Source organism: Accipiter gentilis, chromosome 9 (assembly GCF_929443795.1).
Source record: "Accipiter gentilis chromosome 9, bAccGen1.1, whole genome shotgun sequence".
Taxonomy (NCBI): domain Eukaryota; kingdom Metazoa; phylum Chordata; class Aves; order Accipitriformes; family Accipitridae; genus Astur; species Astur gentilis.
Window position 1 is genome coordinate 4,696,314 of NC_064888.1, and position 480,077 is coordinate 5,176,390.

General features: G+C 47.7%; 18 protein-coding genes, 1 long non-coding RNA gene and 1 other non-coding gene across 58 annotated transcripts; 13 read left to right on the forward strand and 7 right to left on the reverse strand.

Annotated features, from left to right (window-relative positions):
• The first annotated feature begins 6,266 nt into the window (after window positions 1-6,266).
• LOC126043104 (microsomal triglyceride transfer protein-like) lies at window positions 6,267-18,461 on the forward strand. Its single transcript, XM_049811030.1, has 18 exons — window positions 6,267-6,333; window positions 7,497-7,678; window positions 7,886-8,029; window positions 8,535-8,642; window positions 9,307-9,423; window positions 11,077-11,216; window positions 11,486-11,639; window positions 12,333-12,490; window positions 13,078-13,243; window positions 13,688-13,795; window positions 13,927-14,139; window positions 14,271-14,485; window positions 15,114-15,211; window positions 16,324-16,445; window positions 16,886-17,113; window positions 17,445-17,569; window positions 17,859-18,029; window positions 18,317-18,461. The coding sequence occupies exons 1-18, from the start codon at window positions 6,267-6,269 to the stop codon at window positions 18,459-18,461; spliced, it is 2,661 nt and encodes an 886-aa protein (XP_049666987.1).
• A 7,257-nt stretch (window positions 18,462-25,718) lies between these two features.
• Window positions 25,719-29,421, forward strand: LOC126043119 (steroidogenic acute regulatory protein, mitochondrial-like). Its single transcript, XM_049811086.1, has 7 exons — window positions 25,719-25,782; window positions 26,070-26,192; window positions 26,957-27,102; window positions 27,658-27,816; window positions 28,664-28,848; window positions 29,066-29,159; window positions 29,320-29,421. Exons 1-7 carry the CDS (start codon window positions 25,719-25,721, stop codon window positions 29,419-29,421), a joined length of 873 nt encoding a protein of 290 aa, XP_049667043.1.
• A 2,135-nt stretch (window positions 29,422-31,556) lies between these two features.
• Window positions 31,557-69,330, reverse strand: ADAMTS14 (ADAM metallopeptidase with thrombospondin type 1 motif 14). 4 transcript variants are annotated; one of them, XM_049811026.1, is made up of 22 exons: window positions 69,225-69,330; window positions 68,309-68,730; window positions 61,015-61,171; window positions 59,548-59,744; window positions 51,600-51,683; window positions 49,793-49,940; window positions 44,641-44,746; window positions 44,331-44,474; window positions 43,464-43,596; window positions 43,213-43,326; window positions 41,480-41,628; window positions 41,076-41,251; window positions 40,115-40,248; window positions 39,784-39,907; window positions 39,564-39,644; window positions 39,244-39,407; window positions 37,500-37,665; window positions 36,213-36,345; window positions 35,881-36,088; window positions 35,370-35,496; window positions 34,804-34,914; window positions 31,557-34,105 (listed from the first exon to the last, which is right to left on the reverse strand). In XM_049811026.1, exons 1-22 carry the CDS (start codon window positions 69,295-69,297, stop codon window positions 33,744-33,746), a joined length of 3,513 nt encoding a protein of 1,170 aa, XP_049666983.1. In that variant the 5' UTR covers window positions 69,298-69,330; the 3' UTR covers window positions 31,557-33,743. The 4 variants fall into 4 exon arrangements, with proteins under 4 accessions (XP_049666983.1, XP_049666982.1, XP_049666981.1 ...); XM_049811025.1 differs by having other exon boundaries at window positions 39,564-39,647; XM_049811024.1 differs by having other exon boundaries at window positions 49,784-49,940.
• Window positions 69,331-83,469: 14,139 nt separating this feature from the next.
• PALD1 (phosphatase domain containing paladin 1) lies at window positions 83,470-105,777 on the reverse strand. Its single transcript, XM_049811029.1, has 20 exons — window positions 105,637-105,777; window positions 97,860-98,057; window positions 97,623-97,725; window positions 97,270-97,449; window positions 97,032-97,196; window positions 96,726-96,886; window positions 96,484-96,559; window positions 95,649-95,797; window positions 95,465-95,561; window positions 95,252-95,356; window positions 92,215-92,310; window positions 91,859-91,993; window positions 91,128-91,244; window positions 90,860-91,039; window positions 89,973-90,170; window positions 89,462-89,602; window positions 88,925-88,996; window positions 88,608-88,748; window positions 85,172-85,327; window positions 83,470-83,719 (listed from the first exon to the last, which is right to left on the reverse strand). Exons 2-20 carry the CDS (start codon window positions 98,042-98,044, stop codon window positions 83,570-83,572), a joined length of 2,607 nt encoding a protein of 868 aa, XP_049666986.1. The 5' UTR covers window positions 98,045-98,057; window positions 105,637-105,777; the 3' UTR covers window positions 83,470-83,569.
• Window positions 105,778-112,155: 6,378 nt separating this feature from the next.
• Window positions 112,156-114,202, reverse strand: EIF4EBP2 (eukaryotic translation initiation factor 4E binding protein 2). Its single transcript, XM_049811095.1, has 3 exons — window positions 114,024-114,202; window positions 113,052-113,228; window positions 112,156-112,959 (listed from the first exon to the last, which is right to left on the reverse strand). The coding sequence occupies exons 1-3, from the start codon at window positions 114,160-114,162 to the stop codon at window positions 112,928-112,930; spliced, it is 348 nt and encodes a 115-aa protein (XP_049667052.1). The 5' UTR covers window positions 114,163-114,202; the 3' UTR covers window positions 112,156-112,927.
• Window positions 114,203-114,327: 125 nt separating this feature from the next.
• TRNAE-UUC (transfer RNA glutamic acid (anticodon UUC)) lies at window positions 114,328-114,399 on the forward strand. Its single transcript has one exon. It is a non-coding gene; the product is annotated as a tRNA-Glu (tRNA).
• Window positions 114,400-114,948: 549 nt separating this feature from the next.
• Window positions 114,949-123,457, forward strand: LRRC20 (leucine rich repeat containing 20). Its single transcript, XM_049811097.1, has 4 exons — window positions 114,949-115,098; window positions 116,371-116,520; window positions 118,171-118,338; window positions 122,857-123,457. Exons 1-4 carry the CDS (start codon window positions 115,017-115,019, stop codon window positions 123,006-123,008), a joined length of 552 nt encoding a protein of 183 aa, XP_049667054.1. The 5' UTR covers window positions 114,949-115,016; the 3' UTR covers window positions 123,009-123,457.
• A 1,266-nt stretch (window positions 123,458-124,723) lies between these two features.
• On the forward strand, window positions 124,724-128,789 carry NPFFR1 (neuropeptide FF receptor 1). Its single transcript, XM_049811072.1, has 4 exons — window positions 124,724-124,766; window positions 126,437-126,733; window positions 127,569-127,668; window positions 128,018-128,789. The coding sequence occupies exons 1-4, from the start codon at window positions 124,724-124,726 to the stop codon at window positions 128,787-128,789; spliced, it is 1,212 nt and encodes a 403-aa protein (XP_049667029.1).
• Window positions 128,790-129,169: 380 nt separating this feature from the next.
• On the forward strand, window positions 129,170-140,822 carry PPA1 (inorganic pyrophosphatase 1). Its single transcript, XM_049811085.1, has 11 exons — window positions 129,170-129,298; window positions 129,492-129,556; window positions 132,402-132,455; window positions 132,919-133,038; window positions 135,046-135,132; window positions 135,443-135,569; window positions 136,080-136,207; window positions 137,742-137,827; window positions 138,054-138,123; window positions 139,273-139,312; window positions 140,484-140,822. The coding sequence occupies exons 1-11, from the start codon at window positions 129,235-129,237 to the stop codon at window positions 140,513-140,515; spliced, it is 873 nt and encodes a 290-aa protein (XP_049667042.1). The 5' UTR covers window positions 129,170-129,234; the 3' UTR covers window positions 140,516-140,822.
• LOC126043129 (uncharacterized) lies at window positions 129,564-132,038 on the forward strand. Its single transcript, XR_007507345.1, has 2 exons — window positions 129,564-130,643; window positions 131,610-132,038. It is a non-coding gene; the product is annotated as an uncharacterized LOC126043129 (long non-coding RNA).
• Window positions 140,823-141,159: 337 nt separating the features above from the next.
• Window positions 141,160-146,590, forward strand: SAR1A (secretion associated Ras related GTPase 1A). The gene is made up of 7 exons (XM_049811089.1): window positions 141,160-141,243; window positions 141,775-141,849; window positions 143,136-143,255; window positions 143,801-143,866; window positions 144,533-144,636; window positions 145,060-145,191; window positions 145,850-146,590. Exons 2-7 carry the CDS (start codon window positions 141,792-141,794, stop codon window positions 145,964-145,966), a joined length of 597 nt encoding a protein of 198 aa, XP_049667046.1. The 5' UTR covers window positions 141,160-141,243; window positions 141,775-141,791; the 3' UTR covers window positions 145,967-146,590.
• A 632-nt stretch (window positions 146,591-147,222) lies between these two features.
• TYSND1 (trypsin like peroxisomal matrix peptidase 1) lies at window positions 147,223-149,314 on the forward strand. The gene is made up of 4 exons (XM_049811050.1): window positions 147,223-148,248; window positions 148,374-148,507; window positions 148,603-148,788; window positions 148,899-149,314. The coding sequence occupies exons 1-4, from the start codon at window positions 147,242-147,244 to the stop codon at window positions 149,108-149,110; spliced, it is 1,539 nt and encodes a 512-aa protein (XP_049667007.1). The 5' UTR covers window positions 147,223-147,241; the 3' UTR covers window positions 149,111-149,314.
• A 670-nt stretch (window positions 149,315-149,984) lies between these two features.
• Window positions 149,985-155,686, reverse strand: SPOCK2 (SPARC (osteonectin), cwcv and kazal like domains proteoglycan 2). The gene is made up of 11 exons (XM_049811098.1): window positions 155,357-155,686; window positions 153,075-153,083; window positions 152,845-152,890; window positions 152,419-152,533; window positions 152,201-152,303; window positions 152,011-152,119; window positions 151,799-151,918; window positions 151,481-151,699; window positions 150,727-150,789; window positions 150,455-150,592; window positions 149,985-150,352 (listed from the first exon to the last, which is right to left on the reverse strand). The coding sequence occupies exons 1-11, from the start codon at window positions 155,552-155,554 to the stop codon at window positions 150,207-150,209; spliced, it is 1,266 nt and encodes a 421-aa protein (XP_049667055.1). The 5' UTR covers window positions 155,555-155,686; the 3' UTR covers window positions 149,985-150,206.
• Window positions 155,479-211,836, forward strand: DDIT4 (DNA damage inducible transcript 4). 3 transcript variants are annotated; one of them, XM_049811091.1, is made up of 3 exons: window positions 155,479-155,495; window positions 210,339-210,440; window positions 210,676-211,836. In XM_049811091.1, the coding sequence occupies exons 2-3, from the start codon at window positions 210,344-210,346 to the stop codon at window positions 211,149-211,151; spliced, it is 573 nt and encodes a 190-aa protein (XP_049667048.1). In that variant the 5' UTR covers window positions 155,479-155,495; window positions 210,339-210,343; the 3' UTR covers window positions 211,152-211,836. The 3 variants fall into 3 exon arrangements, with proteins under 3 accessions (XP_049667048.1, XP_049667050.1, XP_049667047.1); XM_049811093.1 differs by having other exon boundaries at window positions 155,479-155,492; XM_049811090.1 differs by lacking the exon at window positions 155,479-155,495 and having other exon boundaries at window positions 210,297-210,440.
• ASCC1 (activating signal cointegrator 1 complex subunit 1) lies at window positions 156,784-197,955 on the reverse strand. 12 transcript variants are annotated; one of them, XM_049811061.1, is made up of 12 exons: window positions 197,186-197,419; window positions 195,908-196,026; window positions 194,549-194,648; window positions 193,546-193,643; window positions 191,931-192,109; window positions 184,477-184,613; window positions 182,128-182,247; window positions 178,026-178,150; window positions 176,066-176,145; window positions 157,307-157,423; window positions 157,178-157,215; window positions 156,786-157,088 (listed from the first exon to the last, which is right to left on the reverse strand). In XM_049811061.1, exons 1-12 carry the CDS (start codon window positions 197,269-197,271, stop codon window positions 156,881-156,883), a joined length of 1,407 nt encoding a protein of 468 aa, XP_049667018.1. In that variant the 5' UTR covers window positions 197,272-197,419; the 3' UTR covers window positions 156,786-156,880. The 12 variants fall into 12 exon arrangements, 10 of the variants coding, with proteins under 10 accessions (XP_049667017.1, XP_049667016.1, XP_049667020.1 ...); XM_049811064.1 differs by having other exon boundaries at window positions 156,914-156,986; window positions 157,138-157,215; XR_007507340.1 differs by lacking the exons at window positions 156,786-157,088; window positions 157,178-157,215 and adding exons at window positions 158,492-158,650; window positions 158,958-160,042 and having other exon boundaries at window positions 157,335-157,423.
• ANAPC16 (anaphase promoting complex subunit 16) lies at window positions 197,594-207,011 on the forward strand. Its single transcript, XM_049811094.1, has 4 exons — window positions 197,594-197,715; window positions 199,456-199,613; window positions 201,806-201,880; window positions 203,749-207,011. The coding sequence occupies exons 1-4, from the start codon at window positions 197,660-197,662 to the stop codon at window positions 203,862-203,864; spliced, it is 405 nt and encodes a 134-aa protein (XP_049667051.1). The 5' UTR covers window positions 197,594-197,659; the 3' UTR covers window positions 203,865-207,011.
• A 3,214-nt stretch (window positions 211,837-215,050) lies between the features above and the next one.
• On the reverse strand, window positions 215,051-235,068 carry DNAJB12 (DnaJ heat shock protein family (Hsp40) member B12). 4 transcript variants are annotated; one of them, XR_007507342.1, is made up of 9 exons: window positions 234,920-235,068; window positions 231,092-231,266; window positions 229,557-229,702; window positions 226,226-226,411; window positions 224,115-224,194; window positions 222,839-222,948; window positions 219,601-219,773; window positions 217,133-218,556; window positions 215,051-217,022 (listed from the first exon to the last, which is right to left on the reverse strand). XR_007507342.1 is itself a non-coding variant. In XM_049811074.1 (9 exons), exons 1-8 carry the CDS (start codon window positions 235,050-235,052, stop codon window positions 218,435-218,437), a joined length of 1,125 nt encoding a protein of 374 aa, XP_049667031.1. In that variant the 5' UTR covers window positions 235,053-235,068; the 3' UTR covers window positions 215,051-217,022; window positions 218,405-218,434. The 4 variants fall into 4 exon arrangements, 2 of the variants coding, with proteins under 2 accessions (XP_049667031.1, XP_049667030.1); XR_007507341.1 differs by having other exon boundaries at window positions 217,120-218,556; XM_049811074.1 differs by having other exon boundaries at window positions 218,405-218,556.
• A 1,106-nt stretch (window positions 235,069-236,174) lies between these two features.
• MICU1 (mitochondrial calcium uptake 1) lies at window positions 236,175-343,091 on the reverse strand. Of its 7 annotated transcripts, none has more exons than XM_049811052.1 (14): window positions 343,055-343,087; window positions 341,871-341,961; window positions 330,788-330,949; window positions 318,243-318,426; window positions 311,274-311,436; window positions 301,610-301,653; window positions 289,099-289,164; window positions 287,787-287,901; window positions 276,814-276,896; window positions 271,536-271,733; window positions 253,377-253,514; window positions 246,994-247,102; window positions 239,165-239,254; window positions 236,175-237,090 (listed from the first exon to the last, which is right to left on the reverse strand). In XM_049811052.1, exons 3-14 carry the CDS (start codon window positions 330,946-330,948, stop codon window positions 236,930-236,932), a joined length of 1,512 nt encoding a protein of 503 aa, XP_049667009.1. In that variant the 5' UTR covers window position 330,949; window positions 341,871-341,961; window positions 343,055-343,087; the 3' UTR covers window positions 236,175-236,929. The 7 variants fall into 7 exon arrangements, with proteins under 7 accessions (XP_049667009.1, XP_049667015.1, XP_049667010.1 ...); XM_049811058.1 differs by lacking the exons at window positions 289,099-289,164; window positions 341,871-341,961; window positions 343,055-343,087 and adding exons at window positions 288,800-288,805; window positions 299,182-299,256; window positions 341,635-341,780; XM_049811053.1 differs by lacking the exon at window positions 341,871-341,961 and having other exon boundaries at window positions 343,055-343,091.
• Window positions 343,092-350,365: 7,274 nt separating this feature from the next.
• On the forward strand, window positions 350,366-447,402 carry MCU (mitochondrial calcium uniporter). Of its 5 annotated transcripts, XM_049811078.1 has the most exons (10): window positions 350,444-350,546; window positions 351,940-352,109; window positions 352,771-352,966; window positions 432,562-432,631; window positions 436,760-436,930; window positions 437,868-437,972; window positions 441,154-441,314; window positions 441,800-442,003; window positions 444,148-444,264; window positions 445,504-447,402. In XM_049811078.1, exons 3-10 carry the CDS (start codon window positions 352,922-352,924, stop codon window positions 445,579-445,581), a joined length of 951 nt encoding a protein of 316 aa, XP_049667035.1. In that variant the 5' UTR covers window positions 350,444-350,546; window positions 351,940-352,109; window positions 352,771-352,921; the 3' UTR covers window positions 445,582-447,402. The 5 variants fall into 5 exon arrangements, with proteins under 5 accessions (XP_049667033.1, XP_049667035.1, XP_049667034.1 ...); XM_049811077.1 differs by lacking the exon at window positions 350,444-350,546 and having other exon boundaries at window positions 351,360-352,109; XM_049811076.1 differs by lacking the exons at window positions 351,940-352,109; window positions 352,771-352,966 and having other exon boundaries at window positions 350,366-350,546.
• Window positions 446,059-478,241, forward strand: OIT3 (oncoprotein induced transcript 3). Of its 10 annotated transcripts, none has more exons than XM_049811034.1 (11): window positions 446,059-446,163; window positions 447,592-447,734; window positions 452,258-453,810; window positions 457,535-457,909; window positions 458,386-458,496; window positions 462,409-462,531; window positions 465,456-465,578; window positions 470,336-470,496; window positions 471,123-471,538; window positions 475,977-476,076; window positions 477,565-478,241. In XM_049811034.1, exons 3-11 carry the CDS (start codon window positions 453,747-453,749, stop codon window positions 477,748-477,750), a joined length of 1,659 nt encoding a protein of 552 aa, XP_049666991.1. In that variant the 5' UTR covers window positions 446,059-446,163; window positions 447,592-447,734; window positions 452,258-453,746; the 3' UTR covers window positions 477,751-478,241. The 10 variants fall into 10 exon arrangements, with proteins under 10 accessions (XP_049666991.1, XP_049666996.1, XP_049666992.1 ...); XM_049811039.1 differs by having other exon boundaries at window positions 457,535-457,849; XM_049811035.1 differs by having other exon boundaries at window positions 447,592-447,723.
• Window positions 478,242-480,077: the final 1,836 nt, after the last annotated feature.

Here is a 480,077-nt window from a genome sequence, read left to right on the forward strand (position 1 = left end):
GTAAAGAAGGCTCCGAGTTAAAACACAGCTTTTAGCAGGAAGAGAGCCTGCACAGGTTTATAAGCCAAAGAATTAGAAAAGCAGTAAGGAAGCACCCATCAGACACAGCTGAATGAGTGTTTAGGAACCATTACATGGCTGTTATTTACCTCTAATCACCCTAATAAAGTGCTGCACACTTTTGGAGGAGAGCATCATAATCTGCTCCCAAGGAGCTCCAAGAGGCTGTAGAAGACAGTCCTTCAAGCTTTTCCTGTTATCTCCATGATTTCCCCTGAAGGAGTCACCTCCAGCCTGGAGGAAAGAGGCAATGCATGGTCCTAGAAGGACAACAGCTTAGATGGGGAATGGACAGTTCAGCTTCTCCACCTGATACCCTCTGTGTCACCTGCATGTTTCCCAATCAAGTGCAATTACCATGGAAAAGGAACTAAGTACACCACCATTAAATTTCATCATGCCTTTAGCTTGGTTTGCTGCAAGCAACCTGATTAGAAGTACCCCCATTAAGCGGAGCAAGGTGGCCCATCAGTCAGAGAAGGTCCTGTCGTGCCTGCCTGCTGCCTTGTTCCCCACACCAGACCATTTTGTTGCAAGCCCAGGTCTCTACCCAGCTCTTTCTCTAGCAAGGTGAGAGTTTGGTTTCACCCATCCATGGGAGGGCATCGGACAGAGCTTCTCCCCCTATCCCCAACTCAGGTGTGACAGCATGCAAAGAGGGTGAAAAACGAGAGGAGACCTCTCTGCTCAAGGCTTTTGGAGACTTCTGAGTGCCACCAGTACAATGATGTGGGAACTGCTCATGCACCTTCAGTTTTACTCTTCTTAGAGGGAAGAACCGAGGGAGCTTGTTGGCAGTCAGTGCTTTCTCTACCACTACAATAGCAAAAAAGAGAGGTGGTAAGGCAGGAAAAGGTGCTGGGGGGGGGGGGGGGGGGCCATGATGGGGAGCTTTGTGGCTGAAGGCCATTTAGAAGGGAAGAAAGAAATAGAGGATGCAACAAGGAGAAAAAACTGAATTAAATTCAGTCAGAGGCTGCTCTATCACTTTTATAAGTCCTGGTGTTTGGGGTGGTTTTAGGACTTCAAGGGTTTTGGGGAATCTCCCTGGGACAAGGGAAGTTCAAAAGAGCACCTTGCTTAGGGTGAGAGGCACAGCTGGAGGAATCCTGCTCCCCAACCCAAACTTTGAGCTTTCCCATCCAAAATCTGGAGCCTACGCTATATGCATCCCTTGATCATGTACAAACTCATAGTCTCTGGAGCCCTGCAAACCCCTTCCCTGCAGCACTGGAAACCTGCCTTCACCACTCAAAGCCAATGCCTCCAGCAACAAAAAGGGGCTTGAGCCAAACCAAGAACTGGTTTGACGCAGCCGTTTTTCCCTTCTTGAATCACGAGCCCAGTCCTGCCTCAGCACACAGCTGAGCTGACGTGGTCCCAACTCCGACACCCCAGACAGTGGACCAGGATTTATCAGCAGGTGCAGATGACAGGCAAGGAGGACCACAGGAGAAAACCACAGAGGACCACAGGGCATGGAAAAGCTGATATGGGAGAGGAGTGAAGGGACTCAAGCAGAAGCTGGAAGGGGTGACCTCTGAAAATGAGAAGCAAAGCATGACACAATACTCGGCAGAGGGCAAGCTGTCCTTCCCTTCCAGCAGTAAGAGCTCGTGGTAAGGAAGAGAGATTGGAGTGGCTGGAAGAGAGCTGGAGCGGAGGTGGCCGTGACAGACAGACAGCAAGACCTGTTTTCACAAGCTTCTGGTCCATAGTAGAGAAGATGAATAGCACCAAATGGGATGTAAAGCTGCTATAAGTTATCTGTGTTTAGCAGAGCTGAAGAATATCTCCTGGTTGTTCTTGTGTTGCTGAATGTCTTCCAGCAAAGACATCCTTCTGGCTTTGAGGTTACCGAGGGATGGAGCATCCCCCGATTCCCTCGGCAGTTTGCTCCACAGTGAATCATCCCCGCTGCCAAGGGGACCTGCTGCAGGATGTCCTGGTTAGCAGCAGCCGCAGCGTCCCTCAGGAGAACCACTCTTCTCCTGCTCTGGAGGTGCAGCCTGCATCCTTTGCCTTTGCTCTTTTCCACTGAGTCACCCTGTAAAGATTTAACCCCGAGGCCTGTTATGTACTCTTCTTCATTTTCTCCTGCTTCCCCCTCTGGGCTATCTGCATATTTTAACAGTGGGGTTTTTTCTACTTGCTTCCAGGTCTTTCCTACAAACTCCTGAATAATAAGAGGCTGGAGTGGGTGCGTAACTAAAGATCATGTGCAAAAAATGGGAAAAGAACAAAGCCCTTAGGCAGGCTTTCCTTCCACCCTCCCATCTGCCCCAGGGTGATCAGATACTGAAAACGGAGCTGGAAATCCCCCAGCTAGCCAAGAGCTTTGCTGGGAAAACCCTGAGATGGTGCAGCGACCTCTCCAGCTCAGACCCCAGTACAGCAGCCTCCAAGCCTTGAGACTGGCCACTGGTACTGGTATTTCCCTGGGTAAGGAGTGTTTGGATTTCATTATTTCCACTAGACATTTTTGATGGGAATCTGCACCTGAAAAATCCCCTGAACACACCCACGGGTTGAGGCTTGCAGTCAATGGGCTTTGATGCAACAGTCCCCATTGCCCCCATCCTGCTTTCACCTAGCGAGTTCAGCCTCTGGGCAGGTTGACCACCCTTTGCCAAAGTCCACCCTGACGTCACACCTTGGTGGCAACGTCCCCGCGTGCCTCCCTGGCCCTGGAGCACGGTGACCCGGTTACACTGACCATCACAGCTCCACCAATTGGTTCCAGAGCTGCTGCATCAGTCCCTGCAGCCAGACTCTCCCATCGTGATTCGGCAGCCAGCCAGCGGGGTGAGGACCACCTGGAGCATGAGGGTTGGGGACCAGGGTGGGGGGCTCAGCACCCCAACTCTGTCCATAAAGCTTGCCACCATGTCATTTCCAAAAGGAATTAGCAGCACAGCGTCCAAACTAAAAAGTGAAATGATGAAGACATATCCTTGACCGCACTACAGTAATTTAATTTATTAGAAGAGGATTTGCATTGGCAGGTTGTGCCTGGATGGAAACAGGAGATCACGTTTCCCTTGGGTGATATGTGAGGGGCTGGAGGAGCACCCAAGGTTTCAGCAGCACTGTTTTTAGGAACATGCACCCACGCATAGGTTTGCAAAGTTTCACAAGACATCTTTCCAAGAGCACAACAGCCCCAGATGGGTTTGGGAAGAACTGTTAGCAAATTGGAGGCCTTATAAAAGTTGGTTAAATTTGGAGTGGAAATTAAAAGTGAAAGTCGAGAAAAGAGGATCAGCTTGTGACACTACCGTCAAAGCTTTAAATGCAACAGTGGAAATGTGCTTCTTTCTGCTTCCTTTTTGCCCTCTTCTTACTGAAAAGAGCATCGTTCTGCGGTTGTTGGAGACTGCGGCTGCCAACCTCCAGCCTGAGCTGGAGGCGGTGGGGGCAGAGACCAGGGAGCACAGGGGGTCTGGCCCCTGGGGATCGGCACAGGAGCACTGACCAGCCCAACACATACCTGCAAAGCAGGTCCAGGGAGCCTGGGGACACTACGCTCCGGGGCTCTCCCACATATGGGAAAGGACCAGCTTGTGGGAAGAGATGCATCAAGGGATGCTGGTGAAATTAATCTTGCATAAATACTTTATTTCCCCTTCTTTTGGTTCAGCTGCCGGATGGATTCAAAGCTCACTGATGTTTATCCCGTCACTTGAGCAGTACGGGGATGAAAGCACGGGGTATGGGTAACCGTGCAGCCACGCTGGGCAGCACTGCCTTTGCCTAGACCCACAGCCGAGGTGTATTATAGTCACTACAGAGTGGACAAACACAGGCAAAGCCATCTGCCCTTCATTTTCCTGACCAGCACCAGGAATATAAAACATCTCATTTCTTCTGCTTTACTCTTTCAGAGATTCTCCCAGAGACAGAAGCAAGAACTGTGTCTGGAGGAAGAGAAACCAGGTGAAAAGAGGCACTGAAACTCACCGTTGCATCCCAGCCTCCCCTCCTGCACTAACAAACCTGGGGGAGTTTTCCTGCCAGGCAGAGAAATTGTCACAGTGACTGGAAAAGCCACACATCAGAGGGCGAGATTCATTTCAAAGTTACACATCAAAGTCTGAGCTAGGTATTAAATTTCCTATATAATTGATAGAGTTAAATAAATACCATCAGAGGGAGATTAATGTCACAGCAAGGCAGTGCCTAAGATAAGCGGCACGTGGCATCCTCCAAAGACACCTCTCTCTTTCTGCTGCCTTTAGAAGGATGCAGGATGATTGGTTTAGTCTAAAGACCTGATTTAGGAACCTAGAGATAAATCCCATCCCTGGTGACTTTCCAGCTACATGACTACTTTCCCTGCCTATTGCTATCTTGTCATGAGGATGAAATTATAATAGAGGCAATCACAAAATGACAGCAAGACACCTCCCACGCAGATTTCCAGTGGGAGCTCAGCAGCTCATGCCCAGTAACACAGGCAGTGGATAAACTCCCTTCCTTGGGACCGCTGGGAAAACTCTGCTGAGTGACTATCACACGGTTTCACCTCTCAAACTTCCCTGTGGGTAGCAATCAGCAGTCCAGAGCTGCCTACAGGAAAGCAGGTTGCAGCTTGTCAGCTTCCCACAGCCCGGTCCTGGAAGGACTCAGCAGCCAAGTCTAAATAAGCAAACCTGCCAAAGTTCAGTGTGAGTTTGAAGCCTCCTTACCAGCAGGGTCTTTTTCACAAGCTGTTTCTGTTTGCCTTTCCTCTCCAGGTAGTATGTTTAGCTGCAACCAGCAAACACCCTGGCACCTTACTTTTGGGACTTAGACCCTCAACAACCTCTTTACTTTTTGAAATATCTCATTTTTTTTCTCCCCACCCTGGCTAAAGAGCTAAAGCTTTCTGTGTTCAGCAGGACTTCCATCCATCCCCAGTGTGCTTTGCTCTCTCAGAGCACGCTGGCAGAGCAGAAGTGCCCCAAGGTCCATGCATCCCAGGAGAAGCTGATGCAAGCAGACCCTCCCAACTAATGGTGTCACACCCCATGGGTACATCTTGAGCAGCCAACTCAAGGATAGCCCTAATGGTTGGCACTCAAAAGGAAACTGTTGAATGAAGACCAGCAAGTAAGACAATAATAAGGAGAAGAAAATGCTTCAATCTAAATATGGGATATTTGTCCATAAAGACCATCAGAGGACCAAGTAGAGACACCACGTATGGGAAACCTATAGCTGGACTTTCCCCAGGTAGCTCACAGCTGGGTCTGCCCTGCTTTTCAGGTCCAAGTAGCAGCCCAAAAGCCCAGTGGTGACACAGAGCTGGAAGATATGCCCTTGAAAATGCCATAACACCAAACCCATTGGGTTTTCGTCCCACCACAACATGCAGATTGCTTCTATAATGACATTACTGCCTCTCAGATCCCTGTGCAAGAAGGGGGTGATGTGCCCCGCTCTTTTTGGCAAAAAGACTTCACAGCACCCTAAGCCACTCCATCCCCACCTCATAGGGACTTTGGCCCTTTCCAGTCTGTGGTGTCTTTAGGAACCAATTAAACTCAGCAATCAGAAAGTTCATTCATAGAAAAAAAATAAATGCACGGTTGACGGGCCAAGGGGTTAGCAGGCTGTGTGGAAGAGGACCAGCAAAGCACCCCTCTCCTAAACCCCTTCCCATGCTGTTTTGAGGGGGGGGGGGGGTAATTTTGTTCATAGTCCGACCCATTGGCGGGCTCTTCCCCATCCCCCTCCAGCCTGGCCCTTTAAGTAACTTGAGCCTCCAGGCTGCAAATCCCAGTCTCTAACTAAAAGTTTGGAAAAGCAGTTTTCCTCCTTCCCCCTTCTGGGTCTTGTCTTTTAAAAGCAACCATTTCTCCCCCTTTCCCTTCTGGTGGGAAGAGATGGTTCACCAAGAGACAGAGCAACTTTCTGAGCATCCCCCTCCCACATCAAGGCAAATTGGTAATTTCCCCACCCCATAATGGTTCTGGCAGCTCTTTTTTGCAGCTTTCCTCCCCTCCCACTGGTCTTTGGCAAACCTCAGCTGATTTCCAAACCCTCTGTGGCTGCTGGGGGTTGGTGCAAAGGTTTAATTATTTGCTTTTCCTTGGATGTGTAAGGCGGGGATAGGGAGGTTGGGCCCCACCGCCTGACGCTGCAAATCTTGCCCACTTTTGTTGTATAGTCCCTCTCCCACCCCCCTTCCTTCCCCATCTCCCGCCCAGCTCCCAGAGCCCACCATGAATCCGCAGGCGGTTTTGGGATACATTTGCCTGCTTTGCTTTTCCTTCGTGAGCCCAGCAAAAGGTAAGAGACTTTGGGCTGCTTTGGGTCCAGGGATACGATGGGGTCTGGATACCCCAAGAGGTGGGATGCTCATCCTGGTGCACAAAGAGCCTCCCTGGGCTCGCCGTAACACAATATCTCCCCAGTCTCCGGCTGGGGAAGGAAGAGTTATTGCCACAACTGCAAACTGAGCATCTCCCGAGGTGGGGAAATTTTTGGGGACCATGGAAGTCCTCCCTGGGGGGGTAAGGAAAACCAGAGAGCTGGAGCTTTTTAAACTGCACACAGTGCAGAAATATAGAAACTCTTCAGGCTGACTCATGGAGGAAGCCCCAGGGAGTGAGCTGGATTTCCATCGATTCCTTTCATTTGTCATTATAACAAAACTAGCAAAACTACAAAACATTTCAGAAGCCCAGCAAGTGCATCAGAGTTGCAAGAGAATTTCAAATGACTTTTGAAAATAGATTAGGCTGGTTATGTCACGGCAAAGGCAACCCTCCCCCCTACAATCCTATTTGTATATGAACAAAAGAAGGGATTCCAAATAATTCTAGATAAATGAGATTAAAGCAAGGAGTTTTCATCCTAAGCTGCCCCATCAACTTCATTTTGCCCCGTCACAAAGTCAGTGATTTAATTAAGAATTGGCAGTTCAGATGGGAAACACACAATATGAAGAATATGACCTCTCTTCTCCCCTAAATAAAAATGCTAGCATTGCCCCAGTTAATGCACAATGCTGAAAAGACACTTCAGAGACATCCCTCCTGTCTGCGGGCATGCTCAGGAAACTTTGCTTCAGGACTAAAGTGCGTTTCTCTGGTAGTTTCGAAAAGTCCTGAAGTTCCGAGAGAGGACTCCCCCACCCCACGCCCCCAGCCATCATTTCTAAGGCAGGACTGAAAACGCAAGCAGGAAGCAGTTGTCACCCCGAGAACACCCAAATATCCAAACCGCAGGCACAAATAATTTCCTGTGAAAACCTTCCCATGTTCTCCCCCAAACATGTCAGTTATACCTGCTGCTTGGCGTAAAAATGACACTTCCAGGAGGCAAAGTGATGCAGGTCACAAGCATCCCTGTGGGTCCAGGTCCTCCCTAGGGTGGAGGATGCTGGCTGCAGCAAGCAGAGGGACTGAGGTCTTTGACCACGTACCTTCCACATTTGCATCTTTCCTTAGGGGATTTGCAGCCGCTTTCTTTCCAGCCTGAGACCTTGTATCAGTACCGCTATTCCCTGGATCTCCAGCTGGACCACGTGTCCACGCCGTCCCCGCGGGGAGCCTGGCTGCGGGCTGAGGCATTGGTCCAGCTGCAACGTCTCTGGAGGGACCCCGGTGGGGAAGAGCTGCTCCAGGTGCAGGTGAGTGAGATGGTAAATCCGTTGCAGCCAGGTACTCCTGGGAGCAGTGATGCCATCTTTCCTTACCCCCTTCACTTTCTAGTCCAAGCCACCTGAAAAAAAAAAATACCTCTGTGACCAAGAGACCATCGCCTGCAGGTAAAATGCCCAGCAGCTTTAGAGCAGATGAGTTCGGTCACTGCTTTCTGCCATCTTCTGCTGTCATAGATCCGCGACCTGAAAGCCCAACAGGAGCCAGAAGAGGAGAGGAGACAGGACGGCACTGGAGGTGCCCCTGCAGAGATTGCACTGAGCCAGGAGGCATGGGCAGAGCTCCAGCAGCCGGTGTTCATCTCCTGGAGCGGCGGGAAGGTCAGCTGGACATCTCCTGGGCTTGCTTATGCCCTCTGCAGAGCACTCCTGCCCGCATCCCAAATTTTCCCAGCTACAAAGCCCGTACAAACTCCTGCTCCACCTCTGATTTCATACCAGAACACAAGGAACTGGAGAGGGTGGCAAATGCAGCTCTTCCAGTGTGACCCTAGATGCAGCCCCATCCTCCAAAGGGGCTGAAGGCTTGGCTGGAGCTGCAGCATCCTGTGTGAAAAGGGCCTCGGTCCTTACTGTGGGATGTGAGCTCCTTTCTGACCTTCTCCTCTAAGGCTTGGGAAAACCATCACGGGGAATAAAAGGGAAAATTTGCAAGCGTGGATCCACAAAGCCCGTGCCATTGAGGGTTAGAGTCCTCCTTGTGAAAAATCTTTGGGTATCTACAGGGTGTTGCTTAGGTTGCAGGGGAGATGCCTTTCAGCAGGGAAGGCAGCAGAGAGCCCGCAGAGTCAACCCCGCAGGCAGACATCACCTCTTGCCCTCCCAGGTCAAAGCCTTCTACGGGGACGAAGCAGAAAGCATCCTGATCTCAAACCTGAAGCGAGGCGTCGTCAGTCTGCTCCAGCTCCAGCCTCACGCCGGCACCGCAGTGGAGGTAGGTGCACAGCTGGGGCCAGATCCTGCCCAAAAGCCAGGGACCGTGCTGCAGCAGGAGAGCCGTCCCCAAAGCACAGTCAGCCCAGGTGCTTTGGCAGAGGAAGCAAAATTCAGGCTAAACGTCATGGGCTTTGCTGATCCAGTTGCCTTTGGGCTGTAAGCAAGGATGACTGTTGGAAAGACAGAAGGGGTTTATGAACAGCAACTAAAAAAAAAGAAAAATCTGTAAATGATTTTCAGGAATGGGCACACTGACAAAATCGTCATCTTTCCCTGGGCAGCGGGAAAAGTGGAGGAAAAAAAAAAAAAATCTACAGGGGTTTCTACCAAGTGGGATTCACTTCACTCAACCTAGCAGGGAAATCTCTCCCTCCTGAGCAAAGCTGATGCTGGACTCGCCCCTGTGAACAACATGAAATATCCTCAAAATCCAAAATGCAGGCACAAAGATGCTGCTGCTGGTGTTAGCCTGAATTTGCAAAAGCAAATTTCCTGCCCTTGGAGCTATCTAACACCTCCAAAGATGGCCCGCTTTCTAGCTTTTTGATTATTTTTCTATTTATTAGTTTGTTCTTTGTGTCTGTCCTTGACACAGATCATTTTATTCAGGCTCGTTCAAAGCCGATCACCCTTACCCATGGTCACTTACATTTGCGTTTCAGGAGGACGTCTCGGGGAGCTGCGAAGTCACGTATGCCGTGTCCAACCATTCCATCACAAAGACGAAAGATCTCCTCAGCTGCGCAAAGCCACACTCTGGATTCGCCTCCGTAAACAAAGCAAGTCCATTGCTCTCGCGGTGGTGGGCTCAACTTATGTCAAGTACATCAGGGCTGTCCCCAGAATCTTCCTGCAGGTGGGTTTTGAGTCCCACTTCCAGCTGGCTTCAGCCTTCTGCACCAGCCTGGGATGGGACTCTAGCTCTTAGACCCATACCCCAAGCGGGATGCACCAACATACCTCAGGAGGAACGTATTGTTTCAAGGTGGGTAGGAGCACAAAAGATGTCCTGGGTCATCCCATCCCCATCCTTGTTATCACTTCTGACCCGTCAGCTAATCCTGCTTGGGAAAGTGGAGATACAGAAATGTTTTCTGGACCTCAGACTCATTGGATTGGGGATTAGATTGACAGGGGACAGGACCAAAGACCACTGCTTGTTTTGTTTAAAGCAATAGCCCGCATTCAGCCCTGACATAAATAGATGAAACTCTGCAGGTCTTAATGCAGTTATATCTGCCATGGTTAAAGCTGATGAGTTTAAAAAAAAAAATATATATTGTACTGAATTCAATATAAAAATGGACATCACTGCACAGAGAGCCCAGAGGCTTCGGCAGGGGTCTCCACACCTGGCAGTCAAACTCTGAGTGTTCATATAATAAAAGCTTTCAGGGGTATGAATCATGGGAAACTTACCCAGGCAAGTAACAAAACCTGCACAGCACATGTTTTTGGAAATAGGGGTTTCCCACAAGCCTGCCTTCTGGATTGAGGCAGTTCTCTGGACCTTGCCTGTATCCATAACCGTGACAGCAAAATAACAATGCTGCCCTGCTCTATAAAAGGCAAAGCCTGTGGATAAGAAAATTTCTATTAAGATAGTGATGTTATTACTGCTAATGCCATTTGCTGTCAAAAACCACCACTTGCACATAGTTCACCTCCTCCCCTTCCCCAAGACCTGCCACGTGCAAGCCCAGCTGCTCCGATAACATCTCCCGGTGTGACCAGCGCTCCCCTCTCCGCAGCTGGGGAACGAGGCAGAGGTGAAGTCCAGCAAGTGCGTCATTTCTTTCGGAAGGAAAAAAAAAAATCCAGAGAGCTTCCCCAAGGTCACCATGTAGCGAGGAAGCCGAGCATTTTTTTGGCATAAGCTCGGTGGAAATTGCTGTTGCTTAGTTTTCTCTTTCGCTCAAAGAATGTCCTTGCTGATGCTCGTCAGGATGAGGTGGGTTTTGGCATTGAGGGCCATACCTCTTCCCACGCCGGGCAGCTACGGAGCTAGCACTGTCAAATGGACCTGAAGGAAGGGCAAGGCTTTGGGAGGCATTTATTTCCAGTTTGCAGTCTCCAGGCATCACCCATGCCAGGCAGAAGCATTCCCTGCTCCCCTTTCCTTCTGTGGCTGAGCCAAGGTGACACCACCTTGTAATGAAAGAGAAAGTCTGCCCAGTGTCACCAGTCCATCTCCCCACAGCAGCCACCGGCAAGAGCATCCCCTCGCTGTGGTCCTCACCCGGCGCTGCCTTCTCCATCTGGGAAGAGGTTGGGCTTTTCCAGATTTTCCTTTCCTACATTTTGCAAGCGAAGCGGATGACACTGTGGTCTGGAAAGCTCTTTTGCTGCTAATAGAGAGGAGACAAATCACCTGGGGAGAGGGGAAGAGAGAAAAGGTTGCATTTTTTTCTCCTTTCTTTTCCTTTTTCAAGATTTTTGGAGTTGAGTGGCAGCCCACCAGCAAAAGCCAGTACATGGTGAAGGACGACCTCCTCCAGTCGGTGCTGGCAGAGGAAACCCACGTGGTGTCTCCAGCCCTGAGGTCCACCACCGGCATCAAAATCAGCTCAAGGTGAGTGATGTCCCCACATACCACTGCCCGAATTGGGCAGCCTGGCATGGGATGAAGGTGCATCTGTTGGAGTTCTGGCACAGCCTGGTGCAGGCAGCAAGGACAGGGTCCAGCAGCTGGGCATGGCACGGAGGGAACACCAGACACCTTTTGACAGCTTCCCCCCCGCATCTGCTCCTTCTCCAAACCTGTATGAACCCAACCAGCCTCTGAGCCACAGCGGTTGTAAATAATGAAGCGCTTCCCAATGACTTCTTCTCCCTCCACAGGCAGCAGCTCCAGCTAGTGTCTCCTCCGATGCCCGGCCCAGCAGTCGTGGCCGGCCAAAGCCTTGAGGACGCGCTGGCTGGCATGGAGGGACGGCACCAGCCCCTGGGCATGGCCAGCCTGCCCTTCAGGAGGGTCTGCACCCACTGCCAGTCGGTCAGTGATGCTACCCACCCCCAAAATTCACCCCATGTTCTCCCCCAAGCTGGGCACCTGGGTGGGCAGAAGAAGGCTGTAGGATTTGGGGTTAAACCACAATGGTGCATTTGGAGGGGCCGGTTACCGCTGTCGAGGCAGGATGTGGCCCCAGGAGCGCTGTAGAGCAGCAGCCTGCCTTATTACCTCTCTTAAATAGTGCCTAATGTTGCTACCCATGGTGGAAAGACCCTTCTGTCCCTCCAGACATAGCTGCGTTTCTGTGACGGGAGAAGCAACCTGGTCCACGGCTGGCACATCCAGTTGGGTTAAACTCATCACAGGTCTGAGGTCAGGAAACATTTCCACCGCAGGTCAGGCTAGCAAGGACAAAGGAAGGGTTATTTCTGCCTCCTCAAGTCCTCCAGGCTTTTCACCTAGGAAATCTGGACTTGCCATGACTTTCAGGCACCAGCGATGCTCACAGTTTCTCCTGCTCTTTTCCTGGGACATACCACAAATTGGGCCATTTGGGCTTCAGCACAAGTCCTCAGCAGTGGGGGTGGGAGGCTGTAGTAGGTGCCTGCAGGCAACTGTGCGACCCCCATGGGCTCCTCCCACTCCTAAATATTTCCCGAGTATAAACATAATCCCATGATCCAGGATTAGGTGTAAAAGAGGCTAAATTCCCCCTAACAAACCTTATCTTTGCAGCTGAGAGCCTACCTGAAGGCTTTTGACAGCCAGAGAGTCAAAACGGACACCTCCAAGGTGGCGACCACACGGCAGTTCCTGAGGTTCATCCAGATGCTGCGCAGCGCCAAGAAGAGAGATGTTCTGCAGCTGCTGAGGAAAGCGCCCGAGGAGATGCTGTGAGACTCCCAGGAGCTATCTTGCCAAAATTGGCTTTCTGTGCATGTAAAGCCCTGGCACATAGGGTCATTCCTGGCCCTGGCAGCTAGGGTCTTTTGGTGCTAGTCCATACACCGTACCTGGTCTAGGCAGCTGTCCTGGCTGTCCTCACTAGTGCAAACATACACTGTTTTTCCTTAATGCCTGTTCTGTACAAACACTGCATGGCTTTTTTTTTTTTTTTTTTTTTTTTTTTTCTGGAATTGGAGCAGAGCAAATGCTCCAGCAAGGCTTTCTGCAAATATCATTGGAGGTCTGTTATTTACAGACCACCCACCCATGGCCATAGCATCCATCCCTTGTCAGTGTGGGCACTGGGGCCGGGCTCCTCTCTGCAGTGAAATACTTAGACATAGGTGAGTTTGGAGCAATAGCCAACCTTCTAGGGTTTTTTTTTAACCCATAAACTGAAGCTCCTGTGAGTTTCAAAGTAAGAGGAAAGCATGGAGAAGAAAAAGGGGGATGAGGAACTGCACAGGGTACCTTATTTCTTCTCCAGGTCTACCAGTGAGTCATGCCACTGATTACCTCCCTCTTCTTGCTCCAGCCCTTTCGTTGTGGAGACAGCAGTGGCTGCACAGTCAGCGGCATCCTTGGCTGCTCTCTCGGACTTTCTGGATTTCAGCAAGGAGTCCAAATCCCTGCTGGAGAAGTTTCTCTATGCAGCAGCCTTCTCTCCCCGGCCTTCAGGAGAGCTTCTCCACCTGGTGTTAGTAAGTACAGACATTTCTCTCCCTCCCTGAGTCCCGGATAGGTCCTCACCCCATTTCAGCCAGGAGGGAACAGCAAGCGTATTTTCCTGGAAAAGGAAATTAGTTTCTGTAGAAATATATCTTCCCGCTTATGGGATTATTTTATGTGCTTTTAATGGGACACCAGCGATGGGAGTAGATGCTCCTCTGAGGAAAAGCATTCAGCAGCAAGTGCTTTATGTCAGTGCATTACAGATAATAAAAGCTTAATTAAAAGCCACTGTGAAAAATCAGCATTTTATCCAATTAAACCATGCATTGTCTCCTTCAAGACAGGCAAGAACTAGTTTTTCCTTACTTTTTTGGTAAACACTTTGAGATAATAGGTAAAGCATACCCTCCTCTGCCTTTTTCCCCATTTTTGTTTTTCTCCCCATTTCCTAATACCCCTCTCCCGGTGCCTAGGACAAGCTGGATGGGAAGCAGCTGGCCCCCGAGGTCCAGGAGACAGGGATAGTTGCCGTGGGCTCTCTGGTCGGCAAGCTATGCCGGCAGAAGCTGTGTGGGCTGCAGGTGGGTTCTCTGCAAACCTCCATGCTTCGCTTTTTCAGACCCCCCGCCATCCCACCTCCGGGAATGCCCAAAACGTCACCTGTCCCTCCCCTCATTCTCCTTCTCTTCTGCCCTCCTGCAACCCCGAGCAGGAGGTGGAGCGTGGGGTGAAAACCATCCTCGCAGGGCTAGGAGATGCCAAGGAGGAGTCCGAGGTGGTCATTTACCTGCTGGCCTTGGGGAACGCAGCGCTCCCCAAAACCATCCCCACTCTCCTTGACCACGCCGAGGAGGGTCCCACCGCCATCACCACCGCAGCCATATCTGCCCTGCAGCAATTCCCTGCTCGGCACATCTCCAGCAAGGTACGATACGAAGCTGCCAAGGCTTGGTGCTCCTCTTCCCATTCAAAGCCAAGCCACTGGGGTGCAAACAGAGCCACCGTTTGCACGTCACCACCCTAAACAGCACCATTTTAACTGGCCTCTCGCACCAGGTGAAGCGAGCAATGAGGAGGATTTTCCATGAGAAGAGGAAGAACTATGAAAAAACGTGTCGCCTGGCCGCTGCAGAAATCCTCCTAGATAACGAGCCCTCACCCATGGATGTCATTAACATCCTCCTGGCTGCCAAGGAGCTGGAGACAGAGACGGCAACGTTTCTGCTGCTGAAAGTCCAGAACAGCCTGCGTGCTGACCACCACCCAGCAAGGTGGGTCTGGAGGGGAAGGTTGCTTTTTTCCCCCCCTAGCTCTACATCGCTATTTTTTCCTCCTCCACACTCCAGCTGTGGCTTTTGACCCAAAATGCCTTTAAAGCTGGATAAGCACGCATGCTAGCATCACTTTTTGGAGCTGCCTGGAAATTCCCTGCTGCAGGAGGAAGAAAACAGCAGGGCTGCTAATGTAGATGACACCCAGCCAGCCAAAACCTGGCATCCCTCCTCATCCTGCCCCGTGGCAGCAGGATCCAGGCTCGTGGCTTCGGCAGAGTCCTTGGAGGCCAAAGCTCTGCCTCGCAGGGCAGTGCACAATTTGTAACGGCATTAATCTCCCTATCTGCACAAAACGAACCGAGCATTAACATTTTTTCAGAGCTAAGCAAAAGCTGCACAAAAATATCTGACTGGTTTATCCTAATAAACCAGAGGAGAGGAAAATTCCAGGGTAGCCCATGTCTGCTCATTGTCTTTTTGCTCACACTTCTCTGAGCAGTCAGCAACCAAGAGAAATACTTTGGAAAGCTATATTCCCTTCTTTGTGCAGCCTTCTGTAATGGCCACTGACATTTTTCCTTCCTTTTCTCCCAGTGCTGACATACCCTTTCCCTCTTGCTTCTAGGAAGGTAATGAAAGACATCATGGGAGACCCACAGATAAATAATTACAACTTCTTCTCGAAAGCCGGCATCTCCTCTTCTTTCTCAGGACCTCTGACAGGTGACACCACAGAGAACACTGATCCCATCGTCCCCTCAAACGGCTAAAGGAGGAACTGGTAGGGAAAGGCAGCTTTCAGAAGAGGCCTCAGCTTTATAGAAATGCCCCAAAATCTCAGTGTGATGTTTCTGAGCATGTGCCCCTGCACCAGCTGAGGCTGGCTAGTTGCCATCACCTGAGATATAGATAGATATATATATACACACACACACCCCTTTCTCTGACACCCCTACAGCAGAAGGGCTGGGCTGTGCCACATACTTTTCCAAAATTCTGCTAATTTGAGAGGAACTTCAGCTGGAGATGAAACTAATGGTGCATTATAGGTGGGAGTTTCTATGATTTTCCTGATAAGTCAAGGTATTTAGCTCCAGTCCTCAGCTCCTTAGGTATTTTTAATAAGCTCTTCAAAGAGGAGAATCCTTGTACTGAGATAAAAATCACCAAACATCAGAGACACTGCAACATTCCACACTTGCTAAATATCTGCTTAAATCTTCGCCCCTCAGCTCTCATTTCTGTCCCTCTTCAAATTAGCTCAGCCTAGCCTTGTAGGAGGTAGGTGAAGGCAAAAATAGCCAACACCTGGGAGAAAAACATTGCAATGCTAAATCCTTTGATTGTTGCAAGAATGGAAGGAGATGGTGCAGAGAAGCTTTGCCCTCTGAATCATTTAGCTTTATCAGATATTTAACAGTTAACATAGGAGATCTGTGCATGTCAGCCACCCTGACCATAGATGGGACAGCTCTACAGGACTAACCACACAATCTATTGAGGAGGCTTACAAATTACCAAGGAGCTCTCAAGATGCTGCTTTCAGATGTACCCAGTGACCTCCCAATTCCTGCAATCAATCCGGATCAGGTCTTCTAAGAAAGCACCCTATCCTGCTGAGTGCTGACTTAGCAGCACTGGGCACAGGGGATGTGCTTGCCAGGATCCCAGCCTTGCACATCCTACCTATGGGCTCTTTATTTTCTTGTCAGCCTTCATCTGCTGCTGCTGCTCTCAGAGCATTTATGGTTCACCACTGTTCAGTGACTCTTTCACAAAAACAGATGTGCCAGGCACTGCCCAGGGATGCTTATGGGCATGTCTCTGCCTTTCAGTCACCCAGGACCTGCTTTCCACCTTTGAGCTGGACCTGCTGTTTTTGGAGGGTGGATTCCTGAGGAAGAGCATCTCTGACTTCTCGCTGCTCAGCCATGGCCAGCGGCTTCATGCAGCTCAGGTGCGCTGCCGGGAGAGCGGCTGGGGGGCACATACATGGGTGGGGGGGATGACAGCACCAACCCAGTGCTGCCACTGCCCCATCTGTGTCCCTTCTTAATCTCCTTATGGCACTTGACCTCACCTCTGCAGTCAGTGTGCCCTGTATCAGAAATACATAAATGTATACCCCCCATCACCAATGTGAAGCCAGCCAGACCTGCTCAGGAGAAGGGAGTCCCCTGCACCCCCAAAAAACAGGGGATGTGACACCGCTTCTGCAAGGTGCTCGGGGAGAGCTTGGATGCCCCATCCAACCCACCCCATCACTGTCCTCCTGCTTCAGAGGGTCCCTACCCAAGGGTTGGACAAGTATAGCAATTGAAATAGCATTGTGGGACACAAAACGGACTCTCCAGCTTTGCTCCATGCAGTTTTCACATCTCCGCTTCTGTGTTTTAGGTCACTATTGAAGCACAAGGGATGGAGTCGATGCTGGGAGAAAACGTCTTGGAAGGGGAAGAGGAGCCAGAGCTCATGGCTGGGATGTCTGCCATCTTCTTCGACGTTCAGTTGCGGCCGATAGTCTTCTTTCGGGGATATACAGACTTAATGGCCAAGGTCCTGTTAAGCAGCGGAGAACCCACAAGTGTGGTCAAAGGGAACCTCCTGCTGATGGACCATCACCAGGTACTGGGTGGGTGGGAGGACGGGGGGTGACCTGCCTCCACACCAAATCCTAGGGAATCCCATAGCATGAGCCAGTGGATTTTAGGTACGTTACTCACTGTGGACGCAGACCTAAGAGCGAGGTGGCACTGCCAGACGTCTCTTGGAGTTGGTAGAACAGCAGGATAGCTGGCTTTGCCGTGGGACATACGAAGCTCAAGTTGCTCCCATGCGAGCCCAGCTGCGGAGTTGGGATAGGTAGTCCCAGCAGCCACAAGTCACTGCTGATATCAGCCGCTCAGCCAAGAGCAGTGCCCGGTCACAGCAAGGTCTTGCCTTCTCCATCTTCCAGGTCATTCCTCTGCAGTCTGGCCTGCAAGTGGCCGTCAAACTCCAGGGTGGGCTGGGGCTTGACATTTCGGCCGACATGGACGTGAGCATTTGGGAGCAGGAATTGAAAACGAGCATCAACACAAGGTCAGTGGGTGGGAAACTGTTTGGCTCTGGGGACCTGGAGGGCTCAGCACCCAGCGCAAGGCATGCTCCACCTTAGGCTGGCTTTCCACAGCTCCCTGCTCTTCTCCTGCTGGGTCCAGCCCTGCCTGATGGACACGTTGGGTAGGGGTCTGGGAGGCACTGGTTACACAGTCTTTTTCCACGGCCAGACCTAAAATTAAGATGCTTATGGGGCTGTTTGGTGCCAGTGCATGGTGCCCAGCACAGGGCCATTGCTCGGTGACTGGACCCACGTGTTTCCCTCTCGCAGGGGAAGTCTTGCCATCGATTTCCAGGCAGAACTAGATGCCCCTTTCCTCCAAGCCACCCTGAGAAGCCAGACAGAGGTGGAGACCTCAATCCACTTTGACACCAACCTGAGGTTTTCCAGCAGCCCGGTGCTCATGTGCCTGCAGCTGAGAGAGGAGCAGGTCCCGTACAGGTAAGCTCTGGATATGGCCAAATACTGCAGAAATATCACGACGTGTTTGACATAAAGGAGGACTTCTTGGGGAGAGGAGGGAATTAATGCCTGTACACTTGTTGAGCAGGATGGGTAGAAACCAGTAGGGAGGGGGCAAAGGACACCACAAGTTCATGGTGATGGTCTTGGCATGGCACTTCCATCCCCATCAGGAGAAGCTCTGTAGGTGAATATACTGGTCCGGGAGGAGGATGAGATCCACCACTACAGCCTCCTGACCAGCCTGCTGTCTCCTTGTCCCACAGAGAAATCTTCACAGTTTCCAAGTCTGCCGGGAGCCAGAGCAGCACCGCTCGAAAAGGCAGGCAGGGCACCGTGCCCGGGCGGGAGTTTGCCTTGCACCGGGCCAACTCCAAGGTCTGCAACCTCCTGCTGATGGCAGAAGAATAGGGGTGTCGGAGCACTTTGGGACTGGGTATCTGCCCCCTCTCCTGCCACACCCCCCAGTTTTCTGTGAACCCGACACAAGCTGTCAAGGACTCTGCCCAACTCCTCCACAACCATCTTTTAATAAGAAAAATGCTGCAATAGGGGCATCAGAAGAGACCGCGAGAGAAACTGCTGCAGGACAGCCAGAGGCACCCCTTGCTTGGGGCTGGAGGAGCCAAACCTGCGCTCCCCACCCCAAAGGCTGAGATTTCCCCTGCCTGAGCTCTTCCCCTTCGTGGGGAAGGGCTTGCTGGAAGCCAAACTGGTCTTTGTGCAAAACAGCCTTCTTTTGCGAATGAATGAGTTTCTCAGAGTCCAAGAAACCCTTCTGCAAGCCTATGCCCCAAAATGACATGTTTTCTCCCCATTTATCAAAGCAGTTAGGAGGGAGCACCTCTGCAGCCAGTAGGGAGGAGGTTCCCCACAGAGGGAGTGAATGACCCACCTTTAATGCACAGTTTTGTGGCTGCCAAATTGTCCAGGAATATGGGAAAAAATATTTCTGGAGGAGGTATGGGGGTTTTAATTTTTTTTTTTTTTTTTTTTTTTTTTTTTAATACAACCACGAAACATTCACCCCAGAATCATCCTCAGGGAGAAAGGCAGAGAAGCAAGACAAAATGCTTCATAACCTGTTGCCAATTATTCTGTTGTTTCTGGATTAATTGAAGGTGTTTGCATTTATTTGCATACGAAGGCAACTCAGCTCCCTCACAGCTCGGTGCCATCCAAGTGCTCTTGGGGGGAATTTGCACTTTGTTGCCAGGAATTTGGCTGGTGCCACATCAGGCAGCAAGGGTGAGGCCCTTAAAATACAGCTTGTATTTCAGTGGGAATCAGATTCACACTTGGAGCCAAAAAAAAAAAAAAAAAAAGAAAAGAAAAATGAGCAAGGCAGAAGAATGCAGCCCACAGAGCTTTCCCAAAAATTGGGCAAAAGAAGGCAAAGTTAAAACAGAGCAAAGGAGAGCATAGCAAATTGCGAGACCCTTCTAAAGAGCATAGACCAGCAGCCTCAATCCTCATCTTGAAACAGGGAGAACTGTCTTGAAGATGGAGCTTTAAGACGTGGAAAAAATGCTGGGGACTCACCAGCTGCTGGGGGAGGCTGGAAGGAGATGGGGGAACTAGAGCAAGAACTGGCTGGAGGAAAAAAGGAAGAGACATTGGCATCTCCAAGGCATTAAAGCATCTCATCGCAGTTCTGCGTATCCCCTTGTGACGCTGATCCTCAGTGACTGCTTCCTGCTCTAGTGTCTACACTTGACTTTTTCCTCATGTTTTCCCCTTTAAGATGGGCAGGGCTGCAAGAATCATCCCAGGTCATAGAAATTTGTAATTAAAAACCACAAGAGCACAAACATTTTAGTGTTTGCAAAGAGCGGATTAAAAAGGTGTTTTGAGATGACCAGGACTCCCAGCATGGGGTGAAGATGCTGGAGGTAGAGAAACTACTATTTTAACAGGGGTGGCACGCAGAGCTGGATCTTAAGTCAGGAATGCTCAGCTGGGGGAACAGATTATTTCAAACCGTGGGCACAAGGTGCCAAGGTGTTTGAAAAGTTCTCCGTCCTTTGGGTATGATTTTTTTAATGAGTTATTGGTGGTTCAGTCAATCCTATAGTGCAAATACAGATGCTGGTTGCCATGGAGGGCAGGAGATCATTTTTGGCTGATGTGGTCCTTTCTGGATTTGAGAACCTATCACGAGAGCTTGGACAAACATTACAAAGCTGTTACTTCAAGTATACATCCTTCAGGGTGGACATTATTTAGCCCAAACTGGAAAAGTTTAGTGGGATCACATCTCCATCCCATCCTCCTCCTCCTTTTTATAGAAGCGGGCACATACTAGATGTGCCTTTTGCTGATGCATGCAGATTCAAAACCCATCTATTGAGAGGCGACTTCTGCCTAGAGCCTCTTTTTGATCCAAAGTCTTCCTTCTTGATCCAAAGTTTACATATTAATGGAGAAGCCTCTGCCCCCTCTTATCACCTGAACAGCAGTTCCCCTTCTCTTTTAATCGAGGCAGCAGATGGAGATAAGATCGCCTCAACCCTACATGCTGGAAGGCAGCGTTCCAGCAACAAAAAGATACTGAAGCTTCCCTTTTCTGCTGATATTTGGGCTCTTTTGGTGACCATTTGTGAAAATTACAATTAGCTTCAAGTAAATATTGTTATTCTGTTTTGCATTCTCCTCTCAACTTGGATTGTTATCAGCCACAACCACCAAGCACCTCTCCAGCGCTGGAGGGAGGCTCACAAGGAAAAAAGCAGTATTTCTTCATTCCTTCCTGATAAGAATGTGCCTTTGAAATATTTTTAGCCCTTTTTTTGGTATTATAAAACCTGCTTTTTAGGAAAGAAGAGGGACATGGAGCATTTTTTTTTTATTATGAGCCTGACAATGTAGCACTGAGTCTCCTGGTCTGGGGGGAGGAAACTTGTCTGGGTTTCCGTCTGGAGATGCTAATTACGAGCGCTTTGGTTATGTACAGAAATAAATGACATGCATTTTTGTATTTTCTCTATTTGCCTCAATTTTTCTGGACACACAATTGGGAAGAAGAAAGAGGTAGAAAGCAGCTCCCACAGCACGGGCATTTCCAGCAACAACAGCACGGCCAAAGGTCCCCAGGGACCTCCTTCTAGGTCCATATTTAGGGTGCCCCAGAGACGCGTAACTAAATGCCCCATCAGGGCTGCAAGATGGGGACGAGAGGGCCACCTCTGCTCCTAGAAACCCCCAGAGCACTGTTAGGGATGACAGCAGCCCTGCAAGAGGGTTCCCATGGGGCCAAAGACGCTGCCTTACCCTCTCCTGCCAAATTCTGCAAAGGTATTGGAGGCCATCCAAGACTTTGCTTAAAATCAGGGCTTCCCCTGCATCAAGGCTCTGCTGATTACAGAGCAGTCTCACTCAGAGCAGGACTCAAGGACACGAAGAGTAATTGCCCTGGGACTTGCCCTCGGGTCTGAACAGGAGGATCCCTGCATGACCGTGGGAGGAGGGAGCCCGTATCGCCCTTGCTGCATTGCTCAGCTTTCTGCCGATCTGCTGATAGCAGCTCCGAGTCCCACTTGCTCCCCATCTTCACCCTTCCACCGGGAGCATCCCATTATTTCCCACTCCTCTTGTCTCGCAGTCAGGATTTGGGCTGACTCAGACTACGTTTTACACACTGATGAGTTGCTGTAACCTCTGCTGGCACGCACCACCCCTGTGACCACCTATGGACCTGCACAAGCCTTAATCCCCATCCAAAACCACACTGGTCTGCCAGGTGTTTGGGAAGGACTGTTTGGACCCCAAACCTCTCAGCCTCAGTGTTTGCTTCTCAGCCAAAGCCAGGAGGCACCCACCTGCTGTTTAGGACCTTTTTCATTGCTCTCTTTCCCCCTTCTCCTTCTCTAAATATCCTTTAGAGAGTCAGATTTTGTCATTCAGCTGAGGTTTGCATTGCACAGGCTAAATCAGAAAATTCCACCCTTACCCCCCTTGGGGTGGGGAGAGGATAATATTCCTGATAGGTGAGCTCTTACAACAGATAGCAGATCAGTTTTGCCCTAAACAAATAAGTGAAGTTTGCTCACTACCTGCAAACAAGGCAACATCAGTGTTCAGGGGGTGTGGAAACGCCAAAAGATTTTAGTTCATGTTTTACTTAAGTGCTGAGCAACAGCGTTACCCTAAATCGGTTGAACTTCTAGTCCTGAAGGACAATACTTGTCCTGCCAGAGGGGCCAGGTGCTATAGCTGGGATTGGAACTGGAAATGTGGTTCCACCCATTTCTTTGGCAATGGCTCCAAAACCCTCCTAGAAGGGACTTTTCAGCCCCAAACGCCCAATGCTGCCTGTATCGCACCCACAGAGCTGGGGTGCAGCACCACACGGGACACCGAGCCACCCCTCGGTCAAAGGGGGCAGAAAGGGGCCTGGCCAAACCAAGAAGAGGTGAAACGAATAAGAGCATCCTCCTTAAAATGGACATTATTCCTCCTAGCTAACTTCATTACAGACTATTTGACGAGAACAACGAGGGAAGAATTAGCTGCTGAAATTCTACCTTTGCCTCCCGAAGTGCGGGTTACAGGCCTTGCATTTCACATTTGGCAGTGCGGTTTGCTCAGGAGCTGGAGGATGCTCCCGGAGCCGGCATCCCTCCCAGCAGGTCCTACACTGAACAGGGCAACTGGAAATGGTGGGTCCCCAAAGGGTCCTTGCATCCAGGAGCAGGGGACAGGGATAATCGGGGAGGGTTGGAGGTGCCAAATCTTATTTCTAGTGGAGGTCCTACATGCCAGCAACCACCCAGCTCCCAGGGATTTTGCAGGGGGTTAGAGGCAAAGCAGCCCAGAGCCAACACCTGGGAGCAGGGCTCCCACCTGCCTCTCCAAAAGTGGCTTTGCATGTGGAGCTGCAGATCAGCAGTGACCTCCAGTGGCTGCAGCCAAAGCTGGTGGAGATGTCAGGCCAAAACCGCTCGGCTGCAGCCACGCAGGAGCTGGGGCCGCAGCACCCTGCGCCCACGGGTGTCCTGCAACCAGCACCCAAGGTCGTGGGACCTTTGCATCAGCAGGCAGCGGACCAGGGCTGACCCACGGCAGCCCCTCACCGCTCTGAGCTGGGGTCTCGTTTGGCAATGCCATCCTCTCCCGGCCTCTGGGCTTGCCATCACAAGCAATTTTTGATATTTTCTTTTCCCCCGTAAGTCACTTTATTCCCAGGACATCTCGTACGGCCCTCAGGAGAGCATATGGACACCGCTCACCCAATGGGGAGATAAAACATTATCTGCCTGTCTATTACAGCTTTCTGCAGAGACAAAACTAACACGAGAAAGTGTGCACAAAAGTGAGGGAAATGTGTGTGAGAGGATAGACCGTTGGCAGGGACCGGCTCGCTCGGGGAGCTAGCGGAGGTGCAGGTTTAAAGCGCTGGGGCGGATCTCTTATCAGCCGCTGCTCTCTCCTCCCTAGGCAGCTTGCCAAAAAAGTATTGCAATTCCTAACTGCTGGGTCCCAGTGACTCCCCAGACCCCATGAAAAAAAAAATCCAGAAAAAGCGGTTTGCAACTCACCAAAGCAGCAGCGTAAATCCCAGCGCTGAACAGAGAGCTCTGGCAATAGCAAATCTCCCACAGAGCTGCAGTTGGGCTACAGGTCACCTCCCAAGCCCCTGCTGCAAAGCTTGCAGCCGCTTTGGACCATGCACATCACCCAGGCATATCTGCAAGGCTTTTCTGCAAGCATGGGACATGGACGCAAGCACTTATCTGGGTCCCACCACATATGAAGTCACCCGGGAGCAGACTGCAAAAGCGGAGCATCCAAAAAGCAGCAGCTGGCAGGGGGTTGCTGTTGTAACCTGCCCAGCAATCAGGAATGGAGGGAGAAAGCTGGGAAGCTGCAACGGGACACAGCTGTGCAAGCCACAGCGGCTGTGCCATGAGGTTAGCCCTGAAGGAAAAGCCAGGGGCCAAAGCTCAGGGCCGGGGCTGGTGAATCAGGCAGGGAGCCTGGGAACTGCCTGAGCTGAGCCAACAAGTCCCCAGGGCTGGGATAAATCTCTCTGGCACAGCAGGGCCAAAACCCATGGGGAAAAAAGCTGAAGTTTTCCTAGGAGACTGTTCCACCCGCTCCATCCCTGTCGATAGTGGGAGTATCGAAGGGATGCGATGCTCGCTATAGGAAACAAGATACTAGCAGCGCAGACGTTTGGAGGGACAGCCGGAGCCCCCAGCTCCCGCGTGGGACAAGGCAGTGAAGGGTGACACAGGGACAAGCCCCCGCTCTGGCCCATCTCCCCGCACGGGCAGGGGCTGCTGCCTTCCTCCGCTGCCGGGATGCCGGGCAGGCTGCAAGGGTCACCCCATCGGTGAGGGGTCGCTCCTTGGAGTGAGCGCTCACCAGGAGGGACCCAGCACTATGAGTCAGAAAGAGCAAATAACCGTAATGAACTCCATCAGCTTTGGCTGAAAACAGTCGTTTCCTACTGCTGTTTTTCCCACTTACTCAATTACCCTCCGCCGCAGTTATTCTGCCATGCCCAAAAGCCATCCACAGGCATCTCTGCTGCTGCTCCGCTCCTAATAATACACGTACTAAATCAACGTGCGATACTGTATAGATTCACCAGACTGTCTCCATCGTGGCTGTGACAGCCCCAGAGCTGCCAGGGAACAGGGGTCCGCGGGCAGCTGCCTGCAGCGCTTGCACGGGCGCCACGGAAGGACTGTTCCCCTCCCAGCGAGAGATCTGCTTGCCACAACCTCACCAGACTGCAAGCCTTGAAGTCTCTCCTACCCTTTTTGAAGCCAAAATGCCCTCCTGGCCTCCTTGCCCAAGTATTTTGGCTGTTGCAGTCTCAGAGACTGAAGGTAAAGTGAGCCATAGTGATGCTAAGTGAAACAAAAGCATCCAACCCCTTAGGCACATAGAGGTGGAAGAGCCTTTCCACGGTAAAAATCAAGCAGGGTTTTCAAAGCACTCGAAAAAGCAGGTATTGCAAAGGGCCAGAGGAATACAACGTGGCTGTATGTTAGGGAGTGACCTAGTAGGTTTTATGTTTAACCTTTTAAGAGGGGCAATTAAAAACACAAGGGGAAGGACTGAATAACTTCATGCCAAAAGATGTAGCGATCCCACCATCACCCTGAGCAACAGAGGTCTGCAGGGGACAATTAGGAGGGAGTAAAGTAGAAAAGAGGAAAATAAGGAGTTACCTGAGGGGTTACAACGGCAGCATAATTTCTATGGAGTTTCCATAGGAAGAAGGACCATTTTCTGCAACCACGGCTTTAACAGCGGCTTCCACCCTCCCCGAGAGCAAAGCCACGTTGCTCTCAACTCCCACCCCATCCTTCCCTCCATGCAAGTGCCCTGGTTGCCTTTGCCAGCTTGTTTGCCACCGCAGTCCTCGATCGGGTGGCACTGGGGACCACTAACGCGCCCCATCTCAGCCGTGTCCCGGGGACACGTTCATTCACAGCCGCCTGCCCGGGGCAGGAGGAAAGGCAGGGACTGCTCATTCAGAGGCAAGCGTGGCCTTTCCCTCCAGCCCCTCCTTCTCGCTTGCCTTGTCCTTGAGTACTCCTTATTCCCAGCTGCTATCCGGCAGCGTGGTCCTATCATCAGGTGCCGGCCTTCAGGCCGGCTATAAAGACGCGCCGGGATGCGGCGTGCTCCCGGAGGCAGCCCCGCTCCCACGCCATGCTGCGGGCCACCGTCAAGCTGTGCTGCGGCATCGCCCACGACCACCTCCGCCGCCTGCCCGGTAAGCACCGCTCACCTTCCCCCTCCGCAGCCCTCAACCTTGGGAAAAACAGGCAGAAAAGAGGGTCCGAAAGGAGATGCTAAGTCTGCATCTGATGGGCATCCCCCTGGGAGGTGCTCCCTTGGAAATGTCGCATCTATGCGCCTATTTTCCTCCAGCGTTGTGTCATGCGTAGGGTAGTCTCGGTCGGTCTCAGCTGCAAATGAACTTCTAGCAGAGATGTGGAGCACCACGGCACCTTCTTTGCACGCTCCGTGCTCACCAAAGCCTGCCCGTCTCTCCCCTAGGCTTGAAGATAACAGCCGTTGCGGCACTACAGAAGGACGTGAGAGGGCTGGTGGTAAAAGGCTCCCGTCGCCTGCCTTCCAAAATTCCTCGTTATATTCGGAGGCTGATGGGGAAGGAGACAGGTAAGCTCAGCCCAGGTGCTCGGGCATTTCCTAGCCCTGCTCACAACCCCCTTGCAATGCATGCTTGGAGGGATGTGTATTAAAACGCACCCCTCTCCATATGATTTGACTATATTTGGAGGGACAGAGTTAACTGTCTTCTCACTGCTGGGCTGGTTTCCAGCTCTCTGATAGCTTAAAAGCATTCCCCGTACTGCTGGCAAACTGGGTTAGCGGGGAGACCCTGAGATTCTGGGAAGGCAAATTGCACAGGCTCACCATACAGGCAGGCAAAGCTTTTAGCAGAGGTTACAGGCACTTAAAAGTGTTTTGTTGCATGTCTGCTGTGTCTCTAGTTCCACCACTTACCTAAAGACTTGAAAATTGGCAAATTCATCTGGGTTTTTTTTGAAGCGTGGCTCGGTCCAAAGGCTGCCTATGCAATGTTAATAATACCCAAGCAACGTGCAATTTGTACCGCAGCGTAACCGGGAATTGATTTGGAAAGCAAATTCAAAAAGCTTTCCAAGCAGTCAGCCCAGACACAGTGAATGAATGCCAGGGATGCTCCTGACAGCGAGGTTTTCTACACCAAGCCATTCCCCCAACCCAAGAGGGCACCAGCTGCGTGGTGGAAATGAAGGTGTAAGAGCCGAGACTTTGGGTCAGCAAAACCCTCTGCTCCAGCTCCGTTCGCACTTCTATACGTGCAGCCACGTGCGCAGGCGAAGCCGGGGGGGTGGGTGGGGGATGAATTTTCACGTTGCTCTGCCTTGTTCCTTCAGCCACGTGCCCAGAGTCTGACGGAGACATCAGCCCCAGCCGGTTCTCCAGCATGGACCTCTCCTACATCACCCAGGGAGAAACAGCCCTGCAGCGAGCGCTGAGCATCCTGCAGCAGCACACCAGCTGGCAGGCAGAAACGATGCTGGTAAAACCCGGCCGCCTCTTGCCTTTGCTGCTTCATGCCAGAAAAGCTCTCGGGAGGAGAAATGAGTCTGGGAAGGGGAGATTTGCTTCTCTTATTCCTCCTGCTTGAAGGGAAGCCGCGGGCGCAGGAGACGTGCCGTGCAAAAGCATGCACGGCAAAGAGGGTTTCCGAGCAAGCCTTCCTTAAGCACATTCGCAAGCAAATCTGCAAAGTAAATAGACAGCAGGAAAAGGTTTGGAAGGGGAAACTCAGATAATCCTGTTCCCAGGGAAAGCCAGGAGCATTTCGGCAGAAAAACCCAACAGATTGCGACTTTATTGTTATTTACGGTGTTTGTTCATTAAGCTGTTTGCTGAATTGTTTAATTTAGCTAGAAAGGAGCTTAAAAAAAAAAAAAAAGCAATCATAGTGTCGTGATTTAGATATAACAGCTTTCGCCTGTAAACCAAGCAGTGATAAAAAGAAGACTGGGATGATTTATTAGCAAGGCATTTCAGCCCGTAGCTGATGCCTCTCGGGGAATTTGGGGTTGATGCAGGCTCTCTGCTTTCCCAGGACACCGGGGCCACCGTGTCCAGCGCTGCTCTCCCTGGGCTGGGCAAGGTGTTTCGGGCAGAGGTGGTCCTGGCCGTGCCAGTGGCACGGCTGCACCGGGAGCTGTTCGAGAGGATCGAGCAAATGCCCCAGTGGAACCCGACCCTCAGCCGGGTGAAGGTAAGGTGGGGAGGGATGCCCCACAGGCGGCAAGGGATGCCATGGCGGGCAGGCGGTCCGAGACTTTGCATCGCCGGGGTTGCTAGCATCCAGAAAAATCGTATTTATTGAGGTTTTAAAGATTGCTGAAGGATTAAAGATAATTCCACACTCCTGCAAAAGCAGGATATCACCCCAGGGAGAGAAGATGTGCTTTACTGGCGTGGCACTGAGAAACGTGTTGTTTCCAAGCTCTCTTTTCTGCACGGTGTCAGTTCGCAGAGGTTTTTCCGCACTGGGGGACTCCGATGTTGCTCAGACTTTAATGTCACAGGAGACGTCCTTCAGAGGAATCAGACAGCTCCAAAAAAAAAAAAAAAAAAGAGGCAAAACCAAATATATCATGCTGCGGGGCACCCCCACCAAGCTTATGCGTTGTCTTGGGCTTCTTTTGAGTAGTTGCCTCATTTCACAGCTCCCAAATCACAGCGTATCCCTAAGCAAGCTGCCAGCCTCCCCTTACTCACCTGGGCTGGCTTAGATGCTACCCAGCCTCTGCTTATTTATTGCTACCACTTCCCTGTCCCTTCAGAAAAAAGGAATAGCGTAGAGCCAGAGAGACACCCGCCCCAGATAAAAAAGGCTGCAAAAATCACCCACTTTCCCCCTTAATAGCCTGCAGGGGATGGGGATTTAATTATCACCAGGTGCCAGCCCCAAGCCCCTGTTTTGCTGATGGTCCTGCTCCTGCTCCTACCCCACGTTGGTGTCCTCAAGGCGCCTTAACGTCCCCCGGGGCAGGAGTAAGGGGGTGGCAGGGATGTCCCCAGAGGGGACTTAATCCCCGGGACCCTCCTTGCTCTGGTAGGTCCTGCAGCGCGTCGGGACGGACACGCTGGTGACGCACGAAGTCACCGCTCCCAGTCCGGGCAACCTGGTGGGCCAGCGGGACTTCGTCAGCGTGCGGCACCGCGGGAGGAGGGAGACGGCCGTCTACCTGGTGGGCACCGCCACCCACGTCGAGCCGCTGCCCTTGCAAGAAGGGTGCATCAGGTAAAGCCCCCCCCTCGCCAAAAAAAAGTGACCGTCACGGGGTATTGCATCCCTGCGAGGGGGGAGACCACGGCTGCAGCCATGAACGTTTGCAGCGGGTACGGCGAGGGAGGCACGCCGAGAGCTACCTGTTGCGTTTGCTCTGGGATCTCCTTGTCCTGTTTTTCCCACTCCCCCATGCCGGACCCTCACTGCCTGCTCCCTCGCCCCACCGCAGGGCCGAGTCCCGGCTGAGCTGCATCGTCCTGCAGCCGCTGGCGGGGGACCCCGACCGTACCCGCTTCACCTGGCTCCTCAGCATGGACCTGAAGGCAAGTGCCACCGCGGTCGCTCGGGGTGGGACAGCAAGGGGTACGCGTCCCCTGCCTGCAAACGCGCCCTCCTCCCCGTGGGGCTGGGCGCCCCAACTCTCTTTGACCCAGCAGTGGGACCGAATTCGGGGGTGGTGTGTGTGTGTTTTCTCTCCCAAAGGGCTGGATCCCCACGTCTGTCATTAACCGCGTCCTGCCGCAGTCCCAAGCGGACTTCATCGAGCACCTCCGCCGGCACCTCTCGGCCGCCGCGTGCCCTTGAGCTGCGGGAGGACGGGCTCGCCTGAGCTGGAGACCCGATCCTGCCCCTGCTCAGCACGAGGAGCTGCGGCCGCCAGCGATGGGGCGAGACGGTGCACCCATCGAGCACCCACCGAGCACGGAGGACACCCTTCACCCAGCACCGTGGTTCCGCTTCGGGGATGGAGCGGAGCATCTGCAAGTTGGGGCGACCGAGGCAGCGCCGAGACGGGCAGGAGGGGCTGCCTAAAAAACCCTTGCCCAAACTTCGCCCGTGAGCAGCAACGGTAGCCGATGTTGGGCATCGCTCCTCCCCGCCACGCACAGGGGAAGGGGGGGGCTGCCAAAACGCACCCCCACGTTGGGCATCGCTGCCCATGGCGGGGTTTGTTCCGCAGCTTCAGCCCTGCCCCGGCTTCATCGCTCTATTTATTACCCGACCGTGGGTATCAGTTGTCAGTGCAAGCTCAGGGGCTCGTTTGGGCCTGAACCAGTAACACATCTTTTATTTTTGCAATGGCTAAGCTCTATGTTTTTGTGCGTGTATATATGTATATACATAGAGGTTTTTCTCCTGCTATGCCAACAGTAGCAGGCACAGCTGGAGCAGGCGTATGGCACTAAAGCCATGTCCCGGGGGGGTCAGCAACGTGCTTTTCACCATCGGTTCAATTGACTTAGGGTACTGCAATGTGAGAGGGGGTGGCACGGCACGTGAGAAAGCAGCAAACGGAGACGGGCAGCAGCAGGGTCAGACTCGGCCCCATGACCCCGTAACGCAGCATCGTGCCCTCCGGGACCATGCATCCAGGGGAGCTTGTCACGGCAGACCTGCAGCACGATAAAACCCCTGGCTGGTTTTGTCCTAGGAGGATCCCCAGGAGATCACCAGCCATCCCACGGCCACAGCCCTTTGCAGCAGCAGGGAGGGCCGGGCCGGTGATCCCGACATTATCCTGCACCCCGGGAATGAGAACGTTGTGCCAGAAAGCTGTTGCCGACCGCAGCTAGAAATGAGCCTTGCGAGAGCGAAGCCAAGCAGCTGGGTGTCATGAAATGGTATTACAGCCATCACAGGGTGCTTGTAATTTAGATATCCGTGGGTTTCACTGGGTCTTTGTCTTATTTAAAAGGAAAAAAAAAAAAAAAAATCATCTCAAAACAAGCTATGTGAAACTCTGGCTGATAGAGAGGAGTGGCTGAGTTGAAATAAAATAAAGAGGTGGTGGCTCACTGTGTGAAATCCACTTCTTTCAACAACCACACACAGGTCACGATCGTATTTCCCCCCCCTCACACACCCATCCCCCAAATAAATCAACAGAAAGAGATTTTGGTGTGGATTTATTTATTTTTTTTACATTATGTTAGAGTTAAAAAAAAAAAAAAAAAAAAAAAAAAGAGAACCCAACAAAATTAATAAATATTAAAAGTTAAAAAGCTCTGAATCTCGTATGTACAAAACTTTATACATCATTGTAACACTGAACAAGGTTACATCACAGGAATGACTTGGTGCGTCTGCCTGGCTCAGGAGGATGGGGGGGGGGAACCAGACGCACCCCCTCCTCCCAAAGACAGGACCAAATCCCTGCTGGGAGCTGGGCTGTCGCAGCGTTACATCCCCACGCCGCAGCTTTCCACGCACCGTGGCATCCGTACGGCGAGAAACCGCCCAACCTCAGCCCGCCCTAGGCGCTTCTTGCGCTCGCCTGGAATAAATACCCAGTGCTGGGTCCCAACCCTGCAGCATCACCGCCCCACAGCATCCACATGTGGCAAAGGAGGGGGGGGGGGGGGGGTTTATCGCACCTTGCTTTAAATCTCACCCGCCTCTCTTGGCTAGAGGCAGGGGTTAGCACCTGCAGCGCAGCCCCCTTGCCCCGAAGCCCCCCCCCCAGGCACCCCGGCTATGGGGTGCGAGGGGACTGGGCCAGTCCTGAGCCACCGCTCTCCTCCGAGGTATAGCAAGGAACCACTGCAAATATTCCTAATGCAATAAAGCACTAACGCCCACCCAGGACAGCACTGAAAGGAGGGGTGCAGACGAGAATTTGGGAGGAAGGAGCGAGCACGCACGCATGCACGCACATCTACTGCGCCCTGGAGACATTACAGCCCATTTTTGATGGGGGGGGGGGTGGTGGTGGTGGTGGTGTGTGTTTTTATTCAATGCCTCCAAGGCAGGGGGCTGAACGCTGGAGAAAAGACTTGCTTGGGGCAGGGAAAGGCAAAGCAAGCTCAGTCCTGCCCTGAGCCAGCCCAGGGCTGTCCCAGCAGCAGGAGAAGGCTGCGGCACACCCTGCACCGCGCCGCAGGGGAAAGATGCTCCTTGAAGAGTAAACAAAGCGTTATCTTTGGCACAATAAATAAATGCTGGCACTCCCGCGGAGGGCGGTACTGGTGGACAGGCTGGCAAGGGGCACGGCGGCAGTGTCAGCAGTCCGAGGGCTGAATCCCACCCTGGTACATCCAGAGCGTCTCGTCAATCCTGTGGGTACCGATACCAGCAACGCCTCGGACCTGGGCACCCCGCCGCAGCGTTTCATAGGCATCCCTCCGTCTGTCTGCTCCCACGAGGTGTGCTGGTTGCTTGGCTCAGACAGACGTGTGGCTTTGTTTCGTCTTTCGTGAAGCCCACTTCATGCCAAAGAGCAGGGGACCTCCGGCCTCAGGTGCTTTTAAGAGTAGTTCCATAAACGCTCCTCGTCCAGCCTTGGCTTGAAGGCGATCCGGGGGCAGGAGGGTGCACAAACTGCCCTCTTAACATCTCTTCAGCCCTTTCTGTACTGTTGGGTAGCTCCGGAGGAGCATTGCAGAGCGAGTCCAATGCTTAAAACATCAGGAAAGCACAGGGGTCTCCATTCGGTTCAATTAAAGCGTGTACCTCAACCTCTCCCCTGCTGCAATCCACGCCGGACCAGCAAAGGCTGAGGGGAGCTCGCACACCGACGTGAGCTCCTCCGAGATGCCCCGACCTCAAGTTTCTTGCAGCCACACAAGCGCTACCGCTGCAGCGCTCTGCCCCGGCACTGAAAGCACCAGCATCGATCAGCAGCGTGCCCTAAAACCAACGTGCTGAGCACCCCTGGCTGCCTCGCCAGCAAGCCCTGGACACCTGAAGAGCTCGAGCAGTGCCCCTCGAGATGCCCCGTCCTGCTGCACACCCCTAAGCACCGAAACCGCGGCAGCCCCCTCGGGGACACAGCAGGCTGCCTGACCCCGCTCTGGGGAGGTTTTGAGGACTGTAACTCCTCCAGGCAGACCCTGTGCCCAGAGCTGGCCTGACACCAAGCAAGCTGCACGCAGCCCTAGGCTCCTAAAGTGCTGTGCATACGTTTAGTACTTGGCACAATATTTTTTAACGGCGTTAATCGTCTCCCTTTCAGCCCCTCCCAAGCGACAAAAAGGACGCAGATTAATCTTCCTCTCTCCTTTCTTTGTAACTGCCCCTAAAATCCATTCCTGGCTTCCCAGTCGTCCCCATTTCCCTCTGAAAGGAGTCGATGCCCCACAGGCACTGGGTGCAAGGGTGCAGGGATGAGGCTGGTGGTCCTGGGGAGGCTGCGCATCAGTATCAGCTCAAGGCTGGCCAAGGGCAGTATTGGCTAAAAAGTCACCGCCGGGTGACAGGCATTTTTTTACATGTATTTTTGGTCTTTGACCTTGTTCTTATTGCTCACGTTAAAGTTGCCTGGAACATCTCCTGCAGGACAGAAGCTGGTCTATTGGTTTTCACGCTCCATCCTTCCCCCAGACTTGCTTCCCAAACCCTCTACCCCAACAGAGACAGCCCAGGGCAGCAGTTTGGGCATTTCCTGACATTTCCCCCTCCCCATCTCACCGCCTCCCTCCAGTTGCTTGTCCCCCCAAATTCGCAGCACCCTCCCATTGCTACTCCCAAGCTCCGAGCACTGGGGCTGAACCCCGAGCCAGGACCCTCCTCTCCAGCACATCTCGGGGGCATGGGGAAGGAAAAAACAACATTAAAGCCCCCCCCCCGAAATCTCTTTTTTTAGCACCTTGGGAGGAAGCAGCCCGTCTACCCGCAGCCAAGCCGCTGTCACTTTTTTTTTTGCTCCTTTTCACCTTTTTTCCTGTGGCGCTGTCAAAAAAAAACCCCACGCCACAACTGGGAGGGCGGGGGAGATCATGAGAAAAAAGTAGTTTTCCTGGGAATTTCTGGGTGAGCCAGGTCATTTCCAAACCTGGCAGTGCCGCCCATGAAAACCATCGCTGGAAGTGGAGAGGAGAGGAAAAAGAGTGGGAGGAGGAGGAGGAAAGGGAGGAAGGGAGGGAGGTGAAAGACTTCCCCCGCCCCACGGCGAGGTGGTCCCGAGTGGGTTACCTGGCTGCCTGGCCCCTGCCCGGCTCCCTCAGGGCTGGCAGCCCCCCGGGGAAAACACCGCTGCCGGGCATCCCTCCTCCACCGGCAACCGGCCCGGCTCGAGATGCCGGCGTGGGGTCCCCACCGGGTCCCCCCCGTGCAGGGACGGTGGGATTGGGGGAGAACAGCGGCGGAGCGGGGCTGGGAGCGGCGGTTCCCGGGGGAGCGCTGGGGCCGGTGGCGGGGGGCGAGCCGGTGGTGGAGGAGGCTTTCTTGCCGCAGGATTCGCAGCAGAGCTTGTTGTAGCCGGGGATGGAGCAGTAGCGAGCCAGGACCTCCATCTGGCAGAAGATGGACTTGTCCCCAAGGCAAGGCTCCCCTGCAGAGGGACAGAGAAGCGTCAGACAGCGCGCGAGATGACGGTGGCGTTAGGCTCCCATCCCCTGCACCTTGCTGGTGGTCCCAAAGGCAACGAGGTGCCCCCCTCGTTGCAGGATGCTGCCAAACCTATAATTGCTCTCTGCCCCGAGACGGCAATTTTGGCAATGCTTGTATAGGAAGGCGGGGTGAAGGAGCTGGAAAACGAAGGCAAAGCGCTCGAGGTTTCTGCGCACGGGAGGAAAAACAGAGAGCAAGGGATGCTCCAAACCAGCACTTTAAATCAGATCGTGATGCATCTCGCCCCAGCTTTGAAAAACTCTAAGCAATCCCTTGCTTGGAGCAAGGGCCAAAAGCCATCTCCCTGCTCGGGCAAACACGGGAGACTGAAAAAAAAGTTCGAGGTAAAAAGGAAAGGGCATAAAATCCGGGAGACAAAGGGAGTGCGACGCGGTGCCCAGCCAAAGGCAGTGGAAACTGCAAGATCCCAGACTCCACGAGATGGCAACCGAGCGGCAGGCTTTGCAAGCAGAGGCCTCAGGGATGAAACAACAGAGGATAAAACTCCCCAAAACCACTGCTGGATGTGCGTCCTCACTCCCACCCGCCTCCGTTTCCCACGGGGAGCTGCAGAAGCCCTCGGGAGGGTTCTCCTGTTCTCCTGGGAAGCATCATCCTTACCCAAGCAGGGCCACTTACTGGAGGAGATCTTGCTAACAGGGTTTTTGGCCCCGTCCTGGGGCACCCGCTGCCCTTTGGGCGTGCCGTGGTCATCGGCGTCGGCGCTGGCGGTGATGCCGGAGAGGTTTCCTGCGGAGAGAGCACCATGATGGCCAGCCACCACGGGAGGTTGGGGGCACTTGAAATACCTTAGGAGGGGTTTTGGTGGCGTTTTTTGTTTGTTTTAAGGGATCTCCTTCAAAATGAGGCCCCTTGGCGAGCACCCAGTTGACCCAGCGCTTAAGCCACCCAAAAAACCCCCAAGATAAACTCCAAGGTGCCCATCTCCATCATACCCAAGCTGCCAGAAAATCCAAAACCATCTACAGCAAATATCAGGGCCAAGAGCAGAAAAGTGCAATATGTGGGCTGGCGTTTAACCCTTTCTCGGCCAGCACCATCAGGGACTTTCAACCCGACCTTCTTTGCTGGCATCCCCCTGAAGCCAAGATGGGCTGGAGGCATGCATGAAGGTTGGTCCCCACCGGTGCGTCGTCCCTGTCCCGTCCCCCCCCCCTCCTCGCACCTCCTCCTCCTTCTCTCACCCGGACAGAGGGCCACGTGGCAACCCTGGACGGTCTCCGGCTTGTCCCCCTCGCAGCGCCCACCACTCTCGCTGCCTTTGCATACCACCTGCCGTTGCTGGACGCCTTCCCCGCAGCTCGCCGAGCACTGCGCCCAGACAGACAGACAGACAGTCAGGGATGGATTGGGGGGAGCTGGCATGCCCCAATAGCCACCCTGGAGGAGTATTTATTGGCAAATAATGACTCCTCAGCTGAATACTGCTTTCTAATAAGGGTTTTTCCTCCCCCTCTCCAGCAAACCCCAAACGTTCTCCGCTGGGGCGCACAGGGACGCTATATCCCCTGTCTAATTTTGAGTTTCCCCACAAACTTTGGTGAAAAAATCACGGGCTCTCATACCTTTATCTCCATCCCTATGAGACCCGCCTGCTCTATAAGCACCTGGCCTTCACACCCAGCTCCTATACCCCTCCTCCCGACCCCACCGTGCGCTCGGGGGGGGGGGCTTCCTCCCCCTTCACCAGCTCACCTCCGACCAAGCGCCCGTCCTCCACTGTGCGGGACAGGGCAGGCGGCTGCAGGGCCGGCGCGTCTCGGGCCGCTGGCCGGTGCAGTATTTGGTGTGCAGGGTTCGGTTGGTGCCGTCCTGCAAGCGCTGCACGCACTGCACCGCCCGCGCCTGCACCCCCAGCTTGCCGCAGGACCTGCTGCAGGCACCCCATTCCTCGGCCACCCAGCTGCCAGGGGTTGGAAAGACGGACACCGCGAAGGCGTTAAGAGGGGATGCCCGACCCGGGAAGCGGCCAGCATCCCCCCCATAGAGGGGATGGGAGCACCTTGGGATGGACGGGGAGGACTTACGCTGGCTGGGAGCACTCCTGGAGGTTACAACGCCGCCGGATCGGCTTCGGCTTCTTGCCGTTGTCGCAGAAGTTTCTATGCACCATCCGGTTGTCGCTTTTCCGCCGGCAACCGTACTTGGTGTACTGGATGCCTGGGAGGGGCAGAGCATGGGCGGTGAGGCAATGGGTGCGGGGGTCCCACCGGCTCCCTGCCCAGTCCCCTCCTGCATCCCCGCTGGGACGCGTGCTCTCGGATGTCACCGCTCAGGTGGGACCCAAGCGGTGCTTCACCCAGGCTTGCAGAAGATGCTCGTGTGGGTGCCAGACGCCCCCCAGGCTCCTGGGGTCACCCAGCTCGCAGTGGGGTGCACACGCAGAGAGGGGCGAGGCAGACTCAGCCTTCCCCCGCCACCTCCCTCCCCCAAGCTGCTCTCCCCAAAACCCAGGTCAAAACGTCAGAGTTTCTTGGTGGAGACAGACACCCCAGCCCCATGAGCATTTAGCAAGCTAAAAATTCAGTTTTATTGCTCCAGATGGGGGGGGGGGGGGGAGGAAAAGCAGCACATTGCAAGCCCAGCCAAAGCACTGCTCTAATTTGTCAAATAAGCTGCGCTTGCTTGGGACCAGACCAGACTGGGGCTAAGCCAGGCTTAACCATGAGCTGCCTGCCACCTTGCTGGGAGCCAGGCTGCAGCAAGGTCTGGGAAGCCAACGAGAGCTCGCTTTCCAGCTCTGCAAGTCCCAAAAATCTTCCAACCATGGGCTGGCCGATGCAAGGTGGAAGCGCGAGGTCTTCTCCACTATTTGAGGGTCAGGGAGGTTGGAAGTGACCTCTGGAGGACTCTGGTCCACCCCCTGCCACCACCAGTCATCTGCAAGATTGCTACTCCTTGGCTCAAATCCTGCTAAAAACAGCCAAGGAATTCAAAAGTCATCTCAGCTACATGGATAGACAAAGGTATGCACACATGATCACATAAGCCTGTTTTCATAAAAAACTGGCTAAAATGCTCACCTAAACTGCTCTGCAATAATGGTTTTTAACACTCATGTTCCCATGTGGTAGGTCCCCCAAATTACAGAGGTGCAAAGAACATGGGTATGGGCATGGAGAAGAAAGCCAGGCCTCCAAGCAGGACCAGGTCTAGGTCTAAAGCCTTGCAATGTGTGATCTTAGGGAGAAACGCTTTAAAACAGCATCTGCGTGTTTCCAAGCCAGAGATGCCCCAAAGGGCTCACGTGCTACCCAACATACCCAAGTGTCCTCCCAAACACGCACTGTAGGCTGCTATGAAGGAAAAACTACCTCCTCCGCACGCCTTGGAGCACTGAGACCAGCTCTTGAGGGCCCACTCGTAGGAATCCATCTCCTCAAGCAGGACGTTGTTGTTTCCGATCATGGGCAGCAGGTCTTCATGGATGATGTACCGGTACATCAGGCTGCTCCTCGCCTCCTCCTCCTGAGGGATGACCTGCAGGCAGAGAGAGGACGATCAGAGAGGGGGAAGGAGAGGAAGGAGTGATGCCATGGGAGAGGAAAGGGAAGACGAGGCCATCAAAGAAAAAAAAAAAAAAAAAAAGAAGTGAACAATGGCCATATGGTACAGAACACAAGAGTAGGAGAAACAAACCCCATTACTGCCTCCAACATGATTACAACACCAAATTGGGAGGGAGGGTTGACCTGCTTGAGGGTAGGAAGGCTCTATAGAGGGATCTGGACAGGCTGGATCAATTGGGCTGAGGCCAACTGTATGAGGTTCAACAAGGCTGAGTGCTGGGTCCTGCACTTTGGTCACAACAACCCCATGCAGCGCTACAGGCTTGCGGAAGAGTGGCTGGAAAGCTGCCCGGCGGAAAAAGACCTGGGGGTGCTGGTTGACAGACGGCTGAATATGAGCCGGCAGTGTGCCCAGGTGGCCAAGAAGGCCAACGGCATCCTGGCCTGTATCAGAACCAGTGTGGCCAGCAGGAGCAGGGAGGCGATCATCCCCCTGTACTGGGCACTGGTGAGGCCGCACCTCGAGTCCTGTGTTCAGTTTTGGGCCCCTCACTACAGGAAAGACATTGCGGTGCTGGAGCGTGCCCAGAGAAGGGCAACCGAGCTGGTGAAGGGCCTGGAGCACAAGTCTTATGAGGAGCACCCGAAGGAACTGGGGTTGTTTAGCCTGGAGATAAGGAGGCTGAGGGGAGACCTTATTGCTCTCTACAACTACCTGAAAGGGGGTTGTAGTGAGGTGGGTGCTGGTCTCTTCTCCCAAGTAACAAGCGATAGGACGAGAGGAAATGGCCTCAAGTTGCAGCAGGGGAGGTTTAGGTTGGATATTAGGAAAAATTTCTTTACTGAAAGGGTTGTCAGACTTTGGAACAGGCTGTCCAGGGAAGCGGTTGAGTCACCATCCCTGGAAGTATTCAAAAAGCGCGTAGACAAGGCACTTCAGGACATGGTTTAGTGAGCATGGTTGATCGTTGGGACTTAATGATCTTGAAGGTCTTCTCCAATCTAAATGATTCTATGATTCTATGAGTAGGTGGGCTCTGAACACAGAGTCTACCCTTCAGGAACGTATCTCTCCAGTTGTGAAGAAAAACGCTGCCCAAACGTCCCAACTCCAGCCTTGGGTCGCATGCCCCTGGCCTCTCCTCTGACCCGCAGGACCACAGTCTACACCCAAAGCCAGCGCCGGCCACGGGGATGGACACGAGTGCAAACCTACCCTTCGCAGGGAACCCCATCCCTAACTCCCCCAAATACCAGTATAACTAAAATGAGACGTGGAGTCATAAGCAATTGCTGCACAGAGCAAAATACAGTTGGACTCAAAGGCAAGCACCTGAGCAAGGCGTCCTTACACCATTCTTGCACGCGGCTCATTGCCCCTTGCTTTTGGCTAGCTCATTCCCCTGGTTTTAATGGCATGCCCTACATTCTTTCTCTACCAAAGTCCTTCCACCACCTCTTACATCCCATCTCACTCCACCCGCCCTCTCTGTACCGCTGGGTGATGGTTGTCCCCAGCATCCCCAGAGGATGTGTCAGCCAGGCTTACCAAAACGCTGATGGCCTCGTGCAGAGGACCGCTGGTTTTCAGGCTCTCCTTGCCGTGTTCAACGGTGTATTCCCACTCCAAGCCCATCTCAATGAACACTTGGCTTTTGGCTTCTTTGCCCTTGGCGTTAAGGATGAAGTTACCTGTGGCTTGATTCTTAACAGCTGGAGGAGAAAGGAGGTATTTCAACGTCATTTCCTCTGGTAACTGCCTTTGAAGGACTGGAATGACCCAAATAAGACCCTTTGGGTGGGAATTGTCACAATAGGCCTGAGAAAGAGGTAGCAGGTGAAGGGAGAGGTGAATTATAGCATACTCACCGATGCTGTGGGATGCCGGCTCCATCTCTTCTATCTGAAGATGCCTCGCCCCGGCTGGAATCTCAAACATCTTCAAAACACCTGCTGAAAGGGAGGGAGGAAGGATGGAGGGAAGAGAAAGAGCAGGTTTGCTCCAACCAGACACGTACCCGCTCGTACCCATACGTGAATCCAGCTGACCCTGACCGAATCCGCTCCCAAACCCATCCAGCCCGCTCACCCGGCTGCTTGGGGGTCTTGGCCAGCGTGCCCTTCACCGTCCGGCAGTGGGAGTTGTCCCCCCCGCAGACCCCACACTTGTCGTCCTGCTTCAGGGAGCCGACCTCCTTGTCACAGCCGACGTGCTGTCACCCGTGGGGAAGAGAAGACAAGCACGGGGTTACATCCCTGCAGCCCATCCCATCGGTCCGCCATCCCCTTTGCTGCACACAGGGTCGGTCCCCGGGCTAAAACATGCGTCCCCAAGGGGCAGTGGGTCAAGGGGATGCATGAGCTCTCTCCTGGACAGGCAAAGGACAGGGACAGTTGCGCAGCAGCCGTCAGCTCCTCACCACGCACTCGCCCCGGACGCAGATGCTGTAGGGGTCTCGGTAGCTGCACCGGGTACCGTCGTGAACAACCTGATTCATGAACACCACGTCCCCCGTTCCCTCGGACCGGCAGATCAGCTCACACTTCTGAGCATCTGCGGCAAAATAAAAAGTAAAGGGGAAAAAGGGAGGGGGGAAAAAAAAGGGTTTGTGGAAATACGTTAGGGTGATTGAAGATCCATCTCAGCTTGTACCCCTAAGCACAGCCAGACTTCCAAAGCCCGGGCTATTCACGTGCCTTATTTTGCCGCGTCCGTTTGCTGCTCAAGAGCCTGCGCTTTTGCCCAGCACACTCGGGAAATTAAGAGAAGGCAACTGGACGGGACACGCTACGTGACACTGCAATGCAAGACGCTTGGCCGCGTGCATGAGGAATACCAAGCCAGGCAGGCGGACCTGGCTCCCATCCCAGCCCGGAGTGGCACGCTCCCCACTGCAGCTCCGGGAGCGAGGAGGCAGCACCGTCGCCCCACCGTCTCCAAGGAAAACAAGACCTCTGCGTGCTTTGGCACGCGGAAAGCGGAGATAAAACTTTTAAAGCAGCGCAAACGGATTAATCTCTGGCTACCATTACAAGGGGCTCTCCTCTTGCTAGCGCAGGAGGAGCAGGGAGAGGTTTCAACACAGGCTGATCTTCTCAGCCCACCTCTGCCGCGCTTTGAGACAACAGGAACCAGAGCAACGTCTGGGTTTCTCTACGTGACACCTGAAGGCAAGCACAAGAGATTTGATTTTTAAAGACCCGGCTGCTTGAGGCTGGCTTATTGCACTCTTGTTTCCAGCTCAGGAGCTTTCCACAACCCAACAACCTCTGTGCAGCTGGCACAGTCTCCATCCCATGGTGATGGCCACCGGCATGGCCTCCTCTGGGAGAGAAGGCAACGGGGCTCCTGCTCCTTTGCTAGGACCCGCCGCCGCTCACCGTCGTGATGCTCGTAGGGAAGCCAGGCGTGCTTGCTGTTCTGGTGGGTGTAGTAGGAGTTGCGCTTGGAGCACTGCTGGGCACGGAAATCCTGGTAGGGCCCCGGGCACTCCTCGGCGTTGCACACTTGGTACTCGTAGGTGGCTCCCGGGCAGTGGCGCCCGCCATACGCCGGGCTGGAAAATAAAGCGGGTGTGTTAAAAGAGCATCGGGGAGGAGAAGGATGCTGTGGAAACGTGACGTAGCTCAGCACCCGAATACACGGCACAGCTCATGCAGGAGCAGATGTCCCCATCCCTGCTGACCGAGCGCGCAAGGGGAAGAGCAAGGAACCTCTGGCTCTCGGCCACTTCCAGTTTTACCCCATGTTAAAATGGAGGGAAGGAGGTGAAGGCCAAACGTACGGCGGGTTGTCGCAGCTCCGGCTGCGCGAGCGCACGCCTCCCCCGCAGGTCCTGGAGCACGAGCCGAACTTGGACCAGGAGCTCCAGCTGCCATCCTGGCTGTAAGGCTGCTCCGACGTCTTCCAGATGCAGTGACCCTTGAAGCACCACTGGAAGGGAGGAGAAAGAAGGGCGAGCTCCACGCCTGCCTCTTCCAAAGCGCTCGGCACCGCTAAAGAGAGCCCTCCTGCACTCACACCGCTAAAAAAATGGCTCGCGGTTTTGCAAAGCACGGGAGGAAGGTGCCCTTCATCATACCCTCGGGCACGTCCCTCCTATTGGAAGCAGGACTAGGAGCGGGCCCCTGGGCATGCACGCCTGGGGACGAGCAAGCTGCATCACTTCAGGACCGACTAAGGAGCACGAGCAGCCCGTGGCTTCGCTCCGAGAGCCCAGCACAGCTCCACGGATGGGACATGCAGCAGAAAATGCAGCAGAGGAGCAGGGATAAGCAGGGCAGGTTCCTGACACATCTGTGCTTGAATCTGGTATAGAAGAGCCTGCACAGTGGTGATTTACATCAGGTGGGAAGCTGGCAGCTGGGTTACGTTGTCACGGTTTTCTCCAGGGTTTACTTGTTTGCAAGTGTTTTGGTTTTTTAAATCATAGCTGGAAGAGCGGGCAACAGAGGAGGTGTGATTTGCTCCAGACACGATACACAAGCTGCACGGCTGCAGACACGGAGGGATCGGGATGTGGAAGGACAAACCCAGGCAAAAGGCTAGTGAAGGCACAAGGCTGGCAAAGATCCCTCTGCAAAACAAATCCCTTTGGTTTTCTTTCCGTAACACTGTATTTTTGAGTTCTTGGACTGGTTTTCTCTCTCCAGCCAAGCTGCGTCTCTCTACCCATGCAGATCCCCGGGCAGGCACTGAATTACACCTGGGTCCAGGACTGGACCAGCCCTGGGGATGTCTCCTTGCTGGCACAGGGGGGATGAACCCCAACTTTTGCACAGAGCAGAGCAGCAAGCTGCTGGGCATTTTGGTAAATGAAATCCAGAGCTTCCCACGCACGTATATGTCTGGCGTGAAGCTGGGTTTAACGCCAGCCCTAGGGAAAAGCCAACGGTACCTTCGGTGGCCAACGTGACAGACACGGGGAAGGTCCCTGAATGGGCAAAACACTGACCAGCCCGTGGACGTCCCCAGTCCAGATGTTGCAGTTCCCTGGAGCCACATGCCAGCACGATGTGTAACACATCTGTACATATTTCAGAAAGCCTCATTTTGGAAGCTTCTGGCAAACCGCCATTCAAGCACTCAAGGAGGCTGCATTTTCAGCGAGATTGCTGGGATTTATACAGAAACTCATCAAAAGTTGTTGGATGCCTTACGCCCAACTGTTCTCCGGCAAAGAATCACCCAAAACCTACAGGGGCCAGCAGCTTTTCCAACATATCCACGCTTTCATACTGTACTAATGGGCATGCTAAGAGATCCTAAAGTAAAAGCCTGATGACATCATGAGGTTGGATGTGTAATGATGTCATCACTCTTTTGCCAGGTGACAAAACGAGTCCCGCTTCTCCGCAGAAGCGGGCAGATCAGAAGAAAAACAAAGTCCTCATCTGAGCACAAACTGGGGAAAAGAAGGAGTAATGCCAGCCAAAAAAACAGGGCACCCACCAACTGCTGCCCTCGAGGGTGTCCCTGTCCCCTCCCGAGGAGGGGGCAGGCAGGACCAGCCCCTACCTTGCCCGGAGAGCACTCGGTCCCATCCAAGGGTGGCCCCTTCTTGGTTTTGCAGAAGTAAGGGTTGTCCGGGTGGCTGCACCACAGCTGCTTGCAGGGATCGAAGGTGCGGAACTGGGGAGCACAGAGGAGCTGGGCTGGGACGGCAGCGGGGAGTCCCGGCGGGCTGAGGGCACCCCTCGTCGCCCCCGCAGCCCCCGGCTGGGCATCCCGGGGTGGGGGGGCAACGAGGCCGCGCAAGCCCTACTCACCGCCGTGCACGTTTTGTAGCCCACCCCAAAGTCGAAGCGGCACTGCTCGTCCATGGAGTAGTTAATGCCCGGCAGCTCGGGTAACGTGGGCCACTGGTGCTCAAAGGGGTCGTCCAGGAGGCAGTCGTAGGAGCTGCAGAGGTGCAAGGCAGAGGCAAAGCAGAGTCAGACACGGAGGATTTCCCTCCTTCGACCCTTCCCGTACATCCAGCCCTCTCTCCAAATTCAGATATTGAGAAATCTGAATCCTCTTGGTGCTGATGCCAACTACCCGCTGCTGGAAAACCTGTTTCCAGCTAAGACCAACTGTGCAGAGTCACCCAAAGACAAGCATCCCTCCGCTGCCTGCGGCTCCCTGGGGCACAGAGCACCTTGGTGCTAGTGGGTGCCACCACTGCCACCTGCTTTCCCGCTACTCTTCTTGGCCCCGATGCACAAGAAAGCTGCTGGCCTGTTTCTACACCTTTTTATTATGCAGCACAGAACACTATAGCCTAAAGGGGAAACCACACAGGCTGCCCAAAGCAAACGACAAAAATATTTGAGATCTGGATCTCGGCTCCACCAGCACAGAGCTTCTGCATACTATTGCTCTGTTGACATCTTCAGCTTTTATCAGGCTCTTATTTGCCTCCAGCCTCTGCAGCCCAAAACCAATTCAGACTTGTGCAAGGAACCAAAGCTGTCAGTAGAAGAAAAAAGGGAAAATAACCTCCCAAGGACCCATCTTTGCTATTCCAGGCAAAACAAGCATTCCCAACGGGGACCCGTCCACTGCTCGCTTCACGCAGGAGCTGGTGGGTACAAAATGCAGGCAGTCGTGCCGTCTGAAGGGAGAACATCCCCTCCTCATTAAAATTGACTTACTGAATGTAGCGGTTGAGCTCCTGCTTGCTGCAGCGGGACCAGTGGTAGCGGTGGAAGGCGGCCTGGACCAGCGGTGCCATGATGCTCCCCATGCTGGTCTCATCAGCGCAGCGGTTGCCCTGGCCGTCGTGTTCCATGCCTAACCTGGTGGGAAAAGCCAGTGTAAAGTCAGGTTCCCGGGGGATTTACGCCAGCCCATTGCATGCCACGGGCCCGCACCAGCAGAAAGTCTCTTTTGCGAAGAAAGAGGCGCCACCGCGCTTGTCCCCCGCCGCCGAAGGGGACAGCCAGCTCTGTCCCCGTGACTTACACGTGGCCAGTCTCGTGGGCGACAACAAACGCCGAGGAGAAGCCGTCTTCGTGGTTGAGGGTGCAGCTGCGGAGCGGGTGGCACATCCCCGTCACCGGCGCGTAGCCTGGGGCAAGAGAGATGGGAAAGACAGGGGAAGAGAGGAGAGAGAAAACCTTTGAGAGAGGGGTGAAAAAGTGAAAAATTAAAAAAAAAACAAAAACAAACCCCCTGCAGCCTGGCTTTACTGCGACAGGAGGAGAAAATGAAGAGGAAGGCGCTGAAGAAGACGAGCCGCCCAGGTCACTTGGATGGCAGCCCAAGGACTTGCTCACCAGCACGGCCATCCCGGCTGCCAGTGCCAAAATCAGGCTGAGGTTATGCTGAGTCTCGCCAGCACCTCTCTGCCCTTGTGCCAACGCACCTGGGCTGACGAGAGGGCAGCAAAGGGACCTACGGGTGCTTTATCGGTGTCGGTGACCACCGCCTCCCAGCCCAGAAATGACACCCCCCACATTCTTCTTTATTAAAAAAAAAAAAATAAAAAAGAAAGGAAGAGAGAGAACGAAAGGTGTGAAGTGTCCCCCAGAGCCCCACCAAAAATACAGCCTTGCTCACCGCCGGCTATGGGGGACCCCTGCCATGCACCCTCACATGCACCCCAGGCACGGGGGCACCCCCCCGCCAGACAGAGCCGGGGAGGACCATGCACCTCCCCAGCCCCCAGCCCTCGATCAAGTGCAGTGCAGTGGGGCAGCTGCGGGCAGGGAAGCCTTCCTCCCCGCCCATTCAGCAATCCATCATCTTGATTTTGGTTTATTTTCCTTTTTTTCCTCACATTATTTCTGCCCAATTAATTCCTTGGCACCTTCTAAAATTTACTTTCCAAATTTTTTTATATATATATGTGTGTGTTTGTTTTTTTTAAAGACTGACCCTTTTTGGCATCAAGGGGAAGGAAGTTAGTGAAGGAAGGACTTACAGGTCCGAGAGGCAAAAGCAGGGCAGGACCATGCTGGATAACTCTGCCCTGGGGATAGGGATGCTCGAAGAGAAAAGCTCAGTGAGCCAAGAAGGAGGCTGAGCTGCAGCAGGAGAGGGGTGCTGATGAGCTGAGGGTGGATGCACACCCCTACGCCTGCCCTCTTGCACACACCCCCGCCAAAACACGGGGTCACCACGGAGCCCACATGCCATCGCCCTCGCGGGCCACTTGCTCCGCACCAAGCCAGCGACTCGTGATTAATTGCCCTGGAAAAGGGTGGAAAGGATGCGGTTGCGCTCAGCTTAATTCCCAAGCTGAATGAACTGGGTCCCGGCACCACGCAGCTGGCCCAGGACAAGAGATTAAAGCAAAAAATACAAAGTTTCCTACAGCTCTGCCCTAAAGTCAACAGCAGTTGACTTAATGGGCACACTGAGTGGACTGGATGCCTGATGGGAGAAGGGACGGGTTGCTGCTGCGCTGTTGGACACCCCTTATGCCCCAGGCATAAGGCAAAACCAAGGGGATTTGGGGCGAGCATTTCCCTCAATATTTGTTTTTATCAGCTGAGCAGATTTTCCAGGGTGTCCACCTGCACTGGAACTTCTAAAGGAAACTTGTGTCATCATGATAACTTAATTTTTCAGAACAAGCCCAGACACGAACCTTTGAAGGGCTCACTCACATGGTCTCTTGTGGGAAGTGATGGATGTATTTTTGCTTGTGCTCCAAGTGAAGGAGAAGTTGGATGAACCCAAGTTGCCGAGCAAAAAGCCCGAGATTAAATAAATACCCGATTCTCATTACATGCAGACCAAGTTCACTTCTGCCTGCAAAACACCTTGTAACCTCAGGGAAAGCCCTGCAACGGCAAGGATCTTCTCAAAGCAGTAAACACACTTGGGGTTTTATTTAACAGGGAAGTGTTTGGGTTTTCGGCTTCCCCACATTCAAGTGGGCAACAAGACTTACTCCAATGAACAAATAAACTAAAACGCCTTAAGAAAGAAAGCAGAAAAATCACATGCTCGATGGCTGCTGCCATCAAAAGGAAAGCAAAAGGTAATAGGCCAAACTAAGAGCTTGAGAGAGAGAATCAGATAATTGGGTTTAACCATACAGTAATGAGCCAAATCCTGGATAAATCATTTTAAAAGTTCCGCCCCGCCCCCCCCCCCCCCCCCCCCCCCCCCGCCCCAAACTTTCCATAAGAAAGAGTAAAGATGTGGAAAGTTTTCTGCACAATGGTAGAGCAAATATATTTTGTCTACGATGAATTATAAATTCCCAACCAAAAAGGCTCTGGATGGGAGATGGGACAAAGGAGTATGAAAAGGCGGATGCTCAGGAAGGCAGACACTGGTCTCTCATAAGACCCCAGTTAGAACTGGAAAAAGTATAAAGGGTTATCTACAGGAGAGTGATGGCAAGAAGTAACTACCTAGAAAACACTTAATTGGTAAAGACCAGATTAGCCTGCCAATGCTTACCGGACACACATGTAGGAGAAGCGGCATGTCCTCACCATACCGGCAAGACACCAGCCAGTCCCTTGCTTCCTCCAAATGCACTTTATTCTTCTTTATGGACACTTCCTACCGGCTTTCAGCCTCTCTGACTTTCTACATGGACCACCAGCCTGCTCAAAGGCCAACCATAGGCGATTACAGGGCAACAAATTAAAATCTAAGCAAAACCATCCTTCAGCCTGGGCCAGAAAGCCCACTGCTACAGAGGGACATGGCACTCTCTTCTGGTTTAGACAGGCCTTCAGCAGCAGCAATTAATAATTTACAACCCATCTGTCCACTGCCGAGAGGCATTTCTCTTTGAAGAGCAGGGGTTTATTTACAACCCACGTGCGAGGGCAGCGTACCTCAGCTGTCCCTCCTGGCCCTTCCCCTTCACACCTTCCAGCTTCCCTCAATTCCCAAAGCAACAATTGCATCGGTTTTCCAAAATTTCTCCACGTTGGCCATGACTGCTCCCATCCCCATCAAGACATGCCATGAACAGGGCTGTTGCCAGCACCAAGAAGTTTTCGTAAACCTCCTTGGGGCTCGGCTTGGACCTGCAGCGGAGAACAGCTACGCTGCAAGACCACAACCGGTGCCACAGCAGACCAGCCACCAGTCTGGTTTACTGGCCAAGGGGAGGTGACAGGACACAGGGGGAGGTATGAGCCATGTCTGGTGGCAATGCGGTGACGGACCACGGTTGGCTTGCCAGCATGGAAATAGCCTCAGCTAAGACGACTGCACGGGTTAACGAGTCAGATTCAGCCCCGTCTCTGTTGCTAATCAGGCACACAACTGTAAGGAGTGATGAGGCATCAAGCTAACCACAGTCTTGACGTTTAGGCTCCATTCCCAGGTCCTTGTGACTTGGAGAACTTCATCCTCAAAGGCTTCCTTTCTCCTGGCTTGTTGATTTAGGCTGAAGGGTCTTTTTGGGGCAGGACCAACTCTGCCTTCAGCTCAGCTTCAGAGCACATATGAGCACGGCAGACGGCACTTCAGGACATGGTTTAGCAGGCATGGTGGTGTTGGGTTGATGGTAGGACTTTATGATCTTAGAGGTCTTTTCCAAACTTTATGATTCTAATACTAATTCTAATTCTTCCCAACCTGCACATACATCCTACAGCCAGCAGGTATTTGCCATCACCTCAGCAAGCCGCTCAGATACCATCAGTGAACACAAACCATGAGCAAGTATTGGAGGTGCCACAGTCTGGTCCTTCATCGCATGTAGCCCTAAGCTGAAGAGGGGTGATAGTGATCTAAAAGGACTTTGTTTTGAGGAAAAGAGGCAAGAGTAAGCGAAGTGTTACTATTCCAGCAGCCCAATGAGAGGGCAGTTCCCGCTGGGTGAGGAGCACCCGCACTTTGTGCCATGCAACACAGCCAGGCAAGGACACAGCAGCCACAGGGACTTCTGTAGAAAGCAAACGTCCGTCCCAGAGATGTGTGAAAAGCAGGGAGCCAGATCCACAGGGAAAAAGGGGAAGGAGCTGGAACAAGCACCCCTAGAGCAGGGCTACTCCACTGATCTCACAACTCCTTCCCACCAACAGGGAGCCTATGAGGCTCCCCCTTCTGCCAACATGCCAAAAAAGGTCCTCTTCCCAATGCCTTTGGACACAGTCGCTTTGCCAGGAAGGGTCTAGAAAAATGAAACAAAACCTGGTATTTCACCCACGCTGTTCACCCAGGTCAACAGCTCGATGGGAAGGCTGTTGGCACAACCCCAGCTCTGCTCTTTGATGGCCAAGAGCACGTTCAAGAGGGCTTCCAGCTGGATATCTCCTGCAGTTCATCAGCTGCTGCAGGAAGACCCTTTTCAGGGAGGTAATCAAGGTGAGGACAGGACTCCTCCTCCATCTCTCCTTTCTCCCATGAACGCCAGAAGGACTCGTCCTACAAATCAGTGTGACGTTACCAGCATGCCCATGGCATCAAATGGAGCCTCCTGATGGGAAATTCAGACCTTACCACCAGTGTGGGGAGGAGATGGTAATTTGGAGGCAGGGGGCTCAGGGGAACTGGGAGAAGTCACCTCTTGGTGATGACACCAAAGCATCTGCTTTTCTAATGGAGCCATGAAACACCAGAAGATTTTCCTGCAAATTTTTTAAATTTTTTGCCTAGCTCTCTAACTTCTCAGACCACGTCAGCACAGCTTCTGCACCAAGGGGGTGAGAGGACCATTGCCATCGCCCCTGCAGACTGCTGTAAGACCTCCTCTTTGGCCCAGGTTTTACTCAATGCTCCCATGCCCAAGTCCTAAGAGGACCAAGAAACCGACCCACATAAAAACCACATTTTAAATGTACTCCAGAGGATGGAAAGGATTGACTGGCCCCGTGAAGCTCCCTGTGATATTCCATCTTTTTTATGTTATTTTTAAACTTTTAAAGGCACTTTGGGACAAAGGGAGGATTGGTGCATGAAACCAAAGTAAGGGCAGAATGAATAAATATGACTTTTTAATCCGTTCAGGTTGATGCTCTGGGTGAATTCTGTCTTTCTTCTACTTCACACAAAACAAATACCAATTTTTATAACCTTTTTCTGGACCTTGCTGGCTAAGAAACAGACTGTGTTTGCAAGAAATCCTCTCCCCTCGCTGGCTTTCCCCCAGCAAACTGCACATACCTGATCGAGATAAATACAGTACCTTGCATACCTGCGGGACCAAAATCTTGCCTGGTGAGGAATACAGCGTGGTCATGGTACTCAGCGTGCTCCGGGTCGGAGCGCTGCTGCGAATGAGCCCAGCGGCAGACCTGCTCCAAGCTCCGAGACGGATTCCCTCTCTCTATCAGGCTGACTGACTGGGTAAAGAATTAAAAAATAAAAGAAAAAATAAATAAAAAGATGGGTAAGTTAGCGGAGGAGAAGGAACCTTCCAAGAGCTTTGGGGTTGGAAAGACTCCAAAGCGGTGCTTCTCCATCATTAGAAGCAACAACACCCCACTTTGCATCTGCGAAGCATCTTGCACTTTTTTATTTAAAAACAGCTAAGAAATCACTCCCACAAATGGATGTGGTCTGGTACAAGAGACTATATGACCCTCTTTGGTCACCCAAGTGCTCAGGGCAGCAGTAGATAAAAGGGAAGCAAAGAGGATTCAGATGCCCAGATCCTGCACGGGCTCCTCATCGAGATGCTGAGCATCAGCATCTCGTGACGATGAGCAGAGCAATGCACCCCTGTAAAACTTGACCCACAGAGACCAAGACCCCAACAGGAAACAGGTGGAGGTGTCCAGGACTGTTTTATAGCAGTCACCTTACCCTTCATCTTTTTTTTTGGTTTAAGATTAGCATTTTGCAAAATTGTGGTCTATAAAATAAATGCTGCTCTATAAAATAATTGATGCTTTCAGGCAGGTACTTGCTGAGCTGCACTGGTGGGAAGAAAGGTAAGAAATATTGCCCTACCCCTGGCCCTTAAGTGGAAGCCACAGAGGTTTTATCCTACAAAGTGCAAGATGGGAGACAAGAAGCCACAGGAGGACTCACTGAGGAAGCATCAGACATAAACAGTGGTGTGCTGAGATATCGCCTGGATTCAAACATCTGATCATCCCTGAGTCTCAAGGAGGCATTGGGTTTCTGCCAGCCAAACGGATTTGTGTAACAAGCAGGGTTTTTTCCAAGACTTAATGGGGCTTATTTGTGGACCACACACACAGACATCACCATGTTGGGTCATTAATACCCTTGCTAGAACACTTCGTGTAGGATAAGGGCTTGCCGCCAAAAGTATAGCAAATCACATTGTTTTAAAGAAAATCTTTTGGCTACCGCACTCAGACGAGCCTTAAAAAAATAAATGCAACTTGAGAAACCGCAGGAAACCTTCCCGTGCTTTTTCTGTCTGTGCCCAAGCCACCCGAGAGCTGTGGGACAGCCAGCGAAGCCTTCCAGGGCTGCTGAGTCAAGCCTGGGACGTAGGAGATCCGGGTCTTGGCTTCTCCTCATGAATATGCAGCTTCTGCCAATTTGGGAAGCTACACCTGTCCCATCACCTACTGCCACCCTAGAGCTTCTGAGGAAACCTCTTCGTGGTCTTTCCCATACCCCAGAGCGAGCAGATAAAGGCTGATTGCAGCCATCTGCCATCTCTCCAGGGACGGCTATGGGGCTCTCCAGACCTTCAGGCTCCAAAAACCAGCTGGGTGAGGGTTCAAATTCACCCTTGCTCAGCACAGTTGTCACTTGGGCTTTGACGGCTGACCTGAACAGCCACGTTTTGCCAAGCTGGGGCTTACCTAACCGCTAAATATTATGGTGATGAGATGCTAAGCCACGGTGCCGCCGCATGCTTGGTTGCCTTGGGAGAAGCTGCAGCTGCCTGCTATGTCTATATTGCATTTCAGTGACCCTCCTTCCCTCACAGGGCAGGGCCCAAGCTGGGAAAGCAGCCGAAAAGCGGGGGCCAGCCTGAATAGCATCTCCTCCTCGCCACGTCCGAGTGCCGTATTTACCTGGCGGTATCCCACCATGATCATCCTGACCAGCACGATGTTGATGTGAACGCCCAGGGACTCGTCGTGATAAATTTCATCCACCTGAAGAAGGGAGGGAAATAAAACAGAGAAGAAGTTAAGACCATCCCAGCTCTCAAGCTCCTCCTGTCCTCCAAGCTCCCACGTTCAGCATTCTACCCCGCTTTCCAAGACTGCACAAGACCAGGTGCAAAGATCTCATCTCCCTCCTCCCACTCCCAGCTTTTTTTTATGATTATTTTCCCCCGTGTAAAAACCATGAAGTCAAAAAGCCAAGCTGGAATAAGCCAAATTTCCCCAGGATGGGTGGCTCAGATGGTCAATGACATCATGGCATCACCCGTCCCATCGAGAGAGCGGAGGAGAGCTGTGTTTCCCACAGGGGATGCCTCTGCCGTCGAGCATCTCGCAATGAGCCATTGCCCCCTTCGGAGTATGAATTCCTCAGTTGGAAGGAAACGCTTCAGACTCCAGCATCCTTGCATTCGGTGGAAAGAAAAACTGGCTTTTTGGGGAGAGGCGAGAGATCGTATCAAAGCAAGGGCATTACTCAGTTATACCGGTGAGTCAAATTTGACCTACCGCTTCCGAAACCCCAGGAGAAGACAACACAAGGAAAAGAACAGGGAGGGCTTGTGAGTCAATAAGATATCTATCAACGGCGGCTATTAAAAATGACTTCGCAAAGGAAATAATGAGCTATAACCTTTTCCTTCTGCGTTTCTAGGACAAATAAACAAATTCTACTCCTAAGTGCTACCAAGAGAAGAAGACACCCAGTTGAGAAAGGTTCCTGCGAGCTGAGCACGGTGACAGCCGGCCACCGAGCGAGGCACTGAGCGGGCAGCCCTAAACCCATGCAAGCGCAGGAGATCCCGTACCAGCCTTCACCCACCTGTGAAAACACAGCCCAGGAAAAAAACCTGATTTTTAGTGAACGGGACTTTCTTATTCCCCAGAAGTCTTCAAAATGAACGCTGCTACAGCTGGGGGTTTACTGCAGAAGTCAAGGAAGTCAAACTAAAACCATTTTTAATATTGACTAGAATTAACGTTTAAATTAAAATATACTGTTTCAGCTTTGTCCAAGAGAGAAATAATTCACCTCAGCTCTATCATAGTTTCCCAGACTAGATGAATATTATAAAGCCAGATTTCTGGAGCTTTTCTGGTTTTTTCCCCATTCCTTGTTGGGTTTTTTTTTAAGCTTACATTTGAACTCGAGGGTTGGATGACAACTACCCCTTTACCGCTGCCCAAATCCAAGTCAGCCATTTCCCAGACTGCCTTGTGCCTTGCGAGCCACCCAATTTATAGGCTGTGTATCCGTTTGAAATACCCACTCGGGCCATTTTTAAACCCAAAGACCCAGCGTTAACATTTCCCCATGGCAACTAATACTCCCGTGGAACAGCTTCGAGCTTTACAGAGAGGTAATGCAGGTCCTGAGCCTGCCATGTCTTGAACGCAGCAAAATTGATTAAAAAAATAAATCAATCAACAAATAAATCACCAGTCCATTCCCATTAATGCATCCCTCTGGATGCACAAGCTGTAAGCCCCGCAGGGTCATTTCTTCATCAGCGTGGAAAGATAACGCTGCACGACCCATCCTCAGCTCACCCCTGCTTATCGTGGTTGGGATGCTCCTTCACGCTACACCAGTACATTTTAAAGGCATTTTGTAAGAATAATGAGAATATGATAGATTTCTTCCAATGCTAATTTTTTTTTTGGGGGGGGGAGATGCGCACAGATGGGAGGAAGGTCGTGCAGAGCTGCAGCTGGGCTCCTGCTTGCAAACATTACTCATACCTACATTCCCACCAAAGCACGAAGCACCCGTCCCAGCAAGGAGCTGCAACACCCCAGGGGGGTCACACTCAGCCCTGGGTTTTGGGATGTAGGAGGCTTTGGCATCCTGGAGAAAACGTTAGCGGATCCGAGAAGTCCCACGTCAGGAGTTTGACCTTTTACAAAAATATTTCAGCCTTAATGCGTGTCATATGAGAAGTAATATAAAAGGGCAAGAAAACGGAGGGGAGAGAGGGAGAAATGAAAAATATGCTGTGGCCCTGAAGAACTGGAGAGCTGGACCTGGGGAACACTTGAGGGGAACAAGGAGGAAAAACACAGCCATTTCCTTCACTTTCCCAAATCTTTATGCGTTTTCCTTCACCGCCAGCGCCTGTGGGGAGCTGGAGCACCATTAAGTCAGTGCCTCAGCATCATCCGCTGGCACTCTGCTGCTTGCTCCCCGCTCCCGAGGACCCCTCGATCCATCGGGATGAACGGCGTTCCCGCCTTAGGGACCTGTCCGCCAGCTGGAGCTCCCGGACAAGCCGCTGCCCAACCTCGCCATGACTCAAAACACCCAAGGGAGCAGCGCAGACCTCTCCCTTCCCGGCTGCACAGGATATTTTGGCAGGATGCTCGGCAGACCCCACGGGCAGCGGGAAAGGATGCTCCGTGACAGCCTGCCGCACCGCAGCCCCAGCCAGGGAGCGAAGAGGAGGGTCGCATCCAGAAGAAGAAGGAGCACGAGCAAAGGAGCTGTCGGGGCAAGAGCTTTGCTCCGTGCCGGCTTACCTACCCAGCAGCTCTCCTCTCAGCAATGCCTTTTCCCACCAGCGGTGCCTGCAAACAGTCCCCAGGTCTGAGAAGAGCTCCCCGCCCCAAACTGTGCACCCGCAGGCAACATTATTAGCTACCCTGGAAGAAAAAAAAATTGGGGAACAGCAACACTTTTCACAGGCACTGACAAATAAACTCATCAAAGCCCTCCCAGCACTGCGCATCCTTCCTCAGCCTTGCTAGAAAAGCGGCTACGGACAGCAGCAGGACCATGAGCAGCTTAGAAACAGCTCATTAAGGGACTAAGAGGCAAGAAACTGTATTATTCCAAGATGGGATTTAATCCCCTAAATCTTCCTTTTAAAGTAGTGCTAAATCCCACTCTCCTCCAGCTAACAGGGACTAGGTCTCCCTCCAGCCTCTGAACCAAAGAGTTAACCCTAAACCCCAGCCCCTGTTTTGTCTAGGGGAGGGCAGCATTTAGGCGGGGATCTGTACCTAACAGATACCAGCTCGGCAGCAGTGACCTTTACGGTTAATTGAGAAAGCAGATGTGGAACCAGACCGCCCAAGGCTATGGACTTCCCTTAATAGCCAGATATAAATAATTGATCGAGAAAAAAAAATTTAAAAACAAATCAAAAGGGCTCGGCACTCGCTGCCATGGAGGCTGCAACCCCACGGTCCCCAAGTTTCGGGGGGGGGTGTGAGCATCAGCAGGGCCAGCATCCCCCCCAGTGCCACAGTGCCTGTGGAAGGAGAAGCGGGGATGGAGCTGCTGGGGGCCAAGCATCACCTCCCCGCTCCCCATCAACCCGCCCTGGAGTTGGTTCAAGCCAGCAGAGGGGATGGAAATTGGCCCGGAGAGCAGTTTGCAGGCTTGGCACGACTCCCCCTGCCCTCTGCGGATGCCATGAAGTGAGTCAAAGTCTTCAAAGAAGATTCCCCCCGAAAATACCTGCTCAGCAAAGGGCTCTGGTAAAGGGACCCACCTTCCTGAAGAGAGATGGGATAAAGATCTTCTTATCCCTCTCACCCATGTGGTTAGATGCCCAGCCTTTTTAATACTGTCACCTGGCAAGAAACATTCTCCTATTTCATTTGAAAGAGGATTTTTTTCGCCTAAAACAGATCAGCCCTTCAGGTTAACTGCATGTTAAGGGCAAACCAGCAAGAACAACCAGCCCGCAGGCAACTCCAAAGGCCCCAGCCCTGCAATGCCAAGGGGACGACGTTAATGCTTTCCAAAGAATGAAAGGAACATTAAAACTCCGTGCGTCCTCTCCGAAAAGCTCGATGAATTTGCCAAGTGCATAGGACCCCCTGCCCAGACGCTCGCTGGCGCTGGGAGTGAGCAAGGCTGCCTACCGAAATCCCTGCAAGCCTCTGGCCAGCCCCGAGCCTGCAGCCCCAGACACAAGCTCTCGACAGCAAACCGCACTGGCAACGTCTAGACCTCGCCGTTCTTCAGGGAAGGAAAACAAAGAGAGAGACACGAGAAGAATTTGCCAAACCAGCAGAATAGCTGACATTTCAAAACCCCAGATCGCTTACTCAGAACAGCCAAGTCATCCTTAAGCTCCTTTCTTTTATTCCCTCACTCAATTTTCATGCCGGTGGATTCACCCCAAGCCTGTTTTCTGGGGCTGAGGGGCTAGGAACAGAAGCAAAAGTCCTCCTGACCACATTATTGGGCTTGCTACGTGCATCCTGCAGGGATGCACACCGCTGTGTACGCCTTTGCGAGGGCTGACCCACGTTATCTATGTTTTCAGTGCAGAGGAATGGAGGAAAGGGGAGGTTTGCTCTGCAGAGCAAGACTCTAGATTTTATCACAGGTCTCTTCGCAACAGGCTATGTTGTCCCAAAAACATAGCAACAAACACATGAGCCTATATAGGGGGTGCGAAAAAACGCATGCATGCATTAAGAGAGACATCAGAGGTATTTTTTGTTATTATCAGTTGGTAAGGAGATGGCTCGTGAACCACTAAAAAAACCCCATACAGCAGAAGGACTACAAGACGCCCGTTATTTTAGACCAGCCTCCCTCCTGAAATGGCACCAAGCTTAGCAAATCAGTGTCTCGAGCAATTCATGCTCCGGCTTGGCTTTTCAGATAATCCCAGGTTAAAATTAAAGCCGGAGGTTTGATTCCCCCCCCCCCCCCCCCCCCAACCCTCTCCTCTGTGGGGTCTCAGTAGCATTCTTTGTCGCTCAGCCCTTGGGAACAATAATTCGGCCAATGTGCCGGAGGGGAGCCGGGCAAGTCCTAGCCTGGAGAAGGCTCTGACTCACGGGGTTTCCCTAGTAACCCGAAACAATTGGAAAACACCAAGTACCTTTGCATCTTTAACCAAATCATAGGCAATATCCTACAAAAACCCAGCAAACCAGTTGACACCAGGGCCAGGCTTAACTGAGCCCATAGTTCGTCTTGTCTCCTCCAAACGGCACCAGCCGCAGCCCTGAGAGCATCAGGGGCGAGCGGTGGGAAGTCGGGAGGAGAAAACCAAGGAGCCCAACTGAACGACAAGGGGCTGAAAAGCAAAGCAGGACACAAAACGTTTCCTGTCCTCTTTCCCTTACGGGGTGCTGGATCCCCTCCTGGTTCCCAGCCCTTCTCCCCACCCTTCAGCCCTCGCACGCAGCAATCACTGCGGCTGGGGGATGCTAATTACGCTTCGATAGCATCGCTATCCCTGCCACGGGCAGCAAGCAAGACAGGGGAACGGCTTTCCCCAGCTTCCACATCACCCAATATTCATCCCGAGAGCCCAGCATCAGGGAGGGGGCCAGGTTTTGCTAGGGTGGACACAGCTCAGAGTTACGAGAGATGCTCACGCGCGTCTTCTCCAGCGTGCACAGCAAGTGATTGCAAAGGATGCGTTTCCCACTCACTCCAACCTGACCCAAAATCCTCGCGTAGCCTCCAAGCCAAGAAGGGAACGGCAGGCTGGGAGCTAGCAGAGACGGCAGCCTGCCGGGAAGCTCTTAAGTGCACAAAAGGAGCAGTCATCCTCATGTCAGCTTCCTAGGATGGACACAGCGCCGTTTAATGAAAAGCCTGGCAACCCTATTTCTGGCAACAAAATAAGGGTGGGGGTTTTTTTCTTATTAAAAAAAAAAAAAAGTTCTCTGTGACGAATCACTTACCACCAAGCTTCGGCCGACACCGAGTTCCTAATAAAAGGGTTTGTGTCTCAGGGAGAGACCCAGGACCCTACCTACAGCAGCGCTGCGTTAAGCCAAGCCCGCGCAGCACCGGGAAGGGGTACGTCTCCCACCACCCCCTCGGCACCCAACAGGGACCCCAGAAAAGGCCAGGAAAGTTTTTGATGAACTTCCAAGCTCGCTGCCCCCTTTTCTCGGGACAGATCTTGATAGGAAAACTCCTGGAGGCTTTCCCAGCTGGCTCCCATGCACCATCTCCCCAGCATACTCCAGCCCAGCTCATTAAGTCCTTTCCTCGTTAGAGGGCTGGCCAAGCCTCTCCTCCTTCCCCTTGCCTCCAACTAATGGGATTAGCGTTCGGCTGTGTGGTCCCAGCACGCTCCTCCCCGCCAGCCCTCGGCACCCTCCTCTCTCTCGCTCTCTCCCTCTGCCATCCAGGCCAGAAAGCATGTTTTTTTCTGCTGAATCGGGTATTTTAAGGCAATCCGAGCCGGTAAGGAAACGAGGCAGCGCCAAGGGAAGAGGAGGCAGACGGAGGTCACGGCAAAGCCGGAAAGAAAACGCACTAAAAAGCAGAAAGAAAGAAGGGGAAGGGGGTGGGGGAAGAACATATAGAAGGAAATAATACTTGGGGAAGTATTTGTTGCGTGCATTATCCTGGTTTTTTCCCCCCTTTTATTGATGCTGCTTTTCTCCCCTCTTTATTTAATTCATTAAAGTCTCCAGCGCTGCCTTTATTTGAATAGACAGTGGTCCGCCCTTCTCCCAGCACAGCATCCCGCGCATTCACTCCCTGAAAAGTCCTGCCCGCGGGGTATAAACCATGAAATGCGCCTGAAAACCAACCTTTTGATTAGAGCTGACAATCCCCAGGCGCTCAAACCGTCTGTCCTCCCCGATCGGAAAGGAAAAATGACATCATCTCCGACCCCCGTAACGTGGGAAGAGCCCTGGGGTCAGAATGGGGAACCCTGCGGCTTCCCGCTTGCAGAAGGATTTAATAAGCAAAGGGGAGAAACTTTCAGAGAGGGAATTTAAGTGATGCTGAGAGCATCCTACCACAGGCATCGGGATAACGCACTGGAGAATAAAACATTTTAGTGAACGCATTTGCTTTTTAAAACCAACATCTTCCCTATTTGGGACCGGCCACATTACACTTGGCCTCTAATCCTGCAAATCCTTACCCCTTATGTTGATCATTTCCCCTTCATTACTGGCAATATGGCTCTGAGCCTGCCTGCCAGGGCAGAAATAATGCCCAAACAAGCAACCAAAAAGCAAAAGCATCTTTATAGCTTGGTTATTTTTGAGCTGGTTGTGCCTTTCGAACATTTTCTGTCACCATGCAAAATAGTACTGAAATAAAAATAAATAAATAGTGGCAAGGATAAAGCATGGAAAACAAAACAAAAATGGGACAGCGCGCAAAAGAGATCTTTGAACGCTGACCCTATTTGCAGATGTTCAGGTGCCAGCAGAGCAAACCTCCTGCAAGATGAATAGCTGAATAAATATTGATCCTTCCACATCTCTCAGGACTTGGGGAACACGCACATTTTTATCTTAAAAAGGAAAGAAAAGCAGTGTAGGGAATCGCCACAAGCTGCCCCGCGCCACCGGGCAAGGAGAGACGCAGAAGCAGGGCTGCTGTAAAGCTGCTATAGGTGCACAGGTTTTCCGAGTAATGTGAACAAACTTCTAAAAATCTATAAAAATCTTCCCCCCATCAACAAATACTACTCAAAATAAATAATAAACACCATAATTACAAAATAAGTAATAAATATCACTATTTCAAACCAAATAATCAACAACCATTCTCTTTCCTAGCATTTGCTGAGGTTTCAGCCATGAGGAGGAGACGGTCTTGGCCAGGAGAAACAGAAGATGCTCTTGGACTCAGGTGATAGACAGTGATGGCAACCAACACGCCAGACCCTGCCGTTGGCCAGGGGAACGTGACAGAGATGAACATAAAAGGGCTCTGCTTTCCATCGCTCTGATTGCCACAGCTATTAAATGCCAGAGCCAGCTGTGCGAAGGAACAGCCCTTCCTGCAGCACTTTCCCCTCCCCAAAACCATTTTTTTTCCAGGATAACAGATTTGCAGCACCAGAAAAGCAGCAAACCTAGGGAGGGGTGGGAGTCATGGCACCCCCCCAAAGCCAAGTCTTACTATATTCATGAGGGTGAGGACGTAGTTCTGGACGTGCTCCTTCCCGTGGAAGCGTACGACCGAGTCGTCCACCGCCAGCAAGACCTCGATGTTGTAGTCGTCCTTCCTGGCGTGACGCCTCTTGCGCTCCGCGTCCCCCAGCCGCTCCGTCATCAGCTCCAGGGAGTTGGGGAGATCGCCCACCTGCACGCCGGGCACTGGGCAAGGCATGGGGGGCAGAAGAAGAAAGAGCCATTGAGGGGACCTGACAACATGGTCACACTCCAAAAAAATTTAAATTAAGCAGGAAAAATAAATAGGATGTTTAACTCCAACCCGGTTGCTGATCCAGCTTGCCGTACAGTGGGGAAAGGGCTCTGAATTGGGAGCGAACGGCACCAAAAGACACATCTACGCGATGATGGTCCTACATTGTCCGTTGGGTGGTGGTGGGACACCCAGGGAGGTGGGGAGAAGACGTGCAAAAGTGCGGGCTGCTCTTTGAGAGTGGGCAGCCGTAGCCAGAGCATCCTCTATCCTTCATAGAATCCTTCACCCTTCATCCCACCCTTCACCCCATCACCCAGCAGCGCCTTCAAAGCTCTCAATCTCAACCCCATTACGCGATGCTACAAAAGGAACGGGCACACCCTGGAAAACTTTCAAACTTTTTTAAAAATCAGGGAGCTGATTACGATGCCACAAGAGGTGAATAAACGCTGGGGAAGGCTAATGCCTCTACGTAAATATAAATAGGTTTATAGAGTGCTTTTGCACAACATTGACCCCACGCTTGTAAACACTTCTAGGTGTGCTCGGCTTTGTGCGGGTGAGAGGGGACGTCAGCAGGTGATTTATGCGTGCAGAGTGCAGCGCATGGCTATGTGATGCTATAAAAAAAAAAAAAAAAAAAAAAAAAAAAAGCGCCACGTTTTCTCCTTCAAGGCAAAGAAGAAGAAAGAAAAAGGACAAGGCACTAGAAAAGCCAAATGAATTATGAACACTGGGAAAAGGAAGAGCTTCTGTCGTCTGTTAAAAAGTCAAATCAACGCCACATTTCTCAATGTATAGGTGATTAAAACAAGACTGCAGCACCTATATCTCCAAGGTGTTGGACCAAGTCTGGCTCTTCCCAACCCCTTCACTCATGAGTCCCGACTCTGCTTCCCATCCCAAGCCCGATGTGACCATCCACGGGCCTGATCACACCCATCTAGGAGATCCTTCCTCTTTGAAGAAGAGGAAGAATAACTCCTATATAACTCATCCAATTTTAACGAAATTTGGAAGAATTTCAGAGTTCCCAGCAAAAGCCCGGCATTTTCTTTCCTTTCTTCTTGCTGACGACCCAACCGGCAGTTAAAGCCAGCCTAAAGCCATAGGGCCAGACTTATGACCCAGAGGGCAAGTGGAAGGAGAAATCCTCTCCCCACAAGAAATAGTTATTCTAAATTGCTGGGAAACACACTAGAATCAAGGAGCCCCTACCTTCGGGGTGGAGGTCCTGGCGGGGCTTGGTGCCATCCTGCCGGATGGCCGACCGGCGGTACACCACGTGTGCCCTCCCGTGCTCCTCCGTCTCCTGCTGCCCCCTCTCCAGGGGCTCGATGAAGAACTCGTTGCTGTCTGTCCGAATCAGGCCAGCCTGGACTCCACAAAGAGATAAAGAAAAGGGGGGGGGGGGGAAAAAAGCGTGTTTTTATATATGCATACATGTACATACACACTCAATATGCTCATTAAAGATTGATGCGCAGCATGCATGAATGCAAGGGGGAAAAGCATCCCAAATAAACCGGGTGTCTTGTTGCTACTCCATGACACTGGGATGGATCCGTTACCATGTTCATGTATGATGACCTTTACCTTCTCCTGTAGATGGAAAAAAAAATAAAAAAGGGGGCAAAAAACAACCAACCAAAAAAAAACCAGGCCACAATTCAACTTATGTCTTTATATGGTTAGGAAACTCCATTCCTCCTCATCAGCGACAAGTTTTTCTGCCTAACCCTGCGGATCAGGGGATACAGGCTGCACGGGCTTCCACGCCACGTCACCTCCCTGCACCCTCCCCATCCCCATCCCCATCCCCATGGTGCCGGGGAGGAAACGTGCCATTTCACTGATTCTACGAGCTGCGATCACAGCTCAAAGGAAGGAAAAAGAAACTATCACCTCTGCCCCATGAAGTGCTTGGGAATTAACGCAGGGGAATCCCTTCGGAGAAGCTGGAAAGCATTACGACTCCACCTCCCAAACACGGGGAAGATGAATGAGAGGGCAATCATCGCTGGAAATGTTGCCCTGGCTACCGACCTGCTCCTAATTAACACCAAGCTCCCACCAAATCCTGCTTACATCAACCTGAGCGCTCATGCCCCGCAGCGCCCGCCGGCTCAGACCTTAGGCAAGCAAAAGGATCGCCAGGATTTGGCTTCCATCCCGCGGGCAGCCCTCGCCCAGCCTGGCATTTTTCACGGCTCCCTCCATCGCGCACGCGCGCGCTCCTTCCTCCGGCACTGCCCGCGCTGCCTGCTGTTGAATAGCTGCCTGGAAAGCGCGAGCGGAACATATGGATCTGTTCTTACAGCTGTTCAACAGCGTGTACCTACTGGAGTCCTCATCAGGGCTGGGGTACTGGAACTGTTTTCGTCAAATAAAATACAATAAAATATATGTATATTTTGCACAGAGCGGTATGAAGACATGACCTGGGCTCTGTAAACAGCCAGGCAAAACTGGGGGTCTTCCAAGCCCACCTGGGTCATCGGATCACCTTTGCGTTCACGTACCGTTGCATTCGTCATGGCATCAGCCAACCCGGCTCTGTTAGACTTCATCAAGTTTCCTGCTCCACTTGGGTTTTATTACCTGCTTAACTCCTCTGGAAGGCAGGTTTTTGGCTGGTTTTGTTTCACCTCCTTCCCAAGGAATCCAAGTACGGGCAGTTGTGCTAGGATTGACTTGCCCGACACACCTATCTCAGATCCTTCCCACAGGAGACGTTCAGGTCACCAGGGCAGGACCTCTCCAGCCAGGGCTTGTCCCACCACCCCAAGCCAAGGCAGTGAAGATCCCAGCCAGGTTCAACCAAGAGTCTGGAGCACCAGGCAAGGTGGTGGTGATGAGGCAGAGATCAAGCCAGGGAGTCAACCCACAGATCAGATCCAGTGATGGTTGGACAAGTCCATGATGACGGGGCAGGTCCAAGCTGTTGCTGCTCTTTGTTATATGATATGAGAAGGTGGGCATCCATTGCTTAACACAAAAACGAGTAGCTGGGTGGGCATCCAACACAGGCATGGCAAACACACTTGGATTTTACATCCATGAATTACGCTGATGACTTCCCCTCAACTAACGTGCTTCCAGCTTCCTCATCACTACAAATTTGGGCTGGAGCGTCACTCCTGCTACCCGAAAGCACCCGGCGCGGTACCCCTGCCAGCACCCTATTTTAGCTCAGCGGCGGAAGAAACAACCCCTGCCCCAGGAGGAGGTCTGCTAGGACATCGCTACCCCCTCGCAACCCTGCCACGGGGCGTTTCACCCGGGACAAGGCATCCCAAAGCCGGTTGATGGGTTTACGGCGAAAGCCGGGACTTGCTGAGTCAGGCGGCCGGAGGAAAGCCGCGCCGCGGCGCCGGGGCAAGGCTGGATTAAAATATGAAAGAGCCTGGTCCCAAGCCACAGCCCACTTGGGTTTGTGCTGCTCTACAGCTCGTGACTAATTATATATGGCTCAAGAAATAAAGCAGCCTAGGCTTTCTCGCCCATGCTTTCTCCCAAAGGCAGGATGCAACACACTGCTGACTCCAGCGATGACCGACGGGCAAAGTGGATATCGCAAGAACTCGTGCACACGTCTGATCAGAGCACCCTCATAAATGAAACAGAAACCGCAGCAGTCACTTGGGCATTTACAAAAATAAAAAAAAACAACCCAAAAACACCATTGCAAGAGGCATGCATGAACCTGCTCAGTCTTAAAAAGGAGCAGCTCGGGTTGTATTTCAGCATTTTGGGTAGGTTATAACCGTAGGGAGGCAGCAAGAGAGGCCAGACGCCACCCAAAAAGCTCCAATAAGCCTTCCTTGGGCGCTTGCCAAGAGATCGATCCCATCCTCAGCGATCCATTTATCATGTGCTTCCCATCCCCTAATTCTATTTGGTTTAATAATACCAAATCAAATGAAATCTGGTAAGGTGGGACTATCAGTACTGATATTTCTAACACGAGATGCTGTCTGCAGCTCTCGGTGAAGGTAATTCCCGAAGTAAGAAAATGGCCCTTTGGAGACAATTCCACTGGAAAGAAGGAAAATACGCTGCTTTTTTTTTTTTTTTTTTTTTTCTTTTAAGGAAAACATCAAACTCATTTCTGCCAGCTCACAGAGGGTAAAATCTCTTTTCCAGCTCTCCTGCGTCTCCCCAGGCTATGGGAGAGATGGCCTGGACTCGCCAGCTCAGCACCAGCCTCGCTAAGGGGGATCCCCCCCACCACCACCCCGGGTAAGCGACTCCTCCATTACCACTGGGTAAAAAGCTCCAACTCCCACAGGAATTCAGGAAATTCTGACACTTCAACGCAGCTGAAATGTGGAAAAATTAATAAAGCTGCTCCACTCAGCCAGAGAAGCAAACAGCACCGAGGAGGGGGAAATCCAGCTGCGTGCATAGTATGTATTTTTCCTACACGATTCACACTTAATTTGGACAAAAAGTCCCAGAAAGCCGGGCTGTGTGTGAACGCAGGCACCATCGCTAGCCACCGCTCCCCTTCCATCCCAAGATTGCCCAGCGAGGGCATCGGAAGGATCTGGAAAGGGATGCATCTGCCCCGCGCGGAGCTGGACCACGGCTGGCAGCCACACGGTTTGCATGGCACCGGGGCACAGCCCAGAGGTGCTCGGTCACTATTTTGGTACCTCTTCACCTGCAAGCTCATTGGCATCACAGGGGAACACGAAATTAAGGGAGATAATTAACCACTGAGACTTTTACCCCACGCTCTTTACTGGGCACGCGGTCTAGTATTGCAGACTCGGGCAAGATGCTTAGCAGGACGCAGAGAGAGCTTTCCACTGGTGAAATTGGGGGGTAAAATACCACTTTCGGACTTGGGGGGTAAAATACCACCTTTGGACACTTTTGCTCCGTTCCCATTGAGAGCAACATGCCGAGACATCTCACACTCCAGGCGTTTAAACCAGCACCTTTTTTCTTGCCGAAATGAACCCTAGAGTTGAGGAGCTGCAAGGAAAATCCTGGAAGACAAATCCATGCTTTTTTGCGCAGGGGCATCGTTATGGGGACTGTTTCTCCCTTCGTTCCCTATTAATTACTGTTCCTGAGGGCTTTTGTGCTCTGCTTATCCGCTGCCACCCATCTGAAGCAAGCCAGGGCAACAGGGATGGAAAACGCTGGCTCTACGGTTTGCAGCACGTTGGCGTTTGGTGCAAATAACCCCGGAGAGCAGCAGGGAAAAGTCAGCCACGAAAAGCAAACAGGGGGCCTACAGATGATAACTCTTCACCCATCCCTGCAACCAGCGAAGCACGAAGGAAGCAAGATCGACCACACGCTGCTAAAGCTGGCGTGGAAAGATGGGATGCCTTCACTGCAGCGAGATGTGTCTGCCGGGGGAGATTTCCGCCTAACGCTACTTTACCAGTTAGGAATTTGGTGGCTTGGATCAGCTTTGAAATTATGTTATGGCCGACAGCATCTTCCCACCCTGGTACGAGACACCCTTGCAACAAAAAAAAAAAAAACAAAACAAAAAAAAGGCTGGATTTTCATGCGTGGATGCCTGCAGCAAATAACCCATGTGGAAGGTGCCATGGGTTTGGCATCTGTGAAAAAAAAATCAGCTCACTTACATGGCTAAATAAGGATTTAGGAAAGACTTAATGTGTACTCTCTGTTTCAAGAACTGGGTTGGGTTTTTTTTTTCTCATTATTTATAATCTCAGTCTCCATTTATACACAGTGTAATCTCTTTGTGTACACAGCCTTCATCCGCAGCATCCCGGAACGCTTCCTCTGACCAGAAACGAGCGGCCAAGCGCGGTCCTGTGCCTCCCACGCACGCTATACTGGGATGCAAAAGCCGCAAGCCCCTTTTGAAGCTGGTGGAGAACATCCAGCAAAAGTCCACAGTAATTCCAGGGTACGTGCAGACCGAAGAGCAACAAAGCTACCTACAGCCGGTGCTCCCCACATTAAATTAGTCCTTATTTAGCGTGAGGTTAACAACAGTCCCCATCGTGTACATCCCTCCCAGAAGCTCTGCTGCTTCTCTGCTGGGTCATGCTGGAGGTAGACCGTGGTCATAAATACCATCCTCCCATCCCATCCTCGCCTATCGCCACATTCCGGTTCTGTTTCTTGGTCCACTTGCTACCTCAAGCTCTTTTTACTGCTTTTTGGAGGGTTTTTTTGGGTCCTCTTGATCTCACAGCTCCTCCAAAGGGGATATATAAGCTGTCAGACTTACCTAAGCCAGAGGACCATACAGCAATCTACACCAGCCAGAAAACCCATGAAAGAGAAAAACCAACCGCAGCGTTGACCGTATCACAAAATCCTCTTTACCAGGGCAGGAGCAGAGCCCCTGCTCGGGCTCTGTCCTCCTGACCTCTTCCCCCAGCCTGCAATCACATGTGCTTCGCTGGATGATGGGAAATTGCTGCTTGAGGCCAGGGCACTTATTTGTTGGCCACGGAGCAATAAATACATTGCAGGAAGAAAAGAAAAAAAAAAAAAAAAAAAGTGTATTTTTTTTCTCTTCCCTTAGTGCTGCTGGAGCTCTACATGAAGAAATAAAACATCTGCGAGACAACACATCGGCAACCACGATGCCAATAGCGTGTCCCACGATAGCTTCGGAAACGGGGGTGCACCAAAACTGCCCTGCAGAAGCCCTCGGCGTTTGCAAACCACCGAAGTCCCGTGCATCAGCACAACGCGGCTCGGCTAATCCCACCCCTCATGGCAGAGCTGGCTCCCTGGGGGGCTAACGAAGGTAAAAAGGGAAGAAGCGAGCGCCCTGAGCTGCTGATGCTGGGGGAAGAGCCCCTTCTTCCTTTACATGAGCTTAAAAGAGTGGGCTTGGGGTTACCAGGGATGGCAAGACAGGTATGGCTGCATAAATCCACATACAAAAGCATCCCGCAGTCCAAGCTACATCCTAAACCGGCGTCGCTGCTACTACCTGCGGCCAAGGGATGGCTGGCACAAGGGCAAAAATAACAACAACCGCCGCCTGAGAAGATGCACGAGGGGCTGAGATGGGCGAACTTGGGGCTAAAGCCTAGAAAAGCCTGGAAAAGTTAAACTAAAGCCTACCTGAGCTGGACCCTAACGGTACAGCGGGCTCTGGGGAAGAGAAACCCCCCAACACCGTCCTCGCTGCTTCCCAGACACAGACTCGGCTGCTGACCGCTTCCAACATCCCTTCGCTCGCGATGCCAACCGGGAATTCTATCTGCAATGCAACCTGCACGCTTAAAATCAGGTTTTCAATTGGGACGCAGCACTACTAGTTGTTTGCTAGAGCTATTGGAAATACCTTTAAAGCTTTCAAGCCTGCCCAAATTCACCCGCCCCAGCACGATCCACATTACAGGGAAATTTCTGCAAATTCACAGTCTCAGCCGATTCCAGAAAAGCTGCTTCAAAAGGTGTGGATTATGTGCTAAAATTGTTGGCAAAAAAAAAAAACTACTATATGTAGGCGAAATATGTATTTCTAACTGTGCTGCTCTATCATTTCTGCTCGTATAGTAACACCAGGCACTGTATAAAAAGAAAGGAATGCCAAATTGTTTGTGCTAGCAGCTAAAATTGGCTAAGGAACTCCCGGAATAAAACAACCAAAAAAGAAATAGATTAAAAAAAAAAAGGCAAAATAAGACATTTACTGCAACCCAGCAGTAACGCAACTGGTACCAGGAGAAAACAGCAAATGCTCGCACATACAACAAGAATTAAATTGGCTCAAAGGAAGTTTGAAGGGCAATGGGCCAATGGTATAAAAAAATCAGAAGCTATTCCTCGAGCGTATCAAAGGTAGGAAGCCCACAGGCAGACCAGACGCTGGGGATAAGGAGGTAACAGAACCATTTAAGCAATTAACGCGCCGTAGCAGTAAGTTACCGATGCTGAACTGCGCTCACCCTGCAGTCGGAAAGCCAAAACGCTCTGAGCGCATCAGCTATTAGTAACAAAAAAAACAAAAAAAAAAAAAAAAAAAAGAGGTCCTTCCTGAAAAAAGATGCTTAGCGGGAAGAAGACCACATGCTAACAGTGATTTCGGGAGATGCTCGAGCTCACTCGGCCTCATTGAAGAGGTGGGAAACGCAGAGGAAAAAGTTCCTGAAGCAGCCCCAAGGTAAAACGCGGGTGAGCGAGGATGCAGCAGCATCACCGGCAGCGTGGGTACCCGCAGGCGTTACGGCATCCGACACGGTCCCCCTCCGGGCAGGAGGCAGCTCAGGCATGGGACAGGCAATTTTTTCAACCCCTTTAATTAAACATAGCTGCACGTAGAGCGGAAGGACAGAGCGCTCACACGTGTAGTACCCTGCCCTGCTTACGCCACAAGCCACATGGGGAAAGGGAACCCGCAGCAGCCAGCCGGTAAAGGGCAACGTACGGTGCAGACACCTAACGCATCACCAAAAAAAAAAAAAAATTAAAAAATCAGGTTTCAGGACACCTCTTCAGAGAAAACCACACCAAAACGCGGGCGGCGCGCACGAGGCCTCGAGGAGCTTACCAGTCCGTCGCAGTTGCTGATGGCCACGGCGGCTCCGGGCATGCCGGAGATGTCGCCGGTGAAAAGGCACCGCTGTTGGAGGGGTTCCCGGAAAAGCACCTCAAAATCCTCCTGCCATTCGGCCACGGCGCCCGCCGGCACCAACCGCCGGTTGGGCCTCAGCCGGAGGTGCAGCTCCTTCCCGAAAACCGTGACGTTGAAGTAGAGCAAGCGGCCGCCGGCCCCGCGGCGCTGGGGGGACTCATCCGGGGGGCTGCGCGGGACACGGCGACGGGACGGGCGCAGGGACGGGGGACAGGCGGCTTCGCCGATCCCCGCCGCCGCCTCGCCGGACACCACGTGCGAGAGGAAGCGACCCCGGCAATCGGCGCTGAAGGGAACGATCACACCATACTCGCTGAGTTTGCCGGACAGGAGCAGCTCTGCGGAGACAAGACGGAGGGAAAAGGGCTCGACGACGGGCACGGAGCATCCCGCGCGCCGGGATTTCGGTGGCCAACCCAACTCGGGGAGCCTTTGGCGAGCCCCGCCGAAGCTCGATAAGCCCAAGAGCTACTTTTCCCCTCCCGACGCAGCCCCGCTTTGTAGTTTTAACCGAGCGCGTCAACCGTAGCAGAATAAACTCGGGCTGACGTGCCCCTCGCACGCCAAGCACGCCAACTATTTCTCGCCCAACCTCCATCTCCCCCCAATTTCCCACTGAACCCAAACACACACTCTCCCCCCCCCCCCCCGCCTCAACCCCAACCCTCTCCTTTCTCCCCAACCTCCGGGGTCCAAGCCACCTGTCAAAACAACCCCCGAGGAAAAAAACAACACCAACCCCCCCCCCCAAAAAAAAAATAATAAAAAACAAAAAACCACACACACACACCACGCCGTAGGGGAGGGGGGGGGAGGTGGGCAGGGGCCGTACCTGGGGCACTGCCGGCGGCCAGGCAGCCGTGCAGGGGGACGAGGCAGGAGAGCACCAGCCGCAGATAATCCATTTGGGGCCGGCGGCGCGGCGCGGCGCGGCGGGCTGCGGGGCGGGCGGGCGGGCTGCGGGGCGGGCGGCGCCCGGCGCCCGCCTCTCCCCCCGCCGCCGCCGCCGCCGCCGCCGCTGCCGCCGCTGCCGGGGCCACCGGGGCCGGGGCCGGGGCCGCTCCCGCCGCCGCCGCCGCCTGTGAGGGGAGGGAAGGGGGGGGGGGGGGGGGGGGAAGGGGGGAAGGGGGGGGGGGGGGGGGGAGGGCGGCGCGCTACGCGCCCGCGGCCCCCCGTGCGCGGCGTGGGGCGGGCCGGGGGCAGGGTTTGAGGGAAGGGGGTGGGAGTTATGGGGTTTGTGGGGTTGGTTGGGGTTTTTTTTTTTTTTTTTAGTAGTAGTATTCTTTTCCTTAATTTATTTTTTTTTTAATAATTTAATTTATTTCCCCCCCCCCCTTTTACTTTTTCATATTAAAAAGTTCTCGGGTTGCGCTTGGATGGTTCTTTTCTCGGAGATTTTTTTTTTGGAAAAAAAAAAAAAAAAAAAGCCGTTTCGGGCAGCCGGCTCCTGCCAGCCCTCCCTCCCCCGCCCCGCGGCCGCTCGGCTCCAGCCCTGCCCGAACAAAGGCGAAGCGCGGCGGGAACCCCCCCCCCCCCCCGCCCCTCCTGGCTCTGCCCCTTCTCTCTTTGCCTGGGGGTTCTCCCCAAAACCCACCCGGGTTCTCCCCAAAACCCACCCCTGGCCCCACGCTGGAGCAGGACCCCAACCCAGAGGAACTCCTTAAGGAAAGCCAAATCGTCTCCCAGCGCTTCAACCGCTGCCGCTTCGTGGGGTGTAGGTAAACATCCCGGTTAGAACCAGCTGGGGTGATTATTTTTTTTTATTTTTTTTTTTTTTCTCCTCCCTTCAGTTTTTAGGAAGGGATACGATGGGGAGAAGGCGCGCTCGCAGGCGAGCGGCACCTCGTCTCTGGATGCCGGGTTGCCGGTTCTCCAAGGCCGCCCGCCGCTTGGGTTTTCCAACGGGAGTCCATCACCGAAGCTCTGCGGCCGGGACCGCGCGGTTCAGTACACCCTGCGCTTCATCGGGCTCCTCCCTACCGCCCTTACAAGGGGCAAAAAAATTGGGTTGTCCCCTCAAAAAAATAAACAGAATGTCAACAAACCCAACGCCACAAGAAAGGGGCTTCCCTCAACGCTTCTTGTCATTGCGGAAGACGCCCAACGGCGCGAATGCTTGAAGCACAGGGCAGAGGACGAGCGGCCACCAGAACCCTCTAGAGCAGGGCCTCTCGTCAGCTCTTGCCCAAACCTGACCTCCATCAGCGTGGAGGAACACACCTTCTGGGACCGTTTGCATTTTGCTGGGTCCAGCTATGTTGGTTTTTGGGGTTTTTTTTTTGCTTCTGAATCACATTCTGGACAGGACTCTTAAGGCCGGTTCCAGGGAGGGGGCTGTGCTGCAGCACCGGTAATACCAGTTGTGCTGGTTGTGCAGTGGATTATACTTACCTGGGGCCTCAGGGGCAGTTCGGGTTACGCTGAGCAACCCAAAGCCTGTCCTAAGAGGTAATCCCTGCCTTGAAGACCTTCTCATCTAAGCCGCCGCAGGAGCCAGAGCGCCATGGGAAAGGCGAGCAGGGAAAAACACCGTGCCAGGCTGCAAACTTCACATCAGCTCGACCGTTAGGATTATTATTTTGGATCTCCTTGGTAGGACCTCGGTTGAAGCTTTGCTCCCAGCACGGCGATGCCAGGAGCAGCAGGAGAGGACCACCGTTGGAGAAAAGCCACCTGTGGAAAAGCCCTGCTTACCTCCGCTGTGGACGTGGGTGGATGGTGAGGCCGCTTGGGTGCCAGAAGAAGGATCCGCACGTGGGGACGGGGAACCCCTCGGAGATGGTCCTGCTGCAGCTGTATCTGGTGCAGCGCTGAGGGAAGCGGTACTTCAGCGCTCTCCGGTCGTGTTAACGCAGAACGGATGCTGCCAAAGCATTGCTCCAGAGCTGTAGATGAGGGTGAAGAGCTTTGCTTTCTAGCTGGGTGATTGGGTTGGGTTTTGGAGAGAGAAGAGGAGACTGAGGTCTCGGTGATCAAGATCCAACCAAAAAAACCCTGTAGGCAAAGCCACAAGATGCCTCCAGGAAAAGAGATGAACAAGCTTACTTCAACTAGGGAAAGAGAATTTCAAGTGGGAAGAACAGACTTTATTTCCCGGTCTAAGTCTTCGCATGCTTCTGTTGCTTAGTGCAATACATAATTAAACAGAAGAAGTGATATGTAAGAAATTCTTTGCATGAAAGATAGAAAAAGAATTTGTGCTCCAAGCATTTTAGGTGATTTAGGCAGATACGCACCCGTTAGAGCATTAAAGCTGGAACAAGCCCTCATTATGACTAGATTTATGATGAAACACGTAATAAAGAGCATACTTTACTTGTGAAGAGCAGCTCCGCAAAACATCATTTAATTACTTTTTTGCAGAGGCAGAAACTATTGCTTCCTCCGCAAGATCCATGAACTCATCCAGTCCCTCTAGACCATTAACACTTCCCCGACGTTACCAAACCATTGGCTTCGGCAGCATAAATCTGGCTGAACAACGATGGCCGTGAACCGACATGCAACTCCCTCCACACGTGGACCTTCTGAAGGTCCATAAAGAAATGGGTTTGGGTACCGATCCTATAACTTGCTGTGCGTGGTGAGAAGATGACCCCGAAGGGGATCTCTTGAGCTCCCAGATGCCGAGATGTTAATTTGTCACCCTCACAGTGGCATCGGCCCTACCCATTGGTCTTACCTGCCTGAAATATTAGAACGATCAACCACTACAAGCGGATGTTGGTGTTCTCTCTACCAATACACCATCATTTAAAAAGTTGTTCTTTCCAGCCTTCTTCCTCCCAATTCCCAGCATAAAGAGAGGATGGGAAGAGTGAAAAAACAAGGCAACTATGGGATATTTCTTGCTGGGAAGGCCAAATCGAGACCTGCAACAATTTAATCTTTTGCTAATAAATTAATAATGGAGGGGAGAGACGGCGACTGCGTCGTAGCATCGCCCCAAGCGGGGCAGAAGCCACACAGAGGAGACCCCGGGGGTCCCTCACACCCCGGAGGGGACTTGGCCAAGGCAGCAGGGCGGGTACCTGGACACCCCAGCTCCTTTTCCCCATCAACGCACTCACTTTTGCCCCCTCAAAAGCCCCGCAACGCCCCATTTCAGCTGCAGCTGAAGACAACAAGACCTGCAGTGACCCCCGGCCCCTCTGCCCCCTGTTTTGTCCTTTTCTTTCCTTCCCCATTTGTCCTTTCCCTCCTGTCCTTCCCCTTTGCTTTGGCCCCTCTATTCTCCTCTTTGTCTCCTCACTTCGCCTTTCCCCTCCTGGCCTATAACTCTGCCTGACCCTTCTCCTTGACTTTAGGCTTAACCTTTTCCTTTCCATTTTTGAGTTCAAATGGAGCCTTTTCCTGTTTTCCCCTCCTCGAGTGCTAGTTTATCTCGAGCCCCCGCTTCCTCCACCGATAATACGCTCTGTAATTCTGCTTTCTGATTCAATGGGCCCTCCTCTCTTCAGCCCTGAGATTTGCCGGTGACATCTTTTCAGGGACTTTCCCATTTACTGAGTGACCTCTAGGTCCGGGGAGGAGCAATTTTTCTTTCCAGCTTCCAGCGAAGAAAGCCGACAACAGCTGCTGCTTTTAAAACCCCAAATCAGATCGTTTTCCCTCTGGGAGACTCCAGCGTGTATTCCCAGAGCCTGATTTTTATCTGGCGGTACCCAAGCTCTGCCCATCCCGGCCGGGTACCACTCGGAGCCGGAGCGCAGGCAGTGTGCCCCACACCTCCGCGCGGGGGGGTGTGCGTGTCCCCACTGGTAGTAGATGTGGCTATTGGCCCCTAAGTGCGACTAATCTTGAATTTGAGGGCTGGGGAAACCTCCACACCAGGCTGGAAGTATTTCTTAAAAAAAAAAAAATTAAAAAAAAATACTTAATTAGGTCTATTTTTTGTGTCTTTATGGGCACTGGTCGTTTTGCTCAGCCATGCAAACCTCCTGGAGGGGAGGGCATTAGGTCTAATAAAATCATAGCAATCTCCACCAATTACCTAGACTGGCTTTTCTACCCATAATATCATGAGTTGAGGAGCCAGGAGCTCGGGATCTACCCGAGCAACAAGCGAGGGCTGTATTTCCAGCCATCAGTCACCACGTTTCTTCCTCGCAGAGATGTAAAGCTTCTGTTTGTTAATCCTAAAGGCTATGAAACAGCTGCCCCTGCACTCAGACTGAGTTAACTACCAGCCTCATCCTCACGATGGGCTCATTTCTGGCAAGAAGCGGTAAAACCGGCAAAAAACATAAAAGAAAGAAGAAGAAGGAAAAAAAGCATTTCTCCAGCCATTTAGTTTTGTTTGTGTTTTTAAAAGCAGCTGCAGGAAGAAAGCAGGAGCCCTGGGAGAGCTGGACTAGCATCCCGGGAAAGCTGGACTAGCATCCCGGGCACAGGTAAGATGGGCAGGGGGGCATGGCCAGGGTTTTTCCCCGATGCCTATCCCCATCCCGGGTGCAACACACATCCATGCCCAGAGAAGGACAAAGGTCTGCAGCGGTTTTTGGCGGTTAGGGAGCCATCCAAAACCCCAGCGTGCAGGGACCCGGAGCCTCTGCAGGGACTGCAATCCCACCCAAACCAGAAGGACCGAAGCAAAAGCACCAGCAGGCTGGGGGTGAGCGAGTATGACCTCATCCCTCAGACACGCAGAGCCGCCATGAGATTAAACCAGAAAATAGTCACTGCCGCCGCGCCGGTGGCAGAAGGGGAGCCTCGCTCTTGGGGGAGAAAAGCCCCCTGAGCAGCTTTCCCTCCCTCTCTAAAGCAGCCCCCGGCTGAAGCGGGGAAAGACACCCCTTTTCCAGGATTTCAGCTCTTTCCCAGGGGGGATTTTTAGGAGTGCTGCTAGAAGACCACCAAGGAGGGTCACAAAGATGCCACGCTCATCCAGGAGAAGAGGAGGAGAAGCGCAAGCCCTGCTCTCGGAGGCAGGGAGCTGACAGGCACATCATCTGGTCTCCGGCTGCCCGAGGCAGGATCATTCCTGGCAGATCTCTCCTTAATCCCTGCTTTAAGACCTCCAAAGATGGAGGGAGCCTCCACAAGCCCCCAGGACTTGGGTTTTTTGGTGGTTTTTTTTTTGCTCTGTCTTGCTTTTCTTATCTTGGAAACTTTTTGCTCCTGTTTAATCTGAATATTTCTTGCAGCTGCTTACACCAAGGAGGTTTTGTGCCATTTACTTGGATTTTCTCGCCTTTCCTACAGCCCTTTCCCCACACAAAGATAGCTGCCGTGCCCCTCCGCAGCCTTCTCTGATCTCCCCTGACCTCTCCCTATTCAGGCCAGCGCTTTCCCTAGCCACGACGCTGAGCTCTCGGTGCACCCTGAATAAAATCCAATTAGCTGTCCTAATCCTCCACAAAGGTCCAGGGATACGACTTAAAGGCTTCTGGGCTTTTCCTCCAGAAGTGCAAAAGCAAAGCCGTGCCCATCTGCCTCGCACACCCCTTGGGTCCCTTGCACACAAGCACCCGCAACACCCGTGCACGAACTCAGCTTTGTTCAGGGGAAATACTAATGCAAATACCCACGTCTGATACAGCCTGCCACCAAATTGCTTCTGCTAACATACCGAAGATACTGGATGCTACTACGAAGCCAAGCGACGACGGCAGCGCCTTGGCAATGTTCTCCCACGAGGCCCCAAACACGCTGCCGTCGGCACAATTTTGAAGGTGAGACTTCACCGCAGCTGGAAAACCAAGTGCTTTGCATGGATTTAGCGCCTAGGAAGCAAGTAGCACAGGATGCTGTGGGTTTTTGGGAGGACTCCGGCTCCCAAAGCCCTTTTCTAAGACCCAGAAGGGAGAGGCGGGTCTCCGGAGCGGGTAAGCTAGCCGGGATGGGAAACCGCAGTCAACTCCTGTGGTGCAAGGTCCTACCCTCTTCCCATCACCGGCCGCTCTGCAGCCCACATCTCCAAAGGCTCCCAGCCTCTTTGCTTCCTCGGCGAGGCCAGCATCCCACAAACATCTGGCGTGACGCCATTGCCGTGCAGTCAACGACCCCTGGAAGCAGCTGGCCAGCAAACGCGACATCAAGTTATCGCAGGAAGGTGGGGATAATGCGTGAAGGATGACGGCAAGAACCCCCCGGAGAGTGACAAATTCCCATACAGATGCATACCCTGCACCAAGACGGGGACAGAGCACAAACCCTCCCGGGGCACGGGTCCTCCTGATGGCACCCGGGCAGCCTTTGCTGGGATCAGAGCCCTGCACCCAGCCCGATCCGAGGGGAAGCATCTCCCGCTCATCCCACCTAACCGCATCGCGCTGCGCCTCCGAGCATCGCTTCTCCCGCGGGCCGGGCTCAGGCTCGTCCCTAAAGCACATCTCCTTGCGGAGCACTCGATTACGGCTGCGTCTCCAAATTCCTGCAAGATATTCATCTTGGCAACCTCACAGGGACAAACCCGGGAGGTTTTTAGGGGCCAGGACCGCCCCCCCCCCCCTCAGCTCCCTGCCCACCCAGGGATGAACAAGCAAGCACGGGAAACGAAACCGTAAAGCTGAAAAAGGAATAAATGAGCCAGAAAGTGGAAATCGACGCCGGCCTCGGCTGATGGGAGATGCTGAACTGCAAGTTAAGGGATGGTGAAACAAGGTCAGTGAGATTTACACCGACAGCCTTGGATGGCTTCCAGCCCCTACTGTCAGCGGCGAAGGCTTGGAAAAGAGGAGGGAAAAAGTTGCTCTCCTTCTAGGAACCGCGCTGCAAGGTTTGCGGAGAAATCTCCGCCGGCGTGGCTGGGTCCCGCCGATGGGAAAGCAAAAAATAAACCCCCCAAAACCCCCTTGTTTTCCAATTGTAATGCAACACGGAGCCCAGCCGCGGCAGATGTTGAACTCCGGGTCAGCGGGACCGCAGAGGAGTTCAGGCGTTCAGCACCACCTCAGTTTAAATAAGCCAGCTGCCCAGCCAGCCCAGACGCCTGGGTGAGGGGCTCCCCGCTGTCATGGGCGGAAACCTATTTAACCGCTCCTTCCCAAAAACACAGTGCCTACATAGAGGCTTAAAGCCGCCTGATGGCTGCGGCATCCAAAAGAAATATATATGCCGTATCCTCGGGACCCAGACGGCTGTTAAAGCCTTTCCGTGCCGGCGAGCCGCCGCGGCTCGGACCACCTACCGCCCGGGGGGGCACGATGCTAACGGCAGCATCGCCCGCATCCCACCAGCATCGCTTCATCTCTGGGGCTCCGTGCGGGAGACGAGCTGTCCCTGCCAAAATACGCACCCACGCCGTGGGGCTGGCTGGTGGGAGACATCCATCCCTGCCCACTATCTTGTCATCCCTAGCCCTTTCCTTTATTTCAGGCAATATTTTTCCCGTCGAGGCCCAACACAAACCGGGTTAGCCTTGCCCAGCATCCCTCCAGATGCGCCTATCCCTCTCTACACATTGTCTACCTTATTAATTTTTAATCATCCTCCTGCTAAAATTAAGCTTACTGGCGTGTAAAACCCAAATCTATATATTTTTTTTTGCCTCTTCAAGCTAGCTACTGAGCATTTCCCAGTCCCCCGGGGCCTCACTCATCCCCTCGGCCGAGTTATCATTGCGGCACAACTCCTGCCAGCCAGCGAGTGCTTTCGAGTGAATCTCATTGAGCTCCATCTCCTCTTTCAGTGCTTTCAGCTCGAGCTGGGGAAAATTAATTTTTCATTTGCATGGGGCTAGAAGCACCCTGGGGTGGTGGAGAGCCAGAAAACAGCTTTTTCTTTTCTTTTTTTTTTTCCCCGCAATAGTCACAGCTCAAGTGTGAGAAAGAGGGGAGAAAAGTCATTTCAGGCCTGGGGACCACGGTTTGTACACACTTTGCTGCAAGAAAAGAGGCAGTCCTGATGCTTTGCATGATACCCCCAATTTTTCAGGCTTTGGAAAACCTCCCCTTGATACCCGCAGGGATGCTTTCCCCTCCACGTAGGACAGCGTTTGCATGGCTCCTCTGGATTTAGCCAAAAAAACCCCCTTCTCCGCACTATCCCCTTTCAGCCCACTATTTATTCCTGCCTCCGCAGCACACCCCGGACCTGCCGCTCCGCTCCCCGAAACGATGGGGGGCTTGGCTCCGAAATGAGCCATGCTCGGGGGTCTGATGGGTCTGGGAGGGTGAAAACGGGGGGGGGGGGGGGGGGAAGGCAAGTTTATGGTGCTCGGAGGTCTGGTATTGTGCCTATATGGCTTTTATTTTTAGTTTTCCAAGCCCTGGCTCTGCAAAAGCATCTTAATTACTATTCTTCAGCTATAAAATGAAACACAGATGCGCTCTCTTTGCAGAGGTCCAATGGTTTCGTCGGGGGGTTCTGCTAGAGAGGTACATCATAGAAAGAAAAACATGGAAATTATTATTATTATTATTTTAAGAGCCGTTATGTCAGAGCTATTCGCGGTGGCCCTGTGCCAGCACATGCCTCCCCAGCATCGCATTCACCCCAGCCCGCCAGCAGCTCCCCTGAGCTCAGCCTCTTCCCACGCACCCTCGCCTGCTTCATTAAATAGAAATTATATCATCCCCCAGCCCCAAAACAGGTTTTATTTTCACCAACGCTTAGGGAATACTCCTGAGTTGGTACTTGAAAAGCTGATGTCCATGGGACTTGGGTACATCTGACATTTTATATTAAGCAGAACTGCCACAGCTGGGTGGAGAAAATAGGAAAAAAGGGGTTTTTCTTTAGAAAAAACACAGCCCTGAAGCCCCTGATAGCTGCGGTGATTATCTGGGGCTGCGGCAGCTTTCCCCTTGCAGTCCCATGTGCCAGTGGAATATTGGCTCCTCGGTGTATTTTCCCCTTTCGACGTATGAAAAAACATAAAGACACGTGAATTTAAGCTTCCAAGGATTTCTGCTCACCCAGAAGAGGGGGGGGAACCCTGGCCAAGGTAAGAGGAGCCTCGTTCCTTTTACCTCTGTTAAGCCCAAGGAGAGGTCCCTTTGCCAGGGCCCCCATCTGATGCAAAGAGGCAGAAAGGGAGAATCTGGCCGGGAACAGCTGTATTTTTTGCACATTTTTGAGTTTTGAAAAAAAGAAGCCTATCGATAATCTTACCAAAATAAAGGGGGTCCCGCAGGCTGGCTTATTCAGGGGGTGTTTCACGGGGGATGCTGGAGCTGCGATGTGGACCCTTGCCACCTTTTCACCCCCTGTGCAGTGAATCGATGTATTTATTTCCTACACATATTTATTATATGGATTATTATTCTGCCAGAAAATAGTTTCTGGCAGAAAGCTTTGCTTTCTCTGGAGGGAGGCAGCTGATCTAAGGGTACACGTGGATGAACACGGTGCAACTCTCCACTAAAATATTGCTCACGACAAACAAGCGTCATCCGAACGCGAAGGCTGAGCAGTGAGAAAGCACATCTGTACCCATCACATAGCGCTGATGCCCTCGCCCGTGCAAGGAATTAGGGTGTACCTCCACTTACCAGGCAGCTTTTGACCTTGAACTTCCCACAGATGAAGTCACAGGGGTTTTAGGCAGTTCCAAAAAGGTTTTCCTCTTTTTTTTTTTTTTTAAAAAAAAAGAAGTGGTTTATATTAATGTATGTTTTAATAGAGATGTAAGAGACAGCTTTTACCCCTGCATGGATAGTGAATACCATTTAGCCCTGCCAATGGTTACAGGTTAATCACGTCTCATTATATATAGGTGAGTTTTTTAATTCTACCCTTATTTGTGACTTTGCTACGAGAAAAGAGCACGCGCGCATCTACTGCAGAGAAAAACCTGGTGAGGATACGTCAGCATACACCAAACCCTCGGGGACGGGAAGGCAAATAGGAGCATTAATAACTACATGCTTATCCATTTAAAAAATAATCTTGTTAGCCAGTAGCAGAGCACAGCTAGAAAAGTCACCGTTGCCACGTTACCCCCACGCTGCAGCCAGAAAGAAGGAAAAAAGTAATAAAATCACTCACTGCTTTTACGACAATGAGCTGGACTCCAAAACTGGCCAAAAAAAACCCTTCTTTGATGATGATCCAGGGTATTTTGGCGTGCAGGAGCAAGCAAAGTCCCTCCTTTGCTCTGTGCTCGAGAGTTCCTGAGCAATGTGGGGAAAAATGCAAACATCACTGCTGTGCAAGCAGAAATTGGGGAGGGGGCTTCTGGTGCCCCCAGGTTTGGGTTCCAGCTCCTGGGGATGGGGGGGGGGGGGTAAGGCAGGTCCCACCTGAGGACGATTTACCCTTAAAATGCCCTTAAGGCTGCGTGTCCCAGCCTTGCAGGGAGGGAGGCACCGGCAGCGATGCAGCGCCCGGATTTCTCTGGGAAAATGATGCGGTCCAGCCTGGTGCACGTGGGCAAGGCTCTGTTGGCATGGCAGCCTTTAAATTCGCTCCCTACAGCAATAGATATATATAAAAATATATATCAAATATATATATTTTCTCTGGCACAGGTAAAAGGCCGGCTAACGCTATTTGTTAAGGCAGCTGTAGGCCCTTTTTCAAAATTCTCCAGCCCCGCATCTCATCTCTTTCAAGCTCCATCAGGGCTGTTGCCACAAAGACCATTTTTCAATGCCGCAAATAACTTTTTCCATAGGCGGAATAAGGGGTGGGGTTTGGTTTGGGGTTTTTTTTGTTTTTTTTTTTTACGTGATGTTCAGAGTTTCCATGGCCCACCCCAGCCTGTGTGTACAAACACGGGTGCAAGGCAGGATGCCGGGCAATTTTGGGGGGTGTTGGCTTCTCCCCTTACCTCGCCGTAACACGGAGCCCAGTTTTGCATCCTTAGGCAGCCTGGACATCACATCCCTAAAGACGGTGTGCTGGCTCCCACGGCTGCAGAGCCGGCTCTTTCCCATTTTCCCAGGAGCCTGTGGGTTCGGGAAAAAAGAGCTTGTAAATAAAGCAAAGCCCAATAAATGGGCGATGATACCCAGAGCTGTAGGGATGCCCTGGGTGCCCCGTGGAAATGAGATGCAGACCCGGGACAAACACGGAGATGTTATACCATCTGCCATATGGATGGATGCTATACCATCGGGCCGGTATAGCAAAAAACCAGCCAGGAATCTGTGTTTCCTGCTCTGAAATCAATCCCTTAGGACTGCTGGCTGGGATTTAAATATTTAATTATCTGCCCCAAAATAACCTCGGATCCCCTTGGCTGTATTGCCACACTCAAAGCCCCGAACAAGAAGATGGGGAGAGCAGAGAAATAGGAGTATAACATGGTTAACCGAGGGTCAGAAACCTGCAGAAAACCGGTTTTCATGAAAATCAATTAAATCGATCGCTTAATCGATCAATTAAATGACCGCTCTTTCCATGGGCTTTCCTCGGCTGAGCAAAGCTGGCTTTGAAAAAACAGGGTAGAGTAGGAGGCAGGAGTAATACTGAGGTGAAAAAAATAAAGGCTTGTTTCACTCCCTGAACCTCACACTAAGCAATTTCCAGTGAAAAGGTCAGCTAGTAGACCCACCCAATGGGAAATAGCATTTTTTTTAAAAAATACAAAACCACCCTTTGAAGTTCTTTTTTGTAAGTATTTTTGTCCACGGACCCCCTTGCTGATGCCTCCCTGGGTTGAAATGCTGCTCCTGGCAGGGAATATACCCCATTGAGGCTGGAGGTCAGCTCATTAACCCCATCTTACTAATAGCTGCTTTTTAAATAGATCTTTGTATTACATATATTATATATGTGTGGTATTATATAGAATATATATTCTATGTTGTATTATATAGAATAATTGTTTTATATTATTGTATAATTGTGTTCTATATAGTATATAAGATCTATATAATATATATACACAATATATAATATACAATGTATACTATAGACAATATAGTATATATAATAATATATAATATAAATTCTATAATTATTCTATATGCTCTCTATATGATGTATATCCCCGCTCTGTTTGCTTTGTCTCCAGCTGAACGCCTTCAGAATTGCTGATCTTTTCCTCGGAGCCGTGGTTTCAGCAGGCAGGGCTGAGCGGCAGAGCCGGGGCAAGCGCGGCGCTGGCACCCCCGGTGACCCCACGAGCCTTTTGCCGCCGGTGAGCGGCAAAACCGTAGCTCGGAGGGGACGGGCTGAGCCCGTGGAGGGTGCTGAGGGTAGGAAAGTCCTGCAGGTCAGGATGGAGATGCACGGCCGAATATCTCAGCAGAGCTCAGTGGTGCAACCGCGGCTGAGTTGGAACGGTGGGAATAAGGGAAACCACGAACGGAGTTTGCAGAAAAGCGATCTGCTGCAGCAATCAGGATGGGAGAATTGATGGGGACCGAGTCACCCAGCACCCTTGAGGATGCTGTGCCCCGTCTCCAAGCCATTCCCCCCAATGCTGGGACACCCCCCAAATTCCCCCCTGCCTTGCACTGAGAGCTTCAGCCTGAGCAAATCCCTCCAAAACCCATTCAGAGCCAGGTTTAACTTATCATCTGGGAGAAGGAGCTAGGTTTCTGCCTTCCCAGCCTGGGGAAAAGAAGAAATAAATACAGCACGGTTGATTTTTCACGTTCAAACACATTCCCATCTCCAAGGGTTTGGTGTTGTGTTTTTTTTTTTCCCAGGCAATTGCTTTTACCCTACATTGGAAATCGCTTGTTAGGATGGTGGGAAAGCAGAAAGAAGCCTTTTGAGCCCCGCGGTCCAGGTGATGCAAAGCTCCAGCCTTCATTACCAAGATTAAAGTGGCTGGGATTTCCTAAGCAATTAAAAACCCTGCCTAATTAAGTCAGGGCTATTAGGCAGGACTTCCAAGGGTTGCTGCCGGGGGCAGGAGAAGGGCCTGCATCTGCAGCCTGGCTGAAAGCAAAGGAGCCTGCAGGTAATTTCTTTAGTAAGGCAGAATAAATGGAGATGTACTGGGGCTCGGCAAAGATGGAAAGCACGTGCTCCGTTGAAAAAGAAGAGGAAAAAATAGCATCAACAGCCTCTTGCAAATCGCTAAGTCAACTGTACTACTACATCAGCAGCAAATTATCCAAACACTGAAATACTCAACAAGGGACAAAATATTCAGGCAGGTATTTCTACATTAAAAAAAAAAAACAAAACAAAAAAACAAAAAAACCCAAATGCATGGTTAAGTCAAAAAGTACAAGGGACCCCTTAGGAATCAGGGCTCTTGCAGCCACAGCAGGAACCAACCCAATGTTTAAGAAAAAGCATCCCTTGCTATTGAAAAATGATATTTTTCTTTCCACCCTCTACATTTGAATTTCTGCCGCCTGCGCCTCCTGCCACTGGCAGCAGATGAAAGCAGCTGCTGGGAGAGATGGAGCGTGTGCTCCTGCTTTTGTGCTCCCCATCCTATTTTATCATCCCTCCATCCGAGCTGCCGCCTGTACCGGTGACCTCCCCATCGCCCCCCAGCCTCCTCTTCCCCCTGCTGGGAGGGAAGGGGGGGCACTGGAGCCCTTCTTTGCATCATCTTTTGATTAACTTTATTTTTCACTCCTCCCTTTCTCCTTTCCTTAAATAAGTAAATCCCTATATTAATTATGTTTTTAAGTCTCCTCTTTGCTGAGCAGCTAAACCCCCCCCCCCCCCCCCGCATCACCTTGGCAATGAAAAGGCAGGTCTGGGGGTCAGGGGAGCCCCCCAAGCCTGGGGCCGTGGCTGCCTTTCCCCCAGCTGCATCCATGACTAAAAAAGTTGGGAAGAACCAACAAAGATGCCTAAACCTTAAAAACACCCAGGTCTCCAGTGTCCGGGATCTCTGTGAGCCCTAATCCAGGCTACAAGTGTTTATGGCTCCAGACAGATATAGATATATATGCACACACGGAGCCATAAATATATATCTGTGTATATTTATATATATATGTTTATGTGTATGCATATATATGCACATATGATATTTGTGTGTGTAAGCTGCACTGGTTTAGGGAGAAAGTGAGGACGGTCTCGAAAAATCTGGCATGATTCCGTGCATCCACCAAATTCAAGCGATGGCGTCCCAGCATTTCAGAGCCGCTTTTCAAATCACACCAGCTCGCACTTAAGCACCTGCCTAAAAGGATTGACTTTTAATTTACAATATTTTTATTGCATCCAAAAGAACCCCAGAAATTCCCACGTTCTAAGGCAGTTTCGGGGCTCACCCCTCCCTCCCCACACCCCCAGATTTTGGGAAAACAGTCTTTTTCCTCTCCCCGCGCCAGGAGAAAGCCACGGGGGGGGTCCCCCCACACCCCGACCCTACACGAAGTCCCCACGGAAAGGGCGGGAGGTGCCCCCCTGCGCCTGCCAGCGGCCCCGCAGCGTGCACAGGGGTTTGCCCTCCAGGCTCTCCAGCTCAGGGAAACCGAGCTGGTTCAGGACCTCGTAGATGCCAGCCACCGCCGCCACCTGAAAACGGAGGGAGAAGAGAGATTTAACACCCACCCACCCCCCCAGCATCCTCCCGGGTGAAGATGCGCAGGGAAGGTCCCCAGCATCTCCCCACATCCAGGTACCCACCCGCCTCCCGCAGCCCCCCCCCCAGCTTTCCTCCAGCTCTAACATTTTATAAGCTGCTTCCTCGCTGCTGGGGTCAGCCTTTGCAGGGTTTGTTGGCTTTGGCACCCTTCTGCCAAAAAGCTACAATAGCGCCTTGTTTTTGCTAAAAATGCAGGGATTATGCAGCAGGAAGGGGCGCTTTTGGGGTCAAGGGCTCCTTGTAGCCACAGGTTGGGTGTATTTCCCCCCCCTCCAGCAAACGGAGGGGACAGGGGGCAGATGTAAATGCAAGCATTAGAGATGCAGCATCAGAGATGCATTTAAACCCACGCATCCCACATCCAGCCAACAGCAAGCATCACACATCTCCACTAAAATTGGTCCAGCCCCAGCCACCGCCTTCCACCAGGCAATGCGAACACCGGCATAACCGGGATGCCACGCCGGGGTGGGCACCGGCCATCCCCCCCCCCCCCCCCAGCTCCTCGTTGCGGCACCGTCCAGCAAGATGGGGCAGGGGGGACGGTGAGCAGAGCTGGCAGCCACCGCTTTCATCTCCCGCCCGGCGGATCAAACGTGCCAATATGAATTAGCGGCACCGGCAAAGACAGGCGGAGGGATGAGGGGGTTTTTTTCCCCACAAAGGCAGGCGCTGCCCACTTAGCACCGTGCACACCCAGGGAGAGAAAAACTGATCTCTGCATGATAAAAATTTTAGAAATAATAAAAAGATGGAAATATGGATAATTTAGGGTCTCTCACCCACCTCCCATTTCATTTTTTTCAGCTGGCTCCCAATTCTCTTGGATGCCCAGCGCCATCCCCATCCTCCCAGGCCCTCCATCCCCTGTGCTGCCCGCCCCGGCCAGGCAAGGCAAAGCAGGTCTGCTTTTAATTATTCTTTCCTTTCACTCCCCTGATCCACTTGGCCGGGATATTGTATTTTTAGTACGCTGCAAAGAGACCAGAGGTGGGGTTGGGTGCAAGGAGAGCCAGCCAAGCTAACCAAGCCAAGCAGAGGTACCCGGGGGGGGTTGGGGTTGGCTGGTGGCCTCCCAGGCCCAGATGCTGCAATCAGAGCCAGCAGATCAAAATAAAACCCTGGGAAACTCAAAAGAGGAAAAAAGGGCAGGTTTGGGGCAGGAGGAGCGCCCCATCCACGTGGTGGGATGCCACCCAACTCCGGTGACCCGCCTGGCTCTCCAAGGAGAGCCACCAGCCCGGTGATACAGGAGATCACCCAGAGCGAAGGGACCATATACGATGGCCCCAACAACCATAGAGAAATCATATATAAAATAAAGACGGGGGTCTGCTTCCCGGCGCCCTCCAAATACAAGGTGGAGGCAGGGAGAGCCTCACCTCGCGCATCCAGAGGCTGAAGGGCCGCTGCCAGGAGTCCTTCTTCTCCAGATGCAGGTAGGCGTTGAAGAGGATCAGGTAGATGTAGCGCTCCAGGTACTGCAGGCTCCTCAGCTGCAGCGTCCGCGTCTCCTTCTCGTCCTTGCCCGATTTCCCCTGGAAGAAGCAAGAAAGCGGCTGAGATGCCTGCGGTACCCGCTTCGGGAGAGCATCCGAGAGGCAGCTCCTGCCCCAGTCCTCATCCACGGTCCTGCTCTCCATCCCACGTGTGAAGTTTGGTGGTGAAGGACCCACGAGGACCTCTGGAAAAAAGCCATATATACTGCTGCACACCAGCCCTCCGAACCCGTTATCCCCCCCACCCCGAGGAGCCCAGCCAGCCTCCAGCCGAGGAGGGAGGACCACTCTGAGGATAAAAATAAGCGCATCCTTCCAGCCCGCTCCCGCTGTGGCTTGGCAGTCCAGGCCCCCATTACCTTGTGGTTTGCAGCATATAAAAACTTCCTTCGCTGTACAGACCTCAAAAAATAGATGAGGCATTGCTAAATGTATGGGGTGTGCGCCCAGGAGCCAGGAATAGATGCCCAGGTGCAAACCGTACCCGAAACCAGGAGCTCCTGGACTGCAAAGCATTTCCCCAGGGAAAAACATGTCCCGTTCCAGCATCCCCCAGTTGGCTTCAGCCTCTGCTGCTGGAGGAGAGGAGGCCACAGCAGCCCCCCAGTGCCCCACTCCAAGGCTGGTGGCCATCACACCTCCCATTATTGTATTATTACATGTATTATTATATTATTATTATAGCTGTTATTTTAAGAGCCCTGCAGTGATGTCCCTTCCAGGAATTAATAAATAATAAATTAGGGTTAAACAGCCAGCCGGCATAAAAGCCCTAATCCCACAGGCAATCCCACTGCGTATCCCACAGACCACCCCAAAGAGCAGCAATTCCTTGCTCCGGTGGCAGCACCAACCCACCCTCAGGGACGAGCCAGCTCCACTTTCTCTAGGTCCTTCCCTGGACTTCCGTTGCCACGGCACACAAACAATTTCCACGCCTGGGCTTTGAAAATCACGGTTTGTTCAACCCACTTGCACCCCTATTCGTGGCAGCACCAGGCAAGTGGTTCTGCGCTTGGATAAGGCGTCTCCTCTGCACGTGTATGCCAGTATTTGCAGAGAGTAGATCCTATTATTTATCATGTTATTTATTTATCCTTTTTATTTTTATTCTGTTATCCTATTATTTATAATTTTATTGTATTCTCTTATTTAATTTTATTCTATTATCCTATTATTCATCATTTTTTATCCTATAATTTCTCTATTATCCTATTATTTAGCATTTTCTTACATCCTCCTACTTTTTCCTCCCAGTTAGGGGTGGGAAGGGGTAGGAAAAAAACCAAAGCCATTACCAGAGCACCTTTTCCTTCCCTCCTGCTTGTCCTATAACCCTGCAAAACATCTCCCAGCAGGCACCCCAGACTACAAAGCAGCGTCAGCCCTGGGTGCACAGCATTCATCCCATGGCACTGCTGGTTCACCCAAACCCCACGTCTCTCTCAACACTAACCACGGCTTAATTAAAAGCCCATTAGGGCAACGCCTAGAATATACAATTCCTGTAACTCCTCTTCTTCAAGCTGCCCATCACTGGGGAAAAAAATAAAAATAATTAAAAATTAAAGCATTTGCATGTGCCTCCCTCCCGGCCCAGCCAAATCCAACGGGATGGATGGAGCAGCCAAGAGGGAAACGCAAAATGCAGGCAGTGACAAAAAGGCTTTTCCTAGGGCAGAGGGTGCAGGGGGAGCGGATGACTCCCTCCTTATCTCGCTTTCCCACCAGGACAAGTTGGATATGTATCCGGAAACAGGATACGGCCCAGGAACACCGATGTGCTGGTCCTGACCGCCAAGCGCCGGGAAGAGGGGCAAGGAGGTCACGGGAATTGTCTTGCGAAAAAAAAAAAAAAAGAAAAAAAACCACACCGGGAGCAGGCGGGTGAGACTGCTCTGCCAGGATTCTTCCTCCTGGGAGCCCCCAAAGGCTGACTCTAGAGGCAGGAGTCGGCAGCAAGGCAGGGGATCATTCAGGGTCACTGGAGAGCATAATTAAATCCATAAGCAGGCAGCCGCTCGTTTAGCACGGGAGGTTTTTTGCTCTTGCAGCAGCAAAGCACACAATAAAATAGGTGAGACTTCCCGCCGGCCACGTGGCTGCCTCCCCATAATACATAAAGGGGGGGAAAAATAAAATAAAATAACTTATCCCCAATAATTTCACAGTAGCTATTGCTGCAAACAGCCAAGTCCCCAGTGGTTCAGCCCGCAGAGCTCAGGTTTTCCCTCCCAGCCCCGAAAAAAACGCAGAGGACCCCACAAACGATGAGGCAAACGCTCAGGGAGCTGTGGATGTTACCAGGTGAGTAAATGCTTCGGTTTTTCTTCCCCCAGTCAATCATCTGTGGCCATTAATTGAAAATACGGGTCAATAGCAGCCATCACTGGTGGGGACGTGGGTCAATCCAGCCCAGGCAGGGACATTGCCGAGCCCCAAGCTCAGCCCTTCCAAAACAGTTGCATAGCTTAAAAAAACCCAACAAATCTAATAAAAATTATCCTTTCTCCCCTTCATCAGCTCCACAGAAGCTCCCACGTAAAACCGGGCCGTGGTCCCCAGGCTCGGCCGGCCGTGGGATGCCTCCTGCGTGGGTACGGATGGGTGCCCTCCCAAGGATGGGTCCCCTCCTGTGCTTGGAGGAGCCGGAGGAGCCTTCGGGGCTGGGAGCGGAGCGGGACGGATCGGCCCTGCCCTCTGCCGGCTGTACACCGCTGGATGGGAAGGATGCTGGCTGGGATGCGGGACGGGATGCAGGATGGTGCCAGATGGGCGGGATGCTGGCTGGGATGCGGGATGCTGGCTGGGATGCGGGATAGCACCAGATAGGTGGGATGCTGGGTGGGATGCGGGATGCTGGGCAGGATGCTGGATGCCACTGGAGAGGTAGGATGCTGGGTGGGATGCTGCGTGGGATGCAGGCTGGTGTCAGATGGGCGGGATGCTGCGTGGGAGGCAGGATGGCACCAGATGGGCAAAATGCTGGTTGGGATCCGGGATGGTGCGGGCATGCAGGACTGCGCCAGACAGGTGGGATGCTGGGCGGGATGTGGGACAAAGCCAGACAGGCAGGATGCTGGCTAGGATGCAGGACAGCACCAGACAGGTCGGATGCGGGACAGCACAGGATGCAAGACGGCACTGGGTGACCATGACCAAAAGAGCCCTGGCACCTCTCTGGTGACATGCCAGAAAGCTTCAGCCCAAGAGAGCACCCAGCTTCAGCAGGGCTGGTCCCGGAGCCTGGCTGCACCCCTGGGATCGGGTGCAATGGACCTGGGCAGCGCTGTGCCAATGGGGAAGAGGACACGCTCACCTGCCGGTAGGTGCAGATGATGATTTCTCGGAGGTGGTAGTGCATGGGCGTCATGGTCTCGCTGACAGTGTCCAGGGCCATGTCCACCTCCTTCTTCATCCGGTGACCGTCGGGCAGGAGCTGGACCACCTTCATCACCACCTGGAGCATGGGCAGAAGCAGCACGGGCTTCACCAAGTGCCTCCTCACCTTGACCCCACTGCTCTGTCCCTGCCCAGGAGAGGACCCGACCCCTCCAAACAAGCAGCTGTGGCTAAGGTAGCAAAGAGTTGGCTCAGAGGAGGACTCCTAAAACACAGTCAGGCCCAAGGACTCACCTCGAACTCTCCTTTGGTGTACTTGGCATCAGGCACGCTCACGATTTCCTCCTCGCTCATCTCAGGGATGCCCTGGGGTGGTCAGAGAGGGCCATGCCATTAGGGGCTGCACGGCCCCGTCCCTGCTGCCCAACAGCTGAAATGCAGACCCAACACCCAACCCACCAGGACCCCAGGCATCCTCCACCTCCCCTCTGCCTGGGCAGAGGAGACCAAAATTTTACCCCCACCATTCGCTCTGCAAGGAGGGAGCCACATCTCTCCTGCCCTTAACCCTTCGTCCTGGGGTGGGAGCTCTCAGGAACGGGATAAAAGCTCACCAGGGATGCACCCACACTTCTGCTGGAGCTCACTGGGGGCTAGGCACAGCGAAACGCCAATGTACAGGCATCCGCCCCCCCGCAGCCCACCCTGGCCCTCCCCACGCTCCTTTTAGCTCTCTCATTGTACAACGGTTGCTGCGGGCTGTACCGAGCTCCCCCGGCAGCCCCCACTCCAGCCCGACCCCCAGGGAGAGCTGCGGACCCCAATACCCACGTTGAAGTGCCAGAGGGTGAGGACAGCGATGACCATGGCCGTGGTGGTCCTGCCCCGGCCGCTGGAGCAGTTGAACACAAAGGCTGTCCGTGAGTCCTCGGCCAGGGCGCTCTTCATCGCCTCCAGCAGCCGGTCAAAATCCTGCCGGGGGCAAAGCCAGTGGGTTTTTAAGGGTGCAGCCCGCCATGGATCAGCACAGGCTGCCCACCTCCCTTCCCCACTATGGGATCCCCCTTCTCCTACAGCCTCCAGGCTGAAATCCCTGGCTCCTTGCTGCTGGATCCAGCCCGGCAGCTTCCCCTCCATCCCTGACCGGCTGAAGGAACCCAGGGTCTCAGTGCAGCATCTCCTGGGGGACGCTCCCTGCCCCAGCAAGCATCCCGCACCGAGCCTGGGCACACCACCGTAGTCCCGGGGCTGGGTGGCACTGAGCACCCGAGTGACATTCACCCTGCGGCAGCAGGGACGGCTTGGGAAAGGAGGCAGCAGCACCGTCCCGTCCACGGGGTACCTGCTCCTTGGGAGCACAGAAGTCGGGGATGGGGATACGGCGGTAGGTCAGCCCCTGGCAGGCGTTCTTCTGCTGGCTGAAGATCTCCTGTGTGGTCAGGCAGCTCTTGAACATCTTCATCTGCTTCTCCGCCTCCAGGTACACCTCCAACCACTTCTGGCACTTCAGCAGGTCACCCTTCAGGGTAGCCTCTAGTTTCTGTAAAGGATGGAGAAACCCTCACTGTAAGACCCACTCCTCTTAATTATTTTCAGGATTTTAATCAGGTTTTTCAGATGCAGGCCGATGTCCCTCTCAAACACCCCGCAGTCAACTCAAAACCCCACACCAGGTCCTGGCCACCGTTTCTGCCCAGGACCACGGTCCCCACCGTGCTCTATGGGACCCTCAGGAACATCATCTCCCACCACCCCAGGCAGCTTCTCTGCGCAGTCGTGCTGGCAGCCAAACTCCTCCACTGCCTATCCCCTCTGGAAACCCAGCTGGGAACATCTGCTCTCCTTTCCCCGGGTGCCTTTTACCCTCGCTTTCAAGCCACACTATAAATTCTTCGGGGGAGGATCTCCGCTTTGCTCTGCCTTTGCAAACTCTTACACAGCAACAGGGAAGTCAGGAGGACTCCTTTATTTTTACAGTACGATAAAAAGCAGGTCGACCACCTGGTTTTCCATCAACTGGGCTGTCCCCAGCCTCCAGCAGACACGAAGGGCATGAGCCAAGCACAGCACCCAATACCACCGCTGCCCCTCATTGCCAAAAGAGAAGGAAAAAAAAAAAAAAAAAAACAACAAAAGAAAAAACCCAAAAGAAACAGCTCCGGAGGGTGAGGGACTATCAAAACCTGCGGACGTCACCTACGAAGGCTCCTGCGAGGGGCATGAGCTCACCTCCAGCTGCTGGGGCGAGGCAGCGGGCACGGGGATCAGCTCCTCCAGGTGCCCGGGCTCCCGCAGCGTATAGATCTGTTCGTTCCCCTCCAGGACCACTTCTTCCCGGAGGTTGATCCAGACGATGCGGGCGTGCTTCCTCTTGGCATCCGTCAGGTACCGCAGGACGCTCCCCAGGGTCTAGGGGAAGGGGTGGGCAAGGGTGATGGGAGGGCTGGGAGCCCGTTGCGGGCGACCCTGCCCACCGCGGCTGTGTGTGCCCCCTCACCTTGGAGCTGGGCTGTGCTGTCCCATAGACGGGCATTTTGGGCACCCGTCGGAAGTTGGCCACGCTCATCTCCTTGGCGGTGCTCAGCACGTCCGGGCAGAAGCGCTCATCCGCCACCTGCAGCGGAGCAAAGCCCGGGCAAGGGGTGCACCCCCCTGGCCATTACAGCCGCCCCCTCCCATGGGTTTGCAGAGGGGGTTCCCAGCACACCACAACCTCTCACCCGTGGTCCCCGCTCAGGAGAAGTCCCCAAACCCTTGCGACACCAGCCAGCCGGGGCTCGAAGCCACGCGGCTGCATTTCAAAGGTGGGAGACGCTCTTCTTGCAGCGAGACCGTGCCAAAGCAACAGCTCTGGCCTCCCTTCACCCCGCCGCAGCCGAGGACCACCAAGAAATAGGAAGCTGCAGCTAGGCTAGCAGCTTAGGGTCACGTCATGGGGTGCTCCAGCATACCCGGTACCCTGGGTCCGCGGGGCCGGACCCATCCGTGCGTACGGGGGGTCTCTGGCCACATGCCCATCCTTGCCGAGGATGCCAGCAGGACACGGACCCGAGACCCCGGCACAGACCTGGAGACCCCAAGACTCAGCACCTGCCCTACAAAAGGGAAACCCCTTGCTTCTTCCACCCCACCAAAGCTCTTTGAGGGCCAGCATCCCGGGACGGTGCCGTTTCCAGGGGACGATGAGGAGCCACCAGCCAAATCCCTACATCCAGGACGGGTACTCACCAGCACTCGCGTCCCCTTGGTGACGAGGTCCCCGGTGACGGTGAGCTCCGACGCGTTCATCTCCGCCTGCAGCCGGTAAAGCTCGGGGTGCCGGCACATCCACCTGCTGAAGCTGAGGGCAAAGCCCAGGGGGTACTGCCGGCGGGGGGCCGGGGAGGAGGGGGGGGACGCGCCATCAGCCTGGGCTCGCACCCCCGACCCCACCAAAAAGAACTTGCATTTGCTTGGGAAACTCCAAGGTGGAGACCCCTTCCCTCCCACTACACAGGGAAGACAAAAAAAAAAAAAAAAGCAAAAGCAAAAGAGGGGGTTTCGGGTTGCTGGGTTGTTTGGCTTTTTTTTCTTTTTTTTTTTACCTGCTCATGAAGGTAGTAGTTGAAAGCAATCAAGTAAAAATAGCGTTCAAGGCTCTGCAAAGTCCTCTGGAGGAAATACTCTTTGGTGCTGCTCCCCTAAAAGCAAAGGCAGGTGGGATTTGTGATGCCCAACACCAACCCGTCCTGCAACCCGGAGCAGACTGGGAAGCTGGGGGGTGGGGGGGGGAAAGCTCTACACATGCTTGTTTGCGGCTGGCTTAGAAGAGAGACAAGCAAGTAGCAAACAGGCCCGACGCATTTTTTTTATGGAGCAGTTTTTTGGGGGCAAAGAGGGGCAGAAATGCCATTTAAGCCACTCAGAATGTTTTTGGTATGTTCATGCTAACTTCACCAAGCTGTTTGTTTGGAAAGAAACCACTTCCAAATGAGAACATGGCAGAGAACCTACAAAATCCAACTCTGAATATAATTTTTTGATGTTTTTTTGTTGTTTGTTTGGGTTTTTTTAAATGAAACCTTTCTAGTTTTCCATATTAAATGATGCTTAAAGACATAAATTTGCATTTCAGGTCAAACAAAACCTTCCCTTTAGCCCAAGGACACACCGGGAGCGGTTCCAACTGGTCCCAAGGGGCGTTGCTGTCCTGGGGGGGGCGGAATACACTGTCCAGATGCTAACGGGAGACTCCAACACAAGGGGAGGGTGTTGATTAACACCTCCCAGCCCCATGCTCCGGGTAATGTGAGGAATGGTCAGGGAACTCTCCAGGAACCCCCCCGTCTGCCTTCAGAGCCCAGCGGGACACCCCAGACCCGCTCCGGGGTCAGCATCTCAGGGAGGGTGGCAGACCCCAAAATGATGGGTGACGCTAGACAAACTTAAATAAGAGCAAGATGAGCTTATTAAATAAGAGACATAAGCCACACACCCTGTAATATCCTCCATTTCCAAGCACCTGCTCTTTCCCTTCATCCCCAGAAGCATCACAATGCCTATGTAGATAGCTTCAAGCGTGCTGTCCTCTTCCTCATCTTCATCATTACCCAAACCAGGCACATGTCCCAGCACACCGCTCTCCTCCCAGCGGCACAAGCTCAAACCCTCAGGATCTTCCACAGTTTGGAAACCACCCCCACACTGCCTCGGGACAGCGTTTGTACAGCTGAGCATCCCATCCAACAAATTAACCCGCAACGCTGGCACCAGCGAAGGAGCACCCAGCACGGGATCCAGGAGCATCCCTGGAGAGCCCGTTGGGATCCCTCTCCCCAAGGTATGATGGAAAATCCTCTAAGGTGGGGCTGTGTATGTACAGGGGTCAGCTGGGCGAGCGGGGTTTGCGCGTCTCTGACATTACGTGGCTGAATATTTACTTACTTATGAATATTTACTTGTTCTCCGCAAGAGAAATCTGGCCCGCTGTCATTTATCAAGAGGCAGGGCAGCAGTGGAAACTCAAAACAAAGCCTGCGAGGATGGAGCCGTGCCGGGGTTTGCCGGCGGCACTGCTGACAGAGCAGCGCTTCTCCCCGAGCGCTTGGGTTCCTGAGCCCTGCGCTCTCACCCAAGGTAAATCTCTTCAATATTCCCCTTAAATAGGCTTTTGATGAAAAGGGGGATGATCCGCTGGCGTTTCAGCTGCGGAGAGCTGGGTACCGCGGTCGTCCATCTGCAGCTCAGCATCCCACGCTGGGATGCACCTCCCCCTGCATCACCATCGCTTGAGGACCTAAATCTCCGGTTTTGGCCCCCCAACACAGGGCAGAAACCCACAATCCAGCGTGACATCATTCCTCTGTGCCCAGAAAAGCCCTTCCTCTCCCCAAAAATCAAGCTCACCCAGCAAAGCCCCCCCGGTACCACCCTCCAGCCCTCCCAAGCCCAGGCTGGTTTCTCAATGGCCGAGCATCAGCCCCTCTTCCCTCCTCATCCTCTCTCCCCGCTCCAGCACATTTTCCTGGCCCCTCGCCATTGTTTAAACCTGCTCTCCCTCCACGCAGACTTCAAATAAACACTCCTTGTAGCTATTTTACCACAGTCCCCCAGCCATTTGTTTCCCCGGCGTCAAGGATGACATAGACCAGTTTGTCCCAGTGGAGAAAAGTCAGGGAAAGGCTTCGAGGCAGCAGGAAAATCCCCTGCCCTGTGCCCAAGCTTCCCCCACCATACAAGAGAGTATTCGCCATCACACGAGCAGCACCAAACATACCCAAATCTGCCCTAAAAGTGTGTGTGTGGGGGGGGGGGGGGGGGGGCGCTAAAATTTGGCATTTGCCACTAAACACTGAAAAAGTGACAGTAAATGCTTTCTTTTCCCATGGCTTAATGATTTTCATGGTGCTCTTCTGCTCCAGCCTATTTGCTTTGGCCGCACAGCACCTGTTTTTAGATTGCCCTTCACAACCGGCCCCAGCACTTCCACTCCACGTTCAGCATTTAAATGGGAAAATTAAATCTCCAAAGAGGCTGGGATCGGGGCAGCGCTTCCATCTGATCATCCTTTCTCCCTGCCTGCCTCCCTCCCTCCATCGCCTGGTGCGGAGCCCCCTGGTCAGACAGGGCAGATCATGGCTTTCCAGTGTGGAAAACCACCCTGATGGCTTTTCAAAACAAAAGGGGGGAAGAAATTTAAAAAACTCTACAGATAGAAAAGCTTGACCTTGAGTAACTATATTTGCAGGAAAACCTCTAAGCAACAATCCCTCCCAACTCCCGAGGACTTTTACCACCCATGCTGGTATGGATTTTCCAATTTTAGAGCTGACAAAACCAGGGCACAGGATATTATTTGGCCCCGAGGTCATCTACCAGAAGCAGCAGTGAAGCCCAAAACAGCCAGCTTCCCCCCAAATCCCGGCCTGCTCAATGTTATGGCTCTTCAACAATTGTTTAAAAAAAAAAGAAAAGAGAAAAGCTCCACAACCTTTCAGGTTTCACATTCCTGGGAAATTTCCAGCTCACAGGAAGCTTCAGATTTCCAGAATTTACATTCTTCTCATCGCCGCGCAAAAAAACAGCTTGATAAATTACACCGTGCAGGCAGCTTGCCTCCAAGCAATCCTCTAATTAACGTACCTGGATCTGATAGTCCTCCCCGATCCCTTCCAGCTTCTTCTTGTACTCGTAGATGGCTTCCTTCATATCGTGCATCTCCGAGCAGGAGGCGATGGCACCGTCCACCTTGCGAGGAGCAAGCAGAAAGCCGCTCAGCGAGTCCCGAATTGGGACAGGGACTGACCTCGCCCCCTCCCACCCACCTCACCGGGGCTTTCGCCAGCACCCCCTTACCTCCTCAACTATCTGCTGGCCTTTGGGGACCATCTCGACGAAGGTCTGGATGACCCGAAGCCTGTCCCTGGGAGATGTTTTAGGCAGGTGGGGGAGGCTGGGGTGGGAGAAGAAGGAGATCAAACCGGGCACAGGGCATCCCCCCCCCAAATCCCACCAGCCCCCCGGGGGTTGCCCTGCTTACTCGGGCTTCTGGGCAGCTCCTCGGTGGTGGTGGAGGACGAGCGTGCCCATGGCCATGGCCAAGTTGGTCCTGCCCACGCCGGTCTGGCAGCCGAAGAGCAGCGCCGGCGGGGGTCTGCCGGGGTCCCGCAGCAGCAGGCTGGGGCTCTCCTAGGAGGGAGGGACAGAGGGATGGGGACCACAGAGGCTTCCAGGAGAGCCGGGTCTGCCACCGCAATGACCGGGGTGGAGGTGATGACAGCCCTGCCCAGGCACGGAGGGGTGGGTGGCATCTCCCCTTTGCTCAGGGGGTGGCGTGGATGGACCAGGACAGCCCAATGGGTGGTCCATCCACTGCATTCCCCTGCCCCCCGCCCTCTCCAGCTGCTGGCAGAGATTGGCCTGTCCACCCCACCAGAGATGTTCCCACCACCAGTCCCCAAGCTGCCGAGATTTCATCTCCCAGGCTAAAAAAAAAAAAAACTAAAAAAAAAAAAAATAAAAGGAAAAAAGAAAAAAGAAAGAGAGAAGCCATGCCATTGAAAGCCTTTGCACCAAATCCAGATCATTTCTCCCCAACCCATTTAGGGAAAAGCCAACTGTGCAGGGATGCTGGGAGGTGGCGAGGGATGGTCACCTCCAGCCAGCGGGAGGGACAAGCAGCTGGACAACATGGACCTCTCCAGCAGGGTCTACAGCAACGGGAATGGGAAGCAACCGCAGGCACAGGCATCCTCTAACAGGCAGCATAAAGCCAAAACCAGAAGATGCTCCCCAACGCAGCACGCTTGCCCAGGCAACGGAGCAAATCCCAACCCGATGTGGCCCCAAAGACCAGGCGCTTTTCCTCGGCTCACCCTGAGGAAGCGGATGAAAGCGTCAAACTGCTCCTCCAAAGGGGCTCCCTCAGCGGGCAGGGGCAGCCGGTGGTACCTGCCGGACACGGGGACAGCCCTTGTTAGGAGGCCAGGGCCATGGCGGGGGTTTTGTCCCCACCACGGTGGAGGACACGTGGCTTCAGAGGGTATCAAGAGCCCGGCTTGCAAAAGCAAAGCCGCCGACCGCATGTGAGGAGGAGGAGGAGGAGGAAGGGCAGCACCTGTAGGAAGGCAGGAGGAAGACGGGTCTGCGATAGACCTCCTCCGTCACCTGGATGTCCTCCTCGCACTGCACCCGCACGGCGTGGGGCTCGTCCCGCAAGCGCTCGATGTCATTGTAGACGTAGTAGACGTTCTCGCTCAGCTGCGCGAAGTCGTGGATCTAGTGGAGATGAGGACCCCTCATCAAAACCCGTGGGGCGCCCACCACCTCCAACAACCATTCCGCTCATCTTCAAGCCGGTGGCGGGGGGCGTGCACGCGCCCCATTATGGCTGGGGTGATGACCCCCTCTCGTCCCACCTCACCTCTTTGCGGACGGCCAGCTCCAGGCTTTCCGCCCGCAGTCCCCGCTGCAGGCGCTGGAGGTTCTCATGAAGGTTCTCCTTGCCCCGGGGGGTGTAGGACACAAAGTCCCCCTCCAACCGCAGGAAGACCACGGGTTCCTCACGGACACAGAAGAAGACGCACTCCTGCGAAGAGGGGGAGAGGCTGCCCAAAAGTTCTCCTGCCCTCTTCTAACCCCATTTCCACCCTCCCACCAACCTTGTGACCCTCTCTCTGCAGCTTCTGCAGCACGAGCTTGAAGCCGTTGAGGCTGGGCTGCCCCATGCCGAACACGGCGTAACCTCCTTTGGCTTGTCGGAAATTGGGAGCGCCGCAGCTGCCGGTAGTGTTCAAGACATCTAATTTGCCGTATACGTCCCTGACCATGAAATATTTCCCCTGCAAAATAAGATGGGCAGAGAGAAGATGGGGAAAAAGCGGATTGGAGCAAGCAGGCTTGAACGCAGCTGGGAAGACAAGTGGCTTTTTCTTGGTGATCTTCAACATTAGTCCCCAAAAACCCCAGACGCCAGGCTGAAACGGGTTCGGCGTGGGGCAGCGGTGATGCTCACCTGCACAAGGTAGTGTTCCAGCGTGGCCTCAGAAATACGTCCCACCGTGTAGTTGGCCTTCAGCAGGTCGTCGTGGATCTGAAACTCCTCCCTGCAGTTGTACCTGCAAAAGCCACGTGCAGGTGGGTGAAGGAAAAAAAATAACGGCGTAGGTAAAGACTAAAAAGCAGCAATATTTAGGGAAGAGGCTGCAGAAAAAGAGAGGTGTGGAGCTGCAAGAGGCTGCCGAGGACTTACGTGATGACCACGGGCGCCACTTTGTTGGTGATGATGGACTTGGCCTTGCTGTTGTGAAGCCCCAGGGTCTGGAAGGAGTGGATGCTGAGGGAGCGCTGGTCCTCCATGCTGCCGTCGCCCAGAGCCCCGCTCTCCAGGGGGGATGCCGAAACTGCCTGCTGCGCCGCGCTGGCGGTCGTACCCATAATCCGCGGGTGGCTGCGGCGGGATGGGGAGGCAGCAGTGACCGTGGGGTGGGGTGGGGGGGGGGGGGAACAAGGAGGGGGAGAGAGAGAGAAGGAGGAGGAATTTTATTTTTTTTCCCAGCCACTCCCGTTTTAGGAAGGAAGAATCCTGGGTGGGTGCAGGGCAGCCCCCCTGCCACGGACAGCCGGCAAGGAGAGGCCCATTTGGGAAGAAACGCTAAGCCAGTTTTTTCCCCTCCCGCTCCCACAAAGGGCTTTCTTCCTCCCTGCGGCTCCCCCCATCAGGGAGCGTCCGGACCTGGAGCAACCGACAGTGGGGCTGAGGAGGGGGGAGAAAAAAAAAAAAAAAAAAAAGAAAAAAAAGAAAAAAAAGGCAAAACGCTGCTGGATCCGCCCCCACCCCCCCTCCAAATCTGCTGAGTCAGCAGATGGCACTGCAGAAGGACACAGCGGCACAGCCCTCAGCCTCATCCTCCGCTTTCCCAGGGCCCATAAACCACTCCGGGGTCCCTCCCCAAGCGGAAAACACTTGAACAGCGAGTAAATATTACTAAATTTAGGATTTAGGAGCTGCCCAGCGTGGCTGGAGCAGCGAGCGAGGCTCGGGGAGTTTGCTCCCCGGTCCAGGCTGTGCATGCGTGTGCGTGTGCACACGCGTGTCGATGCACGTGCAAGCAGAGGAGGAGCCGGGGGGGGGACGGGTTGTGAAGTTCCCACATGTGATTTTGCAGCCTCAGAAGTTGCGGGAGGCAGCAAGGAGGAAAGGTGCCCCCCACGCAGCAATAAATAATCCTGCAGTGCCGAGAAACGCCCTGGGTTGCACCGGAGACATCGGGAACCTCGAGGCAGCGGGATGCGGGATTTCCTCCAGCTATTAATGAGCAAATCTGAAAGCTGCCTTTAATGTAGCTCGTTATTCCCATACCGGAGGGGCACCTTCTCCCCCAGCGCAGGTGGGAGACCCCAAAAGCAGACATCCCCCCCCCCCCCCCCCGCCCCGATCCCCAGGGAGCTCATCCCTAAACAAGGATGAAAGCAAAAGAGCCAGCCCAGGGCGGGGGGGGGGGCTGGCGACGGCCAGGAGCATCCTGCCACACTCGACCGGTCCAGGACAATGCGCTGACTGTCTGCGCCAGCCAGGGCCGGATCCTGGTAACCAAATGAAGCGAGAGATGGCAAGGGGGTAGCCTGGAAAAAAATAAAAAAATAAAACTCTGCCCACCCCTAACGAGACGGTTCCCAATAAAATCTCCTTTGTACTTACTGATGCTGCACGGGGAATAACCCCGGCAGCATCCAAAGGGGGACGGTACCTGCTCGGTGGCGATGCACAGCGCTGGGAAACGTGGGGTGGCTTTAACTCAGCCCTACAAATGCTTTTGCAGCTGCTTCTGCTGCCTTGCAAGCAGTACAGGATCAGTCCCCGACTGCAATCCCAGGGAATACGATGCCCCCAGCAGCTGCAAATGCTTCAAGGAGGGGGAAAGCCTCCGGAAAATGTGCTATTTCGAGACGGCCGTGCCCCGGCACAGATTTTCCCCTCCTCCCCATCTTCCTTCCCTGCTCTGCAGAAAACTTGTTGCTCTACCGTGAATTTTCTGCACCAGTAGGCAGCCTGGTTTCTTTTACATGTGAGAGAAGGGGAGTAAAACATACCAAAAACAACAAAACAGCTCTTTCAAGCCAGTGCCATTTCTCCAAGTCCCCTTACGCTTTTCTTCCACAGAAACACTGTTGGGGCAAAAATAAAGCAAAATAAATATATATATATATAGGGAGGGTTTGAGTGTTTCAGAGCAGGCACTCGTGGCTTTGGAGAGCTCAGCCAGCAAGCAGGAGGGAGGCGTTCAGCCAGGACACTTTTTTTTTTTTTTTTTCTCCTCCTTATTTTGCTCAGAATTGGTGCATCTTTTCAAAAGCAGCCAGCGCAGCCCAACGAGCCGTACTGATCCCTCTGGGTTTGCTCCAGCATTCCCATGCTGGGGGATGGACACTCACCCCCCAACTTGCAGGCAGATGCAGGCAGCTTCTGTATTTCCTTCGTCCTTCTCCCCCCACTGCAGTCACCCACCTTCACCGTAAATCCCCCCAGGGATTATTTTTTGCCTGACAAACCACATCGGCAAATAACAGACATAAAAGACGCCGGGCAGATTTGGAAATGGTTTTGCAAACCACAAAATGAATGGAGAGAGGAAATCACATTTCAGCTTCCTTCCAACCCCTTGGCTGGGCAGCAAAAGCAAGCATCTTCTAGAAAAGTACCGAAATTACCCAAAATGGGTGCTCTGGGCAACCGCGGGAACTGCTCTAAAAAGCCACGGGAAGAGGGAAGTGCTGGTGTTGTCTATATGGGAGCAGCTATTTACTGGTACTGCTGCATCCGATGGGAGCCGGAGGGCTTGCAGCCTCCCAGTGCCCAACCTGCAAGCTGGGACACAAAATGGGACAGGTGGGGAAGCAAAACCCAAATCCAGGAAACTTGATAAAATGATCTTGCCTGAAAACTCTCCCAAATATCACTGGTGGCTGCAAGGAGAAGAGATGCAACAAGAGCCAGCATCACGGGCCAGCCAAGGTAGGCAGGAGCCCAGGCACCAGCCGGGGGGGGGGGGGGACACCAGCCCACCAAAGGGCTCTGGATTAGCCCAAATATCAGGGGTTTTTCCCCAATAGTTGCACACAGTTAGCAAACACTAAGTAGGTGCTTAGGCAGGCAACTTACCCTTAAAAAACAAAAGTAGTTTTACTATTTTACCTATAGTTAAAGAAACCCCGCTGCATCCGACATCTCAGCCTGGAATGTTAAGATCTGAATTATTCCCCAAAAATCAGCCGAGCTGGTGGGGCTTTGCTCTGTTTTCATGCCACCCTAAGAAGCTAGGAGGCTCAGATGCAATCCGCGTGGATGTTACGACGGCGTTAGCCATTAGCCGGGGTGAGCCGGTTCTGAGCATCCCTTCCCTTCCACGATGCTGTATTTTAGGGGTTTCCTTTCTAGGAGAGAGAGGTTGCGGAGACAAAAGCCCCTGCGCAGCATCCTTGCCTCCTGCCTACATCTTCTTCCCAGGGCGAGGGGCGCAGGGACAAACCCCAGAAATACGCACCCAGCCAGCTCATCCCCTCGCCGGCACTCCCGGCCCTAATCTCAGGGACCTAAAAGCCAAGCCTGAGATAAATCGTGGCCATGGCTCCTTAACAAAGAGCCCTTTTTCTCCCCAGCCGCAAAAAAAGACCGACACCCTGCAAGAGGGCATCCCGCCCGAACAAACCGGCACTGTTCTTCTCCAGGTGTTTTGCCTAAATTCAAAGCTCCAGCGGCCACCAGTTAATTATTCCTCCTGTCTAACGAGAAAGCGGAGCCTCCGGGTGGGCAACGTACAGATGCTTCCCTTCCCCTGCAGACATTCTCCCAGCGTGGCCAGTCCCGCCGAGCCTGGGAATACCGGAGGACGGCACCGGGATGCTGCTTGAGCATCCCAAGAGACGGCGCGCGGGCTCTGCGGCCTCTCCCACATAAGTCACGACGACGTACGGTGCTCAGCCACCCCACCTCCCCGCCTCGCAGAGCAGCTCCTCTCCCCCGCCGCCCGGCACGGGGGTTATTCCCGTGGCCAGGGACCTGGCGAGGACTCAAAGCCGGAGCAAACAATGGACTAAATATAGCGGGGGGCGGCCGGGCTGCAGCTGCAGGATGCATCTGCCCCGGCCGCCACGATGAGGAGGAAGCATGCACTTGCCCGGCCGCCTCATTGTCAGCAGGAAATAAATCAAATAAATGTCCCTCCGTGCATCCTCAGGTTATTTTATAGTTTGGGTTTGTTTTTTTTTAAATAAAGCGCAAAGCCCTTTGGGAAGCAGCGGCAATTGCAGCATCCTCCTAACGCATCCATCCCTCCCCTGGGTGCAGGGCAGCCCTAGCAGCTTTTTGGCGTCGAGCTGGCATGGATGCATCCGTGAGGGACCCGGGGGGCATCCAGCACCAGCGACCCAAGCAGGGAGGCAGGAAACACCGCGGCGGCCGGCAGGAAGCCCCGGCGCTGCCGGAGGGGCATCACCGAACCCCGGAGGAAGCGCTGGAGCCGAGCCCCCCGCCCCGGTGTGCTCTTTAACCTTCTTTTTCAAAAAACAGTGAAAATAAAATAACCCACAAATGGCAAGCCCTTTGCCAGCGGAGCCCGTGTGTGTCGGGAGATATCCCGGAGCAGAGGCTGCGTGGGAACCGGGCTCCTGTTGTTCCAGGTGATGCCGGAAGGAAGCAGCTTGGCTTATTAAAAAAACATAATAAAACAAAAAAGAAAGGTGAGAAATAACATATTAAGCCATGGTTTATTTGAAATGTGTCCTTCGCCTGCCGAGCTGCAAGGGTGAAATAAGGCAAGGAAGCAATGTGACCCAAAATGCCTTAAACCGACCCAAAAGCACTTTGCAACAGGGAGGAAAAGGCTCTGGAAAGCCAACTTTGCAGCAGACAGCTCTGATTTTACAAGCCTCGATTGTTTCATTATTATTTTTAAACAAGCAAAAGCAACCGCCCTCCATCCTCATGGGCTACGGGCTACTCAGAGAGCCAGCGCCGATGGCCAAAAATATAACTAAATAAGCAGCGTTTCCTAGAAAGTACAGAGGTATTTCTCAATCGGGCCGAGATCGGTGCTGCCGATCCCCCGCGCCCTGTGCTCCACCACCGGCATTTGCCAAGGACGACAGGAAAGCATCAGTGGGATGCCTTCCCCCAAATCCAAGCGGGACCACTGGGATAACGAGGAACCCGGTGTTTCACACCCCCCTCCCTGACACGCTCCTGCCTTTTGGCAGGAAACTGAGCGCCACATCCCCGTCCTCCAACGTAAAAGTCCTTACCCTGAAGTCAGGGAAAGCTGTTTCAGACAGGAAGGGAGGGAAAAAGAAGGCATCCAGGCATGTCACCCCAGAAATGTGGGTGCGACTCTGCACCCCGCCACGGAAGCAGCCACCGATGGGGAGGATGCTGGTACCCATTGGGGGGTACCCGGGCTGCAGCCCCCACTCCCAAACCTGGTTTACAGTGAATAATTAATCATCAATGTCAAACTTTCCTCACTAAGCAAAGCCTGGGTGATGCACGGGAGGACTTAAAACATAAACGCGAGTATCTCGTTAGCAGGATACAAAGCAGACGTGGCTTTTTTGGCTGAGCCGCCTCGACTTTGCGCAGAACCCACCTGTAACGGCCAACAGCAGCCCAGGCGCGGGATGCCCTTTGGGTGAGCAGCTACCGCACGCACCCTCTCCCCTCCAAAAAACTCCTTTACCGCATTTTTTAAAGACCCCCGCCAGGTCCCCTCGCACATCACGCCGCTCCCTGGGGTGCTGCTTTGCAGGGCCAAGAGGCGGCTCACGGACACGCGGGAGATGCTCAGGCTGCCCTATGTCGAAGTGAGGGGTTTTATCAATGAGCGTCAATGGAAAAGAGGAACAAAGCCCTAATTTGCAAGCGCCAGCACTGCCGGTTGTGCCGTCAGCCCGCTGCCAGCGGTTTCAAGGTCTGCGAGCATGCTTACTGAAGAGTTTCCTTTCAATAGTGCAAAGAAAAAAAAAAAAAAGCCATAAAGGATGGAGAAAAAGGCCGGGGGCATCTCCAAAGAGACGACCGTCCTGCGGAGGAGCTTTCCTTTGATACCAAATACTCCCCGACTCACCAAGAAGCACCACGGCCCTACACCCAAACCCACTCCCCCCAAATTTTTCACCCTCGAGGGTGGGGAGCCCGGGTTGGCACCCACGCCGCAGCACCCCGTTCCCAAACCCCGGGAAGCTCAGCGCCACGAGAAGCCCGGCCAGGGCGTTTCGGGAAGGCGAGGGCTATGATTTTGTGCTATTCATAGCTAACCACCGGCTCCCTTCCCGACGGGGCGGGGGGGAGGAAGGCTGGGCTGGCTCCATTTACACGGGGTCGCTTTTCAAAGCCCGGCTGCTACAGCCCACACCTTTTGCGAGACAAGCGGCACCTTCTCGCACGCCGGCGCCCGCCGTCGCGCGCTCGGTGGTTTCGCGCGCGGGGAGCTCGCTCTCCCCCAGCCCGCTCTCTTAAATAAAGCGAAACCGAGCAAATCCCAGGGGGTATATGCTCACAACAGAGACCTGCCGGTTATTTTTAGGCTCCGTGTCATTCGTGCAAAGACATAATCACTTCCTGCCTTCCAGGAAGGAAATGTCCCACCACCGCTGCCTGCCGGCTCCCAGCCCAGCCACCCCAAAACCCACTGCCCCCCCCCCCCCCATCCGGGGAAGGTGGGGGGGAACAACCAGGACACAGCTTGGGATGTCACGAGTGCCACGGTCCGGAGTGCTGCGGGGAGAAGAGGTGGTTGGTCACACAACCCCCCCCCCCCCCCCCAACCACCCCCTGGTGCTAAGAGGAGCAATGCACCGAGGAAGGAGTCCGGAAAAGTCCGGCAGCCATCGGAAACACAGCCTGGATGCAGTTTCTGGAAGTTTTCAGCTCCGACAGCTACAGATGCGGGGCAGGAGCTCAGCGAGAGCGGGCAGCCTTTCCTCCTAGGATGTTCTCCGTGTCCCGGCTCTACCCAGGTGACACGGCAGTGAGGGTGACCCTGTCCTAGATGGGGGGTGGGAGCCCACCGGGCTCTGCAACATACCCTGCATGGACGTGCCAGTGGGAAACCTATCGCTGAGTGATCCCAGGTTTCCTGCCCCTCCCGTGCTCCCCAAATGGAAGGCTGTGGAGCCAAACCCCAGACCGGGATGCTCCCCGAGCAGGGAAGGGACTGTGGTTACATCTGCTCCCCTTCCTCCTCCATCTTCATCCTCCAGCAGGGAGCCATCCCACAGCTCCCCATTTCAAAGCCTGCTCCCGAGATGGTTTTTGGGGGTGTAAGGGAGGCAGCCAAGGGACGCAAACCCCAAAACTCACTTTGGGGCACTCTAACCGCAGCGGGCACAGCTGGCAGACAGCCGCGGTGGGCTCCCCGTCTGGGTCAGTCTCTTGCGGGGCTGGCTTCCAGGCAGCAGGAGGGAGAGAAAAGCCCCTTTTAAATAGAAAACGGGACTGCAAAGGCACAAGAGCCGGGAGGACGCTGCGGGGCGGATGCTGGGCCTCAAAACTTGTTATCCATCTATTTTCTAGAGGTCTGAAGCGCAGCGCTGGCTGCGGATAAACCTTGCTCGCTGGGGTTTCGGGAACCTCATGCCCACCCTGGGGGGTGGGGGTGTTCCTGGGGCAAAATAAAGCTTCCCCACCACCACCACCACCACGACCACCCCCCCGCCACGGCTCTGGGGCGAGGGCACCCAAGCCCAACAAGCACCCCGGGCCCCACGGGAGGAAGGCTGCTCCCAGCAGCAGCACCTGCCCCCCCTCTCTCGATGGTGGGGAGGGGGGGAAGTTTGGGGGGCGGGGAGGTGGGGGCACCCCCGAGGTGCCACCCGGCTCCAAGCCGGTCCCCCACGGCTGAGCCTGCTCCCTCCATCCCCTTCCCCACGCACCCGACGGGGAAATGAAGCCCCCCCACCCCACCCCCGCCCCGTCTCCCCCCGGGGGATGCCCGGTCCCGGGGGGGGGGGGGGGGGGTGGGTTTGGGATGCGGTACCTGGCGGCGGCTCCGGGCTCAGCTCCCGCGGCGGGCAGGCCGCGCCGTCGGGCGCCCCATGGGGGCGGCGGGAGCGGGGTGGCGGGAGCGGAGCCCCGCGGCCGCCCCGACCGCCGGAGCCTCGGCGGGGGGAGGAGGCGGAGGCGGGACCGGAGGAGGGGCAGCCCCGCCGCTCGGCCCGGCCCCACGCCGCGCCCGCCGCCCGCCGAGCACCGCCCCCACGCCCCGGGACACCCACCCACCCACCCACCGACCGGGCCCGCCCCGCCGGGGTGCGCCAGTGGGTGGCAACACACCCTCCGACCCCCAGCCCCGCGGGCACCCCCCGGCCACAGCACCGGACCCCTCAGGGAAACCCTGGCCCGCAGCACCCATCCCTGAGGGGACCGCCTGGCAGGCAGCATCCCCACCCCCCAGCACCCATCCCTGAGGGGACCCCTGCCACATTACAGACACCCCCCCCCCCGCAGCCATCCCTGAGGGGACCCCCTGCCACATTACAGACCCCCCCCACAGCACCCATCCCTGAGGGGACCCCCTGCCACATTACATTCCCCCCCCCCAGCACCCATCCCTGAGGGGACCCCCTGCCATGTTACATTCCCCCACAGCACCCATCCCTGAGGGGACCCCCTGGCACATTACAGACCCCCCCCACAGCACCCATCCCTGAGGGGACCCCTGCCACATTACATCCCCCCCCCAGCACCCATCCCTGAGGGGACCCCTGCCACATTACAGACCCCCCCCCCCCCAGCACCCATCCCTGAGGAGACCCCCTGCCATGTTACATTCCCCCACAGCACCCATCCCTGAGGGGACCCCCTGGCACATTACATCCCCCCACAGCACCCATCCCTGAGGGGACCCCCTGCCACATTACAGACACCCCCCCCAGCACCCATCCCTGAGGGGACCCCCTGGCACATTACATCCCCCCCCAGCACCCATCCCTGTGGGGACCACCTGGCACGCAGCACCCCCCAGCCACCCTGATCCTTCATATCCCCTCCTGGTGTCATCCCTCCCCCCCCCAGACAAAAGAGGGGACCGGCAGACGCCACCACCCCAGCCAGGTGCAGAAGGACAAGAGCAGTTCTGGGAGCATCAAGGCACAGCCTGCACATCTCAAAGCCAAATGCCCTTTTTCTTCCCAGAAATGGAAGGGGGGGGGGGGGGATGTGCACGTGCGATGGGGGCCGGGGCGAGGGATGCTGCTGGATCCAGGCTGGGACTGGTGTGAAAGGGCCTGCAGGGACCCCCTACCCCCCCTGCTTTACCATGCGAAGGGGGATCGCTCCCCAAAACTCACACGGGGAAAATAAAGGTCCAGCACTCGCTTCTGCAAGCGCTCAGCACGACTTTTAAAAGCAGGCTGGGAGCTGAAGCTTACAGAGGAAATTGCGCTTTCTGCTCGTGTGAAGCCTCCTCGCAGCCTGCTGGAGATGGACCCCCCCCCTCCTGCCCATCTCCTCTCCCCCACGCCGTTGGACAGGCAGGTCCCGGGGCTCTGGACCGCTGGCAGGGTGGGAAGCGGCTGCCCTAAACAGAGCGGGATACGTGGCAGCCCTTTCGCAGACCCACACGCAGCTGGTTACAGCAGCCTGGCCTAAGAGCAAGCCGTCTGCAGAGCCTCCACGCTTGGTCTTCCCACCTTGTGGGAGGCTTTCAGACCTGGAGGTATCTTCTGAACCATCAGGGTAGCTCCAGGACCCCAAGCTTCAGAGCAATCCCTTCTTTTTTGGGCCACTCAAACGCCTGGGGAAGTAAGGCTGCTGCCCACCCAGCTGCTGCCCACCACGTACAGGTACCGTGGTGGGTTTCTGCGCCAGCTCTGCCAGCATCAGCAGGGCCAGCATCAAGGTCTGCTCATCTTCTGCTGGTTTCCATCACAGCACAGCGTCAAGCCATGAGACGACTTCAGGTCTCCCTCGTTGCCAACAGGCATTGCACTTATTCTGCTGCCGCGGAAAGGCGCTATTTTTGCTAATCCATTAAAAACCCGATTCCTTCAGCTCCTAGCTGCCTTCCCCCATTTCATTTGGGTTGACCTCTGAGCTCTCAGAGGGTCCCATCTAGGAGGACCCCAGCCCCAGCTCCCTCAGAGAACCCCAACGTCCCGGCACTACAGCCTTGCTCGTACCCAGCACCAGCCACGGCTGCCGCACCGTCAAATAAATCTTTATAGGACACCAACAGGTCGAAGGAAAAGAAGAACGGCGTTAACACATTCACCGGTGCTGGGAAGGAGGACCAGGAATGTAAACGGAGCCCAGAGGGAGTCCGAAAATGGTAACGGCTGGAAAGCAGGGCTGGAAAGTTTGTTAATCGGGATCCTAGATACTAGCCAGGCTCCCAGCCTTCGGCTCAGCCAAAATACCCTTTCCCGAGCCGCTCTGCTGAATTTTACAGCCGAACGCCACAGGGCAGACCCCAGCAGTCGCACACGCAGACGGCAACTCCGCTGGTTTAAAACTCCAGTCAAGAGCTATAAATCAAACCAAGGTTTCACTCACCCTGCTGCACATGAAATTACCCCAGTTTAGCTCGTTTACAGCTCGCTATCAATTCAGAGCTTCAGTGCTAGATTGAAATTTTACCAATTTTTTTTTTTTAAATTATCCATTTTTAGCTCCCAAATCAGCATCTAGAAACTCCCCCTGTCCTAAAGAGCACACCAAAAGCCGTGGCTCCCCCCACACATGCATCTCACTGCAGGGGCTTCGGAAGCCAGGTTTAAAAAAAAAAAAAAAAAAAAAAGGCACCCCAAAATTGGGGAGGAAAACAGTTGTCGCTCCCCTAAGTTCAGCATCGCATAGGCAAAGCCAAACCCAGAAGAGGGGAGCTCCCAAATGCCTCATGAGTGGTATTTTTTGTCTTGCTCCTCTCCTCCGTACACACGCCTCAAAACTGCCTAACATTGCAGAACTAAAAAAGAGCAACCCGCGATCCACCGCTCCCGTTCAGCGGTGGGAGGAAGAATCTCTTCTTTTTATTTTCTTTTCTTTTTTTCAAAAGTCTTGCTGCCTGTTTCCAAGCAGCCCAGCTTTCCTCCAGCTTTTTTTGCCCTGCCAGGCTTTAGGCATCCCTTAATAGAGACTTCAGGTCAGAAACAACCCGCAAAGCCAAATTTCAGGGAGAAACTGCGGGAGGGAGCAGCCGTGCAACACGCATGCTCTGCACCAACAGTGGTGCCTGCTCCAAAGGAGGAGGTTTCCTCGCTGCCTTCTCCACCCCCCACTCCTACATCTCACTTTTTAACCCAGGATCAGGCTGGAGAGGAGCGCGAGAAGCAGGAGTATAGTAATAACAATAATTGAATAACAATAATTTAATAATAACCCGGGTAACAGCATGATGTGACAGCCCTTCCCTGGGCTCCCAGCGGAGCGCAGGCGCCGCTGCTGCAATATGCACCCACATCCACGGGAGGTCACGGCAGGACCACGCCGGGTACGGCCAAACGAGGGGTGCGCAAGGAACCCCCCCCTCCAAAAACCCAGGTTCGGCGGCACCTTTGGTGCCACCCTCCCGGCTTCACCCGTGGGACCCGAGCGAGCGTGGGTGGTTTGGAAATACCCCGTGCCGCTGCGGTATTTCACACGGGGACTCTGCATCCCCAAGCGATGCGCTTTCGGGGGTGTCACGGCGCCAGGGTGTGGGGAGGGGGTTGCTGGTATTTTGCTGAGACACCCACAAAAAATTGGGGGGGGGGACCCCAGGATCCGGCTGCTGCAGCCGGAGGGAGGGGACACCCTGCTCCCACCCACCCCGCAGCACCCTTCCTACTAGGGGGGAAAAGGCTTTTGCTGCTCAGAGCCCCCACCCATACAGAGCAGACGGTATAAAAAAAAAAAAGGCTGACTTTGCTGCTGCTTGGTTTAAAACTTAAATATGATGCAGCCAGGCCAGGGGCTGGGCTTAAACGTACTCTTGGGCATGGTGACCCTGTTCGGGGGCTGTTAAGGCCCATCAGGGCCCCCTCAAAGATGACCCTGGGTTGGGGTGGCCGTACCCCCACGCTCATACCCGCCTGCTCTCCTTGGCCACCAGCACTGATGTGCAAACCAGCTTTGGCTTTGCAACAGTTCTGTAGCCTCCGGCAGCTAAAACCCGGTTTATACGGCAGCCTTAGCAGCGCGGCTGACGTTTTGGGGACTCGCTCAGCGCTCGCAAGGCAGGGATGGGTGCAGCACGCGGGTGTATGCTCCTTTCGGCATCCGCTGGAAGGGGTTATGGGAGGGGGGTGTAACCCCGGGCTGGTGCAAAAACACATTTAGCAGCAATGTGGGAAATTGCTGGGGGAGTACAATTTAAGCTCAGCTTAAGTTCAGGAGTTTATTTGCACGTTCAGAGTCTGGCTTGGACATGTCCCAAGCAGGACTTTCTTTGGCACCTCTCTAGTTTGATGCCCAGGTCTATATAGGTTTTTGCACCTGGTGGTGCAGGAAAAATGACCAGTTTGCAGCAATTTTGTACACAGGAGACCTTTCTACGGTAAAACCAGATTTTTCTGCACAGGAAATTTTGCAATCAAGTCCCCCCTGCTTAACCGTTGGCTGTTGGTTCTGGGTTTGACCGACCCCTGCTCTTTTTAAGAGTTATGCCCAGCGAGAGGCGGGGACTCTCTCTCCAGATTTACTGTCCTTGGCCCAGATCCGCCTTTTTTCCAAATTGGAAACTTGGAAAGCAACTCACCTAAAGAATTTGGGAGGGGGAAACAAAACAAAACAAAACAAAAAGCTAAAATGTAAAGGAAGGAGGGTTGACCTGAAAGGGGGGTGAAGCCCAGGCAGCATTTGCTCTGAAGGGAAGGGAAAATCCCTCCCACACCCCGAGTCACGGTCAGAAGAAACCTCCAGCACCTCGATTTAATAGAACCAAGATCTTTATTGATCTCACTGTAACAGCAACCACTGGCGAGAGCTTTTCTCCTCCCAAACACCTGCTTGAAGAGACGGTAAAAAAAACCCACCAAATCTATACCCTGACTAGCAGAGGAGCTGTCCCGGCGAGGCCAGGCACTCCCTCCCTGCTCTTCAGCCCCGAGCCTGGTTATAAAAGAGAACCGGGAGAAAGTCGCTGGGATGGGAAACAGAGACGAAAGGAGGTCAGGAAAGGGGGCCTTTAGAAAAAAAAAGTGTTTTCCCTCCGGCTCCTGTCCGTAAGCTAAGTTGTCCTCGGATATTTTCTATTTTTTTATTATTTTTTTGGCTTGGAGAGCAGGTTTCCCGAAACGAGTGGCTGTGCCGAGGGCGCCGGGTCCCTGCATCCACAGTGGCCGTCCCCGCTCCGCAAAGGATGTCCTCGCCCCCTGCCCCTGCCGCTCCCTCGATCGGAGGGCCTAAGAGACCTCCTAGGATCTTCACTTTAAGGAAAATATATTTATTTATATATAATATATATATTTGTGTGTGTCTTATCACCACCCACCCACACGCATATACATATTTCTACTTGCACTCACTCACTCGTGCGCCTACGACGGCCGGCTACACGTTCACATCGCATCCCACCAAGCGCTACCCACGCAAGGGAAAGGACGGGAGAGATATCCCATTCCCTTGGGGTGTTTGTTTTTTTTTTTTTTTTGCTTTTTCCCCCCAAAACGAGCGGCAGCCCACCCCCTCGCAAGAAAAGCACCTGGAAGATGGGAGCTCGCAACCAGCCGCCGCGCCGACCCGCGCCAAACACACCTAGAGAAATAAATTACCGGACGGAAAGTGCACAAAACCTGCAGCACGAATGCCGGTGCGGGACGTACCCGTCCCTGGCACGCAGAGCCACCGCCCCGGCAGGCGACGGGTCCCTGGGGCTGGGTACCGGGGTGGGGGGATGACCCCGGCGAGGGAGGGAGGATGGATGGAGCAGGCACTCAGGTGGGGGCTGATAAAATGGCACTTGAGAAGGTTGCGAAGCTGTTGACGGCTCCCAACAGGCAGTAAAAAAAAAAACAAACCAAAAACAAAACATAAGGGGGGCTGGTGGGCTCGGGGGGCACAGCACGGCACCGCCGCGGCATTCCCCACCACGCATGCCCTCACCCAACGCTGCTCTTCAAGGCGAGAGTCGCACCAAGAGAGGAGAAAAAATAAATCCCATCTCTGGGGGGGGTTTCAAGATGCCAGGCACAGGCAGCTGGCAAAGCCGCCGCCGGGGGGGAGTTTAACATGAAAACCCTTTATCCACGGCAGCAAAACCCAGCCGGGGGAAGGCCTGACATGAAAAGTGAGCAGAGGATGGCACCGATGCCGGCACCCTGCAACCGGAGCGCCCTGGGTGCAGCCGCGATGCTCTCGGCCGCAGCATCACATCCCTGCGGTGTCTCAGCTTGCAGCCCCCCCCCCCAGGGCGCCCAGCTATTCCTGAGACATCCAGCGGCACCAAGGGATTTCACTCCTGTATTATTCACATTTTAAAAGGGGAGGGAGGATATAAAAAAAAAAAAAAAAAAAAAAGCACTAGAAAGCACTTTCCCAGAGGCGCTTGTCCCCAGCCCGATAAAAGAAGCGTTGCCGGTAAAGTGCCCCTTTTTAGTACCAAAAAAAATAAAAAGCAAGGGGTTTTTTGTAAAACATGGCTACGTCGCTTTGAGTCCTGGCTGATGGGTCGGGTATGCAGCCCCCAGTCGAAGGGCCAAGACAGAAGAAATCCGGGTAGGAGAGAGATGCGGGCGCACTGCCCAACGCCGTCGGGGGCTAACTCGGACCCCCAGAGCACCGAAGGGAACGGACTGCCAACGTTGTCCTCCACCGAATGCCAGCAGGTCCCAGGGGAACTGAAAAAACCCCCTCCCCGGAGTGCAAGTGGGCGCTCGGTTTTGGGAGCAATGCTTTCCCCCTCCTCCCAAGAGGCTGCCCAAATTTTCTGGGAGAAGGGGCAAAGGGGGTGACGCAGCTCCGGACTACCAAGCTGCCAGCAATGGGAGGTTTTGGGGTAACAAGGGGGGGGGGGTTGGGGGGGGGAAGGGGGAGAGCATGGCGGCAGAAGAGGCAAAGGGACGTTTTACAAAGGAGTCCAGCGGAGATCAGGCTGCCAGCGGGTGGAGGAGGAGGAATAGGGCTGGATCCAGGAGGGATGCTCCGGCTGGCACATGCTGGGACCGGTCACCCATAAAGGGGGTGAAGCCAGAGCTACACTCCCTGGAAAGAGGGGGGGGGGGGGGGATGGCAGACGGGGAAGGGGACGCCGGTGGGGACCGCTGCCGCCTCCGACTCGCCGGGACGGATCCTGCTAAGCCGAATGGGGTGTGCACAGGTCTGGGGAGTTGCTGCCTCTCCGTGGTTCCCGCTCAGATATCCATCTCGAACTGAGCATCATCCCCTGGCGAGAGGCAAGGAGAGAAGCGTTACGGGGAGGGGGTCACCCCCCACCCCAAATCCCACCCCAACCCCCCCACCCCAGGGGTCTCTTACCCATGGACGGCTTCCCCTCCTGGTGATTCAGGCTGTTGGCGTCCGCTTTGGGCTCCTCGCCGGCCGAGCCAGGGCTGGTGACGCCGGGAATATTGGGGAGGTGACAAGGCGGGGTCTGGGCCATGGGGGAGTTGCGGCGGTCCAGCAGGAACTTGCGGTCATAGATGATCCGGGTGCCTGGGGAAGGAGCCGGGGGGAAATGAGAGGAAGATGGGGGGGGGGGAGATCCGGCCCGGCAGCGCTCCTTTGCCGAAGTATTCCCAGCGGGACGGCCAAGGATCTCCGCCACGGCCTCCAAGGAGAGGCGAGGAGGGTTGCGTGCCGCCGCTCCTCCCGCTCTTATCTGGGCCCGGCGGGCGATAATTCCGCGCTGGATAAACACCCCCGGCAGCACCTGGGTACCAGCTGCCCCCGGGCGCTGGCTGCCGTCCCCCGCGGCGCAGAGGCCCGGCCAACTCATGGCAGGGGTGGGAATGCATCCCCGGGCAGGCCGACGGACGCGGCACCCCGAAACGTTCCCTGACTGCCGGGGATGAGGGATGCTCCGACCCTTGGGTGTCAAAGCGGAGCCCGTCGTGTCCCCCCGCCATTGACACCTCGCGAGGCGTCGAGCCCCCGGTGCCCGACGCCCGTCACCCCGTACCGGCTCCCACCAGGCCCCTCTGCCCCCTCCGTTATACCCCGGGAAAAATAATAAACACTGGCTCAAACGGCTTAGCCTTAAGGACAACGGGCGGCAGGCGCTAGATTGGCGCGATATACAGCCGCGATAGGGGCGCGATAGAGGCGCGATAGGGGCGCGATAGAGGCGCGATAGGCGGCGTTTAGAGAGGCGGGGGGGGGTGGCGGGAGCGCTCCCCCGGCGCGGCGCCGCGGCCGCCGCCCCGCAGGCCCCGTCCCGTCCCGTCCGTCTGTCCGTCCGTCCGTCCGTCCGTTCCCCCCCCCCCCAACCCCGCCCCGCCCGGTACTCACCCCCCGGGGTGGTGGAGAAGAGGGTGCCGCCGGGGGTGGTGCAGTAGTCCGGGGGGAGCTGAGCCGCGTCGCTGAGGGTCACGGTCCGGGTGGGGATGGCCCGGCTCTGGCTGGGCTGGCGGCCGCCGGCGGACGACATGGCCCCGCGCTATTGTCCCCGCGGAGGCGGCGCGGACCGGGCGCCGCCCCCCCCCCCGGCCCCCCCCCGCCCCCTCCCGCCGCCGCCGCCGCCGCCGCCGCCGCCGCCTCCTCCGCCTCCTCCGTCGCCGGCAGGGGGCAGGCGCGGGGGCCGCTGCCCGCGCCTTCCCACGTGGTCTAGCGGTGAGGATTCCTGGCTTTCACCCAGGCGGCCCGGGTTCGACTCCCGGCGTGGGAAGAACCGTTGGTTTTGGTGGTTTGGGGGTTTTTTTGGGGGGGGGGGGAGGGGGTGTATCTTGTCTTCCCGACCCCCACCCCCCCCGTCGTCGTCGTCGTGCCCAGGAGTCCTTCCGCCAAAACATTTTGGCTGAGCCGAGCTGATCAAAGTCACCAGGGAAGGGGACGAGCTGATCAAAGTCACCACCGGAAAAAAGGGACGCATCCCTGTATCCCAAATGCACCAACACAAAAAGTTGGGAATCCCGTGCCCCAAGGGCTACACCATCCCCAGATCAACAGGAAAGGGGACGCATCCCCAAATGCCAAAGTACCAACCCAGAAAGCTGGGAATCCTGTGCCCCACATCACCAGGAAAGGGGATGTATCCTCATAGCCCATACCAGGAAAGGGGATATATCCCCATATCCCAAACACACCATCCTGGAAATCTGGGAATCTCATACCCTGAGGGCCACGCCAGCCACAGCACAGCCTGCCTCCCTCCCTCCCTCGGGAACGCTGATCCCGCTGGTTATTTTTAGCATCCCCCTCCTGAGAGGCCGGAGAGGCTGGTTTCTTCCTCCAGCCGTGGATCCCCCCGGCCGAAGCGCGTCCCCGGCGGGACCGGGCGCCCGCATGCAGAAAAAGATGGGCGAGGCGGTGGCCCGGGTGGCCAGGAAGGTGAACGACACGGTGGAGAACAAAACGGATTCCCTTGGTAAGCCCGGCACTCCAGCTCGGCTCCCGCTTGGGGCCCGGAGAAGGATCAGGTATCCGGGAGCAGGGCTCTATTTTTTGCTGCTGTGGTCTAAAAAAAGCTGTTGGGCACCCTTCTGGGTGCTGCACCCAAGGCTCCCGCAGCCCCGGGGAAGGGAAAGGCTCCCCCAGAGGGCTCTCAGCCTCCCCAAAGCTTGAGTGGGTTCCCAGCGATGGCACATAATCCCACGGGACATGCCCCAGGGATAAAGTCTTTCCTTGCAAGCGATGGCAGGAGCCAGAGCTTTCCCTGCATTGCCTTGTCAGATTTGTGGTTTTCTGCATTTTCCCCGTTTCTAGCTAATATTCAAGACCCACGCATGGTTCATCAAAAGAGAGAGATGAAAGCTGCTCATTTTTATTCATGCCGGATTCCCGACCCTGGGGTATTAAATCGGCGTACGCTGAGAGTCAGAGCTTCATTGCTCAGCCTCTTGATGTCCTCCTGAGTGAGACGATAAGCAGGGGAGGGAGGACCGAGCTTATGCAGCCCCCACCGTGGCTTTGGGAAGGGAGCAGGCAGCAGAGCCCGGGCTGAGCATCACGGGGCCAGGATACAGGTTTTCCATCCCCTGGCACATCCTGGGAGGGGAAACAGAAACAACTCAGAGCAAAACAAAAATGCCGACAGGTGAGAAGCAGAGTCAAATCCTTTTCCCCTCCCCTGCTGCTTGCCACGGGGCAAGCACCCATGGGAAATCCAGCCAGGAGCATGCCCAGGAAAAGCCTTGCTCCGTGCCCATCCCAGTCAGCGGTGGAGGAGGCATCCCTGCACTGCTTGACCATCCCCAGGGGCTTAGGGACATAGGGGAGGGGGATTACCCCTAAGTTAAGTTGTGAAGTTATTAGGCACGGACAGGCTGACTGAGGGTTTTCAAAAGGACATTGCAGCGTGGAAGTATTTGCAATGTGATTTAGGGTTGAACACGCCTAAGGCAGAACTGCCTTAGCATTGCTGATGGGAACAGACTCTTGGTGCTTGCGGAGGTGACCGCAAAGATCCCTGCAATGGAGAGAAGTATGGCAGGTGAACATGGTTTAGTGAGTATGGTTGATGGTTGGACTCGATCTTGAAGGTCTTTTCCAACCTATATGATTCTATGATTAATGGCAGCCATGGGTGGCAGCACCCAGACAGGAAAATCGAGCATTAAGGGGTAGAAAAGAAGATGGCAAGCACTGCTCCTTCCCAGCTGGGGTGCGTTGTAAGGTGCCTGGGTCTCTCCGCGGGCAGATCTGGCCAACTGCAAGCTGATGACCTTCCCAGTCGGCATCTACAAAGCCATGAGGAGCGTCACCGAGGGGATCCACCGCATCTCCCTGGCGAACAACGAGCTGAAGTCCCTCACCAGCCGATTCGTCACCACCTTCAGCCAGCTGAGAGGTAAGGGACAGCCCCACTGCTTCACAACAGCCACTTCCAAACCCCTGGGACCCAGCAAAGAGCCCCCATGTCGCTGCAGAGGGAGCACAGCACCGGAGAGTTTCCCCACCGCAGTTTTTTGCTCCTCTGTGCTCGCACCTCATTCCAAGCACTAGGTTCAGACCCCCCAAAATCCATTTTTCTTTACCCTTTCTGGTCCTTGCAGGAAGGGGGCACTGGTTTTGCTCTCACCCACCCTCCCAAACTCATGCCCTGCCACCTTCCAGCTGCTTTCAGCAGCGGCCAGGGTCACTCATCATCCTCCGGCTCTCTCCAAGAACAGGGCTGGGGATGAAAGAAGACAGGAAAGGCAGCCTGGGCATAATGCTGCATGGCAGAGATGGGGCATTTCAGGCTGCAGAGGGCATGCTGGCTTGCTGCTGGCTAATTAGCCCCCATCATGAGACATCAGTGATAGCTGCTCACTCTCCACTCACTGCAGGAGATGGGGACGGTCATCAGTGCATGGATGGTGCCACGGGGACACATCTCTGTGGAGCCCAGTGAAAGCAGCTAGAAGCTAATCTGCTAAAACATGGTCATGCAAGCATCCAGAGCCGTGGTTTTGAACACTGGGGGCTGCACCAGGGCTTTGCCTGCCTGCAGCAGCACCAGGGGCTCTGGCAGCTTTTTAAAAGCAAATATTTTGCTCGTACAATGTACTGCACGAGTGCCGACGTGGTAGGGGTCTGGGGAGGCTTCCCGTGTTGTCTTGGAGCATCATCCGTGAAAACTCCCCTAGGCTGGAGAAAAGAAACATGTCGAGCAAAGGAAATCAATTTTCTTTTTCTAGACAGCACAGCAAGCCCCGAGGAGAAAAAAAGGTCTCATTTCCCACCAGGAATTTTACTTCGCCAGTGAACAAATCACTCTGATGATGAACATGCTGGGCCTCAGCAGGGCTGTTGCAGGCGAAAGGTGTCCCGGGGCTGGGGACAGCCTTGCACCAGCCTGAATAAGGCAGGACCTATAAATACCAGGTATTAGCAGGGGCAGGGCAGCCTGCATGGATATTTATAGAGCAGAAAGCCCTGTGTCACTGGAGAAGGGTGCTGGGACAGCAGGATTTGGGTTCCTGTTCCCATGGCTAATGGCCTCTCATGCAGGAGCTCCTGGCCCCACAGGAGCTCATTTCTGGGGAGGGGAATGTATCACAGAGGGTTAAACTCTGTAGAACAGATTATTTTTCACATACAAATACATTTCTTCCACCACTCTGTTTATACCTCAGAAGGGGTTCAGGCACGTGGAGATAGTAAACTAGCCTTAAGCCATGACAAATATCCATCAGGGAGAGAATTGCACTGACTCCACTAAGAAATATTGCTTATTTCTACAGCCATTGCTTGCAAAATGCTGCACAGGTTTCAACAGGAAAGCCTGAGGAAGCCAAGAACCATATCGCTTCTAAGAGCGGTATTCACAGCAGGCAAAAGTACAATGGCAAACCATGGAGACGAGCAAGAAATCCCATTTTTGGACTTGGAATCCCGTTGCTGAACCTGGTAGCCCATGGGGGAGAGAGGCTGTAAATTAAGCTATGCATTAATAATTTTCCCGTCTTTTTCCCCACCATACCACCACCTCTCTCCTCTCTTCCCCGAACCACAGAGCTCAACCTGGCAGGCAACTACCTGCACCGCCTGCCTGAGGAGGTCACCTCCCTGCTGCACCTCCGGGCCATCAACCTCTCCCGCAACAGGTTTCGGCGTTTCCCCGAGCCCCTGGCCACCGTCGCAACCCTAGAGACCATCGACCTGGAAGAGAATGAGATCGCAGGTGAGAAGGAGCTTTTCCCACTGGAGGGGAGGATGAGCATCACCCCAGGGCAATCGCACTTCCCAGGGGCGATGCCGATCCACATCCCTGGGCAGGGAGGGATGCTGGCTTGAAGTTTTGCTCGTGGTCCACCATCCCCTGCGGATGCAACCGGGCCGAGGGATGGCTTAGTGATCCAGCAAAAGGAGCATGAATTTGGCAGGGGGAGGACACACGAGTGCTGAGGAGATGCTAAATAGACAGAGCCTCATTAGCCACTTGCTCTTGCTAATGCCTCCCAGGATGAAGCTGTTGCAGGTGTAGGGGGAAATCAAGCCCCATTCAAGCCGCCCTATCCACCATGCTTCTCAAAGGCAACTCCAGCTGTGACTCAAAATCACCAGATTTAATAAAAAATAGACCTGACTGCAGAACTCAGCCCCAGGGATGCTGGGCTGGGATGTTTGCTGCCAGGCAAAGCAAGGGCACAAGCCCACCTGAAAATTCCCAGAGCAAATAGGAGCCATAGCACTACAAAATCCCCTAAAAAAAAAAAGAAATTAAAGGAATGGTAAGAGCCACCCATCTCTTGACCCTGCAGCGGGAGGAAAATCTTTCATACGCAAAGCTGAAGCCTTTGGGGTCCCTGAAAGCTGAGCAAAAGGGGCAGCTGTTGCACGTAGATAAAAGGGGATTTATTTAGGAGCGATCTTTCAAAGAGCCCAGGCTGGAGCATCCCACAGCCCATGCAGATCCCCGGGGAGGCGAATATCAAGTCCACTCAATTTTGCTGTTTTATCTGGGATGGCTTCAGCTGCTGCTGGGAAAGCTGCTCCCTGCACCACAAGTTTTATTAACAGCATCAGCTGCTCCCTGGCCATGCCTGTAGAAACACAAGACATTAAATACTGCTTCCACGAGAGCCAGCAGAAGATGTGGTTTTTCCTCACCCCTTTTTTCTCTCCCACCTCCCGGAGAGAGCTGTCTCACTCTTAGTTCCCTCCATCATTTTTTGAGCTTAATTGGCCAACTTCAGTCGGACCTGGTCTCCAAACAGCATATTTCCCACTTGTTTTACGCAAGCAGGCTGCTGCTGCAAGAACGGAATACAGTTTCTGTTGCTTTTTTTCCCCTGCTTAAATGCAGGAAGGAAAGGATGCATCAAGGGTTATACCCAGCTGGCTTAATCCTGAGGGAGAGGGCAGCTAGAAAACCCAGTTGCCAGGCTCAGTCACCTCCCACCAGGCTCCCCTTAGCTGCAGTTATTAGACTCGGGAAAAATAACAACAGGGACAAAATTAACAATTTCAAGTTCAATGTGTTGGGGACATATCTTAGTAACAAGCACAGTGCTGTCTGGCTGCAGAAATAAGTAAGATTAGCCTATTTTGTGCACTTTCTGAAAAGGGAAGAGGTAGCGATTACAAAGCCAGGGGTGTTGCAGCCCATTTTTCCAAGGAAACAATCTGGGCAATCACATCACTCCTGCCAGCCCTTCCCAAATACCCCCAGGCTCATCTGCACAGGAGTTTGCATTTATATACATATATATGCATTTTTCTATATTATCTGTAAGCTTATATTTATATATACACCTTTTCCCCTTTTATATTATCTGCAAGCTTGTATTTATATACACATCTTTTCCCCCCATGCTAGCCTGGCACAACAGGGGAAGGACAGTGCATCAGCTTGAATTTAACTGCCACAAATTTTGTTTTTCTGTAACAGTCAAGTAGGATTTGAGCCCTTCACACTCATTTTACTCCAGAAGATCTTGGGCCAGGCTGGAGGAGATGGCATCTTCTCTTTTCTCCCTCTGCATTCTTATACGGCTCACCCAGTACAGCTGGCTGAGGAGCCTGTTTTGACAGCAGGGTCTGACAAGGAACTACTAGCACATCCTTGGAGAAGCTCTTGAGATAGCTGAAAGTTCACCCAGGTGTCATTCTCCAGCAACAATCCCTGCACACCTCCAGCCAGCCCAGCATGAGAAGGAGCTACCCCAGTAGCACAAAAGCTGCCTTTTATAATTTGGGACCCAGGTTACCCCACTTAGCCCAATAACGAGTTGAGGACCCTGCTCCACATAAAAGACCAGTAGGCAAGAACAGGATGGTTTAGAGATTATGGGTGGGAGATGGAGGTTGGGGGAGGACTGGGGCTTTCTCCAGCAGCATAAATGTTGCAGATGGTCTGGTTTGTGGTGCTGGTCCTGCCTGTCCTCTGCTCTCTCAGGGATGCTGAAGGAGCTGATAGCAGGGCTGCAAACTGCATTTAAAAGCACCTGCTGAAAGAGGACTGAGTCACCTACTAAGACATATTGAACTGGAGATGGTAGGTAATGTTTTCCAGCTGAAGGGAAACAGGAGTAAAAGGAGATTAATTAATGGCTGCCTGGAGTCTGTGGGCTCTGTAAAAGGAGACATTTAGTGCCATGAACTGCCCTTTTCATCTCAATGAGCTCTTAACTATGGAGTGTAATTATGTATATATTAATGTCAGTGCTTTTAACTCTTTCCCTGCTAATCAGAGTTATATCAAACTAGCATTTTCAGCTCCCAAGTCCATGGGGTTTTTTTGGTGCCTGAAGCTTTGGTTTCCCTTCCTCTTATTCCTCGATGAATGGCTTAATGCAGAAGATGTTGAGACAGCAAGGGGGATGCTGGAGATCACTACCAAGGCTGGGCAGGTCACCGCTGGGGGCAACTGTGGCTAATTTTGTCCTCACGAGCATCAAAGAAAACCACTCTTAATTTGGGATAATGGCATGGCAAATTCATCTTTGTTAATAGCCGCAGAGGAGCCAGCGAGTGGGTTTCCACCCGTGGCTTAGGAGGAGGCTGGCAGGAGCTGGTGGCCACCAAAGGATGCAGGTAATGCTGAAAGGTGACTGGGAAGCAGCTCCGCTGATCTGAGCAGGGTCCTTCCCCCTTCAATTTGCAGCTGTACGTGGCTGCGAGACCTTCGGGGCTGTTAGTGTTCATTACCCAGCTCCTCAGATGCCTCAGCAGCCCTTTCATATCCATCTCCTCAGATGCCTTGGCAGCCCTTTCATCTGAAGGAGCTAGGTTTTTCACTCACTTATTATCATACCCTGATCTGAGAAAATTACTGTTTGCTTTTAATTATGAAGAAGCCTTTCGCCCCCTCCCCCTTTTTTTTTGCCTAACTGGTAAAGCCAGCATGAATAATTCAGGCTCAAACACAAGTGCCTTATCCATTGGGGAGCCGGCAAGTGATGCTTTGGGTTGCTTATAGAGGCGTTTGTGGTTCTCCGGCACAGCCGTATAGCTATAGGCTGTACTGCGTGCCCTGCCTGTCGCTTCATGCCAGGTGAGTCACTGCTCCTTACCTTGAATTAAGCTGCAGACCTGGGCTGCTCCACCCTGGGCAAGGCTTGCTCCCTGAAATACTTTCCTTCACTCCCTAAATTTAAGCAAAGTGGGGGTTTATCACTCTGCATAGCCTTAGAAGCTCATTAAACAGGACAATATATAAAAAAAAAATAAATTTTTGTGCATCAAGGCAGGGGGGGAAAAAATGCAACATGATACAGAGGAGTGGTGGTGAAGAAATCTACCATAAAGAAGAGGTATAAAAAAATCCATGTGAGGCTTAGCCTTTACGAGAGAGATGCGCTGCTAAAAAATGTGTATTACAGAAAATAACACTGCTCTCTGGAAGGGAGAGAAAAAAGCCATCAAGGTGTTTGAATCTTTTTCCAGCATAAAATAAGTTTCATGGTTTAAAAGTTGTATAATCACAACACTGCAATTCTGCTCCAAATATTAGCAGGAGTCAAAAAAAAAGGCGCTGGGGATATAAAGGGCTCTTGTCATTTTGGTGGCCAAATTAAACAGAAACTGTTCTTGGTAAAGTCAGGTGGGTGGGCTTTTCAAGCCCAAAACGTTGTGATTTGTAACAAAAAGCAGAATCTATCATCTTGTAATGATCTTAATGGTTAGGTTTTCGTATTGATCTCGTTCTTCTACTCTTAGTGGATTCACGTTGGGACCATCCATGAGACCTGCGCCTTTTTTTCACGTAAAAAGGGTTTCCTTTAGAAATGCTTTCTAAAGGAAAACACCCAAATTTATGGGAATTGCAAAATGGGAGGGTGTCTGACAATGGCCGAGAGCCATTTTGCAGCCTGTCCAGCCAGGGCAAAGAGCAAGTGCTCTCACATTACCCTGGCCAGGGTTCCTGGGCATTGCAACACTGGGAATAAAATAAGGGAATAAGTCTTTGAATACCAGTTTAGCACCCCAGCAGGGTTTTTTTAGGACTGGGAGAACTGGAGGGCAGGGTCCACATTTAATATCGTGGTGTTGGCACCTTACCAAGGTGTTTGAATTGTCATATAATTTAGTATTATTTGATGATGTTTCCGGTTCGATAAAAGCCTGGAGACCGGCGGGAGCAGGGTTTGCTCTGGGGCTGCCCATCGAGCCACGGCTTTCTCCCACTCTGCTGCTCTGAATTTCCCGGTAGCTGACGCTGGGGTGGATGTTCACCTCTGGGTGCTTTCTTTTGCAGAGGTGCCGGTGGAGAAACTGGCCTCCATGGCATCATTGCGGAGCCTCAACCTGCGGGCAAACCCCGTCGGCCCCGAGGTGCGGCTCCTCGTCCGTCCCCTCGTCCCCTTCGACCTGCTGCTGTCACCGGAGGAGCCTGTCCCCAAAGCCTGAGAGGGTCTCGGGGTGCCCAGGCGAGCTCTCCCGAGGGGCGACTGCCTGCGAGAGTGGTTTGGTTTAGGTCAGTCCCTGCTACGCCGCTGTTTCTGTCCCAAACCTGCAGTGAGGCAGCCAGTCCCTCTTTTTTTTTTTTTTTTCCTTAATAAAAAGCAAGCAGCGGGGCTCCTCCGTGAAGGGGATGGCTCTGCCAGCTCCCGAGCTGGGGAATCGCCCGCTTTGCGTTTTGCCAAGCGCTTGGGGAGGAAGCGGAGCCGGAATGCGCGCGGTGCAAGGTTTGGGTAAAATTGGGGGAGTTGGACGCTTGGCTGCATCCATCCTGCCCGGACAGTGATGAGGAGCATCTGCTGTCCTAGTCCTGGGCTGGGGTGGTGGGAGATGTCCCTGCAGCCATAAGGTTCCCCCTTGAACTCCTGATATGGCAATGTGCCACGTGCCTGATTAAATATTTTCCTGTTACATGTGGGGTTTTTTTTTGTATTTGCTAAATCTACGAGTTGCCAGTTGTCTTCTCCTTAAAGAAGCCCCTTTGCAGATCCCCACAGCTGCTTGCTGCAGCTCAGGCTGCTGCCTCTGGCTGGATTCAGCCTGAGCAGTATTTCTCTGGATTTCCCCAGGGAATTTTTTTTTCCCCATGGTTTTTCAATCATGGAAATCAAAGCAACCCAGTGTCAGTGGGTGCCCGCATGCTGCTCACCGCCTGGGTGTCCCCAGAGGCGTACACCTATCTCCTGGGTGCTGTGGGTCTTCAGGACGTGCCGCTTTCTCTTCCAGGAAGAAATGGGCTGTGGGGCTCAGGATACGGCCCAGGGAATGTGGCTCCTTGGTGGCAGGGAGGCCACTGCTAGGCACACTGGTGTCCCTTGGCAGCTGGCTGCCTGCAGATACACTCCTGGGAAAAATCCTGGGTGTTATCTCAAAACACCCTTGTTTAAACATCTCCTGTGTTTGCTCCTTTGCGTTTTTAAGGGACAAAAGCTTCCCAAAGGTGTGGGCTGGCTGGGGGCAGCCAGGAATGGTTAATCCTGGAAATATTTGACTTCTAGACTTGCCGAAGCCAAACTTTAGTAAAAGACCATGGTAAAAGGGGGTTTGTTAATGTCGGCAATGGTGGAGGAGCCGGAGCTGAGCGGCACAGCTTTGGGCCAGGACCAGCATCCCTAAGGACCCTGCTGCTTTTCCCCACCGCATGGGTCATTTACAGGGCAGGGGGGAGGACTGGGGTCCTCACCCACTTGCGTTGGGGTTCCCAGCATGTTCCCCCACACCCCCCGGGGACGGGCAGGAGCACTGATGGGGACACCGGCCATCGGCTGGAGGAGAGAGAGCCACCAAGTGCCACCGTTAGCGTGGGAACCTCGGGGGTGGCGAGGGGGACGCAGAGCCCGACACCCCCCACCCCCCCAAGGGAGCAAACCTGCTCCGGCTCTTTGCTTGCCCCCCCCCGTGGGCTGTCCCCCCTTCTCAGGCGTGGGGAGGGGGGGTGCCTGTGCGTACCCCAGTATCCATGGTGATGGGAGGCTGTCCACCCCCCCACACACGCCATCCCACCTCCCCCCCCCCCCCCCTCCCACCTCCGCTGCAGCCGCTGAGCAGCCGCAACCGGTGCAGCGGCACCGGCATCGCCGTACCGGCACCGGGGCTCAGTCCTGGGAAGGGGGGACCGGAGGAGGGATGGGGACAAACTGGTCCCCGTCCCCCCCCCCGCCTGCATGCCGGCGATGCAGCCCCCGGAGCCAGGTCGGGCCGGCGGTGGTGAGTACCAAGACCTGATTTATTTTATTTTATCCCTAAGAAAAAAGGTGTCTACCTGCCCCCCCCCCCCCCCCCCCCCCAAGCCCCTATTCCATCAGCCCAGCCTTTTTCCACAGTGGTTTCCCACAGCCAGGCAGGGTGGTTGGTGGTCCATTGCCCCCTCCCCCGGCTGCTGGCCCCCCCACGTCCCCTTATCACGGCGTCCAAGATGTCAGCGCTGAACGGAGGATGTCTCCATCCAGCCGGCACCAAGCCAGGTGCTCGGCACCCCCTTATTTTCCTTTCCTCAGCTTCCGCCTCACTTTTGAAACCGCCTGTCGTTCTTCACCCATAGGACACCCACCTCCCGCTTAATGCTGCAAGACACTGCAGCCCAGAGAGGTAAAGTCCAGCAAAGTTTCGGGCTGAATATCACAGGTTTCGGGCAACCTCGTTACAGTCTTTGCTATCGCTTATGCTAACGAAGGTGGTTCGTGCGGGTGTACCTGATGCCGACTGGCCGCAGCACCTTGCCCCAGCAGTCCCGATGCTTCCTTGCCTCTCCGAGAGGCTCCTTCTCCCATGCCTGCAAACCCCCCCTTTATGAAGCCCCGCTGGCAATGTGTTGGTCGAATCCTGCACCCAGGACAGGGGTATAGAGGCTGGAGAGGGCCTCCTTGCATGCCGGAGCCTCGGGGAAGCCAGTGGTCCAGCGGTTGGGAAAAGGATCTTGGCTGGTGAGCTGGGAACCAGCACAGGGATGGGGGGGATGCTACAGCCACCCCCCACGCAGCGGCTTTGCAGTGCTTTCTCAGAGCAGGGCTGACCTGCAGGTGGTTAGGCTGAACCTTAAAGCAAAAATATGCCTTTGCTTGCCTTAAAATTGCAGCCTGGGTTTGCCCAGAGTAAATCCCGTCACCGCTGCAGGCAGCTCCTGCCTGCCCCTGGCATCCTCTCGCATCCCTGCCTGCGTAAAGCTGGGGAAACCCAAGGGTGGGTGCTGCTCAGAGCTGCTCCTCTGTTAAATCTGTAGCGACAAAACACCATCCACCCCTCCATCAGAAGCTCTCAGGGTCCCAGATAACAATCATCATTCTGTATAATTATCACTTTATATGTAAAGGGAGGGCAGGGTCTCCTCTGCCCCAGCCCATCTCCCTTGGGTACTGTGGCTTTGCCGGGGAGAAGATTTTAGGCGACCTCAAACTGCAAACCTCAACCTCCAGGAGAAGCAGCAGCAGACACCTGAGAAGCAGAGACATTCCCAGGCTGGCCGTGCTGGGGACCACACAGACACAGCTCCCACACGGCCAGAGAGCTGCGGTGTTGGGACATGGATTTCTCTTCCCTGCTCACCCCTAAAAAAAATCCCATGAGAACAGGCTGTCTTCTGGGCTGCTTTAATTCCTCATTAAAATAATGATATGAAATAATAATGATATGAAATTATAATTATATAAAATAATAGTAGTATAAAATAATAATTCGGCCCAGGTGCTACGGTACCTTGGGCTGAACAACCCAAGAAGGAGGAGACTCAATGGGGCACCGAGATGATCCCAGCAGGACACATCCCAGCCAGGTTGGGCACTGGTATAAATATGAAAACCCACCTCCGAGGGCATTAAGAAATGAAGGGAATAATCCCTTTATCCTCTCCCACCTTCACTTTCCTGCCTTCCCTTCCCCAGGCCCTTCCAATGGCAGCTGGCCCAACTCTACTGCAAGCGAAAGCCACCTCCTGAGGGAGAACTACACCTTCTCAGCATACTACCAGCACTCCTCCCCCGTGGCCGCCATGTTCATCCTGGCCTACACCTTCATCTTCCTCATGTGCATGATCGGCAACATCCTGGTGTGCTTCATCGTGGTGAAGAACCGCCAGATGCGGACGGTCACCAACATGTTCATCCTCAACCTGGCCATCAGCGACCTGCTGGTGGGCATCTTCTGCATGCCCACCACCTTGGTGGACAACCTCATCACGGGTGAGCGGGGCAGTGGTGGGGTGAGATGCAAGGCAGGGAGAGAAAGTGGTGGGGAACATCACCCACCTTCTGCCCCCCACCCATGAGGCCACCCCATGGGTGATTTTTCTGCTGAGGATGAGGAGGGCAGGTGGTGGCCGCTCAACCACATCTGATGAAAGGTATCATTTCATTTAGAGCCACTACTTTAGGGGGGTAAAGGCCTTTCGGTTTTCAGGTTTGGGGCATTTTTGGCAAAATAAGTATGACCTTAATGCTGCATTTACATATTTATGTTCAGCCATTCTCCATCAAGCAACTCTGAATAAACCCCTCCTCTTCTTGCATCGATCTTCTCCCATGCTGGCTCAGCTCTGCCTGTTGACCTTTCCAAAGATAAAAGGCGACACTGGTACAGTTGGCAGGGTTTAGCCGCAGCAGTAGCCAGGGCATGGGGCAGAGTCTGTATTTATTACGGGGCGTGATTTATTTATTGCCAACGCCTTAGCACTGGGGTCAAGAAACAAGATGAAAGCCCTTCTGATTGAGGATCCCAAGGTCAGTCCCCGTGATAACAGCTCAAGCCCTATGCAAGGGTAGGAGAAATGACAACCACCATGTTCCTTGAGTTTCGAAGCGGTGCAATATGCATCTTTTATAGCAATTTGGGTTTTTTTCTCCAAGCATCCGTACTGCTAAAGGCCATCTCTGTATAAGTAAAAAATGCAGCCCCCCCTTGGGAGCAGGATTTAGCATCCCCCAGCAACAACACGGTGGATGGGGACATCTAGAGGGAGCTGCTGATGGACCTGGCCGAGCCAAAGGCACCTACAACCTCCGTGTTGTCCCCTCGCAGGTTGGCCCTTTGACAACACCATGTGCAAAATGAGTGGCCTGGTGCAGGGCATGTCGGTCTCCGCCTCTGTTTTCACGCTGGTGGCCATCGCCGTGGAGAGGTACGTTGCTGCAGGCATGGGGGGACATGGGCACCAAGCCACCCCCAGCGTGTTCAGGTGTCCCGTGCCATTTCCATCACGGGAAAGCTCCTGGGGATGTCAGGAGTGCATCCCAGCTCTCCAGGAGGACCACAAATCTGTCCATGGGGCAACCCAGCAAGGAGTCCTTCCCCACCTTGGGCTGAAAACACCAAAACTGGACAGATCCCAACCTATCTGTGCCACCAAAAGCTGTCTGTAAAAAGCAACCCACCTTACCCTCCCTTCCCACCCCTGGGTCCTGACCACCCTCCTTCCCCAGGGATGTCCCATCAGGTGCCCAAAGCCACCACCGTCTGCTTTCCCACAGGTTTCGCTGCATCGTCCACCCCTTCCGGCAGAAGCTGACACTGAGGAAAGCCCTGGTGACCATCACTCTCATCTGGGTGCTGGCCCTGCTCATCATGTGCCCCGCTGCCATCACCCTGACCGTCACCAGGGAGGAGCACCACTTCATGGTGGACACCTACAACAACTCCTACCCCCTCTACTCCTGTTGGGAGGCCTGGCCTGAGACGGGGATGAGGAGGATCTACACCACCGTCCTCTTCTCCCACATCTACGTGGCCCCCCTCGCCCTCATCATCGTCATGTACACCCGCATAGCCTTCAAGCTCTTCAAGTCGGCGGCGCCCGCCGGCGGCCGAGAGGAGCCGGAGGGGAGGAAGGTCTCCCGGAGGAAGGCCAAGGTCATCAACATGCTCATCATCGTCGCCCTCTTCTTCACCCTCTCCTGGCTGCCCCTCTGGACGTTGATGCTGTTGACGGACTATGGGCGGCTGAGCGAGGGCCAGCTCCGCCTGGTCACCGTCTACGTCTTCCCCTTCGCCCACTGGTTGGCCTTCTTCAACAGCAGCGCCAACCCCATCATCTACGGCTACTTCAACGAGAACTTCCGACGGGGCTTCCAGGAGGCCTTCCGGGCCCCCTTCTGCTCGCCCCGCCGCCATCGCGACGGCCACCGCCCCATCCTCTTCGGCACCCGCAACCGCGTCTTCGCCCAGACGCGGGCCAGCGACTCGCCCCCCGCCTCCGAGTCGGGGCCGTCGGCGCCGCGCCGCGTCCCCGCCTGGGACGGTTGACCACCTATGCGGCTACCGGGGTGCCGGGATGGGGGGAAAACGGGGTTTCGCCACATTCGCGGGACTGCGGGTCGCTGAAATAAAGGCGCGTCACGCTGACGCCATGTCCCTGCCTCAGAGTCGTTGGGGAACGGGGAGGGGGACACACGATGTATGGCGGACCAAGAGATACCACACCGCTGTGGCCACGCCACGCCGTATTGCTGGGCTACCCAAAACCGTGGTGACTTGCCCACACCCCTCGCAGCCCCCCCCCCCCCCCTCCCCCGCCCCCTCCCCTCCCCCGCCCCCCGCCACGCCACGCAGTGGCGTGGCGGGGGGCGGGGGAGGGGAGGGGGCTCCGCGCCTGCGCAGTGCTCCCCTCGTTGGACACGCCCCCTCGGTGGGCGGGGCGGGGAGAGTCGCGCCTGCGCAGTGCGGCAGCCGGCGGGCTGAGCGCGGCACGATGGCCGGTTACAGCGTTGAGGAGCGGGCCGCGCCTCACAGCTTGGAGTACCGGCTTTTCTTCAGTGAGTGCTTTGCCGTCTTCCTCCTCTTCCTTCTCCCCTTCATCCTACCAGCTCGGGGGGTTGGGGCGAGCTCCTCTGAGGGAGCCCCCACGGCCTGAGGTGACACCACCCCCACCCACACCCCCCAACCTGAGGCGTCCCCTCAGGCCGGGCCTGACTTATTTCCCCCCCCCCCCCCCCCTTTGCCTTGCAGAGGATGCCGCCGGGCGTTACATCTCCCCCTTCCATGATATCCCCATTTACGCGGACCCCGGCAAGGTAAGGAGGGAGAGGGGCCGCAGCAAGGAGCAGCAGGCCCAGGTGGCTGGTGGTGGCCTTGTTGGCCTGCGGCCAGCGACGTGAGCAACGGCTGGAGCTCTGGGTGTGAGCATTGAGTCGGTCAGGGAGCGAGGTCCTGCAGGCCTAGAAATACCCGAGGGAGGCTCCCAGTTCTTTACGGGGGTTCTCGGCAGGAGCGCCTAATGGAAGCATCGCCAGGTGTTGCAAAGAACGGGTGCCCTTTTCTTGCAGTTTCGGGTAGAGTGACGTAGGACAAGAGAACGGATGATCCCATTCTCGTATTTGCATCTGAGATAGGAGTGGTTGACTTGAACTTGCCTGTGAGGTCGCATGAAAGCGTTTTGGGTTAAAAGAAGCAGTTTTCCATTTCACTAAATATCTGCATCCACTCCTACGGAGGTATATGCTCATGCTGCATGATGTTTCAGGCTTGGGTTTTGACTGCAGTAAGGCCGCTTTATGCCCGCAGTATAATCAGCTGCTGAACAGAAGGTGAGGATGTTAAATTCTTGCTGCAGCAGCTCCTGGGGACCTCTTGCCTTATAAAAAGTGCAGGTGGGGAACCTGCCGCATGCATTGCTTGCAGGGCTTTTACATCCTTGCGGCAGTCGGTCAAATTAGGCTGTTCCAAATCACTGTCGAAAATGCCCCAGCTCTAGGAAACCAAAACAGCTGTGCTTCAGTTTTCACTAAATGCTTTTTCAGTGGTAACTTGGGCTCTCTGACTGTGTTCCTTACCTTTGTAGCTCGTTTCTTCTTTTAACACATACTAAAAAGCTGTGCAGCTTAAGAAACATGTTCTAAAGTTTGTGATAGAGAGGTATAATTTGGAGGTAGGGAGTGGTTATTGGAGAGGAAAAGAGTATGCAGAATTGAGAGATGAATCTCTAAAAAAATAGCTGATGGAACTTTGAAGTGCAGGTGGTGTCAGAATGTGCTCTGAGAAGTCTGAGGTGGCTTTTGCCTGCTCAGAAGGGAAAAGACGGATTGTAGTCATCAAGGACAGTGGCAAAGCAGTTTTTGTGGCCGACTGGGAAAGCAGTTTTCAAAAGCGGGTGTCTGAAAGGTAACTCAGACAAGGAAAACCCAGATAATGCTATGCTTTGCAGATGCTTGCAGAACACGGGAGGAAAGAGCAGGGGAGTGTGTATAGGGGTGAGGAGGGTTTCCGTGGCCTGGTAATGATTAACAAGGGAAACTGGACTGCTGATGTGTCTTCAGGCGCTTAGTGCTGCTTGCCAGAGTCCCTGTGCAGCTAATGCTGCTTTCTTGTGCCAAGTCATTAAGAGAAGAAAGTATCACAGAAGGTCACAATCCCCAAAGTTACACAATAGTCCTGACCTGACCACATTAGACCTCCTTCTGTTGCTGGAGTGCCTCTCCACGGAGATTTTACCCGTTACTTAGCAGATTCATTACCAGCTATGGTAGGGAGCCCAGCTTGGAGCAAAAGCTTGTCTGTCTCTGTCTGGGCTCCTTGATCTTTATCTTTAGACTTCTAAGACACTGAGAGGATTGCAGGGTGTTTTTTTCAGTCTAGGGCTGGGATGTGCTGACCTTATTTGTACCTGTGTACCTTGGCATTGCAAAAAAATGACCTCGGGCTACTCACTGGGTCTCTTAGACCAAGGCAGATCTGTCAGTTGGACTGTGAGGAAACCAGGAGCCTAACAACAATACACCCTTGAGTCGTCTTTCTTTGCCTGCAAAGCCATAAGCACCCTGCCTTGCCTCATTCCTTTCCTTAAGTTACTTATAAATAAAAATACTATATAACTTTTTACATATAAATTGCAAAAGAGCAGTGACCCCCTGCAATTAAGGGGATGTAATAAGATTCCCTTAGGGAAGGGTGTGGGCAAAGTCAATGATGTAACAGCACTCATTGCACAATAGCAGTCTAATTATGGTGCAGTACAGGTGTGAGGGATTTTGCAATGCTAATACTGCTTAACATGGGGATTAGAAACCTTGTCGATGCTAGGGAGCAAGGTTTGACTTTTTTGTTAAAAGCCATAATCTCTTCAAACAGCAAATGTTAAGGTTCAAGTGTGGAAAAGCTTGTTTTCTTGAAGAGGAGTCTGACATTGAACTCTCAAGAGTCCCCTCAGCCCAGCTGGAGTCAACAGGAGATGTTTTCAAGTGTCATCTGTAAACGAGATACTGAAAAATGTGGTTCTGCGTTTCTCCCCCACGTCTTTATGCTTGCACCATGCCGCTAACAAGGTCTGCTTTTATAGGAGTGTCAGCTTGGAGAGGGGGAGCTCGGGCATCTTTCACTACTTCAAGACAGGCTAGAATATTTGGGAGTGATATTCTCAGTCGTTCAGGATAGTACCTAGGTACCCATGTTATTAAATAGATTGCTTCCTCCTGTAAGTCTTGCCTCTTCTAGATTCCCAGGGTGGCTCTTGCTGTAGCATTAAGCGCTTTGTATTTAATAAATATGCCTAAAACCTCATTTTGTTATGTCCGGGATAGTTTGTATGCAGCTGTCTTCGATTCATTTAAACCTAACCATTCTGTAACCTAGGAACATGATGGAGATGTTCATAGGTGGCAACTGATGGAGAATGTGTGGGTAGCCTCAATCTAGCTTTTGCTTATGTCTTTCATGGGATTCAGCTTTGAGTGATGCCATGTGACTGCCTGGACTACAGGACTTCTATCAACGGTATCAAAACTGGCACTGGAAAAAACAGGAAAAAAAAAGTTATGGTTTTCATGCAAACTGGCTGGCTTTTATGCTTACTTATATGTGTTCCCTACTTTAAAGTGTGATCTTCAGATTCTTTCCCATTCACTGATATTTTGCTTTCTTCAGAATGTGTTCAACATGGTTGTGGAAGTACCTCGATGGACAAATGCTAAAATGGAGGTAACTATATTACAGTCCCTAGCTTAAGTGCTTGAGCTAACTAGTCTATTAATCTTTGGCTTTGCTGATTCTCTCCTTCTCAGTTCCACTTCCTGAATCAGAGTGGTTTCTAACTTCTCGTGTAAATTAGCTTGCTTAATGCTAGAGGTCTGGTATGGAGGCTGAGCCTTGCAGAAGTTGGATTAACTTAAAATTCTTCCGTGGCTTCTGATTAAAGCAGCGTCTTGTGGCTGTCAGCCCCATGTGGTTCTGATGTTTGTAAGTCTGCTGAAAACTATATCCCAGGAGATGGCAATGCAACAGGAAATGGAGTTGTCCAATATGTGCTGTGGGCTTCAGGGTCTCTTGGCTCCTGGTCTCTTGGCTTGTCAGTTAACAGCCAGCTTCGTTAAAGGAAAAAAAAAAAATCGCTTGGCTTTTCTTAGAAAGCAAAGTAGAGAGATTTATGTAACTTTTCTTTCAGATTGCCACAAAGGATCCCTTAAACCCAATTAAGCAAGACGTGAAGAAAGGAAAACTGCGCTACGTAGCTAACGTGTTTCCCCACAAGGGTTATATCTGGAATTACGGTGCTATCCCACAGGTACTGTAACTTGTCTCGGTGGCTCACCCATTCTGATGGGGAGGAGGGAGGATGCCTGTGTGTATCTCTCGCTACCGCTGTATTAATGAGCAAAAGATCAGCTGAGGGTCTAATCTGGAACACAGCATTTGCATCTCCATATATAATCTTGCTAACGAAGAGGACCTGTCAAGAAAGCAGGGGTACTTTTAAGTAGAAGTCTCAAGAGGTAGGCTTGTAGCTAATGCTGTAAACAAGCTATTTGAGGATGCGCAGCTGCTGCTAGAGAGGTACCTGCTGTGTTGCTCCTCTCCGTGGCCTCTCAGCAGTTTGGCTGAACAGTAGCTGGCAGGTCCTTGTCTTTTTATGAAGGAAGCTGTCACTACACAAGGAACTGGGTGTCTGGCAATGCAGTGCCCTCAGTTCCTGCCTGGTGAAGCATAAAGAGCTGAAGTTTTAAGCTAATAATGGTACAGGATCTTGGTGTACAGCCCTTAGGCTGAATCTTTACAGAAGATTCTTCTTGCAGTGAATTAGCTGATTGTTTTAGACTTTGGATGTGGGCAATGAAAATCTGAATAGATCTGAAGGGCTGTACCTTTCCCGTTTCTACCCGTCTTATTGTTCAGGGTCTAAATCACACAGCTAGGCTATTGTATTGACCTGTTGGATGGCCGTAGATGACCTGTTCTCAGTGTTGGATCTGAGTGGCAGAAAGGCACTCAGAAGTCCAGAGACTGGGTGAGGCAGAGATCTGCAGCTGCACAGACACACTTTCTCTGAAACAGCTGGCAAGGGGGGACCGACCTGGGTCGTGACACCTGGACACATGCTCTTAACTGGCTGGTGACTGCTAGGTGAAGAGGAACTTTGAGCAAGGCTGTTTGCCTCTGATGTCCTCTAAGGTTTGCGTTTCCTTTAGAGAAATAAACTGTCAGTGGCAGTTCACAGGGAAACACACTGAATTTTGTAATTCTCGTCTTGGTAGCAGTGCCTGTCGAGTGCTTTCTCCAAGTGGCTTGAGACGGTGTTTCAAAGGTGAATTGTTTTGTACTTGGATAGATTCTGGAGCCGGTTTCTTTGTACAGAATGACAGCTTTTGAAGCCTTTGCTCAGTCATATGTTAGTGGATCAAAGGTGGTTTTGCACATCAAGGTCAAGGGACCGAACTTAACACTCCCTTGTAGGGAAGCACAATAGCGATTGTGAAGAGTCCTTCAGCACCACCCGGGTTTCAGTACATCTTCCTGAATGCTCTGGATGCATCACGAGGTCTTGACTATACTTGTCATGTCCTGGCATGCAGAGATTTGGGAAGAGCATTCCTTCTTTTTATATCTCAACAACCTTAGAGGTAGTTGCTCCTTATGATGCAAGTGGGCATGGTGTCCTTTCGCTCCTGATGAGAAGCATGTTTTAGGCAGCTATTATTTTTGGAGGCATAGCTCCAATGCCTTCTGGAGTCCTGTCTTTCAACTCGTATTCACCGCTTTAGGTGAGATGCACTAGGACTCTGGGTAGCACAGGCAATGGGACTCTGCATTCTTGTCACTGCTCTAGTGTAACAATGTGTCTTTAATTGTTTAATTAAAAGGAAACAATACACCCTGTCTGTCTTCCATCTCTGTTGAACTGCTATCTGGAGTTCAGGAAACTTCTGTTAAGAAATGAATAGGGAGAGGAACAGGCAGGCAGCCAAATCAATGAGTGTTCTTTATAGATGTGAACTTCACCTTTATGCAGCTGTGGAACGGAGGAGGAAGTCTGGAAAGTTGTTGAAAAAAGGCTTGTAAGTGGGAGGGAGCAGCTTACCCTTTTCAAGATAAGACCTTTTAACTTGGATTCAAACTGCATTTGCAGGCACAACTGAAATAGTAGCCCAACCGCTAGACCTGAAAGCCAGGGTAAAGTGAGCCATCATCTGTATTTTCGAGGCAATTGCATGCCTGAAATAAACCTGCTTTTTGTTTCCTCTTGAAACCTGAGAGTTCTTATTTGTGTGGGGTTTTGGTGGGGTTTTTTTTTCAGACTTGGGAAGACCCAGGTCACAAAGATGAAAATACTGGCTGCTGTGGAGATAACGATCCAATTGATGTGTGTGAAATCGGAAGCAAGGTAATGCACTCTAAAGGGTAACTGTCTTTTGAAACATGTAATTAATGTCTCTGAAGTCAATTACCCAGAGACATTATTCAGTTCCTACCTCCTCTACCTTAAGAATGTGATGTTTCCCTCCTCTGCCTCTGGAGATTGTTGATGAGATCTTACAGCGGCAGCCTTGTGAGCCAAGGTTCGTGAACCGCTGATAAGCGATAGCTAATTTTGTGGTACCCGACTGCTTGCTGAACTCTCACAGCTTGCACAGTCTCCCGTTGTGCATTCCTTGGATGCATCAGTACAGACGACAAGGTCCTTGTCCTTGCAGGTCTGCTCTCGAGGAGAAGTCATCAAAGTGAAGGTGCTGGGCACGCTGGCACTGATTGATGAGGGAGAGACAGACTGGAAGATAATTGCTATCAATGTTGAAGACCCTGAAGCAGACAACTATAATGGTAAGTAACAGGAGGGAGGACCAGGGTACCTACTTCCCTCTCTCTGTTGAGAGCCTGCAGGAAACTTTCAAGTCAGGACATGGGCTTGCTGCTTCTGTGCCATGGTATTAATCAGATGTGATACTGGAATGACAGCAGAGCAGGGTGTTATCAAGCCTGTAGCAAAACATTTTACCACCGTTTATTGCAAATTGTCAGTCCTCTGCACAGCCTGGCATCTCAAAGAAGAGGGTGGCTATACAGCCTGTCCTCTGAGTGGAAGGAAAGGGGTTGTCCAACAGGTCTCTAGTCAGAGCTGTTTAAATGCATCCATGCTCCTGGGGGCAATCAGGATATACTGTGAAGATGAAACACTAACTTTCCTGTGCAGATATCCACTTTGTGTCTTCACTGTAACCGGTCTGAAATGTTGCTAAGGCTACTTGAGGAGGGGCAGCTCAGAGGAGTGGGGTAGTAGCTAAGTAACTTCTGTTACTAGATCTGGCTAACAAACCTTTTCTCCCTGGCTAGATATCAATGATGTCAGAAGGATGAAACCTGGATACTTAGAAGCTACGGTGGACTGGTTCAGAAGATACAAAGTACCTGATGGAAAGCCAGAAAACCAGTTTGCTTTTAATGGTGAATTTAAAGACAGGGTAGGATTGCCTTTCTGCATTACTGTGAGCATGCAAAGGCACGCTGTCTAAAAACTGAGCTCAAGGTGCATGGGGACACAAATGAGTAGTCGCTCAGAGAATGGATTTCTACAGGGCTGCTTATAGCTGACTTTGTTCCTCCTGCTGTTTTTCCAGCCTACTGTTCTGCTTGTTTCCAGCCCAGTGCTTGCAGGAATACTAGGAGAAAAATCATAGGGTTATCACCCGGCTGCTGTTGGATATTATCAGTTTTTCTTCTAGATGACATTCATGTGGGATCGCTTCAGGGCTGGGAGCCCCTGTGTCAGAACCAGGATGGAAAACACCAGGTTTATTTGCTCCTGCTGTGGAGCCAAGGGTGCTTGACATCACCCTTTGCCTCCCTTGCTCACCAGCCTTGTTCCACTGCAGCCTGATGCAAGTTGAAATTAACTCAGGAGTTAAAATGCTTCTTCCTTCAGGCATAAAGTGTTCCCTCACGCCCTTTGAGTAAGGTTCTGCCTTGGCAGCGTTATTCCCCTGCCTCTTCTCTGGGTTGGGTCAGATAATCTACTGCTCCTGAATGGGTGAAATCCTGCTTCTGTGCCCTTCCTCCTGCCAGTCCTGGTGTGCTGTGAGTGGTTTAGCAAGGTGACTCAACTCCCAGAGCTCCAGAGTCGGTGCAGAGAGTGGGAAGGCCTGCAAAACCTGATGTGGGGAGGAAAGGGTAAGGGGGGGGGTTAGTGGAAGTCACATTGGAGTGGACTTGTCCCCTTTGGCTGTAGCACAGCACTAGGTTGGGTGGGCTGGGACATCTCGCTGCCCCTCAGGATGGGTGAAAACGGAATCAAGGCCAAGGCAGAAAATAGGGACAAAGAACCTCGCACATGTTGCTGCAGTGTTTTATTTGGCTCTGTGTGGTATCAAACCAGGATATTTATTGCTGGTGTTCACGCTAACAAAGAATTGCGTGTGTTTCCTTCTGCAGCTGACAGGTTAATGCTTGAGCATATACTACGGGGTTTTTTAAGGAAAAAAGCTGTGATATGCTTGGAAGCAGATTAATTTTTAAATAGTTGCAAAGCTAGATTAGGTGCGTGTCTCTTCCTGTTGATCTGCGCAGCAGTTGAGTGATTTGACTGGAGTGGAAGAAAGCTCGCAGATTGGTCAGGATCAGCTAGCTGCTGGAGACAAACCGAGTGGGGCGAGCAGCAGGGCGGAGGTGCTTTTATAATACAGCACTAGCCTGAGACTAGAATATCTGCGTTCAGTTTCTTTTGGACTCACTAGGTGACCTTGGCGTATCCTCCCATATTGAAAGCAAGGCAATTTGTGTTGTAAAATCCTCCTTGTTTCAGCTGTTGTGCACTGGGAGGTTGCTGTTGTTCCTGAAAGACGCAGTAAGGGAAGAGGTCTCTGTGAGTCCTTTCCAGAGTCAGAAACTTTCCAAAATCGGCCTATAAATACTGGCCTCTTGTTTCATATGACTGATGTCTGGAGAAGATGGTCTACTGCTTGCATGTAACACGATGTTTGTTCTCATCTTCAACTTTAGGATTTTGCTGTGAATGTCATCAAATGTACTCATGAACACTGGAAAGCTTTAATAGCGAAGAAAACTGACGGAGGGGAGATCAACTGGTAGGTTAATGCTTGTGGTGCTGTGCATGTTCCTTTCCCCTAAACAAATAACCCTGAAACTTCCCTTCCTGAGTTGTGCCGTGCTTTCTCTTAGCTGCTGGCTGTCTCCACAGGCCTTCCCCTTCAACTTGGCAACTATAACAATGCTTCTTAACATTCCATTATTTAGTACTCTTGGGGGCGAGACTTGGCTTTCATGTTCTCACAAGTGACCTGTCTATTCTAGCACAAATCTGACGGTGTCCGACAGTCCTTTCTGCTGTAGTCAAGAGTGTGCAAAAGCTACTGTGGATGCAGTAAGTACAAATTTGCATATCCTAACCCCAACGTTAGTATTGGGCAAAATGGCACGATTTGTGTGGTACCGTAAACTGTCCTCTCTGTGTGAATAGCGCATTGTATGCTCAGAATTTTTTGGATGACACCACCACACCTGTTTCTGGTTAAATAGGATGAATGTGTAGCAAGCCAGACATTCCTCCAGAGGCTTCTCCTTGCCCTTAGTCATCTGGGAGATGGAAACCGAAACAGAGTTTGCGTGAAGGGCTAAACCTCTGAACTGTAGCTTGGCTGCCAGCTGTTCAGAGAGTGTTTAAATACTTGGCCTTCCAAGAGCTTCACAGTACAGATCACCCTTTGAGAAAACAAAGTCTAATTCCTGAGAGTCTTGCAGCCAGGGACCGTGCATCCTTTGCAGTGAAAAGCGTGAAGTTCCCAGTGTGGTACTCCTATCCAGTTTCAGGACTTAACTGCATCTCCCTAGGCTTGTGAAGTACTGCTGTTGGCAACTTGAAAGGGATTAGAGGAATGGGTCGGGAAAATCAAAACGGAGATGCTGCCTCAGTGTATGGAAATGTGACTGGAAACCAGAGTCTCTCTGTAGCCTTGGAGAGACTTTTAAAACCCACTGTCTTGGTTTTAAAAGTGCTTGTATCCTCTGGTGGTATCTGAGTTACTTTGTAAGTTTTTAAAAGTGCAACCCTCGTGGAGGATGTGTCACCAGATGGGGCCCCCTGTCTATCTTTGCCTGTTAAATATCAGGTGAGAGCTCTGTGAAGAAGTTTTCCGAGAGTCCTTTGTACTTCTCTTCCACCATCACATTGTAGCTTTAAAAAAAGCAGGCTGCCTGCAACTCTATAGGCGCTGGAGCAGTAACTGCTTGTGGTGAGAAGCAGGTGGCACTGCAGCCTGTGCTTAAAGCAGAGCACCTCTGGCATGTAGGACATCTATGGAACGAGGAGGATGACGGGACTCACGCTGCACATGAGCTCATATATTCCCTCACGGCTGACCAGCACTGTCTGCTGCAGACCGGTTCATGCTGCATAGATCTTAAACTGTGCCCAGTCAAGACTTGTGCGGCTCTAAATAATGTCTGGTGAGCTTCAGGTTTAAGGTCAACCTCCGTCAACAGCTGCTGTGTGCTAATACGTTTCTCCTTTCAGGCACCGCCGTGTAAAGCTGCTAACCCGATCCCACCCGAAGGTGAGTCTCAAAAACCCATGGATACATTCCAATGCTGAGTGGAGACTTCCTCAAAGGAATTATCAATAAGAAAATGGGGGTTTCAACTGATAGCTAGGTATGGCTCTAGCACTAGGAGAAATGAAGGACCAGGAGAAATTAAGGGCCTTGTTAGACCTAACTTGTGTCAGTAATACTGTTTGATTCCTGAATAACTTCTGTTGTTGCCTTACTTTCTTGTTTGGGTATGCAAGGTGGGTAAATGAGCAGTAAGTAGGAGACCTGCGGTGCCATAGTTTGCTCCAGAAGAGATTCGAGGTGTAGCAGGTCCTGCAAGAAGAGCGCTGCAGAGGACTGAAGTGCAGTGATAGCCAGAGAGGGATTTTAGTTCCTCTGAAACAGGGGTTTCATCAGTATCCTCAGTGCAGGCAAGCCAAGGAAGGGAATTACTCCTTACCCGCACAGAGCAGAGGCAGAAATCAGTTGCATGTTTGGTGCTTCGGTTGCCATTGGACCTGTTGAGCAGAGATCTGTCACTGAACAACTGTCTGCTGCAAGCTGGTGACGAGCCTTTAGAGGCCTCAGGACTCAATCCATCGCGTGGAGCACAACTCCGTAAGAAAAGGACGGCTGTGGGAGGAATCTGCGCTCAGCTGTCACCTTTTCCTTCCGTTCGAGGCAGCGATGGGCACCTTGCACATGAAATCTGTATGTTGCTGTAGCAGGGACGAGACCCGAGGGCAAGCGTGAGGTAATGGCGATGTTGAGAACCCACAGCTGTGTGGCAGAAAGAGGAGCTAGGCTGTCATCTACAATCTCTTCATGGGTAATAAATCTGTGAAGAAATTGATGTCTTCTGCACGGGCACAGGAGTTGGAGGTAAAATGACTTTACCTCTGAGTCAGCTGAGCCAGAGGGAAGCTGAGCTAGCCGTGGCTTGCTCTCCTCACCTGAACCGAGTCACGTGTAGGCTGAGCAAGGGTGATTTCTTCAGGAAAACACGTACACGTGGCTGCGCAAGAACCTGTTGGGTGTGTGGTGGTGGTGTTGACAGGAGCGGGAGGAAGCCCCTGTGCTGGAGGCGACTCGTGCAGTGCTCTAACTACCTAATTCAGTGGATGGCTAACAGAGGACTAACCCCCTCTTTTTGTTGGTTTTTTTTTTGTTTGTTTGTTTGTTTCTTGTCCCCCAGTTGACAAGTGGTTCTACTACCAGAAGAACTAAGGCCTGAGGATGGGTGGCAAGACAGCTGTGTCCTTCCCACTGAGGAGCTGCCACATGCAGGAATAGAGCAGAAAAATAGCTTCAGTGTCAACAAGAAGACCTTGCCTGTAACTTTGCCGATTAGAATTACGTATCTAGCAGTGATGTGTCTGCTGCATCGAGGTCTTGTGGAGGCTAGAGGACATAATTTATAAAACCAAAACACCCTGCTTGTGCATGGTCGTACAGTGTACTTTGTAAATGGCGACAGAAGATCGCTCACCCGGTACGTGTATGGACGCTAGAAATAAAAACTACTGAAACTGAACGCTTGCGGGGCTTCCTCTCCTTTCCCTCCCTCCCTCTCACGAAGCACTGGAGCCAAGGTGTGAACAGCAGCCCTTAGACGGGTCTGGGGGGGATTCGGGCAGGATTTATCGGGTAATGCGGTAGCGTGTCCCTCGAAGAGAGGGGACTTTGACTCGGGGCGGCCGGGGGCCGGCCTCGAACCCGGGTCCTCCGGGGCTGGGCGCGGGGGCCGGCCTCGAACCCGGGTCCTGGAGGAGCGGGGCGGGGCGACCGCGCGCCGCCGTGGCGTCAGACGCACGGCCGACGTAGAGGAGCCAGCGCGGCGAAGCCGCCGGGCCGGAAGTGGGCGGGGCGCGCGCGGGGCGACGTATTTCCGGCGGGGAGCTGGCGGCTGCCGAGGAGGGGGAGTCGGTGGCGCGGCGGCCCGGGGGCAGCCGGGGGTGAGCGGCGGCGGAAGGAGGGGCTGGGGGGGGGGGTGACCGGGCCCCGAGGGTGGGGGGAGCCGGGGGGGGGGTGCCGAGCGGGGCGGCGGGGGCCGGGCGCGGGGCGGCGGCGGCGGCGGCGGGGGGTGACACGCAGGCAGGGTGGGGGCGGGGCGGGGGCTAGGCCGCACCGCCCGCCCTTGAGGCCGCCACCGGGGCCGCCTCCGACCCCCCGACCCCCCCCTCCCCTTCTCTCGCTTCCCTCACCGCCTCCCGCCGTCGTCCCAGCGGCCGCTGAGGCGACAGCGGGAGGCGGCCGGGGTGGTCCGGCGGCCGGTCCCTCGGGGAACTGGTCCCGGGGCGTGGGGGGGCGAGGGGGATTAGTCATCTCCCGGGGGAAATGCTTTTCCTGCCCGGCTGCCCGCGGGAGGGAGGGGAGCGGGACCCGCTCCTGAGTGGCAGCATCCCGCGGGGGCGGCGGGGGGGGGGTGGCAGGCAGCCGGCTTCCATCGAGTACTGCCCCCTTTAACTCTGGTTTTGTCCCCGCAGGAGATTAATCTTCAGCGATGTCTTTCATTTTCGAATGGATCTACAACGGTTTCAGCAGTGTGCTGCAGTTTCTAGGTAATGCTGCATTACGTTAGTTCTTAAACAGCTCGGCTCGGGCTGCGGCAGCTGCCCCGAGGTCAGTTTGGCTTGTGCCCGTTGCCAAAACCGCTTAAAAGTTAGCGATTAAAGCGCATCTCTTTTGGAGCATGCGATAGCTCTGACTGGGATAGAGTCCGGCGAGAAAGCTGCAAACCAATGGTTTTTTACACCAGGAGGAGGAAGAACCCTGAGAGTAATTTGGAGGCGTTTGGCTCCCACTCGATCTTTCTCTTGCCCTTTAGAAGCGCGAGAGCAGCTGGGCTGATGCCAAGGGCCCATTTAGCTCGGCACCCTGCCCCAGACGTACATGCTGCCTAGCCAGGGAGGGAACCCCATCCTCCTCCTCCTGGTATCCAAGCTCACCAGCTCCACCAGAGCTGACCCTTGTGTCTCACAGCTGCAGCTCACTGGCTTGCTTCTCCTCAAATTATCACTTCTTACACCAAACTACCCACCGTGGCGTGCCTGAGGGGAGCTGCTGGCCACTGACTAACGCCCTTTGCGTGATCCGGGTTGGAGGCTCTTTGCGGAGGTGCTGGCCAAAACATTGCCTAATCTGGGGTGACCTGCGCAGCTGGGCTGGCTGCTTTACCGTGGTGTGAGCAGCCCTTCCCTGAGGTGCGGGTGCTGGCAAAGCTCCTCCTGCCAGAGTCGTGAATTCCAGCAGAGATCCTGGCTGGCAGACGGGCTGCTCTCTGTCTGGATCGCCTCACGAGGGCTACGGAGGGATGAGAAAAGGTCCTGTTGGACACCTAAGGGAACTTTCACACGGTAGATGCATACCTGGAAGTGGAAGAAAAGTCAGTTTATCTAAAGAAAATGATGTGTTGTTTCACGCTTTGCACGTTTTCTCCAACAACTTGCTGCTCTCTTTTATGAGTATTCAATTTTCACGTTTAAATACCCCTTTGGGAGTGACAGATTGATCCGTAACCCGTTGCACATAAGCAGTGCTTTGCTGCACGCTCTTCTGCTGGGATGTATCTGAGAAATGAACACGTTCCTCGTAGAAACACAAGCTTAGAAAATGTCCGTTGTTGTAGACGTTACCTTGCGTTGTCTTGGTAAAAGCCAGTTCCAGCTGTAGGATTTTTTTTCCTTGCTGTTCTGTGTCCGTGCTGGAAGGACCGTAAATGCACAGATAGCAGCGTAGCTCTGGGCGAGGGGCTTATATAAACACAGCGGCAAGCGTCGCAGCACTTCTGCTCACCCGCCGAGATAAGCCTGCTGGAGTTTTTCTTGCTTGTTTGTTTTCCTTCCAGGTTTGTACAAGAAGTCGGGAAAACTTGTGTTCCTGGGCTTGGATAACGCAGGCAAAACCACTCTGCTGCACATGCTCAAAGACGACAGGCTGGGTCAGCATGTCCCGACGCTACATCCCAGTGAGTCTGCCAGCGACTGAGCCCTGCCTGCCTCGTGGTCTCGGTTTTTCCCCTTTAATTTTGGGGACACGGTCTCAAAAGATGCCTCGGTGATAGCTGTGTGTTGGGGCGGCAGACTTTAAGAGTCTTAAAACTGCACCTGAGGATGCAGCTGCACGTCGGTTGCCCAAGCTGAAGCGGATTTGCGTTTTCCTCTCAAATACAAAACGGAGAGCCCGAGAAGTGGCGTGGCTCAATTAATATGAGGTGCCTCTCTTGGGGAGGGAGTGGGTTTCTAATGAAAAGTGTAGTAGAGTGTAATAACTGCAGACTTAATACGCATGTGCTTGAGTGGGGAGGTGGGAGAAATTATTTTCTCCCGCTTGTGGTCTTGTGAAACGACTCCATTTCAGTGACTGAATTCTACAGGAAAGTCAGGGAGTTCCTGAATTCTGCGGTATATCGGATAGGATGAGCGTGTGTGATGTTAACACGAGTCCCCGAGAAATTCTGGCGTGGCAGCTTCTTTATTTTCCTGAAATGCAGCCTGTATTTTTACTTTTCAGCATCAGAGGAGCTGACGATTGCTGGAATGACCTTTACGACTTTTGATCTGGGTGGACATGAACAAGGTAAAAGTGAAGCCGCTGAGTGGGAGACACCGAATGAGGTTAATTTTCTGATACCTGTGATGTTCTCCAGCCACCTTGAGAAAAACCTACCAAAAAGCGATACTGAAAAGTGATAGCAATTAGCAGCACCTAATTATTTGTTGCCTGAAATTATTTACGGAGCAATACGTGGAAATAACCTCCTGGCTCTAGGATACCTGTTGTTTCAGTTGTTCAATACTTCTGCTTAGTTCTGGCAGTTTGGAAAAAAATGCGGCCAGTTCCTGCTCTGCTGCCTGAAATACTTTTAGCCATGGAAGACTTGAATGTCATAGGCTTATTCTTTTGAATAATTGCTGAATTTTTATTTTTAGACTTTCTAGAAGTTCTAAGCAAAGTTTTTCTGCCCTTTTTTTTTTTTTTTAAATACACAAAAATACCAGAAGAAAGACACCCCGGCTGAAAAGGCAGCCATGGTTGCAGAGGCTTACTTAACGAAAGCCAAGCGAGCGTAACTGGCTCTCCGAACCACCTGGCTCGCGGCCTCCGCCAGTCCCTTCACCAGAAGGTCTTCTCTTACCCTGAGGAAATCATAATGAAGAGGGTGGCTCCTTTTTGGGTGTAGTTTTCCCCTTGCTTCCAGTAGCGTTTTCATGGAGTGGTGTTTGTCGCTTCTGTATCTTCCAGCTCGCCGGGTCTGGAAGAACTACCTGCCGGCCATCAACGGGATCGTCTTCCTGGTGGACTGCGCAGATCACTCGCGTCTTATGGAATCCAAAGTTGAGCTTAATGTAAATATAGTTGTTGGGTTTTTTTCCCCAAGACCTCTGAATAGCTAAATTTATAAATAATACTCTTCTTTTTGGGCCTGGAACTTGCGCACAGCGCGCTTTGAGAGTCTCGTGCTTTCGACTTGCACTTCCAGCGCGCCTTTCGGGACAGCCGTGCGGTGTCCAAAGCGCGTGCTTGTAGGAATTTGCACGTTACTTTATGCAGGGACCGGATCGGTATGGATCTATCAGTATGCTCTCCCAGAGCTGAAGAAGTTTTGAAACGGCCCATGCGTTTAGATAGGAGCTGCTTCTGCAAAACCTTTCTGGAGAGACTCCTCTTCCACAGGAGTACCGTAGCACCAAAAAATAGCCCTCGGTGGCCACAGAGCCTCAACAAAATGTTTTTCCTCAAACTTAGCTCTTCTTCTGTCTTGCACGCAGGCACTAATGACAGATGAAACAATATCCAACGTGCCAATCCTTATCTTGGGTAACAAAATCGACAGACCAGAGGCCATCAGTGAGGAGAAACTGCGGGAGATCTTTGGGCTCTACGGACAGACCACAGGAAAGGTAGGGGGGGATCCAAATCTCGGGTTGTCCGCAAGCCAGGGAGGGCTTGCCTGTTTCCTTGCGCCGTCCAAAAACTAACTGAGCTGCCGCCGTGAATTTGTCCACAACGTTGACCAAGGCGAATCTTTAGTACGAATAGTTGTGAAAATGCCAGAATTGTGTAAAACACGGTGGTACCTCTACAACATTTGGGGAATCGGGCATCGAGCTGGTATTTTAACGCGTTGTCTGGCTCTTCTGCTTTCATTATGCTGCGTTTCCATCCCATTACACATCTAATCATTTTTTTTCAGCGTTTAAAAAACAGCCCGGTTAGGGAGAATTGATCAGAAATGCCGGGTGACGGTAGCAAAAGACCGCAAGGCTACTCTGGGCGCTGGCTTATCCGCGCAGCGACGGTTGCTTCTTGCATCGCGCCGCCGAGTATCGCGGGTACATTGGGGCCGTGCCTTGAAAAGGGCGCGCTTCAGCGTTCCTTGCACCCGTTTTCCCGCGCTGCTGGCTCCCAAAATTCCGTTGGCCAGGTCCTTCTCGCCAAGGGGACGGCGCGCCGCTGGGAGAGGAGGCTCCCGGGGCCCAGCGGGGTTTCCCTAGACCCGGTCGCCGCTTCACAACGCGGGCACGGGTGCGGTTCTGACTTCTTTTTGGGTTTCCCTAGGGAAACGTGCCACTGAAAGACCTGAACGCCCGCCCCATGGAGGTGTTCATGTGCAGCGTGCTGAAGAGGCAAGGCTACGGCGAGGGCTTCCGCTGGCTATCGCAGTACATCGACTGACGCTTGGACGGACGTAAAAGAGTTTTACTCCTCTGGACTGATCCTGTTCACAGCTTCCCTGTGGACTTTTCTATTTGAACGCGGAAGGTTTTTCCAACCGCTTACTGGCATTGACCAAGAGACACTCCTGGTTTTCGGCCGCCCTTATCGCACAGTGGTGACACAACTCTTTTCCACGCGGCGGGGAGGCAGCGCCGCCGTTCTGCACGCGGGTGCGAGTTGTCCCTTTCGGTTGGGTTACAGCGGGAAGTAAAAAAAAAAAAAAAAAAAAAAAAATAGAAAAAACAAACTCTGCAGGCTGCGCTGTTAACAGCTGAAAAAGAGAGCACGTCTCACCACTGTGGTTAATTGACTTAAAAGGAAAAACAAAGAAAACAAAAAAAAAAAAGGAAAAAAAAAAAAAAGAAAGAAAAAGAAAAAGCAATTATATTTTTTAAAGAAAGCGTTAATGTAAACAGCGTCCCTTCTAACTTTTTAGTTGAACGTTCATCTTGTTTAGTCCAGAGTCCGGTTAGGGTTTTTTTAAAAATATATTTAACAGTATTTAGGTATTTCACAAATTACTGAACCGAGGTATCACGCTATTAGAAGTCCTCAATAAACGTAGCGTTTGGGCTTAACTGAGCTGCCGGCTGGCTGTGCTGTCTCACGCTGAGCGACGATGACGACGATGACGACGACGACGAGGAAGAGGAGGCGGCAGGTGCCATCCCAGCGTCTTTCCCCTTAACCCGGATTTTTCCGGAGCGCCCGCTTTTTGGGGGGCGGCCGGGCGCTCCCTCCCACCTGCTTTTCCCCCCCACCCCACCCCACCCCCCCCACCATGTGCAGCCAAGGCCAGGCTCGCGGCCGAGCGCGTCGGCTCCTCTCGCTGTGACGCCTTTTTCCCCGGGAGTGACGAAGGCCTGACGTCGACGCACGCGCCGGGCCCACGCTGGAAACCCGCCGTCACCTCTGGCCCCGGTGGGGGGGGGGGGGGGGAGCGGGGCGGGGCCGGTCACCGCCTCTACTAACGCCCCGCCCGCCGCCACCCCACCGCCAATGGGGAGGGCGCAAGCTCCCGCCTCGGCCAATGGGCGAAGGGGGCGTGGGAGGGGAGGAAGACAGAGAGAGCGAGAGAGAGGGGCGGGGCCGGCCGGGAGAGCCCCCGGGGGGCGCCGAGGTCGCAGCGCGCTGCCTTGCGCCGAGTTGCAGCCGTTGCATCGCGCTGCGTCGCCTCGCACCGCTCCCAGCGCTGCCCGCCGGCCGCCCCCCACCCCCCCCCCCACCCCCGCCATGGCGGAGGAGCAGGCCTGCTGCGTGGTCAGCGTCTCCGGCCCGTCCGACTCGCACCAGCCGGCCGCCGGCCCCTGGAGCTGCAGCGGGGTGGTCCTGAGCCGCGGGCCCGGGCTGGTGCTGTGCCAAGGCACCGTCTTCGCCCCCTTCCTGCGGGACGGCCCCGCCGCCTGGGCGCGACCCCGCGCCCTGCCGCCCGACGCCCTCCGACCCGGCCTGCGCCTCTTCGTCCTGCGGCCCCCGGCCCTCGGCCTCGACGCCCCGGCGACGCCGCGGCGGCACGAGGCCCGGCTCTTGGCGCTGGTGCCCTGCGGCGCCTTCCGGCGGGCGCTGGCGCGGGCCTTCGGCCCGGCGGACCGCTGGCGCTTCGGCGGGGAGGCGGCGGGGGACGGCGACCCGCGGGCCCTGCACTGGTTCGCCTGGCTGCGGGCGCCCGGCCTCGACGCCCCCGGGGGCGGCTGGACGGCGCGGGCCGGCGCCGGCTGCCTGCGCAAGGGCGAGGGGCTGGTGGCCTGCGGTTCCCCCTTCGGCGCCCTCTGCCCCGACCTCTTCCTCAACACCCTGAGCAGAGGGGTGGTGAGCAACCTGGCCGGGGAGGAGAACGCCCTCATCCTGACCGACGCGCGCTGCCTGCCCGGCACCGAGGGCGGCGGCGCTTTCCTGCCCTCGCCCGCCGGGCCCCTTCTGGTGGCCGTCATCGCCGCCTCTTTCTGCTGGAAGGGCGCCGAGTGGGTCGGGCTCACCCTGCTCTGCTCACTCGCCGCCATCTTGCGCGCCAGCGCCGGCGTCCTGGACGAAGCCGGGGTGGCGGTGCCGCCGGTGTCGGGGCGGGCGGTCGCGGCGCAGGCGGGAGGCGGCCGAGACCCCCTGGGCTGGACGGCGCTGGTGGAGTGCGGGGCGGCGTGGGGCTCGGGGGTGCTGCTGGCCCCGCGGCTGCTCCTCACCTGCCGGCACGTGGTGGAGGCGGGTGGCCCGCTCCGCGTGACGCCGGCGCCCGGGCCCGGCCGGTGAGTGCGGCTGCGCGTGTCCCCCCCCCGCCTTGCTCCCCAACCACCCCCCACACACACCCCCCCCCCCCCCGCCGCCACCACCGGGCCTTGCCGCCGTGACATCTCGTGGGCCGTGTCCCTAGGGATGCCGCCGTCCTCGGGGGACGCGTGGTGTTCGCCACCGAGGAGTCGTCCCCCTTCGACGTGGCGGCGGTGGAGCTGGAGGAGAGCGTGCCGGGCTTCGTCCCCCCGTGCCTGGCAGACACCTTCCTCCCAGGTAAGCGGCCGCGGTGGGTGGGGGGGGGGACATGTGGGGTGCTGGGGGTGTGTGTCACCCCCTTGCACCCACCTCCCGCCTCTCCCCACCCCCAGGAGAGGAGGTGAGCGTGATGGGCTTCGGGGCGCTGGGGCGGGCGTGCGGCCCCTCGGTGACGGCGGGGGTCCTCTCGGCCGTGGTGGCGGTGGCCGGGCGCCCCGTCATGCTGCAGACGACCTGCGCCGTCCACGGGGGCTCCAGCGGCGGCCCCCTCGTCTCCTCCCGCAGCGGATGCCTTCTGGGTAAGTCAGAGGGTCCCCATGGGTTTGAGGGGGGGGGGGGGGGTCCCACGGGTGTGTGTCGCCCCCCCAGCCGGCCCCGGTGACCTGGGCGATGCCTCTCTCCCCACCAGGGATCGTGGCCAGCAACACCCGGGACACGGACGTGGGGGCCACCTACCCCCACCTCAACTTCTGCATCCCCGCCACCGTCCTGCAGCCCCCCGTCATGCGCTACCACCGCACTGGCAACCCCGACGCCTTCGCCACCCTCAACCGGGCGGGCGAGGGGGTGCGGGCGGCATGGCGGCTCCAGCGGCAGCCGGGACCCCCCAGCAAGCTCTGACCCACCTCCCGGGGGGGGTTGTGGTGGGGACGGGGCTGCCACATCCCCCCTTTGGCCCCGGCAGCGGTGAAGCCGAGCCCCTGGTCCGCGGGGGGGGTCGGTGGAGGCTGGGGGTCCTGGGGTGGGGGACATGGCACGGTGCCTTTGCCAGGTGCTGGCACCTCCAAATTGGGGGGAGAGTTTGGGCTTTGTTTTCTTTTCTTTTCTCCCTGGAGCCATAAACGCCGTGAGTTGAGGCCCTGGTGTCCCGTGGTGCTGAGCAATCGGGGTGGCGGTGGGGGTCCTGGCTGGGGTGTGGGTTGGATTTGGGGGTAGGGGTCCTGTAAGGGATGTTCTCAGGTAGGGAAGGGGGTTAGTTTGGGGCTGGGGTCCTGAAGATGGTCAGGGTCAGCTATGGGGGGGGGGGGGGGGCATATTTGGGGCTGGGAGCCTGTGGTGGAAGGCTGAATGTGGGGACAAAACCCAGGGGCACTGGGGGGGGGGGGGGGGGCAGCCCCCTGACTCCCCCCCCCCCCCAGGGGACAGCAGCAGGGCACCACCAGCAGACCCAGTCCCACCAGCAGACCCAGCACCCCACGCAGGGCGAGCAGGTACAGGTGGGATGGGGGGGGGATGTCAAGGTGGAGGAACGGGAGGGCGAGCGTTTGACACAGCACGGGGTATTTATTTCACAGCCGCTACACAACGCCGGGGGGGCCGGGGCGGCCACGCAAGCACAGCACGGGGTGGGGAGGGATGCGGGGGGCGGGGGCAGCTTTTCTATGGGGGTATTTTTGTTTTTTTCCTTTTTTCCCACTTTATTAGCGCCGTTTGCCCGGTTGAAGACCACGCAGCAGCACACTAGGCCTACAAGGCTCTACCCCCAAAAAAAAAAAAAAAAAAAAAAAAAAAAAGCTCAAATTCGCACAAGCGTGGCCCCCCCCCGCCCCGCTCACCCCTTCCCTGGGTGAGCACCCCGATGCCCCGTTCCCCCACGGGGCCCGGGGGGGGGGATGCACCCACCCCATGCCACACTGGCACCAGGGGGGGGGTCACGGGGACCCCCGGCTGGGGGGCTGCTGCCCCGCCGTGCCGCTCGCCGGGCTCTCCTGCTCCTCTACCAGATGTAGCCGCCGTCGTCGCCCTCGCCCGCTTCGCCCTCCTCTTCCTCGCCTTCCTCGCCCGCCTCCTCCGGCTCCTTCTCCTCCTCGTCCTCCCAGCCCACGCTGCTCCCGAAGTCGCCCGAAAACCCCGCCGCCTCCTCTGTAGGGGGCAAGGGGCAGAGAGGTTTGTGGCCGGGTCCTGGGGCTGCAGCCCCTCTCCCCGGGGCAGGGGGCTTTCCCCCCCCCCCCCCCCGGCACTCACCGCAGTCGGGGCTGCCACGGCCACGGGTGCCCGTCAGCTCGGCACCGTGCTGGTCCACGCACCAGCACTCCCCGCCGCCCGGCTCACACTGCGCCCGCCGGTAGTACCCGTCCTCGTCGCAGCTGGGGATGAAGGTGCCTGCGGGGAAGCGATAAGACCCCACACACACACCCAGTGCGAGAGAGCCCCCCCCCATCCTCATCCTCATCCCCAGCCTGGCCGTGTGGGGCCCTGCCAGGGAACAGGGGCCCTGGGACCCCCACCCCACTCACCCGGCTTTTTTTTGGCTGCTTCTTGGATCTGAATCTTCTCCAGCTCCCTGAGACAGGGCGGCTCTGCAGCATCCCCCACATGCCGCTCTTAGGGTCGGCGGGCAGCCCCCCGCCACGGCAGGCAGCCCCCAGCCCCATGGTGTGTCTCCCATGGCCCCCCACGGCATGCACACACACACACCCCCCCCCCCCAAAATTGCTGCAGCATGTGTTCCCCTATGGTGTGCATCCCCCAGCCCCATGATGTGCATCCCCTGGCCCCACAGCATGCGTCCCCCGCAGTCTGCACCCCCCAGACCCTACAGCATGCATCCCCCATGGTGTGGACAACCCCCCCCCCCCCGCAATGTGGTGTGCATCCACCCATGGTGTGTGTCCCCATGGCCCCGCAACGTGCACCCCCCGCCCCGTCCCCCCAGCACGCATCCTCCCATGACCTGCATCCCCCCAACCCCATAGCATGCATTCCCCATGACCCCACAACGTGCATCCCCCCAAAATCCCATGGTATGCATCCCCCCAGTGGTGCGCGCACCCCCCAACCCCATGATGTGCATCCCGTGGCATGCCCCCCCCCCCAGTTTGCATCCCAGACCCCATGGCGTACATCCACCCACGTCAAGCACCCCCCCACCCCACCCCAATCCCATAGCATGGATTCCCCATAACCCCACAGCGTGCATCCCCTCCCCAACCCTCTGATGTACACTCGCCCCCCCCCCCCCCCCCCCCCCCCCGCCCCGGCGTGACGCACTTTCCCTCCAGAAGCAGAAGCACCACTCGGGAGCGGAGACGCGGCCGTCCTTGGAGGTGTCGCAGGAGTTGAAGAAGGCGCGGATGCACACCTCGTACTTGTCCAGGTTGATGGCGGCCAGCTCGGCCGCCTCCAGGAAAAGATCCCCGCTCGTGTCCAGCCGGGCGAACATCCACCCCACCGCCTCCTTGCAGCTGGCCGCCACGCTCCTCTCCAGCGCTGCGGGGCAGGATGGGGCCCGTGGCTGCCCAGAACACCCTCCTGGGGACAGCACCCCGTGCCCCCTCCTCTCGTGGTGGGATTGGGGGGGAAACCTACCGGTGGCGGGGCTGGCGGGGAGGCCGCCGGAGCCGTTCTGCTTGGCGTTCTCCCGCAGGAGCTGGAACCAGTCGCGCAGGCGGTCGCCGAGGTCGGCCAGGTCCTGCCCGGTGCACGGTTCTGCGGAGGGGTTGTGGGGGGAGCGGCGTCAGGCCGGGTAGGACCCAGGGACACGCTCCCCCCAAGTGCCCCCCCAGCCCAGTCCCGCTCACCTTGCTTGCCGTCGCCGGCGGGGCCGTGCGGGGTCGGGCAGGGGCACTGCCCCTCGCACCGCACCGTCAGCTGCTTGCTGGCCAGGCACGCCTGCTGCTCCAGCTTGCACTGTGGGGCGGCAGCGGGACATTGGCGGAGGGGGGGGGACACCGCGTCCCCCTCCCCGCGGTGAGGTACCACCATCCTTACCGCCGAGCTGTAAGTGTGGCCGTCGGAGCCGCAGACGGCGGCGAGCGGGGCGGCGTGGCAGGGCTTGCAGCCCCCGTGCCCCTTGGCGCCCGGTGGCTTGATCCTGCACGGGATGAGAGGTACGGGGGGGGGACGGGATGGGACGGTGCTGAGCCCCTGGCTTGGTTTTCCCCCAGCTCCTCGCCGCCGGCTCGGTCCCGGCCCCGCCATCCTCCTACCTGTGCTCCAGCTTCTTGCGGCTAATGCACATGGCACGCTGGTAGCCCTGCGCCACGCACACCTTGTGCCGGCTGCACTTCACCTTCTGGCAGGGGTCCTTGGTGGTGTCCAGGCCTGGGGGGGGTGGGGGGTGGCAGAGAGAGGCCGGGGCAGGTGGGGACCCCCCAGGGGAGCCCCGGCGGCGCTGGCCACCAGCCGGCCCGGCACAAAGCGCCATTCAGGCTGCAGCTGGGCGGCCGCCTCGGCACCAGCTGCCGCTTCCCGGCACGCACCGGCCCCACCGCAGCTCCCAGCCGGAAGGGAAAAGCCCCCCCCGGGGGGGGGGGGGGGGGGCTGTGCGGGCAGAAAGCGTGCGTGTGTCCCCCTCCCCATGCTGGCTAGCATGGAGTCCCCTGTGCCCCATCCCAAACCCATCCCAGTGGTACCTTCATCCCCGGGCTGGTTGTCCTCCCAGCTCTTGATGTAGTCATCCTGCAATTAATTGGGGAAGAGCCTGGGTGAGGGCAGGTAGCGGGAGAGGTGACGCCGGGCCAGGCGTGTCACCACCCCACTCAGGGCCACTGGTCTGGCGAGGACACCCCCACCCACCCACCCCACCCCCCAAAAGCGGGGTGCCGCCAGGGCAAAGCAGCACCAGCAGCCCCTCGACGCTCACCTCTACCTCCTGGCAGTGCAGCGGTGGAGATGGCCCGGCCAACACCGAAAAAAAGAGAAAGAGAGACCAAGAGCGCTCACCCTCAGTGCTGGGGCAGCCCAAAGTCCCTGGCCCCGGCCCACGGTGACGGGGACCCTGGCACCCCGACCGTCCGAGGTGCCCACAGCTCTCGACACCAGCCCCAGATGTCACCAGCGCCCACCCCCAATACGGTCCCTCATCTCTGGCTCTAGACCCGTAATCCTGGAGAGCCTTTATACAGGATAAAACCTTTCCCCGTCATCCCTTGGCTGGTCGGGAAAGGCAGGGAAGAGGGATGGAAAAGGCATCGGGTGGAGGAAGGCCCCGGGAGCCCAGCGAGGCCCCGCTGGGACCCCCGCGGGGTGACAGTCCTGGTGCTGCTGCCCCAGTTTTGCAATAGCAAGCCCAGAAGGAGCAGGATAAGATGGACGTCGCTGCCTGGGGAGGCAAAGCTGCTCTCCCGGGGCCCCGAAAGCATGCCGGGGGGTGCGGGGGGGGCAGCGGGGACTCAAATCCTCCCGGCAGGCAGCATCGCTCGCCCCACGGGATGCTCCGAGGCGGGTTTTGTGGTAAGGCAGGAGCATCCTTGCGGCCCCGGGGAGGGCAAGGCAGGGTTTTGGATGGCAGCTCGAAGCAGAGGAGCAGGAGGCAGCTCCGGAGGGGACGTCTCTCGCTCCGGCGCAGCGGCGTTTGCACCGCAATCGATAGCCTGCGTTCCTGTGCCGTGATTAGTAACACTGCGGCGCCCGGCAGCTCCCTGCGGCGCGGCTTTCGGCACACGGCCGCCGGCCTCCTCCCCGCCACACCGTGGGTCACGGTCCCCGCCACCGGTGCCGCTCGGCTGAAAACCCCACAAATCCATGGGATTTGGTTATTAATCCCTGCTAACCGCCGGCAGGGCCGCAGCCCCCCCGGCCTGGCAGCCCTGGCACAGCCGGGCAGGCCCCGCATGTGCTCTTAGTGCCTGGGGATGGGGGGGGGGTCTCTCGGCCCCAAACCCCCCCAGGGATGCCCAGCGTGGTGGGGGCACAGCCGCACACGGTCCCCCTCGAGCATCTGCAGCCGGTCAAGGTCCCAGATGCCCAACGCTGGTGTTGGCCAGCCGGGTATGTTGCTGGTGGGGGTCTCCGGGGGGGGGGGGGAGGGATGTTTACTTGCGTCCTTATCCATGCTCTGTCCCCCTAACTGGTTTATTGCGGGGGGGGGGGTGCCCCCTGCCCTGCCCATCTCCCAGCAGTGCATCCTTGCTGCCAAGGTGAACCTGAGCGCACATTTGAACAAAGACCGGAGGGGTTGTCTCGGGGTGGTGGGGGGGGTGTTGGTTTGGGGTGTGCCCCCTCCCCGCTGGGCTGCTGCAGGTCCCCCCGGATGGGGTTGCAGCACCGTGCCCTCGCTCTGGGGGTAACGTGAGGGCAGGGGTGTAAAACGAGCCCAGGAGAAATCTCTAATTGCCCCCGCCCCCCCCCCAAAAAAAAAAAAGAAGGGTTGGAACAAAATGCCATCGAGGCTGCTCCTAAAGGCTGCGTAAAAGCAAAGGGTTAGAGGACCCCCCCTCCCCAAATGTGCCAGGTCACCTGCCGTCGCCCCGGCGGTGTCTGCATCCTCCCTGCCGTGGGTGTCCCCCCACGTCCGTCCCCCCCCCCCCCCCCCGAGCCCAGGGACCACCACCCCACCGAGCCAGGGCCGCCTCCGGCTGCGGCACACCGGTGCCCCCCCCCCCCCGCCTGCCCCACGGCGAGCTGTCACCGAGGGGCCGAGGCCACGGGCGCTGCCCTCGCCGCTGCCCACGAAGGGCAGGCGGGACCTGCCTGCACCTCTGGCCGGGCCCCCACGGGGGGACACGGCGGGGGGGGGACGGGGACACACGGGAGGGCGCAGGGGACAGCACCCCCCTCCCGCCCCCCCCCCCCCCCTCGGCCCTGCCCGGGGTGGCCTTGGCGTCAGCCACGCCGGTTTTGATTTCGACGCCCACCGTCGGGAACGGTGGTCCTTTAGCGTTGGCTCTACCGAAGCCGGGGAGCATCCCCCGGGTACCGGGACCGGCGCCGAGCATCCCCGGTCGCCTGCCGCGGGGCCGGCCACCGGCAACCGGGGGACGGGTCGCGCTGCGGCAGCCGCAGCGGCGGGGCGGGGAAGGCGGGGAGAGGGGGGCTCCCGGTGCCCGGCGGCGCGTCCCGACCCCCCGTTCCCCATCCTCCGTCCGTGTCCCCGTTCCCCCCCCCTCCCCAGCCTCCCCGCCCCCGCTGCCGGCTCGGACTCACGTCTCGGAAGCGGTTCCAGTGCTTGATCCTGCCGCCGTACTGGGAGATGGAGGAGAGCCATTGCTCGTCCTCCATGAAATTACCGGGGCTCTCCCCCGCCGCGGCGGGCCCGGGGCCGGCGGCGGCGGCGGCGGCGGCGGCGGGCAGGAGCAGGGCCAGGAGGGCCAGGTGGGCGCGGTGCCCGCCGCGGCCCCGCATGCTGCCGCAGCGCCGGGGGGAGCGGAGCGGAGCGGAGCGGTGCGGAGCGGTGCGGTGCGGAGCGGTGCGCACGGGGAGGCGCCGGCGGCGAGTGCGGCCGCGGGGCGGCACCGGGCGGCACCGGCGGGAGGGGCGGGGCGGGGCCTCCGCCGCGCCCGCCGCACCTGCGCGCCGGCACCGGGGCGGGGGAGCCGCCGGCACGGCACGGCACGGCACGGCGCGGCGCGGCACGGCCGCAGCCCCGGTCCCTCCCCTGTCCCCACCCTGCATCCCCGGTCCCGACCACGTCCCCGTCCCGCTTCCCCTGCCCCTGCCACACCCCCAGCCCGCATCCCCGGTCCCTACCAGGTCCCCATCCTGCATCCCTGCCACACCCCCATCCTGCATCCCTTATCCCACATCCCCGGTCCCTACCACGTCCCCATCCCGCATCCCTGGTCCCTACCACGTCCCCATCCCGCATCCCCGGTTCCTACCAGGTCCCCATCCTGCATCCCTGGTCCCTACTACATCCCCATCCCGCATCCCTGGTCCCTACCACGTCCCCATCCTGCATCCCTGGTCCCTACCACATCCCCATCCCGCATCCCAGGTCCCTACCACATCCCCATCCCGCATCCCAGGTCCCTACCACGTCCCCATCCCGCATCCCCGGTCCCTACCACGTCCCCATCCTGCATCCCTGGTCCCTACCAGGTCCCCATCCACGCATCCCTGGTCCCTACCACGTCCCCATCCTGCATCCCTGGTCCCTACCACGTCCCCATCCCGCATCCCCGGTCCCTACCACGTCCCCATCCCGCATCCCCAGTCCCTACCACGTCCCCATCCTGCATCCCTGGTCCCTACGACGTCCCCATCCTGCATCCCTGGTCCCTACCAGGTCCCCATCCCCGCATCCCTGGTCCCTACCACGTCCCCATCCCGCATCCCCGGTCCCTACCATGTCCTCATCCCGCATCCCTGGTCCCTACCAGGTCCCCATCCCGCATCCCTGGTCCCTACCACATCCCCATCCCGTATCCCTGGTCCCTACCAGGTCCCCATCCCGCATCCCTGGTCCCTACCAGGTCCCCATCCTGTATCCCTGGTCCCTACCAGGTCCCCATCCCGCATCCCTGATCCCTACCACGTCCCCATCCTGCATCCCTGGTCCCTACCACATCCCCATCCTGCATGCCTGCCACACCCCCATCCCTTATCCCTCATCCCTGGTCCCTACCACATCCCCATACCGCACCACACCCTGTCCCTGCCATGTCCCCATCCTGCAGCCCGTGACCCTGCCACGCTGCCCCCCCCGCCTCCTCCATCTCCACCAAAACTCTATCCTACATCCCTATCCCCCCCATCTTCCAAACCGTCACCTCCAGACATCTCCGTCCCCTTAGGTTTGGCAAGGAAGGCCGGTGACAACTCACCTCGGCTGCACCTGCGAAGGAGCAATGGGGGCACGGGGCTCTGTGTCCCCACTGCTCCTTCGCAGCTGCAGCCAGGGAGCTCCCAGCACACACACACGTGGCTTTTCTTCTCCCTACGAGGATTTCAGGGTGGAGAGAAAACACAGGGCTGCGTTTCCTTACGGGAAAACCAGCAGCTACGGCCCACGGCAGGTGCACGCACCATCTCTGAAGCAGCGATGCTGACCCGAAGCGAGGCTGCTGTGGTTGGAAATACAGCTTCCAGGCACCGCGTTTAAGAAAACAGAGTTGGGTTTCAACTTTACAGTTAACGATGAGCTGCATTCACGACCTGGGCTCTGGTGAGGCTTGCTACCGAGCAAAACAATGGTATAAAACAACTTTCTTCTTCCTCTGTGCAATAAGGACATGGGGATCTGCAAGCGTGGTGGCCAGCTTCCAATGCAACCTGGATGGGGGAAAGAAGCAGAGCCGCAGATTTCAGTTTTAACAAGTTTTAGGCAAATTCTAAAGTATTAGGTTGTATCTTGCAAATCCATAACACTGCCAGGTGTAAGAGGGTTTCCATTCATCAGTGCAGGACCATGCATAAAACAGTTTTATTGTGCTCAGCATGAAACTGTTCTAATTATATCTATGAATAATGATAGAAAAGGGAAAACCCTTGGTAAATCCATCACGGTACATTTTCTTCTGGCCCCGATCCCCCCAAAAAGCAGTAGGTGTGTTTTATTTACATGAGTAGCTCCCTTGCGTAAGGGTAAGGGGATGTAACACCCAATTCTGCCCCTCTCGTCTGTAGAATAAGCGCTACCGGCAAAGCAGAGCTGCCGCTCCACCAGACTCACATGCGTGCTTAACGTTATACAAAGGGATCAAGCGAGGTGTAAATTTAAGTACACACACAACGGCTTGCTGGATCACAGCCTAACCTACGACTCCGCAGATGAGAGGAACAGACCAGATCCCTTAATTCTGCCTGGGGACGGAGGTGTGAAACGAATTTAGCCGTGCCAGGCTAGAGCAGCGGGATAAGCCGCTTACTGCCGAAATTCAACCAACTTCCAAACGGTCACAGAAATAATAGTCATCAAAACATGTCTACACTAGTGGGAAGGGGAGGCGTATCCTCAGATCGGCCCTTCTTTGTAGAAAAGCCGTGTTTGCCTCCACGCCGAGGGGCTGTTTGCAAGGTCAAAGCTAGTCCCGCGTTAGGGAGGTGTGAAGGCTTAGTCCCAAAGCCAGCTGCGCTACGAGCCCACCGCAGTGAAGAACTCGAAATTGCCGGTATTGGGTGACAGTGGAGGAAAGCAGGTGTGATAGAAATGCCACCAATGCCCCGTTAAGCAAAACTCGAGCGCAAACAGCACCCCCCGCGTCCTGTAGCGCTCAGCTTCTTGGTGAGAGTTGTCAAAACCCCAGCAGGCAGAAGCTTTCCAAGGTGCATCCCCCTTTCGAGCTGTGTGAGCAGCTCCCAGGTCTGTTCTTTGGGCAGCTGATGAGATTTGCCAAGTACCTCTTCAGGCAGGCAGAAAGATGACGGCAACCGGTGTTAAGTGCTCTCAGCACCTCCCTGCATCGGCCGGCTAGCGAGCGTGCCAGTGCTCTGCTTGCTGAGCAAACAGTTTCGAAGGCGGCCCTTCCTCCTCCGTTTAGAGACCACAAAAGCATTTGGCTGCAAGGAAAAGCAGAGACAAAAAGCCCAACGGTTGTAACTGGGGACAAGCGCGGACTCCAGGGTAAAGGACAACCGGCAAAACCACGGATGATTTGATTCCCTGGCAAGAAAGCTTGAAAGCAGAGATAGGCAATTTGGTCTTGGAAACACAACCGGCAATGCATTTGGGGGGGGAAAAGAAAAGCCACCCCGAATCCTGACCGCCTCCCGCCGCCGTTTGCGCATGCAGTCAGAGCACGGCCACACAGCCGGCTCACTTCAGGAGGGAGGAAAAGGGATGAAAACCTCTTAAAAAAATGATTACCAGTATGAGCAGGTGCTGCTGGAGCAGCCCCGTCCCTAGCTAACGCACTCTCCACCTCGCTGACAGCGCCATTCCACGTTCATGGCAGCAACTAGGAATGGGCAGCAGCAGCCGCCGCCAGGTCATTGCAAAACAACTAAACACCAGCATCTTCCGTTTTTCAAAGGGTTCATCCTCGGGTGAGTTGAAAGCCTGTGTCGCTATTCTTACCAAACGCGGAGACTTACAAGAAAAAAAACAGTCGTCTTCAGATCTCTGAAGGATTCACAATGGTATCAAAGAGTTTTGCACTTCTTTTAATGGAGAAAACACCTACAAGGCATATGTTTTTCGACACGCTCCAAAACGGTCACTGGAAAAAGCTCTTACCATAAATGCTTTCTTATTAACATAGTTGCATGCTGGAAGTTTAATTACAGAAACTATCAATGCAACAGGAGATAAACACTTTGCTTTTGAAGGGAATTAATTTATTTGGAGATCTACATCACACAGGCACACTGCTGGAGATCCAAGCAAAGCCTGACCTCAATATCGTTAAATCATGCTCTGGGGAGCTCTCTTGGATTTTAAATACTTATTTTAAGACAAAACTTCCTTCTTCTGAAATAAAGCCACGCTTAAACATCAGCGATGCCCCAAAAGCCACCTGCACTAGTTTTTCTAGTTGTTTTCTTGGAAAACAAACAGGCAACAGCCATCAGACAGGCAACTTTGCGACATTTAGGTTACCAACGGGAAAAGGAGGCAGAAGGACCCCGGTTCCACCAGAAGGCAATACGTGTAGGAAAAGCTGCAGGGAAATGCCACGGTTCCCGGCTGCAATGTGCTTTCGAGGAGTCATGAGGCATCCCTGCTTGGAATTCCCGGGTTCCCATCCAAAATTCGTGTTTTATAAAAACATTTGACCAATGAGTCGCATCCCTCTGCGCACAGAGCGGACCTGCTGCGGCAGCCGTATTGCCGCTTCAGGAGAAAGTCAGCTGCCCGGACGTCGCGTAGTAGCCAGAGGCGTCCGAGGAGAACCTCTGGGAAAGACGCACCGAGTCCAGCTGCACCTCTCCGAAGTAGAAGTTCTCGAAGAGCTGAAAGAAAGGAGAAAAACCATTTGATGGGCACCTAGAGAAATGCAGCCTTCAGCTGGTCCATGGATCTCTCGCAAGAGCTGGCCCTGCAAAGAGCCTCTACTCATAGACTTGTTTCGCCTTTAATGAAACTCTTCTTTAAATTATTTTTCCCCCTAGAGACTGCACTTAGCCTTTAAAGCAAACAGGGTATAAACCGAACACCTCTTTTTATCTACAGCAGCAGTTGCTCAAACCTTCCTTACTCTGCTTTCTGACTGTGGCTCATTTAGGGAGCTTGGGGAGGCTATTCACCGCCCCGAAGGCCACCACCCCGGAGTGGCTCTTGAGGTTGCAGGCTCCGCAGGAGTGAGGATTGAGGCCAGGACGTTTTTACCAATCCAGGCCACAGGACGTAGGACTTAACAGTTACGGCTCAGTCCTAATTCAAACTAACAGGCTAGAGGCGCAAGGCTCTTCATCCCAGCACTGACCCCGCTTTGTTCAACAAATCCTTCTTTGTTCGGCAAAGACTTGAGTGCAAATTAATGAAAGCAAGCCAACTCTGGGACCCTGAGGGCGTGTCTCTGCTGATTAATCCAATCTATGAAGCAGACCAAAAAAAATGACATCAGAATTTCTTACAGGGAAGTTCAGCAATATTGCTGGAAAGGCATCGTGTCCAAGCGTATAAAGTGCTCCTCCTGTTCCATTATGACGCAGGAAATTGCTCTACCTGGAAACATCAATTGTGCCTTCGGAAAAGCTTTTCAGCGGAGATGCTAATTTCAAAACTCTGCTTAACGGGAGCGCTGTGAGTCACCGGGGGCCCGAGCAGTGACATCTCCCCACCACAGAGATCTCCGAAACGTCCATTCCATCTGTCTCCTATTGAATTTTCTGCACACCCCTTCCTCCCATTACAGAAGGCACAAATGCTAACGGCCAGCATAAGCTGATGCATTAATTACAACACATCCTCCTAGAGCCAATGGTGCATCAATTCCTCCATACAGCCAATGATCGAAACCCCAAATACCTAGTTAGCATCTGAAAGGCTGCACTTTGCCTCCTCCAAAAAGGCATTTGGCTCTGCCTGGCACTGATCTGGGCACAACTGCTCTTTTGTTGGTTCTCCCAAGGGCATTCTACTTTGCAAATACCCCTTTTTCACAAGGTGACCAGCTAGGTTTCTTTCAGCACGATTCCTGGTTTCGCTGTCACTCCTCCAGGAAGGAAAAATGCCTTAGGGAAAGCGATTCCCTGTCCATCTTCAGGGCACAGCAAGCAAGGCTTCGTCCAGGGAGCACCACCGAGGTACGTGGGCCACAGACCAGATGCCAGGCACCAGGATGAAGCCAGCCCCTGCTCCAGACTGCCAGCTCATCCGGACAACTCTCCGCTCAGGATTTGGCTGAGGCCAGCAATTCCTCATCAACACACGACAGTCAGACCGGCATCTCTGAAGAGAAGGGGTATTTATGCGTGCCGAGCCAGCTCTCAGCGATTGCTAAGCCCCCGCTTCAGTTTGAAACGGCTGCAGCTGCAGTCAGACGTGCTGCAGAGGGCTCGCCGCCAGCAGCCCACCTGCCAGGGACCACCTCCTCCTCCCCGGACCTGCTTGCGTGGCAGCACCAGCAGCAGTTGACCCCCCCCAAGCTGCTCCTGCAAAAAACATCTGGGTTAGCACAAACGCCGCGAACAACTGGGTTTCTCTGCGCTGGAACATTTAGTCACAGCGTGCCTGCCTAGGAAAGGCGGTGGGCAGCCTCTGGCTCACCTGCACCTCATCCTGCCTTTGGGGTGACGCTCGTCCCTCAAGACCCCGGCACAAGGACTTACTTCGCACAGGGCCTGAAGTAATTCGCCGCTAATCGCCCAAACTCATATAAAGCCACAACTTGCCGTCCGTTCATCCGCGTGTGTACGTGGCAGGAGCCAGGCGCCCCGCCACGGGGGTCACGCAGGTCCCCGTCCCAGCAAGAGGCCCCGCCGCAGCAGCCTGGCTTCAAGGGACACTCTGTGTGTGTGGCTCCATGCAGCTGCTGCCCTAAAGGGAGGCACCCTGTTGAAAAGTAGTTGTGCTAAGGGAGCATCTCCAACAGGGAGAGGCGGAAAAGAGAGACAAGAAATGACTACAGCCATATAAACTCCATTTTATATAATTAAAGATTTATACAATTAAAGATTAATTATGTTCCCAAAAGCCTGCGTAGTTCATGTTAGAGGACTTAGGATAAAATGTCTCATTAATAAGTGATGGTAGTAAAAAGGGGTTGGTCTCCTTTCTCTTTTTGTTTTGGCTGATCTGAGAAGGAAGAATGATTTCCAGCTCTCCAGGGCTTGCTGCAGTGCTTGCCGCCAGCTTGCCCACTCACCCCAAACCTTAACACCCATCTCTGTCAAAACGGTTGTTCCTATCAACACTCCTTTCCTTCCCTGAGCATTCTCTACCCAGGAAAAATGGAAATAATTTCTCTCCATTCCTAACGGAGGGAGCGGTAGGTGCATTGGTAAGCAAGGAGATACTAGGATTTGTAACGTATTTTTTTAAAAGAGAAGGCGGATGAGATGCTTTATTTCTGTAGAATAAAGTCTTTGCAAACATGAAGAAAACAAACGAAACGCTGGGATGCGCTGGTCCCATCAGCAGCCCTGGAAGTCAAACCTTTACACAAAACAGCCGAAGGAAAAGTCTTTCAAATACTTGTTTATATTATCTCTGCACACCACAACCTGGTTTTGGTTTTGGTTTGTTTTTTGTTTGGTTTTGTTTTGGTGTTTTTTTTACAAAATACATGTACTTGAAAGCAAAAATTAGTTATTGAGACAAACTCTCCCCCCAGCCCCTCTTGCCTCACATAGCCTCAGGCACATCGGACCAGAAAGACAATCAGAAGGTCCCAGAAGACACTGCCCAGGTCAAGGGCCCTCCATTTGTACACTGCTAAAAGTGAAGCAAACCCCTTGTACCAAAGCACTTTGTATTCCCTTGGCTTTTTTTAAGACCTACCACCTCTCGTGTGTCCGAGCGTGTGTGTGTTTCCCAGGGAGAACGCTGCTAGAACTATTGATTTTTGGTAATGTAGCTGTACTTTCTGAGAGTAAACATGCTACAAGATTTAGAGGACAACCACAGACATTTTTTTCTGCTCTCGTTTCAAGCTGGCTTCTCACCGATGCTTCTTTGTTCCCTGCGGCTTCCCACGACAGAAGCCACTGGACGCCAGGCGTGGGGATCACAGCCGAGCCACTGTACAGTCAAGATCTGCCTCCGGCAGTGGGGAGGAAGGCCCCTCAAACATCATCCTCCGAGACCCCCAAAACACCAGGAGCTGGCTTCCCGTCATGAAAGCATCCTGCGCTCGGGTCCCGGGGGCTCAGGAAGAGATTGCAGAAGGCCAAGCCTCTACTTTTGACTTTCACTTCTATTTATCTTGGGGAGAAGCCAAAGCAGAGCTGAGAAAGATATTTATATCTCCCCCCTCTCCCCAGCCACCACGGAAACGCTCCGGTTTTGGAGGAGGCCAGTAGCACAGCTGATGAAACGCCTCCTATAAAAGCATTTTACCCTTCTTTATTCTGGGCCAGGAAAGAAGATACCTGGAGGTTGTTACGCTTCATGTGCAAATGCCGATAACCCTAGGACTTGCCTAGTCCCCCTCCTGTCCCTTCCCCTGGATGCCAAGGGCCCACCTTTCCCCAAAAAGGCTGCAGGGAGCACGAGGAGGCACGGATCAGGAGCAGCTAGGAGGGAGGCGGGGGGAGGAAAAACGCAATCACCCGCGCACGGTTACCGAAAGCCATGTCATTTGATTGGAGAGGGACACAAGGCTCAGCAAAAGCACAGTAATTCTATAAATCCGAACACACTGAAGGATTTACATCCTCGCTGCCTAAAGAATAAATAAGAGGTTGGGGGTTGGGATTTTTTTTTTTTTTTTTTAAATATTATAAATGAAAATCAACCTGATGGAGGTAAAGGTCAGCTTACGAAGTCAACACCACGCATGCCGTGCAAGCTACTAACTCCCATCAAGGGAATAGCACTTAACAGACTAAGTGCCCTCTGTCTCCCTGCTGCCTTCCCAAATTAAATTAAAACCGAATGAGGAAAGAGCATTGTTAACTTTTAACCTCAGACCCAGCACCTCTCAGCAAACGTGCAGGAGATGTGCCCTATCTTTCACAGCCACAGACTCAGAAACCACTCAGCGAGGATGCCTAGAAGGACACGGCATCTCCCACAGGGAGGAAGCGGGTGCCTAGAGAGCGGCACAGCATCCTCCTGGGAGCAGCATCCCAGGACCTGCAGGGGATGGCAGGGACTGCAGCTGTGCCGCCTTTCCCCAAAAGCCATAAGCCCCCGAGAGAGGGAGCGTACTGATCCATGGATAACCTATATTTCACATCAGGCTGCAAACTACTGTAGGGCCACGTGTGCCAGCACTCCTCCTTCTTCCTCTCCCTTCTGGGGGGCTGGGTCCAAGGACACAACCGCACAGGTAACGATGAAAGGCAGGCAGCCCCGTGGTAGCTCCCAGAAGGCAAGCTTTTCTCCATTTCTCCCCCAAAGTCCTTTATTCTGAGCCAGGAAGAGCCAGCAGCGTGCCTGTCATTTCTAACACCCCAATTTCTCTCATTTAAGACAATTCCATTCAGACGTTGGAAACCCTTCTTCCTCCAAGGTCCGTTCCCCTCTATTACCCACAAATTACAAAGCAGGGCTCCCTTGGGGTGCGACAATCATTTTCTAAAGGAAGACAGAGGCTGAAGACTTGTTTGGGGAGAGAAAGAATCACACATCAAACAGCTTGCTCCTTGCAAACCTGAGCCAAAAATGCTAGTACAAACTTCAGCCCCCAAACCACAACAACTTCCTTATCAAAGGCAGAGCAACAGATCAAAACCAGGATGCCTCTTTTCCGCATTTTTTTCCCCCTTCTGCCTAAGCCTGTAAAGTAGGTTTTACCGAAGCACTGTAGAAACAAATGCAAAGGAGGACGATTCCTCGATGAAGCAGTTAAAACGTGTGTCTAAATGATGCTGTGTTCCTGAGCGTGGGCATTTGTCAAGCAGGCATCCTCGGGGGCTCGCTTCCCACAGACAACCCTCCCAGAATGAGACAGCACCTTTGTGTTCAAACCTGGAAACAACAGTAATAAATCAGGGCGCTAATCCACATAAGGACAGCAGCAACGCGTTTCAGCTCCGGTTATGAAGAGCGGAGACGCCAACACAAACTGGTGCTTTTAAATCACCTGTCATGGGCTCAACAAGCATGAGAAATATTAATGGATTCGCCTGGAGAGGCACCGGGCAGCGGGAGGACAAAATAAGTCCAGACAAGGGAAGGGAGTAAGAGGTATTTAAAACTTCCTTCACGTAATCTCTGGCTTGCACTCACGCTGCCTGGCCTGGATTTTGCTGCTACCATCAGGATTATTGATCAGTTTTTAAAGCCTTACGTCGCCTACCGTAGTTCAGCCAAAAAGGACCCATCCTGAATTAATAAAATGTCCAAGCAGCTCTGCTGAGAGCCTTGGTGCTCAGAAATGCTGGGGGAACAACAATTCACTGTAATGCCTTGCAATTAAAAACTACCACCAAAGAGCAGCATTATCACAGGATAAATGCATACACAGACACAGACACACACACACACATATAACCCCCTAGTCTGCAGGGAGCTCGCTTTGTTGTGAACTCCAGCCACAGAAAGCAGTGCCTTAGGGTAGGGGTATTATAGATTAACAGTACAAAACTGTCCCCGGTGAATCAGCGCTGTGGGCGAGCAGAGGCATGTAATGTCATTAGCCTGTGACCAATCAGCCTAAGAAACCCGGCTGCCCTCGGCAGGGAGCTGAGGGGGGGGTTCTGTTTTCCGTATCTGGAACAAACACAGCAATTAGCAACTTCTGAGATGCGAGGAGGAAGAGGCTCACAGCTCCGGGAACCTACAGCTGCGGACGAGCTCACACTGTCATTCCTGGTGTGCAGTCCACGCTGAGGACGGGACACCAGCAATCCCTTCTCCTCTGTTTTCCTCGAGTTGAAAGCGTTCATCCAAAGGATCTCTTCCAGGAAGGCAACTGAACAGGCTGAAAGCCACTCTTCTCTGCCTCCGTGGAAGAACATGGGCAGGAGGATCGCTTTTGACAGGTAACCCAGCACTGCGGCCACGCAAGATCACGCCGGCAATCAGGGTCCAGTAGCAGACAGCAGTGCGGAGAGAGCTCAAACCAGGAGATTAAACTCAGGCTTCAGAGGAGCCACAGGCTTTACAGCTTCATCTGCTCTGCACGCAGTGACAACAGTTACCAGCTCGCCTGGCAGCAGCCACTACCCCCAGCGTGTCCTGATTGGGAGCAGCGGTGAATGAAGGAACAAACTCGGAAAGCCGGGAGGGACGGGAGGTTGCTTTCCATGAGAAATCAGCATACTACAGTGCTGTTATCCCCTTCGGGGAAGGAAAGCAGCAAACAAAATCCCAGGCACCCGCTGACAAGCATGGAGCAAAAATTAAGTGGCATTTCTGAAGAGGTGCCTCAACATGGAGCAATGAAAGCTGTTTGTTTTCAGATTCTCCGCACTCTCCCCTGGATATTCCTGGCAGTACTCACAGCAGAGCACAACCCCAACACCCCAAACCCTTCATGCATCATCTTACACTAAAAGGGAGGAGAGGGGCTCAGCCAGTCAGACCACGGGCTGTGACTTGCCCAAATAAACATCAGGCTATTTTTCCATCTCATAAGGGATATTACATTTGAATTAACACTTGTATAATGCATCCATAGCTTGGGATGGAAAACACTACAGAAGAGCAGAGAACAATCACTCTTCCAAATCATCTGGCTAAAGCACAACTGCGGTACCCATGCCAGCTACAGCAGGGAATGCGCCGACTCTTCGGCAAACTGCTGTGTTACAGAGCTGATACCAGCATTAAGCGAAAAGGACCGACAGAGGAGAAGTTACTGATGGCAAGAAACATGGATGGATTAAAAATGAAAAATATTTAGAAATGTGAAAGTAACACTCAGAAACACTGATGGACTCTAAGAAGAGTCTACAGAACTCCAGCAAATGCTGTCCACCAGAGCTCTTCTGATTAATCTCCTCTGCTGCACAAACCACAGCCTCTTATCCTGCTTTTGGGATCCCACCTACCCGCTTAACGTGCCTCACTCACGCTACCTCCCACGGAGACCTGTCGGGGCCTCTCAGGTCTGCGCAGCACCTCTGTCACTCCTTGGCAGGCTGACTCATGAACACAGTTCAGTAATGGAAAGCTGTTGGTAGAAGAAGGACCTCAAGGGCCGGCCTGCCTGTGGCCCATTTCGCCTTTGCGGATTTATGCTACCAACATGTCCCTGTTGACCACCCCAACGGTCTACAGAAGGCTGTTACCTCCACAGCACGAAATGGCAGAAGCTGTCCCAGTTCCTAGGCTGCAGTATGTGCTGGGAGAGCTCCTTCTTCCTTGTCCTGAGAAAGGCACCAAAACCCTTTCCATTTGCGACCTAAACTCCCCCAAACTATGACAGACAAACCCCAAACCAAAGCCCCTGGTGGCTCCCAGAAGATGAGACACAACCGGGCAACGCACCAAGATCTGGGGAGTTTGTTCAATTAATAGATTTTTTTTCTTCTATTTTCAACTTTCAAAATATGTTTTCTGAAACAGTTTGGTGCCAAAAAAGAAATATTTGATTCCTGTATTATTCACTCTGGACACCACCCTGCCAATGATTATCTGTCAGAGGTTTAATTGTGCTTGGAAGCTTGCCAGCAATAATGCATGAGAAGTGCAGGAAAAGCAGGTAGACAGGCACTCATCCAGAGAAGCGGCTCTTCCCGGTGTTCCCCACCTCCTCTCTAAATTAGCAGCTGCTTCCTTTTCATGGCTTTTTAAAGGACTGCTGGCCAGGCATCCAACAGCTTCCATTACTGCACAGGCGTTACAGGATTAAGACGTTGTGCAGAGTCGCAAGGCAAGGGTGGAAGAGAGGGCTAGGAAGGACAGAGAAGGTGGTTGTCATCTGGGCCGTCACCACGAGCACGCTGCCTGTGCCAAGGCTTCCAAGCATCAGCCACAAAGCTCGGCGGGTGTATGCAGATCGATCGTTTGTTTTGTTCTGCAAGTGCGCAGCTGGCTCTGGAGTGTCTCTCCATCACCAATATAGCATCGAGTCCTTCCACCCAGATAATGTGAGGAACGGCCCGTCCCCTCTCGTTTTCTTTCAACCTCTGGCAAATTTTAAAAGGCGGCAGCAGAGGCCCTTTCACCTCATCCCCCTTAGGAAGAATAAAGCATGCAGACTTCAGGAGAGAGAAAATCTGGTCATAAAAGTCCCAGCGGCCTATCTTTTGGGAGCACAGCTGATCTCTATCATAGGCAAAGCACCACCTCCTTTATCGTTCGCATTCAGCTTGCGACTTCTTGAGTCACTGATATCCGCAAGCTTTGCCAGGAACCACCAAGACCTGAAATTACAAACAAGTGAGCATCTTGGGTTAGCACAAGCCCAACACGGGATGTTAAGTCAGGCGTATCTCCTCCATGACACAGGAAAAGCCCTTCCGATTAAATCACCGGTGCCATCCCTCAGAAAGCAATAACAGTACAACAATCCCCATCTGGAAAAGTACCACCAGTGTAAGAGCAAGAAGCACGTATGGAGTCCAGAGAGAAAGATCCGAGGTGTATATGATGGAAGGTTTCTTTTTTGTATTTTTATTTTGCTGAGCCAAAGTAAATGCCACATAAATGCCAAGAAGCTTTTGGTACGTTCACAAATGCCACCTCATGGGTGTTTTGCATGTATTTTACGTAGTAATAATAAAGCAACAAGCTGAAGAAAGGACCAAAAGAGGTCTTCGGCTCCACCGTCCTCTCCTTCCCCAAGGCAGGAAGAGCTCACTGGTGGCAGATCCTGGACTAACATCTCTGCTCCCTCAAAACAACTGGGACGCGCATTTCTCCAGCTCCTCTAGAGCAGCGAGTGCTTCACTATCCTTCCCGTGACAAAGATTTTCCTAACACCTAATCTCTCGCTGCAATTTAAGCCCATTATTTATTGCCCTACCATCAGAGCACGGAGGACAGAGTATCCACTACTGGCAAAAGCTTTCACAGGCTTAAAGTGTTTTTCCTACATGTTGTCCTCCTCCTTCCCTTTATTAGCCTCAAACCAACACTACGTCTTTCAGACTCAGCTCATAGACGTTTTCTAGCCCTCCAATTACGTTATTGTTGCCTTCGGGGCTCTTTGCACCCCTCCACGGTGCCCAAAACTGGACAAATACTTCAGCTAGGGGCTGAGTGCTAAGTGTGGTCAAAGGTTTACTTTACAGACATTTGCCTCTTTCTTTTATTTCCACAGACGGACTCAGCTGGCTTGTGCTCTGGAGCAGTCCCCCATAACCCAAACCCCAGTCCGTGGGGCTGGTACGGAGGCAGTTCTCCATCCTGCACTGATGCCACCACTCCCTCCTGCACCTGCCTTTGTTCACAGCAGTCCATTTGTTTCTGCCCGATTTCTCACGATCATTTGGAGCTCTGTTCCCCCCTACTAATGTGTGCAATTTTCCTGCCTCTCCCCAGCTGCGTTTCATCTGCAGACCTAAGGGGAGCATGCTTCGCACCACCCGTAACACCCTTCTGACCTCCACAGGTGGGAAGGGCACAAGGCTTCCAGCTGAGCTCTCCGCGCATGGAAGCAGCCGATCCTTCTCCTCCAACTGCTGCCATGCAAAACCTCAGCTCTTCATAAAACTGGAGCAAAGCCACCTCAGCTGCCAGAGGGTGATGCAGCAGTGGGGAGGGTGACATTCAGCAATAGTCTAAATTAATCTGTCAGGCCTGATTTTTTGCAAATAACACTATTTTGGGGCCAGGTGCAGGCCTTTGTTCAGCTGAGATCCTCTCCCTCCAGGGTCCCTCTCCTTCACAAGCCAAATCTAGCAGTGCTCCTGCCACTGCCACGCTTTAGCTCAGGGTTTTGGGTCCGTTCCCCCCCGCCACAAATCCATGAAAATTCATGCGCTTGAGGAAATCAAACCCTAGTTGCTATGGTGAAAGGCGTTCTGCAAACTAAGAAACAAATACAAGTGGGACATTTGGAGGTTACCGGATTTTTGCACATCTTTCAGACAAGAATAAAAAAAACCTCCAGCACATTAAAGGCTCCGCTAACTTCCCAGACCCTGCTATGCCTCAAACGTGAGGGATTTACAGTACAACTTGTTTAAGGAAATTAATAATCAAGCACTGCATTTCTCCAAAGAAGCCTCATCCCCGTGGCTCCTAGCACTGCCTATTAGAGCAAATGTAGCAACAGTTTTTAAGAGCTGGGCTTCAGCTTTGCTGCAGAGATGCCAGGAGGCTTGGGACACATCCGGGAATACTAGGACAAGGAGCTCCCATCAATGTGACCTACTCGCTACGCTCACCAAACCACCAAGAGGAGGAGCCCAGCTATGGAGCCAGTAGATTAATTTGGACAGACCCAGAAAATTATCCAGCAGAAGGGTCACAGCACCTTCGGGATGAACTGCCTACTTTTGCTAATCAATGTGTTGCATTGGTTGTTGGGTTGGTGGGTGGTTTTTTTTTGCACTTAATGTGCTGGGTCCCTGTCTTCTATTAATGCGCCTCTGTAATTCAACCCCTGCCAGCTCCACTGAGAAAAACTGTCCGCTTAAGATCAAAGAGGTGATGCTGTCTTGGTTGGCTGGTGGCAGAACAGCGATCTCAGGGAAATGAGTAGGCAGTATGCCCGCTGGATGGGAGGCAGAGGCACCCGCAGCATGACCTCCAAAGGCAGAGGCACCCAGAGCACCTCCAAAACGGCTGAGCTGCCAGGCTGGAGGGGACTGTGGCGGTGCAGGCAGCCCTGCCTGGAAGGGGCAAGAGGATTCAGAAACTTTATAACCCTCTCAGCAAATCCTCCCTCTTCCAGCACTCACAGTTCCTGCTAAAATTAGTCAGAGAGGCACTGAGCACCTTTGCAAAAAAAAGAGGCTTCTCCCCTTTATGGTAAGGTCACCAAACGGATCTCTGTCACATGCGGGCAAGTTAGCACAAACCTTCTGCACTTCTTGCACTGCGTTCTCCTCAGTGCGGCGTCTCAGCCTTCTCTCAATACCTCCAACGCCGCCTCATCACTCTGCTCCAAGGCCCAAACGCTCCAGCAAAGATATTTTTCCTCTATTGTCTAGTCTGGTTTTCCAAATGCCACATCAGATTCCTGTTTCACCGAATGCAAATAACGTGAATATGCCTTTTTTTCCCCCCTGAAGAATATAATTTGTAGGAAAGTGTTTTCACGGCAACCCCAATTTAATCTCCTTTTTTTTCCCCAAGATCATACAAATGCTGATCTCCAGACTCATCTGCTCAACTGTCACATCCTCCCATCCCACTGTTGCTCTAATTGCTCACTGCTGAGCCCCCTCGATCATTTCAGTATCCCTCGATAATGGCTTGATCAGAACTGAAGGCAAAAATCCTCTCTTCTGCAAAGTGGCATTACAGCCTTTCATTTCTGCTTTTGATTCTTCCCTAAAACCGAGGCGAGGAAAGCACTGGCTTATTTCTGATACAGTGATGTTGCACCACAATCTCTTACTCTGTCTGTTCTCACCCCAGTGGATTTTTGTTTGGTATTTTTAACTCTAAATTTTCCAAGCAGCCACCTCCTGTTAGGTACTTGTTCCAGTTGCCAGTCCTACTTCAGATATATACCCATACCACCTCGCTGAGGGTAAGATGTTCTTACCCTTTCTGAACACTGGGCAGTCTTGATCTCACCTAATGCGGGTTCTTTGGCCATTTGATTTCACCTTAGCTTAAAAATATATCGGGAAAAGACTCCATCTCCTTAAATTGACTAACAAAAGTTACACAGAAAAGGCCCGGGTACCGATGGCTGCAGAATACCAGAAGCATTCCTCACCTGCAAGTCCAGTTGGTAATGGTGGCTCTACACAGGGCAGATGTTAATTTGTTTAGCGCTTGGTGGGTTTGCGGTATTTTGAGGGGTTAGGCGGCTTATCCAGGACAAGATTTTTCTTTTTCACTGTAGCTCCCTCTGAGGCACTGCATCAGATGTCTTAAACTGAACTACTGCATACCACAGCCACTGCACTATTCTTACCCAGCAAGACAGAAATGATAACAGAGAACACTACCAAATTTGTTTGCTATGATAGGCTCTCCAGTAGTCCCGGTACATCAGTCAGTAAATGCACTTTTCCCCTGCTCCAAGTGAAAGCAGATACAGTCCCATAATTTAATACCCTGTATGCAGGCCTCAAAAGAGAAGGACCCTCATCGAATTATGCCTTGTCTGACCTAGAAGCCCTCCCAAAGCAGTCCTGCAGCCTGGAAGCTCTGGTCCCGCTGCTGGACCAGGGCACAGCAGCAGGTCACTGCCTTGACTGATCCAGTTCACAGTCTCGCATCCCAGCTTAAAGTCTCCCCTAATGCCCTCAGACATAAGATGTGCAGCTTTCCACTGTTGTACCTCAGTAGCTGTTCCCTCAATATTTAATCTTGTAAGCTGTTAATGCACAGATCTGTGCTAAGCGACGGGGTTCATCTTTTTCTGTGCTCAAAATTTGCTTCTCCCTTGTTTGAACGTGGCAAATGCCACTCCTCACACCTCAGGTCAAAAATCACTCAATTTTAACCCAGTGAGAGTCCAGGTGGGCTTCTTCCTGCTGCAAGCCTTGCTTTTCTTCAGAAGCATAATAGAAAATTTTGGTCAGGCGGTACCTTTGCATTTCTTCACATTTTTATTTATTCACCACAACCTTCGTTTTTTCACTAAGCGAAATAAATAAAAGCCCGGAGGCAGCCAAGCCTCGTCTCCGGAGATGCAGGCAGCTGCCTCAGCTGCCTCTGTGCCAGCGCTGTGCTGCTTGGCCAGCTGCGACGCAGGGCACGTAGCCACTGCCCGGGACACAGGAGGAGGCAAGGCAGAGGGGCTGCCAAACCAGCATCTCTCCGAGGCCAGCTGCCTGCCTGGCCCGACCCTGCTCTCAAGGGGAAGGAGCTGCCGCTGTCTTTCAGCTGTGAATTGCTGCTCCCTCTCTCCGCTCTCCAAAGAGACGAGTCACTTTGCTCCCAACCGGAGCAAGATTTTGGTACGCGACTCGGATGTTCTAAGGAGGCGATCAGCTAGCAGCTAGCCACCCTAGAAGAAATACATATTGCTCCATATGAAGTGGTGCATAAAGCATCCCCAGCTTCCTGGGACTAGACAAGCACAAAGCTAAAGCATCTAGTGCTTTTGTGGGAGACACAAATCACTCAGCTGTTGGGTCACACGCTCCCTTGGGCTTTCAGCACCAGCTAGGCCAGGGAGACTTTTTCACGGATATTCTTCAAGACAGAAGTAATTTAAACTCCTAAACGCAACTCATCCTACAGAATCTATTTTCTGAGCAGTGTGGGAAGGTACCGGCCTGCACAACCATTTATTAGCACAAATAGGAGTGTATGTTTAACTCTGCGGAACGGGTAGAACAAAGGATTATTAAATAAAATTCCGATTAGTTCGGCTGAAAGCAAAATACCAGCTGGAGCCTGGGGTAACGCAGGCATGCTATCAGCAAACGTGTGCTGCCAGCGCATCTGCACACACACCCCACCTCTGACCACAGGGGAGCCTCAGACTGGAACAGCATAACCAAGGCATCTCCATTGTGCTCTGTGCTCTGACGGCTCAGGTCCTGCCCTCCGCTAGGCAAAGCCTTTGGCCCGACAGCACTGGTCGTAGCTGCACAACGGGAACGAGAACGATGAAACCCGAGTTTTCTGACTTGATGCCCTCCTACCAGTAGCCGTGCTTTGTCGGCTTTCCAAGTGGGAACACTGCCGCCCAGCACAGCTATCGCAGAGTCCCACCGCCTGGAAACGCACACACGGCACATCGGTCTCCCTACAAGGGGATGGCGCCTGCAAGCCAGCCTGCCTAACTGCAGCCATATTCATTAACAGCCCGTCGTTTAGATCCTATTGCAAAAGTTAATGAAGCCACTTTGCGAGAGGGCAGCTTCCCTGAGCAGAAGATAAATAATGTATATAAAAGGGGGCTGGGAGGGAACTGGCGCATCCTTGCAAGGTCATGCTAGAATGCATCACTGGCTGGCTGAGGCTGGGCTCCTCTGGTTAGAAGCCTGGAGCTATTTATGACTCATGTAATTAATTAATGCCAACGGGCGTTCTGCTGCAGGCACGTGGGAGACCAAAGGGAAATACGAAGCGAGCAGGTTAGGAAATGTAGTGGAGGTGGGGGAGAAGGATGACATTTCTTGCGGCAAGACATGCTTTGAAGTAATTATAAACAGTCCAAACAGCCAGCAGCTCTTTTGGCTACATCAGTAGAAAATCAATTAGGAGCTTTAAAAATGCATCGGCTCATATTCCAGACAGCATCAAGAATAAGAAGTAGCCATCTGAGGCAGGGCAGTTGCATTTCTAAGTGCCACACACTACCAGACCCGCAGATCCTCAGACCCCGCAGTGCGGTCCACAAATGGTGTGACCAGTAGAGGGAGTATCGTTAATGTCTTCCCAATCGTCAATGTTTTTGGATGAGGAGCATTAAGGAAGACTGACGGTTTGATTTTACGCTTCTCTAAAGTCTGAGGGCAAGTTTAACAGATGTAAGAGAAAGGAGCAAAGGGCAAAGTGAAACGTGGGCGTACGCCCTGAAAGCTGAGTCCCTGCAGGCGCTCAGGGCTCCCAACACATACCACCGTCCCTTTCTGGAACCTAGCTCTCGGACACCGGGAGCTAACCAAAACTCGCAGATCACATTAAGAAAGGGACCACGTCTGTGGCTTTCCTGCTTCAGTTTGCAATACTGCAGTCTCACACCGAACACTCAACATGTGGCGATGCTGAGTCATAACACTGCGCTTGCACAGACCGTTTGAGGACAATGAGACCTTAACCTAATTTTGTCCCTTTGTTTGTCCTCTGCACAGAGGAGATCAATCAGTTCCACTCCCTGCCTTCACATCCCGGTGCATCAAGTGTCTAACACATTATATAGCAAAACTGTAAACACAAATAAAGCGCACCCTCTCCCTCCTCTGGTGCCCTAAAGTCCCTCTGGGCTGTCCAACTCCCACCCTGCCTGTATCCTCTCCCATCTCTCTTTGTTGCCAGAATATCCTCTATCGGTTCCTAAATGTATTTAAGCACTGTCCCACCTCCCTCTTATCATAGCTGCCTGCAACAAATCCCTTCACATAACGAGGATTGCAAATTTGCTTACAACCCAGTGTTGTTTTCCATTTCTACTTCTCTGTGTGCTTGTCTTTTCTCTCTGGACCCTTGCAGGGGCCAAGCACCACAGCATCAGTCTGACACTGCCATCTGGATGAGCAGCAGAGGCTGCCTGCAGTCTCAACCCTGGCTGGCAAAGCCTGGGAGGCTGCAGGATGCTCCCCTTCGAGCCTTACCCACCTCCACGGTCTGGGGGATCTTGCTTTCTACCTTCTGATCGCTGCCAAAGCCCTCAGATCTTGGCTGGTGGGACTCCCTACTGCTATCTGCTATTTTTCTGGAGCAAAACCATGCAAATCAATAGCAGAGATTTTAAAAAAAGAAGAAAAGAGTAAGTGAAATGGCAGTTGGTTTTAGTTTCATAAATATGTATGAGTGAGTAGAACAAGAGCAACAAAGTACTCCTTTCTGGTGGGCTGAGAATCCACACGAGCCTGAGTCTCCAGGGTAAAACACGAGCGAAGTAAACGACAACACGAACACCCACTTAGCATTCGTGCTACATACTCCTGATCTGAGCCTCACCAGCTTTAAGAACGCTTCTGTTAAATACTGTAATGCTCCCTGTAATGCTCCCAATTACAAGTGATCTGGATTGTTTATTTTCTAAACAGATTTCCCCCCCTCGGGAAATCCCATAAGCCTAAAACAAAAGCAGTCCTGAAGAGGTGTTTCAACCTCTTTTGGCTATACAATATCCACAGCTGGCTCGATTTCCCTAATTGTTTCATACTGACCTTGAGGATATTTCGGCCATTAAACGACTCCCGTTCCTTGAAAGATGATTTACCAGTCATTGTATAGTTTCGCTCTTCAGCTGTAAAGAGAAAAGTCACCACCAGAATGAGCTTCAGATGGGAGAACTGTGTGCGCTGTACTTTGCCCCCCACTCTCTCCCTCCCCAAAGTCAGCTGCCAGCTAATAAACCATCTTTGCCCAGTTCTTTGTGCAAAAAACCACTTCCACTTTGATTTTAAAGAGAACAAGGCTGAATATGCAGGAATTGGTGTCTTTATCGGGATCACCTACGTTACCTGGAAGAAAGACCCTGAAACACAGCTACTGCTAGGGTGATTCTGTAGGGCTGATGGCTCAGTGCAACACATCTGCTTCTCTCTGGCTGATTTTAATCTCACATCCTGCCAGGGTGAGAGTCAGCACTGTGAGCGCTTGCATTGCCTGGAACGGCACCAAATACCAGACTGAGCATGCAAGCATAATGCCAGACGCGATCTGGACGGCACCTATACAAACCTCTGCTGCCTGCTCCGGGAAGTACATATATGTGGTATGTATGCTTCGGCAGGGTGGGCATGCAGCCACACACACAGACTTTAAGAATAGCAACCTAGGCCTATAGCAACTGCCAAATGCCTACGTCTTAGATCCATTTCCCCAGAGCATGTCTGGATTTTTATATAATCCCTAAGTACATGATCTGTTCTTTCCACAGGACCTCTGCCTCACCCAGTGAATATATTCAATATTTCTTTTTCATCTCCAGCATTAACTATGAAGTCCCTCTCACATCCAGCATGCTATTCAAATCCTGTATGGAATATAAAGTGACTTCTATGACTATCTGTGTAATGCTCTCACCATTGTGTCTCAATGCCTCACATGCCTCATGGGGTCGTTCAGTATATAGACTCATAATGCCAGACGCAGCTGCCTATGTGCCTCCCCTAACAGAAAGCCACATCAGCACTTTGGGCTCACATTTTCACCAGTTTTCAGGGCTCAATTTGAGAGCTAAGCCTCATCTTTTCAGGATTTCTACCACTGGAGTATGCTTACCGGACTTCAGTAGCAGTCATCCCCAAAGTCTGCTGCTGGTTGCCCAGAAAATCGTAACACAAACCATCTGCTGTTATCACGGTCCACACAGAGACTCAGAGAGGCAGTAACTGGAGAATACTCCACACAACCTATCGGCATTGCACAGAGGCCACTGCACCAGAGAAAGCTACGAAAAGCTTTAGTGCAATGCTGTTAAGGCTTGCAAACTACACACCAGTGCCAGAGCATATGCATGTTTACACACGGAGAACAAGGCTGTAATATACTGCCCCTCCCTAAAGGCAATGCATCCGAGGCTGCTTTATAAAGTAATGTGATAAGAACAATGCTACAGACTGCTAGAGCAGACAATCTTTTGGCAGAGACAGCAGACACTATACACTCAATAATAGCTCATATTCAGCCTCATAGCCGTCTGAATCTGATTTAACGAGAAAGAGACTGGAATCATGTTCCTAAACCAACAGGCAATCTTTAACTTGACCAAAGAGGATCATGTTTTTGTCTTGTTTAAAGGTCAGTAAAGCACATCAAGTTGTTACTGAATTTCAATTTAATGTTGGGGCACAGAGAGCCCAAGACTTCACATGGTACTTGAACGCATTCCTCTCTGGCCCAGATCTTATGAGGTCAATACAGTTTTTGAAGCTAGGACGAAGAACCCTAGAAAAGATCCGGAAAGTGCTCAAAGAATGCCTGCCTTCTCCAGCTCTGCTGATCGCTTTTTCATTTGCTTCTACATTTTATCTACTGACATCCCCCCACAGCCTTGTAGGTATTCTTGAGATTAAGAAAAATCACAACATTAAAAAAGCAAACATAAAAGCCAACAAAAGTATTTCCTGACCAGTGGGACTACTTTAAATGCATTTATCAGTAAGGATGAAGATTACACACCACTTGGATCTTTCCTGAAGAGAGTGTTCATGACTGTAGCATGCAGTTTCACCCTATCCCATTCTTTAAGCATCAGGCCGGAGGCCACAAACCGGTCCACCAGTTGATCAGCGATCACCTGCAGTCTGGGAAGGCAAAAAGAGAAAGAACAGAGCCGTGCAAACCAAGGAGAAACTCCTGCATCGTCAGCTTTTGGTTTTCAGCCAGGGAGGGCAGCATGTGTGAAATGAAGTCTCTGCATGCACATGAGGAAAGGGAGCTAGTCTCTGATGGAAAGTGAACAGAGCCATCAGGATTCAGTTCTAATGGAAAAAGTTCTGGCTGTTTTGCAAAGCTTCCCCGGTGATCACTTCTGCTGAAAATATTCCATGAAGAAGGGCAGATTTAGCATAGCAGAGAGCCTGTTCACAGTGACAGATGTTATTGGGACTTGAAGGATGCATCTTTCCACTGCCAGGGAACACAATGTGACTCTCCTTACAAATGCTAAAATCTGCGGACCCCCAGGGGACTTAGGCACCTTGACTGTTGGAGGACCTGCTCTGCTCAGGGACCGTGATCTGTACAGTGCACCGGGCTGGAGCTTGGACCCTCTCTGTCCCAAAGAAGCAACCCAGTCAGGGGGCTTAATTTCTGGGAGAGCCCAGAACGTGCTGACTGAGGGCACAAACCCAGACAGCACATCCTGGTGAGTGCTCCAGCTTCGGAGCTAGTGAGCAAGCAGAATCAAAGGACTTACTGCCACCTTTTTGTCTGGGCTTGATCTGCGATGAAAGCGGCCATGGCTGCCGGGATCTGCAGGCAGACTTGTCCTAGGATAGGCAGCAGGACCAGGCAGCTGATCAGAGTAATGCGCTCAGGTAGCCTACCTCTAAAGACCTGAAGGAACTTCGAGGCTGCTGCTGCCCCCACAAAATTTCTGCAGTGCCCTAGCCTTACCAAAAGCAGCAAGGATGTGCTAGAACAAGAGCTTCCTGTCCCTGAAAACAAGGCAAGAGGGTATTACTCTGTGCAGAAGAATTTGGGCTTCTCTCACCATGTCCAAGGTGTCCGAGACAGCTCTCTGCTCCACCAGGTGCCACCACTTTGGTGTCTCTGCTGCAGTGGGAGAGGCAGAGTGTGGCCTCTCTGAGGCTGGCTCCCAGAGCCTGGGGCTGCCACGCTCCAGATGCCAGCTCCTACCCCACTGCTGGTTTTTGTACTGCCCCTCCCGGGCTGCCAGCCTCCATGTGACGATTTCAAGACTCTCAAACTACCAATTGTCATGGTTTTCTACCACTTTCTGGCTTTACTTCAGTGATTTTTAGAATTAGCAACGACAAAGATTAAATGAATATCATTACAGACAATACTAAAACAAATTAACAGAGAATAGTTCAAGTGAAAATCGTGCTTTATTACGTTATAAAGTTAATCAAGGAAATAAAACAAATTAGAGTGAATTATAATGAAAATTATTTTCCATGTGGGAGGCATCAGAGCATGATCCCTCTCTCAGTCTGAGCCATTATATGTGCAGAAGGGCTTGCCAACCCCCAGTTCTGTCTGCAGTTATGCAAGCTAACTCAGGGTAAATCAAATCTCCTGCTTTATAGCTTAAGCTGATCAAGATCATCCAAAGACCAGGAAGGAACTCCACCCCTCAGCTATGCCAGGAACCACACAGAGCTAGCAAGACGTCTTGCATGAGACAGGAAGGCACACACCTCTCTTAAATGCGGGCTGCAGCAGTCTGATCCAGCACAGCAAGCCACGTGGCTGCCGCTCTCCTCTAGTATTGGCCTTGAAGCTGAGAAACTCTGTTTTCTACCTGCTTTCCCCATTTCCCTAAGCAAAGCACAGCATGTTTTAGCAGGCATGAGGTGCATGGAGCTGCTCAGCAATGATTCATCTAGCAGACGAGAAAATGAAGCAGAGTTTTCTGGAGGGAACACCATTTGTCCCGTGTTTATAATCACTGTTTGTCCAACACTGTGTCTGCTGGAATCCCAAAGAAGCAAAAGAAGCATTCACTGCTCTCCATCAACACAAAAATATCTTCTTTCCCCTCTGCAAAGATAAATGTTTTCTGGATGCTCACTAGCATTTTAGGAACTATATTAGGGGAGAAGTGCCAGATGAATTAATTCGCAGGTGAGGGCAGGACCAGCCTGGACCAAGGATAAAAAACTTAAAATCACTTAGCCCTTTCTGAGCACGCTGCTATGCAAAAAGCAAAAAAAGGTGTTGCAGAAGAGAAGTCTGGCAGCCTCCAGGTGCCATGCAAAGCAAGAGATCTGGGTTTGGTCAAAACCTCAGCTAACAAATCTCTGAAGGACAGAGGAGATATCAGCCCTTTCTCAGGAGCGCAGGTACGGGTCATTTTCAGTTTCAAGGCAAGGTGGATTTGAAGAACTCATTTCTCTCCCTTGCCAAAAGCAGCTCTGCCACCCCTAATGCACATCAGCATTTTCTGCTAGCATTACGGCTAAGTGGCTTCTCAGCAAAACGGATACAGCTGGTATCTGAAGCAGACCACAGTACTAGTACCGACAATTCAAGCTGTCCCCAGACACAGGCAGACATCACTGTCCACTTTAGGCCCTACTTACGCTCTACAGGATTTTTCTACCAGCTCCTCAGGTCACAGACTTATTTTCAGATGCAAGCAGACTCGCAAGCACTGCACCTCAGAGATGATCCAGAGCTCGGGGTGACTCAGGAGAAAAGAGGCCCATACCTCAGCTCTGAGAGCTGACACTTCAGACGCTTTCCATAACAAACCCACCGAAGGGCATTTGGGTCATCCAGTGTCTGCCTCCGTCTCGTCTTTCTGAGGGCTTCTGCCTTGTTTCTCCCTGCCCTTCTCTTCTGCCTCCTGGCTGATCTCTAGCTTGTCCTGGTTCTCCACCCGCCCTGTTTGTTTTAATCTCACTTCTTTCAGGGTAGAACAGACTTCAAAGTGGAAGAGCCAAGAAGAGGAAAAGATTTCAATTCCTGCTGCCTCCCAGCAATTCTTACATTTTCATTTTCCCCACCCATTTCCTTATCCCACTTCCGATCTCTTACTTCAACACAGCCTCCAAAGTGCGGTTTTAAGCGCGCCCCCCCCCCCCTTGTCTCCTCAGCCCTCAGGGAAAGGAGATGCCAGAACTTGTCCTTTCGTCCCTGAGCCAGTCCCTGCTTACAGCCTCCCTCCTCCAGCTGCACTGCTTCATGCTCCCCTGCTAGCTCCTGCTGTCCTCTAGCAATGGGAACAGACACAAAATGGCAGCACTGCCAGAAAAAGAGAAGGCTAAGGCTCAGGGAGAGAAGGCTAAAGCTCTTTTGGCTACTCCCCTACCCCCTTCCATACCCATCTCACAACTGGCAGCATGGAATACAATACCTCTTACGTTTCCCTAGTCTTCCAGAAAGCACTAAAAGACTGTGCTGCCACTGGTGACGTACTTGTCAAAAACAAGACAGAGGAAGGTTGACCAGACATGGCCACATCCCGGGCAGCAGTGTTTGTAGAGCTAAAGCCATCAGCCACGGTGGCGAACAGCGTAAACACATGCACTGACACCGATCAGGCTTCGAGATTTCACACCAGCAGCTCAGAAGAGAGACATTTCACACTCAGTGCCTGTTCCGGGCTGCTCACAGACACAAAAATGGACTCTGTAATCAAGTCATGCTTTTCTGAGGACCTTCTGGTGTAACTGGGTCTTAAGAGTAATTAAGTGCTGCAGAATATGCCAGGCTGTCTAGATTAATCTGGATTGCAGGTTGGGAACTAGACAGCAGAGGCCAAGTTGTCCTGTCTTCTAAGTCATCTCAGGAGTATCTCCTTGGCCATCTTATCACCACACTAGCCACGACACCATTATTCAATCTGACAGACTGCTACAGAAACAAATGACATCTTTCAGCCGCACCACCAGTGACTGATTTAAAGAGCAAACACATCACTGCCTTAACCGGTTTAGGAGGCAAGAATGACTTCATCTTCCTGACTGCTGACCCAAGGACTGCTAGCAGTACCCAATAGCTTCAGACGGCACAGGGTTTCTCTGGCACACTGCTAGTGCTGCTGCAGCACATCAAGGAGGAATGAAAGAAAGAAGCATGGGGAACTCACCTGTCAGAGCCATCCTTCATGTGGACTTTGGCGTAAAGGACGTCCGTCATGGCAGGGTCATCATTCATGTACTCCACTCCTGCCACCTCCACGGTCAGGGGCTTGCCTCCAGCAATTTGGCTAAAATGCAAGAAATCCCTTACGTTAAAAAGTGAAACAAGACACCTGCTCTTGAAATGCAACACATAGTACTCCTCATGCACACACTAAATATTTGGTTTTACTAAGGGAATGGCATAAAATACATTTTTTGCTACAGTTAAACACAACTTTGTGGTTAAGGACTTAAATGCTATACAGACCATATGGGGCAGTGAACTCCACTGAGGAGATCTTTTCTTTCCCGTATCTTTCAGGTTGTTTGCATTGAAAAAAAACAAACACAAAAAAGGCTCCCTAATTTCTAAATCTCAAAAGGCTACAGCTGCTATTGTCTCATCATCTCAAGAAATACTGTAAAAACATTTAAACTCATACGTTCAGTGTTTTAGACACACATTAAGTCAACTTGTCAGTGTTCACAGGCCATCTCAACACGAAGATCTCCATTTACATCTCAGAAAACCCATCAGCAGTAAAATGGTACAAGTTCTCATTCCAGAGAAGCTCCTGCCTTCCCTGTGAAGAGAGTGATCGTGACACAAAGTCTCCAGCTCGTTGATTTTCGCTGGGAAAAGTACTCGATACAGAATGCAGTTTTAAGTACACTTCAACATCCACTTACAAATGCTGGAAGTAAATAGAGCTGTTTTAAAATCAGCTCCAGCTACTCCTGCAGGAAGGCGAAACCAAAAACGCGTGCAGGATGTAATATGCACTCCCACACCTGCAAACACACTGTGAAGCGTATCTGCTTCCAAACACGCCACCTCCTTGCCTTTACCACCAGAACATCACAGGGAGGCAGGGCACCGCAGCGAAAGCTCCCTGTGAGTAAGTGCCGTTGTCTCATTTAACGCCGAGATCTCGTGAAAAGTACAGGGAGTGTCTGGGCAGGCAGAAGTAATAAACACGAGTTAACAATGTGAGCATGACTTTGCTCTAACCTTGCTCACTTCTGTTCAGCTTGCCCGAGAGACCGCCTTTGAGATTCTCAGCAGAGCTTCCCAGGTGAAACAAGGGGAGCGCAATTTCCCCTTCCAGTACGTTTACTGGGAGGAAAACAGCACAAGTGTACTGTCATGCACATCACACCAAGAGTGCTAAAGGCCACATATTCTAAAAAGGGTCAAAAAGGGCACATCTACCCTCACATGGCACTACCTGCATTTAGAAAAGTAAATGAACACTAATGAAAGTTTATGTGGGTGGAAGGGAGCCTAAATTAATTTTCAAAGTATATTGATTTGGGTGTGGCAGGGGAAATAACCTAAAGGTTATAGTCAAGTGTTGATTCCCCCTCCACTAAAGGAAATAGAGAGTAAAGATTTCTTTGCCTCAGTTCAATCCACTTATGAGGAACCTGGCACTTTCCAAATACTGTGGGCAGAGCCTTCCCCTGGAAACGCACTTGCATTTCTGTTCAACAGCTGAACAACTGGCGCTGTCATTTTAAAGGCAGAGGTATGAATTTTGGCCATGCATTAATTCCCACAGATATTAGCTGGCACAGCATGGCTAATTCTCCATGCACCAAGGCAACAAATAAATAAATAAATATGAAGGATCTATGCTCTATGTGCAAAGGCTTTGCAGAAATAAATAAATAAACCAATCCCTCAGGCCATCTCCAATTTCTAAGCTGAACAGAGATAAGCTAATTACAGTGTCATTCAACCACATTTACAGTTAAAGCCCTAACATCTGCAGCTCAAGTGTTAACAGGCAGTGAGAAAGCCCCGGTCCTGGAGCAGCACTGAACGCTTCAGACTGATTACTCACACAGCTCATGCTGGCTTCCCTGCACACAGCTCCCCGCATCAAGAAATGCATGTCAAGGACACCTCAGCATCTGCTCTGAGGCAGGAGGGAAGCAGCGTGCCAGAGCCCACTGCAGGCAATGTGCGAAGGTAATGGAGCTCGTCCCTCCCTCTGCAGCAGGCAGCGGACAACAGCAAAAATTGCTCACGCAAAAATAATGGGGATGCATGTGAGAAAAAGAAATGAGTAGAGCAGGTTCTCAGGGAATGTTGAGGGTTTGAGCTGAGCTGCAAGATGCTGTAAGACTCTTTGTGACCACTGGGTGATTTCTTCCGCTCCCACTTGAAATGTTTCAGCCTTTTTCTAAATTTCTAGAGTTGAAATAGACTATTGAGCTGCTTTTCTCTTCGCTGTCCCTGGTCAAAGACAGCTTGCTGCTTTTCCCCCCACTCATATCCTTGGTGATGACATCCCATTTTTATCACTTACTCTACAAAGTCCTCTTTGCATCGCTGTAGGAGGTCACACGCTTTCTGGATCTCTTGCTCATTCAGAAGTACCAGCGTCCCAAGAGTCAGGTGAAGCTTTGCAGGGTTCTGGAACAGGCTGCTGCTGACCCCATGATCCTACAAATCAGTCAATCAATCATACAGGTGTCTTACCTCACACACACCCACACTCCCCTCCATCAGAGGGATAAATACTACAGACAACAGGTACCAACCCACTGGCATGGAACCTTTTATCTCTGCATCACTGGTCAGGTTGGTAGTGACTCAAAGTTGAAATGAGAAACAAAATTTCACAGGCTTTGCAAGCAAGGGAGCTCAGCCTGACAGGCGAGGTGCAGCCCCCCACCGCACACACGTTCCCTGCCTGCCTTTTCATCAGAGCTGCTGAATGGCAGCCTGGAAGCTCATTACGACAGGCTCTAACTCAGGACCCAGGAACAGCAGCACTCACTTGTACAGGATTTTGAGAGACTTCCACAGCTGTCAAAGCGGCAGCTGCCATCAGCAATGAACTCAACACAAGTCAGCACAGATTTAAAACTTGAGTTAAGTCCATTTTTTGTGCAATAAAGCTGGAACCAGCTGTAGTGACAAGCTCTAAATCGTCTCTAAATCCTGTCTAAACACAGGTTGCACCTCACAACACAAGCACAGCTAATACCAGCTCTGATAATTACATTTTTCTCGTTCCCATGTGCCCTATAGTTTGCCGAGATGAATTAAGTTTAAATTCCCTTTATAAGAAGAGCTACGTGTTGTTGCTGGGGAAGAACTGTTCCCAGGTGGAGCAGTGGTTACATTCAGCTTTAAAAAACACGCTCTTTTGTTCTAGGATATTTATAAAAATACCTTGAGGACAGTTAACACACCCATATTAAAACAATTATTTCCACTTAGTGGCCATTTCCCATCAGCACATTAAGTAACCTCCACTTTTAACTCCAGAAGAAGCCAACTTGCCAGGCCACTAAAGCCTTTCTCTGTCTGAATAAAGTTCACTGACTGAGAATGACAGCTTTGAAGTTTCTAGCTGCGCTTCAGAGTTTGAAATAAAACCTTTCAGATGTTTAAATACTGCAGTATCTCAGCCTGTCAGAGTTTAATGCCCCACATCTCACTCAGCATTTTTCATGTCTAATGACAACATCCATACTCTTCTTTACAGTGGTGCTTATGGGCTGGACTAGAGATGAGCCAGCCTGCAACATGGAGGCCTGGGGCTTGCTTCAGCAGCTGCAGGCTGGCAAAGTGTGGTTGTCCCCAGAAAAAAGAGAGCATGTATGTACCTTCCACCGCTGTTAATTACTTTACTGCTAACTGAAACCCCAAATCATACCATGCTAGTAGTGGCAAAGCATGTTGCAAACCTCAGCACTGTGCAGCAGCCTGAAACAAGCACAGACTAACTATGTCAGGCACATCAGGAGCAAAGGAAAGAGGGAGGGCTCCGTCTCACTTCTCCCCACCTTCCCCTGACTGCAGTAAAAGCCTTGTGGCTTCCTTGAATTCATCCTGCTGTTAACATGCCTGACAGGACATGACATCTCTCCACCAGCTGTTTTTCTCCAATGGTATCCGTAGCCAGAGAATATTTGGCCTATCACAAAACAATAGCTCGGGTAACAGAAACTGAGAGAAAGTTCAATTTATCCTTGCCATGGCCAACCAGTCACTCCCACAGTGTGCACAGATGATGTACAGTAATGAGAAAGTAGTTCACAGGTCAGAAAGCAAAAGCCCTACCCTCATCTTCTGCCCCAGCACTATTTGTACTGTAAACATCAACCTGCTCCAAAAGCACCATTTTCCCCTGAGCTTTCCAACACCTGAGTGTGGGCTGATAGCTGACAAAGTGATGGCACATCACCTCCACAAGCCACGCTACCACAGCTGGGGAGATTAGCAGGCAAGGGCAATGCGCAGTGAGCAGGCCAAGACCTAGATAATCTTCCTGGTTTACTCCCTAGTATTTCAGACAGCTCCTAAAAACCCTGCTTACACCCCTACTCTTTCACAGGCCAGCAGATCCCACCTCTCCCACGCATAAAATAGATGCTACGTCAGAGGTAGCTCTCCTTGGAACAGGCAACATTTCTGCGGGCGTCTTAGCAGCCCTTCATGGCTGGATGCTGCTCGCCAAGATGCAAAAAAGGTTGAACCCACTTATTCCAATCCCAGATTATGTTATGTTATCAGCGACCGCTGTGTCGCCTCACAGGAAGCTGTCCTGTCCAGTGGTATCAGGCCTCTGCAAACTGACCAGCAGGGCCAGACAACAGCAACGCAGTGCCTAGAAATATGTGTTCATAACTACTGCTAAGGAAAAAAAACACCTCCTCCTCCAGGGAGAACAAGCCCAAGAGAAGTGATCCTGTCAACACTGTGATTTTGGGACTTTATGAACATCTTCCAAATACCTAAGGAACCTTCTCAAGGTAACCTACAACCATAAAAGCAGGAGTGAGGAGTGAGATTCAGCATCAGAGATGGGCAGAGGGATCCACCAGGATCTAAGCCCAGCTCTCTTGAGTGCCTCTCAGCGACAAGCTCCTCTTTCACCAGTTTCCTCCCCCATGCAGTGGAAGGTGGGCACTCCTTCACAGCACAAGTCGCAGTGGCTTGTGGCAAGTGGTGGCTTCCAGCCCTAATGAAAGCAGAGCACCAGATTAGGGAAGGCAAGGTGTCACAGCAGGGAATCCCTATATTCTACAGTGGAATCTGAAAGCAGCATATTTGCAAGAACTTGCTGGCAGATACAAATACATAAAACAGACCCTATCATCCCTCTAAAAATGTACTGTTCAAACTTGGGTTCTGTACCAAGAGGCAGGAAGAATATCCCCTATATGCACCATCCTTATGTGATGACTGTCCATTCCAGCTTATGCCTCTCCCTGCCAACTGCCCTGTCATGATGAAAAAAACAACTAATTTCCACTCAGCCTTAAAAATTACTTTTTCTTCCCCCTCCTGCTACTTAGACTTCCACCTTTGCTCTTCTCCTTTAGAAGGAACACAGAAAGGGTTTTATCTGGAGTCTCCACCTCTCTTTGTAAAGCCCAAGCATGTTGTTCCTCCAAATCTAAGGCCCTGTAGTAGGGAAACCATAGACCACAACACACCTCAGGCCTTCTACATGACAAGGCAAAGGATCAAACTCCTTAGCTCTTCCTCCCTGGCTGCATTCTCTCTACTGTCTTAAGAGCTTCCAATGTTTGCAGACAGCTTTATGGTTTTGGTTTTTTTCTTAATAGCAGGATACTGCATGCCAGCTATATGCCCTCTCCCACTCTGATCCACAAACAAAGGAGCGAGCCAGAAAAACAGCATTTCCTCAGAAGTGACTAAAGAGCTGCAGCCTGATAAACCCCTCCCATTTTCTGTCCCTTCCACTCTGAGATATAATATCTCATTAGCAATGTTTGATATTTACAGGTTGCCATATATTACAGCAATCATATTTCTTTTCCATGCTACATCTGCAGCCTGTTAAGACTGTAAATGCTGTGCTTGCACAGCTCTGAAAGACCCAACTGTGATTTTTCACAGCAATATTACTGCAAAATCTCTTCCCTTTTCCACCTGCACACTCAGACAGACGTTTCAGTCCTCCTCACTCTGACACTTACATGACTGTGCGAGGAGAATTCCAAGGTCATCCAGTCATCCCGACTTCCCACTGCACCACATCAGTAATGAGCCTGTCCAGGTGAGCCACCTCCCCATATTTATGTTAAATTAGCCTCATAAGAGCCTCCCCTCGGCCCTGCTTCACTGCCTGGCAGCCCTGACCATACAACAGTGTGAATGACACCTGAAGTGTTCCATATTTCAACACAAGGTTCATCTTATAAAAGGTCTTAAAGACAAACACAAAAAAAAAGTTAGAAAGCATATACACACCAACATAACCCTATGCTATAAAATATAAATGAATGGTTGTCATGGTAACTGCTTCAGAGAGAAATAGAGTCCCTCACAAATGCTCAATGGCCAGAAGAAATCCTCACATACGCACACCTGGTCCTTTCCCTTCCTTACCGTTATTACCAAGCTTCATTCAAAGCCTGGAGTTTACCTAATTCTGCAATGTTTCGCACCAGCAAATTGCACCAGGAAGAGAAGCGCACCGCTTCTGTCACTGAAACCTATTCAGATTTCTCCAAGTATCCTGAGAAACCCTGTTGCTTTGGACAAATCTATAAGCTCTCTTATTGCTCTGTGAGGCACAGTTTTGAATTACTGTTTTTCATTACTGATGTGCTTTCTTCCAGACCCTGCTGTGAGATAAAGTGGTATTAGAGTGGCATTACCGGCTGGTGGAGTGATTGAGAGACATACTGGGCTGCAATATACTCCTTGAACTAACAGGCAGCAATATATCTGGAAACCCTTTTCCTAATACCAGAAGGAAGGGCAGAAAAATAAAGCACCATATACTCCTAGGCTATACATATGCAAACCCCCAAATACCTGCTACTGACCGAATTTTATATTTCAAACTAAAAATGGAAACTCTAGAGCTGATGTAAGCAGTAACAGGAACATTTCAGGCCCTCCTGAGAGGCACAGGACACCAAGCAGTGCTAACACACCCCCGCAGCTTCCAGGCCAGGGCACCTTGTGGCCACGCAGCATGGAAAGCAGGAACTAAAGCCCCAGACCTTCTGCCTCCACCCATATAGATGTGTCCTGACATAGGGCAGCTTCAGCTGCCACCGTTTTGGGAGATTCCCCAAAAGCACCTTGATGACTCAGCAGCAGCAAAAGGCACACCATGTCTTGAGTGCCACACTCTCGGAGATATTGCTATTACTGGTATTAGGAGGATTCATGTCTCGGTGCTGGTTCTGAGTACAGTTCAGGTCTGAGGTTACTAAAAGCCAGAAGTAGCTGTTAGGCTGAAATGTGATCCCACATGCACGCCTGTGCTGCAGGGTCCCTGACCATGAAGCAGAGCCTTACAGGACTCAGTGCTGTCCAGACACAGAACAAAAACTGCAGGAGAGAGAGAAGGTCAGGCAAGAGGAAGAAAAATTAACATGACTAGCCTGGTCAGCAGTGGTCTCAGCACTCCTCTGACAAAGCCTGGGTTTCTGCAGCTTTCTAGGGCAAGGAGCATGTTAAGGTTTGCCAATGTTCCCAGCCAGCTCCTTCGGAATGAGACTGACAACACTGGGGAAAGCACCAAGGTAAATTGATAAACATATTTCTAAGTGGATGGCAGACCTCCCTGCCTACCAGGGATGCAAACCGATACTCAAGAGTGAGCAAGAGACAAACAATGTGACAGAGACACATCAGGAGGGGTCTGGAGAGCAAGTAAGATCACCAGCCGACGCTGGGCCAATGGAGGGCTGCAGAGATGCAACCAAACCAGCAGGCAGGAAAAATGAGTGCTCTGCAAGGAGAAGAGCTAGTCCTGTGTAAGGCCGGTGTGTTGCAGGATTAAAGACACAGGATGAGAGCATGAATGACAGCATTAGCCGCAAAGGTGAATAAAAGAGGCCACATCTTGGTGACATGAAACTGAAAGGATTCACCTGACACCGAGGCAGCCTGGAAGCCAGAACCCAGCAAGACATATGGGATGACCCTGAGGTTACTGCCCTATACAGCAGGCAGGTATGGGTTTGCTGTCCATGGAGAGGGACAAAAGAGATCCAAAGGACCTGCTGGCAGACAGCTAGAGGGAGGAGAAGGATCAGGTAAGTGGAGTCCAGGATGCCAAGACTTCAAGCAGAGCAGGGCCAGACCTCGAGGGAGATCAAGTGAAAGGACTTTAACAGCCATAAGCCAGGTAGAAGGGGATAAAGGGCAAGAGAAGCACCAGCCTGAAAGCAGCGGTCTCAGTCCAGGGCCAACAGCATGAACAGCCACTACCAGAGCCCCATGCTGAAGTTACCGGCCCCCCAAAGAGCCACTTCTCTCCCTCTAACTTTGGTGTGCTCCTACACAAGGACTAGAACTAGAAACCAACAGAGGGAGCCAGGCCACCACTGACGCCAGCCAGAGCTCCAGCACTCTGTCCAACCAACACTTTCTCAGGCTAATGTTTCCATCCCCCTGTCTTTAGGGCCTTCCTTTAACAAAGGTAAGCTTTAGTAAAGGTAGCTGCTGCTGGCTAACAGGGATAGACGATCGAGCCAGTGATACCCTCCTAGTCCAAGGAAAGGGTGCTCATGGCATTGCACTTGTTGCTAATCCCTGGATCTGTTGGCCAGTTTCAGTTGTATTGAACATCAGGTGGAAACACGAGTGATAGAAAGCTCCTAAGACGTCATGGAAATAGGCAGCTGGGTGTAGAAGAGGGACTTAAATCAGAACGGCCAGAAAAGACAAGACTGCAAAGCCAGCTCAGTTCTGCTCTCGGAGATGAGACAAGTGACATGCAAGCGACCACAAAAAATTGAGCAAGAACTCGTATTTCCTCAGATAGCAGATAATTCACACCCACGGCATGAAGACATAGGAAACTAAACTTCTTAAGCTGTGCTATCTGCAAGACTATATTTTCCCCCTTGAAAGGCACAAGCAGAAGTGATGGACACGAAGGTAAGAATATCAGCCCACAAAATCCTGCTGCGTGTATGCAATCTAACCTGCAGCGGCCACAAAGAGGAACCCTTCTCTCTTGCCTAGAGATGTCCTCCCGGCAGACTCAGAGGACACAGAAATTTAATAATACTGTTCCCTCTCCTCAGCCTGGCCCTGTGCATTGACGTACCACTTCTGTCAAACTAGAAGCATGCTAAAATAGACCAGGGAATACACAGCTTTCACGTCGTTCTGTTCCTCATTTCCCTATGCCTAACTATTTCTTGCTGCTCTCAGTGCAAGATCTGAAGGCAAGTAGGAGGGACTGTCAGCACAAAGTCTCATGGGGAAGAAGGGAAGCGATTAGATTTGCAGGATGGCATGTGCTACCAAGTCATTTCTCGCTCAGCTCTGGTAATGGCACACATCTTCCTTCACTCTCAGTAACCGAAAGAAAAGTGAAACAGAAGCAGCAGCAGACTTGTGAATTCCTACATGGTTTCACAGTTCTGTAGAAATTGTATAAAATGTAGAAAGGTCCACTACATTATTTAGTGGTTTTCCTATTAAAAACAAAAAAAAACACCAAAACCAACTCCAACCCTCTTTTGAATCTTAGATATCCTCCCACCTAGGAAAATCTCTAAGGGGAACAAAGTATTTTACTAACAATTTACTAAGTAAGCCATTCTACTTTCCAGAACTTTTCACAACAGCACTCAACAAATTCACAGCAGATCCGCCAACTTAAGTAAAAGGCTGTTAAAAATACATTCCTAGGAAATAGAATAGAGTAAGGCCTTCAAGGTAAATGCCAAAAAGCTATCTCAATAAATGAAATGGTACTCTGCTGAAGGGCTTCCACTTGATTTTAATTCTCCTGTGGATCCTTACCTTTGAGCATTTCTCCAACACTTCCTCCTTGAACTGCAGGAACTTCTCCTGGATGGCAGGCTGGTTGAGAGCGAAAGACAGGAAGTGTGTGAAGGGCTGCTTCTTACGGAAGCTGTCCAGGAGAACATCGATCCGTGTTCGGGCAGAGATGACACCGCTGCGATGCTGCCCGGTAATCACTACAAGGAAACAAAACAATACCTGTCTGGTTTCTGTGAAGCTACAGTGAGACTACTGACACCCATGTCCATGCAAAACAAAGAGTAATTAAATGGATCGTGATTTTACATGATGCTTATCCATCCACTTTAAAATATCACTATTGGAGGATACTGTGAAGGTAAGAACATTTCACCCAGGAGATGACAGGAGGAATTAGAAAAACCTGCACAACAGCACCTCTCTACTGTTAGCCCCGGGCTCACTGAAGTGTTAGGAATTAAAACCCCCAACCATGCACAGAGAAATATTGCCAGACTCCATACTTGACTTAAAATGCCTGACACGGCTGTGCTTTCCTCTGTAAAGACAGGATGATGGCATCAAAAGTATCCCTCTGCTCTCAAGAAAGTCAGCTCTGAGTGCTAAACAATAACCAAGAGTCTATCGTTTCAGTGGCTCTTCAGATTTCTAGAGCATTATTTCAAGTTTTCATAAAGGCAGTCAAAGCAAAAGAGAAAAGAAAATCTATCAAAGATCAAGATGGCCTATATTGTTTGTGCATGCACTTCAAGGCACCAAACAGAGAACACTTGAGCTTGAAAGGAAAGAACTGCAAGGAGCAAAATTTTCTTGGCTTCCTCTTATTACATGTTTTCAACATCTCTCAACCTTCCTAATAGTCCTTCACGGTTCTCAAGAAGAAGTCAAGACCCACTTCTTGAGAAGTACTGCCACATTCCTCTGCAGCACCACAGTTGGATCGCCCATCACTTACTCCTCGCAGCTCTACCACAAACGTAACTGCACACCGTGCCAATTATCACCGGAGAGCGCGTAAGGGGCCCTCCGGATATCCATTCAGGCAGAAACCCACATGGGACAGCCCTTATGAGCAACACCTCCTTTCTTTTTAAGTCACTGGAAGTGATGAGAAGGAACATACGGTACAAGAAAGCCTGCTCTCACTATCAGGATCAAGTGAAGTGACAACACCAGAAAGGCAGCAACATCATCAACACACTTCTCATATTAAAGCAGATGCTGAAGTTTATTTCGTGCAACACGGTAACTTTTTCTGGATGTATATTACAGTTTCTTAGTAATGGAAATGGTATTATTTTAAAAACAAAACAAATCCAACACATTCAGGCCCAAAGTTCTCAAGCCAGTCATTTAAGGCCCAGAAGTGACTTCAGTGAGACTATTCTATTCTTTGGATTAATTTCTTCCCCCCCCCCCAAAAAAACCTTACACTGATTTATAAGCATTTATAGACAGAAAAAATAAACTGAAGAGAAAAGTAAAGTGATTTTCCCAGGGCCATAAAGTGAGTCAGTGCCATGTCAGAAGCAGGAATTAAAGGAAAAACACCTCCTATACCCCCTCCCCGCTCAGATCATGTCTGTGCAAGAGCTAATGAGAGAACACCCATTTTTGTGCATGTTAAACTCACCAATTTCTCCTTCCACTCCAGGCTTGGGAATGCTGATGGAGGTTCGAGTCTCTGTTTCTAGTCTCTTCTTGGTTTCCCCTTTCTTCCCAATGATGTACCTGGAGGCATAGAAGTCCAAGAGAGTCACCCACACAGTGTCGCTGGGCCACTCTCCATCACATCTGTCCAGCCAGCAGATTAACCGTGTCACAGATCAACCAGGCTCCGAGATGGCTCCAGGCAGCTGGGTGCCCCTGTACTCAGTATCCCTGTGCTAGAGAGATGCAGGCACCCAGCTCCACCAGCAGGTCCAGGCACAGAGGCTACTCCGGGACTCCACACGTGACCAGCTCAGGACCACCGGACGATGTTGACCCATGGCTCACAACTGGCTTAAGCTAAAACAAGTCAGTCGGCCCATGATAGCTCTGCACAGCACATCCTGGCACAGCTTATGCATCAGCTGGGTTATCCCTTTTTCCCATTACTTCAGCTGATGAAGAACTAGGGGCTCTTTTTCTGCTTTTTGCTTTGCTCGTGGTAGTCATTTGCCAGCATCCAAATACACAACAGAACACTTTTCCTTCTCTACATTACTGTCAAAAATAACTAGATAAAGCTTTGAACACTACAGGCTTCCCAGTAAACATCAGATTGGAGTCAATAGTCAATTCCAGTCGTGTGTACTTTCTCTCAAAGCTTTCACAAACTCCCCCTGCCAGGCTGCTTGCCCCAGTTCTTCCTCCCCTTCTCCTTTTATGTTCAAGGGAAGAGATGCTCAAAAACTCTCCTGCCAGCAAGAAAGCACCACCTGCTGTCTCTGTCACAGGGAAGGCTAGGAGTCAAGCGTGGCACAACTGCACTAGAAAGGCATCGCCAATTTTCCCTTCCCAAACGCTAAAATCCACATCACGGAACACATTTCAGAGATCTGGCGCTTACCCCGGCCTCAAAAAAATATTCTGCGCTCAACTGCTTCCTCAGCCAGTGGCAACTCAAATAAACCAGAAACACACAGGCTCACTTGTATAATGGGCTGGGAACATCCACTTTGCACTGGAAGCCTTTCCCAGTCTCTTCCACCACAAAGGCATCACAGGGTTCGTCTGCACAGTCACTGGGGCCTAGCAGGAAAAAAACAACAGACCTTGTACAACCTCTGTAAAGTTTGGCAGCGCTTCATGTAGGACAATAGTCTCACAGCCGCCTTCTCCCAAGGTTAAATAAAGGAAAAAAATGGACTCCCCTCCATTGTGGCTAACTGCTTTTTATTTTACCTTACTACCAGCTCCGGAAACCATAATGACTGCTTCTAAATCCACCGGGCTGGGAGGCGTAGGAAAGCAGTAGTTACAGCCCAGGTTTTCTCTCAGCTGGAAGTTGTGCAACTACCCAGTGGGAATGGCCTCTTCTCCTGGCACAGTGGAGGCCACCAGCCCATTCAGAGACCCCAGCAGGAATTTAAAGTCACAGAAGAATACAAATAAAAGGTGAGGATAGTTTTGGTTCAAGGGTTCAAGTACAGTGTTTTGGAAAAGCAGAGAAATTCTCACACCCTCAGCACGGAAGAATAGATGCACCTTTCATCTGTGGGCCATTCAGTCGTGCCTGTTAGGACCAAACATGACTTCCAGAAAGAGGCCATGGTTTCCATCTCCTCTCCAACATATAGAGGGACTAATTTGGGTGGCAAGCAGGTTATTAAAGCTTTGTTCAATCCGCTGAAAGGCAGGGTGGAGGGAGAAACAGGACACAACAGCCACAACCCTTTCCATTTGAGAAATAACAGCTGAGCTTTTCTGTGCCCACAACAACTCACGCAGAACTACAACAAACAAACAAACAGGCAGAAAGATAAAGTACAATACATCAGAACAGGAAGAATTTTGCCCCCCAAAGAGGTAACACCTTCCAAAAAAACACATTATAAGAGGCCAGTTCTTCAAGGGGCAAACATTGCAAGGACAAAGGATCTTTAGCGAGCAGCTTTTACTCCTGCCATATCTGAAAATAATCACACTACCGAAAAGAAAGGCACTTCAGGAACCTGGGGAAAATAGATCTATGGAGCTCATTTTTTTTCCCTCTTTATTGGAGATCTTTCACAACCAGCAAACATAACCGACAGTCAACAGCACAGCCACCCAAACCCCCCATTAGGTAACTGGGATTACATCCACTCTTTGGTCAGCAGGATCATCTGGGACCAACGCAAAGCATTTTTCCCCCTCTTGAACACGTCACTCCACCGCACGGGCAGGTCCTTGTGCACATAAAGATGTCAGAGACAACACCAAGAGCTCCCTAGGTCCCCAGTGTCGATGCTTTCGCCTGTAGCACATCCTGATGGCACCACGGTCACCCCTCACGCAGCACTCTCTACCTGCACAGAAATCCTCCTCCTCCTCATGCTGGTAGGCCTGCTCTTGAATGAGATTCTTCCTGTATACTCGCCCCCCGATCCTTATCAGGGTGGGTCGCAGAATGTCCATCTTGTTCCTCCTAATGCAAAAACAAAGACAGCTTTGATAACTTATGCCAAGGAGAGCTAAATTTCAAAGTTTCCTCGTGAATAATTTGTAAGAGGCATCAGGGGAGCTCTGAGGGGCTCTGAGGTAAACAGCAAGGTCTGTACCTCCACAAGAGCTATAACTCCTTCTGTGCATACGCAGGAGAGACTTCAGAAAGGCAGTACCTTCTCAAACCTCAGGTCACTCATTCAAAGACTAATTTTATGAGAACTTATGAGTATACTTGTAAAGCATAATCAAGTAAAACCAGGAAATTTAAGCAGTGGTAAGATATGTAATGAAGCATCAGTTTTTTTGCCCCTGCAAGGAGGTCAGCAGCTGATCACCGCTGTCCCCGAAACTCGCAGCTTTTAGCTAAAATTCACTGCAGCCTCAGTCAATGTGCCATTTCAGCACCGTTCAGGATTCTGAAGAGTTTCACCTCATTATTTTCCATAGCTGCAGACCAAAGAGACCCCAGCCTCTTGCAAGGATTCCCCTACAGCGCTGATCTCTCTCAAAACACCTGTCACCCTCCATTAGATTCTCAAAGGCCTAAGGAGCTTTTCAAAAGCAAACCCAGTTCCCTGGATCTGCTCGGGAGGTGGCTGGGGAAGGGAAACAAATTGCTCCAAAGGGTCGGTGCTGGGTGGTGTAAGCTGTTACACCTCCTGCCCTCTACCTCAGAGCACCGCCGTAAGTTTGAGGCATACACATAAAAGTCTTACGCTGTCCCGCAGTATTCCAAACGATATTAGAAATACAGGGCACAGAGTTAAACTTTTTGCAGTGGAAAACATTTAATGGTGCAGAAGCAAAGAACTGGCAGTCATCTATCAGAGACTTTACATCTTCAGTACTTTAATTTCTACATTCACTTAAATTGTTAACATTGGGTATCTCAGTTCGCCTTGTTTTTTAAAAAAGAAATTTCTGTTACTCATAAGACAAAGGCTCCACCAAAAAATTCACCTTCATCAGGCGGTTTACTTGGCCACTAAAACAGAACCTGGCAGGAAAAACTGAAGAGCTTGCCTTTGAAGATGCATTTATCCTAAACTGGATTTATTATATGGGGTGACACGAGGTTCAGAACGTTAATGGTTTTCCCCTCAATTAAAGCCCCAACTTCTGAAATTACTTATAACCACCTGAACTTAAATAAAAAGGCATTCCTGTAGTTGAAGGGAAGAAGCGCAGACGTGAACTGTGCACAGAGGAAGACAGAGGAAGCCATTAAAAAAGCTCAGTGGTTTTGGCCTTTTTTTTTTTTTTCCTCCCCCCACATTGCAGAGCCGCTGTCACAATTTCTTGATACAGGACTTTTAAAAAAAAACCACTCAGGAGCGACCACACCCCACCGCACCAGCAATGCCTGACTGACTGGGGGGGGGGGGGGGGGCCTTGTCTCTCCACGCACGCAGGAAGAGGGATCGGGCCAAGCTCCTGCCGGAGCCGCGGGGCTGAGCGGCAGACAGGGCACAACAGCCCTGAGAAAGAGCCCGGGAGCAGCGGGGTTCTCGGGGCCCGGCCCCCCGCGGGGCAATGGCCGCCGCCGCCACCGCCGCCGCCATTACCGACCCCCACCCCCGCCGGAAGTAGGAAGGGCGCCCGCCCGCCCCAGCATGCACCGCGAACGCGATCACGCGCGCCGCTTGCGCCAAGCCGTCCGGGCGCCCAGGTAAGGTTCGGAGGAGCCGGCGCCCCCCGGGAGCGGGAGGTGAAACGGCCCGGCAGGAGAAGGTCGCTCGGTTGAACGGGAATGGGGAGCGGGGGGAGAGGGGAGAAGCTGGCGCCGGAGGCCTCACTCACCGGGAAGCAGCTTGCTACGGAAGCCGGGGAGGGGCTACGGCGAGAGAGGGTGGAGCCGGGGCGGGGCGCGGCGCGGGCGCGGCGCAGGCGCAGTGGCGCTACCGAGGCTGCTGCGCCCGGCGGGGGGAGTGTGGGCAAGAGGCACCGCGGCGCATGCGCAGTGCCGGCCGCCCCACCGCTCTCGCGTCCCTCCCCCCCCCCCCCTTCGCAAAATGGCCGGCCCTGGGGCGATGGCCGTGGAGGCATCGTCCTGGCCCGCCGTCCCCCTCTTCTGTGCTTGCCTCAGCCTGTTTAAAATAAAAATCCTGCAGCTGTGCCTAGGAATCCGCCAGGCTTGCGAGCCCCGGTCGGTGTCGTTTCCGCGCAAACCGTCGCTTCCCTCAGGAGCGGGGAGCTGGGCCTGCCCGGGTTTGCGGAGGAAGGTGTTCCTGGACGTCTCGTAGCCAAATTAAAGCTTTCTTTTATCCAGGCGTTTTCCCTCACAGCCCGTAAGCGCCCAGGCTCCTCTGCGAGCTGCCGCGCCGCTTATGTATTACTTGCAGTAAATGAAACAACCTTGAGTTTAACGGTGAAAGAGCGTACAATTTCTAGTTGTGACAGCCTTTTAAAAACCCATTTTCTCCCCTAAATCCTTGAGTGCTTTCCAAAGGCGCTGTCTGCCCGGCCTAAAGAGTCTGCAGAAGTGCATTAAGTAGGTAGGATAATAGAAATGGGTTAAATGGGCAGAATAATTGGGAAGTGCTTATAAGTGGTTTGGAGGAGTAGCAAGTGCTGTCACTTACAGGTGCTGAGTGACAGCTTTTTTACTATCGGAGAGGTATGTGACAAGTTTTAAGTGCTCCTTCACGGCAAACGTACAGGCAGTACCTCTTAAAAACAAGGCTGAGAAGAGGGTGCGCAAGATGCGACCGGGCTTGCGCTGTACAGGCGGATGGATGGATGCTCAGCCGTTGCCGGTTTAGGTCAAACACGGGGTTTTAAAAGCAAAAGCACATCTGGAGTGATGCAGAGGGCAGTTGCTGCAAATTAGGCCCGGCGTGGCTTCGTGCAGGATGTGACACTGGAACTGGCAGTCCTGCGGGCTTCCAGGTTTTATGAGGCAGCAGGACTTTTTCTGTGTTTGTGCTCCTGGAAACAAGGCAAAAAAGGAAAAAAAAAAAAAAGTCTTTTTATGACCCTGGGTAGAGCGGAAAAAGCACCAGACAGCTGAAGGCCAGTGAATTCAGGCCGGTGACCTGTGCCAGGTTATTTTTACGAACTCTCTGATCCTCCCGCTGAATTCCCAGGCCCCCGTTGTCCGAGGGGTGAGAGCGTGGGTTACCTTCAGTTTCTGGGTGCCACCGCGTGGTGCGACGGCTAACTGCACCCATGCCCACAGCGGGCACAGGCAGCCTCTCCCACGCATGCAGGGCAGCCTCAAATCGCCAGCGCTTTGAGGCTGCGGAGCCACGGAGCAGGGGCGGCAGCCCAAAATTCCACTCGCTGGCTCTTCCTGGACCTCGCCGCCGTCATCTGCCGTCAGATATTGTGCGTGGTCGCTGGCTTCGTGCCCTGGGAAGCTCCGAGACGCCCTTCCTAACTCCGCTTTGCTCCCTTTTTGTTCTTCCAGGCTGGGACGGGGTGAAATGGCAGCCTCTTCCTCATCCTCTTCAGCTGGTGGAGTCAGCGGCAGCTCTGTAACAGGATCGGGGTTCAGTGTTTCGGACCTGGCGCCGCCCCGAAAAGCCCTCTTCACTTACCCCAAAGGAGCCGGGGAGATGCTGGAAGGTGATTGCTCCTGCCCTTCTCCTTCCCTGCTCCTCCTGGTATGCAGGCAGCCCTACAAGGGAGTTGCCGAGCTTGGCACCCCACCGCCTTTTTGGACTTTAGCTGGCAAAAGCTGGAGGGAGGAAGGAAGCACGAGGTCTCGGGTAGGTCCCGAGCAGCCCCGGCTCTCCCACCAGTTGTTCATGAGGAAGTGATTTTTCTGGCAGTCACCTCTTTTTTAGCTCCGTGACAACACTTCAGACGAGGAAACAATCTACCTGAAAGGGAACATGACGGTGTTAATTGCTCATTGTTAGCTAATCTTTTGATGTCGGGCAGGAATTAAAGATAGCTGAGGCAGGAATATTTTTCTTGGCAAAATGCGTTCTGGGGTTGGATTTGACTGGGCTAGTACAGGAGGCAGCTTGTATCCCTGCTGGCCAGGAAACGTAAGGCTTGCTTTTGCCCTCGACCCAAATTAAAACCTCGCCGCAGAGGTCTGCAAGAGGATAAATCAGGACTAGACCTCTCTTTTAATCCTTCGAGGCTTAAAGGATCCTTTTGGGCTCACTGTTGTCGGGGTGTTTCTCCAGGGCTGCCGGGAGAGGGTCGGGGCTCTCTGATCCAGCACCGTATCTTGCGTTTGGGTGCCCAAGTCCTGCCACCCGCTTCGTCGGGTTTGCCTGAAGGAGGACCCAGGCGCGTCACAGCTGCACATCCCTGCCCCTGCTCTGGGTGAGGGAGGAAGGGCAGGTCCTCCAGATGACAGGGTTAAGCCAGGGTCGGTCTGTCTGTTTGTCTGTCTGTTCCCCTTGAACTTTCCGTGTCACCATGCTGCACGCTTGACTATGTGAGCCTGAAATTCATTGGGGTGGCTGGGACCAAGGCTCGGGTGGCCCTGCAGTTCAGAAGTGACACGGCAGCGCAGGGCAGCTGGGAACTGATCACTATATCATTCAAGGACTGTTTTTATTACACATTAGAGCCCATATGCCAGTCTGTTGAAGTAATTATGACTAAAGGCTTGCTCATAGAACTTAACGAGCACTCAAAACAAATTAAAATGATGAAGCACTTCATGTTACCAAATAGACAGGCAGCTGTTCCTCCCGAGAGCCACTCGGCAGGACAGCCGGGCTGGGGAGTCGGAGGAAAGCGAAGGGTATGTTTGGAAATAGCACAGTGCAGCACCAACACACCATTTCAACAGCTTGCAAGAGGATGCTCTGAGCACAGCAAAACTCCCGACTCTTCCCTCTTACCTGGGATTCAGCTGTGGATTAGATTTTCCAGGGCCAGGGGTCTGTTTCTACCCTTAGTCTTTGAAATTGCTTCTCTCCTCATTTTTATGGCTCGGAGCTTTTAATTGATTTTGTGTTGGGCTGACCTCTTTACCAGTAACATGGCAGTTTGTCTACTCTGGGTAGCAGTGACAACTAAACACTCTCCCTGTGGCAGGAAGCTTTAGGTTAGCTTCTTAATTTCTGAGATAAAAGGTGATAGACCCATTCTTTCGTCAGGCAGGTACTAGTGGCGTAGCTGCATACCAGTTTCCTCTTCAAAAATCCCCACTAACTGACTGATTTTTATTGTTACTTTATCTGTCTCGCTTGGTTTTAAATAAACCTGTAGGTGTTTTGGTGTTTTTCAGAAGGAAGTAGTACAAACTATGTCAGTGCCTGGCACAGAGTTAGCTAGGTATTCTACATTGCTTTATTTCTGAGACAGCTGTGTGATCAATTACTGACTTAGATGGCAAGATCCACATTATTTGAAATCCTTTATGCGGGGTTATGGTCTAAGCCTGTGGGAAATCATAAAGCATTATAAGGACACAAGTGTCTGAGCCCCGAGGGAATCGGAGACTGCCATAATATTAGCTGGCTTCTCCTTAGCTTACCTTCCATTTAAAATGGATGAAAATTGCTTGACAGAGGGTATGTAACAGAGTGTCAGCCGGGGTGTCTCCCAGGTAGCACAGCCATTCCCCAGCAGCACCGGGAGCCAGCCAAAGCCCCGCACAGGATTTGACCGCGGGGCTGTATGGGCCAGAAACCGGAGCGCTGCACCCTTGGTGCAGGGGAAAGTGTCGGAACAAGGCAAGCGGGGAAACCCACACCTTGAACGTAAAATTAGAAGGTCGGTGGCACTCGGTTAAGGCTGCTCAGTCTTAAAACTCTCAGATAAAACTATGTCCCTTTTTCTGTTTACAGATGGCTCCGAAAGATTCCTCTGTGAATCTGTCTTCAGCTATCAGGTTGCATCTACATTAAAGCAAGTGAAACACGGTAAGCACCGAAGCACCATCTATTTTAACTGCACGCTGATGGGGGAGGATGGCAGGGGAGCACAGAGAAAAGGCTGACATGTTCTCAGGTGCCGACCACAAAAAAGCAAAATAGCCTTTTAAGTTGGCGAATTAACGCTAAGTCAGACCATCATCGAGTCCTTTTGCAAGCCCTATGCAAAGTGACGGGAACCCACACAGCCTGGGTGGGAACAGGCTGTGCCTTTCGAAGCTTGTTTTTCCATCGCTGTGTGCCGCGCTGCCTTCACGAGAGGTGAGGCCAGAAGAGGAGGTTATGGGCAGGAAACGCCCACGCTCTGATCTTGGCCCAGCGCTGACTGTCTCTCTGGCCTCGGGCAAAGAGACACTTGATTCCACCTTTGTTTCTCTGCTGAGCCCTCGTGACACTGGCAGGGTCAAGCGAGGTTTCCAGAGGTGCTCAGGAGACGGACACGCAGGTGCCTGGCGTGGCGTGATGGGGCTGACTCCACTCCCTACCCTCCCCAAGAAAGAGCTTTACATCTTGTTTGAACTTCGGCTTCCCTCCTGGGGCCTTTGCCCGCCGCCCAGGTGCCTGTAACTGTACGATGGGCTTGACTGCATGGCAGCTTTCGTTCTTAAGACATTGGGTAGAGCTCAGCACCAGACCATATCTGCTGCTCGAGGGTCACATCCTTTCTGGTCCCCACCTCTTGTCAGCTAGAACACTTCCACGTGTTGTCTCAGACCGGCGAGGTTTCCTGTGCATCGCCGGAGAGGGAGGTTGTGAGGAGGAGGTCTGGGGGTGTGCAGGAGCTTGCAAGGCTGCGACCCTCTATTTCTGAACCAAAGCACAAAGCCGAACCTCAGAGCCATTGTTTCCACAGCTCCGGTGCTACTGTGGCTGTAGCTGCTGGGGGCTGCTGCACAGACTGGCACCCTGATAAGCACCAGCCTTTGAAACTGGTTTGTGGAGCACCGGTTGCCTCCCTGCAAGAAAGGGGAAAGGCTTAAAAAAAGATCAAGGTCATCATTTTTCGGCTTGTTTGTTTGACAGTTCCCAAAAGCACTCGCTTACGGGAGGTGGAGTGAGAACAGTCCCTCTTAAAAGCACCCACTGCTGCAGTCAGCATAAATCACGTACATTTTGTGTTACGCCTCTTGCTACTAAGTCGGCCTGTAGCAAGCCGTTTTTCCAAGAGGCCGCTGCTCTCTTAAACCTCCAGCAGAGCCAAGAGAAGGGCTGTTCTCATCTCTCTACCACTGCAGCTAATGTAACTGAAAATGGAGCCTGCGTGCCCAACGCACAACCGGTTTTAAATAAAACTGAGAGGAACAAGTTGTCTTGAGGATCCCCAGGGAGGCAGCCTGTCTCTCTGCGGGGACCTTTGTGTCATTAGCGTGCTCTGATTGCAGAGCCTTTCTGCTGCAGTCATCCAGGTCCCGCTCAAAGGACCCTCATTAAAATGAGGAGCTCCTCACACTGCACCTAGCTTTACCGTGGGCTGACCAAGCCGTCTCTGAACTTCTCTGTTCTTTTGCACTATAAATATTTACGCTAAAGAAATGAGCTTCATCCTATTTTCACCCCCATGCACTAATTGGCCTTGTGTTTCCCTGTTAGGACTTGAATTTACATGGCACGGGCAGGGATGGGTAAATACACATTCAGCGCTGGATGAGGCAGAAAAGCCTGTCCCTGCTTTCTCCTGTGATCTGGCGAGGTCTCGCCGTTTGCATAGGGCGTCGTGTAGAGTGGGTTTGCATTCAAATTGGCTCGGTGGGTTTTATTCTACTCTGTTCCCCATTGACAGCTGGGAATTTGCATCTAATTGAAAGGTTTCATTGCGCTGTCATTGCAAACCACAGTTACCTTTGAACTTCTCACAGATCAACAAGTCGCACGGATGGAAAAACTAGCCGGTCTGGTGGAAGAGCTGGAGGCAGATGAGTGGAGGTACAAGCCAATAGAGCAGCTCCTGGGATTCACTCCCTCCTCGGGCTAAGCGTGGCTGGATCGCTGCTGTCAGGGAGCAGAAGAAAAACATTCTCTGGCCTGGCTTCAAAACACACCCCCATTTATCAGGATGCTGACAGCTGCATCAGCAGGACTGGGCTTTTTGTTTTTTTAAGTTGAGAGTGGGGATCCCCCGCAAAGGTGCCAGTAAATGGAAATGACGGGATTCTTCAAGTCCTCTGCAGCGTTACAGGCTGGCAGGGCTCAGTTTCTGTAACTTAGAAGGTAGGATCAGTTTTACAGAACTCAAGAGAATCACCTTATTATTTACAGAGGTGGTGGCAGGGGAAAGCAACCCAGTAACTCAGCCTGGCCTTTCCCCAGTGAGTGGCCGAAGGGCCGGGTGATCGGCGGGCTGGGAAGCCTGCATCTTTGCCGCTCAAGCCAGGCCTCTGTAGAGCAGAAGTACAACGCCCTGCCAAAAACGCTCTTCAGCCCTAGCCGTTGTTTTGGGGGATGAACAGGACGAGAACTGTCCTGGGTCAGTTGAGAGGGGGCAAGCGGTGACACTTTCTCCACAGGTACCTCATGTATCACTGAAGCTGTTTTCTCTCTGTTGCCGTTTCTCTTGTGTCTGCATAGTGAGTGCTGGTAGGACACTGCTCTCTAATGCAGAAGGTGTATCTTTAATAACCTGAAACTCTTTTTTCCCTCTTTATTATACATTAGATTGCTCTGTGATAATAAAATAATTCTGTCTTTGAAACCATTTATCTTTTCAAGCTTGGGGGGAGGGGGGCTGATGAAAGAAACAATCCACCATTCGGTAGGTAACAGGAGGTTTAATGAAGCTCAGAGGCAGCTTGGCTGTTACGATGGTCAGCTTAAGTTCAATTTAAAAAAAAAATCCTCCGAGAGGAGCCAAACCACACTTGCTTTATGCTCCAAAGTGGATTGATTTAAATCAGATTTTAATCCTGGTTTAACTCGGCCAGCAGAAACCCCTTATTTAAATCCATCCATTTTAATCATCTTGTTTTTCATTTGTACTTCACTTCTGTTCTTGAGGGGAACGGGATTTCCATTTTCTGGCATAACCATTTCAACATGTTAATTTTCCATTGATTAGAGCCTTAACACCATGTTTTTGCTAGCCAGCAGGGGGATAGGCTCTGCACAGTATTTAAGCAATTGTACAACTTAATGCTCCCAATGCCTAATTCTTCCACTTTCAACATCTTATTTATGAGACGATTTTATTTTTACTCGCCTTTTCAGTCCAGCCACATCTGGACTGAAAGAGATTCATTTGAATCCATCCCCATCTGAGCTATATCACCAGCAATTTGTGTTAGCTAAAACTAAAGGGGAAAAGTTCTGCGTTCGTTTCTGTTTATAGATGAGTTCTGGTATCAGAGTCAGCTTTTTGTGATCCAGAGCCGCATGCCACCCAAAAGCCAGCCCTGATCTGCAGATGCAGCCCCAGTCCCAGCTCCGCACCCCTGGAAATTTGCTCTACGGTTTCCAAAACCGTGTACGGGTGTTCTCACGTAAGGCTACAGCTCAGATGAGACGTGTCCCATACCGCCTCCCCCGTGCACGGCCCGGAAAACCTCCTCCCTGGTCCTGGAGAGCCGCCAGCCCCTGATCTGCAGGGGCCTCCTGCACAGTAAGCAGCTCCTCGGCCAGCATCGCTTTAAACGTGACGGCATTCGGTATTAAAACTCCATCCCAGATGGGGTTATTTTGAAAAGAAGGGAGCGTTTCAATCGTCAACTTGTTTGTTTGTTTTACATCATCTATTTTTAATCCTGCTTACTCCAGCCACCTAAACTTACCTTGGCTAAACTTGCCAAAAATACCCCCCCCATATCAAGACAACGTCTTGGAGGGGAGCGTGGGGTTTGGAAGCAGAGCCCTGCGCCTTCTGCTGCCGACCACGCAGCAGCGCCCCGAACCCCCCTTGCTTGCACCGAGTCCCACCCACTCGCCGACCCTACGTGCTGCAACCGGCGTAATCAGATGCAGAAAGAACTTTTCCTTTTTACTGCTCGACGGGAAACTTTTCCACTCCGCCAGCCCTCCGGGAACGCCAGGGGATCGGCGCCTGCGGCTCTGCCGACAGGATGCAGTGCCCAAGCGTTGCCCACATCTCCCCGCGAGCCCGGCTCGTGCCGAAGGGTCCGAAACATGGCGGGGCTGAGATTTCTCTGGAGCAGCTCCCCCCCTCGCCCTCCTCCCATTCCTTGTTTTCCAGCCATTTCTCGGCGGCGTGCCGGGCTCATGGCTGGATGGAGCAGGAGCAGGGAACGGCCCCAGCTCCGTGCCGTACATGGCTTGTTTGTATGTGTGCCCAGCACCAAAATAGACACATGTGTGAGAGCCATTCAGAGGAAGTGAAAAGTTCATCCTGTACAGTACTACAAATGCAAAAACATGTTGTTGGCTGTTCCCTCCTCCTGCTCAGTAAACACTTTATGTAAGGCGGTGAAAACCAGAGGGATTGCTGCATGGCAAAATAGAAGAAAACAACCTGCGCTCCCCCTCCTCCAAACGCAGGTTTTCCCTGGCAGCTGGAAGCTCCTCAGCTGCCGTATTTCTGCTTTGCAGATCTGTGGGGCAGAGCTGGCGGTTAACTATTCCTCCTCGGGGTTTTGAAGCACCGTTCCCAATGCGCGGGAGGGGTGTCTCTGCAGCATCGCCGGGGGCTCGGCGAGCAGCTCGGGGGGCTATTTGGAGGCTGCAGCTGGGAGCAGAGCGGCAGGGGGAAGGGAGCCTGTCAGCTGCGAGCAAAAGTTGATGCGGGGAGGGGAGGGAAAATAAAAAAAAAAAAAAAAAAAAAAAAAGCTGAACAAAGAGCTCCGTTCAGGGCTGCCGGTTGGTTTTCCTGTGGGTGCTCGCAGCAGAACGTTATGTACCGGCGTGCAAGTCCCACTCGCGCCTCCCTTCTCTGGCTCCTCGCGCTGCTGGCCGTGGCCCCAGCGCGGGGACGGTGCCAAGGCACGCGCTCGCCTTGCCGCCCGGCCAAAACACCGGGCCGGGGAGGGCCTCTCCCCCTCCCCATGCCAAGGATGTAGGAGTGTGGTGCAGCACCTCGGCAGCCCTCCACCAAAATACCGGCTCCTGGCTTTTGCCTGGGATGGGGCGAAAGCATCCAAGGGGAGATGAATTTCACATGCCCCCGACCCTGCAAATGGCTCGGTGCCAACCCGGCACTCGGTGTCTCAGCTGCCAAAACCCGTCCACTGACCTCCTCGGACGCACGTTCCTTGTTTCTATGCCCGACTCCCGCACGTCGCGGGTAGGCAGCCTGCCTGCAGCTGCTTGTCCCGGGAAGGGGGGGGGGGGGGGGGAGAGACAGGCCCGAAAGGTTTGGCTGTGGCAGAGACCTGCCCGGCCGGCGGCACGCCGGGACCTGCTGCTGCGGAATCCCACCCAGCCCGCAGCCTTCAGCTTGCCGGTTAGAGACGGCCGTGGGCTCGGCGCGGTGGCGAAGGATGCGTGGGGTCACTCACCCCTGGTGTGCCCGTCACCCCCTGCCACCACCGGGGACCCGGTGACCGAGGACAGAAGCAGAAAGGGTGCAAAGGACACCCACCCTGCAGGTACTTAGGGGACACCCCGAAAACCATGGCCTCCCCCGCCCGGCCCCCCCAGCTCAGTGAATGTTTGGACACAGAGGGTCACACCAGCCTCTGGCCAGCCACCGTGTGCCGAAATAATGTGTAAATCTACCTAAAAGCAGCTTTTGGGGCCACGGAGCTGCTGGGAACCAACGTGAAGATGAAGACAACACCATGGGCAGTGGGAGCCACACCATGGGGCAGGAATTTGCCCCCCCCCCACCCCGGCATACGCGGGGCACTGTTTGCACCCGACGTGCGCCAAGGCACTCACTGAGCACACCCCCACACCCACACCCGGTACATCTCCTCCCTTCCTCCTCCTCCTCCTCCTCCTCCTCCTCCTCCTTCTCCCCAGCCCCCTCCCCCTGCAGTCCTGCAAAACCGCTGAGCTCAGCACATCCCGGGCAGGGGCCCAGCCAGGACCCTCCCCAAAGCCAGCCGCCCCCGCCAGCTCCCGCTTAACCCTTTGCAAAGCCGGTCAGGCTAGAAATCGGAGTGATCGAGCAAACAAATTTCATCATGGGGCGAGGGGCCGGAGGGGGGGGGGGGGGTGGTGTCCCACAAGGCGCAGCCGGCCGGGAACAGGCTGTCCAGAAAGTTTCATCCATCATCCTGAAGCCCCCTCTGCTCTCCCCAGAAAGGACGGCAGGTTGGGGGGAAAGACACGCCGCTCAGCCACAAAAATCACGCTAGGTTTACACCAGCAGCAGTACCCGGGAGGGGGAAGCGCAAGGATTACTAATACCGTAGTTAAAAGTTTGCTTTCTAGCCCCAAACCATTTCTAGAGGCTCCGCTGCAGAAGAGCAGCCCTGGTCGCAGTCTCTTTTGGGAAGGAAAATGAGCTGCAAGCCCCGCAACGCCTCCCCTCCCAGCAGAAGCGCGAGTACGCAGCATCACATTAGGATTATTTTATTTCAGAGATCAGAAGTCACCTTTCACTTTAAAACTTGCTGTCACACCAGAGGCTGCCTGCTCCCCTGCCTACCAGGCAATGTTATGGCAAAGAAAGAAAAATATTTATGCTCGGCTTCAGAATTCAAGCTTATTTTTAGCAAGGCGCCTTCCCTGTGGTCCTTCACCTCTTTTTCGTTTATTTGCCATTTTCCCCCTGGTTTGACCCCAAAGCCAGCAGTTCCTCATCTATTTTCAGCCTCACCCAGCAAACATTCGTACCAATGACTTGGTGATTGTGGGGAGAAAAAACCCACGAGCCGGATTTTGTTAAAAACAGGATCCCAAGCACAATCCAACCATTTCTGAGTGCACATGTGTATATTTCGCTGTATTGCATGGCGAGTGCGCAAATATCGGTGTATATTTTTAACAGCTGGGGTTGGGGTTTGTTCATTTTTTGTCCCAAAAAGCAGAGCAGTAGCCCTGCGTGCCGTGGGCACGAGCCAGGGCTTGTTCCCAGCTCCCCGCACATCCCCTCCACCCCACCACTCCCTGGGATGCTACCCGCTCCTCCGGCTTGGACCTCTGCTCCCAAAATGGTGACAGATTCAAGCCCCACTTCTCCTTTGACCCCTAAAAAGCAATTTCCCTGCTGCTACAGCTGCTGGTGGGGTGCCCGGACCCTCCACACCCACCACCCTGCAGCTCTTGGGTGGAAGGATTTGTCCCCGTCCTCCCCACGGCAGAGGTCACAGGCGGCGGGCGCTGTCCCCCTTGCTCCCGGCCAGCGTTCGCTCTCTGCAGCGTCTACCGCCGCGTTGTTATCAATCTCTGCTCAGGAAGGACAGTACCCAAGATAAGTCCCGGAGTGACTTCAGAGCCTGCTCAGCTCCTCCGATAAAGCCGCAGGCAGCGCGGGAGGACAAACAAAGCCCTTTATCGCCAATTAATGAGCCTTCATTTGGCTCCCCGCGCTCCTCAGGGTCTGGCTTCGGAAAGGTCACGTACGCAGGGGCAGGCACGCACGGACCCGTGGGGAGGACACACGCTTCCAGAGCAGAGGGCTCAGAGGAGGACAGCGTCTCGCCCCCGTTTTAGGAGACCGCTGAGGGAGGCAGACGCCTGGCACTGAACAAAATCCCCCGCCCTGGCCGTGCCCTCCTCTCGCCCCCCCCTCAGCACCCTCCGATTTTTAACGCTGTTTCACTCCGACAGCCCTTATTTTCTTAAGACACCCGGACAACTCCGGCTCATGGGACACTGGCAGCACCCCGGGCTCTCGCTTTGGGCAGGAGCGAACCGGAGTCCGCCATGTCGCGTGCCCGGGCCGCCCCTGCCGCTCGTAAGCAGGATCAGGCCCCGCCGGTGCGCACCGGGCAAACACCGCCTGGAAGACGAAGGGCCATCGGCCTCAAAAAGCAAGGCCGGGTAGGAAAACCCTCACGGCCTCGTCACCTGCCGTCTGGTTTCGTGCCAGCCGGGGCCCGCTTCACAACCCGCGGACTGAGGCGAGGCCCGGGGTGGGCTCTGGCCCCGGGGGGTTGCCTGCGCTGAGGCCCGGGCGCTGAGGTAAGGGCCGTGGTGAGGCCCAGGCCCAAGCCGGGACCTCAGAGGGTGCCCAGGGCCCATGCCCAGGCCCTGAGGGGGTGGCAGGAGGCCGGGGAAGCCCGGCGGGCGCTGCCCAGAGCGGCAGGCGGATCGCCCCGGCCCGGCCCCCCCCCCTGATGCAACCCCCGCCGCCGTTTGCAGGGCCCGGGGCCGGGCCGGATCGGGGCCGAGCCGAGCGGAGCCGAGCGCAGCCGAGCGGAGCCGAACGCGGAGGGGGGGGAGGGGGGGAGGGGGCGGGGCCTCCCGCTGTCACCGGGCAGGAGAGACGCCGCGGACGTGCCCCGCGCTCCCATTGGCGGGCGTCAGCTGGAGGGGGCGGGGACTCCCGCAGCGGCCCTCTCTATAAGGTGGCGGACCGGCGGCCGGCGGGGCAGAGCGGGCGGCGGAGGCGGAGGCGGGATGCCGGGGCTGTGGGAGCGGCTGGCGGGCGGAGAGCGGGGCCGGCTGGAGACCTCCGACTGCGAGTCGTTGGGCAGCGCCTCCGGCTCGGAGGGAGGTGAGCGGGGGTCCCCCAGGAGGGGGGCGGGAGACCTCCTGGGGGAGGGACATCGCTGAGGGGCCCGGCGTCCCTCTGAGGGGCTGGGAGGTGGCTGAGGGTCCCCGAGGGCGGGAGGGGTGCTGTGCCCGGGATAACCCCACCACCACCACCCCCACCCCCAAAAGCCCCGGGCTCGGTGTGCCCCCACAGCTGTGAGACCCCGGTCTGACCTGGCTGCTTGTCCCCTCCGCAGATGCCGAGTTCGCCGAGGGGGCCTCCCTGCCGGACCTGGACCTGCTGCACGACCCCGAGGACGAGCTGCTGTGCGCCAACCTGATGGACCTGGTCCAGGCCACGCTGGGCAGAGCCCCGCTGGGTGCCAAGCGCTGCTCCCGGCTCCTCATGCCGGCCCAGCTCCTGGCGCAGGTGAGGACGGAGCTGCTGCGCCTGGCCTGCAGCGAGCCCTGCGGGCTGCGCGGGGCCCTCCTCGACCTCTGCGTGGAGCACGGCAAGGCCTGCCACGACGTGGGGCACATCGCCGTGGACCCAGCCGTGGTACCCACCTTCCAGCTCACCCTGGTGCTCCGGCTGGACTCGCGCCTCTGGCCCAAGATCCAGGGACTCTTCACCTCGGGGCCGGCTTTCACGCCGCTGAAGCTGAGCACGGGCTTCAGGGTCATCAAGAAGAAGCTGTACAGCTCCGAGCAGCTGCTCATAGAGGAGTGCTGATGGGCCGTGCTGGAGAAGCGACTTACCCAAGTGCTTTGGAAGAGCCGGTTAGAGCGTGGCGGCTCCCGGCAGCCGCTGTAGTTTAGGTTAGGCTGGAGTAGGGCTGTAGGTGGAAGTAGTTTGGGCAGGCGGAGGTCCCCACGGGGTGCCTGCCTGTGCCGGGGCATCCCTGACGCGGAGCAGACTGGGACCCAGGCGGAGGTTGCTTCACACTGTCGATGATTGTGGGATGATTGCGGTGACTGCGCTCCCGGATGCAGCAGCGGGGCTGCTGGGGGGGGCCGACGGTCTCCTCCTGTTGGCTGATTAATCATGGCTTTTTTGTAACAAGGATTGTAATCAATGGGGTTTCTGGGGGAGGGTGTGTGTGTGGGAGTGAGGGATGGCTGGGCTGTAGGTCTGGATCAAAGATAAAACCCCACTGCTGGCACTTGGGCGGCTCTGTGCAGGCTCCCAGTAAGGCAGGAGATGGGGTCCGGAATCGCGTTGTGTCTTTGATCACGAGCGCGGCGTGTGAGGTGACGCAGGGACGGAGGGCAGGACCCCTCTCTGTGACATGCTGTGGGTGCTTCATTGGTTACAGTTTACACTCGTACACTTGATGTTCAAGTGCAAGAACTTCCTATGCAATTGTGTTGGGGTGGGGTTTTTTTACTTTTCTAATAAAATTTGTCTTAATTGATAACCTGCTGTCTCCGTGTTGTCACTCTGGTCTGGAGAGGGATGATGCAACCACTCCCTGATGGTCTGAAATCCCGGCTGGCATCCCCAGGAAGCCTTTCCCTGGCAGGGCAGCCCCTGTGGTGGGAGCTGAAGGTTTTGGGAATGGCGGGGGGAATCCCACTGTGGCTGGTCCTAATTGCAGGCCATGGGGCTGTGACTCAGGGGGAGCTGAGTCAGGCCCCCGAGCCAGCCAGGTGCCTGCCTGTGCCTTGGGGGGAGCACCCTGGCACCCCAGCAAGGGGCTGCTGCTCCTCCCCTGGGAGCTACGGAGGGGAGTTTGGGCAGAAAACCAGGAGAATTGGCTAAAATTGAGAGGGAGGGGGACAGGGCGGGTCACACCTGCCAGGGGGAATGCTCCCTAGCTCCAAACACACTCTGCAAAAATAAGACCAATTACCCAAGCCTGCAATTAGAGGCACTCAGAGAAAAGGCTTTCACTAAAGGGTAATTAAAGTGCTTGGCAAAGGAAGAGCCCTTAGAAGGTGTGGGGGATAAAATCAGTCTGGAAAAAAAACCAAAAACACAAACCAACACATTTCCATTCAAGTGTGAGTTTGTTCTGGCTCAGGCTTCAGTTGTTGGTTGGTAGTTGTCTGGTGCCCACCTGCCCTGGACAAACAGTAACTTTTCAATGAGAATTTTCACCAAAAAAAAGTTGTTTCTGAAAATGACAACCCATGACCAGAGTGTTGGGAGCTGAGGTTGCTCACCCATGTAAGTACCACCTAGGAGCAATCGGCAACAGGCAGCGCTGAGCAGGTACAGACAGAACGGTGCCCTTACAAACCCACATTGTGTAAAGTGGGGGGGTTTCCCCTAAAATCTTGGGGACTGAGGTGTTTCTCAAAGCGTCACGTGCCAGAGCATCCCTGCCTCACATGATGGGCATCCCCGTGCCAGGGTCCGGCAGCTCGGTGCCCTGCGGTGTTGTCCAGCAGCAAAACTACTGTCGAACCAGCCCAGGAGCCACCGAGAGGGTTGGAAAGGAAACTTCAAACCCAAAGTTTTTTGGCAAAATTGCAAGAAGAGCAGGTTTTGGCACTGCCAGCACAGGGCGGAAACGGCACGTTGCTCCCCAGCCACGGTGAGAGATTTGTGGTGTGGTGATGGCAGCGATACCAGCAGCTCGGTCTATGCTGTCATCCCTTGCTGAGGTATATCGTGTCTTGAAGCTATATCTATAGCTCTGTAAATGTATGTATTTTTATATACCGAGCTCCTAAGCACACAGAGGGGATGGCCCCGTGTCTTGCCGTGCTGCCAGCAGCAGTGTGTCCCTGGCTCATCCCCTGCCAGCCTTTCTGAGGGTGGGCAAAGGACTCCGCATTGCATTTTTTTTACATTATTATTACAAGCAGCGATCAAGGCTTTGCAGAAAATGCCAAGAAAATGAACAAACCCCCATCAAAACTCACAAAAGCAAATGCAGAGCGACAGGACAGCCTCGTTGCTGGGGAGGTACCTGGCAAAACCCTGTGTGGATCCACGTGCTCCTGAAATGCCCCATAGTCACAGCCACGAGCCACGGCAGGTGAAGCTTTGCTTCTATTTATAGTAAAATGGCCTTTCCATGACAAATTTGGGGGGGATGTCAAGGTCCCCGGGGTTTGCCAGCTTCCTGGAAGGTTCCAGGAGCTTCTAGCGAGGCTGTATTTAGCCTCTCTCGGGATGGGGGGCAGGCAGAGAGATATTTTGGGACCTGGGAGGCAGTGATGGGGCTATTTGTGGCACCAGCATCAGCCTGGGGGTCCCAGGTGCCGTCACAATGGTAGGGAAAGGGAGATTTTGGGGGGCATCAGCAGCAATAAGGCAAACGAGGCTTTAAATCCCAGGGTAATGCTAAACCCTCATGTTTTGCTGTGAAAAAGGATGGGGGCGAGAAGCGGGGTCCCTTTCGCTCTCTGCCTGCCGGAGGAGGATGCTTGTGGGGCACCTACCTTCCCCTGCTGCCTCCCTTCCTCTGGCTGCTGCCCCAATTAAAAGCTTGGGTTAATGAGCTTCTGCGTGGGGAAGGAGCTAACGGGGAGCCCAAATTACCCGAACCTTTGATGAGCGGGCAGGGACCAGCACACCGAAACACAGAGCATCTCCCATTGCTACGGGCTGGTAATGACCTAAAATCCAGTAAAACCACCCCAAAAACTGGGGCGTGGATGTACCTGATCGCAGATTTTAAAAAAATGAATCAGGGTCTGTGTTGGTGGTACCAGGGGTTTTTGCCAGGTGGTTGCGTTGGTCCGTGCTGGACTCTCCTGGCTGATGTCCCGGTGCAGGCATTGCGAGAGGCTGGCGGGGCTGACTCACCGCTGCTGCCAGGAACATGGCACAGAGGGGAAATGGAAGTGACGTGACCTCTGAGAAAGGGGAAAAAAAGGGAAAAGGGGAAAAAAAAACCCAAACCCCAAACTTCCAGCCCTCTGGTGCGTGGGGCTCGGGAGGAGGAGGGGAGCACTGGCAGGGTCAAGCCTGCTTTGGGTGCTGCAGGAAAAGCCTTTTGCTGCCCTGGGGAGGGGAGATTTGGGAAAGAGAGTCCCATTTGAGACTGTGGACCCTAAATCTGACCCCAGGGGCAGGTGTTGCCCTGTTTTGGGGCAGCAGCTGGCAGTTTCCAAGCCGCCACTGTTGGGAAGCGTGTCCGAGCTAGCCTTTCCGCCCAGGACAAAGGCAGCCCGAGCCTTCCTGCCTGCTGCCCTCCCTGGATGGGGACCCATCCACAGGGCACCTTAAACCGCCAGGATGATGCCACCGGGATGGTGGTGTTCTGGGATGAGAATAAAGCATCTCCCAAAAGAACTCAGCTGGAAGATGCTGGGGGACCCGGCTAACAGCAGTGCTTCGATGGGAAGGGAGGAAAGTGAGGTCCCCGTGGCCCGAGAACCAGTTGGAAGCAAAGATGTCCTGCCAAGCGGTCGCCGTCATCTTGCCGGGACCCACGGCTAACTCGGGGGGCACCCCCTCCTCTCCATCTTCTTCCCGTCCTTCCCTCTCCCACACCGGGGAGGCCCCTGCAGCACTGGAGCTCTCAGCCACCGGGGCTTGCCCTGACAGCAAAGATGCCAAATTTCATTTACCGAGCGCCTGCGCGGATGCGAGGAAGGCGGCGTGAAGAAGGAGCTGTAAAACCGGAGCTGGCTGGGGCAAGGATCCACAGGACACTAACACAGCTGCAGCTTTCACGTTATAAACATTTATTTATAGATGTACAATTGTATAATTAATTCTAAATCAAGAGATACAGCCTCTGTGAGCATCCATTAGGATCTATGCCTTCTCGCTCGTTATTATCCACGGGTATCTACTTGAAGAAAAATAATCAAAAGGTTTTGGCGGGCAGGCGCTGGGCAAGGAATGCTGTTGTGCAAGACATTCAGCACCTTCTGTGTACGTGTTTTTTGTTTAACCCCCTCCCCATGATCTCTTCATGCCAGCTAGCCTGTGCTGCTACTAAGAGCTATTTCCAAATGCTGTACTTCCACCCAATTCCTTCCAAAGGTGGAGGAATTTAAAGAAACAAAAAGAAAAAAAAACCCTTAAAATCAGGTCCAAGTCATGGTGGCTGTGGGATAGTAAGGCTTACAGTTAACAGGAGGGCTGATATTTTGCAAAATAAATAAATAGCTGAAGACAGAGCATGTGGATTCCTAATGACAAAGAAATAAAACCACCTTACCTCTCGCCTCTTCCAGCCCCTGCCACCTCACCCGGAAGCCACCGTGCTTTTGATTCATTCCCCCGAGCATGTTGGGGGACTGTTCTCACTGGAAATGTCTTTAGACAAAAATGAACTGCAAAGTACAAAAAAAAAAGAATTAAAAAAAAAAATAATCCAGTTTATTCGATGGAAGAGAGCTCCACTCATGCCAGCTTTGCTTTGAAGAGATGGCTCCTAACCTCGAGTACCCTCCCGCCAGTCCTGCCTGTCGGTGATTGAGTGAGAGACACGCTGCAGAGCTCAGGCAGGGTCCCAGGAGAGCTCAGGCGCACCCCGTGATCTCCCCCGGCAAAACTTCTTTCAACAGAAGCAATAGGAAGCTCCATTTCTTATGAATTAGCAGTATTATTATGGGTCTCCTCTAGGAAACGTTAGAGATAGGGTGTCAAGGCCACAGCCATGTTGCAAAGGGGAGTCCTGGTGGGTGAGAAACCCCAAGTGTAGGACACACACACACAAAAAAAAAAACAACAAAGGGAGACGGCTTGTGGAAAGCCCTCTTTACAGAACGAACGCCGCACGCTGATGACGAGGCAAAATTAAAGCAGACTCTGCAAAAAAAGAAGTTACGTGCACAAATAAAACCAACGACTGATGAGCAAAAACCATCCAGGACAATCCTTCCCGTCACTGAGTGCGACGCGGGGGCTCAGCTGACCCGCTGCAGCTTCTGCCCACGCTGCAAAACCACACCACAAATCTGGACAGTTTCCCCGATTTCTTTGTTACCCCCTACAGATTTGGAATTTCTTTTATTAAAACCCGAAAGGCAGGTATCGACATCCCAAGCCGCAGAACGCCACTGTCCTCCAGAAAGCAAAATACAGTAACAGCAAAGTGATTCTTCTTTTAGTGTGTCAGGCAGGAAAGCACTGCAGAGCGAGACACCCTGGGAAAAGACTTCCCGCTTCCTTGTTTACCAAACCGGGCAGAAAACAAAATAATTTAATCATCCAACCCCTGCATAGTTTAAAAGTACAACATATATACAGCTATAAATTAATTCTAAATAGATTATATTTTCTTTTTTTCAAAGTTTTCTTTTATCACCAAATCGTCCAATTTCTCTCTCCATCGGCAGTGACCAGCGCAGTCGCGAAGGATCTCCTTCTGCTTCACGGCTTCTGCAGTTAGTTTGTGTTATTTTACACTCTACGCGTCTGTTCTCGGGGTTGTGGGAGCCCAGGAGCAAGGAGACTGTCGCACACTAGCGGTGTCAGAAGGGAAGGAGGAAGACGGGCAGCTTGATTTCCTGTCCTAATCGCTGCCTGAGATGTAGGTCGAACAGCGGAGACAGGCAGAGAGAAGAAAGAGGGCAGTTGTGCGTTGCTAATTCTCCAATTCCATTTTTAAGATAAGGTTTGATTCTTTTAAATATCAAGTCTGTCACCTCGGCTCAGTGCACTTCACCAAAAGTCTTCAGGCATTTCACGAGTCTGGGAACAAAAGCGGTAGCGGTGTCAGTCTCCAGACAATCACACGTCACCGTGCCTCCCCCTTCCTTCCCCCCGCAAATTACAGGCAGCAGCTTACTCAATTGCACTACCTCGGTCCGCAGCGGGCCCTCTGCCTAAGAGCGGCTCTCTTTTCAGACCACGGGTAGAGAGAGGGAATTAAAGAAAAGCAGGTAATTAATGCCGGTCTATCGTGAAAGAAGAGGTGCAGTCATCAAAACAAGAGAGTGGGCGTATCAAGATAAGAACGGTTCCAGAAACAGGATACACCCAAAAAAAGGCCAAACGCGACCCAGAGGATTTGCTTTAAAGGCCAAACTTTCAGACGCGCTCCCTTTGCCAAGGAAAACAAAAACCAAACAAAACCTCCCCTGCCAAACCTCCTTACTTGTGTCCAAAAATCAAGCAGCTAGATGCCCAGCGTTCCCAAGAAGTCTTTGCAAGCCTAAATTGTGTCCGTACAACTAACACTTGGTGCAAGCTTCACCTCCTATCCATTTTCTATAAAACTCTGTTTTCAAATAATTTTCTGGCAGGAGGGATCTCTATGTTTTACAGCCATCCCAGCAGTATCTGGTAGGCAAAATCAGCCCAGATAATTAAGCAGAAAAAGGACTCCAAACTCCGCGCCAATTTTTTTCATTATTTTTGTGAAGTTCTCCCATGACCCAGCACACCCGGTCTCATGCGTGCTATCTGGGCTCGCCTTAATTCAAGCTCTTCAACCCCCGAGTCTTCCAGAATCCCCCTCAGCTGTTTTTACTTTGATTCCCAGTTTAACGCAGTAAGATATTTCTACAACCTGCTGTGAACTCTGGCCATTTGCTTTGTTCTCCTTGAGTGTCATGGGAAGGCAACAGGGGGGCAAGGAACATCTGTTTGGTAAGAGTCCGTTCCCTGTCATCATACTGCTCCAAGTGCCAGGGAATAACAGCATTTTCAGTAAAACAGACAATAAAGCAACCAAAAAAAGTTTCATTAAAACCTGGCGGCTGGCTGCCACAGCTGGTAAAAAACTTCCAACCAGCTGAGGCACGCACGGCTGCTGTATCGAATGTGCAGTTGACAAGACTTCTGCTGAGTCGCTAACATGCCTGGAGCGTTTGCTCTGTTCCTAGAGACCCAACACTGACAGTGCCAGAGAAAACAGTGAGCTTGGAGAGAGGAGCTGAGGGTGCCGACATGCAAACTAAACAAAATCAATTTCCCAATTAATGAGTGTACGCTTGACAGAGGGGGGTGCTTTCCCTGTGATGGGGGTGCATCCAGAGGAGAGTGGTGAAGATCTGTGTCGCAGAGATTTAAGTATGAAAAGCACTATCGTGCCCTGCTCCGCTGCCACGGGAAGCACCACCAGCTCGTACTTAGACCTCTGCTGAGTGGGCAGGCGGTGACTATCCATGCAGAGAGGCTTGAACATCTGACAGTCTGCTACAGCTGGGGGTGCCCATCTTCTGTGCTCGCTGGTACAGATCCGAGTCTCCGAAGTAGCGTGCCCGGTATAACAAGCCTTCCTCTGCAAAGGGAAAAGCCCAGCATTACGAATGCGATGTGGAAGGAGACCCACCCGCCAGGCCACGTCCCACCACGGGCTCTGCTGGGAACAGGAGGCACCTCAAGTTCTTCAAGGCGAGACGAAGCACAGGATGAGGCTGAGGAAATGCCCTGTGCCCTTTAGGACAGGATGGGCGTAACATCTGCTGACAGCTCATCCATCCCAGGGAAAGCCTTGGGAACCTGAAGGGACCTGCCTCTAGTCCCAGGAGGCACATGAAGCAGCCTACACAAAGGCTACCCCAGCAGCACGGGGAAGAAGAAATGCAGAGGCTCAGGGCTCACTGCATTGACCTCACCTGGCACCACTTGGGGCTCTAACAGCCCCTCCCGTGTCCCAGGCGCTCAAATTCTACCCTGGCCACTGCTCCAAGAGCTGTGATCATCATGTGCTGGGAACAGCCAGGCAGAAAAGTCAGGTCACCCATGGGACCTGGCAAACAGTTTGCTGCCCTCGCCACACTCTGCTGCCTGGCTAGATGGCCAGATCATCTCTCACGCTGTCTGGCTGGGTAGCCATCCCTCCTAACCCTGCATGCCTTCAGGAGCATGCAAGGCAGTGTCAGTGCTGCCGCCACAGCTTTCTGAGCAGGGATGTGATGCAGGATGGACAACACCGTGGGCGGCACACTTTCAGACACAGTCCTTGAACAACTAAAATATTACAGAGAGCTATCATGGGCTTCCTGAAAATCAGATGGCTGCAACCTTCTCCCTCCATTGGAAATCAAGAGATATCCTACTGACACGACAGGGAAGCTCCAGAGCACAACTCCTGTCTGACCAGTTCTACGGCAGCATTAAAAAACAAAACAAAACAAAAAAACCCACATACTGGATTTGTCACAAAGTCACATATAGCAAAAAAAAGTCAACAAAAGAGGAAATGTGCTCACACCATGTTAAAGTATAACTTTAGCATAACTCAGTCCCTAGTTAAAGACCTTTCCGAAGCTGACCTCATGCAACAGCCAAGACCCTCCACTCCTGACCCCACACTACTCACTCTGCTGCTTCTCTTTCCAGCAGTTATTTCGAAGGTTTGCAATATAGTCGTCCTCCACGCTCCTTTCAACGTTTTTCAGGTTTGTGCCTGTGTATTCGTCTGCAAAGTTCTCAGATACGTAGTAGCTGACTTTCAAGTGCTCTGTCACTCTCCTGTGTATGTGACCCACAGACCTAGTTGAGGGAGAAAAGGCAGAACAGTGTAGGACACGTTTGAAGGGCAGAGCAAAAAGCTCCCGGCTCTTTATAAAGCACAACATGCCATGATACCAAACCGCTGAAAACATACATCACTCCTATGCATCCACAGACTTGAAGGTTTGGAAAGGAGAAGCATTTCTAGTGGAAATGAAACGCCAACACAGGGAGAGAAAACCTGCCAGGCCTCTAGCTAGGTGGGCAGAGCTCTGAATACAGACGTAACTTTGAGGCACATTGCCCAAGGCCTAAACCCACTTAAAATAAAGTGTTCATTAGCATTTTCAGCACTAATTAAATCTCTCTGCAATTTCCTTGCTGACGACACCATCATCTGTTTTTGGCGGTGAGCCCCAAGGATGGTTACAAAGCTCAGAGGCCGATGTTTGTGGGGTGCAGGGTAAGAGCAGCCAGCAAGGCAGAACAGCTGTCACAGCTCCCCAGCAACCCCCCCTCACTCAGCAAGGCTACCCGTCAGTCAAACCCAGTACCCTCTGCTAAGATATCTGCTAACCCCAAGAGCGTCAGCTTCCTCTACCACATCACATGCTGCAACGAACACTGTTGCTGCAAGAACAAAATTAGACCCGTTCTGCACTCGAGCCTGCACCAACTAGCACAGAAAGCACTTTCTAGAAGGAAATCTCTTCTTACCCTACCCCCATGGATTTGCATTTCAGAAGGAGCCCTGTACTTATTTTCCCCAACACTCCAGCAAACCTAGAGATACTCACTAGGGTGTGTTTGCAAGCTGTAACACAGGACCTGTGCCCAAATGCTGGATTCATCAGGAACAGCTCCATCTGGAGACATGCCCAAAGTTTCCCATAATAAATACCAGCTGGCTGCTGCATTAAAAGCAAGCCTGATTCTTAAGCCAGGTATAAACATTAACTCATCCGGCTCACCCTTCAGTCTGTTATCAGGGTTTACAGGAGTGATTCAAAGACTCCTGCACGTTTCATCAAGGTCCAGCACTCAGGGACGAGTGGTGGATAACCGGATAGACTGAACATGACCAAAAACCTCTCTTGGCATTTTTCGAGAGAAAGGCTAACACATCTCCTGCAGTGCCTGCTGGCAGAGATGCAGTCTGGAAGAAGCTCAGTTCCCTATTTTACCTGTCAAGACAGAGCCTTAAGCTCTCCCATAGCCCATACTCCTCTTCTGTATAAAGATCAACTAAGGAGGTTACAAAGCGTGCCCTCAAAGGAGGAGTATTTGAGTTCGCAGAGCTCCTGCAGTGTGCCTGAGTGTAAAGCATGAAAATAAGGGCAGGACCTGGTGCAAGAAACCTGCCACCTGAAGTCAGACATGCAATTAAGTCAGGCAAATTTGATGAGGTGTTATTGAAGAGCAGGGTGGCAGAGTCAGGCCTACAGCCAGACAGGACTTTCAGCAGAAAGCTAGTTTTTGGAAGAGATTTACAAAGGTAATGGAGTGACAAATGGTTCTTTAGAACTCTACCTTTCTCAGAGACAGCTTCACTACCAAGAAGTGGCATTAAAATCTCCATGTGCCACTGAAACCTCACCAGGTTCAAAAGCTTCTCGCCTCCTGCTCACTGAGTTCAGTGCAGTGAGCTCCAGCTTTCTGCCAAACGACAGCCAAGCATGGCATTTCCCTTTACATCGGGCTGCAGAAGGGGCCTGGCTGCCTGTGCGAGCAAGCGAGCGAGCAAGCGAGCAGCACCGCCTGCTGGCACAGCGTGCCTTTTGCTCCCGAGCTAGCTTCATTTGAAGTGCCTTGGTCACTCAGAAAGGATAACGGAGGACGGGATCAGCTCATTTGCTGCTCTTGTCCAAATCCAAACTTGGAAATCGGTTTGCTTGCCGCTACCCAAGCATGCAGAGACAGGGACAGTACAGGGAACAGGGAACCGAGCAGCAGAGAAACACCTGGGGCTCAGAGATGGCTTTCCTCTGACAGCTCACAAGGCTGGAAGCAAATCCCTGCCCACTTAAAAGCTGCCCTCCACTGAACATCTTCTCGCCCCATAAACTGCCTCTTCACCAGTATAAAACAAACTGGTATACATGTATAATGCTTAATTTTATAGTCCTAATTTCAACTGCAGAAATCACACCTCAATACTTTTTAGCCTCTCAGAATAACCTTTAACTGTGCCCTCTTCAAAACCGCTCCATCTTTCAGCTCCAAGCACCAATGTCACAGTCTTTACCTTGGACCCAAAAGCTAAGCTGGGTTTTATAGTATTTAACATCATCAGTGGCAAATGTTGTCACCTGTGAAACTAAACAGGGCCCACTGACTGTAACCAAGTCCACCTACCCTCTTTAAATATACACAAGGAACTTCCACTGAAAATACATTAAGCTTTTGTCAAGAATGATGCAAGCAGCCAGAAATCAAGCCTGTTTTCCCATTCTTTGTTGGCACTGCAAAGTGAGTAAGAATGAAGACTCATTTCACTTGTCAGCCAAGTGAGCAGATCGGGGCATTTCCACAGGATCTAGAATGAAACAGCTTCACTTTCTCACAGTAAATGTCTGGCCATAGCTGTTTCATGACAAGATTAGAGTTCAAAAATAGGGGAGTGTCTTTTACTCCTTTTCTTCCTCTACTGCTTTGCACTAGGCACAAACTGAGGCCTTCTTTTTTTTTCACACCCCAGTTTAACTCTACATCTCAATTAATTCTGAATATGGGATCACAGTGCTGGGCTGCAGTCTCTCAGAGTCATTTCGTCTGTCCCTTTCCAGGACAGACACACCCAGCTGTGGTACAGGCTGCAGAAGGGCCCTGTCAAAGAACACCCTCCCTTAGGCAAGTGAGCACCCTCCAACCTTCCCCACACCTTCCATCTCAAGACCTATTTGAGAACCAGGAGGCCTTCAATGATGTGTGAGACATTTGGCAGCAAGAGCAATGGTGTGATGAGATAAAGCAAAAAAAAAAAACCCCAAAAAACCCAAAGAGGAAAAACAGAGAGCCTAGATCCCTGCCCCCTCACACCACCATGCCCTCCAGAACCCAACCCCCTCCCCAGATGGATAAGTTTTAGAGTAACAGGTACTAACGGCCTCTGGCTCAAACTGTAGGGTGGGCTGGAGACCATCATCTGGCTGAGAGCAGACACGATGATCAGGATGAGGATAGGCATCAGCTGGACAAACAACCCAAGGCCACCCTGAAGGAATAGAAACACACAGTGGAGTGCCACCCATACACTTGTATGCAAGGATCCCATAGCATTGCTCTCCCTCCCTCCCAGCCCTAGCATGACCTTGATTCTCCTGCTTTTTGCAGACATTTGGCTTAGGAGGCACCCCAAAATAACTGGGGGGAACCCAGCAGCACACAGTTCCCCTCCAGAAAGGGCAGCATGACTCCAAAGGTCCAAACCCACTGCCCCTTCTCCAGATGTGACAAAGGGCAGAGGGGACTGGCAGGGGGAACCTTGTAAGTGAATTTCAAAAGCCTCATGCTCATGTTTTGTTTTTCCAGAGCATATGTGGTTTCTGTCCTGCTTGTGCTAGCGAGCAGAACTGGTTTTATGGAAAGTCTTCTGCCTTCTTCAGTGTCAGATGAAAGTAATTCCCTCCCCTCCCCCCCGCCCCCCCCATCTTGAGCTCTCTCCAGTTCCAGCAGAGTATACTTTCCCCTTTAAGCTTGAGAAAAAATATTCAGGACATTCTTGTTGTTTGTTTGTTTGGGTTTAAAAAAAAATTTGGCTATCTCCAGAAAATAGTAATCTTCAGTACATAACCCTGGTCTCTTAAATAGTAAGTCCCTCATTCTCACTTCTCTAGACCAGAGGACTTGAAGTGCTGGAGATATACTTAGATTTTCTGTGATGGGAAAACATAAAAGTAGCTCATGCCATAAAGTGTCTTCCTTTAAGCATCACAGATTAGAAACACCCCATCTTCAATACTGGAATAAAAGGGAGAATGAGTTCATGTTGGGAGGAGCCATGAGTATTCACATTATCTGAAAAGTGGATTTACCTTTAGAAATTACAGAATTAAATCAGAAAGGAAATGCTTATTCTGTAATAAAGACAGGGACATTTTACTGGTGCAATCTTATTTCAAAGTGGCACTGCTTCAAGACACACCAGTGTTTTTCCCACTGGATGACAGCTATGAGAGTCCCTGGAGAACAACCACCAGTAAATTAAACCGCAACCTGCTGTAAATTCGAAAGGCAGCTCACTTCCCGCGACTCCAGCTTTCTGATCAGGGTGGTGGAAACAAGCAGGCCCGTTTCACAAGATGGCCACACCAACTAGCTTGCAATTCTCGTATTGGAAAAACCTTTAGACTCTCAGCCCCCCGCCTGTTCTCCACTTACATCACCCTGATGTTCTCGTCTGTCCTGCCTCTGATGGTAGGTATATCGCATCCTGCCATTGCTGTATACGTGAACGTTACCTATAGGCAAAAGAAAAGTGTTACAGAAAAGTCACAGTAAGACGGTGTAAGATGGTGCTGGCTGGCCAGAAAGGAACCATAAAAGGTGGTCAAGTTCCATGTCAGCCTCACCAATAAAAACAAAGTAGGAAAAAGTAGACTGGGTGCTGACAACAGCAAATTCAGGAATTTTAACCTTGAACATTGTCAGAATGGGCTTGATCTGTTTCTTTGGTTTGGGCCATACTCAGCAAAGATGTAAGGACATAGAATTGTAAAGGAATCCACGCTGCGCTCCCACCTAGATCTGGTCTGCCGTTACCACTGCTCTCAGTCCAGTCTACTTCACATATCCGGCAGCATGCCAGCCAGTTCAGAGCTGGAAGAAGGACAGCACATCTGCCCGGCTGGGCTGCTTCCAGGCTGGAGCTGGGATGTCTCAGTGAAATGGTGATTTGAGAGAGTTGGGCTGTGCCTGAGATGTCTGCATATGTCCCAGTGCTCAAGGTGCGTGTCCATGGTTTTGGTCAGCAGGCCACATGGCTGAAGCCCCTGACTCAAGCCACTCCATCATGCTGTCTTGACAGATATGGCTGTAGCTTTAGAGCAAAGCAGATATGGGACTCCACAGGAGATGGATAGAAGAATTAATAAAAAAAATTCTATTCATCACCTGAAGCCAACATTTACAAAATGAGTTATATAAGCCACAGCTGAAAAAGGAGTATTCCTAAGCTGTACTAAGTGCATAATGTCTGAAGGTGAACTGGTGGTGGGCACAGAGATCCATCTATAGGATTTTGTAGGATCACATGAAAATTCAGGTTGGAAGTGACCTCAGGAGGTCCAACCTCTTGCTCAAAGCAGGATCAGCTATGTAGAGAGAATATCTTGTACAGGCCTCCTTGCTTCTAACTGAATTTACTTTAGATTAAAACCAATTACAAAAAGAAATAATTCTGGCATTTTTTTTCACCCTAAAAACAGAGCTCTTCCATGTCTTGTTTTAAATGTCAAAGCTACAGCTGAAAAAGGAGACTGGCTGAGAAAGCAGTCCTGAATTCTCTTGGGACAGTGAGGGAAGGAAAAAAAGACTGAGCTAAAACAGCAATCTGCTGTTTTTACTGGCATAGCTTTACCTCTCTGACAGGCAGAACATGAATGCTGCAAAAGGCTTCAAGATGCCTTTGCAAGTACTTGACATTAGTGTGTTAATTCTTACATACCAGATAGGAAAGAGCTACCAGAGTAAGTCTTCTCAATTGAAACAAAAATATTTATTTTTTCCAAGTTGGTCCACAGAGGTCAAATAACCACTGCCTTCACGGCCAGTCAAATATGACTAGAGTAAATACAAGGGAGTCTTCTAAAATACCCTTATCCTTATATTAAATCTGTGTCTTTTTGATCAGAACTGACCAAGTGAAGGAACAGTCACTCAGTTCTTTCCTGCTACCCAAACCATGACCAGCACTATGGATAGACAGGATACAGATTTAATTTTCAATTCAAGAGGTTTAAATTATGCTCTAGAAATAACACTTTCCTCTTTTTTATGGGACACAGTGGAAAGAAGGAAGTGGACACTGATCTCGAAGAAACTGTTTCAGATGCATGGCAGAGCAGATACAGATCAAGAACAAGGCTCAGGTGTTACCAAAGTTTGTTCTGATGAGAAGATTTAACTTCTAAAAACACCAGGCAGAAAAGCCTTCTTCAAAATAGGATTGTTTTTACAACTAGCCTTAAAACAAGTAATTTTTTTTTCTAACATTCAACCCAACCTAGTAACAGCTAATGTTGCCAGCATGCAAACAAATACCTGAAGTTGGGAAGAAGTCCAGCTCTGATGGTATTACCTGCTGGATGCTGAGTTCTCCAAGTACCCGTCTGAACAATTTAGAAAACTCTAGGTGTTTAGGTCATGTGTGAAGGAGAACACTCTCTCATCAAACTCAGCAATCCTTGCACGGCCAAAGAAATCACTACTGCACTGTTGCTCTGTCAAAAGGATCGGGTCCCATTCAAGAGATTAAGGTTTAACGTGCTTACTAGAAGGAAAACCACCACCAAAAAACATGTTGAAGAGGTCCTCGGGTGAGATGTCGGCCTCAAACCCACGGTGGAAGTCCGAGTGACTGTGTCCGTGCCGAGCAGGGTTGAGTTTCTCATCTCCGAACTGGTCATATTGCTTCCTCTTCTCTGGGTTGCTCAATACCGCGTATGCATTACCAATGGCTGAAATATTGACAATAAGGAAGCAGTTAGCTTCTTTCTTCTACAGATAATACATTTCGCCCTGCAAACTGCCAGGACTTGCCTCTCTCATTACTCAAATGAGGTTCTCAACTACCCACGTCTTGTCAACTTGGCTACTTCAGCAGTGCAGCACTAGCACCTGGCACACTTCTCTGGCAAATGCAGACAGAAAGAAAACATACCAAGAGATTCAATGAAAAAGGCCTTAATTAATTCAATGATATGACTGGTATGGATTTGGTATATGTCCCTAGAGAAACCCTCTCAGATGAATGAAATTATGAATTGCGAAGGAAATATTGGTAGTAGAGCAGCTACCCGTTTCACTTAATTAAACTTGTTATTCCTTTTGAACAACTAATGCTCAAATCCTTCAGCTGTAAGCAACCGTATAGGAAAATACGATTTTAGCTGACAAATTTTATTCAAAAGTGGCATTGAGGGAATTCAATATCATAGCCTAAAACCAGAACTACAAAGAACTTAAATACAGGCTAGATCTCTAGAAGAGACTTCAAAACCTCCCATCACAGCTAGTGAAGAACTAGAAGTTTCCTTACAAGAACAAGAAACTTGACTAGAAGTTGTGTCTGTCAGCTATGAATTTCAAAATTCCCAGATGCCAGAAGTAAGGCGTGTAATTAGAAGGACTATTAACCAGTGCCTGTGATGGTGGAAATGTACTGGAACTAAACCCCTGCCAGTTTCCCAGGTCACTCTCCTTCCAACCTCAGCATGTTTGAGGCTTTCTACCACAACGTCTGCCTGCCACCCTCCTATTTCTGTACTTGTCTCTCTGCACGTTCCAACTTATCGCTTCCCCTCTCTACCAACTGACCCAAGAGCCTCCCCACATGACTGCAGAGCCTATCCTCTCTCCTCCCTGTGTCACAAGGAAGGAAAAACGTTCATGGCAGTAGTTGACTGGTGTATAAAAGGCAGGGGAAGAAGTGATAGAAAAGGGAGATACCTGCCCTTTGGAGGAGATTAACTCCAAGATTCAACATTTTCCCAGTAGTTAGATCGAGGTGTACGGTTTCTGCTTGGACTAGAGATTTGGAGTGTGGAGGATGTAATGTCAATACTCTTGTTCTCCTCCTTGGTTATAATTAGTACACACAGAGCAAACATTTCTACAACCAGGCAAGGAAGCTGGATGACAAGGACTGACTCTTAGCATATTAGCTTGTTCTTTCAAATTGTGCAGTTAGGCAACAAAAATGGAGCGGTTCAGGGGTTTATTCGCTGTCCTTCTGCTGACAAAGCCCAAGAAACACCTCATTCCAAATCAGGATTTTAGCTCAAACTAGCCAGGTTCAACTCTTTTTCCAACGTCAGCCAAAGGCAGTGATGCAAATCTGCCACAAGACAGACTGCAGCCAACTGCAACTATGGACTGAGACAAGGTCTCAGGACAAGACCTAATGCTTTATCAGCTGTCACTGGGAAGATGAATGCCAAAACTTCAGCTAATACATCAACATAAGAAAAAATTAACTAAAATCCTCGTAGCAGTACATATTTCCCCCTTCACCTTCTGGAACCAAACAGCTGGACTTCAGCAAGCCCTGCAAACTAGGAGCTCAGCTCAGGCTGAAGGAGAGGAGAGCCAATGAGGCAAGGCTTGGAGGAGAGATAACCTGAGAGCAGATAGCTCTTCAGTGGAGGATAAAGGGCACCTTGCTTAACACACGACTTCTGGCACGTAACTCTTGTCAAAGCCTTTGGCAAACATCATTATTTAAGATTACAAGTGAAGAAACCTGCCTTTCGCCACTTAGCAAGGATTGAAGGATAAACTATCAAACTGTGGCTTACTGCACATGCGGCATAGCTAGATGTCTGCAGAGGCTCACTCTTTAATCTGGTCCCCATACTAAAACAGGCTCTCCCAAGTAGCTGGGGGTCATTTCATTATTTGCTAACAGCAACACACATATCAGTTATGGATTTAAGTCTTAAAAGGCTTGAACAAACCTTACATAAGACTTTTACTGCTAAATTCATGTCTACTAGAAGCTTACCCGAATACTATATCAATACACTCACACCAGGCTAGCCTTGCTCCCTGCTCCAGCAGAAGTCTCATGCATTTCATTCCCAAGATGGCCAGAATCAAACCACACCATTTAAATGACTTAACACTGCAAAACCAGCGCTGCACAACCGGCATGAAGGAGTTCTGCGGTTAGCTCAACAATAATAATCAAACTTCCGCAGCTTGCAAGGGAAAATGGGGTTATATGTTCCAAGCAATATTCTCTTGGAAAATTACTCCCGTTTTAAGGTATCTTATTACCCAGGAAACATCCCTTCTGCATTTGTAGAGATGCCCTGAGAATTGGGTTCTTTGCAGCAGAACTGAAGCTCCTGGTGACCTATTTGAGCCCTGGATAGCCTCAGTTGTATGGCTGGTGCAGTTTCACCCTAGAAATTTTCACCTGAGATTTCTATCCACCAATTCTACCCGCAGCCCTTCGCAACGGTCAGGTGCTGAGTGCTTGCTTAGAAACCTGAAGGCCTACTGGCTGCCTGAAATGCTCAATGAGTGGAAGACCCTGAATACCAGTTCTGAAGAAGATGAGTTTCCTGCCATTGGGCCTGCCCAGTAATGTTTCTCTCGAGGGATTCGTGAACCCAACGGCTGCCTCTGGTGCTGCACAAATTACTGGATCTCTACTGGATTTGTCAGTAGAGAGGGGTGCACCACAGCACCTGCCCCATGCTGGATGGCTGCAGGAGTTGGAGCTTCTCCCTGCTAGGTGAACGCTCCTGTACCTCTCCAAAAAAGGGGTTGTTTAACATTCCGAGGGAATTACCTCCTGAGCAGTGTGGCAGGAGGCTGGAGCAACACACAGGTAGGGCTGCTAGGAGAAAGGGAAGGAAGGCTTCTCCTTGTCCAACTAGCAGAGGTGAATCCTACCTGTGCCAACCTGTGTTTTTTATTTTAAGCTTATGCTTTGTTCATAACACAACCAGCTCAGAAGAGAGACAACTTTACAAGGAAAAGCTTTATTTCACTCTACCTGACTCATAAGGTTGTTTTTAAGGGTCCTTGCTAGCCCAACTCAGCACCATTGCCTGATAATTGAGGGCAAATCACAAAGTTGGAAATATTCTTTACCTTTAAATGCCTCTGTAGCCCCTGGTGCGTGGTTCTTATCTGGGTGAAACTTCAGTGCAAGTTTCCGGTAGGCCTTTTTCAGGTCCTCATCAGAAGCTTCTCTGTTTACTCCCAGAATTTCATAGTAATCTTTGCACTGCTTTACCCTGCCAGTAGAGAGGGGAGAAAACACAGACAGGTAGTTTCAGCTGTGAAAATCACTTTGCATTGAATAGGCCAACTCTGCAACATCTCACACATCACAGTTTCGATCGATGTTGTTCGGTGAACTCTGGTTTACTCAGCACTAATTCCTCAGAGGGTGACCCAATTTTTGTCACAGACTCATTCCCGCTGTGCCTGCATTACTAGCACACAAACAGTCTCACAGAACAAGTCAAGCCAGTAGTGGTAGAAGGGCCTCTCCTCAGGCAAGGATATCACCCACAAAGGAACGTGATTGACAAATAAGTTTCAAGATTCGTCATGCTCACGTTTTGGAGGCTATTTGGGAGGGACTACAAATGGCAGGCCAGGATCTGAAGGATAGATGGGACTATTGGCTTTTTTCTCCCCCTTCTCCTCAGACTCAGTTAATTCACAGACCTAAAAATAACATCAGCTGAATTCTAGAGGAAGAATGAGGGAGCTGCCCAGGCCTGTATGCGCAGCCCAGTTCATTCTGGGTACACTCACAGCCCAGCGATGGTTTCTCCTTCTCACATGACTTTGATGAGACAGAACACAGCAGGCTGGGTTTTTGGAGAAACGGATGACGTAACAAGCATCCCTGTAAGTCCATTAGTCAGAGCAGTTCTTGTGCAATTCAGATCATACCCATAACCTTAAACAAAGTTTACCAAGTGACTGTGCCTGCAGTTCAGTCCTTCAACTTCCAGTATTTGCAAATGGTAGAAAGGAACAAAGAACAGCTTGACACAGGGTTTGGGAAACAGGTGACTGGATAAACATGTCCTGGGACTCTCCAGCAGGAGCTTTAGAAGTGCATCATGCTAACAGAGTCAAGTGTCCCGCGGTGTATTTCTACTTTATTGGGCTCTAAGAGAGGCCATGAGCAGAATATCATCAGGAGAGAGAAAGAAGGATATGCCCTGTCACTTGCTACTAGACCAAAGCTTAAGAGCAGGAGGGCTGCCTACTGCAAGCTATGAGCCATGACTTCCATCTACAGGATCTCAGGAGCACATGGGATTTTTCACAGCATTACTGACTGTGACATGTGAAGTCCATGAGATGAATGCATCCAAAATGTCTCTTTGGACCTCAGCCAGGAAAAGGCCTGCGTGCCTACAGTTCTAGCCCTTGTGCACGCCTTTGGGGGAAAAATCTCATCCCTCTTTTTCCCAACCCAGCTGCCTCCCAGGGCTGCCGTAGCTACAAATCCTCCTAGGTATGCTTTTAAGCAGCCAGCCAGTTAAAAACGACTCAATGGGGTTCACAGCCAAAATCTTTAAAACACTGTGAAAAACAGACCGGTATCACATAATAAACTCAAACAAGCTGCGGGTTGAAGCCATGGAGAGCTGTGCACACACCTCTTCACTGCATCCACCTGGTCCTGAGTGTAGCCCTTGGGGGCCTCCCCACCAGCCTCTCCGTTGGCCGATGGGAAGTCTCTGCTCATTTTCTTGAACTGAGAGTTTGTGGACTCCCTGGATTGGGACTGGCCATTGGCTGATTGCTCGTTCTTGTTGAGTGATTCAAGCAGAACTGAAAAAGATGAAAAGAAAAAAAAGAAGTTAAGAGACCGCCAAGCTCAATCTGCCCTTCCAACTCCCCCATAAAGAGACCCCTCTTCATCTTGCCACCACCCTAAGACCCCCCACCCTTCATCAGAAAGACATTCACCTTTTCATCCAAGGAACCCTTGAGCTCCTGCTGCTTCTTGCCCAGGTGTGAGGGCTACTGCTAAACATATTACCTGCTTCTTCCAATGCACGCAACCTCCATCAAAACCCCAGGCCAGGCCTAGCCAGCTGGACAGTCTGGGAGCCACAGTGGATCACCAAAGCAGCACATCCTTGTCCTCTCCTTTTTTTTTTCTTCCACGTCTCTCCTTAACAGCAAAGCATTTCCACGTTTGTTCTCTAGCATATTATAAAGTATATTATTCTTCTTTATCTCCTGCCTCTGCAAGTCTACCGTGCTAGGTAAATTATGTGACAATGCCACATCTTTAGAAAGCTTAGAAAATAATACTGTGGGATGCCAGTCACATGGGGATACTCCCCTTTTGGGGACAGAGAACTGCAGCACTGATTGCTGGCAGCACGATAGGACCCATAACACGTGAGTCAGAAGGGTGCTTTGTTCTCTTGTGCTGTCTTACCTACGTATTTGATGCAGGCAGAAGCAGCTGTGAAAACCACCTTCTCTCTCAATTACCAAATATGAATTGCATAAATTTAGTTTTCCTTTTCTTAGGTGGGGTGCGCATGTGTATTGGGTAAAGTGCTGCAGACTATTGTCTCTTCCTTGCAAGGCTCAGACACCAACCTCCATCCTTTTCAGCCAAGAGGGGACAAACATTCAGGCCTGGCCTAACCGCACAAGTGACAATACTGTGAAACCAAGTGAGATTCCTCCAAGCACAGAAGTATCTTTCCATCATGCGTTTCCCTGGCAGCTGGATAGCACCATCTTTCTAAACTACTTTTATCTTTTTAAACCAGGTATCAGACTGATCTCTTCATGCCTGTAGCTTCTGAAGTTTATATATTGCATCCCCATTAAAAAGAATAGGCACATGTAATACGATTAAAACCAGATGATGTTATTTACAAAGGCATCAGTAACTTGACGAGCTTGCAGTCCTTTATCCATAGCCTAGAACTGAGAAGGACGTTTCGTCTCCTCCTGCAGATTGCACATTACAGACCTTGCACTATGGGGGTATCACGTTCTTTATGCAAGTGCAAACAACGCTTGCAGGCCAAGAGATGAGCCAAGATATCCTATCTGACCCACAGAGCTTGTAGGGGCAAGAAAAAAACCACTCGGTAATCCAACAGCCAATACAAGCAATTGTTACAGGATGAAGGATAAAAATGACAGAAGCCTAAGGAGTAGCAACTCACTGGATGAGCTTCTGAGCTTGGGGGCTTCACAGATGTCAGCTTTTGGAAAAATAAATCCTTCCTTTGCTCATATTTACACCCCTAGAGTGTTCACAAAATTACAGTCTTTGCTTTTGTTCCTTCCAAACCTGAAGCACACTGCCAGTCACTTTTAAACCTCATCTCATGAGGCAGTCCCTCCCACCCCACTCTTCCTGTTTAGGGTTCAGTTCCCTACAGCTTGGCAAGAGATTTTTGGTAGTGTGGTTCCCCAAACCAACCACAGAAGTCCACGTACGGCTACAGCTCAGTTCTATTTCACTCCACAGCTCCAGTCGTATTACTTCTGCATCCCAAAGACATACTGCGCAAGATCCACGTTGCTGATTGTTGCCAAACCCAATGTAACTCATGAGAAAGAGATTTCCCAGGGGCACATGAACTACGTAAAGACTCAATGACCACCGTGTAACGGCAGGATCTTTAGCAACATTTCCCAACTATAGACCCAAAGTGCACAGGCGAGCAACCAGCAGGACACCAAGCAAAGGGTCCTTGGACAGCACCTCAGACGTGAAACTTGTACCAGCAGCTTGGTCGGGTCTGGCCACAAATTAGCACGCTGTATTTTAACATTAACCTGCCTTGCTGCCCCCCTTTCCTCTGCTTTCCTCCCCTACGCTCCAGTTCTCTAACAGTACATAACCCGCCTTTTACTCTGCCTGTCCCAGGCCACAGGATTAAGGCAAAACATGACTGCTTCACGTTGCGAGCTGGTGCTTGCTGTCACCCAGATCTGCTTTTCTGGTGCATGCCCTAGCAGAGCTCCACAGGAAGAGCAATCCTTGTCAAGGTGGGCCTTTCTGTGTGCTACACCACGCTTTTTCCTCTAAAAGTCACTTTTCTTACCCAGTAATTTTGCAAAAGTGTAAACTCTGAATGGGAAAGAAAATCATACCACATGTGCGACAGGCTGATACACTGTGTTTGAGGGAACGGGAGGAGGCCTTGTGCAACCAAAGACCAAACAGGACGCCTTGGGCTCTCCGTGGGACAGACAAGCTGCAAAACGCAGCTGAAGAATCAAAACTTGGATAAGGTCTATCAAAGTAAAAAAAAGTAAAAAAACCACCCAAACCCCTACAGACCTTTGCATAAATTTCTGCAACGTAAGAACACATACAAAAAGAATTGTGTTTGGCTGCTTCTACAAACCACTTCCCAGTTGCTTTTGCGACACGTCAATTATGGATGCCATAAGGCTTCCAGGAAACGAGATCGTTCCTCAGAACTCATAGAACCGGCAGGTTTTCAAAGAAAGCAGCTTATTTTCTACGCGTGCTGAAATGAACCACAGTAGCTGTGCTGTAGCAATTGATGGGGGCGTACAAAACGAGAAGCAACACTCGCTGAGTGGAGCAGCCAGGGAAAACAAGCCCGCTCCACCACGTAAGCTCAAACAAAGCGTCTCTGCCTGCTGGCAAACTACGTGAAAGCTGCTCAAGAAGGGGATTCTGCAGCTACGCCCAGGCCCAGCACCGTCACAACTCTGCGGGACGGATTGGAGCTCCAGGACAGCCCAAATGCCAGGAGAGAAAAGGAAGGAGGCTTTGGCCATCCCCACCGAGAACTTCTCGGCCTTGCCAAGCCCCTTCTCTCCCCGCAGCCAGCGCTGCTCCTGCGAGCAGCCGTGACCGCAGGCCCACAGCCTGCCCGCCGGCCAGGGACAAAAAACCAGCCAGAATTTAGGGAGCTACTAGAACCACCGTGCCCTGCTCCTAGCGTACCTCTTCCCGCCCTCCTCTCTGGACAGAGACCCTCTCCTCACAGCCCCCCACGTTAAAGAAAAGGGCCATGAGTGGGTGAGGGGCAGCACCGGGGAGACACACGCCACCGGTAACAGGTTACAGCCGGTGAACAGCAGCCCCGGGGGGGGGGGCACAGAGACCCACCGGGTCAGCCCCGGCTCTGAGGGGGGGAGCGGGTGTGTGGAACACGGACGGCGAACGCCCGGCCCCGGCAGAGCCCCTCATGGCGGCGGGGGCCAGCCAGCCGCAAAGCCCGCTGGGAACGGCCGCGCGCCCCCCGCCCCCCCTCCCGTGGGGGACTCGCCTGCCCGGCATGCCCCGCGCGGCGGCGGCGGCGCCCCCCCCCTCGCAGGGCTCAGGGCGCAGGCGCAGTGGGGGTGAGAGGTCAGGCGCGGCGGCGACGGCGGCGCAGGCCCCGCTTCCCCGGCTTCCCCCCCCCCCCCCCCCTCCCGCCAACCCCGGCATCCCCCCCCCCCTCCGCCGCCGCCCCGGTTCTCACCGCGGACCCGCGGCGAGGGGTACAAGCGCTGCGCCTTCTCCAGGAACCGGCGGGCCTTGTCGGGCTGGTTAGCTTTGGCGGCGGCCAGGGCGATACCGATGCACCGCTCCGCCTCGTCCCTGTTCGACTCCATGGCGGCGGCCGGGCGGGGGGGGGGGGCGGGGGGGAGTGGGGGAGTGGGCGGGGCCGCGCGCGCGGCCTGATGGCGTCACGGGCGCCCCGCCCCCGCCTGCATTGGCGCGGACACCCCCCCCCCCCCCCCAACCAAGATGGCGGAAAGCGGCGTTGGGCCGTTGGAGGCCGCCGTTCGGCATCCAGGGTTCCCCTCGCCTCCCATCGCTGCCTCGGCACCACAACCCTCCCCCCTCCCCCCAAATTTAGGGCTGCCCCTAAAAAAAAAAAAGGGGCAACCGCCCGCGCCTCGCTCTCACGAGGGGAGATAACACCCCTGCGGGAGTTGGGTCAGATTCAGACAAAAAAGTAATTAAATGTTATTTTAAAGGTTCCTGCCTTTTAAACAGCTGGCCCAACAGCAGCGCTAATGAGGGACAAGGTACTCTGCAATTAAGACTTCATCCCATGGCTCTCAGTTTCTGCAGCAGAGGCTGTTCGATAGATGCAGTCCTACCAGGGACGCAACAGGCTTCATTTTGTTCCAAAAGAAAGAATTTGGAGACAGGTAGCACGTCCGTGGGGGGGCCGCAGCTGCCCCTGGGCTGGCGGGGAGCAAAATCAACTGCCACTACAGGCAGGAGGGGCAAAACCTGCACCCCAGCGTCCTTGCTGCTCGACGTAACAAGGACCAACACCTGAACAGAGTGCACTACTACTGGCAGGCAAACTACACGAGAGGAGAGGACAGATGACAGTAGATGGAGTGATCCCCCAATAGCAGGATCAATATCCCGGTATGAAAATATCCTAAAAGTGTTTTATCCCCTCAAAGAAAGCTTGGGGCTCATGGCTGTCCTTTAAAGACCCACAGAAAGGGCTCCTCTCTGCAATACAGAGGCCACGGCAGATCGATTACAGGGCAATCCCAAACCAGACCGCTTGTCTGGGGCTGGCTGGCAATGGGGGGCAGCAAATATGGCAGCTCTGGCCTTTCCAGCGCTGACTTCCGGGCTTTGTCTTTCCAGCTCTGAAAGTCAACATGTTTTTTTCTCTCCCTTCCAAAACACCCCATCTCCAGTGACTCGCCACCAGCCTTAGATGAAGACCTGAAGCAATCGAAAGAGATGAGCCATGAGCCACGTTGTTGTGAGCAACATCTTTACATGATACTTTACAGAGAGAACACCACTCAGCAAATAACATTTTTCAGCCTGTTCCCCATGGAGAGGGCTCCCCATTTAAAAAATAAAATAAAATAAGAGACCTCCTGCAGAAGGTTGCTTACACAAGGCAGGATATGCAGGAGAGCCAGTTGCTCCACTGCTTTTAACTGCTCTTACACCAGAGGCAGCACCTCGGCTCAAGCGGCCTCTCTGCAGGTGTACCCGTCCCATCCACCTCCTGAGACACCCTGGGGGAGCACAGAGCATTTGGCCGACTGAAATGCTGGGGTGCTCTCACCACCTGCCCGCTCCAGGCTCTGCTCCTAGGTCCCACCAGTACGATCTATCCAGGAATCCCACAGCTTCTTTCTTAGGAGCAATCTAAGAATTGAAATAAACCCCATGCCATTTTGTAATACTAAATAAAAGTGATTTGGGTGCAGCCCCACGAGCTCGCTCGATGCCCAGCTCTGCAGGCAGGGCCCATCACAAAGCAGAGGGGGCAGCAGTAAGACAAGTCCTTTTCCTTTTCTTGAGAGGAATATTAAGGGGCTAGTGGCAAGCAGAAGCTGCAAATACAACAGGCTTTGATTTCTAACTTTGATGTACAAAAGTGTCCTGTTATGAACAGTCTGGGCTCGCCAGAACCTGGTGCCATCCCACAGGTGTTCACAGCTGCAGGCAGTGGTGGCAGGGCTGAGACAAGGAAGCCGGGCGCTCCTCCCCGACCCCGCTACGCCTTGGGCATGGTGAAGTCCCACGCTGTCTCCTGGGCGCATTTCCACATCGCCCGCATGAGTCGCGTGAAACCCATGTCCTTGGGCTTCTCCAAGCCTCTCATAAGACGCTGCTTCATTATGGCAACAAACTCTTTGTTGCTCAGCTCACCATTCCCTGTGAGAAGAAGAAGAAGAAAAAAATTAGAAACACTAAAACCCACCACCAACCTCCTCCCCACATGCACTAACTTTAAAGGGCAGCAGCCACAAATGTCATTTCTTGCAGAGACGGAAATCATGTTTGGCTTCAACCTTCCAAAATAGCCTGCTGAGCAAAGGTTGCCGGACCACAAAATTTAAAACCCAACCCTAAGGATGCTGCCCTGCTTAGCTTGGCACCACCATGTCTTGCAGGGCCTGGAGTGCTGGAGCTTGAAGACAGAAAAGCAAATGCAAAGCAAATGCCCGTGCACCCGCAGGAAACTCTCCACTTTAAGTGATACAGGAAATTACAGTAGCACAGGGTAACAGAGTGCAGATTTTTCTTAATGGAGTAGAGAAAGGAAGATTCATTAAAGTAATCTAGTGAGGTTATTGAGAATTATGTCAATTAAATTCATGTTAAAAATAAGATTATAGTAAATTGGGACAAATTTTATTCTGTAGTTGCTTAACCACCAGTCAATTAAAACCTCTGGGATTTTTATTTAGGGCGCTGGTTGATCAGAGGGGACAGCAGCAAGCCAGGGTGCGACCAACAGCCTGACTGACGCCTGTCTGCTGAGGGGCTGATGCCTTCTGCCACGATGCTGCACATATCTGGTTGCCTGTTTTGCTCCCCTGCCTATGGTACACAGCTCATAGCACTGGTTTTAGCTTCTAGGAAGCAGCACAGGAAAGCAACCCACCTTTGGGCACAAAGAAAGATGAGGGACATCAGCCCTCAAGAAACGAACCTGCCAGTGCCATCGGTTCCCCAGATCAAAAGAGAGAGAATCTCTCCAGCTGATAGAGGGAACTATATCATTATATTTCATGAACGAGTTTCTTCATTTGAGAGCTTTTTTTCCTGCCTTACATCTACATGCAAATCTGGACAGCAAAATCCCAGCAAACTACCAAGGGGTGAGTAAAATTCCCTCTGGTGCTGCAGGTTTTTGATGTGTGCATGGTAATGTCTATAAACACTGACAGAGTGAAAACACACACACAAAAAAAAAAGTCTGCGCCTGCTTTTCCACTCGATTCCTTCTTTTCAGGGACTCTTCTGGCAACCACAGTCTTTCCCCGAAGGTTTGCTATCAAAATATTTAGCAGATTCTCCTATGAGAGGATGCAAACAGAATATTCGGCTACACTTTGGTTCACTCTAATCTCCAGCCTGATTATCTGGCTTGAGGATCGTATCAGAAAGTGGCACTGAAGTACACAGAAAAATAAAACAAGAGATGCAACCTTAGAAAGGCACAAATAAGCAGCTGGGGCTGAAACCAAGAGGGACAAGGAAGAAAATAATTAAAGGGTTTTTTTTAATGTTCCTATTTATATCAGAAAGCAAACAACTGTCTATTTATGCATCAGTGCTGCCGCTCAGAGCTGCTAGATCCTGGTGACTGTCCTGGAGAAGCAGGGTGCCAGAAAGGTCTCTGGTTTTGGCTTGACAATTTTGGGCAAATTTTGCAGAATTTTGCTACTTTCCAAGCCTGCATTGCTGCCATCATCCCCTGGTAGCAAAGACTCCACTAATTCTCATTAAATCAACCCAAGACTGCTTCAGTGTGGCAACAAGCTACCCCAAAGTGCTCACATCCTCTGCGGGCCAGCAAAGCAATGAGCTTCCCAGCAGGGCACAGAGCTGACATTAATTAATTAAGCTAATATTTGTCCAGGACTTTGGAGATAACAAAGTACCAGATAGGCTTGTTTCCAACACTGGAGCACAATAGCTCATTTTGTTAAACAAAATAGAGTTTGGGGGGGAAGCTGTGTAGCAAGCTGTGCATGCCAAACGCTTGCATCCAGTGCTTTAAGATCAACATCTCAGAAGCTGCGTACCATCAGATACCATTCCTAGAAGGGCAGGAGCATCAGTACAGATCCATGGCCAAAAAGTAGATGGTAGCATGGCAAAAAGATCCAAGGCCATGGCAAGCTTTCATGGCTGGCATTTTTTCCCTTATATTTCTTCCCCCAGATCAACTCTCACCCAGCCTGGCTGAGAGGAATGGGGCGAGGTTGGGGTCACTCACCGTCGCAGTCGAAGAGCGCGAACACCACGTCGCACACGTGGTCGGAGAGCTCCACCTTGGCCACCGTCCTGGCCACTTGCTGCATCGTCACTGCAACGGAAGGAGGGCACAAAGTTAGCGAGATGTCATGATCTGCCAACCGCAGCGAACGCAGGCAGAGGAGCAGAAGACTCTTGTTCCTCCATGGAAAACTGCCTTTATGAAAATGTGTTATGTTCAAAGAGGCTTGAAATAAGCTTCATCCCCAGCCCGTTCAACACATGCCTCAAAAACCACACTCCCCAAAGCCTTTGCCTTCCTACAGCAACACTGCACGGGGTGCGGAGAGGCTGCTGGTGAACACTGATGTGCTGATACCTGTGTTCAAGATAAACATTAAAAACACTGAGATGAGATGTTTTTTCCCCCATTTTGGTTATAAAAATCGGAAGAAGTGTCAGCACTACATCAAACACCAGGTGGGAAACCTCTCCTGATGGGCTTGATCAATAAGGCAGCTCCTTCTGACGGTGTTGCAAAGATGATACTCTATGAACCAACTATTCCAACAGGCTGGGAATAATAAAAACCAGTTTTCCTGTTAAGCAACCCAGGGCCAGTTGTAGAACAAACCCATCTACCCTCTCCTTGTGACAAGCTCTGCAGCAAGCAGCCAAGGTTAACCTTGCAATAAAATAAAGAGTTGTAATGAATTATTTCACTTCCCGCCCTACTCCCCGCCCCCCCAGCCACTGGCAGCTGAGCTCATCAGCAAAGAAGCGAGTGGTAGTTTTATTCACACCTCTAGAAAAGAGCAATCTCCAGAGCTATCAATCTGGCAGAGTTATGCAGTAGATTTTGCTGCATAAAGGGAACACTCCCCCCCACCCCGGCTGGTTTAGCTGTTTCCCTACTTGTATTCATGTGCGTCTGGCTGCCCTCTAGTCTCCCTTTGACAGTTGCTAATTAAAGGAAGGAGGGGAGGTAAGACCAGCTCAGTTGTCACTGTCAGGGCTGAAACACCCTGCTCCCTTCCTGATACTCAATAAAACAGAAGGGCTTTGCATGAATGTGCGTGTATTTTAAGTTAAATCGCTTCCCTACAAAGTCTGACCCAAGGAAAACCCTTCCCGAGAGACTTTGCACTGCAGCAGCGAGCCCGCAGCAACTGGGATGAACGTTTAGCTGCGGTGCTTCCCTTCAGCGAGGCAAAACAGGGAAACGGTGTGACACAAAATCAGATTGAAACCAAAAAAAAGCCTCTGCTTTCATCCACAGCATCCTTCTGGGTTCATGCACGCTGGTCCGTTTGCAGAGCTATTGGCTATTCAGAAATTTTGCAGAGTTATGTGCCAGAAAGGAAAAAATAAGCACCCAATCTATACCGTAGCCAGATTAACTAGAAATCACATAAAGTGTTTCTAATAGGATTTTTTTTTTTCATGAATGTTCAGATTATTGGTTCCTTCCACCCCATTTCTGCTCCCCTGAGTGAGGTTTGGGGTTTTCAGGGAGGGATTACCCTATAAAATCCCTTCTTTTACTAAATAACGCAGGAGAAAACTGAAATTAAACAGAAGGTGGATTAAAATATATATAATCTCAAGTAGGCATCCACTGCTTCCTTGTAATTATTCTTTTTGAGTTAAAATCCTTTCCCACATGAGAGATGTAACTCTGGTCTGCAGTAACTACTATATATTTCAGTTCTGTCACCATAAGTCAGGATATGGCCGCTACTTCTGTGTGCGCCCTGCTGGCAGCCAGAGCCTGCTTTAGGGAGGGCAGAGGCAATGTAATCATTAAAGAAAACTTGAATTAATTTTGTTCCCAGCCTTACACCCGAACCTTGCCAACCAAGCTGCGGGGAGACCACACGTCTCTCCCAGCCCACCCATGCCAACCAGGCTGCAGAATATACTACCATGCCATGCACGCGGCACAATACATACAAATTAGCCTGCAAGATCTAACACCATCGAGTGAATGAACTGCAACACAAGTGAGCAGGTGCATTAGATGGCAGCAGCCCTCCAAAAAGGGCTTTAACGGTCCACCGTTTAATTAACGTACATTGACATCAAACGTTCACAAACGAAATAACGCTGCCTTCAGCTTTCCCCCTTGATCCAAGAGGGACTGACGGCCATCATCACACATACCCCAAACCAGAGGAGAGGGTGACTATAAGTTGCATAGGTATAATGCAGTACCTATAGGTCCTCTTTGATCAAACGCCACGAACATGAAGTTGCAGGAAACGCTGGAGCCAAACAGGGGATGGCATAGGCCTTTTTACCAAGTTAAATGCCCTGCCTCTGGATTTTATATATGCCTTTGTAAAAGGCACCTTTCTCTTCCCCAGTTAGGTGATGCTCATTCCCTATATACAGTCCTGGCTCCAGACAGCTGCAAAACATGCACTGTAACTCCTACCTGCCACACGCGCTGGCGGGGGACTTCAGTAACATATAAAGCTCAAGGAAAAAGAGGAAGTTTAAGTAAAAGAAAGTTTATCTAAACTTATTTCTCAGCTTATTTTTCTCTCCAGAAAGTCCTTCTGCTGGGCAGGGACTTTAAAACACCTCAACTTTGGCAACGGCAGAGGTTTTAAGCGCTGTAAGCCATCTCTCACCCAAGACCCAGACCTTCAGACAGCAAAAGCAAATCTGTATTTCCTCAGGCAGCAACACTGAGAATTTCATTTAACTCCTTTGAAATGTAAATCTTTATTAAAGATGCTCAACCAAGCTTTGATACCATCCTCTCCTCCTGGTGCCCCAGGTACCCTAATGAAAAAGTTATTTGCTATAGCCTTATATGGAAAAGAAAAAAAGTTAGAATGATTTCTTTAATTGTAAGTCATGTTTTTCTGCTGAGTTTTCACCCCCCTCCTTCCCTCTCTACAGGGTGTCACCTGATCCCTCCCTCCTTTTTGACATGTGCTTATTTATTTTTCATGGACACAGTTTTACCAGCTGTAATTTGTACTTACAGCTGCTGGTTACTGCTTCCTCTCTTACTAACGCAACTGAGCAACAGTCACCTCCATCACGTTGTTCTTGCTCAATGCAAGAATTCTGCAAAAATGTTATTTCACAGGGGCTGCGTAACTGTGCTGTGCTCAGTAACGATTCTGCTGGTTTTTACGGAGTCATAAGGAAGGGGAAAGTGTTTCTGCTTTCCACTTTGATGCACACACTCCAGACTACAAGGTATCTTGGCAAAAGGCAAATAAACTTGAAGTAAACCTCCCAGTGTCAATTCTTTACCTTTTTGCAAAACAAAGTAGGTGCTGTCGGGGGCAACATCTCCTAAAACAGAGCTTGTCCAGATTTGGGGTTTTGGGATGGCTGCATCCATCTCTACACAGGCAAGTCTCCTGGATTTTATACCACCGAAAATGAGTTCCACGTTTCTATCTTGAAAAGCTACGTGGCTTTTAAAATTTCAAGTGTTAGTGTCTCCCACTGGTTCCTTTAGTGAGCCGTCTGAGTTATTATTTTATGCCAGTTTAGTGTCTGACACAGTTGTTTGGTTTTTTTTCCCCACTCCAATTCCCAGAACCACATCGTGAGTAATGCCTCACCAAGTGCTTACAAACAGGGCTTTTCTACGGGCGAGAGCCTAGCCAGATGGCAAACTTCACTTTTTTCCTCCGTCTTGAGAATAGACATACATTTGGCCAAAACAATGGACAGCTGGGCTGCTGCCTTCATTTCCTGAATGGCACCCAGGGCGATGGGAGCAGGGGTCCCTGCCTTGGGCAGTCCCAGGCTGCAGAGGCAGGACACATGTATTTTGGGTTCCCAGGAATCAGGCTACATAGGGTCTCACATTGATATTCACGTTTCATTTAAGCATTCTAGCTGGAAACCTTGGATGCCATCATTGACAATATAGCTAGGAAAAGTCTATTTAACTTTTCTCAAATCATTTGCCTCCGTACATACCGGAATGTCTATCCAGAAGAGAGATACACAAACCCTGCGTGATCCTGTGGCCAAGCATATTTTTCTTTTTCTTCTCAAAATGCGAAGCTGCAGTCCTGCAGCTGAGCAGAAACTGTTTTGACATCAAAGGGAGCATGACTGGAAGTCATGGAGATCATGCTTCTGGGAAAAAAGCAGAGCTACCAGACCACAGGCAGAGTCAATCCACTGTTTAATATTTGCAGTCATAAATAAGAAAGGAGATTCCAACACAGAAAATGGTTCCTAAACTGAAAGGTATTCAGCACCTTTCAGGGGCTGTTGGTCTATAGAGAGCTTGTCCTTAGGTTACCGAGCTGATTTCTTAAAGCCTTGTGGACAGGTGTCCTCTGCTGTGATGGAGGTTTGCCCAACAACTCGTTGCATCAGTGCTGAGCAAACACCGCACCATAATTGTACATGTACTGAAACCAAAGGGCAGGCGAGCTCCAGACCCCTCCTGCTTGAGGACACGGTGCCAAGCACTTCCATTGTCCCACTCCATCAGGACGCACACATACACACGTCAACGCACTGGTGTGAGGGCAGCAAAGGTGACAATCCATGACCCTGACTTGCCTCTGCAGGACACCAGATTTCATCATTTGACTCTTCTCTTTCTTACAAATTATCGCAAATACTCATCCAGGCTTTCTTACATGCCCAGAGAGGCTGTGGCATCTCCACCCTTGGAGATATCCAAAACCTGACTGGAGGTGGCCCTGGGCGAGCTGCTGTAGGTGACCCTGTCAGTTCCTTAGAGATCCCTGCCAACCTCACCTACCCTACAGAAGTCCTCCCCACTCAACTACCACCGTTGACTACATGCCATTACTCCAGAGGAGCAATCTGAGCTGTGCCTCCATGGGGGACTGACTTCTTTCATCCATCTCCCAAGGCAGATTAAAGCAAGCAGCAATCCGATGACAAATACACGCTGCTCTCAAATCTCACCTCTACCTCCTTCCAAATTCCCTGTCAAGTCTGCAGCCGTTTCAAGCTCCACATTTCAGATAAAATGATCTTCCATTAACCCCTCCTGGGCTCCAGCCCTGCTCCGAGCCACCAGAGTGAGCAGCAGGCTCAGCTGTCTCCCCTCGCTTTGGCCCACCTCTAGCAAAGCGCATCTGTGCCTTGCCCTAAAACACAAAGGAGTTATACCGTGGCTCTCTGCCGGTGCCAGCAGAACGGCTGCTTCAAAAGTCAGGCCGCAGACAGTGCCAAAAAAAAAAAAAAAAGTGCAATTCACACCCTCGCCTTGAAAGGGGAATAAGAGATGAATTCAGCTCCTGTCCTACTACCGGCTGTAAGCCCAGACTGGGAAAGTTTTCTAAGTAATGTTTATGATTTAAGAAAATGACGGCTGTTATGTTTCTGGTAAAATGAAAGATGGACTAACGAATAATCTGTGTGTTATTCTATGGGTCATTAAAATACAGGTTTATGATCCTTTTTAGAAGAGGCTACTTTAATTCAACACAGAAAACAGGTTGTCAAGCTATGGCTGTTTGGTGCCATCCATTTTTCTTCCCTCTTAAATTTTAAACAGCCCTTCTAAAATTATAGTAACATTTGCTGCATTAGGTTAGCAGCAATTTATTTGATACACAAACTATCCTCTTCCTCCTCCCCATATGATGAGCAATTTTTATGTTTGTTGGTTTTTAATAAGCAACCTTGCAAAAGCTTGATTTTTGGAAGAGTACACCCCATTTATTGCTTATTTGATTTGTGGGTGCAATATCCAGACTCCGGAGTGCACGCATATGGAAATGGGTAGTGCATAGACAATTTAGACATGGGAGAACACAGATCCCTGCTGCAAAACCCAGGTGTATTGCTGCAGCTTGCTTTGCGCCTTCATTAGGACCACAGCAAAGTGCTGTTTTTGTGCTTCCTGCCCAGAGCATCTCTGGGTTGAGCGGCACAGAAGGATGCGAGGGACAATTCGTGTCAGCTAACACACACACACGAAGAGGAAATTTGCAGGACCCTCCTCTTCTGCCTGAGCCTGAGGAAATCTCTCCCAACACCTGGGACCCTGCAGGCAGGGATGGGGATCCGGGGACAGCCGAGCCTATGAGCAGTTTGAAGCCATGCCCTGCAGACCACCAACCCTCCCCAAGGTTTACTTACTCCAGCCAAATACTCCCAAACTCAATGGCTGTGGCTTCAGCACAAGCTCATTAATGGCACATAATTAAACAGCAATCACACTGATTTACCAACTGCACATGGACCTAAATACTCCAAAAATACATATTCCATGACTCAGCAATGGCTAATTTACTGTAGACACTGAGTAAACTGGATTTGCTGGGCTATTACCTCCTTGTGGGGCGCTGCAGAAAGGGCTCTGTGCAGCAGCAGCACATCCGTACTTCATATTTCTACTTTTAAATGAAAGATAATCCTATCAAGGTTCTTTTAAGTCTTAAGATAATGGTGATCTAAAACAAAGAGTACAGATGATTTCCCCCCCAAAATTGAAGACGAGGAGGGCTGTTGACACACACAAGACGAGATGTGACATGTATGACTCCCTTAGTAATTTCACTGCCCAAAAACCTATTAATGTCTTAATATTCCCACAACAGCAGTGGTTGGAAGAATACCTTACTTCCAAAACATTTAATTTTGCAGCTGCCTAAATACATCAGCTTTAACTTTCTAGTAGACAAGAGTTTCCACCTAGCCTAAAAAACTTTTAATGAGTTTACCATCTTTTTTTATATTCCCAGTCTGAGTGCTTTTAAAAAACAACTCTTAGAAAAAGATCTAGAAAAGAAAAGCACACACTTGTGACAGATCCTGGCAGCAGAGAGATGGACTTTCTTTTTTTTAAATGTATGGTATAGGGGTTTTTTCCTTCTTTTTTTTTTTTTTTAAAAATCAATGTCAGAACTGAGACATATCTGATATGGATTAGCTCAGAAAAGGAAACGCACGATGAGATGAATAAGGATATGGATTGGTCTGATTGATAAAGCACACTATTACCAAGCTGCCCAGGAAACACCAGCTCTGAGGTTTATTCAGCCAGCTCCTCTGGCCACACACAGCCTCTGGACTGTGGGGTTATCTGGAGAGAGCCTGCTCTGGACAGACTTTAATGCTCACTCTTGGACCTCAGTGGGGTTCCAGTGCTCCCCCTCCTTCCCTCCAGCATGCCTGGGAGCTCCAAAGGTGCTTGCCATTACTTGGATTTCAGATGAGAAATGCAGCATCTGGCCATACAGCTCTCATTTCAATGCAAAGCCTCATATTTTTAAGCAAAGCTGAAACAAAAAAAGGGTTGAACAGTTCCTACCACCAGCTCCACTGCTGGTTAGTGCCTCTGCTGCCTAAATCATGGACACTTCTACCGAAGATACAGTTTGCAAGAATAACTTCTTATAATTCTGTTTGTCTTTGCCAAAAATAAATTTTCAAGTACTTCATAAAAGGAGAAAAGATGTCACTTCAGAAGACGGGGATAAAGAAAAAGAAACTGTGGTGTACCTGGGATCTGCTACGAGAGCCTGTGATACACTCACTAGGTCATCTTGCCTCTGCACACATCAGGCCTGAATGGTCCTGCTGAAGATATCACCGCCTACTAATTGGTCACCATGAAATCACTGCTTCCTAATCTATTCAGGCTATATATTTCAGCCTTTTTTTCCCCCTCTATATCTAAAACTGGGGAAGTATAAAAATTGAAATCCCTCTTTATCCAAGAACATAGCAAGTTAAACCTCTTGTACCAAAATCACGGTTCTTCCTTGTAACATTTTTAATGGCAGCCTGGGCTCATTTGACACCTTCCCAACACCAAAGACATGGCATGAGTTGTGCTCCCTCAAGCTTTCAGTGCCTGTCCATCTCAAGTTTTAATACCTTTATCAAGCGAAGCTCCAGCCATGTGGTAGAAGCTCAAAGCTGTGTCCACATCGTTTATGTTCTTCAGAAAAGTGAAGAAGTTCTCCACCTCCTCAAACGTCAGCCCCTAGGACAGAGAAAAGATAGTCTTACAGCGATGGGAAAAGGAGATTGTGACACTACCTGGATTATGAACGACAAAGTGACTCATCAGTCCAAAGGTGTAGCCAGAGGGGAATTTATCTGCACACTCAAAATAATCCTACTTTGGCCCTTGAGGATATGGTTTGCAACCTGTACTTTTGTTAACCACCTCTGCTCCCCTCCCGGCCCCACCAGTTGTGCAACTGGAAAGGACTTTGTCATGCATGGTCAGCAGTGGCAGAGACCACAAAGCATTTCTCTGGCCCTTGCTATGCAGCCAGCTCTTGCCCAGAAGAGCAGACGCACCATGAGCCTGTGGTTGGGATGCAGGAGACTGCAGCAAGAGGATTCATTTATATATTTTTTTTAAAGCCGGCACACTTACAACGACAATAATGAAATAGTTCGCAAGCTACAAGGTCTCTCCCAAGAGATTCAGGGATTCTCGTGGGGATCCACATCTTACCCAGTGTCACAGAAGGTGACACTGCAAATCACAGCACATCTAGATGTGCCCCAGTTAGCTTTGCTGCTGGTTGCAGGATGGCTGCGGGGCTGGATCGCCGTCTGCTCTACTTACCGGCACAGTCGCCCGGGACTTGGCTTACCCCGGGACGGCTAAGCGTGTGCTTGGTGAGTGCCTACAGCCACATACCCGGATAGTCACGGAAAGGCATCCTGACATTCCCCAGCACTGGCACCGCTGCATCCCAGCACAGCTGATGTACAGGCAGGGGATAAGCAACATGCTCCTCTCTGCACCGATCCGACCGGCAAGGAGTATGCCAGGACAGCAACTGCTGATGAGCGCAGCTCTGGGACCCCCACCCGGTTACACTACACAACACAACGCCCAATTTTATGGGCCTGTTTAGCGTTAGAGCTGGGACAAGGGCTGCAGCCTCCAAACTCCCCCACCACAGCCATGGCCCAGAGCCAATGGAGGAGGTACATCACCACCACAGTAATAATAACCCCTCAGCCTTCCTCTCTGGAAGAAATAAATCAGCTTGTCAAGAGGAGTTCAGGTTCAGGCTCTTCCTACCCTATCTAGCACGACAGACTGATACAGCAAGATACTAAATATCCTAACTGCATAACACAGCATGGTTTCATGGTCTGGATGGAAAAGCACACGTTCAGCAGGTACTGTCAAATATAAATTTATATGATCCATTGTAACCCTGCTCAAACTCTTCCCAACAACTTCTAATCAAAGAAGCAGCCATCTATCTTTTTTTGAAAGAAAAAGCACATTTTTTACCATCTTCTCATACAGACGCGGGGTCTCTAGAACTGTAAGCAGAAGAATTAGAAAATCTGCAGCCTGTTCTTATCTTTGCTATAACTGAGCAAGCGGCAATGCACCACTGATGCACGTTGCACAGCGTGTACACCAACAAGTGCAACAGCAGCCTCTGTCAGTGCTGGATTTGTGAATCCAGACCAACAAGGATGAGGTAACAAAACGCACATGTGGACAATGGATCTAAAAAAAAAAAAATAATCCCCAGTTACTGGTCAAGGATCTTTCTTTAAATGTATACCTGCTCTGCTTCCCAAGTGGCATGCTAAAAGATGTATGACAGAATTAAATAAAACACTGTCCTAGAAAAAAAAAAAATCAAATAAATCAGGTACTTCTGCAGGAAGTACTGCAAAGACCCTCTGTTTTGTACAACAGATCTAGAGGAGAAAAGATTTTTGCAATTCAGATACCCATCTGGATGCCTCCCTGCTATGCGTTTCCCAATTAACGTGCTCCTACCTGGGAGCAGAGCACTAAAAATGTGGAAAGCCTGCAGGAATCAGAAGGCATGTGGCCACTTTCAGGCCAGCAGAAGACACTGTGCTGTGGTTTAGCTGCTCTGTTTGGGACATCTGAGGTTTGCAGTAGCGGCTACAAGGCATCCGAGCAGCTATTCTACGCAAAGAGCCCCAACTTTGCATTTTCCTGGAATTTTCCACCATGAAAGGCAGATGTCAAGGCCAAACAGCATTGCTGTCTGTGCAAAACAGACCCTTTTTTAGTGCACTAAACACTGCAGTTGCTATTGTTTCAGCGGGTAACAGGGAACGTTTATATGCTTACGTACGTAACCTTGTGGTCCTTTACCAGCTGAAAAAGCAAAAGCAATGGTGTACGGGGGTATCCTACAAATCTGGGCTTTCATGTGGACAGAAATAATGAATCTCTGCACCAAAAATGCCATCAGTATTACGAACTTCAGTATTTTATTGATGAATCCCATTGCTGAGGCTGGCATCAGCATTAACTCCTTTCCAGCTACCAAAATAAAAATAAAATCAGAGACTGGGACAGTCTCAGGCTTACACCAACAAGTCGTCAGATGAACAATCACCTTCACCAGTCAGAAGTCTGAGTATGGGAACTTACCTATTCCCTGTCGATGTGTTTGTCAGTGCTGCTCGGCTCTTTGTAGGTGATTCATGTCACCATTGGAAGACCAATAGATGTTTCCATTATATAATAGAGACTCGTGTTAATTTGGAATCACAAGAAATTGTGTATCTGGAAAGCCCTATGGTAGCAGTTATGGGATCCGGATGATCACTTCTTTCAAGGCATTTGTACATCTAGCTGTTGCTTCATAAGCCTGAATCCTTTCATCACTTAAGTAATACTAGTGATACATAAGCAGGCACACTCCAGAAATGCATACCTGCTCGCAATATGTATCTTACCAAAGCTCAAACACCTTCTGCAAAAGTTAGGGCTTTTCACCTCGGAACCCAGGTTTCAGCCAGGGAGAATTACATCTCAGTCCCACTTTCTGCCATCTCAACAGAAAATATGCTACACGGTCCCCAGAGCACGTGTAGAAGATGACCTGAAATCATTAGTTTCTGAAGAGTCAGCTTGGTTTTCTAGCTGTTAGGGAATCAAACCAAGTACCTTGCTTGTAAATACTACTGACAAGTCAAGTCCTTTTTACTAGGAGAAAAGCAGCTGTGTAAGTGTAACTTGAGGGGGAGGATCGTAAGTAATTTTAAACAAAGTAGACTGTGGCAGCTCCGCTGAATATGCAGAGGAGTTCATATATACAGGGTAAGATGGGATTTTTTCCTCAAGAAAAATAAAAAGGAAAGACTATCAATTAATACAAGAAAATATGCCATTCACAAAAGCAGGAATGTAGAATAGCGATGTTGGAAAACGGCTGAACATTAGATTAAAACCACAGCTTTAACATTTTTGAGGCTGTCAGGGTTGCCTTGTGCAGAAAAGGTAACTGCATCAGACAATGAAGATGATGTTTGACAGATTTCATAAGAAAGCACTCACAAGGATCAATTGCATTCCCAAGGTAAAGCTTGCCAGGTAGGTTTGGTACAATTACTGCCATTCCTCTCCCAGCATCACACTATTAAAAATACTTTACTCCCACTTTCTTTGGACAGCAATGGCAAGCCAAAGCTCCTACTGCTTTCGATGCAGAGGAGACTTACAGCAGGTTAGTAAACTGTGCAGATAGTGATATTATGCTGCTATAAAAGTAGGCTAGTAGGCTAGTGAAGTGTGAAAAAGAAGGTATTTGGGGAAAAATTCTTCCTGTAAAACGTGTTTGCATCATAGACCTTTCTGACCTACAAGGTGTTCTGTGACTGCAGAGTACTGCAGGATAAGTGAAGCGGCTGGGTGGCTTTAACATCTCTGTGAGGTCTAGAAGCCAAAGGGAGAGCACTGGATAGCACCGGCTCCAGTCCCTTTTTATAGGACAGGAGTAAAGCAGAGCCCAACCAAAGCAGCTGCTTGCTCTGCAGGTGTCTGGGTTACAAATGCAGAGGAAGAAGCAATGCCAGTGTCAAGCTTCTGCAGTTTCAAGTGGGAGAACGCTCTCTGGCTTAATACTCCATTCATTTACAAGGAAAACTTTGCAAGCGCATTGCTGAATAAGTTATCCAGAAAGCTTGAAAGGTGGTTAACATGATTCTGGTTACAGCAGTTCTGTTTCTAAAGAGATGGGGAAAGTTAAGCTATGTAAAAACACTGACAGCTCTACCAGGGTGGTCCAATGGAAGTACATAAGTGTATCTAGGTACAAAGTGCTGCACACAAATCTACAAGGAATATGGTCTTCTACAATACCCCAGGGGACAAAAAAACAAACCACAAATTTCCAAGAAAAGGTTGTCTCGTATAAAAGACAATGCAAAGTTAGGCACCTGGCTGGATTTTCCATGAGCCAGAACCAGCTGAAGTGGAGGATTTCAGTACCTGATTTCTCTAGCTCTGCATAAACATTGACTTTGAGCTGCCCAAGGCTTATCTGCCTCCAGTGCGAAGTGGCTGGTGCTTCTTGTATCCTTTACATCTCCTTAAACCATTAAATATCTTGTACTTGTTAACAGAGAGGCCATCTTGTTTTAGGATTTTAGGTGTTTTATTCTCTCCGGTGTAAGGAATCATGTGTTTTCCCCCAGTTCTGTTTCTTGCAAATGTCATTTTTTAATCCTACTCCCCAATTCCTCTCCTTGAAAGTCCTTGGAATAAAGAATGAAAAAGACTCGCTCTGAATCCAGTTAGCTACAAATAGAAACACAATCTGGCTGATTTAGGGATGAGGAATAAGATAAAACCAAAAAGTTCTTCCTCTGCCACAGATATCAGGGTCTTGGCTTACACATGAAAGGAAGAAAACATCTGCTGTAAGAAACCTTCCAAAATAACTCCCTTCGCTTAATTTCTCATACACCCAGCTACCGTTCAATAATATATATGTGTGTGTGTGTATATATATACATACAATAAAACCCCAAATCACAGCAAAAGAATCCACAGTTTGGGAACATAAACAATAGAGCTGATATTTTCTGTTAGACACACATCACAGTTAAGTTATTTTTTCCACAAGAAATCAAATGATTCCTGTTAAAACTCAAGGGGATCAGAGGTATTGGAAAAGCTAAATCTGCAGTGTCTTGCTCAAAGATAAAATAAATGGAAACAGCCTTGGAAACATCAATGGTCTTATTTAAACCAGTGACAAAGAGCTCGAGAAGTGAGATTTCCAAATATTAAAATGCAATGTATCTCAGCTCCCATGACATGTTGACACCATCTATTGATAACAGCCTATTAAATATTGAGTCTATTTTCCTACAAAACATGAGGGAATCTGCAAAAAAAAAAAAAAAAAAAAAGTGCTCTTTCTGGCACCCCAAGACCATGAGAAGCTGCAGGTACCGCGACTCCTCTGGCAGGAATGCAACTCTGAGCACAGCCTTTTGGCTCGCTTACGGTTTCCTCCAGTTTTTAACTTTTTTGGCATTATTTGCAGTTAATAGAGAAGTCTATCAGTCTATGTGTCCCACTTCTTCAGTATGCCCAAATTCTCCTCCAGCACCAGTGAAAGAGGGAGAAAACAGGGGGAAAAAGTCACTGGAGCACCTTCACATGAACTGACGATTCCTGCACATCACAGGAGGCCAGTTAAGGCACCAAAAAGAGACAAAAAAGGACTAGACCCTGGCCAACAATTGTGTTTTATAACACACTTTGCATCTAAACCAGTTAAGAAATAAACGCCAGTTCTGATGTCCGGAGGAAGCAGCTCTAAAACAGTCAGATTGACCCGATACGCAGCCAAAGACTTTCCATCCATTCTCATTTGACAAATCACTTGTTTATAACCTAGCTAATAAAAGAACAATCCATCTTTATAGAAGCAGACATGAAATTCTAATACTGAAGTAATTTAGCAGCCCATACTTGCTTTACCTGATAAAACACATCCTTTTGGCAGGGATGTCTTATTCCAAGGTCTCTCACTAAATTAACGAGTGTAAGATCTGCAACCTTATGCCTCTCTAAATCATAAGTAATTAAAATAATTTTTCACATAAGCTCCTAACTAAATAATAAACTGCCCAGTCGCAGCAGCCGATTAATCTAAGGTCGAGCCAGTAACTAGGAACACGTCTTCCATGTTTATTCTGGCTCGAGACCCAGGGTGCCATTCAGTGAATTTATATCTTGAAAATTACAGCATCCATTTTAATAGGGACAAGCCTATACGCAGAGCTGGACACTGACCACTGCACTCCCACCTCTTCCATCGCCCTGCTGCTGGCAAAATGTTTATCACCTGCAAAGTCAGCATATCCCCCTACACTGCTTGACAAGGTGCAGGTGCTTTTCTTAAGAAGATGGAGATTGCTTACTCATTTCTCAGCATGGTGCAGGACAACTGCCCCCAGTGCAACTTCCCAAATTTGCCACCGATGCCACTGACCTCTCCGTCTTGGAAGTGCTTCTTGAGCTGCTTCAGCATGACAGTAAGTTTCTTGGACTGCACCCCGCTGTAGGCCAGCAGCATGCTGCCGAACTGCCGCTCCGTGATCCGCCCTCCCACTGGGTCATGCCGCTCAAACTGGAAGGGGGGAAAAAAAAGAAAGAGGGAAGTGAAAACAAGACCATGCAGCAGAAAGCTCCATCCAGAGTAAGGGCATACGAAGGCACTGTAACAAAAAATGAACATTGCAGGAAACACTCATGAAGAAGAAATCCTAATGCATTTGAATATTTGCTTTCTCCAGGACTGTCTCCATCAATAAGTCAACATCTTCCCTACGTGCCTTGGACAACTTCTGGAAGAAGTCTTTGTATCTTGCCTTCCTAGTTTTATCTTGCAAGGGGACAGCATTTGTAGAGCTGGACTTGAAAAGGCAGGATGATTACCTTAACTTGAAACCAAGCTAGTGGCCACAGGTGTCCAAACAGGTGGAAAGCAAGAAGAAATACTAAGGTGTTCTTCATACGCACTTCCAGCTTTGAGATCTGAATTAGCATCCAGAGAATTTGGCTGCTGCAGTGACCTTTTCTGATTTGATCAAAGATCTGTGCAGGACTGAGCTAACATGCAAGTACGTGCTTCAAAAGAAGCGCACCTAGGAGTGCTTCCATGATTGCTATAAAGGGGAACGGTGGTTAATAAACCAGGAAAGAAAAGTCTTGCAAAAACTATGTCTCATTTTAGCTCTTCTCTGCTCCAAGTCCTGTACCAGTGTTCCAGCAAGGGAAGGTTCATGGAGGTCTCCAGAGTTCCCCTTCCCCAGTCCCAGAAAGTTCTCCTTACCCTCAGCCCCTTCCAGTCCCTGACCCTTACAAAAGCTGCTGTGAGCCCCCTGCAGAACTTCCCACAAGCCCTTTGGCAAAGAACAGTTTTCTCCATTAATCCACCTCTCCAGCATTAGTTTACGTCCTCCTGGCTTTTGCTGCAGGGGAGAAGGGAAGAGCAATTTCCCGACTTGAGAGGGTGCTGGGTTGGAGCACCAGGTCTCTGCTAGCTGAATAATGCAGATTTCATCTTCTCTTTTTTCCCCCAACTCTTTATATCTCTACAAACATCAACATTAGACTTCAACCGATTTTGGTTTCACAGATCTCAGCGTTCAGGATCCCTTATTTGATTTTCTTCAAATTTATCAGAAAACATATGACCTATACTACAGCTGATCACAAGCCAGAAGATGACATTTAACAACAAAATTAATTTTTAAACTCCTATGGAACAACTTAGTACCACTGACTTGACATCGTATTGCTCAGCGAGTTAACCATTTCTGCCTCAACCGCTCTTCTATGCTTAATTACACAGATAACACAAAAGCCAGCAAGGCACCCAACCAAGATCAAGGTGGGGAGATGAAAGCCGGCAGCTCCACCAGCCTTGCTTTCAATCCTCGTGTAGGCAGAGCTCCAGATGCTTATTTTAATACACAGCGCTCTTCAGCTATGCTATATAGCAACTAGGCTGCTGGCAAACAAGCTATTACAATTTCCATGCTTATGCCAATTTGGGGGTAAATATTTTTTAATTATTGGCATATAAGCCAGACTTTGGCTGCTTTTCCCAGTGGGACCCTAAGGGATTCCTACTGCATTTGAAATGCATAAAGTGCCAGGGCTGGAGGGGTTTGGATGGACTACGCTGGCAGGAGGCAGCTCCCAGGTAGACAAATTCTGTTTCTTAGCACCTTGTGCTTTTGCTTGAGTGGCCCACGCAGTAACTGGGAAAAAGACGGCACTTTTTACTGTCCTCTGATACAGACTTTAGGGGTTACTCAAGATGCAAAACATCAGCCTCTCTCCTTGTCGTGTGCTGGGGAAAGGAGAGGGAAAACTCATTTGGAGGAAAAGTATGCGTTCTTCATTAAAAAGCAGAGGTAGTCCTTTCTGCCGTGTTTGAAGAATGCAAAGAAGTTTTACAATACCCAAGAGACACAAAAATTTGCAGTCAGTACTGTTTCAAAAGCAGCACCAATGCTTTCTTCTACCGTAATATTGCTAATTTCAGCCCAAAAGACACAAACTAGTATTTTTCTACCAACTGCCTTCAAATATCCCCAGTTTTAGCAGAGCATAAGATAGCATCTTTTATTAAAGGATAAGAAACGGGTCTGAGTATCTCAAATCAACCTCATAAGTGGTGAATATGCCTAGAAAAGTCTTGAATCAGTGTCTAAAAGCCTGTCGGTTCTCTCCCCCACCCTGCATTAAGAAGCAGGTATTGTGCAGCTCCACGGGGTAACACAAGCAGCACAGCTTCCTGCAGTCTTGCAGATGGGGAAATAAAAAAGAACCAACTCCTCACAGCTGTTGTGTAACTAAGCATTCAGATAGTGGTCAGATTTGCACTACTGGGTGCAAAAATAACCAGAAAAAAATAATTAAAACCCCTTTTCATCTTCATTTTTCTCCTGATGTGTTTCACACAAACCTTTTTGGTGCCAACTTTAAGATAAAAAAAACAGGATTATTCTCCAAATACCACATTGAAGAAGTCTTAACAGGAGCACAATGATGAAACACATCATTTCAGCCCAGCTTTCCTCTTTCTTTCCCATTTTCAGCCATGACCCTGAGATACTCAAAGCCATTGCCCCACTCCTGCTGCTGAGGGTCTCAGCAAGCCCTTCGGCTCCCCTTGCTTAGGCTTTCCCAAAGAAAAGAAGATATAAACACCCCTATGGTTTAAGGATTACCTGGGGAGAGTTGGTACATTAAGATTAACGCTGTAATTTGCCATCAATGTTTGCAGCCATGCAGCTGGGAGAAAGACAGACAAGCAGATAAGCAGTATTAGTTGTAAAATTCAATGCAAACTTCTGCATCTCAAATGTCACTATAGAAAACTGATAAAACTAAGTTATCTTATTTAATAGCACCCATTACTAAACGTTTACAGCTACAGAATAAGCAATGGGGAAAAAATGTTTATTCCTCCTGTGATTCACCTTCTCAGCTTCTGGTCTTCAGGGTTTTCGGCATTTCCTTGGTGGGAAGCTGCAGCTTGACCAATATGTCTAATAGCCACATGACAAATTTTCCCCCCCAAGAGGTTGCCTGATGCCACTTGGCACCTGCTAATCCTTTTACATTACAAAAACAAAGCGTACTGGCCCAAAAGTTTCCTGGCAGGTAGTACTGGCATGCTTTCAACCATCACTCAGGCAAGGAAAAGATGGACAGAAGGGTAGCAAAACATGCAAACTCTGGGTTTGGGCAACCTGGTCTAGACCACACACCAGGGATTCTTCTGTACTACAGGAAAAATAAAAATCAACAAGTGCTGTTGCATTGGCCGTCAAAGACACGAGCCAAGGCAGGTGGGCAAAGCCCTTCTGGAAGCAAACCTATCTAAGGCATCTGTCGAAAACAACTCCAATATTCAAGTACAAGGATCTCACCAGCTCTGAGCAGCAGTATCGAAGCATGGAACACAACTAACTTGCTGATGCTTGCAGTATTTTTAGCGTCTTGCAAAATTTATCGAAAATTAAGTAGAGTGCTGTGCTGGTTTGGGGTGGGATAGAGTTAATTTTCTTCATAGTAGCTGATAGGGGGCTATGTTTTGGATTTGTGCTGAAAAGAGTGTTGATAATACAGATGTGTTTTCGTTACTGCTGAGCAGTGGTTACACAGAGTCAAGGCCTTTTCTGCTTCTCGCACCACCCCACTAACGAGGAGGCTGGGGGGGGCACAAGGAGTTGGGAGGGGACACAGCCGGGACAGCTGACCCCGACTGACCCAAGGGATATTCCAGACCATAGGACGTCATGCTCAGCACGTGAAGCTGGGGGAGGAAGGAAGGAGGGGATGTTCAGAGTGATGGCGTTTGTCTTCCCAATTCACCATTAACACGTGATGGAGCCCTGCTTTCCTGGAGATGGCTGAACACCTGCCTGCTGATGGGAAGTGGTGAATGAATTCCTTGTTTTGCTCTGCCGGCACACGCAGCTTTTGCTTTCCCCATTAAACTGTCGTTATCTCAGTCCAAGGGTTTTCTCACTTCTAGTCTTCTAATTCTCTCCTCCATCCCACCCGAGGGGGCAGTGAGCGAGGGGCTGTGTGGGGCTTAGTTGCCAGCTTCGGTTAAACCATGACAAGCGCCCATCCCACTGCCATAACCTGAGTCTCGATCATGGCAGTAGCAAGAGCCTCACCTGCAGCAGACCCACCGCATGAGACGAAACAGCTTTAGTCTCTTGATTTATCACATAGTTGGGAGATTGTGTTAAAGGACAAAATAAAGATAAAACTAATCTAAGATGAAGAAAATAAAATAACTTATTTATACAAATCTCTTTAAAGCACAAAATGGTTCTGAGACCCTGTGAATAAACCAACTCATTCCCCCTCCCTGTGGGCTCCAAAACTGGTTCTGATTTTTAATTTCTGCAGGTGGTCATCAGGTACAGTGATGAGTCAAAACACCATGCAAGTATTATTCACAAAAAAATAAAAAAGCCTGTAAGCCATGGAATTAACTCTTCTTATTCTGGGTTTATCTTGCTTTAAAATGAACACCTCTAACGTTAAACTGAAACACTCACAGATGCCAAAAGTCAGTTCCTGGCAGCCAAGCATTATGCTTTCCCATACACAGGCACACAGCGGTGTTCGTTGCAAAGTCAAGCCTAGAAAGGGGCTGGCAAGCGAGAGCTGGTCAACAACCAGTTTCCAAAATCAAATATAATCACCACTGAATTGAGAAAAAGCAACAAAATCGTATTCAGAGAGAAACTTGGCTACAAATGATTTGTGAGTGGAAAAACTTTGATTTCAGCTTCTAAAAAAACAACAAAAAACCCCAAACAAAAACATTCTACTCCTGACACCCCCTTTCCCACCTCCCTGTCTAGGAGCAGAGGTACTACATCTGTCCTCTCCTGCCTTCTTGAATGTCTTCTGGCCAACCGAACGCAGCTCACCCATTGTATCTACTTGAAAATGAAGGAGGATGCAAAGCCTACAGTGATTTTTTCTTTCAGTACTCAATACACAGTCTATGAACAGTGTTAAAATCCCCCAGATTTTTGAAGAGGCAGAAAGAATAGTGTCCTTTCTCAGGTAATCACGATCCTCTGCCTTCATGCATGTGACATTACTGTACAAGTTATTTTTCCAGTCACTTGGGGGGGGAAAACACAACAAACCCTACAAGGATGGGATGCAGGGCAGAGCACACGGAAATTTACTACAAGCAAACAAGTCGTCTGACAGCCTTTTCCCCTTTCATATATCTGAAAGAAAGGAAAAGCATGGCCAAGGCAATCGCTCAGCCGGCATTGCAGGGCACCAGCTGCTGTGGGACAGAGCAGCTCCCACGTGTGACACACCATTGGGGAAACTGGAGAGGGAAGAGGGGGGTCCTACCCCCTTCCGAACTGCAGCCCCAAAAATCTCACATACAACACAGATGGCCGGCGAGTCCAACACCTCTGGAGCAGCTTCCACCCACAGCCACTTGGTGCCAGCAGCGGATTCTGCATCTGCACACCGGCAAGAATACAGTAAATAATGAAATATAACACTCTCCAGAGTTCTTCCCGCAAGCCAGGACACCCGAGATGCTGAAGAAATTAGCCTAAAATATAATAGGCAGTATTCTGAAATTCATTAAAAGCCAACATGACATGCAAGGAAATCAAATGTGTTTATGGGTGGGTAAGAAGGCAGGAGAAATGAGGCACGGCACTTCACTCTCCTACCGCCAACCTGACCCAGCTTTGTTAGCGCAGTCCCAGTAGCCAATTCATATACCACGTTAGGATACTGTCTACCATCATTTAAAAGACTATCCATAATCTTAAAAGTGTTAAATATTCCCACCTTCCCCCCCAAGAAAACCCCTATCAGACAGGAGGAACATCTTCATGTTCCTCTAGAAGCTGAAATGTGGGTAAGCTTCCTCCTAGCTTAGTTTTCTGTCTGAATAAATAACCCTACTCTCTCTTCTTCAATGCATGGAGGAAAGGCTTCATCACATGAGGAGAACAGAAGGCAAATAAACAGTTTTCTCTGCTTCCACATCCCCTTAATTGCATAACTTTATGAAAGGGCAATGCAAGGATCCACCATAACACAACAGACCCATAATTCCTCTGCTTCCAGACTTCACTATTCCCCCCCCCCTCCACTAACTCAATCCACCTTCTCCTGTGGGAAACCAAATGCCAGCTTCTGAGAAGCATCCAGCCTGAACCAATTCAGAGACACCACCATGAGAAACATCTTTATAAAAAATAATAGTAATCCACTGGAACTTCTTAAACACAGACATTGGCTTCCTTTCAGCTCTCCTTCTGCCACCACCAGCTGCAAGGGTCACTGCTGGGAAATCAAGCAGGTCTGATGGCTAAGGAACCATCTGGCACAGGCAGGAGGACCTCCTCTGGGTCCTCCTTGACTGTGGAGATGGGCCACAGACTCAGACCATCCACCTCATTAACGTAGACTTTTCGAATCTGAGAAACAAAGGGGAAACCAGGAAATTGCTGTTTAAACCGAAGGTTTAGGGAGCAAACAGCATCGTGTCTCTATGAGCGCAGACCTGCAGCCCTGGTGTCCCATATGTCGTGGGGTAAGGGCTGAATTGCCCCTTCCAGTTCAGGCTCGGTGTGGAGGGATATTTCTAAACCCATCTTCTGTAAATTTGATGTAAATATTCTTGAACTTCAAAGTAGCTGCAACCAGGCATCCCAGCAATATAGCTTCTATCCTCTTGAAACACTCATATTAGCAAAATATCTAGCTGTATTTTAACAGGGTCTTAAATTTCTAGGAAGACTTCTCCTAAAACCCAATCAAACTATATATTCCCTAAAATCTCAAAGCAAGCATCTAAAAAATAAATGTATGTGTGCCACATATCCAATTGAGATAGCAAAAAAAAAAAAAATCACAAGGCCTTTTGGATGGAGAAAAAAGTGTTGAGGGATAATTTTTGAGCTTATTTATGCTGGTTAAACAAACATCAATAGCAGAGATATTGCTAATACTGTCAGGTTTAAGGGTAGTTGAAAAAGGTGACCTGTTCAGAGTGCCGCGGTGTGCGTAATAAGGAATCAAAAGGGTCTGTGAAATAATGATTTGTAGGGTAATATTCAGATTCACAATATATGACCCTTTAAAGTGGTATTTGCTCAAAGTTTTATTTGACAGGCTGTAATACATTATTTATCTGCAAACTGCTGCAGCACTGGCTCTGTTTACTGTTCTGGAGAAGCAGGCTGCCAGGATCTCTTGTCAAGTTGCATATACAACTATGACAGAGGAAGAAAAAAAGGGGATAACACTGTACATCTTCCTAAACCCTAGCAACCTCCTCCACCCAGTGTTTGCCCAGGCACAAGATTACTGGTGCAAAAGTTTCTAAAGGCTTTTTATTTGGAAAGATCAAAGGTCTAAAAATTTTTTTTTGGGGGTGGGGGGTGTGTGTGCGTTAATTATGCTGAAAGGTTCCAGTGCACATGGATCTACAACGCTGGGTTTTGCGAAGCGAAACCCAGCCTGCTCCAGATACAACCTGGTGTACTGTGCTGGCAGCCTGCAAATTGTCACTGGATGGGATTGAAGACCAATTACATCATTTGGTAAAAACCAGCCAAAGAAACAGCTCTAAAGATCAGAGCTACCAACAGTGGGAGAAATGCAAATGGGTAGGATGTGGAGGAGGAAATGCCAAACCCAGCTTGAACCATCATGCACAGGCTGTTGCAGACACCACTCTGCAATGCTGGGCAGTGCAAACCCAGGCTGCCCAAGAAGTCGGTCCAGAGCTGGATAACCCCATACACAGAAGCAAACCACAACCACCATGACCCACCTCCGATGCCCAGAGCGGGGTGAGAGGCTCCTTGCCTGCAGCGCTGCAGCAGCTCCTGCCCCAGCATGCTGCAACACTGGCTGCGCCGAGCTGGCACGCTGCCTACTGCTGATGGCGGTTCCTGCTCCACCAGGGATGGGCAGACAGCACCGCAAAGTCCTCAGGTTCGGAAACCACTTCTGAGCCTCATAAAAACTAGCCAGAGCATCCGAATTATTTAATTGCCCATTAACTCCTTCCCTTACCTGATTCCCTAGACTCAAGTGTGGGTTGTACAGCTGGATCAGGTCAGGAAAAAGGCTCCCAATGCTACCAGCGGCAGCCTGCTGCTCCTTTTTATCTTAAAAAACCATATGAAAGAAAAGGCAGCTATTTTCACACAAGAAAAATCCAATCTTCCAAACGCTTTCCCTCTGCTCTCTGAGAGCAGCTTAAGTGAATATGTAGCAGCCAGGTTAAAAATGTACATCTGTCAGTGGCAGTGCAATCCCAGCAGGCCAGGTGTTTGATAGATGCTTTTGAGGTTTCATTGACCTTGGCATGCCACTGCTGCCTGCAAGGGGAAAAAATTAATTCCAATCACCAGCAACTTGTTATGCTTTAACGAGCAATTAAAAAAAGGTTATGTAAAGACAGCCACACCTGAAATTCATCCTCATGAATCAAAATAACTTCTTGCCAGCTCTGAAAAGATCTGCATTTTGTCATTTCATGTGTTGGAGGAATGAAAGGAAGGAAATGTAAAGGAGAGGAGTCAGTAATACTGAAAGGGGAAAGGACATGTCTGACAATTACAGGGAAGCACTGCTGGGATGGAGAGGCGGAAGAGATGAGCAGCCACCTTCCACCGCTTTTCTCCAGACCTGCCTGCATTACTGCCATTCCTGCCCCTGACAATGCTCCTGGTACCTTCGTGCAAGGAACAGAGGAGCTTTTCCGTCCTACACGTTCACTGGATGAGAAAAGAGAAAAGTTCATAAGCAGTACAAGTTCCCAGCCCACTGGCAGGGATACTTGCGGCTCCACCATCCCGTGGGTACCAGAGCCAAACTGTTACTCTGAAAAACACAAATAAAAATCTCCATGGAACTGATATACACAATTTTATTAAGAAATATAGCTTTCTTACTGCCTGTTAGAATTTATGCTGTTCCTGCTTGACCTTGGTACTCAATTTGCCAAGAAAAATAAGTTTGCAGCAGTTTGATTCAGCCTAACGGAAAAGGGAGTGCATGTGTCCTGCTCCCATGTCCTTAATGCCCCAAGAGAGGCAAAGTCAGGAGCTGAAGCACAGACAGCAACGTGTGAAGGTGCAGAACAGCTCCGTCTTCAGAGCTTGAAAGGATCAAAAGAGCAAGAGGACTAAAGCGTTTGTTCATATAGCAGAAGGACAAGGCAGAGGTCAAATACCTGCTACAAGAATTGCTCATCGGAACCTTCCCAACCAGTGATTTTAGCATGCCGTTATCATGCAGGACTCTATTTCTATTTATTTTGGGTCATGCTTAAGAAGCTGGCAGACATTCTCACCCAAGGAAGCACAGCAAGCCTGTTGTGTGATAAACATTTTGGGTTTTTTCTGTGATTAATAAAACACACTGCCCATGTTCCTGTGGTCACAGTATTTGAGGATCCACAGGAAAACAGAAAACACATAGCCCTAAATATCTGCTTTGATTTTTGTCAGCTAACCGGACATTGCAAATGCCTCAGCAACAGCTCCGCAGTAACAAAACAAAGCCGCAGAAGCTTCCAAGACAGTGCCTGCCTTTCCCATCTCACTAACAGCACGAAACCCAGCACGAGCAAAAAATCCTGCACATATGTGCTGAGCTTGCTGGGCATGAGCTAGTGTTGGTCTGAAGCCTTCCTCTGTACGGGGCTTATGCGCCCAGGTACATCACCCAGCCACCGCAGCTGTACGGCTGAAGTCCCAACATGTTCACGCAGACGTCCCGGCCTCTTGCCCAACAACTTTTGGGACTGCCTGGCTCTTGGTTAACTGAATTGTGCACACATGAACAAAAGCATCTATGCTAAACTAGCTGATCCCTTCTACTGTACGGACTTGGCCATACAAACCTCTATACACACTCTTGTGGCAATGTAATTAATCAAAATACCACTCTTGGGATTTTATGTGCAGGGGTCCTACAAAAGGCTCTGCTGCCTGCATGAGCGCAGGGCTCAGCACGCTGCACTGCGGGAGCTTGGGAGTGGATTTACACACACTTCATAAACCAAAGGAGCCTGTTGTTACAGAGCAAAACCCTCTACTGCTACTAACGATGCAATAAATAGAAATTCCAATAAAATCCTCAAACGGCTTTCCTGCAGAGCCGCTGCATTAACCACATTTAAGTCTCCCAGTTCAAATAAAAGCAAAGCAGCAGCATATACCATAACGGGTGCTTTCTCACCAGGCATTGCAATGGTTGCTTTAATCAGTCCATGAAGCACCCATCCCAACGAGAAGGTGACAAAGCTGCTCCTGTGCATTTGAGCAATGTCCCAGCAATGCTCACCAGTAGCTGCAGCACCTCAATGCACATGTATTGTCATACCCATGCCCAGCTTCACTAGCATGTTTCTAGACCACCGACTATTTTGGTCTGCTGACCACAGAACATTCTCAGCTTGACACTGGGTGCCTGCTTGGCATTACTGCCCTTAACCTCAGCGTGTCAGCACCAGCTGTAGTGTTGCAACTGTTCACTTGTCACTGCTGATGGAGCGGACCCAAGTTACAGCTAAGACACAATTTGAGAAGTGGCAGCCTGAGTGCTTTTATTTGATTTTGATCCAACAGGTATGTTGAAGATGACCATACAGCCAGACACGGTCTTCCCATGCTCACTAGGCTGAGTACGGAGTTGACTGAAGGAAAGTCCAAGGGCCGGTGCACCCATCACTTCTTGAAGCACACTAGTTAGCACCCCCAGGATGTCCCACCAAGCATTTCACAGCTGACATGCAGATGCTTGATGTGCTTTTATGATCCTGAGCCCCCCAAAACCGCCCCACAGCTGATACTTGACTCTTCCTCCACCTTTCAGAGTGAGGCACTGAAGGGTTTGATTTCTCTGGCACGGACTATTTCCCCACTTGTTTTCGCAGCCTGTACTGGGGAGGAATTAGTTAGAAATAGTGTTTATGGCACCTTCCTAGAGGCATGAAGCACAGTTTTTGCTACCTCACCCGTGACGGTGAGCCACCCACCCACCGGCACTCTCCCTTCTTAATGAAAAAAGGGACTGAAATTCAACCTGTCTTGTATTTAAACTAAATTTTCCCTGGTGCACATTTAAGCCTTTCATTACCTGCTCTGCCATTATTGATTGATGAAAATTACTTGCCTCAGTCTTCTTTATAGTGACTCCTCATGTTTACTGAGACAGCTATATCTCCCTTCTGTCTTTCCTTTAGGCTGTACATGGCATGGCCTTGTAACTTATTCCTATTTTTCCAGGGTTTTTTTTTTTTTCCATAATAACATCCCACTCAGAATTCTTACCAAGTCTTTGGCCCACACTGGACAAAACCTGAATGTCAGCTTTTCCCCAAACCCTAACCAAGACAGTACAGTCAACCTGGAAGCTTCACGTGACCCTTTCCATTCATACGCCAAGACAAAAGCAGGCTGCCAGAAGCTTTGAATGCCATCAAAAACATGATGAGCCGTCCAGATGATTTCAACTGCCTGTCTAGAAATTCCCAGCTTACACATGTATATGCTGGGCTGTGACTCCTTAGCTACAGAGTTCCCTGATATGAACCTAATCACGGTGGCCACTTGATCCCATTTTTAACTGGACACGTCAAAAAATTGTCATCCACAACACCTTCATGGTCATCCATCACAAAGTCATGGTTATCAGTCTTATTTCTACACCCTAAAACTTCTAACACATTAAACGCAGAAGAGGGAGTATAGTGATCTGTGGGAATAAACCTGGTAAACTCCTCTCTACTTTCACTACACTCATCATGGCTTTATCCATCCCTGACTCTAGCAAGCACTTCTGCGTGGAAAAAGCCTTAAGGACAAAGTCCTCTTTCCTTCCAGAGCTGTTGTTTGAAGGTTACTGGCTATCAACATACCTTGAATCTAGAATTAGGGGATGACAAAACTGATATAGCCCCAGAGTGTGGGGTGCTCAGACTCTGATGGAGACAGGTACGTTCTCCAAGATGTCCCATCCGCTGACCCCTTCACTCCCAATCTGCCACTGCTAGCTGGGATTGACCAAGAGAAAGAGGTTCAGGCTGAACTTGGTATGTAACAGCACAAAAGGGCAACTGGGTAGCAGAGGATCACCGCAGGAGGTGTCCCCTCCATAAACAGATCTGATCCTCCACTGCTGTCTCCCATGTCTCTCGGCTTCATAGTATTCATTCTGCAGCTGCACAGGCAGTCCGTAAGCGCACATTTGGTCTGTTGTCTTAGCAGAGAAGCAGCTCCTAGGCAACACACCAGAACACAAACATAAAAGTGAAGCTGCTCTGGGTTTTCCTTTGGTTGCCTAAAAAGTGGCTGCTTTTTAATCATATTTTTCAGCTTATTAATATTCCTCTCCCATCTCTACTTCTGTGCTTTACCTATTTCCTCTCACAGCAGCCACTGTTTGCCCTTCACAACCTTAGGGCTTGGACTGCCTCCCTCCCACTGCTCACAACCCAGCTACAGCATTGTGCTCGCTGGGCAGGAGCTCTCAAGCTGTGCAGTACACAACACCGAGCCCGGGTCCTCCCAATGCTGCATCCCCACCTCACCTTCTCATTGCATCACTCATCCTCTGGGATAAACAGACAACCCATGGGGTGCACTTGAGGCTTTCTGTATTTAGTGATCGGCCCATCCTTCCCTCCTTCCCCATAGCATAAGGAATGGTTTAAAAACATATCTTTTAATACCTCATACTGCAGACTTACTGGCGCATCCCAGGTGACTCAAACCATTCCTCAATATGTTTGCACATCAGAGATGCCACAGTGACAGACACCTCGGCTAAGTGCTGCAACCAGGTCAAGAAATAACTAACAAAAAAACCAAGCAATTTTTGTAATGGGGCAATTAATGGCACATAAGAGAGACAACTTCACAAGTGCTGGTTTGGCTTTTCATATGTAAGGACCACGTGAAGCAAAAGAAAGCAAGCAGGGGACTAAAGAAGGAAATATAGAGGATACAGCTATAGAACTAGATATAGAACTGACAAAACTATGTAAGTATACAAAATCCATTACAGGGCACAGAGAAAGAGAAATTAATAAAAAAAAGGGAAAACATTACAAACCCCATCATTATTCCCACAGTGGCTAGGACAGCAGTGAGGTTGACAGTGAGCAGATCAGCAGGTGAGGGACAACTTTGTGACACAACACAGCAAACCATGGCAGAGACTGCCATAAGGGTGACTTAAAATAAACATGCCTTGTCTAAGTTGAATAGCAAATTGACCTCCAAAAAGTCCGAGTTTGGGGCCCTTTCTTACAAAGCTTATCCAGCCTGATACTGCCAGATTTCATTTTTCAGGCCAGTGAAAACAACTGAAGTTACTTTTTTCTTTCACCGAAATCACTGCAGCAGATACAAAGACACACAACTCATTGCTACAAACTTTGTTGCCTGTGTTAACAAATCACTGATAATCTGTATCATTCTGAAAGCCCATACAAAAACAAGGCAGAACCCAAAAAATCTTGAGTAAGCTGGTAACAACACAGTAGTTTTTAAAACTTGGCACAGGATTACTCAGATACTAACTACCCCATCACTGTGACTCAGAACAGAAAGGCACTTACGGACTCAAGCTATTACTCTAAAACCAGATTGCGAAGCATTAGAAATACCTTCTGAAACCACAATATTCATTAAGACAGGGTTGAGACCCAAAAAGATTTAAGACTTTCTAATGAGATATGTGCAGATGGAAGAGCACCCATCACCCCTTCTTCATAAAAAACAAACTAAACAGCAATCATATCGGCGACGGTCATGAAAACAGGAGTTTCCAGGGTAAAGAAGTTACTCTCACATCACCTGTCACAGAACAGACACATAAAATAAGTGATTTTCCAGATGGCAGCAGTGAGTTCTTTGCTCCAGTGCTCAAAAGATCTTTTGCTTGAGAGCTACCGCTATTGGGGCATCCTTGATCCTTCAGTAAACAAGAAACTTCAAAGATCCCAATGTTTAAGCATAAGGATACACATCTGCACAAGGATCTGACTCTTCAACCTATCTGGCAAGCTCCTCCATGGGAACCTGCCACCCACCACCTCAAAACACAGACCCCAGATCACACCAGACTGAGACATGGGGTTGCTCAAAGCCATGGAGCATAACTTTGCCTCTCCAACCATGGCATCTCCTGCCAGGAAGACAGCCCCACACCTACAAGGCACAGGGCTGGATTAGTACCTGCTTCGCCAATTCAGCTGAGAACAAATGCCCTCTCTGAATAACTGTCACGGAAACAATGCACTACGGAAATCTCACTGCAAGCAAATTGGAAAAAAAAAAATAGTTCTTTACTAAGGTTTTACACCATAGGCCCATATCCCACTGCTGGCAGAACAAGACCTTCGGAGATAAAAGACGACTAAATACGGAGTTTAAATCACTCCTATTAGCAGGTTTTGTGTTGCCTTTCAGGGGTGACACAGATGTGGAGAACAAAGGGCTAACACATCTTTTCTACACGCACTTACAGAATCATAGAAAAACTTAGGCTGGAAGAGACCCACAGGCTGGCTGGGACTCCTCATGGTCCACCAAGGACACAGGAGTACCTAGGACAGACATTAACAAGCAGAAATAGCATAAACAATTACCTCAAGCCCTATCCACCTTCCTAACTCACAGAGTGCTTTCACTCAAAAAAACCCAACACCATTTGACCCCAATACCGCCTGTCCTAACAGGACACATTATAGCTACAGAGCCTGTCCAGACAAACTCGTCACCGTTTGTCACACTAAGCGACAAGAAGAAAGCAAGTCTTTCCATAGACGCTAATGCAAGGCAGCGTGAACGCAGTAAGAAAACAGCAAGGACTTTGCCAGGAGCCTGCCCCATTCAGTAGGTTGGTTCCTGTGGCTCAGCCTTAGCTAAGCCGGGCCACCCTGCAATGCAACAAGAAGGCCATGGCTTCCTCAAAGTAGCCAAACCACAAAAAAGTTGTAATAAGCCATTAAAAGCATCTCCTCTCCCTCTGGCTGTGGTTACTTTTCTCATCCTTCCTTTCCCGCAACTGAGCTGATTGCCGAGTTTCCATAAAATGATGGAAAATGTACTTTCATCAAAAAAAAAAAAAAAAAAAAAGGCAGAATGCAAGAAGAAAACACCAGGCCATGGTTACTTAAGCATGCTGTCAGCACTTCAGCCATAAGGAAAATTGACATGTTCAGGGCTTTGTCTGATTTAATTCCTCTGAGAAAGTTTCTGCTTGATCTTAACAAGGAATATGCACAAATATTTTGTTAAGAAAAAAAATGAACCAAAATCAGTAAGAGGAAAGTAGATTCAGATGGTCAGAAACTATTGTTCCACCTTCACAGTCAGAAACTGGCTCTCAAGCGTATTAACTGCAGATATGCCTGGATCCTGAGCTGAAGGGAAGAGCTTTAAAAAAGGTCTTACTTAAAGTAGATTTCTTTCAGAAGAGAGAAAGCAAGCATCCCACTTTGAGAACAGAGGCACTGTATCACTTGGGTACTGCACCAGCCCCAGGAGATATTCTTCAGAAGTGCATTTCCCCGAAGCCTCTTCTGGGGTTTTGACACCAAATGTGAACAAAAACTAGTTTTCAAATTAACATCCCAGCTTCAGATCATGTACTAATTTTGCTAAGTCAGCAAAGGATGAGCATATGAGGGTACAAGAATTCAGCTGAGCCCCTGGCAGCTCTGCCATCAGCTCTTTTCTGCTCCTTCTTGTCCACCGTGAAGCACGAGGCTGATGAAGGACCACTGTGCTCACAGGCTCCTTACCCAAACAGATGCATAAAACAAGGGAAGCCATTAAAAATCAGCTACGTGAGTTACCTGATGCTCTGTAACACAGCATTTCCTAATGCCACTTCTCACATTCTTCTGATTTGAACAGGTCAAGCTAAATACTTGAGGAATGTCTCTTCTCTGAATTACCACGTTTTTTAAGTGGCAGAGTTCATTAGAGCAGTCCCTGGAAAAGGAGCAATGCAAACCCACTAGACGCTTGTGTGAAAAGCTGCTTAACCGTGAACAAACACATCAAATGTGAAGCAAGGGTAGAAGGTGGGAGATCATGTCAAAAGAGATAAAAGCAGAAGAAAAGACATGCCACGTTACGTAACACTGAGAACAGAAATAGGCCTGTATTGCCTAAATTGACAAGCACTATGAACAGAAAAATCAAGTACTTAAGTATCATGAACTCAGGAAAAAAATACGTTTGGCAGAACAGAACTGTTACTGTTGTACAGGTCAATTTTTCATTGAAAATGAGTATCAGTAATGCTAAGCACAGCATGGTACTGTGCTCAAGGGTGCTGTCAGGAATTCAGTAACGATGCGTTTATGATACTCATTAGCTTACCAAGACATAAATATCTTGCACTGTCCCCAATTAACTAACTTGTTAGAAGGGCAACTAACATTCACCAAGAAGACACACAATTGACTGACAACACTAAAAACTAAATCAATATTAAACTGTTGCAGGAGGAAAAGAAGAACAAGTACCATGCAACTGAAAAAAACCCATTGCTTCTTAACAAGATAAGTGGGGACCTGTGGAGGGAGCACAGGACTCCAGCACAGGGTCAGAAATACTTCAGTGCCTCCTAGTTGCCTGCCCCTGGAGCGATCGTGGCGGGGGAAACTGGAGCAGAACAGCAAACAAGGATAGAATAATCTCTATTTCTCTTCCCTTTGCATTCGAGTTTCAGCTTATGTTTCTTAACCTTAAAAAGTATTTCATTTGTTTCAATTTGTAGAAGCACTGAGGAATCAACGCTTTCCAGTTCACAAAGAACATTACCTTCAACCAGCCTATTCCCCCCTGCAAATGCAGAGCCACACCACCTGCTTTAATGACCAGCTAAATAAAGTCAGTGAACTGGACAATTACCTTCATAAAAAAAAAAAAAATTAGTCCTTGGGTCAGTTTCTTACTTAGATTCATAAAACTCCAAATAAAAAAGGGAATAAATTCAGGTTAAGTTTGCAACGACTGACTTAAGAGGAACTTAATAAAATGCTGTTCATTAACTGGATCACATAACCTAAGCACATGGACATTTATAGATCAGACTGAGGCAGCAGGGAGCTCTGAATACTGTTGTCTTAACAGGCTATGGTTGTGGTGGGATCTTCTTGTACACAAATCCTCATTTCTGATGCAAATAAAAGCCTGGTTTTGCTCAAGCTAGGTCAAACCTTTGAGCCTGCTGCAGAGAAGGGCACTATTTCTGAGTCAATTCCATTTGGGAGACAAGACATAGACCAAGGAGTCCCGTACTCACTTTATTTAGAAGAACCAAATTTTGAAGCTTGATGCTTAAATTCAGGCTAGTGTGACTAGGAGCAGGAGATTGGGAGCTGCTGTTAACTCATGGTAACAGCAAAGAAAAAAGGAGGCCTTCAATTCAATTGAAAGGTAATAAACTCAGAAGAGGTGGACACCATTTCTTAGAAAGCACATCAATCCAGGAGTAAATGATAGAGGTCACATAACAGAGAGCACCTATTTAGCAGGATTCAAACAAGGCTTGAACACTTACATAGCAGAAATATTCAGAATAGTGAAGCAAACAAGGAGAGGACAGAAGCAGAGATGGAAGAGTTTTGGGAATGTTATAAACCCTGGTCCTTCAGGGCACACCTCACTCATTAGGACAGAGACAAACCTTCCTTAGTAAGGTAGTAACAGACCACTCACAAACTCTATTGTTTTTTGTTTTTTTCTAAAGCATCTCCATCACCTCCATTGGCAGTGCCAAAGCAACAGCAAGGCAAGCACCAGGTGGAGGGACACACAGGCAGGACATGCTGGCTGCTGCTGCAGCTCCACAAGAGCAGCTACTGACAAAGGCTGGATATGTTCCTGGGGAGTGCCACAGGCACTGAAATGCTCATCAGAAATTTAACAACATGTTTGATCCGTGAGTACTATGAGCCACAGCTGTAGTAATTCCCTCTGAACCCTTCCCACACTCTTGCTCTTCCTCCAGAAACCACATCATGCAGCACAGTCCATGCTGCACTGCCCTCCCCATATGTAAAAATAACCCAAACCTCAAGCTTCAGAATATCATGCTGCAGTTTGCGCTGGAAGTCGAGGAAGTGGGAGATGGTCAGCTTCCCCTTCAGATCTGCCCCAAAGAAGTATGTTGTCAGTGCAGAGTTGAAGCCAGTTTTTAGGGTGTTCCCCGTTGTAGACCGGTCTCTGTGGCGCATGCCCATGCTGGTTTGGGAACGAATGATGCTCTGGACCTAAAAGAGGAAGGATGTTAGCATCAAAAACACCACTGGGACTTAGACTAGTCAAGTATCAGTACGAGGTACTCAAAGCTCAGCCATGTCATCCTCTGTTATTTTTTTTTGTCTGAAATAATTCTTAAAAAATATGACAATTCAAAAATTTGGCTGAACTTAGGCTTTGCTTTTTTCAGTCCTCTTTAAAGAAAGAAGAGTATGAAATGCTTGAAATGAATTTTAAGAAAAAATTCACCCCGTTTGCAGATAAGCATTCTAACGCTGATCCTACTCGTGGTCAGCAGAGAGCAGCTCGTTCCCAGCAAAGCTGCAGGAGGAGACAAAGCTGAGGCAACCGCGGGGAAGAAAAAAAGCCTGCACATGTTTTGGAGCTTGCACTCCTCCTTTACTGCACATCCATGTTAGCTCACACCAACCCCAGTTAGCTCCCATCGCACCTCCTTTCTCCTTGTGCACAAACCCAGGGGTTTTCCACCCAAGGGCACCCCTCTCCTTGCTGCCTGCTGCTCTCTTCCATGGCTGGAAGCTCCTCCGACTGGGGCCGTACGGCAAGCTGAGCTGCAGGCAGGGGCTGACCCACCCAGAGCAAAGGGCTCTCCAAAAGTCCCACAAGCTGCATCAGCCCAAATACAACCCCAGCAGCAGCACCAGCAGAATAACAAGTAATGTAGAAGTGTCCGAGTTACCAGCAGACCAGGGTATATGCACGAAGACAGCCAAGTGTGAAAACACATATTATAAACAGCAGTGTTTTTAACAAACCATGCAAGCAAACAGCATCATCCTTCCCTGAGCTCTCAGCAGCACCCTGTACCTTCTCAAAGGGACAGGGCAAGGACATGCAGGACAAATTCCCTACCCTCTACGATATGGCAAAAGGCTGAACTTGAAGGATGTGACAGCCTGAAAAATCCAACAGTTTGTTATTTTAAGGGTCCTGTGGCTAATTTAAGAGGGCAGCCAAGTCAAATGCACACTCCCCTTCTCTCTCCATCCCCAAGTATCCCGCTACCCCTTCCTAGCACTTGCCCATCTGGATGACTATTGCAGTGATATGAGAAGCCAGCGTTACTCTTTGCATAATAGCCAATCTCTTCCAACAAGGCAGAGGATTCATATTAAGGATAATGAGTGAGAGAAAGGCGGCGGGGGGGGGAGGGGGGGGAAGCCGCCCAATGTGCTGCCCGGCACTCAGCTTCAACAGCACAGGCTTCCCAAAGCTCCAGCAAACACTGCTGCTTTGCCTTCAGCCTCTTCCTCTTGCTGACAAAAGTTGGAAGGGAGGAAGGAAAACAGCTGCCAAGAGCTCCAGCTGTCAAAAGGATGCCAAAACCTCGTTATCGTGGTATATGGAGTGTTCAATTTTTTCCTAACAAGAGAACAAGGGCTGGAACAACCCCAAAGGGGAAGCTCTGGAGAATGCCACATATTGCCGCCAGGCTCACCTCACTTGAAACACTGCCTCCAAACCACTGACTATTGGCTATTCTTCCACTACAAAGAAGATCAAGTCAAGTCAGAGGAAAAAAATACAGAAAAAAGGGTTTAGGGCTGCTTTTTTTAAGTATGCACTGTGATGCGAGGAAGGATTTTTGTACTGTAAATAGCAATTCCTTATTCTGCTTTGTGCTCCACTTTAACTGCGAGCTCTGCACACACATTTTGGAGACAAATATTTATAAACTGTCTGAAGCAATGCAGTTTATGACCAGCTTGGAAAATTGCCCCTGTTTCTGCAGAAGCGAGTATTTACCACACTGCAGACTGTTTGATAGAGCATCTTTTCCCGGGTGTGATTTATACAGCATCCTACGCCCCTCTTTTTCTCTCCCCATCTATAACAAGTGTCGGACAGTTTGAAAATCCATCTGTGGGCACTGGAGCCAAAATTTATTCGGCTGGTCCCTATTTTGAGTAATCCTTCTAATAACCAGAAAGGCAGGCCAACCACTGCAAGAAGTTGTCCTCCAGCCCAGCCAGTGCTGTCCTCCCCCATGGCTCATCGATCGTACAAGCATCCTTGAAGCACAGAGATGCTTCACTGTCTTTGTACCTATTAAAGCCCAAGTGTTTGTGATCCGTTTTATCTTTTGCACCAGACGGGGGGGGGGGGGGGGGGGGGGGGGGGGAGGGCGGAAATCAATGAAAATAGTTAATAGTTTGAAGAGAAATCAAAAAACTAACACTGCCTACGAGTTTACTAATTTTCATCCAACTTCTTAATTAAAAATAGAAGAGTAAACTAACAATTTACATGCTGAAGGATGAAAAGTTGAAGGTGATACTGATGCAAGCACCAAACTGTTCAGCACTATTCACTAACCATATGCATCAACTAGAGGAAGAAATCTGAGGCTCCTCAGTGCAGCCTGAAGAAATTCAGTATTTTCTTACAGGTAGTTAAAGCCTCCAACTTACTTGCATATTAGCTAAATTACTGCAAGTAATTTTCTTTCTTGATGAATACTCTTTAAGGTTTTTCAGACATTAATGAGAAGAGAGACGTGCTGTTAGCTGTCTCCAAGGATGACATCTGAAAAAGGAGTATGAAATTCTTTCCCACGTGCTCACAGCCAGCAGGGACGGTACAATGCTTCTGCGAGGAGCCTTTTCTTGCCCTTCTTTTTCTTCCCGTTCTCCCCAAAACGATGTTGCTCTTTTAAACTGATGCCACCTCTAGTGGCATAATCCCCTGGAAGGGCCAGCTCTAGCTGCCCCTGCCAGGTAAGGTGTTTAAAGGACAGATCTGCAAACCCTGCCATCCTTCATGCTCTTACTGAGGCATTTCCGCAAGGAGTGAAAAAGATTATTTATCATATAAATTATTCTGTGTGTTATATTATATATGTGTATAATGTTATATATGTGCCTCCCACTGAAGCTATGTGTTTGCTTTAGTTCTGTTTGGGAAGTGCAGCAAATCAGTTACAGTGATATCTGCGAAGATATTGCCAGTTTCTTCTCACTTTCCAAAACAGCTCCTTCATCCTCTGACTTGAAAGCTCTGGGAAGATCAGTCTTCACCAAAATATTCTGATACTAACCAGGAATTTTATTCCTTTACATAGAGGCAGTGACGCATGTAACAAGCTTAACAAAAATACATTCCCTTTCCTAAGGATTTTTATATGACTTAACGTACATATAACTTCCCTGTGCTTACCGGATGATTTGAGATAATTTAATTCAATTTTGTACCTTCATCTTCATAGTGCTTCCGAAACATTCATCCTCATGAAACATTCTTTCTTACTTTACATGGCTAATAAAAAAGCCAAACACGACACCTGCGTTAGTACCTCGGCATCGCTGCATTTTTAGTAGGTTGTTAACCATTCTCCACTTCTCTTAAATTCATTTATCTCCATAGTTGATTTCACTCTAGAACATTAGTAACTACTGTTAAACACCTTTTGAATTGTTCAATATTATCAGATAGCTGCAGCAGAGTGCTATATTCATGCACTATACAAATAGAAGGAAGAACAGTATTTTTTACTTGGGAAAACAGGAAACTCGGAATTTTTCATAGCTAAATCAGTAGTTTGTAGGGAAGCAGTGCCAAACAGCACAATCACCTGGACACAACCATGTATTCAAATTTCCACTCGAAGGAAAATCAACAAACTCCTGGGTTTATATTACAAGCTGTCACATGAAGGGATATCCTCTTGGAGATAAACATACTCTAGTCTTCTCATAGTCTAAAGTTTGCATCTAAAAACGTACAGTTAACCAGATATATTACACAGCTCTGGAGCAAACTCATAACAACAACATCATACCCACAGGTAATAACTTAAGAAGGATGACAGCAAAAGATTAGAAGAGGGGGTGGGATTAATTTAACAGACCTGCTTTGTCACTAGTTCTTCCCATTTATAGTAAGTGTCCCAAGCATGACCTCTCAGACAGTCTTCTGAAGTTAACTAGTCATTCAATCAGCCGATGAGTAAGAATTTGTAACTAGATTATTCAGGGCTGCTTTGTTCTCAGATGTCAGTACACAGCTTTTCACCTTCTCCAAATACAGATGTCCTCCAGCATTAAAAAAAACCCGAAAGGGCAGGTTATTAGTTTAACCAGAGAGTCTCGTTTCCTTTGCCTAGAAGCAGCAGGTTCCACTTGCCCATTACACATACAGCCTTGAGGGACATGGTGTCACAGAAGTGCCAGGGGCCACATGAATATTAGGTAGATTAGTGTTGTATCTCCTCTACCTTGTTCTCTGATAACAGAGATGGTGACAACTCATCCAACCAGCCAGTTCCCTTTTTTGCAAACACATTTACTTTTCCTTTCACGAGTAGCACACACATGGAGCTTAGCTAATATACAGTGACTTCAGGATGTTTATGAGTTTCCAAAGCCTTAAGGCTGTTTTCTACATAGGCAAGAAAACCATACACTTCTGCCTGGGGAGGTCAGATCTTTTCCCCACCGACACCTTGACTCTTCAATCTATTTTCACTCTAACACAACCATACGCTGTAGCTTACAGGAAGACCTCACCAGTATTAGACACGTAGGTGAAGCTCATTAAAAAGCCTGCATCAAACTCCCTGTTGATGAAACCTCGTAAGAAGGAGGGGAAAGAAACTAAATGAAAATACGCTGTCAAACACGTTTTTACATTACATTGAAATAAGTGGCTAAATTCTTCTAAGCAGACTCACCCTGGTTATTCTCTGAAGACAAACAAAATGAAGGAATGCAGTGAAAGGTGTGGAAGAAAACAGGATCAAAATCCTATGACATCAGTACAGTGAAAAAAATTCCATATCTACTTTGGAGGTGACATCTTGTAAAGATATCTCAGTGGCAAAGTCACAGGAAATCAGAGTTTATACTTACAGTTGTCTGCGTTGAATGAAAAATTATGTCTTGAAATATCCAGTTAAAAAAACCCACCAAAAACACAAGCAAGCAGGCACTGAGGCAACATGGCAGAGCATAGAAGGAAAAGATATAAACCAGCACTAGCCACAAATATAAATCACAGTAACATCATAGGGGAGTGCTGCACTTATGACTAAGATGCCATAGCATTAAGAAGTTAACCTGTCATTCAACTTGCCTGCTCAAACTCTTCCATGTCCACCTCGCCATCACCATTCAGATCAAACATCTTAAAGGCGATTTCAAAATTCCTCTGGGGAGCTACATTAAAAGAAGAAAAAAAAATAAAAATAAAAACCAAAGACCAGTTAATGAAGATACTAAAGCTCAACAAAAAAAAAAGAAAAAAGCACAAGTTCAGAAAGATTTTATCCAAAAGCAATTTTCCATAATTCTTGCAATTTTAATAAGAAAATGCAGGTCTTGGGAACCTCTACCTACGAGCTTCATAGTGTTCCTTTTACCAAAGGTCTCAGCAAGGAGGTTGGGAGGAGATGTTTCTTGAACAAAATTTATTCCATTTGCAGGTGGAAAAAGCACAAAATCAAGACACTATCTGATATGTCTAATGACAATCAACAGAAAATGACACTGTAGCAAGACCTCTAGCCTGCTCCATACGGTACAATACCAATTTGGCCAGAGGACATTCTCCAGCGCTACAGAGGACTCTCCATGCTTTGTGAAGCAGCCTGTGGGTGATGAGCAGACCTAGACTTTGGGTAATTCTCTTCCAGACTCAGCTCTTGTCTCACTGTACAAATTTAAACAAATCATTACCAACTCTGTCTCAGTCCAGTTATAACATTGAGATAACGCTGGAGCTCACCAGTTGAGATGCACCCAAGACGGCGCGGTACCTTATTTTTCACTGCATTTAGTCTATGTTGTCATGGTTTATTTAGCCAGAACTCTGCAAAAGCATCACTTCACAGCCACCTATCACAGCAAAACAACACTCTTTCCCCTGCATCCCATCAAAGAATTTCAGTATGTTTCCATTTTGGGCTCTGTAACCCATCACCGTTTAGAGCTACAACACAGTGTCACAATTTGTTTTCCAAATTAAGCTAATATATGAGAATTTATCTTGCTCTGCATACCACCTACAGGAATTTTGGTGTTTGCTGGCATTTCTAGGGAATCCTTTAGGCTATAACTAGTGCTTAGGATGTCATCTTAAGTGATCAATCAAAACTTAGCCCCTTGTTTTGTTCTGAAGATGGCTCTTCCCCACCCAAACCTGGCAGCAGGATGTAGATCACCGGTGAGGCTCACCCCCTTTAACCTCATCTGTTGCAATCAACTTTTAATATTTCTTGCGGATGCTTAAAAAGTAATGAGTTTCTGCAACTGCCCTTCTACGTTAAGGCAACTCCCAAAGAGGGGCAGGAGCGGGGGACACGAAGAGGAATCACTCAGACAAAAAGAAATGAATATGGAATTAACTGAACTGGATTTTGTACATTAGTTACAGCTTCAATTTAAAGCCAGGAGACGTTTACATCGTGTTCTCCCCTTGCTATAATAAACTGTAGCACTTTATCACTAAAAAGATTCAGCAAACATGTTAATGAGATCACTTTTCCAATCACTTTGTGCCTTAAACAGATGTATAACAACATTAAACTCAACGGCAGGAATAGCCTGTCACTAGCCCCTTGATATACACAGCACATACAGTCCTGCTGTTATCATCTCTGGATTTCCAATTTCCTCACGCCAATTATTCAGGCTTTAAATTCCAAACACCACGTGCATAAGCCGTGTCTCCTATAACCACGGCAATCGCCTGCAGCACATGGTGGGTTATCTTCCTTCCCTTCCATACGCCACGCGGCAGCAGAAGCCGTGCCTCCACCCAGCCTCTCCGTCCTGCCTGCTGGGACGAGGAGACCTTTGCTCACCGTCCCTCATTAATTCTGCATTAGCTGAGCTGTAATCAGGGGGAGCAGCTGTCCCCAACACCAACTGCATAATCTCTCCAATGCGGCAATCTAATTAAAGGGATTTATAGAAAAAGCCTCCTCTGTGTCCATCCATCATTTCCAGTGATTAATTCCCCATTTCCTTGAAGAGCAACAATATTAAGCACCTTCCAACTACCCTCTTAATGTTTAAACAAGATATCCAATTTTATTCACTTTAATTGCAAGTACTGCATGAAAGACTGGATGCAATTTCTTCTTATTAGCCCCAAAATCTAGCACTGCATGGAAAGAGTTGTTTCCTCTATGAGGCAAAGGAGGAATATACAAAATAATCTAGTTACAAGATGCTAGAAAAATAGCAACTTACACATCTCATCTTTCTTCCCCCATTTTCTCTGCCAGGGTACAATGATGTATATTCTGAGATTGAAAAATTTGTTACTCCTTGTTAAAAATTGGGGTTTGGGGTTTGTTCCCCGCCCCCCCCCCCTTTTCTTTAAGGAAGCATATACCACTGTGTCCGATTTGCACAGACACAGGGTGACCAGAGAAAGCAAGATACTTAACTTACCCCTCACAAAGGCTGTTTCCTTTCTTTCCCTTCTCTAAGTACACATTTCCAAGAGCAGTTTATCAAAGTCTCAGAGGAGAACATCACTTGCAAAATTAAAATGAACTGTTCCACATCAAAAATCTGCAGGGTCAGTATTTTTTAAAGACAGGGGATGAAAGTGGCTTTAAATGGGCAAATTTAATTACTTCATTCCTTTAGCTAATGAGAGACTCAGCCCATTTCTTCCTCTGATCTGCATCTAACTCTGATTACTTGTAATGACACTTAAATCCAGCAAACATGAATCCAAGCCAGAGAAACCAGAGGGCACCGAAGACAATTAGCTCACCCTGCTCCTGCTCAGGAAGAAATGTTCATTAAGATCTGTGTCCCTGATCTCCGGGCAGCCTGAATTTATTGGTCCCGAGCGAGATTATTTCTGCCTCTCCTCTTGGGCGTGATGTTTCTGACCAGGATTTATTGGGGAAGAGTCATCCTGACCCCCCTTGCTCACTCTGCCCCGTTATTCGTGGTTACATCAGCCTGTACAACCTCCACTTCACTTTTTTGTCTTGTACTTAGATCTTTCAGAAACTTTCAGACCATAAAGGCAGCAGACACCAGTTTGCCTAGCTAAACTTAGCCTTTCCTTTTTCCCCCTCTTTTATTCTGCCCCCCAATTTTACCCTTCTTGACTGCAGCTTCTCTAAATTTCCCCACTCCCTCCTTAATTAAGATGCCTCAAATGAATGCAATATTCCTCCTGCAATGGTTATCAAAACCATTTAAAGGACTGTTTGCTTTTAATAAGGTGCAATGCCTGTCTTTACACGAGAAAAACGTTTCTGGATTTTCCCCAAGTGCTCTGCTGCATTTCTATCTCTCGTTGATTTCTATCTCCTTGCCATCCTTTTTGACATTATTCAGAATCAAGAATTTTTCATTGTAACTAATTTCCCTTGGGCAACAACTCAGGAACTGGTCAGGACAACTGCAGTTTCTTTTCTAGCTTTATTTCCAGTCTTTAGGTGTTCAGGAGGATACAATGACTTCCTAATGATTCCTCCAAATCATTAACACAAATAAAACCATGGTACTGGAGCCCACACCAATACCAATTCATGAGTTACCTTATTCTTAGCTTTGAGATATATATAACTATATCTTGAAAGAACAGGTTGAAATAGTTCTGTAGATCCATAGCTGACCAGATCTACACACCAAGTTGTTTTTTCAACTAACCTGGGAGTTAGTGCAAAGGGCAATTAACATTTTTCTTCACTCATTTGTTCAAATCAATTATTTGGGAACAGAAAGGCAGTAAGAAAACCAAAAGCCACAGGCAGTAGCATTAAAGATGAGCAACTTCCACCAGACAAACAGATGATAAGCAGCAGCATTGACCACATTGAAAAACCCACCCGATCAGTCAGCATAAAGCCCCAGGGAACCTCCGAGGCATTAGATGGGCTGATAAGGCATCTTTAAGCCAATTATGTCATTTTTAACTATTTTGAATTATTCAACAGACCAATTTGGAGCACTCAATTGCTCTTTCTGGCCATTTACTCTCACCAGAAGCAACGCATTCTGAAAGACAATAAATGCTCACTGATAAGAAAGGCCACATCTTACTATTCTTGTGCTCATTTGATTTTCTCTTTCCCCCAAACTCAATACTCCACACTCAGAGATACCTCTCAACAAGTCTTTCCCTCTGACTCCTGCTGCAACTCACACAGTACATGGCTACAGTCACAAAAATTAAGCGTCTGTAGAGCATCCAACTCAAGCAGAGGTACATTTTAGGAAAACTATTTTGAACACATTTTTGGAAAATAAACATTGTTCCCTTCAGATGTAGTTGAAAATTTCTTTGTCTGAATTTAAAGACAAAGCAGCTCAGGACTTCAATATCCATCCTGAAGCCTAGTAACTCCCCAGACAACTCCAGTATGGAACAAAAGATCAAGAATTCAGCTGGGGAGTTACTTGAAGAAAAATTAGTCATTAGGAGTTAAATATCCTATGATTGCTTCTTCCCCATCTATCCCAAAATTCAGAAAAATATATGTGTACAAAGGCCATTGTACTCTGAAGCTGAAAAAATATATCTTTGTAATCGATCCAAAATTAACACCGTCTTCCTAAGGTAAAGACAGATTTTCATCTAGAGAGATGGCTCTTGAAGCCTTGCAGCTTTAATATTTTTTTCTTTACTTTTTTCAGGCCACAACATGAAAAAAGCTTACCTTATTCCTCAAGATTTTTTTTTTTTTTTCCCCTTAAGTTACATGAATCAGCATGGTCATTATTCTGACTCCACACAGTGGAGAAATTTTTCTGTATGTGTTTGAATTGGAACATTTCTGTCTGAAGGAAAGAATTGAGGTCACAGACGATCTCACCCTTACAAGACCACAGACCAGCACCAGCATCTATTTCATTGTAAGCCACTGCACCAGTAATAGGGAAGAGCTAGATGATACACTTTCACATAATGCATCTGCAAATGCTGTAATATTTTTCTTTTTTAGAACAGAGTTACAGCCTTATAAGGAAGCAACTATCCATAGAATATAGATGGCTGAGCCCTAGCTGCAACAGATATGGGGAAAAAAACCTCAAACTTTAAAATGTCCTAACATTGCAGATATTTTCCTTTCAAATTATTTCACTATTTCAGAAAACGAATCCAAATCCCACCAACTTTCTTTTTTTTTTTTAAATGTTTATTAACTCAGAACTGTAAATAACAAAGAGCTAAAATAACCTAGTTCACAGCATGGAGACTGAGCCACAATATCATTGGTTCTAAAGGGAAAATATCTTTAAATAGCTAAGGACTATTTCTTACCGCAATGAAGAATCAGAATCACCTCTGAAATAATACAAATTTTAAAACCTAAATATACAAATCCCACTAAAATACAGACTGAAGCTTTAAAGCAGTCTAACACCCAGAAAATAAAGTTTTCATTTGATTTTCAAATTCCAGTTAAAATCTAAAATATAATGCTGCTTTCACAAGTGGGAAACAGGCCTTTCATGCCTGGTAGAAGTACACCCTATTTCTATTACTGGCACACGTTTGGGGTAGGTGTTCTTTCCTAACAGCACGAGCCAGATTGCATTGGCTGGACCGTCACTCCTGGCTCACCGGTGCAGCTCCACATGTGGAGAAAGGGGTAGGAAGAGGCTCACAAGGAACCTGTTGCCATGCAAACAGAAAATACCACCATTACTAATAGTAAGAAAAGCCCTAAACAACCTAGACCAAGAGAAATGAAGTTTCTGTTAGTTCCACACTCTAAATCCATGCTGGAGGTTCACAAGCCTGAACCCAGGCACATGGTTTCAAGCCCTACTTGAGTACCAAGCTCCAAGGTTACCGAGCTACACGTGCTCACACTGCCACCACTGGCAGCGAGAGGTGCCCAACAGAAAGCAAAGAAGGGGTTAACTAGTACAGTTGACAGGTAAAATCCTAAATAAACTATCCTGTTGTACAGAAAAACATGGATCGGACACATGCGTCGGGAAGAGCTAAAGGATCTGGTATGTGAACAGATGCTCCAATCCACCCTTTGGAAAGCTGTACCATGAGAGTGTGCTACCTTCAGATACAAAAATTCACACCAAGCATGCAGTATACTTTTCCTTGGAGCGATGTCCCAGATAATGCCATTTTTAATCTTTCTTCTATTTAATCAATTAAAAAAATTAAAGAAAATATATTGCTGTTGCACTTTTCTATTTTGTTTGTTAGCTTGTGAACCAAAGCAACTGTGTGATTTTGACACCAAATTTTGTATTTTGGTTTTAATGTCAATGACAAACGTAGGCCTCAGTTTGAGAAATTTGAAAGAACGTGACAGCGCCTCGGCCGGCATACGAGACTTACCTTTCAACAGCTTCTCATCAGTTACCACATGACTCACAAAGCATTGCTGGAAATCAAGATTCTGTCTTAAATGCCTCTCTGAAATAAGGACATGGAAACAAGCTGTTGAAATGGCAGCTCCAGACAAAGGCCATTAGAAGTTGTGCTCTCCAGGGAACCCCTGGAGAAAGTGGACACCCCAGACATCTGCAGGTTCTGTGATATTGCTTTGAGCGACACAAAAGTACTCTATTTCCTAGTTCTATAGAAATAATCATGAGTAAGTTTCTGGAACTTCTTCATCAGACTACCAAGTGCTGCACGCAGAGTAGTCCTTCCCTGCTGCAAATTTACCGTCCTCTGTGATACAGGAGGTTGTTGGAGATCCATCAGCCCATCACACCATGGAAATACAAGGGATGAAGAGATGAACAAAGACCAAGTGAAGACTGCAGGCGGAGAGGCTGGTAGAGCATCCCATGCCCTAATGTCAGTTTTCCAACTGGAGAGGTCAAGCTCTGCTTAGGAAGAGCTCTAACTGCCAATTGCGAGAAATCCACCCCATTTCTGTCCTTCTGTCCTTCAGCATGGCTACCAGCCCATGGCAGAAGTGGGATGCTGAGCCAGAGAGGCCTCGGTCTGACATGAAGTGACCAGGCTTACATTTGGAAGTTGGGACATCCCTTGGAAGAGGATCTCTGTGTTGCTCAGACACATCTTGGAAAACCCACAAAGCAGCAACTGGGCTGGCAGAAAGGTATTGAAGACATCCCTGCATCATATAGTGTCCCAGGTATATCCATGTAGGTAAATGGACAGTCTTGAAAGTTTAGAGTAAAGATAAAATTAACATGAACAGGACCACAAACAAAAATATTCCTATAAACTCAAAGCAACCTTCTGTCTCCTTTTCTTGTAGAAATGAGCCCTATGGCACTTAGTGCTGTTTTGCAGGATTAAACCACCACTGGTAAGATAACAGATCTCACTCATGGCAGGGAAGGAGGCTGAAGACATTTATGTCAGCCAGGAATACATATTCAAAATAGCTACAGTGCAAACAGACCCTGGAGATCATGTCGCCTGCATGCAGCAGTGCAGGAGAGCACACCATGGCACCTCCATTGTAAGGACCTGCACAGCACTCTAACTGGCCAGAAAATACTTTCCAGAGCTAGATGGCTTGGGGTTTATTTCTTACACAGGGGAGAGCGGGGGAAAAAAAAAAAAAAAAAAAAAGAAGAAAAAGTGACTCTGTCCTAGGCAAGAGGCCTCTTGCAGGCCAGTACACCTAAGGGATGGCAGCACATCGTGCTCTAGAAAGAACCCCCAGGAGATGGGAGAAGGAGCTGCAGGCCTGCTACAAGAGCCCTAGCAAGAGAGTAATTACTTTGGCTTGAGCCAATGCTGTTTAGATATCCTTCCAGGAGGAGTAAATCCAGACACAGCGACAGTCCAGTTACGGGAACAACACCGACTTATTCTTTTAATGCCCAGCTCCCTTCAGTACCTGCTAATCAAGTAGGCATTAGCACGCCTGGACAACAGGCCACATTTGCTCTGAAATTGCAGTCACTGATGACGGAAAAGCTCTTTCTTGCCTTCCTTCACCTGTTCTACAAGTCCAAAAGCAAAAACCTCTTTGGTTGGGGAAGCAATGTGTTTGCTTTCCTATGACAGTTGAAGGACCCAGGGGAAATCCCATTGGCATTTTGCTTACCCTGTATTTTGCCCACCTTTCTACCTCTACCCCAAAACACAGGGAACGGCTGAAGCGCCAGAAACCGTGGGGCATCCTCAAAGCCACTCAGCTCTTATTGCCTTTAATAGAAGACTGACTTTCTGAAGCAGTTAACCGCTATTTTATTAGTTGTTTTAAAAATACTTTTTCACAGAAACTCGGCAACCGATGAGAACAGACAGTGCTAGAGCGAGAAATCAGTTGTAAATAAAATATGGTGACAGACTTCATTTTCTGTGCAATATGCAAACAGCTCTCTGCGAGCAACATACAGATGAAGCCTCCAGCCCTCTCTCCTCCTCTCCCTCCCCGGCAGCTGCCACGCAGTCCGCGTTTCAGAGGATACAACTAAAGCGAGCTGAAGCTGCAGAGACAAATTAAATTGAATGCTTTGGTAAAGTGCTCTCAAAGCCTGGCAGTGCTTTGAGTAGAGCCAGGGAGATGCGCAGGAGCCACCTTCAGCAGACTTGCTGGACACGACGCTCCCGAGGAACACAGTATCACAAAGCCCTTGGGGTTTCTTATTATCAGACGTTATCGTTGATCAGTTTTGAGTTCAATAAGCCAGCCCAGACCACGACCGATCTCTCTCCATCACTTCTGAGCACAGCAGAGCTCTCCCTCCTGCCTCCCACCCCCAGACCCAATCTCACACTGCCCTTCCGATTATCCTGCTGTAGTGCTCAATCTACCACCTTCCTTCCCACTGTTTAGCGGCTTTTAGCTATTTAATGTAATCTGCAGATTTCTCTTGTCCAGACACTTTCTTAATGTTTCAGTTATTTAAACAACAGTGAGAAAACCAATATTGAACAATCAGGTTTAAGATGTATTTTCCTCATTCTATTTTTCTAATTTCGCAGGGAAAAAAAAAAAAAATCAGAAACTACTGGATTCCTGCAAGGTAGTATTTACTAGCAAGAGAGTAAACCAGCATGGCATAACCGTGAGTTTGCCACCTAGCCACGGGGCAAAGTTTGAGAGTTTTATTTTTATAAAAGCAAATGTTTTAAAAATGAAACCAAAACTCTTCCTCTGGGGAATGACTGTTTGACAGTAGCTTCAGAGACATTACTCCATCCTCAATAACCATTCAGCAACCTCCCAAAATACCTAAAAGTCAGACTAAAAGTCCTGGAACGCTTTTTTTTTTTTTTTTTTTTTTTTTTTTTTTAATTTTTCCTTTTTGACAGCTCCTGCCTTGCCCACCCTTCACATTGCTCCTCAGCGCAACACACCACCCAATTCTGTGTCCTGTCATTAGTCTGATTCCCCAGTGACTGCAAACACGTTTAAAAAGCCCAAAACCAAGAGCAAAACCCCCTGTCCCTCCCACACAGCCCTCCAAAACAAGGCTCGCTGCTACTCTAACAGAAGGTAGTCCCTTTTCTTTTATTCTCACAACAAAGAAATTAAACCAAAGCCAGAACAATTTCTCTTACTGCTGCCTGCAGAAGCACATGAAATTAATTTTGCGCCCCGTGTACTTGATTAGGGGGTTGTTCACCACCAGCACAGCCATAAAGCCAAGGGTATGAGCATTTTCTAAACCACATTCAGTAATGCGATACAACAGGTTTGAGAGTTCATTGTCATCTATGGAGACTCGGATGAAAAGGCCCTGCTACACAAGTGAAAATACCTTAGATAATTTTGGCACAGGCTAGACTAATTTAAGAAAGGAACAGCAAAAGTCTTAAGAGTCAGTTCTGAGACTCAGTCAAACAAAAAAGCAGATTGAAATCATAAAACAAATTCCCTGGCCCAAACTAGCTTTATCTCTCAGTGTTTGTTTTCACAACATGAAGGTCACATACATGTCTTTCCCCACCACGTCCATTTGACAACAAACAAGACCTCAAACAGTGCTTCTCCCCTGTAATAGATTCTCTGAAATTCCATGTTCAGTAAATGACGAGCTGCCTCTTTCGTTTGTCCATGTTACAGCATGCAAGAATAAGGGGGAAAAAAATAAAGCACCTGTTGCTTGTACAAAATATCAGTGAATTACCCAGCTGACTCCCTGAACAGCACAGAGCAGGTAGCAACGGCGATCTACAGTAAACTGGGAAGTGTCCAGCCTTTTTAATTCCTGTAAACAGGTCATCATGAAACACATACTTACAAGATTAGATGGCCAAGTTTTCTCTCTCCCTCTCTTTTTTTTTTTTTTTTTTAAGGTCTGAAAATAAAATGTCTCAAGTTCATTTGGACAGCAGCATGTTCCCCCTCACCCCACATTTTCTAATGGGGCTAAAAAAATAACTGGAATTTCTGTTGACTTCCCTGTTTGCGACAAGCACCTTCCAAGCAGCTAGAGAAGCTCTGCAAATAAGGTTTTTAACTTGCTTTTCCCATTAAGAAAGTCTAGAAATGCCATTTGACACCACCAAAGGCTTCAGTTTCACTGTCTCTTGCCAACAAAGCAAACTTTTAAGTGCCAGCACTCCAAGTGCAGAAGACTTTGCTGGAACAGATTAGCAGATCACAGAAATATCACAAATGCAAGTCAAGTGCAGCAGGATGAAAAGACAGAAGGTATCTAATGATACTTGTTGAAACGTAAATGGCTTAGCTTCTCTCCTCATTGGATTACATCATGCACAAGCCTGAACTTACCCAAGTGAAAATACAGCTGGAGAAGAGAGTTTGTACAGTCTTGTAACCAGTGAAGAGCTGGAAAGCAATGTTAATCCAAACACACGAATATCATATGAACACAACTCAAGAACACATCTCCATTTCAGTTTTGAAAGCAGGTCAAATGACTCATTCAAAAAAAAAATTGCCACATATTAAAATGCGAAATAAATCTTCAAAAGTCATTGATCTGCTTATCTTTCTGAACCACTCGAAGCTAAGTCTAAACCAGATGAAGCAATAGCAATTATTCACTCAGCTCGAGTTTCAAGCAATCAAGAATTCCTTTTAGGGAAATGTATGTAGACAACAATAGCAAACTCATTGCTTGTAAACCTTCAAAACTTAAAAAAAATTTTAAAAAATCAGTAATTGCAGAAGAAAAAAACCCCACTGTACTTACTGGAAAGGACTGTGGTGAGGAAGATGTAGTCGGAAAAAGAAATGAGTCCACATTCTCCAAGCGCATAAAATATGCTGTCCTCATCTGCAAACTTCTCTCGCTCCTGGGACAGTTTCTATTTATTCATCCAACCCGCACCCCAAAAAGAGAAAATAAAGCAATTGATTAAATAGAGAAACAGAAGGCTTTATTTGTATCCTTACCACCAACAAGCCATTCCACATACACACACCCCTACTATCTCCATTCGTATTCAGTGGACCTTTTCCAGCCTTCAAATCTGTCAGAAATCCTCTGCAAAGATCAGTGCTTCCCCATCTCAGATGAGGAATAAGGAATTGCACAATATTAATTAGTTGGTTTAGCCTAGCTGAAATATAGATAAATGAAACTATATCCATTTTGCTTAAACTTGTCCGAATCTTTGAGATACTAGTGTTATGGAAATCAGATTTTTTAATACAGGATTCAAAAAGGAAATTATCATATTTCACTAAGAGCATTTTAGTTATACTCTGTTGTAGCAATAGCCAAGGAAGAACTATTTCACATTAATATAAAGTATGATCAAAGTTATCAAAAACATGTAGTTATCAGAGCTCACTAGGAGGACCAGGACTGATATCAATCCCAATCTCTCTCTCGCACCAGTTCAACACCTTGTGTCTTATCAGCTAATCTCCCTTACTAAACTAAAAATCCAAGTCCCTTTGATCTGCTGAAGCTTCAAAGACTGAAAAGGATCCATAAAACTGTTAGAAGATACACACTGAAATCCACACTGGTGATCCATTTTAAGAACATAGCAGGAGAAGGTAGACACACACACACACAAGAATATGAAATTAATATAAAGAAAAGTAGGCATGGATGAGGTTATTCCACAGAAACCAGGTCATGCAAGCACAGAAGCATGGTGAAAGCAAGGCTGAATTTAGGAACAGTTTTAGGAAAAACCACTGACAAACACCACCACATGGGGGTCCAGCTACACAACTGTCCCCCACTGTTACCTCTGTCTAGCGGAGATCCCATCATATACAAGATAAAGGAAAGAAAACTGGTTAACCGACAATAAAATAAGCAGGCAAAACATAACATCAAGTTGAACGGTTAGACTTGCGAAGAGCAAGAAAGTTTTGAAGCAACCAGGTCGTTGCTTTGACTGGGCACCATTAAGAAGCCTAAGACATCCCAGCAAGAGTTAGCACGTAGCCTCTCTGGGTCAGATCCACTGTCTGCAGCTGATGTCTCTCATCCACCTCAGGTTTGTTCTTGGTTTGTTTGGTTGGGTTTTTTTGAGAGAACTCACCATTGTATGTGACTGCAGAGTGGGGATGAGCTCAGCTAATAATTTAGATGAAAATTTAACCCGTATCTGGCTTGGAAACCACAAGAAAAGAGACAAAAATAATCATATAGATCACCAAAAAATACAGTTTCCAAAGAAAAGAAGTTCAGCTCTATTGATCAAATAAAACTCTTCTCAGTAGCTCTGCCTTTACCATATGGAGAGAGTCAGGAATTTAATACGAGGCAAATCACTAACAGCAGACAACATGCTAATGGCATTCATTTCATGCAAGATAACTGCTATTTATGCTTATGGGATACCAAGTTGAAGTATCATTTACTGAAAAAAACCCACGTTTTTGCTTCCCTTCCCATCGAGATGGATCCAAAGCAAAATTACACTAATGCTTATGTTAAGGACAGATAAACAGTGTCTGGTTTTCCTTTAAACTGAAGGGAGTATTTGTGGAGAAAGTAGTTTTCTGCAATTGCTGCCGGCAGTGTTGCCAGTAGCATCTCACCTGCTCATGTGATTTATTGCCTCTTCCTCCGATTGCCTGTCTTCAGCAGCATTTATCATAAACTAGCTATTAGCATCCTACTTCACCTGCTCAAAGGATCCCATGAAAAAGTTCCAGAGGTTGGTTTATTATTTTTTATAGCTTTTTTTTCTGCACTTAAAATTCATAGTTGCCATCAAACCGCTCAAAATATTCCTCATAAGAGGAAAACCACATCCATAGAGTAACAATAAAAGAAGTTATTAAGATAGCTGCTCTCTGAAATACAAAGGTGTAGACAGATGGGAGGGAGAAGAATTTACTCATTTGCATCTTACTTCAAGCAAGCAAAGTAAAAATTTTTATTTATTTATTTTAAACAAGCATCTACTTGTCAGAAACCTGGGGAAGGGGAACATACGCTGTGAGTATGGTGTTCAGCCTGCCTACAGCTATAACAACTGACCTGATCGGTAAGATTTTCAGGCTCCTAGCACTGGGAGAACATAAGTTAAAAAAAATATTCACAACTCTCCCCTTTATTTTCTTCTGGCTCACTGAAACGCTGCATGTTTGCTTGCTTTCCATGAAGTATGTGGGAAGCTCGCCCTGCTATGGGAAAGAATGCAAGCATCCTTCTCGGGGGTTGCTCCTCACCATGAAACATTATATTCTACAGAATTATATTATAAACCCCAGGAAAATAAATAAAAAAATAAATAATAATAATAAAAATCAATCTACCTACTTTACAAAGCACAACGTGGACTGTTGTGATCCCTCAAAGCTCAAGGTGGAAAAACCCAAAGTCAGACCTCACATCTAAAACCACAGTCTGTAGACCTTGAGCTTCTTTTCCACATGCTACTTTCCTTCCAACATACTCTACCATCTTTTCTAGCCAGAAAGATAATGCATGCAATCAGAAAGTGTAGGGAAAAAACCCTTTCCAAGCCTCCATCCTCTTTTAGGGACATGTCACCTTCACAATTAGTTATCCACACAATTTCAGGACAACTTTCACATTTCATACCCTTTTGTATCTGAACACAAGCTGATTCTCAAAAAGCTCAGTTAAAACAGTCAAATGTCTTCCATGTAAGACTTTTTTCCTGTATTAAATCCATTCCCAAAACCAGAGTAATTGGTTAAGATCATTCACCCAAAAAACATTCACAAGTGAGCAAGCCACAGGGAAACAGCTTACAATTATGATGTATTTTTTAATCGAGCAGTAGATTCATATTAAACAAGCACACAAATGAGCAAACATCCAAATTAACAAGTAAAAAGAAATCTAAATATACCATTGCTTTCAGCACAAGCACGGCTGTGTAAGTTCAGTGAAAAGCCACCAGTCCAGTCTTAGTGGACTAAAACTTTTTACAGGCATTCAGGCAGATTTTCTTACAATACCAGACATTGACAACAGGTAAAAAAAATAATAATGTAATTGTATTTCAAAATACAAAGCTTGGTTTGCCCTTTCCAGCTCAGGCTCCAAGCCCAACAAACAGCACCAGAACATGGGTTGAACATATCAATAACGGTGACCAGCCTCCCTCAAACCCGTGTGCTGTAGAAAATCAGGTTGCATGCCATATGCAGGCAACTCCCCAGACTTGTGTTACAGGCTGGCTACAAGCAAGCAAAGCACCCAAAGATATAGCACAAACTTTACATTCTAGCCCAAAATTGATCTACTGCTGGAGCCTCCCTCAAGCCAAGCTTCTGGTGCAGCTCTCAGGTAACAGAATTTGGGGGGGAAAAACCCCACGACATTAATCCCTTCCATTCCTTGCCAAATATTACCTTTACTTTGGATTTAAAAATTATTTTCTCAGGGCTGAGTGAAGAGTGAAACAAGCTAATACTTAATTATGCAAGTCCGAAAAAAAGATGTATTTTTTGCAAATTAAGGGATGCCTTCTCTGCAAAGGCAGAGACAGATGCCAAGGTGCAGCGCTGGTGTTTGCTCTGCATTCCTAACGCACATTCAGAAAAGCCTTATCAGCTAAATCCTTGCAGCTCCACTTCATTTTGCATTTCAGAAACTACTTATTGTGCAGCACTTAATTTGCCACTTTGGGAAGAACACATTCTCGTTAAGTCACTTAAGAGTTGACAGTCTGCGTTTCAATCTGGAGAAGAAACCACACTTTTGGCACATTTATTCAAATAACTCGTGTAGGTTTCAACATCACCTTTTTACTTAAATTCCTGAACCTTTGGTTCATATATCAGCCTTATGTGACCACTCCGCAGTGACTTATGCCTTCCAAAATGACGATAAATATCAAAGTGCATGCAAGATAACGAGTATTTATCCAAAACCAGAAAGTAAATTCGTAAATTAATAAGGAAATTTAGATGAAGCATAACCATCTTTTATTGACAAATGTCATCATACTCAGTTTGTTCCTTTTTAAAAGAAATACTTTAAGGTTACCAATATTGTGTAAGCAAATACAAAACCATGAATGTTTCAGTGAAGTCACCTTGCTGCAAAGCATTTCTCTTTCAGTCCCAACTGACCACCTTCAGTTATGCAAACCATTTAGAAGACATCTATTAATGTATTTCTTTTACAGTTAGCTGTAGGCATATAGGAAAAGAAGTTAAAATGCTATATGTTCAGCAATAAAAAGAAATAGTCTCTTTTCCACAGTAGGAGTTTCCAAAAAAATCTGTGTTATAAGTTGGCCTAATATAGACAATCCTTGTTTCTCAGTTTTCTGGCTTTATAAGGTAAAGATGACTGTCTGTATTATTACAATTTTGTGTACGTGTCTCTTACAAATGAAATCTCTTTAACAAGAGGAAAAGAACCCCACATTAGGACTTGTGCCCATAACATTAAGCAGTACGCATAGACATGATGCACTATTAGTCCTTCCTGCTTGCACATGGCTTGATACCTTGGGCTTAAATCAGTGAACAGCACCCTTATAAATAAAAAAACTATTAGGAATCCTTCTAAGGGTGGGAAAACAAATCTTTTCATAAAATTTATTGGTCAAGCCATTTAATTACTGCATTTTAAACACTCTTTAGCACCTATCACACAGATTGACATCTTTAAAAAGATTAGCTAGCACCTGCCATCTCATTAGTGCTACGCAACATTTAAATGTGCGGTGACGTGGCTCCTATTTGCCTGGTCCAGCAGAGCCTGCAGGACAGCACTGTGTTGGCACGGACTCCTGTGCTCCTTCCCGAGCAAGGCTGTTTAAAATCTGGGAAAATAGATAACAAGCCGCTCACTGACTAATGGGTTTGCAGCAGATGCTCTGCATTAGTCTATCACACAAGATAGATAAGGCAAAACCCTTAAGAAATGCCAGTGAAAACTGCAGGCAATGCAGCCTGCTACACTAACTAGAAACATTAATGCTTTGAACTCTGTCTGCATCAAAATGCTCAACTGGAGGCTCTGAAAGAAGAGAAATTTTTAATTTTTGCTCTTTTTTTTTGGAAGACACAAACTTTAAAGAATCAAAGCCATGTATTCAGAGATTTCATGACAACTCATGTTGGCACCTCGCTACCTACATTAAGAAAACTGAAATAAAGAATTAAAAAGGCTTTCAGAATCAGATTTAAAAATTGAGCCTTTCAGCCCAGATATTCAAAAGCCCTTTAAGGAAAAAGAGATAGGGGAGGTCCCTCTGTGCTATGAAACAAGGACAAAAAAACCCCCAAAACAACAAAGGACTTGGGGGAGAATTGAGGGCTTTAGAGTTTTGAAAGCTACCTTTATAATGTGGATGCAAAATAAGTCATTTTAGATGCACTGGCTGGGATTTTTTATATCACTTTTTCTATATCACTAAATAAAAGAGTGTTTAAGGTTGTGATAGAAACAGCACAAGGACTTTCTAGAAGTCATAAACCTCTTTTTGCAGTGAAAAAGTTCACAGTATCACTCCTAGTGGCTCTAAATAATTTACTATGAAGTCTACATACTAACACAGGCAAACACAAACAGATTCTGCATGGCAAATCATGGTGGGTGAGTGTTAGCATCGGAAAATGCTTAAAATTTACTGTTGGCAGACAAATACTGTAGCTTATGACCTTTCAAGAGTATATTTTGATATAGATTTTTTTAAAACCTTTGATTTGGAGGTTATTTTATCTGTATATATACATAGTGGGACAAAAATACAGAGCAGGACATGGATGAAGTTGTTCTGCATGCTCTCTCCCTCCGAGTTTGAATTTGGACACATAGAGAGAATCAAAAATTAGGTAACAATTATTACTACAGGTGGTCTCCTGAGACTGGAAAGAGAAATCTGCATTCCCTCCTTCCAGCAAGGCTGTAAATATTCATCACCTTTAAAACAAACAGCACCTGAAACGCAAGGCCAGCATTCTGTACGACCAAGAAAAAAAAAAATGACACAGACTTTCCCGACCTTTCACAGGCAGCAGACCCACTCATGCAAGGGAGAAACCCCTGCTGGAAAAGCAAATAGGAAATGCCTCGGAAAAGGGACAGTCTACGCTTCTGCTCCCCTCCACTGAACTCGGTCCTCCGCAGGGTAATGAAATCACAATCTGTAGGACCACAGCAGCATTCATCATGGAAATTTGATGGGGGAGGATTAAAATTAGGTCCTTGATGTCCCAAATCATGCTTCTAAAATGAGTTGACTTTTGACACCTTTGAATTTAAATGGCTGCTTAGGTCTCCAGATGGAAATCAGGATACTGCCTTCCCTCATCTCAGCCTGCATTACCAAGATGAACTCATTATGTTGATAATGCACACTGCTCGCTTTCTCAGATAAAAATTCCAGTGTGAAAGTACACAAGGAAAATTATAATTCTGTATAGAAAGCAAGTATTAAACATTGGCTCAGATGATGAGGTTGGGGCCATACACTTATCACCCACCAAATGAGAAAGGAGGTTGGGGAAAAACCGCACATAATCACATAATCACCTCCCTCTGCTTTCTAGTTCCTTTTCTTAGAAACCATCTTATCAACTATAGCATTCAAATATCTTCTTCCTAAAATATTCTTTAATATAGTTCACTCTACATAGTTCTGTAACTTGAAAAACTCAAGAAAGTTTTCAAAACTAACTCTTCCCCAAACCTACACACCTTCAAATACATTATGTTTCCCCACAGCATTTGGCCAGAGACGTTGGTCCTTTCTCACAGAATAAAACTAACTTTATGGTCTCGAGCAGAAAAAGCCATTTTCCAGAGCCAGCTCTACCGCAGCCTCATCAAGCTGCAAAGTCAGTCAGAAGCCTCAAAAGACACCATGAAAACAGGAGGACAGGGAGATACACATTTGAGCTTTGCTCAAATATGTTCCCATTAATAAAGCCATGTGTTAACGGTTACCCTGAGGACTTTACTCTTAGCAAGCCAAATCCAAGTATTCTGAAATAAATCCTTTCGGCTGAGGATCAAGGAAAGGATTCACGATTATATATTGAAGGAGCAGGGAGAAAGGGTGAGCGTACACTGTCCCTTTTACACGAAAAGTGCATATTATGAGGTCTGAAGCACAAACTAATCAAAGCACATGCTGTCTGCTTTGTACCTGCCAGAAATCCTGGTGGAAGGGGAGAGGGTTAGAAAAGGGAAGAAAATGAGGGAATGCTTGGTTACACCAAAAAAAGCAAACCATAATTAGAATAAAGACACAACTATCAGAGACATTAGTAGCTGGAAGAAACACCCACCAGGTACCTAGAAACCAGAATAAAAGAGGACATACAGCAACCAGAGCATTTTAGTAGTATCTGCCAAACGAGCCCTGTGAAAACGAGCAACAGAATTAGCGGTACAAAAAGATAACAACAAATAGAGCTCTGTCAAAACTGAAATACACCACAGATGTTTGGTAGAGGAGGCAGGAAAGGATGAAGCGTGTTCTGTACGTGGACACAAAGCAACCCAGGTGTCCACAGAGATGTTTGTGCACCATGCATTTACCTGTGTTAGAAGCAATTAAGTATCTTCTTTGATGAAATTTGGTTTTATTAAAAACAAGCCAAGAGACAAATTTGCAGTTCAGTATCCGCACAGGTCCCAGCGAACAGGGAAAAGCGGTAAGGAACACAAGAGTAACTCAAAACTGCTAACCAGAGCAGACGGGAGGGCCAAGTTTGGCTGGGAGGAGAAAGCTAGCAAGCAAAGAAACCCACAAACATGGGAGAGTGGTGTCAGCAGAGAAAGTCAAGAAGAGAAAAATTGTGTTAGCTCAGCTCAGATTTGCTGATTATCTGCAATAAACTGCATCTCTGCTTGGCTCCACAAAGGGTCACAGGTAAGAATTACCTACCACCAGTTTGTTATGACGCTTTTGGGGATGACAGAGGAACTTTCATATAAACGAACATAAGGTTATTATCTATGTAAGAAGGTGCCTCCTGGTTATTATGTAAATGTTACCTGCACTGAGATCAGAAGGTAAAGGAATTTAAAAGCGGGAAATCTGAAATTGGACAGTGATATTTTACACAGATTACGGACCGGGATAGCTGAATGCTTCAAGGTATCTCCAAGCAAGCCACAACCTAGACTCAGCAGCTCAAACTGCTGACACTGGGGACTCATTTATTTCAAACAGTCTTAAAACAGACATTGGTAAAACCTCATACAGTTGGATTTAAAGGACTCCTCACCTGTTTTCATTGCATCTAAGCCAGAGAAAGTACCGAGTATCCTTCTCAGTTAACAGGCTCGGTAAATCAACTGCACATGCACTTAAACTGATATTTACCGAATTGCAATAGCTTGCCTTTATTTAGGTATCGTCTAGAGTTGCATCCTTTCGAATGAGTGTTTCGGAGGCACTTAAACATCACAGGAGCTCAGAGCTCTGATCCAGTGTTTGGCTCCTGAATGACAACAGGACTTTGAACTTGTCTTGCTGCAAGCTTGGGTCTACGGCAGCTTACACCACTCTGACGGAAGTCTCACGCTCCAGCCTTGGCTCACACACAAAGCAAAGGACCCCAGAAATTCAGGATAATAAACAAAAGCTCCTTTTCCCCCCCTCTTTCAACCTGGCAGCAAGATCCTTCAGTCCATCAGAAAAGGATGGTCCATCTACCTCCAGTCCTTTCCATGGGGATCCTTCCCGAGTACATTTTTCAGGCTCCTCTGCTCCTGAGATGTTGTTTAAATCATCTGGCAAGAAATCTTCCTCCTGAGCTGACTCCCAGCAACTCTTCTTTAATGAACACACACCTCCAGTTACAGGGCCTTGGCAGGTAAGAGTAGTTTAAGCTAACCTTTGTACTGGCCCATGATACAAGCCTGCATTGTACGGTGGAAGCACATTTCAGATTTTTTACTGGCCCTTACAGAAACCATCTGAAGTTATCTTCCTTTTCCTTCATTTTGCTATTGCTCTGCATTACTCTACGGCATCCCCAAACATCTAGAGATGTAAATATAAATGCTGGCAGGAAATACCTAATTCATAAATTTAATTAGAAGGCATTGAAAGCCTCTGTAATTACTTACTGCAGCAAGGATAGCAGGAGGGTAAGCTGTTGCTGGTAGCTTGAAGGCTTTTGTTCATATTAAGCAGCTGCAAGAAATTTTCCCCACAGGAGAACAAAAAAGAGCAAGTCAAGTGTATTCTGTATTAAACTAATAAGCCATCTAAGGTGGGGGTTTTTGCCTAAATAGGCTAGACGTCTCTTAAAAGCACTACATCTTGTCTTCAGTGTGAGCACCCAGCTGCACAAATACAGATCTATGCTGTGCACACCTACCACATCCATTTTCTGCCTCTGCTCACACCTTTCCACCAGGCTGCATTGATGAAAGCTCAGCTGCACAATACCTGGGAGGTCCCCTGTGGTGGCTCACCACGATGGGGACCACACCAAAGGACCCAGGCAACAGGGCATAATTTTGCTCTCAACAGGGTGGATATGCAGCTCACACTTTAGAAGAACACCACTAACAGCATCCCTTTTTTAATTTGAGAGATTAACCTTGTCAATCATTAATGCATTAAAAAAACCAAACCATCAAGTAAACAGACAGGGCATGAAAAAGAAAATTTTAAACAAAATCCATATTACAACTTATGTAACATTAACAAAGCTCACACCACATTACACGTGCTAAGATAAATAATTCTACTTAGCGAGAACTTACTCATCACTATCATCTTGCTAAGCAAGATGCAAGTAGTGAGTGATGAAACAGCACAATACCTCAGCTTGAAAATCAGACGTGCAAAAAACATCTCCACGTTATCCTCAAAAGCACCCTTTCTTAAGCCCTAACAAACATTATGCAGCAGGAAAACAGCACATCCTAAATTAAATAGGACTTCACTCCTCCTAACCAGAGGCATGCTTTTCAAGATGGTAGGACAAGAGAAGAGGCAACAGGAGATAGTTCTCCTACAGATGGGTTAAAAAAGCATTTACTTTCCCACCGCCAAAATGCAAGAGGAGGAAAGAGACACAGTGGAAATGGAGCAGATGAACAGCTGTGGTCTGGATACCTTCACGCCACAGCACTGAGAGCTACACATTAGATTGTGTCTATTCTCACATGAGCCTTTTGTTCAAGCTCAATATAAACACTTTGAAACGTTTGCAGACTGATTAATACTTTTTTCCTACTCTGAATGAATAGTGATCAATGCCTCTTTTCCTCTGCTTTCCAGAGCTTGCTCCCCTGGGGGAAAAACTACTTAGACAAAAATGGAGCCAGGGACAGAGTTGCATCCCTACACACTCAGCCCAGCAGCAGGTCAAAGAAAAGTACCAGTTCATGTTGGCAAACAGATCTGACCAAGGGTTTTTGCTGGATGAGTGTCTCCAGGGTTTTTGGTCTCAGTCAGTGAAAAAGCATTTAGGCTCAAATTACAGGAGCATTGTTCCCATTAATAAGGCAGTAACATTTACCTCCCTCCCCATCAACTCTATAAATTATCACTAGGAAGAAGGAGGGGCAGGAAGAAGAAAGAAGAGGGTATTGTCTTCTTACCATAGCGTTCAGTCACACGCACAGCAAGATGCTTCAGAAACTTGACACAACTACAATACAGAGGCACATCACTCCACAAAATCTTTTGGCAAGGCCAGTCCCCATCACCGCATGACAGCCAATTAGTTGTTTTGATGGTAGTTTTATGTAAATAAAATTGGTTCTGTGAAAATAGCAGCTCATACATCTGCTTATTAATGCTGTAGCATTTAAATCTCAAACATATATGCTCAAAATTCACACCGATACTTTAAACATTGTCCTGTAGCATATAATTAAAATGCAACTGACTGCACAGCTGGTTCTATTCATTTAACCAAATCTCTTTCTAAATTATTACTTGCATGCAACCCTGAGTATACATCTTTGTTTGGAACTAAAATTAATTCTCTTTTCTACTCTTCATCCAGGACCTAGCCTGCAGATTGTCAGTACTTTTCAGTACAACAGCTTGCTTATGTCTGACTGCCCAAATACTCCTTTCACCTTAAAAATGAAGAGGAAATTTCCAGTAAACAGGCCTATTACTTTTTGAGCACACACCTATACTGCAAGTCCCATTACCTCTGCGTGACATTCCTAAGGATGCTTAGGGGAACGATGGACCTCTTACCCTTCTGCTTGAGCTCATCAGCTCCGCCGACGCACAAAGGGAAAGCGCCAGAAAGTTGTCTCCAGGTAGAAGATGCTTTGATAACCCAAGAGGAATACATACTTAGAAACAGGCAAGGAGGAAGAGATGCAAAAAGGTTTTATCCCTCGGGCGCTACTATGGAAGTGAAACTCAAATGAGTAAGGTCAGCTCTGCAGCACCTCAGTTGGTGCTTGACCGAGTAAAGAGAGTGTTGTTTTTTAAACTAACACCCAAAGCAAGCAATAAAATGAGAACAAGATGCTATCAGACAGATCAGTCTACCATCAGCTTCTTTCATTACCAAGGGAGAGCCAAGGCCCACTTATTTTATACTCTCCTTGAATTATCCTCTCACCTGGACATTACCGCTACCCTAATAGCCACAGCCAGATTTAGCTAGTCCCAAGGTGTCTTTAAGCAGACAGCCAAGCAAACAAGAACCTCTATTTCTTCATTTTCAACAGAGCAAACTGCTTCTAGGATGTTATTAGATTGTGGCAAAAAAAAAAAAAGGTCCCAAGAGAAGACAACAATGAAGAAAAGTCTATTGCAGTACCCTAAATCTGCTGCCTCACTTTCAGACTATCCAAACCACAGCACATGGACATCCAAGTGCAGCACCAACATCTGTAACTTACATAAAAAGCAATTTCACTCTGCTACAGGTCAGAGCGAAAGGTGGGTAGGGCACAAGGCAAAGGCAAAGGCTACCTGTTCTCCACCCTTCAGCCAGATGTTCACTCCACTAAAAGGCAAGATCCTAAAAGCATGGATAACGATGCACAGTCGAGCACAGTACCTCAAACACTGACAGTGGGTTTTCAACACCCCTCTGTGGTGACTGTGTCCATCGCATCCAAATGCACTGCAATTCAAGCCCTCAGTGCTGAGGAGCAGAGGACCAGAAAGTTGAGTTCAGCGAAGAGATTGCCTTTGGATCTTTTATTCAACGTGACAGGAACCGACTGTGGAGTGCTCGGGAACAGAGGAACGATTAGCAAAAATAGTGTGGGATTCGGCATTTCTTCTCTACAAACAAATCTTGTTTATGTAAAGCCTAAGGGATGAATGTGATAGCTTGACAAGATAAAATGTTGAAAGTGAGTGGATGCATAATACACTGTCATAAACCAGAGGAAGAAACATTTGATATTTTGCAAAGGATATATGTACTTTTTTTTTTCAAATTATGAAATGCAGACATTGGGTTTGTAGCAGGGGGAGAAGAAAACAAGTGTTCACAACATGCATCATAGTTTTATGCATCAAAACTAACTGCCAAAATACTACCTTCCAATTGCCTGTTTTCAAACAAAATCCTGCTCTGCTGTCTGGGTAACCAGAGCACTTGTACACTGCTGATGACAGGGACCCCAGCTATTTGATCACCTTCTGTCTTTACCTTTCCTCATTAAACCCAAAACAAGACAGGGAACTGCACGTGTTCAGCAGTGAAGCTGCTGAATGAAATAAACAAAGCTGCTGAATAAAGCTTTATATGCATTTTTTTCAGTGTTGAGGCTTTCTGGAAATGCCTGACACTATGTATCAGGTACATCAGTCAGCAATGAAGGCATCAGATTCTGACTTCCCTTTGGAACAAACAGAAGCTTTATTTTCAGACGATGCTGATGAAATGAAAATATTGGTAAAAGCTGGAGTACCATTATGTGCCCATAGTGATATAATGGAAGGTTAACTAACCTGCAGTTATCTGCATCAAGAAGTCGATATGAACTGCCTTTACCGTACTCCTCCATACCAATGGGATTTATGGTGTGATCAGTTGGGTCTCTGATTTCCATAAAAACAGGTAGGATGCTACGCAGCTCCACTTAAGCAGGCAGACAAAACTAGATCACAGCACGCTCAACATTTTACCAACACGTATCATGACGGCACAAACGTCCAGAACAGTTGCGCACTGCTGTAGAAAGGACCTAAGGCTCAAAAGGGGAATGGAGTAAGGCTGTTTGATAGTGGGGGAAATACATACTCAGGATGCAGATAAAAACACAAAAGTGTCTCCTTCCTTTAGGAATCTGGAGATGAGTCTGGAAGGGAAAGGTCAAGCAAGTTTCCCCTGAAACAGCATAACTTGTGGGGCTCTCACGCAGTTATAAAGAAGCAGCAAGGAAATGTCATTACAACCTGTAATTTCCTGGCCTAACAGGATATAAGAAGAGGTAATATTCTGTCTGTAAACATTAAAATAAGACCCCTTTAGAAAAGATAATCTTTCTGTCATTACAGAAAAAGCACTGCAATGCTACTAATCAATAAAAAGCTCAGAAGAGAATACTTCAAAGACCTCATTTAACTTACACCCACGTGCACGTAATAACTAAAGGGCTCTAGGTTAGAAAAGCCATTGAATAATATACACTTAACAGTCTAATGTACTCACCTTCCCATCATAGCGTTTCACTATAAACTGATCCAGGCCCAGGTCTGAAAGAGAGGAAAAAAAAAAAAAAAAGAACACTTAAAAAGAAAAATGCTTTTAGAGTGTAAAAGTAAGCATTTCTTGGGTTTTCTGTTTGACAAGTAAAATGTACTGAGTAACATCAGTAGAAAGCACCAGAACAGAAGGAAAATTTGTTTGGCTTCATGCATTTTGTACTTTGTATTTTGATCATGAAAGACAACAAACTCATGGCATCAGAGGAGACAACCTCCTTCTAGCAGGTAGGAGCACAGCTCCCAGCACCTATCAAGAGCCTGAAATACCCACTCCAAAGTAGAAGATTTCTGCACTATTACCAGGCAAACATTTCACCCCTGATGCCCTATGTAAATGCATTTTCATAAAACTCTTATTGTTTTCAGTAACACCTTTTGAACGGCTCGCAAATGGGAAAACAAAGAATTGTTCCCATGGTTAATTGGGATATTCCCAAATAAATCCAAAACTTGTTCATATTTTAGTATAAAATTGCTCGTAAATAGATTTTGAAGGAGATAAGCTGTAGCTACATTCGTAAGAAGGCAAGTACTTTAGCCAGAAGGGCATCTTGAAGAAAGGCAGGGAGACGGGTTATTTATACTAGTAAATTCAATCTCTCATATCATCACAAAATGTTTTTTCTATCTTGAAGAGGGGGAGAAAAAAACCCCTTAGCATTTGCAGAGTCAAAGCACTGAGCTCTCAATCTAACCCGCAATGCCTGGCAGGTTATATGTACACTGATGAACGCACATACAAGCAAGATGACAAAAATATTCAGGAAGATTAATTATCTGAGCTTTGCAATCCAAAGTCGGGAAGATGTGCCCTGAGAGGAGATTAAGCAGAACTCAAATTGAGCACTTCCAGTAACTTGGGAGAGCACAGGCCAATTTTCAGTTCTCTGAAGAATAAAACCCCTCAGCAGAGCGATGTCCCTTGCATTTTCTGCCACTGTTTATAATTATCACATCCTCATTTCAATTTAAATTAGAAAAAAGATGCAAAAAGCAAAATAAAACCTCTCCCATGCCTGCTGCAACACCTGCTCGTGAAGCAGGATAATAAAACCCTTCCCATCTACTGGAAAAGTTCATAATGTTTACGGTGCAGAAAATGGAGTTATTAATTGCTCCAGGGCGACCTCCTCAACCTTTCTGAACCAAAGCAGCTGAGACTCCTCTGTCACCAATTGCAAATGCCAAGGTAATTTTCAGAGGGCTTTCTGGATTTGTGAATATTCAAGCCAGAAAGCACCTTCTCAATATTTTGTGGGCCTGACAACAGAGTGAAAATTGCATGTTCGTATGCATTTTCAGACTTTAATCTTCTGAAGAAGAATTTTGTCCTCAAAGTTGTGGGTATAAATGCAGTACAGTAAGTATTGTCACATTTAAAGGCAAGATTCATTAAATAAATGTGTTTATTTTACTAGAGACATGTTATCTGGTCAGAGCTCACCCCTGACCATCCATCTGGATGCTGACCACTAAGCTGAGCTTAGCTTATGTCCATGTGTCATAATAAAGTAATTTCTCAATCACACCTCCTGTTCCCATGCCAGGAAATAGTGCTGTAAGACATATTCCTGACAGCCCGACATTATACATGTACTCACAGAAAGCTAAAAAAAGAGATGGGTTAAAAATAGGCAGTGAAAGTATGTCTTAAGGGCATCCCCCCTCCCCCAACAACTGGACACTACTATCAGGAAAGCAAACAGGTTTCAAAGCAGACCCAAAATGAATGGATGTTTGTGTAGATGAACAGCAAGGAAAGGTGAACTAACAACTATTTTATATAGATATATTAAAAATCATATATACTTATAAATATAGATAATAAATATTTTCACAATATATAATAAATGATATATATATACAAGTCTGTATGTACATATAGAAAAGTTATTCAAAACAGCCAAATGATACCTAAAAGGCAAAATACCAGTACCTATACTAAATGAAGAGGCTAGTGTTACAAACTTTGTGCTCTCCACAGACGTAACATGAGGTGGGCAAAAGGGGAGGTGATGGGGGGTATGACTGCAGGGTACTAAGCAGTACCACAAGACTTAACAGCAGTAAATTACAAGAATGATGTAGTCAGCAAAAGAAGAACACACTGACGAAATCAGGAGTGTTGAATACAGGGTAGTTTGCCTCCAGACTAGGGTTTGGTCGAGCCTCATTCACCTAAGCATGGAAATGTTTGTTTCAGCGTGTTTACTCTATTGCTGTGGCATGTAACGAAACGACATAGAAAAACAAAGCATCTGGGTAACCCGAGACTACTCCTGCAAGGGACAGAGCGATGGACCTTGATTAACTTACGGCTTTCTGGTAGCTGCATCCAAACCCTCATGCCAGGTGTAGAAGTTACCAGGTCTGTCCTCACACTTAAGAGCTCTGAGCATTTCACTATTTGCTGAAGAAACTGCTTACAACACCATAGCAGTTACAGAAATGTAGTTATTACCCATATCATGTCAGCCTCCTTCAACACAATCGCTTCTGACGAGAAGCAAATATATAACCTTGGTTTATGCAAGTCTCGGAGATCAAGCAGAGAGACATTTATATGAAAACGCAACACAAAAATTTGTCACTTCTGCTACCACCTTTTTTCATGTCACTGTACCAGCTTGCATTACCTATTGGAAGCACAAGCATATTGGTTCACATCAGTGTTTTATGCTCACCCTTTCTCCCAGCCATGCACAACGATATCCCCTCTGTTCTGCTGGATTAACTAACTACACTGCATGCTTCAGTCCCTCTATAAAATTCTCCTTACCATAGCTCCCAACAGAATAAGCCACTTCAAAAGCTGAAAAAGGGCATTTATATGTTCAAGGCACACAGTTTTATTCGATACATTTTCCCTTTCCCAATACACTTTATTTTCTTTCTTATGGACTTTGCTATGTGTTTTTCCACAAGTCTTTAATCTTAACAGTTGACAAAAGGAAACCAAGAAACAAAGTGGGACTGTTGCCTGATGCCTGCTTTCTTTTTTCTTTACATTACATAAAAAACCTGACAGGCCTTTCCTCCAAGACATTACAATAGGAATTCAGCATTTGTGTAGGCTGGAGAGCTAACGGAAACACTGCACAAACGAGGACAATCACATCTGAACAAGGAAAGGAAATAATGTTAGTTATTACATCTCTGTTATTCAAAAGGCAGTGTGCTAAGTTAAAGCTACTGCAGGATTGTCTGGAAGTGATACACTCATAAAACAAATATCCCCTGGCTGGGCTATTGCCGACGAGCTGCAGGAACACAAGCTAACAGGCACATTTAACAGTAAAAAAGAGCTTTTCCACCTTTCACTGAAAAGCCAGGGCTGAAACACCGTTTTCCCAGAAATGGATTAAAGGACTTCCTTCAAGAGAGACAGCAATGAAATCCAGAAATAGTTTCAGGAGGATACCTGGCTGCTTCATGAAGTCTCCCCGCGACTGAAGGCAGTGCGATGCGCACCACAGCTACTCCAGATTGCATAGAGACCACCCAGAATAGCTGGGCTTTGGTGCTTGTTTCTGCTCAAACCCAAAGCTTTCACCATGACCTGCCCCAGAACAGACCTTTTATTTACACGGAACACTGTAGACCACCTCATCTTTCACTACACATCTGGATTATTAAAGCCCCTCTTGCTCCCCCAGCCAAGGGTTCTGCACCAGCCACGTGTTTCCAGCAGCACCAATGATGACCTGCAACAATTTCCAAATTTGCTCACCATAGCCAGCTTGCTTGTAATCGTTATGTACTGCTATGTATTACTCTTACAAATTCTGATACCACCTGAAGTACTACCAGGGGACCAAGGGCAACAGCAGCACTGCTGTGGAGTACCTAAGCCAGTACCACCACTAGATGTGTTATTTCAGATTAGACTGACACCACTTACTCATCAATACTAAGAATATAGGCATCCACTCTTATCCACATGATGGTACTTTCACAGTACACTAAAAATAAAAAACATTTCAAAATAAATCCAAATTACTTACACTCACTGCCTGCCACAATGGGGAAAAGAGGGTGTTCAACAGGAAACCCATATTCTCTGTGTTTACTTCTTTCTTTTTGGGCTGGGGAGGATGTTTTAATGGAGAAGAAATTATTTATGTAAAGGAAAAAAACCCCACAGGATAACCTGCTATTACTCTTGTTCAGCTCTAATCAAATCTAAAGTTAAATGCTTATTATATTTCCATTAACAAAAACATACATTCTACAGATTCACTCAAAGCTAGCTAATTAACACACTTGATAAATATCTAAACAATTACTAAGCTCTTCATGTTATCCCGTTTAAAAAAAAAAAAAAAGCCTTGGGCAGCAGATGTTAGATTGCGATGTTAAAAAATATTTAACAAACTAGCATCCAGAAGAACGATTATATTATGCCAAGAACACAATTAGGGTCAATTGGAAACCATCATGATTTCCTTTGGGATGCCAGCAGTTTTCCACTGATAGAAAAACCTTTTCAACTCCTTCCAGTCTTTATATCCTTGTCAGATTTTTCACATTTTTGGGTAACATTTACTCATCATCTACTTTTCCTTCATTGTTGCTTGATATATAACATGGATCTTTCTTGCAAGTAGACGAGCAAAAGGGCCAATTACCAAGACTGAAGAAGAGCCTGCTAACCATGCATGCAACACACTACGTTATGGGAGGAGAAAATGCTGGACCAAGTTTTCCCCTCCAGAGCTGTAATCCAGCTTCTGATGTTTGTATGCATATTCTCCCCTGAATTTAAAATGCAATCTGCAAGCAAACAATGAGCTGCCTGAGATTTCTCAGGGGGCAACACTCTCAGGTTTGTGTTAAAGTCCAGAACTGCTTTGTTCAAAGAACTACTTTGCTCTCATCTATCTCCCCCTCCTCCAACAGGTAAGTCAGTCTCTACGAGATGTACATTCATAACACAACTGATCAGCCATACCAACCCATCATCAATACTGGAAGCCCTAATTATTTGTTTCTTCTAATGAATATCACATAAACATGCATGTAAATGCACCTCTCACTTGCTCCTCCTTGACTAGGTACCTGGGGTCTCGTATCAGGCATTCATTACAGACTCGGAAATGATTCTTGCCTAGGAATGATGTATTTTCACAGAAAAAACACCCACATCTATTCACCCTTCTGGTTCAGGAGACAGCCACTGACTTACCTCTCCTGAACACCTCTCCAGCAGATGTATTTGGGGGAGAAGACAGAAGTCCCCATGAACAAACCAGAAGGCAAGCTCAGCATCTCGTTTCCTTCTGGGTCTTAAATATCCCGGTTGAACACTTTGTGTAACTTTAGCAATCTGTACGAGCCTAGGGAGTCCTCCCCGTCCCCACTAGACCAGGTGAGTGCTTGTCACAGCTCATGACTCCTAGTTCTACAGAAGATCAGGTTCCTATTTTACAAACTTAACACAACATAACAAATCATCACCCAAGCACTGCAACAATCCGGAAACCAGCTTGTGCTCAGCTGCTCATGAAGTCCAGACATGAAAAATAAACCGTTTCAAAACTGAGAATCAAGCTATACAGTCAGATCAAGTCACCAGACATCGGCTCCATCTTTCACAGCTCCTTTCCTCCAACACCATCCTGCACATAGAGGCTGCAGGGGCACAGCTGCCGCTTCTGGCTGAGCTTCAACAGCATGTTCGTGGTTTCTTGCAGACAACAAAAAAAAAAGAAAAAAAAAGAAAAAAAATAGAAAAACCTTCCAGAGCATTTCCAAGAGTTCAGCTATTTGAGCTGCTGCAGAGCGTGGTGGATCATGAAAAGTGTCTTGCATGCAGCAGGAATTTGGGTTAACCAGGGAGGTTAACACTGGAACTGGTTAGGTCTAACCTGTCTTCATTACAGCATGCTGTGATGAGATATGGAGGGGTTTTTTTTAACTTCTGTCAATCCTTATTGCAAAGTCCAAAAAAACCTAGTACTGGCTGAGTATGTCACAGCTCCTTTTTAGTCCAGGATGCCCCAAAATACTCACTTTCCCCAGGAAAACAAGCAATGCAGAATGGAAACAGAGAAAGCTGTGGAAATTGAGGAAACTCACAGACTAGGAAAGAGAGGAGGACTGGGCAGGCCACCACCAAGCAGGTCCAAGCACTTAGAAACATTCATGCAGGCCAAGAGCTACGTAGGACTACAGAGGATGTGCCAGCAACGACCTGCAAGTATCAGGCACAGTTACAGCTCGAGTCACGGCTTCATACACCTTTTGCAGCAAAAGCCCACACTGTCTTCAAAGAGCTGCAACATCTAAAATGGAGGGTTTTACAAACCCTAACCCCGAGACTGAGACGTCATTTTCAGCTGATTTTGGGCTGGGGTACCAAGCAAGCGCCAGGTACGAAGCAACCATCCCTGCTCATCCAGCCTTGGAGCCGAGCAACCTCTCAGCTACCAGAGGAGGTGGGAGGAAAAAAACAACACAGGACTGCAGGGAGCAGATATCACTGCCCACGCTTCTGTTGGCACTTGGACTTTTGAGATAGCAGATAAAGATTTTTTTTTTTTTTTTCTCTTCTTTTTAAAGCAGCTTCCAAGTTTAATGCCACTCTCTGGCTTATTCTGACAGACACTTGCAAGCTCAGCAAGAGTGTGTCACACCTTAAGCACATCTTGTTGACTTGGAAAAGCTACAGCACAAAGTTTTACTGAATTATTAAGAGAAAGCAACCCACAGGAGCTAATGAACTGGCATTCCTTTCCCCCAAGCTAGCAAAACACAGTCTAGAATTAAGTTGACATTTTATTGACAATAAATCAAACTTTCCCCTACGTAATCCATAAAAATGAATCAGGCATAAGATACCTCACAGTAGATTAGCAGTTTTAAAATAAGTACAACAGAGACTCAGATACCTTATTACTCCGTATCACTTATATTCCACAGTATTTTCTCTCCATAAAATAGCAGATACATTAACAAGAAGTTACTCGCTGAGATTAGAACCAGCATCTTAAGCATTCAGAGCATCCCCTGCCCTGCTCATGTTTTGGCCTGCCTATGCAGGACCAGTAGGTGAATGCTTCGCCACACAAACCTACCAACAAATACCGCTCATGGCAAACCTTGGGAGCAACAGGACTGCAGAAAGTAACCCATAGTTCAGTTCAAGCATTAACCTACCGAGCTAGTATGATTGCAGCAGGCTACAACGCTACCTGAAGGAGATTTCCAAAGCGTGCTCAGGGCTACATCACTACCTAAAGGAGCACCCTGGTATGAAGGCGCGATGCTCCAGCTCTGGTGGAGGACACACCTGAGTCGTGACTAAGGGAGAAAGCAGCTCTGGCATTTCCCTACTAATATATTATCTAGATTATCCCATGAGTCAAAAGTACCAAATGGATGTAAAGTACGGAAATAAACCGGCCAGCAGGTAGCAGTCTTTGTCTTTAATTTCTGGTTTTAAATCAGAACTACCTTTTTTTTTCCCCCCACTGCCACCTTTTAAAACGTTTGGGAACAAGGTTATGGCTGGTTTGACTTCACTGTAGCATTAAGTGTTTTACTCTTCTACTGTTTATTATGTATTAAAAAAACATTTACTGTGATTGCCATGATGTACGGTGCTCGTAAGGAACAATCATCCTAGCAGCAGCTTCATCTAGAAGCAAGTCCATGATGGTAATGTTCTTCAAGACGGATTTTCAAACCAACAAGACGGAAGATGCCCATGCTCCTGCTTTGCCTGCTGATGGGCACCCAAAGCTCAGTTTCCATCTCATTCAACTTTCCAAGAGCACCTCTAAGTATCACTAAGGCAATTTTCTTCCCTTATAGGCTGCTTTGTGTCACTGACTGGCAGCATTTACAGGCACTTAAAGGTAGAGACAGGCTTCACAGAGCCATTTAAGCAGCTCACCTAGCCAGGATAATAATAAGTTACAGCAGGAAGTTATTGGCTAAGACTGACAAATTATTTCCCTTTGCTTGTCTCCGAAGTAGGTATTTTCTGAGCTCTCGTCCACCTATTTTCTGCACAGACTTTAAAATGCACCAAGCACATACATTGTATGGAAGAAGTAAAAGAGGATCAGATGCGTTCAAATTAAACATAGGATGGTTTCTATTTTTAAGCTGGTTGACAAAAAAAAATAATTACTAGCATGGGAAGACTCACACTCAACCAGGTGCTAGTGCTTTTCAAATTACCAGTTCAAGGAGCTTTAGATAGGTAAGACGGTAACACACAATTTCAGCATCTAGGAACACTATCGTCTGTTTATTTCTTAAACTACTTCTTCACTGAAGATGAAACCACGTAATTCATATGAAAACAACAGCCATTTTCAGGACTTGATAATAGATATCAATTCACCAACATTCTTTTAACACTAATGCCAGGATTATTTTTTTGACCCTCCTGCACACACTTCATATTGTTGTTTTCTAAGAACAAGCATACATGGTATTTATTTAGCAACTGTCATGCAAGACATCAAAGCAGTTTCACACTTTGTACATAAACCCCACTCTCAAAAAGTTAACATTTGGGGACTGAGGTTCTTCATTAATGCCTGCAGAGAGAAGAGCCTGTTTCATTCTTTCAGATACACTGCAGGAGACCAAGAAACCTGATTTCCCACGTCTCATCCAAAAGACAAATCTTCTCCAAAACAGAAGACAAGCAAAATCCTCCTGCCACCCCACAAAAACCAACCTCTTACCAAATGCTCAGGGGACAGCTTTCCAGACCAGAAAAAAGCGTCTGCTCTCCTGCCTGTTGCCAGCCAAACCCCTAGAGGTACCACAGCTAATATGCTTCCCTGCAATCTGCAGGGAATTTGAAGCCAGCAAAGGCGAGTCCCACCCTGGCCAGCAGCATCACAGCTCAGCCAGGCACATGGGGCTGCCTGGACCCCTTTATTGCTAAGGTTTCCTTGCCAAAGCAACCTCCTTTTGTAGGTCTATGAACAGTTCTTAAAATGTTCCCGTTGAAGGTAATCTTTCACGATTAAATATGTAAGAAAGTCATCTCATCTGCTCTTCAAGGGCTCATGAGCTTTACTATGCTGCAATAGCACTCTAGGCAACATGGAAGACATTAGGCTAATTTTGGGTTTGGAGCATAGAGATGGAATAAATAGCTTCAGGAGGTGCTTTCTAGCCCTAGGAATCCCAGGTTCAAGCATGCTTCCCAAGAAGCATACCACGACCAACACTTCTGAACCTGAATGATCACCATTATTTGGCAGTACTGCACTGCTGCCAGTCAGCCAGGTTCAAGCCAGCATGAACACGCTGCAGGCTCTACTGGAGACACGAGTGTGGCTCCTGCACAGCTGCACTGGTAGCTTTATGCCTCACTCCTGCATCTGTTGTATCGCCATTATCCTGCTGCACATCATAGCATCGCCGTCACGTATGGGTTTAGAGCATCACTTCTTTTCACTGTGGCAGCACCCTAATCAGGCAGCAACCCCCCTTTTGTGCTGTACCTCTCAACATAATGAGAATGATACCAGACAATATAACTGTTTGATGGGAAGTTTAAAGATCAGGTAAGCAGAGACTGGAGAGTTTATTTCTTTCACTGTATTAGTTCCTCCCATTACTACACACACATCACTTACTTTCTGGTTGTTTTTCATTAGGTGTTATCGATCTCACGAAATCCTGCGGTGTCATAAAAACCTCTGATTCACCATGCTCGTTTATGACTTTCAAAGTGGCAAAGTATCTGAAGATTTTGTCCGGCGTGGAGTAGGCTCTGATCCTGTTCTCATATTCCATGACCTGGAAATGAAATTTAACCAGCATTAGATGTGCATGGTTCCTCCCCCAACACCTACATTAGCAGCAACCCTTAGTCCTCTGAAGGTTTTGCCACAGGACAACAAAGCTGTGTGCAGCAACACAACACTTGAGAAAAAAAAGCTGAAAGGGTCAACCCCCCCTCCCAGCCTCAGCCTTTCAACTACCAGGAAAATTGGAAATATCAGTTCCTGATGTCCCAGGATTAGGAGCAAACACTAAGAGTCTTCACTATCAGTATGTTTTGACTGTTCACGATGGCAGAGGAAAAACAAATTAACAAAATCCCCGAAGGCACTTTTAAACATGAACATAAAACAGCACTAGTATCACATTCATGAATCTAAAGCAGCTCAACATTTTAACCATAGATGTTGAAGGGAGTGATTTGTGATTAATAAATGAAGTAAAAGAAAAAAAGTCTTGGAGAGCTGGGAGAGACCTTTGCTTTCAAGCCAAGCTTTGGAAAAAACTACTTGGAGCCACAGCTGGTTGCTCAGTCACCCAACCTCATTTTTTCCTCTTTTCTATCACATTGGCAAAATACTGCACAAGCATTCCTTAGTCAGTCCTCTTCTCCCCACCAATCTGTCACTTTCTAACTCTGCCAGCAGCAATTATTTTGTACCTAGAACCATTTTCCCCAACACACAGCTGGAATTAATCAAAGAGAACAGAAAGCTTTTATAAACAAAATCACAACGTAAGGCCACAAGGGAGGAAAAAGGCACAAAGACCCACACTTCATTATGTATTAGAGCAGAAAACTTTCCTTCTTAGTTCAGCTTTTTATTCCTGCATTACATGCCATGTTTAACAATCCATAATGTACTTGAAACCTTCAGTACTTCTGGCCAAGAGCCACAGGAGAAAAAAAAAACCAACCAACGATCTGCTGGAAGAGAACAGGCAAGATCAAGGGTATTGCCAAGGCGGCTGTAGATCATTTACAGCTTTGGTCCTGTTTCAGCCTTGTCCTTTAACTCAAACAACTTCTCCACCCTGATGTTTATCAGACAGAAAACGCCCTCTCCAGTTTTTCATACTTCTAGGATAAAACAAGCCAAAGCTTTTAATCCCCCAAGCCAGGCTTCAGAAAAGCAACTAGGGGAAAGCAAAGCCTCTCTCCTTTCCAGCAAATGCAGCCAGAGCTGACATTATCTATAATGACAATATCTAAAGCATTCTCCCCACTCTTCTTAGCTAGCTTTTTCATGATTCAGAAATGTCCTTGCATCAACCACTACAACCAGCTCCCTCTTTCCTGCAGTCACCCACACAGAAGAAAATTTTTGTACTTTGGCCCTTTTGCTACTAGACTTTGCACCTATAATCAAACCTAATCCCATTTTTAATGCTTCAGTCCACAAGGTCCACCAAAGATAAGGGCACTGGATGGAGAACAATTATTTTATTGCAAAGTTGCAAGTCACCGTCTATCAGCCGAACCCCAGTAAACGACAACACACACTTTCCCAGCTCTTTCCAGATGCCAAGCTGCACATCTTTGTCTAGAGCTCCCACCCGGCAGGCGGTAACTTGTTATGCCAAAGTTATCTTTTGACTCATGATTGCAGGCCCATATCTCACTCCTTCCTGTAGCGTGACCTGATATCATGAATAATACCCCACCCAAGTTGACCAGCCAAAACCATAGTTAACTATTTTTACCTTTGAGCAAGACAACTAAAACCAACTACAGTATCAAGCCCAGGACTGGAGCCAAGAGCAGACGCCACAGACCATGACCAGCAGCTCCCTCCACTCGTGACACCCCTTCAACACAGCCCGCTTTCCAGCTAAAACACTTCTCTGCCTGAGACTTTACATTACTCCCGATTCTCCGAGCTTGTGGAAAAATTTCTTGCAAGGCACTATCAAATGATTTCTTTCAACCCAACTAGGTAACTCGCACCTCTTACTCAACAACTTCATTCCTGCACAAAAGACATTACTCCTGACACTTCTGCTAGTAAAACCATGTTTCATTTTATCCCATTTGACTTCACGTATGCAGCGGATCTTTCCTCTACATCTGTTTTAAGACCTTGCTAAGATGTTACTGATAGGCCTGTTGCTGTCAGGTACCTTCCTTCTCATTTTTGGAGTATGGGCATTGCCTCGCCTGACATCTTTACAGAGATTCCTCCTTACCAGTCCAGCAACTTCACTGCCAACTGTTTCTTATTCCAAGCTGAGGGTAATCCTCAAGGTACCTGCCTTATTGATGTTAAGCTGTCTACATTTTGCTTTGACTTTGGGCACAGCAATTTTCCCACACCCCATTCAGATCCATGCCGCATGCTCAGTCCACCACGATCATCACTTGCAACAGAAGCAAAGCGTCCATTTACTACGTGGTTCCTTCCCAGATCATTTGCCATCCCGTCTTCTATCCATGCGTACTGCTAAACGAAGAGATTCATCAGATGATTGCCAGGCCCTCATGAGGATGTGATTTTGAATACACGACTCAAGAACAGGAAGGGTCAGTTTGTTGCTCAAAAAGCCATGTACGGCTCCCAAAGCAACGTGGTGTGGCTCACAAAAGCTTACTAATGACACAGGCTAAAAAAAGGTCTCCTGTCTCTGCGTGCAGCACAGCCACCCCACACAGATCTGCAAACCCAGAAGTTTGTCCCCATGCGGTCTGTGGTTTCATAAGAAATATATAAGTGGTTTTGGGCTTCCCCTCATCCAACAAAGGCAGCTGAGTGCTTTAACAAAAATAGGACCTAAGTGTGCAGCAGGTGGAGAACTGCTGGTCTCATTTTGCATTAGGTCTCAGAGCAGCATCAGACAGCAAAGCAGGAAACTAAGGATTTTCAATGACCATCATCCTCTGATGCAAAGTTTGCCACGTCTGGCTAAAGAGAGCTGAGCTGGCCTACCGCCTCCATGGAGTCTCAAAGCAGCCTCTCTAACACCCACTGCAGTATAAGAAATGTGTGTTACCTGTTAAGCAATTTGAGTTTCAGATCCAAAAGGGAAAATGATTATGTACAGCTACTCAGTTTCATGGGAAGCTACAGTTAGTTTTAATTATCTGCACCCATTTGAGTTCCAACAATTAGCTGTGACATACATGAAAACAGAATTTTCTGGACAAATACATTCCTGAAAAATTGTGAGGGACAACAGTCTTGAATAACTCACAATGCAGACCAAAAAAGTAGAATCTAAAATACCTGTTTAGTATCTCACAGGCTGTTTTCATCACAACTGAAATCGTACTTCTTCCTCAAACTTTCCTGCAAGAAGCGAGCAAATGCAGCAACACTTCTTCCCTTTTGCCTGCAGCTGAACTCACAATTGCCTCATTTTTGCTAACATGGTCTAATCAGCTGGCAAAAGCTAACAAATACACTATAACCCATCCCTCTGACTTCAAGACTGGACTAAACACGAAGCTAGGTCAAGAAGGGAACAGCCAAGACCCTGCAAATGGGAACAACTCACTTATTCAAGACTGAGTGCTAAACACAAAGTGGGTGATAATATGGGTGCCCTGATCTCGCTATACAAATGTGAAAATAAAAGTACACGTGTATATATTTGGGTGTACACACCACCACTTGAGGTGAGGTATTTTTTATACTGCTTCAAAACAACCTGGACATAAAATCATCCCAGGCAAGTCTCTCCTCTCATGACGTCTCACCTAGGAAATACTCCAAAATACTTTGCTGGCAAAGCATGCACCCAGGCGGCTGCCTTCCCCCAGTATGCACCAGCCCTCGATGCAGTGGAGAGCAGCCAAAAATTCTCATCCTGTCCCCAGAACTGCAACCTCATGTAATCAGGGGCCTCCAGAAAGACACTACGTGACCAGAAGGAAAAAGGCCCTTTTTGGCATTTATTAATAGAATATGTACTGGAAGAGAAAGATGAGCAAGTAATCCCTATTGCTCTACAAGAGCAAAGCTGCTGTTGAGACAGTCAATGTTTACGCTAAGCCTCAGGTTAAAAGGAAAAAAAAATTAAATCCTGTGCAGACATGAAAATAAAGCTCTAAATTAACATCTTAATTCAATTCCAGAGCATCACTGGGGCCTCCCTGACCATGTGAAAGTGCACGTATCTTAGCAGAGTATATTAATTAGGATTCACTTTCTTTGTGTTTCCTACTGTAATGCACACCAAAATGAAGTCTCAGCATGACTAACACTCCTAAGGCAGCATGCCTGCAGGACTCAGCAAACACTGCAAGGGGATCTTGATAAAGCAGTCGTAATGCTGCATGCAAACACTTTTAGCAAGTTAATTAACACATCAGCCCACCCACCACTCATCAGCCTTCAAACTACAGCAGCTATAGAAGCTATCTTTTCCTTTTCTGCCTTACACAGTCAGGAGCGATACATTGCATAGCCTGCAAGACAGCACGTGCCCAGTGACCATCCACCACATGCAACCCCAGCACCAGCCCCAGCAGATGCAGAATGATTTGTATTTCAACTTCCTCTTCACTGAATCACTTCCCAAAATAGCAATGTCAAGCCTACTTTATTATTGCACCACTAATCATCAACTTCATTAAAAGCAACATTGGGATAACAAACAAATGTTAAACACTTTCAGTTAAGCTTAATTTTTTCTCAAGGAAAACGCCACACTATTTTCAATTAATTATGGGAGTTGGAAAGGGTTTTTACTGTGGGTGGTGGTGGTTGTTTTTTTAAAAAAAACATATAGAAGGGTCAGGAATTTCCTAGGTGCTATACAGCTCAGGGAGCGGCGCATCCTGGGAGCAGCCCTGATTTTGAGTTGGGAGCCAGGGCACACCTTCCTTTGTCATCTGAGCTGGAAACATTCAGACATACCTCCTGAGCTGACTCACTAGGGCAACTGCTGATCAAACACCAAGCCCACAACGGAGCTGCTCAAACACAAACATGGAACTTAGCACCTGGGAGACTACCAGTGACGTCCTGCATCAAACGAAGCAAAAGCAACAGTGGCATTCAGGGCACAGAAGATACACTCTGTCTTAAGGCTGGAGAGAAAAGGGCTTATGTTGGCAAAAAGATTGTGAGGTCTGTTTTAAACAGTGTTCTCCCTGCTGAAATTGCTGCTCCTGAGTAGAACACTGTAGGAAGAAGGAAGACTATGGACCGAGAAGGGATCCAGGCTACATGTTGTTCCCACCGGACCTGTTGGGCACCCTCCACACCTGGCTCACGTCTTATTTGGAAAGCACGGCCACATTCCTCCCCTGCCTAGTATGGGAAGGAAAGACCTGGCCAACGCAGGCATGGCTCCTAACAGCTGGAATAAAAGTCCTTTGCTGGCAAACAAACTTTCTCTGGCTTCCCTTGCCAGAAGCAACCAGCCACATAAGGCAAAAATCAATCATTACATTTACTGTATCAACAAATGTTCTTTTTTTAAACATAAGCGTGTGGATGAAGGTGGATCATTTCTTTGCTCTTTGCAACCTGCCTCCATCTGCTGACACTGGACAAAATAACCCAATTTTCTTGAGTGGTGCTGGCAAGAGTCAAAGTTTTGCTGAAGCTGCCGAGTACCTGACACCTAGTTGCCAAGAAAATCAGCAGAAGCTGAGAACCCGTATTCCTGGACAATTCTGAATATCTCAGTGTAGTATCTTACAACATAACTTCACTGAGGCACCACCAGCGTGTCACAACAGGGAGAGCTTGGAGCCCCAAATACCACAAGGCACTTGAAATTTCAAGTTGTGTAATCTACTCTAACCAAGAACATAATATGATTCAGCAACTTCAAACAGAACAGCTCTTAATTTTTTATGAAAAGCTGTTAAGCCACTATATACGACCATCCACAATTTAACAGCTAATGAGATGCAGCCTCCAGGATACGGATTTAAAAATAATTATCAGAGGCAATCATACAGAAAGGAATTGTGAAGAGCATATACTCCCGTTCTCCTCTTTGGCACTGCAAAGATATTAAATCATCCAACACAGCCCCATAAAACCAATATCCAGACAGGTTTAAAAAAATAAAATACTGCTGTCTGCCAACTCTCAGTTACAGGATTCTCCATCAGACCAAATCGTACATCTTGCAATAACGGTGGTTATAGATAGTACCAAACTAGCTGTCAGACAGTTCTGAGGAGCCCAAAGCTCTCAGGATTGCCCAACAGTGAAGGCAGGTCACAAGCTGACAATGTAGTTCATTACTTGAGCTTTCCTCCTCTTGAAAATGTGTCTGATATGAAAATTAAATGGGCATAAGCATCAAGAGGGACACACAACTAACCATGAACAGGGAGTGAGGCTGTATTTCAACAACTACATTTACAAAGAATAATTAAAGAAAAAAATTAAAGTACACCTTTCCTATAACCCTCCCTTCCACAGTCATCCTTTACTTCCTCCTACATACACTGTGTATGTTCACAGGCAAAACCGGATGGACTCAGACACACATGCTGGATGCCCTACATGGTTTTAAAGCTTTTGCACTGATTCCCTACTTTGCATGCATCATCCTAACAGCCATCAAGGCAGGAGCCTTGATTTCTCAGCGAGCCATTTCTCGGACATCCAGCTGGAGATGGGAAGAGAGGTCTTTATTTCAGAGAATCAGTGTACTATGGTTTCCAAATAAACAAGTTTCAACCTAAAGAAATCAAGGTAGCATGCCAAGAAAGTAGGTTCCCAAAACAGTAAGGTCCCTTAGAAAATAAAGACAAGTACAGAGCAAAAGCCAGATTCTATACACGTGCTGTACCACGTCTTCTCCCTTTTTCCACTGCAGTGCAACGGCTGCAGCTGTAACACGCCCAAGTTTAATACCTTACGGTCCCTGAACCCAGAACGCTTTTTCTTCTTCCCTTCTGGCTGAGCTTCCTCGTCGCCTGATGCAACGGCCTTTCTGCCCTCACTGCCGCTGCTCTCCTCCTCCTCCTCATGCTTCACCTTCTCACTTGGCTCTGTCCTCGGATCCTGTTTTACAGAGGACGAGTCTTCTGCATAGGCCCTGTACAAGGGAAAAGAAAACACTGGTTTAGGAAATTATTGGGAGGAGTGCTAAGGCTACAAAGACAGCCCTGCAAGGCTCTCCCTGAATGAAACTCCTGATACAGTTCACCATGGAGGACTGCAAAGCAAAAACAAAGAAGTGATCAGTCTCCTTGGAATATTGCGTACTTTTCCCTGCTGTAATCAAATTTCTACCCCCCACCCCAAAACCCAAACTAATAATCACAGGAAGATTTTCTAGTCCAAGAATGCCAGAGCAAATCACTTGGGGATTTATCGTACCCTCTCCCAAAAACTACAAATGCAAGAAAGATTGGGAAGGGCATACCATACCTCCTCTAGTGCTAAACTCCATGCCTGGTCCCCAAAAAAAGATTTATATGAAGTGATAGAAATGTGTTTTACCATCAGCACTGCAGGATTCAGAAAGAATAGCCTATTTGTTTCAGCTCAACTGATTTATTTTCTATCTCCAGCAGGTGACAGGCTGTTTTATTTCCCTCTTCCACCAATGACTCTTCTAAACTCCAGTGCTACAGGATTTGTGACAACAAAACTGGAGTTGTTTATCCTCAAGCTCAAAATACAACTCTGGCAGAGCAAAGGACCCCTTTCCCCTGTTTCTAGACCAAGACTCAATACTCAAAATCACTCAGTCTAAGCCATGAGCAACTCACAGAATTGCAACTGGCAATACGGTAGTTAAACAAAAAGCAGGATAAATCCATAAGCCAAACAGTGCTATGGCTTTCCTATGCTTTACTTGTAAAGCAGTTCATAATCAGACAGAGCTCAAACCACATTAACATCAGTGAAATTATAATCTCTTAAGGATATGTTAACATGTCACAAGCAACAAAGCGAACAGTTTGACAAAATTATTTCTCTTTCTAAAGGACACAAACAGCTCAGGCAAACATCCTAGCCTGCCTGTAACGAAGCGAAGCTGCCTCTACTTTGCATTCCTGGTAATTTATTTTGGATTAATCACAGGGTGCAGGGCTTGCACACAGTTAGGTGCCACTCATTAGCCAGCAGCCTTCGGATGAAAGCTGGTACTTTGCTACTCCCTGTAACTATTAACATGGTCATTTACAGCTGCATGAGTTTATTCAAAAAAGTCTGCCTTAGGGGAAAAACAAAAACAAACCAAGATTTTTTTAGTCTCCCAAGCTTTAAGCAAAAGGCTACACATATTTCATCCTACCAGTTTCCTGGAAAACACAGATGTGGTATGTAAAACTAGCAGAGAAGAGTCTATACCTGTCTCCCCAGCAATACACAGCTTTGCAGCAATCTCAGTGCACCACCTTCCAAAGAAGAAGAAATGAGGGTAGGTGCTCCTTCAATTAATTTAAACGCTATCAAAATAAATAGACAACTCACTCCTTACCAGCATCCAATAATTCACTAACAGTCACAGTACAGGATAGATGGGGAAGGGCTAAAGAACTCAAGTCCTTCCACAGTACTGGTGGGAAGTAAAGATTTTATTATTCTAGCATAAACTCCCAAGAGTGAAACATGACAGAAGCAAATTAACTTTTGTTCATATTGTGACAAATACTGCAGCAAAGTACCAAAAGTACTTGAACAACCACCAAGATCCTAGCATTGCTTTGAAAGGCAATAACCCATGGCACTATGGCTGGGTTAAAGCAGTTCAGAGGCTTCTAGTCCACCCTGGGACAGAATACAACTCCATTGAGAGGGTTTGATTTAATAAAATACACAAGTGCTTGGTGAAGAGCAGCACTAATCATGCCTTTTCACGCAAAATGGAGTCTAACATGCCAGCCTCTCCTTTCTGAAAAGGTACTGAGCCTTTATTTGCCAATAAATTTTCATAAGTCTTATAGCAAAGCACCATCTTTAAGACCTCCACTGAACCAAACTGTCACAGACAGGATCTGAGTCCTCCACAAGCATCTCAAGATAGGGAAATTATTTCCCCAGAAAAGCCAGATGCCAATCTGTCTCTTGGAGCATGAAGTCCACTCTGGCACCTCTATTGAAGCCCTTCCTGAAAGTTTAATCAGCACTGGCACATCCTTGTGGAGTTGTAGTATCAGCTGATATGCAGTTTGCTAGAACAAGCTGTCAGCATTGCTGGTGTAGCCTCAGCTGGCAACAAGGAAAGCCCTTGTGTAGGCAGGACACCAGTCTTAAGTAGCTCTGAGAGAATCTCTTGGGAAAAGGTCCTGGGGACAGAAAAGCAGTAGACAATTGATTGCTTATCTACACAGCTAAGCTATTCCACATGAAACATGCCAGAGAATAGCTGTATCAGTGAAGATTTGCTCCTGTAATGCTTGACTGACAGCTAGCAAACCAGGGAAGAGATAGATGAAATTCAAAATCAAACATTTTCAGCAGATCCTACGCATTCCTTCAATCCATCATGCTGTCAAGCCAGCTACAGCAATACAGACATAGGCTGTTTGAATACAGTCGGCTTCCCCCCCCCCCCCCGCCTAGTTTATCCAGGTAATTAACTCTGCTCTACATTTAGATCACCATCCCAGCATACAAGCAAAATGAGCTATAAGAATAAAAGCAGAGTTTGCAGTCTACTTCTCAAGCAAGGTTTTAAACAGCACCTGCTATTCCTCACCTCACCTCCAAACTACTCACTGAATTAACCACTGAAGGATCTGCTCTCTACATACACCTACTACTCCATCTATTTTACATCCTGCACAACCATCCTCTTCTGAAATCCCTGGCTTCCAACAACTGCAACTTCTATACTGCACCCACATAAAAGAGTCTTTCAATGCAGATGTCAGAGTAAGGCTGGAAAAAACCCATAGCTCCAGAAATATCCACCCTGCTGGACTGCCATCAGCAAGTGAATTTTTTGATGAGACTGACTTTCCAATGGCATGCCTGTTGCTACAGTTTCTGCACAAGAGGAAAAGGAAAATACAAAAGACTCCCTTCACTGTGCGCCAAGGCTAGCTGGCAGCCTCTCTCCAAGAAGCATGCCTGCCCTGGATCCTAGCTGCCATGCTTCAACCCTCCCAATCTCTTCAGGTTTCTCCCTGCCCCCCCCCCCCCCCCCCCCCCCCCCCCCCCGCAGTGAACTGAATTTGAGGCAAAGACTGTATTTCCTACCTATTTAGTAATGTCTTCTTTTAATCCTTGGAGAAAGCCAACAATCAAGCGTAAGATTAGGTTCATCATTCCCAAAGAAAACGACCTACCTACCACAGAGGACCGCTCAGTGCTAAATTCTCACTTAGTACACCATTCTTTGAGAAAGCCAAACACATGCAACCATAGGATATACATCCATGAAGGATCCTGGGACTCACACCAGGCATTGGCACGATACTCCACAGTTGCAGGTCTTTCAATTAGAGGAATCACAACCCCTCACTTGAAAGTATTTTTCTTCTTTGAGTGACAGAAGCAGAACAGTGTGCTAAAATAACAAAGCTTTGTGCCAGAGATAACAGTGCTCAGTTATTCTAATCCTGAAGGCAGCAGCAAAGTACTTAGCTATCAGATGCTATTTAGGCTCAGAAGGAAATGTAGATCTAACAAGAATTTGAGCACTCGGGAGTCAGCAAAGACCTTGCCACTGAACAAGAAGCAGGAGAGAGGAATCCTGCCTGACAAGATGTGTTATTCAGTTGACTAGAGTTGTCACCCTCTCTGTATGCAAAACACCTGGAGACATCCAGGTGAGGTTTAAAAGCCACTTAAAACTTCAGGCTTTCATATTGAAATGCAAAAGCAAGCTTGGACACAACATCCATAAAAACAGGCAACCTCCAGGGATTTGGAATACTTTCAGTGAGGAGCTCTCATCCTCAGCTCAACCCTATTCAGTGACTAAATTAGTCAGCTGAGATTTAATAAGAAATTAACCAGAAATGATGAAGATCCACAACCCAATTTTTCAGGATGTCACCCCACTCACAGGACTTCTTACTACTTTGCTTCCTTGCTCATCTCTCATGGTACCTGACACTGACGTAAATTAGCACAATGAATTTGTGCAAGAACTGCAATGAACACACCAAAATTAAGACAGATTCCAGAGATGAGTGTGAACGATTAGATTGAGGAGACAGCTCTGGATAACAGCCACTGCCTAAAATAGGTCCAAGAACATAAGGACACAGCAGCGTAGTCCGCAAGATGTGCACATCCTTCCTTCCACCCCAGCCAGCAGCAGGAACATCCCTACAGAAAGCGCCTTCAACTACTGACAGTGCACTCCAAGGAAGAGCTGGACCAACTGGAGAAGATCTGACAGGGAGCAGCAGGAATGATTAAGGGCCCAGAACACACTGTGGGAAAAACCGACCTAAATAAGTCACATTGCTATGAGATGGAAAAGAGGAGAGATAACTGTAATTTATATAAAACAGCTGCTGCAGGACTGTTCTCTTGATCCAGTGAGGACAGGACAAGATGCAGGATGCGCTTAAGGACATCACAAGGGAAGAGACTTACACACTGAAGAAAGGAGAAACCTGTGCATACATAGGTATACATACACAGAAAGCATTTAATGTTAAGGACAGGTGAACACTGGAATCAGCTGCCAGGGAGGATTTATACCATCACTGCTCTCCATCACCAGCAAATTGCTAAAAATAGACGAGACAGCTGCCTGTCAGGACTAGCTTGGAGGCACACAGCCCTGCCTTGGCAGCAGACTAGCTGATTTCTCACGCTCCCTCCCACTCTCTTCTGCCGCAGCCCAGTTTAGGCACCAGCACGTGGGCGCAGATGGACAGGCCAGAGCATGAGGACCTCTGCTTCAAGCCCCTTGAAGGGGAGTGCTCTGAAGATGAACCTGAACAGTTTTACGTTAGTCTCACCAGCTAACTTGGATCATGTGGGATAAGATGTTGCTCCTTAGAGATGAATCCCTGATAACCTGTGGAAGAAAACAACTGCTGCAACGAAGGCCATCAGCACCTAGAGACACACACTGGAGGCATCCTACTGATGTTATCCTAATATCCTCATAAACTATAAATCTGTTAATTTCTTAATCCAGGAGATACTGCTTACATTTCCAAATAGAGCTCACCCCTAGCGAGGTATGGGACCATACCGCCCAAGCTGCAGCCCTGATGGATGAATGCAGCTGCGACTCAGCTACATCTGCCATGCATAGAGAGAATCTGAGGACAGAGACATAAACTCACACTCCTCGCCTCCCAGATGCACGGCTCACTTGAACTTCTCTGGATCCGAACCATACTTTGAAGGCTGACAGGCTCAATAGCTTTTTTTTCCCCCCCTGAGAAAATGGCAGTTGCTTTCAGTCACAGCTGCAGCTCCCCTTGTATTTGCTCCTGGGCACACAGGCAGTCCAGCAAGACAAGGTAACTGAATAAAACCATAAGGCTGGCAGAGATAGAGAAGCATGAGGTAGGATGACCACTTGAACCCAGAAAGATCACAGCTGCCATCCCTGGTCCCCCCCAAAAGACAGCAAGCTCACTGCTGTCATTCACCAGCATTTCTTTTCAAGAGAAAAAGAATCTTAGGTTGGAAGAATAAGGGAGGCAAAGCAAAGTCTGCAATGCCACAAGCTTTTTAAGGTGCCCTCAAACACAGAACAGCTTTTCTTTCCCCCTTTTTATTACTATTTTTTACAATACTTGAGCATTTGTATCAGTTTGAAATTATTAACCAGATCAATGGGTGCAAGTAAGTCTGACTTACAATGATAACTACCAACTGCTGAAGATTGTTTTACTGGGTATTCAAAGCTTATACCCAAGGGTGAGAAGGATGCCATAACTGCTAAAAAATATAAACGAAAAAACTCACAACTGTCGTTCAGAAGAAGGCAAGCCCTGTAGAAATAAGGGAACAGAAAAGATGGGAAGAGAAAGTTAAATGTACTCCATACAAATTGAAAAGGTATCTGGGCTACAAGAAGCCCTGGGGCAAAACGACATCCCTTCAGATTCTTTAATTCCCACGAAATCTGGTCTTCAGCTAAAAGCAGACAGCAGGGGAACATCATGGGATGTCAGTCAGAGACAGGGCTAACACATCACAGCTTTCAAGCCATACTGCTATTCACAACTGGAAGACCAGAGAAGGTCATTCCTGGCACCACTTTTTGCTCTCCAGGCTGGGATGCATTCACACAGCTGCATGCTTCTGATAATTTGGCCTCATGCTCTTGGGACAGAAGTCCCAATGAATTCAGCTGCAAGTTGAGCAGGGAGCAGTTCCCTGCTGTATCTATATTAATACCAATTAAAAACTCTTCCGCTCTAACATGAACTCTAGAGTATTTAATAGCATTATTCCCTTCCCAGCCAGTACCTCATGCAATCCCTCAGTCGTTTTGGCAGACTGAAAACAGATGAGCTGCATCACATTAAACAAAGCCTCCTCAACCTCACAAGCTTTTTGGTCTCTTCAGCTGGCCCCATGAGCAGCAATAACACATGATCCCATATGTGGCCTAGACACCAAAAAAACCACCAAAAAGAGCATATAGCTTCTACCAGCAAGTCTCAGCAACAGTCAACTGCAGGAGACGGCTGAAGCTGTAGAAGTTTGCCAAAGTAAAAAGTGATAAAAAAACCCCAAGGTTAGGCTAATTTCTGTTTTAAAGTGTTAATTCATGAACATGATGCTCATCCCTAGTTTTCTCCCTTGCTTCTTCCCCACAGATCCAACCTTTAGTACAGCCCAGAAGGCAGCTGGGCCATTGGGTGGTAGTGGACACTGAATGTCACAAGAAAGTGACAGCCGGGACAAGACTAGACCCGAAAGGGGTGACATTTAATGACTGCATTAGAACTTCGCTTCCAAATCAGGAACAAATCAAAACTAAGCAATATTTACAATTTCTGCACTTCCTCTATTGAGCCAGGAAATTATTCCCCCTATTCCACTCCCAAATGATATGACCTCTTGGAGAGATGTTGCTTTCCAGATAGCTACTGGAGGACAGCCAATGCACTTTCGGGGATAAGGGCCAGGTGAGCAGGTATTTTTAGTTATTTGGTGCAAAGGGGAGGCAGCAGGTGTGAATTTGGCCACCAGAGGGCACCCGTATTTTTATGAAAGGATTAAAAAGTGCCATTTCCAGCGACATTAAAGACCCAGGGTTCAAAGAAGGCTTATCCTTTTAAGAGACAGAGAATTCGAAGTGTAGTCCCCATAAAGTTGCAGCCAACCAAGACGATTCAGGAATCTGTTTCTTGCATTTCCACCTGGCTTCTCTGCACAAATCCCAGCTCTGATTTGCTATGCAACATTTAAGTAATATTATGAACATGCACTGATCAAACTCCAGAGCTCTGCAGGCTTAGGGCTATACCTGTGCTTTAAGCTCTGCAGGTCAGCTGAGGTCACTCTCCCCCAGGGCACTTGTGAGGTTTTCCTAATTGACTCCAGTTTTGACTTTGGCTCATTTTCTGGCATCAGATTCTTTCCTTCCTCTGATGCTCATGGGTAAAAATAATATGAAGCCTAAAGCCACCTGAAAGGACACAGTGCTCTTCCAAGACACCACGCATAGATCAATGTGTCTTCAAGCCTTAGGAGAAAACCCTCAGCACAGCAATCCCAAGGATAGTCTCTTCAGTCTGCCACCTCCCTCAAAGAATTTAAAAAAATGGAGCAGAGCTCTCAAAATAAAATAAAAAAAAAACCTACATTTTTTCATCCTTCCTCTCGTACATCAGCTTAAGTAGTACCTGACACATCTATAGCTATAACACAGGTTTCTCCCCTCTTGACCATGATTTATCGGGTTTCCTTTGTTTTACTAGAAGAAAGATTTTTAAAATCTCAGTTTCAGCTGGCATAAGGTGTTTCCAGCAATTCTGCCATTAAAAACGTATTCTAAGCAAATTACTCTAAAGCCCCTAAGACACTGATGCAAAAAAGCAATGCACTCTTAAACGGAGCTAGCTAAGGGCTCATCCAGGCTTCAAAATTAATTCCAGAAGCACCGATGGAGAAAAGCCAAACAAAAAGCAGTGAAAGTCAGCAGAGCAAGGAGGACAAAGGGTCTTTCCTAAAGAGGATCTTCCAGTAAAGCAATTGGCCACTTGATACAGGATGGCCAAAGGACAAAAGGGTGGAGGAAGAGAAGAAGAAGTGTTAAAGAGGGAATGAAATCTGCAGAACTGGCAGCCAGCACCTAAACAGCTCAGCTTGCTGGTGAGGAGTGGAGCCTGAAAAAGAAGAGCTTGTAACAGAATGAGAATATACCACCAGGGCTGGGAGATTGCTATCTCAAGCTTAATTGCTTCAACTTACACGCAGGATGGGGCAAAAGGATTAAGAGCACAGAATAAGGCCAAGGGGATGCAGCAAAATAAGCCTGGGTACCACATTGGACACAAACACGCTGGCAAGCAAAGGATCTTGTTGTTAAGCAACTTCCAGAGCAACACAGACATCTTGCATTTATTCTTATTGCGAATACACTTGCAGAAGAATAAGAAATTAAGCATAACTAAATATTTCCGGTCAATCAGGAAGAGCACTGGTAAGACTCTGCTTACAGAGGTCCTTCTGTGCTCCCCAAAGGTACATTTGCTTCCTTGTTTCATTCAATACTAAGCTGATTGAGTGACAAGCTTCAGCACCAAAACACCAATTTAAGTGCTTTCAGACGCCCACTGCCCACAGATTCAGCCAGGAAGGTTTGTGACATACAGAACATATCCGTGGCCATTTAATAACACTCCAAATGGATATCTGCAACTACAAATACAGAATACAAGTTTTACATGACTATCAGTAACAGAATATTTTTTATAAACATTAAGCTTGCTGCAAACTGTGAGGTTCAGTACTTCTCATACATTAATGCCTCATTTAGATTAGCCAATGACTGTGCCAAGATTTACTTCAATTAATTAATTCAGTTCATTATACCAATGCCCAGATACTTAATTGCTTCTGTTGCCAGCTGGAAATCTTCAGAGTTTAAGGCATTGCTTAGAAAGGGTAAACTTCATTAGTCTTCTAAGCTCAGTTATTTGCATTCCTGAAGTATTCTTCACCACAGCAGAACAGAGCAGCATTAGCTACTCCTGTCATCTAATTACTTAGATGAGATATATTCCACCAAAAACAGGCAGCAGGAACTCCCGGAAGACAGCAAAGGCAAGAAGACCAACACTCGCCTGCAACAGATGGCTATGCAGAAGGCTACACGCAGATCCAGATCAAACATGAAGATCCCACCTCCCATCTGAGGAAGACACAAAGTAAATCTTTTCTATCTTGCATCATACAATCGCTGGAGTTTTTTATATAAGTCTTTTCAATCCTTGACTTCTCCTCTACCTTTGTGTGGGCTTCCTTATCCCAGCACTGGCTTCTGCTGCTGTTCAAAGCATATTTTACAGAAATAATCTGAAATGCACTGCTTTCAGGCTGCATGTGACAGGCAGAAACCACCTGAGAAGTCCTGTCTTTCTTCATGCTAAGTAGTAGAAAGGGTAAGTTCACATACAGGCACCACCATATTAATCCCTTTTAGCAGTGTTCACCATCATCAGAAGTATAAGCAATCTGTTCTGAAATAGAAAGTTGGGGGGGTGGGGTGGGGTGTTAAGTACTGATGAGAGATGCAGCACTACTCATGGCAGTAGAGAAGAATTGGGGCATTTACACAAGGCTTTATGCAGATGACAAAAAAGAAATACAAGTCAGTATTTTTTTCCTTTTATTACTGCTCTTACTCTAACACTGCATCATCTACTTACCTCACCCAAGAAGCATAAGATTTTCAACTGCTTCTTGATTCAGCCTATTACATTCTTAATGCCTTAATTGTAGACAAAAATAATTCTAAGAAAACAAAGAGGGAGGCATCCCTCATATTAAAAGAAGACTTCACTGATAGCCTGCAGAAGAGCATCCATTCCTGCATTCCCTACTCAAAGGGCAATGAAGTGTCTCACCAGAATATTAGCAGGCACACATTCCTCATTAGAGTCATCTGCTGTCGAAGGGACAGCAATTCTTTGCAATGTGAAGAGAGCCACACTTAGGACGTGCTGGACCCCTCAGAGACCGTGTGGCACAGGAGTTCCACACCACAACAAAAGCATGGTTGCTTCACTAACCAAAGGTAAACGAGCATTGTAGGTCATCCCTAAGACAGACTAACTGCACCAACAGAACTGGTTACAGAAAGGATCTCCCTAACCTGCTTCCCATTTAAATACCACTGCAACATTTAATAGATCAAAATTGCTTACTACTAAGTGTAAATACTCAGACACAAATGAACATTTCTCTCTGTAGTCTATAAATTACTTTTTCAGTGACATTTGGCTTATTTGATCCCTGTGTCCTGGCTACATGTATTACATGTTTACGTTTTGTAACTAATTCATTATACTTACTGCTACTTACTGTAATAACTCAGGATGTAACTACCTGAATAACCCAAGAAGTCATCACAAACGTTTTGTATTCACCTATGCTTCAACTCTACTAATCACCCAATTTATATATTGTGAAAGACAAAGGAAATTTGCAGTTCCTCATCACTCATTTAAACACGGTGTTAAAATGCCTATTTGAAAGACTATTGAAAACTCTACAGGTGTCAGTATGAAGTATTTTCTACACCACACATACCAGTGTTGTTCCTCTCATTCAACAACTGTATGGCAAGTAATTAAGTTAATTAATATCATAAGCCTGGATGTACTTCTATTTCACAGTTACAGACATCGTGGATTTATTACATCGTTCATATAGGAAAAGAATACTTCAAAGTCTGTACAATTCTATGTAGCGCTTCACAAATTTATGTAAGACAAAGCAGACAGACCAAGGAAAGAAAAAACCCAAATATTAACAGCAAGTCAGTCTCTCCAGACTGATGAGGACTAGGGACATCACAGACCATGCTACTCCAAAGAGGCTGTCCCTCTCCTTTATCTGATTTCTATCAGTGCTCTCAGCTAAGCAAGGTCAAGCCTGGCCACAGTGCACAGGGGCCTCCAAGGAACAGCCAAGTACTCCAGGAGCCAAAAATCACTCCCTGAAAACAGCCCCGACCTAGCACACCACATACCATTAGCAGCTCTTTGCTGCAGGAAGCACCTTCCTCCTGATAAAAGGCAAAGCTAACAACTGACAATTTGGCTGTTTTTAAAAGCAGGCGAGATATTAACTCAATGTCTTTGGGACAGCTTTACATAGAACGTGATGTCCTCCTACCTACTTTGCGAGCATGCTGAGGATGTTTTAAGTGGGAAAAAAAATGTGCTCCCTTCCCTGCCTGAAAAAGGGTGTTATCCTGGCCATACCCACAGAGGCATTCAGGTTCTGTGGATAAAGCAGCACTACACAAGGGCAGATCATTAGCAAAATGGAGCAGAAGACAACACTGTGCAGGATCACAGTGTTCTTCCTCAGGCTGAGCAACTCCTGTTAGCAGATATCAGGGTTTGACAGCTCTAGGCACAGCCAGAACAATTACCATCATCTTCCTCCCACTGCATTAAAACTAGAGCCTTCTAGCCACAACACAGGCGAGCAGAGAGCCAGCAATACATCCCCTAAATATTGGGATGAAAATAAGACAGGTTTTCAGCAAAGACTTTATTTTCAGACTCTAATTGCAGCAACAAGCTGGAGCAACACTGCTGGTGCCACACTGCTCCCATATTTTGAGGGAAGAGAAGGGAGTCCTTCATCTATTTCAAACGTGGCACAGGCCCAGGGTTCAGTGAGGGTCACCTCAGACAAGCACAAATATCCCCTTTCTGCCCACAGTTATGGAAACCAGCTTTGAGTCTCACAGCCCAGGAGTAGGTATGCTCAGACTCTGGCCCTTAAAAACCACATAAATCCTGTGTGCACCTAACTTACCACCAAAAGACAGACTGTGTCCTTCTGCTCCCCTGCTACGTTTTATATATGAAGCAGTCAGCAGAACACAAAGAAAACAAGAGCAGCATCCCCTGGCCAAGCATGCTGTCCTAGCAGCCCTCCCAGAAGCTGAGACCATGATGTTTTCACCCAACTTGGTTGACTCAACCAAATTCTCTTTGCACAACACCACAGACCCACGTAGCATCACCACACAGGGGGAAGCCAGGCAGCAAACCCCACCAAGGGCAAGCAGCCTGTGTGAGGACAGCTACAGAGGAAAACTCTTCAGCCCTGAGCTTTTTCACATCTCTGACTACTCACAGCAGTGAAGAAGCTCCACAGGGAGTCACCAACAGCTATTTCTTCCATGCAGCAGAAGCAGAACAAGCAATAATGCTTTACAAAGTCTCCCGCAGATCTTAAACCCATCTGCAGGTACTTACCACAAGACTAAAGCAGCATGAGGTCTTAGGCAAAAAATAAAAAAACCCCACCAAAATATCTATTACCTCTGCCAAAGGAATCTGGCACTTGCTGTCGCTGCAGTTGTCCCTATGAAAGCCGCCACCAAGAGCCTACGCCTGGTCCTCGGGTGATATGACATCCCATGGTAACGCCGCGAAACAGCAGACAGCCCTGCTGCAACGGGAAGAAATCGAAGGCGAAACATCCTGTCAAGTAAGAACAACAATTAGTAAAGCAACAAACCGTTTCCAGTTGCGGACTCTCACGCTGACCCTCAACCAGAGATTTGCTCACCTTTTTTCTAAAATAGTAAAAGTTACAGAACAAAACTGTCACAGATGTTTATTAGCTGTTCTGAAATAGGCACGTAACCTGCCTAATAAATAGCAAATTACGAGTATTAGATATTGGCATAGACCTGGCTGACACACCTTGCTGTCACATCCCAACTACTCAGCTGCTCTTATAGCATTATTCAAATTCCTCTTCAGCCCTTCCCCAGCACACTTCATTAAGAGGAAATATTTGCACTCTCCCACTCAACTGCCAAGGCGTGGAAGATGCAGGTAGATCTTAGAAGCAGCTACAGCAAATAAGAGCCATTTGGCCAGAGGGAAAGACACAGCTGGATTTTAAAAGGCAAGTTAAACCAAATAACAAGCAAACCTACCAAACAGCACCCAACCCAGTCATTTTAAATTTCCCTAAGAAAACCCTACTGTTCTTGAATCACTTTTTTTAGCTGGCCTGGAGCAAAACATTTATATTCAACTCTAAGTGTAAGACAAGTTCCAAAGTGTCAAAATTCGTAAAATACAATCTATACCCTGTTACACACACAACAGTACACAGAAAAATGGGAAGCCAGAGCTACAAATCTAAACATTATTATAACAGAGAAATCTGAGCCACAAAAATGTCACCTCGTCATACATACCAGCTACAGGAGACAATGCAGTTTTTGCTAGCTCACAAAATTGAAGGTGAAGGGTAAATGTTGCCTTTGAAAAGAAAAGGTGCTGCATCTTTTAGTGAAATAAAGATTTTATTTCTAACTGATGCAAATTCAATTTTCCAATTGCAGGGTCAGCCTTAAAAAAAGAAATGGGGAACAGAATGGTAAAAGAATTCCCCAGGCCAGCAAAAACACTGGAATTGGAGAGCAGGGGGGCAGTGGCCCAATTTTTTCCTTTTGTTCCCCATTCTTGCTGTTCTATTCAATTATTCCCAGCCAGCAAATAACCACAGAATAGAAAAATAAAGTCACATCTATTGGTTTCTATTTGCAACACAAGATGCCATCGCTCCATTCTACTAAACCATTAACTTCCAACAATGAGAATCTTGGGACCATTTTGTGCAAACACATCTTACATGTGTGGTGTGTTATCCCATTTCAGCTACAAAGAGTTGAATATATTACTGCCCTTTTCCACCGATCAAAGCGAGACGCAGCTCAGGATTTCATAATGTGAACCAGTGATGCGAACTTAGGGAGGGGAAGAGAGGAAGGGGGAGGGAAGACGCACATAAAATATTCAGCAGGTAATTTTGAGTGCCAGAGCTCAATATCTTTTAAGCCAAGAGGTGGTAGAGGTGCATCTGAAGACTTCACAGCACAATCAAGAAATACGTGATAAGGCGAAGGAAAGCACAGATAATGAAAAATCATTACAAGTCCCTTATCGATGATTTTCCTATCAGATCTAAGGTTTTTGCGTGGTCCTGGGACAAAAGAGATGGGATGGAGCACCAACAGGCAATGGCAGGGTGGGATGGAGGCAGCAATACTGCTCTTGTTGGTCAGGGCAAAGCCACAAGGTGTCTATCCCTCACCACCCTGGTTTATGGGCAAATAAAACGAACTCTGCTGCTCCCAGCTAGTGCATCTGAATAGCATCCATTTTATATTCATCTGTGCACATATTACAAATCAAGTTTGCAGTCAGCATTACCATTTTGTTTATTCCTTTAAAAATAAATAGGCTTAAAATTAAAGTTTTAATGGAATACAGCCAGCCAACAGTGCTTATTCTCCAATCTTCTCCAGCTTGGAACAATAGAAGATTTTGTTATGAAAAACAGCTCTTATTTCAAATTTAAAATTATTTCCATCCTACACAAACCTGATGTTCCCATTTCATCTCCAGGGATGAATTTCTGTTACATATGCAGAGAACAACAACAACAACAACATTTAAAAAAAAAAAAAAAAAATCAGCAAGTGTAATTTTCACCAAGAAGCTAATGTCACCCATATTTGGGCTCCCCATCCTAATTACAGCTTTATATGCATAAGATGTAATGGATAAAGGAAGTGTTGCCAGTACCATTTAATGAGTCAAAATGAAAATCAAGCCCACAGTGCTTACTTCTGAGCTTGAAGAGATTTTTACAACATTTCAGATTGTTGGCTTTAGTACTGCATAAATGTTTGCTCTGTCTGAGCCCTAAGAAACACTAGATTATCCACTTTGTCCAAATAATCTCCATCCTTGATGGTGCTGGGACATTCACCCAGACAGTGCTCACTTGGTAGCAATTGCTCGAGAGAGCTGAAAGCAGGCAGTTCCCATAATAACCCTAAAATAAAGAGTATCCTTATCTCAGAACAAAAAAAAAAAAAAAAAAAAAAAAGCACTTCAGAAGCTGAATTTTCCATGCCTTCCATCTGCAATTTTACAATCTCTCTCTCCCCTTTTTTTTTTTTTTTAAAAAATCAAAAGCACCGTGATATTTGGTATGTTTTGTTAAAAGCTCCAGGCATTTAAGTCAAGATCACTTGAGAAAGCTGGTGCTCACTTTTAAAAAGATTAAAATATGCATCTTGCCCTAACTTGGCAATGAAAAGCTTAACACCACTATCTGCAGTAGGATAAGGAATAAAACTGAGATAAAAATAAAAATCCCAGAAACTGATGCGATTACAGCCTACAATAAGAAACAACCTCAATTCTTGCATGACTTAATACAATAAAATGATCTTTTTTTTACAGGATACAACAAAGTAGCTCAGCGGGGAAAAAAAAAAATTAACTCCAAAATACTGAAAATAAAGATCAAACATAAAAGTTATCGTGATGTTCTAGCATTACAGCTACAAGGAATCTGTAGATTGTATTTTTGTTTCTAAGAAATAAGACACTCTTATCTTAAATTCTCGCTCTGAACAGCTCTACAGTTACTTTCAGAAGTTGCAATAATATCCTTGGACAAAAGAAATAGTTGGGGTTTTTTTCCAGAAAAGAATGACATGCCTTTTATTTACGCCACAAGACAAAGGTTTGTGGGGTTTTTTTAGCAGAAGAGTCAACCAACACACTTGAAGGTTTAAAAACAAAAGTTTTGTTGACTGTCTGTTCCACCATTAAATATGAGCTGCTCCACCAAAACCCAATCCTCAGAGCCCAAACATTCAAAAAACCCTAAAAAACCCAACTTAAAATCCACATCACCCCAAACCCCCATCAAAAGAGATCTGACAGCCCATCCTGGTACCTGTCTGTCTCTGTCCACTTTGGTACCACGTTTCTCTGCCCCAGCTGTGTGGTTTAAGCTGTGTTTCTGCCCCAGCTGCTGCAGCAGCTCTCATGGCCCTGTTCTATGGGTACATGCAGCTGGCAGGATGGAACAACATAGAGCCTCATGTATTTATAATTTAGCATTAAATGTGTTAGCGTCTTTGACTTCCAGGAAACCCACAAACCCATTAGGAAAGTACCACTTCTGATCCAAGAAACAACAGGCATTATTCAAACTGAGGACATCCAGAGCGCTTTAAAAGAAGAAATGCAAAATTATTTCAACAGCTATATACATTCTGGCTTGATGTGGATTTTTTATTTCCCCAAACAACAATCCTTTGTCTGCTAACCTGTCTGGCAAAGAAATTCAGACAGGCTCTCTGCTTCTCCCCCCTGCCATATCCAAAGCATCAGCAGTCCAGCCCTGGATTTTTTCGGTGCACATAAGAATTGGCAGATTCCCACTCTATTGCATCCTTTTTCAGATACCAAAAGAAAAGAACGAAAAGACTTGCTCCCATTTTTCCCAGCACCCTAATTAGCTGATGGCTTCAAGACTGAAAGCACGAAGTAGCCCAACCCAGCCCAGGTAAAAAGGGACTTCACTCTTGGATACTCCACAGCACTGAACTTTTTGTAGTCCTTTTTGGCAATCCAGAACAGCTTTAGTTTTTAAGATGAAAGACACTTAAAGCAGTTTTTGATGTTGAAGCTGGCCTTGATGGCACAAATAAATCCAATGGGAAGGAAAAGTCAAGACACAAAGGAAAGGGCAAAGCAATGGGGACAGAAGTTTCACCATAAACACTGATATAGAGATACTTAAAATAATCTGAAATACATAAACCGGGCGAAAAAATCTCTTAGCCTCAAACCTGCCCCCACCAAAATTAAGTTATTAATTTTGACTTCTGCTCACCCCAGTCCTCCATACTTTCCATTTACAAACTAGAACCAGTGAGAGAGATTTGTACAAGGGTAATTCATAGGAAGAGTGCCCAGAGGTGGACTCCAACTACCGAGGCATCTGGATCCACTCCTTCCTCCATCCCCAAAAGAGACAGAGCCGCTCCTGCTCTTTCCCCCTCCTGTAACTCCAAATTTTCACCTTACCCAGTGCAATTTTTAGATAAAGAATTACTCACATTACTGAAGTTATTAGCTCACCAAGACACATAAATCAGTTTTGAGAATGAAAATGAAATCTAGCAGCAAAAGTAATTTCTTCTCAGGTATGAGATTGGGGCAATATTTGATCACATTCATTTTGCTAGAAAGGGGAACCACATTTGTTTCAGAGCACAATTTAAACTTATGGAGAGTCTATGAAGCATTAGTCAATAACATGCTGCCAGGTCTTCAGCAGAAACCTAAACCATAGTCTGGCAATTTCTTTTTAACTGCCACTGCAGTAAGGGTTCACCTCTTCCTAAAATCCTCAGCCCTAACCAACACTACAGCTCTGTAACTATACCCAACCATCACTCGTCCTCCCCTTGGGGATGATCAGGGCCATCCCTCAAATAGCCAGAATTTTGTATTAACCTTCATTCTGCTTTGAATGCAGCTGCTATTAAAGTCGTACTATTGCATTTCATAATATGCTTTAAAATTCAGTCTAATATTGCCTACCGACATGTTTTGGCATTCTGCAATCACCTCACCATTAATGTGGCTTATTCAGTATAACGATTTACCGGGATGATATCCATTAAGACTCCATTATTTATGCCATCCTTATCTCAAGTTGCTTTATTGTGCCAAATTGATCATTTAGCATCATAAGACACAAAGTGAAAATAAAAGAGCAAAACCACAGCTAGTTCGAATCCAACTTGTTAAACTACCACTTTCACACACAGGTGTTGTTCTCCTCAGTTTAATGCAAACATCCTTACTATTAGCTATATTTAAATTAAGGAAAAGTAGGTTTCTCCTACTATCAGTTGCTCTAATCCCTCCCCTATTTTGAAGCTCCACATACCTACACCTGGGCTCTCACTGCTTGCAAACAAATAGTCTCCTAGGAACTGCAGATCATCCTGAGATAGCAAGTACTGTACAGAAGAAATAACCGCCTCTCCTTGGGCTGTTCAAGTCACCCGTGGTGATTTCTGCCAAGTCTTCTGCCCCAGGAGCTTCGCCTTAGACTCAAGCAGACTGGCCAAAGAAGAGTCACGAACCCCAAACGCTGCTGCACACAGCCTAGATTAAAACCAGCAAGACTGAAAATAACTTTCCTGATCTTCAGTGCTAAGTAGAAAAGACGATGCATTGTGAAGACACACACAAGACTTTTGAATTAGCCTTAATAAAGCATTATTAGTAATTGCAACCGAATTATTTATAAGAGTGTAGGTCAGTAGCTAGCTTGGTCTTGGTCTTCCCTTGAAAGGGAGGCAGGAGTGTTTCACTGGGGAAAGATCTTTGCCCACGCACCTTCGAACTTTTAAAGTCTATTTAGGATAAAGTCTTTGGTGACAATAAAAATGGCAGAAACATCACTTGGCAAGCTCAACAGCAACCCCAAATCTTACCTGCTCGCTGAGTCACTAGTGGACTTGTGAGTTTATGCAGTCACCACAAACTGCAGCTTTTGAGAAACACATGAAAAATGAGTGTACCCAAACAAAATAAGCTGGTTACATCTGTTGCTGCGGCACTGAAAATAGCGCCTTCAGCAAGGATATTTGCTTGCTACTTCAGACAGTCAGTCTCAAGCAACGCACAGTAAGTTTTTAAGGGGCAACTATAATCCTCCACAGAAATTAATGCTAAATGCTGCTTTCTCCCAGTTAAAGTTTTCCTTTCCCCTCCTCCCCACAAAATGCAGCTTATTCCTTGGGCTTTTCCACCTAGAAAACATTACAGTAAAGCCCAGCACTAACAAACTCCTTAGTAGCATCTGCAAAGAAGCCAGAGTTAACTAGTAGAACTGTAAAAACAAAAACTAAACAAAAAACTTCTCATCCCTTATTAAGGATAATGACCCTGTTTCATGAGCTACTTCTACCTTAATCAGTTCAATGTGAAATTTTCTTTTTCCAATAACTATTCCCAAATAATCAGGCTGTCTTTGCAAACCAGCCACACAAGCCGGCACACCAGAGCAGAGGCATTTTCGCAGGAGGAAAAAATGACACCAATTTGAGGAGCAAAGGTTTGTCAGAGAACTGTTGGCAGAGGAGTAGAAAACATAACGCTTCTGCCTTTTTCTGTAGAAAGTAACGGCCAGCAAGAATACGGCTGCTTAATGGCCCAAGCGACTTAACTTGCCTTGCACAATCTGTGTCAACGGGATGCGATTTTCCTGAGAATTCCTAACTTTCGCACCAAACTGAAAGACCCTCCTTGAAGCTCCTGTCCTTTCTCCAGCCAATGGTCACCTACCCAAGTGTACCTTACAATAACAAACAAAAAAATCCCACAGCAGTTAAAGCAGATTTAAGAGGTGTTTATGGCTTACTTGGCTCCAAGAAAACTGGTGTTAAATCTTACTGAATAAACATGTGTTTCACAAGAAAATAATGCTGGAAGAGAAAAATAGAAGTAGTCCGAGGAGAAAGCAAAAGCCTCACTAGGCTGTGAAGGTGACAATCCAACAGGCTTACATTATCTGCAGATACACGTCCAGCTCCAGAAAAAGACAAATTTCTTTTTGGAGGTACACACACAGTAGATCATCTCAGAATTTGACATGGTGAAGTCTGTACCTCATTTTCTCTCCAACAAGGAGGAAAAAGATTTGTGAACCCACAGAGAACTTGAATTTGAGCATCACCATATGGTAATTTCCCCCTTTCCTGTTCTGTCTTTTAAACAGAAACATCATCTAATCCAGCCACGGCCACTTGCTTCTTCAGAAAAATGCCTTTCCTGCCCAAGAGCCACACTTTGATGGCACATATCCAAAGAAATTTCAAATAAAAATCTTACTGAAATAAACCAAGTTACAGCATCTGTATTTCATCTACCGGATAGCGATTTCTTGGGAACTCAAGAGAAGAGCACTAGTTCTCCCCCGAAAAGGAAAAGCAAGTCTGAACTGTTGCAGTTGCTTTTCCAGCAACACATTATTAGATTAGCTTGATCTTCAGAGAGAATAGAGAATACAGATAAGCCTGGTAGTGCCTTGTGCTTTTAGAACACGAACTGAGGAGTTCACTTTCAGCATGAAAAAGTCGGCAACAAATACTCCGCTCCATCCAGGGTGCCCAGGCGGATTGCATACGTGTGCTCACGTGCTGATCTGGAGCAAACACCCCATCAAGCAGAGGAACAGTAGAATCACAATCTCTGACCACTAACACCCACCACCTCCCTCCCTGCAGCCATGAAACCAAAAAGCAAAATATCCATCAGCGGATGGAGGAGTTTTACTTTGCAGTCCACTAAAAGTTCAGCCAACAGAAAAGAAGGGGATTATATTAATGACAACAGCAACCTTAAGAGCACATGATAAAAGCCATAGTTCAATTCTGTAAGAAGAGATGTTAAAAAAAACCACCTCCTCTTATCAGTGTTAGAAGGGTGGGGGCGTCAAACTCCTGGGCAATTCCAATGGACAGCAAGCCTGGTGCACACACCCAGCACATCTAATACAGTGACAATCCTCCTGTATTCTTTAACACTGACTGGCATAAGGCAGGCATCAGTTCTTGCAGATCTTCCTTGTGTTTTTATCATAGCTAAGATTTTAGTGAAAAAAAATACAACCACTCTTCTAGCTCTTGAAGCAAATATGCCAAAGATGGAAAGTTTGCATCAAACTAATAAAAACACAGATGTTAAAGTGGTGGTACATAACACAGCTAGTCTATACAGATACTGGGTCTGATTGCAATATTGTCATAGACTGGCTTTGTCTGCATCACGAACTGACACACTGCAAATTATGAAGCCACACGGATTCACAGGTCTCCTATTTCAAGCACAGGTCAGCTGCAGCGCTGCTCATATCAAACCACGATCTTCTTTCTTGCCGTCTACAAGAAATTGTTGGGTTTCATTTCAAAGAGCTATAAACTCTAACAGTAACAGAAAATCTCAAGAATTTAAGCTTGAGACACCCTTGGTGACTTAAAAGAAAAAACACCACCCCAGAGAAGCCAACTATTTTCTATTTAAAAAACACAACCAGAAAACCATTACTTTAAGCCACTGATTTGTTTTCTTGTGGGGGTAGAGGAAGGGTGACAAGTTGCCACAGGCTGCAGGGACAGAAAGGAAACCCTGTCATGAATCAAAGGCTGCTTATGCAATGCATTTAAGGCCACACATTCACTGCTATTATAAATGAGCACAAGCAGCTGGCCTTCCCCAAGCTGCGCATTCCCTCCTTGTGCCAGCCCAAGCACAAAATTCCCAGTTACAAGGATCAGCACTTTGGTCCGCTCTACCTTTTCCCACCCCACATGCACAGCAGTAGCCAGCCCAGACAAGAGGATCTCTTCACGCTGTGGTACCGCCAGCAACAAGCAATGGTGGGACTGCAATTAAAAGCTGCTCTCAGCAGAGGTTAATTCTAGAATGCATGAAAGGAAATCCCATGGCAGGTTTCTCTGGGGAAAAAAAAGTAGTCACTGCACTCACAGACAAGGTAGCAGACAAAGATAACCCAGAATTTACTAGCCAAGGACTTTTCGGATAACACTACGGAAGCCACAGTAAAACAAAGCATGATCTCAACAGTCAAGCTGTCTATTTCTTCTGTTCTATAGTATCTTAAATCTTTCACTCAGGGGCAAGCCTGCCAAAGACTTTTGGATGGTATGAGCTTAGGCAGACAAAGTGCATTTCATCTCAGATTTTACTAAGAGTCCTTGCATTTCTTACTAAAAGTGTCAAACACATCACCCTAAATATATATAGCCATCCTCCTCATTAAGGAAGAGCCATACCATTTGCAACACACCTTTCTCAAAACTGTTCTGCTTTAAAAAAAGCAAAAACATCCTTCTCAAAGGCATATAACGCTAGCTACAATACTCAACAACCCTGGGTAACTGTTTCCTACTAAATTATCTCAAACAGCATCATCACACCCAAAGTCACATCTACACCAAACAACACTTTTTCACTAACACCCCTGCAATGTCCCAGCAGGAGCACACAGCATCTGGAAAATTAACAAATAAGGTTTTTGGTTATTGTGCACAAGCATCCTCAGCTCTAATGTACTGAATCCTATTAAAATACTGTGCACCAGCAAGGCCACTGGCAACTTGGGAAGAATAAAACAAGTACTTCTATGTCCCAGCTCAGTCCATTTCAAGAACTGTTACTGCAGCAAAAGGAACAGCACGCAGCAACGTGTGTTTATAATAAACCTAACATGACTGCTACAGAACTCTTACTTTGCTGAAGAAATGCAAAAATAGTTGTTTCCACATTCTGGATTTAAAAATGGCTGATGACTCCCTCAAATATCACCTGAAAAATGTAATGCTTATGGGACACTGTTTCAAAGCACTTCTGAGACTTCAAATGATTTGCAAGTCTTGCAGTTTGTCCTGCTAAACTGCCCGAGGACAAGAGTACAATCTCTCCTCTGAAAACACTACTGCGAGCTTACCCGGGAACCTGACTTCTCGGCCTGAGAGGCACAACAGGAACCTTTACAGAGAAGTTACACGAAGACTAGCAAGGCACAGGGAGCTCCAGAGAGCCCCCAGTAGGCAGACATTAATCGTGTAAGCAAGGCACACCATTCTTTTTCCTCCAGATCATAAAATCTCAATTTCTTTAGTTCAGGAAGCATAATGAATACCACAAAAGTTTCTGCAGAAAATGGGTCATTTGGAGAACAAGCCATTTCGACGAGCAAACAATGAACTGAGCTTATATGAACTTGTGATACACTGCCAAATACACGCCTTATACTCTTTTTAACATACCACTGAACACCAGAAAATTTAAGAGGATGGTTATAAGCCACAGAACCCTCCATGCCCTCTTCTGACAGCAGCTATATGGGCTAAAGAAGCTGCTGCCTCAAAGTGCTGGCCACCACAACCCCCTCCAGAGTCCCAAAGAAGCGGGCAGTGATAACACTAACGCATTTCCCTTGCACCCCAGGCTGGCCAAGAAACGCTTTGTTGCTCCAGATGGACAAGCACACACAGTTTAAGCATCTTTAGTTAGTTTTGGTTGCTTGTATTATTTTTTTTTTTAAGATCCCTCCCTATGTTCAAATACATTTTTACTGAGTGCATAGAAACAGTGAGTTGCATTGGGTTTTTCTTGGTTTATTTCGATATTTTATGAAAGTGGACAGCTGAGGTTGGGTTGACAGCAAGGTCCAGGCAACAGACTTTTTCGACAGCTCATACCATGCCTGCTTCACTCCTCCTTCCAAATCACAGGACCTGAGCATTCCAACAGAAAAGTCAGCACAACTTATCACATTGCAAAAAGGCAACCCATTTTCCTACAGCCGTAGGAAAAATCCTGGGTGAATCCTTCAGAACAAGAATAATTCCAAGCAGGGCAGATTTAAGGGTAAATATCAGTCAGATGATTAGTTCAGCAGAATTAAACCTGAGAGCAGGGCCACAGCATGCTATGAGTTGCACACCCCTGCAGGCAGCAATACCATCCTCACTTGTAGCTCAAGTGTCTTCACCCTCAGCTTGCAGGTCAAGCAGTCATGAAGAACACTGGGAATTATTTCTCAGCAATTGCAGGGCTGTGTTCTAACAACAAGAAACAAACACAATAAAGATTATAACTCTTTGCTGCCAGCAACGTACTGCACACAATTTCCCTCCTGGCAATCATGCTCTGCATATTAGCGCTCACACACATCGACCTCAGTAAGTGCATCTCAGACTGCCCGCCACATAAAGCTAGGAGGGGAAAAATGGTCACGCCGCTGATGAAAAGGAAGAGAGCCAGCCAGGCCTTTACTTTAACTGAAGTCTGAGCTGGCACTCCAGTTTCTAGAGGAGAAAGACTCCAAAAGTCCTGCCTTGCTTGACCTTCCCACCCCTAGTCAGTAGGCCCCACTAAACACACTCAGATTTACTATCTTTCCCAAGCAGCTCATTAAACTAAAGGCAAATACACTATAAATAAATCATGTTGTGATAAAGATCAGGCCTTTCTATACTCTCAGCAGTTTATTAACCCAAATTCACCCTAAAGGTTTTTCCAAAGACAAACTGCACATCAAATACAGTTTAAGTTAAAGCTGTTTAACGAACCGCTGTTAAAAAAAATTGCTTTGACATTAGCTATAACGTGCAGCAATAATTCACACAGCCTTGGCAAGGCCACCAGCCATCCCCTACAACAACAAAACCAAACCAAAACGGGGGAGCCGAGACTCAACTCCTCGCCCCTCCCGAGAGCTCCCCAAAACCCTCCTCGCAGGCCCCCCTCGGCCCAGGCACGCCGAGGGGGATCGGTCCTTCCTTCTCCTCCTGCTTTCCCAGCAGGAAAAGCTGAACGCCGTCGTGGAGGCACAACCCCTGAAGCCTATTTCGCAAAGAAGAAATTATAGTATTACTGCAGAACGGAGAAGCCGTAGCGCGGCACCCCGAGCCCCGGAAAGCCCGGTGTCCCCGGGCAGCAGCTCTCCCTCAGCTCCGAGGCCTGGGCCGCCCCCAACTCCGAGGCCTGGGCCGCCCCCTCAGCCCGTTTCACGCTGAGCACCCGCCTACGTGCCCACAGCCCGCTCCCGCCGGGGCGCGGGGAAGGAAAGGAAGGACCGGGCCGGCCCAAGGGGAGAAACGAACAGTGACCGGACCCCCCCGACGCCGCTCTCCCCGGCCCGGCCGCGCTCACCTCAGCCCCGCCGGCCGCCGCCGCCGCCGCCGCCGCGCTTCCGCGGGCGGTGACGCACCGGGAAGGGGCGGGGTCTGGGCGGACGGGGCGGGGACCGGGGACAGGGAGGGGCGGGGTCTGTTGGCGGGGCGGGGCCAGGGGCCGGGCGGGGCGGGGCCTCTGTGGCGCCCGGGTGCCGGTGTTGGGGGGGTCTGAGGCGTCTGTAGGTGTCGTGGAAGACCCCCGGGAAGGGTCTCAGGGGCTTGTGTATGTAAGTTCTGAAAGGTCTGTGTATAGGGTCTCAGGGCCCATAGGTAGAGCTCCTGAGAGGCTTATGTATAGCATATGAGGAGCGTAGCTATAGGTCCTGAGGGGCTTGTACGTAAGGTCTCAGGGGCTTATATATAAGTCCTGAAAGGCGTCTCAGGGGTATATGTGTACAGGGTCTGAAGAGCCTATATAAACCGGGCCTGAAATGGTCTATACACAGCGTTTGAGGGGCCTATATGCAGGGTCGGAGGTACCTCTGTATAAGTTTAAGGCACCGGCGTAAAATGTCCAGGGGCTAAGGTAGCCGTCCATAGGGTCTGCAAGCCCTTGGCCGTTTCTGCAATACCCTATGGAATCTTCCCAGTTTTATTTCTGCAAGTGGTAATTCCCTCCCTCCGGGCAAACACTTCAAATGCCAGAGGGGCCTCCTGCTCGCCGTACCTGGAGCAGATGGGTGACGGAGGCGCCCTCGGCAATGAAAAATGTTCCGAGAGATCTACACACCCAGCACAAGAAGAAGGGAGCTCTTCCATCACTGCAGAAATGCAGAAAATTTGATTTTTCAGGTGTGATCACCTGCACTGCAAGTTCTTTACTAGTATATGAACTGAAATTCTTTCTCTTGCTTTTACCCCCCTCCACCCCGGCATATCGGGCTGAGCATTTCCGTGCGTTTCCGATAACAAGTCACTTTAAGAAACGAAGGGATTATCTCATGAGAAATGTGTCTCTTGAGCAGGTAATTCTGCAGGGTCCAGAACAGTTGCTGGCTCCAGACCTGCAGCAAGCAGAGCCGCCACTGCTGTAGCACGGCACAGCCTGAATTAGCAATGAAATAGAAATACTATATAATATTTAATTAATAATAATATTTAATACAATTGATAGTATTCGATATATTTAATATTAATAATATTTATTTAATAATAATATAGAAATATTAGCCTGTTATTACTATCCCTCACCCTCCGAGCTGTGCCCACGAGCCTGGCCAGGCAGTATTAACCATGTCCTCCTCTTTCTGCATGGGTTTCCTCCCTAGGCTGTCAAATTTACAAACAAAATCTTCATGGGAGGGCTTATTTTTCCCATTGACCATAATATTTACAAAACACTAGGGGAAATAGTTCCACTGAGCTACCATCTTGACACCTACCACCACCACAAACTTCTCACATACTGGGGATGGTGGGGAAGGGCTCAGGACGATGCCCACAGGTAGGAAATCCTCTCCTTAACCAAGATAGGAAAGATATCTGTGCCCCACTGCCGCCAGACAGCACATCCTTCGTACTGCCCGCAGCGCTCCTGCCCAAATGGGAGGTGCACGGACGGACGGACGGACGGACGAGAAAAGCATCAGAAGAGGAGAGAGAGAGGAATGAGAGGAAGAGAGGAAGGAAGAAAGGAAGGGAAACAAGTAACAAGCAATAGGACGAGAGGAAACGGCCTTGAGTTGAGCCAGGAGAGATTTAAATCGGATATTAAGAAAAAATTCTTCACTAAAAAGGTTGTCAAGCATTGGAACAGGATGTCCAGGGAAGTGGTGGAGTCACCGTCCCTGGAGGTATTTAAAAGATGTGTAGATATGGTGCTTAGGGACGTGGTTTAGTGCTGGACTTGGCAGTGCTAGGTTTACAGTTGGACTCAGTGATCTTAAAGGTCTTTTCCAACCTATGATTCTGTGAAAGAGAAGAGAAGAGAAGAGAAGAGAAGAGAAGAGAAGAGAAGAGAAGAGAAGAGAAGAGAAGAGAGAAGAGAGAAAGAAAAACAAAAAGAAACAAAACTAAACTAAATTAAATGAAAGGAAAAGAAAACAAGGAAAGGAAAGGAAAGGAAAGGAAAGGAAAGGAAAGGAAAGGAAAGGAAAGGAAAGGAAAGGAAAGGAAAGGAAAGGAAAGGAAAGGAAAGGAAAGGAAAGGAAAGGAAAGGAAAGGGAAAAGAAAAGAGAAAAAGAGGAAGGAAGGAAGGAAGGAAGGAAGGAAGGAAAATTATGTGCAGCACATTCCCACATGGAAACACTCCTGTACCAGTGACTATGAAGACGCCTGGATCCTGGATGCAGCATCCTGTCCTGCATTCCCTGAATCTGGTGCCCAAACCGGCGCTGGCAGCCCAGCTGGGAGGGGGTGCGGGGGCAGAGGGGACACTACGGTGAAGCAGCAGCAGCTGCAGGCTGGTGGTGATTTCGACATCAAAAATCCCTGGGAGGTTCATGTTGCTGTTTCAACCCTGTCTTTGAAAACGCCTTAATTTTTTATTTCGGGGTGCTTTAGCACCCCAGGAAATTCAGCATCTCCTTTTTACGAGAAAGAGGGCAATGGTAAATGCTCCTGCCTCTGAGAAAAAGCAGGTGGCAAGGCAGCCATGGTTTTATTCATCCTTCTGGGGGATTTGCCTCCACAAGCTCGGGGAGACCCTGCAACAACATGGGGGGGTCCGGCAGGAGTGCATCCCTTGCACGGCACCCACCTTTTAACAGCCACGGGTGCTGCCCAGAGATGCTAAACACGATAAGCCTTTCTATGCAGGATTTATCAGAGAGGAAAGCAGCACCAAGGGAATCACACCAGCCCAGCAGTGCTGTGATTTCAATTAATGTCATGCACTAATAAGATTTAAACATCAGGAAAGCGCGTGCCTGAGCACCTCACCCAAAAGGGGCTTTTTTGTACGGCAGAGGAGCTGGGAAGGAAATAAGACACCTTGAAAATAAATGTGGCCGGGTGTCATCAGCAGCCAGGATATGGTCCCCCAGGACAGACCAATGTCTGGGAGTCCCCATCCCAAACGGTTCCTGTGGCAATGGGGGAACTTCGTATTTTTTAGCCATCTCTGAGATGGGACAGTCCCAAAATGTAAACTTGGAGGCTAATTTTTGAACCGAGGGAGGGACCCCAGCAAACCCGATGGAGGGATGCTATTTTCTCCGGGGTTGTGGGTGGGTGCGTGGGCTGCTGTGGCCGTGCCCGGTGGCTCAGGAATGGGATGGCAGCGGGAAGGGAAAATGAGAAAGGCACGCCTGGGTCATGTGCGCCTCGGCATCTAGATCAGAGGGAGGATTCGCTGCTGACGAGGCTAATTTTAGGTATTTTAATTTTAGTTGCTTCCAGATGCCTCTTAGGTTGGCTCTCTTCGGGCTTTAATGAATCCCCCATTCAAAAATACATTTTCTGGAGGCATAAACAGACAGCAATTGCTCTTCAGGAACACGGGAGGCTGCTGAATCTTGCCGCTGCCCTCCTGCAGTGAAAATGCTGCAGGGATTTCTGGGATGAACCTTTTGGTGAGGCTTAAGGTGATGCCGGAGACTTGGAGGGGTTGCTGCGGGGCTGGAGTGCAGCGGCATGTGGAGATCTGGCCATGTGCGACAGAGACGCTGAACCCCGAAAGGAGATGGGAGGACAACATGTCACAGCGAGCAAATACTGGCATGTCTGGGTAATTTGGGGTTTATGGCCGAGGTCCTGCGATGGGACAGGGACCATCATTTTGCAAGTATCACAGCCCTGGACGTCTATAGGAATAAAATAGGGTAAATCCTATTTTTAAATAAAACGAAGAAAGTGATGAGCCCGTGGAATAAGAGGCTATGTGTTGTTTTTTTCTTCCTAGCTGGCTTATTTAATCTAAGCACTTTGGGGCTTGCTCAGGTCTGAGCCAAAGTGTTGGGCTTGCCTATGGCTCATCGCACACTTGCTTTCTCTTAAATCAGCATTTTATTTGCAGGAGGACAGCATCCATGCCTCCGTCGGCAGTGTTGAGATGGTTGATGGGGTTTTGAGGCTTTAGCTTTCCACTTCAGTCTTTCCCACGGCAATAATATTAATTGCAAATGTTGGCGCGCTTTTCCCCATCAATTCTTCTCAGGAGCAGCTTTCCGATATACAGCTGTCTGTAATTACAAGCACCAAGAGAAAGCCTCATTAAATACATTATTTTATTTAGGTTTTCCAAGAGCAGAAGATGCTTCTAGCAGGGTACTGGGAGCTATTTGACCTAAAAAGACAGGGTTTTATTTTGGTGCCGGTATCCTCACCCCTTTCGCCCCCTGCGCTCTTGAGAAGCCGTACCTTGCCGGCTTGTTTAATTGCATGGGTTATTGATCTCGGGGCTCGTGTTTAATTCCCATTTCTATGTGTTGTAATGAGTGCCCACGTGCTCAGCATGGGTTTGCTAAGGAATTATTGGCCTTTCTGCTGCCCTCAGCCTTTGCTCACAGCCTGTCTTCTCCCCACCTCTGTCAAATACTCCCTGGAAATGTTTAAATTTTGCCTAAAATACGACTTCAGGTGAACACTTCCAGCTCTTCTTTAAATAGAAATAAACATCTAAACCTATAATATGAATGGCTGGAGGAGTAGGAAATAGGAGAGAGCGGTTGGGGCAGGTCTGGCAGCCCAGGGTCTGATGGACGTGCCCGTCCCTGCCCTCCCCTGGAGCTGCCGGCACTGAGCCCCCGAAGGAAGCCCCATGACGGGGGCGGGGGGCAGCATGGGCTCATCCTAAACACATATCTGCTCACCCAGCCGAAAAAAAAGCATTGGGTTGGGTACTTCATGGTGGGAATAGGTGGCTCTGCCCCAAAGCGCTGCTGGGGCTGCATCCTCTGCCCTCCCCGGGACCTCCCCCATCCTAGGGATTCCTTCCTCCCCCTTTCCTGCCTTTCTAATCGCCCTGTTCTAGCTCCTGCAGACTGCATTAACCCCATTTTTTTGCCATTTTGAGACTTTTAATCCCATTGTGTGGGGACACTGCAAACCATACTGGGGAGAGGCAGATGGACCCGGCGAGGGACACCCTGACTGTGGTCTATGAGCAGCTCTTCAGGCGAGATGTGCGCGGGAGCATCTCCCAGTGCAGATGTTCCTGGGATCATTGCAGGGGGCTGTGCTGCACAAAATCCTTATTTTAAGGTATTTTTCCTCCTGCTGTCAATTTTGAATGTGGAAGGAGAGGGAAATACCATGAGCAGGGGTTGAACAAAGGTTCGATCCGAATTTGTCTTCGCAGGCGCTTAGGCTGCGTGCCCTCAGGACTGGTCTCTCCTGCCCATCTCAGGAGCACTGATGTCTTGAGGGCAAGCAGCTTTCCTCCATCATTTGCTCTTTTTGACCTGTGAAGCCCTCAGAGGTGGGTCTTGCTGCTTGCCCTCCAGCAGTGGAGCTCAGAGCAGCTGCTGTAATAGGTCTCCTTGGTCTTGCAAGAAAAAGCAAATAATTATTGAAGTGCTAAATACACTATGCTGGAAAGACCATAGGTAAATCCTTCCAGAAGGACACAGTTGAGACGGGACGGCTTCAACCACGTTTTCCCAATTGACAAAGAGAAGGAAAGGAAAACCCATCGCTGCAGGAAAACCCAGCCAGAAAGGAGCCCAAAGCCTTGCAAATTGGCTCAGGAGGCTTTGGGTGGAGGATTGCTCAGGGGTGAGATGTGTGGCTCCAAAAATACGTTGCTTGGGGAAAAGCCGAGAATGACCCTTCAGCATCTGAGCAGATATGAAGGCAGCACTTGGGAAAATAAGGGGGAGGGGAAGGCAAAGGGGAAAAGGAAAGGGAAAGGGAAGGAGAAGGCAGCTGGAGGGAGGTGGGAATGGAAGGAGGAAGGCACAGGCATGCCACCATGGTGTGGGTGATGGCTGAAGCACATCCATGTCACCCCACCACCTGGTCGTGATCCTCTCTGTATTTTTAGAAGGTCTTGGTGGCAAACAGGGGTGGTAAATAATAGCCTGAGTCTCTCAGCCCACGTGTTCCTGATGATTTTAGCAAGTTCCAGACTCGTCGCAGTTTTCTCTCCATTAATTTCCAGTGACTTTCCTTTCCTGAGCATCCTCCTCTCCTCACTTCCCAGGAGAAGGTGTCCCGATGGCTCCATGCAGCAAGGACCCAGGCTCCTCAACTTCAAAAAATAATAATACAGGATCCCCGCTGCTTTCAAGCCAAGGCACTTCGTTTCAGTCCCAGCCCTAACAGTATTGCTGCACATGGGAACTCCTTGTGCATTATTTTTTAAAGCTCCATTTTCTAAGGAGCAATTCTGGGGCCACTTCCAATATTAAAAGCAATAGGCTCGTTTCTCTTCTGGACTATTCCTTCCCAGGAATTAAAAAGGAGCCGCTGGCAGTATTGTGACAACTCCCAGGCTGAAGGGAAAAGTCTTTTCTAAGAAAAATAATCCAAGTAAATCACCTTTCAAGAAACAACTGAGCACATATTGCTTACTTAGCCCAGATGCTGCAAGGGCTGTGCTGGCGGCCGGCCCACCACGTATGCACGTACCTCTCTCTCTCTGCAATATATTTTCTTTTTGATCACCCACTTTTTATACCACCCATCAAAACTGCCACAGGGGTGGGATGCCGGTTTGGCTGGGCACCCCACATCCCTGTGCCTCCCCCGCGCTGCACCCCCAGGGCCACGGCGGTGCCTCCGCGGCCTTTCTTGCTGCACCCTGTCACCCTGCGCCCCCTCCCCGCTGCACCCCGTCCCCCTGCACCCCCTACCCGCTGCACCCTGTCACCCCCCACCCCCTCCCCGCTGCACCCCCTCCCCTAGTGCACCCTCTCCCCGGTGTCCCCGTCTCCCTGCTCCCTCTACCCTAGCGTACTCTCTCCCCAGTGCACCCCTCACCCTAGCTCACCGTCTCCCCGGTGGAGCCCAACTCCCCCTGCGCCCCCTCCCCTAACGCGCCCCCTCCCCGCTGCGCCCCGTCTCCCCGCACCCTCTCCCCGCCGCTCCCAGCCCTAGCCCCGCCCCCGGCGTTGAGACCCCGCCCCTCCCCGCCGGCCCCGCCCCTCCGGCCCCGCCCCGCGGCGCTCCTGCTGAGGAGTTTCCCTGCCCTCTAGCCCTAGCGCGGCCCCGCCCACCCCCGGCAGGGGAGGGAAAGCAGCGACCAATCCCCTCTCCGGGCAGGGCATCCGCGCGGCGCCAATTGGCGGCCCCGGCCTGGCTTGACGAGCCCCGGGCCGGCGAACGGGGCGCTCCGATTGGCCGCCGGGCGCCGGCCGGCCCCGCCCCGCCGCTCCCACCCACCCCCCCCCCCACCCGCCCGGGCGGCAGCAGCAACCGCCGCCGCCGCCGCCGCAGCGTGAGGCGGCTCCAGCGGCGCGATGGCGGCCACGGCGGGCAGATCGCTGCCGCTCCTCCTCTGCCGCCGCCGCCCCGCCGCCGCGCTGACGGCGGCCGGTTGCTTCCCGGCGTTGGGGCGGCGCCGCCAACAGCAGCAGCGACACCGGACGGTGAGTGAGGCGGGAGCCGGGTGCCCTTCAGGCGGCGGCCGGCTGAGGCGGGCGCGGTGCCGGGCAAACCGCGGGCGGCGGCGGCGGCGGGGAGGGGGGAGGGTGTTGGTGGTGGGGGGGGTGTGTCCAGCTCCCCCCTCCCCTCACACCCACCCCGCTTCCCCCTTTCTCGTTCCCCGGGAGCCGCCGGCGGCCCCCGGCCCCGGCAGCTGCGCGTTATTCTTAGCTCCGTCGCCGGACGAAACTTGAGCGGGGCGGGCGGGCGGGCGGCAGCCGAGCCCCCGGCCCCGCTCCGCCGGCGGCGCAGCTCCCCGGCCCTTCCTCCGCCGCTTTTTCCCCGGGAACAAGGGCCCTCCCTCCGCCCTGCGCCGTGCCGGCTCTTCCCACCGCCCCCCCCCCCCCCCCCCCCCCACTGCTCCTTTCTCTTTCCGGAAGGCGCGGGAGCGGCCCGGCGCAGCCCGCCGTACCGGCGACGGGCTCCCGGGGCGGGGGTCGGGTCCCGGTGGGGCGCGGCCGCCAGGTGGCGCGCGGGGCTGCCGAGAGGAGGCGGCGGGGGGGGGTGGGGGGGTGGGGGGACACACGGGACACCGGCAGCCCCCGCCGGGGCGGGGGAGAGGGCGAGCATCTCCCGGGCACACCGGGACACGGAGGGGAGAGGGTGAGCGGTTGTGCCTAGCGGATTTTCACCTTTTTTTAAAAAAAATTTTTTCCTTTTTTTTTTTTTTTTTTTTTTTTTTGGTTGCTCCCCCTCCCCTCCTCCAAGGTCAGCCAGGGGAGAGGCGCTCGGGGAGCGGGGGGGGGGGGGCTCCCCAAATCCTCTCCGAGGCGGTGTCATGCAGGTTGGTGCGGCTTTTGGCGGGGGGGGGGGAACCAAAACAAAAAAGCGCCAGTTTTTGTTTGTTTCCCCTGCAGAAGCAGCGTGCTTAATGGCTTCACCAGAAAAGAGAAGACTCGCAGCACATGCGTTGCTTACTATGTGTCTTAGGGTGGAAAAAAACTGTAAAGGCAGCAGGTTGCGTCGTGGAGCTCGAGAGATTTGCTAAAAATACCGGGAGTTTTTTTTCTTTTTAAACTAAGGGAACAGTATGTAACTGCGGGATATTCTTCTAGCTTTTGCCACAATCTGTTTTATTGCTGCCTATAAAAAAAGCTGCCGTTGGAGGTGTGCACCTGTCGCTCACTTGTTGTTTTGCTGAAGCAACTAATCGCGAAACTACGTAAAGCCACCGAAATCGTGTATTAACTGGGTGATGGAGCGGGGCTCTGCGCTCCAATGGAATAGCAGATGAAACGCTGGGTCCCTAGGTTACTGTTTAAAAAGCAGCTAAGCATTTGTGCCTTGTATCTTCAGGGTGCCTATAGTTCTTCTAACGGTGTCGGTATGTTTTCACAGCGATGGGGTGCCAGAGGTTCTGTCGGTATCGAGTGTCTCAATTGCATCAGTCCCGTATTTGCAGTGCGGTCGTTCACATGTGTGAAGTGTGACTTTCTGCAGCGTTGACTTCTGACTTCGTAAATACCAACCTGACAAGTGAGGCCACTGGTACCCTGGATTTTGGTCAGGTGTGGGACAGACTTTTCAGTTTTCATAATTATCATTTCAGTTGTCTCTTCTGGCACTCTGGGCCAGAAAATAATAAATTATTTATCTAAATTTAAGTTGACCTTTGTGATTAATTAAAGAGAGATGCAGATTCATGCTCGATTCAGATGATCGGGCCGAGTGTAGCAGTAAACATGCAAGAGGATTAGAAACAACCATTAAAAAATATCCCAAATCCTTCTGTTCGTCTGGGATACTTTGCTGCTGCTGTGGCCCTAGCTGAGCAGACATTGCTGAAGTGCTGGCATGCACAGGAGCACGCTAAAATTGTACTGTCAAAGTCAGCTCCTTCAGGTGCTTGGGGAAGGAGCAAGATTTTGCTTCTGTCCCGTGGACTGATGATTAGAAAGCTCTTCTGGCTTTAGTACCAGTTGGGTTATGCTGTTTGTTTTTTGGCAGCTCGGCTGTTGGCCACTTGTGGTGTTGCAGTGATTAGTTTTGGGGGTTTTCTTTTTTTCAAATAGGGAGGTTGTACACAAGTCAGTTCAGTAGGTGTTGAATGGTGAAGTGTCCCTGTGAACCTAGCGATCAAGTGAAAGCTTGCTGTGAGCAGGTCGGGACCCAGTATCCTAACTGTTCCTTTTGACAGCATCTGTAATGTGCCTATTTGTCTCCTCACAGAAAAGATGAGTTATCCTTTCCATCACGCTGCACTTGAGAAACTGTGTGGACCACTGGGAGAGAGTAGAGACCGGAGAGCTGCCGAATCCTAGAATAAATTATCTCCAAGGAGAAATTACAGGAACTGGAGCTTTTCGTAATAAAGAGAAAAATGAAAGGAGGTTGCTGCAAAGAGGAAACAGAAAATCTGTGTTGGGTAGGAGAAGAACTAATGGGCTTACAGTGTGAGAAGAGGGATTTGGTTAGGTGCTGGGAATCTTTTTACTGACACTAAGTGTAGTGAAATGCTGAATTATTTCCTGGGAAAGCTGTTCAATCTTCATTATTGGAAGTGGTTAGGACAGGTTTGACTTGCATCAATCGGTTATGACTGATGAAGAATTGATCCTGCTCTCTGATGGAACCGGACTGTATAAGCTTCCTGAGTCTATAGATTATATTAGAAAATAGGTAGGAAGAGTTTGTGTAACATAGATGTAATTAATAAAGTGATTATATTAGGTATGTCTGTGTGGTATTGTTTTTAGTACAATAAATTCTACTTGGTCACTTCTCAGGATGGCTGGTTTTTAGCAGAGGTGATAAATTAAATGGGCTTTCTTGAAATAGGGTGGAAATGTTAAATGGTCTTATGGATGAGTTCTTTCAAAAGAGATATAAAATATGCTGGAAGAGGCTGGACCAATTGACCAGACTACTGTGAGAGAACAGTACTTTAAAACAAACAAAAAACTCCCATCCAGATGGGTAAAGTGTGAAGAATGGCACTGTAATAATGTCAAACAGTAGAGAGGGCAAGGAGGTCTGAACTTTTGAATAAAGACTTGGTTTATGAGGGGTTGGATGGGAATACAATAATACTGGGAGACATAGGGCTTGAATGAAGCATTCCTAGCTTGCTTAAGTGTTTTGAAAGCTGAGAGAGTTGGGAAAGGTCGGTGGGCTCAGCGTGTAGATGTGGGGTTATGGAGGAGACAATGAGTCTTCATGTTGTGTCCTAGCTGAACGCTATCACAGGGTGTGAGAGGTCTTGGGACGAGTATGCAGAAAATTTGAATGAGAAATTCACTTATTGATCTCAGAACAGGAAGAAGCAGGCAGGAGGAAGTGTTTACTGATATTTGTGAATTTCCCCTCTGAAAGTGATGATGTTGTGCCTCACAGGATGACTGTGCTGGGTAAGGAGAGAGAGTTGGCATAACCATGTAGAAAGTGGGCCTGAAGAGGTCCGTAGTGTTGGAAGAATATGGCAGAGCTGAACAAATGGGCTTATAGCACAAGTATCAGGGGTTGCATCTCTTTCCACTCTCCCAGTCTGTTACACGTATGTGAGAGTGGAAGAAGCCTTGTAGAGGAGGAGAGGGGAGAGAGTTAGCAAGCGCGTTTGCAGTGGAGAAACTGCTGCAGTACATTGGGGGTGTGTGTTGTAATGTCAGGGAGAATGATTGGATGGCTACAGCTTTGGAGATGAGTATGGCTGAATAGTTCGCAGAGTGAAACATCAGTAGTATTGGTGTTTGTTTTAAATGGATGCTGTATGTGCTCCCTCGTTAGGAGGGAACTGTGGGGATCTGATGCGCTGCTGGGAGGTCACACTTGGAGACGGGAGATGAGAGCGGCAGTTTGGTTAATTGGGTCAAGATGACTTCTGCTGGTGGGAAGATCAGAAATGGCAAAAGTTGGCATCAGCAAGAAAGATGGGGCGGAATAAAAGCATTGTGTGTGGTTTCTTTACACACCAGCTACGTGTAAGAAGCGGCAAAGGATGGAGAAGCAGTAGGAGTGGCTGGTGCTGGCTGGCAGGGACCGTTATAAGGTGTGCTGTGGGGGTACAAACGTACAACCCCATGCAGTGACTTCTTAAGCAACAGGAGTGGGATGGGGATGGAGCCCCTGGTGGGCAATTAGGTGGCACTTCTCAGTCTAGCAGTGTTTGCTAGGATATTCACTGGTGGGAAGCACACCAGCCATAAATCACGACGCTACCTATTAATTAAGGCCTTTGTCCTGCAGCAATTTTTAGTGCTTAATACAAAAATTGCTGCTATTTTCCTGTTAGACAGCTTGCCATCAGAGGAGTGTGGAGAGAGAATTAAAGTGGATGTTCCTTGTAGGAGACTTCCTTACGAAGCAAGGGAAGCCTCTTCTTTGACTCCTACTTGTTCCAGGTGCTGTGGGTAAGCCGCCAAAGGTGAGAGCTCTGCACCGCTGAGATGCGGTGGGACTGGGAAGCAGTCCTTTGTGAAAAAGATTCACAAAGAAGTAAGCTATGAACGTTTTTCAAATATGTGGTGGTAGATAAAGGACTTAAATAAAATGCTTCGTTTTTGCATGTTGAATGCCTAATCTTTATTGCTTTCTTCCTACAAAGATTAGAGTCTCTTGTTATTGTGTTTCTGGGTGCATGTAGCTGGTGGTTGAGTTGTGTTGGATTGGAATATAATCAGCTGGTTCAGATCTGGAAAAAATACCTGTAGAAAATCAAGGGTTCGGCTGTATGTGGCATCCCTATGGCAGTTAATCCTGGCAATTCTGGGTAGACCAGGAATAATGACTCCTAGTGACAACTTCTAAGCCTAAGAAGGAAAAACTGAACCTAACTGAACTGCAGCCAAATGTCAAGTAGGTATCAGACAACCTGCAGGTTTTTATCTCTGCTCCAGATGAGGACCAGGATTACCTGTGTCAATCGGTCCTCTCAGCCGGACAGGATTTTGGTGCAGGTAGCCCTGTATTGAGGATGCAGTAGAGAGTCTATCGCGCAAAGATGAGAGGACTCTGTGCTGAGGAAAGGTGTCCTGGGATGTCAGAAACCTCAGGAGGAGGATGCAGTGGACTTTGTGCTGAAGCTGTCCTTTATTTGGCACAGATACAAGGTGTACTTGGTGATTTTTATTTTTTTCTATGCTATGGTTGAAACTGTTGCAGCATCAACTTCCAGAGAAGCTGTTGCTCAGTAGTGTGGTAGTAATTTCCCTGGTGGGCCCCAGTAACCACTTCAAGCCCTTGCTGTCACAAGCGATGGTTTATTGCCCTACTGTTGCCCATCTATTGAAACAAATTTATTTAACAGGTGAAGCTTGGGGGCTCACAAAACTCGGGTAGCAGCAATGACTGGCTGCAAGGATGGTGAGACTTGGAAGAATATTTTGGTATGGTGTCTGTATTTTTGCTGAGGATGGAAACTGGCGGACTGCTTTAACTGAACTTCTCTTTTCCTGACCTTGCATACTGCTGATTGTAATTTTCAAATAAATGATTGAAAAGCTGAAGAAACTGGTGGCTGTCCAGTGGTTTGAAGGGGCATAAAATGGTCCTTGTCGCCGGATCTTTGGCTGCACTTGTTGCCTACCCTGACCTCTAATGTTTCCCATGCTGGGACATGCGTAGGAGCAGCGACATGCATGCTGCACTCTGGGAAGAAATGCATCTGGTGTCACTTTTGAAGTCAAGATGAGGTGTGGCTTGACCTGCAGCATAAGTAAATACCAACCCAGCAGAACATTTATAATGTTGAGGGAGCCCTAGAAGAGTTGATTTGACCATAAAGATGGGTCTCTCCACCAAACCTCCTTTTTCTCCTGCGTCTTCCCTCACCTCCTTCCTATGTGCACACACTTGCTGTCCCGCTGACTCCTTGCTTGCCTCGCCCTGGCAAAGGGTGGCAAAACCATAACGATTTCTTGTAGCGGTTATTGCTACTTGCCCACTCCAGTGCTGGCTAAATTGATTAAAATGCAAGGCGAAGCAAGGTCCGTTGCCTCATACCGGATTTACTGTCACAAGGAAGGCTATGGCTCAATGCTATTTTGAAAGGTTCAGGAGGAAAGAAAACTTTTTCAATGTTTTTGCTTCAAATGAGAGGAGGAAATCTGCCCTTAACTAATTATAGAGCAATGGAATACTAGTACTAAGTTGAAAAATTTGTGCTTTTTAGTTTCTTTTTTTTTTTGTTAGATTGTGTTGGGGTTTTTTTTTTTTGCACGAACGAAAACTTAGAGGGGGATGACCAGTGAGTATTTTTTGGTGTATGAAAGTGGCTAAAACATTGTTTTGATCGTACTCATTCTTACAAAGCAAAAGAGGTTTTGAAGGGAGGCTGAATTAAAAAAAAAAAAAAAAAAAAAAAGGCATTTTGTAGCTTTTGATGTGCCTGTTCATTCAGTGAATAGGAAAAAAGCTTTACTTGGTAGTGTCCAGAGAACACCCTTCTGGGGCTCTTTATTCGTGAAAGGGGAACACTATATGGAAAGGAGTAGATGTTGGTGTGGGGTGGGTTTTTTGTTTGTTTTTGGGTTTTTTTACGATTATTTGATGATACTACTTTTTAAATGTATAAATCAGCCTGTGGCAATAATCAAGACTTTGTATGTAGCGTCTGTGATGGGAAAGGAAGTTACAGTCATGCTAAGGTTGATCCAGTCATTAATATAAACATTTCAGGACAGCTCTTTTCCAATACAAGGAGTGTTTCTCAGCTGTGGTTAGACAGGATAGGTATAGATCTCCTTACCAGAGTCAAGACTGATAAAGAGAATAAAAAAAAAAAATTGTTGTTTTTTTATTGCTAAAGCTGGTTTTATATTAATCTTACAGATGAAACTTTCTGTGAGATTAGGTCCCATCCAGTCATGAGGGTAAAACATAACTTTTATGACTTCATTTCAGATTTGTGCGATGAGTCACTTGTTTGCCGTTCTATAAAATAGCATTGAGATGACACAAATCTGTAATTGAAATTGTTGTCCTATTTGTAGGTCCATGGAAATGTAGAAATGGTTTTAGATTTTGGGTGGCTTCAATTTTGTTGGGTTTTGTTTTTTGTTTTGCTGTTGTTTTTAATTTCCTTATTTATTTATTGCAGTGTCAGCTGGTGGTCACTTTTCCTGAGATCTCAACTGCTGCTCTCTGCTCCCATGGCCTCTGATAGCCCTGTGTGGGATGAGGAACCGTCCTTGACAAATTTTGCTAGATGAAACTGTGTGCTCTGTGCTCACCATGGAGAAATACTTCTAATCTCTGAAGTGCTCTCTGGGTGAGAGACCACCTGTGATACTGCTGATGTGGTTTTCATCATATTTCGGTACTTGCTTATTGAGGGCGAACTAGAGCGATCTGGCTTTAAGGACTGTTTTGTCCTTGAGTATTTAATGATGAAAAGAAAATGACTTGTCCCTTTTCTAGTAAAGCTTTGGCAAAGGGGTTTCTTCCTGTTATTAAGGTCTCAATTGGTCATCAAAATGAGATGTCATTTTAATGAAGATGAAAATATGCAGCACTTGAACGCAATGTGGAATTATTTTCCAGTAGGGCAAGCCTATGGGGTATTGCTTATGTCTCACGTAAAATACGAGGCATGTCTGCTATCTTTTTCTGCATTCTTGGCAGCTCTTAAGGAATTAGGAAATGTAGAACAACTTGCATAAGCAGGAGAGGGAAGAAACGCGGCAAACAAGCTTGCTTCAGCGATTTGCTTCTGTTGCCTTCCCCAGGAGGAAAGGACTGCTATGCAACAAGGAAACTCTCAAGTCTCTGAAAATGTTTATTGGAATAATTAAAAATCGAATTTCACCCGGGGTATATAACTTAGGAAGACTCTACCAGGGGGCAACCACCATAAAAAAAACCCCTCTGGGTGATTGTCAGTCTTGTGTTCTCTCCTGCAGCCTGCTGGGAATAAAATAATTCACTCTGAGGTCATAGCCTGAGAAGTTTTATAGGGTTTAAGAAAAGCTTTGTGGAAAGTATTGCTGTTTTGAGAGGATTTTGGAATAATGCTATGGTAACAATTTTGATTGCTTTCATCACTCAGGTCCCAAGACATATATGTAGCTTGCTGCGCCTTCTGTTATCCAAAGTTTGCATAGACTAAAGTGGTGTGAGGTTGTAGAAATGGGGTGAGGGAGAATGGTTGCCAGACAGAAGTGGTAAGCCTTGGCTTTGCAATGTATCTCAGAGCAGCATCTATTCCTCTGTACGTCTGCCGGAGCTGGGGGCACCGGAGCACTCTGTCAGATGGGTACCGCACAGAGCTGCTCACTGCAGAGCACCTGAGTGTGGAGTTAGGTGAGGACACCTTTGCTGCTGGATTTATCTTAGTTGATGAGTTGGAAGGAGGAATGCAAAATAACTGGATTTCTTGGATCAATGTGCATGCAATTTCAGGTGGGGAAGCTCACCGAGTGGTTCATGTATGATGTGATCGTAGGGTCAGTGGTTTGCAAACGTTATCCTTTCCTTCCAGATTGTGAGGGGAGTTCCCAGCTCATCCTCCAATTTTCTAGGTCAGTTGCTGGAAAAGAGTCTGAAGTTACTCCATGTTTTCCCTGTTACCTTGAAAAGCACCGAGCTAGGCAAAGCTTTCCTTGTTTTATTTTGTTACAAAGAATGTCATGTTTCCTTAAGGTGCACAGTGAGTTTATTCGGAGGAGCTCATGTCAATTATTACCGTACCTTGGAGCTGCTAAGGAAGAATGTGTTCCCTAAATGTAGTAATGGATATGGCATGTTTCTACATTTGAGACTTGTGTGTTTTGGAAATGGCTGGAAGAGCAGCTTTAAGAACCATTCAGTTAGAACCTGACATATGGTCTTTGTAAACTCATGGCTTTGTCAATGATTTGTATAAGGTATAGCTTCCGATGAGCAGGAGGTACTCTCCTGACATATGGGCTTGCTCACTGTCAGCTGAAACGTGAATTGGCGGTGTCTGCTGAACCGTGACTCTATTCCTTGTCAGCTGCTGTTCGCTTCTACGTGGTTTCCTTCATTTGTACGCCTACCTGTCATTTGACTTGTGTATTGTAGACCCCCCTCGTTAAGGCATGGTGATAACTGTCTTAAGCCCTTGTTTTCTTCTGCCAAAAATTACTTCTAATGATGCTGCGTTCTTTCTGATTTGCAGCTGAAATCTGTAGAATGAATAGCAAATGGATATTCATCAGCCAGAATGCAGGTTGTGAAATTTAATCGGAATAGTGGACTCTAAGGTGTGTCTCAGTTAAAGACATTAGTTGTGACAGAGTATTGTAAGAGGAAATAGAGTTATTCTCTCCACTTAAACCAATTTTTTACAATACATCCTCATAGTTTACCCATGTCATTTTTCTTAGACGTTTGGACTTAAGTGATAGTGAGCGTTCTGCCTGGCCAAGGTACCTCCAAAAGTGACAATTTTAAATACTACTCTAACAAATGAAGATTTTTAAGAGAAAATGGGCTATCCAAGATAGCCCAAGAATGACACAGGAATTTTTCAAGTTGTGTTGTTAGAAAGCAATAGCTGGGGACTTGATGATGGTTTTTGTATAGAACTTTTCCTGTATGATTAGTATATTATTATGTATGTAATGCTTAACACTGAGAACTAATTGATACACCATGTCCCATTCATGTTTTCTGGTTCTAGACAAAACTGAGACACAGTCAATATGCAATGCAGCAGTAACCTTTTTAAAGTCATTTAAATTAATTGGGAACCTGTCCGAAACATCACAGAGATTCTTGTGTGTGGGATAGATGGGAGGGAAGGCTGGCAGAGCAAGTAATTTCTCCCTGAAATAACAGCGCACCGAAAAAGTGCAGAGATTTCCCAGGGGAAGGAAAAAATGTGGTTCCTTTTTTGGAATGAAAGTGCTCTAATTTATCATGTGACTTGGGAAATCCTCTTGGCTTCCTGCGGAGGGGAAAGGGGTAGTTGAACCTTTCATCGGATAACAGAGCATGGCATGTTTGTGATGCATAACAACATCTGCTGCATAAAGAGCTCCCAAGGGAGACTGCTGCTTGCTGCTTGGCTATTCCTGTTATCAAGGGACTTGTTTCTAAGGTAGTGATAACAGAAATTCCATTGCCTAAATATTTAGTAGATTTGAAGATTACACTAGCGCAGTGCTGTATGGTTTCCTCCAAGTTTGAGGATATTGCATTTAAGAGGAGAGTAGGATTCTTCACTTGGACTTGGGTGTAAGGGATTCAAGAGAACCAAATCTAGTCACTTTTATAAGAAAGTTGAGTTGTATTACGAGCAACGTATACTGCTAGTAATGAAAAAAGCTCCAAATACTCCCCTTAAAATTAAAAGAATATATTAAAGACTTCTCCCTTCCTGTGGCAAGTTCCAGATGAGCCACTCTTGTGCTTTATGAACTGCCTGGAAAACTTACGAAAGAGTGCTGTTTGGCCTTCATTCAGGCTATGGTCAGTGCCATGCATCACGCGGAAGGACTGAGGGAGCAGAGAGTATGTTGCTTGAGCCTATTTCCAGGCAAGTGAAGGCAGTAGGAGTATTACGTGAATATCCAATCTCCATTTTGGCTGCAGCATCACATGAGATCGAACGTCCTGGTGTACTTGCAGCCTGCCTGCTGCAAAATACCAGGTTGGTTAATCAGAGGTAACTTTGCTGCTTTGAGGAAGCAATTTTCTTCCTGAAAAGCTTTTTCATTAATAGAGCTTTTTTTGTCATTTAAAAGGGTTGTTGCTAGAACTTCTTGTGCTCTTCAAAAACGTGTTACAATGCCATATTGTCCACAGAATTTACTGGCCAGACAGATGAAGCGAGGCTCTGAAAGGAGAGTGCTTTTGAAACATTTCCAGTTAGAGTCTCACTGCAGACATGTTTTGTGCTTTTGTTTTGTTAGAGGGTTTTTTTTGACACCTGGAAAAGTGGTGTCGAGGGGAGAAACTGCTACACATGTTGAAACATCCATTCCTAGTTGCTTGGCAGGGTGATGCGAGTCTGATTGCTAAGGAACAAGAAGCTGATGCTGCAAAAACAGAGCTTTGGTTTGAAGCCAAAAAGCCACGGATTTCTCTGACCACAAAGTTGAATAGAGTGATGGTGTCCAAGATTAATTTTATCTTAAGAATAATTTTGTCCAAAGATAAAGAACATGAGTCAGATTTGCACACGTACTCATTAAAAATAAATCACAATTTTGAATCAGCTAGTCACTCTTGTGTGTAGGAGTGACCATTTCCATATTTCCTTTTGGCATTTAATGCTCAAGAGAGTAATTTTAAACAAACAAGTTTCACAAAGTACTCCTCTTCATTATTTAGCTAGATTGAGTAGGGCAGGATATGAGACTATGCAGATATGGTATTTTGAGTTGGCAAGGATGCTTTAAGTAAGGATTTTGCAAAAAAGCATTAATACCACACAGGCACTTGTGAAATGAATTGTTTTGTAAATAGCATTTTGAACAGATGTTGTTTTTTATCTTTCTCCAAAGGTGGGTTGTTTCTGTTGACTGTTCCTGCACACCATTCAGTTTTTCTCTACATAGCAGCTCCTTTTCTTGTGCTGAATGTCTGCTTGTAATTATAGCATCATGCTTCTTCCCTTTTGCAGTCAATGATGCACACATTACATCTGTTTCAGGACATCCTTCTCTCTCCTGTCCCAGCATGCTGGTAACACATAGCTTCAGTTTGAGTGGAGCACCCAGAGCTTTGGATCTAGGGCAATGAGTTTGGTGGAGCTGCTGCTTTCATGACCTACTTCTTGGGCAAGCATGGAAGTAAAAACTGTTCTTGGTGGCTCAGATGAGAGATTCAGGCTTTTTTTGTCTTGGACTGAAAATTAATCAGACTCCAGTTTGATATAGTCTTACTCCTCAAGGTTAGGAATTGAGTGTCCCCTGAATTACTCAAGTCTTGGTGAAGAGGAGAGGAATAGACAAGGACACATAAGCATAGAACAGTGTTGCTTTCAGGATTTAAAACAAGCACTCTTTTCTCCAAAGGAATTTTTTGTCATTGTGGTCAGTCAGATGTAATGAATTTCTTAGTTTGTCCTTTGAAGAGATGTAGGTGTGTAATTGACTCATCCTAAACACTTTTATCCATGTTTTTACTTCCATTTAGGAGATTTGGCAACACTCATAAAGCTGAATTGCTATGATTAGCCTTATATTTTGTATAATTGAGTACACCATTGAGGGCTGTTTGTTCTTGGAATTACAATGTCGAAGTACCATGGTACTTTCAAGGTAGTATTTACATCACTTGTGTGGATTTCTACACTAGATGGAATCTGCATTGCCATGCTATGAGCAATTAATAAGTATATCTTCATGTTCACGGTGTTTCTGAACTAGTTAGTATACGGGTTTGATGGCAGTACAGAGCTCTATTTTGCCTCCTTCAGGATGTGATGTTTCTAGCCACAAGTTAGAGCTGATGATGCTTCAAGCAGGATTCTGACTCATAAACACTTACAAGCTTTTGTACAGTCTTGGGAATGTGGAAATACATGGCTTGCAGGCGCATGAAGAAAGCTGAATCGCTATTGTAGTGCTGCAAGACACCCTAAAGTACATGAACGCCCTACTATATAGGTATTTGAGTAAGCTGACTGGCAACCTGTGTCTCGCTAGGGATGCCTATCAGTACTTAAGTCTATCATTACTGAATTGCCTTCGCTGACAAGTAAGCCATTACCTCCTTTCCACTGAATACACACCAAAAAACCTCCTTGATTGTGTTCTGATAACTTTTTTTAGTGCACTCCAGCTCTGTTACTCTGCCTCCTTCAAGGTTTTTCTAAAGAAAACAAAGAAGAGAAAAAAAAGCTTTCAACCTTTTATTGTCATACTTTCCAAGTTTAGGGCTCTTTCATTTTTATAATATTAACTAGTATCCCATGAATCTTGGTTTTAGGTTAGGCTAACTTAGTTCTCAAAAGTATTTCCCTTTTTCTCCATTTGTATGCATGGGGTGGTTTAAAACACTTCTAAATGAGTTATTTTGGCAATGAGTTGCCTTGGAAAAGCATTCTCTGAAATGCTTCACTTGAAGACACTTACACTTACCTGCTAGTGACAGGCTTGGCTTACCAGCACTGGAAGTAATACACGTGAAACTTGTTTAATTTAAAGCAATTAGAATTCACATTTTATGAGTTGTGTTTACAGCTGCAGCTCGTCAGCTCTGGCTTTATCTCTGTGCTGAGATGAAGCTTGCACCTTAATATTAATTGTCAGTCATGGCAATCACTGAGTTCCGTGAGGCTTCTCCTGTCCTCATTAGCAGTCTCTGCAAGCTTTCCAGCCTGAAGCTTGTACAAATGAACAGATCTACCCCTAGCTTGTCTGTTGTCTGAAGAAAAATAACTACTCAAAACAGAAGAAAAGATGTTTTGTTGTTGTTGTTGTTACTGTATCTTCTCTCTTACTGCAATGCTATTTTGCAGAGTCCCTCAACCTCTACTGTAGACTGAGATGCATGAAGAGCTAGTACATAAACATGAGAGAAGCACTAGAAATCTGTCCAACTTCTTGGTAAAGAAATTTTGATTTATTGTATATTACTGAATGTAAAATCCTTCCAGTTCTCACCATGAAAAATATCTACATAATTCATTGCAGAACTGAAAAATATTAGACATGTTGAAAGGACATTGTAAGTATAATAACTTCATCTTTTTAAAATCAGCTAATGAAGTTCAAGTTGAGCAGTATTGAAAGTCAACTTGATAACTTGCTGATCCGTATAAATAAATCTCACTGACTCACTGGGAAGCTAGTTGTTTTCCAAGCTAGAGGGGAAGGAGAGTTCCAGGCAGAAAATAAAAAATAATGGAGGGAAAAAAAAAGTAGATGAAGAATAGGATGCAGTTGAACTATTGTCATCTGTTCCAATTCCATTTTGCCATCTATCATTATTATTATAAGTACAGGAATTTGATGGCACATCAAAGCACTTCAGTGACTTGTTTTATATTCCTGATTTATATTCTGGTACCTTTGGTGCAAAGATGCTGTTCTTCCTCACCACTTGGTCTTTCTAGTGCTGTTGCTGCAATGTTATTTTTTTCTCCCTTGCTTAATAGGGTACTCATAATGATAAACATTTGTGGTTTTGTTTTTTTTTTTCCCTGTGCTAAGGCTTTTATCTAACAATAAGTTGTTGGTTTTTCTTCATCCTTGCCATGAGAATAAGACTACCAAGTTATTGTGGGTCTATCAGTTGCACGTTTTCAAAAGAGTCTGAAGAAGCACAGCCTTACACATGACCCAACATAAGTCTTAACTTTTAACAGTTATAATTGCTGTTTGCAGGCTTAATTGTGATGTGGCTTTTGCAGGTAAATAATCTGATAGGAGAAAAATAGCCTGTCTCTGACTAGACACGTGTTTCCTTTCTATGCACAGCTCTGATCAGCCATTAATTATCTTTCCCTCTCCAAAGTAATTAGGATTGAGCTACGAAGCTCAAAAGTTGAACGTAGTATATTAACCCTTGTGCCCTCAAGAGAGGAGACAGGAAGGTATGCCTTTGTGATGCCCTCCTGTGACTGGAGTGACAGAGCAGTTGATACGCTTTTCTGTCAGTTTTAGCTGGTGTTCATAAAAATATTTGCTTTATAGACCAGCTTTTAAGTAATATTCAGGTAGAATTTAGAATAATAAAGTTGAATGAAACACATGACAAAGCAGTGTGACATTTTCCTACTAAAGCTGCTTGTTTTCTTTTTTTCTTATTAGTTGCATAGGAAACATCATGAGTTCCTCAACTGTAAATACTGCTGCTAGGGCAATAGGTTTTATCAGAAACACCTTTACATTGCAGTGTGGACCGTATGAATGTTAGCATTAGTTTTTGTAGTCATAATCTAGTGTCCAGTGCTTTCTTTGGAGTACAGGACCTCCTCCCTTTGGAGTAGCACTCCAAGGAATCTCCCCGGATCCTGTGGAACAGAATTAACTATTGCATATGGAGGTTTTTTCCTCTTAAGCTGCTACTTAAATTAAAATTGCCTTTGGATCTCCGAAAGAGGCCCCTGAATGTTCCTTGTGACTTATTTAGTCGACTGAGCACCATTTCTTTTGATTGCCAAGAGCTCCTTGCAGCCCCTGTGATGCCGGAGTTACCTTTGCTGCTGCTGTTACTGGCACTGGTGTGCCCTCTATTGTATCTTCAAATGGGTGCGTATCTAACGAGGTACAATCTCACCTTGTACATCAGTCCTTCTTTCTAGTGCTTGTTCTGGTGTTTCTGAGATGCTGTGCCTCTCTGTAGAGCTACTGACTGTGACTAATGCCTTCTTTGCTGAAAAAGCTAAGTACCAATAGCTGGAAAGATTAATTTTATATAACGTGCTGACTTGCCACTCCAGAGCCTCCAATGATGAATGTGTCTTACTTGCACCTCTCCCTGTCCTCTCCCTTTTCTTCTGTCTTCTACCAAGTATAGTTTTTACAACACAAACCCAGACAGAGTACATAGTGGTGTAAAATGTCCACTTAATCCAGCACAAGCCATAATGTGTCTTTGCTTGCTGGTTACTACCAGTCTTACATGTCTATAAATTAAGTTTTGATTAATAATTAGCAAAAAGCTGTAAAAGAATACATGTGAAATAGCAAAAAAAAAAAAATAAAAAATCCCAAACCCAGAACAACTATGTTTTAGAGCATTGTTTGTTGACTCATCTTGTTCAGACTTTTCACAGATGATAATTTTAGGAAAGGACTGTTACTTCCACTCTAATTCTTAGAGCACTACTGAGGCATTTTTGGGGAGCCTAAAACTTCTGGGGCAGTTTTCATGCAGAATACAAAGCTGAAGATATGCACTTCCAAACATCTTATCTTGCTGTACTTATGTTAAGATTATCCTAGTTTAGGAAAATAACATTGAATTACTGTCAGTAAAACGGTAATCTGTCAGACTGCTGCAATACAGATTTAAGTGGATACATCATCAGTATTGCTCACAAATCTCTTGGAGTGAACTGAGCAGAGGTTCAGCATCAAATATTTCTGGCTGGTTTGTTGTTTTGTAAATTCAGATGAGATCAAATGCCCCGTCTCTACTGGTACAGTGGGAAGTTTAAGTGCAAGTTTCTTTACAGCTTGCTGACTCCACAGTCAAGCAAGTGGAAAATTACTTGTATTTTTTGCGTTTTTGGGCCACCATGAATTTTTTGCCCTCTCTTGGTTTCTTTGAAAGCGTTTTTTGGCAAAGAACTGTTTTGCAAGGCATCCCTCATGAAGCCGGAAATGTTGGACTGTACACAACCTCACCAATTTTGTGGTTACAGTTATAGTACACTCTGATTTGTATCTGTTTACTGTGGGGAAAAAGTTAATGTTTGGATTGGAGGATGGCTCTGATCTCCCTTTTGAGTTAGAGGTGTGAAGGCATTCATATCTGCTTTTCATTAGCAAAAACCGGCGTCTGCATATTCCTCTGTCAGTAAAAGCATGCAGAATGACCAACTGCCTGTTCTCCAGGTTGTTAGGATGAGTAAGTGTGGGTTAAGAGGCACCAGCTGCAGGGTGACCCTGCCTGGAAGAGGCTGGTGTAACTTATTTCGTGTTGGCTTGGTAGTTGTTGCTGGCAGAGAGGCCTCGAAGGAAGGAATTTCTGCAGTTCCTGTGCAGGCAGATGTTTTACCTTTATGAATCCTTCCTTGTCTGGATGCAAAAGAGCTTTTTGGAGAAGGCTGAGGTGGCTGTGGGGATTCTCTCAGGTTTTCCTTAAGTAAATATTTAGTTTCTAAGAATCTCTGCCCTTTGAATGGTGACCTTTGAGCCATTACTTAAGTAAATGGCATGCTCGTTGGACCTCTTGAAGGAAACTTGACCTATGATGTTAAACTGGCTGTTTGTTCTGATTTTAAAACTGCCTTTGGGATTGTGGAGTAGTTCGTGTTGCAAGCGTGAGCTGGAAAGAAGGAAATTTATCGTAAATCAGACTGGTGTCGGTGAGCATCCCTGACTATGGGAGTGCACAAACAGACCAACGCCAGGCTAATTTGGTACAGGGCTTTTTTATGCAGCTCTCATGGCTTGCCAGGCATAAGCAGAAATGGATTATTATTTAATACCACAAAATGAAAAAAATGTAATTAGCATTAAGTTTACTAGTTATAGATGTATAGTACATAATATATAACGGTATTTTCCAGAGATTGTATCAGCAGTTGATTTTCCTTGAACTGATGGCATGCCTACTTCTGCAGCATGGCAATAAAAAAAAAAATCACCCCTTCAAATATACTATTAGCATTGTTGTGCTTTAGGAAGTATCTTTCTGGTGTCAAATCTGTACTTGTGCCTGCGGTAGCACGAGGGTTAGAGCTTGATTTGTATGCAACGTAGTTATGCCAGGGTGGTTGCTGCTGCAGAAAGTAGGCAATTTGTGTGCGTGTCAGAAAAGTGCAGGAAGCTTGAAGGGCAGAACTGCCTACCAGCTGGGGAAGCTATCCCTCTTTTCCAGCACCTACAAGGAAGGAAGTTTATATTGCTTCCAAAATTGTATGCCTCTTCTACTGTTGCAGCATTTAACTGGGTATTTTCTCCATGCAATGTCTAGGAAACCTTTTCTTAGTAAGTTTCTATGTTTTATGGCAAAAATACACAAACTGTTAGGATGGAGATTAAACCAATTAAGAACTTGGCTAATCTATCAAAGGAATTGGTTTTTAAAAATAAATATAAATAACAAGGGGGGGGGACGGGACACAGTGCAATCCCTTCTGTTACCCATTGTCTGTGTTTCCTAATAGGGGGATTTTTCTGTCCCTGGAGCAGCTTTGCTGGGTGCTCAAAGCAAAACCAGCTGGGGAGAGAATGGCAGACTGACCTTGGTGGGTTTGGAGGGATGAGTCCTACCTGGCCTAGAGGGTTCCTCTCCCCCTGTAGTGGTTGGAGGGGGGCTTAGTGCCCGTTAGGTGCATGAGGAACAGCTGTGTGTGCAACAGCCTGACGAGGAGCAGCTGTGGAAGGGACCCTGGCTGCCCCGATGAGTCTGGGGGATGGCAGCGGGCACAGGCTGAGCAGAGCAAAAAGGCTGCAAGAACACTACCATGTTGCTTGGTGTTGTGTTGGTTTTCCCTTTCCTCGGTACAGAGCGTGTGGTGAGTAATGTGTGTTATTTCTGCCTAGAGGGTTTTGGGCTTCTGCTTGAGTTAGCCTTCCGAGTTACTTAATGTGTTGTGTTGTAATGATCTGGCATTGCAAGTCCTCTGTCTTTATATGTTGGGAGTGGTGGGCCAGTGCTTGGGGTGTTATGAATGCTCAGTGGCTGGGGGAGGGAAGAAATGATTTGCAGAGGAAAAAGTACCATTTACCACCAGGACTTTTGCCTGGGGGAAATAATGTTTTGGCTTGCAAGCCTTGTTTTCTCCTCCAGCCTTTCCCCAGACCTCGAAGGGAAGTGCATGATGAACTTGAGAACTGTGGCATGGATATTTTCAGTGCCTCTTATCCTTGTTTATAATAACCTCATGAAAAATCTCTAATTCAGGAGAAAACATTTGGAAGTTTTACAACCAATACTTGATGTCTTGGTGGTTATGTGTGTGCTTAGATCAGAATAAGCCTTTTATATTGGCAGGGCAAGGGACAAAGGATAGCTTTTTCAAGAATGCAAGTGGTTGGTTAAAGTAAGTAAAGGTAATGCCAACCAATTCCTATCTGCTCATTGGATTGTGTGTGATAGTTGGTGGGTATGGTGTTAAAAAAAAAAAAAAAAAAATTTGCCAGAACGTGGATGTATGTGCATCCTATCTGCTAGGGTAAAACAGAGAATTATATCAAACTTGTAATAAAGGAAAGCTGATTGTTAAGGCCATGTTGAGTGTGCAAAGGTAGACAGACAGGTCTCTGAGCACATGCTATAAATCCCTAGCTGTGCCCTCTGTATGGGGTAGGCTGTAGGATTGCTTTCTAATGTGTCTGCCCATGGTGGAATTGGTTCTGGGTGGAGTTTTGAGTAAAAAAAGCTGGAGCTTTCTCTTATAACTTATCTTGGGAGTTGTGCTTCCTAGAGAAAGGACAAGGAGTTTAAATGAATATATGTATACTATACACATGGCTAACAAAGTTTTGTTTTTTTCTTCTGCTGGGACTTGCCGTGACTGAAGCCATGTGTTCCCACAGAGGCAAAGGGTCTGTGGCTTACTAACATAATGGTCACTTTTTAATTCTTGTTTAGCAACTGGGTGAATATTCTGCTTCTGTTGCTCATGTGTAATGGCTTTTTCTAGCATATATCAAGTAACTCTGGCTAAAGAATCTTTTTCCCAGTAAGCCTATGCGTGTGGAAGGGTTGTGGGAGGAAAAACTTTGCCTCTTTCCCTTCTTTCTTCCTTGCATTTGATTGATGTTTCCTGGATGTGTGATGGGAAATATCATCTATAGCTCTTGCAGAAGTAAAAAGTCCTCCATTGACAAACAGATAAACACTCATTGTTTAGTATTTATTTTTTGTTCCAAACCCCTGAGTATCTGATCTAAAATTATAAATTCTTCCCTCTTGTTTAGAAAGTAGGTTTTATTTTTTGATTTCAAGCTACCAAATAGGTCAATATTAAAAAATTCTGCAGTCAACTCTTCAACAAAACTGTGTAGGCATGATTATCTGGATTTTCCTAGAGACAGAAGTCTAAACAAATGTTGTGAGCAAATGTTTTGGGTAAGTCTTTATTAAAAATTTTAAATTGCTTTTTTAATGACAAAATTCAAGTAAATTAAATAACCTGAAGGTGTATGTATCTTGTTTTTTCCAATGGGAACAAGATCATGCCAGTCTCTGTGGGGCATTAAGAAAGTATATACCATCCAGGCATAACCAGGAGTACAAAGGAACGCAGCTTCTGCAGGAATAAGTATTAGTAGGAATCTAAAAATCCAGGTTTTCCATGAGCTTGCCTTATACTGAACATTAATCTTGTATAGAAAGAGTAAATTAATTCACATACAGATTTAATCATCTTAACAAGAACTGATGAGGAGTCCTCCCTATTGTTAGAGCTAGTAGCAATGTTGCCTGTTTCAGCACTGCCCGGTAAAATTAAGTTTTTTACAAGATATACATGTGTGGGATTTCTTGCAAGTTTATGATTAAGTAATGCCAACAAAAGCCCAGGGTTTAATAACTGCATGACCCACTGGGATTGAGTTAGCAACAAGTAGTGTTGATAGCTTACTGCAGGTGTACATGCTTGCTCATCTCAGATGGTTTCACTTAGGAATGTAGATACTCCCTCTTCAAAATGGGCACATGAAATTGGGTTTCCTTTTTCTTCTTTTTCTGCCAAGCAGAGCATGGAAGCTATGGATGTTGAGCATGGGACACAGCATTTTAATGATGTTAGGAGATTTTGGTAGCAGTGTGACCACTTGAATGTCAGAGGGAATGAAAACTGAAGTAAAATGTGCAGGCAGATTATTAATGGTTTAAAAGGCACTGGGATAAATCCATGTATCAGTGGGGTGGTACTTTGGTTTTTAAAAGTTACCATAGGCAGCTGCTTAGCTGAAATTGCATCCGGTTAGGACCTTCAGATGCAGCTGATCTGATAGGCAAAGAAATTATCAACTAATCACACCTGTTAGGTAAAAAAAAGTAGTGCTCACAGGTGGGTGGTGGTTTTGCTTGCAATGTGTAGGCGTCTGAATACAAAATTTTGGGGGTTTTTACATTAGGAATATCTAGAATTGACAATTTTATCTTGAAGGTTGTTAAGATATTTTAAATTATACTTACCATGGCTTTGTCAGTGTTCAAGTTGGAAGAAGGTCACATTTTGCGTGCTTTCCCTATGAATGTCAATCAGCAGTGAACCTAAATGGTTGGTGAAAATGGCTGGGTGGTTTTGCCTGGAGGGGAGCTCTGCAGGTTGGCAACTTTAACCTACTTGGAGCACGGCTAGATTCAGTGCTACATCTTGTTGCTTAAGGCCTTGTCTGAGTGTGCTCTGAAAAACCTACAAAGATGGAAATTTGACTGCCTCTTTGGGCTTCCTTTTTCTGGTCCTGCACAGCTCACTTGGTAATTTTTCCACCATTTTTTTTTTTTTTTGTGCCAATGAGGAGTCTGTTAAAACAATTGGTATCTTGAGATTCTGCTATGGAACCCCCAGCAGAGTCTGGCTCCATCTGGCCTGCCGTTCCTCTTTAGGTAGTAGGAGATGGATTGGATCATGTAGCAGTCTCTTTTCCAAACTGACAGCCTCTAGCCTCTCTTTATATGTACCTCTACCGTAGTCTCTTATATATCCAATGCTCTAGACTCCTGACTGTGTGGTGGACCTCCTAGGCTCTTTCCAGTTTCAAATTTCTCTGCTATACTGTGTATGTGCTCATCTGAACTGTGCTATCCAGGTGTGGCCTCACAAGGCAAATAACCCACAGGCAAAGGGAAGCAGTTTTGCAGTTGTTAATGCAGCACAATGTGTGGTTATAATCACATTTGGATTTGAACCTCCTGAGCTGCTTGCTTGCCCATTCATCTGACCTACTGAGATGCCCAAGGTGATAGCCTTGCCCTTTAGCGTATCAGACATTCCCCTTATTTGATATGGTCTTTAAATGTGCTGAGTGAATTCTCTGCCCAGGTCAGTGAGGAAGGTACTGGTGTTGCCCCAGTATTATCTGGTTTACGCGTGGACTTGCGACTTCAAACAAAACAAATCCCAATGTACAGCTCTGCTTTTGCTTTCCTGTGTCCTATTTTAATGCCACTGCACAAAATCTTCAATTGTCTTGAACTGCCTGTGTTCTGGGACTGTATACTTCTATTCAAAAATAATTTAATTTTGGAATTTGGCAATACTGTTCTTTCTACGCTTTAATTAAACTCTTGCCTTGCTAAAGAGGTTCTTCACGACATCCTTTCCACCCCTGCCACATTACTTGTCCTCTACTGCTATCTTTTTGTTCATCTCTTCAGTATTTTACCATTTTGATCTTCATGCTTTTGCCTACCAGCATGAAAGTAAAAACCTGAAAGTCTTGTATAGGTTTCAGTTCTTAGAAGTATGTCGAGGGGTGTTGAATATGATAATTGATTTAAGTTTCAGTGTCTGTTAATGGCAATGAACTTCTGAGGCTTTTTACATAACATGTAAAAAGCAGAAAGAAAAATCTTTGTTCTCTGTGTGCTGGTCTTAAAAGTTTCGTCCAAGGTGCAACTGTTAGTGTGCTTTGAGAATACCTTAAACTGCACCTCGTATTTGGAAGTTCAGTAGGGTTTTGACTACATTGGATATATCCTCCTATTTATCGGAAGACTGACCAAAAAATAATTTGGGAGGAACTAGATGGGATTTGTTCAAAAAGTGACATTAATTTCTATTTGTTTGATGTTAGCAATGACTGATGAATTTTTGAGTAGTAATACAGAATGGGATGTGAATTATTACGGTTAAGATGTGATTTTGTAGGTTTTCATTATTTGTTCATGAGGGAAATTGCCATAGTGTTTCTGAATTAGGTTGATACGGAGACCAGTCTGTTCATTTCATCATATGCCTCTGATTTTTTCTGGTGAGAGTTTAACTGTATATGAAAACTTCTAAGTCTAATAAAGCATATTTATCATTGAATTGTGTTTTAGAGCTCTGTTGCTGTTCACAGGCAGTCAAGTCAGTGAAAGGTATAGAATGAGAAAGTCTCTATTCAGCATGGTACAGTATTTTGAGACCCACCGAAGTCAACAGGATGATTAATACAACTACTAAGTCAACACTATTATTAATTCAGTGACTGACTCTTTTAATCCCAGTTCCCCATGAATGTAGCCATATGTAGGAGTTCCTGTCAGCTTAAAGCTGAGGATGAGGTGGTGAATGCCTGCGACTCAAGAACTGATGGGTGCAGTGGTCAGAGCTGTAATATGTGGTGGTTACTGTATTACCTTACCGTTGTTGCAGAAATGAGCTTACAGCTGAATAACTGCATTCATTTAGAAACTACTCGCTGCATCTTGAGCATGTGCTTTCTTGTCTTGCTGGTGAGCTGACTGGGTATTCGCCCAAGTGCAAGCTTTTATTTAAAGTCTTCATTCTTAGCTGTTGGCATAATTTTGCAGGTATTTAGACAGGTTTAGGGGAATTGTTATTGCCATAATTGTCTTTCTCCGGGTTGTAATACTGCCTTAGATGGCTGTTGAGCTTCTGAATGCTGAAAGGAGGTGGTAGTATGTTCCTCCTGAGGGCTGTCAAAACCCCACATTTTTTTCCAATACAGGCAACCAAATGAAAGGAAGTCATCGGGTTTTTCTGAGATAGCAGTGTTTGCTGGGCAGAAAACCATCTTGTGTTACAGCATGGTGGGTCTTAACAATCAAGTTATTCACCTTCCTAATGTTTGACCTGGTAAGTGATTTAAAACAAGTCGAATGTCCGCATTTTTGAAAGAGAAATAATGAAATGGCAGATAAAACTGGCTTTTCTAGTTTAGCTGTAACTGTGCCTGACTCTTGATTTCCTTCCTATGGCTTTAGTGTGGGCACAGTCGCATACTATGTGGTAAGACTGTTTTGTTAGAAGAATGTCGCACGCATCAGCTAGAGCCGGTTTGGCAAATGTATGTTCTTGGGGTGGTTTTTTCCTCTTTTGAAGATATGCAGTATACTGAAGGCTGAGCAGGTGGTAATGAGGGAATTCTTTTATAGCTTTATCACATCTGCTGAAGTCTATAAACAGCAAGAGCAGGAGGACCGGTGCTGAAGGATGAATGTACATTCTTGGCATTATTTGATGTGTATTTATCTGGCAAACTTGTAGAACCTTTGAATACTGTGATGATTAACTCAATATGCCCTACACACATCTTTCAGTACTGCCTTGCAGCAGCCTTTGCCGTTGTGACATCTGTTATGTGCTTATCATGAATGGTTAAAGCACAGCGAGTGTGCTGACATTTTGTTGATAGCCTGAAGTTGTAGGTTGGGCCTGTATTTATACATCAGTTGTGTATTTCGGATAACTATGAGTCTCTTGCTCTGTTCTGGGCCATGCAGCTGAGCAGAAACATGCAAAACCATTCATGCAACCATTTCAGTCTGAAAACATGCAAAATCTGTAGCATGAACCTGCAACCTATTTTTTTTCTAACCAGTTCAAATGTTAGTGATGGAATTCATGAACAAGCCTTTCAGGTGATGTTCTGTCTCTTACGGCTTGTGTCTGTTCCTGTCTTAGATTGCAAGAAATATTCTCAGATATCTGATGGTCTTAATGCTTTTGTTTCATATAAGGTAGATATATTTCTTGAAGGCTAGTGGACTACCATGATTAACAAGTGACTTGGCTGATATTCTGTAGCAGGTCAAGTGCCTGGGTCAGCTTCTATTCAGTGAACTTGTTTTGAATGATTTTTCAAAAAAACCCCAAATAAACATGTTTTAGAGAATTGTCTGTTCTCTACCTTGCTTTTGTGGTAGATTTTGGCAGTAGATGGGACTATGAAAGCATGAGTTCGATTAAAATAAATGTTCTTGATACTAGACTGCAAGGTGCTGTCCTAATGTTAGACTGGGTTTTGATGTTACAGATGTAAAATCCTTTTCTTTTTAGTTAGTGTGGTTTCAGCACAAATAACAAAACATTTGTATTTTAAATGGATAATGCATAGTTTACAAATATAGAAGGTTTTCTTCTTTCTTTCCTGTTATCTTTCCTGAGGTGTTTCAGGCCAGAATCCCCAATACAGTTGAGAGGGTTGGAGCAGGACAGTGGGATAAGTGCAGGAAAGAAATTTTGACTTTCAGCTGTGATTCTGTTTTGCTTTAATCAGGTCAAAGTAAGCACTGTGCTCAGTTTGAGAGTCTGTGCTGAGTGTTTTGGTTTGGTTTTGGTTGTGTGTGTCCGTCCATCCTGTCCCCCACCCCCTGCTATATGAGACCTGTTCAAAATTGAAGCAAAACGTGATTTTTTCAAGTGATACACGTAGTTCACATAGCAGTGGCTTGAAAGGGAAGTTTTTTAACAGGAAGCAGATGGAGTGGTTTTTGAATAAGTTCACTTAGTTCCTCTAGGCTACCCTGAGTTCATTTCCTTCAAGGCTAACTTGTGAGAACTGGCTCTGTAACTTCATATGCAAAGGACCAATTTGGCATTGCTGTGAAATTTTAATGCTAAATGCATACATGAACTTGGCAGCCATGCTCTCGAAAACAGATTCTAAATACCTGTTATATAGCTGATTGAACTAACCTTGCTTACTCCATACTTTTATTTCAATGCTAAGCTTGTCTTCAGATAAATGTGTGGAGGAAGGTGATGGTAAACACTTGTTGTGTGCTCATTATGACTACATAATTTACAGAGTATATTATTCTTTGGGATGACAGAACTGGTATTATCTGTAGATCTTGCTAATCTTGGTCAGGATGTTAGTTCCTGGAAGGCATTGTCTGGTCTTTTTTTTTTTTTTCTGCCCCTGAAAGCATGTATAAAACTACGTGTACTAGAAATGGATTTCTTAGTATTTTTTTAATGAGTATCAAGATTAGACATCTCTAATAGTAGCAGTGATCACAGGTGTGCCTGGGCATCTCCTTAGGGCTACTGGCTGGGTCAGGATAAGCAGGCAGGATGTATCCTGCCTCATACCAAAAGCAGAGACCTTTATCAATGGGTAGAGAGATTTGTGTGTATGTATGTAGTGTGAGGCTCTTTAGACCTGTGTGGGTTTGGGTTTTTTTCCAGGTCGATGTTAGCTCATGGTGCTTCCTCTTGTGTACTTTGAGCAGATGGCAGGCTTGTAGGTATTGATGATGTGAGTTGAGAGAAGCTTTTCCATAGGCTCTTGTCTCCAGCTTTTGTTGGTGGTTCTAGCAAGGTCTGTAAAAGCTACAGTAGAGGGGTTCCTGAAATACAAGACAGGATCAAAAACATACTTTCCTCATGTGCTGGGTAAGAGTTTTGGTGCAACTGTAGTAATACTTGACCATGACTTCTGTTTTTCAGTGCTGCTGTTCATTTTTCTCCCCTACCATTAATATAGTCTTTTTGATAAATCCTACTTGTAGAGATGCCCTACTTGGGTGAGTGTCACAACAGCCAGAGCCTTCTTGAACTTAGTACCAAGCTTAGTCTGCAGACTGTCGCAAGTGAAGCATATGAATCTGGCTCTGTTCAAACAAGTCTGTCTCTCATAAATGCAGAGCCAGATGATGTTGGACACAGGGTTGTACATAGAATATGAATTCTGCAGCTTCATGATTTATCTAGAGACTGAGTGTTATTTCAAGCTTAAAAAAATCACAGACAATCAGGGAGTGAGCAGTGCTATGGAATCCCTGGCTGTAACAGATTTTGACCAGCTAAGCTGATGCTTCCGGGTGGGTTATTCTATTCGCCTGCTTATTTGTCCCCTGTACCGATGAGACCTGTCCTATCCCAGATCTTTTTGGTTTTCCTCCCTCTTTGATGTCTCCAGTTTTTTGGAAGTGGTTAGTGGCAAGGTATTATGTCTGAGGATGCTGTGATGGGCAGAGGAGTAGAGGCAAGCTGTTTATCTGCTGGATGTTCCGAGAGGTGTCCTCAAGAAGCAAAGGCAGACCTGCTTGCCAGAGAGCACTTTGAGAGCTGATGCAGCAGCCTGGGAGCCGTGCAGGACTTGTCAGTGCTCTATGGCTGTCTGAAAATTGCTGTCTAATTCAGGTTTAGCAGGATTTCGCAGTAGCCAGGAGAGTTGCGTGGGAGAGGGATTTTTTTGCAGCACCTGTGAAATAGGAAAGCTATTTCAAACACTTGTGCTTTATGTGTTTTCCTAGAACTTCATGTGGTCTAAATGGTAAGGCTATGGTTGCCAGCTGGAAAGTGTTTTTCTTTTGATATATAGATTTTATTGGTAGCATGGGGGGTGGGGATGTTACTGTGCTGGAGTGATGGGAAGGCGAATAGAGGAAGAACAGATGTGCATTGCAATAAAGAACTGTAGAGGGGTCACACCAAGCTGTTTTACACTCTAATGGGAACAGATGGATCCAGACTTCTCTTCTGAGTAAGGAAGTCATCTAAGAGACAGAAAAGTTGTGCTGACATGATAGTACTATATAGTACCTGAACCACAGCTGCGTACACCCCCTCACTTTTGTTCCTGGATTATTGATGGAGCAGCCTCCTGACTAATTTTTGCCTTTTGCTGTAGATCAGCTGCTATTTGGGTGTCTAAGGCAGAAATTTCAGTACTTCTCTTGTCCCTCTCCAGACTTTCTGCAGCGGCTGTAAATAAAAGGCCTGGCACATCCACGAACGTTGCAGATGCTTGCAGCCTTGAGGATCCTGTTGACATTAACCTTGTGGATCAGCTCCTCTCCACTGCTCCTAAAAGCTCCTTAACTGATGTGGTCTTCAGGTTGGGGGGGAGCAAAGGGCAAGTGTTATTCTTGAACATATTTTTGAGAGACGGAATGAAGTCTTTTGCAGCATTAAGTTGCATACATAAAAATATTTTCCTAAAAGACAAGCAGAGAGTCTTTTTCAGATTTTACTACTGAACGCTGTTGGAGCTCTCCAATTCAAATTTGGTACCCAAGTGTGGAAGTTTGTGCGAAACACCTACATATTACAGATACTTTTTAAATGCTTAACATCTTTTTCACAGAAAAATCCTGTGGAGAATGGATTTCTTCTGTGAATCCCTGTGGCTATAATCACGCCATTACTTTTGGCAAAAATGACATAATTTAATCCTGTTTAATGCTTCGTCTCTGAAATAACAGGTGACAAAGGAAATGCAAGTTACTACGTTTCTCATTCTAGCAAGATAGGATATGTCCAAATGTAACTGTTGACAAGTGAAATGAATTATTACATGCCTTGCTCTGGTATTTGGTAGAGCTTAATGTAGTGTTGCACAAAAATCTAATGGAAGTCTGGAACTCCAGCAAAAGATTGTCAGTCTGAATACAGTTTTTATCTAGTTTTTGACCATTTAATGAGTTGTGTCCTTTTCCCATTAAGTGTTTAAAATCATAATGAAAGTAGATTCTTGGTTTAAAATGAAAACTGCGGGTTTTTTCTAACCCAGCTTGCGGTCCTTCATTGGCTTTTCAGAAGTCTGTCCCTACTCCCTCTCACTGTTTTTAGCCCCTTGGTTGGTAGGGGACTGTTATGATGTTGATTTGTCTTCTACAAGCAAGCTGTGGTGACTGTGTCTGCATGTGATGCTACTTTCTTTTGTGATGGTTTGGTCTGTCTTTGCTGCTTAAATATTGTCTCCCCTTAGCCTTCCATTGAAATGGAAGGACCAGGTAATGTTTTGTTTGGTTTTTTTTTAGGAAAGGACCAGGTAAGATGTGTGGGTAATCTTGTTTCTTACCAATACCTCAGAGTTGGTGTTATAAACCATGCATTGCTCAAGCAAACTCTTTTGCTTGATAAAATGTCACTCTAGTAAAACTAGACTCTTCTGGTGGGCTCTAGCTATACCTACTGGGATGCTGCTACTTCATGGGGAAATTGTGGGGGTGGTCATCTGTAATACTGCAGTGGACCGCTTTTCACTTCTTGCTGGATCAGAAGTGCTCCACTGATGACAGAATGAGTAATATTGCTCTAATATATTCCTGCTAGCTTGTGTTAAGAGCCTGTCAAAACATTCATTGAGATTTCATTTTTTCCTCAGTGCTCCTTACAGGAACCCTTTGCTGGATAGATAGTTGGGTTACAGGATGTCTGGCATGGGAGCTCTGAGCCCTTTGGAACAAGGGGAATGCTGTTTTATTTCCTATCATGAGGACCGTCTGGGGTGCACAAGTGACTACAGTACATAACTGTATGGGCACATTGGGTGTTTTCATAGTGCCTGTGCTTTTCTGTTCTCCAGCCAGTTTTCTCCTTAGAGGTTTGGGAAGCAGAACTGGTATGCAATAAATACACCACATAGTGTTTTCCTCATAAAGCTACAGAGAAATAGAAATATTAGGGAGGCTGTCTAGAGTGTGTTGCTAAAAGCATCGTTCCCCTTAACACTGTGTAGTGTATGTATGCTGGTTCTTAGCCATGTGAAAGTACAGGGACGACCTGTGTTGCCCGTTATGGATATGAGGCTTTAGGGGAAAGGAAAAATTAGGTGCAGTTATATGTGCTGAGTGGCTTTAATAGGTGAAGAGTTCAAGCTCTCTGTCAAACTGTTGAAGAACTGTGCAGCCTGGTTAACTTTGCGATAAGCATTCCCGTTGATGTAGCTCTCTGTTCACACTAATGTCACTTCTTAGAAATGACACTTCTTTATTTGCTTCTGTTATAAATACTCAGGAAACGTGTGTGCTGCAGTCCATGTATCTGGAGGTTGGTGTCCCGCTTCTGAAGAATAGCAGAGACCCCTCATCTTAGTCACTCCTTGCTGATCTCCCAGGCACTGGCTGCATCCCTGTCTGGGAGCTCGTTGGGCACACAGCTTGTTCTTACAAAAACTGTGTGTGTCTAGGTAAAAACAAAAGCTCTGCCAAAATCCCCTGGTATCTCTGGTATGAAGCTTGAAAGTTAGCGATCCCAAAGCCTCCCTGAATTTTTTCGGTTGTCTTTCATTCATTCAACATGGTCTTAGTGATTTGTGTTACAATTAACGCTCCGTATAAAATGTTTTGTGTGCTTTGAATCCTTATAAGGATCTTGCTGTCAAAACGGCAGCGATCTTTAAAGGCCTTTTTCTGAAGGAGAGCTTCCATAAGAATGCTTTTGGGACTATGCAAGTTGGTTATTTTTGAAATACTGGCACGAGAGCTACTTGCTCTGAATTCCTCTTTCCCCCTTTGTAGAGAGGCCATAACTAGTTCTGATTCTAAAAAAAAACCCGAAACCCCAAACAACCTCCCCCTTAAATTACTCATTAGAAACAGCTTGGAAAAACAATGACATCTCTATATTGGACAGGAAACCTTATTTGAGACTCCTCATCTTGAAAAGAAAAATGGTTAGTGTCAGACTTTGCTTTGAAATTTGCCCCTGGTTAAATAGTGTTGGCCAGAAGCTAAAATGCCACCTATAGATGTGTATGGGGGAAGCGTTTATGTAATTATAGCTTTTTTTTGTCCCATATATGTCCCAATGACCAATTATCCAGTTTTTTTCTTCTATTTGAGTATTAGGATGAAAAGTTAAATGGTTCCAACTGAAACTGGTGCAGCTGGGCTGAGTTACTGCAGACCAGTGACTAGGCAGCTGCTTTGTTGTGAGTGATGATACAAGCTCTCATTCTTGTCGTCTGGGCTCTGAAACAAATGGGAGGGTATGAATTGCACCATCTCAACATTTGAAAATGGTGAATGACCTTTCATGTAGTGCAAGGCAGAAGAAATGCTGCTGTTGGCTGTTCTACAGTAGCTGCCTGCATGGTAAATCTGTAGGGTCCCATGGCCCCAGAAATAATATAAATATGTGGCCTAACGGGACATCACTGTCATTGGCCATATCAGGGCTAGCAGTTGAGTCAAGTGTAGTAGTTGGGATAATCCTTGTTAAAAAATCTCTTCTAAACACCTTGATGCATTTATTAGAAGTGTAAGTCTTTTCTACTGCACTGTAACAACATTTTTGTAAAAGCAGTTAGGTGTAGATTCAGTTGAGCTTCACTGCACAGTTAAGAATGGGGTGCTTTGGGTTTTTAACTTAGTGTGACGGAAAAGGACTTAACTGCAAGGTTCAAGCAGAAAACTTGAACTTCACTCACAGACTTAACTGCAAGGTTCAAGCAAATAACTTATTTGAACTTCACTTACAGACTTAACGCACCACTATCGCAGGTTTTACAGATACAGTGGAGGAATGCACTTTTGCAATTTCTTAAGGCAAGAGTAGTACGTTATTACAACCACAAACAATTCACAGACAACCACAAATGCATTTACAAACTTAAAGCATAAATAATACTCGCTTACCCCTCCAGGTAAGGGCTCTCAATCCCAGGGAAGTTACCTTGACCGGCGTCCCGATCAAGGGGGGGAACGTTCTCCTTCGCAAGCCAACTGCATAGAGAAGTGACTCCCCCCATTTCCAACCCAAATCTTAGAGTTTTTATCCCCTGACTTGTGGAATGGTGTGTATGACTATGAGTGGATTATGATATAGGCCTAAATGGATTATGTATATCTGAGTGGAGTTTCCCCTTATCTTGCCTTCATTGGTTTGTGATTGAATACACAAGGTTGTCATTTGAAACTGAAGCTGAAACCCTCCAGGTTTTGGGTTTTTCTTTTTTACTTTGCTTCCTCAGCAACTGGATAGTGGTTGGATTGAGACTCAGGGCATACTATCTGTTAAGGGTTTTCAAGGCTCAGTTCAGCTTTTGGTTCTTTGAACGGTGCAGCCACCGCCCTGTTTACTTTAGGGTTTATCAGACAACCCAGGGCTAAGCGGTCTACAGAGCTCCCTATGAGTTGTCTCTGCAGAGACACAGGGCGTCAAGGCAACCCAAGGCTGGGTCACTTTTGTAACCCCCCATGAGTCGCCTGTGTGCACTAGACATGGTGAAACTCGTTTGTGAACCATGAGCCGGACAATCCACACACTTAGTTGTACTGCTTTTGGGAGATAAAAGCTGTGGTCACCATCCACTTTTCATATCCTCAGATAACGACAAACACTCTTCCTTTCAGAGTCTGCTAGATGTGTTTTGAGCTGTTACACTCAGTGTTAATGCTGGAGTAAACCAGCAAAATAGCTTCAGGGGTCTCTGAGGTCCCTTCCAGCCTGGGCTGTGCTGTAGTTCTGGCCCTACTAAGTCCTTGGTGGCTTGCCTGGCCCAGCTGTAGTTGGTGCATTGCAAAATTGTTTGTACAGAAGAGAATGTCGTGTTGGTCATCGTGGCCACAAATCATCCCAGCAATTTATATTTTTCCAGGCAGTTGGGATTTGAAAACCAACAGAGTTGAGACAAAAGGAAAATAGGCTTACCCTATTAAAATGGACTGTTCAGCTGCTGTCGTAGCTTCTGAGATGTAGCCAGTTGGTGCCAAATAATTATAGGCTCTCAGCTGGAAAGAAGCTGCTTCACTCCCTCTAGCAGAATATAAAATTAATTTCCTGTGATTGTCTGCTCAGCCCTACTTGAATATCCTGTTTGGGAGTTTTTTTGAACTGTCAAAAGGTTGAAGTCAAGGCCAGTGACGAGCTCTCTGCTTTGTGAGCAACTTGAGTGGAGAATTTTCTGGCCGAGTTGTGGTGGCACTCTGCAATTCTGGTGCTCACCAGGCCAGGCTCGGCAAAAAGGGACTTGTGGGTGTCTCTTGTGCCCTGGATTTCTGCTGGTTCATCTCCTGTTCCCCTGCTAGACCTGAGCTGGCCATTGAGCTCTTAACCCCATCCTTTGGTGTAAGACCAGTAGCACTTCTCCATGCATGTGACAAACTCCAATACCTAATGGTGTCCCACAGGCAAGGAAGTTAAGTTTAAAAATAACAACTGTCTACACACTTACCTGTGTGGGGGTTTTTGTTTTGTTCTTCTTTTTTCTCCAGTGTCTGGCAAGTGTTTTGTCGAGTTCAACGTTGCAGAAGGCACCAGCTTGGGCCGTAGGATAGAAATGTTACTAACTGGAGTTGCTGCTAGTGGTATCTCTGCTTCAGCGCGCACCTGATGGCTGTGTCTGAAATGGGGATCGAAGTGCTTGTTTGTTTAAAGACTGCATTTGTGTTTCTGGCAAAGGCAGCCCTTTTATTGAAGGGAGGCTGGTGTTGCAGGCAATTACTGATTGCAATGGCCCACTAGTTTTAAACCAATGTAAACTCTGCCTGCTGTAGTGAAGAATCTTCACAGCATTGCCAACCACAAGCCCTAACCCCACCCCAACAGAATTAGCCTTAAACCAGCAATGTGAGGGCCTTGTCTCTTGTAATCCCCTGCACTCAGAAAAACACAGTGCATGCCCCAGAACTGTAAATATTAAACCACTGGTGTAAATGGATGGAGCTGCCAAAATAAATGCACTGCAGGAAGAGATCTAGTGAGATGGTAAATATTAGTGCTTTGGGCACCTAAAGGTGCAATGCATTAGGTAATTGGGAAGTGAACTACACCTAAAGACAAGTATGCTCATCTTATCTTAATTGGGTATATTACTCCCCACTCCACCCTTCACTGTGAGATGACTTGTCTGTGAGGATGGTAGTGTGGAAGGTATCGGAATATCATTAGGAGCTCTTATGTATCCAATCTTCCTTGCTTTGGAGTAATTAACTTCTCTCTCTTTTGAGGTAACAGTGAGGCAGAAGAGAAGGCAGGCATGGGAGACCTGAGGCTTGATAAAATAGCAGTGTACATGTATTCAGTGTTCTCTTTCCGTGTTTGAGCTTGAAATCTTTTTCAAGTTGTTGTGCACTCTTTCTTCCCATTGTAGCCGGAGGGCTGGAGCATTTGGAAATGAATGCAGTGCCTCTTCCACAAAGCCTCGGGAACACTTGAGTGATTAAGAAAACAAATGTTAGAAGACCTACCAAAACCCACTCTCGCTTTCCCTTGGGACAAATTCACCTTAACATAAACTCGTGGTAAAGGGAATTCTTTTTTCTGAGCAGATAACCATGGTGACTAAGGTGCTTGCAAGTTTTCAGCCTTCATTTCAAAATAGCAAGCTTATATGTATATACAGACAGACACACAGTGGGTGTTCTGAACGGTAATTTGCCTGGGATTTGGGGTGCTTCTTGTAAAACATTAATGTCTACTCCTCCCCCCCCCCCCCCCAAAAAAAAAAGAGTAAGAAAAAACCTGTTGATTAAAAGGTATCTGATAGCAGAAATAATGTTATTAATGGTTCAGATATATCCAAAGAGTTTCAAAAATCCTGTTTTCTCCTCTTTGCTGAGAGGAAGGCTTTTTCCTCTCTAGGGGAGCCTGGAGCACTGTCCCTGTGTATCTTGGGCTTTCCATTTCAGTAGTGTGTATGTAACTGTCCCTGTGCTTATGTAGGCATGACTAATCTTGCAATTTGAGCTTCTGTTTCCTGGAGGGAAAACCTCCTGAAGAAGAGATTCAATTCAGTTCTGCAGCATCCAGTTCCTGTTGTGTATAACAAGGAGTTTTTCGTGTCTTATGGCAGCTGATCATCTGAGTACTTGTCTCTAATGAGCTGCTTGGTGAAAGGTAACTTTGAAATAATTTTGAGTGAGGATTAAACTGTGGTGTCTGAACAGGAATTTAAGCCTCTGGAATTTTCAGTGTTACTAAGCCTGATGTAATTCTTCAATTAAGGTCCTCTAAACCAAAATGGCCCTAAGTTGGTTAACTTTCTTCCTTGTGTCCCCATGTAGAAAACCCTTGGGTTAATTTTTTTTTTTCCAGTCATCCTAATCTGACTTTCAGGGGTTTTACCAGCTGGAATATACTTGCAATGAGTTGTGGAGCTAAATGCTGACTTACTCTGCAATCTTGGGTACTGAGGTTTTTATAGAGGCACTGCATTGTGTATTAGAAGCTTAATTGGTGGCTGAGCTTTGAATCAAAAAGACATTTGCATATAACATTTCTTGCTGTGGGGACACTCTTGCCAGGTACTGTGAATAGCCTGAAATGACATACATGCTTTAGGTAGTACTCCAGAACATCTACTAATTGCTAAACCATGCCTTAGTAAGCCACACCCCTCTGGCTCTTAAGCAAATTACCTCCTCCTATCTTTGAGCCCTTTATCCCTTTGCATGTTGTTAGCATGCAAGGGAGGGAGCTGGGGAGCTAGTGAGGCTTTATACTCAAGGAAGTTGAATGTCTAGTCTTCAGTGACTTTTAGCACTGCCTATTTCTAAAGAGACTTTATTGGAAAAAAAGTCTAACTTGATCCAGTCATTTCTGTTGTTGCTTAGACTTTTAATAAAGCAGAAAACTGTTGCTGAGCCTGTCCCATCCTAAGATGGATGCTTATGACTGTGGCAAAACAGAGCAGTGGAACCAGTGGGGCGGCTTTTGAGAAGCACTGTGCTGGAGCAAGGTGCTTACAGGGCAACAAACAAATAATATTTAGCCACGATATCACCCTGCTGCCTTCTTTCCTTTTGGTTCTCACTTTCTATGTTTCCTGGGTTAAAGATATGTTAATGACAACTTCCACTTCATTTCCTCACAAGGAATTTCTCCTGGGCTGGTGTTTAAGTCTTTTGAAGTGGTTTATTCCATGCAAATTACTATAGAAGTTGTTGATATATGCATGTGCTCAGGTAGGAGGATAGGAGCCAAAGCCAGTTTCAGCTCATAATAATAGTTACTTGGAAAATCCTGTAGTGCTATTTATATGAGAATACTTTGGCAAGTGGAAAACACTCATGTTAGTAACTACAAACAGCAAGATGTACAGTTAGTTATCTTTAATATGCACATTCAATAACTCTCAAACCTTTTAATCTGTTTACTTCACCATAGCAGCAGGAACAGAAACCTCTCAATTGTTTGAGCTGTGCTAGTGTGCCTTAGTTTTAGTAGCAATCTTTATTGTTTCTCTATAGCTGTGCCAAATAATAACTACTGCATTGAAGTAAATCTTGGTCTCTTCAGTCTCTATACTGCGACAGGAGTTGTCTTCGCTATATTGAAAATGGGGGTTAGTCATCTTCAAGGATTGAGACTGGTTTGTTTAGCTCTTGTATGGTCTCTGCATAAGGAAAAACTTGCCAAGGAATGGTTTTTGCAGCAGGTGAATAAGTAGGGTGAAATTAAGAAACCTGCTAGCCAGATGCTATGATGAGTGCCTCTGAGGAACCGTCCATCCCTTAAGTGTTGGATTGCTGGAAAATGGTTGCAGTTTTGGGAAGAGGCTGCTGTGGGTGACAGGTGCTCGTCTTTCAGTCCCAATCACTAATGTCCTTGTCCCTCAGTGATGATTTTCCCACTCATTTTCCCTGACCTGTGTTTCTATAGCCTTTGTGTTGGATGTGATAATAGTAATGCTTTTCTCCCCGTCTCCTTCCAGGTCATCACTACTTCTCTGATGTGATGCCTTCTAGTTTCTGTTGACACTGTAACCTAGTCTAATCTTACTGAAAAATCTTAATGTTGCTGTGCTTCCACCTTTCTAAAGAGAATGGAAACATCCCTACAACCTGATGACTGCCAGGTCATTTGATAGTGTGCTGGTAAGTCAGGTAATAAACCCTTGTGTATGGTAGACTTGTTTAGACAGAGCTCCTGTCAACACTGAAGAGTGGAGAATTTTCTAGTTCCATGCCAGTTCTGAATTTAAATAATGATTCTGATGAGGAAAGGTTTTAAGGAGAGAAACAAGGTCAGTGTTTCCAGTAGGACTCTGTAAGAGTTGTCCTGAATTTCAGCATCTTAAAAGTTGGAGTCAATCATGCAGCGCTACTCTAATTTGAAGTGACGAAGGATCCTTGAGTGTTGCCTGAGATGAGAGCTGGCACCTTAAGGATGCTCTGGTATCAACAGTAAATATCTTTGATCTTTAAAGGAGGACTTGTGAATTGAGACTTTGAACTCCCCTGGAACTGCATCTTCCACTGGCTGCCTTGAAAGCCTTGGTGTAATACACTAGGTTGGGTTATTTCTAGGAACATGAAGAAATAGCTGTGTTATTACTTCTCTTTATTTTTTCCTTGGCAGATTTGAACCTTGGGGAGGGTGTTAAAGCACTTCAGGTCAGAGGCATGTCAGCAGTGGCAGGCAGCCTCACATGGGATCCTACACAGGAGGTTTGCAGGGCAGCCTTTGGTGTGCCCTGCTTGCTTTGTCAAAGCAACTTTGTTTGGGCTCAGCAACATGGCACGAGCACAGGTTTGGCCCATTGGTGTTGAAGAAAACTGTGTGAATTGGGAGTAGCCCTGACCCTCTACCCTTTTTTCTCAGGTGTAGCTCTATAGTCTCTGAAGGTTTTTATTTATGTTGTTGCTTGGCAAGTGCCTTAATCCAGAGATACTTAGCCTTTGGATATTATACCTCTTGTGCTAGACTGTAAATTCTTGTTCAGACTGTAACCACTGTTTCCATCCTTCTGTTTCCCAGTATGATTAATCTCTTGATTGGAGAGCAAGGATGCATCACTTTTTTGGAGAAAGTGTTTATCTTTGCGAGAGATAACACTTCTGTTTCCTTCCTCTCCATGTAATTGTTGGTGTCTCTTGTGTTTGTGAGAGGTGGCAGCTTTTTCAAGTGCTGCTCTCTGTTGCTTTTGTTGTTTAGTTCTCCACCCATATGGTGGTATTCCCCAATTCAGACTTAAATAATTTCAAAGCTTGGAACATTGAGGGAAGTGATGAGGAGTCGGACAGGATTTCCCAAACAGTAGAGAATGTTCTTATTTGTGTTTTGTGAGCAGAGGCGAGTCACTTTATTCTCTTCTCCTGAGGACAGAAAGGAATTTTGTTTGGCTGATAACATAGGTTTTTCTAAATTGAGTGTATATAATCCATACTTGAAGGAACGTTTTCTATTTTTTAGTTTTACAATCTAACAAGACTCTGAAGTAATTTTGGCCTTCTATGCACGGATCAAAAGGATGGGAAAGGCTTTTTGCATTCCTAGAGCTTCGCCCAGTCCTTCTGCTGTGAAGTTTTTTTGCTCAGATGACTTATGATGAACTGTACTTCAGAGATGATAGCTGATTCTTTAGTCTCTAGACTTTGCTTCTGCTTGACACAGGAGGCTTGCTATCCTTTGGAAGCTTGTCATCTTCCTGCAGGGAAAGGGTGGGGATGAGAAGCAATATTGCCAAGGTCTTTTTTATTACTGGGCTATCAGCGGAAAGTTGGAGGTTCTGCAGAGGAATTGAAGCAGTAAGCCTCCATGCATTTTAAAAATGACTGTGCGGAACTTAGTAGAATAACAATGGAGAACTGTTTCTTTACCTGTGTATCCTTTGGTGCATGTCTAGGGAATGTTTCTGTTTCATTTCTTAAACTGCTTTCTTGATGCTCTACTGATTTTTGTGAATACTACACTTTCTTGTGGCTTTTAAGTTCTTATACAGTACTGTACATAATAAATATTTTTAGTCAAGCTTCACAATTTTGTACATCTTGGTTTAAAATCATCTAGCAAAAGATCCATGGGAAGAGTTGCGTGTGTGGAATTTTGGTTGTTCAGATAATGTATCTATAAAAAGATCTGTCTTCTGATGAATAATGCACTGTGCTGGCAGGAGTTTGAGAGGCTTATCGTGGCTCTGGGAGTGACATGGATTGTGCTAGTAGTAGTAGATAGTATTGCCTGGGCACTGCCCCACACCTGTTGCTGCATCAGCAGATGTGAACAAAAATTAAGATGTTGTGGCATTGCTGAATGTGCAGTGGCTAATTTAGTGTAATGCTTTCTAAAATAAAGCATGTAACATTCTAATCCTGTAAAAAATGTCTGCAGCTGTTTAAAGCAAAAATTTCTATTAAAAAATGAGGTAAAATACTGTAGGAACCAAAATGTTTAACTTGGGTCAACAGGTTGTCTACAAAATTACTCCCTATTTCTATTAAAAAAAAAAAAAAAGGTGGTACAGGTTTGCAACATACCATCAGGCTTTGATTACACTGAATAACTGGAATAATAAATTGTACCCTGAAAACCATGAATTGTGATGTAGAATGCTGAGGAACAAATAATAGTATACTGTGAGTCAACATTCTATTAAAGGTCTGTTATGACACTTAGCTGCGTAGCAAATTGAGACCTTAATGTATTTAGTTCCGTCACAGGGATCTGTACACTGAGAAAATAGACAGACTGTAGAAATGCCTTCAGCATATCAGTTATTTTGTCTCCTGCTTTCAGAGTTTGTTGTTGAGAAACTGGTTGGCATGCTGGAGTGAAAAAGGTATAAAAAGGTTCCAGCTTTAGGTACTGCATCCAAGACTTCAAATTCAGGTTAGCAGCTGTCTGCATTGCCTCCAAGCTATGGTTTTGACTGTCTTCAGCTCCTGAACTGATGTGCCATGTGAGACACGCAGGAGAGTCTAATAGTTGGTATAATGTCCAGTTCTCATATTAGTTGCGTTTTCTGTAATGCATCTTGCTATTTCATCATTTCTACTGCTTTGGAGCAAGCATATGCTGGAAGAATACTGCTGGGGACAGATCTAGATATGATCTCTTACTCCCGAGAGACAAGAAGAAAGCCTTTTTCTGTGTAGGGGAAGAAAAAAAAAAAATCTAATTAGCTGGAATCTTGGATCCCTGAACTGTTTTGGAATAAATTTGTTGCACTTGAAAATGCAGGTCAGTTGAGGTACCAAGACTGCCTGAAATAGAGATCAAAAACTGCTGGAATGTGAGAGGAAAAGGGAGGTGACTTTTTTCCATGGTGTCATCCTAAAAATCATGTGTTTTAGCAAATCTGATTTTTTGATGTCATATTATTTTTTCTTTAACTTTTTGCATTACATGCTACTACCCAGAACAGCTGAGGCTATAAAGAATCATTTACAAGAAAAAGTGGAGACTTTGGTATCCTACTATGAAACTAGGAGGAAACAAGTAACATGAGCATTACTTATAAAAAAGCTTGAGTCCTGTTAACTAAAGGTATCACCAAATTCTTAAATTTTAATGGTATTAGATGGTGGTTAACCAAACAGAAAACTACTTTTTTGCTATGCCCTTCCTATGGTGTCAGTAACCTGACCAGGAAAAAAAAAAAAAAAAAAAATCTGTTTCCCTCTTCTAAAACTATTGCATGCAGCATTGTGGAGGGAGTGTTTTAGCTGTGTGCCATAAATGCTGCTAAGATGGGCTTTATGCATTATATTCTTGGCTCTGTGTGTCTTGAGGATACCTAGCAAGAAGTGTTTGGTCACTGAAATTGTGCTGCTGGAAGTCTGCCTACTCTCCGTTTTGGCTGTTTCTCCTTGATGGCAGAGTAGGAAAATGCCTGGTGTTTAATGTGTAGTTAATAAAGAAGAGGCTGTCAGTAAAAATAGATGCCTCGCTGTCCTGGTCTAGCAGTTTGCTTGTCTCGCCCATCAACACACCAGTGGCAAGATGCCTTTCCAGCCATTTTAGCAGAGAAAGGTGTGTATGTACCTTTTCGTGCTTGCTGTGAAGAGGGAAGCAATGCAAACACTGCTGCACTTGTGCTTCAGGCAGGCTGTTGAATTGGTGTAAAGGGGCTCTGTGGAAATGTGAGGGTTTTGGCTTGCACGCCTGACAACATGCAAGACTAGTGTGGCTTAGAATAGAGGTCGAGCTATTGATTTCATATGTTAGAGCTGTTAAATACTTATGCCGAGTAATATTTAGCTTATCAAAACATCCTGCAGTAATCCTCTATCTCCCCTGAGGATGTGGAGTAGCAAGCATAGAAGAGCAGCAGCTGTAACTTTGTGTAACTGGCTTATGAATTCTTCAGAGGCATATTGTCCCCCTTCCCTTGAAAAAAATTTTTCGCTTTCTCTTCGTGCAGCCAAAATTTATAATTCTCTGCAGCTTTATCAGTGGGCAAAGATTTCTTTTAGGCATAGGTACATAAAACTGGGCGTAGTAAAAACAAAGATGCAATCAGTTCTGCTAACAGTGGAATTTATGTGCTGTGCTTTCCAAACGTACGCTATCTTTTTTTTTTATAATGACTTGCATAGTAAGTTCTTTTTGCATGTCATTAATTATAAATGCTGATAGTAATGATGGTAAGGTAAAGTTGAGATTTACTGGGTCTTGGTTCTGCAAAGCAGGTATGGCTATTTGTTAGAAGAGCTGTTTCTATAGTGTATCTGAAGTAGGTGGGATGCTTACCTAAGTGACCTGGGTTTGAATCTCTGTTCACAGAACTGCGTAGGCATTTTGCATTATTTATTGAAGAAAATGCGTAATCAGGCCTGTTTTTCTATTTCTGTCTTAAAGCAACAACACTACCACAGTAAGGGTAAACTTTTAGAGCTCCAAATGCAAAATGAAATGCTAGTACTGTTTCCAAATCTGTTTATTCTAAGTTTTGTTACATGCAGCTTATTTTGCTAAACCCCAGGGTTCGCAAATTGCATATGGAAATACTTCTGTCTCTTAAAATGTTAGTTTCCTACTTCTGTCTGCAGTGAAAATGATTAAAGCATGACAGAACTCTCCTCCTTAAAGATATACTGAGTGAGGACGGCACTAATACTGCTTGTAATCTGATTTATAGATTGCTTAATTTACAGGGTTGACAGGAACAGCTTACCTGAAGTGAGCTCCATCAAGTATATTTAGAATAAATAACCATGATATGTCTTTTGTAAGCTGTACTGGAATTGACTGTAGCTTTAAACTGTAGGATATTCAGGGCAGGGCTTTTTATCCTGGACAGCCCAGAAAACAATAGATCTGATAACCCATCCTCGTTGCTATGAGAGGAGACTTAAAGACTTGCTTCTTTATAAGCTGCTTAAATAAAAGACAAAGCTGATGGGCTAAATGCATTCTTTATGTTTTGCCATATACAGCTTCTCTGATGTGTTACTTGCTATTGGCCCTTACATAGAATTAAAAAATCTTCTCTTTAAAAGGCTGTCTTTGGAGAAGTATGTTCATGCTCAGAAGGAAATGGCTAGCTGAGACAAATAGCTTCATATGAATCCTTGCAGAGGGAGAAAGTGACTGTAATAGGAGATATAATAAAGTATGTTAAAAGAAAGATCATTATCTGACTGGGCAGGCAGCTGCCCAGCATACAAATTTGGCTTCTAGTATCTTTGACCCTGTAGGAGTTTGTCTTGGACTGCGGCTGGCTTTTCCGTGCTAGCAGTGTGCTTGAAGAGTGATGGGTGAGTCATTCTGGAAATTGGGAATGCCTTCTGATGGGAACTTTTTAAATGGTACTAGATAGTTTTAAGCTTGCTTTCAGTATTGAGCTGAGCCACTGGGGAGCCAAAGAATATCACGTGGTAAGGACTTGGATGGCTTTCTAAGCTTTAATGAAAAGAAAAGTAAAATTGCAGTTTTGCTGACATTACCTCATAATATGAGACCATTAGAGTGATCAAACAGTCTAAGAAAGCAAGCCAGAGAAAGAGCTTTTGCTCACATAATGACAGATCTTGCCTAGGAGTAAACTGCAGTATATAGTGTGTTTTGAAGTTTATGGTCTGTAATGTATACACACGTTGCTGTGTATGTGAAGGTATGGATCCTCATGTTCCATGGCCGGTGTGAAGAAGGGGAGAGTACAGTAGAAGGGAATAACCTGTACTCTGCCCAGTGCTGTTTCCTGCCCCAAACATAATGGGATGCGTACACATAGCCTGCTGCTGCTCTCCTGCATATCACAGGTATTAATAAAAGAAGAAAACAAGTTCGCAAAAGATTATTTTTAACCTGCTCATGCCATCTGAGGTTGAGCCTGAAGGTACAAAGTGCTTGGTGGTATTGAAAGTGCAGTCAAGTACTCCTCAAATTCATCAGCTCAAAACCTGACATCATGGTGTTGTTTTTCCCACCATCAAGATAGTCCTTCAGCTCCAGAAATGTGAAAGTGAGGCTGGTCACCCTGCAAACACAGAATGTCAAGTCTTTGGAGGAGAGTGTTACTTCAGCTTTATTTGCTTAACGAAACAGTCCTGGCCTAAGATTTTGCTTCCCAAGTGTTTATGATAACAACTTATTGCCATAAATGAATTTCCACTGTCCTTTCAGAGGTTTTATTTGTACATAACTAGTGGAAATAAGGTAGTTGCTAGATTCTTGCTGGCAATTTTAACTGCACAATTAGATACTACCTCCCCCCCCAAATAATATTCAAGTAAGATGAGCAATCTAAAATCCCTTGGCTTTAGGGCACAGTCATGCCATGTGTGGGTGTTCTTATTTTCCATGTATTTTAATAAGCATTGAGAAGACTTGGTGTTTTCCAGGGTTGAAGTGAACCTCCACCAAAGTCAAGACCATTTTCTCAAGCTTTCCAGAGGTCACTTGACACTGAACAGTTTTCCTCTTCATCTGACAGCCTCATAAAAAGCAATAGCTTTCCCTTACAAGGCAGGAAAGAAATGATAGCCATGGGGTGCTGGGACTCCACCATGGTGCTGATGGCTCAAGTATAGTTGCCTGATTTGTGGGAATTGTGGTAATGAGGAACAAATGGATGACATAAGAATCATTCTTATGCTAGCTGACTTGAATATTTTGTTTGTACTAGTACAAGAACTGAAAACTGTTGCTTTACTGTTTCAGCTGAAAGTTGACATTCCTGTACGAGCTGGAAAAAAATGCCTTAAAATCTAGATATTTGTAGAAGAACTGAAGATGTTGACTACATTGTAGCCAGCATAATGGATCATATCATATGTTGTGAAGTTGCCCTACATAAATGCATGACAGGAGAATTTTGTTTTCTGAAAGTCATCCCTTGGGTATCACAAGATGGGGGAATTAAGTTGAGATGGTTTTAATGTGAATGTACAATGTTTGTCAAGTAGGCTGCTAAAAATAGTCTAGAAACCCACACCAAAATAATTCAGGATGTGTTCTGGTGTTTCCCATTCTACACAGCTTGTTTTATAACTATCTTGAAAGACATTGTTTCAGCACTGCTGTGTGTTGTGTGTGCCTGTCTCAAGGTACATGGGGTTGATCTGGAGAGTAATAGGTCGCCAGGTGCTCGGAGAGGTTGCCATTGCAGCAGTGGGAAGTGTGTTGGCACAGTCTGCAGTCACGCTAACACAGCTTGCACAGAGCAGATGCTTAACGTGCTTTCAGAGCAGATCTAATGGAAACCACTTCTGGTGTGTGTGCAAGTCATACGGAGCACGTGAAGTGGATGGAGTGTCTCTTCCTAGAAGGATAAAGGGCAGTATGGTACAGACAACTGGATGTACGCAAGAGGAAAAGTGCTGAACGCTTTCCTTCTCCCCCCCTGAGCTAATCCTTCAAATTTGGCTGAGATGGGAGACTACAGCTATAAAGCAGTCTGTCTTTTTTTTTTTTTTTTTAATTTTGAGTATATCATCATCTTTTAGCTATGTATCTGTTAGGCCATCTTTAAGTGAAACCAAGATCTCATATGGGGGTGGTTACTTTGTTAATGCAAGTCACTAGTATTAAACTAGCCCTTTCTCTAAAGGGCTAGAAATGTCTATAAGGTGATTTGTAAGGCATTGAAAATGGTTTCACTTATAATGTCTGTGTAAGACAGCTGATAGCAGCTGGCATCAATTTGTGTGAAATGCCTCTGCTTTGACTTGCATGCATGTTGGGTAGTCAAATTGAAGTGCCTCCTGCAAAAGACACTCAAATATAGCTAGGCTTTCTATAATGATGGATATAAAACCCATTGTTCAATCAAGCTTTACAGCAGTGTTGTCCAAGTTAACTTAGCATACAATTTGGTTAACAAGAAGGTTTAATTGCCTAGAATACTTAGCTGTGTGGAGATCTATTTGGACAGATTTCTCTTGTAAATATTTCAAAAAAAAAAAAAAAATCATGCTTTTGTTCTTCCCTTTTAGCTGTATCGCAAAATGCTATGTTCCTTTTCACAGCTATTGATTGAAATATTTTGGTATCTTTGATATTCCATTTAAAGCCATAGTAAAAAGATGCTAGAAATAATGCTTAAAAAAAAGCCGCTTGTTCCTTGTTTGTTCTGAACTGCCTACCCAAGAAAATTTCACATCAGAGCCGTAGCTGAATTGGATTTGATTGAAAGAATAGTGCCAGCTCCAGGTGATAGTTAGTCACTACCTAAGGAGTTATAAAAAAGGCTAGCAGGTTATAATCCTCAGAGATATCCTGTAGTCATCTTGTTCCTATTATCCTGATTACCTCACCTTTGGCCAAATGGCTCTTCGGGTATTATTTTTAAGACAAAAAAATTCTCGACTCTTTTTTGTGACCGACTTCTGAATTTTGTTGGCGTGGAGCTAAAAAAACTTGTGGTTGACATGGCTGCACTTGCACAGGAAGACGATGAAACTGGTACTGTGTGTGTGGAGTCCTGATCTCCGTTTTCCCCTGTGCCCTGTACTTTTGCCGTAGAAGGCTGCCAGCTTGCAATGGGAGTATCTGTTGGGCAATCACAATCTCTGTGACAGAAGAGGTCCATCAACACTACAGGATGAGCAGGTGGCATTTAAATATACTCACTCAGGTAAATGAAGCCCTGAAGATGACTGAGTATTCTGGAAATAAATACCTGCGTTTCCCCCACCCCTTCCCATGAAGGTGTTCATGTTGCATTTTAGACGCTTTCCTGGAGAAGATAAAACAACCTTTGATCAGTGAAATGACTCAAACTTTTATTATGCTAATACCTGAAACCTCAGCTGGTTTCACTGGAGATAAGCCCTGGCTGGCTCTCATGGTAGTAGGGCTTTCCCTATTTAGCAGTAGGGACATATGATGTCTAGGGTCTCAAACATCATGGAAATGAATTGGTGAGATTCATTGCCACTTCCACTTCACAGCCTTCATTGTCAAAGGAGGTGCCTGTTGCTGTGGAAAGCATCGCTTTAAGTGGAAAACATGTCTACCCCCTCATTTTATTATAGAAAAAAAAAAGCTTTAATATTAGGAACGATGCTTTCATGCGTCTTCTTCCTGACGATAAGGAACTGAGGTTAGTTAAGCCTCACAACAGGGAGTGAGATAAATTCAGAGGCTGCTTCTTGCCTGAAATACAGATGCCCTGATGGGATAATAAAACAGTGCAAGCTTCTGATACAGCAAAGCTAGGAACTTGTGTGATGTAAAAATAGTCATAGGAGATGGGAGCAAAGAGGAGATGCGTTTCTTGCCTGCTCATTAGAGTTTAGAGTTGAGCAAAAAACCCCTGAAGATCTTGCAAAAACCCGCAAGGTCTCTAATAACTATGTTGGATGGGAATTTTTAGCCCTTTGTTGTGTTTGAAATCTTTCTTCAGTGGCACTATGAGTTCAATTCTACTCTATAAGGGAAAATGCTTTTTTCTAATGCTGGTGGCGTACACTGATCTCATCTCAATTTGCCTGTGGGAGAAGGAGCAGCATACCCTTGAGGTATGTTACCTAGTGTACAAGAGTCCCTGCTCAGGTAGGGTAGGTGTCATGGGGTCTCTTTTTTTTATTATACTTCTGTTTGCACATCATCCCTGAAAATCTGTAACTTTAGGATAAAAAGAAGCTCAAAACAGTGGCATGTAGTTGTCAACTTCAGAGACAATTATAGCAAGAGTGATGTAGACCTGGAGTAATGAATGTGGTTTTTCCTCTCCCTGAGACTGCATGGAAGATCCAGTGTTTTCTGCCAGGTGGACTGTGGAAACACCTCTGAGGTTGGAAGGAAAGTGTTTTAGAGTCAGCTCTGTTAAGTTATTAAATAGCATTGTGCTGCAGGTTTTGTGGCCATGTGTTTGCTAAGCAAAAGGATAGTGGTGGTTGAGGTTGTTCACTACTGGCATAGATTTTTCTAAATGCATATCAAAATTAGTAGTTGAAGAGGCAGGTGATTCTTTAAATCAATTTCTGCTTCATAAATGGTCTTGAAGATATGAGGAAGAAAATATTTTATTGGATGTCTGTCACAAGAGGCTATAGCTTGTGTTTCCCATTTTTGCACATCTGCAAACTGAAATGTCTTGTCCTGAGGCTCGGGATTCTTAGATTTCTTGCCATGCCACTCTTTAATAAGGAAGAGGGGGCTGTGTTTTCATTCATAGGCCACGTAGGATTGAATGTTTTGAGAGCAGCTTCAATAAGACTTTTGCATTGTCGGTTGCTATGAGCTTGTGAATATGAGTTTATTTTTGTCTGCACTTACAAGCCCTGCCACCTCCATAACCTAAAAACATGGAGCTCGCTGCTCCATAACCTAAAAGCACTCAGAATGGGAGTGAAATTTTGAAGGCTAGCAGCGGATCTATCTGCGCTCTCATGCGCTTTAAAGCTCGGTGGCGGTGCTCTCATGAACGTGCAATGAAAACAGCTTGTAAGCAAGGGAACACAGCTAGGGAGATACAATGTATAGTGTCACTCAGATGTTTGCTGCCTGTCATGCAACCTCAGACTGAAATGCATGGGTTTTTTCCTCTACTTGCATGATATTAATATTCCTCTGACACAGATGAAGTGTTTTGTTGCAAACGTTCTCCCCCAGCTACATAATAGCTAGCAAGCTGCTGTCCTTAGGGGAATCATACGGCAGAGCCTTGGAGGAAGAGTGAGGGCAAGACTGTGGTTACTTTTTCTCTGATTTATAAAATTACTTAATATAGACAGAAGTGAACTCATCGTGGAGCATATGCATTTTTCTTAAACTCATTGATAGTGTGCATATGTATTTTCCACTCTTCATAGTGGTACCACAGCTGACTAAAGAGACAGGTTATTTCTTGTGAAGAATGATTAGAAGTGTTCTACTTTTCTCCTGCCTCTCAAGTTATTTTTTGCATGTGTGGTATCAAAAATGTGGCTGACATCTACCCATTTATCAGTGTCATGCTGCTGTTCTTCCCGGGTGTCCCTAAAACTAAGTATATAACAGGATATTGGATAAATACACTGAGCAGAATATTCCTATATGTAGTAAACAACCAGGATTAAGTTATAAAATGTAAATTTTTGTGGTTTGTCTGCAGCTTTTCCTTTGTGTCCTGTTGTTCTCCTAGTCTCTGAGGTGCTGAGCACCCCTGTAGAGAGATGCTGCTTAGCGCTTGACAGGTAGAAACTTTGTGCATCATAACACACTATGTTCTATTGCCTACATTTTTTTTGTGTTGCATAGGGAGAGGTGTTAAGTGTGGTAAATTGTTTAATTAATATCGGTGCTTGTTGTTCAAGAAATTGTACTTTAGTTAAATGAGTTGAGGAGTTTGGGAGAGAGTGAGTACTACATCCAGACAGTTCCTACAGGTTAATGCATTTAGCTCTTGGGGGAGTTAGTGGTCTCATGGACTGTATCTGCTGTACACACAGACTCTGTGTGGGTCTTCAAGTTTGTCCATTCTTGCGCCTTTTCTGTCTTAAATGCAGCAAGTGATAAAGATAGAGGTTTGTCCTCCTTGAAGATGGGGATTCTGGCCTAAAGGGGAAGTGCCAAGGAAAAGCACTCTCTAAATGCGGAGACCTTCTTGGCTGCATTGCTTGATTTGGTGAGGTGCAGGGGCTGCAAGGCTACATACTTCCTGGGCTTGTTGTAGGTGTGAAGCACGGAAGGGATGATTTTTCCAGATAAGTTTGTTGAAATAACAGGCCAAATGGCTGATGTTGCGTCTTTAAGATGTGATTTCACCTCTGCTTTTCCTGTTGCACTCTGCTGCGGCTGGAATATGGATGAGAAGTTGCATTCTCAGTTTCCTTCCCTTTAACTGCTCAGGTTCCCCATCACAGCTGCCTTCCTGCACAGAGCTTACTGAGAGAAGTGCTGAGCTGTGTAGTTCAAGCGTGAACGCCCTGGGTGGGTCTGCAACAAACACTTCAGCCCTATGAAATTCAGTGAGCAAGTTCAGGTACCAGGTGTGACGTAGCTGCTAGCTTGGGCAGGATGTGAAGTTCCTCTGAGCTTGAGAAGTGGAACCAAACTTCTGATATTAAGAATATTCATCTGTTTCAAAAAATTTGCAAAAGCAGACAGTGTGCAAAGGTGGGAAATCTGGACTTCTCTGTTTGCATTTGCTGAAAATCTTGAGTTATTCTGTAAACATAAACCTTTACCTACTGTGTACGTTAGCATCTTCACTTAGTTGAAACAGATGCCCATCTCAAATAAATATAATTAAAAGTAATAATACAGAATGAATTAATTGCAGAGTACAATATGTCGCTATGCAGGAGACCAGCCATTGATGCAATCTCGTGGACTCGTGCTGCTGTGTTCTGCCTGGAGCTGAGCACACGGTCTGGGGCATGACTCGCTCTTTCCCTGACCAGGGGATTCTGGTGTAGGTCTCGGGCACTCTTGTGGCTGGTGAAGCAGCAACTGTGGGAAAAGTAATGCTTGTTCAGTTCTCCTGTTGGAGAAACGAGCTTCTGAGGGGAGTGTGAATGTTCAACAGCAAGTAAAATCTCAAGGAACTCTCTACTTACTGTAAAGATTGTGGTGTAAAGTTTATTTTTTTAGTTAAAATCCCTGTTGGTGTCTCAGAATTAAAGCACTCGGCCCACCAATCCCAATTTCTGACTGTAGTTAAATACACTCTCATTTCTCAAGCTTGATTATTTTAGGTTTTTGAAGGACAAGACATCTGTTAGAACAGAAAAAAACCCTGTGTTGGTTCTTTCATGTAGTCTCCGTAATTAGTTCTGCTGCTTAGCATTACACGCGGATAGAAGATGTTACACTGATAGGTGCACCAGACTAAAAAGAATTAGTTCTTGGTTTCAGCAAAAACTGTAGCATATTACAAAGATTTCATTCTGCAGCAGTAGCTACAGTAGAAGCATTGGGCTGCCGTAGAAGAGCTGAATGATTTCTGCAGGAATAGCTCATAGTATTAATGCAACGCTGGACTGTGCCTGCACTTAGGTAAATACATATCCTTCACAGAGAAAAACTACTCTGTTTAGCAAGGTGGGTGAATGCAAATGATCTTGAAGGGTTAACATTTTTAGGCTAATTTTGCAAAGTTCATCTATGCTATATAAATATGCAAACTACTTCTACATGAAGAATTTCTGCATCGTTTTGGGTGGGTGCTTTGTTGCAGTCTCAAATAGCTCGACTGCTTTTTCAACACTATCTATTCTATACGCTAATTTTCTGGTATTCTGTTGATTTCCTTGCTTTTGCTCTTAGAGCAGTGTAATTAATTCTGGGAGCAAATTTCCAAACAGAAAATCGGTGAGGTAGGAGTGTAAAAACATATTAATATATCTGCTGGTATTGCCTGCTGTAGTACGCTAAGAACTGGGGGAGTTGATGATAAAAATATTCTGATCTGCTCTTGTACATCTGTACCTCCCTGCAGTTGCTTATGGCTGTAAATGCGATACAGAGATAAGGTTCTCATTTCAAAGCATCGGGGGAACCCCTAACACACACACACAGAGCGCAGCCTATTGAAAATGAGACTGCGGAACTGCCTTGTGCTTCTGATGCTTAATGTGGGAGCTCCCTGCAGCAAAGGTAATTCCCCAAAGCAGCAGTCGCTAGCAGTGTTGAGAGGAAGGAAACGGAAGAGATGGAGATTAAGTTTAACTTAATTTCAAAGCCTTCTTTTATTCTGCTTTATTGAATTGTGTTCAGCAAAGGCATCTTGTTGCCGGGGGAGCTGGGATTCCTTGTACCGCATCACTTGTCCCCCACCTTCCCAATTAGTATGCAGGGAGAGCTGCATCATCCAGCAAGGGTGTCTCCCATCTCCGTCTCCTGCTCAGCAAAGCAAGTGGCAGTGGACACAGGCAGCCCCGGCTGCTGATGCTCTGCTAATAACCTTCAGGCTCCTGTGGCAAGGTTGTTGGCTGTGTCAGCTGAAAGCTATGACTTAATTTCCCATGTTGGGTTCTCTGGGGTGCCCTTTGTCTCTAAAGCAAGCCCCCTTTAAATAATATAAAAGGAGGGGATTATGCTTTCCTTTTAGAGACTGCTGTTGAAATTGTTGCTCCTGGAGTAGCAAAATTTGTACTAGAAAGCCTCCTGCTAACAAGTAGCTTCCTTTCTTAAAAGAGGGAATATATATGTGATAAGGAGACTGGAAGAGATGGTCTCAGTGTGTTTAGTTTGATCAGTGAATTTAGGAACAATGCGATTTGAGTGCTCTTGTCCCAGAGGGTTAATTATCCTGGGAGTCTGTGGAGCAGGGAGAGAAGGGAGGCATTTAATCATGAAGACTTGCTTCCCGTGCAGTGCACATTAAATGGAAATCCCTTTGTTTGTATTCATTCAAGTATTCTTCTTTTTGAGATGCAAACCTTGCTGTGTGACTTGGCTGGTTAAAGCAATTATATGTAGGGATTTCCCGGAACAGCCATTTTTTACATCACCTTGCTTTTCAAAGCGAGTCAAATATTTTGACCTGTAGGCAATGCAAGACAAAAAAAGGTCGGTGTTAATTAGATTATTGCCCACCTGCATGTTAGCATCACTGTCTTGGCTATTGTCCTGTGTGTTACTGATGATGCGTTGTAGAGATTAGATAATTTTTCTGTAGCCCTTTGCTTAGCTAGACTTCAATTCTAGTCTCTGCAGACAAAATATGATTGTGTGTGATTTTAGACTACCTGAAAAACAAATCGAAGTGTCAAACAGAGGTTGTAGGAATGAACCAGTATTACTTATGCAGATACTAAATTACAGCATCTGCACTGAAAAATTACTCTAGAAAGATCAGAATTGGTGTGAGACTGTTTTCAGACTAACCTTGTTGTATAGAGTATATTGAGATTTCAGTTCAGTTCCTCTGCATATGAATTTTCAGGTGTTCTGAATATCAGCCCAGGTCTTGGTGATTCTGCCAAGCCCTACTGTGTTCAGACTCAGCTCTTGATGGTTCCCGTGTAACCCTCAATACCTGTGTGGTTTGCTACTGGCTTTGGTGAAGGCGTTGGTATAGAAAAAGGAAAATATCTTTTTTAATCTAGTCAAGAGGGAGTTCAGTATGACAACACTGAAAGTTATGTATACTGTCAGCCCTCTAAACAAAACCAGGAAAATTGATTTTTAACCAAAAAAATGCTCAATTTATATAGGGAAGCTTCTAGTTGTGTTTTCAGATAGAACGTGTATGAAAAACTTATGCTGGAAATTTAGGTGTGTGTATAGGCATTTGCAATGTAAATTTAACTGCTGTACATTTGAGGAAATTAGCTTCTCTGAAATGTGCTACATATTTCTACACACTATGGCCCAATATTCTTGGATGTGAGATGCAGGTTAATCGGTACAATCCCTGCTAGTAAGAATATTTCTACTTGCATCTTTTTCCAAGTCCTTCGTGCTTTTTCCTGAAACACAAGGCTGTATGCAGGTTGCTCTGTACATAAAGTTGGAAGTAGTTCTCTGAGCTGTGAGATACCAAGCAAGATGTGACTGCAGCATGGATCATCTCCTGAGCATCTTCCCAGGGCCCAGAAGTGCAAACTGCAAAGGAATGATAACCTGGGACAGGAGGAGAGTTAGTTCCCCTTCCCAAGGAAGAGGGTAACTCCTGCTGCTGTTGCCAGGCAGAGCTACAGGCAGTGAAGGAACAGTCCTGGGCAGGAGGGAATCCTTCTGGAGATCCTGGAGGTGGGCTTTCTGTGCGTCAGCTGTCTGGGCTTGCTGCGCTGAGTGCAGGAACAGCTATTGGTGATGAGGGGTGTCGGTTAAGCATAGCGTGGATGCTTGCCCCATATGTGGAAGAGAAGGTTGGTCTGTGTGTTTTCAAGCCTCTGAAATTTGGTGGTAAAAGTAAACCAGTGCTATGGTTGCACAGCAGGCATGCCAAGTGAGGTGGCGTGGTATTGGTTCTCTGGTAGTTACTGGCAGGGGTGAGAAACCCATCACCAGTTTGAACTTCAGTTCTCTGCAGCTAGAAATCTAAGAAAGGTCCTGTTGAGGACTTTCATGAGCCTTATTTTCCAAACAAGGCACTATTTTCTAAATAAATGCTGCCAAAAACACATTGAAAAAAATCTGTGGTGCTTACAGCTGCTAGGATGGAATCGGGCAAGCAGAGAGTGAGAAAGATTTTCTGCTCTTTTGTCCTTAGGACTGCAACTTTATTTTAACTTTTGTCCACGCAGCATATGAAAGGTGGTGTGCTTCAGTCCATGCTGACTGAACCAGGACTTTTATATTTTGCTAAAAGCTGCAGTACTCTGCCTCCTGCCTCCAGCAGATACCAAGAATGTGTATAGTACCAAAGCGGGTAAATGCCTAGCAGGGATGTGGGTTGGGTGATTTATTGTATGGACTATATACAAGCTGCGCTTACCATTTTTCTTACGAAAAGAAACATTATTTGTCTTCAACAGGTTCCTTTTGGATGGAACGGATACTCTAGTTTTATAAAAACAGACCTTTTCCCTACTTCTCTGGTATTTAAATGGCTGAGTGTTATGCATTCTACATGGTCCACTTGCCAGGAAGAAATAGAGGTCAGGTGTCCTCCACCTTTCCTCAGCTTTTACTGAGCAAAATCTGTCAGATGCACCAAATCATGGCAAATGAAAGAAGGTCTGCTCTTGGCCTGAGGGTCCCAAAGCCAGTCTGTTGCCTTACTGTAGCGCACAGTGTAATAATTGCTGGACTCGGTTGTTTTCAGAGGGTTACTTACAAAAAGCTTTGAACAGTTTGGGCGAGTCTTGCGCTGGAGGATAGGCTGCTAGCTAGAGGTTTGTATTTATTTGCATTGGTGTTTCAGATTGAAGTTTATCAAAATTTCTTAACTTCTTTGACTTTAACAGTGTTTCTCAGCTTGTGACCTGAAAGAGGAAATGAGGCAGAAGAAACGTGCCCTTGGCTCACCCTGCAAGCAAGACACTTGGAGGCGTACTGAAAGCGTTCTTAATTTATTGTAAGCACAGCGAGAATTTGAGACCTTACAACGTTGTTCCTCTAGAAATCTGGCTTGTAAAAGCACAAGCCCGAGCTAGTTACCTGGGGGCACCCATCATGCTGGCACGCTCTTTTCCCCAAAGTAAAATGCCCTGTGTAAGTTGAACAGCACAAAGGGTTCGTTAGGCAACGAGCGTGCTGGCAAGAGCAGCCCTGCTTTGGTGGAAGGAGTGGCATGGTACTGCAGCCTGGATCTTAAAGCTGGGGTTGTGTGCAAATGGATGACTTCACTGTAAGGTGAGAAGGCTGGAGAGATGTGGAATGTGTGCTGTGGTTCTTGCTCTCCACCTTCTATAGCAGAGGGCTTCAAGAAAACGGAGAAGAACATTTGCTACAAAGCAGGAGAACTTGTAGCGGGTGAATCTTGCAGCTGTTGGTGTGAAACACAGCTGTAAATAATAGATGGAGGTTGACTGTCTTGGGACATGGTAATACATAGGCGGACTGATGCTACTTTGATGGATATATGGTGGTTGTACAAATGACTTTATCTCTGTTCTCGTTCAGGAGCACACCCCTGCGCTGATTTTCAAATGATGGCACTGAGTCTGCAATTATTTGAGGTGTTTTGTCCTACTGGAAAATTTGAGTCTTATAGCTGATGTGAAAAGCAGAGGCACAGGAAAATTACTTGACTCTCCATGTGCCAGTGCTTAGGTGCTAGGTATCTTTCAATTGCGTTTTCCTCAGAGGTTTATGGCAAGCTGGTATCTTAGTGCGCACCTGCAGACAGAAATGAGTAGGCATAAGTGACGAGTTACATTACTTGGCTGCCAGCAGATTTAGCAGTCTTTCAAATTCTACTTTATTCTTTTCCTGAAGCACTGAGTCCCAGCATCTGGATGCAAAGACCTTTTGCCTTTTATAGCTATTATAAAGCACATAACTGCAATGTTAGCCGAGGGGGAGATGAGCCTTGGGAGACAGCTGAAATGGGACAGAACATATCTCTTCAGTAGCAATTCAGTAGCTATTTCAGATAACCATACTTCAGTTCCTCCGAAAGACAGGTGATCTGCATTTCCTGCCCCCTGAACAATGGCAAATTGGACTGGGGGAAGAGGGGAAGGGTGTGGGGTTAATTTTATGTCAAGGTAACCCTGAATTTGGAGGGGGAAGCAAGCTGAAGGAAATCCACTTAATGTGGATTTCGATTAGATTGCAGCACTGACAAGCCTCCTTCTGCATAAGAGAGTTAGACGCTCACAGAAAATGTGTGTATCTTTCTGAAGAAAGATGGGTTTAGCTGCAGACTTGGGTTTATTACAAAGTGGTGTTGGAGTCCATGAGAACAAATAAGCTTTTATCTGTGTGTATTAGAGTGCTGTGTATTGCCTGGACTCCAGAGTGAGTTTAAACCCCCCAAATTAATAGTTGAGCTTTTATTGAAATGGATGTTTATGGCTGATTAATACGGTGGTCTTCTCTAAGCGATGAGAAAACAAAGGTCTGACCCAGCCATGTGGCAATGTCGTTGTGGGGGCTGAAAGTTAACACTGTGCTTTTATGGAAGTAAAGTTAGAAAATTCATCTGAGGAGCTCATGTCCTCCCTTCCTGGAGAAGAGACTACTTCTGGATCCTTAACACAATATTTGGGGCTTTAAGTTTTCTTAGCTTTATTCAGCTGAAGCCATCAAAGCTTCAGCTGCTGCTTTTGGTGATGCTTATGTGGTTTTCACTGGGGAACGAGGATGATTATAAAGAAAGATCTGCCAACAAGTGGTACAGTGCTTAATAAGGTTAAGCTTCTGGTAACGCTAGCCTTAATTTCTATTTAGAAAGAAAACGTCAGCTCCAGATGCAAGCAGGGATGATGGGGTATTCTCATCTTCCAGTTGCAAATGCTACAACCAGGAAAAACAGCAGGTTGCGTGGCTAGGCAGCAAGTTTTATTGATTCTCTTATCCAGCTGATAACTGTCCCTGCAGGAAAAAAAAAATGGTTGAGCTTGATTAAACAAGAGGATAGCAGAGCACCATCATGGGTAGGAGTTGGGAAGGCAGTCCCTTTCAGCAGCAGCACAGTCTGGGGTCCCCTTAATTAAGGTAGTGGAACAGATCGCACTCTAGTAGTCACAAGGCTTCATCCAAATAGTAAATTAAGGTATATTTTTATAGTAACAACACACGGGACTTGCAATCTGCTTCTGTTAGCATTGTCTGGTCCAAGGAAACTTCTTCCCTAAAGCTTCCTTGAAAGTAAAATGCTGTGCAGACTCTTAAGACTGGTGCGAGATGGATGGTGCATGCTGACAGCCTGCGGGGAATGTGTTGGCAAGCAGGCAGCGGAGACTCGGAAAGGGATGCAGGGGACGCGTCAATACCAAAGCTTAGTCTTGTTTAAAATGCAGCCCCAAGAGGGAGATGAAGTGTGGATTCCCTGGATTTCCTATTGGCTGGCACTGTTGGGCATGATTCTGGGTCAAACTTGCTTATCTCGCAGAACACCAAGGTAAGTGTCTTGGAAATTAATGTGAAGGGAGAAGAACTGTGGGTTATGTGAGATGTAAGCAAGTAAAGATCAAAATGACACTGATATGTCAGATGTAATAATAAAGGTACCAAATGAAGAGTATTGACCAAGGGCAGAGGTGGGTGGTGGTGTACAATCTGAGGTTTCAGACTCTAATGTTTGGAAGGTACCTTGCCATGGAATACCAGCGCTGCTAGTGTAACTGCCACCCACCAGCAGCATTAAGAAAGTTTTGTGATTTCTCTTAACAGTGAAGCTGTATTTTTCAACCTGGAGGCAGTATGGGCAAAAAGCAGGACTTGGGTTAGAAGTGTCTTGAGGGTGGGAGTCTAGTTCTGATTCTTACACCCCTTGACTGTGTTTTCTTTTGGAAACAATGTTAATGTAAAAAAAAAAAAAGTTGCCAACTTGTTGACAGAGTTGGCTTGGTTCAGGAAATGCTTGCAAAAAATGCTTCACTGCAGCAGTTCATGTACAGTGCTTTGAGCCTTTTGGAGAGGCTGAGGCCATCTTGTACTTCTGATTTTTCCTGTAGTGTAGCAGTTACATTAGTTTCCCAGGGTGCAAGACACCTGTGGCTTTAAAAAAAAACACAACAAAACCCGAAGGAATTTCAGCTTGTTCATAGATAGGTTCCAAACAAATTTGTCTTCGGGTGAATGTCTGAACTATCGTGCTACAGCATTTATTCAGTCTCTGCTGTCGGAGCCACCTATACTGCGAATGGAAGCGCCTTGGACTGGGCAGGTCCTTGTTACTGGGGTCCTTGCTCTTCTGGTGTAAGGACAGGTCGTGAATTTTTTTGAGCATGCTGCTGCTGTTTATGAAGCTAGCCCATTTAGAAGTTTCTGTATCTCTAAGACTGTTCTATGTTGAGATGAAAAAATGAGAGATTCAGTCTCTAGAATCCCTATTAGATAACTAATATTTGAAAACCCAAAAACTTAAGTCTTGTTCATTCAAAATCTTGTGTTTCTCAGCCCACTCACCAAGATCTTTGTACCTGCTGACCGCTGTAACTACAGTAATGCTTTTGAAGTGGCATCTCTTGACAGAATCCAAAACTATTTTAATGGATTTGTCAGTCTGGTGCCAAGTTGGGAGGAAAATGGGTTATTCGGGTAGCCTTAACCATGGGTCAGCGTTGCCTGGGTGAGCAAGGCTGCTGAGCTGGCTGGCAGCACACAAGGGTGGGCTCCTCGTGCTTCCTGTGATGCTGGTAGCACAGGCAGAAAGTTTCCCTGAGCGTTTTGGACAAGCTCTCCCCAGGGCGCAGCTCGGAGTGGGGGAAGCCTCTGCTTTGTACGTGCACTGCTTGTCCTCGATGAAATAAAACCAGTGACGGGCATTCAGTATGAATGAAATCTGAGTGGTGAGTCATTCCCCCAAGAAAGACGTTGCTCCAAACTAATGTAGAAATGAAGTGTCTTCCTTTTGGGCTTCTCCTGCTTGCATCCTTTCATGTGCTGGTAGCAGGGAGGAGGTAGGCTTGAGTCGAAAACGTTTGTTCCAGTTATCAGCCTCACTGGCAGAAAAGGCAATCACAGAGCCCGAAGTATTACTGGGATTCCCTGCTCTTTATTTATTCATGGGTCTCGAGCACTGCTGAAAGCAACCAAAAGGAGAAAGTACTAGACATAGAGAGTGGCATGCTGCTTGCTCTAAGCAAAGCATGAATGGCGTGGCTGGCTTTGAGAGCATGCTTAATGCTGATGCAGTTAGCATAATAATAACATGCTCTAAATCATTCTTTTAGCATAATCGCTGGCAGATTTTGCACAGGATTTGCAGACATTAAATTTAAAGTCACTGTCTGAAGTGTGGGATAGATAGGATAATGGGTCTACTGAAAGATGTCAGCTTGCTTATTAAAGTTTGGGAGGGTACCAAATAGAAAGAGCTGATTTCTGTGGAATTAAACAGGCAATGACTATTTTTTCTCACAAGAGAATTCTTCTGCCAGAGTGAAATGTCTTTCTTTTTCTTTAGTCTTGGGCAGTTACAGCTCTATTTTTTGATCACAAGGCAGGTAAAGCCAGATGCAAGATATTGACTGTTATTGGCTGTCAAAATCAGAGGTCAGGTCTTAGGCTTTGAGTATTTTGTGATAAGGATGCCTAAGATCTCTTTTTGTGCATGTTAACTTTATTGAATTTATTTCTTCATGGAAAATAAGCATAGCCTTAAGTATGCCAAAGTCTATTTTAATTACTATATGCTCATAAACCTTGAAATGTTAATGTTTTAAAGGGGAGCTGCTTTTAAAATACAGGCTGGGAGAAGGGATTATATCTCATCAATAAGATCACTCACCAGTCTGTCAAAGTAAGAATTGCGTATACTGTGTTAAATATATTTTCTGTACTTGTGGCAGGAAATGCAGATATTCCATAGTTTTTCCCAGGTGTATGTGCTTTTCATTTCTCTTGTAGCAAGAAAGCTTTCCTGATTCTTTAGGTCCATTTGTTGGGGGTTTTGGTTTTGGGGTTTTTTTGCTGGTGTATGAAAATGAAACTTAATAATCGTAGAATCATTTAGGTTGGAAAGAACCTTTAAGATCAAGTCCAACCATTAAACTAAGACTGCCTGTAAAAATCAGGTGGTATATTGGACTAGGTTTTTAGATACTTAGACATCCAAAAGGCAAATAGGTTTACTTACGTTGATTTTTGCTCCTTTTCAATTTCAGTGGAAGTCAGACATCAGACCTCCTGTATCCTGGAAGTTTCAGAAATACCTGGTTGTGGGATTCTTAGCCTACATATGCTAAATTTTTAGTCTATTTTTTATTACAGTTAGCAGTAGCTTCACATTTCTTAGCTGAAATGCTGTGAATAATGTGTGTTTAGAGTATTGATCTATCAAGTACCCTTAAGGTAGCTACATTTGACTTGGATATTTATATTTCGACTTCAATTTGAATCAGTCATAAAAATGTCTTATTTAGTAAATCTCTTTCATTTAAATATATCTGAAAGTATATGAACTACATGGCTATTTACATGCTGTCTATTTTTTGAGATAATAAGCACAGTACTAAACTGGGAGCAATGATTACACAGTCGGATAGATGCACCTCAGTGTAGGTAAACCTCATGTCACTGGACATGAGGGGCATTTCAGGAACATAAAGTACAAGTGGTGAATGTATTTAGGGTTGACTATTTTAAATGAGTTTTCCTGCTTGGTGACTGGACTCACTGAAGTTAGAGGCTAGAGATTCTTGGAATTGCTTGGTTTCGAAGTGATATATCCCCAAACTAATTTTTGTGTTGCAGTATGGCTAAACCAACCACAAAGAATAGGTAAGCAGTTTTTGCCATGTTTGATTAAATCCACTAACATTTACTTTTTCCTTAGTTAAAAGTGGATATAACTAACCTTTCTGCTCTTGATTGTTTAATCTTTTAAGAACTCCAACTAAAACTTTGACCCAAGCATCAATTGCTGTTCCCAGACTCCTACACTGAAGTTTTATTCCTTTTCTTTTCTGTGCTTTTCACACTTAAACATGTTTTAATTATTATCATGGTCATGCCTTTGAAGGTAACTGAGTTCAGGTAGATTGGAATTTTTTCAGTTTCCAGATATATCTTTGCTGCTCCTAAGTATTGGGGCTGGGGGGAAAGATGGGGCTAAGAAGTCATAATTTGAAACTGTTTTATAAGAGCGAAGATCAGCTTTAGTGAACATATTTCTTTCCCTCCCTTTCTAAATGTAGGCTGAGAGTTACTGTGAAGGTCCTCACAGGTATAGGTCTTTCAAGGAAAAATACCTAAAGTCTTGATAGTACTATAATCCCAGGCAGTGTATAGAGACACTGGCAGGGATCACCTGCTGATCCAGGCTAGGTTCTGTCTTTGCACGAATTCTGCTCTTTTTTCCTGTGGGTGCTGAGAAATATCTCCTTTACAGTTCAAGTAGCAATTAAGAATACTTTTCCAGAATTTCAAGTTGCTCAGCTAACTATGTGCCTAATCCTTCTCTGAAACAAATTGCATGAAAATAACATGGATCTTAGTTTAAGTGATTTACCTTGGCATTATCAGGTGTCAGTTCTGTTGTGGTACCCATTATACTCACTGGAATGGCTGGAGAGTACAGTGATGAGATTAAATGAGGTGGACAAATGCAGGTTAAATGATCTGTGATATCTATTCTCTGGGCTCTAATTTTATTCAACAGCTAAAGGGGGGGGGGAGGGAGGGAAGAGGATGCTTTCCCAAATCAGCACCTGAAATCACACCTTCACAATCAGAATTATTAACTTCAGGTTTTCTCTTCGACAGATGTCTGAAGCTACATGTAAGAAATTAACTTGCTAAGTAGCATGCCAATTTTAACTAGGTTTTTGAAAGCCTGTATTGGTGAACACAGCAAGGTGAAATGACACCGCAGTTGAAGGCTAGGCGAAAGGGTGGTAACTGCTGGGGAGGATTATGGCCTTGGCAAAGAGCAACCTTGCCAGGGGAAGTGAGTAGAAAATTCCTGTCAGCTTTCAGGACATGTCTGTTTTAGCTCTGGTTATGGGAAGAGGGGCTGTAAACACATAGCACTGAAATGCATCTGGGTGTTAGCCTTGTTTTCAGCAGTGCCAACATGCAGTGTGTAGCACAGAGGGGTGGCAGATTGCTGCTGGTGTCATAGCTATGGAAAAACCTGAGCTTTTGCTTTTTGTTTTGGGGTTGGGTGCTTTTGCTTTTCCTTAAATCTGTAGCCTCACAGCAATTGTTAGAAGCATGACCAGCAGCCTGCCAGTATATCCTATGAATGCTTATCCCTCACCTTGTGCACCCTCTCAGACTACTGCCTTTGAAAGGGCACACGTTCTTCTAGAAGTCTTTGCTCAAAACATCCTGTTAGCTTTAGCCTTTCTCTAACGCAAGCATAAGCTCATAGCCTGCTGCCCTCCCCTAGTGTCCTTGGGTGAAATGCAGGCTAGGAGATGAATTCCAAATATTTAACAGAAAAATTGCTCTATAATATTTATTCAGTAATTGGGTTGAACAGCGTTTGCTCTCCAATTTAATCAACTATTTTGTACCCCTTTCAGGCTGCAGGTAATAGACTGAACTGAATATTTTCTATCTTACCTCTTTTGCATTATTCATAGCCTATTGTCTCTGTTCTCATCTTGAGAGATAAATGACCTCTGTTTTCAATAGTTAGGTTTGATTTATTCTTTCTTCAGCCTGTGTAATATTTAAACAATTCCCAGACAGATTTGGAAGATAACTTCTTGAAGACATGAAGTGTAGGATTGCATTGATCTAGCATCCACTGATGCATCAAAATGCATTGTTTTAATGGGAAAGCAAACCAAGAAGAACTTATATTTGAGGATTATAAGTTGTCTCTTTCACAACCCTTTTTTTTTCTGGCAATATTAGAAAACCTGTTCCTTTTAGGCTTATCCTGATGAGTCATCTCTTTGATACTATAAGACTATCTAATATCTGAGGTTATATACTATGCTTTTTGGCAATAGAACTGTTTTAAGAAGTTTGTCCCTGCCATTTATCCTGCTTAGTACAGCAGTTGCTTGCCTCCTATGCACATGGCCTATGCAACAGCCTGAGGGGCTGTGCCCCAAGGACTGCTACATGTAGAGGTTAAACCTAAATCATATAGAACAAAATATATAAATATTGGAAGGTTTAACTTAAGTAATAGTGATGTCTTGGCAGCATACCCTTGAACAGTGGGTAGTAGGATGGCTAAGGGTGAATGAGGAGTTTGGGGGAATAAAGCAAGAGCTGGTAGCACTGAGAATTCACTCTTAGTATAAAATGGAAGTTTATTTTATAGGGAGCAAGACAAAAATGAAAATGGTGATTTGAAGCTGGATAGTGTATTTTGACCTGTGTACTTCCTGCTTTTGGAGTTGGATAATCTATTTGTCTTGATGTGTGTGTCAAATCCTTCCTAAGGAGGAATGAAGTTTATTGACTGGAGGAGGAACACTTTCCGTGTGCAGGTACATGGATAAATCACTTGCTTTTTATCTGAATTACCTTTTTTGCTTCTTTCCTACATGAAATCTTTTATCTGAAATAACCTAATGAGTAGTTTAAGTGCTGTGTAAACAGAGGCTTGTAGAGAGTAAGGCAGTGACCACTTGAGAAATGACACAGCTAGTTTACACTTGTTAGTTACTTTAAATAGGAAAAAAAATGTTTTCAATTCAGAGATCACACTTGAGTGGCTCTTTATGCGGGAGGATGCAGAGTATAAGTGTGCGTTTATGTGTGTGTGCCTGTGTTAGGGAACTGTTCTGCAGTGTCTGTTGTATTAGTTCTTCATTTTTGGCAAGCCCTTGAATATAGTTTTGTGATTAATCAAACTGTTGATGTACATCACAAAGCAGTGATCTCACGGATGAACTTGCTTAGAAAGTTCTTTGTCAACTATTGTAGCAAATTTAGCCGAGCATTGAAACGCTTCAATTTTTTTCTTGTTTCTGTGCCAGAAATATTTAACTGCATTAAATACCCTTGGACATCTTTGTATGAGCCAGTGATAGCTTTTCTTATGTCTGTGAGCCAAGAAGCTAATGAAGGTTGCACAGTTCAGTAAAATATTTTTCTCAGCCTTGCTGCTATAAGGAAATGGTTGTGGAAGTTTCCCTGGATTGTAATAAAGAGCAATGAGCGGTCGGATGGCAGGCGGCAAGGACACCCGAAGAGGGTGGACGTTATGAAAGCCTGTCAGAGCATCACACTGCGCGTGATACTGGGGTGTGGCACCTTGCTGTGGGATGTACTGGGCTGATAACAACACAGTACAGTCCAGATGACTGGAAACTTGGGACAGTGGAAGTAGATATTGGTTTCTCTCCTCTGGTAAATTTGACTTGCACTTCTAAAATGTTAAAATACTGTATGGCTGGTATCTGAGAAAAGGGAAAGCTTAACATGAATAAAATAACTGGCAAGGCTGTCAGAAGACAGCCTGCTGGAAGGGGAGGTTTTCACTTGCTGAGCATGTGCCAATGTGCTAGTGAAAAAGAAATGCTGAAGCTGCTTATCCGTGATCTGTTGTCTGCTCCCAGAGGATGGGTTCCAGGTTCCTTTGCTGCATTCCTTAAAGCATTCAAGCCGTGTGCTCTGTGCAAGAGGACGGGGGTGATATTTGCACATGTTTTTGCATTAAAAAAAAATGCTGAAATGAGGTGTGCTAAGGGTCAAATGAATATTTTCAGTGCCATATAGAAAATGGGTTTCAAGTTTGTACCTGAGATTTAGTAATTGATTCCATTTTGAGTTTGGTTTTGATCCTTGTGTCTCATGCTCACTTCATACTACTGAGTCTGGTGTTGTGGATCTGCTTCCTTCTACATGCTTCACCACCATGAATTTGCTCCTCATGAACTGCAGCTGAGCCACTGCTTCTGACACAGCAATATGGAAAATTTTTTTTCCACTGTTTTTTTTTTCTCCTAAAAGCTTTTAAAAAAACCCAAACAAACAAAATCCTCAAAACATAAAATGAAGTGCCTGAGCCTTTTGCTTCAGAGCACCTTAGTATTTCTGCATATAACTAACTCCCTTTCCTCTTCTGTCTTCTTTCTTTTCCAGGAGTGCAGTTTGTTTTCCCTGCGCAATGTGATTTGAGCTCTTAAATATGTTATTCTGTAAACTGGTGACTAGCAGAGGCATGTTCCACTCAAATTTTAAGCCAAAACTGTTAATCTTTGACAAAACTACATAGGTTTTCACTTTGACGCTAACCCTGTAACTCTTCACCAGTTGTGCACTTCTAAAGAGAAAGCTTTAGGTTTTTTTGTTTCTCCCTGTCTGTATGGAGGAGTGCGTGAAGTGCTTATGTTAGTAGGGTATGTACAGTATATGGTGTCACGAACTGTGTTTTGAAGATGGTGAGGTCAGAAGTGTGGGTGGGGGAAGCTGGTAAACAGGGCAAGGGCAGCCTCTCTTGTACATGTGAAGTGCTAGATGACTGGTGACAGCTGATGAAACAGCTGCAAATGTATCGTGTGAGGTTGCCTGGTATGTGGCATAGCCCAGCCATGTATCACTTGTATTTTAGGTTTGCTCTGAAAAGATATGATGAATAAATCCTGATGACAGTGCTTTATTAGTCAAGTTCAAAACTTGCTTGCTCGCTGCCTTTCAAAGATGGTTATGTTGTTGGGTTTAAGGATTCAGCTGGGGTTTTGTGATGCAATGGAAGCACTCCGTAAAGATCTTTGCTTTCTGCTAGTTTTGGCTACAGAGAGCTTGTGGAAGCGTTCAGGGTGACAACAGAGCCAGTGCTTGTAGGAACTGACCCCTTCTGCTGTGCTGCCTGTACCCCATAGACATGTATGGGTGCTTTGAAGGTGCTTGTCACTGTTTTACTTTGCAATGAAATGGGCTACTGATCTGAAAGTCTAATTACCCCCCACCACCACTTTATGTTGGTCACTAGTGGGCCTGTTGTTCAGAACTGTTGTATCACTACAGCTTTAGACACCTTGTGTGTCAGGTGTGGATGCCACACAAACTGTAAAGATTTGTTTAATTTGTACTGAAGTCTTTGCTGCTTGTTTGCAGGAAAAACAGGAAAAACTACTGGAAAATTACAATCTGAAATATGTATGAACTGGTTGAATAAAATCTCTCTTGTCCTGTATGTGTGCATGATTTGTATCAGTTGCTTGCTACATGTAATAAACTGAACAGTGTTTTCTTTAAGGGGGGGGGGAAATCAGGAGTACAAATGCACTGGTTCAGAAAAAATAAACTTATAGTAAAATAGTCCTCTTGCTCATCTTTGGATTTTTTTGGTTTGCTGTATTACTCTTTATAATGCTTTAGGGTTACCCAAAGCCCCTAATTTTTCTTTAATAATTAAAAAAAATTGCAAAAAACCAAAACTTTGCTTTTTCAGCTTGTGGGAGGGTTCTACAAAATTTTTCAAGTTTTAAGGGCACCGGACATCTATAGGCTGCCCTAATAGTACAGTCTTTGGTAGCTCATGAATTTGCTATTCATCTTGTCCTTGTTGATAGCTATTAAAGCTGCTACCAGATGATGGCTGCAGAAATGATGGTGGCAGAAGCTTGAGACACTACCACTCTTGCAAAATGTTGTTGTAACTACACAAATCATATGTGCTGTCAGCAACGGTTTTAAAATAAGCCAGTTGATTTTGTATGCTTTCTCGTATTCATGCAGTTTGTTCCATGGCTGTAGTGGTCACTTCTAAGACAGCCATGGTGACTTCTACAGAGATGCTCAAACACCCTGACCTGTGAAGCGCTGGTAACTGTACTTAGCCGACTTAAGGCAAATAGCTGCTGCAATGATCAGCAAAGTGCTGACAGTCTGTGTTGTATTTTAAGGTCAGGTCAGTAAAGGAGGCCTTTAAAAGCCCATCTGGAGTTTGATTTAGGAACCCCAGCTGCACCAGGTTAGCTGCTTCTCCATGGTCTAGGACTGTAAACTCTGCTATTGTGGCAAAAGCAGGGAAAAAAGGATTCCCAGGGTTGGCTTGCAAGAGAAACATTGGATGTTTTTTTTTTCTTGCATTGTGGTAAAATAGTATAAGAAGTGTTCATTGTGTTAATACTTAAGTGATTTCTATCACATGAGATTCCTTTTAAGGGATATGGCATATCTTTGCTTGGTCTCTGTATCAGATTCTTCTTGTTCCCAGGTGTTGTAGCACATAGGAGAGGAAAAGAAAAGGTGCCAGTCACCCAAATGGCTGTTGTGAAATGTGCCTTCTGTGAAGAGCAGACGCTAGTTTAATCTCCATTATTATCTCAGCCTTCACTATAAGCAAGCTCTTCACTTCTTTCCTAGTGTTCCTGTGGTCCAGACAAAGCCAGTTTCTGCACAGAAGGCAGCTAATTAGAGACCCTTGTCTGCTTGAGTGAACTTATGTTTCCAGCTCTTCTCACATGGTCCACCATTAAAAAGAAATTTTGTGTCACTCTGGCAGTTGGTAAAGACAGAAAGCTGTTCAGCCCTGCTGCTGTACAGATGCTGTGCAGGTGTGCGTGTTCATGTATATGTGTTTGCATAGCTTCTGTTTCCACTGTTGGCCAAGAACTCCACAGGCCCATCTTTCTTTGAAATGGAGGCTTGCATGTCTGCTTTTTCTGTATAGCATTAGACTTAGGTTGCAACGTATGTAGTGAGAATCAAACCAAGTAACTAGGTGAAATTTCATGTAGAACAAAGTAGACATGAGTTTTGAGGAAGCTCAGCTGAGCAAACAGGATCTGATTGAAAGAAGATGCTCATAGCTCAGAAATGGCACTATATTTTCAGGTGCTTTTCAGTCATGGGCCGGACTGTACAATGTCTGCTGTTGTGGTTATAAATCCACTGCTACAAAATCTGGACTTTGTAACTGCCTTTCTTTCTCACACCAACAAAGAAGTAGTGGTTTGGAGACAAGGTGTGGAGGGAATGAGTTGCTGAAGCAGCTGCTGAGCAGGTAGTTGGCAAAGCTAGTAGCTGTGGCTGCTGTTGCAGAAGGCCTTGGTGTCACAGACTTGCAAAATGGTTCCTCCATGCACACTTGTGTTTTGGACAGAAGGTTTTCCTGGAAGGAGAAAACAGCTGTTTTGCACTTGCCTATTTATGACTCCTTGATGCTCTGACAATTAATTTGGGCACAATGACTTGTTAAATGATTTCTTACTGTTGACTTAACTACTTAATTTGGGATCCTTGAAGGACTCACCAGGTGGAACAGGTGGAAAAATATTCCCTTCATAGAACTTAGCCAGCTGTCATGCAGTTTTTGAAATAAGCTTCTTGCTAGACACTGTACTGTCTAACTTCATATTCATTTGAATTAGTCTGCTTCCAAATAGATGTGAGGTACAGTGAATGACTAAATGTGCTATATTTGCTCCTAATGTGATAAACATGTAAAGCAGCATTTCAGAGTTGGAGCTGATGGGCGCTAATACCCTTTACTAGAACATGTCACAGGAAGTGTCACACTTAAGGGTTGTAAAAATGAAGTAGGAAGGCTCTTTGCAGAGTCAGTGCTCAAGTACAGAAAATTGATCGTCTTCTACTTGGCTGTTAGAACTCCTATGTATGCTAGTCCTGCTGAAGTTACCCAGTGGTGATTCCACTGTCTAGCTGTTGTGTTGACCTTCACAGGTGACCTTGGAAGTGGTATGCCAAGCAGGTTGGACTAAAGTTACAGCTGCTTGTCTTGCCTCCATTGTTGATGAAGTGTATATGGTTCCCCAAGCAGTGCTTTAACAGCTGTTGTTGTATGCCTATGCTATCTAAGGATCAGTGGTGGTTGTTTCTCTGGAGTCCTGTCCCCCCCCGCCCCCCCTGCTAAAACTGAGCATTGCTCTGTTGGATGGAAAAGACACCACATGTCAGCTAATGATTTGCTTAATAGTGTGGTTAAGCACCACTGCAATCAATCTAGTGACAGAGTTAAAATTATCTCCTAATTACATTGAGAATCAAAGAAATCCTGGCTCGTGTGGGGAGAAGGAAAGCAGGGAAAGAGATTGCATTTAAATGGAATTCTAGGAAGGTTTGGGACATAAAAGAAGTTCATGTCACCCCATTAAGGTGAGCGTGGCACTTGTGGGAGTTACCTCTAGCCAGACCAGAATGAGCATTTTAAGCCTCTTGCTGGGCTGAAAATGGTGTGGGAAAGCTTACTGAAATCTGTTACCGGCTCTGCAGGCTTTCTTTCTGTTTATCGTTTGAACTTCCTTTTATACGAAGTCCCCAAGTACTTGTTTTTCTTGCCTAGAAATAAGCCACTGCCTAAACTAGCAAGTGTCAGAGGTTTTGATTCTCCTGTTAATTATTTTAAATGGGAGGTAGTAGGGCAGTCATACAGCACCTTGCTGTAAATCTCGCAGTACCCAAAAGGGAACCAGGTGGATCTCTACAAAGCTGCAGGGGCATGTTTGTGACCTGGTAAAATTGAGGTGGCCGTGAATGAAATGTCCACAGGGGCTCCTGCAGCTAATACCAACTTCCTGGTACGCAGCAAGGGACCGTGATGCTGATGACATGTGTAGTGCAGATCAGTGAAGTAACAGTACCACAGCGTGAAGTTGAGTTGGCTTTGCGTGCTCATGGCTTTCAGCCACCAGGGATGAGGAGCCCTCTAACTTTTGCTGTGATTTCTGGGGGCTTCAGGGGGTTTAAACATCATAGAAGCTGCCTCTGTCCAGGGAAATTACAGAGATCTGACACTTTAGTAAGAGGAGTGATTTGTACAGGGTGCTTTTCTAGTGATATTGCTCCTTTGGTGAAACCAGGTATTTAATCTTTCTTTATTCCTTAGGCAAGAGTTTCTGTCTGGAAGATGCAGAATTCCAAAACAGGAGTTTCAAATTAGCCTAGTTAAGAATAATAAATGTGTGTGTGAAAACTCTCTCTCCCAGAAGTCCCCTTAACTGCCATGTGCTTTCCAACCAACTTGTCAATGGGCTTTTCCACCAGCTCCCCAAACCAAAAGGGTGGTGGTTGTTCACTAGTCTTGGAGTTGATGTATTTCTGACTTCTTTAGTGGTTTGGAGGGTGAAGGTTTTGGCAAGCCTTTGGTAATCCAAAGGGTTGTGGTGTCGAACTCATTAAATTTAATGCTCTAAATTTAAACCCATCTTTCCTTTCTGCAATAGGCAAGGAAGAAGGCGAGGAGAACAGCAGTTATTACTGATCAGACTTATTACTGTGTAATGTTGGTCTGTCAAACTTGCTTCTTTATTATTAAGTATACTGTATATATTAATAACAAATTGCTCCTCCCATGATGAATAGGTCTGATTTACAAATGTTTCCAAACCAATGACTACTATCAGACTACACTCTAGCCTGTAAAACCGTTACTGTATCTCTTTGTTGTGGTTATTAATTAAAAAGTTAAAATGTGTTTTGTATATGATGGTAGCAGCCCCCTGGTGCAAATAGGGGCTCATGACAACTTAAAATTGGTGAAGGTCTCATTCAGAAAGGCTGGAGCAAGCCAGTGTTTTCCCAGTCTTGCCAGTGCAGCTTAACTTCATAAATACCTTCTGAGCTGTTGCATGCTGAGAACCTCTCAGTGCTACCAAAATATCCGGTGAACTTAAATTAGTTCTGTTGCTCTTGTCTGTAGACATATTGGAATGAATCTTCCTTGGTTTCTAACGGGGAAAAGACATTTGTCCCAAGATGAGAAGGGTGTAGCTAGTTGCCCACCACCCATGTGTGATTTCACGGACTGTATTCAAACTCTTGCAGTTGTAACTTGGTCTTAATTTTTTCCCATGCGTGTATATTTTTTTCCCCCCCAAGATAATAGTTATGTTCTTGAATTACAGGAGTGCAATGTTAAGATGGCTCTCTTGCCTTTTTAAATTAAAATACACTGTGACCACTATAGGAGAGGGCAAGGTAAAAGGATTTTTGTTTGATAATAGCACAAGGTTGTTCCAAATGCCACCACAGAAATCATGTTTGTCTGTGGATAAACCACCTCTTCTTGTCATCCATGTGAGATGTACTCTGGCTGAGTGGATTTGCTATGTTTTAATATTTCTGAAATAATACCGTTTGCCGTTGGTGCAGTGTCCTGCTTTGCCATGCAGTGTTGTAGCAAGGCCATGACCCATGTTCCTTGTTTTGCTAGCTCTACTGCTTTTCACGCCATGCTTTGTGCATGTTTTTGTTTTCCATCATGATGGTGTTCCCTCAGAAATTAGTGATTTTTTTTTTTTTTTTTTTTTTACATTTAATTTGGGGTTGATGTAAGTATTACTGGTTTGTGTGTCTAAAACGGTGGTCTGCATTCCCACTGCTTTTTCTGTTTTTTTTTGCATCTAGAGCTCTTTTATGGAATTGCCTGTAGCATTCAGCTGGACAGCCACTTGCACTGCTTAGAGCCAGCTATTTTAGTACTTCTCTTAATGCTTTCTCAAAGGCTAATGTGTTCTCACTGCTGTGCTGAGAAAGCTGAAGCTTTGCGTGCTATCTAAATCAGTTTGAGAGTGCTATCGGGGGACTTGGTCTCTGCAAATATAAACTATTTAGTTGGAAGTGTCTGGGCCTCATACCTGAACTCTTAACTGGTAATGCCTCGCTGCTTTCTTTCTTGTTTCAGTAATAAGCTTTGTCTATACTAAAAAAAGCCCAAAATACTGTGAAAAGGGGAATCTGCTTTCAATGTCTCATGAGAATATTTCTGGACATGCAAGCTTTTAGCAGATACAGTTAGAAATAATTGTGACTCTGGCAGCTGTGACAGCTAATTGCGGTTCACTTACAAGTTGTTTTGATCCAGTTCACCCATCAGTAAAGTAGCATAAGCAGGCAGAGATGAAAGAAACTGATTGTAATGGAGTCCTAACCCTGAACCACCTTTCCTTTACATCTGGATCTTCTAAGTTTGCCAATACTTATTTTGGAGATGGTTGCAAGCTGTGCCTTGGTGCAAGTACAAGGCTGCAGAACTGTGAACCCAGCAGATTTCATAAGCTTTGAGAACAAAGCAGAGTCCTACCAGTATGTTAGCTGTGGAAACTTGTTCTGTCCACTGTTTGTTCACTCAATACAGCTAAAATAAGATTACAGCAAGACTTGGATGGAAACTGCTTTAAGATGATTGCTTCATAAAGTGGGAAGTGGCCTCAGTGTGTAAGACTTCAGCTTTTTTTGTTAAGAAATTACCCAAACTGACTGACTGGTTCTGGTGAAGGTCTTGATAAGTCTTCTGGTGTGTTTAGCCTCTTAGACTCACTTGCACACCTGAAGTCCCTGTAATTCAGACAGCATGACCAAGTAAAAGTGTAACTTGTCTCCAGTGCTGTGGCTTTTCTGTAACAATTTGTACTGCCTGGGTGGTCCTGGGCAGGAAGGTTTTTGTCTCTTTGCTCACCATCTGGGCAGGAAGGTTTTTGTCTCTTTGCTCACCATCTGACACCAAGGTAGGGGGTGAAGTTGTCGGAAGGAAGTGTATGTATCTGGGAAATTGAGGGGCATTTACCCAGCTTGCATTAGCACAGGCTGTGGACATGTGTGTGAGGTGGTACAGTTGTGTGGTAGCAGATAGGGGCTCCTTGGCCTCTTAAGACTATCCCCATAGAGGAGAAGAAACCTGGGATTCAAGGTTGAAAGAACTTTAACTATTAGCATTGGATCAAAGGAAAAGTCCTGGTTCCCAGACCTATTTACTGCAGTGAAAAAAACATTAAAAAGGTTCTTGGAAAGAAGGTATGGAGAGTATCCTATTCTGCGTGAGTGGAACCAGTCTCCTTGCTTGGATTGAAAGCATACATTTCAAGTCCTTACCTTGATGCCTGGCCCTTGGTGGTTTTTCCACGGAGGCTTTTTTGCTCTGTTTCATGTGTATATTTAATTTCCTTTAGAAGAATGATTCAGTTTTCATTAACTAGCTGAGACTGTCAATGAAAATATAAACTGTAAAAGGTGTCTCTGAGAGCTTGTACAATTCGGAGCCAAATTGTAAATTGCTGCCTTCTAGGCTGCCGAACACCTATCACAATATACTAAACCCAGTTTGATTTGGAAAAGCTCTAAGTAAGTGACCTAGCCAAAGAAATCCCATTACTTTCTCTTCCAAATCCCCCTCTCCCAGGATAATCTCTTTTCCCAGGGCTGTTGACTCTTAAATGGTCTTAATGATTAGAAAAATGGTCATTTTCTAGTGGTGTGTTTCCAAGGCTTCTTAGTCTCTTAATATGAATTAAGTCTCAGTGTTCATATTGCAAAGAAGTGTGAACTGCAAACTGTTTGTTGCAAGCATATCTCTGATGTGTAGTTTACAGATTATAATTGGGCAAGCAGTTCAAATCAGCTTTTCAGGACTGGCCGTTGAAAACTGATTTGTTTTGTGTTGGATCTTTCTTGTGTCTTATTCTTTGGATGAAGCTGCAACAGTTTCTGTGAGAAAAATTTTTAGATGATTACGTGTATAAACACAGTAAATATAGTGTTCTGGATTTTTAAAACAAAAGAAAAATACTTGAGCTGAAATAAAAAAAAATCAATTCAAATTCTACGAAAACAATCCTTGTGATCTGGATGATATAGAATTAGTAGAAAAAAGTATACTTAAACCAAAAACCAGGAAGGAACCAAATGTTTGGGAACTCCTTTTGTAATGCTCCCCTATAATGCTAGTTTATCGCATGTACTGGCAGTGGATAACTTGACAACCATTGAAAATGTGTAGGAGAGGTTTTTTTGGTCTGTTTTTCTTTAAGGTTCTTTGACTAGTGATTTAACTTGGATGCATTGACTTAATCATTATATAAACTAAAGGTGTGTTTGTGCATGGTGCATGTGCCCATAAACCCAGTTTCAACTAGTTTCCCTAAGATAGAGGAGGGAGGTCCAGGAAGTGACAGAATTAGTTGGTGCTGATGAGGGCCTGGCTGCAGACTGTGAGGTGGCACCAAATGGGGAGAAGCAGCCCTTTATTAGGGTGTTCAGCCTTTCTTCCCACGGTGCTGAGCTTGAAGGGGTGATGGACATGACTGAGCTTGCTCTGAGGACAGCGCTAGCTGTCAGATGAAATGATTGACTTCAGTTATTAGCTTTCCTGAAATTTCGATTAGTTGTTAGTGCCTCTGTTGTGCTTTCATGCATTTAAAAATAATTATGTTGTTCAGTTTCATAGCACAGTAATTCTGTGCAGGAGATGCTGAAATGAATAGCTCTGAGCTAGTGAGTGCTACTAGGAGATGCGGGAACAGTCATTCCCTTTATCAATGGTCAATTAAATAAAAACCTTTTGATCTCTGGTGTCTCCTCCTTATCTTCCCAGAGGTGACTGATGATGAAATGGTCAGTGCAGGCACTGGAGTTCCAGTCAGACCCACTTGCTGCCAGGGTTGGGAACACGGGGTTTTGGGAAGCAGTCCCACAAAAAATAAATGCTTGCCTCTTCCAGAGGAGCAGGACCAGAGTGGCTCTTCTGTGCGTTTGCTAGCCAGGGTGGAACTGTAACACAACAGTGCTGAGGACCTTGGGAGATACTGCCAAGTTTGTGTTTCTCAAACCATACACAGAATGCTACAGGGTACCATATGGCTGTTCCTTGTGCTGTACAGAAGGGGCCAACCCCCGTTTCCTATTCCTCCTCTCGCAGAGAGGCCAGGTGAGATGAGCTGAGGAAAGCCAAACTGGGAAACCTTCAAAACTGAATTTAACATGCCATTTAAACATTAGGTTCACAATAGGCATATTTGTGTTCTTACTGCACTTCATTAGTATGTCAATGAAGGTATGTCTCTGCAGAGTGCTGCCTTTCACTTGCATTTAAGTGCTGCTGAGTTGCTTTCTCTAGACACGTATCTATGGCACATGGTAGGTGAGCATTGCACCATTTCCCCTCTCAGGGTGGAGGTGGGAGGCCATCCTGTGAAATAGTCAGGTACAAGGTACATGGTTAAGTAAAGGATATTAAACATTAACATATAGGGATATTAAGTTTGCGTGTAAGTTTCCTTGATCTGTGGTCTGGTAGCACAATGAAACAATGCGTTTTAATGGCTTTAAAATACTTATATTTTTGTTGGGTTTTTTTGTTGTTGTTTTATTCTGTTGCTCTTGTATGACAATAATTTGCCAGGGAACGTAAGTGATTTAGAAGCCAGAGTTGCACAGTAACAATCCTTATGGCAGATAGTATGTCTAGGGGAAAAATGTCAGGCATCAACCCTTAATCAAATGGAGATTTTTCTAGGGTTTTATGATAAGACTTGTGTGGGACTAGCAAAAGGATTAATCTTTACTGTACTAATCACACCTGGTAGTGAACCAATGCAAACTGAATGTAGAAAGCAAGGAAGCATGCCAAGTTCAATGTCCTACACTTTGGTATTTCTTACAGAAGAAACCTGGCCAATATTAATTGGCCACAGGTATTTGTAGCCATTTAGCAAACCTATGTGTTTTGTCTTAGGACCTGAATGTCTGAATGGGAGAGTATATGTAAAACTTATCTGACCCTTCTGGCCAATACTTTTAAACTTCCCAACTAAGGGCCTCACAAAGGGTTAAATTCTAAAGCTAATTCAGTCTCCAAGTTTACCCTGTAAGGCTCATAATCTGAGAGAAGGAACTACTCGTTCTCTTTAATGCTTGGACTGACTTGATGTGATTTTTATGGGTACAAAAGAACTGCCTCGTACTGTCTCATGCACTCCTCCACAAAGTCAACTTACATTTTTGCTCCACCAGTTCCTCTTTTGGACCAAACCCAAGTAAGGTTAGATAGAGAGATGAGATTTTTTTGTGTGTGGTGTTCTTTCCTGCAGGAAAATGAGGAGGGAATTGATGGTGTAGGACTCCCCCAGTACTGGGATGTACTGGGCTGCTCTGGCTCACAGAATGTTGTACCTCTTTGTATTTCCGAGTGTGCAGCTTCTCTGAAACTGTACGTATGCTGATGCTGACTCCAAAGTCTGCAAGAGCCTGCTGTTTCTTTTCAAGAGCTGAAAGCAAGGTTCCTCGTTTCTATTTCCCTGGAAAACCAGTGAGAGTTGGCTGCTCCCCAGCACATAGTGAGGTAGAAGGAATTTCCTTGCACTTGTGGAAATCTCACTTCATAACTCTGCTTTTTGTTTCATTCTTGGTGTTCTAAGTGCCAGGGATGTGTCAGCAAGCTGCTCTTTCCTCACCAGAAAGCTCTTTATGCAGTATGGTGGCAAGGTGGGAGAAGAGGGGTTAGAGTTCTTCTTTTAAACTGGCTATAACAAAGACAAAATTAATTGCCTAATGGGGTTGGTAAGTGCTAGAGGAAGAAGAACAAAGAAACTTAAACAACAGAACAGCAAACTGCCCGGGGGAAACACTGAGGGGAATCCATCTGATTTCTTCTCTCTTGTTATACAGTTTTCAGCTGTGAGTGGTTGAGGGAGACAAAATCATGAACCCCTGAAATCGGTGGAATCAGAATTCACTAAATTCTTCAGACTGCTTTTTAAATCAGGGTTGGTGGCCCCTTTGATTTGAGAAGGGAGGTACCATCATTTTCAGGAAGATTTAAATAATGAATCTGGGAATTAGGGTAAGGAATTCAGCTCTGCCTTGTTTTTGTGCTCTGGTTTCAAAGCTGACACAGGCTTAAATGTATCATGCTATTTTGTTTGGTTCCTGGTTTTTAAGCCTTAAGAATGTAAGGGAGTTAAAATTCTCAGCTTTTTTTCAGTAACCATGAGGGCTGTATTAAAGAAATGGAATTCAAACCATCCTACTCCAGTAAAGCAAAAATGTTTTCATAGTGAAACTGTGATCTGGCATCACAAACTGCAGGGGAGATGTTCCAGCCCCACTTTGCGTTGCCTGTTAGAGGTAGGAAAGACTGGGAGAATTTTGGATGAAAGAGGGAGTATGGCGGTCTGATGTACTGTGGTGTCATCTGTTTCAGGTAAAGTAGGAATACTGTAATTCCCTGTAAGTTGTTGACATTTGCAATAAAATTAAGAATATAGACTGAGAAAAGGTTTTAGTTCAGGGGGAGGGGTGTTGTTTGGAGGTTTTTTGTTGGGGGGAAAAGTCATGTGGATGGTGTCAAGGGAAGCACCTGTTTAAGGCAGTAGAGACTGCTTGACCAATGTGCTTAAAATGTCTGTTAAACTTTTTCCTGTTCGTTATCTCCTCTTCCCTCTCTTGCCCCCCAGAGGCTCTATCAAAGCCATCAAAAGCAGTGATGTTCCTGTTATAAGACTCGTCATTGTAGCATCTCCACAGCAGCAGTAACATGTGAGAGAAAGGCACAATGAACAATGACAGTTGCTTCATCTTTTTTTTTTTTTTTTCTCCCCTCTGTTTTCTCTAAATAATGAATCTCCTTGCTCCTGCCCCTACCTCTTCCTGGACACTGTGGATTACCTGTTTCTTTTTAGCCAGATGGGCAAAGGAAGCAGGATGAGAAGGGAATATTTATAGCTTACCTCCTGTTTATGTTCCTTTCCTAGCAGATGTGATGAAGCTCTGTACTAATGTTGGAAGAAGAGAAAATTCAGGCAGGAAGGAGAAGTGTGGCAAATGAAGACCATTTGCTAATGTGTAGGTCGTACAAAGTGCTTCCAAATGCAAAGATGAACACTTCCCACATCTTACTGGCACTGCCTTTTTTATGTCCATCTCCTCAGCCTGATTTCAAAAGAAAAAAAGAAAAAGAAAACCAAAGAGGGATAGAATAGCACTGCAGTTCAGACAGGTTCTTGTTTGCTTGACCTTCATCCACAGAAACATTGCCCTGTGGAGGCAGCAGGTGCGAAATGTTCTTTTCAGGGCAAAATCTGACCTCTCAAGTGGGATGTGAGCAAGGGCATACTGGCAAAGAGAGAAAGAAATGAGTTCAAGCCAGTGATATTTAATCAGGGAAGTGCTCAGGTCCTGGGAGTCAAAGTGTATGGTTTAAAAAGGCAGTGGTTTGGACTTGTTGGAAACTGGGGAGAAAATTGTGCTCGGGTGTGGGTCTTCTCTGTTTTCACTGCAGGCATGTTGCAGGAGCATGGCTCCCAGGTACAAGGGCTTTCCCCACCATGCTCCCCTCTCTGGTCAAATGTTTGGGGTTTTTGCAAGCCAGCATGCTGCAGGGCAGCAAAGTGGTGTGGTGTGAGTGCTACCCTTGCAAGAGCAAATGCTGGTTTATTGCGTACCAGGCTCTCAAACAGAAGCATGGTGTGTGCCTTGAAGGAAACACTTCTCGTAATATTAACTATGCGAATGTGTCCAGAGACTGTAGCGAAAAGTTGGAGAAGGTCTTCCATACAGGGTTACTGATCTGCTGAACAAATCCCTGGTAGAGTTGGGCTCAATTTCAGAGGAAGATAGAGAATTTATTTTTTTTTTTAAAGGATGATCCTGGAAGTGGGCCAGGGTGTCCAGATGCCTCAAATGGAGGTGGTGAAGAAGGGGGTGAGAGATGCAGGCAGAGATCTCTGATGCCAGATTAGCCCTTTTTTATCTCTTCAGAGGTTTCTGAGGAAGCCAGGGAGGATGCTGAAGAAGGCATCTGAAATTAGCAGGGCTGTGCCTGGGTGCTGGCAGCAGCAGGATCCCTCTTTGCTGGTATTGTGGGCATAAGGGCTGCCATCATGTCTTCTCCCTGTCTCCTTGCTGTCCTCAGGCCTACATGAGGGACTGCTGTAGGCATCCTTCATGCTGGAAGACTGAAAAGGTCCTGTCTGTGCTCAGACCCCTGTATTGGTTCATATGTGAAGGACTTGATTTGCAAACTTTGCTTTAATAGTTGCTGTATTGGGTGCCCAGGGACTGAGGGGTCTCTGAGGAGAGGCTGGGGCTGCCTCAGACTGGTTCTGGCTGGTTCTGGGCAGGTTCTGGCTAGGCCATGGCAGGGCACAGCCCAGCCCCTCAGCCCTGCTGGTGGTGCCTTGGAGAATCTGAGGTAAGAAAGGGGAAAGATGCTGGAAAAAAGGGAGGAATGAGGAAAAAAAGTGTGAGGAAGAGCCCTGCAAAGATGGAGGTGGAAGGAAGAGAAGGGCTCCAGGTGCCAGGACAGAGGCTCCCCTGCCGCCTCCGTTCCAGCATGGGGTGTTCATGGGCTGTGGCATGGATGTTTCTAGAAGGAACCTCCGTTCTCCTGCACTCCTCAAGGTGGGGGAAGGAGTTGGCAATGAAGGGGTCAGTTGGATCCTGCAAAAAGGGATGGGGGGAAGGTATGTTAATTTCTGTCTGTATCTTGCTGTTATCTCCTTTAACTGGCAGTAAATCAACTTTCCTCTAGTCAAGTCTGTTATGCCAGTGAGGGTGACGGGTGAGACATCTCCATGCCTTTATCCTGACCCATGAGCTTTTTCATCTTGCATCTTCCCATACTGTTGAGGAGAGGAGCGAGAGAGCAGCTAGCTGGACAGCTGGCCATAGTCAATCCACCACAGTTATACGTACTTAAATATGTACTTAAGTAGGAGCTTATGTACTGGTGCAAAAATATTAGTTGTTTTGATAAGTTACACATCATGGAGCTTGGACAGCAGATTTCTGGCTAGGACACTGTTTTGCTCTGTCTTTCTGTTTTGCCAATACAGCTGGTGTGAGGGGTAAGCAAAAATTGGAAGACAAAAGGGGACCCAATGACTTATGACGAAAGTACTGTTTCAGAGAGATCAGAATGTAGTAGACTGAGTACAGGAGCAGTAGTTGGAGCCCTGAAGTGAGGGAAAGATTGATAAATGGAGCTCTTCAGCACTTTTGAGGTGGGTCGTTGGGGTTACTGCGATTGCTAAGGGAAGCTCACAGCAATTTTTGTCACTGAGATGCTGGCCAGGAGTTTTTAGGATAATCAGTGTTAGGGCCAGGAAAGACATTCAGTTTTTCATGCTGTGAAAGCTGGGATAGAAAGGAAAATAGCTGTTGCTTGTTGGAAAAGGTTGAGCTGCTTCATGTGTGACTTAAAGCAGCCTCATTTAAAGGAGGGGGCCCTTCAGAAATAGTAAAATAGATGTTGCAGCTGGCACTTGCAAATGTATCTGTTAAACATTTCACTCATGGTGGGAAATTTTTACATGGAGAATGCTCTGTTTTTCACAAAAGCTCTGCAGCTTTTGCTGCACTGGTACTCCAGGTAATGAGTTAGCAGCATGTTTTATGTGTGTTTTAGATTAAGATATTCACTTTTCCATCCTTGAGGTAGGGTTTTTTTGTACAATTTCTTTTCTGATTTTAATTAGGGTTTGGAGACTCGGTAACCAAAAGGTTTTACCATTCTATCATTGATAATTACATAAAGTGCAGAACATGAGCTCTACCAGATTGCTCCCTCTTTTCCCATCAGAGAGCACTTGCTGGTAGCTAAAAGGCTGTTTCTTCCAGTAGGGCTTTGATTAACTTTGTCACCCATGTAGAACAGAGATAGCTACTTTAGGACCTACAGAGATGCTGTTTTTGTTACCTTTGGATTGTCCAATATAGACCTTGACAGGGCTGGAGGAAGTGTTTTAGACAAAGGACTAGGATTTTTTTTTCTTTCGCTCTTTAAATCATTCTGGGAGCGAAGCTGCTGCATAACACCAAGCCTCTTAACATGCATCTTGCTGCAAAGGTGGGAAACATAGGATCGAATGGATGTGAAAAGTGAATTCCTGCATGTATTCTCTTGAGACCTAGAAAGTTACTCTGATGCTTAAAGCTTTTGATCTCGGTGGTCTGGCTTTGGTGCTTTTCACACTCCAAGTATCGTTTTTTTTGGAAGTAGTGGACAAGTCTGTTTCAACTGAAACCTGGATGTAGTTATTCAGCATTTTGGTGAGCTGTTGACTGTGTGCAGGCAAACAACCATGAGATCTGGTTAGCAAAGCTTGAGATAAGTTCTCCTCTGTCCCACACTGCTTCAGTCCTGAGTTTCAGCCTGCTGGCACATATCTATATAAAGCTGTTGAATTGCAGACATTAGATAAAGGGTTCAGACGTCTGTGTCCATCTCAATTTTAAAACAACAGCCGCCCTTCAAGAATAAAAATGATTGATGATTCCTTAAGCTCTCGCTAACCTTGGATGGCAGAAGATGGGATTTAGGTCTCTGCTGACTTTTAGTGCATTTGTTCCTTTCTTCTTTTGCCAACTAGTAGAGACTGTTTTCTTAGATAAGAAATTTCTAACAGCAGCATGTATCACAAGGCACAGTTCAGAACTGCAAGAGTGAAAGATACGTAAAGGTTAACCAGTGTCTATTCCTGTAAAATGTAATGGCAGCATACTGCTGTGGGGTTAATGAAATAGTTGGTTCAGACCTGAATCAGGGTGAAAGAATTGTCCAGGAGGTTGAACCTGGGGACACCTTAGCTTTTTGATGAATCGCCTAATGTGCCCTGGTTTTCAACCTATTTTACCTTTTCCCCTGTTCTTGCCAGTGTTGTATGAGGGCAGACTTCTGGAGTTAGCTTATACCTATGAAATACTCATGGCCTTAAGGTAAAGTCTTTGCAGATGCTAGCTGATAATATCTTTCGGTTATATAGTCATTTTGCAATGAGATAACTCTGGGTTTAGTGGGTTTTAGGATTTTCTGAAAACTGCTACTAAATTTTTGGGCTGCTGCGCAAGTCTGGTAGAAAGGCAGTCACTTGATGTGCAATATTTAAAAAATAGGTGATTAATGCCATGTAAAAGGGAAGAGTAAAGTAGTGAAATGCACCTATCTGAAAGTGCCAGCTCTGCCATTGGATTGGGTAAAATAAGTATATAAACAGTGCTTTGTGGTAGTGCTCTCTTACAGAAGGTTTTTGTGTCTCACTGTGTAAATTCTGCCCACTTACTATTATATCTGGTCCGATGCTATTTTTAGAAGGATTAAAATTGAAGTTGCTGCTTTCAAATAGGAAAAGGTCTTTTTTTAAACTTCCTATAAAGGCTTCCCCTCCTCAGAGAAAATTTGGTTCTGAAAACTGGCTTACATGTGGTGCAGCTCATGATCATTGAAGCTTCTGACTTGTTTCATAATGTAAGTGATGCCAGGACAGCAAAACCTGATTTGTCAAGTATGTGAGTTTGTATCTGTGTTTTGCTTGAGTGTTTTTGAGTTTAAAACCTGTTTTTCTTCAGGTGGGGGGGCAGTTCCTGGTTGCTCAGCAGTAGCATGTGGATGTTTGTCAGTCTGGAAGACTTGCCATTTTTCAAATGTAAATAGGCAAATTTGCCCATTGGTTCCCAACACATAGGGTTGTGTGGGGTTTTTTTGGTTTTGTTTTGTTTTAACATTACTTTTGCCAAAACATGGAGCTTCTTCCCACTTAAGTTCAGTTACAGTGGTTTAATGCCTGTTTCTCTTTTCCTGTTAGCTGCCTGTTTGACTTGACTGTGGGAAGCTGAAAATGCAGTTGCAAAGAAGAAAACTTGAAAATGACTTGACTCATTTTCATTGTCAAGACTGAGAAAAATGGAGTGTGAATACAGCACAAATGAGAGTGAATAACCAGAGCTGTCAATGCACTGGCCACCTGGGCCATAGATCCTGCTTTCGAGAAAGATGACTGTAGTTGAAACTATCCTCGATTTGCATAGCCCACTTCAGAAGAAAAGTGAAGTTAGCAGATAAAGCTATTTTAAGTAGATTATTGAAGACAACTTCACCAAATATGGAGGTCTGGACAATTTGGCAGAGAAATAATCAACAGCCTGGGTTTTGTTTGCAAACTTCCATTAGAAATTTACTTAAAAAAACAAGCATTACCTGTGAGATACCTTTATAGAAATGCAGGTTTGACAGCTGTGTTTTAGAAATCAACAAACAAAAAAAATCCCAGACCATAGGAAAGCCCATATTGGACTGCAACTGTTGAAAACTCTGAGTGCTAGTCACTGAAATATATACCACTGTAGACAGATGAGAGCTGGTGTTGTGCCTTACTTTTTAAATTTGGGCTTTTTTGTGCCAGAGTTGTAATTTCAGTGTTGGGGGTAGGGTTACTATGTAACTGGACTAGTATGTAACTAACTGTAGCCAGACTTTAAATCAGTATGATTCTAGATTTTCATGAACAAATTAGTCCTTTGACAAGGTTGCAGAGCATATAAACCATTCATGCACTTTCTTCTTATTGGGCTCTTTTTTTAAATAGCTCAGTATCACAGTTTTTGGGGGCTTTATTTTTGAACTGTTTGTTCTTCTATGAACAGGCACGTTTACTACTTTTATCATAGAGTTTGGCTTCCATCACTCTGCAAGGACAGGAAAAAAAACCCACAAACCATCAGCACAGGAAACGACCTAAGAGAATGAATGTCTTAATCCACAACTCCTTAACCCTCTCCCACTGTTAGGCTGAAACTTTTTTTAACCTTTAAAGACTGATGCTTTCATGTGATTTCCACTTTCCATGCCTGTGTAGTAATCTAAATTGATTTCTTAAAAGTGATTAACTCCATGTGGCTTTAAAACTACATTTTACATTAAGGAAGGAAAAAAAAAAAACAAACACAGCTGTTCTGTTATACAGTCTGACTTTAAACTACGTGCATTGAGAGTGAGGTGTGTAGAGGTGAACTTGGCTGAGGGGGGAAACCCTACTGGGTGGCAGATGGTAAGAGAAGAGGCTGTTCTTGACAGGCGCTCCTGGTTTGTGGTTACCCCTGCAGTGGATGGGAGGAAATGCCTAACGCAGGCATTGGGGTAGGTGATGGCGGGGGGGGGGGGACGGGGGACGGGGACCGGGGACGGGACACAGGAGGTGGCACTGGGGTGTGATTCTGCCAGACGAGCGGCACTGAACATTTGTCCTTTTTGCTGTGCTTGTCTTTCCTAGGTGCATCAGAGGCTTTCTCCTTGGCAGAGTGCGAGAGTGGTCTATTGCAGTACGGTAGTGCCCTCTGATGGTGAGTATTGACACGGAGAAACTCTTGGCTCACTTTGGAATTCACTAACTTAAATCAGGTTCCCTGACCCCTTCTGTGGTTGAGGCTTTTTTGGCTAAGGAGGTAATGCAGTTTTGAACTAAGGAAGAGACAGAGAACAAAGTCAGTCAAGAATAACTGAGGATACGGTCAACTTTTCTAATAATTGTCCTTACAAAACTGGACAGGCTTTATAAAGAAAGATGTAATTGCGTGCAACTGTCCAAATTTTTTTGCCAGGCTTTTGCCTGATGTAGCCGTGAGGTTTGTGTGATGCCTACCTTTCAGGGTACTGTGTTCCCTGTTAACTTTATGTAACAAAAGTGCATTTCATATCAGCTACTTGCTCAAACGGTTGAAAGCACTGTTTACTGCAGTGAATAAGCTGTGAAGCCAAGGCAATTTTGTTCCTTAATTTAAGTTCTGCAACAGCTCAGACATTAAGCTTTTTTGAAAAGGTTGTCTTAAGCAAGAGAATGCACTGGTGGAACTTCTAAAATCTCAGTATGTTAGAGTGCAAAGAGGAAACAAGCAGCTTTGAGATCACTGCCTGCTTAACATCTGCTTGCTGTGCTCAAAGACTAGAGCATTTATGCTGACTGACAAGTGGTTAGTGGATCCTCTCCTCGTTAAGGTTTGTTAATAAAGTCTGAAAGCTAATAAAGTAAAAGGTTCTGACACAATTGCTTTCCCTGCCAGGATAGTGAGTGTGTGCAAACACAAAGAGAACATGACTGCTGTGGAGAACTCGAAACAAAAACCTGAAGGCTTGAATAGGTAGAAGTGTAGAGGACACATGTAAGGTTGAGAGGATGGTGTAAGTGCGTAGCTACTTGCCTGATTCAATTTTTATCTCTCCTCATATTGTGCTTGAATATTTCTCTCATTCTTTCTTCCAATAACTTCACCTTTACCAGTAGTAAATGTTCAATGCTGACTTCTTTGGCCACGCCCCCTTTTTTTTTTTACTCTACTTTGTTTTGGCCTAAGGTATTGCTTAAGGTGTTCTAATGCAAGAACAGAAATCTTTAGAAAATACTAATGACTAGTGTTACTGGTGCACATATGGTTGAGTCAAAACTTTGTGATGCTTGGATGGAATTCATGCCTCAAAGCAACCTCACGCTTAATATAGCATGTGAAGCTTTTAAAATCCTCCATGGTCTTATTTAGCAGCATCCCTGGCCGGGTTGTAGGTGTCTGTAAAGTGAAATATACTTCTATACAATTGTTTTCTTTTACTTGTCTTGTGTATTTAAGTACTGGCTTAAAATTTAATCAGTGAAGATTAGCCAAAATGTTAGTTCTATAACTAGTGAAATGCTAAAATGCTTTGCCAACTTAGTAACTTGTAGTTGCCCTCATTCAGGCAATTCATGGGGCTGTCAGGGCAGACAAGAGCAAGGCAGACAGCCATATCGCAGTGTTGTGTTAATAACTTTTACTGGAGCTGTCTGTTGCTGTCTGTTAGGTTTGTGTTATTGACGTGTCCTTTGGATTTTTTCTTCTTTTTTTTTTTTTTAATTGCCTCTGAGCTCTTCCCTTGCTAATGCAGTAAAAATCTGACCAGACGTTACTTGTGTGGGAGGTGATGAGAAGATCAAACTGGAATTATGGACTTTCCCCACTGGTGAATTAGGCTTGAAAATTACTTTTATAAGCTTTTTGTAAGGAAAACATAAACCAGATGTAATTCCAGACTTACTGAGCCAGTCTTCCGAAGGGAAATAATTTGGTCTTTTAACACTTCACCTAAGTTGGAAATCCTTGAGAAAGGTTTTGTGTGCGCTATCAACGCTGATGACTCTTAGTGCAGCCTGACCTATTGCCTTTATCACTGGTCTCCATCTGGTCTGTGGAGGGTTAAAATGTGGCAGGGCTGGTGCTGGTAGGCACTTCCTCCAAAGCTGGCAGTTGTGGAGCTTTGGTGGTTGTGTTGTGCCAATGGGGATACATGGAAAAGTGTTGATGTAAATATTGCCATCTCTTCTGCTCAATGATAAACTGTTTTACTGCCTGTATGATCAAAGTAGCATTTTAAATAAAGAATGCTTTTCATGTCTTGTGGTAATGTAAGCAGTGCAAAAGTTAATGTTGTATATGCTGCTCACAGAACTAATGAATTCAATACTTAAGTGGCTATTTTAAGCTTCTAAAGATGTTGATCATTCCTTTTGAGCCTGCTATCATAAGTGTAGGTAATGCTAATCTATTTTTTAGCAGTCTCTTGTTCAAATACTTGAGTGAAAGAATGCAGAAATCTAATAGCTGGTGTCATAATAGCTGCTGATAAGGGGCATGAAATTCTGTCTAACTGTCCAAAAAAATTGGCAGTTTGCTTTATTTTTTTTTCAGTAAATATCTAACTGTTTCTGACTTTTAATCTTTGAAACACTGAACCTACTGAAGTCCTGTCAGGTGTCTGAGTCTTGAGAATAGGCATTTATAGGCTTCCGAATACTGGGGCCTCTTGGGATGCTTTAGTCATTTTTAGATGTCCGTACTTGGTTGCTTCCACCTAGTCTTTAAAGATGACATGAGAACCCCTGTCAGCACTGGATAGCAATCCCCTGGAAGAGGGGAAAAAAACCTTTGTGTATGCTTGATTCAATTTATGAAGGCATGTGACAGTCAACTCACCAGCCTGAGAGAACTCTTCTGGCTTTGTAAAAGTGTACTTGGTACATCCTTTCTCAACATACATGAACATCCCTTTTAAGAATGGCATGTTGCCCCAAGACTTGTCCTAGTATGCAAATGATCCTGTAATTTAAATGGGTTCATCATCTGGCAGCAAACCACTGAAAAGGGAAGTATAAAGGCTGTCAGTGGCAAAACTTTCTGAACAGTGGCATGCTGAGAAATAGTTCCCTTCAGTAGTTAAAATTACGTTATTTGTTTCTATTTCAAACTTGCATAGGCTACTTTAACGAACTAATTTTGATGGTAGCTCTTTAAATTGACTTGGCATGTCAATACATGAGTTAGATGAGTTTAAGTAGACAGTGTGGTTCATGTAGTTGGCCAAAGCTACAACAGGCGGGAACACTAAGCCAGATGCAGTGTGGGTGGATGTGACTGCACAATCCTTGAGACATGGCAAATGCTCTGTGCAATAAAGAAGACCTTACGTTTTTACATAAGAAAAATACGTAGCAATCGAAAGTGAATCATTTTTAGGTGTGTTGCTATATCTTAGCAACTGCTGCACTTGGGGGAAATTTTGACTGTGACTCAATAGATGGCTTAAGGAATACGAACTTTTAACTTCTCTTTTCTATGTATGGATATCCTGAAGCACACAGAGTAGGCTGTCCTTCTGGCAGTAAAATAATAGCTAGTTTACAGTTCATACAGGTTACTACCATAAATTTTAGAAAGGTGTGCTGAAATCCTTAGGAATGCTCTTCAAAAAGCTCCTGACAGCACTAAAGAAATGGAAAATGTTGTTTTATCTACACCTAAGAAGTAACGTCTATCTTCTGAAGTACAAAGTGTATTGATCCCATGAATTTTAGATGAAATGACCTTGAAGCTTAAACTCAGAGTGCTGTTCCTACAGCCTCATACTCCTGACTGCTCTCTTAAATATTTGTTGCCTGAGGACAAAGAGGAGGAAACCAGAACTAAACAAGAATAAAAAGGTTTGAAGTAGGTCCTTCCTTGATGTTTCCTAATACACACAGTCTGCCTTTGTCTTCTAGGCTATAAATCCTGATAAATTGCACAGTGTTTTGTCTTATATGGTCCAAAATACTGCTATTCTCAAAAGCTAACCAAAATGTACTGTGCTGCCATGTTGTGGCTCTTAGATACCATGTTGCCTTTAGTATAAATACAATTGTGCTTAAAGTAAGTATCTCTTACTTTTCTACAAAGCACAGAAAGTTTAATAGATACTGCCAAGTTAACGAGAGTGAAAACTTCAGACATCCCTCAGTTTTTCTTTGGTGGACATATCTCTTGATAAAAGATGAACCAAAAGTTTAGTCTGTTTTATGTTCAGCTCATAACCACGTTTACCTCTTTCTCCATGGGACAAATACAGAGCTATTATGAAAAGATCTGTTAATTATTAAAGATAAACTTGGTTTTTTGTCTTCTTTGTAGAAGTAACAGTGGTTTACCAAAACGGGTTACCTGTGATTTCTGTGAATCTTCCATCCCGACGTGAACGTTGCCAGTTCACGCTTAAACCTATCTCAGACTCTGTTGGTGTGTTCTTGCAACAGCTGCAAGCAGAGGACCGAGGAATTGATCGGGTTGCAATCTACTCAGCAGGTACTGTTGTTTACAAACTAATTGATTTACTTGCTTGCCAGCTATTTTCATCCAGCTTTTTGCTTTTCAAGTAAAAGGTTGCTATGGTGTGAGTTCTTTGACATTCCTGAAAAAGTAGAAGATAGAAATGGCATTCCTAGGGTAAGACTATTGTTAGCTATCCCTGTGTTGTTAGGTCTGTCAAGGAAATCTGACTGTAGAGTGAAGGAGGAGGAAAACATTCCTAATGCTTAGCTTACAGACATCAGTCCTAATGGAGGTGATTTTGGTGAGTTTCTTATTATTTAGTAGGAAAGATGCAAGCTATGCAACTGATGCAGAAGTTCTAATTGATTTGTAAGGAATTGGCTGTAAAAGGGAAATGGTATCTTGCTTAACTATGAAAACTCAGTCATGTTTCACTTAATGTCTTACTTCACTGCTGTGCTAAATTGCTATGTGTCTGCTAGCCACCAAAGCTCTGAAACTTTGTTAGGATGTCTTATGGAAGTGCCATCAGAGCTAGTTATTTTCTTAAGTCTTGGCCTGGAAGGGAGGTGTTTGCTAGGTTAGTGATGTCAATGCTGTCCAATACCAGAGATTGAAATATTTTCTAATGCCAGTGGAGAGAGATGAAGGTCACTTAAGTGGATTGTTTTGCAAAACATAGTAAAATATTAAAAGTGTGTGGGATGAAAGGAACTGCTTTTTATAAGATGACCCCAAATATCACAGATGTAGAAAAGCCGCTGCATATGTAACTCAGCTAGTCTTTGCCATATAAGGTCTCCCAGTATCTCTCTCTCTCTCTCTCTCTCTCTCCATCTTGACAAAGAGTATTGTCTGTGGGAAAGTGTAGAAGTCCAACAACTGGATTTGGAATGGCATTACAACTTAACCACAGCATGTTTAGGTACTTTGTTTCTACTGTTTAATGAGTTGTCTCTTTGCCTTACAGATGGCACGCGTGTCGCCTCCTCCACGGGCATAGATTTGCTTCTGCTGGATGACTTCAAACTGATCATTAATGATGTCACGTACCATGTTAGACCACCAAAGAGAGGTAAACCAGCCTGGTTCTGGTAAACGTCAGAAATAAATTTCAGTATGCAGTTCCCTGTTCAATTGCAGCATTCTTTATTAACTTGTTCAAGAACGTGAAGAGTTATTTCTAAAGGAAACCATGCAGTTTCTAATCCTGCTCTTGGAATCTAATTTAGTGATATCCAAGTAATCAGAGTAGTCAGCGATGAAAAGCAAGTATTTATTCTGCTCAAAGCTAGTAGCCCCTGTAAGAAGAATAAATGAAGACATGTAATTTCTTTTAATTTCTAAATTTTTATGTATTTTCTTCTAATTACTGAAAAGTAATTTCATATAACTCATTCTGAAGGAGTACAATACAAAATGGGAATTAGATTGAAACTTAACATTATCTGATTTGGAAGAATAAATGATTCCCTCACTTGATAGTTAACATTGTTTCCTTTTAAGTGTGATACTTTGAAAATTGCAAATAAACCTTGAAACTTTGTTAGCTGACAAACAGTGAAATAAATGAGACTGTGCTCTTAGAAAGTTAGATTGCTAAGAATCAAATAGGAAGGGAAGCCAACCTATTTTGAATTAATAAGAAAATATTTTTAAATAATGGGCTTTGGACAGTTGTGTAACTTTCAAGATGTGAAAATTTGTGAGAAGCTTTTGAGATGCTCCAGGGTTACTGGCAGAGCCAGGAACTTGGTATTTTCATCTACTGTCTACTCTTATTCCTAGGCAACTTTATAGGCTTCATAAAGCATCAGGTTCTTGCATGCCTATATTTCCCTCTGAGGACTTAACCAAAAGGACCAGATATGGAAATGTTGGTCTGCTTGTTGCTTGGCTCACAGTGGAGGATTTTTGTCTACCTTACTGTTCTGTTATTGTTGCAGGCAATAATGTGAACTTTGCAAGCGGTATTTTTCTAAGAAGAATTTTTAGCCCTGTAGACAGGCAAACAGATTGGGAAGGATTTATAACTTGTCTTGCATGTCCAGTTGCAGTCAGATGGTGGAAATACCATCCCCGATTTGTTTGGATGTTTTTCCTAGCGTTTGGGCCTTCCTCTCTTATGCCTCTCTTCAAGCAGTGGATAATGAACAAAATTGTTCACAAGGCAAAAGCTGTGAGGGAACTGTTAATGTTCCTTTTACTGTCTTGGCCAGTCTGAATAAGGCAACGTGTTAAAGCAAGTTGATCTATCAAAAATCAGGAGACTGACCACATCTTTTGGGTCTGAGACTAGCCTGGGTGGCTGAATTCTAGGAAGATCTGCTGATATATGCCATCTTCCTTTGTAGATGTAGTTCACTTCCAAGGACCTTTTTGCAAGGAAAATAATAAAAATGTATTCTAGCATTTTACTGTTTGCTGTATAAAAGTACCAAGTAAAAAAGATATTTCTTACTTGGGGAACTTTCCGCAGGCACCTGTCCTTAGTATGTGGGAGACTCTGGAATTGGGAGTGCAGCATTGGGTGAGATACTTTTTTGTCCCCTCTCTGTGGGTTAGACTGACCTCCCCTAGAGATGTTTTTTTCCAAACTCCTTAAATGCACCTAAACAGAAAACTCTCCATTGAGATTGGGTATCTAAAACACTGGATATGGCACACACAAAAAAGTTACTCTCTGTTCTGTCACCCCATTTCTCTGTGTCCTGAACGTGGTGTTTTCACACACTTGTAAGGCATCATAGGCCAGAGAAGTGGAGTAAGGATTTTAACAAGGTATCTCTTCTAACTGTTCGTGCCTAAGAGCAGGTGATGCTATCCAGCCTAGCTGGTCTAGTCTGTAATTTTTAATACAACTAAATGAGAATGCAGACATGGTGTCCATTTCTGCACTGAAGAAACTGCTGCCCCAAGGTAAGGCAATTCATACATCCCAGTTACCTAATGTTTGAGAGAGCAAAGTCTGTGTCAGTGAGTCAGTATGGTTTTTTTGGTTAGCTTGCTTGTATGATATACCTATTGTGTGTTGGTAGGTGAGCTCTAGGATCACCTAGGTTACGTGAAATTGCTGCCTCTGATTCATTTGCCAAGGAGATTTCTATAGTTAGTTCATATTAAAATGAATGTGCTCGTAAATAGGCACTGAGGTTAGTTCTGCTAATCTTTTTAGCTATTGCTTTTCCATTTTTACAAAATCACCCTGGGTATTTTGAAATGGAAATGCCAGAACACTGTAATCTTAAATACTAAGTACTTTTTGATTGTCACTTCCCCTATGAAGAAAAAAAAATAAATCCATGAGTTCCTATGGAACAGGAGCCCTTTAGCGAGGAGGGGTATATGGTGTGCTTTGTATGCCTTGGCAGACAACTGAGTCACTTCTTTCCCTTGAGCTGCTAGTGTTAAAACTTAAGCTGTCCACAGCTTTTTATGCATTGGTAAAATCATATTTTGAGAAAATAAACTAAGGTATGCGCCCAGGATGCTACAAAAATTATTTTTTAAAGAAATTTATTTCTTTATTTGGCTAACGTCAAGTTCTTTTGCTTTAACGTGAATCTTGGTTTTTTTCCCATACAAAGTGTGTGATACAATACTGGTAGTCACAACTCTCTTACAAATTGATTTCCTTTAGGAATCCTTTTTGTGTTGAAATGTGGGGACAAAGGCAGTTTCAGTTAGTGGCCCTGTTAACTGTCTCTATTTAAATACTGTGAGGGAGAATTTCATTGCCCTGTAGGCAGTACAGCAGGGAGTTGCCCACAAAGTGTTGGGAAACAATTCCTGGCATTGGTACTCAAAATAATTATCATAAGACTGCATGTTCTTGGATCACTAACCCAAGATGTTTGGTTGCTGTCATGAATAACTATGGTTGCTGATGGTCTGCAGTCTGAATTCTGGCTGTTTCTTGACAGCTGGTGTGATGGATCATACTAGTTTAGTTGTTCATTTGTCTTCGCTGAGTCTTGTATATAAATATGGATCAGAAGTAGCTGTTGATATTTGGCAAGCTTAACAGTATGTATCTCTTTTCCTTGTTCTTATCAAATTTTAGGAATATCCAATAATAAAGCCTGGTTTTCTTTTGAAGAAATCGTATTGTCTTAGTGTGCTGGAGCTCTTCCAAAGGCTTCTTTGTTGAAAAGATAGTTTCATACATTTTCCTGTGCAGACTAATAGCAGTTTCTGAAGAGTATATGAGAAGTTCCATGGATACATGCATATAAAGCAGTCTCTCTTTTTTCTAGAGCTCTTAAGCCATGAAAATGCAACGACGCTGAATGATGTCAAGACATTGGTTCAGCAGTTGTATACTGCCTTGTGCATTGAGGAGCACCAGCTGAACAAAGAGAAGGAGCTGATAGGGAGACTAGAAGAATTGAAGGAGCAACTAGCACCACTAGAAAAAGTGAGTAGTTTCTCGTTTTATTTTATTTATCCTCCAAATGCAGCCTAAATTTATTTCAAGGTTTTAATTGGCATGCTCCAAATAGTTTTAAAATCATCGAAGCAGAAGATGTGCTGAGTGTGTACTCAGCCAGGTCAGTTTCTGGTTTCAGTGGAAATATTTTGTTTCCTTGCTTTATATAGTTGGAAATGAACTTGGTAGTAAATAAAGACTGGGACTAATGCAACAGAACATCTGTGAACATAGAGAAATGAACATCTTTGTGAGGCATTCAAAGCATGTTCAGAGTAAAATATGCTTGATGGCAAGGTACTGATGGGAAAAGTCTAGATTTGTCTGCATAATCTAATCATATCAAACCACTCTAATAATTTCCAACCTCTTAATATTAATATAAATACAAGGTGCTATGTTTACATTATCTCTTAATGATATTAACATAATTATTTTTGAGAATACAAGGTGCGTGCTTCTGTCTTTGGCAGGTAAGGATGGAGCTCAGCAGGAAAGCAGAGAAGAGGACAACCTTGGTGTTGTGGGGAGGCCTGGCCTACATGGCCACTCAGTTTGGGATTCTGGCCCGCCTCACCTGGTGGGAGTATTCTTGGGACATTATGGAACCAGTCACCTATTTCATCACCTATGGTAGTGCCATGGCAATGTATGCTTATTTCGTAATGACTCGCCAGGTAGGACTTGTTGTGCTGATGTTGACACTTCAATAGAAGACTTTCTTTGAGCTCTACTCCCTAAAAAAAATAGCAAAGTTGTGCCTGTTAGATGTAGCTTTGCCTTTTCCTTATCCTGTCAGAACCTAGTTGTGGCTTGATTTGATTAGTGCTGTCCAGGATGGTGGTGTATAGTTGTGGGTTTTTTGGTGGTGGTCATTGCTGATCTCCCGGTTCTCTTACCATAAATGCTTATGTATGTTGGGTGGTTGACTGCTTTAGCTATACAGGTTCATCTACTGACAGGTAATGGTTTCTGCATGCACACCCATGCAGCTTCACACACATTGACTTGCACCGGAGGCCTCCCAAGTGCTGTGATTTATGAACCCAAGTGAACTGTGGGTGCATGAGGTACCATTTCAAAGAAGCCCATCTCTCTGACAGGAGATGCCAGCCTTTTTAAAGGGACAAAGGTTAAGGGATCTTGTTGGAAATACTTTTGTTTAGGTGTTTCATGGATCTGGCCTCCCATCCAGATGAAGGATCCTTCTCTGGATCCTTGTAGTTGTGACAGACTCTGTGTGGATTTTCTAGTACCTGGTTTGTTTCATCACTCCCATTTACACTTCATAATCCCATCTAAATAACGAGGGAGGGACGGACTGCTCAAAGAGTCTCTGCTGTCACAAGACCATCAGGCCAGATGCTGCAGGTGTTCCAGTGCAGTGTCCCAGGGGTCTGTCAGCTGCATCGTTTTGGGGCCTGAGGTGTGCCCCTGTCAGAGATGGTCAGTAGTTTCTGCCAAGTGCTGTTGGAACTTCTGCCATGTTTGAACTCAGATTTGACGTTTTAATCATTGTCTGTATCAATTAGTGCCTCTTCTGCCACACCTTAAAATCGCAGTGTTTCAGGGGTGGCATGGCTCTGAATGCAGGTTTTCTCCACCTGACAGCCCTGATTGTTGGATGTATACCAGGCACAGAGGCTATGTGATGTTCCAGTGCAAGGGAGAGTTAACTTCAGCAGGCAGACCTGTGCTTTGTAGAGGCTATGTGGGATTTGGTGTTAACAGCTCTGCTGCTCAGTTATCTGCACACTTTAAAGAGCTGTGACTTTTTGCAGTAGAGTATCCTTGGCAAAAGCTGTGGTATTGGGTTCTTGTTCTCACATCTATTGTTGCTTTAATTAGCCATTGCATGTTTATGAACTTAAGAAAAAGAGAGCAAGGGCCATCTTAGAAGGGCTTTTTTTCCAGTATTTATAGCTTTTTTTTTTTTTTCCCCCCCACCCGTTTTCCCCACAAACTTGTCAGTATGGGAACCCTGAAATGTGTTAGTTTTTGTTTTGTCTGCATGGAAGGATTCACACATTCAGGACAGGAGGGAGGTGATGGTAACTCACTGCTGGAGCATAACATATTAGTAGAGAAGCAAATGCCTGACTGTACTGGGTCTAGCTGGGACAGAGTTCATGTTCTTCATAGCAGCTGGTATGGTGTTGTGTTTTGGATTTGTGATCACAACAGTCTTGTAACACACCGTTTTTGCTATTGCTGAACAGTGCTTGCACAGCATCAAGACCTTCTCTGTTTCTTGTTCCTCCCTGACCCGCCCCCCAGGAGTAGGCTGGGTGTGGGTGAGACATTGCAAGGGGACACAGCTGGGAAGCTGACCTGAACTGACCAAAGAGATATTTCATACCATATAATGTCATGTTCAGCAATAAATGGGGGTGGGGAAATTATTTTCTCCAAATTAGCTGTTGCTCGGAGACTGGCTGGGCATTGGTCTGCTGGTGGGAGGTGGTGAGTGATTGCTTTTGCATCACTCTTACGGTTGGTTGGTTGGTTGGTGTTTTTTTTTCTTCACTTATTAAACTGTCTTTTAAGGTTGGGGTTTTTTCTTGGGTTTTTTTGCCCTTTTGATTGTCTTCCCCCATCTGGCTGTGGGGGACTGACTGACTGACTAAGTGGGGGCTTAGCTGCTGGCTGGAGTCACCCCACCACACTGGGTGAGCTTAGACAATGCTGTCTGGTCTTGTGCCTTCGCTGACAGAAACTAGTTGTCCTCCCAAAACACACCTGATAAATACTGTGCTAATGGTATCCTGTGTTGCATCCTGTTGTGGCTTTGTTCCTATCTTTTCTCCTTTTTTCTTTTTAGGAATATGTTTATCCAGATGCCAGAGACAGACAGTACTTACTATTTTTCCATAAAGGAGCCAAAAAGACACGATTTGATCTAGAGAAATACAATCAACTTAAGGATGCAATTGCTCAGGTAACAAGAGTTTTTCCAGAAATAAGACAAAAATTATTGCTTGTTAGCTCTTAGCTGCTATTAACAGAAGCACCTCAAACAAGAATGGATGTATCTTAAGTTTTCAGCCCATTTTCTTGTTCCAGCCCCAGTGCAATCACTGAATTGGCTTTGATATGTCCAGGAATAGAACTGCTGGATGCGTAAATTAACATGAAACAGTTGCCTATATCTATCTGTAAGGGCCTTTTAGAAACTGCTGGCAAATCTTGAGTTGCTTCAGGCACTTCATGCCTCAGAGAAGCCTAATTCAAGATTTCCTTTCTTCTCAGCTCCTACACACCAGATGGATTTAGTGAGGAATGAAGACTTGCATCCATTCAGTTCATGTCTTCCTGACATAGCACTTCAGTGCACTGCATTGCATTTCTGGAAAATAACGTTCAAAAAATTTAGCTGTATTGTTAGAGGCGATGGGGGCAGATTTCTCATATTCTGGAGACAGACACTTTTGGCAGACTGTCCACATTGTGGAATCTGTTCAACAAAGGAGTCTGGTAGAGATTTTTCCTTGTGTTTCTGAGAGCCTTTTGGCAGAAGGATGGCATGAGCAGAAAAAGCAGAGCTACCACATTCTTTTTCACTGCTCCATATCATTGTCTGTTTATTCCCAGACTCTGGAAATGACAGTGTAGGATATCCAGGGTAAGATGTATTCTCCCCCTGCCTTGGAGAAGGAGCTGCGCAAGGAGTAGAGGGAGGTCAGGGCTAGGCTCTTTTGGTTTCATGAGAAAACCAGGAAAGACCTCTGGGTTTTCTCATGCCATGTTGAATATGGGTACCCTTGGATGGTATCTTCATGGAGTTTTTCTTCTAGAATCAACCATTCCCATTAATCTGGTTGGTTTTGGTTTTGTTTGTTGTTTTTTTTTTTTTTAAACAAACAAAAAAACCCAAACCCAATGAAACAAAACAACCCCAACCCAGTTTCAGTGAGTTTGTGGACCAAATCTTCCCTACCATATTCCTTATAAGTGGATGCACATAGACAAGTTTAGAGAAGTACAGAGCAAATGTCGAAGTGCTGAGAATGGCTTTTCCAAATATAAGCCTGTGACTTCATTTTACTTTTTGAACACTTTCCTTCTGTACAGGAAAAACAAGGAAATGCAGAAAAGCTTTCCATTCTGTCAAGGGGGGAGCAGTATTGGGGAAGGTGTATCAGGAGCTTGTTCTTTATAATGTGTCTTTTACTTTTAGGCAGAATTGGACCTTAAGAGGCTTCGAGATCCACTGCAGGTTCACCTGCCCATCCAGCAAATTGATGAAAAGGACTGATCAGCAAAGAAGCTCTGAACCCCGGCAAAAAACCTGTTCATAGCTCTTGCCTTTTTAATTAAAGCATTGCAGGTGGAAGCTGGGAGGTAGTGTGGGGGTGGAGGGTTTTTACCTTTAATCAAGACAAAGGACTGCAGGGGGGGAATCTCTTAAATCTGAAGATGGGACATTGTGGAATGTTAGTTCCGGAAAGGGCTTGGCAAACCAGTCACCTTTAAAAAACTGTCTGAATGGCGATTGTGTACAAATACAGGATTGGGGGTGTTCATGAAAAGAATGTAATGCTGGGGTGTAGGGTTGTCTTCTTCCAGCTTTGCAGGGTCTGCCTCTTGATAAGGCACCAGCAGCCTGCTTAGCTTTTTAAATTTTCCTTTACCTGATTCAGATCTCTTTCTCTCTCTTTCTCTCTCTCTAAAAAAAAAAAAGGGGGAGGAAAAAAAAAAAAAGAACAAAGAATCCAAGCCACCTGGAGCTATGGCTGGTGATCAGAACTTGCACTCCACCGCCATTAACACGCACACTTCTGATCAGACCTGGTCTCTTTTATAAAGTTACTACAAGACTGCTTTCTACTGGAAAACCGTGAGCTTCCCCTTCCCAGCCCACCCAATGTGCTCCACTGACTTCCTCCTTTGCTTATTTGTAGCACAGATTGGTTGTAGCCAAGTGAGAGAAGGAATGAGTTTTCTTCTGAACATTTGATAATTGATATTTTGGATTATTCCATAATAACTATATAAACTTTGCGTCCCAATGCCCTTGAGCTCCTTTTAGAAATCAATGGCAGCATTGCATGAGAGGTTTTTTATGTTCAGTCTTAAGGGAGGGACATTCCCCTCTTCCTACCCCAAATCTGATAGCCACCTGGACTATGAAATTATGAAGGTTTACAGGATTATGAAACTGTCACAGAATCACGACTTCTGCTTCTAAATGAACAGTTTTGGAACATGGATTAATTAAACTTGATATTTGACTGCTTGTGTAATGGGATAAAAGGTCTCATATATAGTCAAAGCATTTTTCTTGCCCAGAGGCTTTTTGAAAGCCTGGGGCTCTTACAGTGCAAGACACAGAACTACTTCGGTTCTCTAGCACTTCCCCCTAATTAAGTAGCTTTAAATGAACTTTGCATCCCCAGGTCAGAGTTTCTTAGGAGTGGCTAATGACATCTCTTGTTCTTAGCTAAAAGAAATAGAGGAAGGAAGGTCAACCCATTGCCCTCTCTTCTAGCCAAGGCTGGCTGATTTCTAAGCAGATAAAACATCTCTTCATTCAAAGCATGTCAGTCTGTTTTAGCATCCTGCTGATAAATACTGTGGAGACAGGATGAAGGTGGGAGAAAGGCACTAAGCTTTATATACAAAAAGGCTGGCTGCTTTTTTGATGTTTCACTACTACTCCTCACTGTGTCATGGAAGGAGGCTTCTGTTTTGTTTTGTTTTTGGAGAACCATGTTTTAAAACAAATAGGAAAAAAACCCCAAATCAGTATTAACTAGATGCCAGGTGCCTTGCGGATGTGGAAACACAGCTGGGATTGCTGCCTCTTCTCACTCAATGGCATGTTGGACCGAATGGGTGCATGTTTCTAGTTTGGTTTTTTTTTCCCCTTCCCCTTTTCCTCTGTCTTTCAATTTAGTTACATTGTGTGATTATTTTTTATCTGTTTTATCCTGTTTGTGTGGTGAGTTTTAAAGGGAAAAAAATGAACACCATCCTGTAGCTGAATCCTTGGTGTGTGTTTGGGATGAGGGAGGGAGCATGGAGAAAAGTCCTTCTTTAAAAAAAAAAAAAAGAAAAAAACCCAACAAAACCAAAACCTGAACATGTGTAAAATCCTGTATCATTTATGAAATATGTATAAAAGAGCGATGTACTTCTGGAACAATAAATAACTATTCAATTTTTGAATCGGTGCTCTTGAATAAGGTTATTTTCCCCAGCTGAGAGGAGAATATTCTATGTGTAGCAGCTGTCTCCTGAGTTTCCTCCATTTCTTTTTGTTTAGGTTGTTTCTTCTTGACCTTACATCACTGAGGCCGTGGTGATGCAGATAATAGCTTTCCTGAAGAAGTTCGGATGGAGATATTGCTGCCACGCCTAGCTGCATAACACAGGGATCTTGGGAGCAGTTGAGGTGGTGAGGTAGAGGTAGAGATATTTGGTCTAACAAAGATCTGCCCTTGGTCAGCATAGTAGCTTCATGTGGAGGCTGACAAAATCTGGAGACATGTGGCAGGTTGCAGGATAAGAATATATATGGGTGTGTAATGCCCAGCAACCTGAAAGGTACCAAGTGGTGTCAGTGTATTTCTGTATTGCATTCAAGAGCTGTTTCAGAGGAAAACTGGTGTTTTGAGCTTTTGTTACCTTCTTTCTGGGCCTCTGAATGGCTGTGGCCTAATTTGTCATGGTGATGTATCATTTGTTTATTAACTTTAGGAATTGCCAGACTGTACTTTGTCCTAACTTTTATGGGATGTTAGGACGAGATGTTTGGTGCCAGAAGGTTTTTTTCATGTCCACTGACTGTTAAAAAAAGAAAAATTGAAAGAATCCATGACTGGCCAGTTTTTAAAACAGCCAACTCTTGTGATTTTTAAAGTCTGAGAGAGGAGGGGCTGGAAGCTGCTAGTTATGTGACCTACCTTTAATCACTGTTGAAATTTAGTTCAGCAGTGTTGACAAAACCCTCTTCCTCCAAGCAGCCCTTAGTCTGTTGCTGTGTACAGACAAGCTGCTGCCCTCCCTAGACAAATTACTTTGGTCAGTTGCATAAGAAGTCATCCATTTTGGCATCCAGAAGAACTGAAGACTTTGACATCTAGTGCCACAATCCCTATTTTGAAAGCAAGAAAATGCTGTGACAGAATTGTTCCTGCACATGCTTTAATGTTGTTCTAGAGACAATGTGGGAACAGGAGGAAAATATGAATCTAAAACTGTACCCTGAAATATGGGCTGTCCATTGGATCTTGTTAGTCTGTACCCCTGGAAGGTTGCTTGCTCTTCTCTGCACCACCAGTGCACACATGGTCTCTGCTGGGCATGGATGACATGCCACAAACCTCAAACTCAAATCTCAGTGCTTCAGCTTTTGTTGCCCTTGAATGGCAACATTGAAGGGAATGGTGATGTTTGTTTGCTCTCCTTGTATACACTGTTGTTATATGAACATCAACAAACTCTCCTGCAGCAGCTATTTCATGCCTAGGAGCCAAGCAGGTAATAGGGTCTTGTCCCACTGGACAGCACTTTAAGAGCAGGCAGTGCTGCTTGAATCTTAATGTGACACTGCGTTCTTTAGACCCTGTAAAGGATAAACAGCAGTGTGCATTGCAGTGTTCAGATGCTACTTTTTCTACCAATTTTGTTATTCGTTTGGTTAATATCTTTTCCCTCTTTTTCTGTGAGGGAGCTTTCAAATAAATACACATCAAGTTCAGAATTGTCTGGAGAAATGTGTTAGGTTCCCTTTTTGCCGTGTCTGTGAGGCTCTACGTTGCAAGCCTTTGCAGGGCAGGTCTTCATGGCTCCTTTTTCCTGAAGAGCAAAGAAACCCATTTTCTTTTTCCCTGTAACCCTTCCTACCTGGCAGGCAGTGATGATGATCACCTTGCTGCAAGGTCTTACACTTCCATGTCTAAGAGGGCTTGCATGATGCTCTGAAGGTGCTGTTGGCTGTCAGACCTTGGCACTATGTCAGTCAAGTGAAGCTGGCCAAGTTGCTGTGTCTTTCTGACCCGGTGGAATGATTTCTTTGCTCTCCTCTGTGGGTTTTTTTGCGAAGTTGTAAATGCAAAATGCCTTGTGCCAGATTGTATGACTTCATTTTCACATAGGAAGGAGATTTTTATATCTTAAGTGGTTTTCTACCTATCCCAACGGATTCCAATTACTCCCTTTTAAAAAAAAATCAGTTTTATTTCTATACTGACATTAAAGGTGTGAAAAGTAAAATACAGGAATGGAAATTAAACTTGCAGTCTATTTAAGCCCTGAAGTATGGGAGAAGCTGATGTTATGCTGTGTCATTGTGGCTCTGTGGATTTGTAAAAGATGGGTCCTACTCCTGTTTCTGCCCGTAACTAATTTAGCAATTGTGTGTATGCTGTCTATGCCCTAATTCCTCCATGTAGGAATTAAGGATCATGGAAAATACACTGTGTTCTGTAAGACCTGTGGAAAGACACTCTCAGACCACGCAAGTTCTGCATCACAGGGCTCCACTAAGGGAAAGGAAATAACTGCTGCTCTTCACTAGGAGTTATATACTTGTCTGATTTCAGTGGGGTCTTGGTGCTTTACTATTTCTTATGTTGAGTTTGCTCATACTTCACCAAACTTGTGTACGCTCCCTGATCTCAACAGCCCTTCCCTTTGGCACTGTGTCCTGGGACAAGTTGTTTACAGCAACAAGGCCTATCTCTAAGTCCTTGACATACGTGCAATTCATCTCAGCAGCTTGTCAAGGCGTATTGTGAACATACATCCTCAAATCAATTGCAGACACGGATCCTGTTGTGTGTGTCGGGTTCTCCTCTCTCTCAGCAGCAGGAAGTGCTGATTAGCTCTTCTGCCTGTTCCTTCTAGGCAGGCTGCAGGAATTATTCCTACACCAAGAGCTGTTCTTCACACATCTCACTTTCATCAAACGTTAGTGTCTTGAGAGATGGTTCTGACAAAGACAAGGCCAGCTTCAGCAAACACCAAAGCATCTATATTAATTAGTACATTGCAAACACTATGAGACTTTCCAGCCTAGCTCATGCTTTGAAGAATTAGAGTTCCTTGTCTAAAGGTGGTAAAGCCCTCCAAATCTCTGGGAGGGGCAAGAAGTGTGGTTGCTACCTGCAAAATTAGCGTCCTTTCTTGCATTAAGAATAGACATACCGAGACTTAGACAGCAGCAGGTTTAGAAGATCCTGTCTCTTGGGTACCAAAACAAAATCCCAGACCTCTATTTTAATATTGCTTTCCTTCTTCCTATTTTTAACCCATACTGATGACTACTTTGAAGAAATACTAACTTGATCCTGATTCTTCTTGGGAAGTCAGGCTCACTTATCTTCAGTGTAGGAAAGTGGAGGTCAGGAACAACAGAGTTACCAGATCTGCTTGGGAAGTTCAGGCCCTACTGTTGTCCCACAAATGGGGTCCATTTACCTGGTGTACAAGCCAATAACACACAGAGTTGAGGTATTTGCAAATTGATTTCACTGATGTGCATGAATGGGTGCCTGTCCTGAGAGCACACCTTTGTCTCAAAAATCCTCACATTTATATACTTAACTATATACATTGTTATTTTCCTTAATGATTGGTTCTTTCTTCTTCGCCCCTCATGTAAATTAGCATGCTACTCTGTCTTCTTTCTTCATTGTCATCTTTTGAGTAGGTGGTCAATGAGTCAGTGGTCGCAGTCTCCCCCTGTAGGAATTACCTTTTACCTACTTCTTCCCTACTCTTGGCAGTTCCAAGTGGTTCTTCAAGGTTTATTGACCAGACCACAATCCATTATCTTTTCTGATATAAACATAAAGCCCCGTTGTCTGATAGTTAGTTCCTAAACCCTAAATCATGTCTAGTTACTGTTTCCCTATTTTAAAGATTAACTGATGGGGGCTGTACACAGGACTTTAGCAGCTCCCTGGTTATTTCAATGATGTTATACATATTAATTGATAACATTAAAGCATCTGCAATACTCCATTAGAATTGTATCCTTTCTTCTAGAGGGCCTGTTTGGAGGAGGGGTTTTTGTTTGGGTTTTTTCCCCCCCCTTCACCTTTAGCTCCTTGAGGCATAGATTTGCAGTGGCCTATGCTAATACAGGCTATTATTTTTTGTGGGGGAACTGGAGCTATGTACGTCAGCTGAAATAACTTGCAAAGCAAAGAGAAAGTCCTGATACAGGAGTTGCCTCTGCTGGTTGCTCTGAGGCACCTCTGCCGCTTTTTCTGGAAGACTGAGATGGCCTTTGTCTTTCCTGTGGATCCCAAAAATGTTTAGAGGCAGCACACTGAATCTTTTCCAGCCTTAGACTGTTTCCTTGAACTAGATATTACAGTGATTTGGGATAGTGTCACATCTGGGAATGCTGGGGCATCTCCTGGTTTAATCCATTTTGGAGAACTTGATAGGGCCTGTTTGTGATGTGTTTGAGGCTCAAAACTGCTATGATGTATTTAATTTCCCTTTGTTAGTTGTCAGTCACTTATATATGACTGTTAAAACGTTACCAGTGTGAGGCCTAATATACCACCTACAAAAAAAAAGAAGCTGGTAATGAAATAGTTCAGAGAAATATACACATCTAACACAAATAGAAAATTCAATTCAAGCTTGTCAGTTTTATTTACCCAGGATCTTAAGTATGAATCAACCTCTCAATGAAAATGGCAAAATATAACTTCCTGTGGCTTGCTGTATTATTTTTCATTCAATTTTAGTTTCTCTTCTGGGAATTCAGATAATCACCTTTTGAGGGTTATCTGCCTTGCTAGCTTTGCATAGTGAATATGTTCTCTTTTCCTGTTGTTGAAAAAACTTTTCTGGTACTGCACAGCTGTCAGCACAATATAGCCACAGAGATTTTTTTTTTTTTTTTTTTTTTTTTTTTTGGTGGGAGCAATGGCAGTCATTTATAAAGCTTCTTTTTTTTTTTTCCTTAGAGTCATTCACCACTGAAAAAGACTCCTCTGCTGGGGTGGAGCAGAGCACCATATTGTATTTCCCTGCCAGGGGAACACCCAGACAGAGAGAGACTCTCGAGATCTTTCTGTGATGTACAATCTCTACAAAGCAGGCAAATACCCAACTCCTTGTCTTTTGCAAACTCAATATGAAAATAAGAGTCATGTTTTTCCTACTGGGGTTTGAAGCTAGCATGTCAGCCTTGACGTTATTCGTTATGCCAGTCTGCTGCAGAAATGCAAGGTGCAAAGGAAATAGGGCAATGCCTTCACTTGCTTGATTGTGCAATTACTGCAGGCTTAGCTGTACTCTTTGCTGATGGATAACTTTGTGCCTGAAAATTATTTCCTGTGGGAGAACTGCATGACCATTGTTCATAAGCAGGGAGGGACTGTAGATGTGTATACGTATGTATATGTTAAAAACAGAGCTTTAAATCTATTCTTTATAATAAGACTTACAGCTAGTGGGATGAGAGGGAAGATCCCTTTCTGCGTATTCGTGTTGTTCTTGGCATACGTCACTGTCAGTCATAGTGCTTGGTTTGCTTTAGTAGAGAACAGATTTCAGTGTGCTACATCTCATATATAGCTAGAGCTTATGGTCATGACCTGCAACTCAACCAAAACCTTGATTTGAACCAGTAAGGCAGAGGTTCTCAATTACTCAGTTTTGCATGGAAGTTAACTCAGTAGCGTTAACTCAGTAGGGTTTCTTGATCATTGGTTTGGTTTTGTGTTTTTGTAAAGGCAGGGATCATTAGACTGCAGAAAAACATCTTTATTTGCTTTGTTTGATAATCTTGCTGCAGTGGTCAGGTTGTATGATCAGGAGTGGAAAGGGCCTTTGTGTAGCATAGGAACAGCTTATTTCCCCGTGGGACACCAGTCTTTCACTTTGACTGATGTTTCCATTGTAGCTCTGCTCCAAGCACTCATCTGCAATCTCTGCTCGGAAGGGTCAGTTCTCCTCCTTTGGCCACCATTTCCTGCAGTTAAGGCTCTTTAGCTGGTGTTTTCTGCCTGTGGGGAGTCATGAAGTCGTATGACTTGTGGAAGGAGCGGAGATAACAACAAGCACCCATCTGTTCTTCTTTTCCATCCCTTCAGGATGTCTGGGTGTCCCTGGTTAGAATTCTTCTCCAGATAAGATAGTGGAGGTGTCACTGTGGGGCAGTCAAGCTAGAAAACAATAGCGGGTTGAGTCCAAAAAAACAAGATTGATCAGTAAGTACATCTCTGTTGTCAATAAGGGGCAGAGCTGCTCTGTGGAGGTCAAGGCTGGAGCTGTACCCCACATCCCTTCAGCTTCTTCCTCTGATAAACTTCTAGGAGAGCTATCACACTTGCTCTTCAGAAAGCTTGGGGTCAGAAGCTCCACTGAGAGGAGGACTGCAAGACCCACAGTGTGTGCAAGGGCTTTCAAGCCTCTGTTACTTGAGTAGTAACTGTTCCTTGGCCAAGTGGGATGTTCCAGTATTTGTTTTTCTCTATCTGCTTTGTCATCCAGTTGCAGCCGGTGTCTTTGATGGGTGAGTAAAGAGGCATTGCCTTCAAGCTTATTTCTGTTTGCCCTCTTTAAGGTTTGTGCTGAGCCTTGGTGTTCTTAGGTGAAAGACTGGAAGACGTGAGAAATATCATTTTTCTTTGAAGGTTGTGTGAAATTCTTTCCAATTGGAAAGATCATTCTGTCACAGAATGTGAAGACTTCCATACTGGGAGAATCTCTACTGCCAAAGCACTGTGGGATTTTGCTGTCCCTTAGGAGGAGAGACTCTGAGTGGATATTATGCTACTTTTTCACCTGCTTCTTTGACAAATCTTAACTGAATTTAGTGTCATAATGCAGTGCTGCTCATTTCATTGCTTAGTCGTGCCAGAGCAGAGACCTCCAGTTATACAATACACACGGGATTAATCTCTCTGCAGAATGGTGGGCTTATGAATGCTCGCCAGAGTCTGATTTGTCATCTAATATATATGCTAGCATGTCAGCTAGAGAACTAATGGTATCATCAAGTTTACAAATTGAAAAGCTTTACTTCATAGCTAACGCTTTTTAGGCTGAATTGCTCAGGCCACGCAAGAAATGCTGGGGAGGAAAACAGTGAGCCAAGAAAAATGAAAACTGGAGTAAGCTGGAGAGAGTTACAAGTCTTGTACAAAACTCAAATGCTTTCATTGTTTGGGGAGGAGATGAGAGGTCAACTGGTTGCTTCTATGTTTTTGTGGAGTTTTTTCTTAAGAACTCAAATTAGTTTTCAATAAACTGTGCTGTTAAAGACTGCTTGGTGTCTCTGGGGAGGTTGGCTTGGGGCAGTGCTGGCAGTGCGAGGGTGGCCATGAGGCTCTGCGGTGTCTGGAAGAGCATTGTCTGCTTCTACTTGTTTGCCTCCCCTTCACTCCTGTCTGAAGCTCTCAGAGTAATGAAAGATGTGAGGGTGCGCTACCCCATTCCCCTGAAATGCCACCTTCTGGTTCCCTCTGAGCCACTGCATGTTCATCTCGGTAAATTTTGTCTTTAAATTATCTTCTGAATGTTTAGGAGACAATGTGATCTCTCTAGATGAGTGTTTTCAGAGTGTGTCTACAAAGGATATTTCATAAAGTTAATTATACTATATGACAGCTAATAAGAGTATGTATTTTTGGTTCTGCCCAGCTGGGAAGCTGACAGGGCATTCCTCGCTTCACCTCATTTGGCTTTTAACAGCACAAAACCCTTTTAATCTTAGTCAGTGACTCACCCTAAGGCCACACCAAATCATCTTGTGGAAACCAAGTGAGTTACACTGAGGAAGCTCAGAGGAAGCTTTGTTCAGCTGCATGCAAAGAAAAGGTATGATCCATCTTTTCCTATTGCAAGAAGTCAAGAAAGCTTTTGGAGGATGGGATTTAACAGTGCTGCTGCTGTCTGTGGGTGAGGGGAGGCAAGGAGAGGCAGGTGAAATCGAGAGCTCATGAGGGATTGCCTGGTGAATCTCATCAGAGATTTCCTGCTGCGTTCCCCCTGTGCTGCTCAGGAGAACTAGGCTGGTTGTGGTGGGAGTGAATCTGCTCCTCTGTATATCTCATGAACTATGGCACTAGAGATTCCCTTTGTAACCCAGACCTGTGCTCCCTGTGCCAGCTTGCAGCTCTGCAGCACTCTCATGACTATGGCAGCTTTTCCTGCCTTTTATGCTGGATTTGTGGCCAAACAAAATATGTCTATGGCTGAGGAAGGTGTAAGGATGTTTGTCAAGAGAGATGTTACGTTTGTGAGAAGGTATGAGGTCGCATGTCAATGGGACAGATATTTACAGAGGATGCAGCTAAATAAGGATGACTTGAAGTCCATTCGCTGAAGCACTTGTAGTTCCCACTTTAAAGTCAATAAAGCAAATGAAAATAATGAACCAAGAAAGTTTGTCTGCATCCAGAGCATTCTAATAGAAACAATATAATGTCTCCCCCCTCCCCAAATTGCATCCCCCTATTGTTTAAACAAAACAAAACAGAGAGCAATGTTAGAACTTAAAAAGAAATGTGATGTGGCAAGTAGAAGGTATTCCAGTCTGAGATGCATTTAATCAGAATGATTGGTTATATTAGCTGAATTCTAGGAAATGGTAATCAATTTTCCTTACTCAAGACATTATTAGCATTCATTTTGCTTAATAGGGAATAGCTAGTCATGGGTAAGTTGCGCTTAATCAGGTATTAAATGTAAGTGAAAATGAAACCTCTGGACTTTCAGTGAGGAAGCTGCCAAATCAGGGTTAATTGGGAGAAGACTGAAAGTGTAATGAACGCTTCAATTCTTCATTTTTTTTCTCCCTATGGTATTCTTAGGTTTTAATTGTTTGCAGATGGTTCAGAAAGGCATCTGAAAAGGGATATGCTCCTTGAGCACTGCATGAACAGATACGCACATACCAGGAGGTCCATGTGTTTATATCTTGCCCTCACAAACACTCACTACGCTCACAAACAAAAGATCTCCTGCGGAGATCAGGAGGGTTTGTGGGCTTGCAAGGAACATGACTGTGTAGAGTTGAACATTTTGCTCCCCAGAAGGTCCCGATTCAAACCTTCATGCTCTCTAGATTTTAAGGTAATAAATAAAAAGATATGGGGAAGCTGTTTGAGATGCAGGGAGGTGGCAACATCACACAAAACCACACTAGATACTGTGGAATCGTAGAGGTGGTTAGCATTTGGTAGAGAGGGAAGTGGGGACAGAGTCTCTGAAGGAGACCAGGGCACATCTAAGTGGATCTTTAAATACAGGGGGCCGCTACCTCTCTCACCCCGCTGCAGAATTTTACAGGGTGCACAGATTTGAGTTACAGCTCTTTCAACTCACCTTGGCATAAATGTACATAGCTGTAGGACAGAGTGGAGAACAAAGCCACAGGTAAATGGAGCAGGGTCTCTTTCTCCTACCTTACCTCTCTAAGCATACACTGTTGGTTAGAGATGGCCTGCTGGGTTATAGATCAACTTCACTTTCACCTGGGAGAGCAGTTCTTATATTTAGCTGTTTAAAATTGTACCCTGAAATGAGTAGGAGCTCATAAGTTATGCTTAGAGATTGCTTACAATTATATAGGGGTCTAATAATTGAAATGGAGTATTTTCTTTCTGTGTACCTTAAATGTAGCATTCCTGTTGCATATCTTGCAGTTCACCTGTAACTGATGCTTTGCAAGGCGATCTCTGATTTGTGGTTATGGCAACTCAACTGTGAGGGCTGACACTGGCTGTGGATGGATTTTGAGAGACACTGCATAACCTGTTTGAAGTCTGGTCTTTTTCTCCAGGCATATGGTAGAGTTACCAGTGACTTCAGGAGGGGTGTGCAGATGCTCAGTTGGTACTTGAACAAAGGGTGGATATCCTAGGCTAGATCCAGTGCTTCCGGAATGTATTTCCTATGGCAAAATTGCTGTCTGGACCTCAGATTTCCCTATTATTTTTTTTTCCCTCTGTCATACACTACAGCTGCTAAACAGCAAATCAGACTTGCATAATGTTGTGAGAGCTTTGTTAATTTACGTTTTCCTTCAAGACATTTAAGCCGAGCTGTCAGAATTTTCTGTAAGACGGTTAGTTAGCTGGTATCACTGTTTCTCCCCTGGGATCTCTATCACAAGGACTCTGTTCAGTCAGGAATAGAAAAAGAAAATATTTTGCATTCATTGCAATTATCAGTCAACAACTTGATTTGATATCTACCAGATGTTCTCTCTTGTCTCTTGCTGCATGTCTCAGCCCTGGACCCCTGCTCTGCCTACATCAGCCTGAATGAGCCCTGGAGGAACACAGATCATCAGATAAATGGTTCCCACGGCCAGCCGACATGCGACAGTCAGATTGACGGGGAGTGGTATCGCTTCACTGGCATGGCTGGTGATGCTATGCCTACCTTCTGCATCCCAGAGAACCACTGTGGCACCCATGCTCCCATTTGGCTGAATGGCAGCCACCCACGAGAGTCAGATGGCATTGTCCCACGCCAAGCCTGTGCCAGCTTCAATGGGAACTGCTGCCTTTGGAATACTACGATTGATGTCAAGGCGTGTCCAGGCGGGTACTACGTGTATCACTTAACCAAGCCTAGCGTTTGTTTCCATGCATACTGTGGGCGTAAGTAACTGCTGAGATCGCTTTTCTGAAATCCCTTCATCCCTGTGATACAGGAGCGGTAGTGAGCATCCGTATCCCTGAGAGAGGTGGTGGCTGGTTTCTGGCTTTCTCACCCAGAGGCATGTCAGGTGATGCAGTGCAGATGGTGGCCTGTCTATATGAAATCAATTAGACAGTTTCATCTCTGTGAATTCTAGCCTTTGTTCAGCCAGCGGAACTCTTCCATAGCTGACCTGGCTGCGGTGATTTAATGCTCTCTGTGGGCCCTGTGGTTTGTCTTGGCATGCTACCAAAGCCAAAATTTGCATCTCTGACTTACAGTAATTAAGCTAGATTGGTTTTTTTCAGCTTTACTAATGTGGGCTAGGTCTGTAACTGATGGACTAGACACAGGGCGTGAAGCTGATGGTACAAATACAGTATTTTCATTTGCATGCTCAATGGCTTGTGCTGACAACATTCTTGTCATGCCCTAGATTTTTATGACATCTGTGATGTGGTGGATTGCCAGGGCTCCTGCCTGGACACCGGTGACTGCACATGTTCCCCAGGGACGACACTAGGACCTGATGGACAGACATGTCTTGGTAAGGGTGGAAATAACTTGTCAGCTACTGATGCTTTCTTCCCCCTTTGTTTCATTGCTTATGTCTCAATCTGTTGTCTTACAAAGCAGCACAAAGAAGGAAAAGTATTCTGAGAGGAGGTTTTTTCCCCTTGCTGCCTAGAACAGATCTTTGATTCTGTAAGTGGTTCCCCATCTCTCCCCACAGGGTGAGATATGACATCCTATGACTGAATACATTCTGGTGCCCCTGGAGCTACACATGTATAGAGGCTGGATTTGCTTTCTGCGTGGTCCAGCCACTGAAGGCAGCAGCTTTACTGTCAGTAGCAGAGTCTCTTTGCAAGATCACGGTACAGTCTCATTGGTATTCAGGAATGACTGTGCAGTCTGTCATTAGAGATTTTCTCTCACCCACTCTGTTGAATGTCTCTTTTCTCCAAGAAAAGTTTTGCTGACTGGTGTAGGGCTACACACTAAGCTTCACTGTACATACTGCCCTTGTAGGGCATTGTTCAGGGCCTGTGGCTTGAGGAGAGCCAAGGGATTGTAAGTTGCAGCACAGCCTCAGTGGCTTTAGGCAGAATGACAAGATGGTATTCAGGGGGCTGACACTTGGTGACTGCACTGGCAGAGACTAGGATGACCAGGAAGGAGGTGGAGGGCTGTAAGTGAGAGCAGATCAGGGAATGAGGGCTTCAGGGGCTTGTGAGGGAATCCCCATGAACCTCTGAGGAGAGGATGGCTGTAGCAGTTCGTGTGGTGCTGGGAGGAGAGCACCTGGACTGCGAGGTCTTAGGAAGAAGATGGTCTGTGGGGCAATGCAAGGGGCTGGGAAGGGGTGGCTGCTGGGGAGCTGCAGAGCCACATTGATGGATAGGAAGAAGTGGTGTTGAGGGAGGAAGGGGTGCTAGTGTTCGGGGGAAGTGGGATCTCATCTTTGTCCTTGTGACTTCATTTGGTGGAGAAGTTGAAAGCAGAGATCATCCAGGAGACTGTGTGGCAGATTAGTTTCTTCCATACAGACTACAGCTGACAAAGTGAGCATGGGTGGTTTCTTTCTTCACGTTCCTTGTGTCTGTGGGCATCAGGGTAGGGGCCACAGTCATTACAATCTGTGGAGAGAGCAGCCTGGCCCTGCTGCAGGTTTACACTTGCTCACACCAATTCTACAGAAGGGTTTTGCTTAAGCTGCTCCACATCTCTGCAACCAACTGGCTGATTTAGCTCTCTCAGCTAATTGAAAGCATTTATTGGCTGATTCTGCGCAAGACTTCTAGTCACAGAAGCATCTTTGACAAGCACCAGCACTCAATAAATGTGTGGCAGGCTCACAGGTAAGGATTTCCTGCAGTAGGGAGGCATGCAGGAGTCCTAAGCCTGTCTGCGGGTGCTGCAGCTGGCTTCATCCCCCCATGGCCAGGCCAGGCAGGATTTCTGTACTGCTGTTTCTCTTCATGGTAACCAGATGGCACAACATTTCAGCTGTAATACACTGGTTTACCTATCTGCAGCCTCTCTTGTTGTATGGCTTGCTCATCTTTCTAATGACTTTCTGTTGTACTGAGTAATTGCACAATCACATCTGTGGGAGTAACTGTGCCAGCCTTCTCGAGAAACCAAACAAATCTGTATTAGCCTTTCCTATATGGAGAATATTCTTCCTTTCCCAGCTCAACCTAAGATGGGGGCTGAAGATGCTGCGATAACGCTAAGCAGGTCTTGTGTGTGAACCTCTCTGTGCTAGGCTGACTTCTCTTCAGTACATCATATGCTTTGAATCCCAGAGTAAAACTGCTGATCCTAAGTTATATTTTCATTTGCAAACTTACTTAGGGGTTAGATGAGGTCTTAGACTTTCTGTCATGGACCCACCAACTCGGTGCATTGCCTTTGACCTCTTGAATACCTGGATCCATGTTGTACTAAGCCATGGTTAAAATCATTTTAGTACTCTCCCAGTCTCAAGAAAACCAGCCTGTATCCCAGAAGTGCTGGTTGTCACTGGTGTGGAAGAGCAGGGACAGATCTGCTCTGTGTTGTAGAACTTTGAGGACCGGCAAGGTGAATTGCTGGCTACAGCCCTTGACCAAGCCAAGCTCTAGAACTTTCTAACAGCATCTCTATGCATTTGCCAGTAGCCCTTTCCCTCTTCACCCTCTGTTTTTAAGCAGCATTAGTTTCATTGTTAGAAGGGAAAGTGTGGAGCCTGTCACATATGTGAAAAGGGAAGTGTCTGTGCGTCTCCTGGACATGCTTCCTGCCTCCCAAAGCAGGGTACCGGCCACTTCTTTGGCTAGAAATATTCAATTCACGTTGCTTGCGGAAGGAGACACCACCACTAGCTGCAAGCTGCGGGTACTGTGTATGTGTGGGACCACTTATACCTAAGAAACCTCATCTCTGACGTGTCTCTTAAAATGGTATTTTTCTTTTTTATTGGTTTTAAACTTCTGACATCTAGTAAATGGTAACTTCAAAGCTGTTTTGGTGAAACTCCATGTGAACCTTGATTGATAACCTTAGCATTCTGGCCTGCCTAAGAGAAATCATTAGTTTTGTGGCTCAGCAATAGCAACGACTGTCCCCCTTTCTCTGTTTGATTCACTTTTTGCACAGAGATTAAATCAGGTTGAAGAATGAGAACCTCCGAGAACAAAGTACCTTTAAAAAAAAAAAAAAAAGGCAGACAGACATAGAGGAGCTTTACCCTTTAAAATGGAAAATTAGGAGGAGTTTTCAGAGCTTTACCAAGAGATTCAAAAGCATCGGCTGTGCTTTTTCCTCATAAATACCCTCAGTACCCTGGAAGGCTCTAATCTAGAGCTGAATGCAGCCAGCACAGAAATGTGACACAGGTACTGTTCGTGGGTATGTTCCTTTAGGTTATAAAAACTCAGTCCGGGCCCATTACAAGGTTATTCTGCAACCTTTATCCAGAGTTTGCTCCAGAAATTGTGAGATGCCAGCTTAGGCACTTCCCTTTCTACTGAGCTGGAAAGGTAGGAGCCACAGCTCTGTGGAACGCTGCAGAGGAGCGAGCAGGGAGGGCTGTCATGGCGCAGCGAGGAGCTGAGTCCCCAGAGGGAGTAGCTCAGAACTGAGCTCTTCATGTCATCTTCAGTACAGAGAGTCTGAGCAGCTAATGGTTGTGACAGCCTGTGTGGCACCAGTGCCCTGGTTAGGTCTCACCATGGTGAGTTGACATTTCTATTCTGCAAGAACACCTGAGATGCCTGCTGCAGGGAGCAGCCAGAGCTGGGGCAAGAAGACAAAATGATGACATTTCTCATGACATGTCTCTTCTTGGGAAAGCTTCATGGGGTTCATGAAAATGTTTTTGTTTAATTTCAGCTTTGTTTATATGTTTACAGCTGGTTTTCATGTCTTTATTTTGAAATAAGGGGTGAACCATTTAAAATTGCTGTAGGACAGTTGGCCACATGTAGCAGTGGCAGGTGTGATACAAAACTAGACATGGTTTATTTTCGACTGATTCTGGTCTTCACCTAATTTTACCGTGCAGTGAAGTCACATTAACTCCATTTTACTGTCTTTGTGAGTGGAGAGGAGAATAGTTTATGATGAGAAGATAAACGAAAACGTGAACTCCCCAGCATGTGGAATCAGTTTGGAAGTTTCCCAGTGGGACTGTGTCCATCTTCACTCCAAAATGGCTTCTGTGTGCATGTGACTTTTCCCTCCAGGTCTGCTTTGTTCCCGAGGTAGACACAGCATGGCAAAACACTCTGCTACTGTCAGTAGAGAGCGGTCTTCAGCACTGAGGGATTACTCATCTCTGTTGCCCTGATCCAGCTCACGAGGTCAGGAAAGCCAGTCCACAGTCTGATCAGTGTTCCCATGTAGCAGCCCCTTTTTGCCAGCTGTGTGTTTACCAGGGGGCATATTATGACAGTGGGGGTTTTTTTTTCAGATGAAAATGAATGTGAGCAGAACAACGGAGGCTGCAGCGAATTTTGTGTTAACCTGAAGAACTCCTACCGCTGCGAGTGTGGGATCGGGCGCACACTGGGAAGTGATGGGAAAACCTGTGAAGGTGAGGTTTCAGCTATCGCAGTCTGTTGGAAACGATATAAATCATTCCCCTTCCTTTGCAGTTCTCTCTTGGCTCCTTGCAGCTGGGATTAAATATCATTCATATCACTTCTGTGCTTGCCAGTGGGGTTGTTACTGAAATACTCTTCTAATTAAGCGGAGAGGAGTCTCCTTGTTGTTCTCCCTGCCTTGTTCATTTCTGTTAGGACTTGCTTGTATTTATCTCCATGGGGGGAGAGGCAGCAGTGAATGTGGAAGATTGGTTGTCCAGACAGAACTAGTTATTGCTGGGGATGCTGGGATTTGGCTCTGGAGATTTGTATGATAATTGTGCAGGGGCAGATTTAGCATTGCTGGTTTTTGACAGCTAGCGTTAGATATGGGGTAATATCATGACATTAGACTAGACCATGAGGATCACTTAGCCTCCCAGGATAAAGATGGGGGGGGGGGGGCAGTCTGTAAACAGAAGCTAGATTTGAGATTAGGGCTGCATTTTGACTGTTTGATTTTTCTAGGTGGTTAGTTGTGGGGTCTGCTGTGTGCAGCTGCTACAGTTACTTCCCATGGTGGCACATCCAGGTTGAAAACCCTTGATAAGTTTAGACTGGTAGCTTAGCAGGGGCTTAGAGACCAAATTTTAAGTTTGATCTGTTGTCACTAACAATGTACAAACGTCTTTGAACAGAAATATGAAAACCCAGCAAAAATTGACTCATGCCTGATGTTTTCTGTGGTCAGCTGTGAAGAGCACTGTGTCCCCTCGCAGGCAAAGCTGCAGTGTTGTATGTTCACAGATACTGTGGGGCCTCAGACAAGAATAACAGCTACAGATGTGCCTCACTTTTGAGCTATCTGATTGCCAGAAGTGAATATATCTGCAGCCTGCATGCAACCTTACGTTAGCTGCTGTGTGGCAGACTTCCATGGTGCAGGGAGAGAGAGGGATTACCATTGTATTATTGGGCTGGACTCCACCCTTTATAGTTCACTTACAGATGGCGCCAAGCTGCAGTTTTTGTCCCTGTTTTCCCCCTCTTTGATACCAAAGCACATTTCATCTCATTTCTGTGAAAATCTCCCCTCTCAGCTCTGTTGCTAAAACATGCCTCATCCAGACTATGACACTTCCCTGGGGAAAGCTGCTGAGCAGCGTGCTCTTTAAGTACTTGTTAAGCTGTGTAGGGCCAAAAGTGGTCTGTGGGCTTTGTCCCTTCCACATCCAGCACAGTGCTGGTGGGGTGTCACATAAGCCGGCTGTGCTATGTGGCAGTTTTTATTCGTGAGCGCTGCAGTCTTCTGCCAGGGCTGGAATAGTCTGTGCTTGGAAACTCGTTTGTTTCTGCTGTTCTCAATGTTGGATTTTAGGGCCTTTGATATATCATTTAATTTCCCCTTCTTTAAGAAGGATGGTGCTTTTCAAGAGTTTAACACCGCTGCTAGGGATTTTTACAGTCTTGTTAGTGAGTTTTATTTCTAAAGAGGTGCCCTCAGCTTTGTGAGCTGTTAGAGTATGTGATTTACTTGTGAGCCACCTCACAGCTGTTGCTAGAAAGAACAAATGCAGAAGATTTAGCTTGATTACATGAGCTCGTGAGGCTGAGTAAGGTTAAGAGTACCTCAAAATTTCCATTATAATGCTTTACCCATTACTTTGACTCATGTGGAGTGTTCAGGCTGTTGTTTTGCATGCAATGTGTAGGATTGAGTATGGGATTTCCATTCTTTTCTTTACATCTCAGTGAAAACCACACAATCATTTCTGATGGCAGGCTTTGGCAGAAATATTTTGTATTTAGGATTTCTTTATATTATGTGTACTATCGTTTTACTGAGAACATCTAGCAGTGTTCATCCCAAAGGGTTAAAAAAATCAAGCAGTAAAGATTTTTTTTTTTTAAATCATGATACTTTGTTATTTTCTTTATAATAGAAAGCCAATAACAACTGGAAATGGCCTTACTTGTCTTAGCTTTTCAAATCTTCAGAATGTATTTGGATGACCTTTCAGGCTCTTTTCTGCAGCTGTAGTGCCTAGGAATATGTTTTACATGAAAACTCAGATCTTCATAGAATTGCCTCAGCTGAACAGAAAAGGTGTAAGAAAAGACATGAAAAATCCTCCAATTAGCTGTGCTGCCCTCTCAACTCTGCACTTTAAAATAGGGGAAAATTAGGAGGGGAATTGACCTTACACCATGAACTTGTGTTGTTTTTTCTTTGTCATAATGCACCTCAGGGTAGCCAACGTCTAAGCCTAAAACTCACAAACTAGCAGAATTCCTGCTGAACAAACTCCTATGAGCACATTTTCATCCTCAGCCTACAAAGAGGATGCAGGAATCCAGTATGCCCACCTCTATCACAGCTGGGAAACCCCCAGGCAAAGAGCACATCATCTCTTTGGTGTTCCCTGATGGGAATAGGAGCTGGCTACCTGCGACTCATGTCCTCCCCAAGACACCTCCCCTGCAAATCTCAGGGCTTTAATTTTGGTGATGACTAACGGAGTGAGTATGATTCCACATGGTAGAAGTTTTAAGAGGATTTTCCTCCCACCTTTTTGAAGTACGAAACAAAATAAAAATTTAGTTTAAGAGGATGTCTCAGAAGTTAGAAGGGGCCAAGCTGAAGATTGCCTATTCAGCCTTCTTATGTACACCAGTTATATCATGTGATTTAATTTGGTAAGCTTTTCCACAGAATTCCTCGTTAACTTCATGGTGAAATGACAAACACAGGAAATTGTACAATTAAAAATAGGTTTCCACTGTATTTTCTTGGAAGCAAATTCTCACCGTGCTGTTGCCTTTGAGCTCTGTGTTGGTTTAACTGTTTGTTAGCCAGGAGTGTATGTTGGGGCCTACATAGCTGCCACACAGCTGCCTGAGGAGCAGGGTGTGCTGATTTTTCTTGCTTTTGCAGAAATCGAAGGCTGTCACAATAACAATGGAGGCTGCAGCCATACCTGTATTGAGGTGGAAGACACGTACCAATGTGAATGTCCGAGAGGTCTTGTTCTGTCAGAAGACAACCACACTTGCCAGGGTAGGTCAACAAAATCTCCCTGACAGCCTCTGTTCCCTGGATGCCGAAAGTATGTCTGAAAGAACTTTTCTTCTTTTTTTTGTCATGTTCTCTTAGTCTGTCCTCTCTGTTTGGTTAACAGAGCTTTGTTGTTAATGACAGATCATCCAAAACTGAGAGCCTGGAGATATTGCTCTTTTTACCAGGCAGGAGCACAGAGATGCAGGACCCAGCTGGGTGCATCTTGCATCACAAGTGGTTTTGGCAGTGTTCACTTACAATTAAGATTGCTTAACATCTCTTATTATATTGCTCTGCTTCAGCTGTGTATGCCTTTGACAAATTTATGCTATTAGAGCTGAAATTTTCCATGCTTCAAACTAAGCTTTTGAAATTTCAGCTAAAGTGGTTCAGTCCCTTCCAAGAACGGGGTTAAAGAGAGAGGCATTTTTTTGCTCAAGTATCTCGGTAGCCATTCCAGTAAGCGTTCTGATGTCTTGAAGCAGGGTGCTAGTTCTGATACTAGGTGTTTCTGCTGTCCCTTGGAAAAGTGCCCAAGATAGCATCTGAAAGTTGGCTGTTGCTTCTGCTGCATAGAGGCAAGGGCAATGTTATCCTTGGAAGACCTTTCATCTGAACTTTACTCCATTCCTGTACACAGGGAGTCTTTCTTGCCCACTCACTTGCACCTATAGCATGCATATGGAATAAACATGTTTCCTGGTTTGGGTTGCAAGATCTGAGTGAGGTTTCCTTTCTAAATACATCTGGGCTTCCAGGGCTCAATTTAGCTCTGCAAGCAGTGAGTGCAAGGAGCAGAGGATCAGGGAGAAGTTCCTGAGGGCGCTGAGAATTAAGCAGAGGGGTCTGTAGCTCCTTATGCAATGACTTCTTACAATCCAGGACTTCTACCCAGGATTCTTCTGGTTCTCATAATCCCACAGCTAGCTGAGCCCCTGAGGTGCTGAAAGCATCGAGCAGCCTGTGTGTCTTACAGAGATGTCTACTATGATCCACTGCTGAAGGGACATTTGGTCAAAACTGCGTGTTGAGGAGAGCCATGTGGGCATGTGAAAGGCAGACAGAGGTAATGCTCTCTGGTGGGCCTCATCTGACTTGCATGGTCGCTTCTCAGACCTCTCAGGCTCAGCACAAAGCTGGAGAAGGTACACTACTGCCCTGGTAGAGACAGACCTCACAGCTCTCTGCATGTGTTCTGCCTTGGTGGGCCCATGAAGAACTTGTGTGGTTGCTTTCAGACATTTCCATGGGAATTTGCTAATGGGCTGGACTCAGGCCAGAGCAGGATCTAAAATGCATTAAAAGGGAGCCTGTCATGGGCTAATTCACTTGGGCTTTAGGTCATATGAGTGAGCTGGTGTTACCTGGTGTGCTCAGAATCTCCTGTCGCCTGATGTGTTACAAAGTGCCCAGACATCAGTGAGAGCAACAGATCCAGACTTCATGGTAGCCAGCAGGGCAGGTATGCCTCAGAGAGTAAGTTGGAATGGTTCTACTTGATGAAATTTCTGCTTTTTAAGCTTTTTAGAAATGCAGGGCACTGTTTTTGAGGGTGAGCACTGCACACTTGGGATTCAGTAGTGTTTAACTGCTCCAGCAGAGCCAGGTAGAGAGGAGGAGATGGGGGTTTCCAAGAGCTGTGATTATACTTCCTGATTGAAGGTCTGATTGATGGATACAGGCCAGAAAAGAGCAATGTTCTTCAATCCTGGCTCCCTGAGGCAACCCCAGCAGGGTTAGAAGGCCACACATTTCTCAGCCAGTGTTTCTCCTTCTTCTGAGGCTGCTAATGAGAGCAGCAGCACTGCCGGGTGCCAAGCTGGGGCTCAGGATACGGCATCTAATAAAGCGAAATTGCTTGTTCTTTTGCATTTCATGAGTTTATGTCCCCATGCAGTGGTCTGCAATTTTGAGCAGATATGACAGAATATATCTGGAACTGTACAACACAATTTTTTTTATGGCATCTAATCAGGTTTATAGTGGTACAATTAACAGTGCAGGGCAGGCACAGTTGCCTGAAGCAATTGGATCTGCAGCCTCCTCTGCACTGTCTCTACATTCAAAACAAACATTAATAATCTTGCACAGGAATCACAGTCATGGTTACAATTTTCCCACAAAGATACCAGCCAACGAAATATTTGGAATTTTGCAGACCATCGTGTACTCCACCTCTTTCTGAAGTGTGGTGGTGAAATGCTTTTCTCCCATCTTCCATGCCCAAGCCTTGTGTGCAGCTTAGCAGGGTACAGTGGTGTAGTTTATCTGTGCTTGTAGCAGTGGTTCAGGGTTTCTCAGCACCAGGGAGTCTATTCTACTGAGCAGTCTGAGCAAAAAGATAACCTCTGCTCCAAGCAGCTGTACTTTAAAAAGCCAAGGAAGGAGCCACAGGCTGGGCAAGGATCATGGTGCCAACGACAGCAGACAGCAAAATGAGCGTTGAAATCACCACAGAAACTTCCTACCAGGGTCAGGGTACTTGTGGTTGTTGGTGCAAAGCGGACTTTAAAGCGGTAATGAGGAGGCGTTCCCAGTACTTAGAGATGCTCTGCAGTGTATGAGGGTGAAGAACTGAAATGTTTGACTGGCAATGACTGGGTGAGGCACTTGGGAGCCTCACAGGCTGGGGTGAGCCCAGGGCAGGGATGCAAGAGATGGATGTGGACAGCAAGTCAGGAGAGTGCAGGTCTCTGAACGGCTGCAAGAAGTTGTGAACAAAAGTGGATTCCTTGGCACCCAGGATAACTCATTTCTGCTGGGCATCTCAGTCCTGGCAGTCGGGACCTCATGGCTTGCCCTGGAACAATATGTCTGCATATAGTCATGGCTACCTTGCCAGCTCCTTTTCAGCTCCCCCTATGATGCTGTTGCTGGCAGTCTGTCTTGGGGGGAATCAGGCTTGCTCAGAGCTGAATCATGCTGATGCATGCAGTCTCTCTGCTTGCAGCACCACTGTTAAATTGGTAGAACTGAAACACTGTTCTCAGTATTGATTATTCTTCTGTGTACAAATGTCTAGGGTGGTTTGAATTACCAGTTGCTCTGAGATAGTTTAAGAGTTTCCCAAAGTGTTTTCCCAAATAGTAATGATTTGGCTTGAATCAAAAGTGGATCTGCTCACAGGTTTCATTCACTTGTTTCTGTGCCCAGGTGGTGGAGACAGACAATTCCTGCAATGCCAGAGCAGAGGTTAAATGGGTGTGTCCTCTTTCTTCCCCTTTGGGCCAAAGACATTTAGAAACAGAGATAGCCTGAACCAAATTGGTCCTGAACTTTGGAGAATTGCAGTTAGGATCCAAACTATCTTGCCCTGAATTACACCATTATAAAACCATTACATTTTCTTATTCATCAGGGAGTCACTAGAACAGTAAAGCTTTAAATCCAAAATGAGCCAATTGGTACTCCAAAGGATGTTCATTTCCATCTGCATTGCACTGTGTTCTCAAAGTCCCTTTGTCTCCTTGTGAGCTTTGCCATTTGACATGCTCTGTTATTCCCGCTTGCCGCCTCCTGTGGATGGAAGAAAAGTTAAGGTAATGCGTAGTTCTTAAATTTTCTGTTCTAACCCAGCAATGTCATTATGAGAGCATATTGCTTTGGGCACACTGCATACATTTTAGCATATCACCTTGAACAGATCAACTTTTAATAAAAAAATATTCCCTGCAGTTACGCAGTAGCTGTTACAAGTACCTTAGCTGGGACAGGAGAATTTTTTTAAGGAGGGCAAAAGGCATGTTTTAGCAGTGTGCCTTGTATGCAAGATCCAGAATCCGGGATTATATAATTAATGATCAAAATTAAGGGAAGGCAGATCAGATGAATGTCAAGGATTGGGTCTGTAATAAACTTTAGGAAAAAGCTTGAGGAACTACTATGTTTGCAAAAAGTTTTGTCATCTGATTTTAAAATATGATAAATGGAAATTCTGCAGGGGGTTTGTTTTTCTGGCTAAGAGACCAGAATATATGCACCAGTATGCTTGTCCTGTATCTCACTAAATAGATATGTATACACCCAAGGAATATATATAGCAATTACTTTTTTTATTGAAGATTATTCCCTCTTCTTCCTTTTTCATTTTGTCCAATCTCTGTGTTTTTTCTTGCCTCTTATGTAATGGAATTTTAATTGAAAAAAGTTCACATGGAGATCTGCATTAAAATTCAAAGGTTGGAAGGAGGTAGTAGAATGAGTGAGCTAACTGGGTTTGTCAGAGCTGCATTTATTGCTTATAAAAATATTATGGCATTTTGCAGTGCTTCCATTTTAGCTCGGCATCTATATGGAATTACTCTGCCTTGTTTTGACATGTTCTGGGTTTGATGTAAAATCTGATTAAGGGTCTTAAAAATGGCTTTGCCTGGGGTGTTGTGAATTTGATATCCATATCTGGGAAACGCTCTTCCCAGGACATAGCAGTGCAGAAGATATCAATCAAACCTGTGCTGAGTATTAAGTATAGCTGGAAATACTGCATAGCTAAGTCTCTGCTGCAAGTGTCGCGGTCACCTTCGTCATCTTTTGTGGTATTGCTGCGCCAGGAGAATTTGGGGCAGTGGTAGCTCAGGAGGTTTGTGTTGTGTAGGTAGGAATACAAGACAGGTAGTTAGATTACTATCGTAAGATAGTAATCATAAATGCAGCATATGATCTCCCTTTTTTTTGCCCAATAATAATTGGTATAGCCCTTCCCCAGCTCCCTGGTAGACGTGTTGTGCGGACTGTTATTCTGGGGACTTTCCTTGTAGTTCCAGTGCTGTGCAAGTCCAGCTCTATTGAGGTGAGCATCCCAAAGGATCTGGTTGGAGGCCTGGACCTTTCCCTCATCAACACTTCGTGCAAAGGAGTATCCAATGGCACTCACGTCAACATCCATTTCTCCTTGAAGTCCTGCGGCACTGTTGTAGACGTATGTATACCCGTTGCTCTCCTGTCTCTTGGGATCTCTCGGATTCAGGGACTTGGCTATGGCTTACTTGGGGAATAAAGTTGATTTAGCTCTACCATCAGAACGCTTTACTGTGTTGCCATGCAGCTGGTCTCCGACTAGACCTGGGGTGGCATCCTAAAGTAGGATGGAGCTCGTCTGTCAGCACAGGTACTGCTTTTCACTCACCTAGCACTTCACAGCGGCAGCTTAATCATCATTCTGGTGCAGAAAGTGCAAGTGGTGTCATTCTTCACCCTCCTGTTGAGACAGAATCTGGTCCCCCAATAATGTTTCAAAGGTTATGCTGGCAGTGGTAAGGAACCCGGAAGCTTATATTAGCAGATGGGTAGCAACTGGAAGCAAATTCCTCTGCTTCATGCAGAAGTACAGTGCATCAAAGTTGACAGCAAACTGATAGAGGCCCTTAGTTCATAGGTGAGGATGAACATCTTTCAGGTTGCAGCATATAAATTCACAAGCTAGACTTTCAGTGACTAGTTTATGTCTGAGTTCCCTGAAAAAGGTAAACTCAGCTGCTAGTCTGAACTCAGAGAGGTCCTTCTCAATCATGTCCCCTTTCCCTTCAACTCCTTTCTTTGCTGCAGGTAATAAATGATAAAATCATTGCTACCAATCTAGTGACCGGCTTGCCAAAGCAGACTCCAGGAAGCAATGGGGACATCATTGTCCGCACCAGCAAGCTGCTGATCCCGGTGACCTGTGAGTTCCCACGCCGGTACACCATCTCTGAAGGTTATGTGCCCAACCTCAAGAACTCTCCTTTGGAAATCATGAGCCGCAACCAGGGCATCTTTCCCTTCACTCTTGAGATCTTCAAAGACAAAGACTTTGATGAACCCTACAGGGGTGCTCTTCCCACCCTCAAGCTTCGGGACTCTCTGTACTTTGGGATTGAACCCTTGGTACATGTCAATGGACTAGAGACACTGGTAGAGAGCTGCTTTGCCACTCCCACCTCAAAAATTGATGAGATCCTGAAGTACTACCTGATTCAAGATGGGTGAGTTCACTGTTCCCGCTCTTGCTGGCTTAGATGGGCATTGGCAGTGGGACTAGGTTGCATTGCCTGTGTGATGCAGGAAATGCTATCACTTCTCCACAGCATCTGCTGTGTTCCTGGCAATGACCAGCAGCCAGGCCTTTTAGCCATCAAGCTGAAACCACCTGTCCCATCAAAAGTGATCGGGAGAAACAGTGGGAGGCAGTGAAAGAGGTTAATCCAAGTGCAGCCTTTACAGGACATATTTCCCTGTAACTAGCCTTGTGGATAATTGAGTTGGCTCCTGTACAAAAGATATCCTTCCTGATATCCTCTCTCTGCCAGCCTGTAGAGTGCCAAACCAATCGGCAGAACCTCCCAATGGCTGTGTGCCACTGCCACACAGCTACCACAGCAACTGGAGCAAGTTTCTTAATTTTCCCATAATGGCCTTATTGTAGCATGAGCCAGAAGACTCCATGGCTGGTCCTGGTTGGAGCTCCAGGAGCACCCCTTGCTTTGCTCTCTCTTTGATGCCTGTCAGTGCAGTAAGCTTAGGGTGTCTCAGTTTGGCTGTAATTTTCTGGGGTGTTTGGGGTTAGTAATCTTCTAGGATATGCTAGTGAAAAACTCAGGGTGGATCTGTGGGTTCACTGTAATGGGTTTTGCATCAGAGATTTGGGGAATCTTGCTGTGGGCTCTGCTGTGGCTCCTAAGATGACCCCTGTTTTCAGACACTTGTTTGGGCGCTAACATGATAGTGTGGAGTGTTTGCATCCAGCAGTGCCTGGGAGCTTAACCAGACAATGCTGTGGAAATGTCACAGTTCGGAACCAGTCTGCTATCCTCTAGGGAGGAAAGGCCAGCCAAAGTAATATCTAAGATGTACCCAAGTGTCATAGCCTGACAGTCAAGGGACTCTGCTCATATAAGTCCTGTATTCTGTCTGCCAAACCATCTAATGAGGACAACAATAATTTCCTTAGCTGCCAGGCTAAATCATCCACTGTTACAGCTGGTGACAAGTCGTCCCATGTGATTGTCTTGTAGCAAAAGCGTTCTGCAGTGTACAGTACACAAAAATACTGTTTGAATTTCCTTATGACAAAGGTTTCAGCATTAGCTTGCTCTTCCTCTATCCTAGGCTGCAGCCCTTCTGTGCCTGACTTTTCTGGGGTTTGGGCAGATTTGTAATGGAAGGATTGATTTATTGACTCCCTGTTTTGGCTGTTTCTGTGGACCCTTCGCAGAATCAAGGCTCCATACATTCATTCATTTCTCACCATGAGTGAAAATGATGGGATTCAAAACAGTGGCCAAAATCTGAGCCAAATAGAGAAGGGAGAAGGCAGAAAATGTCATCTCTTGAATTCACCACAGCACTAGCTGGAGGATTTACAGCACTAGCAGCCCCTTTGGTACTGTTATCCTGCAGAGGGCATTAAAACTTCACCAAAAGGAAAAGTGGGCTGGAGCTGGCTGACTGGAGCCTCATCCAGCCTCCTCCACTCGCCAGCCAGTCACTGCAGGCCCCAGTGTCCCCAGACATGCCAACCCCTGTGCGCTGTGCTGTATTAAAATTGAAGCACTCACTTAGACCAAAGGCTAATGATGAGCTATTGAGGTAACTGGAGTTCTTTGTCTCTCTGTGTGCTTGCAGCAATTAAAAAGTAAAATTAGTTGAATACACTGCTGATTTGTCCCTGTTCCAAACAGGGAACTGTAATAACCCAGTTTCCTTCCATCAACCCAGCCCCAAAAGCCCAAGGCAATAAAGATGAGATTTTTAAATCAGTTTGATTATGTAGGATCAGGCCTGCAGGAGTTAACTGCAGCTTCCAGAGGGAAACACTGTGTAAATTTGAGGGGATGTATCTTAGATGGAGGGATGGGAAAATTCCCTCTCCTGCTTTCTTCCTTGTAAATCCCCTGCCATCTCCAGTTGGCAAGAGGTGGGAGTTACCTTCTGTGGGACTCCTCAGCCCTCTCCCTATGCTGATGTGACCATGCTGGAAATCAGGATATTCCCAGATCCCTCCCCGCTGTCTCTACAATACACTGTACTGCTGCTACTGCTGCTAGCCCAGCCAGCCAGCCCCAAAGCAGCTCTCCTGCTCCTGATCTTGTTCTTCCTTTTCTCAAAACAAAAATAAATAAAAGGCTTTGACCTATTACACCGGAGATAAACATTGGAGCTCTATGGGGCATCCGGAGCAAGGTCATGTCACTGAGGGCAATCCGTTGTAATCTGATGTGTGAGGAGCTGCAATTTATCTGAGCATGGTGTGGTTAAGGTGGTTCCATTGCAAGGCTCTTCTTGTTACACCTCGGGCTGCCCCTTGTTTGTAGGCTGAGGTGGTTATTTTATTCTCCAAGCCATCCTTTCTACTTTGCAACCCCCCAAAAGAGAGTCAGAGCATAGCTCCCATGGCTAGTCTCCCCTAACTTAAACACGTTATGCACAGGAAAGGGTTATTTTCCCTCTATCCCAACCAGGGTCACCCTTTTTTCTTACATATCTGTGCTCCCTGCCCTTTCTCACCTCTCCAAGGTGGGAAGCAGGGTCAGGGGTTTCCTAGAAAGGTGGGACATGGTATGGCCCCACACAATCCAAACAGGCTCGTCCCTGTCACTTGAGAGGTTTCTGAGCTCTTTTTGTCATGCTGTAATGCATTTGTTGGAACTCTCTGTAAAGCATGCTTAGGGCCATGGTAGGTGCTTCATGTATCCCTGGTTCCTCCTTGTTGTTACTCCATTTTCCTTCTCCCTCGCCCCAAACCAGTAGGTTTCCTGCCACTGGTGTGGAGGACCTTTGGAGAACCTGGGATTTAGGAGTCAGTCTTGAGCCAGTATCCAAGAATCACGACAGTTCGTATGCTCACCAATGAGGACATGCCTGAGTTGACCTTATGGCCCCAAAGCTTGGCCAGTCACTTATGGAAAGCCTTTAACTGTCATTCTTTACAATCAGATGCTTTCAGGAATGCTACTTCTAAAAGCAATTTTATCCTAAACAACTTAGTAAAGTCTAGTGTTTGGCCTCAAGGGGGAGGAATCTATGTCAATTTTTCTGGATGCACAATGTTAATTTATTAGCTCCCCTCAGATGTTTTTTTTGTATTTGCCTCCCAGGCGAGTTAACTAGACAAACGCTGCAGACAGGGATATCCCTTCAGACCGTGACCTCCACTGGCTGAGAAAAGCTACAGAAATACATGGTGGTGAAAATAATGCTAGGGTCAGACCAATGCTTTGTGCTGGCATGAACATACACTGCTCTACTGTATGTAGCAGAAGGGCGATTCTGGGAGGGTTTGCAGTGGGCTGCTGTCCACAGAACCAACTCAGCTGAACAGCATGGAGATTTCCAAAAATACATTCTAGTGAAAGCGGAGCTACATATAGGTGGCGAGTTTGCTGCTGTTTGATAGCAGAACATGTCAAATGCCAGCATTTCTGACAATGCCTTACATATTTCTGATGTAAAGATGGAAGCTAAAGGTTGCTGCAAGGGTAGGACTTTCAGCTGTCACACCATTATCTCTTGTCTCTTCCACCACTACTTTTTTTTTTTTAATATCTTGCAAAGTCCACGTTTCTGGAATTAACTTGCTAGAAAGGACATGCTGCATTGTAATGCAATATAACAGCAGCATTTGGGCCTCTCAGAATGCCTAAGGCTTTGCAACAGGCAGCAGTAATTATCAAGTCACCATAACTTATTGTCTTGCTGTTTCTCGGTCAAACTCTAAACGGGCTGTAATAGTTTATAAATAGACTGCACCTGAAATGTAACTTTTTATACAAGTAGTTTATTTTCTTGCAGTTCCATGACCTTTTGCATGATCATATAGTTGCTAGTGATGGAGAAATTGAAATTATGAATGTTAGTGTAGTGAATTTGAGCTGTCTGACCAAGTCCAGCAAGAAGAAAAATGTAAATGATGTAAAGCAAAGTAAACCTGGATTGTTGTGGTTTTCATAATCTGCGATATTTTAGTAATGCGGGTACAGGCTTCTTCATTTTAAACATGATTTATGTGCATATATATGTGTATACGGAAAGTACATAATACATTATATACTGTATAACAGTTCTGTTGATCACTGCAGACTGTTGCACAGGAAGGTGAAATGAGGACAAACTTGCCTGCAGCTCTCTGGCAGTCCCTCTGCCGAGGGGACTGGACCGCATCCTGCCAACTCTCTGCTGCTGAGCTGTTCTTTGTCTGGAGATGCTATTATCATTGCAGTTGTTTTTCCCCATCATTCCCGAATTTTCTCTGGTGGCCAAAGAGGAAGTAACATGCATGGTAGCTTAGCTTGAGAGAGCCAAGCCCTCCTTTCCTTTCTCTGGTTAAATAGGCTGGGATGTTTTTTCTCTCTTTTTTTTTTTTTTTTTTTTTTTTTTCCCATTTCTGGGAAAACCATTAAAGGCCTATTCCTCTGCTTTCCTCAGCTGCGTTTCTGATGATTCTGTGAAGCAGTACACGTCAAAGGACCATCTTGCCAAGCATTTCCAGGTTCCTGTGTTCAAGTTTGTGGGCAAAGACAACAAGGTAAGCTCAAAACACACCTCTTTGTTATTGCATCAGCTCTGATCTGACCGAGGAGTCTCAGTGCAGAGTTGACTGTATTAGAGTGTGAAGGGGAGGAATGGCTGGCCCAAGGCAGATGCTGCTGTGCCTATTCCAGGAGTTGTGTCTTTCAGAAGCCTGACACAGGTACTTTAGGAGAGAGTGATAAAAACAACTAAAATTAAATACAATATGAAGGACAGTTGTGGAACATTAATGCCATAGTAGGTTAAAAGCATTGTTTTTTCCACGGTAGTCTTAGTGGATCCTTGTATGCTGGGCAAGAAAAGTGTTCCCAGTCACCAAACAGAAACCTGGGGAGTTAGGCATGTTACACAGTATCCTATCTTTAAAACAAGACAGTCTATAGTTTTGAATATCTTCAACCTTATATCTTCTCTAGCTCTTGTGAGTACAGATGCCTGCTTTCCAGATACAAGGCCACCATACTGTTTAATTCAATGTGAAACCAGGCCGTCCAGGCTGGTGGCACTCTGGGACAGAAGCTTTGTAGTGGGAGGACAGTTGAAGGATAATGCCATTTTCCTAATCCAAATAGCTTTCCTTGTCTGTGCTAGAAGAAATCAGGTCTTTCAGTCACTGTTGTTATGCTCAGCCAGTGCTGCTTGCTCCAGAAGGCATAAAGGTGCCGCTCCAGCTCCTGGAAAGCCTCAATAGGGTTAAAACGGATGAGATCTTTCAAAATTCAGAGATTTCGCTTGGCTGTCTGATTGCCACTGCTGCCTCCAACCTGCATCCTCCCAGCCTGTGCAATGCATTTTGCTTCAAACCTCGCCATTGATTAAACAGTCACAAAAATTTGCTTTCCTAATTGCTGCTTGCAGGGATCTTGCTTACTCTCCTTGTCATTAAAGGGCAGGGAGTAGCAATCCTGTCCACTGCCCTTACTGTGCAGAAGGAAAAGGCAGCTGTCTCCCTGCCTTTTGTGTTCTACTTTTCCCATCAACTACTAGTCCTAGTCCCTCATCAACCTGCGTTTTCCTCCTTTGCCCCTCAGTCTCCTGGTTTTATATTTTCTCAGCTCACGTCAAATTCTCTTTCACGTTTCTATCAGTCCATCTCCTTGTAAGGGTTTATGCATTCTTGGCTTACTCCTACCAGTCCATGCGAGCTCTTCCAAGCTTAATCCTGGCATTTTCATCCCTTCTTCTGGAGGATCATTTCATGCCTTCATACTCCCTGTCTAGCCCTTGGCTAACAGACAGATGCCATGCGCTGAGATCTCAGCCAGGCACTTTGGAAAATGTGCCATCTCCTGGGCAGATAAGAAAACAGATGGAGCAGCCAGTTTGGCTGTGGATGGCAATGGTGGATATGGACCTTGTTGGTGCAGGGACAGAAATGACTGTACTGTGGGAATGGTGTCACTCATGCTCTGTGAGAGCTGGCAGCACTGCCTGATTCCCAGAGCTGCGCATTGACTTGGCCTGCTGTCTCGCCACCCTCCAGGAGGTGTTCTTGCATTGCCGCATCCTCGTGTGCGGGGCGCTGGATGAGAGCTCTCGCTGTGCCCAGGGCTGCCGGAGACGGGTGCGCAGGTCGGCTGAGACGGAGGAAAAGGAGGAGGAAGAATCTGTTCACATGGCAAACCACATCCTGACAGGTGGCCCCATCAGAATCGATTTTGATGACTAACACCCACCCACTGGAACAGCATCTCCACCTGAGACCGACCTTCCTTATCAATGCCACCTTTCATGGTGGTTTGAGAAACAAGAGGTATTTGGCAAAGCCCTACTTGAACCTCAGGACTTGTTTTCTCTAACCGTGTGATGATTATTTGTGAAGTATGTTGGGCACACGAGGCAGCCCTCTGAGTGCAACCTGGACCGCAGAACAGTTTGGTTTTACCTGCATGTCTTCCAAACAGCCCTTCAGTTGAAGGGACCCTGTTGCTTTGCAGGCCTGAAGCGTTACCCAACTTTGTCTTTCCCTACATCCACCTGCAGGCTCCACAGGACTGTTTGTCCTTGTCTAAACAAATGTTATTCAAGCTCTTCTTTCATCAGACAATACAAATAGTATCATAGCTGAATGTGTTTGCTATGCAGTTCTGTGAATGATGCTGAAGCATTTGGATGTGCTAAGATTTTGGATGACTGTTAATAAAAACATGTATAAAAATATATGTCTCAATGTGTAAGTTCCTTGGAGCTATAAAACAGTTGTCATTACAGGCAGCTAAAGCTCAGATCTATCACAGGCACATTTAAATGTTATTTTTAAAGAGTAAAAGGTATTTAATAAAATTCAAATTTTTTTAGTGTCTTTTGATAATTGCATGCAGTTGAAGTGTTTTCTCTTGCATTTAGTGTATCATTATTTTTCTCCTCCTTCTCCCCCCCACCAAAAATGCGGTGCCTTTTGTAAGTGCTATAGCACCTTGATTGTAAGAAAAAGACCATTAAACATCTGTAAATACATTTCTCCCCCCCCCCCCCCCCTCCCCCACAAGTGTGCTGCTACTCAGTCTTTGTTTGAAAGTTACCCTGGTCTAGAGAGGCTATGACTGACAAAGGGATTAGAGGAACGCACATTAAGTATTTATAGCAACCATTTGTGATGTGGATAGTTCTCGGGACACGGTTGTCCCCAGTGAGCCTGGTGACAGGAGAAGTGGCAGCGTTGTTTGAGTGACTCTGTGCATTTGACAGTCTCCTAGTGGGTTGGAACTGGCTAGGGACGCAATTACTGGTGATGGTGGTGGCATTGTGGTTGTCAGGAATCCCTTTGGGCTGCCAAGTTCCTTCCAAAGAAAATTTAACGGATGATTAGCTCAGGCTCCTCTGGGCTTCATTCAGGAGCAAGAGTGCTTATGTGGTAAAGGATTAGAAACGTGGGGTGAAAGGAAGGAGGCTCAGTGAGCAGTGAAAGACAAATAGGAGAGGCTGGGCTGGAGGGTGAGAGAGGAAGGATCCGTCTCCACTGTTGGCTGTGGCACCGCAGTGTGTTTATGAGGTTTTCTGCAAGAAGCTTCACAGTGTGCAGCTCTGTTCTGTGTTTTTGGAGGTGCGCTGGAAGTCCCCCTAGCCTGCAACCATTTTCTACTTTGGTTGGAAGCAGCCAAATTGCTGCCAAAGCCAAAATTTGTTGCTGCTCTCAAATGGATGGGGAGTCCGTTTGAAGGGACCATTTAGAAGGGAGTCACAAATCACCTCAGCAATATTCCATTTCACAGATTTATTTTTAATGCTGAGTGAGATTCCAGTGAGGAATGGGCATTTGATGGGCTGGGAGTTTCATGATTTTTCTAAATAGCTTCATGGCTGCTTTTCCTATTTGGGAATATGCATGTGCGTGTATGTTAGAATAAATGAAAATGTTTCTATGATGATAAGTAGGTGTAAATGGAAAGACGTTTTTCATGTGTTATCTAACCATATGTGAAAGAAAAAGGAATGAAAAAGCCTCCTCCTTGCATTGCTATGCGTCTCCTGGTTCTGCTGATTCACGTCTGCATTAGGACCACATGGGCAATTTCCCTCTGTCACTTCTTTGTTCAGGCAGCCCCTGCTAAATATACTTGTTTTGATAAAACAAGAGCTGGGAAATAAAATTAATTAGCTGGTGCCTTCTGGAGACACAACTGGTGTTTTCTGTTTGTGTGAAAGGGACATGGGGGAGTGGTGGATAAAGAGGTTCATTTTCTGGCTTATTTCAGATATTGTGCCCATTATTTGGTTCTTCCGGACAAATCCATATGAAGCAGCCTTTCTGCTCTGCAGCTTTTTAGTTAAATAATTTGGAAGAATAATGAGGAGGAAACACTGGTTTGTGTGGCCATGTGAATGGAGCAGTTTGGGAAGGTGTTCAGTTTGCCCTCCAAGCAGGATGGTCTAGTATCTGCCACTGTCCAGTGGCCATTCCTCCTCTGATGTAGAGAGGATGGCTCCTAGGCACAAACAAAACCATTTTTCGAAGTCTTTTGGCTCTTCCTAGTTTACCTCTTGTTTCCATCTGTC

What these genes read in the sequence shown, in the direction of transcription:
- EIF4EBP2 (XM_049811095.1), bottom strand. Translation starts at nt 114,162, where the DNA reads ATGTCGTCCGCCGGCGGCCGCCAGCCCAGCCAGAGCCGGGCCATCCCC. An exon ending in CTTCTCCACCACCCCGGGGG is followed by an intron (nt 113,229 to 114,023) that starts GTGAGTACCGGG and finishes CTCCTTCCCCAG; the next exon opens with GCACCCGGATCATCTATGAC. An exon ending in GGAGGGGAAGCCGTCCATGG is followed by an intron (nt 112,960 to 113,051) that starts GTAAGAGACCCC and finishes GCCTCTCGCCAG; the next exon opens with GGGATGATGCTCAGTTCGAG.
- DDIT4 (XM_049811091.1), top strand. Translation starts at nt 210,344, where the DNA reads ATGCCGGGGCTGTGGGAGCGGCTGGCGGGCGGAGAGCGGGGCCGGCTG. An exon ending in CGCCTCCGGCTCGGAGGGAG is followed by an intron (nt 210,441 to 210,675) that starts GTGAGCGGGGGT and finishes TCCCCTCCGCAG; the next exon opens with ATGCCGAGTTCGCCGAGGGG.
- ASCC1 (XM_049811059.1), bottom strand. Translation starts at nt 197,271, where the DNA reads ATGGCTTCCTCTGTCTTCCTCTGTGCACAGTTCACGTCTGCGCTTCTT. An exon ending in GTTCCCAGCCCATTATACAA is followed by an intron (nt 193,644 to 194,548) that starts GTGAGCCTGTGT and finishes CTATGCCTCCAG; the next exon opens with GTACATCATTGGGAAGAAAG. An exon ending in TGGAGTGGAAGGAGAAATTG is followed by an intron (nt 192,110 to 193,545) that starts GTGAGTTTAACA and finishes GTTTCCTTGTAG; the next exon opens with TGATTACCGGGCAGCATCGC.
- DNAJB12 (XM_049811074.1), bottom strand. Translation starts at nt 235,052, where the DNA reads ATGGAGTCGAACAGGGACGAGGCGGAGCGGTGCATCGGTATCGCCCTG. An exon ending in GGCTACAGAGGCATTTAAAG is followed by an intron (nt 226,412 to 229,556) that starts GTAAAGAATATT and finishes TCAATATTTCAG; the next exon opens with CCATTGGTAATGCATACGCG. An exon ending in TACAGTTTGAGCCAGAGGCC is followed by an intron (nt 219,774 to 222,838) that starts GTTAGTACCTGT and finishes TCCCTCAACTAG; the next exon opens with GTCTGTGGGTCACATACACA.
- TYSND1 (XM_049811050.1), top strand. Translation starts at nt 147,242, where the DNA reads ATGGCGGAGGAGCAGGCCTGCTGCGTGGTCAGCGTCTCCGGCCCGTCC. An exon ending in CCGGCGCCCGGGCCCGGCCG is followed by an intron (nt 148,249 to 148,373) that starts GTGAGTGCGGCT and finishes CCGTGTCCCTAG; the next exon opens with GGATGCCGCCGTCCTCGGGG. An exon ending in GGCAGACACCTTCCTCCCAG is followed by an intron (nt 148,508 to 148,602) that starts GTAAGCGGCCGC and finishes CCCCACCCCCAG; the next exon opens with GAGAGGAGGTGAGCGTGATG.
- PPA1 (XM_049811085.1), top strand. Translation starts at nt 129,235, where the DNA reads ATGGCCGGTTACAGCGTTGAGGAGCGGGCCGCGCCTCACAGCTTGGAG. An exon ending in GGAGTACCGGCTTTTCTTCA is followed by an intron (nt 129,299 to 129,491) that starts GTGAGTGCTTTG and finishes TTTGCCTTGCAG; the next exon opens with AGGATGCCGCCGGGCGTTAC. An exon ending in TGAAGCAGACAACTATAATG is followed by an intron (nt 135,570 to 136,079) that starts GTAAGTAACAGG and finishes CTCCCTGGCTAG; the next exon opens with ATATCAATGATGTCAGAAGG.
- LOC126043104 (XM_049811030.1), top strand. Translation starts at nt 6,267, where the DNA reads ATGAATCCGCAGGCGGTTTTGGGATACATTTGCCTGCTTTGCTTTTCC. An exon ending in GATTCGCCTCCGTAAACAAA is followed by an intron (nt 9,424 to 11,076) that starts GCAAGTCCATTG and finishes TCCTTTTTCAAG; the next exon opens with ATTTTTGGAGTTGAGTGGCA. An exon ending in AGCGGCTTCATGCAGCTCAG is followed by an intron (nt 16,446 to 16,885) that starts GTGCGCTGCCGG and finishes TCTGTGTTTTAG; the next exon opens with GTCACTATTGAAGCACAAGG.
- MCU (XM_049811076.1), top strand. Translation starts at nt 350,418, where the DNA reads ATGGCGGCCACGGCGGGCAGATCGCTGCCGCTCCTCCTCTGCCGCCGC. An exon ending in AGCAGCAGCGACACCGGACG is followed by an intron (nt 350,547 to 432,561) that starts GTGAGTGAGGCG and finishes TGTCTTTCCTAG; the next exon opens with GTGCATCAGAGGCTTTCTCC. An exon ending in TACGGTAGTGCCCTCTGATG is followed by an intron (nt 432,632 to 436,759) that starts GTGAGTATTGAC and finishes TCTTCTTTGTAG; the next exon opens with AAGTAACAGTGGTTTACCAA.
- LRRC20 (XM_049811097.1), top strand. Translation starts at nt 115,017, where the DNA reads ATGCAGAAAAAGATGGGCGAGGCGGTGGCCCGGGTGGCCAGGAAGGTG. An exon ending in CACCTTCAGCCAGCTGAGAG is followed by an intron (nt 116,521 to 118,170) that starts GTAAGGGACAGC and finishes CCCGAACCACAG; the next exon opens with AGCTCAACCTGGCAGGCAAC. An exon ending in GGAAGAGAATGAGATCGCAG is followed by an intron (nt 118,339 to 122,856) that starts GTGAGAAGGAGC and finishes TTTCTTTTGCAG; the next exon opens with AGGTGCCGGTGGAGAAACTG.
- ANAPC16 (XM_049811094.1), top strand. Translation starts at nt 197,660, where the DNA reads ATGCACCGCGAACGCGATCACGCGCGCCGCTTGCGCCAAGCCGTCCGG. An exon ending in CAAGCCGTCCGGGCGCCCAG is followed by an intron (nt 197,716 to 199,455) that starts GTAAGGTTCGGA and finishes TTGTTCTTCCAG; the next exon opens with GCTGGGACGGGGTGAAATGG. An exon ending in AGCCGGGGAGATGCTGGAAG is followed by an intron (nt 199,614 to 201,805) that starts GTGATTGCTCCT and finishes TTCTGTTTACAG; the next exon opens with ATGGCTCCGAAAGATTCCTC.
- MICU1 (XM_049811058.1), bottom strand. An exon ending in TAATGAAAAACAACCAGAAA is followed by an intron (nt 301,654 to 311,273) that starts GTAAGTGATGTG and finishes CCTCTCTTTCAG; the next exon opens with ACCTGGGCCTGGATCAGTTT. An exon ending in TGGAGCTTCGCTTGATAAAG is followed by an intron (nt 239,255 to 246,993) that starts GTATTAAAACTT and finishes CTTCCGTTGCAG; the next exon opens with TGACGATGCAGCAAGTGGCC.
- SPOCK2 (XM_049811098.1), bottom strand. Translation starts at nt 155,554, where the DNA reads ATGCGGGGCCGCGGCGGGCACCGCGCCCACCTGGCCCTCCTGGCCCTG. An exon ending in GCCACACTTACAGCTCGGCG is followed by an intron (nt 152,120 to 152,200) that starts GTAAGGATGGTG and finishes GCCGCCCCACAG; the next exon opens with TGCAAGCTGGAGCAGCAGGC. An exon ending in CCGTGGCAGCCCCGACTGCG is followed by an intron (nt 150,353 to 150,454) that starts GTGAGTGCCGGG and finishes TGCCCCCTACAG; the next exon opens with AGGAGGCGGCGGGGTTTTCG.
- ADAMTS14 (XM_049811023.1), bottom strand. Translation starts at nt 69,297, where the DNA reads ATGGATTATCTGCGGCTGGTGCTCTCCTGCCTCGTCCCCCTGCACGGC. An exon ending in GCCCACGAGACTGGCCACGT is followed by an intron (nt 44,475 to 44,640) that starts GTAAGTCACGGG and finishes TTTTCCCACCAG; the next exon opens with GTTAGGCATGGAACACGACG. An exon ending in TCCCTACGAGCATCACGACG is followed by an intron (nt 40,249 to 41,075) that starts GTGAGCGGCGGC and finishes ATTTTGCCGCAG; the next exon opens with ATGCTCAGAAGTGTGAGCTG.
- OIT3 (XM_049811034.1), top strand. Translation starts at nt 453,747, where the DNA reads ATGTTCCAGTATTTGTTTTTCTCTATCTGCTTTGTCATCCAGTTGCAG. An exon ending in TTTCCATGCATACTGTGGGC is followed by an intron (nt 457,910 to 458,385) that starts GTAAGTAACTGC and finishes GTCATGCCCTAG; the next exon opens with ATTTTTATGACATCTGTGAT. An exon ending in TGATGGACAGACATGTCTTG is followed by an intron (nt 458,497 to 462,408) that starts GTAAGGGTGGAA and finishes TTTTTTTTTCAG; the next exon opens with ATGAAAATGAATGTGAGCAG.
- PALD1 (XM_049811029.1), bottom strand. Translation starts at nt 98,044, where the DNA reads ATGGGTACGACCGCCAGCGCGGCGCAGCAGGCAGTTTCGGCATCCCCC. An exon ending in CTTTCATCCGCTTCCTCAGG is followed by an intron (nt 95,798 to 96,483) that starts GTGAGCCGAGGA and finishes CCTCCCTCCTAG; the next exon opens with GAGAGCCCCAGCCTGCTGCT. An exon ending in CCAAGGGGACGCGAGTGCTG is followed by an intron (nt 91,245 to 91,858) that starts GTGAGTACCCGT and finishes GCTCCGCTGCAG; the next exon opens with GTGGCGGATGAGCGCTTCTG.
- NPFFR1 (XM_049811072.1), top strand. Translation starts at nt 124,724, where the DNA reads ATGCCGGCGATGCAGCCCCCGGAGCCAGGTCGGGCCGGCGGTG. An exon ending in GCCAGGTCGGGCCGGCGGTG is followed by an intron (nt 124,767 to 126,436) that starts GTGAGTACCAAG and finishes TCCCTTCCCCAG; the next exon opens with GCCCTTCCAATGGCAGCTGG. An exon ending in GGTGGACAACCTCATCACGG is followed by an intron (nt 126,734 to 127,568) that starts GTGAGCGGGGCA and finishes GTCCCCTCGCAG; the next exon opens with GTTGGCCCTTTGACAACACC.
- LOC126043119 (XM_049811086.1), top strand. Translation starts at nt 25,719, where the DNA reads ATGCTGCGGGCCACCGTCAAGCTGTGCTGCGGCATCGCCCACGACCAC. An exon ending in CCACCTCCGCCGCCTGCCCG is followed by an intron (nt 25,783 to 26,069) that starts GTAAGCACCGCT and finishes TCTCTCCCCTAG; the next exon opens with GCTTGAAGATAACAGCCGTT. An exon ending in GGCAGGCAGAAACGATGCTG is followed by an intron (nt 27,103 to 27,657) that starts GTAAAACCCGGC and finishes CTGCTTTCCCAG; the next exon opens with GACACCGGGGCCACCGTGTC.
- SAR1A (XM_049811089.1), top strand. Translation starts at nt 141,792, where the DNA reads ATGTCTTTCATTTTCGAATGGATCTACAACGGTTTCAGCAGTGTGCTG. An exon ending in TCTGGGTGGACATGAACAAG is followed by an intron (nt 143,867 to 144,532) that starts GTAAAAGTGAAG and finishes TGTATCTTCCAG; the next exon opens with CTCGCCGGGTCTGGAAGAAC. An exon ending in AATCCAAAGTTGAGCTTAAT is followed by an intron (nt 144,637 to 145,059) that starts GTAAATATAGTT and finishes TCTTGCACGCAG; the next exon opens with GCACTAATGACAGATGAAAC.